Source organism: Pipistrellus kuhlii, unplaced genomic scaffold, assembly GCF_014108245.1.
Source record: "Pipistrellus kuhlii isolate mPipKuh1 unplaced genomic scaffold, mPipKuh1.p scaffold_m20_p_6, whole genome shotgun sequence".
NCBI lineage: Eukaryota > Metazoa > Chordata > Mammalia > Chiroptera > Vespertilionidae > Pipistrellus > Pipistrellus kuhlii.
The window spans coordinates 19,298,342-19,856,956 of NW_023425562.1; the positions used below are offsets into that span (position 1 = coordinate 19,298,342).

The 558,615-nt window shown below is 43.6% G+C and overlaps 2 protein-coding genes and 2 long non-coding RNA genes across 33 annotated transcripts; 1 reads left to right on the plus strand and 3 right to left on the minus strand.

The window, feature by feature from the left end:
* Nucleotides 1-12,534: 12,534 nt before the first annotated feature.
* Nucleotides 12,535-118,980, minus strand: MAPRE2 (microtubule associated protein RP/EB family member 2). Of its 4 annotated transcripts, none has more exons than XM_036418645.2 (8): nt 118,908-118,980; nt 98,435-98,496; nt 59,457-59,584; nt 41,886-42,031; nt 39,451-39,664; nt 17,847-17,986; nt 14,053-14,211; nt 12,535-12,975 (listed from the first exon to the last, which is right to left on the minus strand). In XM_036418645.2, the coding sequence occupies exons 3-8, from the start codon at nt 59,575-59,577 to the stop codon at nt 12,904-12,906; spliced, it is 852 nt and encodes a 283-aa protein (XP_036274538.1). In that variant the 5' UTR covers nt 59,578-59,584; nt 98,435-98,496; nt 118,908-118,980; the 3' UTR covers nt 12,535-12,903. The 4 variants fall into 4 exon arrangements, with proteins under 4 accessions (XP_036274538.1, XP_036274536.1, XP_036274535.1 ...); XM_036418643.2 differs by lacking the exon at nt 118,908-118,980 and adding an exon at nt 117,456-117,511; XM_036418642.2 differs by lacking the exons at nt 98,435-98,496; nt 118,908-118,980 and adding an exon at nt 80,637-80,896.
* On the minus strand, nt 106,661-107,064 carry LOC118707795. The gene is made up of 2 exons (XR_004984393.2): nt 107,003-107,064; nt 106,661-106,969 (listed from the first exon to the last, which is right to left on the minus strand). It is a non-coding gene; the product is annotated as an uncharacterized LOC118707795 (long non-coding RNA).
* A 2,325-nt stretch (nt 118,981-121,305) lies between the features above and the next one.
* On the plus strand, nt 121,306-122,200 carry LOC118707794. Its single transcript, XR_004984392.2, has 2 exons — nt 121,306-121,535; nt 121,799-122,200. It is a non-coding gene; the product is annotated as an uncharacterized LOC118707794 (long non-coding RNA).
* A 27,035-nt stretch (nt 122,201-149,235) lies between these two features.
* Nucleotides 149,236-433,182, minus strand: DTNA (dystrobrevin alpha). 27 transcript variants are annotated; one of them, XM_036418366.2, is made up of 25 exons: nt 432,965-433,182; nt 303,863-303,985; nt 257,864-257,931; nt 249,171-249,251; nt 232,034-232,247; nt 220,702-220,787; nt 216,868-217,022; nt 215,889-215,994; nt 213,083-213,249; nt 210,315-210,439; nt 207,397-207,405; nt 205,487-205,570; nt 203,736-203,825; nt 197,194-197,271; nt 196,559-196,651; nt 186,310-186,397; nt 183,764-183,861; nt 182,051-182,164; nt 176,192-176,288; nt 165,956-166,115; nt 163,003-163,092; nt 161,443-161,611; nt 157,772-157,904; nt 155,561-155,609; nt 151,519-152,863 (listed from the first exon to the last, which is right to left on the minus strand). In XM_036418366.2, the coding sequence occupies exons 3-24, from the start codon at nt 257,928-257,930 to the stop codon at nt 155,592-155,594; spliced, it is 2,322 nt and encodes a 773-aa protein (XP_036274259.1). In that variant the 5' UTR covers nt 257,931; nt 303,863-303,985; nt 432,965-433,182; the 3' UTR covers nt 151,519-152,863; nt 155,561-155,591. The 27 variants fall into 27 exon arrangements, with proteins under 27 accessions (XP_036274256.1, XP_036274258.1, XP_036274260.1 ...); XM_045574937.1 differs by lacking the exons at nt 151,519-152,863; nt 203,736-203,825 and adding an exon at nt 150,209-150,347 and having other exon boundaries at nt 432,965-433,180; XM_036418370.2 differs by lacking the exon at nt 203,736-203,825 and having other exon boundaries at nt 432,965-433,180.
* Between the last annotated feature and the right edge of the window lie 125,433 nt (nt 433,183-558,615).

The window sequence follows — 558,615 nt, forward strand, 5'->3', positions numbered from 1 at the left end:
ATGCCTTATATTTCACTCAGAAGGAAACCTGTAAGTAGATCTTATTTTCGGAGAATGTCTTATTTTCGGGGGAAACACGGTATTTGGGAAATGGAGCGTGCCTGCGGCGCTGTGCAAAGTCGGCTGCTGCAACCCCAGACGCGGATTTGATCGAATTGGTTTTTCTTCAGTGAGATGACTGTGAGGTAATAGTTACAGCGTCACTCTGGAATCAACACAGTCTGTTGTAAAACTTCCTTTTCACGTGTCTGTCGCAACCTGAATAATGAGAAGATGTGGCCGTGTAACAGGTCTCAGCTCAAGCTCCTGCACCCCAACAACGGGTGTGTGGGGCTGCTGTGACAACACACCACAAGCTGGCGCTTCAAAAACCAGGACCTTATCGTCGCACAGCTCCGGAGGCCAGACGTCGGAGCCAGAGCGCTGGCCGGATCCGCTCTTTCTGAGGCGCTGGGGGAGGAGTTGTTCGGGCCTCTCCTCTCTCTGGTGGCCACAGGCGCTCTTCGGCCCACAGATCCATCGTTCCAGTGCGCTGTCTTCATACGGCGTTTTCCCCGGGCGTGTGCTTTTTAATTTAAATATGTTTTTATTGATTTTAGAGGAACAGGGGAAGGGAGAGAGAGAGAGAGAGAGAGAGAGAGAGAGAGAGAGAGAGAGAGAGAGAAACATCGATCGGCTGCCTCCTGCACACCCCACACTGGGGATCGAGCCAGCAACCTGGGCATGTGCCCGGACTGATTCAAACCAGCGACCCTTTGGTGCATGGGACAACGCCCAACCAACTGAGCCGCAGCGGCCAGGGCTCTCTGGGTGTTTCCACACCTTCCCTCCCTGAGTCAGTTACCCCTTTAGGGGAGGGACACCATTTACACTGGGCCACGGCCCACCTAACGGCTTTGTTTCAGCCTGACTACCCCGGGAAAGACCCTGCTCCTGAAAGGTTGCATTCCGAGGCTCTCGGGGGTAGGAATTCAGCCTCTCTTTCATGGGAGACACAACGGGTTTGGGTTTCTCACAAAAGGCGGCATGTGACCCCCTCAGTATTTACCGTGTGTGTGACCAGGGAGCTCTCTGATCTCCTCGTTCACAAATCCAATGGCTGTGGTTCTGAGTCTGGCAATGTCCCTGACGTTTTGTACTTATTTTGTTTGTTTTATAATCTGTAGAGAGAAGTAGCTGAATTGTACACTGTGCCCATGATTTAAATGATATTTTGTCATGCTTTAAAAGGCACCAAATCATTAGTTAAAAAACCACATATATCATAAGACAAAGAACTGTGAGTTTAGCTGTTTGCGTGCACGACTTAAGACGTACAGGGTCTGCAAACAAAGACGCTAACGCACATTTTTTATTGTTGGCTGAGTGCACAGAAATCCATGGTCAGAGTGGAGCTATGCAGAAAGGACTCCAGGGGAGGAGGTTGACGTTGGAGTGTGAAGGGAGGAAACACGGTATTTGTATTACCAGAGAGGTTGGCAGCATTAGTCTGAAAAGAAAAGCCTGACATAAAACTCCAGAGAGTAGGATGGCGACTAGTAGGTGGTGGACTGCGGGCCTACATTCTAGACACTTGGAACATCTCAGTGAACAAAACACAAAAAAGCCTGCCCTCATGGAGCTTACATTGTGGGGTGTGTGTGTGTGTGTGTGTGTGTGGTCGTAGGAAACAGAAAATGAGTAAGTAAATGTTACAAAGTGATGAGTGCTTCAGAGAAGGAGCAAATGTGTGGCAGGGGAAGGTCCCGGGGAGCGTAAGAGGGAGGGTGGTTGCAGTGCACACAGGCATCAGAGCAGCCTCGCTCAGCACAGAACAGCCAGCGAAGGCTGGACGGATGTGAGGAGCCCCGTGGCTCTCTGAGGGAAGAAAAGCGAGAAGCGCCAGTGCAAAGGGCCGCAGGGAGGAAAGGGCCGAGATGTGGGAGGAATTGCCAGGCGGCCATCACTGAAGGAGGTGAGCGAGGAGGGGAAGCAGGAACATGCCCATGGCAGGAACTTTTGTTCTAACGAGGGGACCGGGGGAGTCCTTGTGGAGCTGAAGCAGAGGGAGGTTATGATACGACTAGTGTTTGGAGACGGCCTCCTTGGCTCTCTCAGAGGCAGGGTCAGAAGCAGACAGACCCTGTAGGAGGCTATCGGTAACCCAGGCCAGAAGTAATGGAGCCGGGACCAGGGTAGTCGCTGTGATGGTGCGGAGGGAATGGACTGGATTCTGTACAGTTTCCTTACTGGCGTTCTGGTAGCCAGTCAGATAATCTGGCGGACTGAATGTGGAGAGCGGGTGTCTTGAGCAGCTGGAAGGATGGAGCTGTCACAACTGACACAGGAAGGCTTGTGCGGGCAGTGTGTTTGTGGGACGGGATAGGGAAAATCAGGAGTTCAACTTGGGACATATATGTTTGAAAAGTTTGAAATGTTTATTAGACAACCAAATGGAAATATAAAGTAGGCAGCTGTGTGTATAATTCTGGAGTTCAGAAGGGCTTGAGATAAAAACATACCGGTAAATTCGAGCCACTGGAATATCTCGGATGAGCTCTCCAAGCGTGTGACTGACAATAGAAGGGAGAGAGAACCCGGGACTGAGCTCTGGGGCCTTCCGACATTAAGGGGAGAAACAAGAGAAAGAGACGGAGTCGCAGTAACCCGTGATGAGAACAGAGAGCAATAGGAGTTTGGCTGTGGCAGAGGGTTCATCATCTGTTCAGACAAGACGAGGGGAAAAATTGGTGACAGGTCTGGAAGATCAACCATACGGCCCATTTTTCTTAGATGCTGAAACCGAGGCATACATCGATATAAGGTTTGTCTAAAGTGGCTTCATAATAGATTTCTCCTAATTTGAGTTTCTTGGTTCCATCAAAATCTTTGTGGTTGGAAACATTTTGTAATGTGCAAGGTTTAGAGATACGGACCTCATTTTATCGTAGGATTGGACGAGAGGCTGTTTCATTCTGAGTTCAAATTCTTCATCTGCGTGTGCGTGCGCGCTTCTGATCAGTCGCCTGTCAGAGAAGCGGCACGGAGCCATCCAAACTGGTTGGTCAGCATGACTTCCTACGCCGGCGCTTTCCTCAGTAGCTGATACAAAAGGGGTCGCAGACCGGAAAGGCAGACCTAAAGATGGAGTTGTCAGGCCCTGCGTCTCTGGCCTCCTCACGGCTGTTTGGTTTTTGCCCAGATAACTTGTCTTGCTTTGCTGACCTCTGACCCGGGGAATTTGGGTTTTCTTTTTTGCTGTCAAACATGAAAGAGCAGTAGATTCCAAAGGAGGCTGAAATGGGCTCTCGGAGATTCGAGTGTGATGTCAGAGATGCTAGAGAGGACGTGGGGATTCAGCAGCATCCCCCACGCGGGCGGAGCAGTCGGGGGCTGTGGCCTGGCACCTCCTGTGACACACGGGTCCCGGGCACGTCGTCCCCAGCTTGACAAAGGACGTGAGATGGGGCAGGATTTTCACTGGCTTTTGTCTGTGGGCACTGGGTGACCGCTGACTGTATCGGTGTCTCAAAGAAAGAACCAAGTGTTGGCATTTAATAGCCTCTGAAAGTTGCTTTAAGACATTTTTGGTCTTATTTTCTTTGTTGCTTTTTTGATCGGAATTCTCAGCTCTCTCAGAACTGCAGCAGGAAATTTAGACCTAACCTCAAGAGTCAGTGTTTTGTCTGTGTCTCCTCTAATACACTGCAGATGTCAGGATGGCTGTGCGTTCCTTGAGCACACTGAGTTTCTGCCTCCCTCTTTTCTCTCTCTAATGGGAAACAGTCGTCCTCTCGTCCTCATTAAACTCAGAGAATCCAAGTTGTAATCTTGAGAATGTACATTGGAGAGAAGATATATTTAGGCTATTTAGATTACAAATGCGTAAACTGTTTTACTCTTTGAGGGAAAGCCTTCTGTCCCAGAGAAGGACACTATCACACAAAGGAAAATATTGAAGAGACAAAAGTATCCGTTTAAGAACTGGGAAAGTGAGCGTCTGCAATGCTCTTTTTTGACCAGAAGGAGGGTGGGTTCCTTGCCTGGGCAGGCTGTAATATGGAGACGCCACTTTTTAACACTGCGACGTTCCAGGCTTACAACGCCTCCATTTTCCCTCTAGAAAAACCCAGTTCTCAGCTGTGCTACTGCAGAGCATTGTACCGACCCCCTAACTATTATATTTCAACAGCGTTGAGATGACTGTTTCAGCTCCACGCCACTCAGACCCTCCGAGGCCAATGTGTCCAGCGACTCTGTGATACAGCGGAGCTTGGTCCTGTGGCCAGAATGCTGCGTTGCCCGTCAGTTCTGAGCCAACAAGCTGACAATTCTTTCCGGTCGGTGGCGAATTTATTCGCGTTAAAAACACTGCATAACGTGGATGTGGGATGCGAGCTTCATGTAGGGTTTCGGTACCATTTCGGTCACCAGCCCGGCGGCCTGGGGCGCTCCCACTGGGCTGAACACGCGTCACAGTTCCGTTTGCAGCCTCTTCTGGTTATCTCAGGCTCCGACTGTCTGTGGATTGGTTACAGTGGCACGGAAACATGCACCGTGTCCTCAGGTGAATCCCATAAAGACCATTCCTGGATGAAGGAACTTGAATTTAGTCGGGTTGTTTGGCTTCCTTTTGTTAAGTCGTATGATTCCTTATATATTTTGGATATTAACCCTTTATCAGATGTCATTGCCATACATGTTCTCCCATACAGTGGGCTCCCTTTTCGTTCTGTTGGCAGTTTCTTTTGCTGCTGTGCATCTTTTTATTTTGATGTAGCGCCACGTGTTTATTTTCTCCTTAGTTTCCTTTGCCTGAAAGGATTTGAATTTAAATGGATGACGTATTTATACCTGCATATAAATTACAAATTGTTATGTAAATTTACTTATGGACAGCCGAAACCGGTTTGGCTCAGTGGTAGAGCGTCGGTCTGCGGACTGAAAGGTCCCAGGTTCGATTCCGGTCAAGAGCATGTACGTTGGTTGCGGGCACATCCCTGGTGTGGGGTGTGCAAGAGGCAGCTGGTTGGTGTTTCTCTCTCATGGACGTTTCTAGCTCTCTCTCTCTCCCCCTTCCTCTCTGTAAAAAAATCAATCAATCTATCTATATATCTATATATCAATCTATCTATATATCTATATATCTATATATCTATCTATCTATATATATATATATTTTTTAAATTTACTTATGGACAGTCTAGCAAAATATACTCAATCTGGTGACATTACCGTTCTGATTCATAATTTACTTACCAGGGTATGACTGACCTTTCAATTACCTTCACCGATACAAGGGTGATAAGCCTCTAGTTCAGTGGCAATGTCAGAAGGACTCCCCTGTACGCGCCTGCACTGTCAGGCGCAGCGCACCGCTGACGGCTCTCCTGCTCTTGGGGAAGGTGTTGAACTTGGGTGACGTGGGAGGCATCCGGGCTGTTGGAGGACATCTGTGTCAAACCACTCCACTTGATGGGCAGGTGGCTCTGAGCTGCCTCCGGTTGGGGTTTCTGGGGCGGGAGAGGGTTCAGGGGAAGGGCGGGCTGGCTGGCCAGGGCTGCAGGCTAGATGCAGGAGCAAGCCAGAGTAGGGGGGAAAGACTGGGCCTGAGGCTACGGGAGGTGTCAGAGCACAGTAGGCCGGGGGAGCGAGGAGATGGGCAGGCAGAAGACTGCAGCCTAGCCAATCAGGACCTACAGGTCACCGGCCTACTTACACTGCAATGAAAATGTCTCAGGGCAAACGCACTGTGGGAGCGATCCAGTCCCTGCGCACCCTAACCTTGCATCCTGAGGGTCCGTGGGCTTGCATAGCTGATTGTTCTGGTTTCCAGGGAGTTCTGGAAGGTGATAGGTTATCCCAAGGGAAGCTGGGAACGGATGTCTGACCTTGCTCTGCTCTACCTTCCCTCACCAGATAGATAGCTAACCTCATGGCAGGTCTCAGGGACTGTCACGGTCAAAGGAAGATACTGGAAAAGGGACAGGAAACCTTGGTCCTCTGAGATTGGCTGGAGGCTTTACAGTCTGGTGGCTGAAGACGTATGGATCCCACATCCCACTCCCTGCTTTTACCGCTCGGCCTGTGCTATCACGCATTGAGCGCTTGTCCATTCTGAACTTCCGGCCCGGTCCTCTGAGTGCTAGAGGGGACGGCGTCTTGGCAGGGTCAGTCATGAGATGCTCTTGGTTTCCAATGTCCTCCCTTTCAATGATGCTCTGCACACGGTACTGTGTAATACAAAGAAGCTATTGAAATGGAGGAATATTTTCATGTTCTCCTATCAGAGCCAAATGAGCCAAACATTAAAGAATAGTAGTTGAAATAGTTTCCAAACCAGACAAAGTCACATTTCTCTGTAATTTTCTCATTCTGGTTCCTATTTATATATTCCCCAGAGGCTGAGTTGTGGTTGTCATAGCAATTCTCTTTCATCTATGAAACGGATATTTTTATTATTTGTACCTCGTAGCAAATCAAGGCCTATTCAAATTTAAATATTTCCTTTAAAGTAAGATCTGACCAGAATAGGCCCTTTACGGTTCACCTCATCACCGTGATTTCTGGGACCCCCGAGTTACAGGGCTTCTTAGGGCTCTACTTGGAGTGGGTGGTGGAAGAGCAGGCGGGTGAGTCCTGCCCCCACCACGTTCTCTTTGCGCCCAGTACCCTCGGTGGCTGGGAGGCCACTGGGAATTCCCACCAAGGCTCCTACAAAAGCGGTCCTGGCTTCCACACCCAACGTCTCTGTGGGAGTTTGCTCCTTTTTCTCTCCTTTCCTTCAGCCCCTCCCTTTGGCTTTTAGATCTTTCCCAGGCGGTTCCCATGTTTGTTCTGAGCCCACTCCTCTCCTGAAAAGGTTGTTTGAAGCTGACCATCACCCAGTTCTTGTCAACGCCACTGACTTCTGAAAATTTACCATTCGTGTCTTCTCTGCGGCTTTGATGTTGTCGCTCAGTTGATCCTCCTTGAGGCTGTTTTGTTGTTTGTTTTCTTTCACTTTCTTGTCCCTCCTTCCATCCTCCCCCTCACCCATTGGCTTTGTCATGCATTCGGGGGCCTGCATTGCTCTGTCTCCTCGGCTCTCCTTTAACTCCTCCAAAAAGTAGCCCCTCGCTCCGGGTGCCGCCTGGTGCTCCAAGCGGCACATTCTCCTCCTTGGTGGGCTGTTGACTATTGGGATGCCACCTGTTACTAAAGAGGGCTCACCCTCCACATCACTGTTCTGACCACTGACCTCCACGGTGGCTCCGTCTGCAGAGACTGAGACAGCGCAGGGCCCGCCCACTTCCAGAACCTGCCATCCACCACGGGGTCCAGGCCGGCTCTTCTCAACTATGGCCTTTCCACCAGCTGCCGAGAAGGAAAACCCTTGAATCTGACTCTTCTTTTCCATTTCCCGTTTCCAGTTTCATACGAACGCCTCACATCCTCGCGAGCTGGGGAAGATATGCCTAGTTGGGGAGAATCCTTTGGGGCCGTGTGTGTGTGTGTGTGTGTGTGAGATTTGTTGGGAATCAGAGTTTTTAAGAATCAAAGGGACCTCAAAGATCATATAGTCTAATTCTCTCATGTTTCATTTTCACTTTATGAAGGTGAACAGTGATGTGCGAACTTATTTCATAGCTGTTACTGCAGACATATGACTGAAGTTTCATCCTCTTTGCATGAAGCTTGCACAGGGTAACGAAATAAAATGTGTCCTCATCGTCTACATTGCTCCAGTAAGCTGTTGCTGTGTGATACTTCTTATCCTTTAAAAACACTTACTTCACACCCAGCCTGGATAAAACACCATAAGGAACCGTTTGAAAAGTTAAGCCCGTTGCCATGGCTGGTGGGGCAGCATCCCATTCACCAGAAGGCTGTGGTTCGGTGTTCGGTCAGGGCACGTACGCGAGGCAACCAATCGGGATGTCCCTCTCACATCCATGTTTTGCTCTCTAGAAATCAGTGAAAGCATATCCTCGGGTGAGGATTAAAAGAATTAAAACTTGTCCGTTTCTTAAAAGGTTGAGCATTTTCTTTCAGTGGAAAGGGGGGGGGGGGTGGAAAGGCATCAACAAATTAGTTCCAGCCGGGCCTTCCCATTGTTACAATCAATCCCAAACCTAAACGGCAGGAGGCAAGGCCTGACTTAGCAAACGCACCTTCCGAGTCGGCCTTACCTGTCCCCCCTGCGGGGGCCGGGCTGGAGTTGGGGAAGGGGTCGGCCCCGGGGCAGCCTGGTGATCTGCCATCTGATGCCACCGGGGGTGCTCCGTGGATGTGAAGCTTGGCCTTCAGGAGCTCCTCCAGGGCATGTGCTGGGACACCGGAGCTCCCGTTTGGCAGAACAGGACTTGCCGACACCCAGGAGGATGCTCGGCGCCCACTGGCCAGGGCAGGTGGCTGCTGCCTGTGAGCGCGGCCGTGCCGAGCCCCGTGGCAGTGTCTCCGCGTCCGGAGGAAGCGTAAGAGAGGCCAGGAGCGAAGCTGTGTGCTCCCTTTTAGAGAACTGGCAGCTTGTAGCCCACATTCAGGGGTCTTACTTTATCCCTCCCCCGGCCTTGGCCTACATAGTTCAGCAGGAACACATGCTGTCTTAAGGGATGATCTCGGATTTAATCAAGTGAAGCAAACACGTGACCTGACCACTTTGGACCGTTAGCGATGTGCCTGCTGGAGCCCACCCGGGCGCCTTCTAAGTGAGGGGAGTCGCATGGACCCCTGACTGTGTGGATGTCTAAGTGGGAGCCCAGGCCGGGGAACCAGATGGGAGCCTGTGCTTGGAGCCTGAGCTTTCCCAGCCCAGGGGAGGCTCTCAGGTCACAGCACAAGCGCATCCTCGTGCAGAGGTGAATGTGGATGGAGAGCGATTTCTTTGTCTGGTTATTTCCCAGGTCTTTGCTCTTAAAAGAAGGGCCTAAAGGCAAGAGGATGAGAAGTCGGTGCCCAGAGAAGCACAGAGACGAAGCTGGCCTCTAGGGGGTGCCTAGAAGCAGCGTAGGGAAGGCTGGCACCCTCCAGGGTGACGCGGGCCTTGGCAAGGCCTCCCACAGACTGCCCGCACCTGTCCCGCAGTCTCTGCAGGGGGTGTCCTGGGCCAGTCCGAACAGCTTTCTTTTCTCATGCTCCTCTGCCTTGGAAAACTTTCAGGCCAGTGAGAAAAAGTTCCATGGGAAGGAGGTCATCCCTGTAAGTCAGGGGTGGCGAAGGTCCGGCCTGGGGGCCGCATAAGGGCTGTGAAAGCATCGGGTCTGGCCCTGCCGAGGCATTAGGGGTGAGCTGATTAAGTATCTTGACCAGATACAGCAGGCTGATTTTTGTACATAGCAGTTGATAGTTTTGTATGGCCCTCGTTCATGTTATAAATATCCAATAGCCCTTGGCAGGAAAAAGGTCTGCCCTTGGTGTAATATACCAGATTGGAAGAGGGCGTCCTAGGAATAAGCAGCAAACTTGGATCAGATTGAAATTCTGAATACATTTGTGGGAACTTTTATATTCATTTATGTTTGTAAATCGTTCCTATTAAAGTCAACTCACCAGAGGAGGGACAGAGACGTCATCAAAGAGCTTCTGTCAGTCACCATCGTTGTTTTGCCACCAAGCTTCTCCCCCCTAAACCCCCCTCCCCATTTCCACTTGCCCAGCCTGACCCGTCCCATCCCGTCCAGGGGACGGCTGGACCCACAGGAGCTCCGCTTGGCTTGGCAGTGGAGTTTCCTGAGGGACCAGGTGTTTATTTTTGGTCATTGTTTTTAAAGGTATCACAGCTGCTACTTTTGATATCAAATACTAGCCTATAATTCCAATCAAAGCATTTGCCATCAATGAAAACAAAGACCCCCTCTCCTAGTGAAACTATAATAAAACTAGAGGCCCGGTGTACGGTCCCTGGTCCTGGCCTGCGATCAGGGCCATCTTCCCCGGCTGCCTGCAGCCAGCCCTGCCCCCGTCACCACCCACCGCCAGTTCCCTGTTTGCCATCGGGTGATTGGTGCCTGACAGCCAGCGTAAGGGACTGAGAGGTCAGCTGTTCCCGCCCGCCCGCCAGCCCTGCCCCCACCACAGGTCACCCTCTGTATGTGGGGTGACCGGTGGGGTGGGGACCTTGGCCTGGTGCTGTCCACGTCCCCCACCACTCAACCCCAGTTCCCCTTTTGTCATCAGGTGATTGGAGCCTGCCCGCTGGAGCAAAGTACCAAGCGGTGGTCAGTACACCTCACAGTGATTGGTCCAGCAGTCGTTCCGATCAGGCCATTGTTAGGGTCAATTTGTATAATTACCCTTTTATTATATAGGATAGAGGCCTGGTGTATGGGTGAGGGCCGGCTGGCCTGCCCTGATGGGGGCCCTGGATTAGTGTGAGGGTCCCTGCCAGGGGGCGGGGCTGGCCTGGGCGTGGGGCAGTGGTCGTCCTGGTCTCTGGTTGCTCCGCCATTTCGGTCGCTGGGCTTTTATTATATAGGATGTGAATCCACACAAGTAGCCTGTGCGTCTCCACATACTCATTCAAAAGGAAACCTTCGGCATCATACTGTAAGAATCTATAGATCTGAGCCAATGTTAACATATGCTTTTTTTTTTATTAAATATGTAAAAAGATAACCGCAAGTCCAAGGTATTCACATATTCAGCAACAAAAGGCTATCCTACCATGCGACAACGTGGGCAATGTAAAACGAATGTGATACATCGGAATAAGACTCTCCCTCTATTATGTCCTTACTTAGCTCTATTTATAATGAACAATACATCTGTTTACATTCCTTTCAGTGTACATTTCATACATAACCAAAGCTTTCTGGTGCACTGTGCAGTGAAGCGATCTGAATGCATACAGACCCTGACGGAAGAATGGCGATACTCACCGGGGAAGCGGTCATGGCTCCCTCCTGGGGTGGACTTCTCTCGGGTCAACAGGGTGTTTGTCTTTTCTGCTCAGCAGACAGGCTCTTGGCCCCCGGCTTCGGTCACTTCCTGTCTGACACGAGTAGCGGAAGCGCTATGACCAGCACGGTGTGTGTGTGGGGAGGGGCAGGGTGCACACCAAGGGTGAGCGCTCGGCCAGCCCGGCGATGGGGAGGGAATGAGGGGGCACAGCCATCGGGAGGAAGGAGCAGGCCTGGCCCACGAGAGGTGGCCTGCACAGAGCTGGGGTGCAGCCACAGGCCCGGGAACCAGCTGTTCCAGGGTCCCCCGGTCTCTGTGAGGGACCAGGAGAAGGGATTCACAGCTCTTTCCTACATGGACGAAGAGTGTGCTCCCAGACCTGGGGAGGGGAGGGGAGGGGAGTATGGTGGCCGGGGAACGTCATCTTTGCACACTCTCTGGCCAGCGTGCGGCTAGCGGAGCAGGCTGGGCTGAGGGGGAGACGGTGCGGGTGCCGGCGGCGGCGAGGCTGATGCAGGTCGCACGCCATGGTGTGCACCGGCCTGTGTCTGCAGGGCCGGCAGGAAGCTCCATAGGAACCCCTGACGTCGTCTGTGTGGTAGTATTCTGCCTCCTTAGGAAAGCTGTTTTAGAACAAGGAGTCTGTGTACAAGTGTGTGTGTGTGTGTGTTTGGGTGTTTGGGGAGGGGGGGACTAGGCATGAGCTGCGCATAGCACAGCCGCCACCTGTAAGCAGGGGGACGTCACTGCCGAGAGCCAGGCCGCAGCCAGAGCAAGCAGGAGAGAAGGGGAGTCCAGTCGCCACGGAGCCTGTCCAGTCCTCACAGCGTGCTAACGCCTCCCCACGCGCCGGCCGCCGAGGAGAGGAGGGCTCCTCCGGGAGGGCCCGGTGGGTGGGGCCGTCGGAGCGGGCCTCCGGCGTTGCACCAATAAAGAAGCGCTTTAGGATACACAGTTGAGAAATTTATTGTAAGCTTTTCAGTGAAGAGGAAAGTGGGTGGGCACACTTGTCTGTTTTGGTTGCACCTGCCGAGTCAATACCAAGCGAAGGTAAACCTAGAGTTAGGGACCGAGTGCAGTGAATGATCTGGGAAGGGAAACCATCTCTCAGAAAAAAAAAAGGAGGCAAAGGTTTGGAAAGACACTAAGAAAATGTGCAAATCTTGGTAAAAAAAAAAAAAAGGAATGCTTCTCATTCATCAGTTTCCTCGGTTTTGAACCCCCCAGTCTAGCTGAGGGCAGTGGCATGGAGGCTGCCGTATGAAGGGGAATTCCTCTTCCAGAAGGTTCCCGTCAACCTCGGCCGTAGCCCTCCGTGAACCACCGCTGCCCGTCCACGAGGCCCTCCCTCCAGCAGGTGCGTGGCACCCCGCCCTCGGGGCCCCGCAGAGCCCTGGGGCGCGGAGCTGATGACGGCTGCGGGGGGCGGCTGCCCACCAAGGGGACCCTGAGAGAGAAAACGCATGAGAACCCGGGTGGGGTGGGGGTGGGCAGGCGGTTCGCGGGCCAAGGGGAGGCTGTTTCTAGAGACGTCGCTCAAGGAGGAGCACCGGGACAGGGGTGGTGCCCGGCGCGGGTGCGGGCCGAGGGCCCGGCTGTGCTCCGTCCTTCCCTCCCCGCCGTGCCGTCCCTAAGGAAACAGGTTGCCGTCGTTATGGCTTTCGTATCAATCTCTTTCCCTTTGTCCCGTTTATTTCTTTACCAGATTCATGTCAGAGGTTAGACTCACAAACACCAAAGCACCACTGTGTGTGACATCTAGTGACACGGGGTGAGAAACGCCAATATAAATACCAAATATCAAGTTACCATTGTTCCACACCGGGGCGGGGCGGGGCGGGGGGCGGGGCGGGGGGATGAGGAGACGGAACCAATCCCGTGCCCAAGCGGGGCGTGTGCCAGGCGGCGGCGGCGGCGGCGGAGGGACGGAGCCGCGCGGCGGGCGCTGTGCCCGCAGTCCCTGGCGCCCGAGGCCGCCAGCTCCAGTTCTCCGGGGGCAAAGTCCCCACGCGACACGGGGTGTCGGCGGCGGCAGCGCGGGCGTCAGTACTCCTCCTGCTGTGGGGGCTGCTCGTGCGCCTGCTCGTCCGCTTCGGGCTCTTCGGGGGGGCCCTCCTGCGGGCGGGGAAAGGGGGGGCATTAGCGGAGACAGCCGGGGCCGGAGCAGGTGTCCCGCTCCCTCGGAGGCCTCTCCCGTGCTTCGGGAGGAAGCCACACGGACCCTGCGGGTGTCTCCCTGCAGGCTGCTCCGGGGACACACATCGGGGGCCCCCGGAGGGTCTGACACTGACAGCGGCGCAGGCCTGCACCAGCCGCCCGGCCCTGGCCTCTCCCCCGGGGGGCCTGTCGCTTGCAGGGAGCCCTGGTGAGGCTGGTGCTCAGCTCCCACAGGCTCCGATCCAGAGAGGCCAGGGGTTCCAGTGAGCATCACTTCTGCTTGTTCGCGGCCCGGAATCCAGACAGCAGCACGCTCATGTGTGTGTGTGTGTGTGTGTGTGTGTGTGAGACGATGGGGAGGGGGCCCTGCGGGTGGTGGTGTGAAGAGCAGAGAGGAGCTGTCCTTGGACAGACTCCTTTGAAATCAACCCAGGAGGCAAGACTCTGGGTCGAGGCCCGTCCTGCCTGCCCTGAGCTACGAACTCTGGCCACATCGGCCCTAAGCTTGGAGTTCCCCTGACGGGTTCCCACACCGGGACGTCGGCTGGGACAGGATCTGGCGCTTCCTCCCGTGGGGAGTGTCCACGCCTCAGCCCCACTCGCTCAGATGCCCAGGGCCGGGCCCCCCTCCAACAGCCTGTGATGATGACGGCCCAACCGGCCGTCCTGAGAGCTGCCCAGCGCTCTGCGCACAGGACCCTGCCCGCTGCACGGGGGCTGGGGGGGGGGCCTGCTTCTGGGCGGGTCGCTGTGAGCACTGGTGAGGCCGGCACAGCGCGGGGACCTTCCCGGGAGGGTCAGGCTCCGAGGGCGACAGGCCCAGTGATGACCAAGGAAGACGGCTACGGTCTCCGGGAGAAGGACAGAGCGGTGGGGCGCCCCCACACCCCAGACAGCGGCTCGCCGTTCAGGAACGGCTCGAGGCCGGGATTTTAGTCGGATGTGGAGCACACGCGTGCCCGGTGTGAGCTGGAATCGGACCAAGTGAGCCTGCCAGTGCGTGCTCCGTTCCGGGGGAATGCCGCCCCCACTCACGTGCTCGTCGGAGGCGTAGAGGACCTCCATCAGCCGCTGCACCAGGCTGTCGCTCTCCTGGCCCTGCTCCTGGCAGAGGAGCTCGATCTCCCGCAGCTTCCCAAAGTAGAAGTCCCGCTCCTTCTCCACGCCCTCCAGGGCCAGCTTCAACGAGTGTACCTGCGGGCGAGGCGGCGGGGGCGGCGTCAGACAGACAGTGTCAGACACGGAGCCCGCCGTCCGTGCGGAGCCCAGGCCGCTGTGCCCCCGCGGGGGTCACTGTGCGGCCGGGTCTGGGCCCCACGGCCACGGGCACCCTCAGAGCGCAGTCCTTCCCCGGCAGGGAGCGTGTGCGAGCGGGAACCGGGGCCCAGGCTGTCCTGCTGGAGACCGCGCCTGCCCGCAGGGGGGGCGCGGGGTGAGGAGGGACAGGCAGGGAGGCTGGTGCTGTGGTCGCTCAGATGTATTCTGAGGACGCTCGTGGCTCCACGGCTCCTGCACGGAGTCACCCTCAGTTCTGGACAAACAGGACAAACGGTCTCTCCTGGGAAGCGGGGTGCCGACCACACAGAGCTGGGTGAGACCAAATCCTGGCGGGCACTGTCCTAGCTCCTCTCGTCCCGGCTTCGTGGGCAATGGGAAGAGATGGCAGCTTGTTCCCTCGGGAAACAGTCCCCCCTCCTGCTCCGCGATGCTGGCCAAGGACCGTCCAGGCTGTGCACCCCACAGCGGTCCGGACCGCGTGCTGGTGACCGGAGGCGGCGACGGGGAGGCAGAGCCACGGTTGTCAGGCTGTCAAGGCTGAGGGAGCACTCAGGGGGTAAGCAGGCCTGGGCTCACCTCCCAGCAGCTCCACTCGGGCCCAAACCATCCCCGTTCCTGCTCCGAGAGCCTCAGAGTCTCTGCCCTTCGCGCGTTTCCTGCTCATGCAGAGCGCATCCTTCAGGAGGCAGGCGAGGCCTCTGGGGCTGGAACCCCTCCCCGCACGTGGAGACCACCCTCAGCAGAGTTTCTGAGAATGACTGGGGATGGCCTTTGTCTCCCTTTGCTAAGGGCTGAGCCTCTGTGCACACAGCCAGTCTGTGTGGGATCAGTGACGCGTTCACACGGCCTCTGAGCACACCCGGCAGGCTCCCACCCATCCTGTGGCACCCAGGGGCGAGCCCGCATCCATCCCGGGAGGCCCAGGACACTGTCCCTCGGGTCAGCTCGCTGGTGCCCCCTGGAGCTGCTCGCCAAGCAGCAGGCATGGATGTGCCAACGGTTCACTCGGATTTCTCATCCCACTGCTGCTTAAGTGCTTAAATGCTGGTAAAAACCAAAGGCAACCAGCAGCCTCAGTTCCACGAAAAGGAGACTCCCCTCGTCCTCCAAATCCTGTCTTGCTCTAACACACACTCCCCCCCCCCCCCCCCCATAGGCAAGAGGGTTGGACACAAGAACAAGGCCTGTGCGGCTCGCGAGTGTGCTCTGGTCTGCGTGATGAGCCAAGAGCCGAGGCTGCGGCAGTGAGACCTGGCCCACGTCACCCGGTGGTGTTCCAGACGCATTAGGTAATGATGCGCAGCTATAAACATCCCCCAGTAAAACCAACAGGAGCTAAATTACACGACGGAAGATCAATCGGCAGCCGGATTCCAGGCTGAAAGTCCCGTCATAAAGCCCGGTGCCTCCTGCCCCCTGATGCTCACAGCGCTGTGGGGGAGGGAGGCCAGGAAGCAGCCTTCTCCTCTCCCCCTTCTCCCCACTCACTGCCTGGGTGCCAGCTCTCTCCAGCAACTCCTACTTCTTCCAGGGATGTTCCTCCACTCCCGCCCCCGCCCCCGCCCCCCATCCTTGGGCTCATTTCTGCGGCTGGATTCGCCCAGCGGTGCTTTCCAGTGTGTGTGGCAGACGGCCTGAACGCAGGCACGGCCAAGGCCACGAGAGTTCTAGCTCACGGCACCTTCCCCTCCTCCGTTACTATGGCAGTTCACCTTCAGCTCGACCTTCACCCAGCATTCCCCTCCCGCTGTCCCGGCTCTAACCAGCGGTGCCTGGTGGCTGCCCCCGTTTCCGGGGGGCACCCTGCGAGCTTGGAGCAGCGAGGCACGTGGCCAAGGCGCTCAGGGCTGTGCTCCCCGCCTGCCACCTGAGGAGGATGTGTGTGACGGGGAATCCTATGTGGGCTCCAACGGAGACACGGCGGGTAACTCGGGCATCCTGAGTCCGTTTCTAAATCAAAGTCCGGCCCGGCGATGACGGAAGGCGTCTCCTTTTTCATTGGCGACCAGAATTGTAAAGAAACGCCCTAGTTAGCAACTGTCTGCTTTTAAACCCGGTTCTTGACTGCAAATGGACAATGATCTCAAAAACCACAACCCAGTGATGCCTCTGACGGCTCACCCAGCATCGGATGCGTCCCTGGGAAAGGCCAGGCGTGGTGGGAGCCGCCTGGGCCCGGGATGAAGGCTCCCGTCCAGGGGGCGGAGCAGCCAGGATACAAGACCCTCCTCCTCACTCGGGTCGAAGGCGTCTGCAGCGGGACCCTCCCTACCAACTGCTTTATTACTATTAAAACTCTAAAGACCTACACTGAGAGAGTCCTCCGTTTCCGAATTCAGCTCAGCTAGGGAAGCGACCACTAAACACCGCTGTCTCGATACGGGCAGAATTCTTTGTTTGAAATGGAGTCTAACCCCTCCCTTAAAGCACACCCCATGCAGAGTGGTTTCTGTGTGACGTAACGGACAAAATTAGCGCCGCCAGCTAGGAAGTACCCAAGGCAGGGGAGCCAGATTTGCTGGGACCGAGAGGAATATTCGATGGAAAGACAAGTTCTGCCGAAAAGGCACTGGGCTTTCTCATCAGCCCAGTACTGGGCTCAGCGCTCCTGGGGTAACGAGTCTCAGCCGCGTGGGAAGTGTCAGGTTGTGGCTCTCGGGTGCATGGCCACCTGCCTGACAGTGCTGTCCGCGTGGGGAGGGGAGAGAGGGCTGTCCTGCTGCCATCACATTCCCAGCATCACGTGCAGGGTCGGTCACAGAACAAGCCTGGCGCCCGCTGTGAGGAAGAGGAGGGGGACTAGCCCTAACGCCTCAAGGTCAAGACAGATAGGAGCCCCCATCTAGTCCACGGCCTAACAGACACTCAGGTGTGTGTGGTGGTGGTGGTGGTGGTGGGGAGGTGGGGAGCAGGGGGAGGTGGCCAGCAAACCCACAGTTACCTGGGCCGAGCTGTGAGACTGGTGATGAACCTTGTGTGTTCACAATGGGCCCGAACAGTCTCTGTCATTCTGACTCGTTTGCAACCACGGATTCTGCCTTACCTTCTGTGGAGAGCAGCTACAGCATTTGGGCAGGTTCAGGCCTCAGACCCACTTGTGGCAAAGCCCGCCCAACACAGTTACAGCCAGAGGCTAGGGTTGTAACCTTGACCGTATAGTCCAACCCCTCAGTCCTAGGTAGCTGAGGGAGGTGGACCGTGGGGGCGGGGTGCAGCAAGCGCTGCCTAAACAAAGCTTGATAAGAGTTCAGAGAATGGCAACAACAGGAAAGAAGCAGATTTGAAATTCGCAAGGACACTGTAAGCATCGTGCCCTTGTTTTGCTTTGTGTGCTCGGACTATAAAATAAAGATTCGGCTTACAGGCTGTGTGTGTCACTGTTTCCTCGTCCAGGCCCAGTGATCCACTGGCCCCACCTGTATTCTCTCGTCTGTTTTAACCCTTCACCGCCCGTCCTCAGTTCACCGCCGGCCGTGCTGGACGTGGTTCAAGCTTCCCTCCCCCTCACACCTGTCACGTTCCCACAGACGGGGCCAGGGAGTAGAATGTACCTGTTCATTCAGCTGTAGGACCTGTGTCTCCAAATCTTTGTCCGATTTCGATGCCGAGCCGCTGGATGAAGCCCTTTTGGCTGACGAGGGACGAGAAGGGGTGGAGCCTGGTTTAGATGCTGGACTGGACTTAGCTGCACCTGAAAGCAAGCAGAATAAATGATAAAAATTGGCAACGTGAAAATGCTGTGTAGACACAGAGCAAATGGACGATTTAGGGGGGGTTTGCTAGCATGTCTAAGAGGCACTGGCAGGGACCCCTGCCCGAAGCAGACGTAGCTCAGACGCTCGCAGGAAGGACACACGGTAAAAGGCAGTGTTGTCTGGGGCAGCTTTCACTCCTCTGGGCACTGGGTGTGCGGGGCCTTCCCCGTCCGGTAACGCGAGGCCAATGCATGTCCTCCTTCCTCTAGAGAGGGAAGAGGAGCAGACACAAAAGATTTTAAGCTTTTTTTTCTCTAAGAGGAAAGGTTTTCAGATCAGCTTATATAGTAGCACTACCAACCAAGAAAAAGGCGTTACACCTGATGAACACTGTAGAAGAAATATTAACACCGTATTTCCTGGCTTTTGTCACGGAAAGAGCACGGGGACAGCGACACCTCCGTGCAGCGGGCACCCTGGTGCCCAGGTCCTGCTTTCTAACTGTTCCTCTGCGGCAAAGGCTCCTGAGAAATGGCTGGCTGCGGGGCGCAGGGTGCGGGGGCTGTGTGTGGAAAGCAGGGTGTCAGGCTGCGGGGCCAGCTGGGGCCCCCCACGAGCCACACGGGGACAGTGTGCGTACAGAAACCAACAGAGGCTGCAGCGTGCTGGAACGCACGGGTCACCCGGACGTCTAATTACCGGGGGAAGGACGCCCAGAGGGACCTCGATAGGACACTGACAGAGAGGAAGCGTCAGAACTCGGAAAAGCACAGACGCGCAACGGGTTCAGGAAAGGCTCCTCCTGGGCTCGACGCCATTACAGGAGATGTTTTGGGGAATAAGTCACACGTGTCGAGGTACCTCACTTCTGTTACAGGGAAAACACACGCCTTCACAGTGGCGGGATCGGAGGGCCAGGACCCTAACCAAGTGGTTCCACAGCATCGCCTCTAATGCTGTCAATTGGAAAAAAACAAATCAACAACAACAAAAAAGGCACTGATTTCAGGTCAGACCTCACCCCCTGGAGCTGGGCTCACACGCTCCCTCTCTGCCTGGACCTCGGCACGGACAGGGACGTGACCTCGCAGCCCAGCAGCCGGGACAGGGACATGCACGAGGCTTCTGTCCTGCAGGATTCAGACACTCAGGCCCTCGCCAGGCCCACCCCCTTGCTCTGAACTCGTCCTGACGTGGTGGCATCAGTGGCATCGCGCTGGCCGAGGTGCCCCTCCTTTGGCCCCGTCCCCAAGTCTCCATCCCCCCACGCTGATGTCTCTGAAGGCTGGATGGGGTTGGGGGGCCGGTGGGAGAAGGCAGGAACAGGCCCGTCAGCTCTGCAGGGCTTGGCGGGGCGCCTCTTGGTTGAAGGAACAAATGAAATAAATATATAAACAAGCGAGTAAACCTGGTCAGGTGGCTTACAGTTTGTTTCCCACTCACAGTGATCAGTAGCGGCAGAGGGTTGCAGAGGGTTATAAGGTGCTGACGGCAGTTAAATCCCAAACTCGCTCTTCCTAGTGATCACAGGTAGGAGCAGGTGGCTATAGAGCGTGGATCGGCGTGTCTCCGGGGCTGGAGCCATTAGTCGTGGTGAGAGAGTGCGCCCTTGGGAAGCGGCAGCATCTTACCCGGTGGATCTCAGTGACAGACGCCTGACTGGTTTTAAACAGGAGCGTCACGGGGAGGACCGGAGACGGTTTTGATGCTCAGGGTGACCAGCCCGCGGTGACCTGACGCGCACCTGCGCAGCCGAGGCCTCTGGGAGCCGCATTCGTGCGAGGACCCCTCCTCTCTGTGGCCCCACAGGGGCTCCGGGACTCCGTGTCCATGGCAGTAGCCAGGTTCTCTGCCCAAATGCAGGCCCGGGGAGGAGACGGGGGAGGGGGCGGGGTGGGAACACGCCTGCAAGGAGCCCTCCACCTGCCACTGAGCGGGGGAGGCAGATCCCGAAAAGCCAAGTTACTTCAGCCCTCTCTAGAAGCGGCACATGTCCACTTTAGTACACAGAACGCCCGGCGAGAGCAGACCTGACTGTCCATGCAGCGAGTCCCACTCACCGAGGCCACGTCCACCCGGTGCCGGGAGCCCCAGAGGCCCACCCACGGGTGCTGTGGGGTCTGCAGCGCCACACAGGAAGGCAGCCCTCGGGGACCCCAGAGTCTGCCAGGGCTGGGCTCGTGCACAGGACGCCTCTCGGGCAGCGGCCACGGTGGCCGTCACAGACCCAGACTTTATTCCTGGAGCCACCGAACACTCCCGTTTCCTCCTGGCGGCGCTTGCTGACGCCCTGGGAGCATCCTGAGGGGCAGCCCTGCCTGCCCAGAGTCCTTTCCCCCGTCTGTCTCCCCCTGCACCCCCCAATTCTCCCTGTCAAGCACGAAGGGGTTTCAGGAGCAGAAAACAGACCCAGACTCTGTCCAGGTCCCTGTCACTCTCTGGCTCGACCCAAGGGACCCGCTGTGATTCCTGCTGCCGGCCTCTGCGCGTGGGTCTGAATGAGTGCCCTGGTGACGGGGGCTTGAGCACGAGTCCACGACAGTACACCGCGGTGACACAGCGGCCGGGGCACCCCGTGTCTGCCAGTGACGAGCAGCCTGCGTAACGTCTGTGGGAAAGGCCAGGGCACCGTGGGCACCCCAGGCCCTGCGACCTCGGGGCGAGGAAGCAAATAAAAGGCCTGCGCTTGGCTTACCCTCCACGGCCGGGCGCTGATGGAACTTAGGAATTCTTCTCACATAATCTACCGTATTCTGTCTGCCAACATCATAAACAGAAGAGCTAAAAATACGGCATTAACGCTGCTGGCAACAAGCGCAGGGACATCGGAAGTGTGCGCGCGCGCACACACACACACACAGACAAGCACCCGGCCCCCCCCCCCCCCCCCCCCCCCCGCCCCCCAGCCAGCCCTGCTCTGAGGGCCAGTCCCTCGCCCCGGGCCTTCACTCAGCTCAGAAGCTCAGAGGCGGAGACGGGGGTGGGGAGGGCAGGTCGAAGGCACACGCTCCCAGTTAGGAGACAAGTCCTGGGCGTCCGGGTGGCCCGGTGACCAGCGTTCATGCCTCTTGTCCACGTGAGAGCTGCTAGGAGAGCAGATCTCAAACGTTCTCCTCATGGGAGACAGCTGTAACTGCACGGGGTGGCCAGCCTGCAGCCTCTACAAACACCAAGGCCTTGGGAAGTACACCTAGGTCAGCTCTGTCTCCTAAGAACGCACCCCACCCCAACCCCTCCCCTCAAGAACTGACGGCTGGCAGAGAACACACCACACCCACTGTGGGCAGCTCTGACGTGACTGCCTTGTCCCCTGTACCTGGGCAAATAGATTTCCCTTTTTTTTTTTTTTTTTTTTTTTAGCAGAAGCGGGTGAACGGGGGAGAGATGAGTCGATAGAGAGAGAGAGACACTGATTTGCTGTCCCATTCGTTTATGTAGCCACCAGTTGCTTCTTGTAGGGGTCCTCGCTAGGGACCACACCCACAGCCTTGACGTCTCAGCACGATGCTCTGAGTACCCGGCAGGGCTGGATGTTATTTTTTAAACTGAGATAATGAGCTGCGTTAACATGTCAGTACATAAAGCCGGCGCCAGGGAGAGCCAGGGGGCTGCACAGCTGAGAGGAGGGAGTTCCCACGGAAAGGGTCCTCAGTGCCGGACGGCTCCCCCAGCTCTGACCACTGTGCACCCAGGATCTGGCCCTTCCCGCCGGAAGTGGCTCCACTCCCGCACGCTGTGACGGTCACCGGGGAGGGCAGAGAGCCGCCTGCGGTGGCCAGTGCGAACGGGACCTCGGCGGGGCGGGAGAAGCCTGCTCCGTGCGTCACTCAGAGGCCGGCTCTTTCATTCTGAGAGGAGCTCACAGCCCCCGGGGCTGTGGACCCAGCGGTAACGTCTGCCTCCTCCTTGTCGCTCCTTCAGCGTCAGCTCCTGGCAGTGGGCAGGACTCCCTTCTGAGCGGCGTGGGGCACTGCACACACCGAGCCTGAGCCCGGTGCCCGGGGGAATGAGGGCCTGGGGGGAGCGGGCGTCCTTCATCTGGCCCCTCGGGGGCAGCGGCGAGGGCAGGGAGGGCCCTGCAGCCTGTGCCTGCACAGGAGACCTGGCCCGGCTCCCTGCCGCCCGGGGCACTTGCCGTCACAGTTTGTGTTCGGGAGGAAGAGCGGGGCCCCCTCCCAGAGCTGGGAAGGGTTAACAGCTGGGAAGCTGGTACCCGGAGCTGGGCACACAGGAACTGCTCAGTATCTGCCAGCCTCCTTGACTGTTACTCAGCCAGAGACCGGACTCAACCAATGACGAAAAGGTGCACAGGTCCCATTCCTACACACCAGCAAAATAGGAACTAAGCTGCTGAAATAATAAGGGAGCAAAACTCACTTTACTTAAAGAAAGAAAGCCTTTAGCCAGGCCAGCGAGGCTCAGTGGCTGAGCGTTGGCCTGTGGACCAGGAGTCATTGATTCCCGGCCAGGGCCTAGGCCTGGGTTGTGGGCTAGATCCCCAGTGGGGGGCATGTAGCAGGCAGCCGATCAATGATTCTCATCACTGATGTTCCCTCTCCTCTCTCTCTCTCTCTCTCTCTCTCTCTCTCTCTCCCTCTCCCTCTCCCTCTCCCTCTCCCTCTCCCTCCCTCCCTCCCTCCCTCTCCCTTCCTCTCTGAAATCAATAAAAATATGTATTAAAAAAATAAAGTCTTTGGAAAAATTCACCGGCCAGTGGGCTCTGGGGCACAGGGTCCCACCCCACTCACTCTGTCCTGCACCCCAGGGTGCCGCAGTGCAGGTCCCTGAGCTTAAACCGCCGATGCCTCCGTCCAGGCAGCAGGGGGCACTGGCCCCTCACACGCCCGCACGCTCGGACACTCGGGTAAGACGGGGAAGGAAATGCCGAAGGAGCCTTCCCTGTGGGACCCCCACTCTGACGGGGGATCCAACTCTCCAGCAGAACGTCATCAACCCGCAAGTGGCCTGGCAGCGAGAAGGGAAGTGCTGTGGAGGAGAGGAGAGGAGCAGGGGCAAGGGGGGAGAGAGAGAGAGAGAGAGAGAGAGAGAGAGAGAGAGAGAGAGAGAGTGTGTGTGTGTGTGTGTGTGTGTGGTGTGCGGAGGAGGGGGGTGTGGGGAGGAGGGGAAAGTTAAATAGGAACTTCAGGGGAGGCCTGAGTGCCCACCAGGGGTCTCTAGTCTCAGCTCTTCCCTGAGCCCCCGGGACTTCCAGGAGCCCCTCCGAGGGCCAGGGGGCGGGGCCCCGGTCCTCCAAGTGGGAGCCCCGCCCAGACGCCAGGAGGCCAGGCCCGCCCCAGGCATGGGGGCACCTGGCGCAAAGGCTCCTTCCTCAGAGGAGACGGCATCTCCCCCGGCATCTCCCCCCCGGGACGGGCCAGGGCAGGAGTCCCCTCCCTCGTCCAGGCCTCCCTGAGCGAGAGCTGAGCAAGGACCCGCGGGGGTGCGAGGCTGCCCGGGCAGCCGGAGGCAGAGGTCTGAGAGGTGCCGGAGGTCAGGGCGGACAGCAGGGCACGCACAGGGCGCCGTCGGGGTACGTCCCGGGGGAACCTGCTGCAGCCTGAGCAGAGGGCTGGCTCCGGCGGAGAAGGCTCCGCCTGCAGCCTGCGGGACACCCGGGGCAGGTAAGGGCAGGCGCGCTGGCCAGGCAGGAGGCCCTGCGGCCACCCCCTCTGGGTGTGGGCAGTGAGCGCTCCTCACAGGTATGTTTTGGGTGAAGCAGAGCTCAGACAACCCTAACGTGTACCCCAGGAGCAGGCACCCCGTGTCCAGCCGCTGTGCACAACCTGCATTTGTAACCTCAACAGCCACCAGGACCTCTGTGCTCAGTGCAACAGCTACTGCCTCCACGGAGAGGGGAGGAAAAGCACAGTGACCACACTGTGCATCACGGGCGTCCCTCCCGTCCACTGCTGTCCACTGCTCGAGGGACATTACCAGAACGACTAGCTCTGAGCACCCGGAGTCAGGGCCTCGGAGGGCGTGGCTGCTGCTGCAGCACAGGCCTATGTGCCCGGTGACCCCGCCTCCCCCCCCCCTCCCCCCAGCATGGCCAGCCAGCGTGAGCCTTCGGGGCAAGTTCCTCCTGTCCTGGTTACTGTCCCTGCTGGAGAGATGTGCTTATTTTTAGCCATCATGTGATTCTCCAGTATTTTCCAGCTCTGCTTGAGTCACTCTGGTTTCAGACTGTTTTTCATTGGGGAGTTGGGGTGGGGTGGGGTGGTTAGAGGGGTAAAAAAAAAACAAAACACAACAGGAAAAGAACTCATTTTGAAATGGCTCAAGTGTTAGAAATTCTTTTAACCGTTCCTTGGTCATGCATGTATTCCTCTTGATAAATTGATTGCACACCCCTCACGTCTTGGTGGAAAAGTAAGTGTGCTTGAGGACACGTTAGGTGCCAGCCAACCACCACCTTAGTTCAAAAGTCTTGCTTTTAAGTTGTCCTCGGAGCAATGCCTTTCTCGGAATGGCGGGGACCCTCACCCGGGGAACAACACGCTGCGGGACCCCGACAGTCAGCGGGGCGCGCCCTGGCCGCTCGCGGCAGCACTGAGGAGAGCGCCCGCACACGGAGCCAGCCACCTGAGACCACGCTCAGGAGCGACCACAACACCGGCATCCTGGCATCACTGTCCTCCTGGCGTACAGCGGTCCTTTAGGCAAAGAGCTTACACCCCCAGATGGCCATTTTGGGGGAACACGAGTCCTCAATTACTTTACGATGTTCCAAGTCCCTGCCGATTCACCACTGATGTAGTAAGTCTGTTGTCCCCATTAACACTGTCTTACCCAGACTCCCTTGCAAAGAGAGATGTGGTCAGAGGCCACAGCGCCGGTTGGAGCGCAGGCACCTGAGAGCCCGAACTGCCCGCCTGGAGTCACCGCCTCTCCTCCGCTCCAGGCGGCTCCTGCTCCGGCGTTCTCCGCTTCCACCGGCCACGGAGCCGCTGCCTGGGACACACCCTTGGCTTCCCTTGCCTTTGCTCTCACGCCCGATCCCCATCGGTTTTGTGGATGGCACCTCTTTAATGTCTCCACAACCCACATGGCCACCCTCTAGCTAGGCCACCCTCCTCTCCTACAGGGTTTGCTGCGACAGCTTCTTCGCGAGTCTTCTGGATCGGCTAAGTTCTCTACACCTCAGAGCACGTCTGTGCTTAAACCTTCCAATGACTCCCCACAGTCCCCATGATGAATTTTAAACCTCCGTGACCGACAAGGCCTATGGTGGACGCCACCCCCCCCAACACACACACACACACAATGGTCTCTACCTCCTGGTGCTCCCACCGTTTTGTGGTTCCCTCTCCTATAGTGTGAGTGGGACCTGTAACTTGCTTTTAACCAACAGAATATGGCAAAGATGATGGTTATGGAACTGTACATATGACTGCTTTCCTGGCATACACGCTGGAGAGACTCTCCCTACCACCCCGGGAGAAGCCAGCTGCCATGTAGTAAATACCGAAGCCAGAAAAAGCCACAGGATGAGGTGGCCTCTAGAACCCAGGGCAGCTGCCTGTAAGAAACGGAAGCCTCAATCCTTCAGCCTCAGAAAACTGCCAAAAACTTAAAGGAGCTTCCCCGGTTGAGCCTCTGATGAGACCACAGCCCCAGCGGATACCTGAAGTGCAGCCTAGTGAGACCCTAAAGCAGAGAACATAGCTAAGCTGTGCCAGGGCTTTAGAAGCTGTAGACAGATCTGTTTTAAGTCGACAGGTCTGTAGAAATTGTTTTTGCAGCAACAGACTATAAACATGACCTCTCAACCCATTATACAAGAGCCCTGCTCACCTCTGCAGCCTCACATCTCAGAGTTCATAAAAAGTGCACTTCACCGAATACAGCACGTTCTCTCTCAACTTCAACATGCTGCTGCTGCTCCTGCTTGCAGTGGTCCTTCCATCCCCTCCACCTGGCTGACTTCTACTCATTCATTAAGTCTCGGTCATACCTCATTCCCCCCCAAACCCTTTCTAGACCAGCTCACGTGGTCTTCCTACACAACCCAGCAGCACTCACCTCACTTTACTGTTATTATCTATTTTTCAAAATATTTTTTATTGATTTTTTTTTTACAGAGAGGAAGGGAGAGGGATAGAGAGTTAGAAACATCGATGAGAGAGAAAAAGATCAATCAGCTGCCTCCAGCACACCTCCTACTGAGGATGTGCCTGCAACCAAGGTACATGCCCTTGACCGGAATCGAACCTGGGACCCTTCAGTCCGCAGGCTGACGCTCTATCCACTGAGCCAAACCTGTCAGGGCTGTTATCTATTTACTGTGAGGTTGCCTCACTAGGCTGCAACTTCCTTGAATCACTATTTCTCCAAAATCTCTCACCGTGCCTTAGCAACCATTTGCTGAAAGACTAGATGAATGAGAATTCAAGTAAAGCTTTAGCAAAAAAAAAAAAAAAAAAAAAGCAATAAATAGGAATTGTTGTTGAAGTATTTTCTGAACGATGGGGCAGCACACCAGCTGTTTTCTAAGCTACAGAGCAAGGGGCTCTTCAGGTGGTGAGAATGGTTGGAAAGAACTTCAAAAACACTCGTGTTGGCGTAAGTGCTGCTGCTGCTGCTGCTTTTTCTTTTTAAAAATATGTTTTATGGATTTTCCACAGAGAGGAAGGGAGAGGTATAGAGAGCTAGAAATGTCGATGAGAGAGAAACATCGACCAGCTGCCCACCGGGGATGTGCCCGCAACCAAGGTACATGCCCTTGACCGGAACCGTACCTGGGACCTTTCAGTCCACAGGCCGAGTGCTCTATCCACTGAGCCAAACCGGTTTCAGCTGCTGCATCTTCTTGATCTAAATGCAGCGATTCCACTTAAACCAATCCAACAAACACTGAATAGGAACCTTCCACATATCAAGTAATTGGGAAGCAATGACTGAACAAGACAGAACTGGTTGACAGCTTTAAGTCACCTAATTCAAAGGGAGTCTAGAAAATTCTTCAAGTCAAAACTGGTTTCTATTCCCACCCAACATACCAAGGGACAGAGAGGTTCACCGGTGACCTCATACTCTGTTCACGGAAATGATAAATGCTAAGCGCTGCCTTTTGAGGCCTGGCAAGTTTTAGCGTGAGGCCGAGAGGCCAGACATCCAGCTATTACACCGCTGGAGAGAGAAGGGACGATCCATTAGGAATACGTGGGTTTCAGTTGCGGAGCCCGTGAATATTTCAGAGGGAGCAGCCGGAGGAGAAAGCCCGGCGCTGTGTTACAAGGACCCGATGCCGTACAGAGGGCACGGAGGGCTTGCTCTCGGGGGTGGGCAGGCGGGCGGGACAATAACGCAGCCCCCGGCCCCTCCGGCAGAGTCCCTGTGCGGGCAGAGAGCCCGGCTCGCTTCAGGACACGCCAGTCTGTGCGAGGGGCTTGCTCCCGACTTCGCCATCGCCCAGGCCATCCGCTCAGAGAACTCTTTAATGGAAGGATGAGAAAATCAGAGGTTAGCCCTACTCACCGAGGGCTCAGGAGCCAGGGCTTTGGAGCTGGGTGGAGGCCTGGCACCGGTGGCGTTACCGGCCCTGCGTTTATAAATGCTCACAGAACACGGTAGCCCCCACCCCAGAGTCTGTCACAAGGATGAATGGGAATGTTTGGGAACTTTTATTTTATTTTAAAAATATATTTTATGGATTTTTTTTACAGAGAGGAAGAGAGAGGAATAGAGAGTTAGAACCATCGATGAGAGAGAATCATCGATCAGCTGCCTCTTGCACACCCCCTACTAGGGATGTGCCCGCAACCCAGGTACATGCCCTTGACCGGAATCAAACCCGGGACCTTTCAGTCCGCAGACCGACGCACTATCCACTGAGCCAAACCGGTTTTGGCTGTTTTGGAACTTTTAAAAATTATGACTGTTTTTCAAAATAACTGCCACCCAAAGAGAACAGCGTGTGCTCTGCGTTAAGCCTCTCCGGCACTGCCCAGCCTTGTATGTCCGCCACACACAGGGCGATTGGAAGGCGGTTTGTGGAAATTCGCTGAGCTTCAGGATAGCGTGGGGAGGAGAGAACAACAAAAAACCAGACCAAACCACGTGGTCAAGCTTCAAATCTAGGGTTGAATTATCTGATCATCTGTCAAGGAGGCGTCTCAAAGCATGAAGCAGGACAGAAACGAAAACTGCATGGCTCTTCCCAGGACGAAGCCCGGGCGCCCCCCTGGGCGGTGCCAGAGATCCCCACCTGAAGCTCCTGAATTCTTCAGGACGCGGCTCTCTGCGCCCGGAATCCCAGACGCACAGGTAGGCAGTCTCCTGGCAGGGCAGCGAGCTCACCTTCTGTGCTGTGGTCTATCGCCATTACAGGCAGGGAAGTGCAGTTCCAGTTTTTCTTCTTGAAGGAGAGAAGTAAGCCCAAAGCTAGCAATGTGTGTATCTTTCTTCCATGGGGTGGAGAGGTAACTGGAGGAACAAAGCCCCCAAGCCCCCTCTCCTTCCAGGGAGCAGGGGATGTCCCCGAAGAGTTTGCCGAGGCCACGATAAGCGTTTCTTGCCATTTTCTCCAGGTCTGAACGTGGCGAAGGGGCAGCCGTCTGCTGGTACGCAGCAAGCAGTGGGAGGGCCTCTTGTGGACAAGCCCAGGGGATGCGATGCTGACAGAGGGCAGGGACCGAGGGAGAGGCAGAGCACTGTTCACGCAGGAAGGAGAGGTGCTGACCTCTATCTGAGAAGATGTCTTGCTAATCATGGGATTCCTAAGAAAAAGGGACCTCTTCCTTGTTTTGAATCGATACTACCTGACCTAAAATTAACATTTGGTCCTTGAAGAGTTAGGTGGTTATGTGTGTAGTACAGTAGTATATGGTTAGGTGGCTGGGGGCTGAGATAGTGGCATCAAGCAGGTACACACTGGGAAGCTGTAAGAATAAACAGGCATGATTCATCTTGACAGGAAGGTGATGAAGGGATCAAAGGTGCCTGTGCCTAGCCTATCGATACAAGGCTCTGATGCCATTATGAACCTAGTCCAGGGGTCGGCAAACTCATTAGTCAACAGAGCCAAGTATCAGCAGTGCAATGATTGAAATTTCTTTTGAGAGCCGAAATTTTTAAACTTAAACTTCTTCTAACGCCCAGGCCGTGATATTTTGTGGAAGAGCCACACTAAAGGGGCCAAAGAGCCGCATGTGGCTTGCGAGCTGCAGTTTGCCGACCACGGACCTAGTCTAAAGAAAAGTCATGGAAACATGCATTTCTTGGAGTAAGTGATGGCTTTGGAGTGAGAACAATGTTTGTGTTGAAGGAGTGGGGCTTCTCCAAAAGCAAATGAAGACTTGTGTCTTGATAATAAGGAAAAGGAAGTCCTGCATAACGGCACAGGCTTGGGTGGAATTTAACTTCATATGTACGTTTTATGTGGACTCTGAGTTAAGTGCCTGTTAAATAAATAAACATCAAAACTCTTTGGAGCAATATAACAAAATCCAGAGTCTCCACAACAGGACATCACAATGCCTAGGATGCAATCCAAAATTACTCAACATATAAAAAGCCAGGAAAATGTCACATGTTCTCAAAGGAAAAGACAATCAACATATAACATCTGTGAGATAGAATGGTGGAATTAGCGGACAGAAAGTTTAAAGCAGCTAACTTAACCATGCTCAGTGAAGTAACGTACGCTCAGAATAAATGAAAAGGTAGGCAATCTCAGCAGAGGCAAGAATGGAAAATCTACAACTGAAAAAATACAATTGTTGCAAATTTTTAAAAAGCTCAATACTAAAATGGAGACGCTGGAGGAAAAGAGGTAAACTTGAAGATATATGAATAGAAACCATCTACTCTAAAGAATAGAGACAGCTCTCAATTTGTTCTTAATTCTGTCACCTCTTTTACCCAGTCCCCCAACCCTCCTCCCTTCTGGCAGCCATTAGTATGTTCTCTGTAACTTCGAGTTTCTATTCTGTTCATTTTGTTCTTTAGATTCCACATATAAGGGAAGTCACATGGTCTTTGTCTTTCTATGTCTGACTTATTTCACTTAGCATAAAAATATCTAAGTCCATCCATGCTGTTGCAAATGGCAAGATTTCATTATTTTTTATGGCTGAGTAATATTCCATTATATATATGTACCACAGCATTTTTATCTAATCATCTGTTGATGGGCACTTGGGTTGCTTCCATATCATGGCTCTTATAAATAACACTAGAATGAACTTAGGGGTGCATCTATCCTTTCAGACTAGTATTTTTTTTTTTTTTCCAGGTATATACCTAAAGGTGGAATTGCTGGGTCATAGGGCAGTTCCATTTTTTTTGAGGGACCTCCATACTGTTTTCCACAGCATCTACAACAAACTGCATTTCCACCAACAGTGCGAGAGGATTTCCTTTTCTATACATCCTCACCAACACTTACTGTTTGTCGATTTATTGATAGACATTTTGACAGGTATGAGGTGATATCTTATTGTGATTTTAATTTGCATCTCTCTGATGATTAGTGATAATGAGCATCTTTTTCATATGCTTATTAGCCACCTATAGGCCCTCTTGGGATAAGTGTCTATTCAGGTCTTCTGTCCACTTTTTAATTAAATTGTTTTCTTGGCATTGAGTTGTATGAGTACTTTATGGTATATGCAAAGTACAACATAGGGAATATAGTCAGTAATGTATATTTATATAAAATGCTAAATGACCGACTGTCCATCCATCTGACTGTCCAACCGACTGACTGGCTGCTACATGTGATGCGCACACTGGCAATTTAAAAATAAACGCTGACTCACATATGCACAACACATATAAAGCTCTCACTGGTGCCAATCACACGACAGGGTGGGGGGCACAGCCTCAGGTCCCCCGTCAAGCCCCACCGGGTGGGGACCGTGGCCTCCGGTCCCCTGGCCTCGGTACCGGGGTGGGCTGTGTGGCCTCAGGTCCCTTGGCCCCGACGTGATGACCATTTGGATATTAGTTCTTTATTATATAGGATTTTCATATACATTTCACTAATTTTCTTTCATCTCTGATACTTCTATTATAAAGGGCGAATAATGCAGAGAATCTAAGATGGCTGCACAGGTAAACACATAGCCGCAGCCGCACACAACAATTTCAATAAAATACAACTAAAATATAAAATGGACATTACCCAGAACTACAGGAAAGTCGACTGACTAGAAATTCTACAACAAGAAGCAAAGAGAAAACCAGAAGGAAGTGCGGAGCTGTAAAAGCCTAAGGTACGGAGACACGCGGCGCGTGGAGAGGACGGAGCCGGAGAGGAGGGCGGCTGAGTGCCTGGCTGGCGTTCCCTAGCGGGAAGGAGATAAAAGCTCCAACTGTGCTAGGCCCCAGTTCCGACTGCTCTGAACCCCAGTTCTAGGCCAGACCCCGGGGACCCAGGCTCAAACAGAGGGAGCTGGGCTGTAAGGCGGAACCCCGGGGGAGCGGCAAAAGGAGGTCCCAGAGGTGCGCACATTGCGCGGAGAGAACGGACGGTTGGCTGTGCCGCGGGATTGCCCTGGTGGGAAGGAGACAGGGGCTCCAGACTGCTCTGAACGCCACCTCCATCTCTACTTCCAACTGAACTGAACCCCAATACCGGGCTCATTGGGGGAGAGCCTAGACTGGTAGCAGGAGAAAATCGAGGGCACCTTTCTCTCAGAGGCGCTTGCAAATAGTACTGAAGGACCCTGAGACTCAGGAGCCGAATAGGGCGGGGCTGACAGAAGCCAAAGCTGTAGGCTCCATCCTGAAACCCCGCCCCATCAGGGAAGCTGCGAAAATGCCAAGACAAAATAAATCACAAACGAAAGAAATGGAGGACAAAAAGCGACTGGATATAGAGTTCAAATCTATGCTTATAAGGTTTTTCAAAAATTTCCTAGAAAAGATTGATAAGACCTCTGAGGATAAGAAAAGGGATCAACTAGAATTAATAAGGAATCAACAAGAAATGATAAGGGATCAACAAGAAATAAAGAATACGTTGTCTGAAATAAAAAATATTATACAGAGTCCTAAAAACAGAATGGAAGATTGCAAGAATCAAGTCAAAGATTTGGAACATAAAGAGCCAGAAGATACTCCTCCGCAGAAGCAAGAAGGTAAGAGAATCCAGAAAATTGAAGATAATGTAAGAAACCTCTGGGACAACTTCAAGCAAACCAACATCAGAATTATGGGGGTCCCAGAAGATGAGAGAGAGCAAGATATCAAAAACATACTGAGATCCAAGATGGCTGCGCCCAGGTGAACACCTAGCCGCAGCCGCACACAACAATTTCAATAAAATACAACTAAAATATAAAACGGACATTGCCCAGAACTACAGGAAGGTTGACTGACTGGAAATTCTACAGCGAGAAGCAAGGAGAAAACCAGAAGGAGGCGCGGAGGAGCTGGAAAAGCCCAAGGTACGGAGACGTGGCGCGCGGAGAGGACGGAGCCGGAGAGGAGGGAGGCCGAGTGCCTGGCGGGCGTTCCTGAGCGGAAAGGAGAGAAAAGCTCCGACTGTGCTGGGCCCCCAACTGCTCTGAACCCCGGTTCTGGGCCAGACCCCGGGGACTCAGGCTCAGCCATAGGGAGCCGGGCTGTAAGGCGGAACCCCGGGGAGAGGCGAAAGGAGGTCCTGGAGGCGCGCACATTGCGCGCAGAGAAGGGATGGTCGGCTGTGCCGCGAGATTGCCCTGACAGGAAGGAGACTGGGGCTCCAGACTGCTCTGAACACCACCTCCAACTCCACTTCCAACTGAACTGAACCCCAATACCGGGCTCATTGGGGGAGAGCATAGACTGTTTGGCAGCAGGCGAAAATCGAGGGCACCTTTCTCTCAGAGGCGCCGGCAGCAGCGAGCACTGAAGGACCCGCATAGGGCGGGGCTGACAGAAGCCAAAGCTGCAGGCTCCACCCTGAAACCCCGTCCCATCTGTAACTGCGAAATGCGACAACAAAATAGATCACAAACGAAAGAAATGGAGGACAAAAAGCGTCTGGATATAGAGTTCAAATCTACGCTTATAAGTTTTTTCAAGAATTTCTTAGAAAAGATGGATAAGGGCTACGAGGATATGAAAAGAGATCAACTAGAATTAATAAGGAGTCAACAAGAAATGATAAGGGATCAACAAGAAATAAAGAATACATTGTCTGAAATAAAAAATATTTTACTGAGTCCTAAAAACAGAAGGGAAGATCGCAAGAATCAAGTCAAAGATTTGGAACATAAAGAGCCAGAAGACACTCCTCCACAGAAGCTAGAAGGCAAGAGAATCCAGAAAATTGAAGATAATGTAAGAAACCTCTGGGACAACTTCAAGCGAACCAACATCAGAATTATGGGGGTCCCAGAAGATGAGAGAGAGCAAGATATGGAAAACATACTGAAAGAAATAGTGACAGAAAACTTCCCCTACCTGGTGAAAGAATTAGACTTACAAGTCCAGGAAGCGCACAGAACTCCAAACAAAAGGAATCCAAAGAGGACCACACCGAGACACATCATTATTAAAATTCCAAGAGCAAAAGACAAAGAGAGAATATTAAAAGAAGCAAGAGCAAAGAAGGTAGTAACCTACAAAGGAGCACCTATACGATTGTCAGCTGACTTCTCAACAGAAACCATGCAGGCCAGAAGGGAATGGCAAGAAATATTCAAGGTGATGAATAGCAAGAACCTACAGCCAAAAATAATCTACCCAGCAAAGCTATCACTCAGAATCGAAGGCCAGATAAAGAGCTTCACTAATAAAAAAAAGCTAAAGGAGTTCATCACCACCAAACCAGAATTATATGAATTGCTGAAGGGGGTTCTTTCAGAAGAGAAAGTAAACAAAGATAAAAATTATGAACAACAAATACATAACTATCAACAAGTGAATCTAAAAACCAAGGAAATTAAAAAAATCTGATGAACAATATTAACTGTTGAATATAATAGAATCAGAGGTATGGAAGGGGAGTGAACTGACGATTCTTGGGGTAAAGGGGAGAGGGGGGCGTGGGAAGAGACTGAACATAAACTGTGCACCTATGGATGAGGACAATGGGGAGAGGGGAAAGGGCAGAGGGTGGGATGGGAACCTGGTGGAGGAGAGCAATGGTGGGTGGGGGGAAAGGAACATTTGTAATAATATGAACAATAAAAACTTATTAAAATAAAAAAAAAATAAAAAAAAAAAATAACAAAAACATACTGAAAGAAATAGTGACAGAAAACTTCCCCAACCCAGTGAAAGAATTAGACTTACAAGTCCAGGAAGCGCACAGAACTCCAAACAAAAGGAATCCAAAGAGGACCACACCAAGACAAATCATAATTAAAATTCCAAGAGCAAAAGACAAAGAGAGAATATTAAAAGCAGCAAGAGCAAAGCAGGTAGTTACCTATAAAGGAGCACCTATACGATTGTCAGCTGATTTCTCAACAGAAACCATGCAGGCCAGAAGGGAATGGCAAGAAATCTTCAAGGTGATGAATAGTAAGAACCTACAGCCAAAGATAATCTATCCAGCAAAGCTATCACTCAGAATCGAAGGCCAGATAAAGAGCTTCACTAATAAAAAAAAGCTAAAGGAGTTCATCACCACCAAACCAGAATTATATGAATTGCTGAAGGGGGTTCTTTCAGAAGAGAAAGTAAATAAATATAAAAATTATGAACAACAAATACTATCAACAAGTGAATCTAAAAACCAAGGAAATTTAAAAAAAAATCTGATGAACAGTATTAACTGTTGAATATAATAGAATCAGAGGTATGGAAGGGGAGTGAACTGATGATTCTTGGGGAAAAGGGAAGAGGGGGATGTGGGAAGAAACTGAACATAAACTGTGCACCTATGGATGAGGACAATGGGGGGTGGGGAAAGGGCAGAGGGTGGGTTGGGAACCTGGTGGAGGAGAGCAATGGGGGGGGGGGGAAGGGACATTTGTAATAATATGAACAATAAAAATTTATTAAAAAAATAATAAAATAAAATAAAAAAATAAAGGGCAAATAATGTTATTAAAATATTTGTTCTAATTAATTTCCTTTCAATGTGCATGAATCCGTAAACTGGGCCACTAGTATGGTAATAACTATGTGTGGTGCCAGGGGGTACTGAAAATATTGGGGAGAAAACATAAAGTACATGTCTGTTTAACCCCTAAGCTGTACCAGAAATGAATAAAAAACAATACTGAATGTAAACTATAATTGAAAACTAAAGTTTAAAAAGAGAAAGAGAGAGAGAGAAACAGAGAGAGAGAGAAGAAAGAAAGGGAGAGAGAGAATATATCCTCAGGGATCTGTAGGATAATTTCAAAGGCTCTAACATACAGATAAAAGGAGCCCTAAAAGGATAAGATAGAGAGTGTGGAGCTAAAAAGAACATTTGAAAAAATAATGCCTGAAAAACCTACCAAATATAGTAAGAGTCATAAACTTGCAGATTTAAGATGTTTAATAACTCCAAAGCTAGATAAATTCAAAGAAAACCATGATTAGGCACATCCCAGCCATACTACCGGGAGCCAAAGATAGAGAAACTTGACTTTAGAGCAAAACAACATGTTATATAAGGAGAAGAAGGATTAGAATGAATATGCACTTCTTATCTCTGGAGGCCACAGACAATGAGCAACAGCTTTACAATGCTTAAAGAAAGAGAAAGACTAGTCTGTGTTCTCTGTCTGGGGAAATATTCTTTAAGAATGAAGGTGAAATAAAGATATTTACAGAAAAAAGAAACTTAAAGAATTTATTGTCACTGGACCTGTTCTATAAGAAATGCTAAAGAAAATTCTCCAGTCTGAGGAGAAATGAAATAAGCAGGAAACTCAGATGTTCAGGAATGAAGAACATTGGAAATGATAAAAATATTAAAAAAAATAAATAAATCATTCTTCTCTTAATTTAAAAAAATATATATACATGACTGTATAAAGCACCACTGCTTCATATAAACCATGTTAAGTATTTTAAAAAGTTCTGGTAACAACATTAAAAATTTTTAAGATACTAATTTTAGACGAAACCGGTTTGGCTCAGTGGACTGTGGATTGAAAGGTCCCGGGTTAGATTCTGGACAAGGGCATGTACCTTGGTTGCGGGCACTTCCCCAATAGGGGGTGTGCAAGAGGCAGCTGATCGATGTTTCTCTCTCATCATGTTTCTAACTCTCTATCCCTCTCTCTTCCTCTCTGTAAAAAATCAATAAAATATATTAAAAAAAGATACTAATTTTAAAATATGCAAAATATATACCAACTATAATTTCTATATGTAATCAACATAAAAATTATTAGTTGTTTTATTTTTTCACACTAAGTCTTCTAAAGCGAGCATGCATTTTACACAGACAGCGTGTTTCAATGAAGAATAAGCACATCTAGAGTGGTCAAAAGCCACTGTATTGAACAGTGTTGATTTAAAACAAAGGTTTTAACACTTTCTTCAGGGGCTTATAACATATGTAGATGTAATATAGATGCCAATTATAACAAAGGATGGGGAGGATGGTGGCCAGGGTTCCACATTTTTACATGAAGCAGAATATTAATTTTAAGTACACTGTGAAAAAATAAGAATATATACATACTGTAATTCTTAGGAGAACCATTAAAACTTTTAATGCAAAGAGATATAGTTAAAAAGACAAAAGATAAATAAGGATGGAGTGCTAAAAATGTTTTAAAAATCCAGAAGACAACAGGAATGGAGAAACAGAAAAACAGAAAACAAGTGATAATATGGCAGATCTAAACCCAACCAAAAACATTTAGCTGAAATGGACTGGATGCTCAAATGTCCAGAGATGACGAGAATTAATTTAAAAAAAATGCCAGACACAATTGAATGCTGCTTACAAGAAAAATACTTTAAATAATAAAAACAGAATTAGCTTGTCAGGGAGAAAGATATACCATAGGGACACTGAGCATAAGAAAGCTGGAGTGGCTCTGTTGAACCGGATAAAATAAACTTGAAGACAAAGGTATCATCAAAGTTAACGAGGGTCACAAGAAGGCACAAAGGTCAGTTCATCAGGATGACTTGATTGTCACAAGCATGTGTGCAACTAATAACACGGCCTCCTGTTCAGGAGACACGGAGAGCAGTGAGGGAGGACAGGCAGCGCCACATTCGGTGCTCATAGCCTCTTGGCAGCAGTTGTCAGAACCAGACGGCGACAAACAGACGAGGGAACACAGAGGATGTGAGTCACACCACCTACGGCCTGCTCTTTCTGACACCATCTACTACTGATGTTCCTAAAATACCAGGCGACCGCAGAATACCTATCTTCAAGAATTTGTGGCATGTTGACCAAGAAAGACCATATTTTGGGTCGTAAAGTCAAGATCAAAACAAGCACAAAATCCACTATAAACTGCTACATTTCATAGCCTTTCCTAAACAAACAAACAAACAAAAAATTTTTGGGAAAATGAAAGCAACTCTTCTTTCCCCATAGCGGGTGACAGGCGAAGCTCACTTCAATTACAGGTGCTCAGTGATGCCCAGACAATGCTGAACAAATGAGTAAACTTGATCACCTTGTTCAGGTTGTATGAACAGCCGCAGGGAACCCCGAATCCTATATACAATAGTAAAAGGCTAATATGCAAATCGACCGAACAGCAAAATGACCGGTTGCTATTACGCACACTGACCATCAGGGGGCAGATGCCCAATGCAGGAGCTGCCCCTGGTAGTCCATGTGCTCCCACAGGGGGAGCGCCGCTCAGCCAGAAGCTGGGCTCAAGGCTGGTGAGCACAATGGTGGTAGCAGGAGCCACTCCGCCTCTACTGCAGTGCTAGGGATGTCTTATTGCCAGTTTAGGCCCAGCTGCCATCAGTCAAACATCCCACAAGGGTTCTCAGACTGTGAGAGAGGCTGGGCTGAGGGACCCCCGAGTGTAAGAATTTCATACACCGGGCCTCTAGCTAGCGATAATTGAGAATAAAAGTATTCAAGTATTCGATACAGTTTTTGAAAAAGTGGTATTTGTTTAAATATACATTTACAAATTTAATTCTGATTGTTCAAATACTTCATTCTATTCTTATTCTCAGGTTGCTTCTTTTTTTGAAACCATTTTTCTAGTATTTCTGTTAATCTGATTTTAAGTCTGGAAATCTGACATCCCTGAGGAAAAGAGGAAACTTAGACACAACTTCCATAGCAACTCTAAATCCTTCACGCTGTATTTGTGCATGGGAATTTGATTTAAATACATCAATACACGTGAATTTGCAATGTGTCTAAGTTGTGATTGCCATAGGAACCGCACCCTCCAATTTTCTTTTAAGTGTAGTTAAGTGCTTAGCATAAAAACCGGTCCCCCAACGGCCACCGCAAGTTGCAGATATGGCTCACAGCGGTGATTTACAAACATCACGGCTCAGGACGGCATATGCTTTGGGCAGGTATCTATCACGATGAAAACGTGTATTTTAATACATGCTCCTTGTTAACAGACCAAAAGCAATTCCAGGCGCAATTCCTCCTCACGCAGAGCGAGTAAAACCTGCCAGGCAGTCGTCCACTCCTGCTTGACGGCCTCTGCTCACGCCAACGCCTGTACAGCCCAGGCCAGCAGCCCAGGTGAGCCACCCAGCCACACGCACACACCTGTACAGCCCAGGTCAGTCACCCAGCCACACGCACACACCTGTACAGCCCAGGTGAGCCACCCAGCCACACACACACACCTGTACAGCCCAGGTCAGTCACTCAGCCACACGCACACACCTGTACAGCCCAGGTCAGTCACCCAGCCACATGCACACACCTGTACAGCCCAGGTGAGCCACCCAGCCATACGCACAACCTGTACAGCCCAGGTCAGTCACCCAGCCACATGCACACACCTGTACAGCCCAGGTGAGCCACCCAGCCATACGCACAACCTGTACAGCCCAGGTCAGTCACCAAGCCACACGCACACACCTGTACAGCCCAGGTCAGTCACCCAGCCACACGCACACACCTGTACAGCCCAGGTCAGTCGTCCAGGTGAGCCACCCAGCCACACGCACACACCTGTACAGCCCAGGTCAATCACCCGGCCACCACCGGGCTCCATGGCTTCACTGAACCCACAGAACATCCTGCATCTGTACTGAGACGGCAGAAAAATCCAGCACGTGCTCACAACACAGAGTGCACCATGTGGGTGGAGCGCCACCATGTAAGACACAGGAGACAACCTCTATCAGCCGTCCGTACGACGGAAGAGACGTTTTCTTGCCACTGCAGACAGTCCCTTCTGAATTATCAGCACTCGGATCACCGGTCACGTCCCGTGCTAATCCAGTCCCTCTGCCCCAAGATGCCCGGGAGCCTCCGCTTACCACTCCTAACGTCTCAGAGTCAGGACGTGCGAGTTAACTTTAATCTAAGGAAATATCTGGGGGGAGAGAAACCCACTGTGAAACGAGTCAAGTATTCCCAGGCCCAGGTGGACGGAGCGGTAAGACGGCCGCGGCTCACCTGCGGTGGGGGAGTTGGCGTGGTGCGACTTCTTGGGCAGGTTGAAGATCTGCTCGCCGGGGTCGGGGGGCGGGATGGCGTCCTGCCCTTGCCGCGCCTCGACGGGGTCGTACTCCTTGCCGTCGTAGTTGGCGTCGTAGAACTTCTTGAACCACTGGATGAAGTCCAGGTTGTCCTGGAAGCGCCCCTTCACGAGCTTCTCCACCGGGATCACCTGCAACAGGAGGCCACGCTGAGTCCCAGCCCGGGCGCGGGCGGTGGGTCAGCGCAGCGGCCCCTCCGCCAACCGTTCCCGGTGTCTGCCACCCACACCACGGGCTCTCCCCCGGCTTCTCAGTATGTGAGTGGAGGAAAGGCACAGACTGCATGGACTTCAGCAACGGTCCTTCTATGGGCGGGGATGGGGGAGTGAGGGTGGGGATCCAGTCTACCTCCATTTGCATCTCTCTGGGACAAAATTTAAAAATCCAAAGGAGAGAAAAGGAGAATTTATGGGCGGAGTTGGAGAATCTGCATGTGTATACCATGCTGGACATTTCCACACGTTTCCTCACTGGAACGTCATATACCAGGTGAACTGGTTAATAATGCGGATTTTGTAATTAAAGAAAACATCTTAATTTCAAGAGAAACATCAAAAGTGCTTTATTCAAAGTAATGTCCATCGCTAGCTACACATTTTCCCCATCTTTAGGGTAATTTGTGGATATCGTCCCAATAGAACTTTTCTTGTTTTGAGGCAAACCATTCAGAGACTCAATTTTCCACTTCTTATGTCTTGAAGTGCTGCTCAGAAAGTGCCATCGATCTGAACAAGTGGTAATCTGAACAGGTGGGTTAATACTTCCCAGGCAAGATCTTTTTTTCTTTTTTTTAAATATATTTTGATTTTTTTACAGAGAGGAGGAGAGAGGGATAGAGAGCTAGAAACGTCGATGAGAGAGAAACATTGACCAGCTGCCTCTTGCACACCCCCTACTGGGGATGTGCCCGCAACCCAGGTACATGCCCTTGACCGGAATCAAACCCGGGACCTTTCAGTCTGCAGACCGACGCTCTACCACTGAGCCAAACTGGTTTCGGCCCAGGCAAGATCTTTTAACGTGTCTTTAACTGGCTTTAAAGTGTGTGATGGTGCATTATCATGAAGCAAAATTACTTTGCTGTGTCTTCTGGAACATTCTGGTCATTTCACGATCAAAGCATGGTTCAAATTGATTATTTATTGTTGGTAGCAACCAGTATTAATGGTTTCACCTGGTTTTAGAAGCTCATTATATACCACACCTTCCTGATCCCACCACAGAGCATTGTCTTCTTTCCGAAGCCACTTGGCCTTGCAGTTGATGTTGATGGTTGACCTGAATCAACCCATGATTTTGTGCATTTGGGATTCTCAAAATAAATCCACTTTTCATCGCCAGTCACAACTTGATGCAAAAAAAGACTTTCTTTCGTGCTGTTGAGCAACATTTTACTGATGACTTTTCCGTTTTCCATTTGTCTTTTGTTCAGTTGACGTGGCACCCATTTTCCTTCCTTTAAAATCTTTTCCATTTCTTGTAAACGATCGGAAATTGTTTGCTGAGCAACGTTGAATCTTTCTGCAAGATGTTTTGAGTTTGACACGCATCTTCATCCAATAATGCTTGTAATTGTTGGTCTTCAAACTTTTTCTGTTGACCCGGACGTCTCTGTCTTTCACATGGAAATCATCACTTTGAAAGCGTTTAAGCCAGCGTTCACAAGTATCCTGAGATGGAGCATGTTCACCGTAAGCTTCCCAAAGTATTCAGCAGCACTTTTCTTCAAAGTAATGAATTAAAACTTCCTGCAAATGCTCTTTTTTTGGGCACGAAATTTGACATTTTTAAGTGTAAAAATATCTATGATGTTAACATCTTCAGAAAATTCGACATATCAAGTTTTGAAGCTTGCTGTCATACAATAAAATAGCATACGTATCAAATCGCACGTATATCAACGTGTAACTACAGGTATTATAAAAAAATCCGCATTGTTAACCGGTACACTAGTAACCACAGGGAACGGGGTTTCAGTCCTATTTTGTAGATGGGTAAACTGAGACTCAGAGACTTGAAGTATCCTTTGCTCAGCCCACGCTGCTCCCACGGTAACCACTGGTTCTCCAAAGGAACAGAATACACGAAGAACTGCGGTGGCACCTGGCAAACATAAGCACCTGTTATTTGCAGCGCTAACGCAGTGTCTACGAGGGTTTTCGGTCTAATGGCTACATTAAATAAAAACCTACAAATACGGGAAGCTAGGGTGGATGCCCTATGCGCTGCACAGACCCCAACCTCCTGCTAAGAGAGTCAGATCTGTCCCATTGACATCCACTGTCCATTTCCCACCAAGTCCACGTTAAGGAAAGAAGGTGCACTGGACGGAGGCAGCCCGGAGTCTCCTACCTTATCCACATTCATCCGCTTGAAGGACGCCTGCAGGAGCTTGAAGTTGTGAATGTACTCGTGCTCCAGCTTCGCCTGGAACTTCACCTTCTTCAGACTGATGCAGCCGGGGAAGAGCATGTCCATGAACTGGCAGTAGGCCGCTCCTGGGGAGACGAGAAAGGCGCGGGCGTGAGTCTTGCCACCCGTCCCGGAGCCGCTGGGGGCGCTGGGCGGGAGGGGAGGGGCTGTCCTCTCCCGCAGCCTCCCGGCCCTGTGGGCCCCTCCTGCCACCCAGACCCTCCTGGCCCCCGGCCTGGGTGTGGGCGGGAAGGGACGGTGCCCGGTGCCTACAGCGTCGCCAGGGGGCGTGGACAGTGAGCACACCCTCAGACCCTCCTGTCCAGAAACGGGGTCAGACAGCTCTGCTTAGCTGTGGTTTCTTTCATCCAGGGCCACGTCATCACAACACATCAACGTAAGCTAAACAGCAGCCACTTTCACAGGCGGCAACGCCTGCAGTGCTGGTGGAATGGTGGCTCAGGAGACACACAGGCCAAGCAGCTCATGCTGTTTCACAACAGGGGGCAGGTGAGATGCTAACTAGCCCCCCCCCACACCCCGCCCCACAAACGGGAGCAGGGGCAGACCCGCCCCGTCCGGTCCCGGCCACGGAGGTCCCCCGGGCCACGGAGGAGGGCGACTCTGCAGCCCGCCGAGGCCCCGCGTCACGCTGCTCTGACCGGGAGTGAAAGCCACAGAAACGCGCAGAGCCCCAGGCGATGGTCATAGAGAAAAGGTTTACCTGGAAGTCTCTCGTTTTCTAAAATGAACTTCAGATCATGACAATGTCAATTAGAAAATCCCTGCCAGGCTATGTTGACTGATTCAGATATTCTTTTTTTAAAAATATATTTTATTGATTTTTTTTACAGAGAGGAAGAGAGAGGGATAGAGAGTTAGAAACATCGATGAAAGAGAAACATCGATCAGCTGCCTCTTGCACACCCCCTCCTGGGGATGTGCCCGCAACCAAGGTACATGCCCTTGACCGGAATCAAACCTGAGACCTTTCAGTCCGCAGGCAGACGCTCTCAGATATTCTTTATGGTCAAGTGTGAGGGCGTCGAGGATGGGCCTTTCCGGAACACGAAGGCTCCTTTCACCTGTGTGTCAGGGTTCTGAGTGAAGCCTTCCGTCCTCAGGCGACTCGCCTTTACCTGAGGAACCCATGGGTGTCCCGTGTCAGAGGGATGCTGAGCATCCTTTACTGGGACAGGGATCCATGGGGAGAGGGAAGAGCAACACCAGGGCTTAGGCTAAGGGCTGCCAGACAGGAAATGGCGGGCCAACTCCCTCACGGGGAAGAGCATGCAGTGATGAGCAACAGGCAGTCCTTACATCCGGAATGCCTCCTCTTAGATACCGGCACCCTACACTGACAGATCCATCTCTAGTCAAGCAGATGGGTTCTCTCTAAAACAAGACGAGACAGTACAAGCCAAACAAAAACACCAGGGAAGGTACGAGAAACACCCTGACCGTGGGCGTGCTCACCATTCAGCCATTCAGTTCTCTCTCCTGAAGTGCCACCAGGGGGGGTGAATTCCAAAAGCCACCTTCACATTATTTTTAAAAAAATGGAGGTGTCTAAATACACAGTCTCATTGCTTACTCTTTCAACATTTTTCACTTTTGTAGAGTTTAGCACAAATTTTACCTATGCAGGGCCAGATTCTTTGTAAGAATCCACCAAATCACTTACTAGAAAATGTAAAAATAGCTCTTGAGAAAAACAACAATAAACTTAGAAGAGGGAGCCAGAGAAAACCACTGTTTATGCTCTGGTATGTACTATTTTTTTTAAAAAAATGTAACAGACCATGATTCCCTTCCTGAGTCATATAATGTTCTTTACTAACCTTTTTAATGGCTTTCTAATTTTTACAACATGCTTAGCAATTTTCCCAAACCAAGATTACATAAATATTCACATGCCTTTTCTTCAAATACTTAAATATATATATATATATATATATATATATATATATATATATATATATATATATATGTTGATTTTCCACAGAGAGGAAGGGAGAAGGATAGAGAGCTAGAAACATCGATCAGCTGCCTCTTGCACATCCCCTACCGGGGCTGTGCCCGCAACCAAGGTACATGCCCTTGACCAGAACTGAACCTGGGACTTTTCAGTTCGCCGCAGACCGACACTCTATCCACTGAGCCAAACCAGCTTCGGCTTTTCAAATACGTTTATGGTCTCAGGCTTTACGCTGACATTCTGAACCACGTGGAGTTTATTTTGGTCTCTGACAGATACAGGGCGCTTCTAGCCATGCTGACCCACGTGTGAGCGGAAATCGGGCTCTCCAGCATCTGGGCACCTTCCCACCTGAGTTGATGCTCCAGGGCCCCACCTCCTCCTCTAGGAGCACGAGTGGGCAGACACCGCCCCCCTCCATCCCCCCCCCCCCCCCCCCCCCCCCCGCGGTAAACACGCAGGCCCAGCACCGGGCTCTGCACTGGGCGCTCGCTGGGTCTCAGGCCGGAGGGGGCGGCAGGAACACACAGGCACCTGAGAACGCAGTCCGGGTGGCAGCGGCGGGTCCAGAGAAGTGGAATAGCCTCACCACGTGTCCAGGGCCCCAGTGGGCCGTTCCCGGCTCCTGAGCATCGTTTGGTCGCTGCCATTTTCTGAGTTTGGTTTCCCACGGATGCCGCTGCCCAATATCCTTCCTTTAGATCAGGGGTGGGGGACCTTTCTTCCTACAGGGCCGTGTAGATACCGATAATGTGAGCCCAGGGCCACACAAACTTCTCCACTCAAACATCAGCCTGGATGTTAGGCCAGGCATTCAGTGAGCTCACCCCGAAGGCCCTGGCAGGGCCGGACCCATGACGCCACAGGCAGCGGCGGCCGCACGCTCCCCACCCTGTATGAGGCGTGTTCTGCTCAGGCTCGCCAGGACTGTTTTCTTCTAGTTGCAACCCAAAAGTCAACTGATAAGGGTAGCTAAGTGCTGAACACCATTATTTCACAGATGACCTATACTTTCCCCACTGAGGGAAAACAGCATCTTTGCTAAATATAATATTACTTTCCAAATACATGCATTTAGGTCTCTTTCTAGATTTAAAACGCACTACTATCTGTAGAATAATTTCCCCTTTCCTCCTAAAAATTTTCTTTAATTTTATCCTGCAGTTATCCTTTCCATATTTTTTAAATTTGTTATTCATGGCATATAGAAAATCAAAATTTTTTTTAAAAAAATTTATCATTACTACTTAATAACAGAACTTTACTAAGATATATATATATAATGCACACACCATAAAGTTCAACCTTTTAAAGTACATTTCATGGTTTTTAATGTAGTCTCAGAATTGTGCATCCATCCGAAGATTTTAATTACCCCCAAAAGAAATGCCATACCTATTAACAGCAACTCTCTCTCCTCTCCTCCCCCAAAGCTCTTGTAACCACTAATCCATTTTCTGTCTCTATGAATTCGCCTAATTTTGATATTTAATATAAATGAAATAATGAAATAGGTGGCCTGTGTGTGGTTTCTCTCACTTAGCAAAAATCTTTCAAGGTGCATCCATGTGGTGGCCTACCTGAAGCTCATACTCCTTTTTACGGTTGAGTAATACTCTACTGTTATTATTGAATATTACGACTATACACGTTTTGCTGTCCATTCGTGCTGCTATGAAGACTTGTGGACAAAATTTTGCATGGACATAAGTTTTTAGTTCTCTTGGGACACACCTGGGAGTGGAATATGCTAGCTCTATATTTAGCATTCTGAAGAGCTGCCAATGTTATGATTTTACGTATTAATATATACTTTTAATAACTTCTTTATACATGTACAGTATATAATGCATATATATATTATACATATAATAAACATTTTACCTCTCTCCTGCCCTCCCTCTCCTCCTATACATATTTACACACACACACACATAGAAATATAACGACTATCAAAATCTCAGAGCGCTTTCCTTGAAATACGATGCAATCTTTGAAGAAGGCATCAAGCTATATCAGTTCCTGCCACAGCTCCTCACATCGCCCACCTGAAGTTTTCACAGGCCAAGAAGCTATTCTACAGAAATGCCTCTATCACTGAGGGACTTGGTCCCAACTCTGCCGTCTTACGTGGTGCTGATGAAGAAGGGTCAGAAGAAACCAGCGCCCACCTTCCTGTGCGGACACATCTGCACGGTGAGATCTAGCCGCTTTGCAATAGCCAGTCTCTCAGTTTACCACCGGCGCGGACAGGGAGGGGGCGGGGAGGGACCGGGCGCGGCTGCTGCTCCTCGGAGCTAAGCCTTCCTCATCTCGAATGAACCGTGACCTGTCATCACACTCTTCTAGGCCAGCAGTCAGTCTTCCCATCTGCAAAACGTCAGGCTGCACAGACCTCCCAGCTCTAAAATTAGCCCACTCTCTAATTCTCAACGTCCCTTGGAAGGGATACCGGGCATTTCTGCTAATTTGGAGATAATGCTTCATCCTCATATGACTAAGACTTCTTTCTGCCAGTGCTCCTGCCCCCGGCCACGGCCGTCTCTGTCACAGTCGCCGTGAGAGACACGAGTGCGCGTCTGCACACGCTCCCAGGGGCGCCGCCCACGGACGCCCTCCCGGACTGCAGGTCAGGGGATGCCATCTCCCACGCATGCCCTTTGAGCTCTGGGCGTGTATCTACTCGGCAACACAACCACCTTTTCTTCCTCTCCAGTAGGTGAATATTAAATCACTTTCACTTTAGAATAACCTTTCACGGTAGAATTTAGCTGAATAGTAAACAGCTTTCGTATTCATCACAAAATCATGCCAGCTCTTTCCGCTCTCAGCCCTGTCTTTCCTTGAACGGATCTTCCTGCAGAAAAGCATCTGTCACGTCGCCAAGGCCCACACCTCTCGCCGTGGCCGTACCCCCTCTGGGGAGCCAGGGCTTCCTTCCGAGGAGGGTGAGACTGCAAAACGGAGGGGCCTCTTCCCCACCGGCCGCCGCTCTGCCTGCTCTGCACAGGCCTGGAGAGCTGACGGCCGCTGTGAAATGATGCTCTGAAACGTGAATGCTTTAAAGGAACAGAAAATCCCCAAGTTCAACTGCATTTTTCTAATCCAACAAAAGCCCTGCTGCTGCACAGGCGGCTCTCGGCCCTGGTACGGGCGGCAGCCGGTAGCCCGGCACCACGGCCTCACTCCCCTCGGTCAGAGACCCCGTCTCCACTGGGCGCCCGCCTGCAAGTCCCAGGGCCCTCCTCTGAGCTCCCTGCTGCTCCCACACGGCTTGGAGTGAAGGCAGAAACTTTTAGTTCAGATTTTCCACAGATCCCACGGACAAGCGATTTCAAGCTGGTTCCATGCAGAGGGACGGAGTGACGACCAGCAGGAGGATGTCACGCCCATGGACAGACAGGAGGCCTACGCGAGCTGGGCAGAGTGCTGACCCCTCCCCCCCCCTCCGACATACATACACACACACAGCAGGTCCTCAAAGGCCACTTTGAGGTCCTCAAAGGCCACATCTCCCTTCTTTCACAGAGAAGTGAATCAGCCAGAAACCATTTCTCAGGCAGATGTGCTTGTGTGAGTATCAACAGATCCAGTAAAAGGCCTGTCACACACAGGACTGCGTGTCCATCCGGCTCCATCCGGTATGTGCCCTCAGGTTCTTACTGTTCCATGTGACAGGAAACCTTCTTAAGAATCTCAGGAGGCTGCTGCAAACATCCTGTCACAACCCGCCTTCAAGAACCAAGGCTTCCTGGCCGGGAGGCTCAGTCGGTTGAGCGTTGCCCATGCACCAAGGGGTCACCGGTTTGAATTCCGGGCAGGCATGTGCCCAGGTTATGGGGTGCATATGAGAGGCAACCAACTGATGTTTCTCTCTCCTTCTCCCTTCCTCTCTCTCAAAAATCAATAAAAACATTTTTTAAAAAGAAGCAAGAATACTTTTTAGAAAAAAGTTGTCTTTCAGATTTTTATTAAGAAGATTGCAGCCTTAGCATGTTTGGCTCAGTGGACAGAGTGTTGGCCCATGGACTGACGGGTCTCGGGTTTGATTTCGGTCAAGGGCATGCACCTTGTTTGCAGGCTGGAACCCTGACCCCGGTTGGGGTGCATGCTGGAGACAACCAATCGATGTTTCTCTCTGTCTCTCTCCCTCCCTTCCATTCTTTCTAGAAATCAATAGGAAAAACATCCTTGGGTGAGGGTTAACAAAAAAAAATTAAAAATGAAAAAAAAGACATTGCAAAGCAATGTTAAAAAATGAGATCTGTCATAAATTATCAAATATTAAGATCAATGTGCTGAGTTAAAGTGCTTCTTCATCAAAAAAATCAAGGAAGAATGAAGAATATTTTCCTTTATCTTTCAAAAGGAATTTTCAACAGAGTGAAGGTCTGCATACCAATAACCCTTGATTAATATTTAGGCATCACTAGTTTTATTAAAAAGCCAATTTCAGAGAAATAGCTAGACTATACCACCTAATAAAAGAGTAATATGCAAATTAACCATCACTCTGCTATACCCACCAGCCAATCAGAGTGAGTATGCAAATTAACCTCAACCAAGATGGCTGCAGCCACAGAGAACAGTTGAGGCTTGGGTTTCCCTGGCAATAAAGGAAGCCAAACTTTCCATACACCCTGACTGGCCTAGGCCTCCACTCAATGGAGGGGAGAGGAATGGAGTGCAGGCAGGATGGAGGATGGAAGAGGGGGAGGAGTTGGAGTGCAGGAAGGATGGAGGACGGAAGAGGGGGAGGAGTGGAGTGCAGGGACTGAGGATGAGGGAGTGGGGAGGGAGGACTTGGAGTGCAGGCAGGAACGCGAGGCAGAACAAAATGTCACTGGCTCCCAGGAGCCTGATACCTAAACTGGCAGCGAGAGGTCCCAGAGCGGAAGCCGAGAGCAAAGCTAAAGTTAGCGTCTGGCATTCCAGAGAGGGAAGGAAAGGAGGCACAAAGCGCCTTCTTATTACAAATAAAACACAAGTTAGAATGGTACATAGGAAACCCATCTTAAGAGGCCGTTTTCTTAGGAGGGTCATCAGAATGGAAAGTTCTAGAAAGCTGAACAGCTCTGTGTGGGCGCTCATGTCTTTTCACACAGTTGTTTGTGTTACCTCCTCTGATGGGCAAATAATTTTTTGGAAGTGCCGGAGTTACATGACTGACTGTAAAAAAGGAAGGTCTATTTCAGAAAAGCTTGAGTAGGAGCCACAAATGAGACTTCCTGTCGCACTTTTGTGGCGATACGTCACGGCTGAGGAAATGCCCATCTCCCTGTAGCTGTGTTTGAAAGATGCCACTTTATTAATCAACGAAAAACCAATAAACCAACAAAAACTTACTGAGGAGTGTGATTTCGATCTTAAAAAAACCCGGGAATTTAGCTTGGAGAGGAGAAACACACATGGGAACACCAACAAAAGTACGAGACAACTATTAAGTGTTCAACTATTGCAAAGACACACCGACACTACAGAAGCTCAAAAATCCCGCCCAGTGAAACCCAAGAAAGAGGACTCAGTGTCGTCGGACAGATCAAGTCAACTTGCAGGGTCACGTCAGTCTTCAAGGAGCTTGCCCTCCGATGAGGCTGCAGGGCCTGGCAATGGAGAGGGAGGGCGAGCTTGCATCTGGCAGGAGGTGATGGGGAGGAATGGGGGGGTGGTGGTGGTGGTGGTGGGGGGCGCACTGCAGGTGGCCCTCGGGGATGGGAAGACAAGAGAGAGACCGGGTGGTGAGAGAAGAGTTTGGGAAAATGTAGGCCATGGGGGGGTGGCCATGGGGAGTAACGGAGAGAGATATTGGAAAGGTGGGTTGCAGGCAAGTGACTTTAAAAACTAGGAGAAGCCCTGACAGGTTTGGCTCAGTGGAGAGCATGTTGGCCTGCGGACTGAAAGGTCCCGGGTTCGATTCTGGTCAAGGGCATGTACCTTGGTTGTGGGCACATCCCAGAGGGGACTGTGCAGGAGGCAGCGGATCGATATTTCTCCCCCATCGATGTTTCTAACTCTCTGTCCCTCTCCCTTCCTCTCTGTAAAAAAAATCAATAAAATATATTTAAAAAAAAAAACCACAAAAAAAACCCCCAGGAGAAAAAGAAGTTAATTTAATTTGGTGGGTAGTAGGGAGCCAATGCTTATTTCTACAGAGAGAATGCCTAAAGTCCTATTTTAATAACATAACTATTTTAAGGGCAAATGAGACTAAGGGTAAGAAACCTGAGGTTTACACACTTTTCCTCGTTTCTCAGGGGATTTCTATTGAATTATCACCCTTATCATCCTGTGGACAGGGCTCTCCGCCAGGCCCCTACGGAGGCTCTGGGTATCTCAGTGAAGGAAGCGGCTCTGGGTCTAGCATTTGTGATGATATGGACTGGCCAGCGCGCACACACACACACGCACACACACACACACACACACACACACACACACACCAAACTGCTACACGGGCCCACGCCCTCAGGCCGCTGTGTGTGACAGAGGTCACCGTCCTGGGACGGGAGCTCCAGGGCTCTGCCCAACTTCAGCCACGTCACCCGCCCCAGGCATGCGGCCCAGGGCTCCTCCCTCATCGCCGCTGCTCCCCAGGCCCCGCCGCCAGCTCATCGCCTCTCCCCAGGCCCCGCTGACAGTCCCGTCTTCTCCTGTCCGCTGGGAGTCCCCGATCGATTGAGGCCGAGGGTGGGAGAACCGGAGGCAGGGCTGGAACCACAGGGAGCCCAGCAGTCAGAGGCGTTGCCCTGCTGTGCACGAAGGCGGCGAGGTCAGGGAGGATGTTTCCACAAGGAATCGCTTCCTTTCTAGCGCCCAGGCTCATCCAGAACACGCTGCTCTCCTGGCCACAACTCTATCGGGAAGAGCCCGGACTTGTGTGAGGAACGTGCACCGGGCCATCGGGTGGCCACAGGAGAGAGAGAAGCAGAATGGGATTTCATTTTGGTGAAAAGGAAAAAGAGAGCGGGCAGGAGGTTTTTGGAGACAGTGGATTTGAACACAATTGCGTGCCATTTGAAAACTGAGGTCCGAGGTCCGTGCTTTCGTTCGCTCTGGCTCCTCGGCGCCCGGTGAGAGCGGAGGAAGAGGAAGGCACGCGCGGGAGCTCCGGAGGGGCGCGGAGCCGCTGCAGGAAGCCGAGCTGGCGCGCCTCCCCCTCACACGCTGCTCTCTGTCAAACAGCTTGGTCATAAAGCCGAGGAGTGTTGATACTTGGGTAAGAACAAACCCTTGGAACCGCGAGAGCAGGATGACGTAATGCTGACAGGGAAGAAAAACCCAACCTGAAGAGTGATGCCAAGCAATATTCTGTTTCCAGGAATGCAAGTCTCACATGACTAGCGTCAGAAAGGGACTTCTGACACTTTAAAAAAAACAAAAAACTTTACTGAGGAAGGGAAAAGGAGAGAAACATCCACGATGAGAATCACTGATTGGCTGTCTCCTCCATGCCCCCCCACTGGGGATCGAGCCCGCAACACAGGCATGTGCCCTTGGCCGGAATCGAACCTGGGATGCTTTATTCACTGAGCCAAGCTGGCTAGGGCAGACATTTTTTTTTTTTTTTTTTTTAATAGTGCCTACCTGGACGATAAACTGTACAGTTAAAAACACAATGCAGAATAAAAAGGGCTACAAAACGTTTTCCTCTGAAAAACAGATCCTGGAGATACTTGGCTTGGCCATCTTAGTTGGGTAGAAACCGGTGGCCTACGAATGCTCCAGATGCTCTCCTGCACAGGTGCCCATCAGTGTCACATGCTGTCCGATGGAGCACAGACATCAGTGTCACACGCTGTCCGATGGAGCACAGACATCAGTGTCACACGCTGTCCGATGGAGCACAGACATGTGTCACATGCTGTCCGATGGAGCACAGACAACACAGTGTTACATGCTGTCCGATGGAGCACAGACATCAGTGTCACATGCTGTCCGATGGAGCACAGACAACATAGTGTTACATGCTATCCGATGGAGCACAGACATCAGTGTCACATGCTGTCCGATGGAGCACAGACATCAGTGTCACACGCTGTCCGATGGAGCACAGACATCAGTGTCACATGCTGTCTGATGGAGCACAGACATCAGTGTCACACGCTGTCCGATGGAGCACAGACATCAGTGTCACATGCTGTCCGATGGAGCCCAGACAACATAGTGTCACATGCTGTCTGATGGTGCACAGACATCAGTGTTACATGCTGTCCGATGGTGCACAGGCATCAGTGCTACATGCTGTCTGATGATGAGATGTCTACTTTTACCCAATGGCCTTGTTCCACCTTCTCTTTGTACGTGGGTAAGCTGAGCAAAAACCTTGAATGCTCTGGTCACCAATGTGTCAAGGAGAACTACGGTGGTAAAGAATGGGTCCTCCCTGGGTCTGACCTGCATTTTTTTATATGGCTGTATCCCAGATCCCAGCCCTTCTGACACGCTGTGGGCACTCAATAAATATATGCTGACTTCAGGAATACATAAAACAACAGGCTAGAACATGGAATCGATACCTAAGTGGTACCTTAACTCAAGGTTTCCATCTTCCTCCTCTTGGCCCAAGTCCTATCTTCATTTGAGAAGCATTTCAATTAAATTCCATTTCATAAGAAGTTATTGACCATCCACTAAATGCGCATGGCTGTTTGGCCAGGGACCCAGACAAGGTAAAGACAAGCTTTTCTAGACAAAAATCATCTTCCCTTTCTTTGAGCTTTTGTCCTCTTTTATAAAATAGGAACAAAAAACTCCTATTCTTCTGCACAGGGTTGTTATAAGAATGGAAATGAATACTATATATAGAAGCACAATGGAAATAATAAAGAGAAACATGTAAATGTTGCAACATTATGACATCATTACACCCCTCAAGTATAAAACGATGTATTTTACTTTATTATGGTTAAAATAATCAGAGCTTTAAAAATGAATAGGCTGGCCGAAGCCGGTTTGGCTCAGTGGACAGTGTTGGACTGCGCACTGAAGGGTTGCGGCTTGATTCCAGTCAAGAGCACGTGCCCGGGTTTCAGGCTTGATCCCTGGTGGGCGGCGTGCAGGAGGCAGCCGATCAATATTTCTCTTTCACATTGATGTTTCTCTCCCTCCCCCTCTCCCTTCCTCCCTCTCTAGAGAGCAATAAAAGAAATCTTAAAAAAAAAGAAAAAGAAAAAAAAGAATAGGATTGAATAGGATTATTTCAGATATGAAATGTGAATTTTCAAAATACATGTTTCAGATTCAGAAGGCCAAGAACAACAAACGAAATGAGGTCCCTGGCCTCCCATAACGAAGGAGGGGCATGAGCACGTTCCCCCGGCCCTCCAGCTTCCCCGCCGAAAAGCTTCCAGGGCTGCCCAGGCCCTGAGTCTTCCCCCGATAAGCAGGAGGTGCGTAAGTAATCACAAACTCACTTATAAAAGGAAAGGACTGTTCTCCCCGCTTTTACACTCCTCCCGCTACAGTCTCTAGAGGATTAAAACTGAAGAGGAGGAAAGGGAAAGAAAAACAGCAATACAAACGCAAAGGAATTTTTTAATGGGAACATAGCCATTATGTAAAGTACCTGACATCTTTAGAAAAAAAATTCAAAATAACTTACAATATGTTGAAACATACATTTTTTTTTCTTGTTATAATACTGGTTTTTATATATCTTGGTGAATGACTTAAAAAAAAAAAAGATAATTTGCTTTCAATGCAAGCATCTTATAGTAAAACAAAGACAACATCAGGAGAGAAGGGACTCTAAGGCTTCTGAGATTAGAATTACTAGGAATGATGAACGAGTCTGAACCACGCTGTACCCTGAGGCCCCAGCCCTGTTCTCCACTGCCTCGCAGAGATCCCCGGGGCCATGGAATGGGGTTCCAGGCAGTAGAGCTGATGGAGTGGATGCTGGGCTCCAGAGCTACTCACTGTCCTAAGCCCTCCGCTCTCATCAGTACCACCGCCTCACATATCTGCCCTCTGCTTGCTTTCATGACCTACCTGCCCACGGGGCAAAACAGTTCTCATCTCTAGACTCACCACCACGGACATCCTGGGCGTTGGAGCCGGTAAAAGTCAGTAGAGCCAAGTAGAATGAAAAAACTCCCCACAAAACTCCAATCCCGACAAATTGCACGATAAGAGTTTGTAAATTAGCAACATACTTACCAAGAACCCTAAAGACTGAGAATTTTCCCACTTACGGGAAAACAGTTAGGATTTAACAGAGTAGTGCTTTGTATAAATTCCTACAATTATCAAGTTTTTGTGATCTTACTGAGAATTCTCGAAGACAATGATTAGCTTTAGGTTTCTAATGATGTGCCCTCTTTCGCGGCATTTCCCCCAAAGAAACGAGAAATTCTATAGTTTCCCGAGACTATCCCACATGTATGCATAGTTGCTCCAAACAGAGTCAAAACGATGTCCACATCCTCATCTGACGGGGTCATCAGGAACTCGTGGAGAAGACCACAGGCTCCGGGCATTTTCGGGCCGTACCTCACACAGCATGGGCCATCCTGAGCACCGCCACCCCCCTCACTCAAGAGGGAGGGTTTCCGAGGTGTTTCCCACCCGTGGCCACTCTAAGTCCTCAGGCAGCTCCCAGCCACTCCCAGAGAATCCCCATGAAGGCCTTTTCCACGGCTCCCTGGGTTCCCACCCCTGCCCTCCTCCATCAGCTCAAAGTTTGCTCCCCACAGGGCAGTCTGGAGCCTTTTGTCGGCAGTGCCCTGCTGTATAGCTCTCAGAGGACAAGGACCGGTCTGGCCTATCTGAGTCCCCAAGGCCTGGCTCACAGAGGGTGCCAAAATCTGTGAAATAAGACTGACCTGATTATCACAACTGAATACGACAGTGAGGACAATAAAGATGTGACTGCTTACAAAGATAGGTCATCCACACATGTGTAAAAAAACGTACAGGGGCAGTTTGACAATGAGGTTGAATGCATACACGCTTTCCCCAATGGTATTACAAAATGCAAGTAAAAAAAAAAAAAGCACCAAAAAAAACCCCACCCAATAAAAACAAAAATATCAACTTATTTTTAGCAACAGAGCATCAAGATATATGTAAACAAGTAATTTTAGAAAGAAAAGTTGCCGTATTCTACATTCTGCTAAAAAAATAACCCTCCTTGGAACCAGCCCACACATGGAGCCACTGCAGCAAGCGACCCTGAGGGGACCTGCCCCCTGACCATGCCCTTCGCCCCCTGGCTCTGCAATCCGTTGGTATGCTGAGACCCACTGAACTTGTTTTAAAATCAGAGAAAAATTATCAGCCCAAAACTTAAAAGAAAAACAAACAAAAACCTCTCTGCATAACGCATCACAAACAAGTGACATTGCATCACAATACAATCACGTCTCCAGCAGCAGCAACACAAGCCCAGGTGACTTAACTTTCTGCGGCAAACAGTCTGTGACTTTGTAAAGCCAAGCAGGCAAGCTCCAGAGCTACAGATGCTGATGAAATAGCCTTACTTGGTTTCAGCCCGAGAGCCAAAGAGAAGGGCTACTAAATTTAGCCGCCGAGCTGATTTCATCGCCGACCTGCCCTCCTGACAGGTCTCTGCAGACAGAGAGAAGGAGGCACAGCAGACACCATGCGGGAAGGGATCAACCTATGTAACAAGCCCAGACGCCATCAACGATGGCCACAGAGCACGCCCTGTGGCCCAGAGCCCGATCCTCTGGGCAGGAGAGCCGCCCCGGACCCAGAACTGTCCACGTGACTACCATGGCCACAGCATGATCAGCAGGTTCAGAAGTTTTTCTGGAATAAGAAAAGACCAGAAATTGGACCCAAGGCAAAGCTTGAAACAATTAGGAGAAGCACAGTTGAAATTGAATTAAATCCTGATCTCCCCACCCTCCCCTTTTTTTAGGATAGTAAAAAAAACCCCCAACTTTCCATCTAAAAATGGTTTAATTCAAATGACATTAAAATACTAAAATGCTCAGGACGTAACTGAGCTGCTAACCAGGCAGTGACAGGGAAGTTGGTTGGTTGCTGGGCCTGTGGGGGGAGGGTCGGGACTGGGAGGCACAGAGGGAGGGTGGTCTGCACCTGCCTGTGGAAGTGGGGGGTCGATGGTCAGGTGCTCGGCTGGCCAAGCGCTGGTCGTGACCCGGCCATGGACCAGAAGCTGGTTAGGGCAGGGGTGAGGGGTGGAAAGGAACAGGAAACTGTATGTCTCTTCCACTCCTCACACGGCCCTTCCCCATTCTTTTCTGTGTCCCCTCCCTTTGCTACCATCTCCAAAGACAGTTATCTTGCTAAAGCTGCTTTAGCTGCCCTTTCTCCCTCTTGAATACTTTACAAAATACCCAGTAAACTGGTTTGGTCTGATACTAACGTCAAGCAGAACATCTCATTCTTCCGAAAGCCCTATACATTTTATAAACAATTCAACTAAAGCATGAAATATTTTTATGCAGAGCCAATCTGATATTTTACGTGGCTTAGGCCACCCCCCCCCCATTCCACCCAGGGAAACCCCAAAATATGACTGCTTTTCAAAACAGATTCTAGGTGAGCAGTTCACCATGTGGTATTCATTTCCACGAATAGTCTCTCTCCATTTATACAGCTTATTATTTGTTTTTTGTGTTTGTTTTTTGCTTAAATTTGCTTTTCACAAGACTTTATAAGTTGAATGCAAACCAAATACATGTTGATTATCTGGCCCAGATTTAACGTTCAAAAGAAGTTTTCATAAGAGTCTATCCTTGGGATACAATAACAGGAGCTAAGAGTGCATCCTTGTTTTACAATTTACGGCAACGTGTTTCCAAGTGTCCTACCTTCTCACACCATTTTCCTTTTAAGGGTTTTTTTAAATGCTCACGTTAAAAACATATGGGATGCTATTTATCATAAAGGCAGGACGTTCTGAAGAAAACGGAATGCAAATGTGAACACATTAGGTCAGCTTCTCAGGAGCTGGAGAAAAGCTGAGTCAGTTTTAGCATTAGCTGGGGGAGATCTCTTAGCTGGAAATGAAAAAATGAACTATAATAGAAATAAAGCAAACAGAGGAAACCACCAAGGGGGCTGCCAGCGCTAGAGCCCACATCTTCAGGAAGAGAGAAGGAGAGAACCAACCACGTGGAACAAGGAAAAACGTCGGTCTCAATGTGTGAGGCTATTTTGTGAGCTTTCCCACGGCATACTACTAAAATACAACCGCATGTCAGCAGCAAGGAGTTAAATGGAACAGACCTGTGGAACTTCAGAAGGAAGGTGGGGGTGGGTGGGAAGAGATCAACCAAAGAGCTCGTATGCACACATGCATAACCCATGGGCACAGACAGTGGGTGGTGAGGCCTGGGGCGGAGGGAGGGGGCAGGCTAGAAGGGGTCAGTGGGGAAAAGGGAGGACGTACGTAATACTTTCAACAATAAAGATTTAAAAAAAAAAATAGAGGAATGAAAATAAAGGTTGAGGGAAATATATTACCCCAGAAAGGTGACTATTCGGAAGTATAACAAGGGTAAATCACTTGGTCAACAGAATTTGGTTTTGTTTTCATCCCAACAGCATGGTCCTGGCCGCCTTAAATGCCTTCCAGAACAATGCGAGGCATAAATAAAGAAATAAACTCATAAATAAATAAATAAGCGGAGAGAGAGCACTCTCCCGCTAAACGCCACCGCTGAAGACAAGAGGAAAGTCACAGGCTGAATTATGAATGAGGACACTGGCCAGGTCGGCTCCGGATAACTTAACTACAGCCTGAGTGGTTTGGATTTTCTCAGAAATGCACTGGGAGCTCCTGGCGGCAGCACACAGCATGGGGACAGGGATGGGGACGGGGTATGGGGTGAAGGTGGTAGTGGGGGATTGTTCTGATGTAGATTGTGGGCTTCACACCCGAGATACCAAGGTGAAAGGTCAAGGAGCTTAAGAATCTGCATTTTCAGGCAGCTCCCAGGAGGGCCCACGTGCATAACTTTTACACTTTGAAGGATAGACTTTGAAGAAACTATCCCCTAAAACAGTAGTGGGCAAACTGCGGCTCGCGAGCCACATGCGGCTCTTTGGCCCCTTGAGTGTGGCTCTTCTACTAAATACCACGAGTCTATTTTGAAGAAGTGGCGTTAGAAGAAGTTTAAGTTTAAAAAATGTGGCTCCAAAAAGAAATTTCAATGGTTCTACTGTTGATATTTGGCTGTGTTGACTAATGAGTTTGCCGACCACTGGCCTAACACAAACTTTTTTTTTTTCCCCCCATGAAAAACCCGTTTCAGAGCACAAAGGTATCTCTCAACCTAAACTCTATCCTCAGAACCACCTACCCAGTAACCTCTGCTAGCCATGCGCCATCCCAACGGAAATTCTCTGCTCAGCGGCGACCAGTGTGTCTCCCCAGGTTCCCTCCGGCCGCAGGACAGCAGCCAGGGCCTGCTTTCCGATCACCCTATGACCCTGCCTCAGAGCCCTTCGCCTACAATTCCGGTGACTCTGGCTCGAGAAATTGGAAAGGTCTGCAGAGCAATTATGTCTATTACTCATAACACTTTACTTATCCAAAAAGAAAACACCCCTCCGATTTGCTCCCATTCGCTAGCCAAACCTCCGTCTGACCGGCACCGGAAGCTCTGTGGGTCCTTTTAACGTAGTAAGAACCGGGCCTGGGGGTTTCTCTCTCCTTTCCTCGCCCTCTTCTGTCCGCGCCTCCTTTTCTGACAGCCAGCCCCACCCCCTGGTCCACATGGACGCACCCGCTCTGTGGGCAGGATACCACTCAGTGCAACCCAAAGCGGTGAGTGCCATCGGCAAAGGGGCTGCTCGTGACGGAGGAACCTGCTCTAGGCGTGTGGGTTTTTGGGCAGCGAAGGAAAAATAAAATGTGAGAGAGCCCCAGAATGCACAGCAAGAGCAGCACTACGAAGACAGAAGGCCTCACCGAGGGCAAGGTGAAGTTCAGCGAGATGCCACGGGCGTTTTACTCTGCAGGCCGTGCCTCAGGGACCCTCCACGGAGGGCGCGATGACCAGCAGACTTTAAGATGCGCGTGACAGGGAGAGGAAAGACCTGGGCAACGGGGCGCGGAAGGGCCCCGGGATGCAGAGGGAAGAGTCTTGGGGAACAGTGTTTGGGGGGCTGCGGCGCAGGGCAGATGTGCACAGCGAAACCAGGGGATGGGCTGCAGCCATAACAGGAAGGACCTTCTCTGCTGCCGGAGGGGGCTCAATCTCACCCCATGGGAAGGGCCACACGGAGCCCTGAAGGTGTCAGGGACGAGGGAGCTGCGAGACCCAATCTGTACTTGAGAAGCGGGGTGGGGCGGGGGTGACAGGGGAGAGGCCGCACAGAGCCAGAGGCCCAGCCAAGGCTGCATCGAGGCGGCTTGTGCTCCCCGATGCTCGAGGGCCGGGCCCTCCATACATCCCCGAGTCGGACCCGAGTGCTCCCCTTAGTTACAGGTCAGCGCTGACATGCTTCTCCTGCCCGAAGACGTCGGCTGTGGTTCGTGAGATCGCACCCGCACGGCCGGGAGCGGTGAGGTGAACGCGGAGAAGCGGTCTTACCTGAGCAGAGCTGCTCCACTTTCGTGTAGTTTAACGACACTATGTCATTGACCCAGGCGATGATGTCATGTCTGCTCATAGTCTCTTGGGTTATCGAGGTAGAATACACATTGACCGCCATTCCCCAACTAGAAAACAAACAAACAAACAAACAAACAACATGCTTATTGGCCTTATTGAGGAAAAAACTAACTCAGAAGCAGGACATCCATCCGTTCAAGGCCTACTCTGGCTAAGCCCTATTCTCTTCTCTTTCCAGTCTACATGTTTGCCACTTTGGGTTCCCATTAGTTATAGGTTTCGTCTCCAATGTTTTCATTGTTGAAGGAACTGTTGCCTCGTAGAGTTCCCCTAATCTGGATTTTGCTCACGGTATCCCATTGGTGTGACTTAACACGTTCCTCTGTGCCCTGTTTTTTTTTTTTTTTTTTTTTAATTCCTAAAAACTTTTAAGCAGAGTCTGTGAACAATACTGTATTAGTTTCATGCGTACAGTACAGTTGCTCCACATTTTTAGGCCTTACAATGCGGTTGTGACCCTTGTGTTCCATACACAGGCTCTTGGATCTAACGGTTGACCTGACTGGAGCTCTGCGGGGTGGGGTGGCGAGATCACGCCGTGTCTGAGCCCCCCCCCCCGCAGGAGGCACAGTACGGCCGACTGACTCCTGTGGCTGGTTAGCCATTGGTGGCACCTAACAATTCTTCAGAGACTGCAGAGTGATGGTTGATTATTTATTCTTGACCTCCTGGCTGGAATAAACCTGTAAAGAGAATGCTCCCCTTGAGGTACCCATCATGTAAGAAAGGCAGGAGAGATGCCTGGCACTTTAATTTACCAAGTTTCAAAACAGAGAGGCGGTTCCTTGCTATTTTCCAAAGGTAACACGTGGGGTTTCGTCGCTGGGGTGTAATATTGAACGCATGGACTGACAGGTGTTTGGTGTGCTTCCGACCACGGCAGCTCCCCTCTCTGTGGACAGCGTGCGGAGGGCGCCGGGCTGGCTCCCGGTTGTTTGCAAGGCCCTGGAAGTCTTTGGTAAGGTCCCTGCTTCCCGGCACCACACCGAGTTCCAGACTCACACTGCGTTTCCTGCCTGGGACCCCAAACCCGCCGTTTCCCGGAAGGCTCCTTATCCCTTTTACTGTACATGGGAGTCAGAGATAAGCAATATTTTTAAGCATGACTATATATGACAGAAAAAACAACTATACTTTTATAGGTTTTTACACGAAAATCTACAGATTTATGAAACTGTGTTCGGCATTCTTATTAAGTCTAAAAAAGCAATAAGAATTTGTTTTTGTTTTTTACTAAAAATAAATGAATATCCATCCACCCATCCTTAAAAGCACCCTCCTCTCTAAATTCTCTTCCCCTGAAGACACTCACACCGCCGGCACTCGGATAACGGGACCGTAATTCCTGCTTTTCCACCATGGGAGTGAAGAGGCCGATCGCTGACTTGGGCTGCCGGCCGGAGGTGCGTCTGTTCTGTGTGTGCAGGAGGCGTGTCCGTTCTGTGTGTGCTGGAGGCGCGTTCGTTGTGTGTGTGCAGGAGGTGCGTCTGTTCTGTGTGTGCAGGAGGTGCATCTGTTCTGTGTGTGCAGGAGGTGTGCCTGTTCTGTGTGTACAGGAGGTGCGGTGCGTGTGTTCTGTGTGTGCAGGAGGTGCATCTGTTCTGTGTGTGCAGGAGGTGCATCTGTTCTGTGTGTGCAGGAGGTGTGCCTGTTCTGTGTGTGCAAGAGGTGTGCCTGTTCTGTGTGTACAGGAGGTGCGGTGCGTGTGTTCTGTGTGTGCAGGAGGTGCATCTGTTCTGTGTGTGCAGGAGGTGCATCTGTTCTGTGTGTGCAGGAGGTGTGCCTGTTCTGTGTGTGCAAGAGGTGTGCCTGTTCTGTGTGTACAGGAGGTGCGGTGCGTGTGTTCTGTGTGTGCAGGAGGTGCGTCTGTTCTGTGTGTGCAGGAGGTGCGTCTGTTCTGTGTGTGCAGGAGGTGTGCCTGTTCTGTGTGTGCAAGAGGTGTGCCTGTTCTGTGTGTACAGGAGGTGCGGTGCGTGTGTTCTGTGTGTGCAGGAGGTGCATCTGTTCTGTGTGTGCAGGAGGTGCATCTGTTCTGTGTGTGCAGGAGGTGCATCTGTTCTGTGTGTGCAGGAGGTGTGCCTGTTCTGTGTGTGCAAGAGGTGTGCCTGTTCTGTGTGTACAGGAGGTGCGGTGCGTGTGTTCTGTGTGTGCAGGAGGTGCATCTGTTCTGTGTGTGCAGGAGGTGCGTCTGTTCTGTGTGTGCAGGAGGCGCGTCCGTTCTGTGTGTGCTGGAGGCACGTCCGTTGTGTGTGTGCAGGAGGTGCGTCTGTTCTGTGTGTGCAGGAGGTGCATCTGTTCTGTGTGTGCAGGAGGTGTGCCTGTTCTGTGTGTACAGGAGGTGCGGTGCGTGTGTTCTGTGTGTGCAGGAGGTGCATCTGTTCTGTGTGTGCAGGAGGTGCATCTGTTCTGTGTGTGCAGGAGGTGCATCTGTTCTGTGTGTGCTGGAGGTGGGCCTGTTCTGTGTGTGCAGGAGGTGCGCCTGTTCTGTGTGTGCAGGAGGTGCGGTGGGTGTGTTCTGTGTGTGCAGCAGATGCGCCTGTTCTGTGTGTGCAGGAGGTGCGTCTGTTCTGTGTGTGCAGGAGGTGCGCCTGTTCTGTGTGTGCAGGAGGTGCGGTGCGTGTGTTCTGTGTGTGCAGGAGGTGCGTGTGTTCTGTGTGTGCAGGAGGTGCAGTGCGTGTGTTCTGTGTGTGCAGGAAGTGCGTCTGTGTGTGCAGGAGGTGCGTCTGTTCTGTGTGTGCAGGCCCCGTGACTGCGCTGGGGGATGAGACAGACGATGCACGGCCGCTCCTCCAGGCGGCCCTCCAGACTGCCTCCCGGGAGAGTGGCCTCCGGGGCAGAGGTCTGAGTGCAGAACTGACCTCAGACGGGGTGGGGCTGCTGGTGGTTATGCAACACGAGCATTTTATTGAAACACTTTATTAAAACACAGACATGGAACTAATACTAGTTTTTACTAAAAAATCAGGCTATTCCCAATTCAGACCTAGTGCAGAATGCCAACGAACGAGCTTTAACACTAACGGGCTTTGAGAAAGACCGGATGAGACGTGAGTTACCAGAGGGCAGTCGCCTGCTCTGCCCCGGCTCTTCGAGGTTACCAGTCTGCTCTCAGTGATGGCTTCTGCTCACGGATGGCGCCTGAACAGGCCCAGGCCTCACCCCCGCCTGCCACCCAGGAGCCCTGACCCAGCACACACCGCCCTCCGAGAGGATGAGCCGAGAGCCCGTCTTTCTCAGGGCGCCCGCCGTTTGCCAGGAGCGGTTCCTCATTAAAACAGAGGGAGGCAGCTCTTCCTCACACAGCACCCATATTCCCAGCACCGAATTTCTACAACACGGAGTGTGATGGGAGCAGGCTCCTCCCCCGGCCCGAGACCCTCCCTCCACCTGGCAGCTCTGACGTGCTCTGTGCCAACCCAGCGGGGACTCCTCAGGACGTGGCTCCTCCTGCCACCACCTTCACCCCCAAGGCACATTTCAAAGCAGCATCTGCAGGTTTGGGGTTTTAAATCTCAGAAGCAACAAGCCCGCAGCGATGGCCCGGGTGACCTGGGAGTGAAGACACTGCGATTCCGAAGACGTTCTCTGCGGCACCCACAGTGCTCCGGATCGGAGTGACACCGGCGTCCTGGGACCAGGGTCCGAGGCGAAGGCAGACGCACACAGAACAGGCACGCGCTCCTCCACGTGGTCAGACGCGCGGCAGGTTAGACTGAGCGCTGTCTGCTGAGCGCCCATCTGCTCTGAGCGCGGGGGACCCTGTCCACGCTCCGAAAATAATCCCATCGCCCCGGGCGCATTCCCATGCCACGGGCTTGGCTGGTCTCCTCCTGGGCACCGCTCCCCACCCCCGTCCCTGTCCCCGGCTCCCAGCCTGTCTCCTCCTTCCTGGCCATATGCTGCTGTTTACGTTCCCAGCCTCCCTGGCCCTGTTCCCTCTCACCGCCCTTCGCTCTCTCCCATGACCCCAAGCCATTTCCAGGCAGGCCATGCCCCCGCCCCTCCCCCCATCCGGGGCCAGCCTCCCGGGCGTGCGTGCGCTGCCGGGACCAGTGCCCACACTGGGCCGTGGGGCCAGCAGCGCAGACCTGGGTTCACCCCTGAGGCCACGCTGTGTGGGGGCGGCGTGCTGAGTGCGCCCACCTCCTGGCTCTGGGCTGTTCTGGGCTTTTTATTTTGCCTTTTTTTTTTTAATTTCTTCATTGATTAAGGTATCACATATTTGTCCTCAACCCCTAGTCCAATCCCCCCACCCCTATAGTCCTTGACCACTGGTTAGGCTCATGTGTGTGCACACAAGTCCTTTGGCTGATCTTTCCCTTTTATCCCCACCCCCCGTGTGTTCTGGGCTCCTGGCACGACTGGTTCTGCCTCGGCACTTGCCATCTCCAAGCTGTCCACCTTTTCTAAACCTTCTCAAAGCAAAGGAAGGGATGACAGCTTGGAGGTTAATCGTAGGGATAATCGGGCTCCAGGCCTGAGGCAGGGAGGGCTGGTTCCCAGCGCTGGGCTCCCATGCCCCCTCCTCCGCCAGCGCTCCCTGCCCCTCGGAGGTGTCTGCTCCCCCCCCCCCCCCCCCCCCCCCGGTGTTACCAACACATCTATGGTTTCCTGGCTGGCTCATTGCCTGTCTACTGCCTCCTGCCCTCACTCAGCTAAGAAGGCAGAGCACGCTTCGCTTCCTGCTGCTCCCGTTCCTGGGCAGGGCCTGGCCTGGCCCCGCCGTGGCTCAATGGTAAGCGCCGAAGGAGCGCAGCGTGGCAGCGTTTCGTGGGGAGGGGTAGCACACAGGGTTCCTGAACGGAAACAGAAAGCACCAAAAAAACTAAGCCCAAAAGGACGAGGAGCGCACAGGCCATGTTAACATTCACTCCGGTGAATTCGACTCCACGGTGGGTAACGTGCACCCACATGCCCAGCCCGGCTGGTGCCATCCGCTCTTAATTCTTCCCACGGCCGACGGGCACAACACCAAGACGGCCAGTGTCTACCAGTGACAGCTGAACACCCATCTTCTCAAACATGAGCTTTAGTGGCCAAGGTGCCGATCGGCTTCTCCCGCAAAGGACACCCCGACCCCACAGAGCAGCCTGCAAACTGCACACAAGAGTTTGGCTGCCCACGGGAGCAGGAAGTGGAAGTGTCGGGTGTAGCCCTGGCTGAGATTAGTCAGGTTCCGCCAGACCAGCGTGGCCGTGGGGACTGTTCTCCAAACTGGGAGACTGGCCATCACCGGCTCCCCAGGCTGCGGTCCCCCAAACTCCCTTTCCAGCCAGAGAGGGGAGGCCTCCCCGCTCTCCTCACTTCATCCCAGGGCGCAGTCCATCCTTCCTCCCCCGCCCCACTCCCCCGCCCCTCTTGTTGGGGCAGCTAGATACCAGTCCTGTCTTCCTACATTTCCTTCTTCACCTCATGGAACACACGGACTAATTACTACAATTCTGCAGCGCGCCAAAAAAAACATTTACTTTGCCGATCTGATAAAATAAAAGTGTAACTTTGATTCATTCACATGGATGGCTGTTGTTGTGTTGTTTTTTTTATTGGGCAATCTAAGGGAAAAGAGGTCAGTGCCCCTGGCTAGAGAGTCAGGTATTGCATGTTTAAAAAATTCTTGCGGCACAGCAGTTGTAAATTGGCGGATTAGAACAAGAGGTTTTTTTTTCTTTTTTCTTTTTCTTAAATTAATTGGCTCACCTACCATTTATTTACTGGAACATAAAGAAGGAACTGATAGACTTTTGCATCAGAAATACTCAATAGCCCCTGTCAAAAGTCACTCACCCATTCACACACACACACACACACACACACACACACACGCACGACCTCTGTTATCTGATCTACTCCCTTGAAATAGGTCAAAAGTGAAAACATTTCTAGCATCAGTGTAATAACACTGTGATGCTCAAAGGGAAGTGCAAAAACTGAGCATTGGAGTAAAAAGTAGGTAAGAGCTGAGCCATGCGCAAACGGAATCAGGTGCACAGATAACAGAGGGGCAGGCACGTGGGAAGACCCTGGGGTTTGGAGAAGAGTGGAAGCACAGCTGTTTCTTAAGGGAATCCTCCTTCGGTTCTGCAGTTCTGTGGGATGAGGACTGACAGGAGCAAAGGACGATGTAACAGATACACGCTTGTAGTTTAACAACTGCGGGGGACTGTGGTCTCTACTGAATGTATAATGTTTTGTTAAACTTGGGATACTTACAGACAGAAAGAGAACCACTGACTAGTGAACATTCACAGACAATTAAGGGAAAGAAAATTACTTTTGAGAAGACCTTATAAACTACTCGACTAAATAACTAGAGATGTTACTACAGACAAAGTCTTCAGAAGGGCACGTGGATGAAGCTGGCTCTGGAGTAGACATTTGTGTTAAAAATTACTGAGTATTTGAGCCAATTTGATAAAATTTGGGGAAGTGCCTGAGCATCCTATTCCAGCGCCTTGTACCTAGGTTCCTATAATAGAATTAATCTGACTTAGAGACTTTAAAACTTTTAAAAACTGGATGTTAATTTCGCAGTTGAGTATTAACTGTAACTTTCCTTTGGCTCCGAAACTTAGACCAAAGACTTGGCTTTATACTGGTTGACCTGATGTCTCAAGACCTATTTTACTTTATTTCAAATTTAGCTATTGTCGTCATCAATATATTAAGAATAATAGAAGATACTGTAAAAGGTGACTCATTATACCTAGTTTTATGTGTTTATATCGATGCTACTAAGGATTCTTATTTTAAACCAAGGACAAAATATCTCAGAATAGCCTGACTAGGCAAAGAAAGCAAGCTCAAGGCAGGGTGCTAGTAAAACTGCTGTGCAGATTTTCTTTAGGAAAATGTAAAAATGCTACTTCTTATGTTTCAAAAAAGTGTTTATTGTATATAAAAAACAGTACATTTCCACTATAGAAAAAGGAGAAGATAAACATACAATTAAAAGACTTTATGCGTGTATGTGAGGGCAGGGTATAGGTGTATGGATTTCATACACACATTCTTACATATAATAATGGGTTTACACTCACACAGCATTCAATAGCGTCCCCCAGAATTCGCGTCTGCCTGCCTGAAACCTCAGAACATGCTTTCATTAGGAACTAGGCTCTCTGGAGAGGCAATTAGTTAAGATGAGGCCGTACTGGATCGGGGCCCTAAGCCCAATGACTTCTGTCCTTTAAGAAGGCCAGTGGAGACCCGGAGAGATCCAGGGAGTGAATGTGAGCCACCAGGCAGAGATGGGAGTGATGCTGCCAGAAGCCAAGGATGGGATGGAGCCAACAGAAGTAGAAAGAAGCTAGGAATGCCATCTCTCCCCGCTCCTCCCCACTCCCTCAGAGGAGCACAGCCCTGCCAGCCACCTCCTTTCAGATTCCTAGCCTCCAAGGCTGTGAGGGTACATTTCCCACCACCTCCTTTGTGACCATGTGTTATCGCAGCCCTAGGAAACCAACACAGTACATGCACATTTCAGCACTAAGCTTGCTTTTTTTTCACGTGTTGTGAATATCTCTCCTATCGTCTTCATATGTCATGGATGCACCCCATTTCACTATGTAGGTATACCGTAATATGCCCGATTCTAGAATTTTATTTTAGCATGTTAGCTTCCAAGATCTACTACTAGTTTCATCATTTCTCCTCTTTTTCAGTTATTATTTCAAAGTAACAGAGCCATCTCTCACTTACATGCTAACCATGACCGAATCGTGCTAACCATGCCCATTGCATACGAAGATGGACATTTCCCCATGTCCTGTGATTCTCCAGGTGATTTTTGTGGGGAGGTTTAGTTGTTTGCTAATTCGGGTCCTTAGAGCCAAATGGGACATCGTTGGTGCTGGGCCCCCTTGTTACCGGGAAAGGAAGCAAGCAATTATCTTTCTTTTTTAGGCATGTCCTTGGCCATCGTAAACTGAAGGAATCACAGGATGTCCTGTCTAATAGTAGTTGGCTTCCTTTCATGGAACAACCTCAACTAAAGCAAAAACAACACTCTCTACTGATGCTTGAGTGGCCGTGACCTGCTCAGTCCCAAGCAGAAGGCAGGAAGCTAGAGACGGTTACCATCGCGGAAGCAGTCACTCCTATGAAATTTGGCCCGAAGGCTTTGCGATGAAACAGATGAGAGAGGAAACAAATTACACTCACAAAACCTACTTGGTGGCCCAGGGCATTTGTGAAATCATAAATGGACTTATGTTTTATAATCTCTTTGAATTTTGAAACATACACGGCTAAGCAATTTGGCTTTGGGCTCGAAACGTTCTGGAGACCATGCGTCCCCACCCTCTCGAAATCTCACATTCCCTCAGCAGATCCTTCCAGGTGAATGCAAGACTTCACTGGGCTTCTGCTTCCCAGTTTCCCAATTTTACTCAAGGCAGCTTCCCCTCAGGGGATTAGAAAAGTCAGGAGTCAAGTGGCAACAACAAGACTGTCACATCAGATGGAATGAGGGTGGAGCAAGGAAGGGGTGGGGGATGTCTGCCTCAGAATGAAAAAAAAAAAAAAAAGAGAGAGAGAGAGAGAGAGAGAGAGAGAATCTAATGCTTTAATTACCAGGGCAAGTTTAGAAAGCATGGAAGTGGTTTCTTGCTGCTTTTAAAAAGGAAGCATTTCTCCACACATTTCCCTCAAAATTTAACAGTGAAAAATCTAATATAGCGTTAAGGGGACACTCACTGCAAAGAAAAGTATATTTAGATTAGAGGCCCAGTGCACAAAATTCGTGCCCCGGAGTGTGTGTGTGGGTTCCCTCAGCCCAGCCTGCACCCTTTCCAATCTGGGATCCCTCTTACAATCTGGGACTGCTGGCTCCTAACTGCTCACCTGCCTGCCAGCCTGATTGCCCCTATCTCCCTCCCCACCCCTGGCCTGGTCGCCCCTACTGCCCCCTCTGCCAGCCTGGTCTCCCCATGCAGCCTGCTGTTCAGTCATTTGGCCATCCCTCACTAACCCCCCCGGTCTGCCTGATCACCCCACTTCCCCCTCTGCCGGCCTGGTCGCCCCACACTGCCTGCTGTGAGGGCATCCTGACCAATTTGCATATTGCCCTTTTATTAGTATAGACTATTACAGGGCTCTTCTCCACATAATTAAAAAAATGTCTCTTATCTAACAAGACTCCATAGAAAACCTAGCTCCTAAATTTAACCCTTTCATATCCAACCTTTAAAGTGGGCTTAGTGGTTCCGCGCCCCCCCCCCCACTAAAATAATGATCCTGTTATTACTTTGCTATTTTTAATATAATCATTTTATACATATTTGCTGAAAGCTGGACCTAATTGCTAGAAAGGGCATGTGGACAAAGACCAGGGAGAAAGAATGACCCTTTCTCCGGAGGGGTTTATAATCCAGTTAGATTAAACCAATATTATATTATAGTGTCCAGAATATATTTTAAACAGTAAGATAAACCACCTAATTTTTTTAAATAAGCAAGAGACTTGAATGGACACTTCTCTAGAGATACCACAGAGGTCAATGAGCGCATGAAAACATACCCAGCATTTTTAGCCACCAGGAAAATACTAGTTAAAACCTCAGTGAGATACTGCTGGACATCCATCGGTAAGGATGGCCACAGTGGAAGACTGACACCACCAAGAGCTGCCAAGGACGCGGAGCAATCAGAATTCTCACCTTCTGCTGGTAGGGATGCAAAATGGTACAACCGCTTGGGACAACTATTTGGACAATTATTTAACTATAGTTGACAATATGATATATGTTCAACGCCATTTATATGACCCAATTATTCTACTCCTAGGTATTTACCCCAGAGAACCGAAAACATGTGCTACCACAAAGACATGTACATGAATATTCACAGACTTTTAATTGCTAAGAACTGGAAACAAGCTAAATGTTTGTCCACTGGTGAGTGGTAAAGTATGGTATAGCCATACAATGGAATGCTACTCAGCAATACAGAGTACTGAACTGCTGACAAACCCTCGCTGGGATCTCAAAATCATCACGCTGAGTCAAGGAAGTCAGACCTGAGGGAGGACAATCTAACGTATCAGAATCTAGACTCTGGTGACAGAAAGCAGAGTAGTGGTTGCCTGGTAACGTGGACAGAGGTGATGGGAACTCCAGGGGTATCAGGAATCTTGGGAGTGACGGCTTTAAGGGCACATACAACTGCCAAGACCCGATGAATCATACACTCTAAACCACATGTGTCAAACACAAGGCCCGCGGGCCAAATCCGTCCCGCCAGGCCTTGCAATGTGGCCCGAACCGCGCTGTCATCACTGCACTCCGCTGCGTTTCCATCACAATGACAGTTTATGACTGTTCAGTAAACCATTCGGCCCGCGATTTAGGCTGGATTTTAGATTTTGGCCCCTTCTCTGATTGATTTCGACACCCCTACTCTAAACAAATCCAATTTGTTTATGTAAATGAATTCTTTAAAAAATATATATATTTTTTATTGATTTTTTTTTATTTACAGAAGGGAGAGGGATAGAGAGTCAGAAACATCGATGAGAGAGAAACATCGATCAGCTGCCTCCTGCACACCCCCAATTGGGGATGTGCCTGCAACCAAGGTACATGCCCTTGACCGAAATTGAACCTGGGACCCTTGAGTCCACAGGCTGACACTGAGCCAAAAACGGTGAGGGCTATAAATTAATTCTCAATGAGGTTGAAAAGAGTGGAAAAGACCACAGCGCAATGTCTGAACTTTTTCCCACATTCAATTTGGACGTTCAGTGACCATCTGCCCTGTGCCCAGGTGTTGTACCGGGTGCTGAGGACACCGAGGCCACAGAGTGACATAAAGACGGGGTAAGAGAGTAGGTTAAGACGACAAGCTACAGCACTGGCGACTATCTGGAAAGCATTTAGTTCTCCAGTCACTGCCTGGCATACTTTATATTCCGTACCTCCTTTGAGTCCTCATTAAGAACTCTGTGCTGTGGATGCTGTGACTGCCATTTGCCCATGAAGAGGATGAGGCCTGGAGCGGCTGAAAATCTCACCCTAGATCACATCCTGAGAGGATGCACTGAAGAGAAAGGCCTCCGGCCGGAGCCGGGCTCTGCCGCTCACCGCGCCACCTCTCCAGAGCAAGCTGGGCCTTGGGACCCGCCGGTCTGCAGGTGGGGCAGGGACAGAGGGGAGCTGGGGAGCCCGGCCGACTTTCCGGTCCAGACCCAGCTTTGAGCTGGAGTTGGGGTGGCAGGGACGCAGCCATGCCACAGGCTGCAGGCGTGCGCGCTGCTATTCATGCTGACACCTTCAAGATGGCATGACAGTCAGAAATTCCAGGGAGAGAAACATTTGTCTCCCAAACACCACACCTGGCCTTTCCATGACTGTGTGCTGCTGGCCGCACGCAGGAAATTGGAAAGACTTACAGGTCTCTGTCCCTCCTGCCATCAGCCCCCTCCACGGAGGCTGTGACTCATCCTTCTCCTCCCTCCTGAGAACACTGCCCCCAGGAACAGAAAGAGGGAGTGGGGTGGGGGGAGGAGCGAGGGGCTGGCACATCCACCCCAAGAAACCCTCACCCGGGGCTGGGCCCACCCCCCCACCCAGGCTGCACCCACCCGTCACCCCCGCATCCACTCCCTCCTTCTCCAGCAGAGTCCTCAGCTCCCAGCCCCCCAAGCTTTCCATGGCACGGTGGCGGGCAGGCCCCTACAGCTGGGATCATCCATTCCAAGCCCCAGTCTCCATGGGGACTCGGACTGGCGGGTGAGGGGCTGTCACCCCAGCACGTCACAGGGTCACGAAGGCCGGATGTTGTTCAGTGACGTGGGAGTTGGCTAAGCGGGGATCTGGGGGGGCCAGAGGAGGGCAGCAGGGTGGCTACGCAGGTGAGCTCCGTGTGTGGGGCCTCACACAGCACCTGACACACAGCAGGTGCTCACAGAGGATATGGAGGAGGAACCGTCACAGAGGGCTGCTATGCAGGTAGTGCAGGACGCACGGAGCATCCTGAGCGCCGGGCGCACACAGAACCGCAGGCGGCGGGCCGGCCCTCGGGCCAAGACGGGCCCCTGGCTGCGGTGTGGGAACTCGGGGGTCAGGTGCCGCAGGGGTGCTGCGTTTGTGATGTGCGAGGCGGTTGTCAGAGGACTGGGACCGGCATGAAGCAGGTTTTAAATATTAAACATCGTCCACATGACTTCAGTGAGCCCGCGGATAGTCTGAGATGCTTCCCAATACATTCCAGCAGGTAAAACTCTCCTAAAAAGCACACAGGACCCACCTGTCCAGGTCCCAGCCGCTAGTTTCTCTCCTTACCCTTCCTCCCGGTATCCCATGAGCACTCACGCTCCCTCTCCTGGCTGTCTACGTAAAAGTTAGTGCGGGGTCAGAGAGAAGCCTTTCCCCGCGTCTCCCAGTGACTCCTTCCCGCCACACAGGCCACTCCAGGAGGCTCCTCGCTGTGCCTTCAGGCTGCATCAAAACACGGCCAGAACCGGTTTGGCTCAGTGGGTAGAGAGGTTCAGCCTGCGGACTGAAAGGTCCCGGGTTCGATTCCGGTCAAGGGCATGTACCTCGGCTGCGGGCACATCCCCAGTGGGGCGTGTGCAAGGTGGCAGCTGATCGATGTTTCTCTCTCATTGATGTTTCCTACTCTCTGTCCCTTTCCTTTCCTCTCTGTAAAAACAAAAAAACAAACAAACAAAAAACCCCAATAAAATAATATTAAAAAATAATTAAACGTACACACAGAGCGCAGGGTCCAGGACCCACACTCAGGCACAGGTTTTACCCTCACGCTCCTTTCTGAGCTTGTGACGATCACAGGGTGATCCTTCGGCCTCTGCCAGGCAGCAGCACAACAATCACAACATCACTTTCCTGGGGTCAGAGGGGACATCAGAGCCCGCCCGCCCCGCCCGCGGGGCCTGGCGCCAGAGGCTTTCCAAGGCGGGCTGGGCCTGTTCACCTCTGTGCTCCCAGCCCGGCCTGGAGGTCGGCAGAGAGAAGGACCTCTCGTTTGCTGAAAGGACAGAGGAAGAGTCGGCCGGATTTTTGGCTTACATTTCAACACAGCAATACCTGTGGCATTATTTAGAGCACATGTGTCAAACACAAGGCCCGCGGGCCAAATCCGTCCCGCCAGGCCTTGCAATGTGGCCCACACCGCGCTGTCATCACTGCACTCCGCTGCGTTTCCATCACAATGACAGTTTATGACTGTTCAGTAAACCATTCGGCCCGCGATTTAGGCTGGATTTTAGATTTTGGCCCCTTCTCTGATTGAGTTCGACACCCCTAATTTAGAGAGTGGGAATTGGAAACTGTTTAACGTGAGCCATCTGAAGACATGCTTTGGCATTCTAAAACGGTAAAAAGGAAGTGGGGGAGGGTGCGGAGGAGCCCATTCTAGTAGCTTCACTTCCTCCCGGTTTGCTGAGCGCCGCCTGCAAACCTTGCAGGGAACGGCGCTCTTAGAGGAAGGGTTCTCCTGTGCAATCACAGCGGAATGAACACAAGGAGGCCACCGAGGTGTCACGGCCTCTGGCATTTTCGACAGGTGACCTCTCAGGGTCTTGCCAAGGTAGGCTGACTCTCCAGAACGAAAAAGATAAATGTCTTTAAGAGAAAACCAAAACAAGGATGACTTCCAGAAAGAAATGAAACCGGCTCTCGGAGGAAGGGCACGTCACCGTGCGAGCTCATGTGACAGCACACGCGGGCCACACGCCCGGACACGCTCTGAGGGCAGCGCCACACGTCTCACCGACTCCCGCGTCTCACCGACTCCCGCGACGCCCTCGGTGCGGTTCACGGCGGGGACGCCGCTCTCTCAGACCTCCTGCCCGCTCCTCTCGGGCCCAGATCTGGTTGGTTTTTGGCACGTTTCACCCGGCCCAAACCAAACCTGGTCCAGAAATAACAGCAAGACTGAATTCAGGATGAATGACCCAAGGACGCCACCGTCAATGTGACCATCCTACGTGGTTATTACCACATTTAGGGAAAAAAAGCGCAAAAGAATGCTTTACGCACAAGGGGCTGTGCTGGTTTAAGTGAGTCCAACCCCAATTAGCCTGGGACAGTTGACCCTGAAAATACACAAGTACTTTTTTTTTAACTTTTTTTTAGTTACCTACTAAGAAATTATTTCTTGGTGACCTGTAAGGCTGTTGAATCTTACCTCACACTAACGATTCTTTTCATTAAAATGAACGAGCACTTTGGAATGCATTGAACAACAACAACAAAAAAGAACATACTCGGGAGAAATTTCTTTGATCCGTGCCAACAGGCGACAGTCGTTCAATTTTAGGTTTTGCCTATGTGAACTGCAGCTTCCCATTTTGAAAGAATTCTCTCAACATAATATAAATTCCAAAGGCCAAGACAGCAGGATAAAAAAAAAAAAATCACGATTTTCAAACGCGCTAAGAAGCAAGGCCCGTGTGTGGCCAGTGGGACGCGTGTGGAGTGTCACGAGGGAAAGGGCTGCTGGGATGAAGGCTGTGTGAGGTTCTGGGTGAACGTGGCACATCCACGCTGGCATGGCAGCGGCTGGCAGCTGAGAGCTAGCCTCGTGCTAGCATGGGACACTACGCTCACATACATGCCTATCCTAACACTTCATTGTGGGAAAAGGTCCTTTCCACAGGAGAGGGACAAGTCATTTTATATCCTTTAAAGGGAGACCGACGAAATGTAAGGGAAACAAACCCACGCCATCCAAGTCAGGTTGGTTCTCAGTCCACACCGGGGCCTGCCACCCAGCGGTCACCGCGGCTGGCAGGGAACGGGTGCCGGGGCCCCGAGCAGCGCCCGGGCAGCTTCCTCAGTCATGTCTGCACACCCGACGGAATTCAATGGCTCGAGGGGGCGGGGGGTCCTTCCTGATGAAGTACCGGGCCCCCTGCTTTGGAGTGTGGGATGCTGTGAGCAGTGTGAGCGTACAGACCGGCGACCCCCTGAAGTCAGGCTGCTGCCTGTGAGGTGGGCTTCTGCCAAGAGTGGAGCCACTGTCTGACACCAGTCCTGCTACGGAGTGAAGCCGTGGCTGCTGCCACTCGGGGGCAGAAGCCTGGAGCCGGCGAACATCTGTCCACCGTGTCCTGATCCCTCCTACACGGGGTTCCAGAGAGTTCTCTCCTGGGGATGAAGGATGCTCTAGTCCGTCTGGGGCCTGCAGGATGGGGCGCTGCTGGAACTCCATTTCACAATAAGCCATCCACCCCAGCGCGCGCGCGCGCGCACACACACACACACACACACACACCCATTGACACGGCGCTGGGTTTTGATGAATGAACATTTGATGTATTTCCATGTCCGACGTCTGCCCACCCTGCCTGCCTTCCCAAGCTCCTGCCTTCCTGCCCACCGCTGCCAGGCTGCAGTGTGCCAGGCCGAGCAGAGTCCTGATGCGAAAGCCAAGCCTGCACCCTTTCCACCGGAGCGCCCGCCTCCCACGGTGCCGGCTGGCTTCCCGCAGTAGGCCGGCCTCCGGGGTATCTTTTTCGACTTTGAGTCACTGTGGGCTCGGGAAATGCAAACCACTTTTGCTTTCAGACCGAGCCAGATATTCACAAGGTGTATCTGTTACAAAACGTCCCAGACTGACTCTGCTGGAACGCAAGGTCCTCGCAGGGGCATCCAGCATGGAGCCTGCCAGGAGCGGACTCCCAAGTAAGTACTTGTCAAATTAGGCCCAACAGTCCCCCCTCCCTTAACCTAAGGAATTCCTCACTGCCGCTCTAAGAGGTCCCTGTAAATGCAGAAAACCACCATCTAAACCCAAGGGACCATCTCCAACCCCTGCCCCTCTGAGTAGATGCACTGGCAACAGACACCACAGGTGACAGCCGCTGGTGAGGGTGAGCGAGACCACCCCCTTAACAGGAGCGCTGACCCAGGAACCTAAACACAAGTGCAAACACTGGGCACCTCAGGACTGAAGCATCAAGTAATCCTGTGATTTTTTTTTTTCTTTCTTTTTTTTTTTTTTTTACAAATACCAAGAAAAATAGTAAGAACAAAAATCATTAGTTGTGAAAATCTCCTAGGACAATAGTAAACCTAGATGATACACATACATACACGAAGAGAGATGCGTGAGGCTAGATGGGTCATGTCTGCAGCCGCTTTTTGGGGAGTAGGGTCTGAAACCCACAGTCTGACCAAAGTGAGCCATGTTACAACAGCCTCTATGAAATAGATCACACTTTCATGACTATGGTTTATACACAGGCATGCCTTTTTTTTTTTTTTTCTTTTTTTTGAATATATATATATATATATATATATATATATATATATTTTATTGATATTTTACAGAGAGGAAGAAAGAGGGACAGAGAGTTAGAAACATCGATGAGAGAGAATCATCGATCAGCTGCCTCTTGCACACCTCCCAACCAAGGTACATGCCTTGACCGGAATCGAACCTGGGCCTTTCAGTCTGCAGACGGATGCTCTATCTACTGAGCCAAACTGGTTTCAGCTTTGTTTTTCTTTATACATATATACACACACACTTTTTTTTTTTTTTTAGAGAGGAAGGGAAAGAAAGAAAAAGAAACATCAATGATGGGAGAAATCATTGACTGATTGCCTCCTGCAGGCCCCCTACCAGAGATCAAGCCCGGAACCCAAGCATATGCCCTTGACCGGAATCGAACCCCTTCTATCCACTGAGCCAAACCAGCCAGGGCTTCTTTTTGCTTTTCTTTTTTTTTAAAAAAGAAAAATTTATTTATATTTTATTGATTTTTTTTTTTACAGAGAAGAAGAGAGAGGGATAGAGAGCTAGAAACATCGATGAGAGAGAAACCTCGACCAGCTGCCTCCTGCACACCCCCACTGGGGATGTGCCCGCAACCAAGGCACATGCCCCTGACCAGAATCGAACCCGGGACCCTTCAGTCCGCAGGCCGCCGCTCTATCCACTGAGCCAAATTGGTTTCGGCTTCTTTTTGTTTTTCTTAACAAGAGTTCATTTTTCAAAGTTGGCAAAGTTGCATGTCAAAACCTTAAGTTTTCATTCTGCTTTTTCTTTTTTCTTTTTACAGTCCATTTCTCGGGGCCGAGCAAATCTTCTAAAAGCCCTCAGAAACACACGCTGCTGCAGCTGCGTGGTCCCTCACCCGCGTGGACACAGCCCTCCGGACACACACAGTCCTGCTCAGGGCCTGCAGCGCGCGGGCAGGGCGGGCGGTGGCCGGTCATCAGGCCCCTTTCCCGGCATCTGCACTGCCCCGCAGGGGGGACCCTCCCGGGGAGGGCCCGAGGGGCTCGCTCACCCGTGAATTACGGTGTCTCCTCACACGGCCCGCCCGGCACGGACACCCTCTTACACCGATGGGTTTCTAGTGCTGGTGCGTGCAGCGAGGAAGCGGCCGAGGAGGCCGTCACGTGGTGTGGACACGCGTGTGGACATGTCCGCAGGGCTCCGCCGAGCAGCTCTGCCCTCCCTCTTTCAACTGAAATAACGGGAGGAGGGCAGCTTTCTACAGGAAACGTGTTCCTCTGACCAAAGGGCGCACAGGTTTCCATAATGATTTACGGCCCGCTTGAGTCCCGGCTGGAAAAACGGGCTGTGTGTGCAGAGAGAGAGAGACCTGGGCTGAGACGTGTGGGTCCGGAGCCGCAGGTGACCCTTACTGATGATACACGGCCTGGTGATGGCAGTACCGTCTCCCGCAGAGACCCGGGGAGCCCCCCGTCCCAGCTGGGCCACCTGCCAGGTGAGGGGTGCTCGGCCTGGAGCTCCTGAAACAGCCCCTCTGTCAAGAACCACAACCTTGCCCTGGCTGGTTTGGCTCGGTGGATAGAGCATTGGCCTATGGACTGAGGGGTCCTGGATTCGATTCCGACCAAGGGCACATGCTCGGGTTGTGGGCTCGAACCCCAGTGGGGGGCGTGCAGGAGGCAGCCAATCAATGGTTCTCGCTCATCATTGATGTTTCTATGTCTCTCTCCTTTTCCCTTCCTCTCTTAAAAATCAATAAAGAAAAAATTTAAAAAAAAAATCACAACCTTCTTATATTTACATAGCTCTTCCTGGTTTTAAGTGTTTGTTTTAAACGTTTTGAGGTTAACCTCTCAGAGACTTGGTAAGAATGTGGTGAGATGCCTCCCAGAGAATGAACATCTTTGAAAAGGGAAGGGACTTGCTGGGGACCTGCCTGGAAGTCAGGAAAGGGGCCCGAAAGGGAATGCGGCCACCCAGGGCTCCACCAGGACTCTCTGCAGCGCCTCTCCTCGGTAGGGGTACACTGAGCCCTCAGCCAAAGCAATCCTCATCTGCTTACCCCTCTGCCCTGGCTTTCAAACTGCCTTCCACCTTTTCTCAGCTATTAAAGGGCCGTGCTATTCCAGCCCAGGATGCCAACATCCCCGCAGAACAGTTCCTGAGCAGAGAAATGTGCCACAGTTTTCCTCCCCCTGGGCTCCCACAGAGAAATACGCCATCGCGAGGAGACACGGGCCATCCCCCTGGGAGAGAGCGGCCCCAGAACCACAGGGAGGGCCTCAGTCCACGAGCAATTCTGGAGGCTTCCGCTTCACGGGGCCCACGGCAGCTCTCACTGTCCTGTCCGATGCCCCCATCCCATAACATATGGACGCCGTGACGCTTAAGAATTCATTCAGGCGGTTTGGCTCAGTGGATAGAGCGTCGGTCTGCGGATTGAAGGGTCCCAGGTTCGATTCCGCTCAGGGGCATGTACCTTGGTTGCGGGCACATCCCCAATAGGGGGTGTGCAAGAGGCAACTGATGGATATTTCTCTCTCATTGATGTTTCTAACTCTCTATCCCCCTCTCTTCCTCTCTGTAAAAAAATAAAATCAATAAAATATATTAAAAAAAAAAGAATTCATTCAGGAAGGTTGTTAATTCAGCTTTGTTTTTCACATAATTTCAGGAACGATTCTAGACTCAGGAAGCAAACTGGAAATAACTTGGGAGAGGGAAATAGCCGTGGGCCGGATTAAAAAGGTCCATCAAGTCTTATGTGAAAGCAATAATTTATTTATTTACTTATTTATTTATTTCTCTTTTAAAAATATATTTTATTGATTTTTCACAGAGAGGATGAGAGAGAGAGAGAGAGAGAGAGAGAGTTAGAAACATCGATGAGAGAGAATCATCGATCAGCTGCCTCTTGCACATCCCCCACTGGGGATGTGCCCGCAACCAAGGTACATGCCCTTGTCTGGAATCGAACCCGGGACCTTTCAGCCCGCAGGCCAATGCTCTATCCACTGAGCCGAACCGGTCCCGGCTGAAAGCAATAATTTATCACCAGAATTCGCACTTAGCCTTTCCACCGAGTGGTTTTCCACGGCACTGCCATTTCAAGTCAGCTCGTCTGACTGATAAGACCCAAGCAGGCCACATCCTTCGGCCCACGTGGTAAAAGCCGTCCAAAAAGCAACTGCTGCTACCTACACGGCAGAGATGAAACCACTGAAGGAGCGAGGGTTTCCAGTGCATCACCTATGAGAACAGCTTACACGAGGGAGGTTTCAAAGCAACTCAGGGCTGTTGTTTTTTAAGTTTTTTAGAAATTCTATTTTAGGCCTTGGCTTGTCCACAGAAAAAGGCTGAGGAGTCAGGACAGAGGGACCCCACATTCCGGTCGTGGGCTTGGGGCTCCGGAGGGAGAAGCCCAGGAGTCGTGGGCCGACTGCGGCTTCGGGGCAGGGCAGGCCCGGCGCCCGGAGTCAGAAAGGAGGCCCTGCCAACGCCGCACTCGCTGGGACCCTAAGGCGGGCGAGTTTGGTGACTTCCTGGGCACGGCCAACGTGAACGCCACGTACTTCTAGAACCCCCCCGAGGAGCGAAAGGGCCAAGAGCCAGCAAACGGGGTTTCTCTGGCCACAGACAGAGGAAATGGGGTACTTTGGGTCCCGTTCCATAAACATTCACACATCCAGAATATTCTGCCCATAATACCATCTGACGAAGGCTTAAAAAAAAAAAAGGAAGAAAAGAGCCCTTTCTCGGTGCCCACTGGCAGAAAGGATGCACTTCGGGGTATGTGTGCCATGCCTGCTTCAAAGCAACAGCACCGTTCGGGGTTATCACGGCGGCATTTAAAAATAGCCGCCCGGTACAAAAGGACTCGGGAGGAAGCAGGAGTGCAGCTATCAGTCTCCCTCCCGAGCCTGGCTAGCCTTGCACAACCAGACAGCGAGCTGCATTCTCCATCCACGACATTGTTATCCTTATCAAACAATGCAAACAATTTTAATGAGCTTATCTGCTGGGACATACTGCCAGATATGCTAATGTCAGGACGATGCCAACCGCACAGGCCGACTCATTAATCAAAGGGCCCAGGATACAACGACCAAGATCATCAGCCTCATCCTCACATCAGACCTCAGCAGACACACCAGGAATTACCTTCCCACCGTCAGCCTGTATGCAGGGTGGGCCTCCCCCACCCAGCCAGGCGCAGGCCATCCGCTCCCAAGAAAAGGCACCAGGGCGCCCGGGGCCCCTGGCAGTCCGGTCTCTTTCTAATAAACCTTGGGTTCTAGGAAGACCATTTTGGTGAATTGCCTGACACCGTGACCTCTGCTGTCAATCCCCGCACCAATCAGCGAGCGGCATTCTTACAAAGCTCCATCAATCTGGCGGTTTCCCATCATCGCAGGCTGCTGCGTGCAGCTCAATCTAGAGGATTCCATCTTCCCTGCACACACACACACACACACACACACACACACACACACGCTCCCGGCCTCCGCCTGCAGGCACAGTCCCCCCGAATGGAATGGCTCCTTTCAGAGCCGCAGGGGAAGGAGGAGAGGCAGGGCTGCCGCCCGGCTCCCTCCGGAGCGGGGAACGCTGCCTGCACGCGGGTCACCGTGGAAGGGAGGGAGGGAGGGCGGGAGGGAGGCGCCGGAGGGAAACCCCTCGCAGGCGGCAAACCTATCCACAAAATGCTTTCCAGCTGCGGCCGGGAAGCCTCCATGCATCCTCCCCCCAGGACACACGGGCACGGGCAGCGGGGATGGCCGCCGCCGGTGCACCCGCAGCCCGCAGCCCGCAGCCGCGGGCAGGGTCGGCTCCGTTACATAACGGGCGGGGCGGTCTCCCCGCCCTGGTCCCCGCCGGGCCGGCCGCGCGTACCTGTAGGAGCGCTCCCCGCGCACCGTGTGCTTCCGGAAAGGAATGATGGTCCCGTTATCCTGGATGATGTCGTTGTTGTTCTCGCCATTGGGGGACAGGGTCTGGGTCGGGCCAGGCATTGGCGCGGTCCCGAGGAAGGGGTCAAACCGCTGGGGGCTGGCTGCTGAGGGGGTGGCTCTCTTCCCGCGCCCGCGCCGCAGACCTCGCCGCCGCCGCCCGCTCGCCTGCTCCGCTCCCTGCTCGCAGCTCCGGCGCCCGCCCCGCCCCGCCCTCCTGCGCCCCGCCCTCCCGGCGCTGACGTCAGAGCGCCAGCGGGTCACGTGCGCCGGGCCGTCACCATAGCAACGCGCTAACTCATCACCTCGCCCCGCGCTCGCTGGGCCGCGGCGTGACCACGCCGGCAGCTCCAGGCGGGCACCGGGCGGGCCTGCATCTGGCGCGTACCCCCTGGGCCAGACGGGCCCGGTCTCCAACCGGCTCTTCCTCTAACCATTTCCTTCCCGACTCGCGCGCCCGCCCGCCGCAGCTGTGTACACAAAAGAGCGCCGGAGCGGGGCGGGGTGGGTGTGGGGGTGGGGGGAGCATTAACTCCTTCCAGGCCGGGAGCTGCACAGGAAACCGGCCTGGTGTCAGGGACCCCTGGCGGCCCGCTGCCAGGAAAGGTGGGGGACTAAGGGCTTAGAATGCCCAGCCTCCTCCCCCCAATAAGCCCCAAACCTGCAAACCAAAGGGGGAGAAGCTGTGCTTCCTCCTCATCCACGCAGCCTTGACTTCGGTTATGGGAAGCGCAAAGACTGCAAGCTAGGAGACTCTGTGCACAAAAGAACCCCCAAAAAGAGGGTTTGTGAAAAAGACAGCCACCATTTTAGAACATCCTCGTTATCCAAGACCCGCTCCTCCTCCAGGTTCTGACAGGTTCCTGATGCTCCAGGAAATGAACTCCTGGTCATGTATTTCATGTCCATCGGGATTCAGGGAAACACCCAATTTAGTATCTGGTAGCTCTCAGCATCCAAGCTGCTCTAAATCATTGTAAGGTAGTTTTCTAACACGCTGGCTTTGAGGCAGGTACTGTTGTCATTGAAGATGAGTAAACAAGTGAGATTGAGTAACCTGTTCAAGGTCAGGCAGCTAGAAAGTAATGAACTGGAACTCCAAAATGACATGCTTTCTATCAATGCAATTGGACAGCAGTGATCTATATTTAATGTGAGCTCCTAAGTATCATAGATCAAGGGAAGAATCAAGTCCTTTATGCACACTCTCAACATGACCACTGTGGGGTTTGCTATTACCGTGCAAATCTATGGGTTAGTTTGTACACTCTGGCCAGACCCCAGGTGTGTCCACTGCTCTCCTCCGGGGAGGAGAAGCGAGTTGGAAGGACTCTCTTATCTCAAGTGGTCTCTGACCTTGTGTGGGGTGGGAAAGGGGGAAGAATTGGTGTGTAAAAGGCAGCATAAATACACACTGAGTGGCCAGATTATTATGATCTCTGAATGCATAATAATCTGGCCACTCAGAGTGTGCGTGTGTGTGTGTGTGTGTGTGTGTGTGTGTATATATATATATATATATATATATATATATATATATATTTTTTTTTTTTTAGAGGCCAAGTGTATGAATTTGTGCAAGTGTATGAATTTGTGCATGGTGGGGGCCGGCCAGCCTGGCCAGGGGGGGAGGGGACATGGGCAGTTGGCTGGCCTGCCTGCTGGTCAAACTCCTGGTGGAGGGACAATTTGCATATGAGCTCTTTATTATATAGGATATACACTGAGTGGCCAGATTATGTTGCATTCAGAAATTATAATAATCTGGCCACTCAATGTATGTAGCAGAAAGCACTAGTGACCTAGGTTGTATGGCTCACCTGGTCACATCTTTGCATGGATCAGCAGCTTTATCATTTTGTGATACAGATGTTAAAAACAAGCAAAAACTTTGTCATTCCTGGCGATTCTCCAGCATATCCCCCTGTTATAAGTTATTTCTGGCACCCAGCATCTAGAATTGGAATCAAATGGTTTACAACCCAGATGGCACTGATATTCTCACACCATGGGGCATCCCCTCCCCCACTGTATATTCTCCTTTGGGGCTAGATTTTAATAATTGTATCTTACGCTTCTCCAGTGAATTCACAGTATACAAGTTGATGTCTTCATAGCTTAGCATACATGAGAATTTTTTATTACACAGTAAAGATCCAATTCTGACCTAAGACTTACAAGCCACACAGAAAGAGCTAAGTCAGAGAGACACACCGAGCCTCACACTGCACCATGAGCTATAAGGAGCTTGAGAGTATTGTCACTGCCACAGAGATCCGCTTCCTCTTACTATTTTTGCCATTGTCAATTTCCCTCCCAATTTGTTCTTTTTTTCACAAAAGCTTCCCTTTTCTTTGGGGACAGTCTGAAGCCAAAAGACAATCCCAGCACACACATGAAGTATGTAATGTTTCCTGAGCATGTCCTCTTTTTGTGTTCCTTGTCACAGTTCACGTTTCCCTGACCCCATATTTAATAGGTTAGGCCAGTGGTTGGCAAACCAAGGCTCGCAAACCACATGTGGCTCTTTGGCCCCTTGCTGTACCCCCTGCTGCCAGTGGAGAAATGGCTTCCCTCCTCAAGCGTCATGAGCAATGCTGGGGCTCTGGAGGCAGGCGGGCCTGGGCCCCCAACCTGACGTCAGCAAGTTTGTCTGCAGCTAAGATGAATGCTGGCTGCCTAGGGTTGCTGTGAAGATTGAATTATATAATATATCTAAGCAGCTAACACAGTGCCTGGCCTATAGGCAATGTTCTTCAGTGGCCTGTGCTGTTTTCAGCAGCATGTTAGGTCTATCCTAAAATGTCCATTCGCTCACTTGGCACCTCTAACTGGATTTCTTGTGTACCAGAAGCTGGCAAGCAAGAAGTCCGGTCCCAGGCTCTGTCCTTGAGGAACTTGGTGTCTGTTAAGATTAAGGTGACCAGACGTCCCACTTTTGGCGGGACAGTCCCGATTTTTAACAACTTGTCCCACATCCCACTTTCCAAAAATCGGGACTTAAAAACAAAACAAAACAAAAAAAAAAAACCACCACAGGATGCCTGAGCCTCAGGTGAATAATAACGGTACCTTTTTTGTTCACTTCGCTCTGTCCGCAGCTCCACTCAGGCCACGGGCGAATATGTCATTTATTCATTTATTCAACAAATACCCAATCTGATTCTCAAAACAACCCTCACGATAAAATGGAGGCTCTAAAAGGGGAAGCAACTTGTTGAGGTTGGATGGGTTTCTCAGCCCCAAAGCTCACACGGTGACCCATTGGGCAGCACCATCACCTAAGGGAGGCGGGCAGTGGGGAGGGAAGACAAAGGGCCCTCAGGCAGATGCACTGGGGTCCAGAGGTAGGACGGGGTGATGTCTCAGGCACAGTGGCAGGAGATAGCACAGGGGCCAGGCGCAGAAAGGTGCTGTGGCCAAGTGAAGGAGCTGAGCTTAATTCTGAAGGTATTTTGGAACCATGAAGTGCTTTAGAGAGGGTGACTGGTGGTGAAATTCGCATCGAGAAGATCTGAGGCTGGCACATAAGATGAAAATGGGACCGGTGATGGCGGCCTCAACTGAGAGAGGCCAAGAGGTTAAAAAAGAAAGCACAGTCTGGCTAGGGTTGCTCAGTGGTTGAGCATCAACCCATGAACTAAGAGATCCCAGGTTGGATTCCCGGCCAGGGCACATGCTCGGGGTTTGGGGCTTGATCTCCAGGAGGGCCGTGCAGGAGGCAGCTTGTCCCAGTGTTTTCTCTCTATCCCTCTCCCTTCCTCTCTCTCCAAAATCAATTAAAAAAGAAAAAGAAAGAAAGAAAGAAAGAAAGAAAGAAAGAAAGAAAGACAGAAAGACAGAAAGCAAGCACAGTTCTGAGACTGTTGGAGGGTATAATTTTCAGGGATTTCTGACTGACTGGATGAGGGCACAGATGTTGAATGAGGATGCATAGTGAAGTAGAAAGAGACGTTGCAAATGACTCCTCGGTTTATGGCTTGGATGAGCAAGTGGACAGTGGTATCACGCTAGGAAGGACAGGTTGAATTGCCCTTCATGAAGAAAGTTTCTCCTACTGCGTCTTGGACACAGAGAAGTGCCTACAGGACATCCTAGTGGGCACTGGGCTTCACACACAGTGGGGGTTCATCAGGTATCTGCTGACTAAGGGCATCTGCAGGCCTTTGAACTTCAAAGCTACGAGCTATGTTTGACTTGGAGATTTGGAGGAAATGACCTCACAGGTGCTAACTGAAGCTGTGGGTGTTGACACCTCACTCAGGAAGAAAGAGAAGCCTGGGATGGAACTCTTCAAAAGCTAAGCGATTAAAAAAAAATTCGCAAGGTGGGCCAATCACCACCGGGAGTGGTTTAGCGGAGGAAGTCTCGGGGCCCAGGGTCACAGGAAGTTTGAATCAGATAAGGCCGAGAAGTGTGCACCACGTTTGAGAAGGTGCTTTCAGAGGTATGCTTGAGAAGTTGGACTCCAGATCTGAAGGAAATACAGAAATCCTCGGCAGGTAGGGAAAGCTGCGATACTTTGCCAAGTAACTAGTATTCTGACCCAGCGAAGATATGCAAGCAAGGAAGGAAGAGATAGTAAATCCAGCGTCATGTATATGGTATCAGCGACTAACTAGAGTCAACAAGTGTCTGCATGAAAAAGCTCCTAGTGAAGGGGGTGAGGGCATGTGCCAGGGTAGGGGAGACTGGGGGAAGGTCAATTGGAAAAAAAAAAAAAAAAAGGAGACATATGTACTGCTATTTGTAATAGTTTAAACAAACAAACAACAACAACAACAAAAGCTCCTAGTGATACCAGAGGGGTCAATATGTCCATCAATGGGCACCAGTTAGGCCCCAGGTGAACTGATCCCACCCCTGCACCCCCAATTCTAGCAGGGTCAAGATTCCCTCCACCCCCCCCAAAAAAAGTCAAATATGTGAAACTCCTGTTTGGAGAGCAGGGCTACTAAGGTGGACCCAGAGGACCCAGAGCCAGAGCCACGGGAACCACATGCACAGAGGAAGCCAGCAGCACCCCCAGAACTAAGAGCCAATCAGGATGGAAGTGGGAGGCAGCCCCCTTTTCACTCCCAGCGTTTGCAGGATGTAGCGCAACCCCATTTCTCCGCCGGCAAGCACCGGCCATCGCGTCCTGGCAGGAAGCATCGTCTCTCGACTCCACAGAGAGGTGCATCTAGAACAGGTACTGTGCACTGCCCTGGATTGGAAAACTCCAACACTGTGGTCGGCAAACCGCGGCTCGAGAGCCACCTGCGGCTCTTTGGCCCCTTGAGGGTGGCTCTTCCACAAAATACCATGGAGTCTATTTTGAAGAAGTGGCATTAGAAGAAGTTTAAGTTTAAAAAAATCTGCCAGTCGTTGTACTGTGGATATTTGGCTCTGTTGACTAATGAGTTTGCCAACCACGGCTCCCACAGAATAGCAGGGGACACATGACATCATCAGCCAGGCCGGCAGCCGTTCATCCCGATCCCTCCCAGAAGCACCTGCTCCTCACGGAGGCCTTTCCGGTGAAAAGGTGACAAACACTGTAGCCCAAGACATTCCCACCGCCGCACCACCTCTGAGGGCGGCTTCCTCAGCCCATGGCCTCCGAATGCAGACAGATCCCATGGAGCTGCCCCAACTGCTGTCCCGGGGAAATCGTTTCTCCCACGCCTGCGTCCTGGCCTATTTCCCAGCAGGGAACGGCAGGAGCTGCTTATCAATGACTCACAATGCGCTCCCCACCCAGGAGGACCGCAGGGAAGACACGAGTGAGTGGTCAGCCAGGGGCACTGGCCCCGGAACCACAGGGGCGGCTGGGAAATGTAGTTGTGAGGGGTCCTTGCCCCCTGCCTTTCCCCCAAGGTATGGAAGGCTTTAGCAGGCCGTTCTACAGATTTGGTAACTGTGTGATGTGTACCCGGCGCCTGGCTTGTGGGAATAGCATTTCATTTCTGAGACATCGGTGAGTTTTCTCCCTGATGAAGAAGCGCTCTGCAGGGCCACCCCACACAGGTGCGCTCCTCCGGGGCGATGGCTGAGGGCTGTTTCTCAGCCATAGTTGTGGCTGCGCTGACGCCTCGGCCGGCAGCATCCTGTCTGCCTCCCCCCCCCCTCCCCCCCAAACACACATGTGCTAGTCAAACAGCAAGATTTTCGTGACGGAACACGCCACCACGTAAGCATTCTCTGTGCTGGAATTTCTCTTCTCATTTGCCCTTTCTTGGATTTTCTCAAGCGTGGACATGATTTTGGGGAGTAACTCAGAGAACATGATGGGAAAATGCACCTTGAAAACACACACACACGGAGCACTGCGATTTCTGTCATCCTTCAGTCACATCTGTGCCCTGTGAGAGTTCACACCATTAAATAAAAGTGCGCTTGTGAATTATGCCATCTGGTTAAATTTAAGAGCATTAAATATGTTTTCCATAAAAATACAATGTGATAAATATGATAACCAAAGAATGTATTCAGTATCGCGGGATTATTCAGAAAAGAAAGTAACCTTGTTGGGGAAATAGACACAACTTCGCCAAGGCAGTGAGATATATTTCTACTAGGGCTCAATCATTCATTCCACAGATATTTACTGAACACCTACTATGTGCTAGGAATTAATTCTAGGCACTGAAACTACAGAAATTAACAAAATGTAAGATTTCCTGTCCTCATGGAACTTCCACTTGAGTGTGTGTGAGTGTGTGTGTGTGTGTGTGTGTGTGTGTGTGTGTGTGGGTATGTGTGTGTGAGTGTGTGTGTGGTGGGGCAGGGATAGGGGTAGTCTTAGGAGACGAGGTCAGAAGGATGTGGGAGGGACCAGAATGTGCAGGACTTTGAACCGCCACTGCAAAGACTTTGGCTTCACACCAACGAGAAACCATTCATCTGTCGCTGTGCTAGCCGTGTCTGTTGGCACAGACGTGGAATTCTAGTAACGACAATAATAGCAATGGCAACACCTAATGTTTCCCGAGCACTTTTCTAATGGGCCAAAACTATGCTTTGATTGAGTAGGCAGGCACTTCAGGCCTCCCAGAAAAGCATGAGGGAGGGGCGGTTTTAAACCCGAAGAGATAACGAGTGAAATCACTTTGCCTGATCACTAGCCAGGAAGTGGGGAGCTGGGCGCCCATGGGCCTGCCGCCTGCCGGGTGTCAAAGCCGGCTTCTAACCCACGAGCAGCCTGCCTTCCAGCAGGGTCTGGTCAGGCCTGGGAGAAGGAACACAGGGAGGAGAAAGCAAGGACACAGAGGCAGGAGGGTTGGTTGCTGGTGGGGAACAGAGCGGGGAAGCCAGGAGAAGGCGGTGGGCAGGGCATGGGGCGAGGACGGGCCTGTCAGAGGAGCAGAATTCCTGGAGAGATCAGAAGGAGGCGAGCTGGAAGTGACGGTTAAGGAAAAGAAAGGGGAGTGGGGGTGGGAGGGCGAGGGGGGTGGAAGGAAGAGATACCAGGATTCTGTGTTAGCAGTATATGTTATCCACAGAGAAAAATAACGGTCTTACCCTTACGTATAGTGATTAACTATTTTCTTTTTCTGAGCGAGCCTCGACTACTACTGTCTATGCCTTTGCTGTCTTCTGGAGGGGGAGAGACCACAGGCACTTGTTCTGGTGTTTGTTTTCAAAGCTAGCACCTGCTTTCACTTTCACTCTACCAGGACTTCTGTCAGACAACCTCCCGGCTACAGACATGCCTCCTGAACACTCTCCTGAACCGTGTCCACGCCCAGGTTCATGAGGCGCCCGTATTTCATTCCACCTGTTCCCATGGTCACATAACCACCTCCCATGGAGTTGACAGGACAACTAAGAAAGGACAAAAGGCTTCCTGGGCTCCGCTGGGGGGCCAGGGACAGGAAGAGACTCTAGGGACCATTAGCCAATCATCTTCCAGAAGGCTCCGAAGCTTGTGAGCAGCAATTTCTTTAGGGCTCTCAAAGGTCAGCTAACCCACTCCCTTCCTCCTTCCCTTCCTTCCTTCCTTCCTTCCTTCCTTCCTTCCTTCCTTCTTCCTTCCTTCCAATAAAACTTTATCAAAATAAATTTGAATTTCAGAACACGTTCGTGTGTTACCAATTCCACTTTTCTTTTGACCCCCCTTCCCCATCACTGGAGAGTGCGGACACCGCCCCTAGACGGAGGGGAGTTCACAGCCAGGGGCCAGCTGGGTCTGGCCGGCCTCCATCATGGGCTCAGGCTGGGGCCTGTGGGCTAAACACCACGGGGCTTTACTTCTGACTTTGACATTCACAAGTCCTAACTGAGTGAGGACACTCCTGAATCTATCGATGCAAAGCCAGCGGGGGAGGGTGGGGACCACCGTCCTAAAGGCACCAGGGGCCTCCAGCGTCTCGGAGCCACTCAGAAGCGGGGCCGCTATGTCCGCCAGGGACACAGGAGGGGCCCCCCGGGCCGGGGCGTCTGGGGGAGCCCGCTGCCCAGGGCCGAGGAGCTCCCGAAGGCTCCTCAGCAGTGCGTCAGGGAACATGAGGCCAGCAGCTGGGGAGCAGCGTGAGTCAGGGGAGAGACATCCACCAATGTCTGACCTCACCCAAATAAAATGCTAGAAAAGAAATTAAAGGAGCTTACTTCATTATAAAAAAAAAAGAAAAAAAAGAAAAAAGAACGCACATGGAAATTATGAAGTTGGGCTAAGTTTCCTTTGGGAATGTTTTAATTAGTGCTTCTCTTTTATTTACTCAAGAGCTTATAGCGTCAAGTCTTCGTGGTCCCGATTCACACGCACCGAGCATGTGTAAGGCGCGCACGAGGGATCTGGTACGGAGTCTGACGGGGGAGAACAGACAGGATCCCCTCTGGTGGCTTCTGTTCATGTCCACGTGAAGGGGCAGTCCCCTGGGAAAGCCAGAGGGAGCTCAGTCTAAGCACACACAGGCTAGGCTCCTGGGAGCACCAGGGCCTGATGCGGGCGAAGGGGGCAGTGTGACAACCCTTTCTGCAGAGCTGCCAGATATTCCTGGGTGGCCCGGGGCACGCTCCTGTCCCTGTGCGGTGGTGAGGAACATCAGCAGAAACAGGCCTCTTCCCTGATCCGGTGATATTTTCTGAGGCAGAGTTGCCATGAAAGCAACTCAAATCCCACCCCCTCCCTCCCCAATCTCCATTGTTCCCAGAAGCTCCTGGTAAGAGTGTGGTGTGGTGTCTGTAGTCATTGCTGCACTCACCCCCTCGCTGGATAAAGGCAGGCCAGAGGCAGGAGCGGACGCTAGGGTGGGGCCGTCGGTGGGGCCATAGCGTGAGGAGGACTCCCCCCTGGCCCCTCGCTTCCCACACCTCTGGCTTGAACTGCCCCCGGAGCCAGCACTCCATTCTGAATCCTCAGACCCACTGCTCTCCCTCCCCCGCATCTCTCCTTTGGTCACCAGACCCTGTTTATCTCACAACATGACAGGTAGGCCCTTCTCTCCCACCACCAGCACACCTCAGGGGACACGCCCCTCGGCCTGCTTTAGGGGCCTCTCCAGAGGGCTCCCTGCTCCCCGGCTCTCTTACTGCTCTAAGCTTCTGACAAACCATGCGAGTGACCTCCCCACTTCTTCTCCATCGGGGCCACACAAAAACCTAAAGCCTTGTGCAATCTAACTCCCCTCAGACACGATCTCCCCACACCGACAGCAGGGGTGGGGCTAGCCTGGCTACTTCTTAACCTGGAATGCCGCTCCGTCTCCTGGAGTCTGCATCAGAAAAGACTTCCCTGGAAGCGACAGCAGAGAAAAGAGCCCGTGGGCGTCCCCGTTTGGAATCACTCACACACGCTCCTGCAGCCGGAGATTCTTCCGGCCGGCTATTGTTTTGGACTCTGTGTTCCGTGGGGCTGCCAGACCTCTGAGCTGCCGCTTGACAACAAAGTCAGCTGCGTCATCACAAAGGCAGGAAGAGGACGGGAGCAGGCCAGTGGACGATGATGCACGTGTAACAGCCCCTGAGGTGTCCGCAGGGCCCGGTCCACCCAGGGCAAGGAGAGCTAGCCAGGGACGGAGCCACCGCCCAGCCTCCTCACCTGCTCGGACCAATCAGATGACCCCCTTACCGTCAGAACCAGTTTCACCAATTAACTTGTCATCTTAGAAACCTCGCAGGAGAGGACTGCTCTGAAGAACTAAAGAACCAGCCTAGCCAGTTTGGCTCAGTGGACCGAGCGGGGGACTGTGAACTGAAGGGTCTGGGTTCCGTTCCTGTCAAGGGCACGGACCTGGGTTGTAGGCTCCAGACCCTGGTCAGGGCTGTGGAGGAGGCAACCAATCGATGTGTCTCTCTCACATTGGTGTTTCTCTATGTCTCTCCCTCTCTCTAAAAATCATGGAAAAATTATCCTCGGGTGAGGATTTTAAAAAAAGAAGAAAAAAGAAATCGAGAATCACACATTGCTGTGTGCTGGGAACCAATTCCAGCATGTAATAACTACAAGAGTTTCATCAGTAGGATGATGAAGCTGAAGCTTGGGCGGCTAAACAAGGTTTGAGCCACATATGTAGTTTACCTGTTGGCGCAGCAAAATGGCACTTCCACCAAACCTGAGTAGGATTATCTGCTGCCAGACAGCTCAGGGCATTTTATTGCCTCCTGTTGGCCAGGCACCTGAACAGCTGTAGGCTATTCCCTAAACTGACAATGCTTCTGTACCTTACCCTTTGAAGTGTATGTCTCCACCTTGCCTTAGGACAAATTGTGTTAATAAATAGCATGGGGTCCTTAGATAAGGGTGTAGTCTTTCAGCTCCTTTAGCTGAAGCACCTCTGACCCCCAATGCCTTTCAAAATTATCTTTCATCTTTGGACTCCTTCTTGAATCTACACATCAGCTACTTTCTCCAGATTGCAGCACCCCCTGTAAGGCTGGGACAAGACCCCTGGCAGCTTTGAGGTCCTTTGTCTGGTTAGAACAAAGTTTCATAGAGGTCCATGGTGAGGCCGGGCCACAGGACCCCAGAGAGTCTCTTGGGCTGGTCGCTTCCACTCGGGCCTGACCTGCTGAGAGTAGCCCTCGACCTCTGCATGAACAGCACTGGGTTCTGGAAAGCACTTATTCCTGTGGTCTCTCCTCTCCCCTCTCCTCTTCCCACCAGCATCCTGGATAGGAGCTCCTGTGGCTTGGACCCAGGGATACAGAGTGGAGCCAACACATTTCACAACGTCAGGAAGCGGCCGAAGTCCACGCGTGTGACCTGCTCTGCACAAACCCCAGGCAAAGGCCCCTTTTTTTGGGTCAGGAGAAGGAGCATTGCTTTGCTTATGCCAATCAAATTGTAAGGCTTAATATCACTAAACAGACTTAAGAATAACCCCCCATGCTGCCTCAAGATGCAATTCTAAAATGCATCATTAACCTGGACTACTTCTTCCATCTTGTTTCCTCCACTCCCTCCCCCGTCTCTAAGCAAAAGAATCAATGACTTCTACCCTTTAAAGTCATCGCTGTAGCCGGGACCGGTTTGGCTCAATGGATAGAGTGTCGGCTTGGGGACTGAAGGGTCCCGGGTTCGATTCCGGTCAAGGGCATGTACCTTGGTTGTGGGCATATCCCCAGTAGGGGGTGTGCAGGAGGCAGCTGATCGACGACTCTCTCTCATCAATGTTTCTAACTCTCTATCTCTCTCCCTTCCACTCTGTACAAAAATCAATAAAATATATTTAAAAAAAATAAATAAAGTCATCACTGTAGCCATGCCCAGCACGGAAGGAAAAGCCTAATCACAGGCCAACACATGACCCAGCTGGCATGCCTCAGTGGTTGAGCGTTGACCTATGAACCAGGAGGTCACGGTTCGATTCCATGGTCAGAGTACATGCCCGGGTTTCGGGCTTGATCTCGTGTGGGGCATATAGGAGGCAGCTGATCAATGATTCTCTCTCATCATTGCCGTTTCTCCCTCCGCCTCCCTCTCTGAAATCAATAAAAAAAACAACTACCACCAAAAAAACCCCATGTCTGCCCAGCCTCTCAGAAGTCCTGCACACTGTTCCCTGGCTAAAGGCAGTGCCCGGGGTGAGGTGTCTGTGCCAGACAGGAAGATCCTAAATTTACCGAAAAGCTCTTTTTCTGATTCCCCTTGAATATCAGTCAGGCAAATGTGAGAGCCAAGTTTTCTGCATGATTTTACGCACAATTATAACTCTTCCCGCAATGGCAAGTGGAGGCTAAGCGAGCTTTTGGATCCCGTTCCACCGATCTTCCTGCTGCGTTTTGTGAAATCTGGCGTTCTTGTTTCCGTGTGCTGACGAAAAGCACGGTTTACAGTTCTCACCAGATCTGGCATAGGTTCATCTGGATAAAATGCTTTGTTCTACGCCAGTCTGAAGAAAGTAGCATTGAACGTCTGAAGGCAAATGATACTCCACAAGTGAGGGTTGGTGTCAGCGTGTGAACGGAGGGAAGAGGGACCCGGAATATTAATCCTTTGCAAAGAGGTTTGAGGAGATCTCTGTGCTTCCCAGCTTCAAGTTGGAAGCTTAAGCACGTGCGGGAAATAGGGTATAGTTGGGAAAGTTGCTATTGATAATATCCCATTAGCAGAGCAGGATTAGAAGTTCCCCGAAAACCCGATGCTCACTGCCCTTGAACTCCGAGTGCCTTTAACATACCCGCTGCCATAAACCGCATCCCTGAAAGCTATCGGAGCGCGCCAGCACACACTGTGAGCCTGGAGCAGTAAGTTTCGTTTTTATATAAAAATAAAGGTTTTTGTATATAAAGGTTTTGACCAAAAAAACCTTAAACTTATTCTTTACTGTAATATATTTGACCTTTATGATTAAATAAAAATAGTTGGATCATCATATTCCTATGATGAAAAATATTTGATCCTATTACAAATGTCGCCTAATACAATGGCTGTATTTTCACTTTTCCACCAACCTGGAGAAATACGACTAGGTAAGAAACATCAAGGCATCAGTACATTTAAAAAAATAATTGATTTCAGAGAGGAAGGGAGAGGGAGAGAGAGAAAGAAACATCAATGATGAGAGAGAGAGCCATTGATTGGCTGCCTCCTGCACACCCCACACTGGGGATGGAGCCTGCAACCCAGGTATGTGCCCTTGGCTGAAATAGAACATGGGACCTTTCAGTCCACAGGCTGACACTCTATCCACTGAGCCAAACCAGCTAGGGCGTCAGTACATTTAAAAATAATGTCCTGGGTATCAACTTGTTAGTAGCCTTAGTTCAGATGCCTAACCAATGAGTCTGAAATTATTATACGTCTTTATTCTCCCTCCTCCCTTTTTAAGTTCATCCTGTTCAAGTATTTACCCAACCAAAAAACCCTATCAATTCTCTTCCAGCTGCCTCTCTCAGTATTTTTTGTTTGTTTGTTTCTAGCAAGTTCCTATCATCAGGAATGTGGACAAATGCAGAAGCTTCCAAGAGCCTGTCTTTCTCGCTCTCCTTCCCTTCCCATCTATCCCGTCTATGTAAATAATATGGGGTTTGTCATTTATAGAAAATGCACGTTCAGAATCGAGTGCTACAAAAAAAAAAAAAAAATTAAGGTTGTTGATAAGATGCAAGTTTCAAAAAAGAGTGTGCCTGGGTTAGGCCATTATTACTAGGCCATGTTTTCTTCTTCTCCTTCTCCTTCTCCTTCTCCTTCTTCTTCTTTTTAAAAACACACATATTTTGTTGTTTTTTTACAGAGAGGAAGGGAGAGGGACAGAGTGTTAGAAACATCGATGGGTCAGCTGCCTCCTGCACACCCCCTACTGGGTTTGTGCCTGCAACCAAGGTACATGCCCTTGACCGGAATCGAACCCAGGACCCTCCAGTCGGCATGCCGACGCTCTATCCACTGAACCAAACCAGTTAGGGCTAGACCATGTTTTCTTAAGCAGGAGGGCTGGCTCCTCTTAACCCGAGATGACCAACTAGAATTGTTATTCCTCACTGGAGAAAACATTGTCATCACACAGGTGCCAAGCACTCAATTCCTATTTTTTGACAAACCAAGCTCAGTGTTCCCCTGAGCCAGGCACCAGAGAAGGGCACTCATGGCTCGGTCTCGCGCCCAAGCCAAGGTACTGCTGCCTGAGTGGCATTCCCTCATGCCGGTCTGAGACGTGCCACTCCCCAGGAGCAAGAATAAAGCGAGAAGCAAGACTCCCACGAGGGACGCTCTCTCCCGCAATATGACCCAGCCCAGCCATGGCCTGGAAAGGCTGCCACACGCCAGCAGTGGGAATGCCCCTCTCCGTGTCCCAAGTATCGGAAAACACAAAACCCCACGTGGCTCCCCACTCAGTCTCCAGGCCATCTGAGGCTTTACGTGACCTTTCCTGTCCGTGTTTCTTAATGCAGTTCGTGGTTAACCTGATCATCTGGGATCCCTTTGAACTGCTCTCCTGAAGCTTGAAAATGACTAACTTTAGGACGGAGACAAACACGCCAGCGCGCGCATTTGGGGCAGGATGCTATTTGAGGCGAGGGATGCTGGAAATCTGTGTCACACACAGCACCAGTCGCCGGGCAACCTGACGCCACGCCAGCTGTACAGAGACTGCCACAGAGCCTGCGGGCAGCCCAGGCTGAGGCGGCTCAGGTGGGGGGAGGGAGACGGTTACAGTAGAATGCATCGCCAAGCGTCGCTCTTGGGAACGCTATGTTCTGGAAGTTAAAAATTACATGTAGGTGTGAAAAAACAATGAGATCTAAGGTAACATCCACTCAGGAGTCTCATAGCACAACAGCTGTCTTCCCAGGGGGACGTGGGAACATGGTGGGAGGCCGCCAGTGGGGGCACTGTTTAACCTAGGGGTGTCGAACTCAGAGAAGGGGCCAAAATCTAAAATCCAGCCTAAATCGCGGGCCGAATGGTTTACTGAATAGTCATAAACTGTCATTGTGATGGAAACGCAGCGGAGTGCAGTGATGACAGCGCGGTGCGGGCCACATTGCAAGGCCTGGTGGGACGGATTTGGCCCGCGGGCCTTGTGTTTGACACATGTGGTTTAACCCGTTGTGACCGATCCGGTTAAAGTCTGCCCATTAGCTTTGGAGGCGACTCCGTGCGCCGAGCAATGGCAGGTTGGAATAACAATAATAATGTCAGCTCTGCAGGCTGTTCTGCAGACGTTAGCACTACACGCATGAACAGCGAGGCCGCACGGAACACTGCTCGACACGGTTACAGAGCAGCACAAAGAGACATGCACAAGGTGTCGCTACGAAGGTAAAACCGTGTGGAGGAGGACCAGAAGGGAAAAACCAGAGCAGATGACTTGTTAGGGGAGGATTAGAGGGAAGATGACAGGCGATTTGCTTTTTGTGATTTCCACTATTATTTTCAATAATGGAAATTTTGGGAATACTACGGAAGTAGAAGAAAATATACACATGGGAGACATTTGAGAAGGAATGCAGGCGGCAGCTGGACGCTGGGAGATATAGTTAAATAATTGTAAATAATCTAATCTATGTCCCATAATTACCCTCCCGGGGATTAGGATCCCTGGGTCATAACCACCGAGGCAGCCTGAGGCCAGGCCAGACTTGTCTGCACCTCCAGAGCAGAGCGGGCTCTGGGGGAGGCTCTGTGTGTAAGATGCACTGAGAGCGCCGGTTCCCGCTAACCCAACTTCTGGAGCTGGTGGTCCAGTACGGCAGCCGGTGGTCACGTGTGGCTCTTCACCTCACGTAAATTAAAATGAAATACAACTGGAAATGCATCGAACATATCCTCCAATCACGTGAACACATTCCGGTTACTCAGTGTGCCCACGGGGCGAGTGGCTACCAAATATGACGGCCCAGACGCAGGGCGTTGGTCTCCATCAGCCCCAGGCGTTTAGGAACCGCTCCGGGCCCTCTGTGGGAGCGAGACGGGCCCGAGGGCCAGTGCCCAGCATCTCTGTTCACTTACCCCTTTCTTTGTAATGGCTCTCAGACCAGAAAACTCAGCCCACGAGAGTGAAGGGGGCAGAAAAAACCCGCTTCTTGACCAGGGAGCCCCACTAGGTACAAGCACTGCAGGCTCCAGCCTGAGGGGCCTCAGTAGCATTCTTCCCACGGACCGCAGCCCCCCCCTCGGGAAGAACTCGCTGGCCAGGTACGTCAACCTTTTATGCCGGGTTCTAGAACTCTCTGTGGAAGGCAGACATCTCCGGTCGGGGTACCGTGTGCTACAGGGTTGCTAAGCAGTCGGCAGTTTTATTTCTGAGTGCAGAGAGCGGTTGAGTCAAGTCGGTGCCACAGGTACCCATGACAAGCAGCCCACCGTGGCGGATGAGGGATGGGACACCCAAGTGCTCCAACTCTTCTACTTCTCATTATCAGGCAAGTCCGTGGTTAACGAAGGCCCATCTCTCAGAACCTAGTCTGTCCACAGGGGGCGCTCATGCATCAGTTACAACCCTGTAAACTCATACACCAGTCAACAGCCCGTACCCCTACAACATTCCAAAAAGAAAGCACCCGCCTACTGCACAGTAGATGCACTGTCCTCGTGATCAAGTTTCCCATTTCCCCCCCAGAGGGGCTCCTGTTGAGTTTCCTCCAGCTGGGGCCCGCGGGCCCTCTGCCCGGAGACCAGCACAACCACCGGCTCAGGCCTCCCATCCCGTGTGCAGGTGTCCGTGCTTCTAGGCACCCGTCTGCTTCTCCGCGCAAAGGCCTTTCCAGTTCCTCGGCCCCAACTCAGCCCTCGAGCCAGCGCAGGCCCCCGAAGAATCCTGCTGCTTAGACACCCCCGGGGAGAGAGTCTACGAGAGCAAAAGGGGGAAACGTTCCCTCCTCCTATTTCAATAAATGAATTGTGTTCATTTTAATATAAATTTTGTACCTGCATGCTTCACTGGGTTCAATACCAAGGCAACTCCTTACAAGCCTACGCTTCTGTCGGAGGAGAATTTTAGTCTCTCTCCTACATGACTTTACTTTAAAACGATCACCAACCGTAATGTTTATCACCAAGAAACCGCAAAGGCCAACGGGGGACATCACCCAGGGATGTGAGCTTGTAAAGCTCGCGAGTATAGTTTGGAGAATGTTCTAAGAACCGAGTTCCAATTTTATCATTCCAGAAAGAAAGCAGCACATACATCCCCCACTCCTTTATCCCCCCGACGGAAAAACGCTGCTGCTGGGGGGAAAAGAAATAAAACGAGAGAGGTTTGGAGCGCCGTTGGTGAAACGCAGGGCGGTAGGCTGAGCAAGGCTGTCTCGGGACAGTGAAGGCTGAGAGCGGGGAAGCCTCTGGAGATGGCTTTCCAAATACTGCCATCTGGTGGAGCTTTGGTTAATTGTTCCTTTGTTCTGGGCAGCCCTGACGTGAACCTGGAGACTCGGTACCAGAGGGAAAGAACTGAAGTCTCAGACACAAACCCCAAACCGGACAGGGAGGCACTCCGGGTCCTCACCTCCTTTCCGAGACACCCAGTCGCTCTCCATTGTCAAGTCAACGGAGCAGATGCCTTGATTTTTAACAAGATCAAACGATCTCTTCCTCCACGTATCCTTCATTAGATCTCTAAAAGTAGACTTTCATTGGCTTGCCCACTTTTAGAGGAATTGCTCCTAGCCGGTAATTAGCCCTCAGTACCCGAGGGATGTGGGATAGAGTTTGAAAAATAACGTTCCAACCAAGCGTGTGCGTGCAACTATTTGCGTTGGTTGCACCGTGCCATTTTGAGGATACATTTATGACCAAGGTATTAGTAATAGTCCAATTCAACCTGCAAACGACTTCATCTGTACGTCACGCTAACGTGATGGACATGGAAACCTTACCTTGCGCATCCGGGCTCTCTCCCCGGCTGTCGCGATGAACTGTTCCTCTGACAGGGGGGATGCTGGGACAGAAAGAACAGAAAGAGAAGAGTGAGCATGTAACACGGTGAAGGCACAGCAGCAAAGAGTTATCATTTCGTTCACCGGGTGTGGCCAACAACGCCAAAGGAAAAGAGAGAAAACACGCACACACGACACCCCACCGCAGTGGCATTCGCCACGGGAGAGAGTAGGCCAACCAAACAATAGGGTTCTCCCTCCGCATTATTCTTGGGGGCTTGATTACAGTGTGTGAGTATTTAGTGGATCAGTCCTAGGAGGAGTACCCAGGAAGCCCAGGAGGATGCTTCTCATGGGGCATCACCTGTCAACAGCAATTAAAACATGAACTTCCCCACATGTAGGTAATTTGCAGGTTTTATATCAACACAGGCTTCGTCTCTTAGTCAAAAGATGTGTGTTCATTTTCACAGAGTAAGCATTGAAAACAATGCCCGGGCCCGGCCGGCGTGGGTCAGGGGCTGAGAGTCGACCTGTGAACCAGGAGGTCACAGTTTGATTCCCGGTCAGGGCACGTGCTGGGGGTTGTGGGCTTAATCTCCAGTTGGGGGCTGTGCAGGAGGCAGCCGATCCATGATTCTCTCTCATCATTGATGTTTCTCTCTCTCTCTCCCTCTTCCTTTCTCTCTCTGAAATAATAATTAAAAAAATACATTAAAAAACAAAACAAAACAAAAATGCCAGGATCAAACGTCAAAATATGTGCACCCACAAGGAATAAACCGGTTTGGCTCAGTGGATAGAGTGTTGGCCTGCAGATTGAAAGGTCCCGGGTTCGATTCTGGTCAAGGGCATGTACCTTGGTTGCGGGCACATCTCCAGTAAGGGGTGTGCAAGAGGCAGCTGATCGATGTCTCTCTCTCATCGATGTCTCTAACACACTCTCTCTCTCTCTCTCTCTCTCTCTCTCTCTCTCTCTCTCTCTCTCTCTTCCTCTCTGTTATAAAAGAAAATTTGCTTTCTTTATTCGAATTGACTATTTCTCTTTAAGGTGGCTAAAGGATAAGACAGTGAACGGATGAATGGCAGATCCAAGCTCCAGGTCGTGAGGGTCCAGTGTCAGGGGTGGGGTGCATGGACACTGGGGAGGCTCATGCTAATGCTGCTCACAAGGAGCTAAGATGCAGGCAGGATCCCTGGGGGTCTTCCCCGTCCCCAAGAAACAAGTTAGAAATGACCAGCTCCACCCTCTGCCTGAGCCTCTCCCCGCGCACGACGCTGCTGTGCTTCCTGCGCACGGCTGTGTCAGAAATGCCTTTGGTGCTTCGTTTAAAATCAACTGCATAACCACAAAGCCCGTGTGGCAGGCCTGAGGTCGGGCCTCTGAGTGGCATCTCCAGAACCATGCCTGGGAGTGGATCCCACTAAGAGGAGGATGCCACTAAGAGGAGGATCTTAAGAAAGGGAGGCCTGACCAGCATGGCTCAGTGGTTGAGCCATCAACCTGGTCAGGGCACATGCATGGGTTGCAAGCTTGATCCCAGGTAGGGGGTGTGCAGAGGGCAGCTGACCAATGATTCCCTCTCACCATTGATGTTCCCCCCCCTCCCCATTTCTGAAATCAATAAAAAAATATTTTTTAAAAAAGGGAGGAAAGAGAACATGGTAAGTGGAAAAAAATGCAAATAAATGGTAAGTGCCGAGAGAGTAAAAGTAAAGGTGACAGCCGAGTTTTCACTGATACACCAGTCAGTAAGGGACCTCAAAAGAATCTAGTGAACAAAATAAACTGAAGAACAAAACAGATCCAGAGACACTGAAACATGCAATAGACTGATGTATTCCAGAAGGTGGAGGGAGGAGTATGTGGGAAGAGACTAAATAAATAACTTATATGCATATATGCATAGCCCATGGACAAACATTAGTTCAGAGAAAGCTTGGGGATGGGGCAGGAGTCGGGTGAAGAGGGTTAACAAGGGGAAAGGGGAACATATTTGTAATATTTTGAACAATAAAGTGTGTGTTTTTTTTTAAATCAGAAAATTTAACATGAATGGTTTCAAGAACTGCACTCTGGTAACCTGACACTTTTTCCCTTCAGCTAGAGCAGGTAGAATTTTTTTATGTGTTTTACAGCAGATTTTAATTTTATGGGTATTTCATCTCCTCCCCTCCCCCCAATTTATAGAAAGTTGGTAAAACTAAGAAAATCGGTTTAAAGAAAATCTCTTTCTACCCATGCTCATTTCTTTCCTGAGCCTGCCCATCTCCTAGAAATATTTACTGAATCCGAATAAAATGTTCCCTTGCCCTCTTTTCCTGGCACCATAGCTGCTGGGTGCCAGTCACAGCATTGGCCACCAAGCTGGGAAGCAAGAGCAGACGGTTCCTAGTAGTTTATCTATAAACCAGATAATTAGCCCTTAGAAACCCCAGGCCTGGCTGCACACAACTGGCCCTTTTCTGCTCTCTGACAACAACCCATTGCAAATGTCCAACAGCTGCAGTGGATCCGTCTGGAGAAGAATGAGATCATTTACTGAACACCCCGGCACAGGCCCTCTCACACACTTTGTCCGATTTAATCCTCAAAGCCCATCTTATGACAAATGAAGAAAAACGAGGCTCCGCGTAGGGAACAGTTTGCCCAAATATCACACAGCTGGGTCCTAATGTGCCTGATGGATTCCAGTATCAGCTCTCCCCTCCACAGTACAGGCCTGAAAAACCAACCCCTTGCCGTTGACTTGAAATGCCTGGAGAGCGATGGCTCCGGGATATAGTAGGTGCTCAATAAGACAACACCTTGCAAGGGTGAAAGTCTAGGGCCCCCTCTAGTGGGGGTGGCAGGGGAGACAACAGGTTTTTGCTTTTTTTTTTCTTTTCTTTCTTGTGGTGTTTAGTAGATGTAGAGCAGTTATTGTCTATGAGTTTCACACTTTATATATAAAGACTAGATGCCCGATGCATGAAGATTCGTGCAAGAATGGGACTTCCTTCCCCTGGCTACCGGCACCATCTTCACTCGGGCCAGAGCCACTTTCCCCCTCAGGCCCTGAGCCACCTTTCTGCCTTCCCATGCTGCCCAGAGGCGCCCTGCCCCTGTGTATGCAAATTAACCCACCATCTTTGTTGGGTTAATTTGCATGCTCACTCCTGATTGGCTGATGGGCATCACGAAGGTATGGTTGATTTGCATCTTACTCTTTCATTAGTATAGATTAACTCAAAAATGGATCACTACATAAATGTAAAATGTAAGAACCATGAAACATTCAGAAAAAAAGAGAATAATCTTGGGAATCTAGGGCTTGGCAAAGAGTTATTGGCCTTGACCCCCAAAACAATCCATAAAAGGGAAGATTGATAACTTCATCAAAACTTAGAACTTTTGCCCATATGAAGTAGATGTAAATATAAGCTTTAAATTAGGAGAAAAGATTAGCAAACTACATATCTGACAAAGCACTAATGTTTAGAATTAAGAACTTTCAAACTTCAACAGTAAAAAAACACACAAAAAACTCAAACAATTGGAAAATGGGCAAAATACATGAACAGACATTTAACTGAGGAAAATATACACAAAGCAAATAAGCACATGAATTGATATTCAACATCATTAGCCACTAGGGAAGAGAAAATTAAAAACCATATCATGAGAGATCACTCTACACTTAACAGAATGGCTAAAATAAAGGGTGACAACATGACAGGCTAATGAGGATGAGAAGGAGCTAGATCATTCTCCGATTGCTTGTGAGAAGGTACAATGGTTCAGCTACTCTGGAAACATTTGACCTTTTTAAAAAAAATCAAAACAAAATACAACTAAATATACAACCCACTAATTGTACTCCTAGGGATTTCCCCAAAGAAGTTAAAAACTTATGTTCATAGCAAATTTCTTCACTGTGGTAAAAAACTGGACACAACCCAGATACCCTTTGACTGAAGGGTCCCAGGGCATGTACCTTGGTTGTGGGCACATCCCCAGGAGGGGGTGTGCAGGAGGCAGCTGATCCATGTTTCTCTCTCATCGATGTTTCAGACTCTCTATCCCTCTCCCTTCCTCTCTGTAAAAAAAAAATCAATGGAATATATTTAAAAACACACACACACACAAACAAATTGTGGTACAGCCATACCATCAGCACCCAAGAGATATGTCAGAATGGGAAAAAAGGGCTGTAAAATTATTTCCAGTCATGCCATGCCACGGAAAAGTTAAGAGCTCTCTCTCTGTCGTGCTTTGTTCCACCACCGAGGACTCTGATCAATGCGAGGGCCAAGCCTTCCCCTCACAGAGATGGGAACTGCATCTCCCCAGCTGCTACCAGCTTTTCCAAGACTGTCCCCCCCAACCCCCTGGCGACCCAAACCCCCTTTTCCTCTCGGGGCTGACGAAGCTATCTTCGGATTTTCACAATGAACTGCATCCTAGATTCCGACCCCCACTCCAGTTGCATATCACATTCTTCAGTGTGGGAGGCCCGGAGCTTTCTAGAAATACAGCAGCTTGTCAGCTTGCCCAGAAGGTCACAGGCTATTAATCCTTCGCTGATCCTCCTCCTTAACAGCTTCCAGGGAGCCCGCCCCTGCCAGCACCTTCTCCATTAGCTCCTCGTCTCCAGCTGGGCTCTGGGCCTTCCCCAGGGCATGGGGGGTGGGCCAGGGTCTCTCCAGTCCAACGCCCCCGGAGGGTGGGGGAGGTGACGAGGGGCATGACTGTTGGGAAGTACTGAGCTGAGCACCCCGCAGGGAAACCAGAACCAAATGAGAGTATCTGGCATGTAACGGGGTGCAGTCACACTGAATGGCGGGCACTGAGTGTGGTACAGAACATGCCTCCATGGCAGTGGTCGGCAAACTCACCAGTCAGCAGAGCCAAATAGCAACAATACAACGGTTGAAATTTCTTTTGAGAGCCACATTTTTAAAACCTTAAACTATATAGGTAGGTGCATTGTTATTAACTGCATCAGGGTACCCCTAAGCTGACCTTGGCTAAAAACTCAAGGGGCCAAAGAGCCGCATGTGGCTCGAGAGCCACAGTTTGCTCACCACAGCTCTGAGGCAAACGACCAAAGGAATTGTGTATTTTAGGACTTCTGGAAAATTTTAGCTGGCGGATAATGGGATTTGGGCGGTAGACGTTAAGAAGAGCAATGATATTACGAACGTATGGTTCTGTGATTTGGGCTTCTATTAAAAAAAAAAAAAAATCCCCAGAAACTACCTAACGGGCGAGCTATACGACAGCAGGAATCCAGGACTTTCCACACAAACCGGGCCTCGCCCTCCTGTCTCAGAACCCCCCCCTATCCATCTGCTGCTTCCCATCATGGGCGCACCCTGCCCTTTTCATTCTAGATAGAACATTCATGGCGCTAAACTTACAAAAGTAAAATCCTAAAGGAAAAATGACGTGAGACCAACTGCACACAAGAGCAATGCACATGCGTTATAGGTCCGAGAAGGTTTCCCTCGCACTTTCATCCATTTCTCATCGGCTGTCCTTGAACCTAAAGCAGTTGGCCTAGAACCATGGTCATCAAACTCATTAGCCAACAGAGCCAACTATCAACAGTACGACGGTTGGAATTTCTTTGGAGAGCCAACGTGTTTAAACTTAAAACTATATAGATAAGGTACATTGTTAGTAACTTCATTAGGGTACTCCTAAGCTGGCTTTGGCTAAAAACTCAAGGGGCCAAAGAGCCGCATGTGGCTCGCGAGCCGCAGTTTGCTAGCAGAATGGCCCTTTCCCCGGGGGTGTGGTTGCCAGTGAAACGGAGCAGAATGTTCGTGGAGCAGGGAAGCAGCGCGGAGATGCACTTGCAGAGCTGAGGGACAAACTCCGCGTGTGGGTCCTCGTGAAAACCATGCTTCGTATCTGTCCTCTCTTTTTTTGTTATTGTTTCTTTAACATATTTATATTGAATTCAGAGAGGAAGGGAGAGATGGAAGCCTCCATGATGAGAGAGAATCATTGATTGGCTGCCTTCTGCACGTCGCACACTGGGGACGGAGCCCACAACCCGGACATGTGCCCTAGAGCAGATTTGAACCTAGGACCCTTCAGTCCACCGGTTGATGTTCTATCCGGAGCAAAGCCGGCTAGAGCTGTCTTGTCTTGACAGTAAAATATTTAAACAGTAAAATATTTAAAATGTTGGAAGGGTAACATGAGAGATCTAAGTAAGACTGACAGTGACCAGAGGGTGGCTACGACCTTGCTCAGAAGATGGTGGGAACCGTATTGGTGTTCGGTGACTGTGTAGCTATGGGAAACCATCGGAGGCAGGCCTTCTGGTCTCTGCCTGGATGTGGGGCAGCCCCATACAGCCCACACTAGCCTGGGCCGGCCGTTCTGTTTCCCCATGTCTTCTCTGGTCTCCCTTAGGACAGAATGCCTCTTCCCGTCTCAGACCAGGCCCGCTGCTGGAGAGCTGAGCCTCCAGCATGCACAGCCTCCCTGGGAAAAGGGAGCTCAGGAAGGCTTCTGAGTCAATGCTTTTGTTTTGTCTGTTAATCCTCACCTGAGGATATTTTTTTCCCCCCAATTGTTTTCAGAGAGAATGGAAAGGAGGGGGGAGAGACAGAAAAAGAGAGACACATCGATTGGTTGCCTCCTGTACGCACCCTAACCAGGGCCAGGGATCAAGCCTGCAACCGAAGTACATGCCCTTGACCAGAATCGAACCCGGGACCCTTCAGTCCAAGGGCCAACGCCCTATCTACGGAGCCACACCGGCTAGGGCTGAGTAAATGCTTTTTAAAAGTTTGTCTGCTGTGCTAGAAACCACGCTACTTTCCTATGTATTTTGAGGGGAGCCTACGGCACACTCCACGTGTTAGGTAGAATTTTGCCACTCTGCCTGATCCAATTCAACTAAACAATCCTAATGGACTATCAAAACCGTCTTTTCCTTATGTTTTGAAAAACGTGTGGATTCTCCAGAGAGAGAAAATGTAGCCCCCATGGCACGTTCTATTACATTTTATTCTAAGAGAGATGGGTTAGGGGCCACCGTTCGGAGTCCGGGGCTGACCTGGGGAAAGGGTAGGTACCGGTGAGAGACCTCCTCCATGAGGCTGGAGGCGCAGGTGAACCGAGGTGTGAATTGCACTCTAAGTGGAGCTGGGACGAGACCCAGGTCCCCAGACAATCAGTTCAGACGGGCTCGTTAGTATAATAAGAACAAGAGGAAGGTGCCTGACTTGCCGAGATTTTAAGAGGAGATCCCTGTTCTAAGAGGAGATCCCTGTTCTAAGAGGAGATCCCTGTTCTAAGAGGAGATCCCTGTTCTAAGAGAGATCCCTGTTCTAAGAGAGATCCCTGTTCTAAGAGGAGATCCCTGTTCTAAGAGAGATCCCTGTTCCAAGAGGAGATCCCTGTTCTAAGAGAGATCCCTGTTCTAAGAGAGATCCCTGTTCTAAGAGAGATCCCTGTTCTAAGAGAGATCCCTGTTCTAAAGAGATCCCTGTTAAGAGAGATCCCTGTTCTAAGAGGAGATCCCTGTTCTAAGAGGAGATCCCTGTTCTAAGAGAGATCCCTGTTCTAAGAGAGATCCCTGTTCTAAGAGAGATCCCTGTTCTAAAAGAGATCCCTGTTTAAGAGAGATCCCTGTTCTAAGAGGAGATCTCTGTTCTAAGAGGAGATCCCTGTTCTAAGAGAGATCCCTGTTCTAAGAGAGATCCCTGTTCTAAGAGAGATCCCTGTTCTAAGAGAGATCCCTGTTCTAAGAGGAGATTCCTGTTCTAAGAGAGATCCCTGTTTAAGAGAGATCCCTGTTCTAAGAGAGATCCCTGTTTAAGAGAGATCCCTGTTCTAAGAGGAGATCCCTGTTCTAAGAGGAGATCCCTGTTCTAAGAGAGATCCCTGTTCTAAGAGAGATCCCTGTTCTAAGAGGAGATCCCTGTTGGAGTGAGGGGGCAGTGAGAGACAGCCATTTCCCTTCTTAATTCCTGCTTGGTTTTCTCCTGAACCTTTGGATACTGTCGCTTCCTCTCTATCACTCCTCTCACGCTTTGCATTTGGAATAATTTTAACTTGCTCCTTCAATTTTTTCATCTCTAGAACATCTACGCAGGACCCTTCGTCACAAACATGGGCGTTGTGTTTCATAGAGAGATCAAAAGGTGTAGAGAAGTCTCTCAACGAATGTTCCACAAACGAGCAGAACAGTAACCAAGCCCAAGAGGAGTAAGTATTTAACATTTTATCTTATTTATTTTTTCAAAAGGGTAGGTGACAGCTTTTATTATTACAAAAGCAAGTATTTTTAAACTTGTCACTCGAGTAATTGCAAGAGCAGACTAAGGGCTTAATCCTCACACAGGCACCAAGTCAGGCACAGTAGGTAGCTACAAATCATAAGAAAAAGGTTTCTTTACCTTGGATTTCCCTATTTCCTACCTATAGCATTCTGCCATGCTTTGGAATTAATTTAAAAAAAAAAACAACAACCAGCAAACCTAATTAGGCCCCTTACCCCACTCTTTTTTAAATGAGAACTAGGTATTAACCTGCTGTCTAGTGGAAACGAACTAGGTATTAACCTGCTGTCTAGTGGAAACGAGACTAAATCTTGGCCTGAAAGAGATCCACATTTCCTTTAGAATAGGGGTGTCGAACTCAATCAGAGAAGGGGCCAAAATCTAAAATCCAGCCTAAATCGTGGGCCGAATGGTTTACTGAACAGTCATAAACTGACAATGTTAACCAGAAATGTGAATTTAAAATGAGTGGAACAATCTTTTCCTTAACAGTGCTGTTAACCAACTCACATGCTATCAAAGATTTGGCCTGCGGGCCTTGTGTTTGACATATGTGCTTTAGAACAATCAGAAGAAACTAGCTAAGTAAGATGTGTTGATTTGAGACCTAAGCTCAGACCTGTTTCACCTAATTCATGGGGATGGTCACCTGAGGAATGCAGGAGTTCAGGGCAGCAGGAAAGGAGGCAGCAGGGTTGACATCAGATGCACTAAGCTACTGTGCCTGGCAGAGGGGAGCGTTTAACATTTTAAAACAACCCCCACCCCCTCACATGTGGAAAACAAACCAGAAAATGCGCGTGGGTTTCAGCTCCCAGTAGCAACCCCAAACACACCGGGAAGCCTCACAGGGGAACGAGCCAGGAAGCACCCTGCCCAGTGGGACGGCCCCACCCCGCGGGGAGCTATGACTCAGGGATGGAGGCCTCAGCTCCCTGTAAGGATCAGCCACCATCCGGCCCATCCCTCGGGGCTCACCTGCGTCAGATTGCTCAACAGGGTGCACTCCGAAGGTGTCAACTGACACACAAGGCCGCACCCAACGCCCCGGGTCTGGGCACTGGACCGTGCACAGCATTCGGACCGAAAGCCCGCCACCAGCTCCAGAGAGGAGCCCGCCTGACTCAGCCTCATTGCACCGGAGGGGGCTGGTGTCCACGGGGAGCAGTCCAGTGAGGACTGGGGAGGGGGAGCTGCACATTCTGACTATAATTATGCTCCTGGGTCTGAGGGGCTGATTGTGAGAGCGGCGGGGACGCCGTGCCGGGAGCCTCTGGGCCCGCTCGCCTGAGACAAACAACAGCCTGGCGGGACACAAGCGTCTTGTCTCTGGAGGCAGTTGGACTCCAAAGCCCTCACCAGCTTCCTGCTCCTTCCAAACTGCAGCCTGGCCGCCCGCCCTCCTTCCCCGAGTTCACAAAGCAGCCAGTTCCACCAGGAGAGACCGGAGGTCCCCGGACACTCCGAAAGCTCCCCGAGTCCAGCGGTGGAGGAGTGCTGATGGGCGCTTGGAAACATCAGTCTGGAGGGGAACACCAGTGTCCTCTGTCTGCAGTGTTAAAGAAATATGGGTGTGTGTGTGTGTGTGTGTCACGGGTACCATGCTTTGCTTTGACTGCATGCTGGATGGAAGGCAGGATGGGGGTGGGGGGTGGGGTCCACCTGAGATTGTATAGATAAGAAATGTATAGATAAGAGAAAGACAAGTATCAAGTGATCTCACTCGTATGTGGAATCTAATGAACAAAATAAACTGATAAACGCAATAGACTGGAGACTTAGAAGCACAGAACAGAATGCGGAATCTCAGAGGGCAGGTGGGGGAGGGCAGGGAGGAGGGGAGGGGGAGAGGAGGGCAGTGGGGGAGGAAGGTGAGGGAGAACAGGGAGGAAGGGAGTGGGGAGAGGAGGGTGGGATGAGGGGGGGGGGGGTGGGAAGAGATCAACCAAAGAAGCTTGTATGCATATATGCATAACCCATGGACACAGACAGTGGGGTGGTGAGGGCCTGGGGTGGGGGTGGAGCTAGGAGGGGGTAACTGGGGGCAAAAGGGGGACATGTGTACCAGGTAATACTTTCAACAATAGAGATTTAAAAAAAAAAAAAAAAAAAGGAAAAAAAAGGAGAAAGATGAGTTTTTCAGATGAAGAAGGGACCTGTGGTCGGACTCAAGAGAAAACCACGGTAACACCTGATGAATTAGAAGCCGCTCAGCAGCATCCCCCCCCCCTCCCGTTTCCCAGCCCCCACCCCTGCTCCCCCACCCCCGGTCCCCATCTCCTGTCAGGTCACCCTGCACCCCCAGCGTAGCCTGCCTTTCCTCCGGGTACACGGGTGTTGAACAGAGAGTCACACGTTAAGCAAAAGGGACCAAGTGCCCAATAATTCCGGAATTGTGTGCAGAGAGAGGAGCATGCTGCCCCAGGCCCACCCCCCTGTTTGCAGCAGTAAAACCTGCCGCCAAAGGGACCGACCTGCCGCCCCCTGACCCGGAGCCCTACCGGAGGAGGCCTCTTCCCGGCCTGGAAGGGGAGGGTCATCTGTGTGTCTTGAGCTGGAAGCAGTGGAGCCGGGACGATGGGGCAGATCTGGAAAGCGAGCTCTGACCGGGCGGCCCGGTAACTTAGTACAACAACTTCTTACAACAGTGCGCAGGGAACCACCGCGCCCCTCCGGCGCCAGCCCGTTTATGTGCGGGGAGGGAGGCCCACGTGCTCGGAGGGATGGAAGGTAAGGAGCCGCCCTCCCCTCGGGACCTGGCCAATCGGGGACGGGCCGAGGGGAGGGAGGTTTTCCAGAAGATGCTTCTCAGCTGTGAGCGCCTGACCGTGGCACCTGTGGACCTCATGAGGCCGCAGATTTTCATCGAGAAAGCCTGGGGGAGCCCGGGGTGCCCATTGGTGCTGCTGGTGCTCCTGGTCCGTGGAGCCCCCCCCTGAGCGGCAAGGACCTAGCCCGGTGGTCAGCAAACTCCTTAGACAGCAGAGCCAACTAGCAACAGGACAACGATTGGAAATTTCTTTTGAGAGCCACAGTTTTTAAACTTAAACTCTATAGGCAGGTCCGTTGTTAGTAACTTCATGAGGGTACTCTTAAGCTGGCCTTGGCTAAACACTCAAGGGTCCAAAGAGCCGCCTGTGGCTCATGAGCCGCAGTTTGCTGACCACGGACCTAGAGGCAGTGCCACGTGAGAGGAGGCCAGGCTGAGCTGAGGGTCTGGGGAGGGTCTGGGTGGAAGGATGAGCAGACACGGAGCCACAGGCTCACGCCGGGCGTGGGAAACGGCCTCGGCGTGCGGGCGGGGGAAACATCGATGTGGAAAGTGACTGCCCCTGAGTACCCACTGTGAGAGCTCTACCCCAAGGGAAAGCAGTCTTGGCGATCGCGGTGGTAAGATGCGGAGGCTTCCCCTCGTGCCCGCCCGCATCTCTCTCAGACTCTAACGACGGAATGGCCTTGCAGCTTCTTCTGATCTGGGCCTGTGTGCCTGGGTAAGATACACCACCACCCAGTGACTTACTACAACGGTGCGCAGCGAAGCATTCGGGAGGAATAGTGTGGGGTTCTGGCAGATGAAACCCAGCCACCCCGCCACCCCGCCACCCAGGAACCCAGCCACCCACTCACCCAGCCATCCAGCCGCCAGCCACCCAGCTACCCATCCAGCCACCCAGCTACCCAGCAACCCAGTCACCCAGCCACCCAGCCACTCAGCCACCCAGAAACCTAGCCACTCAGCCACCCAGCAACCTAGCCACCCAGCCACCCAGCCACCCACTCACCCAGCCACCCACTCACCCAGCCACCCTTGTGTCTTGTGACCTCACAGAGCAGTCGGGGGTGGAGTGTGGGGGTGGGGGGACTCCCTGCTTGGTGTCCTTGGAGCAAGTCTCTCCCCAGCGGGAGCTTCCCACTCCTGAGGAGCAGGAGGGAAAACTGAGGTTGCCTTGGGCCTACAGCCACGACCTGCAGGTCATGTGCTCCGTGGTTCCGTCCCCCAAAACGAGCATCACCTTTCTCCCCAGTGAGGCAGGGACCGCGTCAGAGGCTAGTCCCCGCCAGCCCTGCCTGAGGCAGGTCACTACAGACTTGCACCACGAGACCCACACGTTACCTAATTGGGTTCTTAGGAGAATGTGGCGAGGCGATGCCAGACTCCACTGCCTCCACAGGACAGATGGGAAAACGGCTGGGAGATGCTGCCCAGGGAGGTCAGTGACATCTCCAAACCAGTGTAAACCTCAGCCCTTCTGTGTTCTCACTGCGATTCCAGAATCCTTCCCCTGATCCACCATCCTCACTTCCTAAAAACAAACATGCTGGCATGAGGAAGTGCAGCGCTGGAACTTGAAAGGAACTTAAATCGATGGAACTTTTAAAAAATGACTTCTTAAAGCTTACAACTTCACAAGGGTTGACTGGAATGGGCCATAGGCTCAAACTGCATGCATTTGTTCCGTTTTAGAGGAACCCAGGGTTAAAAATATACAAATATACGAATGTGTGGTGTTGGCATATGAGCCTTCTTGGGTAAGTTACAACATAAAGAACGTGAAAGAGATTTGTTGGAGATCTGAGGGCCAGGTTATATAATACCTGCCACCTAACTTATCGGTTATTAATCAAGGGCAACCCAGACTCCTCTTCACAATTGGCTGTCGAGTTAGTCCACCTGGGGGAGTCTTACTTTAGAAAGGATCATTTAGGATTTTCATATAGATAAAGTAGAAATACAATAGTTCCGTATTTTGAAGGTATTTGCTCAAAAAAGAAACCATTCTTTCTTAGGTGTTAAAAGAGTTTGCTAAAGATTATTTCAACCTGGCAGCAAACAAGAAGACCCATGTCTGTGAGAAACTGGATCATGTGGTTCAGGGCTTCTCAAACTTTAATGTTTTACCTACTGGCCTTGGTACAGTGAGGAGTGGGGAGCTTTGGGGGCGGCATGGAGTTCTGATTTTAAGGAGTCCCAGGGGGTGCTAGTGTTGCAGGTGCTGGGACCACCCTTGGCTGTGCGCGCATCACTGCAGGCCCCTGGGAGGGAATTTCAGTGGCTTGAGCTGAGATTGAATTTTGATGAGCCACATTCCAGCAGTTGATGTGTTTCTCATGTTGCTCCACTTGAGCCAACAAGTTACCTATTGACGTATCTATTCTATTAAAAACTCGGTGAAGCCCAGCCGGTGTTGTTCAGTGTTTGAGCATAGACCTATGAACCAGGAGGTCATGGTTTGATTCCCAGACAGGGCACATGCCCGGGTTGCAGGCTCAATCCGAAGTAGGGGGCCTGCAGCCAATTAATGATTCTCTCTCATCACTGATGTTTCTATCTCTCCCTCTCCCTCCCTTCCTCTCTGAAATCAATAAAAACATATTAAAAACAACAACTCTGTGAAATAGAAAGGACCTGAAAACATCTGACATAACAAAAATAATTTTCTTGTTCTAGTTTTATTTTTTTATTTATCCTCTTAATTAAGCATATTGTGCAGAAAACTTCATAAAATGGTTTGATTTTTTTTTTCTTTAGTAGGTGAAGATAGCTCAGACTTTTTAATTTATTATCCCAGAAAGGCAGTCTCAGATAAGATCTTTTACAGACCAGGAAAGCTTGTCGTTGTGTTGTCTCAGATGGAATAAGAATAGGGTCACAAAATTTAGCAAAAAACAAAAAACAAAAAACGAGAAAGCAACATTGAAACTCCAGCTAACAGCATCCCCAAATAATGTGATGTCCAGTTACATTTGAGAAAAGACTAATTTTTTTTAGTATGAGTATATCCCATTCAATATAAGAGACATACTTACACTGAAAAAAGAAAAAAATCATTGTGTATCTGAAATTCAGATTTAAAAATGAAATCAGATTAAACTAAGATTAAAGGATTAATTTTTTAAGTATGAGTTTATCCCATTCAATGTATGGGACATATTTATGGGACACACCACCGTTTTTCAAAATTCAAACTTAGCAAATGTCCTGTATTTTATCGAGCAACCCTCGGCCCCGGATTCTAATTGACCTGGAAGCACTGACAGAGCAGGTGCTGGGTGGAGAGTTAACAGACCCTCTGAGCATTCCAGCAGCTCAGAGAATTGCTTTCTGGATCTGCCAGTCCCACAGAGCACTTGGCTATTCCTCCTGCCGATTTGGGGGAACTCCTTTTAGGAGATTTGTGCCCAGAAGACCACACTTTAAAAAAAAAATATCATAATAGAGGCCAAGACGGAAGTTAAAGAAACAAGTCTTATCTCAACAGCTGCCTCCCAGCAAGGACCAGGTGAGGCGAGGCAGGAGGGAATTTTCCAGCTCCCTCTCTCTCCCACTCGAGGGCTGCCAGAAGCTGGGTGGGAATCAGAGGCTGTGGGATCTTGGTTAGACTCATGAAAGGGTCTTCTGAGTGGAGCACATTTTGGCAAGCTGATTGGCTGTAAGAGCATCTTTGATGGGAGGAAGGTACATGGAAGGTGTTGCAGGCACACTCCCACCTCTGGCCTGGCTGTGGTTGAAGGAGGCCTGGGCCCGCCTTCTAGTGAGAGGGTAGAGTCTAGTGCTCTGATTCCACGTCCGTGTATACACCCCACTGTATGCATCGGCGGCGGGAAAATGTATTTAGTAAGAACGTGAAATCTACGTGATGGTAAGGGAGGAGAGGCAACTTCACTGAAGGGGCTGCTTACCTGGTCAGCATGGGAGTTCCACAATCTACCTCCCCTGGGTTGTTACCTGGAGGGGTACTTACTACCAACAGTCCTGAATGGAAATAAGCACACCTACTTTGTTTGTTGTCTTCAGAAATGATTTAGCTGATCTCAAGGACCTCAAACGTTACGCACACTGCATGGCAGATGCTGCCTTGTTTGACTTAGTGGGAAAGGAACTCCTCTGTTTCCAATCTTCTCTTTCCGGTCTTTAGGCTGCAGGTGTACTGATCCCGGAAGGGATGAGGGGGGCACCAGCTCTGGGCAACCCCTAAAGTTGCTCTATTTATCTCAGTGAGAAAATGGTCTGTGGCTTCACCAGTCCTCAAAAAGGGGAAGTTCTCTCAACGGAAGGAAATTTTATAAAAGGCGACCCTTACAAAAAAAAAAAAAAAAAAAAGTTTCTGTCAATGCACTTATTGTCCTTCCAGATACTCTTTGTAGAATCCTCAGAGGAATCTGCCCACCCTAGGGCGGAAGGCAAATAATTTGAAGACCAGAATCTGATCTATTTTTAAATTTGGGAATTCCAAACTAAATTGCCCCCGGCATAATGCCAGCCTTTAGTGACGAGACTCTATGCGTATCTGCTTGTTATTTAATGATCACTGCCTTTATAAGTAGACAGCAATTTACCTCAAATATGTACTTGTGAAGTGTGTGGCTTGGTGGATCTGGTTTGCTGGAAGCACATTTTCCAGTGCTTCTATCCTCTACAGCCCTGGTCTAACAAACCACAATTCAGAGTGCTTCTCTGGACAGTTCTGGGTGCCGGTGGGGAGCAAACGTCGTCTGAAATGAACAGATTGGAAGTATGACAGCCAGATTTTTCTGGCGGAGGAGAATACATTCACTTTGGGCGGCTGCAGGTGACTACGTAAGAGAGTTGGATCGCATCTTTGCGCTCTCAGCTCTCCCGTAGGTGGTATGCAGAGAGCCTCCCAACCTTGGAATGCGCTGAGGAGGAGAACGGGAAGGTGAGTCAGAGGACCAATTATTCAGGATGCTGGACAGGGCCCTTGAGCTCCTGGGTTGGTGCAACTGCCGTTGAAGGGCCCCCGAGAGAGCTTTGCTTCTATGACTTGGGCAAGGATTTAAACACCCAGGAAAGAAGCAAACGGCGGCTCAGAATGCTCGGGGTGGGCCTAGTCCCAAGATGATTGCGGAGTAAAACCAGTGCGAGCATGCCATCTGCGAAGAGGTTCTCCTATCTGAAGGAGGGAGGGGGGGCATTAGAACTGGGCTCGTACCGCCACGCCTCTGAGCGGTGTGACATCAAAACCGATTTCAGAAGCGTGCAGCGTGACGTCATAGGAACCGGCAAAGGCATCGGTTCCCCAGGTTTCTCACCTCAGCATTGCCCCTTTAGATGGAAGATCGCTTATGCTCTGGGCTTTCTTGTGCTATTTGGCACATGGGAATCCTATTTACCCCATTCTGTGTAGGCCCTGCTATGTTACTAAGCCTGGAGGGCGGGATACATTTAAGGTAATAAGACCAGGCAGTTCTCATTGGTTCTCGAAAACTTCAGAGCTTCCGAAGCTGAAATGGCGCCCTTTCTTTCTACCTCCCCCTTCCGTCCCACCTGTAAGCGTTCTGGGTGTCAGCCACCCTCTGAGGAACAGTTTCTGGTCCATCTGGGTTCGTCCCATTTCAGCTTCTCAGTATCTCACACCTCCCCTCAAAAGTGGTGGTAATTGCAGAAGTGCATCCTGGGTCTTTTTCTAAGCTACACAGAAGCCTTGGGGACACTCTTAACATTTATTTTTGGTGGTGTATGTCAAAGTGTACATCGAGCTTCCCACTCTGAAATATGCTGGCTATTTAAATATGCCTGTGCTGTCTTCATGAAAGCAGTAGGCAGATGACAGGAAGAGCTGTTTGAGTATTAACCCGCTGTTTGTCCTTCTCTGACAGAACTCTCCGAGCCGAATGAATCCCTTGAGGCATACACATAGTTGGATAGGTGTTCCCCCCTGCCCCCCCAAAATGGGTACAGAGTGAACTTTTGTGACCTAAGTATTATAACAGTTGCTGGTTATGCCCCGGAGGCTAAGTTGTTTTTTGTAAAAATGTAACTGAGCAAATGGGCTGCCCATTGGTAGCCCTTAAGAAGTGTCACAGAACTTTGGCTCCTAGTATTCACAATGAAACTGAATGCGCTCCGGATGCTTTATTCACAAGTGCTCACCCCACCTTCTGATAATGTTCAGGACTAACAGCGGCACCCATAACAGGCAAGGCCTTGTGCTCTGTGCTAAGGGGTTATAGACACAGACAACGGAACACCACCCCAGGGAAGTAAGTGCTGGGCAAGGTTCAGATTCAGTAGCTGCCAGTGTGGAGTGTGCCATGTGCCAGGCACTGCTGTTTCTCCGTAAGAGACTAAGAATGGGAAAGAAAGCGTTTAGGCAATGGTAGAGAGAGTCATGGTCACACACACACACACACACACGCACACAAAGTGCCCTGGCCAGTGTTGCCAAATGGTTAGAGGGTTTGGCCCTGGGCACCAAGGTTTTTGGGTTTGATTGCCAGTCCAGAGCACATACATGGGTTACAGGCTTGATCCCAGATCCTCAGCCTGGTAGCAGGAGGTAAGCAATTGATCTCTCTCTCTCTCTCTCCTCTCCCTCCCTCTACTCTTTCTAAAAAATTAATGGGAAAAATATCCTCTGGTGAGGATTAAAAAAAAAAAAACATTTAGAAAGAAGTATAAAAACTAAAACTAATACAAATAAGAAAAGTAAGCATTTAATAAACTTAGTGTACATCTTTAAGCAGGCCATCTTATTTAGGCTGATCCCTTGGGGATAACTTTTTTTTTTTTAAAGCAAGAAACCTTGAGTTAATAGCCAACATAAAGTTCCATGTAAATAAAATGTTAGGGATAACCATTTCTATTTAAACAGACCCTCTAACCCACCTCCAGTGTGTAATCAAACAGAATTTGACTCTTTTGTATCTGAAATGTGTGTCTTGCATCCTCTCTGTCTCACAACGGAAACACTGGCAGGCCCAGGACCCAGGCGAGCTCACGCTGCCCCCAGAGCTCCTCTCCCGAGGCCTCAGCACCAGAGAGATGACAAGAGGGGGTCCCGCTGGCTGCCTCCGGGTCTCTCCTCCCGGGAGAGAACCTTCCGGGGCGGGTGGAATAGGAACTGGAAAAGGGCGGGCCTCCAGATCGCGGTCAGATAAGCAAACGCACTTTCGAAGGAGCGGCAGGCTTTCGGGGCGAGCCTACCAGCTCCTCCGAGTCCTTCCTCCCCACTCCGGCCCCGCCCGGCGCGCGGCGCTGCTGACTCACCGGGAGCTCCGGGTGTGTGTGTGTGTGTGTGTGTGTGTGTGTGTGTGTGTGTGTGCGCGCGCGCGTGCGTGCGCGGGCCCTGGCCGGGACCCTCGATCTTCCCACCGAGAACCACCCAGAGGCGGCAGGTGCCCCGCCGGCCCAGCGCACGGGCCCCAGCCCTCCCGTCTGTACCCCTCCACCCCCACGGAGTGCAGCTGGCATCTGGTCTCCCCACGCCCGCACATGCTGGCCACGGAGCTCGACCCCATTGGCATTAGTGATTCTCAAACTCGCTGCCCCGCGGCGGCCGGGAGGCCCCCCCCTCCCCCTCCCCCTTCCCCGGCCCCCCCTTCCCTCCCCCGCCCGGCACCCCAGGTTCCAGTGAAACCCTGAGCCTGCTCCCGCCTCCAACAGGCGGCTTAAAGGGATGGGGGAGCGAGATGGGCGTCGGTGGCTGTGAGGGCAGCAAAGTTTAGGAGCTTTTGCTCTGGGAGAAGCATCGACCCACCCCGCCCCCCAGAGAGAAACCGGCCGGTTCAGCTGAACCCCTGGGTGGGCCCCCAGACGGTCCACCTTGCAGACCCCGACCCCCGATGTCCGTCCTCGTGAGCACGGCAGGAAGGGCGCCTTTCCCGGGGGAGGGACCCCGCCGGCCCGGCCCCGGCCCCTCTGCCTGCCCGACACCCAGCTCCGCGGATGGAGCCCCTGCGGGACGCCCCGCCGGGGCCGCCGCGCCTTCGTTACCTTCGGGTCCCGGTTCTGCCTCATGCCCGCGGGTCCGGGGGGCCGGGCTGAGAGCCGCGGTCCGCTCCGAGGAGAAGCTCGAGGGGCGCGCACACCGCCACCCAGACGGGACGGACGGACGGACGGGACGGACGGGACGGACGGACAGGACGGCGCGCTCCGCTCGCTCCGGGGCAGGGACGACGCTAATGACCGAGCTCCGCCGCCCGTGGGCGTGGGCGCCCAGCCCCGGCTTTGGGTGACCGCCCTGGGGGAGGGCAGGGATCTCCCCGGCCCGGTGGGTCTGGACCACGGCGCTTTTTGGGGGGGGGGGGGGGGGAGAGAGAAGAGAACGTGAGCGAGGAGCTAGGATGGAGAAAAGCTCGCGGGGGAGACAGTCTGCGGGCTGGTGCCCACGGGAGGACGGGCAGGGTTAGGAACATCCATCACTCCACGCGCTGCGGCCCGCGAGGCCGGCGGGAGGGGCCTGGGGTGCGGGGGGGGGGGGCAAAGGCTCCGCCCGAGCAGCCGGCGCAGCGCCCCTCCCTCCAGGCCACAGCGCTGCCCTCCGCGGGCGGCTCTGGGTGACCCAGTCCCTGGGTGACCCAGTCTCCCTCGGGGCTCCACAGGCTGCATGGCCGACCGGTCGCTCCGGGGGCGGAGGGGGCGTCTCTCTGCGCCCACCTCGCCCCGGGCCCTGCGTGGGGTTCCTGGCCCTGGCACAGCCCCCCTGGGGGTGCGCGAAGGATGTCCTTTGGGGGCAGAGTGGGGGGTCGCGGAGTGGCCCTCGCCCAGCGCGCGGGGTGCTTTCTGCAGAAGAACCACCGGCTCAGAGGAACTCTGCTCCCACCCACCCCGCTCCGGTCCCGGGCGCCGGGGCAGAGTCGGGGGTGGGGGGAGATGCTGACGGCCACAGAGAAGCGCAGGGTCCGCGTCCAGGGTTGCTCCCCGCCGAGGGGGGGGGGGGGGGAATGAAGGGGAAGGGGGTAGGCGCCCGCGCGCGGCACTTCCTGGCCCGCCCCGCAGCCTCCGCCCGCGCCCTGGCTCCCGGCCCGGCGCCCCAACTCCGGCGCCTCTGAGTCGGTGCGCTGCGGATGCGCACCCGCAAACCCGCTCCTTCCCGGCGCCCAGCGTCCCTCCCTCACCCCGAGCCGGTCCGCTCTGTCCTGCCAGCGTGGCAGCTCGACTCCCCGCCTTCCCGGGGTGCGCGGCGCTGGGGCTCCGGGAGGCGGCGGCCGCGGGAACGCGGCGGGGAGGAGGGCACCCTCAGGGTGCGGGCCGGACCCCGTGCAAGTTCTTTCCGGGCTCGGAGACCCCCGGCCGGTCCCGCAGGCTCAGCCGGCGGCGGCGACTGCAGCCCCCGGGCGGCGGGAGCAGGCGAGGCCAGCGCCGGGCCTGGGAGGCTCCGCGCCGGGGCCGGGGCAGGGGTACGGGGTGCGCGGGGCGGTACCGCTTTAAATGCACTTGACTCACCTGCTCCGGCGGTCGCCCCGGTCCTCGCTGACAGCCGGGGGCTTTGTTTTCTCCTCCCACCGGCTCCGCCCCCCGCCCACGTGACCGCCGCCGCTCGGCCGGTCCACCCCCGGCGCCCGGCCCGCGCCGCCTCCGCCCCTTCCCGGGGTTGCGGGGTGGAGACTCCGCCGGGGAGGGGTCCGGGGATCCGAAATGGCCCGCCTTTGGGGCAACGGGGAGGTGGCACGCCGGTTAGGACCCAGGGAGCCAGGAGGAGTGGGTGACCTAACATGTAGTGCCCCGGGGAGCTGAGCAATGGGGGGGGGGGGCGGGCAAGGGGGAGAGCCAGGGGCCAAGCTGGGTGGGGAGGCGGCGGCTCGGCGGGGAGCGGGGGCTGGGAAGGCTCCAGCCTACTCCACCCTTCACGGGGTCCTTGGGACTGGGGCTGCGCACCCAGCCACCCGCGCCGGCTTACACTCGCTCCAGGGAAGAAGTAACTGATCAGGGTTTGCGGATTGTATGAACCACACCAGGAATTCTGAGCCGAGTCACGCCGGGGGCGAGCAGATGATTCCAAGTCTTATGGAGGTTTCACGTCTGCTCGTTGGTTGGTGCTGTGGATAGTTGCATTCTGTTGGGGGAAATGGGGTCCAGGCTGGATCCGCTCCTTCCAGATGACCGACCTGGGCGCCTCTTCCTGAATGAGATGCATTGAGAACCTGTCAGGATGCGGCTAGGTACCTGCTTCTGCTGGAAGTGGTCCCATGCTTTGCGGATACCCCGTGTCTGAAGCTGCAAGAACCTGTTGTCTGGATCCCTCCCTTTGCCCTGGAAAACATGCATGATGCCTCCCGTCTCCACCCAGATTGCAACTCAGGAGAAAGACAGTCTCCTCCTCCCCGGCATCCATGACAGTGAGGTCTGCGTGGTGGGTGACTTAGCCCAGTGCTCACTACACTTTCATGTGCAGAGGGGTCACGGGGGGGGGGGGGGGAAGGGGGGAGCTTGTTAAAGCCAAAGTCTGATTTAGTGGGTCTGGGGGAGGCCCCGAGATTCCGCATGGTAATGACAGGGCACATGGCTGGAGGGCCACACTTAGAGAAGCAATGCTGAGAGCACCCCTTTGGGCACTGGCCAAACTGTTTTGAGTGCTGACTGCAACACTGTGACCTTAGGCAGGTTTCTTGGCATTTAAGCCTCCCAAGCTGTGAAACAGCGATGTGACTAACATCCACCTTCATCTTGAAAATTAAATGAGAAAACTCGTCTGAAGTGCCTAGTGTAGTGCCTGGCACACTTATGTGGGGCTTAGGAAATGTTAATTGCTGGGTGGCACCCTTGCAGGAGGAAAGCTGGCACAAACCCCAGCATACCTGCAGGGGGAGAGGTGTGTGGAATGGCCCCGGTAAAGGCAGCCAGCCCAAGAATGGCCACTGCGCCCCAGAGGGCCTGGTGCCGGCCGGATGTGTAAAGTTGTTGAGTAATTGGACAACTGCAATGCAGAGCAAATCATAGATGTTTAAAAGTTCTGTTTCAAGCAAGAACCTTCTTGCTGGGAGCTCAGGGTCTTGCACTTGATGTTGGTGATGGAGAGGCAAGGACTGCTCTGACTGCCCTCAGCCCTGGGGGAACCTGACCTCTGTGACAATGGAAACAATTTCATGGAAAAGGATTAAGCACTGAAAGGTGTTAGGGAACACATTTCCCAGTGAACTAGATAGTGTGTGCCACGAGGGAGTATCCAGTGTATGATCTGTGCACGATCCGAGAACACCTCCTGAAGCACCACAGGATGGCTATTTCCATTTGGACATTTTAAAAGAGTTTTTTTTTTTTTTTTTTTTTTTTTTAATCTGTTATTTTTGTCAACCAGTTCTTCTGTCAGCATAGAACACTGGATCTGTGAAACAAAAGCCGATTTTTAGGTTTAACCAGGGAAATCCCACAAATCAAAGCACGAAAGAAATGAATCCCAAAATATGTTTATTAAAAAACTTTGAAATATTTTTTTTTTTTAAAAAGTTCTCCTGTTTCATCTGCAAAACTTTAAATGTTGATAAATGATTTCTGGGACACTGAATTAAAAAGCCATTTTGCTCTCTATTACAGATGTCCAGCTGCCTGTCAGATGGGTAATCTATTTTAATATCTGAGGGAGTAAATGGATTGTTAAGGGGCAGTACGTTTTTTATCCTCATTAAAAACCTTGAAATTTAAATGAATTTATTAATGAAGATGTGGTATTCTTAGCTCTCAAAATGAATGATATTGTCACCATCATTCTCATCTCTCCCTTCTTCCATTCTCCTCTCTTTGTACCTCCCCATCCCATCCCCCCACCCACGTATGAATGTTTCCTAAGACTCATTTCTTGGCTTTTTATTTCTCTCAGTTTCTGCCATTTCCCTTGGAGAAACACCATCAGCAGCTTCAGACAACAAAAGTCAATTTCCTGCTCATGCCACGTCTCCGGGGACTCACCACTTTAGCCTGCTTCACTCCTGTGCCCCTCCGTGAGCACCATGGCAATGGCAGTGTGTGGAAAACTGCACACCAAACCCTAAACCCTTTCTCTTAGAAATGACACGGAGCACTTCTCACGTCTCACTGGCCAAAGGAAGTCACGTGGTCCTCACCTAACTTTAAGGGGTGTGCACTCAGAGGGAATGGGAAAGTAGACATCTCGAGACAAGTAATGACTACCACAGGGACCCACTGGGCATAGCGGGTGGGGGGTAAAACCGAATTGGAAGCAGTCCATTTATAGTAGGAATGAGCAGAGAGCACCAGTTGAAAGAAGCTGGACTCAGTTGTACATGGAGTCTTTGGAGAAGCATTGCCATGGTTGTTGTTACACAATGTTATATAGGGAGACACTTCACAGTGAAAACTTCCATCATGCTGCCTTTCAGGGTCAACTTATGCTTCAGCCAAGATCAGTCAGCTCCAGGCACCGATCATCTATACTCTTCCGTGACACAGGAGCCGGGAAGTGTCTTCCATCTTGATTCTATTCTGGGAATACAGCAGCCATTAATAAGTAAGGTTTCATCAACACAGAGAATTTGCTGATTTGGTTGACATTGATGGTCATTCTCCACTCGAGGAGTGAAAATGTGTCTATGAAGAATGAAATATTTCAGTGAGATCCAAGTGTCCCATGTTTTCCCCCATAATTGCCTGAATTATGCTTTTGACAAAGAATTTTGTCTTCAAGGGAATGTTGAAATGTAGCATAATGAATAAAAATATGTCCACAAACAGAGGGGAAAAAGCACTGGTGTCAGTGTGAACAAATAAAATTATGGTTTTCTGTAAGCTTTTTGAATTCTTTTCCTAAAGAGCAGAGATTCTGTCAACAAAACTTGCTTCTGACATCCCCCGACACTTTGTGTATCTAAAAGAGGTAAAAGCATTGATGAATACTGTTAGCTCTAATGTGCAATATGGATATAAGCTATTATGTGTTGCTGGGCACTGAATCATGCTTTTGATCTCAACAATTTTATGTTGTCCCTGCCCACACCCATCAGTGACATCCTTTTAAAAACATGTACCTCTCATAAAACTATTCCAAGATAAATATGTTTACAGAACATCAGCATCCTCCTAAAACTAGTGTGCTGAGACTTCAATCACTCATTTCCACAAATATCTAAGATGAGTTATTGAAAGGGGGAGACAGAGTTTATCAACTCATATTTTAAACTGTATGATCAAATACTTTTAATTTTATCTGATTTTTAGCTCAGAGTGCTTGCTAACCTGTGGTACTGCCTAATTATAAATCATAGTCCCAACAGACATGCTGCAGTGAGCTATGATACTTATGAATATATTGTAATGCTATGCAGACTGAGATGGAAATGTTCATCTCCAATATATGACAGCATTTATCAAGATGGGGAATGTAGGAGGCAACCTATCAATGGTTCTCACTCATCATTGATGTTTTTCTCTCTCTCCCTCCCCATTCCTCTCTGAAGTCAATAAAAAAATACATTAAAAAAGAAATCATATGTAATAAAAGCCTAATATGCTAAGTGTCTGGTTGTCCAGTCATCTGTTCAACCAATCAAAGCATAATATGCTAATGATATGCTAAGGCCACTTAACCACTCACTATGATGTGCACTGACCACCAGGGGCAAATGCCCCAATTGGTAGGTTAGCTTGCTGCTGGGGTCCAGCTGATTGGGACTGAGAGAGATGGGCTGGTCACGCCCTGGAGCCCTCCCACTGTCCTTCCCCAATTGGCCAAGTTCCTGTGTCCCTCTCTGGCCCTGATTGTACACCAGTGGGGTCCCTCAGGGAAGGTAGGAGAGCTGGTTTTGGCCCTATCCTGCAGGCCAGGCCAAGGGACCCCACTGGTGCATGAATGCATGCACAGGGCCTCTAGTATTTCATCTTTAATTTACCCTTTATAATTTTAATTTTTATGGTATATTTTTGTCTATATTAACACAGTTGTATATTTATATCATTTATAAATGAATGTGTATGTGTGAGATAATAAATGTTTTATTTATAGGTGTAGGCAGAAGGAAGTAAAAAAAAAGATATTAGAGCAAGGTATCTATAATTAGCTTTGTTTTTTGGAAGGTGACTTAAACAACACTTTAGAGTGGAAGGTGAGAGACCAGAGTCTGATAGATCAGCCAGGTAGCTACTATCCTGACTCAGGACAGATGGTAAGGACCTGGTGATGGAGAGATCACCAAAGCACGTGGTTTGGTTTTCTGTAGGTGTGTGTGTGTATGTGTGTGTGTGTGAGAGAGAGAGATTGTAGCTTGCCAGTCTGATTGGATGGTGGAACTGTTACTAAAAAGAGGAGACGGGACACTGAACAGATACAAAGTTCAGTTTAGGATATGTTATATCTGAAGTGCCCAAGGGATTCCTGGGAGATGACTGGTGGGTGTTTTAAATATCAATCAGGCTCAGGAGAACTTGGAGATACAGATTTTACAGTAGCCTTAATTTCTCAATCTGAAGCTTTTTCTATAACTGCTGGTCTTAAAAAAATCCCTCAATTAAAGAAAAATTAACACAACAGCTTAACATTCATAATGATTCGTAATGTAATAAACATGATTAAGAACATTGCATGATGGTATGACATTATCACTGAACAGACAATCTTATAGTTTTAGTTGGATGTTAGGACTAGTTTACTATTTTGATCTCTTTCAAGTGCTATCTAGACTATGGTGCATTGTAAAATAGTCTCTCATACTGTCCTTCACACCTAAAACCTTGTTGTTCAAGCCAATCATTTATTTATTTTCTTTTACTATGCTGTAGAAATTGGGACTGTGCTCTAATTCTGCTGTACACGTGTCCCTTCTTCAGGAATCATGAGCATTGTAAATCTAAGGCATGTTATTTATTGAATAAAGCATGTTCTTGCTAAGTTATGAGGATGGCTCTCCTACCATGCCATTCCTCTCAATGTTTACCTTGAATCTGCAGGTAATTTACCAGTTTAATTTTCAGGTTTCATACAATTCTGTTTCTAACCATTTATCTCATAAATAAGGTACTATGCTTAAATAATACTAAATAGATGTTGATTTAAACTTACAATTTCTCATATTGTGGTTTTGTGGCATTGTGTCATCTCAAGCATGTATGCAGTATTCTTTATTACAGAGGAATTACTTTCAGAGCAGGGGTTTATCCCTCTCCATTGGAATGGAAGCCCCCTGAGGGCAAGGCTTTTTGTGTGTTTTGTTTACTCTTCTATCTCCAGCACGCAGAACTGTGTCTAGAATATGATGGATGATAAATAAAATTTCTGAATGACTATTTTTAAAAATTTTAAATCTTAACATATTGTTTTGTTCCTCTGTAATTTAGCAACTTCATTAACTTTTAAAAACTCAGTTTAATATAAGTTCATTGTGATACAGTTAGCTTGATATATAAAGTTTTACTCTTTCAGCATCTAGGAGAAAAAGTCCTTTCAATCTTCTTTTAGCTTATAGATACACTAATGGCCACAAACATCTTATGTAAGTCTCCCAGAAATATTTAGGTAAAAAAGGTCAAGGTTAGTCTTAGAAACAAAATCCAGCCTTCATAAGCAAAAGTTCACTCTTGAATATGGCAAAAAAATAAATAAAAATGTAAATTAAAATAATTGGAGACTTAAAAATCAATTTCTTAAAGACCATGACTATCTGTTCTAGTGAAATACTAATCAGATGCTATACTTGAAGGCATTGCTAAAATAACATCTAACCAAACCCACAGGTTAATTCTTGCTATTATCATCACCACTTCACAATACTGTTTCCCTATCCAGAACCTGAGAAGAGTAACTGGGAAAAATGCCACTTCCCCGTCTCAGAGAAGTCCAGCTGCTGGGAGTGCGCTGGCTCTGGGGACTTGGACCAGACCTTGCAATAACGATAATGGATGGAGAGTGAAATCTGTAGTGGTGGGAAAGCCTGGCCTCAAACTCCCCAGACAATGGTGCTCAGGAGAAACGCTAACGTGGTTTGCCATGCTACCATGTGTTTCTTTGTTCTCTAAGAACATCCATTCTGCTCACCACTCATGAGCACACATTTAGTTTTATCTCACAGTTAGGAGTGTGAATGAGTGAAAATGCAGAACATGCTCCAATGAGAGTCCACACAGGCTCTCAGGCCCTTCCACAACTCTTCCCCTCCTTTTATTCTTTCTTTCTTTCTTTCTTTCTTTTTTTTTTTTTTTTACTCTTATGAGGATTGTATAGGATTGAACACATTTTGGACAAGTCACACACATTTCTTGGTACCTGAAAACAAATGTGTGCTCCTAATAGTGATGTGACCTAGGAGCAGGGACCGAGTCCACATGTTGCCCAAAGACCTCTAAGGTGGGTACAGATCTCCATGGTTACCTCCAGACTAGTGGCGTTTTCTGATGCCAGGTCAGACTCACCTTGGCTGAAGACTGAATTGGCAACATGCTGTTTATTCACAATGAGCTCTAGCCAGCACCAAATGGAACCCAGTGCAAAATACAAAAATAAAAATAAAAATTATATGTTTAATGAACACAACTTGCTGAGTTTAGAGCTGACACTTTTAATCCTGACTGGTAGAGACCTCAGATGCCAGAGGCAGAGCCCTGCTGGCTCTAACACCAGAAGAGAGGGCTGTGTACTTAAAGAATAAGATGAACTCATTTTTCAAAAAAGCCCAGAAAGAGTCAAACAGTTAAACAGATTAGGGTTTAGTTATGTGATTTATTTATTTTTGTAACTGCTGGAAAAAATTCACATTAAAATATTTTAGGCTACGGTAAAATGATCACTTTAAATATGAAAGGACAAAGACAAACCTCAAAAGTTTTGAAATCTTATATATCCAGGATGATGTCATTTGAGTAAAATGTTTCCATACGTTTCTATGCATAGAAAAGTAAATACATAACAGAGATGTTATTTTTAAATGGTGGTATTCCTGAACTTTTGCTCTCTTTTGTATGTATCTGCCTCTATCTCTATATCTGGAGAGAGGGAAAGAGACAGGGAAGGGGAGGGAGGGAAAAAAGAAGGGGGGTGGGGAAGAGGTAGGGGGAGAGAGAGAGAGAGAGAGAGAAAGAGAGAGAGAGACAGAGAGATAGAAAGAGACAAAGAGAGAGAGAGGGATTAATTTCAAGGAATTGGCTCTCATTATTTTAGGATGACTGTGGGAGCTGATCAGTCCTAAATCCAGAAGGCTGGAGGCTAAGGAGTTGATGTAGGCTGGAGGAGAATTCCTTCCTCTTTGGGAAACCTTAGTCCTTTCTGTTAAAGGCTTCAACTCACTGGATGAGCCCACCCACCCACATTATGGAGGGCAATCTGCTTTAATCACATCTAAAAATGCCCTCACAGCAACATCTGCATTCATGCTTCAACAACTGGGCATCATAGCTAGACAAGCGGACCCATAAAATTACATCACAGCGTTCAAGCAGTTCCCCGAAACCACCGCCTCCCTGACACCCTTTCCCGAACACAGTCCAGTGTGAGGCTTAGGCTTTCTGTCACCAGACAGAACCTCAGGAAGCAGAGAGCAAATGAGTCTTGCTTAACCGGCTTTCACAAGAGCAAAAAACACAGCTCAATCTGACCTAAGGAAAAGCTAACATTTATTTCAGTTACATTTCGGGAGATGAATATTTTTTAAAGGGTAAAAACAAAACCCACACCACAATCAGTATTTGTGCTTTGACAGGCCAATAGGTTAGGACAGTGGTTGGCAAACGTTGGCTTGCCGCTCTGTTGACTGATGAGTTTGCCGACCACTGGGTTAGTACATTCAAGGCAGGACAGAGTCAAACTATCCAATTGATGTGTCTGAAAAGAGTGATTGACGTAAAAAACAGGAACAACACTGTAATTTTCACTCGACATCAAACCGTGGGGCCTACTTACATCTTCAAATCAACTGGTGTGGTTTTGTGAGTTTGGAATGGCATGTCCCCCCATACTCTCCTGCTTCATATGCTCTGACATGTTGCTGGCATATGCTGGGCCAAACATGCCTTGTGGTCTGCCACCACTGGCAGCCTCTGGGCCACGTGGGACAGGTACCCCCTTCTCTCTCACATTGTAGGTATTCCCATGGCTGCATTGCCACACTGCTCTAATTACCTGGTCATCGACTTCTTAGGACAGTGCACATGTAGCCCCTACAAAGTATGAGGAAGAGTAGACCATGACAGTACATTGCTGCCTTTTCCTATTCTCTGCATATTTCAGTGCACCTGTCATTCAGAAGGTGGTCTTCCCAGGTCCAAGATCAAAACTTTAAATCAGTGTGTCCCAGCATATTATAAACCTAGGCTTAAAAAAAAAAAAATATATCTATATATCTATATATCTATCTATATATATATATATTTATATATATATATTTATATATATATATATATATTATTGATTTTTTTACAGAGAGGAAGAGAGAGGAATAGAGAGTTAGAAACATCAATTAGCTGCCTCCTGCACACCTCCTACTGGGGATGTGCCCGCAACCAAGATATATGCACTTGACCAGGATTGAACCTGGGACCTTTCAGTCCAAAGGCTGACGCTCTATCCACTGAGCCAACTGGTTAGGGCTGGATTTAGGCTTTTTAATGTTGATTTAATAAACATGTAACTGCAGTTTCTACAATATCAGGCATGTATGTCAGACTTTCCTATGTGTAAAGCATTATATTAATTAAAGTCATAACCACAGAATTCTGTACTTTAGGATTTTAGATAATTCTCATTTCTTTTGTATGCTACCAATTTTAATGTAGTCTACTGATAAATGTTTTAGAACATGTGCTTTCAGTGTTCTGATAAAAATAACCATGAAAATGTTAATATACTCCACAATTCCTACATATTCCATTAGTCATTATTACAGGAAAAATGTTAATAATTTATTGGTAAAAAGTTTGAATTAATTCACTGACTTAAATCATGCTTAATGGTTTAAGGGTTTGGGGCCTTGGGAGAAAAAAAGGCATATTCTTTGTTAATAAGAAGAGTGACCCCTTGAAAGACCATGAAAAGTTTACCTTTATAGAAAAAGCCAGTACACAATCATCTAATCTATTTCCTCATAATGTAATCAATCATCTTGGGTAAGTGAAATAAGCCAGTTTACCTTTACAGAGAAAGACAGGTATCACATGATCTCACTCATATGTGGAATCTAATGAACAAAATCAACTGATGAACAAAATAGATCCAGAGACATAGAATCATGAAACAGACTGATGAATCTCAGAGGGAAGGCAGGAGTGGTGGGCAGATGGGGAGAGAATAACCAAAAAACTTATATGCATAACCCATGGATACAGACAATAAAGTGGTGAAGGCCTGAGGGTGGGGTGGGGGAACGGATGCGGGATGGAGGGAGTCAATGGGGAAAAAACAACATCTGTAATATTTTCATCAATAAAGATAAATTAAAAAAAGAAAGATATAATGAGAAGTGGTTTCTGAAAATGGGTAGAAGAGAAAAATAAATGAATTAAGATACCTTGATACCTTAAATTCTAGGCAAAATTGGGCAAGTATAATAACAAAAAGTTAAAATGAATTGAATATTTAGAATTTTATATGATCAGTGTTTTCTTCAAAATGATCCCTCAAAATGGATGCTATGGTTTTCCTGTGTTCAGAGGCCAAAGCAGGCACAGATTAGTTTCTTAACATCATACAACTTTAATTTTGAGTTAGTGTCAACCCTAAAATGGTGGAGTTCAAGTTCCTTCTCATTGTACTGGCCCAGGCTGCTACTCCTCATCTCGGGATTTGCCTGCCCAGGTCCCACTGTTGAGTGCCAAGTTCTATGAAGATAAACCAATCAGATAATTTTCCAGAGTGATCTTCACTCATTGACACTACTTACTCATTTCCCTTTCCCTGATCAATCCTGCAATAAGATTTTTGTTCTCACTGCTTTTTAGAAAATAACTTTCAATTTTGAAATAGTTTAAGACCCATAAAAAGTAATAAAAGAACAGAGTTGCTCTGTATCTTCCCCAACACTTGATGACATCATGAGTATTTTTTATTTAGTCACTCTAGCAGGTGTGTGATGGGGTCTCCTTGTCACTTCCATTTGCATCTCCCGCTGGCTGGAGATAGCGAGGCTGTTTTCAGGTGCCTATTTGCATTCGTATACTGTCTGGTAAAAGATCTCTTTTTGTCTTTTGTCTATATTCTAGTAGGACTGTTTGTATATTTACTGCTGACTTGAGAGACATCTTTATATGTTTTTGAAACCTATCTTTTGTCAGGTATATGACTTATAAGTATTTTTCCTCCCCAGTTGATTTGTCTTTTCATCCTCTTAACAGAATCTTTGTCAGAGCCAAAGTATTGTTTCGATGCAGTCCACTTTACTGATATTTTTCTTCTTCTTTGGTGTCATGTCTAAGAACTCTTCACCTAACTCTAAGCCTGGGAGTTTTTCCTCATGTTTTTATCTAAAAGTTTTGTGGTTTTGAATTTTATATTTAGATCTCTGAGTTATTTTGAGTTAGTTAAATTTTTACTAAGGTATGAAGTTAAAGTCAAGGCCCTATTTATTTATTTATTTATTTATTTATTTATTTTTGCCTATTCCTAACTGTGACAGAAAACAATCTTTCAAAAATATTTTCCATCTGCACTCCTTGAAATAGAAGGTAATGTAGTTTTAATTTTTATTTTAAAAGTGATTTTTTAAACACAAAATTAATATGTTCTTTGCAATAAATTTGGAAAATACTAAAACATCTACTCCTCTATTTCCTTCTCCTCCTCCTGTTGCACCTTCTCCTCTCTTTTACTCCTATTCTTCCTCTTCCACCTGCTTCTCTTCCCACTCGTTCATGGGAATGATACACATAGACTCTACAATGTGGTCTACCTCTGTGGAAGAAAGGGAAAGATGAGAGAGGGGCTTGGTAGATAGATGGATAGACGTAAAGGTTGAAGCATATATGGTTAAAGTTAACAGGTTTAATGTTGGTGGCAGGGACATAGGAGTTTGTGATTTTTCTATTCTGGTCTGCAGGCTAGAAATATTTAAAAAATAAAATGAAAATGAATAAAAGCCCTTAAGCCATTTACTTTCAGATGCCACTAAACGTTTATTATGTTTATCATTGAATTATACTGGACAGGGCAGTCCAAGGCAGCGTGCCTCACCATCCCAGAGATGGTTGAATGGCGCTCTTTGCTGTTTAAAATATCGATACAAGAGTGTTTTAGTAATAATGTAAAGAGAGAAGATAATCTACCCTGAATATTTGGGTAGGTGGAGGATGGACGATGAACGACATTTTCCCCAGATCTCTTGTAGGCATGCTATTCCTTGGTACATGTGACAGAAAGAATAAATGATCTGTATGGCAACTTTGGAAAACTTCCCAGTGAGTTTAAGATAATAAGAGTAGGCAAGTGAGCTGACTGGGAGCTGTTAGCTCAGCAGGTCAGAATTGCCCTTCAGAGTAGAGCCACAGATTTCATAGGTTTTCTGGGTTTAGTTTGCTGTTGGCTGGGTTACATTTAATACTAGTATGTTCCCTTTTCAGACATCTTGGTCCTTCTCTGCCACCTGATTAGGCTCTGGAGATTTAACACTGAAGTATAAATATTAATAGGCTCTAAAGATAGAGGTATCTGTCAAAAAAGTATAGCATTTTGAATTTGTACTTTATAATGGTGTCCATGTAGAAAGTGAAGCAGAGAATTAGGGCAATCAGGATTAGATGTTTCAGGAAAATTTTTTTACAAGGTCCCAATTACTTGGACACTTCAGGGAAAATCTATTTTTGGTACAAAATATTCTTATGGTTACTTCATTTTGCACAAGCAGATTATGTCAAATTGGACTTATTGGCATGTACTCTAAGACACATTCTTATGCATATGCTTTTATTCCTCTCTGCAAAAACAAGAGCAATACTTTTGCTTGGAAAAATTTCCTAATGTTGGAATCTAATCTGATCTTGTACAAGCCTTTTACTCTCTCTGGATCTCCCTTTTCTTGGCTCTAGAAAGTAGGATTTTGGATTTTATGAACTTTAAGCTTTCTTTTACCTTCATGCTTTCAAGTAAAAACCATTGGGAGTCCTTCTCCCTTTTATAAATAAGTAATTTTTTATTAAAGCAGTTAGGTTCACAGCAAAATTGAGAGGAACGTAGAGATTTCTCATAAACCCCCCTGCTTCCACATACGCATAGTCTCCACCATTAGCAACATCCCGCACCAGAGTGGTACATTTGTGATTGCTTCCCATGGGACTGCCCAGATTTTAAAGAAATTCTCAGTATTTTCTCATAAGTCAAATTGTATAATTGGTACAAATATTAACATTTACTGGCATGATGGAAAACTGAGCTATTCAGCGTAAGTTATGGTTGTACGGTTCTCATATGTCCAAAGCTAATGAATGAGAGAGAATAGGATATGCTTGAATTCACTTTATATTTTATCTAAAAAGGAAAATAATTTAAAAATGTTGATACTGTATTGTTTGCAGTGCCTCAATGCTTCACCATTGTACACTACTCTGTTCTGATAACATGTCTGATAACTGCTAGTCTAGAGAACTCTGACTATGGAGAATACCCAAGCTTTATGAGTTAGTAAGATTTTACTATTACCATTAGAAAGTGGAAATCAAGACCTGCAGTAATTGCAGCATACTGATTTGGTTGGAGTGAGCTGTTGACCAACAGCACTATTGATTATGTTTCTAAGAGAAGTGCTATGATGGAATTTTGAAATCAATACATCTATTTCCATTAGGACTTTAAACCATTTGTCATTTTTATGGAGGTGATGGTGACCCATCTGGGCATATAACTTGATAAATTATGGATAAGAATAATGAATGGACTTCATTTACATAAATTAGGATTTTTTTTCAGAAGCTCTGGTTGACACTCATTTCTAGATAGTCTGGAGGTTTAGAACTCAGACATATTTGAGTAAATATTATCGATATATGCCAGGCATTGTGCTAGGGCAGGCTATATATGTATTTGTTAGAAATAAGAGGAGGGAGATGAATTGTTTTTCTTTGGCAACAAAGATGCTGTTTAATGGTTGTAAAGGTGTAGTTATAATCAATGACATCAATTACAAGATCTGCACAATGAGATTCGATTTGGGGGAGGGTAGGTGGGTGGGAAGAGACCAACTGAAAAACTTGTATGCATATGTGCATAACCCATGACACAGACAATAGGGCAGTGAAGGTCTGGTGTGGGGGCTGGGTTGGGCTAGAAGAGGTCAATGGGGGGGAAAGTATATGTAATACTTTTAACAATAAAGATTTAAAAATAAAGTGAACTATATAAATAAAAGATCTGCACAACGGAGAAGGTAAAGACATGGAGAATAGTCGCTCTCAAGTTTTTCTCCTGTAAAGAAATAAGAGAAACAAATCTAGCCGGTTTGACTCAGTGGACAGAGGGTAGGCCTGCAGACTGAAGGATGCCAGGTTTGATTCCAGTCAAGGGCACATGCTCAGGTTGGGGGCTAGATCCCTGGTAGGGGATGTATAGGAGGCAGCTGATCAATGATTCTCTCTCATCATTTATATTTCTATCTCTTTTTTCCTTTCCCTTCCTCTCTGAAATCAATAAAAATATATTAAAAATAAATTAAAACACCACAAAGTAGACAAATGTTATTTTTTTTCCATAGCAACATTTTATTTCAAACGTGTCTCTTAATATTACATTTGACTTATTAGTAATTTTTAAATCTAGTAACCTACAGTGAGAAAATACTTCTCCATCATTTATTTTTTAATATTGATATATTTTTTAATTAAATTATTATTTTTGTACATATACCCTTGCCCCCCCCCCCATACATACCCTCCCTCCCCAGAGTTTTGTGTCCATTGGTTGTACTTATATGCATGTATACAAGTCCTTTGGTTGATCTCTTATATCCCCCAGATCTCCCCAACCTCCCCGCTGTAATTTGACAGTCTGCTTGTTGCTTTACTGTCTATATCTATCTTTTGGTTCTTCAGTTTATAATGTTCTTTATCATCCATAAATAAGTGAGGTCATGTGGTGTCTCTCTTTCATTGACTGGCTTGTTTCACTCAGCATGATGTTCTCCAATTCCATCCAGGTTGCTGCAAATGATGAGAATTTTTTCTTTTTTTTATGGATGCCTTTTATATCCTCTTCTTGTCTAATTGCAATATCTAGTACTTTCAGTACTATGTCAAACAGGAGTGGTGAGAGTGGGCAACCCTGTCTTGTTCCTGTTCTTAGAGGGAATGGTTTTAGTTTTTGCCCATTGAGTATGATGTTGGCTGTGGGTTTATCATATATAGCTTTTATTATGTTGAGGTATGATCCTTGTACTCCCACCTTGTTGAGAGTTTTTATCAGGAAAGGGTGTTGGATTTTATCAAATGCTTTTTCTGCATCAATTGATATATGATTTTTTATCTTTCAATTTGTTTATGTGATGTATCACATTTATTGATTTGCGGATATTGTGCCATCCTTGCATTCCCAGTATAAATCCTACTTGGTCGTGGTGTATGATCTTTGTGATGCTCTGCTGGAGCCGATTTGCTAGAATTTTGTTGAGGATTTTGGCATCTGTGTTCATGAAGGATACTGGCCTATAATTCTCTTTCATTGAGTTGTCTTTATCTGGTTTTGGTATTAGGGTGATGCTGGCTTCATAGAAGGAGTTTGGAAGTGTTCCTTCCTCTTGGATTTTTTGGAATAGTCTGAGGAGGATAGGTTTTAGTTCTTCTTTGAATGTTTGGTAAAACTCTCCTGTGAAGCCATCTGGCCCTGGGCTTTTGTTTGCTGGAGGCTTTTTGATGACTGTTTCAATTTCTTCCCAAGTTACTGTTCTATTGAGATTTATAGATTCTTCCTGATTGAGTTTTGGAAGGTTGTATTTCTCTAAAAATATGTCCATTTCCTCCAGGTTGTTCAGTTTGTTAGAATAGAGTTGTTCGTAATATTTTGTAACAATCCTTTGTATTTTGGCAGGGTCAGTTATTATTTCACCTCTTTCATTTCTGATTTTGTTTATTTGGGTCCTCTCTCTTTGTTTCTTGGTTAGCCTGGCTAGAGGTTCATCTATCTTGTTTATCCTTTCAAAGAACCAGCTCTTGGTTTTGTTGATCTTATTTCTTTGGTCTCTATGTCGTTTATCACGGCTCTAATTTTTGTTATTTCCTTCCTTCTGCTTACACTGGGCTTTTCTTGTTGCTCTTTTTCTAACTCTTTGAGTTGTAGAGTTAGATCATTTGTTACCATTTTTTCTAGTTTTTTGCAATAGGCTTGTAAGGATATGAACTTCCCTCTCAAAACTGCTTTTGCTGTGTCCCATAGATTTTGGATTGTTGTGTTTTCATTGTCATTTGTTTCCAGGATGTTTTTAATTTCTTCCTTGATTTCTCTGGTAACTCAGTCCTTGTTTAATAATATGCTATATAGTTTCCATGTGTTTGATTTCTTTGGATTATTTTTATTGTAGTTAATTTCCAGTTTTATACCATTATGATCTGAGAAGATGCTTGATGTGATTTCTATCTTCTTGAATTTGAAGAGACTTTGCCTATGTCCCAAAATGTGGTCTATCTTTGAGAATGTCCCATGTGCACTTGAGAAGAATGTATATTCTGTGGCTTTGGGGTGGAATGTTCTGAAAATGTCGATTAATTCCATCTGGTCTAGTGAGTCATTTAGGATTGACATTTCTTTGCTGATTTTTTATTTAGATGATTTGTCAAAGGATGGCAGTGGGGTATTAAAATCTCCTACTATGACTGTATTGCTATTAACCTCTCCCTTAATGTCCTCCATCAGTTTTTTTTTTTTAATGTATTTGGGTGCTCCTGTATTGGGTGCATATATATTTACCAGGGTTATTTCTTCTTGTTGGATTGTTCCCTCTAGTATTATGAAGTGGCCTTCATTATCTCTTGTTATGTCCTTCACTCTGAGATCTAATTTGTCAGATATAAGTATTGCTACCCCAGTTTTTTTTTTCATTTCCATTTGCCTGGAAAAGTTTTTTTCCATCCCTTCACCCTCAGTCTGTGTGCATCTTTTTTTCTGAGGTGGGTTTCTTGTAGACAACAGATGTATGGGTCTTGTTTTCTTATCCAATCTGTTACCCTATGTCTTTTTATTGGAGCATTTATTTAACCATTTACATTTAAAGTTATAAATGATAGGTACTCATTTGACACCATTTTTATTCTATACCCCTGTGTTCCATCTTTGCTTCCTATTTCTTTATTTTTACTGTAGACCCTTTAGCATTTCTTGCATTGCTGGTTTGGTGGAGATAAATTCCTTTAGTCTTTTTTTGTCTGTGAAGCTCCTAATTTCACCTTCAATTTTGATTGATAGCCTTGCTGGGTACAGTATTCTTGGATTCAGACTCTTCCTTTGCATGACTTTGTATATTTCATCCCATTCCCTTCTGGCCTGATAAGTTTCTGTTGAGAAATCAGTTGTTAGTCTGATGGGGGTTCCTTTATATGTAACTTTCTGTCTCTCTCTGGCTGCTTTTAAGATTCTTACTTTGTTGTTGGTGTTTGCCAATTTAATTATAATGTGCCTTGGCGTCGGTCTTCTGGGATTCATTTTGCTTGGGACTCTGCGAGCATCTTGGATTTGTGTGGGCTTTTTCTTCTCTATCTCAGGAAAGTTTTCTGTCATTATTTCTTGAAATACGTTTTCCATGTCTACCTCAGTTCCCTTTCCTTCCTGAACCCCTATTATTCAGATATTGTTTTGTTTTACATTGTCCCAAAGCCCCCGTACGCTCTCCTGCTTTTTAATTTTTTTTTTTTCTAGAAGCTGCTCTAATTGGGTCTTTTTTTTCCATCTTGTCTTCTAGCTCACTGATGCGGTCCTCTGCTTCTTCTAGTCTGCTCTTGATGCTTTCTATTGAATTCTTCATAGTAGTGATGTCATTTTTCATTTCTTCTTGAGTCATCTTCATTTCCTCTTGGTTCTTCTTCATTTTCTCTTGGGTCTTACTCATATTGTCAAATTTGTCTTCCATTCTTTTTAGCCATCTTATGATCGTTACTCTGAATTCTTGCTCTGGTAGGTTGCTTGCCTCTAACTCGTTTACATCCTTTTCTGGTGATGCTTGCTTTTCTTTCATTTGTAGGCTGTTTCTTTGTCTCCCCATGGTCTCTCTTTTCAGGATGTCTCTCTCCTGTGTTGATTTCTCTCTCCTGTGTTAATTTAAAGGCACAAAATACAACACAACCAGGTACAACACACAAGGCACTGAACAGAAATATATTTGCAATATTAATAACCTCCAATAAAGGTAACCACTAGGGAAAGGCAAATTAGGGAATAGGAGAGAAAGAGGAAGAGTAAAAAGAGGGAGGGAGCAAAAGAAAAAGATAAGAAAAAGAGCATCAAAATGAAATTGGGAAACAGGGAGGAGAGAGAGAGAGAGAGAGAGAGAGAGAGAGAGAGAGAGAGAGAGAGAGAGAGGGAGGGAGGGAGGAAGAGATAAAAGGGCAATAAACTATATATATGGGGAGAGAATTTCAATTGAACAACCACTAACCCCAACAAATGCTGTTAGCAGTACCTGGAGAATAATACAATCTACAACACCCCCTAATTTCCAGAACAGGAAGGGAAAACAGAAGTAATAAAATAACAACGAACAGAAACCAATCAAGAAAATACCAAGCAACAGCAATAACAAAAGAATAAGCAAAATACTCTCACTAAAAAGCATAAAAATACAATATAATCATCATTCCCCCAAACAGCATCAAAAGAACAGTGAGGAAAACAATTTTTTTTTTTTTGCTAGTTAATACAGCTGAGAGAGGGGTGTGTATGCACTTGGCACAGGGGATTGGAAATTAGATATATAAGTAGGGTAGAAATTTTAGCAGGGGGATACAGAAAGAGTAAAGAAATCTAAAGCAGGAAAGGGTTAAGATAAACAGGATAGCAAAAAGGGGGAAGGTTAGAAAGAGAGTGATGGTGTAAAGGTCGTGTTGAGATAGGGTTAAACAATGTTTAAGGAGAAATGAAAATAAAATGAACACTAATTCCAATGTAAAATAAAGAGAAAATAAAATGGCACTTAAAAAAATTAAAATAGCAGTAGTAAAAATGCTTATTGAACCTAAAAATGTAATAATTAAAAAGTTAAAATCTAGTGAGGAAAAAAGGAAAAAAAAATTGTTTCTCAAGTAAAAGATGCAAAAAATGAAAAAAAAAATAAATTTAGCAAAAAAAGTGTGCAGTTGTGAGGGCCATTCATTTGTTATTCTATTTGACACGCCCGTTTCTCAGTCCAGACAGTATTGCAGTTCCCTGCATTCTGGTGCACCTCAGTGGCGATTCCTTAGTTTCTTGGTTTTTGATAAAATAAAACTAATAATAAACACAGTCAGTTTGTACTCCAGACCCTAGGTGGCAGTGTATGTAGATTGATGTCCCGTCTTTTTGGCTGCTCCAGCCTTCTTTTTCTGTGGCACTCAATACTGATTTTTTTTTGTTTGTTTGTTTGTTTATTTATTTTGCCTTGGAGCTGAATCCTGGATGATTTCTCCCTGCTCTGCTTCTCAGTTTCCAGAAAAGCAGTTTCCCCCTGCTGTCTCTTAGGGTCAGCCAATCTGGGTGATCTCTCCTTTGTAATCAGAAGCAAAGTGTTGCAGGGAACCAGCCTAGGTGCGTGGTGGGCGAGTCTGCGTGCACTTACAAACAGACTGCTTTCCAACTATGTTCTCCCATCGTGTCGGATCAGAATGGGTTGCTCCCTAGAGAACCCCACTAGTAGCAACCTTGGGGACCCCCGTCCACTCTCTGGAATCACGCCAGACCCAACAGTGGGGGTTTCTGTGGACGCAGATTTCCGGGGTCCCAGCGTGCACTTTTGTCTCTGCCGCCCCAGTGGCCCGCACAGTGGCCGCAGCTGCCGCTTTCGCTTTCGCTGTTGGGACACAGACACCTCGTGTCCCAACCTTTCTGTGGAATCCGCGTGTCTGCACCGGTTGGTCGGGGCCCCACAGTTGTGGTCCTTTCAGGTCTCAGGTAAGATCCCCCGTTGCAGCACTGATATGGTTGTGGGAGGCAGCCCATACAAGTGTTACCTGGCCACCATCTTCCCTAGCTCCTCTCTTGTCATCATTTCGACAAATGTTATTTTTCTTCCTTAAGAAAAGCTGAGTTAAATACATACTTCCCTTGTATAGATAAAATGTTAAGTTATATGTTAGGTAATTTAATGTACAGTGTAAAGAGCTAGTTCTGGCTTATTTTCGTAAACAATGAAAGAACTGAGTCAATTTGATTAGTATTCCCAAGGTAATACCTTACATAATAAAATAAACATATCTATATTTCTAATAAAATAAATAATTACCAGAATGAAGTTCTAGTAGCAATAAGTTCAGAGATCATAATAATCTGGTCACTCAGTATATATTTAACAAAATTAAGTATAGGGCTTTAACCTTAATCTCAACTATCTATCCCTTCTCTTATAACTAAAGTTTTAAACTTATGGTCCAGTATTGTAGCTGGATAAATAAAGTGTGCTAGAATGGAGTGGGTTAGGTGATTATTATTCCTGCTTTACCTTGGTGCTCCTGGATTTTTATTAAATAGGGTCTTTGAAACTTGAAATGAATCTGTTGAGCTAACATTAACATCAGCACAGGCAATCACCACCCATGAATGAGATACTGGAGCTGATAAGTACTCTGATGGCTCCCATTGCCCAGATAATAATGAGGTTGGTATTGGTACTACTACTGTCAGCTAACATTTCTGTAACACTTACTATGTACCAATCAGTGGCCTAAATCTTTTCTATATATTTCTCATTTAATTATTTAGTTTATAATTAGTGATGTAATCCCTAATTTCTACCTATCTTACTTCTTTCTACTTGTTGTGAATACCCACCTCATTTCACAACTCTGTGAAACCTTTCCCAACTCCTGCAGAAAAATTGTCGCTCCTTCCTCCTATCACTTGTTATATATCTTTATTAAAATACAAAATATTATGTTGCAATTATTGATGAATCTGGATCATCATATACTTTATAATGGCTGTTTCCCGTTCAATTTTACATTCCCAAAGCTTATACATTATTTGCACTATTAATAAATGTATGATGACTGATCAAATGATTGAAATTGTATAAGATCTTTTGTTTCTTGTGATCAAGAGAGAATTGCTGAAAAGAAACTGGAAAAAAATTCTTGTAGTTAAAACATAAAAATATTTTTATAGCTTTAGAATAACCCTAAAAATTTATTAAAACAATTTAGGTTTCATTTTCAAAACAACTTTTAATCAGATGTCTTCTTTGGACTGAATATTCAGTTGTGACCCGAGGGGAGAAAGTGGCAAAAGAGCATTTAGGAGAACTTATTTTCAAGGAGGATTGCCCTTTGTGTGTAGGAAGTGCTATTTCAGATCCTTTGGGCACATGGATAGGAAATAGCCTAGGGCTCTTAACAAGGTCTAAGGACCTAATTTTTTAATGATAAGCATTGATCCTCTTAAGTAACTTAAAAGCAATGCTGCAGAAGCTTAAACCCTTGTAGCAAAAATAAAAGTGCTCATTGGTGCTTCATTAGGATTAATGGTTTACATTATTATTTACTATTTAACCAGAAAAAAACAAATAATGCAACTGAAGGTTTTCTTTGAAAGCTAAAGCAGTCCCCTGAGTCCAGTGGGTGGAGGGGTTTTAAAACAGGAAGAGCATGGATCTCTGACTCACCAGGAAACCTGTCAGATGACCAGGCATAGCTGCATTGAACTGTCCAATGAGCAAGAAACCTTTTATCACCAATGGAATGTTGATGTTGGTTTATACAGCCAGTGCTAACTAATATATATCAGGCAATATCAAATGTCTTGCACAGTATCCATTAGTAAGTTAACAGTAGGATGATGACTGAACCCAGTTCTCTTAACTCCTTGTTAAGTATTCTGATGGTCTCTAATCCATATAAGGTACCCTGGGACCTGGGAACAGACGATGCATTTTACGTAAAACTCTGAAAGTAGGTAAGTAAACATTACACCAAATTCTCATTAAAAAATAACGTTTTAGCCGAAACCTGTTTGGTTCAGTGGATAGAGCATTGATCTCCGGACTGAAGGGTCCCAGGTTCGATTCCGGTCAAGGGCTTGTACATTGGTTGCGGGCACACCCCTGTTAGGGGGTGTGCAGGAGGCAGCTGGTCGATGTTTCTCCCTCATCGATGTTTCTGTCTATCTCTCTCCCTTCCTTTCTGTAAAAAAAATCAATAAAATATATTTTAAAAAATAGCGCTTTAGATTTTGAAATAGGTCAAATTAATACAGCCATACTCTGTTTCTTATATATCTTTGATTTATTGAGAAATAGTCTCTTTAGCTGTATGATATCATATTTTTGTGGAGTACAAAACTGAAATGTGCTTCTAATAGTGAATCATCAACAATGTGCATAACATGTTATCCCAGATGGCTCTCTCTTTTGCCAGTTTTATGTGGAAATCAATAGCTACTGTTTTGAACCTGAAAGAATGCCTAAATGCTCTTCCCAGGTCAAAGTTCTCTAATGTGTTTTTCTCTAAGAGGAGAACTGCATGGTAAGGCTAGGATCATTCTAGATGGAAGTACAATTAGCCTTTTCAGAAAAAAACAACAACAAACACACAAACAAAAAACTCCATTCTAACAAAAGTATTAGATTTCATTATTTATGGGCTGATAATCTTATTTATGAATAATGATCAAGAATTTATTGTTATCAGGCTTTCAAGCAGTATTATTTTGGTTAGGACAATTTCTAACAGTTTCTTTTTAAATAATTACCAGTCACTGGAGAAAATGATGCCAAAACTTCTACAAGTAGCTTGTCAGTTTTAAAAATATTTTCCGTGTTGGCCACTCTCTGTCCCTATCAACACTTTGCAGCTCTCGAGTACACAGCAGAAAACCATTACTGTTTTGAACCTGATTCTAGGAAATGAAGTTGGAGATTTTCCTTTTAACGTGAAAACCTCTCAGCTGATTTTCTTTTCTTTTTCTTTTTAAAATATATTTTATTGACCTTTTACAGAGAGGAAGGGAGACAGAAAGAGAGTTAGAAACATCAATGAGAGAGAAACATTGATCAGCTGCCTCTTGCACACCTCCCACTGGGGATGTGCCCGCAACCAAGGTACATGCCCCTGACCAGAATTGAACCCGGGACCCTTCAGTATGCAGGCCGACGCTCTATCCGCTGAGCCAAACCAGCCAGGGCTCAGCTGATTTTCTAGGGTAAATGTGGTGACTTGGGAGCTCTCCATAGCAAAGAGAAGGGGTGGGTGGGGTGGTGGTGATGGCGGGATGGGGGGGGGGGGGGCGGGAAATGCAGTGTCCTGTGACAACATCAAGGTACATGCTGGTGGTTCCTCCTCAACCCCTTATTTTTCTGTGGGTATACTTTCTTTTAAGTGCAAAAGCACGTCTTCTCTTAGTTGTATGAGGCATACAGAAGGGTCATGATGATGAGCAGTATGTACCTCCTTTCCCTCAGGGGTTGGGGAGACTGAGGCAGAGCCTGTTGGGCCCTAGTGTGTGTAGGTGTCTGTGAGGTTAGAAAGGAAAGCATGGAGTGCAGGGGAGTTGGGAGTGGAGGGACAGGCCAAGTCAGAAAGGGTCCAGGAACGTTTAGGTTCAAAAACCTGAAAAAAATTAGAATGAAGCTAAGATCAAAGATGGGCACTGGAGTTAACTGTGAAATCCAGTGCTCAGGAGGAGGACACATTATAAGCAGAGCAAAATCGAGACAAATAGGCATTGCTCAATGACCATTAGCTTGCCTTTGAACACAGTGAAATCTGAAGAATCCTAGCTCGTGGTTGTGATTAAGGGGCTGTTTTCTTCTGTTCAGAAAATACTGTCTGGGGAACAATGAATGAAGAACCTTTAAAATGAACACAGAAGAATGTGGCTGTTGATGAAGCTTCTGGAGCACACTTCATTGGGTTCATGTAGAAACTTCAGCTCCATTCTAATTCCTCCAGATTCAGAGTTCAGCTTGGGTTTGCATAGCAATAGTAGAGAATGTATGGGCAAATAATTTGTATCTTTTCATACCATCAGCTTCTATTTTCTTTGTTTTCATGAACTTTAAGTATGGATATTAAAAACTTATGATAGTAAATGATTTCCATAATAAAATCTTTCATTTAAAGATGCAGTGAACCAAGTTTAGTCACACAGAATGCTTTAAAATTTTTTCAATGTAATTTTGATGTATAGAATTCTTTGTATTTATAAGATGAATTATTATAATTCTACCACAAATGCTAAAAGAAGTGGTGGAATTATAAAGAATGTCTTCTTTAGAGTGCAATTTGTTTCTTTATAGCTAGTGAAAATTGAGTTGGAAATAGCTATTGCTATGAAAGGGACAAATATGCACCATTGAAACAAGTTATGAATGTCTATAAACTTGCTTAGGACAAGGTAATTTGCTAAATGTCATATTAATTTTTTTAGTTATCCTTCACAATATACTTGAGAAGTGACAGCATTATTTTTTCTTATACATTAAATGTTAGACTATTTTATCAAGTTTACCAAGGCTTATAGTAAAATAAGATAGAAAAAAAAATCTTATTCCTAATATATTTAAGTGAATTAATAAGTAAATAAACGGTATGCTGAGAATGACTCCTTCAAATAATTTTCACAATGACCCAACTCTCATACTTTGACTGGATAAGGAGCTATAGTTTGGCACAAAATATCTGTCTGAACTTGAAGAAAAATAATGTGCTCTTTATCAAGCCTCAATAAGGCAATACTGTGTCCACACCACCAGGTGATTTATAAGCATTGTTTTATTTTTATTCCTGTGACTCATGTAGCATACTTCACCTAAGTGAACATTAGATACATAAAAAGGAGACTTGAGCTGGAATCACAATGAACTAATGAAGGAGGTAAATCCCCACTTCCTGAACTGAATCCATTTCAGAGTGCACCACTAAGCTACTGTTACCCAATCAACTGAGCACACACCTCATCAAACTGCCCTGGGCTTGGTCTGCAAACTGAAACCGTCATATATCACTTCTCTAGTTTTAATAAACAAATGCTTCTGCAGACATGGGCTGTGGCTTGCTCTCAAACCCAAAGGAGACACTAGTCTTGCTTGCAGAATGAACTGGGATGGGGTGCGGCAAAGGCGGCTCTGCTCTGAGTCCTGGTGTTCTGGCTCAGAAACACTGAGACCATTGTCTTTAGAGGCAACAAAAGGGGTTGTTGAAGAAACCAAGCTTTAATAGAAAGCCAAAATCTCTGCTTGTCATTTTCTGTTTATTTGGCATTCAAGGATGGCAGTCATCCTCAGCTCTTGCCGCTGTTTATACTTAAAGGAAGCCCCATATCCCTGGAATGGGAGCCAGCTCTCACTCTTTAAAAAAACAAAAACAAAAAACCCCCTCTATCATTTCTATTCATTTCCTTGTGTTCCTGTTTGGGGCTGGTGAATGGCAGGTCGGCAGGCTCCTTAACATCAGAGCCTGCTAGCCCTCCTGAACAATTCTTTCATAATGAGATAGACATTTGCATTTACTTGGAGGAGAGGGACAACTTTCCTATGATACTGAGTCAGATTTTCCTGTGCTATCATATTGTGTGTGTGTGTGTGTGTGTGTGTGTGTGTGTGTGGTTTTAGTTGGGCAGTTACTAATTGCAAGAGGAGGGGAAGTGTAATCCTCGTGCAGTTTGTTTCAGCTTCTTGGTTAACAGTTACATTGGGCCTCTGTTTTATGAGAGACAAGGCTAACCTAATCTTGAATGCTAGAGGAAACTGCTGCAATTACGTAACCTTTACCCTGTTTAATTGAATGAGAACTGGAAGGGAGGGTGATAGAGTGGTGCTGGTCATCTGGCAATGGGCAAGGGTCACTACCATGTTAATTGGTATCTACAGAGCAGGCCCATTTTTCTATGGTGATCAATTTAAGAACAGTGCCATTCATTGAAATGAACCAATGCCCTTGACTTCTTAGAAGACATGAAAGGGAACGGATCACAGTAAGTTGGCTGAACATTAACTAAGATAAATCACTTGAACTGATGTGTGTGACATCAATACCTTATATTTGAATGGTGAATTATATATTTTTCATTCTTATTGCTATAAAGTACTTTTATGGCTATAGTAATTTATATTTCATTATATTATTTTATGAGATTATCACAATGATTCTATAAAGAACGTAAAATAAGTATTCAGCCCTAGCCAGTTTGGCTCAGTGGATAGAGTGTCAGCCTGTGGACTGACAAGTCCCAGGTTTAATTCTGGTCAAGGGCATGCCCCCGGGTTGTGGGCTCGATCCTCAATGGGGGGGGGGAGGGGGTGCAGGAGGTAGCCAATCAATGATTCTCGCTCATATTGATGTTTCTTTCTCTCTCCCTTTCTGAAATCAATAAAAATATATTAAGAAAAAATAAAATAGACATTCGTACTCTCAATGAGAAGTTTGTTGAGAATGAGAAGTTAAATGATTTTCCTAAGGTCAAATAAACCAGCCTACCACCCTGATCTCCTGATTTGTAGAGCCACATTATGTTTCAGGGTATCATATGACTTCATGAAATGTTGATGGATAGTCAACACATAATGATTTAACAACTGAAATACATGAAAATGATTACATGTCATCCCATTAAAAAAAAATCTCGAAGGTACATCCTTGTTTTTCAACTCCCCTAGTTCTGACCTGGGAAAAGAACAAATGCTGAAAAAGAGTCATTACTGCTTTCTGGGCACCTACACAATGACACGCAGTTCCCCCCATCCCACAACCCCCCCCCCCTTTTTTTTTTTCTGGCCATTGAAACTGATTTTCTTTTCTTTCTTTTTCTTTTTTTTTCTTTTTTAAAAATATATTTTATTGATTTTGTACAGAGAGGAAGGGAGAGAGATAGAGAGTTAGAAACATCAATGAGAGAGAGTCATCGATCAGCTGCCTCTTGCACACCCCTACTGGGGATATATGCCCACAACCAAGGTACATGCCCTTGACCAGAATCGAACACGGGTCCCTTCAGTCCCCAAGCCGACGCTCTATCCATTGAGCCAAACCGGTTTCGGCTGAAACTGATTTTCACTTGACTTCACTGAAGCCTTTCAGTTAATTCTGGTTTGAATTAATTTAGGACAAAGTCTCTTTTATCAATCAACTCTTAACTGCAGAGGAGTTACCTTCTCTTAAACCACTGTTTCATAGATTATAACCAAACCCAAATGCCATCTCCTTCTATCCATCTTAAAAATGTTCACAATGAATCATTTCAGTCAAAAGTGGTTGTTGGAGCTGCTAAAACCAAGGTAAACCACTCAAAATCTTTTCTTAATCAAATTTCTCAAGACCCAAGTGAAAGCTGATGAACAAAAGTAGCTACAGGATACTGCAAGCATTCCAATCAGACACCCAGATGTCTGAAGTACAACTGCTCTGTGAGTGATGTGGAGCTGCCCTGGTCCATAAGGAAAGCAGCTGGTGGCTCCTGTACCTCAAAAGGTGGCTCTGCAATCATTATTTTTTAATGGTGAACAACATGACTGGAGATGCTTCTCTTTTTGAATTTTATTTTATTTTCCCAAAGATCGCTGCAAATGGAACATTTTGTGGAAGGTTGACTATACATATTTAAGAGACTCAGGAAAAGTAGAGTTCTGAGCACATCCTGCTTCCAACCTTTTGCTTGTTTTTCCAGTGAGAATGGACAGTGATCCATTTAAACTCTGGTGTGTGTGATTTAGGTGAGGATGCCTTGGAGGCGGGAAAGCCAGGGCTAGGGCTAACCAGACGGCAATCTTTGTGCCTGGCAGTCTGACATCACCACAAACTCTGCCAACATTCCTTTGGAAGCAGATGTTTTCAGAGGGGGAATGGTGATCCTTTATCCTCTTACATTTGTTCCGTAAATGCTGACGCATAGGAAAGACAAGATTTAGGTGATGGCTACAGACGATTCACTAAGAATGTACCTTTTCAGAATAAACATGATGATTTCACAATATTTCTTTCCCCCTCTCTCCTGGCATTTCTCATGTTTTAATTCAAACTCTCGCCAGAGACTTACAGTTGGGAAGGAGTCGTCACATATTTACCCCCCACCCCCACCCCCGCCCTGCGATAGCTCCTGGGCTAATCTGTGGGTAGTAATTTTCAGATCCTAGTAATATTTTCTAATCTCTGGGTCCAGCATCCAAACATAATCTTAAAGCCCTCTTCCTTGTGTTTGCAAATTACCTCTTTCAGCCAGACACAGCATAATTCAAACATAAAACTCCAAAAGGGCCACGTTTGTTGATGACATAAACAAGGACAACTGTGGGTCCCATGTGGTTACAAGGGCCTTTGGTTACTATAATGTCAGCCAGCCAGTCAGCCTGCCAGTCAATCACTCAGGCAGTCTGTCCGTTAACCTGTCAGTCAGCCTGTCAGTCGGCCTGTCAGCCAGTCAGCTTGTCAGCCATCCAGTCACCCAGCCAGCAAGCCTGTCGATCACTCAGGAAGTCTGTCTGTCAGCCAGCCATTCAGCCGGCCTGTCAGCCTGACAACCACCCAGTCGGCCTATCAGTCCCTCAGTCCGTTTGTCAGCCTAGCCTGTCAGTCAGTCAGCCTAGCCTGTCAGTCATCACTAAGTTCGTCAATCAACCTATCCATCAGTCAGCTAGCCTGTCAGTCATCATTCAGCCAGTCAGCCCGTCGGTCGGTCAGCCAGCCAGCCAGCCAGCCAGCCAGTCCCCTTTCCACCCCGTTGTGGGCCGCACGGGACCCAGCCCTGCCAGGGCGCCCAGCGCGGCCTCCCGCGCCCCCTTACCGACCTGAGGGGTCGCTGGGAACCGGAAAGGACGCTTCACGTGAGGGAGACCTGGAGCGTCCGGGGCACAGAGACAGCCGCTCTCACCTGCGGCCTCAGCCTCGGCCTCTCGCGAGATGGTGTCTCGCGAGACCACGCGGAGGCAGCGAGACCTCAAGGAGCAGCGCGGTTGGCTGTGGCTGAGGCTGGTGGGAGGGCCGAACACGTGGGCGGCCTCTCGTGTCTGAGTGAGGCATCGAGCGGAGGGGCGCCTCCTCTGGAAGAGGGGAGCCAGCTGCCCGCACCGTGTCCGTGCTGCACGTCTCAGCTTTCCTGAGAACTTGTTTGAAATGCAGATCTTGGGCCTCACCCACTCCAGAGTCACTAAATCGGAACTACAAGTTCAAGAAGCACTGCACCATCCTCGCTGAAATAGCATCCCTGGCTTGTCATTCGATCCCCTGAGGATCCAACTGGACCTAATCCTGGAGGACTAGGATTAAAGCTGGACCCCAGGCCGGAGCTTCTTCACAAGGCGCACACACATCCCCTGGGGGTCTTGATGCCATGCAGACTCTGATTTAGTAGGTTTGGTTTTAGGCCTGGGATCCTGCATTTGTCACTCGCTTCCAGGCGATGCTAGTGCTGTTGGTCCCTGGACCACATTTTGAGTAGCAAGAGACCAGTATTTCCTAAAACTTGTCAAACCGTAAATATCACTGAAGCACTTACTAAAAATACAGATTCCTTGGCCATACTCTAGACCAGTGGTCGACAAACTCATCAGTCAACAGAGCCAAATATCAACAGGACAACAATTGAAATTTATTTGGAGAGCCAAAATTTTTAAGCTTAAACTTCTTCTAATGCCACTTCTTCAAAATAGACTTGCCCAGGCCGTGGTATTTTGTGGAAGAGCCACCCTCAAGGGGCCAAAGAGCCACATGTGGCTTGCGAGCTGCAGTTTGCCGACCACGGCTTTAGACCTGCTACATCCGAATTTTCCAATCCTCAGGTGACTTTTGCAATTAGATAAAGTCGAGCAATACTAAGAGAGGGAGAGAAGAGCTAAATGTGCTCCTTAAGGGATGACGGGATGAGGTACTGAGATGGAGCTAAAGGAAACTGACAGGCACCAATGGACACGCCCTTGTCTCTCACCCCCAAAGCGAAGGGGGATATGTGTTTCATCTAGTGGTGATATCACGTCAGGATTTTCTCCTGTAATTGATGCAGAACCTCCCGGCTTCTTTCTCTGGGGGCTCTTGAGGGTTTACAGCATTTTCATGGACTTCAGATCAACCCCAGACTCCATGAGCACAGACTGGCAGCCCCACTCCAAGTCTGAGGTGCCCAGAATGCAATTCACGAAGTGTTGCAGCCAGACTCAGGCTCTGCTAATGGTTCTGTAAAGGAATTGGCTTCCCGATCAAAGAAAACACACAACACTCCATTGCATGGGAATCAGAGGTCTCAGAGGAAAAATGAGAATGAAGGGAGTGGCAACGCTCTGAGTGTCCGTCCCTTCCTCCAACTCTTGTGTCTTGTTGCTGTCACCATATTGATGACCATGTCAGTGCTCATTCTCCTTTCTCACTAGCTCTAGCACAAACAAAACAAAAGTCACTAATGTACTTATTTACCCACTGAACAAGTAAGCATGTGTAATATTTGCTAACTACCTGATTAGATGCTGCAAATTCAGAGGATCAAGAAAAGTAATATAAAGTGCAAATCTCATAACAATGTCTGATGTAAAGTAAGCTTATGTTAGCTATTAGCATTGCAGATCCACCTCCATATTGACTGTAACAAGGTTTTCCATTAAAAAAAAAAATCATAGCTCCAAAGGTGAGATATTTTACCTGAGATGCTTAATACTCAATCGATAGGTCCTGCGTCACACAACAAGAAATGACTTGCCTTTTTCCTTTGAACAGACTGACTTCATGTTACTTTAGGAAAGATTCATTGAAACAAAGGAATAACATATCCAAGATATAGTGTTTTTAAAAACATTTTTTAATGAAGAAATAATTCCATTCCAAAATATAGACACACAATTAAATAGTTTAATCACTTCAAAATATAACATGTCCCCAGGAGGTTCCGACACACACCCACACACACCCACTCACACACACACACACACAACAAAAACAAAACAATACTTAACAGCAATACAAAAAACCCATACAATAGTAGTTTTGTTACAATACCAATGAATATCATGAAATCTTTAGGGTCTCTGTATTGGTTACTTCAAATGGAGTCAAATTACAGTAGTCTTAATTAAAAATGTCTTACAGTTAATTAGTCTCAAGATATGACGCTTCTGATTTTATTTTTCTCTTTTTGGTTCAAAAGTAAAAATGCCCTTTCTTCTGAGGACACAGTGGAGTTCTTGTTTGTGGCTCCTTGCGTGGAATCGAACCAAGGTGATTGCAGCAACTAAAAGTTGCCATATTTACAATGTTTATCTACAGTGAACAGCCAAGAACTAATAAGGGTGGACAAAGATGATCAAAATAAAGGCGGACATCAGTGCTAAATTATGATGCAACCGTTTGGCTCATGCATATAAGAAAATACATAGTATATCACAACGAAGGCCACACTCTTATGCAATTAAGTTCACATTACTACTTACAAATGAACCTTCCCTGCCTTATCATCCGAGAATCCATTTTTCACAATCTCCAGCACATCTCCCTCTGACCAACCAAACGTACCCCGACTTCCGTCCTGACCAACCACAACTGATTCCTGAATTCCTTACAGTAGACTTCCCCCTCCCCCCTCCCTCCATGAACATGGCGCTGTGGGGGAGGGTTGGCTGTGTTAGACCAGTGCTCATATAGGCCATCATTTCTGATGGAGATGGATGTGCAATTCATGTGGAACAAGAAACACCCCCGCGAGATATAATTGTATCTGATGCACAGGACAGGTAAGACCTGCTGGGTTTGCTCTCAGAACAGGCCCCAGAAGTAAATCTGGAGAACCAAGGAGAGAAACCCACCAAAAACCACCAAAAACCAAAACAACACACGCCATTTTGTCTCGGTTACAGGACAGGGGTGCTTGAGTCTGGTCTCAGTGCTGACGCAGAGCTAAGAGAAAGAAAAGGTGGCTGGTTAGTCAGGAACTGGTCATGGGCAGCGGTTTGTAGAGTCCTCACAATGGCTTTGTACGATGGGATCAACAACCGCATGATGGAGTTGGCAATGAAAATGACGACAAGGGGGATGATTATCAGCAAGAGGGTTCAAACCCTAGACAAACATTCTCGTGTAGAAACACAAAGGACAACAGATGCCAGCTCAGTCCAGTCGGTGGCTGCCCGCCACCCGCAGGGTCACAGTTCAGAGTTCAAGAACTACCTGGCTGTGATGGAGAGCTGACAGCAATGCAGGTAGCTGGGATGGAGTAGTTTTAAGTACTGAGTATGAGGCAGCAGGGACCATCTGCTCCATCTAGAGAGGTACGGCTTCACAGGAGATGGGCAGTGGAGAGGAGATGAACGTGAAGAGGCATGGACAAAACCCGCCATGAAACCCACCTGTGCAAAGAAATCTGAGAACTGTGCAGTGTGCCACTTTGGTGTCAGCTTGGTTCTCTGGAAGAAGGTCTGGTTACGCCCACCAATAGCTAGAACGAGCTCCTTACTGACGTCACCCAAGAGCTTTACTAACCCCAAGGCAAGTGAGTTGTTCTAAAGGGCAGCCAAGGAGGCGGCTTCTGACCAAACACAGGGATGGGGCCATCCCCGGGCTCTCTGGAGAGGGCGCAGGGAGATGGCAGGATGTCCGTTCTCAGCCAGGCACCCCCACCCACCGGCTGTGTGGGGCGGGAGGAGGTTCCTGCCAGCTCGGAAAGCAAATCAAATTGCTGGAGCTTTAAGGCGGGCACAGAATAAGGCCTTTGCAGAGACTATTACACAGCTTTATCCCACAGCAGTGGTTCTCAGCCTTCAGGGTGCATCAGCGTGACCTGTGTGCTTCAGGAAACGCAGATTGCAGGGGCCCGACGCCCAGAGCTTCTGATTCATAGGCCTGGGTTCGGGCCCAAGAATTTGCATTTCTAAATAAACTCGCAGGTGATGCTGATTTGTTCCGGCCCAGGGAACACACTTTGAGAACCACTGTTCTAAAATGACGTTCTCTTCCTTCTTTGAAAGGAGGGCAGGAATTCCAGAGAGCTGCCGATGTAAGCGCAATGGACCTAACCTATTACAGGACTTTTAATTTCATCATGTCTTGAAAAAGGTAGGTTATTTCCCCCCCCAAATTTCCCAGGAATCCCTAAGGGAGGTTGTTAGTGCTCCTCCAAAGGGGTCCTCACAAAGGACCATCGGCAGTTTTTCGTTCTCCCTTCTTTGACGGCTCTTTTACACACCAGCTCTTCCCTGAGTGCAAAACCCCATTGCCATGGAGAAGAGCCTGCTTCCTTTCACATGACCACAGAAGGCTGCATGCAGAACACTGGGGCGCCAGCGAAGGCAATACACATTCAGAAAGGAAAGGAACGAACGTTTTTTTTGCAAGCGCACTTGAAGCCTGTACAGTGAGAGGGGAAGGACAACCTGATGGGGTGGGGGGGACCTGTGGGCGAGCGGTGCGGTGAGACATGCTCCCTAAAGCTAAACCGAGAGGAAGGAACAAGCCATGGAAGAGCAGAGACCACTGCGGTCCGGGTGGGGGTCGTATGGCACCTGTGGTTTATAGACAGCTTTAGTAACGAGTATTTCCAAAACATAGTTCACAGTTTTAAGAAGATCTGTGCTGAGTTTTAAAAACTAGATTCTATATAATTTTCACGTTGTCTTATTTTGAATATGATCTCTATTTGGAAAAAAGATTATTTACACTAAATTCTATGGCTGATTCGCTAGAACATCTTGAAAGAAAACAACCTCCAATTGGGAAAGAAGCCCCAGAGACTGGGTTAACCTGGCGTGTTTGGCTCCAGGCACCGCTCACAGGACGGGGAGACCCGGGCAGACAGGGCAGGCCAGGCCCTCCACGCCTGCTCACTCAGGACCCGAGACCTTCAGGGTCAATGGATAATTGTGAGCGGTTGTTTTGTCCCAATTACTGTGGGGGGAAAAAAATGTACATCGTCTAATAAACTGGTTTGCTAAAATCTCAAAGAACTCAGAAATCAAACCCTAGCTACAGACAGTATTAATAGTGTCACTGTAAACGGAACAGGTTCAGTATCATGTGCACATGATATTGAAGATGCTTGTTAATACTGCCACCGTGAGGAACAGCGGCGTGGGTTTTCGGCCTGTGGTTCTTTTTTTTTTTTTTTTTTTAAACCAGGGATGAGCCATGTTATAGAAGATGTAGCTGATAAATTAGCTTTGAACAGAAGTCTTTTTTTCTTTTTCTTTTCTTCTTCTTAACACACACACACCTATGAACTACACATCTGAGGACGAATCATGAGCTGCACTACGGTCAGCAGAGCACGTCTTTGGGGGCGGGTGTGCGGGAGCTGCTGGTGGGGCGGTTCCTCTCCCAGGCGCTGCCAGACCGCTTCTCCTCTGGGCGTGGTGGGCGCAGCGCTCCCCTTCGTCACCAGCGCTCATGTTACTCTCACCATCTGTCTGACTATAGTTTGCCTGGGAATAAGGAATGTGTAATTTTTTTAAAGATGAAAATTGTTCTCATAAGTCAGGAAGCTTAGGGCCCTCCCTTTCCCCTGAGACACAACACACACACACACACACACACACACACACACACACACACACACACCCTCTACTCCCTTCCTCTGATAACTGGGGATGAATGTCCCTGGTAGTGTGTGCCATGAGTTGTGCCTTCTGGAAGAGGACAAGAACCCTCCTGGTGAGTCCCTTGCTTGGGGGGCACCTGCAGCACCTGGGGGTTAGAGCCACCCACCGCTGTCCTTTGGACAAGGAGGTGAGAGCACTGACTCACCAGCAGAATGCTCCGCTCAAAAACAAACAAAAAAAATCCACTTTTGATCTTCAAACCCCTGATTTCTGAAGCTAGGCTCCGGCTGGCTGAGTGCAATGCCATGGGGCCAGAGGGATGGCAACGGACAAACCAAAGTCTGAGTGGGCCTCATGGAGCTGTGGTGCACTCCGCGTATACATCTCTCCCCAAGTGGCCGGTTGAAAAGCAGTCACCCAGGTATTCTGGCTTTTTGTGTTGATAAGTGCATGTTCATATTCAAACAGGCCTCAGGCTCCTTTTGAGCAGAAGACTGAGTTTCCCCTGCCAATGGCGTCCTGCCTTGTGGCCTTTCCCGACGTAAGGCCTGATCAGTGGCAGCCGAATGAACTTGGAGCTGATGAAGTCGGCTGCCTTTAGGACCCTTGGGTCAGCGGTGTCTATACTGTGGTATGATTTCTGGCCTTGCAGTACAGTCAGGAAGTCAAATAGATTTAAATACCACAAGCTGCTCTAGAATCCCAGCTGTCTTTCTAGGCTACGTGCAGACAGACTGCAGGGTTCCGTCAGGTTGTGAGCGAGTCTTGCCTAAGGGGTTGATTTACTGACAGGCCGGCTCCTGCTTAGAGCCCTGTGAATGCCATCCAGGTAGGCACAGGATGCCCTCAGTGGCAGAGGCCACAGCTGTGCGATTTGTTTTTCCTGCCAAGTTTGTGGCAGAGATAAAACATTGCCCAAGAACTTCCCACGTACTGAAGTATTTGGCTTTTAGGTACGAGAACCAAATGCCACTTTTTATCTGGGTTCACATCAAGGACAATTCACTAGGCTTTTAAAAAGATATATTTTTCTAAGAAGGCACTACTGATGTTTAAATAACACGCAGAACAAAAATAATCAAATTGCCAGAGCTAAGTGAGGGAGACTGCTATTAAAGGAAAAAGCTTGCTCCTTTGGGACTAGTTTTGTTCAAACCGGAGCGAATATTTTCAGGAACTGCTCCTGAGAATTTTTTCACTGTAGTTGTACATATAATATCAGGAGAGCAGAATGCAATGAGGTCAATATATTCCATTGTAGCAAATATGCCATGATTTTTGCTTGCTCGATCTTAACCTGAGGACTGAGACAGGAGGTGTGTGAGCTAGAATGTACTCTTTACTATTGATAATTGATGTCATTTCACAACTTAGCAGCCAGAATTTACTACACTCCAGATTCACGAGATCCCATGCTTAGGAAAGACTGTGTAACAGTAGGAGATAGGAGTCCTCGGGCCAGTGCAGCCAGATAACATCGAGAGGGATTCGCTTTGATCTGTGATGAGGGGCATCTAAGTGGTCACTGGCTGGAGCTGGAGAAACCATCTAGATATGTGGGACAGTGGAGCTGAGGGTATATGAAATCATTGCACACAGCTGAGCCCCAGCAGCTCCTATGAATCATGTATAAGGCCCTGAGCACAGGGCCAGGCCCGTAGGCGCGTGTTCATCAACGTTATAGTGTGCCCGCCACCGGTAAGATCTGTAAGAACTGGACCTCAGTGAGGGAGTGTCCTCTACGGTGTAGGTATTACCATGCACGTTGTGCAGAGGGAGTGGAGGCTCACAGAGGTCCCCTAATGTGTCTGAGGTTGTGCTGCTAGCATTTGCTGCAGCTCCCACTTGAACGTGGGTAGATTAGGGTCCAGAGCCCAAGCTTCAGACTACCACCCTCCAGTGGTGCCGCCAGTCAAGTGCTGCTCTCTCTCCATTAAACATCCCTTGAGGATTTCCCATGTATGCAGGCAGGTGGGCAGGCCCTTGGGGGAAAGGGCCACGTGCCATATCAGTGACTGCACTCTCCTGAATTCCACAAAGGGTTCGAACCAGCTATTCCAAACGTAAAAGCCTGCAGATGTTTTCCTCTGTGTTTTGCTGCTTTTATTTTATTTTTATTTTTGCCTTTGTTTCGGCACTCCCCTGTCTCTCTGACGTGCTGAACCCAGAGGACAGCCAAGTCCAAGGAGCTGATCCGTCTCTGGAAGTGCTGAGCGAGCCTGGACCATTGCTTCTCAAGTGATGGAGAGCTCAGACTCAGGTGCTCTTATGGACTGTGATGTGGCTATGTGGCCATGGAAAACTTTGAGGGGTGGGGGGTTATCTGGCGTTGGAGAAGTTTCTGTGCCATTTCCCCTAATGAACAGAGTTAAAAAGTCATCTCTCAAGATCGTTGGCCAAATCTCCCCACGGTGTAGTGGGATGCCCCATAGACTGGACTGGTTCTTGGACAAAAGCAGGGAAGGAGGATATTTTCTCACAGAGAAACGCCCAACAGAGTGTGATTGTGAACTTAGGTTGCAAGTTATGAGAATTGAGTGTACAGTGGCCACGCTTCCTCCTAAACGAGAGGGTACTTACTTGAGAGGAGAGTGATAAAAGGATATTGTATTCAACCTTGCAAGCTGACCTGCGGGTGACAAAGGACACAAACAAGAAAGGTGACATGTCAAGTCTGTGATGCAGTCAAGCAGGTGAATTATTTTGTTGGAAGCCATGCACAAAGTCAGAGAAAGAGAGACAGAGAGTGCAGTGAATGACAGCAGCATCTGAGCCACCAAACAACCATAATCTGTAAACATGAGCTGGCAGAGCCGTCAAGGAAAACCACCACAGTGTTCGCCAGGGCACATGTCCTGAGTGGGGACACACGGCCTGTTAGAATCTCCTGGCCCCTTTGGTTGCCTTTCCCTTGAAGTTGTCAGACATGGAAAGGAAAGAAGAGAGAGAGGAGCTTAAGATTGACCAGAGATGGCAAAAGCTCCAACTGGATCTTAAGCATGAACAGAATTTCCTTTTGTCTTACTCAGACACCGTTAAATTCCTAATTCATTGAAACAACAACAACAAAAATCTAGTTAGTTATATGGAATGGCTGCCTCCCTTAAAAGAAAACCTAGAGCCCAGCCAGCATGGCTCAGTGGTTGAGTGTCGACCTATGAACCAGAAGGTCACGGTTCTTTTCTAGGTCAGGGCACGTGCCCAGGTTGCAGGCTCGATCCCCAGTAGGGGGCGTGCAGGAGGCAGGTAATGGATGATTCTCTTTCATCATTAATATTTCTCTCTCTCTCTCTCTCTCTCTCTCTCTCTCTCTCTCTCTCTCTCTCTCTCTCTCTCCCCCTTCCTCTCTGAAATCAATAATAAATAGATAGATAGATAGATAGATAGATAGATAAATAGATAAAATAAAACCTAGAAATTCGGTTACTGCTGCCACCCAAATCCTGGCACTGATATGAGCTCCAAGATGGGAGGCCTACCAGGCGCCTCTAACCAGAGTATTGATGACTTAGCATGAAACAGAGTATTGATAATTTCACCGTATCTCTCTTCTCCTAGGCAGGAGCATCAAACAAGCTTTGTGCGAGCATCCCTCACATTCCCAGACCCACCCTGGCAGCTTCGCCCAGGCTGACTTCCTCCTGTGCATGGGTCATGGAAACCCAAAGAAAGAGTCTTCTCGGTGGGTCCGGACTGCAGGCGGCTTTGTGTCTGCAGCCCTGTAGCACGGCATTACATATCTAGTCATGGGTTTGGCTATTTTGTGTGTGACAAGACCCACATGCTACTTGCTCCTGAAATGTGGGCGAATGGAGCATCCCAAAGAGGTCACACCTTTGCTGCTTCCTGGTGTTGGGGGTGGGGGTGGGGGGAAGGCAAGTGCTCCAGCTGTCCTCTTGGGAACATATTTCAAACCTTAATCTATAAACATACGGGAAATAGAAGACACTTTGTTCTCTCTGCTACTCTTTTCCCTAACAGGAGAGGCTCTGCTGACCTAAGAACGAGGAGAAAGTTCTCTGGCCATTGGACAGAAAGCCTGACAGTGAAATAACCAGCTGGGGCCCGGGGAGCAGCGGGTCTGTCAGGCAAACACCCCTGAGTCCCCTGAACCCCAAGAAAACAGGGTGGACTACAGGGAAAGGGAACAGACCAGGAAGACCAACACGGCCTGGCGCCGCCTCTGCGGGGAGAACGCATCCCTTTAGGATGAGCTACTGCATGAGTTACGTTTGGTGAATTCTCAGTGGATGAATGCAGTCCAGTATATACGACAATCTGTCCATCCACACTCGGGATCCTGGGGCCTGCAGCCTCCCCCACTCCCCAACATTCCTGGGTGAGGTTTGTCGCTTGCTTGTTACTTACATTTCCCATGAGGTAGGGGGTGAGGGAGGCTGAGGACAATGAGGAGATGCATTTATGCTTATTCAGTTGCCTTGTGCCTTGATCTCTGTATCTCTTTCCCATCACAGAGAACAAGCATCTCTGCTGATGACCCAGGAGGGGGATGGACTGTTAGTCACCGGGTTTCTGCTGTGTGACAAGGGCCCCCCCCCCCCCCCCTTCACTTTCCAGACCAGAAGTTATCACACAGGGTGAGTGATGGCTACAAGAAGTAGCTGGAATCTTTAGTGTCTAGAATACACAGACTAAGGAGTATAGTAAGAATATTCCAGAAAGGTAGGGTGGGAGGAGGGAGAAGGCACTGGTTTTTCCTAGTTATGTAAAAGACCCAGTTACCTCGGGGCTGGGCGGAAGTGGGGGGTGGTGTGGGCCTGGCCCCGGTACCTGGTAGGCCTCGTCCTGCAGCTTCTGCTTCAGGTACTCCTCCATCTTGAGCTCGTTCTCCAGCTGCCGGACCGAGTCATTCTCGTAGTGCTCCTCCTCGGGCCGCACATAGGGATCCCCATCTTCTGTGACCCTGGGAACGAGCCACAGATGGGGTTTTGGAGCAAATCTTAAAAAGGGAAGTCTAAGTGAAATTCATGTGTGAGCTGTAGTTTCGGAGGGAACATTTTATTTGTCTTCCAATTCACTTCAATTCAGTGTGTTCTGTTATGGAACACAAAACTTAAAAAAAAAAACTACACACACACCTTTGGAAATATAGGGAAATATATGGTCAAGGCATTCTCATGCAGTTCTCCTATGGCACTCTGGTGATCACCAGTCATCCATGTTTTTCTAGGGTTTACAGAAATGAGATGCCCTTTGGATGGTTGTCAGTCTTAGAAAAGACAGGCTTATCTTTCAGGAGGATATACTTTTCCCAATATGGGGATTAAAAAAAATATTATAAGTGGAATCCAAGAACGCTTTCTCTAAGGAGAGTGAGCCCTCTAGTGAAATAAAGAGTGAGGACATTTGTTTCTAATCTAACCGCCTCTGTGCTCCGCACGCGTGTGGGTGTGTACGCCCATGTGCTTTATTTCCATAGTGGGATCAAGTCTCAGAATATCAACCAATCACTGTCAGCAAGCGTAACACTCTAACACATAGCTCTTGATCTCAAAGATGTATACCAGCTCTACATATAAGAAATCCACTTACATTGTCCAATTTCACTGTGAAATAGATAAGAATGACCTCATTCACCAATGTGTGACTATCTCCATCTATTCAAACTCCCCCCCCCCCCCCCAATATATAAAGCTCTTAGGTCAGAAATTTACTCCCTAAATTATATGATTAAAATATTCTCAGGGTAAAACACAGTACAGGTTTAGATAGTGCAGATATTAAAACACCCCCTACAATGAAGAGTGCTCAAGGAGGTTTCTGGATGGGAATTTAAATGCCATGGCTAGTGTTTATTTATATCTGTACGGCATGTTCTCATTATTTTTAGAGGTTTGGGTCCAGCATGAACAGGTCTGCGAGGCCTCTGTGAGCTTTCTCTCCCCGACTCCTGTGGCCGGAACCGCCACCAGCATCCAGGGGCAGTCATGTGGAGTGGCTTTAGCTCCAGCCTTGGATCTTAGGATCAAAATGAGAGCAATTTAAGTAACCACCTTGTAAAAGCTTAATCATAGAAAGTCACATGGGTATGTGTTTACTAACTAGACTAAAACTGGTGCTAACGACGTCACCATTTGGAATAACAATTCTAAAGGACAGAGGAAAGGACAAGAGAGCAAACTGAAATTATTAAAGCAGCCCCATTAAATGACGTTATAGCGTATTTGTTCTGTTCTCATGCTCAGCCTTTCCGCTGCTGGCTTCCCCAGCACGTCTATTTATAATTCCCCATCGTGACTGGTCTTCCACTCCCTGCTTGGATCGGGAGCCAAAAACACCAGGAAGGCCTCTGTTCAGTTCCTTCTTTGGGTCTTTAAACAGCCGTTGATTTTTGTAGATGAGTCTGCAGTACCTTTCACCCAATGCACCATCACCTTCTGGAGCTGTTTGGAATTGCGAGCAATTCCCTTTCTGTCTTTGTGTGAACCTCTGCCCACGTTTATCACAAGCCCGGGAACCCCGCCCTCAGAGGCCCCTCCTCTTCCCTGCCTTTGTTTCCCTCTTTCCCCTCCCCCACTGGGCTCTGCAGCTCTGGCCTGTGTCACCCTCGTTTCTCAGCTTCACCGCAAGTCTAGTGGGGACGTCACTGAGTCTGCTGGCTTCTGTCAGGGCACAGAAGCCTAAATGCATGAAAACCTTTGCAAAATGTCTTTCAAGGGTCAGATTTGTACATGTTCAACAAGTCAGCCACATTGTATTTCTTTATAATGAGGTTTTATACATTTACAGTCTCATGCCATATAATGAAGCTTTGGTCAAGGACCTACCATATATATGATACAAGGACCCACCATATACATGACACATGACGGTGGTCCCATCTATATATATAAAAGTCTAAGTGACCATTATGACCAGTTGACCAAATGACCAGTTGCTATGATGCACACTGGCCACGAGGGGGCAGATGCTCAAAGCAGGTGCTGCCCCTGGTAGTCAGTGCGCTCCCACAGCCAACCTCATGTAGTTGGCCAACTTCCCGTGGCCCCTCCACCCAGTCGGCTGGCCCTGATTGGCCCTGTTCAGGCCTGATTGTCGGCCAGGTGGAGGAACCACCTGTGCTTGATTTCGTGCACTGGGCCTCTAATGAGATTATAATAGAGCTGAAAATTTTTTATTGCATCCTGACATCATTGTTGTCATGTGTTTGTGGTGATGCTGGTGTAAGCTCTGCCAGTTGTATGAAAGTACAGCACATACAGTTATGTACAATACATTATACTTGATAATGATAATACATGACTGTGTTACCAGTTTATATATTTACTATATGTTGTAGTGTTATTTTCTACTTATAAGAAGTTTTCTGGGAAATGGTATGCTGTGCTATGGCGGCCGTGCCCCTAGCATCTCTTTCTTACTTTGTCTCCCAATTGCATCAACTTCTCTTGTGCTTGATTTAACCTGATGTTGTTTTCTACAGCAACACCCTGTAGAGCAGTGGTTCTCAACCTTTCTAATGCCTTGACCCTTTAATATAGTTCCTCATGTTGTGGTGATTCCCAACCATAAAATTATTTTCATTGCTACTTCATAACTGTAATTTTGCTACTGTTATGAGTCATAATGTAAATATCTGTGTTTTCCGATGGTCTTAGGCTCTACAGCAGCAGTTCTCGACCTTTCTGATGTCACGACCCACAGGTTGAGAACTGCTAGCAGGGTCACCTAAGACCATCAGAAAACACAGACATTTACATTATGATTCATAACAGTAGCAAAATTACAGTAATGAAGTAGCAACGAAAATAATTTTATGGTTGGGGGTCACCACACCATGAGGAACTGTATTAAAGGGTCACGGCATTAGAATGGTTGAAAACCACTGCTGTAGAGGCTTGGGGCCTGGGAGTAATCAGCTGTACCATAGAGCTTAGGTGTACAGTAGGCTGGGTCATCTAGGTTCGTGTAAGCGCACTTTATGTAGTTTGTATAATGACTAAGTCGCTTAACAATGCCTCTCTCAGAACATATCCCCGTTATTAAGTGGTGCATGACTATATATATCTCGATTCCTAGTGCTTATACGATACTGTTCATCCCATTCTGAACAGAAGCCTCCTGCATCATTGGGTCCTCCAAGTGCAAAGACAGAAGATTCTGAAGATAAGATGACTAACCTCCTAACTGGTCTGTGAGCCCTGGAAGGTTGGGAGTGATTTTTTAAAAAAAATACTAGTTTGTATCAAACCAGCACAGTTCCTGGGGGAGCCAGGCTCTCAATCAGCACTGGTTGTTTTGGTTACTGATACGCTCTGGAAATTGTGAGGGGGGAAGTCACAAGGCCACATTCAAATGTAGTCCCTTTACCACTTCTGTCAGAAAAGGAAGCGGCATCATCTCTTCTCAAAATAAAAAATGAAACAACCATGTTTTCATTTTCCTTTGCTCCTGACAGTGTCCCGGTACTGAGACTATACCCCTGAACAGGAGGTACTCACACATCGCTGCGCATGGTGCTTGGGGCAGCTCCGCCGTGCATGTACCCGGGTTTCCGGGCGTGGATTTGCGCTAGAAAAGCCTTTTCCGAGGTTGGCGATGGGACAAGGTCCTCAAACTGAGTCCTTGCAAACTCAGAATCCACAGTACTCTCCGTTTCACTCCCCACCTCTATGAGGTAAATTGAAGAAACAGAGAGTAACTTGTTAGAGTCTTTGTGATCAGCAGGTACAGGGTGAGGCTTAACATAAACCAACCTGCACTGCATAAAGTATTAACCAGTTATTGTATGTAAGTCAAGTAAGTGTTTATTTCAGTTCCAACTGAGCATGGAAACTGAACATGAGTTACTGTAAAAGCATTTGCTATACAGCATTGTATTTTTTTATTTTTATTTTTAAATATCGGTAATGCTATAAGGAATCTTTAGTGTCTTACTAAATTACAACTTCTGTTTTGCAGGAAAACTGCTACCTTTGCTTAATGTTACTTTAGTGTAGGAAATACAAACCCAAAGTGTTACATTCACTTAATTTTTCAGAGCACTACCTATAATTATAAAAGCATAATATGCTAATTAGACCGGACGACCTTCCAGACGAAGCCGGGGCTGCGAGGAAAGACCGGGTCCCGGGTATTTGCCGGTGCCGGAGGGAAGCCGGTGTTGGCAGCCAGGGGAAGGAGGGCCTACTCCTGCACGAATTTTGTGCATCGGGCCTCTAGTAAGAGTATAAACTAATAGTACTTGAGACCTCTATAATAAGAATAACATTGTTAGCAATCTCCATGATATATTAACGACTGCCAACTTCATCCTATTTGGTAATCTTAATCTAAAATAGCAGGAACAATTTTTATTACTTTAATTCTTATTATAGAGATTTTAAGAAGTTTAAATCCCAATTTTTTTTTAATATTGAAGTTTTATTTCTTGTAGTTGTTGTAATCTCAACCACATGACAGTCAAATATCTTGCTATGTGTGCTTCGAGGAACAGATGAGATGCATTAGTAACTGGTAGGATAATTATTAGAATATTCATTGTTTGAATAACATTTTTAAAGCTCTGTGTAGCATTATGAGGATAAAGAGACTCTCACAATTTTCTGCTATTTATACTCTGGGCAGATCTATCTTGAGAGATACTGCAAAGGGAAATTTCAGATTAGACCCATCCAAATAGCTATTCATTTCCAATGAACAGAGTCTGAATTAGTAAATAAAACATTTGCACCTTATGCAATCACTTCTGTGTCTTGTCACATTGCATCATGAGAGATGTTCACAGTGACTCTCTTTGGCTTCTTGAATTATAAGTCCATTTAAATATGTTTTTCATCTATTCTTTTCTACACTGTTAAACTTTCTGCATTAAGCATGTATTAATAATCTGCTCGTCAGCAGCTATAAACATCAGTTAAAAACCTGAATATGGCAACCAAACATCACATAGATCTTCCAGAAAATCTTTTTATGTTGGACAGTGAGCAGGTCTCTACCAGGAGCCCTGAGAACGTTCGGGCTCCTCTGCAGAGCAGACAAATGAGGGGACAGGGACACACCGGAGTTCAGCTCTTTCACGAGGGAGGACATAGTGTTAGTGATGGAATCCGCGGCCACTAGCAAGTCATTCCTTAAGTTTCTTCTTGAACCTTAAGTGAAGAAGAAATGACAACAAATAAATAAAAAAATATATCAAAGCATTTCCTTTCCCCCAAATTTCAGGCTGCTTATCATTTCCAAGGCCATTCTCAAGCAAGAGAAGTCCCAAGACGTCTCCTTTACAGACGCGCTTTGGTTCATTTCCTGGGAAGAAGGACCTGTGCTCGGGGCAGTGGTCTCTGGCGAAGGAACACATGGCAACCGATGGGGGTTCATATCATGTATTGTCCAAACTGGGACAATTCTGCAAGTGAATGAGGGAGGTCTGAATAATAAGACGGGGTGACCCAGCACCCATGGGGATGGTCCCAGGCAAACCAGTGTGTGTGTTGGCCCTTTGGAAGAACAACCCACACAGAGGAAACGGCCAGCTTCTGCCAGGAGAGCTGCACCTTTCCAGCCGCTCCGACCATTTCAGCCACTACCTGGTGGCCGAGCCCACTGGATTCTATCTCTCTCACCGCAGCCCTTGTGTCCAGTCAGGCCTCTCTGAGCTCCCCCACCCCTTCCAGTTACCTCGTGGGAATGGGAACCCTCTGTACTGAATGCCCCAGAGCCGTGGTCAGAAAACTGTGGATCGAGAGCCACATGCGGCTCTTTGGCCCCTTGAGTGTGGCTCTTCCACAAAATGTGGCCTGGGCGAGTCTATTTTGAAGAAGTGGCATTAGAAGAAGTTTAAGTTTAAAAAAATTTGGCTCTTCAAAGAAATTTTAATCGTTGCACTGTTGATATTTGGCTCTGTGGACTAATGAGTTTGCCAACCACTGCCTCACAGCAGGGAAAAGCGTGTTGTCTCTTGCTCTGGCTGCAAGGCATGTGCACAAGATGTATGTCCGGTACCCAGAACTGGAACTTAGTTCTTGTTTCTTCATGGGAGAGAAATATTAGCATGATGTTCCAAGCATGCTAAGGGTTAGAGGGGTCTCGGTGGGCTGGCCTGGGGACCAGGCAGGGTTGAGAGGGAGCAGAGGGCTGATTGCCATAATCTTTGGCAAAAAGGGACCAAGATTCCAAATATCTGACTTACCGATGAATGTATGCAGCGCAAGTTCTTTGTGAGCTTGGCTACACTTCCTCCTGTCACTTCTCAGAAAGTACAACTAAATTAGTGGAAGGATAGATGCATGAAAATTTAAAAAAATCAAAGTAGTTACACGAAGCAGTAATCCTAATAGGAAGCTCAAACTGATTTAAAATTTCCTTAAAGTAAGATTTAGGGAAAGGACATTTTTCCTTCTGAAAACTAAAATAAAACCTAGTTACTGTGTATAACTTAAATTATTTTTTTTTTCCAGAAGAAAAAGCCCTATTATGGATCTTTCCTTTTCCCTCATAAGAGAGAATGCAGCATTCTTCCCCTTGTAAAAGGTAAGGCTGTTGTCTCCATTCACAGTGGGTGAGAGGAACTGTTTCCTCACACTTTTCTGTATCTGGATATTATTGGTTTTTTAAACATGTTTTCATACTGTTATTGACCATTTATAATTTTTCTCTGTTTATACCCTTCACCTATTTTTATTTTGGCGATGTCTTCTTCTTACTGATCTCTATGTGCTTTACATCTAACGGAAATGATAAAACTTAGCTGCCATATATGTTGGAAACAAAACTATTTTGTTTTTGATCTTCTGACTTTTTGCCTTCGGATAAATTCCCAGAAGTGATATCGCTGTTTTTCTTAACCTCAGATCCATAGGTAAGAACCTGGAAGAATGCCATGGTAAATTGGCAATTTAAAGAAAATGCACATTATGAACCAAAATAAGCATGAGCTTCTTTGTGTGAAAAACAGTGTCTATAAAATGCACTTAAACATATCTATCTATCTATCTATCTATCTATCTATCTATCTATCATCATCATCTATCTATCTGTAAGTGAAAAGTTGAGAAGGACCAGACTGTTAATAGTGTTCACTTCTAGGAATGAGATCAGCAGGGTGAGGGTCTGCAGGAGGATTCCCTTCCCCTTAACCCCCCCTGCCCCAATTTTTTCCAAATTTAAAAAGTAACGGCAAGAAAAGTTTTAAAAATTGTTAAAATATTTTCAAATGAGTAAAACCACTTGCCTTGGGATTCGTCCACTCTCCCCTCCCCCTTCCCAACCATGAGTGTGTAAATGGAAGAGGCCACCAGTGAGAATGCTGTTTGCCATCTCCCTTCAGCTTTGCGCTCCTCTATTAACTACAGAGGCCTAACGGGGTAGCCCCCCATTGTACAGGCAGATCCAGCTCTTAAGGGCATCTGTAGAACAACTACCCTTCCTTCCGATCACAGGCTAAAGAGCTGAATTGTTTCATCTCAATCTCGAGTTTACTTTCATGCAGAGAAGCAGAAAAGGAGATCTTTCAGAATTTAAAACACGGATTCCATGGAGAGTTTCCTGAGATATTTGTGAAAGGCCTTCCTTTCCCTTAACGGGCAAAAACACATAAAAAATGGGGCCGATAAATAGAAACCTCAGGAAGGTAAGATGGTGAGGTGCGGAACAGATTAGCCAGGAGTTTCTAAAAATAGCCAGGCTCTGCCAGACGCCACGGAATAGCCTACAACAGTGGTTGGCAAACTCATTAGTCAACAGCGCCAAATAACAACAGTACGATTGAAATTTCTCTTGAGAGCCAAATTTTTTAAACTTAAACTATATAGGTAGGTACATTGTTATTAACTTAATTAGGGTACTCCTAAGCTGGCCTTTGCTAAAAACTCAAGGGGCCAAAGAGCTGCATGTGGCTCGCGAGCCGCGGTTTGCTGACCATGGGCCTAGAACGTACCGGCTTTAGACCATTCAGAGGACCTCGGTGACTTGTCTGTCACATCAAAGCAGAACACAACGGAAAATAAAGCCACTTACTTTGTGCAAACGCCTCCTGCACGTCTCCCCCTACCCCTGTGAGGGAGTCCTGAGGCGTGTGGGCCGGGGTGGAGCAGGCAGACACGGACCGCATGGGCATGGGGATGGGCCTGCTGATGGTGTGGCTGGGGGAGGAGCGAGGAGAGCCTGCCCCCTGGGTCTGGAGAGACAAGGCGAGCCGTTAATGTGCTTTCCTGAGAACACCCCAAATGCCACCCATCCCCAGGGCCTCAGTCAAATGTTAAAAACAGTCACAGTGACATTTCAAAGCTGCAGGAAATCCGAGGTTGTTGAGATGGGTATCCTAAACCTGAGTTGCAGGTGCAGGAAATGGAGGACCTTATTGCATTCTCTGAGCTTCTGGTTGTATCTGGAAAGCTAAGAACACCAGGAGAGCACCTTTCCATACTCTCTGAGATGTGTCCCCGGGGAATGAAGCTACTGTTAAGCAGCGGAAATGACAGGGCGTGACTATTTTTTTTCCTTGAAGGAAGTGCTATGTGGAACGAAAAGACTCCTAAGGAGAAAGTTGTAAGTAAAAACTCGGAGACTTTTGGGGGCTGGGTCTGATTTGTACTTCCTAGATTTTCAACCTGTCTGTCCTGGCCTTATCTGTCCAGGATGATGTAGAGTTAAGTCACACATGCAATAAGCCTCATAGTAAGCATCAGACAAGGCATGTTTTAAAATCTCGATTTTACAGGAAAAGTTGACTTCATCAAACTGCTCAGTGGTTTGGGGGTTCCAGTGGGGAAGAGGAGAAAACGCAGTCTGAGTCTCTAACTCGGGGCTGCTGTTTCCCTGTCTGAAGTGTCTCTCTTTGGGTCTACACAGGAGCAGTATCCCAGCAGGAAGAATAGGAAGATTTAGGATGAGTGAAGAAAGAAGTAGAAAACAACAAAAAACCATGGATCTCTGCACCCCAGTCCTCAGCAGGAAACCATTATTAAACAGTCACACCTCGAATCTCCCAGCTTTTGTCTCTATAGTGAGGTCTCTTTAAATTTAATTTCTCTACAAAGGAAGTCAGTCACTGGGTAGGGGCAAAGGAGAGATACCAACCAAAGAACTTGTGTGCATGCATATAAGCCTAACCAGTGGTCATGGACAACAGGGGGGTGGGCATACATAGGGAGGGGTTTAGGATAGGAATGGGAGGATGAGGACAATTAGGTGACACCATAACCAATAAAGAAATTAAAAAACACACACACAAAAAAAATCCCCCAAATGTGAGCAAATAAAGTCCAATCTGTTTCAAATCCACTACCTGGCATGCAGAGCCTGTCTATTAAAACATTGTGTAATAACTTTTTAAAAAATGCAAGGAGACCCTCGGGGCATACACAGCGGATTAGGAGTTCCCACACATTTCGGTTCAGCCTGGGGTCCGGTTGGTGGGGAGAGTGAGGGCTCTGCCACTCACGGCCCAGAGGTTCACCACCAACTCACCCAAACCCCGAGGCGTGCACCCCGAGAGCAGTGCTCTGGAATATTCCATTAGGTCTGTGCTGTGGGTTCAGCCTCTTGCAGTTACAACACACAACATCGGCCCTGTACAATGCCATGCTGTTAGCTTTCCAGGGCTCAGCGCCACACACACAAGTCAAATCTGCACATGGAGAACAACCCGGAATTACGAAACGCAGCACAACAGCACAGAGGACAGGAGAGAAAGCATGAGACGCCCCACGGCCAAGGACGCCTCGGGCTCCCTCTCCGCCGTACCTGGGATGGTCTCTCCGGGCCCAAGGACGAGGCATTTGCCGGTGTGCGATGCTTGGCAGCCTGCGGGCCCCAGCAAACTTGGCAGCCCAATCTCATGACCACGAAACTTCTGCTCCTGAGCTACCACGGCATCTCCTCGCCTCCCAGGCCACGAATAGATGGCCTCACGGTGGGGCTGTGCTTTGCCAGAGGTCAAGGGTTTTCGTGTCTATCACGGATCCTGTCTGGGCCGCTGCAGGAGGCATCTTTCCTCTAAATGCGCAGATGTGGCTGCCAGAGCCCAGGAGGGGAAGGCAGAGTGTCTGGGCAGGTGCCTGAGCCCAGCTGCTCTGATAGCCCTGAACTGCAGGGGCCTGGATGGGCTAATGGAGGCAGATGGGGATCAGCTGTCTCGAGGACTGCCTCCCCGTCAGTCCCTCCGGTGCATCCATGTCAAGTGCTCCTTGGCCTCCTTATCTGTCCTCTTCACTAAGGAACCAGCCACAGCGGGGAAGAGGGGCTGGAGACGCAGCTGGCAGAGGGTGAAGGGAGGGGGCTCCTTAGCTACGCAGCATGGGCTACCCTCTTGGCCCTCCCCAGGGGTAGGAGGTTCACAGTCACAATACAACTCCGCTTTGTGTATGATTTACAAAGCAAAGCACCTTTCCATACTTTTTTTGGTTTCATTTTCCTGATAATCAGTGTTATGAATGATGGTAGCTTATATTCAAAGAACAATTTGCAGTCGACCCCAACTACTTCCATGGATCCTCCTCACAGCCGCATGAGAGAGATTATTCCCATTTTTCAGGTTAGCAAACTGAGGCTTAGGGGCAATAACTGGCACCACAGCTGCTGCTCAGGCTTGTGGGCCCTGTGACCCACCAGCACACGCTTCTCTCCAGCTTCGCAAAGGTAGGGAGGTGAGCACCTTGAAGGCAGAAGGCACAGCATGCAGACTCACCAGCAAGCTGTGTGGGGCCAGGACATAGGGCCTCCTGCTGGGCCAGGCAACCACCTTCCCTGGCCGGGTCATGGGGAGCTGCGTGCGCACCCAGGGTGGCAGGACAACCTGTGTTGTTTCATAACGGACTGCAGGGGATTGTATTTCTAAAACTGGAAGGTTCCGAAATTCTGGGACATTTCAGCTCTGAGGCTATGGGCTCCATCTCAGTATTTTAATGGCTGTCCTACTCAGCAGCCCTGATCACACCTGTTCCCTCGGGCTCTCCGGTACAGCCTGCTCGTGGGTCACCCCTACCCCTCTGGGCAAGGTGCCTGGCCTTCCTCACCGTCCTCTCCCTGCTCCTCATGCACTGAGCTCCCTGCTCATTGTGTCTGCCTGAGGCCTTCCTGGTCCCACCTTTTCCTGCTCAATGCCTGGTCTCCAAGGCCAACGTTCCCTACGTCTCTCTGCCTGCTTCCAAAACTCCTTTTTGGGGGTGGAGGGTGGAGGGGTTTCCGTGTTGAGAGAAAAATAATGCGTAAAGGGAAAAAAAAATCGAGGGAATCTAACGGACTCCAATGTGTGAATGACTCAATGCAACCATCTCCCTAGTTAATCTCTAATTGGTGCAATTTCAAGCCTTCTGATGACGTGAAGAATGCGAGTGGGAGATTCTGTGCTGAAGAAGATTCAGCGGCATCCTTCCTGCAACTTGCAACACCCACTCCCTGTCCAGTCTTTGCCGGACCTTTAGGATGGGGCCCTGGGTCCTAGACCCCCTCTCTCTCAGTGAGGACAGTGCCCAGTCTGATGTGTGGTACCCAGCTCTGGCCTTCCCTTTGTTGCTCTTGTAGGGCCACTCGGAAAGGACAGGGGCCGGCTGGCACTGGGGAGGCCAGCAGAGCAGATACCACCGAGTCTTATGGTCCCAGGAGTGGCCTCTGCAGAAGAGCGGCCTCTGGCCTGGGCCTGAGCATGGTGTCTGCTAACAACTCCAGGAGAGCTGGCTAACCAGTCTCCGTGAACACCCTTCCCTGGAAATTACCCGCTGATGCATGGAGCGGAGCCTTAAGGGATGCTGGTCCATGGCGATCAATATATAGACCTAACATCCCCTAGAACGGAGCTGATTTATGGAAGAAGGAGAACATGCATCATGCTTGGAAAATTTAAAATAGCTCTCTTCCTAGAGAATGAATGAAAAATTCATTTCTACACTCCATCCTCTGAGTCCTCTCAACTTGCTGTTGTATAAATTTTTAAAAAGTCTGACAAGGTCCATAAATTTTATGACCTCCCCCACCCCCCACCCAGGAAGTATTTTGAAAGGGCTGCTTCAAGGAAGGGACCCAGTGCCTCACTATGGAACTAGCCCTGCCGGAGCGATGGCAGAGGACTCAGTGGGTGGCACCATGCCCCTCTCCTCCCCGCTTGAAAAGTCTACCTCTCAGGTGTGGCTGAGAATACAGCCCATCAGGCCTGGTTTTACTGAGCAGCTGGGAAGAAAGAACAGAGTAGTGCTGAGCTCCCTCCAACCCTCTTTCCATCCTTCCTCCCAGGCCACATTCGCTGATTCATGGTAGGGATGGCTGTGTACCCATGTGATGAGGTCACAGATGAGGTTACTGACTCAGACCTGTCTGGCGGGAGCATCACTGGACTTGGGTCCTCACAGCAGAGATTTCCGGGCAGAAGAAGGAGGGATGGGGAGAAGAGAAGAGCAATCCGGGCCGTAGAGCATCAGGAGGGAGGCATGGGAAGTGAGAGGGATATGGCAGGTAAGACTGGGAGGCCAGTGGGCCAGTGGGCCAGAATGAAGCTGGGAAGAGGAGGGGCATGGTTTGGGATCCTCCAATGTCAAAAAAGGGGCTAGACTTTATCCTGAACTAATTTTTACTTTTCTAGAATTAACCAATCCCTGAGATTAAAAATGGATGTGTGTGTGTGTGTGTGTGTGTGTGTGTGTGTGTGTGTGAGAGAGAGAGAGAGAGAGAGAGAGAGAGAGAGAGAGAGAGAGAGAGAGAGAGAGAGAGAGAGGGAGACACACTCTGGGAGAGTATGTTTTTGAACACTAGATGTTAGCCCTTATATTGTAGCTGATTATTTATGATAAGAATTGTCCATGCTCCCACCCTCACTTTCGATTGCTTCACTTACGCTACAGAATACACACCAGAGAGGAAGAGCAAGGGGCACAGAGAGAGGTGAAACCTAAGCTGGTAACATTTGTCATTTCCGGCCTGTTCATGCTCCACGGCATGTTTGGGAGAAGCGGGAACCTGAATGACTATGATTTCAAGCCATCTAGTTGTAAACAGAGAAGAGAATGGGGGCAGGAGGTGAAATCTGGAATGATGTTTGACCATCTTCCCCTGATGGAGACACTGTTACAGTAAGGAAGAAAGTGACTACATGACTGTGTGGGTGTGCTTGTACAGTATGGGTCAATTGAGAAAGTTTACATACATCCATGTGTATATGTGTGCATACAGACACATATTCACACTTATATCATGCACATGGTATTTTCCAAAGTGCTGGTACGTCCATTATCCTTTTAAACCCATACAGCTACCTGGTGAGCAATGTCCTGACAGTATGTTTGAGATAAATCCCCAGGATGGTAACTGACTTACTCAAGATCTTCCCACTGCAGGGGGAGAGCTGGGACCGAGACAATTCACGTCTAGCTCCAGTAATCTTCCTAAGCAGTTATTATGAAGATCATTCTCAGCTCAGATTTGGCTGGTTTTAGATTGGGACATAATATTTGGAGCTGGAAGTATACTAGAGACTCTGGGACATACATGGCGTCACTGAAATTATACCCCAGCTGCCTTCATTATTATCTTTTCATGAGTGTTCTTTTTTTTTTTTTTTTTTTTTTTTTTTTTTTTTTTTTTTTATGATGCCTCCATTAAATCTTAACTATACGCAAAGAAGAAAGAGGGTAGGATAATTTCAATTCAGGTTTTGTAAAAAAAAATTTATTGCTTATCATATCATAATCATTGTGTTATATATATTACAGGCACTATTTAAAAAGAAAATCATGTTCTTTCCTCCAGGGGAATAGATTCATGCATTACCTCGAACAAGGAAAGCAGAAGTAGGAATTATATAGACCGGTATAGTAAAATACATCACACAGACGTAGGAGAAAGCAAGGAGAGGTTCTTCAACCAGCACGGTTTGTTGTGTGCAGTGTCTTAAATCTGAGTTTACAAAGAGGAGGCCCCCAAAGGGGAAAGGCTGATAAACGAGACAGGATTGAGAAGCAGACGCCGGACCGAACTCCCCTAGATGAATCTATGCACCGGAAGTCAGTGTGTGTGCACGGCATCTGTTTGTTCCTCGGAGAACTGCCTCCTGGGCCTGGGACGGGGGAGGCTGCCTCTGACCGGCCTGAAGGCCAGCATGAGCAGCAGCCGACCGAAAGCTGCCAGGCCCTGTCCCTGTTGCCCCTCCTGCAGAGCCCTGAGGGAAGACTTCCTTTTTACATTTCACGCCAACAGAAACCTGGTCCCCTGAGAACCAGCATTTCTGTCCCAATAAAATCGCCAGTTCTGGGTTCCCTTTTGGCCTCCTTGCTGGCGAGCTCAGAATACTCCCATCCCTTGTAATGAGCACATGTGCACTTTTTCTTTCCTTCTTTGATTTTTCTAGTGTATAAAGTCCTTGCGTATGTTATCTTGTTGTAAGCTATTATACTTCAGGTCCTTTAAAAAAAAAGGGGGGGGGGCTTGAGTATGAAAGCAAATAAATGCAAACTCCCCCTCGTCCCCCCCACCTCCCCCAGCAGGCAAGGCATTGCTGACCTCTGGGTGTCAGCAATAATGGCCTTGCGGTACCCAGGCAACTGCACCCGCAGCTGGCTGCCTTTCCAGGGCTCCGTGGGGAGGAGCAGGAAGGAAAGGAGGCAGCAATGCTCTTATGGGCGCTGTCAGGGCTCAGCCTTCTGCACACGAACGTCCTGGCTCTGCGTCTATGGGTTTATGAACTTCCTGGTCCACTGAGCATCTGAAGGATGCATTTGTTGCCCGGGAAACGGGAGAGGGGTCCCAGAGGGAGATGGGCAAAGCAAGGCTGGCTGGTTGGACGGCTGCTCTCTCTCTACTAGGAGGGAGGCTGTATCGGACCTTCGTCCTTTTCTTACCCACGCGCTGAGGAAGCGAAGGAAAGAGGCTGCTTGCAGAGGGAAGTGCACAGCGAGGCCTTCCTATCTCCCATGACCCCCGTGTGTGGGAAGTACCTAGCAATACCCCATGTATGCACTCCCGGGCAATGGTACAGGCTGCCCATGTGTGTCCTTCACCCAGGCGTACTGCCTCTTATTAATAGTGGACTTTCGTTTCAGTAAATTTCCCCCCCACAAAATACAAAAGAATGTAATACATTGTCTTTATTGTCTGACATTACAGATTGGTTTTTATACTTTTCTTTCTTTCTTTCTTTTTTCTTTTTCTTTTCTTTTTTTTTTTTACACAGACCAGGGGAATGAATAAAGGTTAAAAATGTGTCCAGCATTTTCCAAACATTCTTTGTTACACCAAACACACACAATGAATAAATAGGAAAGAGAATACAGAAGAATCAAAAGGCAGGTTGAAAAAAGGACAGGCTGTCATTCTAATCGACCCATGGGGAGACGGGAAGCTTTTTGATAGTCCTGGGGGCGGGTGTGTTGTCATACACAGCATGGTACGTGCATTGGAAAGTAAAGTAAAGCTGTGTTTTGCTGCTACTGGATTATGATTAGTTTTTGAGAATGCTGCTCCCTCTGCTGGCCTCTGAACCACAGGGTTAGAGACAAGGTTTCAGCTTGGAGTTTGGGCCACAGGGCTAGCCGTGGGGTCCCTGTTCCTAGAGATGGAGGTGAGGATCCTGGGAGCTCCCAGAACAGAGAGGCTCTCAGTGAGCAGAGGTGGCGGAAAGGGTCCTATTGGTTTGAGGCGTTCTGCTGGGGAGAACGAAACAGTGGGATGTGAATAAGTACCGAGTGTAGTCTTTCTCTCAAAAGATTGAGCACATTTTGGGGAATTGGGGCTTAATACTTATGTAACAAGAAGAGACAGAGTTGACTAATTTTTGTAAAAAGAAGTCCCACACCTTTTCAGTAAAATGGAAACTGACTGGCTACTTGCAGCATCACGGGATGTCCCGGGAGCTTCAGTGAGCTGTGGGATTTACCTAGTGTAGCTTTAGCATCTGGGATGGGTACCTTCCTATCAGGGAAAGGGTTTGCTCCATGACCCAGAGATGCATGAGGCTGGTTTGATATTTAGACACCTGCCCCCCCCTACCCCTGAGATCTAAAAAGTGTCCCACAAATGACAATTTGTAACTCTTCTCATAAGTGTAATAGTTCTTTTGATGCTGACAGAAGTCATAGTTATAAAAAATGCTCAATTTAATATATTTCAATTCAAGCACTATATTGAAAAGGAAGCAAATTAGTATGATTTTTTTTCCTCTTTCCAAACTGAAGCATGAACATACATTAGAGGCAAAAGCAATGAGAGAAACAGCAGGACGGCAGGCCCCTCCACTGTTAGTTAAGACCTGCAGTAGGGAACATAACTTACTCCCTGCTTCAGTTCTTCTTCCTACAGAAAGATGGAACCAACAACAGTTAGGTTACCCAGGGTTCCGAGAAGAGCATACAGACAGGGTGAAGGGAAGCAGGTCGGGACACATCAACACAGCTTTGGGGGCAGGTCAGCTCTCTTTCTACCTCCCTGTTGTGACTTCAGTCCTAAGTCTTAGGTATCAGGAACTACAGATTCATCTTCTTCCCCCCTGTGCCAACCATCTTTCAGCACAACCTGCCTGCCCTGGTGCGTGCACATCCTGATACCTTAGGCTGCTCCGTTAGGTCGCTGCCCCGATGGCTGGAGGCAAACAGACTTCCATCCAGTGCGACAGTGATAGAGTTTACAGAAATATAAGCAGGGGGATGTGTGCAAATCTCCCTGCCACTTAGTGAAGAGGAAGATGGGACAGGCCTTCTTCATTTGGTGTATTTGTAAAGGAAAGCGGAAAGAGCTTCTCAGGGTCATCAAATGAGAGGACAGGCCAGAAATAGCAACAAGTTGTTAATGATCTGGTCCCGTTTTAACACATACAGAACCACGGAAACTCAATTCTACACCTGGCATGCCTAACACGCTGACGGTAGTGTAGTAACGAGAAAGCTTCCCAACTGATGGCGGGAAAAGTCAATTAAGAAATAAGAAAGAGTAAAGCAAACAAAAGAAGAAGTGGTAATGTATGGCAGTGCCTGACAGGTTCCATGGTAGGTTTCAACCAGTATTTGTTAAAGAAAAGGAAGGAAGGAAGGGAGGGAGAAAAGGAGAAGGAGGAGGAAGAAGAGGAGGAGAAGGAGGAGGAGGAGGCAGTGGCCAGGGAAGGAGAGGGAGAAAGAAAGGGAGGGAAAGGAGAGGGAGAGGGGACGGAGAGAGGGAAGGAGGCATGGGGGAGAAGGAGGGAGAGAGGGAGAGAGGGAGAGAGAGAGAGGGAGAAAGGGAGAGACAGAGAGAGAGAGAGAGAGAGAGAGAGAGAGAGAGAGAGAGAGAGAGAGAGAGAGAGAGAGAGAGAATACAGACACAATAAAGGAAGGTGTGCCAGGGATAGGAGGGATCCACAGATGGACTGGGAGTCAGCACCTATGCCTCACAATGAGAGGCCCCAGGGACTGTGTCTCTGTCATCTTAAGGGGAGTTCTAGTCACTGCCTTTGGCATGAACAGTTGCAGCTCATCCTGGCTCATGCGTGTCTGTGTCAGGCCGGGGGACCACACAGCACTGAATCTTCTACTGGGGTGAGCATGGACACGTGGCCACAATTAGTCTGCTTTTGACTTAAAACGGGACCCAGTGTGTGCCGAACAGGGGCTTAGGATGTGTGAAAGGAAGAATGTCACTTCCCAGTGGGAAGAATGGCTGCAGCACTCTGCAGAGGCCTCCCAGAGCTCCACATTGAAGCTCTGCCCTCAGAAAAGCAAGGAGATCAATAACATTTTCAAAGAAGCTCAACTTTATGAAACTAGATTTGTTAGTAATTTATCAGGATTTTTTTTTTTTTTCCCAAGAGATGAATATTTCTCAGGCAACAGGATTAAAGAAAAAGGAGGTATTTCCATTTATAGTTTGCATTTGAGACCCATGGAACTTATGTGACTTGCTGCTAAAGCCACCCAGGTACGATTTTTTTTTTTTTTTTTTTTTTTTTTACTGAAATTAATGAAGTTACTTCTCTGAATGAAAGTACGACCACCAAAAGTTAATTCATCACTACATCTTCACTTCATGAATTAGACATTAGCTGCTGTTCAATTTAATCAGAACTGCTGAAAGCTAGTAAAGTAAATGTTTCTAAATAAATCCAGTTCCATGATAGACCTCAGTCATCAGTTCCAGAAAATGAATAAGGATAAGCCCACTACTTGACTGCTCTCACGTGATGTAGCTGAGAAAAGCTCTGACGTCTGAATTTAAGACTGCATTTTGGGCAAATCACATATCAGGATTATAGAAAATGATGCACAATATGTGCACAAAATTTCACAAATGCCAGCGTCTTACCTTGAGTAGCTTCATGAGACCTTCTAACTGGACCATCAGCTCCCGCCGGCTCTCCTGCAGAGCGGACATCCTCTGCTCCAGCTCATCCTTGCGCTGTCTGAGAAAGCAGCAGCGGTCATCAGAAACACATTCAGCAGCCCAGTTACTCACGCTTCCCCATCTGGTGAGACTAGGGGATCCCCAAGGGAAGGGCATCTCTGGGTGTTTGACATGGTTACTAGGCAGGGAACTGTCCAATGACTGAGCAATTAAAGCTCTGAGGTGTACATTTATTTGTTAGAAATCATACTAAAATAGAATTGAAATCCTTTAGACATTTCTCTCTCTTTATGCTGGATTAGCCTTAGATAAAATCTTTTTTTTGAAATTATTTTTATTCATTTCAGAGAGGAAAGGAGGGGGAGAGAGATAGAGACATTAATAATGAGAGGGAACAATTGATCAGCTGCCTCCTGCATACACTACACTGGGAATTAAGCCCGTAACCTCAGGCATATGGCCTGACCGGGAATCCAACTGTGACTTCCTGGTCCATAGGTCAATGTATAACCACTGAACCATGCCAGCTGGCCAAGATGAACTCTTTTCTTAATACTTACTATGTCATGGCCCCTGTGCTATGCCATTGGGTTTCCTTAACACAACAAATAAAAACCAAACCATCACGGAAAAAGGCCAATCCCCATCCAGCTGGTTTGGGTCAGTGGTAAGTGTTGACCCATGAACCAGGGAGGTCATGGTTCCATTCCTAGTCAGGGAACATTCGGGATTTCAGGTTCAATCCCCAGTGAGGAATTGCAAGAGGGAGCCAATAAATGATTCTCTCTCATCACTGATGTTTCTATCTTTCCCTTGCCCTTCTTTTTCTCTAAAATCAATAAAAATATATTTTAAAAAGGCCAAATTCCACAAATTCTCCAAACCCAAGAATCCTTTTATAACTCTCACAAAAAACACTTATTACCTTAATGTTTGGAAATTGGATTTAGAAAAGTACATTTTCCATCTGTTCCATCCTTAGTATGCAAAGTAGTGCCTTTTAGAGGTCAAATATTAATTTTGCATAGTAATTACAGTCAACCTAAATTTTTTGGTTTTGGTTTGCTTTAAGTAAAGTCAGAATAAAGAAATTCCCATGTAATTACCGTATTTTTTGGACCATAAGACGCACCGGACCATAAGACGCACCAGTTTTTAGAGAAGGGAAATGAAGAAAAAAAGATTCTGAAACAAATAGTGTCCTAAAATATTTTATGTGCATTAAAACCCAACATCACAGTAATAAACACATGTAATCCACCCTGTAAAGTAAACAGCAGCATTTAGAACCATTTTAGAGCCGGGCAAGCACACAGAGACCACACAGAGCTGGGCAAGTAAAAAAACTTTTTTTTTAAAGTATATGTGTAGGCTATATTTGGACCATAAGATGCAGGGACTTTTTCCCCCCACTTCTGGGGGAAAAAAGTGCGTCTTATGGTCCGAAAAATACGGTAACTAAAAATAATGTACAAGGCTTGTCTTTGTTTAATTTAATTATGTTTTGCAGAACAATTAAACTGACAAGAAGAATGGAATTGTCACACATGACAATCTATACTCTTATCACTGATGTTGACACTAAGAGGTATCAAAAATGTCTTTAAGAGGGGGGATAAATGAAACAGTATGAAGGTGAATATTAATGGCTCACATTTCTGAAGTAAATGTATACCTTTCAAATCAATTTAAAATTCGATTATTGAATGACCATTAGTGAATTAGTGATACATGTTTTTTTCTTGCCCCAAAGGCTTCTCTTTCTGCGTCAGAAATATTGAAACTTATATTTTTAACAATGTGTGGATGTTTTTAACCATATGTGCATTAGCGTAGGGGTGGACATGCCTCATCTCATGGCACAGACACAGTATTAGGTGGAGCTACAGCAGGGACTCTGCAATGAAAAGCTGACAATCTGAAAATGAAATGTCATACTGAGTTAGGCCAAGGGCTTGTCTTATTGAGGGATGCTCTGTGGGAGGACAGGCTATAGAGATAAACGAGACACCTCTAATTTGCTTTCAGATAGGCTAGCTTCATAACAAATGACCGATTTAAAATTGATAAACACACCTCAACTCTTATTGAATATATTTTCAGCTTTTCATTGCCGCTTAAGGCTTACTACCAGGGCAATCTTTCCTTTGACTTCTTTAACAACTGCCTCTTTCCTGAATCCTGTGGATAAGGAACAGCAAATTATATGCAAGAGTGAACGTGGAGCAGAGCACATAGGAAGTGTTGGGTTAGTACACAGAAAGGCCCATCAGGTCATCCTAGTTAGCTGTTAGATCTGGCTTACAGACGTGGCTTTCAGCTTTGTTGTGGCTAACGTGAAAAGGAAACTATGATAATTTAGAAAGGTCACCATGCTTTCCAGATAAAAAATAAACTGTGATTTCACGAGGAGCAAAGCTCTGCTCCATTCTCCCCTCTCCTGTCCCCGAGCTAAAAGAACGTGGGCCAGTTGGTTTCTCAACAAAAGGGCCCAGGAAGGAGGGAATGGAAGGAGAAGACCTCTGTCAGAGCTTCCGAAAGGCGTTTCTGGGGCTGTTTTACTTGGCAGCCCCTCAGTGTGAACGAAGGCTGGAGTAACTGTGGAAGAGGCCAATGTCTGGGCATGCTTTCAGAATATGACACGACGGAAGAATAAAGCTCAGGACACTGGGAGCCAGGTTTCTTAGCCTGGGATGTCAGGGCGTCTGTGAAATCCATGAGTTGTGAAAGTGCTTAGCACAGAACAAGTGGTTTATAAGTTCCTAGAGAAATATTCTCTTTAAAAAATATGGTTTTATTGACTTTTAGAGAGAGGAAGGGAGAGGAATAGAGCGACAGAAACATTGATGAGAGAATCAGTGATCAACTGCCCCCCTGCATGCCCTCTACTGGGGATCGAGTCCGTAACGTGGGCATGCGCTCTGATCTGGATGGAAGTGGTGATCTCTTGGTTGATGGGTTGAAGCTTAACCGCTGAGCCCTATCACCAGGCTAGAGACATACTCTTTTTATTGTTTTGTACAGAGAGGAAGGGAGAGAGATAGAGAGTTAGAAACATTGATGAGAGAGAGTCATCGATCAGCTGCCTCTTACACACCCCCTGCTGGGGATCTGCCCGCAACCAAGGTACATGCCCTTGACCAGAATCGAACCCAGGTCCCTTCAGTCCCCAAGCCGACGCTCTATCCATTGAGCCAAACCGGTCCTGGCTAGAGACATACTCTTAAAGTGAAGGTATTTCTCGCAGGCAGAAGAAATGTGTAGAGTGTGAAGTTAGGCAAAGCAAATCAGCTGGGATTAGGTGTCTCAGGCCTCAGGTGAGGGGCACCAGCTGACAATGAGTGCCAGAGGTACACAGGTTCTTGCAGGCCAGACTCCTTCGTGTAGCTCTAGGCTCAGCTGGGGCCATGGAAACACCAAGTCAGGACCAGAGGGGAGAAATGTCAGTTGGAAAACTCATCAACAGTGACCCAGGCACATCAAGATGCCTTCCCAGACTGGATTATCCAAACGGAACCAAATCTGTTGGAAGGCAAATGCTAACTGGTGGGAATGGATGAAAATGCTTATGAAAAATTCCTAGTCATCATCCCTCCACTGGAGAATGGGACAGCCAGAAGAAGAGGCATGAAGGACATTGCAGGTGGAGAAAAAGTGCTCAGATGTGTAGATGAGGGACCACTCTGCTCCCGAGTTACTTTATTCAGTTATATGACTGCATGTATCCAACTTAATTTTCAACCTTTGAGCTTGGAGGGCCTACACCATCCTCTTTGGTGAAAGATACTTTCAAACAGCCATTCCTTTTATAAGCCTTTGAGGAGGAGGAAGATGTGAAACATCACTTTGTCCTTCTTCTCGTTTTCACCCTTTCTGGGGATGGTATGGTAGAATGTGCAAGAATTTCCAATCATCTCTCTGAAGACAGACCCAAAATCAAACAGGCTGGAAAGGAAGAATTCCTGTTTTGTCGGTTAACTGATGTAGTTATTCTAAAGTCTAATGTGACCTCAGCAGCCCCACCAGATGCAGGTTCTGTATATTTCCTTTCCAAAACTCAGATTTATTTCCTGTGGAAGGTTGGTCCCACCAGGCAGGTGCATGGGTCCCAGGTCCTGCAGGCTCGGCTAGAGGTGCTGCCGTGCTCAGATGTTAACATGTCTGAAGAGCAGGGTTAGAGAGGAAGCCCAGAAAACATCTACACCTCCTATCACTAGGTATTTGGTAAAAAACAAAACAAAAACTCTAAGGTCCCTTCCAAATAGAACCTTCATTTAGTGGCTTCCCAGGAGAAAGTAAATGACAGCCTAACTCTGGTAAATGTTTCTGAAAAGAGGCATCGGTACAATCGTGGCCCACCTAACAATGGGGACGTGCCCTGGAAGAGGCATCCGTGGCTGGTTTTGCTGTGTGGACATCACAGAGTGCACTTAACAAACCTAGATGGTCCAGCCAGCACACCTAGGCCACATGGTATAGCCTGCTGCTCCCAGGCAACACGCCTGTAGAGCATGTTCCTATCTGTGCGAGGCAGTATGAGAGCACATCAAGCACAGGACAAAACGATGCTAGCAAGAGACAAAGTAAACAGGAGATGTGTGAGGCTGCTGCCGGCGCGACGTGGCACACTGTTTTACAGCAAACTGTGTTTTAAAAATAGAAAGAGTCTACACTAAAATAATAATAGAAGGTATAGTATTGTAACTACATAAAGTGGAAGCATGGTCGTTCATAATCATCGTCAAGCATTATGCGCTGTATGTCGTTGTATGCGCTATACTTTCACCTGCCAGGCAGCTCAGCAGGCCGGTTGACACCAGCATCCTCAACGCACCGAGCCACCACGACATGATGGCCATGACATCATAGACAACAGGAGCTTTTCAGTTCCATTACAGACTGTGCAGTGGTGTTCCACCACCGTCTATGCTGTCTGTTGTCTACTGAAACAGCGCTGCGTGGCACGTGACTATATTTAAAAAGTATGCCCCATGTCAGGAATATACTTGGCACCCAAACGGAAAGGTGGGAAGTATGCTGTTCTTGCTAACGGAAAATGCCTTGTGAAATAGGACACTGCTACGAGGGAACGCCTTTGAATTTATGTTCGTTTTGTTTGCTACCCACATAGGTTTGGGCACGTGCCATAGGCAAGGCAGGGAGGGAAGCCAGTTTGATGCCTTCCCTTCGCTCACAGTGCAGAGGGCGCCAGGCCCTCACCCACATCCTGCTACTTCTACCTTCCCGATGCGGAGGAGGGCACTGAGGTTTGGGGGTTGGGCCGGATGACCTAAGGTCCTTTCCAACTCCAATGCTTTATGTTGACGGAGGAGGTAAGCCCAGGTCTTTACACTCAAATGCAGCACAAGAAAGTGTGGGGACCATGTTTTAAGATCTGTAAGTAAAGAGATTAGGGACCCAGATTTAGAGAAAACCAGACTCCCTTTTATGGGTTCCAGGTACATATGTAAATGTAAAAATGTTCTGATCACTTGCATTATAAACACACTTTTGAGGGCACAAATAACTCAAGAAATCTGATTTAAATTTTTTTTCCAGGCAGAGATTTTGTTTCTGGCCTAAAGGATGGTTTGCTTTCCCTATATCAAATGAAAGGACAAAGTAGAATCAGCTTCTCCCTCCAACCCCCAAATTTCAGCAATAAGGTGTGTGCAGTTAAAAAAACTCAGCAATAAGGTGTGTGCAGTTAAAAAAACAAGCGAAGGTCAGAAGCTGGCGAAGGGCCAGTGCTGGCCGGACTGCTAGGCCTCCGTGAAGACATGGGCGCCGGTCCCCCTGAGGCCCGGGGGCTCCTCTTACCTGAGGAGCCGCAGCTCGGCCAGCAGAGTGGGGTTTTGCTGCGCCTTCTCTGGGGTGGGCTGTGAGGCCTGTTCGTGCTCCAGCCGCAGCCGCTGGATCTCCTGTAAGATTTCTCTTGGGAGAGAGGAGGAAGCAAGAGACCAGGGTCAGTCAACTCTCAGAGCATCCTGGACCTCACGTCTGAGCAGAGCGGCTCAGGGCCACCAGCGCCCAGAAGGGGAAGGGGTCACCCTACGTTTCTGAGCAGCACCCACCCTCCCTCACCCAGCTGTTTACGAGGCGTGGCTGCAGCCAGCGGGCCACGTGGAGGACAGGGTCCGACTCCCTCTCTGGTCCATCTGAGCTGGGAGGAGGCTGCGGCACCCCCGAGCCTTCAGGCTGAGCGTTCCCAGCAGGGCCTGCTCTTCTCTCTAGTGGGGAATATCCCGCCGTGGGCATGTGCTTGGCTTGGAAGAGTGCACGGCTAACGGGACCAGCACGTGTCTTCCTGTTACTTATGGTCACACGGACACCAGACAGGGGCTGCCACTTCCAAGGCAGAGGGCTCGGAGGGGAGCCGTGGATACACGGGGCTCGTTTCACAAAAGGAAATAACCCCCCTCACTTGCCAGGAATGACATCGCGCTCACGGGCTTTATCTGAGAAGATCACGCTTGGGCAAAATTCTCTCTCCTTTCCTAACACTGTCAGCCTTAGCAATGGATCCCAAAGAGAGCAGCCTTAGAGGGAAAGCGGTTTTAAGGGGATTCGCTGTAATTGCGTCTGTGACATTAGAGAGCTCTCGGCGTGACCTCTGTCAGGGGTGAGACTGATGTGGGGCCCGGGTTACCCTGCGTGGAGGTGAACACCAGGCCGACCATAAAGGAGAGGTGACCCGTGTAAGGCAAATGGCCCCGAAGTGAGCTAGAAGCCATTAGCAAGGTAACAAGTCACATGTTCCTGGGGGAGGGGCTGGGCTCCAGCCGGCGACACAGAACGAAGCACCGGAACCACAGGAGAACCGGGTGAGCCAGGGGGATGGCTTTCTCTCCAAAAGGCTCATTCACCCCTGTCTGCTTCCCCAACACACCAGCACCCAGAGGCCCGGGACGCGAGAGGAAGGGTGCTCCTGGTCCTTTCCCTGCTCCTCGGCACCTCTCCGGAGGCTCTGGGGTCTCACAGAGCTCAGCCTGAGAACCAGGGCCCTGACTGAAGGCCTCCAGGGCCAACATCCTGACATGCCAGGACTCCCTGGCTCTCCTTCTGGTGGTAAGGATAGAACCATGGCGGAGCCAGGTAGGCCAAGGAGGAAGCAGCTCTGATGAGAAGAAATAATGGCAAGCTATGGAAGGAGCCCTGAGTGCTTAGTCTGTAAGGAGCTACACTGTCTTCTGTAATCGTGGTCTATTTCACCCTCATAACAATCCTGTTATCTATAGATACCCCTGTTATCTGTTTCATGAATGAGGACATCAAAGAATAGGCCAGTGGGGAGACTTGCCCAAGTTCAACAGCACGTGAGTGGCAGAGGTGACCTGGACGCGGGCCTGTTAGCTCCAGAGCTTCTGTACATCAGGCTCCCTCAGTCTGCCGGGCCCAGCCCAGGCTTCTCAGAACATGGCCTCACACAGCCACACAGGGTGAAGAACCGGGGCATGGGAAAGCTTGGCTGCAGGGTGTCAATGGGCACTTTGATCAAAAAACCACTGCGGCTGAGCCGCCGAGCGGCCTTACCGGTTCTTATTCTCCAGCTCCGCGATGAGCTGCCTCTGCTGCTTATTCGCGTCGATGGTGAAGGAGATGTCCGGAGCGCCTCTCTGCTGAGCTGACTGCTGCAAAACACGAGGGTTGCACGGTTTACTATCGAAGAGACAGCAACCATGAGACGTGCAGGTGAGAAAAAGGAAACAATTTCTGTACAAACCAAAAAGCAAAGATACACAAACTAAATGGCCATTCTGCTCCCAAGGACCAGCTTTTCGGTGGGGTTGAAGAACATCTATACAATGAGAAGCAGAACTAATCTTTGGCAGGCAAATACATAAAACATAAAAAAAATTGTTTTTTTTTTAGTTTTCTGATTTGAAGTCTTTGGGGAGCTCTTTTATTCTGGCTATGCTCTCAGTATATGTGGGCATAAAACATACTCACTGTTGAGATAACTCTTTCTCTAGAATTACTGTTCAACCACTGTAATATGCAATTAGAAATTTCATTGTTTTGAAATCATAGTATGACTTTCTTTTCTTCTTCTTTTGGTTAATATACTTTTAGCATTTCTTTACATGTAATTATATATATATATATATATATATATATATATATATATATATATATTTATTCTTGGTCATGCAACCAGCTTTACCAACTGGTATATATGCAGTCATAACTTTCTCCATTCTTATTTTATATATATATATATATAATTATACATGTATATGTGGATACAAATTAACTCCTAACAAATTATACACTGAGTGGCCAGACTATTATGATCTCTGAACACATAATAATCTGGCCACTCAGTGTATATATATAATACAAGGCTAATATGCAAATTGTCTCCTTGACCAGGAGTCTAACCAGCAGGTAGGCCAGCCAACCACCTATGTCCCCTTCCCCTGGCCAGGCTGGTCAGACCCCACCTATGCACGAATTCATGCACCAGGCCTCTAATATATACACACACACACACACACACACACACACACACATACACACTGAGTGGCCAGATTATTATGCATTCAGAGATCATAATAATCTGGACACTCAGTGTCTTTTATAGACAAACGAATCACTGATTAAATACACACATATAATATCCCATATATGTGTGTGTGTGTTTGTGTGTATGTGTATTTAGTCAAGGGTTAATTAGTCATTTTCTATAAAAATAGGGTCAGATTCTCCAGCTCTGTTCCCTGCAGGTCGATGGGGGAAGGGACTACACAATAGATGCATGCCTAGTAGTGTCTGGGTGATGTGGGAAGTGCTTGTCTGTCAATCATACCTGGGAGTGAGTCCCTAGGGGGTTGAAATCTGAGATACTTAGGTCCTAACCAAAGAGAATCTCCCCCTTCCCCCCCAGCTCCCTTGAGACTCTCGTTGTAGACTCCACATACTGGCTTAAGGGACTGGGAGTAGCTTAATGCCATGTGGACACAGCTCCACTGTGGACCAGGAACTTCAGAAATTTGCTCTGCTTCTAGTTCTTCCGAAGCCCAGCTGCACCTTTCCCAGGACTGGCTAAGGGAGATGGGACTTTGGGAAGTGAGGGATATAATTTCATGTGACTAAAAACCACTAATTCAAATCATAGGGTTAGATTATGTATACGTCCCTGTGTCTTGCTTTCTCTACTGTACAGTACATTGTAGAAATTTCTTGATGTCAATATTTACTGACTTCAAAACAATTAAAAAAATATTTCTACCAAAGAATGCCAGACTTTAAAAAATGGTACCCATTGCCTAAGCCTGCTTTTTAAGATCTGGAAGGGTGATTGTAGGAAAGGTTAAAGTGTGGTAAATATCTGGCTTTTGTAAAGCTTCTCTATAATTTTTTAATTAGCAGTTATTTTAAAAAAGAAATGATTTGAAAAAAGGGCTAAGAAAAAGAAATAAAAAGAAACGATTTGAGTTGCTAATGAATAAGTCTGAGATCCTACGTTTTATATCCGAAATGCCTTTCTCTAGCTAAGTCTGGCACATGGCAGCTTTGACCTGTGACCCAGGCTTTTCTTCTGGTTTCACTGCATACTTTTCTCTTTCCCGTACATATTTTACATATTATTAACAAAAGCAGAAACTTATTTGGGTCATTGCTGTGCTCTTTATATTAAGTGATCCAGAATTATCCAGAGAAATCAGGCGTTAGTCTGTTTCAGCAATGTTGTAACAGAATAACTCAAACTACGATCTCTGGTACCAGAATGAGAGCTGAGAAGGGAAAAGATGGAAGGAGTGGGACCATTCTTGGGTCTTGAAGACCACATAGTAGCAACTCTGGAGCTCTTCCTAGTTGTAGCACCGACTATCAGCAGGTGTGGGGAACCTTTTCCTGCCGAGGGCCATTTGGATATTTATAACATCACTCTCAGGCCATATAGAATTTCCAACTTAAACATTAGCCTGCTGTATTTGGTCAAACATTAACTCACCTCTCATGCTTTGGCAGGGCCAGACCAAATGGCTTCCTGGGTTATATAAGGCCAGATGTTCCCTACCCCTGAGCTAAGGGATCAACAATGAACAGGACGTCCTCTCACTCCCACTACTTACAGATGATGTGGACTCTGCCGCCAGTCTTGCTGCATACCTGGCGATCAGCCTGTGTTCCTCATCCAGCCGGTTTGAGCTCTCCAGCATACTATTGAGAACAGAGCGAGGAGACTGTTAGACGACGGGAAGGATGCATGTATTCCTATCGCCACCAAGGGTGATGTTATTTCAATGTTTCAGTTCAAAAATTTGAAAATGATATAAAATCCTATTAGGCTAATGATCTCAGACTTGGATTTATAACATGAATCCATAACGTGAATCTATCGATAGTATGTGGCCAGGAAGGTCACTAATAAATCCTGTCTCACTCACTCCAATTGTCTTACTGAGATAGCTCCAAGGAGGAGTGATGGTTTTGATGAACATTCTGATAAAAGAATATTTTCTCTTTAATTTTATTGCTTTTGATATTTTTATTTCCTCATAACACAAGTAATACATGTACAAAATAGGCATGTTAGGAAACATGGACGCTAGATTTAAAAAAACCAAACAAACAATGGTGGTCAGCCTGTAATGATCCCCATTCCTGGTGTTCACTCTTGTGTATAAGCCTCTCCCTTTAGTATGGGCTGGACTTACTGACTTGCTTCTAGGGAATATAATATAAAATATGGCAGGAGTACTGGAATGTCACTTCTAAGGTTAGGTTATATAAGACCATGGCATCTGTCTGGGGCATGTTTCCCTCTCTGAGTCCTTTTGGTTTGCTTGCTCTGTGGGAAGCTAAGTCCCATGCCATTAGGTGGCTTGTGGAAAGGCCCAAGTCATGAGGCGCCAGAGCCAGCCAGCACCTTGTGAATGAATTCACATGGGCAGAGCCTTCAGATGAGATCACAGCCCCAGCTAACAGTTTGATGGCAACCTCATGAAAATCCTCTTGAGCCACCAGCCCCTCCCTTGTTAGAAATCTGCATTTCTAACAAGCTTCTGAGATCGATCCTCTGGTACCGCTGGTCCAAGGACACTTTGAGTAGCAATGACCTAGAAGATCTTGAAAATAAGATGGAACATCTGAACTATGTAAAATAGATCACTTTTCATGAGCATTTAATTGATATCCATCTAGTATGTGTGGTATTTTCCAAACATTCCCTTATGACAGAAAATTTTAGGATTTCAGGTTGACATATATAGGTATAGTATCAATCCCTATGGATTGAGATTTTAATTGGCATACAAAAGACTTGCAGTAAGAAAATAACTTCAAAGTGAAGGGAGTTAGCTTTGGAAAACTGATGCTTTAAAGCTGATGTTTGTCTTTATAACACGGTATGTGCACTCCGCAGTGGCCAAAAGCAATAACGGAACTTCTTGCTGCAGCTTTAACGAGAAAGAAAGTTCCACTGCCTTTGCTTTAAACATAAAACTACCCACAAAGAAGCAATTTAATTTGATTTCAACATGTTTATCATTTCTGGCTGGTGCATCAGTGACTGAAAGCCTACTTAAACACTGTGTAGAGAATAGGGCCCCTCGCTCCAAGCCCAGGACAACAATGTGTTTGATGGCCTGAAAGTGACTTGGTCAAAAATGTTTGTGAGTGTTTTGGTAAATAAATAACAAAAAACCTTGATAAAAAAAAAAACAACCCCTCATGATGAAAGTGTCTTTTATCACGAATGACCAGCAAGTACGTAAAGTTACATAAAGAAGCCTCCTGGAAATGTAAGATGTAAAATTATGGGATTCGGTCTAGCAAGCTATAATTCATCCTCTATACTTTTCCTCCCCCAGCACTGGCCGAATGAGGGGTGGAGTGATATATTGCCCCTTTGTGCACACAAAGGATTTATGAGTCCACCTGTGCCATTTCAGAGTGTGCAGATTATACGAGAGTGAATGAGGCATTTCTCTGATAAATCCCATTATTTCAAGATTTCAATTACAAATGGTTGAAAATGAATGGCCAATAATCCCTAAATCATTAAAGAAATACAGATTACAACACTTGCTCTATCCTTGGCTATTCATTTCAAGTCTTTGGAATCAGTAATATGTTGCTACAAGACTATGATGAATTAAAAAGAGGCTGCTCTGTAGATGGAATCTTGAATGGGAAGATCGATTATTTTGAAAGCTCTCCAGCGTCTACCTTAAATACATGACCAGTGGCTGCTGCGAGTGGTTGAAAATGGCACTCTAGGAAACTCAAGTGGCCCAGCCAAGCGATGGCTTAGTAAATTGTGACTTAGCAGAGATTTCTGGGGACTTGGGGTTTATTCACATTTTTGGTTTGTTTGTTTCTCTGTAGTCTTGTTCTGACTGCCAGGGTGAGAAAGTCAACCAAATAATGTCACCCAAAGACCACCAGACAAAGTGGTATGTTTTCCCTTAATATTTTTTTCCACTTGGTGATTGGAATTTTATCACCAGAGATTAATTTTTAAGGTCATTAGGCCTCAGGTACTACCCTTCTATTAAAATGGAAATGGCTAGCAGGAGGATTATTGCCTAAGAAAGCATGGTCCATTAACGCCAAGGGGAGGATTGCTTTAGGAGGTTATGGCCTATGTTTTGCAGTTGGTTGAGAGCAAAACACCAGATAGAGCCCTGTTCAGGCTGTCAGGAGTCAGTGAGCAGAAGACAGGGCAGAAAAGAATGAAGTGATACTGGGGTCCAGGAAGTGATTTTATGGGACTGAAGATTGAGGAGAAAAATGAAGGAACTCTCAATGCTTCAACTGTTGGCACTTTACTGTGAGGTTTAAAAGGAAAGTATGGGAAATCATAAATTGGCAATCTTCATGGATAATAATAATAAAATCTACACAATAATGGCTTCTCTATAGTGGCACCTTCAAACTCCTTTATTGAGACCTTAACAACCCACTATAGTATAATCATGGTCAAGGCCCTACATTCTATCTTCTATTGTACAAACTCACAAGTTCCTCCACTTCCTTCTATCCCAACTGTCATCGATATGCTCCATGCCACTGATCTTTGCCTGAATTGGTGTAAAGGCCTCTCAACAGGTTGCTCTGATTTTAGATTTAGTCTTCTCTCCAATTCATTTTCTATCCTGCAGTCAGTGTGATCGTTTAAAAATGAGGTTGGCTGTAACAGTCTTATGCATGAAACCCTTCTACAGGTTCTTGTTTTTTGAAATTCTTTAACAAGCTGGATAAGGCCCTGCATCCTTATTCAAGATAAGCTCCTCAGAGGGACCATGTTCTCTCTGCCCTGAATCATTTCTCTGCCTCCTCCCCACATACCCACCTGGCTAATTTCTCTTCATCCCACTGTTGTCTTTAGTTGCCATTTCTTACCTTTATCTCCAACCTCCAAATTCAGGTTCATAGCTTCTCATGTATTCCACAGAAGTCTGCACCACACTGCCCTTTTTATAGCTGCAATCCCTCTGCATTTTAATTGACTTTTCCCTTGTTTTTATCCTTTGCTAAACTGTCACTCCTTTGAGGGCAGGATGGTTCAATGTTTTCAGCATTAGCACAGTGCTTAGAACATGGCAACAACTACCCAAGAATTAGTTGGACTGAAGAATGTATAAAGGTTAGCTCTCTTAGCTCACACTACCATGGTCTTTGGTTCACCTCTTCCATCTTTCTGGACTCGCATGCATCCTCAACACTTTGAGAAAACCAGGAGAATACAGGTTAAATACTGTATTTTAAAACTTGCCATGCTATCTAAAATGGAACTGTGGAAGATTCACTTTGGGTAGAGATAAAAAACCAGGATACATTGCCTGACTGCATACAGATTCCTCATCTGCTAAAGTTCATAAAAATGTCATTATGCTCATTCATATTCATTATCAGATCTCAATCCCCAATCGTGGCAAATTCTCTTCTGGTTTACATTTATTAATGTTGTTGTAAAGATTAGGAAAGCAGATGGCGTCTAAAAGGGGTAAGATCCCACTCAAAAGAAATGCTCATTCTCAGAAGGAGTGAATAACTGGTAGGGGTGTTATAAAAGAGTGTGTGGGAGGCTGGGCTGGATCATTTCTGGATTCAAACCTCAGCCTTCCCACTTACTAGTTGTGTGACTCAGGGCAAGTCAACCTCTTTGTGCCTCAGTTTTCTCATCAATATAACAGGGGAAATATGGTAACTTACTTCATGGCTAACAACCCCAAATCCACCCAAAGTGTTTAGACTAGTGCCAGGGCACATGGTAAGACTGTGAGAATTTTTTTTACTCTACTCTCGATGGTGCAAAAATTGCTATGACAATTTGCACCATAACTTCCTTACCTATAAATCAGCTTTCTGCCCAAGAAAGTGTGATTGGTTACTGTTCAGTATTCTAGTTTATACCAAAAAGGAGAAAGACAGTTAAGTTGAGTCAATGAAAGAACTTATAGAAGCAATAGGTGGTCTTTATAACTCTGATTTCTTAGACAAAGGGAATGGTTAGCTGGACAGTAATAGCCTTCTCTTTCTTTTCCTTGCTTTTGCAAGCAAAGCCACCCACTGCCATGAATTTCTAATCAAAATGTCCTTTTTGTACAATTTATCCAACAACATCTGAGTCCAGGTCCCATTCTGAATTGTTTATTTTAGCACATTTGGAGAAAGCGTACTCTGAAGTTTATTCATTCAACAATATTGAACACACATGAGCTATCACTTCATTTCTACCATATTATAATGGACAGAGCTTACAAAATAGAATTTTAAAATATTTTTAGATGCCTCCAGTCCTATTCAAAATCAAGGAGGGAGGTACTAACACTGAGTTATTCCCATGTGCCCAGTACTACACTAATTTAAATCTATAGCCTCATCAGATTGGTAGTGTCACTCTCTTCTTCCATGGAAACTTAAAATGTATTGAATCTATGACGGAGAAGGGAACACATCTTAAAATCAATTTATCATCTGATTATGCTGAGAAAATCTCTGTGGATACAACAGAGCCAATGCAGATATGTGACACTCTTCAGACACTTATTTCTAGCCTCCTAAGGAAATATCTTTCTCAGAAGTCTAGTTCTATAACTACAGCTCCTAAACATTTCACAGAAGAAAGGAATGTGTTAACAAGGAAATGAAACTCATATAAAAGAGACACTGTCAGTGAGTATAGACAACTCCTTTTTCCTTTCAATAGGTTGCAATCTACTTACACTTTTTCAAAATCAACAACATTTACAGAAAAAGGTAAAATCATAGCCTACACATTAAACATGTAAAAGGCATAAAATTCAGTGAATTCAGTGTTAGACTGAGTTGTGTCTCCCCAAATACATGTGTTGAAGCCCCAATTCCAGTACCTTACAATGTGACTGTATTTAGGGCTTTTAAAAAAGTGATTAAATGAGGTTCTCAGGGTGGGGCTCTATTGAATATATGACTGTTGTTCTTATCAGAAGAGGAAGGGAATTAGGAATATATAAGCACAGAGAAAAGAAGATGTGAAAGGCCACATAAAGAAGAAAGCAGCCATCTGCAGGCCAAGGAGAGAAACCTCAGGAGAAATCAACTTTGCCAGCACTTTGGTCTTGGATGTCCAGCCTCCAGAAAACAAATTTCTGTTGTTCAAGTCACACAGCTGCTGGTATTTTGTTATAGTAGCCCTAGAAAACTAATACGAAACTTTCAGTTTTTTAATTTTGCTCCCATCACTTGCTTTTCTCATACCAATGAATTGCTGGTGTTTGTCTTTATCCACATTTACCACCTCTCTCTACATCAAGCTTAATATTTTTTACTCTTACATTAAATGTTTAAGGGCTAATTTATAATTGGTGATGCTTCAAATAGTAAAAAAGATTTCTCTGAGGACTCCCAACAATTTTGCTTAGGGTGAGAGGGATTTTGTACTATAGCACTATGGATATTCTACAGCATCAACAGATGTTTATTGGCCACCTACTATGTGCCAGGCACTGCGTAAAATGTCAGAGACATGATGGTGGGTAAGTCAGAGAAGGCCCTGCACCCTCAGGGGAAAATAGAGAGTAAATCAACTACCAACCAACCAACCAACCAACCAACCAACCGACCAATGGTTGCAGTTCTAGTGAGAATGAAATAAATAGCATGCCATGATAGAGACTAATATAGGCAACCCACCTGAGGAGGTGACTTCAATCTGAGATTGGAAGCCTGAGCAGGAGCTTGTGCATGTGTGTGTGAGGAAGGAGAGGGCAGGCAAAATGGGGCCGGATGTTCTAGGCATAGGAAAGATCGAGCATCCTGATCTTGGGGCAGTTTTAGGAATAGTTTTGAGGAATCAATCAAAAGCTGATGTGACTAAGTATTATGACTGAGTGGAAGACCCCTTGGCAGTTGAGGATGAGAGGCTGGTAGGCATGAGCTAGTCCCACACAGGCTTCTTAAGCTGAAGCGAGGGGTCTGAGGTGTAAACTGAGTTCAAGATGAATCTATTCAAGGGTTTCAAGCAGGCAAGCACAGAAAAATTTGGACCTCAGATATGTACCCTGGACCTAGGGCATTAAATGCACAATTTCTTGTTCTTGAGAGAAAATACACATGCAGAACAAATTTTACCCTGGTTAGGTGAGATCAGGGGTCTAACCGAGTGACAACAATTGATCTTGACATCAAAGTATAGGCTGTACCCCTTCCTCTCATTCACAGGGGACCTTTGCAGAGAGAACTATACCAGAAGCTTTTCAGTAGGAAGGATATAATTATGGTAAGAGTTGGAAGTTCTGGGCTGGTTTTGGATCCTTTGGGCTGCCTTTCATGGTCAGTCCTTCTGAACCGTTCTAAGCCCAGGCACTCGATGAGCTATAGTAGGGGTGTCGAACTCAATCAGAGAAGGGGCCAAAATCTAAAATCCAGCCTAAATCGCGGGCCGAATGGTTTACTGAACAGTCATAAACTGTCATTGTGATGGAAACGCAGCGGAGTGCAGTGATGACAGCGCGGTGCGGGCCACATTGCAAGGCCTGGTGGGACGGATTTGGCCCGCGGGCCTTGTGTTTGATACATGTGAGCTATAGGGAAGAGTAGAAAAGCCCTCAGTGTATATTCTGAGGCCTCTCCTCCCCATTTGGAGAAGGTGCTTGAAAACACGAAGGCTTTTAAAATGTCACTGAATTAGGAAGATGGCAGACTTCTCCCTGAAGCTACAGTTTACTTGGCCTCTCTGACAGCATGACCAACCCTGACAACAGAAGTGCTTCTTGCACTTAGCAGCAGACTATTTACAAATGAGTCCATTTCTCATGGTGTTAAGCAGTACTTATTTTTTTAAATGACCCCACATAGTTAATCAGGAGCATATATGATTAATTATGGAAACAGATCATTTAACCAAGAACAGCTATAAAATTCCTATGTGTAGACCATCTCATGAAAAATGCACAAATAGGGAGGCTGAGGCACGATGGGAACATAGAAGGGATCTTGTGTCAGCCCGGTGTGCAAGCCCTTGCTAGCACATGACCGTGGATAAGTCACTTCATGTCTCGGAGCTTACATTTTCTTATCAGTGAAATGGCAATGATAAGGTCTACACTGAAAGGACTTGACAAGCAAACCAAACCATGTGTGGGTAAGGGCTCTGTAATTTTTGAAGCTCTTCATAAATGTACAATTTACTCATGTTCAGGGGCTGTGGTGAGATAGATACAAGAGACTGAAGACAGAGCTCTTGCCCTTTTGAAGCTTATGATCAAAATGAGCAATCACAAGGCAGAAAACTAGATACATCCACTCTAACAACTACCATTCTTGTTATCACGGTGTGCTCCAAGTGTCTGTGAAAGCACAATCAAGTAATACAGTGGGATTTGCAATTTTAGGAAATAGATGTGTGTGGATGCAGGGTGGAGGACTGTCCAGAAAAACTTTCTGGAGGGCATACATAGATGTAGGTTTCATAAGAGGCAATGAAGCCTAGTGTTTATGAATTTGGACTAAAGTGGCTAATGATCAAACTTCCTGCTTCACTCACTGTTTAGTGGCCATGTGACTGGAGAGTCCTGTAACACTCGTAATTGCTACTGTTACTTCTGTATAAAAGGGGGATAATAGCATTTCCTCTATAGGCTTGCTTTAAGGGCTAGGGGAAATTATGCAAATAATTATGTGATTAACGTATGTAATTATAAATTATGTAAATAATTTATAGAACTACAAATTATGTAAAGAATAGTGTATTAATATGTATTTTGTGTATGATTATGTCATTTATGCAATAGCACATAAGTAAAGCTTTCAACAGTGCTTAGTCTGAGGTAGGGATTTAAAAAAAACGGCAGCTCTTTGATTATTACCATTATGTAGCTCACCATAGTTGAATGATGGTAAAAATTATAGCTATGAGGATGACAAAGGAGGTGAGCGATCGTTACAGTACTCATATAATCATGGACGGTGTGGGGAATTGTTAGGATCTAACTAAACAGAAAGGAAACAGAAGGAAAAATGAAAAATCCAAAAGATAAGTTGGAATTTTTTTAAGGCCAGAAAGAAAGCGCTGAGAAGTATGGGGGCAGCAGCCATTAAAATGGAGGTGGTTTCATGGATCCATCTTCCTAAAGGGGATGCATGGTGTCTCTGCTGTGACAGTTTTACCGTCTTAAGTAGGGGTGTCAAATTCAATCAGAGAAGGGGCCAAAATCTAAAATCCAGCCTAAATCGCGGGCCGAATGGTTTACTGAACAGTCATAAACTGTCATTGTGATGGAAACGCAGTGGAGTGCAGTGATGACAGCGCGGTGCGGGCCACATTGCAAGGCCTGGCGGGACGGATTTGGCCCGCGGGCCTTGTGTTTGACACATGTGGTCTTAAGTGTCTTAAGTGGCCATCAAGCCGCTGTGATTAATCACCTGAGCAGGGAAGAGGCCGCTGGTAATGCTCTGAGCTCCCCTCTCGAAGACGGCTCTGTTACAACTTTAATTAAGCGAAGGTCAAAGAAAAGTAATAGAAAGAGCCAGTGTCCTCAGCACCATGGGAGAGGATGCCGTGTGAGATCACACCATCGCCTTCAGACATGGTTAAATCTGTATCGACTGCATTCCTCTTTAAAGATCACTCACACAATTTGTTTCCTTTTGTAAATCTGTATTTTTAGTTTCATTCCTTCAGCCACCATATGGCATGGCGGAACCAAACTCATTGGGAATAAGATTCAAGCAATCACTCTTTCCTCCTATAGTTCTGAGAGGCTGAGATGTGAGGAAGAGGAGAAACTGTTTGCTCTACAAGCTGGGGAAAAAATTTGAACAAAGAGATGGGCTTAGCAGGAGAGCCCATTTTTATTTCCTAAAAGAGTAAAATTAAACTAATATGCCGGTCATATTAAAAAAAATACAAATTAAGATAAATATATAACCATTAAAGGCCCATCAATGAATCACCTAAAATTATTTCATGTATTAATTATACAAAAAATGATTCAGGAATAGAAAGGAACTTTGGAAATAGTCAAGGGAAGAATGTTCTAGAAACAAAGTGGCTAATAACACTGAGTGGTGATGTGATGAGCATCAAGTGTTTGTGGCATGCTTTCTGAGACATAGTAGTTAAAAGGAACTGGTTTGCTAAACATGCTTGTAAAATAATAGTCTAAACCAACCTGAAATATATGATACTTATATAGTTTTTCATATATTTTCATTAAAATAAAAAATGTGCAATTATTATTAAGACAAAGTAACTAATCAAAGGGAGGAATCTCTTATGTCACAATAAAAATAGAAAGAGAAAAGCTTTACAAATGTCTTTATCCCAATATGTAGAGCTACCTGAATCCATACATGTCTCACGTCTGAAAGTGAGCTTGGCATAGTCAGGGACTCGAAAGCAGGCTTTATCTGATGGCTACCCAGAAACATTTGCGAGTCAGAGAAAAGTTGAAAAACAATCACTGTTAAGGAAATGATTTCCAGGGTCAGACCCCATTCCATAACTTCCTCTTTTTTACAAACCTGTAAAAAAGCAGAGACAAACCTGTCCTTGCAATAAGACGGATTCCTGCATCACCCTTGTGTGGTTCTGACATTGCCCTTGTAACACAGAACTGACTGTGGGACCCAGACCTCTGCACCCACCTGGATGCTGATCCTTAGCATGGCGCCATGTGTACACGTTATACCTTCGGCTAAAATATAATTCTACGGCATATTAATGGGAAATATCCAAAATTACATCAAAGAAGACATTGGAATGGAATCCGTTAAAAAGTGCCTGAGGGATATCTCTGGCATCAGTGGCTTTGCCCCCTGCTGAGACTGCTGGTCAAGAGAAGGGACCATGTTCCTCTTTATGGTCGGCCAAGCAGCCAAGGCTGCACTAACCATGAAGGGTTGCTCCGAAGCATGTTGACATACAACCCGATGAGCACATGTTCATCAGCTAGCCTGTCTGCCACATTCAGGCTGTATTGGATCCTGAAACAGGGAGGAGGAGAGAGGGTGTGTTAGGGGAGGCGGGCAGAAAGAGGTAGAGCAGGTAGGAGTGCGTTAGTGCGTGCGGGTGGGGAAAAAGGCATTGGGAAAACCAACCAAGTAAAGGAAAAAATAAGTGCTGTTGGATGCGAGACACAACAAAATCCAAGCAATGAAATTCACAATTGCATCTCACCAAACTTGAAAAATACAGGCTTCCAGAAAACAGATTTGCAATCTTCAAACCATCAAGGCCAAGAAATTCAACTGAACGGTAAGCGCGCTGCAAGCAAAGATTAAGTAGCCTTCGGAAAATCAAACCTGAAGCTTAGTCATTTAAGAAAAGAAAAGGAAATCAGGGAAAGTGAGTAACAACACAGATGTTCCTACTAAATATCACTGCTTGATGCTGTTAATGGAGTTATAATGGAGCTGCTTTTACTAAATCAAAGATGGTCTTCCAAACACAAAGCATGTCGACAAAAGAAATCGCCATTTTCCATGCAGTTAATTCCAGATTCCAGTACACTCGGGCTTTAACTTACCCTTTGCCCTTCAGAAAAGCCGGAGCAGCCCTAGCCAGCAGTTTGTTCTGCTCTACTTCACTGTCCTTGGGAGGAGAGCTAGTTAATAAGACGGGAAAGCCAAGAAGAGCGTAAACACGGCATTGCATTCAAGAATAGAACTGGCGACAGAAACGCCCAAGTCTACAGCCAAGCTCCGTTTGGACAGCTCTCTTTATTATTTTGAAATGTTCAAGATGTTTCCCCTCTCCACTGACTTGAATGAGGAGTAGAAACCTGGCCTGACAACCATTATTACAATTGCACAAACCACCAGGATCCCAGATTTGACCTCTCTGCCCGTTGCTTAACAAATGGATTGCATTATGCCTGGACAGAATGGAAATTCATTCAGCATTCATTACGGATAATCCTGTAAACAGCCCAATGGTCCCCTGCCTCCTGCCATCCTTTATATTTCAGTCAAGGAGTTTATTTCTGCGGCCTTCTCGATATTCTCCAACTTTCTGAGTTGAATAGAATGTTGAAAATTACCGAGAGATTGCAGTCTTATTAGAAGTGCTTTGTACTTGAAGCACCACATAGAGGGTTTCAGAAATCCCCGATTATTAACACAAAGTATTACACAAAGTACAAGTGCACACAAAATTGACTTTAAAAAGGAAATGATTAATGTTCTAGGAGAATTTATCTTCCTGATGAACTTACATTTTTTTTTTTAGCATACTAATCTCCACTTTTTAAGACTATGAAACCTGCCAGTCAGGGCCAAACAGCCACTTTAAGCCATTGTAGCTGATATTTTTCCCATCATCCCACCAAAACAGCACCCTAAGCCTGGTCTCCTGAAGCATATCCCTTTATGTTCATTATCCAGTAACTACCGTCTCCCTGCTGCCCAAGTACATCCTCCAACTTTCTTTTTTGTAACTCAGTTATATATTGTACCTACTATATGATTTACCCCAGATTCTTGCAAAACCACTCAAAACACTGTGGTAAATTAATGATTTCCCTGTCTTGTTATGCTTTTCTGTCCCTCGATGCCCAGAAATTGTGGGGATATTTGCTAAATCAAAAGCTGAATTACAACTCCATGGGTACAACTTCTAATATTGAATGCACAAGAAGAAAGAAAGGACCAGAGGAGAAAAGAAATATAGGAGGGTCTGTCAGGGGATGTGTTTGCTACAAACGGCCTGGTGAATTTTATGGGGGGAAAGTGATGTGTCCATAAATCCTGTCCCATCACGTGACACCAACATTAGCTCTGGAGGAGCCTTGCTGACATCAGTATGTGTAGGGCCAGGGCCAGGAAGGGAGCAGTAGGCCAGATTTCTGTTGGTGGCCTTATTCTTTCTTTTCTTTTAACTCTTCTCTCCTTCCTCTACCTCTCCTTTTCTTTTTCTTCTTCTTTCCAAGTTCCTTCCTCCCTCAAGGGGATGAGCGGATATTCTCTGTATACACATCTCTCTCCTTTTTTTTGTGTGTGTGTCATTTTCTTTGCATTGGCCCATGCCAGGATTGGTTTAAGTCCTTTCATGCTCCTTTTCCTTCCCACATGAATTTTTGGAATCAGTTCTTAGAAAATATGGGGATGACACTATTGGTATTTATGAGTTTGTGGAAAGAAAGAATTTATTTTGTTTTGCTATAGCTCTTAATGCCAGGAGTACTTCTGAGTTTTGGTACTCACTGTCCACAGAGTTTCTATATTTCCAAAAACTAGCCTTAAATTCTGCTCCTAATGACTTATTTCTGGGAAGCCAAAATTATGACCAAATAGAGAGGAAGTCAAGCGCATGAATAAAACAAATCAAAACCAAAGCCAAATACTCTCTTAAAATGAAATAGATCAGGAACTTAGAGAGTTGATGGGGAAGCAGGTTTCACATAAAACCTGGGCCTATAAAGACTTCACATGAAGTGCCTTCACCAGAGTTTCTTTTGCAGCTCCTAAGGTGTTTGAAGAAAGAGCAACGTGACAAATTTTCCTCCCGCACTGTGAGAATAGTGACAATGTGTGATTTATTATGATCTCTTCAAAGCAATGGATGCTCACGATATTGTACAGAATACTTTGGATTTTTAAACTTTCCTTTTGTAGCTTGGCAGTTTGCTTGGAGAAGTGAGGGGGTATGTCCATCTCATCTTGGGATCAAACACAGGAGCTATGTTCTTACCAAGAATTGAACACTTCCGCCACTTCAGTGCGTCAGAATGCAGCAATGGCTTTCACATCAATCTAGTTCCAAAAGCTTCTGTCTCCTACAGTCCCGTCTTCAAATCTAAATGCGTTCTTCCTCTTAAGCTCTGAACTGGGAACGGGCAGGAAATCTTTTCTAATCTGAGTTCCAAGGAGAAGCAAGCCTATTATCGCTAAAATTGTATGTATTTTCTTATTGTGGTCACTTTCTTTTCACCAGGCCCTTGCCAACGTATAGGCACACGCCTTTGCACACATGTTATCAGTAATGAGTGGGTGACAATCATACCCTGGAGGGTGTGAGAAGGTACGTTTTGAAGTTTACGTGTTCAGCTAAAGAAAAGGAGGAAGAAGTTTTCCTTTAGACTACATGTTCTTTATAAAATATTCTCTATTTTCTCACCAATTCCTTTTTAGACCTTTGGAAAATAGTATATATAAAGATAAATGCTTTTCCCCCTCTCCCCTTCTCCTTTCCCCGTGCACACACACTGGTTTTAGAAGAATGAAGCAACTTAAAAGTATTTAAAATAGATGTAATCTTGTTATTTGCAGAATTTTAATATTTTCTACAACTTTTGTGATACTATACTATGTTAGTACAGTTTTGGTAATATTATTATACTTATAATCCTTTTTTTCTTGAAATATCAATATTTATTGCATATAATATTATTATATTTAACATAATTTTTCTTGAATAATTGGTGTATAACGTAACATATTTAAAATCCTTTTCTTGAGACATTAATGTTTATTGCATGTATTAATATACTTAAGATAGTTTTTCTTAAAATATTAATGTTTATCACATGTAAAATATTTCATATTTATTCATCTATTTACTTAAATTCACCCTTTACATTTGAAGGGTGACAACTGACACAAGTAGTTTTGCTCAAGTGTAAACATTTTGGGGGGTTCTAGATAACAGAACTACACACAAAGCTCCCTGGGCTTTTGTTTAAACCTGAAACATATTTTTTAAGAACCACCTCTGCTTATGTTGGCTTACTATTTTAGTGCTGGTCAAAGATTTTTTTCTCTTATTGAGTGTGAAAATAAAATAATTTAAATGGAAGTCCTGCATGCAGTCTCACAGAACAGCAGCATTATAGAAATAAATTATATTGTGTGCAACAATCATGATCACAGTGGTCAACAGGAAACTGATATTGAGCTATTTTCATTTTTATTGATTTCCAATAACTGATAAACTTGGGTGGTGTTTTTGAACTTGTGAAGAATAGCTTATAAAGATGGCTCCCTCCTTAAGTAACTATCAGTGTGAATAAAATTTTGCTTCTTACTGCAATCTACATAATTTAGGTAGAATACAAAAGAGACCACAAGTCAGTTCTGCCAGGAGCTAATTTCTTGAAAAATTGTGTTCCCATTTCCTGTTCTTGCTTTCAACATCTTTGATCTGAAATATAAAGCATCTGTCTCAAGTACATCAGAAAACAAGCATGAAAATAATTTAGTGTCCAATGGGGTGATTGTCATCAAGCTGGCATGAAAGTCAAGCCATCCTAAGCAGCTATGATGGAAGAAACGTTAAGAATTCTTGGCTTACATTGGATTCACTACGTTCACTATGTTTTCTCTCAGACAGCATCAAAGCGTATCAACTGTATTTTTACCAAGAGTCTCTAAAAGTTGGCTGGGTATAGGGTATATACAAGCAACAATGAAAGAAACTTTACTAAGATAATAAAAGTTGTTGAAGTGAAGAAGAGAGATGACAAGTTTTAATTATTCACTAACATTTTAGCACAGGAAAGAGAACTGAATGGGAAGACTGGCCTATTTCAAGTTTGAAAAGTCTAGTGGAGCACTGGGGCTACATAAAAGAAAGAGATATCAGCAGAGAGTGATTTATGATTTTTTTTTCAAATTTCATAAAATTTCAGAAAAAATGCCCAGAAAGTGTGAAAAGAGTAAAGAAATTCTCAGGTCAGTTAATGTATAAGTTCATCTGTTATATGATGTTGATTTATAAATTTATTTATTTTTTTCTTACTGAAAAGGATGAGCTTTAATTTTAGGAATAAAAAAAAAACAACCCTGAAGAAAACTTTAATTTTTAGATCAAAGGCTGAATTCAGTACCTCAATTTTATTTCTATTCACTTTTGATTACCAAAGCATAAATGCTTAAAATTTAGTTTGAACATTTTTAGTTAGGTTAATAATCTGGGTTGTTAGGTAAAGAATCCTTGGTTAAGCAAAGTGTTTGAAAAAAACTGAAGAAGCAATACTAATTAACCTTTCTTTGGTTGAACACATAAACCAATCAACCAACTGGCCAACCAATCAACCAACAGAAATAACTCACAAAGGCTGCCCACTGGGAAGAATCAGGGTTTGGGAAGCACTTGGGGGGGGGGGGGGGATGTGCCTTCCCCGTCTGCACTACTGAGCCTCACGCAATATTAAGTAACTAACCAAATGCTATTGTGACAAAGCAGAAAACAGCATATCTGATTGGGTTCAATGCATACCATGACTCAAGCAATTTTCTAACATTTGGAGGAATGAGGAATGATAAGATCTGGCTAGAGCTATAGATCATAGCCAATGTGATTCCTTTTCTGAGTGGCTTCTGTTATAGAGGTTGCATCTATAGAAACATTTGTAAAAGCTTTATATGATGTTTATGATACCGAGGGTAGAAGAATCTAGCTATTTAAACATTCAGAGTTTCATATTGTGGCTCATAAAAAAGACAGCCATAATTTAATACATGTATTTTACAGAAAAATGCTAGGTAAGTTTCTCACATCCCCCAGGCAAGAATTCTGGCTGGATAATTAAGATTTTACAAAGGGGGCATGATACCAACAAAGATGGCAAGTGTTCAGAGGCACCATGCTGTGGGCAGCGAAGGGAGAAAAGGGCCTTTTGGGCCTGGCTTTGGGTCAGGGCTTGCAATAATATTTGCAACAGTGATGAGATATATTTCATAAGCTTATATAATGTTGCTGCCCCTTTTCTAGTAGTGATGATAGATTTCCATTGATCCAGCCATTTTTTTCTATAAATTAATGCATTTATAAAAAATAATCTAGGTTTAGGGATAAAGTTATAATCAATGAAATGAATGAGGTGAATTATGTTTTTTGAACCATATTCTACCTAATTGCTAACCAGCATTGCACGCGCGCCTGTAGGGACACACACACACACACACACACACACACACACACAGACTTCAAAGGGTTAAGGAGAGTGCCTTTGAGATTCCCTCTTTTTGTTTAAGGGAAAAGTGAATCAAGGATATAACTGGAAGTGGATATAAGAAAAGAGGATACAGCAGATGGCAGTGGTAGCCAGTTATACACTCATAAATCTGTGTGAGTCAGATCACCCGGATGTCAAGACTTCAAAGATACACCCTAGTGCCCTTTGAAGATCAAAGGGGGATGCTTGTAAAGGACTCCAGGTTGAGCAATGCCAGGAGTTTCTGGCTAGAATTCTGAAGTGGTGATTTAAATTCATCCTCATTCTGCTTTATCTTTCTAAGATCTGTCACAGAAGACTGAAAACCCAGGCTAAATAAAATATCTGCATGGCAAACTTCCCTACTTTCTTAACATGGATCAGTACGTTCTTGGCTTGTTTAGGTTTTAATCTGATTTTAAGAGGGGAAGTTGGGGTGGAATAGGAGTGAGAGTAGGGTCCTAGGTTACATTTATTTGGTTCTATTCCAACCTTAGGAAAAATAGGACCTTTAACTTATGCCTACACTTGGCTTTGTGGATTTCTATCAATTTTGGGTGTAGACATGGTTAAGAAGTTAAATAGTGGATCACCACTAGCATGATCAGTGATAGAAATGAAGCACTGATACTATGAACTTGGTTTTTAAATTCTTCTTCAATAAGAATTAGACTGCTCTCTTTAGGGAAAAAAAGGCCCAGTTGAACAGAAGGGTATGTCCTCAAATCTTTTATTACACTATGGTACAGCCTTGTGGCATTGTCTGGCCTGACCAAGTTAGTGCTAATGATCATTCCAATGGGCACTTTCATTAAAAGTCTAAGAAATCACCATCTGGGGTCTTGGGCAACAGCAGAGTCAGACAGAGAAGAAAATCCTCGGGGTACTCTTCACAGATGAGTATATAATCTATACTGGTTTGAGGCCACGAGATCAATAAAATAAGTGGAAAAGAGAGGAAAGAGCTGAGAAGTCCAGCTCCAGTTGGAAATTCTCAATGGACTCTCTTGAACCCCCAGAAGACCCCTATCTCCACTGAGATGTACGACAAGAGGATTTAGTGATGGAGGAGAGTGACCAGCAGTCTAGCTATGGATCCATCACTATGATTAGTGATTGGGGGGCAGGATACTGACCGTACACAGTGCCCAAGCTGATTGACATACAACCTTATCAGCGAATGCTCCTCAGCCACAAGGCTGGTTGCACTTAGCCCCTCAGGTGACCTGAGGGAGTCAGACAACGAGACCTCATTAATACCTCCCCTGGACAGAGCGAAGCCCACTCAGAGAGGAAGGAAGTTCAGTGTACACAGCTTTATTGAACAGCACCTTAAATCAGACACCAGGGGCCAAACTCCTTGGTGACAGGAAGAAGTGCAAACTCTCAACAATGTGTCTGTGGTTCACAGGGGGCATTCCAAAAGGACTGAAAATGGGAGAAAAGGGAAATGATCGTGTTTTGGGTTAATAGGTACCATGCACCCTGGAGGAACCAGAACAGCTCAAAATGTTATAGGGAAATTTTAGAGTAGAAGAAGCCATGTTATCCATCTAGACGCATCCACCATAAGCACCGTCCAAGCTGAAATGATATAAAATGACCTTCAGTAAGGATGGAGTCGTACTCTGCCTGACATTTGCAGAACGCAGAGATTCCTAATAAATGCACAACATCTTTCTCAACACATGCAGGCTCTTCTCTAGAGAGATGCACAGGCCCGAGTCTCTGAGAGACTTCACAGTTTATGATTTTGTCTTAGAAACGATGGTTGAATTTCTGGTGGTTCTGAAAAGGAGTGAGCTAAGAGGCACACTCTGAGGGCCTATGACTTCACTGTGGAGGTTCTGTGGTTCAATTGTGTTCTCAATGCCACTTTTTACAGACACCCATAATTTACAGGAAAGAAAGCCCGTGACCTGCCATGCTCTGTCTGTTCTGCTTGTTACAGTTATGGGGGACATCTTCATCTCAGGTTCGTGCTGATGAACAAGCACAGGAGCACAGGAAACATAACCAGCGGTGTCCTGAGTCTCATTGTGTTCACGTCCTCACTAGAATGTACCAGGATATTACAGTACAACTGGCATCTCAGCCACCTCTTTAGGGAAAAGACTGATTATGTGTTTTTGTAAAATATGAGACTGTATTTTTTTCCTATTGAAAAGCATTTGCAAAATCTTACAAATAGCTCCAATTACCCTTACCTTTGTTTCTGCTTTCCCGTGGGCTTTCCCCAGGTATTTCTACGAAAATTCTCCGGTGCTTTATTTGTGATCTCTGATCAAATGTCTCAGAGCACCTCTTGGCCCCTGTGTATTTGTAACACTGGCCCTAAACAAAGTACTGGATTCACCTGCCCTTTGCTCACAACGGAAGTGGATCTTGTTAAAGAAGATGACACATATCCATCTTTGGTTTAAGTCCAATAATCCATGACATTATTGTGTGGAAACTACATTGCCAAGTTTGGTCTTCGGCCTCTCGCCTCAGAGACTTCAGAGCTCACCAAGAAGAGGGTTCTTTTATATCTGGAGCTTTAAATTAGGAGATAGTCCCCCAGTTTCCTGGCTGAAATGGACCTTTCTAAGTGCTATGAAAGTGACTTTCTCAATGAAAAAGAATGCATGCATGTCAATAGTAAAATGTGAACTTCTGCATTTACCATGGGTGCACTGTAAATGTACGTTTCTAGACGACTTTAACCACAAGAGCTATCCCATTCCTCTTTCAATGCATTCAAATGAATGAAACAGGGAGCCATGTGGCAGAAATTTACATAACTAGAGTCTTCCACTCTTGGCTTGCACTAGAATATTTTTCTTGCCACAGAATCAAGGCTCATTACCAAAGAGAGGGCTTGTTATGTCCTAGGACTGGAACTTACCTCCTGGTGACGAAAGGACTTCCTGAGGAGGGGACAGAGTGGGAGAACAGGGTGTCATTCATGCTGGTTACAGGTCTGGGTGGCCTAAAACAAAATACATGAGGATGAAAAGTTAAAGCAAGTATAAGTCGCAGGTTAAAAACTACCCACCACACCATCCCTGGAGGTGGGGTGGTTGGGGGTGGTGGTGGGAAGAGCAGAGTTCTATTGTAACCATTTTCTAATGAAATTCTTTAGATGTTTGAAAGTTACATTTCTTTGCAAATATAGAATCTCAAGTAAATATTGTGAGGCCGGTCTCTGGACACCATAGGAATGTCTATGTGTGAGCTCTGAGCCTTGCATTTCATTGAGCTATACTCTCGAAGGGAGCAAGGTTTTGAGGCAGCCTTATATTTACTGCCTTCTAAAGGGAGAAGCTCTGAAAACATGATACTGATCAGAATGTGCATCCTTGTGCAAAGAAGAGGATTTCCAAAGCTCTGGAAACTTCCTCCCGAATTCCCCGTGAAAATGGTGCTCTCCCAGCATGCCCAGTCTGGAAGGACCAGGCTAACAAAGTCATCTTGTGCTTTATCTGCTCTTTACCGTAAGTGAAGATGCAAGTAAGCACCACAAGTATGTACTGACTTTTTGTTACCTGGCCGAGCCATATGGAGGGCACCTGGTGCAAGGCATCCCATAAACTTCATTTTTTTTTTTTTCATATGGTGGGAGAAAAAAAAAATAGTTTCAACATTCCTCAAAATTGTCCATGTCCCTAAACACCAACTCCTGAGGTCTGTCATCTCTGTCTGATTTTTCATTTCATCCTGTCATTGTTTCACCATCGCTAATGTCTTAGTTCAGGTAAAATGAAAGTGCTACATTCCCTATCTCATCTCCAAGCAGTTTTTAATCTGATTTTAGGTTTATTGTAAGACAATACTTGGTAAAATGAGATGAGATTGACAGTTCAAAAGGTAGGGGAGGAGGCAGGGCATCATTTTGAGTCAGAAGACATTTTTATTTCATTATAATTCTATATTTGAGTAGAATTATTTGAAGATGAAAAATTAATTCTAGCCTACAGAGTCTACTTGTGTTCGCTTGAACAAGAGCCAAACTTGTAATGGTTTAATTTTTATCTTAGGGAATCAGAGCTAGTTTGCCTTGAACAGAACACTTTCACTTTACAAGAAGGATGCTAATTTTATGCAAATGTCTTCTGTGAATTTTCAGAAGTCAGGAATATCAGATTTTAAAACAGTAAACAGAATGAAATAACGAAATATCTTACACTGTAGCTTTGGCAAAGTTGAAAACAAAAGAAACTAGATCAATATTTTTTTTTTTTTTTTTTTTTTTTTTTTTTAAAGTTCTCATCTTGCTTTCTCTCTAGGCAAGGAGAAAACAAGTAGATTTGCAATGCTTTTTAACTAGCCTGGTAAATTTACTTTATTAAATGTGGACATTGTAAAGTTGAAAGTTGTAGTTTATTAGTGAATGGCTTCATGTTTAAGGTTCATCATAAAAATGTTCAACTTGGGACACAGAATGGCTAAACTTGGGAGTAAATAGTGGCTTTCAAAGGGACTAAAGTTCCTATTTCCTCCATAGACAAATGGCAAGTCACCTTATCTAAAAAATAGGTCCCATTGAGAAGTTTACATGTATTTACTCTTATAAGAAAGAAATAGCTCCACAAGGTAAAGCCACTGGGGGCTAGTGCAAGATTTTCTTCCAGAACAAAAATCTCTGTAGCAGACATTTTTATAAAACTGCATTCTACTAGTAAATTGGGTGTTCAGCTCAAGGCAGAATTAGTTTTAAACTACCCTCGAGCCACTCACTTGTTTTGTGTCTCATAATCACTTATAATTATGATTGTAAGTTTTTATAAGTACATTGGGGAGGACTGAACTACTTACCAAGTATCACTTTGGGCAGCAAAGGATTGAATAGAATAGAGACTGTTAATCATGGCAACATTTACAAGCAATAGGAGAGCTAAGTACAAATGTCAAAATACCAAAATGTCACCCACTTAAGTGTTCATTATGTGCTTATAATAATTTATAGCAGCTAAGTGAAGAGCATATTTAAAAATTAGAAGTCTTAGGTATCCCCACCCTAAAACATAAATAAATAAAAAGAGGATCTGGATGTCTGTTCAGGACATTAACATTTGAATAACAAATAGGGAGAGAAAAATCTCTAAGGCCAAAAATAGAAAATAATTCTGTTCTAACAAAGACTGAACAGTCGGCACCCAGAATTTCTTACATGTTATTACAACAATTAAATATTTTTCACAATTTGCAAATGAAGACATTCACCCTGGAAAATGTATTAACAATGAGGCTAGATCAGCCTTTTCATTTAAGGGCTATTTTGAGAATTCGGTTCAATCTTATAGAACTTTTGTCAGAAGAAAGGGTATATTTTGTGTAGTATTTTAAAGGAATCCTAGAACCCAACTTGTGTAGATACAGCCCTCACTTAGCTCAATTAATAATATATCAGATCATATTGCCACTATAAATTAAAGTTAAAAAAAAATTAACACACACACCAACCGTGAGCCAACTAGGTACATTCTGGCAGTAGGTGACATGCAGTGTGAAACTGATTTTATTCCACACTGCCTCACCTCCCAATTCTTTCTTGAAGAGGAAGGCAGCATCCTACTTCTGTTGGACTGCAAAGTCCCTAGAGCCAGGCCATTCACACCCCAGACTCTCTATCCTCACACCCGGCAGCTGTGACTGGATTGTGTGCTGGGGCGGAAAGTTCTGGCGGGTCTGGTAGAAAGAGGCTGTGGCAGAGCACAGAGCACAGACCCACCCCCCCCCACTTGGTTTCGTTCATTCATTCACAAGTTCGGGATTGTCTCGCTCTGGGAAGGAAAGCTGAGACCTTAGTAAGAGCAGCCTGCGTGAGGTCCTTTTCTGAAAAGTGGTTGGCGCTTTGGCACTCTCCTCATTGGTTTACCCCTGGTTTATTTTTAGTAGCAAATTTCCAAGAGTAAGTTAACCGCCTTCTACAGAACCAGTTTACATTAGTTTTCGGATGCTTAGTCCAGGCCGGCAACAGGAGCCTCCAGACTGTATTGCTGAGAACCGTGAACCCTCAAAGCCCCTTGGGACCAAACCGAACAAAGCGCTGGAGTATTTATCCCACGTTCAGGGTCATGGTTCTTGCTTGGGTCCATCAGAGGCAAGTTGCTGCTTTCTAAGGGCCTGGGGCTCACAGCAGTGCTGCTTGCGGGCCATGTTCTGAACATGAGCTTGGCCTTGGTGACTTCCTAATATCCCAGGTCTGATCTGCCCAACTGATGTCAACACGTAACCATAGGCTCTGAAGTGCCATGGGTCCTGCTGAACTTGCAAACGAAAGGTCAAGGCCATTCAGAGGAGGGAACCACCTATTCCCGAGGCACCTGTGACTCCATCATTCCTAACTGAGCCTGGAATAGCACCAAGGAAACAACCGCCCCTCCCCTGCTGTCTTGGCCATGGGGCTGCGAGAGACTCCAGGGCATGGGAGGAGGGGTGAGGGGAGCCTGTGCCCTGGCCCAGGCTCACACATACTTTGGAGAAATATTTTTGAAACGTCTTCTTTTTAGATGTTCTGATGAATTTTTCCACCAATCCTCTCTTTAACTGCACCTCCCCCTCCCCTTCTCCCACCTCAGGACATGATCCTTCCAAAGTTATACAGCTTGGGATAAAACAACAATCTCCAGGTTTACTGCCATCATGAAGATGACTGGCTCTGCAGAAAAGTAAAACAGAGGGCTTTTTTATGTTGGACTCAGCACATATGACATTAAGGCAAAGTGTACTTTAGTATTTTCTTACCCCGGTAATTCCATTGATCGTTAACTTCCAATTGTGCAAACTCCACTCACATCCATATTTTATAACAATGCTTTTCCCCCCTCTAGGTGAATTGCATTAGTGCTGCACACTCTACTTGTACAGCTGGGCATTTGTACTGTATTCCTCTACTACAAACATTATAATGATTTTATATTCAGTCTTTGTTTTCCGATCCTCACCCAAAGATATTATTTACTGATATTTTGAGAGAGAGAGAGAGAGAGAGAGAGAGAGAGAGAGAGAGAGAGAGAGAGAGAGAGAGAGAGAAAGTAGAGAGATGTGATAGAAGTGGAAGGCAGCATCCTGACCTGGGATTGAACCTGAAACCTAGGCATGTGCCCTGACTGAGAACTAAAATGCAACCTTTTGGTGTACGGGACAACACTCCACCCAGCCAAGCCACCCAGCCAGAGCTCATTCAGTCTTATTTTTTTAAATTAAAAATTTTAAATTAAATTTCCTGACAACTGATATGAAACTGCTTTACTATGGATCTGCCAGTAAAGAAAGATTTCTCTAGAGCAGTGTTTCCCAAACTTTTGACATATGTGTACCCCTTCTATAATTTTCGTAACGCTGAGTACCCCTCGTACTCATGAGAACGTAGAATTAGGCGCCGCTTAGCACAGTGCAGTGCATATCCCCACCAAACTCCGGTGCAACGCCTACCCACACCAAACTCTTCCCGTACCCCTAAGGGTACGCGTACCACACTTTGGGAAACACTGCTCTAGAGGGAAGGTGGTGGGTGAGGGAGTAAGAGATCAACCAAAGAGCTTGTATGCATGCACATAAGCATAATGGACACAGACAGGGGACAGGTGAGGGCATGTGCTGGGGGGAGGGTGGGGGCTGCTGGGGAGAGGCCAATGGGGGGAAAAGTAGGCTTATGTAATACTTCAAACAGCAAAGAATTTAAATAAAAAAAGAAAGATGTCTCTTAATGTAGAGGCAGAGACACTCACACGATGTGGGCCAGGTTGAGCGGCTTCTCTGGCTGGTCGGGGAACATGGGGTGCAAAGGCTCACGGCTGGAAGCACAGCTCAGGGACTTGCTTAACGCGTTCGTTAGCTTCTTAGCTGGTGATTTCTGCAAAGAAGAAGAAAGATAGAGGTGATAACAACTAACGTTTATGTAACTTTTGTCAGATGATTTGCTCTCACAATAGATAATCATTCACTCATTCATTCATTCACTCAGTCAAGCAATCCTCTTTGAGTACCTACTCTAAGTTAGGAGTCTGCTCAGCGGTAAATAAGCCAGCAAGGTACCTGGCTACTGCTGCTTAGTGAAACGGGCTCCTGAGCGGGGCCTTCGTGGACAGCAGGAGTTGGTCTTACAGAAACTCAGGGGCTGAGAAGGTGATTCCAGGTGGAGGAAGAAGAGGCAAGCAGGAGGCCGATCATTAAAGTCCTACCAGATCACATAGGGGCTGTGGCCTTTATCTCCAATGCAGGGGGAACAATGACGTGCTTAAATCATGGAGGCAGCAGCATTGGACCGGATTCAGGAAGAACTGCTCCCCCCTCAGAAAGAAGGAGGGAGATGAGCAAAAGGCTTTGCAGGAACCCACCTAACTAAAGGCAGAAGTGGAATTTCAATTTGAGTCTTTTTTATTTTTAATATATTTCTTTTATTGATTTCAGAGAGGAAGGGAAAAAGAGAGAAAGAGAGAGAGAGAGAGAGAGAGAGAGAGAGAGAGAGAGAGAGAGAGAGAGAGAAACATCAATGATGAGAGGGCCATTGATTGGCTGCCTCCTGTATGCCCCACAAGGGGGATCAAGTCCGCAACCTGGAATCGAACCATGACCTCCTAGTCCATTGGTCCATGCTCAACCACTGAGCCATGCTGGCTGGGCCAATCTGAGTCTTGAGAATTTAAAATTCATGTTCTTTTCAGAGTATCAAGCTACCTGTTTTTCATTTAGATTGGTGGAATGTCTACCTTAAAATTCCATGGTCAAAATTATAAAAACAATTTACCACATATAATAAATCTTTATAAAACATGCTTCCTTTCCAGGAGTAACCATTTATAATTTTCTTCACTTCCTTTTACACAGAGAACCCATAAGTGGTAATATGTGGCTTTTATCCTCATTCTTGAAAAGCCGAGCAGTGGAGCACTGTTCAAGAAGTTCCACTTTGGCTTTTGCTAGGAGATGTGATTCTTAGGACACTTACATAAGCAACACAATAAAGCTCTTCACCGCATAAATATTGGGGCCCCTTCATCTTATTGAGGAGTCTAATCTGACTTGAGCAGAGACACTGCCCTCCTAAATAATTTTAGAATCTTCAGTCCCTAAGAAAAAGGCCCCTTATCTGGTTTTAGCATTTACATAGAAGAACAATTAAAAATGATTAGTCTTCAAACACTGACCCTCCAGAATTTGGGATAGAATACATTTGAAAATTGGTACTATGTTGACAATAAGAAAACAGAGAGTGCTTTCTTCTATGTTCTATACTAACATGTATCTCATCATTGCGGTCAGTATATCAATCCTCAGCACATGATGTGACCACCAGTGATGGGCCTGGGAGCTGGCATGAAGCCCTCAGCATGTGACGTCTCAGTGAAGAACTGTCCCTTGAACTCAGAGCCTGACAAGTGATAGGCAGTTGATATACGTACACTGACCATGCGTTCCCAATTACAACGCCTGGAAAGAACACTCCAACTTAAAATGCATACTCTGAAGAGTTTCCTTTTTTTTTTTTTTTTTTTTTTTTAAGTAAGTTACTCTTTAAGTAAAGACTATCTGTTGAATTGAAACACATAAAAATATAGGGAAAAACTCATAAAAAGTTTGCATTTTCTTGTGGGAGAACTACTTCTAGAGGAGTGGGCAGGGCTGAGGGTGTGTCTGTCCCATGGAGCACAGGGAACACCACCCATCATTGGAGCAGACCCAGGGGCATGTGCCCCGAGGAAACATCCAGCACAGGGACAGGCGCTGCCGGGTCGCCTGCAGCAAGCCGCTCACCTGCACTATTCACCAAAGATGATTTTCTAATGAAGCCACAGGACCCCCTCTTCCCCAAAAGGAACATGGCACAGCATCATTAAGCCCACATGCTCACACGTCTTCCCTCTACTTTCCAGTTGTGCACCTAAGACAGTGGTTGGCAAACTCATTAGTCAACACAGCCAAATATCAACTGCACAATGATTGAAATTTCTTTTGAGAGCCAATTTTTTAAACTTAAACTTCTTCTAATGCCACTTCTTCAAAATAGTCTCGCCCAGGCCGTGGTATTTTGTAGGGCCAAAGAGCCGCATGTGGCTCGCGAGCCATGGTTTGCTGGCCACTGACTTAAGAGAACTCCAGAATCTAAGACAAAAGAAACTAGCAACCATTTTCAAGCAATTCTCACAAAACACAAAAAGTGGCAAACCAAAACAAAAACCTATCAAAGGTGGAAAAGAACCTTCCAGAGGGTGCTTGCTATTTGGTTGTTAGCTAAATCAGTTCTGAGTGAACTACATTTCCAGAAGTAAAGGAATTTGAGTCTTCCTATAGTTTAAGTCTCAGGCAGCTACACTGGGCTCAGATACACTCTGACAGAGATCCCGGGAGGATGGGTGGGTTAGGAGGTAAGGGGAAGAAGGAATGTTGACTGCAGGGTAAGTGTGCTCCTGACTTCTGTCACCCTCCTTGACATTCCCTTGCATCTTGGGTCGCATGCACATATCCGACTTTAAGCATTGCGTGGCCCTTGCCTTACCCATGACGTGTACTCTTTCATTTGGTGCTGGTTGCTATGGGAACCCCCAGCATGTCCCCTCCAGAAGCAGTCCTGGCAGAGCTGGTAGTTGTGACACTGTTGGCATCGGTAGCGGAATCCCATCATGCTCTCGCTGTGGCAGAAGGAACACTCCACTGGGTGGAAGACTGCGGAGGCAGCAAAGGAAGAGAAAATAAGAAAACCCAAGTGCAAGCCAGGACAAGGACAAACACGGCCTGACGGGGTGGCGTTTCTCAGTCGGGTTGAGCTGAGAGAAGCATTGTGTTCATCCCAGGTACCTCACTGCCCTTTCCAGGCGCGTGTGTGGAGGTGGAAGAAATGAAAGGAGGGGGAGGATGGGTGTTATTTTAACAACAAGTTTCTGTAATGCCACTTGCTCTTTCTATTCCCATCTCTTACACCAGTCGTCGGCAAACTGTGGCTCCCGAGCCACATGCAGCTCGAGAGCCGTGATTTACTGCTCTGTTGACTAATGAGTTTGCCAACCACTGCTAGATAAAACTTTACCATGTAGTTGGAAGCTGTGAGGATTAGGCAGTTGTGGCATATTGTGTTCAAAGAGGTAAAGGGTAGTATATGACAGTGGTTGGCAAATTCATTAGTCAACAGAGCAGCAAACCATGGCTTGCGAGCCGCATGTGGCTCGCGAGCCACGGTTTGCCGACCATTGTTTTATACTACAATAATATAAATGACTCATACTGGCCCGTTTCTCCCTCCTCCCCCCAACCCCCACCCCCAGACTGCTCTCTGTCTCCAGGAGGCCAGCATAGTCACTGGGAAACTCAGCACAATCGATGAACATGGCTGACCATCCAACAGGGAGAGAGCAGAAAGGGAGACATGAGGAAGGAGAGGGAGAAAAAAGAAACGAAAATGGAGAAAGAGCAGGAAAACTGGATGAGAGAATTAAGTTATTTTTTAAAAATGAAGCAGTTAAAGGGCTTATTTAATGAGTGATATTGCCTCCATCTAACAAACAGATTTGTTTTCTTTCCAAATAGGCAGATGGGCAGGGCCCAAGGAGACAAGTAAATGATCTAAAGACAGGTCCAGTTCAGACAGCTCAGGAGACACGACTGTCTTTGGCAGAAAACTGGAATCACGACGCAGGTAAGGTAAAATATTCAATAGTTGACATTGGAAGCTAACAAATGATAAAATCCAAGTAACTATCTCTACACTATGAGCTAAAGATTGGAAACAACAACAATTCTTGCCTTTGGCCACATTATTCTCTGGCTAACCAGCCAGGGAAAAGCATGTACATGGAAATAAATGAAGATAAAAAACCAGTTGTAACCACAAAGGCATAACCAGCTCTGGAGGGACTGCCTCTGACTAAGCATCAGTCTTCCTTTTTCTGGCTCCTGGGAAAAGCAGGGTGAGCCCTGGATTACAGACAACTGCTCTTGGGGACAGGCCTGCAAAACCCATTTCCTGCAACAGGAAGTACTGAGCTTCAGGGTGAAATTACAGCCTCGTGACGGAAGGTGACTAGCTCTCAAATGTGAACAGTAGCATGGACTCAGGTTGCATGATCTGACCTTGATTGCTCTTTGCTTCTGCGGATGAGTAAGAAACATACAAAAATAAACCTATGCTTGGTAGTGATTACAGAGCACCTACTTAATTCATTTTTAAAAATTTTCTCCATGAGCAAAGCAGGATACATTTATAACTTTTAACTAAGAGAGATAATAAGGCAGATGCTAGACGTTCTGAATGGGAACATAAACTTAAGCTAACTTTACCTCCAATGTATATTAAAGAAATGTGTAGGAGTTAAGATTCTAGGTAGATATATGGGATAAATGACTTTCTATTTAAGTCTGGAGAAATCTCAGACTTAAATCAAGAAACAAATAAGAACATCTAAAGATTAGAGAAGGTGGCACTGAATTGCTCCATGTTTAAATGTCTTTAAATCGCCTTCTGAACTGTGGTTCCATTTAAACTTGGATGTATCAATATTTACTCCTTTTACCCTAGAACAGTGGTTGGCAAACTGTGGTTTGCAGCTCTGTTGACTGATGAGTTTGCTGAACACTGCACAAGGCATTACTCTTACCCAGAAGTTTTGACTTCAGGTTAAAGATATTAGTACATTATTAAAATGTTTTTTCCCTAAGGCAGTGGTCGGCAAACTCATTAGCCAACAGAGGAGCAAACCACAGCTCGTGAGCTGCAATTTGCCAGCCACTGTCCTAGAAAACTTGCCCTTGTAAAAAAGTACATTTCAGAAGTCTGCCCGGCTTTTGTCTTTGACATACTAACTACAACCACTGAAATATAATTCAGAGCACATGACAAGAGATGAATAAGTTTCTCTCATCCAATTTTTCCCCTTCTCTTCCACCTGTTCCTGGCCCAGTGCCTAGGAAGACATAGTCAATGCCAAGATAAACCAATATTGGAAATCCAGACCTAAAACAAATAATAGAAAAGATACAATAACATTCATTACTGAGATTTCTCTGTTGTATCGGAGAAATCTTCTCTCTCAGCCCCCCCCCCCCTCCCCGGAGAAATCTTTAAGCCACATCTGACCTGTAACTGCGGGGTACACAGGGAGATGACATGAGCTTTTTGCACTGACTGTCTTAACTTGGCCGTGCACCCCTAGGGCCTTGTTACAGATCAGGGAGACCGGTTAGTTGCATCCTAAACAAAGCTTGGAACAACAAAATCCATCTCCCTAAAACCATGACCTTAATAACCATAGGGTTGATCGGCTAATTTCAATGGTCAAAAAGCCTGCCTGCGCTCAGCAATGAAGACTCACCATTCTCTACATTCGCCAGTCGATGCAGAAGGGGCAGCCAGACCAGACACTGCGGGGGAGGATCTGACATGAGTGTATCCAAGAAACCGTTTAACGTGACCTTTTTCTGCATAAAAAGCAAAACACAGTAAGAAACCACAACACAGTAATTGTGAACAGAGAATACGCTTAATTCAGGTGCTCTGCAGCTCTTGTTTGGGATGGAACGGGACGTTCAAGGAGCCTCTAACGTCTGAAGAAACAGAACTTGAGACTAAGTTCAGCAGAACTTTAAACACAGAGTGTGTTTTACACGTATACACACAACTGAATGATCTCCACTGAGGCCGGGGCAAGATGCTCACACAGAGAAAAACCATTCTGGGAGCACTGCTTTCCCAGGTGAGGGACATTTCCATCAGATGCCACCCAGTTGTGGGTCATGGCACCTGCCACAGTGCCACACCCATCTCCTGCATGTGCTCACCAAGCGGCTCCCCAGGCTAACAGGTAGCAACCTCATGTAAAAACTCCCTCAGAGCCCTCAATGTCCCGTGTCCTGGAAGATTCAGGTAGCCGAGTCTCTCATCTTTTGGGCCTCCCACACAGCGATATGGCAAAGGCCATACTTTCTCGTCTTCTTTGACAAACATTGGTGAAACCAGGTGGTGCGTCAGATATGTGCTTCATATAAGGCAGAGGGACATTTCAGCCCTTTTGATAGGGCAATGATAATGATCCGGAGACTGTAGGCTTGTTGTAAGATTATATTCGACAACGTAAGTAAACAGCTTAGCATGGTGCCTGGCTGGTGGTCAGTAGACATCACCTGTCACTAGGATGCAGGTATGTGAAGTTTAGTGCCCGATTCACAGGCCATTTGTCAGAGGCTGGAAGGCAGGCTACCGGTTATCACTTGTCTGAGCGCTGCCTGGAGTGACACACAGGAGGAGAGCAGCTACTGTTCGGAAGATACTTCCTGACACACGTTCTTTCCTACCTGCTGAGAGAAGCAGGACCTGGCTGACTGCTCCGTGTAGCCGAACGAGGGCCCTTCAAACACCGCCGTGGGCAGTTTGAGGACTTCCCGCAGGAACTGGTCATAGCGCCCATAAACCATCACCCCGCTGGAGTCAGAGATCATTGAGAAAATATCTGATGGGAGAAGAAGCGAAGGTACTTATTCTTCACAAAAACATTCCCCACCGTTTCAGTTCAAAGTATCTGTTTCAAATAACACAAATGTGGCACAATAAATGATGTGTATGAAAGAATAATAGAAAATCTATTTTTTTTTAATGCTGAAATATTTCTGGCAGGGCGTTTTCTTTGGTGCCTTTTTTGTAGATGATTCTGGCATATAGCTTTAATTAGTAATTAGGACAAGATTAGCATATTTTGATAAGACAGAGCATATAACATTGTTATTTTGGTCAATTATTAACTCATATATAACTCAAGGCAGACAATTTTGTGTATGTGAGAAATATGCTGATTGTGTGTGTGTTTTTTATGTCACTAACTTTTTTTTGTTAATCCTCACTTGAGGGTTTTTTTTTCCTATTGATTTTCTAGAGAGAGTGGAAGGGGGAGGGAGGGAAAAAGAGAGAGCATGGTGGTGTGAAGGTGGGAATAGTAGGTGTGCGGGACTCAGAGAGGGGGCTCCCAGAGGGCGGAGTGGGTCAGGGAAGGTTTCCCCACAGAGGCGAGCACTAGGCCGGCGTAGAGGACAATTAGGGGGTCACCAGGCTTAGGAAGCCGGGTCAGGACGCGGAGGAGTGTGCTCAGGCATGAGGCACTCAACCATCGGCAAGTAGCTCACTGTGTCAGGAGCCACATGGCGCCTGGGAGGAGGTGAGGGGGAGACAGGGAGAGCCTCCAAAGCTCCACGAGGGAGTGCAGACTGAGTCTAGAAGATGCTGGGGAGACACTTGAAGAATTCAAGGCAGGCTAGTGACCTTGGATAGGCATTGGGGGGGGGGGGGGGGGGGGGGGGCAGAACAACCAGTTCAGCAATAGAAGCTCAACAAATACACAGTGCCTGGTGCTTGACATATTAATAATACTGGTCTTTTCAAGAAAACAAAACAAGCCTTCTGGAAGCTCTAGATCAGCACTTGGCATGTCAGGCTCACAGCATTGGGTTCAGAATCCCATAAGGTCTTTAGGTCTTTAGGAGCCCCGAGCAGAAATACAAATAAGCGCTCCATCTCACTAAAACAACAGGCCAGAGAACAAACAAACAAACAAACAAAACAACAGGCTATAATCAGAGCAAAACCAATTTGACAGGGGGACTGTATCAGGTCAGTATGTTTAGGTTGCTGAATCCTAGGACTGCAGAGGGTGCCCGCACTCTGGGCTGCCTGCAGGTGCACAGTGCATACCCTGCATTGTTGGCCGGTTCCTGGTGGCCCTGAGCATTGGAAACTGTGCCGCAACCTGGGCTGGCTGTCCTTTCGGATGCATGTAAAAGCTGTTTTCAAAACAGCTTTACATCATCTGTGGGTTTTCTACTTGTTTGGCTTTTCACAATTCCTAATTTATTTGTAGCCAATTACTCCTGCCATACCCACTTGTCCCCGAGGAGCCACCGAGGAGAGGCTGATTTGAAACATGAAAAACACCAGGGTCCTTGATGATCCAGGACCAACCCAGTTAATGAAGGGCTGTGAGTGCCGAACTGCAAAAAACCACTCTCTCCAGCTTTCCTCAAACTTACTTTAACATGTAACCCTTTCACCCAGGTGCCTGTTGGCATGGCATTGAGTAAGTCTTTGGAAATGGTTAGTCGGAAAAACACCCATGTGTCTGATGACCTCAGCATGAGTGGCCAACGGTGACCTGAGGTCAGCCAGCAAGACCCCCGCAGTTCTGGCTCCTGTGCTAACCATCCTCCCCACTGCTCACCCAGAGGAAATGCCTCTGGGATGGCACAGCTCTGCCTTCGAACAAGTGGGGGACATCCCAAAGGAACCCAGGTTTTTTTCTGTCTCTTCCCAAGAGGGGACCCACAGTGTCTAATCACACGGACACTGTTTTTTAAACAAACAACAACAACATTGGTTCTGCCACCTTCTAATTGGGTTATTATCCCTCAGTCAAGCCTTGGCACAGATAGTTTTGAATTTACTTCATCTTTCAGGCTAACTAAAGAGAACTAAACTGGCCTTTGTAATGCCTGCCTCTGAGGGCTTCTCTGGATGCGGCCTCCATTTGGACATTCCACGAAAGGAGGGTTCTGGAAGTGAGGGGAGTGTGAGGTCATGGACCTTCCACTTATCTGCTGACGCAATGACATGACCCTCCCTGCCTTGGAAAAAGTGTGGGGGAATTTCAAAGGAACGAAGGACTCATTTCTGTGTCTTCCTTCAGCCCCTCCGGGTGCTTCCAGGAGCAAGAGGCCACATTCAGAAGAGGCTGTGAGTCACAGATGATGCAGCCAGGAGGGAGCCCATGGTATCTAACCCCCCACAAATTTAGGGCAGACAGGAAGCTGAGGACTAAAGAAGTGAAGCAACTTCCACCAGGCAACTCAATAAAGCAGTAGTCACACAGATGGGCTTATGACCTGGGCCTCCTAGTTCCAATCACAGCGTTCTCTTACTCAACGTTGTGACGTAAACTCATGGTATTTAGTGCAAGGGAGAGGGTTCGTTTTTTCTTTTCAGTGGCAGCATGTCCCTCATTTTAAACCGGCTATATATGAAAATTCTTGCCCCCACACATCCACCCTAGGCTCACTGAATCAGGAATTCTGGGAGTGGGACCGGAAATCCATGTTTTAAAAAACATTCCAGGCAATTCTATACATCCCACTGGTATAGGGAAAATAGTCAGGCTGCACATCTGCTGCCATTTCACTTTTAAAGTATGTGATTTACTTTAACTCTCTGAGTCTCAGCTTCTTTACCTACAACAAATCAACCAACCAAAACACCCCCACTGTTCTGTCGGTTTAAAACTCTACATATTAGTGACAAAGGTACATAAAAGCCCCATAATCACTCCACGTACTGTGGCTATCATGCTTTGACTGGCATCTGGTTAACTCTCAGTCTACAGTGTCTCTACGCAATTACCATGCCCCCTGCTCTGGCAATGTTTACTTTGGCACGGTTGGAGTGATTTGAAAAGCACTGGCTGAGAATGAAGAAACATACCGGGAGCTTTGGCTTTTGGATTATCTAAAAAAAGGAAGGCGGTCCTCCAAGTCCTTATAATGATGGACTTGTCTGTAGGGCAGTACAATAAACTTAAAAAAAAAAATCATACTTTATTATCACAAAGTCTAGTTGGTAACACTCAACAAGTTATCAATAATAATAACTGTAAATAGAAGGAACACATGCCTTTTATTAATATTTATCTAATACAAAAATATTTCTATGACAAAATATAAAGATCAATGAAGATCAATAAAGGTCATATTTCAGCCTGGCCAGTGCGGCTCAGTGATTGAGCACCCTATAGCTGACATATTAGGAAAATAAGTGACCTATGAATTAGGAGGTCACTGTTTGATTCCATGGTTAGGGCACATGCATGGATTGCGGGCTCAATCCCCAGTGTGGGTTGTGCAGGAGGCAGCTGATCAATGGTTCTCTCTCATCACTGATCTCTCTCTCTCTCTCTCTCTCTCTCTCTCTCTCTCTCTCTCTCTCTCCCCCTTCCTCTCTGAAATCAATAAAAATATAATTTAAAAAAGAACATATTTCAAACAACAATCACAGCATGAGGAAAGTCACAGGTGAGCAGGAGTCATAGCAGGACTGAGGAAGAGTTCTGTGGTGTGGGGAGAGAGAAGCAAAGAGAAACACGAAGAGCAACTTACATCTTAATTTGTCCATGATCTTCCCTCCACACAATGTAGCTAAAGCCATTTTGACAGCAAATACTGAAATTTTGCCATGGCCTTCCCTGTTTCATGATAATAGAAAAGAAAAGAAAAAAAAAAGATGTCATTTGAAGAACTTCCAGTAACAAGGTTTGACATTTTCTGTTCTATAGAACTCAAAGGACAGTTGATGCCTTATGTGAACAATCCATTTTAGCAAAGGTTATGAATACAAATCAACACACATTTCCAAAAAACTGTCTACTAAATGTTTTCTTCTTTCAAGAGCCAGCAGACTCTTCAAGTTATTCTTTGTATATGGCAACTGTTCAAAGCATGGACTGTTAGCCAGCCAGAAGGGTATGTACTGTTTAAGTATGGATTAAAGTCACAGAACATGAGTTTCACAAAATAGTTTTATGAATGACAATTCTAAAATTTCTGCAATTTATTTAAACACTGCTTCCTATTTTCCCCCCCCTGTCAGTGAATTCCTGACTTTTGTTAGGGTAACTATGAGGATTTTTTAATCACACATTCTCTCTCCTCCCCCCCTCCCCCCACCCCACACACACAATGAACATTCCTTCCCCACAAGCCAACTGTACTTAGATTGATCCACCAACTTTTCAAAGTGAGCTGGTGTTTTAAAGGGACAAAAGTAAGAGCTCTGTTTGACTGGTTCTCCTTCTACCTAAATTACACCACAACTGCCAAATCTTCATTGACTTATGAAGTATAACTAACTTGCCCTTCACAAAGTGTGATACAAAGGGCATACTGTAAGAAGTATAATACCCCAGGTAATGATTTTCTAGCTGGAATAAACTCTTTATTCTTATGTCCTTAGAATCAGAAAGTGGATCATACAGAATTAGTAATTCACTACTTTGATCGTTGTTACTCTAAAGAATGACCAAAAGTTACTTAAAATAATAATGTGGTTGAAAGGTAAGTTAAGTGTGTATTGACAAGGGAATAGTATATAGAATGAATCATTTCTACGAATAAGATCCCTATAGCTGACATATTAGGAAAATAAGGAATAATAAATAGTTGTGTCTTTGTTCCTTACTAGACTTCAGAATGAGATAATTTGTTATTCATTGTTGTTGCTGTCAGTCTTAGCAAGAGTGCCTGAAAAACATCTAGTCAGAATGCAAAACTGACTGAACCCTCTGCTAGTGACATTTATATTTCTAAGCCTGACCACAAGACTACGCATTTACTCAGTGGGAACCTTCTCTTGGATACTCCACTTCAAACCAAGTGTGTTCAAAATATAACTCATCTTTACAGAGCTTCCCCATAATAGTCAAGCTAATCCTATTACTAACTTGCTCTTCCTTCTCCAGTTCTTCTGATGGTTAGAATACCCGTGTTCCTAGTTACCCAGTGAATCCTGGGATGGGGGTCAGCCTTGACTTCTTGCTCTTCCTAAACTCACTAACACCCGAACACATGTTGAAGGGATTCAAATATATCTTTTCACTGTCTATTGAACTCATTCTTTTCTTTCCATTCACACTGCCATTTCTTCCAGCAGCTTTTGCTTTAACACTGTAATAACCTCTTAAATATCCTGTTTGAAGGCTCTTATCACAAAGTCAGCCATGTTATTTCATTATTTAAAACTCTTCTTGCTCTGTTTGCCTAAGGATTTGGTTTTAGCTTTTCCAGTCTTCTCCAGTCTTGTTGGCTGCCATTTCTGTTGCACTGCATACTACAGGCCCCGTTTAAGGCCTCCGCCCTTTCCAGGACTCTCCCACCCATTCATCATGACCCAGCTCACCAGCTTCATTCACTCTGCTCTGACAATAGTTTTATTCCTCTCCTCCTGGATGTGGAAGCAACGGCTATCCCCTGCACTTTTCCTGTTATGTGGGACCTACTCCTTGCGACCTTGACTTGTTTATTTGCATGTATGCAAGTGACTCAACTCCACACTGAGAGACCGTGGGGGCAGGACTGCCTTCTGAGTTGGGTGAATTTCAGTGTCTTGCACTTTGTCTCACACAGAGTCACTGAACAATAAGTTTCTTATATTAATTAATGACTATTAATCATTATAATTGGTGCTGGTAGAATTTTGAATGGCCACTACTTTTGAATGTTTACTACTTTTAGAGCAGGCAGCTATAATAAAAATGCAATCATTTTGTAAAAAACCACCCCATTAAAAATTATTCCATGTCGCCTGCATTCCCAATTGCATGAATAACTAGAAATATAAAATTTTTTATTTTATGAAATAATTATTTTCCTAAACTGAAACATGACTCAAATAATGAGAACAGGAAAGTCTACACAGTGAGGAAGGATAGGAGTAATAAAGTCATCTTCAAAATGCAAAGAAATTGAACAGCATTGTAAGTGAGACTTTAAGAGCAACATGAGTTTCTTTCAGTGATTCGGAGCGAACAATTTAACTCAAGAAAGAGAATAGACCACAGATGATGTTGGAACAGCAATCTCCAAAGGATGAAATGAGAGCTCACGAGGGATTTCTTAAACCTTAGCTTTTAATGAAGAAGATATAGGGAGATTGCCAGTCCTATACTGTTCCTGGAAATGCAAGTTTAATGCTATTAAACCCAACAGTGGTTGTACCAGAGCTATTCTACCACATTGATACAATAAATCTAGATAAATCACCAAGTGGAGGGCAGCTCAATGAGAGTACTGCAGGAACTCAAGGGTGAAATTAGCCCACTGGAATGTATTGTTATGCAAGCTGCTGTGCCAGATTGCAAATGTGACCCCTGCCAGGAAGAAGGACTCAGAGGTGGCTGCGTTCAGACCACTGGTAACCTTCTAAGGCAGTGGTCGGCGAACTCATTAGTCAACAGAGCCAAGTATCAACAGTACAAGGATTGAAATTTGTTTTGAGAGCCAAATTTTTTAAACTTAAACTTCTTCTAATGCCACTTCTTCAAAATAGACTCGCCCAGGCCGTGGTATTTTGTGGAAGAGCCACACTCAAGGGGCCAAAGAGGCGCATGTGGCTTGTGAAACGCAGTTTGCCGACCACGGCTTTAATGAGTTGGAGGAGTGAGTGGAAACGACTGACTCCACAATGGTGATTGGGGACACCAAAGACTTACATACAGATGGATCCTTCCTTCCCTTTTTGAACATTTTCAGTAGATGTAACAGACTGAAGGCAAGGGTTTGGGAGGGGAGAGGGAGATTTCCTAAAGGTCATTGACAAGATTCCATAGCAAAGGCTACTCTTTCCTGTCATCTTGGGATCAAGGTCCCTACTTTTGTGTGCAAGAAGAATTGGCATTAAATAAAGGAGCGAGAAGCAGAGAGAAGCTGGCTCCATCCCCAGTGGGGAAATGTAGGAACTACTCTCATTAGAAATGGTCCTTCATCAGGACCTTTTGACTCGGGAACAGTCAGTGAAAACCCCGTCAAGCTCATGAGGATGGATAACAGGAAGCGTTCAGGAGTCGTGTGCAAATGGGCAGGAAAGCAGCCTATTGTCCCAAACTGAGTCAGTCCGTGCAAAGCCTCCAGGAGTGAAATGGGAAAACCCAACATGTGGGGTGTTGGCTGTTGGCCCAGAGAATATGGCGGAGGAAAGACATAGGTTGTCCCTAACGTTGCAGGCCAAGCAGCTTCTGAATGGGCAAGCCTGGGAAGAACTCCGGAGAAGTTGATGCTCTTCTCTGGTCTTGGTGAAACGCGATGGCAGCCTGCCTTGCATTTCACATGCAGTCCCATGACCACCCGAGAAAGACGTCACAGAACCGATGTTCCTGAGGTCCTGCACTTCATTGGGAATCAGTGATCGATGACAGGACCACATAGCTTCTCTTTGTAAAATAAAGCTTTAGTGCAGCTGACATTTTAATAGCATAGGAGATACAGCGGAAGCTTAAAACAGATACTTACTATTAGCCTGTCATTTATTATTAAAAGAATAATTTTACTTTTAATGTAAACATTTTACTTATTTTAATATATATATATATATATATATTTCCATGCAGAGTGAGAACACAATCCCCCCCCCCCCCCCCCCACACACACACTATTTGTCTTTTTGGCATAATGGGATATGTCCCATTTGTAAGCCAATTGCCTTGAAGATTTTGCTGATGCAAACTTTCCTTTCCTATTCTAGCTTGATGTCAATAAACACCCAATTATATGGTTATATTGGTATTGAAGTAATACCTAAAAGGGTATTTAAAAGAACCAGAAAATTATCAAAGGTACAAACTGAGGGGAAATTGGTTGGCAATGGAAATAAAAAAAGCACACAACCTTGGGTTACTATATGGAGATTTGTAGTGTGTATGTCTTAAAAATATTGAACTCATCCTAATAAAAAGTGAGTCAGTTATTATGCTGAGATTACATGAGTTTACAGAGAAAAGCTGATTTCTTTGAACTAAGAACACATTAACTCAGGGGAAAGTTGTCTGGGTGGGAAAATCTACTTTGACAAGAAGGAAAAACAACAAATAGGGATGCTGGGCCGAGCTCACAACAGAATGTACATTTTCTCCAAGTGGCTGGGAGAGTTTCTCCAAGTAGAAGTTAAAGAGTCCCATGATAAATTTCACGCCCGTGAAAGTGAGATTTGAATTCTGACTGAGTATTTTTTTTTTTTTTTTTTTTTTACAGGTTGGAAGAATTATTTCTCCAACCTGTTCAAAATCAGAAGCACTAAAATTAGAAGCTTGTCTTCTGCCAATATGTTTTAGAGAAACATTTGGTAAGCATTTTTGATAAGTAAAGGAACAACACTCAACCTGCACCACCACTTCCTCCTCTGGCTTCTCTCCTGGGAATGATTGGTTCATATGGATCACTCATTTAGTGACTCCATAGAAATGAAGTGACAATGCTTAAGAGGTTGGGGATATTTACTCACAGCCTATTGGAGAGAAAAATGAACACCAGTTAATGTTAATAACACACACTTTCACAAAGTGCAGGGAGCTCATCCTATTTATCTCTAATTCCCAGCCTATCCTAGTACCTGGCACATAGCAAGCTCTTTATATGTACAGTAAGAGCCCTTTTGCAGGAAGATTCCTGCAAGCGGCCGCCGCTGCTGCCAGCGCTTTCCCTCTGGCAACCACTTTGCTTTCCGCTTTTCTTCCCTCTTCCTTCTAAGCTGTCTTCAGTCTTCACTCCTCCCTCCCTCAGCATATGCAAATTAGCCACCCTCTTTGTTGGGTTAATTTGCATACTTGCTCTGATTGGCTGTGGGCATAACGAAGGTATGGTTAATTAGTATTTTTCTCTTTTATTAGTGTAGACTAGAAGCCTGGTGAATGAAAACTTATGCATTGGAGAGGGGATCCCTCAGCCCAGCCTCTCAGAGTCTGGGAGCCCTCAGGGCAGGAGGCAACCCAATGATCACAGGAAGGTAACACCTCATCACACCTCTGCTGCTGCCACTGCCAGCAGTGCAAGCCTTGGCCGGTCTTGGTTACTTGAGCCTCAGGAAACCCTGGGTTGTTGGGCAGCCCCATCTGAGGCTTGCCTGCACCTTAGGCTGGCTTGGACAGGTGGAAGGCTGAGAGAACTGGGGGACTCTGGAGGCAGGCACCCCAGAGAGGCTGAGGGCACTGGGCACCACCATCTTGTGGTTGTGGGTGTCACCATCTTTGAGGGCAGGGCAGTCAGTTAGCATATTCCTTCCTTATTGGCTGTGGGTGCCTCCATCTTTGTGATGGTGTGAAAGTCAATTAGCATATTCCCTCTTTATTACAATAGATAGGATATGCTTTCTGACTTACCACTTAAGTTTTATATTGAGAAATTCTAAGTGTTTGTGTAAAATTGCAAACATTGACTTTAATGGCCCTTAATATTAGATTGCACAGTCATGTGATCCCTTGAATTTAGAAGTGATCACATACATAACTTGGGCTAGATCACATACGTAACTCTTGTTTTGGGTGTAGAGAAGTTAACATGTGGACAGACAGAAAATCCTCATTTGGCCCTGGCATCCCTGAGGTTAGCAAACTATCTGGGAAGAAAATTTCTCATAGCCCTGGGCCAGGTGAGTTTGCCAGAAGTTTCTCCAGAATGGAAGGGGCCAATACTGTCGACACTGTCTCCCTTACCCCCATGAAATCCCATCTGCTACTCATCCAAAGTATAAGTCAGAAAGAGGAGTGGCATGGAGATGTTCAATTTGTCTATAGCTGCGGAAACCCTTCAGAAAGTGATTCCATTTTTAGCAACGTAAGTATTTTCTTCCAGAACAAAATTTTAGATGAGAAAATTCTATGGCTATCTCAAATTTAAGATGTGCATAGAATAGCCAAGTAAGCACCATTTTAAATATTTAGTTCTAGCCATATGGGTAATGGATAAAAAACACACAAACATTTGGTTTCATATGACTCTTCTCTTTTTCCTTTGCCTCAAAAGTGAACAACATGTTTTGTTTTTTGCACAGAGAAATGGCTGTGTTCTCTGTAACACATCTTGCATTAAACATCAGAATAATTTTTAAAATTCAAAAGGCAGAAGGATTTTGGCAGAATTCCAAAATTATTTCACATCCATCCATCTTAATAGTGTTGTGGTTCCTTTCATCATGTCGGGGGTTGGGGGCAGGGCGGTCAGCAGTGGGAATGGATGTTCAAATAGCTCAGCGTGGTGCCATATGTCCAACAGAGGGGAAAAGACCAGGATTTTGTATTCTATATTCTCTATAAGAGTACGGATCTGAGTTCTGGATGGCAGTCATAAAAATGACTCTAAATCTACAATGTGTAACTTGTTAAGTCCAAATATATCTTTCACATACACTCTGTCAAGCATGTCTAAATACCACACACTGAAAAAGGCTAGAAATGTGAGGGTAATAATAATATCCTGTAATAAGCAGGGGAAGCCCGGGGAAAAAGTCCATTAATTCTCATTTTAAAAAACGAAACAGAAAGCATGAATAGAAATGAACTTAAACTGCTTCCTGAAACAAAATGATTTTGACTTTTCTCTCCACTCACCTCATCTAGTATGCAGCTGTGTGACCTGTAAATTATTTAACCTCTTGTCTCAGCTTCATCACTTACTCACTCTGGAGAATTATGATAATATAGTGCCAGATCAGTAAGATGGTTGGGACACAGCAAATGAGGAGGGCATCTTAGCTATTATTACAATGATTATTTTATCATCATTAGAGAATTGGCCTGAAAAATGTATCTGGACCACTGAGAGTAGAAAAATCACCATTCCTTTTAATATTTACCATTGTCCTACTACGAGTTTTGAGCGGCTGAATATATGTGAAATCAATATTTGCTAAAAATAAGGCCATGGTCCCATAATAAGTACTACTTTATGAGGAACTAACCTGCCAAGAAAGATTCTCCTGAGTTGAAATGAGATTAAGTTAACACCCTAAATTGATGTTAGTCTTTCCCAGGAGTAGGAAGAGAGCAAGACAAATATATTGAAATCTTTTGTAAAAACAGGACCATGTGCGTTAATGACTGTGAATGTTTGATTTTCCTCTCTTGTGGAACAGAAGTTAAAATAGAGGGTGTGAATCTTGGTGACAGAGCCAACTTGGACTCAGTAGTCTTGGTAATATATCGGAGATCAAGGAGAACTCAAACTCAGAAAACAATGAAATTGGTGTGACAAGAGCTAAGAAAAGTCATTCTTTGATTTTCATTCATTCATTCATTCATTCATCCGGCGATTCATTATGAGCTGCGTATTATACTAGGTGCTCTGAGCACAAAGAAGACCTGGTTCCACTCTGAGGCAGCTTGTGGGAGCCAGGCGGACAAGCAGTAAGACATGTGCTGAAAGAAGAGCAGAATCACGTGCAAGGAGCTGGGAGGTGGGGAAGTGTGAGCAGCTCAGCCACGACGGGGGAAGGGCTTCACTGTGTATCTGATCTTGAGACCTTACCACTCAAAAAAGCCACACTTTTAAGAATTAGTTTTAAGGTAACCATTATACCTCAAAAAAGCTGTTGAAATAATAATTATTTTTATCTAATTTTCTGCCATGTTATTTTTCTTTTGTACTTTCAATTTTCTAAAAAAGAACAATAGTAAAAGTCCTTAGAATACTCCAAAGAGATCCTTTCCTCATTTCAGATCATTTTCTTGGCAGAGTTCAACTGGGTAGGTCTGGTGAATTTTAAGGCACCATGAAAATGATGACCCCATTTCTGTGAATCCAAGTTCTTATTTTCATGAATTTACATTAGTATAATGTCTTTCCTTTTTTATTCAGGTACTTAAGGTATCTCTAACTTTTACTATGGATTTTATGTGTATTTTTTTCTTAATCTGTTCATTTAAATACAGCAAATAAAAGAAAATCTCTTAAATGTGTGATTCTATAATAGCAACAGCACAACCTTGATCTTCTAGTATCAGCCTCATTCATGATGACCAAAATACAGGGGCTCCTTTATAATCACATGTGTGGCTCACGGGATAGGTGGTTAGAAGGTGACATCAGATTTCCATACTGGATCTCATTTGGATAAACAGGAGTTTACAATGATAAGAAATAGAATCAACATTCATTTTATTCTTGTTTCTCTTCTTATAATTCACTTGTAAGTTGAATTTTCAGATATCTGTGCTTCCTGGTAGCTTACATCTCATATTGTCTTACATTTGATTATCAGTAGAATGGCATATACTCATCTGCTCTGCCCAAGGATCAAAGGCTGAAGTACCTTCAGCCTGGGGCCCCTATGTGAATGTGTCTCTACCAGGAGACCTCTCCATGTAGATATGTTTAGCCATCTTCCATGAGATCAGGGGCTTTCCTATCTGCATGAAGAGTAGGAACCAAGCAAAAGTTTCTTCTGAACATTGGTGTGAACTGTGCCTGACCTGGGGATAATCCTTAAGCGTAGCGTTCATCGTTCTTGAAATAATTCAGCCACAGTATCATCGTTATTAAAAAAAAAAAAAGTTACAGCTCTATTTTTTGAAATGATCTTCCCAATATTTTTAAACAAAAGTGAAAAATATAACCCCATTAGTTTAAGTTCCATATATTTTACTAAATCCCCCTTCCTTATTATTAATCTTCCCCTGTTTTGATATTTATAGAGTGGACCCATGTTATTTTTTAGCTTTGATTCTTTATGAATGATCCAGTAATACTCCAAGCATTAGCAGGAAATTATATTACTCTGTTTATATTTTCCTCTAGAGGCCTGGTGCATGAAAATTTATGCACTGGAGGGGGGTCCCTCAGCCCGGCTTTCCCTCTCTCATAGTCCAGGAGCCCTTAAGAATGGAAGGTGACCAGCAATCAGGGGAAGGCGATGCTCCCATCACACCTCCGCTGCTGCTGCCGCAGCACAAGCCTCGGCCAGCCCTGGGTGGCTGGGCAGCTGCCATCTGAGCCTTGCCTGAACCTCAGGCTGACTCTGGGTGGCTGGGAGGCTGAGGGAGCTGAGTGACTCTGGAGGCAGGCATGCAGCAAGGCTGGGCCCGCCTTGCTGTGCTCCTGCTGCCCTGGTGGTGCTAAGGGGACTGGGCACCACCTTCTGTGGCTACAGGTGCTACCATCTTTTAGGGTTTGGCAGTCAATTAGCATATTCCTTACTTATTGGTTGTGGACGCTGCCATTTTTGCAATGAGGTGAGGATCAATTAGCATATTCCCTCTTTATTTACAAGATTGTTACACTTATCTACCTAATAAAAGAGTTAACATGCTAATTGGCCGTACCTTTGCGATGCCCACCAGCCAATCAGGAATGAGTATGCAAATTAACCCAACCAAGATGTATACACAGGAACTGAGTGGCCTGAAGGAGGGCAGGACACAGGCGTTACGCACTACCCCAGCTGCTCCAGGCCTCTGGCAGTGTAGGAAGGCAAAAAGGTGGCTCTGGCCAGAGCAAAGGCACTGCCAGCAGCAGCCAGGGGAAGGAAGGCCCATTCTTGCATGAATCTTTGTGCATAGGGCCTTTAATAACAAATAAGTCCCTTAAAGACTCGACTGGTGAGCCTGAAAGCTGCCCTGCTCTTGCTAATGGGACAGGATGGGAATGCTCCTTCTAGGACTTCCATGGCCTGGTTCCTTTCTTTCACCTGTCATGTGGAACCACAGCCTCTCTACCTGCCCTGTTCTGTTACCATAGTGATTAGCCCAGAGCAGTACATCAGCTCTGAGTTCGGTACAGACTGTGCATAGAGTCTTTCTGGTTGTAGAATTGTTTACTGCAACTTGAGAATTTCTCAGAACATAAGAATCTCGGAAAGAACAATGCATCCTGGTCAGACTGAGCACAAACACTTCTGTTAGCACATGGGGTTGCAAAGGGACAGCTGGGGACTTTTGTCAGTCAGGAGCATAACCATGGCAGCCTGGCTGGATCGTCCCCTGTGCCCGCCTTACCTATTCCTGGGCATGGGCCAGACAATGAGACTGAGGCTGAAACTCTTCCGAGAGCCTTACAGTGTGACTGCCGAAAGGTCAAGTTAGTAATTTCCCTTTTTAATAGTCAAAGCCAGTAGCAAACGTGGAGGCGTTGATACGATCTCTAGGCCAGAGGCTTTTCACAAGAACCCCTTTGAAATTACAGGCTGATCATGTAATTCAGGGTTTTTTTTATATCTCACAAGGCTGCCACTACGCCTCGGAGAAAGCACTGCCATTGAATACCTAAGCACCCGCCCTGCCCCTGCCACTGCCACGCTGAGGACCGGACAATGACAGTGCTTCAGCTCCTTTACCCGTAAAAAGGGAGATTTGTAAGCGCTGTCTGTAAGATCTCAGGCGGCTCTGAAGTCTCTGATTACATGAGGGGAAATGATGAGATAATGAGGCCAGGTTTCAGTCGTGGTGCGTGGATAGCTTCACTCTGCTTTATGTGGCCTGTCCTCGGCCAGACCATGGAAGGCAGGTCATAGCTATTCTCCCTGGGCTGGCCCAGACACCCCTTTCAACCTCTCACTGTTTGCTCCAAGGCCTGGTCACTTCCCCTCAGAAACACTGTCCTGGGCAATTTGCAAAGAAGAGAGTGAAAAACACCCTCCCTCTGCATGCTTCATTAAATCGCTTCCCAGGCACGCCATTACACACTTTCAAGCGTCCAAAGCTTCTAGAAAGCCTGGGATGAGTTAAATACAGGTCAGGAGATAAAATACAATTGTACTCAATTTCCGGTTTTACTCTCTAGCCTTTTCCACAGCAGCTAACATTTAGGTTAAACACAGAGAAACTTGATTGAAATGAGTATCTGATCAAGACAAAATAGGCCGTAGGTTGGTTACTCGAAAACATTATTTGCAATAAAGACCAAGAAGGCACAAGAGGAACAGGTAAAACGCAACTGCCATTCGGAAGGCACTCACGGGTCAAAGGCCGCCAGCAAGAAGTTGAGCAGGAGGCCGATGGACTGCTCCACGTGGATCTGGTGGGTGGTGGGCATCCGCTTGTTGAGCTGGTAAAAAATGGTGGAGAGCACAGCCTCCAGGCGAGACACGCTGAGTTCCGTGTTGGGGTCCAGATTGTTGAGCGCATTTTCCCGCAGAGCTTCTATGACGTTCCAGATGTCCACCAGGTGCACTGCGCACAGGTAAAGGAAAGGGAATTTGTCAGCCCTGAAGTCTTGTTATGACATCCCAGAAACCATCACCACAATCAAGGTAATACATCCATCATCCCCAAAAGTCTCTTTTGAAATCTGTCCCAAGCCACAGATCTGCTTTCTGACATGATTTTCTAGAATTCTATATATCTGAAATCATCCATTGTGTACTCTTGTTGTTGTTGTTTTTTTGGGGGTAGTCTGGATACTTGTACTAGTGTAACCATTTTGAGAATCATCCATGATGCCGGTTGCATTAGTAGTTTGTTCCTTTTTGTTGCCGAATAGTATTCTATTGGAGGGATATATCACAATTTGGTTGTCAACTCACCTGCTGATGGACTTTTGGGTTGTTCTGGTTTTTGGTGATAAAGAATAAAGTTGATATGCACAATCACGTACAAACCTTTGTACAGACACAAGCTCCCAGTACTCTTGGTAAGTACTTAGAAATGAATGGCTATGCTGTATAGTAGGTGTATGTTTAATTTTTGAAAATCTCCCAAAGTGTTTTTCAAAGTAGTTGCACTATCTTACATTCCCATTAAGAATGTATGAGAGTTCCAGTTTCACCACAATTTCACCACTTTCTGGATTCACTTTTCGTTACACTTTGCATTTGAAAATAAACGTTGTCTTTCTCAAGGAAGTATAGTTCCAGTTCCTGAGAAATGTACATTACCAAGTTTTAGTCTCCTACAGCTTTGCTAATTTCTGACACTTTGCTAATTAAAGACACAAAACTGACATCTATTGAGCTCCTCGACTTGGAGTCCAGAGTAATAGACTTGGAGTCCGAAGACCTAGGTGCAAATTTGGCTCTTCTACAAGTGTTTACACTCTTAGCTTTGAAGACTCACAGCCTCACTTCCTAATTTATGAAGTGGGTATTGTGTTCCTTTAAATGGGAAATGCATAAGTGGATATTGTGTTCCTTTAAATAGTACACAGACACAATACATTATACATGAACAAATGAATAAAATAAGTTCATATAAAATTTCCCCCACTGCAGATCTCTGAATTCTGACACAGGAACACAAATTACTTTTCAAATGAATTACTTTAATGTTAAGTTTGGATAAATTCAGATTTATGGGTTTTTAAATTTACAAAATTCTCTGTATATTACACAAGGAAATTATTTGTATTTTTTGATGTTATTTGTAAAAATTTTCACTTTAACAAGCAAGGCACTAAAAAAATAATAGCATTTATAAGTTGAATTTATTTATTTTTTGAGGGAAAAAAAAAAAGCTGGGATTTCTACCACTATTCCCTACTTATTTGATCTATAGAGCCTCTGGATCCAGTCCTTAGGGAGATGTGTAGGTTCAGGACACAAGAAGAGCAGTGATGAGGGGACCTGGTCTGTGTCCTGATTGGTATCTGTACTCAGGCCACCAAGGGAAATAGGTTACTATCTTTTTCCTGACTATGGGTTGTGTGAAACAGGCACTGGAGAAGAGGCACATGAATGGAGGGAGATGACTACAGGCCAAGAAGGAGAAATGGCTGCTGGGAGATGGAGGGCATCTGGATGCTTATGTTTCTCCTGGAGATTCTTTGTAGGACACAGAGAGGCTCCCAGGATTCCCAGGGGTGGAATCATAGGAGTCCATGGAAGCAGCCAGCACATCCATAGACAGTGGGGGGGGGGCGTCCCTCAGGAACTTCAGCCTTTGGGTGCCCAGCCTACACTAATCTCCTCTCTGCCAAGCCCACTTTCTCTGGGGTTCCCTCCCTTGATGAATGGCTTCAGCCCCTATGTTCTTCCCCCACCCCAGCTAGAATCTGGATTTCATTCCTGGATCCTCATATCTCGTATGCAATCAATGACTGCCCTCCATTTCCACAGGCTTTTATTCCCACCACCCAATGTTATCACCATGATCTCACTGACAAAGTCAATTCCTTCATCTTCATTCTCTGTCCACTCCAATTCATTCTAAACACTGTAGCCAGGGTGGCATTTCTGAACTGCATATCTGACCTGTCATTTGTATGTTGTGTCAACTCCTTTAATAACTTCCCATTAAATTGAAACTCTTCAACATGGGTTGTGAAGTTCTTTCAGACCTGGCCCCACTTTCTTCTCATCTATGTCTCATCTATGTCTGAGTGTCAACACCACTTCTTCAAGGATGCTTGACTGGATCTCTCACCTCTAGGTTTTGCACCCTCCTGCGTGCCACCTTGGGACCCTGTTCTCCCCATTATTTAGTGGACTCTGTGCAGGCCAGCTGGTTGTCTGTCTGTCATCTGCAACTGCATGTTGCACAGGAGGAGACTCCATCTGCCCCCAGCCTCACACACCACAGGAGCTTAATACCTATCTATTAGCTAAGTAAACACATGACAAGGTAATGACTCAACCGTGAATGTGCATGTGACTGCTAAAGAGGCAATACGATATAGTCACACAGAATCACAAAAGCCTTGGTTTGCATCCCAGGTAAATCATGTTTTATGTTACTTGACTTTTCTGAGTCTTCATCTTGGCAAAGTGGGGATGGCAAAAGCATCTACCTTCAGATGGTTACGATATAGAATAAATTGGGGGGGGGAAAATAAATGGGGTGATGCTTACAAATTGTTTGGATAGGGCATGTAACCTAGGAAATAATAATATGGACACATAAAATATCTAGAAATCATGTGAATGTTACTAAAAATAAGTATGATCTATAATATATTTGGGCTTTCACATTTAAAGTCTCCATATAAGGAGAAAGGAAACAGTAATTATGGCTGTTAGACCAGATAATTATACATGAAAGTAAAATGAGGCTTCACAGTTATGTGCCAGGCCCCAAGTAGGGCCTAGGGACTCAATGGCAAACAATGCAGATGTGGCTCCTGCCTCTGGGGACCGAGTCTGAAGGGGACACAGAGATGAGTCACAGTCACACAAACAGGTAACTGGAAATTCTGTGACTTGCTGGATTAGGTAATGGCTGTGAAGGGTCCAGAAGTACAAGAAAAGCATTTTATACAGTATTTCATGCACAATAAGCATAGTTCAATATCTACTAATTATCATTGAGAAAGGTAAGTATCACAACTCTTCTGCTGAGTTGAGGAGGAACAAATGTGCTAAGTCAAGAGTCATTAGGCAGTTAGTAAAGGGTCTGTTTTAAAGTCTGACAGTTGTATAAATATGTTGCTTTCTGTTGAGCATTTTAGAAAGTGAGGACATCTAGGTATGCTAGAATGATGATATACCACTAGATGGCACTGCACACATTTCACTACTAGCTCTCAAGCTCTAACTGTCCATCATAAAGCACCTGCTGTTAGGTAGAGGCAACCGGAAGTGGGGTTTCCTCATCCATATGACTGTATACACTTTAAACTAACATACTAGAAAAGGCAACAGTTTGCAGAGTGACATCATTTTGTTAACATTAATCATATCAAGAGTAAACAAAATGTTTTCTTAAAAGTAGAATTCAGTTCTTCACAGAATCAAAAATACGATTAGTGTTAACTGCAGATAATTAATTATGAATACCTCACAGTAGTTTGTCTCCATAAATAAATGGAAATAGACAAAACTTCAATAGTCCGTCTTAAATCCAAGAAAGCCCAGGTTGAAAGTAAAGGGCTAGGGTGAGGGTTGGGGAAGGAGGGTTTGGGGTTTTGAGGGTGTGGGGGTGGTGTGGTTTCCACATAGGTAGAGAAGAATTTTTGAATCTCAAGTGATGATGCTGGTCATGTGTCCTGCTATTTGAATAGAAGATGGATTCTTAGTTCATAGAGATGACTTAAACCCAAATGTCCCTGGGGAATGTGCAGAAATGCCAAACTCATTTCTAGCTAACAGAAATGATGGATGTCACAAGCATTATTAGAAGTAGTAGAATTGTGTGATAGGGTAAAATACAGAAGAGAGGGCACAGAAAGTACAAGAATACCGAAAGACAGCTTCAAGATTTAGTCTATCTCTGAGTTTGTCCAGAAGCAGCCTTCCCAGGACCCCAGCGTGGATGCAGTCAGTGGTTCTAAGCATGATTCCCCTTTTCCTAAAGCAGTCGGAGATCTCTTAAAAATCCCCAAGCCCAGCTTCGCCCACTCACTGACCCCAGCATTTAGGAGGGTGGGCAAGGGTTTTGACAAAGCTCTGCAGGTGATCCTGCCGACCACCCATCCAGAAGCCTTGGGGCAGCCCTCAGAGGGTGTGCAGCCAGGGAACGCCAATACACAACTGTCTTGCAGAGCGTTCACTACCATCCCAGCGGAGGAGTGGCTCTGACTGGAGTCTCCTGTGAGGGTGGAGAACGGCTTCCTGGTGATGCCACTGAGGCTGGCCTGGAGCATACTTGGAGTTTCAAGGCATGAGGTCAGTTAGAAATGCAGATCTCAGCACCCCTGCCTGCCCTCCCTTAGACCTAGAGAATCAGAATCGTCCTTTTAACAACATCCCCAGTGTCTTTTCACACTCATTACCCTAAGCCACTATAACTAGCTTTCCTTCTCAGCCTTCCACTCCAGAGACTACAAACTTCATTCACAGAACAAGCATTTGTTTAGCCCTTACAATATGGCAGCACTGTCTTGGGTTCTAGAACTAGCACAGACAAGACAGGCGTCTCTGACCACATGGGACTTACAGGTGGGTGGGGAACAGTTAGCAAACAAGCACATTGAGTGTGCTACAATACTCATCTAATTCCTCTTACAGAGAAAAAAATGGACTTCGTGATAACAGATTGAAATCCAAGTGTTTCCTCATTTGTATAATGGGAATAATAATACTCACATGTTTACCTTATAGGTATTCTGAGGAACAACAATAAGTATTTACATGGAAAACATTAAACTATAAAGCACGCTATGTATTTTAGGTATTCTTATTTTTTTAAAGAGAAAAACAGACCTTAAAATTTACTGTCACATTCAGATAAAATGATAAAATTTCCTCCCTTCAAATTCTTTCAGTTCTTTACTTTGCTCTGTCAGTTATAGATACAATATTTTTTTCTTCTATAATTGCAAGTTTGTTTTCCTCTTAATGAATGCAATATATAATCTATCCATAAGAGATTAAATCACAGTGATGACTATTTTAGTTCACTTTCAGATCAAATACTTATCTTGAAATTCAGAGAGCCTCAGCCTATGAGAAAAAAAGGATATGCCCAATGCAGCGCCCCTCACCACCCATCTATTGCACACAAAGGCATTAACATATGGAGAAAGACAGCCATATGCTTCCACATACAGAGCTAGGAAAGGAAGCAAGAAATGAGATTCCAAAACCTTTTCAAAAGAAATTAAATTCAAACCAGTAACTTTAAAGGTTCTATAATACATTATTCTCCAGGTTACAGGTAATTTAACAAACTATAAGAGTCTGGCCATAAAAGAGATTGTAATTCTCATGGGGAGTGACACTCAGAAGATCAAGATGAGACATGACATTATAAAAAGCCCACATTCACAGTGCAGGTTTAAATAAAGAAACTACTGGTACTCGAAAGACTGTACAGGGATGCTAAGTGGGATGGAAACTTTGGAAAGGTTTGGAAGAGGAGGAGGAAGAGAAGGAGGAGGAAGATGAGGAGGAGGAAGAGGAGGAGGCGGGGACATAGAAGGGCTCAAGTTGGCTCCTGAATCAAAGCAGGATCTGAATACATGTTGAGGAGGAGGGAGAATACTCCAAGAAGAAAACAGGTGGCCTGTGGCACAGAGCAATGAATGAAGGAGGTGCAGTCGGACCTGGCTTGATGGTTGGGGCTAGAGGGGCTTGTGTGGGGCTTACAGGAAAGCAGAGTCTATGACTAAGTGAGCTTTTCTTTGAGCATTATTTCACACTTCTCTCATTTTTTAAAAGCAAACAGAAAGACTGAGAATTTGCAGCCTGTAAAGTTCAATGCTTAGTTTCATTTTTCAAATCACCATGTCAGGTAATTCCAACCCCCATCTACAGCCAACCAGTGCAGCCATGAGATGAGACCCAGAGGTGAGCTTTAGAGCGGGGAGTGGGTGTGAGTCCAGAGGTCTGGGGTGTGGCCAGGGCACCTCTTTAGGTGACTTTGAAAGACAATGAGGTTTGAGAACCACTGCTAGGGAGCATGACTCCAGGGAAGGAGTTAGACAAGGGACAGGAAGAACAGGAAATGGATGCGCATGTGATACAGAGGACTTGATTTAAAAGGCATCATGAGGATCTCAGAACAAGAAATCCATGTGCAAATTAGCCAGTTGGTAAGATATTTTCAAAGGAAGTATTTTTGCAGGCAATTGCGCCTTTTATTGTGACAAAATCTTATTTAAAAAACTTTTTGAGTGGGGGAGGGGGGGTTGGGGGGGTGGGGGGGTGGGGTGGTGGTGAAGGACTCAGTTAGTAACATAGTATGCTTTGGCAAAGTCAACACACCTATCCTGATGTCATTACGCTGATGATATCAGCCATCATCCACACTAACCAGACACTGAGTTTGGAAAGAAAATGTTAATAAAAGCACAATTTTCAGATTTGATTTCCACTAGTGAGCCATACCTTTCTAAGATATGAATCTAAACATCTGAATAGCTCTGAAATTATCTTATGCTTCCAAATTCAACATCTCCCTTGCTCCCAAAGTATGCCTTTTTTACTAACATAGTTCTCTTTGCTAAGGCTCCTAGGAGAGATGCATCCTATCTTACAGGTAACATTTTAGTTTCACTTTAACTTCCTGGTTGATATAGATGATATAATAACAGAGCTCCAGGAAAAGGCCTAAAACATAACTTTGGTATATAATCAAATAGGATATCATGCTAGTCCTCAAAGGCTTCTGGGAGCACATTCATGGTTTACTAGGAAAAAGTATTCAGTGTTACTTAAATCGTGTTTGTAGACCAGCATCATTATTCAAAATGAGTTATATTAATTGTTGGCTCAACAGCTATCATACTGTTAAGTTAAATTCAACAAAATTCGATTGAACAATCATTTAGTAGGCCTAGTATTATTTTTCAAAGTATTGTACCAAGGATTGTAAAAATAATAGGAGAAGGTAAAGGAAAAGAATGACCTGAACAATAACTAATTTCTCATTGCTAGTGTTTCACTTTGTTCAGAATATATTTAATAACTTTAGAAGGGAATCTAATATCTTATCTCCCCTCTGGGTAGTAATTTTAGACTTCACTAGATAATGCCGTATAGGTTCCTTCAATATGCTCTTCCCATTTCCTATCAGTTACTGACTTCTGCTTGAGATTCTTTTTACAGCAAGCCTCATCACTCTCTAATTGCTGACCTTTTCCATCTATCCTTAAAAAAATATTTTAAGGCTTAGCTCTGGTCATACCATTGTCTATTGTCTATTGTCTACTGGGGAAAACCCAAGCTTCTAAGCATAAAAATCCATGTTTAGACTCAAGGTTCCTAATCTTTAGCCTTATCTCCTCATCTCCAGCTTCTCCTGAGCCCTATGCTCCAGTTACACTGGACTTCTCACAATTCCAGAACATTCCCTTGGCTGTCCTGTATGTGCTTTCACTCAGCCTGCTGCCCTCATCAGCTACACCCTTCAGAACACTATCTTTTCAAGGTATTGCACACATGCATGCCCACAAGGCAACTCACTCTGATGCTAACCTCCCCCTTTGTTGCTTCCAGAAACTTCCACTTGTCTATTAGACCATTTATGACACTCTACATTTACCACAGTTGTTAATCAACTAGAGGCCCAATGCATGAAATTTGTGCAAGGGGGCTCAGCCCTCGCAGGCCCGCCTGCCTTGGCCCTCGCAGCCCAGCTGTCTTGCAGCCCTGTCCACTGGTCATTTCGGAAGATCATTCTGCCACCCAGTCTAATTGGCATATTAGCTCTTTATTATATAGAATAAGTTGTCCCCTCTATTTTTTTTTTAGATAAACCCTTGATTAAACTTCAGGGAAGAAGAAGATCTTTGAAATGACGAGCTAAATTTTATGTTAAAGGCCATGTGTGTTTTCAGGGGCCAGGGCCAGCGGCTTTCATCAAATTCCTCCAGAGAGACATGGGGGAAGAGACACTGAAGAGTCACAGCACTAAATTCTGAGCAATCTGAAGGCATGGACTATGTCTGGGCCATCGCTCTATTCCTCATGGCTGCACGCAGAACGCGATGTTCAAACTGGGTGCCTGTGACTACTTAGGGAACGGCACACAGTGCCTGCTGCTTGCCAGACACTGCAAATAACCCCTAGACGCTTTCCTCTGCCTCATCTTCTCAGACACATGGGGCAGGGTTTCCACAGAGCTTTGTCATTCCTTGCACACTATGACCTGAGCAGATGGCCAGAATCCTTCCTGCCAGAGGCCCCATTGTAAGAGGAAGAGCATCCCCAGAGCTAGTGACCATGAGGCCTGTCTCCCACTTTCCCTTTGTGGCTGTTGATCTCGGTGACCCCGCATCCTGTGCCCACCTGGCTGCATGGATACTGACAGACAAGGTGTGCAGGGCACTGCAGAGCGGGTGCTGGCAACCGGCTGGGAAGTGTTCCCTGGTCCTGCACCCACCCTGTCTGTTTAAATACATGATTAATTGTCTCTGTGCAATGAGAGCAAACAATCTGATAGAAAACAGAAGATGCATGTTACGCCTCCACGCAGAAGATAGCTATGGCTTCATTTCCTTGCGCATGGGAAGCTGTTCGGGGGCCAGGCAAGCATTTGGGATGAACAGGTCCCTGGATGGCTGCAGACTCTCTCCAGACATTTTGAGAGAAGTCAAGAACACAGGAAGTGTATCTTGTGTAGAAAAAACATCTTTTAAAAAGCTAGTAGAAAATATTGATAAGGAAATCACCAATGCAGAAAGCCAAGGTTTCAGACCGCTCTTTGTATCATTTCAAAATCGTGGCTCCACCTCTTCCTCCAGCCCCTGTAGGCGACAGTCATGGCATAGACTTTGGCCAGTTCCGTGTGGCTGCGACCAGCCAGCCACTGGCTCAGGCTCTCGCTGTTTACCTGTGACGCCTCGGCCTGGACACCTGGAGCCCCCCAATGCTCTCCCATGTGCAGCCGTAAGTGCAAGTGCAGGCCCCTGCCCAGCGCAGGGCTCAATCCCTCCTCTTTGTCTCCTGGACGGACGGTTCTGGGGTGCATTTCACAAGCCCCCTCAGCGGGTCCCACATGATCTATTGCTTTTCCTTTCTTATTCCAATTCTGCTCTGGCTCCAGCATCCAAATGAGCAGCTTCCGGTCAGGCCCTGCCGAGGAGTCCGCAGCACTGATTCTAGTCAAGTCCTTGTCTGTCATTGGTTGGAAACTCCCGGAGCAACACCTGGGAGACAGTGATGGTTGGGGCCCATATTCCCAGGGGATTCTGATTCTGTTGGGTCACAGGCTTTTCCCTCAGCGTCTCCATCCCCACATGCTGATAGCAGTGTCTCGCTCTGCGGCGTCGGGTTTGACAGATGAAGTGCATCCCACTTGACCTCCGGGGGAAGTTCATTACTGTTCTGAGAAACCAAGCGATTTAGGGCTGGATCTGTGGCTAGCTCTGCAGCAGGCTGAGTGGTCACGTGCTGGCCTCCTGCAGGCAAGGCTGGGCAGCCGGGAGGGCAGGGACTGTTTGCCAGGGCACTTGGCTCGTAGCTGGAAGCCAGAAGTTCCGTTCTAGGTGGTGGGATTTTATCTGGCGCTTACCTAAGGGGAGCACTCACTGCTCTCCTCACCTGGGACAAGCAGAACCTTTCAAGTCCCCAGCGAAAAGCAGGTAACGCAGTCCCGGCCCAGCCCTGTGAGCAAAGGTAGCTACAGACACTCTATTTCAACAGCTGTGTACATATTTGATTTCTTTTCATCGCCATACTTATAAGCAATTTTTTCTTTAGAAAATGAAAGTTTGCTGAGGGGACTAAAAGGCTGCATGTGAGTTTACATAGCAACGTTTTAGGATGTGTCTGCCACTTGACACTACAAAATGAGAAGCTTTAGGCTACTCAGGACACATTCATTAGGTTCTAAACGTTAGGTTATTCCAACACTAAATCTGTGCACGAGGGAATATGACCACACTTTTCTCCCAGTGTCCAGCATAGCACTTGGGACGCAGTAGATCTCAGCCCACAGCTGCTGAATGAGAAATACACAAGTGATGGATAACAACAGCAGCAAATGGCTGTCGATAATGTCAACGCAGCCCCAGGAATAAACCAAGACAGCAGCAGCAATCGCGTCCCTGAAGGGTCACAGGTGTGCTGTGTGGGCGGGGCCATTCTCCCAGCCCTGCCCCCCAGTCTGTCTTCTGTTTCCTCTGTGTCCCTCAGAGCCCCGAGGTCCTGAGACCAGGCTGGGGGCGGCACCTCTGGGCGTCCCTTCGTTGCCCTGATGACTGGCTCTGGGCCGATCGGCAGGCTCCCAAGAACACAGCTTGGCAGACCCGTCAGGGAAGGTCACCGACCTTGCTTTGGCACCTGTCAGATGGGGCTGAGGAGGCCTGGAAGGCATGTCTTTGTGTGTATCACTCTTTCGCACTTTCCTAAATTGTGAGAGTGAAAGTGCTTGGTCAGCATGGATTCCAGGGAGCATGCGGAGCGGGAGACAGGGAAGGGAGCTGGCCGACGGGACATCCAGATGCAGAGAAGATGAGCAGTGGCGCTTGGGTCACAGACTGGCAGGGGCAGCAGTCGGATCAGACAAAGCTTCTGGCATTCTCTAGAAATCAAAGTACTAAGAAGAAAGCAAAACCCTGGATCTTTAAGATCTTAAAAACAGAAGCAGTGAAAAGGAGGAGTGGACGTTTTCTCTGACTGACGAAGGGGAAGCAATGTGCCGGGGCCAGGGCGCCCAGGGAGCTGTGCTTCCGGCGGCGTGTCCCTCAGTGGAAAACGTTAACGGGCCTGTTCTGCCGCCACCACCGGCTTCCCCGCGGGGAACGTTGAGAACGCCGTATTCCAGCAATGCACATCCCTTTATGCTAAACGTGTCTAGGATGACTCAGCACCGGGGATGAAAGTGAGCATCCGGAACATGGGGAGCAATACAAACAGAGGTAACTACGCTCCACGGGTTTGTCATCGGCCGCTTTATTTCCCCACCAAAACTCCTACTCTTCCGTCGACTCCGTACTGGAGAGGGTCCTTTTGGCTTTCCTTTGGAATACTTCTCTTTTGGGGGATCTAGTTCTCTGCTGCAGATTTTTACTTTAAACTTTTATTTTTTCACCCACTGTTCTATTCAGGCGTCTTCAAACTACGGCCCACTGGCCACATGCTGCCGGCAGAGGAGTCTCATCCGGCCCGCCAGGTTTTTTGGGCAGTGAGCGCAGCCGAGGTGTTACAGTAGGAATTAGTAGTTCATATATTCCGGCCTTCCAGCTCTCTGAGGGACCGTGATCTGGCCCCCACTTTAAAAAGTTTGAGGATCCCTGTATTATGTCCTTATCTGGAAAACAGAGCAGTCTATGGTCTTGGGCAGTGGGACAGGCAGAATCCTAAGATGCTCTCTTCTCTCTCCCCGATTCCTGGTCCCTGTTGTTTACCTTCTCTCCTTTCCTCAGACAGGAATCCAGGGACTGCTGTGAGGGGGTTTTGCAGATGGAATTAAGGTCCTAAATCAGTCAGCCTTAAAACAGGGAGATTATCCAGGTGGGCCTGAGCTAATCACAGGAATCCTGTCGCAGTAGGGTTTTCTCTGGCCGGTCACAGAGGGGGAGGTCAGAGGACGCACGCCGGCTGGCCTGGAAAAGGCAGCGAACACACAACTCTGAGCAGCTGTGGGGCCATGTGGCAGGGAGTGTGGGTGGCTGCAGGGGCTACCACCCTGACTGTTAGAAGGAACGGGAACCACAGTCCTTCAACCACAAGGAAATGAATTCTGCCAGCAGCTAGTCCCCATCTGAGCTCCAGATGAGAACCGCCGACCCAGCCAGCACATTGATTTCAGCCCCTGAGCAGAGAATCCCTCCGCTGTATAGGATTTCTGACCTCCAGAAACCGAGATAGCAAATGTGTGCTGTTTTAAGCTGCTAGGTGTGTAGCAATTTGATATGCAATGGTAGAAAATGGATATCAGCGGTTCTAAATCCACATGCTTAAAAATGAGGCAGAGAGAAGGAATATGCTTGAAAAAACCCCGAACGGAATGTTAGTATTTATGACTAAGAAATACTGAGAGGCTACTTTTGCAACATAAAACTAGTCACCTGGATGTGAAAAGTGAACCTCATGGAGCCTGTTCGTTCATTCATGGAAGAATATCGGTTCAGGTCTTACCGCACAGATAGCACTCGGTAGGGTTAATTTTGCAGGGAGAGAGAAACCTTTAGGTGAATAGGTATCTGCATTTTGCTTTTTTTGGTTCCTAAGAAATCCTGAAAGCTTAGAGCTATTAAAGACAAAAGCAGATATACTTTAAAGCAGCGGTCGCCAACCTTTCAGTCCTCACGACCACCGGTGGTCCGCGGACCAACACTTGGTGACCACTGTCCTAAAGTAGAGCTGGATGAGGGATACTTTTAAAGATGCTTCATTTACTGGAGGAACGATATTTTGAGAAACTGAGAGTTCAGATACAAGTCTATATCTTTTCGTCTTTCCTTTTAGACAAAAATGGTAATTAAATTTTAATCAATAAGAGTGATAGAAACTTCAGACTGTGGCCAGAGGAACTGAAGATGGTATAATGTCAGTTGTGGGGGACAGCACTCCCGTCTCTCCTCCACTTTCTCCTCCTCCCCCCCCCCTCATCCTCCTTACTTTTGTTCCATGTAGACAGGAGGGAGTAGATCTCTGATTTATTTCTCTCATCACTTTTTGTTGTTCATGAACTAACCTAAGGGTGCGTTTCATTGACTTTAAAGTAATTTCTGAAAAACACACGTGCTGACATTACAGGTATCTGGATCATTAACCATGCCAGTGCAGAGCAAGGAAATAATGTAACAGCAGAAAAGCCATTTGTTTACGGTGAAGGCCGAAGTGTTACCATTGCACACATGCCTACAAGTGGTGTACAGGATATTTATTTTCATTAACAGCTACCAGGAGATCCGGAAGTTAAAGAGAAGGCTGTTGATTAGAAAGGAGTATCAGGCCTGGATGTGTATTCTCCATTCTGTACCATTTTTTCCTGGAAAATGAAACAGCCAACTTATTCCCTAACTTCAAGAGAGAACTGTTCTTTCACTTTATTAGAGATTGTGCTAGTGACAGCGTGGGGAGGGGGAGAATGACAGGGAGTAAAGATGAATGGTGAGGAAAGAAGCTGATTTGGAAGACAAATCTATGGACAAAAGTTGAAAGAATTTATTGACTAAAAAAAAAGGCGGTCTTTTTATAATTCTTCTTTTATAGCAGAGGATGCTAAGTGTTTCTTGTGGGTAGGGGGGTACCATCATATAATGAATTAATATGAAGTAATGGGGTGGGGCAGAAGTAGGTTTACAGTTGTTCTTATGAAAAATAATGCAATAATTAATAAGGAATAATGTAAGAATAAACTCTGTGTTTTATGTACTTACAACTGTAAGCCCACTTTTAGCCCCTCTGTATATAACAAAGGAGGAAATAAATTTCACATTTAGATGATAAAATTAAAAATATAATAGATGAGTACAACTTTTTTTTAAATGCTCATCTATCAATAATGGAATTGTTTTTTTGTGAAAAATATTTTGCTTAATTGGGATTACACATTAGTGTCCTCTTTTCTCTTTTCAAATTGGTTATAAATCTTCCCCTATTCTGAGTTCACAGTCTATACAAAAACTGGTGCTGGACCCATTTAGTCCACGGCCACACCTTCCTGGCCTCTTTTATGACGCCTTTGCGAACACTGGGATCAGTATTCTCAGCATCTGTAAGGACTGCATTAGAGAGAATGAACACGGATGCCAGTGAGGGGATCGGTGTTGTAGATGGGACATCATGAACGAGCAGGCAAGGGCTGTGGGGGAGAAAATGTGGGGAATTAACTAACGCTTATGATCTTTAAATTCAGATAAGAAAGAAATCCCATAAAAAAAGTATGCTCTCCATGCTATATCCAGACAATCTTTATTTTCTTCCTAGAAGATGACTTTACAAGTGTCAGCTTTTATGTTTTTCTCCTCCATTATATAGTTTTAAAGCTTAGTTTGGGTAATACACAAAATAAATTTTATCTGTAACTAATGTCTGGACCTAAAAATGAACAAGCCATTTTCAGTTAAGGTCTATCAATTTCTGGGAAGAAAACACTGCATATGAATTTCCAATAAAGCAATGCAGTTACAAATACACTATCTGAATTTTTTCTTATTTCTCTTATTGTAGAGTAGAACTCCATTATAAGGCACCATAAGTTACTGTGAGCTGGCTTTTATTGCAGACAATTTTCTCCCTCTTGTACAGGGGTAGTTAATATTGACGAACGCATGTCACATAAACACCAGTGCTCTGGTTATCTCTCTAAAAGAAAAGCTCTAACTCTGATTAGAATAAGCCCGGCTCAATTGTGTTGGTGCTCTGGAAGTACCTCAATATCACAACTGTTCTGTTTATTGGCAGGAAGGAAAACGCAGCAGACACATATAATACTTGCATCAACGTAGAAACAATTTGAAAAAGAAGCTTAATTTTAGCAGAGCATTCAGCATAAGCTTGTATTTCTTCTCTGAGTCTTAGTGTTGTCTAGTTTGTATAGAATGCAATGTCTTTTCTCCTTCTAAAATGTATGCAATTTGGAATGTACATCGTAAAGCAAATAGCACCTTTCCTGCTTACTGTCTACCAGTGCTTTAGATTCAGCCCAGCTGTCTCTCCCTGTCCAGGAGACTCCTCTCAGCAGCCCCACAGCCCGGTCAGGGCACTGCCTTCCTGGTGCTCCCACAATGCCATGTACGGATTCCTGTCATTACATGTCTGCACTGTTTTATAAGTCTGTTTAGAAATCCATCTACCCACTTAGATTGTGGGCAACTTCAAAGTAGGGAATGCATCATCTCACTGCCCATTGCTTTGTCCTTGGTACCTAGCACAGTGCAAACATAGAGTTCATTGTGAGATTTTAAAGAGGCAAATGAATGGGTTCATTGAGGGCAACTGCACAGGTGGGGAGAAGGTTCCGTTTCACCGAGGGAGAGACTATCGCTATTTTTCAGGATAGTAACTGTTTTCCAAGAATGTCAGTGTAATGATGCCATGATTCTGGATACAGGGTAAGGATGAGCACCAGAGAAGACTAGGAAGAGAAAAGAGAGATGTCAAGAAGGAGAAACGGCCTTTATCAGAGAGGAGGAATAAAATATGGCCCATGGTTGCTAGACCCAGTTAGGGCCAACAGTGTGTGCTCTTTGCAATGTTGGTGCAGGGTTGACAAATCACTATAAACCTCCTTTCCTCTCTCCTTTCTTTCCTTTCTCCCTTCTTTCCTTCCTCCCTTTCTCCCTTCTTCCCTCCTTTTCTATTTATTGGTTGGTTGGTTTGTTCGTTCGTTCACTCACTCACTCACTCACTCACTCACTCATCCTTACCATTTTGTAATGCCATTTTGAAACTCCCTGCTTCTACTGAAAATAACCTAAGAAAAGCTCTGTTTGGCAATGCTTTGAGGAGACAGAACTCCTATTTCTACTCCTTCTCCCCTCCTCTCTATTTTGAGGGCCACTGGTAATGAGGTAAAGAAAAAGGGAGGGCTACATCACCTTTTCATTGCTGAAACCATGGCGATACTTTGGTTTTTTGTTTAAATGTGGATGATGAGGATGTGGGGGAGGGAAAGCTTTGCTTCTGGGGGAGCATTTTCCTTGGCCTTGAATACCAGAACAACCACAGATCCCTTCTCATGGCCAGAAGGCTCCTCTTACCATTTTGTGTGTGTGTGTGTGTGTGTGTGTGTGTGTGTTTTGGGGGGCGGGCAGGGGACAGGGGAACATGATTTAGCTTCTGTGAGGAGTCAAACAAGTCTTTGATGTTTTTTCTACACTCTTCTCCTGCCTCAAACTTCAGCCCCATCTCTGGGGCTGGGGAAGAGCTGCAGATGAGTGACATGTGGAGGAACTGCTCACTGCCTATCCCAGTCACAATTAGCAATAAGCCTAGAAGTGAGGGCTGTAGGTGGCCTGCTCGGGGCCCCAAGAAACATCTGGGGGAGACTCTGGGATGGTAAAGACGTGGACACGGCTGGTTTTTCATTCACCAAGTATCTAATCCTCATGGCAATTATTCAAGAACTATGTGTATGCACTCAAGATAACACGGTTTTCATTTTTTTAAGGCACCCATACTGATTAGAAAATGAGAAGAGTTATTAATTTTTTAATAGCAGTCCGTTTTTAAAACAAAGTAATATTTTTTTTCCAAGAGGCAATGAATGTGGTGATATGATGGAAGCGCTGACCCAGCAGGGAACATGTGCCTGCTCACTGTGGTTAGTAATCTACCCTGCTGCGTACATCTTAACATTTGGGGAGAAGATAAGCAAGTTCCTTTGTTTCTTGCAGTAGCCTTGTCTCTTCTCTTGCTACTGTCGGATGCAGGCAAATGTAGTTAATGTTCTGATACAGAGGGTAAACTTTCTAGTTTCAGAAAGAAACCGGATTGTTTCCCAGAGATTATAAACATGTTCCTGTACTTGTAAAGGAAGCACAAATAGAAGGAGGACTTCGTGTTTGATATTTTACGAAGTTCTTGGAAACCATCTGGATGGCACTGCGTTTGCAACCCCCAGACTAGAGAGAAGAGGGAGAGCATCCCTCCAGATTTAAACCAACTCCAATGGCAGGATGGAATACACCTTAGCAGGTTATAGTAATTACGCCTTGAGAATTACTTAGGCATTGTCTCACTACCATTTGTATATCATAACATTGTTTTGATTGTTGTGTAAACATACTTTTGTCATTTCTTATAAGAAAACCTAGCTTTAATAAACTAATAAGTGAACATGATAGGACTCATGAAGGTAATTACTGCAAACAACTGACATACTTACAATTGCATTTCTTCTGAACAAACCGAAGCTTGCATGCTGTTCTGTAGGTGGAGAGTCGGATTCGATCCAGCTCTTGAGCTCCTGGGGGGGGGGGGAGGGGAGGGCAGAAACGTACACATTTGGTATGCCATGTGCGTGGAAGAGAATTTGTAACATTTATAAAGAAAACAACTATACATATAACCCAGGCACTTGATTTGGTTGTGATTAGAACATAACTATAACTTGAAGACCTGAAAAGGTCTGTCCTGTACCCCTCAGGTGTGGGAAGAGAGCACATGTAATCAATGGTGAAGGTCAGGTTGCCAACCGTGTTCACCGGCCAGGACACCCAGCCTCGCCCCTGTGGAGGCTGCCATGAGGGGGCACAATCTGCTCGAGCCTGGACTTGAACAGCCAGATGCTATCATATAGCAACGTCATCATCATCATTTTCAATGCGCTGTCATTGGTCATCAGACCGAGGCTATGAGGTGAGCACATGCCGAATGTTCGGCATCTTTTCTGCTTGACCTGAGGCCAAATGCTTTTGGAAGTCCTCGTTCTCTCATCTGGAAGACAGGAATGGGGATCCCACTTCTGCTGACTCCATTCGTTGTCAGGGTAGAGGAATGACTCTGCCCCAAACACTGAGAACGCTGCCTGGCACACATGAGTGCTACCCAAGCATTCACTGCTGTCCCTAGCATCTCACCTGCAAGCTTCCCTGTCAACCTCGGAGGGGAAGCCTTTCTGAAAGCAACTTCCACTCTTCCACACTGGCTTCCCATCCCTTCCTGACAAAGAGGAGCATGCTCCTTCTGTTTCTGAGCTGCGTTCCCTACCCACTCCACTCAGGAATCCTGTGTGGCTTATGATGCCCACAGCACCCAGTCAGTCAGAATGCTCTGCTCAGAATCTAAGCTCCTCTGAAGCTCTTCCCATCCTGCCTTCCAACAAGAGTCCCCACTACTCTACTCCAGAACCTCCCCTTGCAGATGGCCGCTTGTTCCGCATCCTGCGTTTCCTCCAAACAGGTTCATCCTTAGACTGTGTCTGGGACACAGCAGACTTTCAACAAAGGTCAGTTCTCTGCTTCTAACTCGTTTGCTTCGTCGAAGCCCATGTTTATGGTTCATCAGGTACAAAGGCCCATACCTGGTTTTGACATGTGTTGAACTTTATCTGCATCAGTAAGAGTGCTCCATAGATGCTTCTGAATATAATAGGGTAGCAAGTAAATGAGCTGGCCCAAAAGTGATTATATTAGGTGACCAATTACGCGCTCTCTTAATGAAACTTGGGATGAATTAGCAAGTGTCCCTCGCTGAGAGTGTTTAGCATTCCTGCAACTCAAACTGATCTCTTTAGATTCATTTAAAAACACTCTCAATACTCCTAGTACTCCATGGTTTAATAAGGCATGTAATTAAATATTAATTCCAACAGAAGTTTATTACTTGACAAACAGGCTCATTGATACTGGATACTTGAAGGATCAAAGAGGCAAGGATTTATCTTCACCTAAATTCCCTTCCACATGTTCTCAAGAGGTAGTCATTTTATCCAATGGCCATGAAGGACTATTTGCAATGACAGGGATGATTATAACATAGTGAAAATAAATGGATTTGCTGTGGGAACTTGAACAAGTATTAAAAATTACTTCCTCATGTGTAAAATATCAATGTTATTGGCTGGTAACCTACGTAGCTGATCCCTAGTGAGAACTTTACAGCAAGTAGATGAGCCCCCTAAAAGGCTTCCAATGCCATTTCTGAGCAACAAGTGACAGAAATTTCTTTTTTTGCATTTGATTTTAACTTGCCTTTCCGTAGTTTCAATCCATTTGACCTAGTTTCCCTTCTGGAGCCAGTTAATCTTTACTCCTGGCACTTGAGAATTTATTTCTCAAACAATGGGAAGCCACTACCATGATCACTGTTAGCATCTTCATTACCATCTGAAGATCATACACAAAAGTCCCTGTTATCTCACAAGTGTAGGGTTTAACTGGGGAGGAAGCTTCGCCTTGATTTTTTAGATCCAGTAGATTCAACTGCATAGTCATTTGAAGCACAATGTCTATTATTGAGCATGACACACAATTGGCTTCAATACATGGAAGTGGCTATTGTTAGTCTCATTATCATCAGGCAAAGATTTGGGGCCCTAACCATTCTCAGCATCCTTTTCCATGACTGACTGATATCTCCTTGACACAAGATCTACAAAATTAACCCAACTTGTATAGAATATGGGAAGTAACTACTATCACCTTTAATAAGGACACTTACTAATGAAAGTTATTCTTGGGTTCTTTGGTAAGCTTTCTGAAATATATATTTTTAAACATATTTTACTAATTTTTTTACAGAGAGGAAGGGAGAGGGATATAGAACCAGAAACATCGATGAGAGAGAAACATCGACCAGCTGCCTCCTGCACACCCCCTACTGGGGATGTGCCCGCAACCAAGGTACATGCCCTTGACTGGAATTGAACCTGGGACCCTTGCGTCTGCAGGCTGGCTGACGCTCTATCCACTGAGCCACACTGGTTTCGGCCTTTCTGATATTTTTAAAAAATTATTTTCTCACTGGAATTTCATAGGGGCTCCCAGTTTCAAGTCCTCTACATCTGAGAGGCTCATAGATGTTGGATAACCAGGCAGAGTAATGATCAGAAATACCCAAATGCTAAATCTGCCTTTCCCCTGGATGAGGTGTTGTTTTATTGATGTGGACTTTGGCTCAACCATCAGGAAAGTCTCAATACCTGTAAATAATCCTTTAGAAGAAGTCATTAGGGACATAGATTATTTGTTAAGTTTTTCAAGAATAATGATTTAAGCCCCAGGGTAGAAAAGGATGATGATGTAGCACACAGTTAAATTTCTTAGTTCCAGCAAGATCTTGGCCTCTGAGCAGAGGAACCCTGCTTCACTGCACCACCCTCCCACAGAGGTCCAGGGGCAATGTGGGACAGGTGCACCCCTCCAGGAGCAGGAAGAGGGAAGGGGAGCTGATACTTAGGGACAGGAGTGCACTGACTGCTTACCTGCCCCATCACAACATGGAGTTAATGGGCCCTCTGTTTTATTTGAGAATCAGGAAGAGGTCTGGAGGTCTGTCAGTGTTTCCTATTTGTGTATGTTCTTCTTGGCTGAGGACGTAAGGCCTCAATATGAATACGGATGTGGTGAGCAAGGAACATTAGCCTTTCAGAGATAGCAGCATATTACCTTGCACAGACAACGTAAGTGGCAAACACAAGATCCATAATGAGTTCTGGGACCAAATAAACAACAACACACCTCAACACAAACCCACCCCTGATCTGACGTATGGTGTGCAGGCTCTTGCTCAAAATAAATGTATTTGTCTCTGCCCCACACACTTAATTCAAGTTTACATGTACAGTCTCTTCTTGAAAATCTGTAGATTCATGGTCTACCTGGGAGTAGCTGCATGTCTTCTGTGTCCAAAATATTGCTTAAAACCAAGGACCTGTCAGTGCCACAGAAGAGTCTCCTGGTACTTCTAGTGGACCCCCTCCAGGGTGACTTCCTATTACTTATCCTTTAGACATGGTCGTAACACTACCTGTACGTCTTCCTAATTGTACGGTGACCCAGCTCATGTTTCTCCAACACATGCACAACTGAGACTTTGTTAGTGCCTTGCTGAGATTAAGGTCCATTTTTAGCCTAGGATATTTTCCTGAGCTAACAGTCTAGTAGCCTTATTGAAAAGGGAAATTAGCTGACTTAATTCCTCTATAAAAAGAGATGGAATGTGAATAAATGAATAAGGAAGTAAAGTTAATAGAGCAATCCTTGTTCTGAGCATGTTGAAATGTCTGGGGTTACCACTATCTTTTGTTCCTGATTTGAACAGTGCCTAGCTGTTTGGTAGTTGTTCAAGGACAACATGAGTTTGAAAATACTGAAAACCAGAACCCTGGGCAGGGACATGGCTTTTTTTTTTTGTGATGGGCACTATTAATACAATTGATAGTGAGCCCACCTTAAGCTGCTCCATCAGTATAAGCTCTGACTGTGAGGAAGCAAGGCTGGAAGGGATGCTGTGTGTATATGCTGGCTGTTCTGAATAAACTGGTTCCTGAGACTATGAGGGGTGGTTCTGAAGGAATTCTTGGACACTTAGAGCCGAAATAACAATGATGAAACCTTGACAGAAAATCAAATTGTATACAAAAATAATTGGTCAAGAACAAAACTTTGGTAAAATCTGACTTCAGATGGCTGGGAAGATACTAAGAGAGACAGGAAAAGAGAAGTAGAGAGGTCAGAAAAGTGGAGGACTGGACCAGGGTGGTGGTGACATAAAAGAATAGTTGCAGGATAGTGACCCATGGTGCTAACATGGTGCTAACATTTTGAAGAGGTTGAAAAGCATGAGAGATAAAGAAGTAAAAATAGTCATTGCATCCACTGTGGCCTATGGTATAGCAACACTCATGTCATTCTCCTGAATTTTTAAAGTCAGTTTTCCTAAAACTCACAGTGTGCATTGCAAAAACATGCTCTGGGTTCCATTCCAACTATTTACCCGCTGACAGTGGTGAGCATTCTGAAGAAAGACAGCCTTCAGACAATTCAGCAGCGCTTGCTGAGTGCCTACAGTTACCTCCCTTTGATTTCTGGCTAAGACCTTTTTTCTCTTGTTAGGAAGCCTCCCAAGGTCTGAAAGAATGTTTTCCAATCAGTTTCCTCTCAATAAAACCCACCTATCCTGTGTCCTGGAGGCTTTTAAACCAACATTGGTTCAGCATCTAGGTGAATGGATTTGAAGGTAAACATCTGGGGTCTGTCCCTACGCAGGAGCTCATGGTGAGTGAAGTGGATATGCTCACAAGTAAATGTGCTGTGACAGCCCTAACCGTTTGGCTCAGTGGCCAGAGCATCAGCCTTTGGACTCTAAGGGTCCCAGGTTCGATTCCAGTCAGGGGCATGTACCTTGGTTGCAGGCACATATCCAGCGGGGAGTATGCAGGAGGCAGCTGATCAATGTTCCTCTCAACGATGTTTCTAACTCTATATCCCTCTCCCTTCCTCTCTGTAAAAAATCAATAAAATATATATTTAAATGTGCTCTGACAGCAGGAAAACAGAGAAAGTGAGTATAATTCCAATAAACTATTTATTCTGCTAAAATCCAGGTTGATAAATTTGTTTAAGCTGACAAACTTATTCAATGACTGGAAAGGCCAGTCTTTTCAGCTTTAGTCTAAGGCACTAGCTAAACTGATCATTAGGGCATTATTCCGAAGGTACATTTTGGTTTAAGGGCAACTTGCCCAGAATTTCTTTAATCAAGGAGGCGGCCATGGAGTTACTATTGTTGTGGTTTTGATACGTAAGGCTAGTCTTTTTTGTTGTTTTTGTGAGTCCATATTACTCTTAATTTCATTTCTTTGCCGTTTCTTTCTACTTTCTGCTGTGGTTATGAGCTCAGAGTAGATGTCTGATGCACGTATGCTGCAATCACCTGAGTGCCAGGATTTTTTATCAGTTGTTCTTCTTATTAATTGTTATTTTTCTGTTCTTGGCCTTTGTAAAGCCGGTATGCCTTAATGTTCCCCTCAGCTTGACTAAACGTTAGTCAGGCTTCTTCCTGACTCTAGGCCTCTGACCTCCCTTTTCTTAGAGCATTTTATGTAGAAAACTTTCCATTGTAAATTCTTTATCTGCCCCACTGAGACATAAATCTCCTGGTTTCTGGCCAGTTGGATAGCCTAGAAATATCCTTCCTAAGGACCTGGGAGCCATCCTTTTGAAATGTAATCACTGAAGGAGCTCTCCCAATCCCTGCCAGAGGGGAGGAACCCAACTTCCTAACTGTGACAATTAGCAAACACAATTGACCAACTTCTGCCCTAGCAGGTGTGGCTCAGTGGGTAGAGCATTAGCCCAAAGACTGAAGGGTCCCGGGTTTGATTCCCGTACTTCAGTTATAGTCTTGATACTGTTTCTCTGTCTCTCCCCCTCCACTCTCCCTGAATAATCAATAGAAAAATATCATTGGGTAAAGATTAACAACAACAACAACAACAAAATTAAAATAGTTGACAAACTTCCCCACTAATAACCTTTAGTACTTTTATATTAGCTCATTCCAGGCTCTCTCCCTTGTTGCAATAGTCTTAAATAAATTCTTCCTGGCCTTCTGAACTCCTCACATGCAATTTTTCTTTGACATTTGTAATTTCCCAAACAAAGATCTTTTAGGCACTTCTTTTGCTGTTTTTAAAAATTATGTCTAGATAATACTTAGTTGCTAGACTTCCAAGTTCCTCATCTTTGTTAGCTCCTTCTCTAGACATCAGAATTATTAGAAGTAGTGACTTTCCAATCTCCTTATCAGTTTTCTTTGATAATAGTGTTTTGTTTTTTTTTTTTGGTCTTTTTTTGGTGTCTTACTTATAGAGCTGAGGTGACCCACATATTTTTCAACTATTAAACACATTCTCAGTGAGACAACCTTTCCCATTTGTGTGATAGTCTACCTATCAAAATCAATTCCTCCAATTGTTTTATCTGGCAGAATCCTACTTATTGTGAACATGTCCTACTTGTTGATATAAACATGATGCTCACTAATGGATTGTTAAGACCAGAGGTGTTTATCTGTTTTGGGCCAACATCTGAGTCTATTATTTAGCATATTCAAGGAAGAAAGATGCATATTTGTATGATTTTTAAAACCACTCATTAATCAGTAGAACTCAGAATATGATTTAATAAAGCACATGACAACCCTAAGAAGTTTCTATAAAAGATAAAGCTACAATTTGGAAAATAAATGCACAATATTCCCAAGTCTCCCTAATTTGAAAAATTTAGAACTCTCTCTTTCTTTGGCTATAAAACTTATGCTGATCTTTCTTTGAGTTGGACAACTTTAACTCAAAAGTATGTGTGACATATGCATTTTTCTGTATGAGGTGCTGTACCAGGAATAAGGTATTTTTAAAATCATTAAATAATCACACATTTATAATTCTTACAGTGTCTTTGCCAATAAAGCATTTACTGTAACAATAAATTTAAACATTCCCCCTAAGACTTTACTGTTGTTGTTGTTTTTTGTTGTTAAATATTAAATTTTTAAAAATTTTGTGTCAAAACACTGGCCCATGATGTACCCGGCTCTTGCCTTTTTAGTCTAAGAACCTATGATATGAGAGGATATCTGTGCTGCCTGATATTTTGTTTAGATGGGCAGGCAGTAGTGCGGTTCTTTGCCCTGTTAGATTTGTATCAATAAGGTCATAAGTCCAGGTGACCAGCCATGCCAGAATGAAGACATAGTACCAAACATGGCCTAGCAAATTGGGAGGCCATGGTAGAAACGCTCACAGGCACTTCAGATATGTTTCTAAAAGTGGAAAAAGCAAGGAGCACGACTGAGATTCTCCATATCAATTTTAATTTTCTTTCCTTTGTGTTAGTTCCAACACTGTCCTGGTGTCACCCAATTATTGGGAAATGATAAAGGGAAATATGAATCTTATTATCCGGGACTTTCTTTTATCTGCTGTGACTCTCATTCTTGCCAATCAGTTCCAATCTTCAGTAGAAACTTAATTTTTGTCTACTGCCTTTTCAGGGAAAAAGGCTTACCACTCACTTCTGTTCATCCTCATTCCTTATGCGGGGAGAAAAGAGATAAAAAGACAATAAGAAGATTGTACTTTTCTCTTTATAACATTTCGTTTAAGATGTGTGCTTTCCTCCCAATGTCAGGTTCTTCCTCATGAATAGGAAACATGGTCTACAAGGGAAACATTACAGACTACAACCATATATATATATATATATATATATATATATATATATATATATATATATATATATATATATATATATATAAACAAATGGCCTCTATTTCATGGGTTCTCCACTGGAGTCAGTCTTGGCTTGGTTTTCCTCTATAGCAGGTACCCTTGGGGGCTCTTAAAAAAATTTTTTTAAAATTGATTTCAGAGATGAAGGGAGAGATAGAAACATCAGTGATGAGAATCATTGACCGGCTTCCTTCTGCACACCCCACACCAAGGATTGACCCTGAAACCCAGGCAGGTGCCCTGACCGGGAATTGAACCATGATCTCCTGGTTCAAAGATCGATGCTCAATTACTGAGCCACGCTGGCTGGGCGTGTGGGCTCTTTTTAACTTTTCATCTTCTTAGAGACTGGGACAGATCCTTCCCTACTGCATGAAGTCTAAATGACAACGTATAGTTTGGTCCAGTAATCACACAGGATTCCTCTTTCCCATAGGAACATAAGCCATCGTTCAGTAGATGAGACATTCAATGATTCATTTTGCAAATGTTATCAGTGCCTATAACATGCTGGACACTGACACAGTATAGACAGATGAACCCAGACTTTAAAGTTTAGTGGATCTGTTAAATGCCAACACTAAATAGTGTTTCCAAAGGGTTGTGTATATGTGTGTATATATACACTTAGGTCCATGAAACTTTTCCTTCATATAAAATACAGAGTGTAGTAACACATTGTGATAGTTCACTAATTTAACTTTTCCCTTATAGAAGGCAAAAATTCCCAGTTACATTTTATGCCAAGAAATTTGGGATTTTAAATAAAAGTACCCAAGTCAGAGAATTTCATGTATATTCAATGGACACTGTAGGGGCTTCCTTAAAAGTTCTGTACTTACTCATCTCTGCAAACAGCTGTCTTCTTTCTGCCATGGTATTTCCTCTTTTCCCACTATCTTCAATCATTCTACGAGACAAAATGGGTACAGTGGGTATTATCCTCCTGCTAATGAGGCCAACGGCCATTTCTACAGAAACACACTCGCCGTGGTTATGCCACAAACACAGAGACAAACTAACACTGTGTATTTCAAAAACATAGTTTTACTTTCACTAACTTAAATTGCTGTGCATATTTCTGCATATATAATGTTTCTATTTTTGACTTTTTATTTTCTAATACAAAAAATATCTATAACAGAAAATGATCTTGTGTTCTGACTAAATACAGTCCTATCCAGTCTGTTAGGTGATACACTTTTACGCATAGAGATTCTAATTTTGGGAATTCCTATGAAGAAGATCAAGCAGATAAAATGTATCTCATTCAACAAATGAGAGTCTTGTGAACTTTGTGAAGTGAATGGCATAGGCGTTTGGGCTCCGAGACCAGTATTCCTTTTACCACATTCTGCTGCAGATTGTCCCTGGTGTGCCCAGAATCTCCATTTAGAAACAGTTGATTTTCTAAATGTTCACCTCTAAGTTGAGTGTTTGGAACTTGCCACTGTTTTCCTGTGCATAATTTCATGTAAGGTGGTTAGGTTCACATCTCTCTACTTAAATAACCATACTATCTTTAAAAAATACTAGGAGTTAAAACAGGGAATGAAAAAAACTACAAAAAAAATTAAAATTTGACTTGAGGAAAGAGAAAATAATGAGAAAGTTAATGGAAATATTGTTTAGTCTGGCAGAAGGCTTGGGCTAAATATTAAGGATTTTACAGGTTGATGGAGGTGATTTTTAAAATTATATCTAATTAAACTTAAAAAATTAAAGTCTCACCTCTCATGTACACATACGCGTATACATTTATACTGATCCCATTATGCTTTGATTCTTGGGCATAGCAGATCATTGTGCCCGATTTTCCATGGATCCTGCTCCTTCTCAATATGGGTCTCTGTCCATCCTATTTATTATATTTATTTTTGATTTGGTTGCCCTCTTCCTGTGCTTAGGTAACTTGCAGTTACCTTTCAGGTGTCAATTTAGATGTATCTTCCTCTGAAATCCCTCCTAATTCTGTGATTGGCTGGGTTTATGCCGTTCCTCTGAGCCTTCATAGTCCTCAACGCTGAGCTTAACAAACCTTTATTGATATCTTCTATACTCCAGACACCGAACAAAGCTCTGGGTATAACACAGTATCAGGTCACAGCTCCTGCCCTCACTGTGCTTCCTCTCTGGCAGGGAACACCCAAACGCATATAAACAACAAATTCACAACGAGGTCATTAAAGCTGTAGAAGCAGCAAGAAAGGTATGTGACTTTCAGAGAAGTTGATTACCTTGGGGCTAAAGTGAACGGAACCACTTGCAAAAGACTGCTCAAAGGGTGAGGGTAGTAGTTTCTCTGAAAAGGGCATCAAAGGAGAAGTGACTCTGGTCAGTTTTAAAGGCCGAATAGGAATTTTCCAGGTAGAGAAGAGTGAAGGAAGGACTCGGGAAAAAGCATGGCACTTTGCAAAGTGTATGGGGTGCACTTGTCGATCGGGGCTAGCTTAGCATTGCTGGGTGCAGTGCGCATGGAGATGCTGGAGTGGTGAGCAGGCATGTGAGCCAGAGAACCGTGGTCATGTCCAGACAGTCAGAGCTTTGCTCAGGGGTGCCGGGAGCCATCCAAGGTGTGAGTAGGCGTTGATGTGCACAGATTTAGATTCTATCAAGATTACTGCACTTCGGTCACAGTAAAGAAAGTGCAAGAGAGACTGGGCCGGCAGGACGGTACATGATTACATGATTAAAGGGCCGGCCCAGTCAGCTGGACACTTCTGTGATGCGGGAGTGACAATATTCCGTTTTACGCTAAAGGACTGATTTGAGCGATTTAGGACATATTCAACAGCACGCACACGATGATTGGCAGGTCACAGGGAAGCACACGATGATTGGCAGGTCACAGGGAAGAGCAGAGAGGGCCTGAACCTTTTCCTCCCCACAGCATTTCACACAGAGTAGGAGAACGTCGGAGGCCCTCGTGGCGATAATGAGCTGGTAGGAGGTGAGGCTCCCTAAATTACCTGGCCCCAGCCTCATCGTTAAAACAGGGCTGCCAGCGAGACAGAGGAGTCCCCCTCTCTGCACTTGTGTTTGGGGGAGGGATGAAACGACAGAGTAGAACAGCGTGGGAATCAGCGAGATACAAAGAACGAGTCTAAATGTAGGTCACGGGCTGTTGGAATAAATGTGAGCTGTATTTTGGAACAGGGAGAATACACTCACGTTGAAATAGCCTATCCTGGAGCCACTTCCCTCCCACTTCCTTCCCATCTCTAACCCACCATCACTCACAGCATACATCCCTCTGACATGGCACAGAAGACATTTTAAAGGGAGGAGCTCACCCCAGTGGTGTCTTACATTTCTGTGGGTTTCCCCAGATTATAACGTACAAATCTGTGTTTGCCTGGAGCCTCGCGAGGAGGAAGGGGAGAGACTGAGGAACTTGAGACTCAGGCAGACAGCACGACCATAACACACACTGTATTCCCTGGCAGGGCTGGAAATGGAGTCCTTTCTATTTTTTGCTCTTAATTTTAAAATTCTGAAGCCAGCATGGATTCTAATCACCAGTCGTCGTGTTCCAGCTGCCACTGCTCAATACAAATAAGATCCTCCTGAAGCTGGTAACGCAGTTGGTAGACGCTGGCCACTCAGGCCAGCAGGAGAATGGGGAGGGAGGTCCAAGCTCTCTCAGATTCCCCCGAGCGATGCCTCTGTCTGATTCTGGGTGGATCCTCCTGTTTTAAAACACTGCTCCCCTGGAAATGGCCATGGTGAGTAAATAATCCCAGCACCCAGATTGATGTCACGCCAACTCGCACACCGATTCACACTCAGGGCCCATCCACACAGGCCGGCAGTGCTTCAGGGGTCCTCAAACTTTTTAAAGTGGGGACCAGATCACGGTCCCTCAGAGAGCTGGAAGGCCGGACTATATGAACTACTAATTCCTACTGTAACACCTCGGCTGCGCTCACTGCCCAAAAAACCTGGCGGGCCGGATCAGACTCCTCTGCGGGCCGCATGTGGCCCGCGGGCCGTAGTTTGAAGACGCCTGCTTAGAGCCTGCACTTCAGTGAACAGCTAGGACTCGCAGACCTTGTGTGCAGCGTGACGAGGCCATGCCCCGGCTTTCTGTTCCCCGTGTGGCTCCCAGCGGGTGACAAGGAGATGCTGGGTCAGCGATCGCCAATGCTGCCCACTCCCCGGAGGAGTGAATCTGCTCAGTGAAGGCAACACCCAGGGCCTCGCCTCCTCTTGTTGATCTGCACAGAAACGCCCGCTCCATTGCTGCTCATGAAAGAGGCCTCTGCTGTGACTTCCTCAGATTTACATCCAGTCCTGGTCTTCTTGGGCAATAGAATAAAAAGTGTTCTGCTCTCTTTCCCATAATGGCATTTGCTTCCACTTCCTCGTCCTTGATGGAAAGGAAGCAGAGGATGCTGCCTCTAAGATCAGTGGCTGTGATGCCTCTCTGCCTTTGCCTTTTGCTTGGAGAGTCATCTTCTCCTCTTGGAACTGGGCCCAGTTTTGGGGGGCCAGGGGCATGCGCACACTGTTTCAGTGTAACAACCAGCTGGATGTGGGAGGGACCTGATCTTCCCTGGACAATATCTGCTGTCGGCGGTGGCTGCCAGCACACCAGCCTGGAGAAAGGATCAAAATGCAAACAGCCGGTGCACTGGATCAGGGGTTGGAGCCCAGCAGAAGGGCCCGGAGTGGGGTGGATACCAGGTGATTGGGGACATGGGGAGAAAAGAGAGGGAGTAACTGTAATACTCTCAACAATAAAGATAGAAGTGTTTCTGATGCCCATCCAGGTTTGAGCTGGAAATATGATACTAGTTGAATTTGACCATGAAACTTAACTGTCCATTAAAGTTGTAATTTTTATTTTGCTTTATAATACATTTCTCTAGCTTGTAAGACCCACTATCAAATCTACTTTGAGCCAAAGGAGAAGGTAGTTGCTTCTTTGGGGAATGTGAATACACAGACATATATGCATACTTTAATATGGGTATCTAATGAGGTGAACTTTTAAGAAATAGAAAATGCCATTGAAAAGGAGAAAACCACCTTCCTTCTGAGAAGAGGTACTCTCAGTGGCACTTTCCCATAGGGAAGGAGCCTGCTGTTCTGGGGTAAGTGTGTGCGCCCGACGTTTAAGGACGTTCGGTTTTGTTTGTTTTGTTTGATTTCATTGAGCTTATGGGGGATGGCTCCTGCTCAAGAGCAGCTGGTAACCCACCCCTCTCCCCCTTCCTATTGGGAAGGCATGAAAGATGGCAGAGCAAGGTGGGAGCTGCTTGGCATGGGGAGAGTGGAGCTCTTGGAAGGAAGATGATCAAAACTGGAAGATGATCAAAACGGGGGACCCTGCCGAAAATCTTGATCAAAGGGCCCCCAAAGGCCCCAGGGTGATGGCCATAAGGAGGGGTGGTCTGTACTGCTGCCTCCAGCACTGCATTGGGACCCAAGTCTTTTTAGAGAATCATGTTTTTTCTATCCAATAGGGGTGCCTTTGGGAAAGTGTGTGTGTGTGCATGTGTGTGTGCGTGTGTGTGTGTGTACTTGCATCCGTATTTCTCAAGAGCAATAATATTGGGGTATAGGTCCTCTTGGTCAGGTAGAACTATGGCTGATCTTGCCACTGGGCAAGTCTTCCCTGCCCTCCCGCTGGGATTGCCCAGTTCTTTACTTTTGGGGGAGGATGTTAGGAAGTGACTGCTTTTCAATATTTTGGAACTTTCTTGGTTTAGTGTAAGATGTCACTGTTCACACACATAGGTTTATTCTTTTTCCTTGTTACGTATCTAACAAATGAAAAAAAGTAAGTGAAAAAAAGTCTCTAATTAGAAGACTATTTTTTTTTTTTACTAATCTTGCAATAATACAACCAAAACTTTTTAATTGAACTTTTGAGCCCCACTTATCTCATTACATTGAGATCATACTATATATGCACAAGCATTTATAAAAGTCAAATAGATTAGTAAACTTTAAAGATCGCAATTCCTGTTGGTGCTCTCAGTGGTTAGAGCACAGCCTGAGTGCCACCAAAGGGTCTCGGGTTCCATTTCTGATCAAGGGCATGCACCTGGGTTGCTCTGTCTCCAGGTTGGGGCGCATGTGGGAGGAAATCAATCTATGTGTCTACCTCACATCAATGGTCTTCTCTCGTTCCCCCCACTCTCTCCCTGGCTTCCACTCTCTCTCTGAAAAAGCAATGGAAAAAATATCCTGGGGTGAGGAATTAACAACAACAACAAAAAGATAGTGGTTGCAAATTTTTTCCAAGTGAGTTAAATTTAGCTTCTCAGTGCATGGCTGTGACGAGACAGAATGTATTAGCTGATGAAGCAAAGCAGTGCTATCTAACCTGCCGCTTCTTTTCAAGGTTTAGGCCCTTTTAATGGTTTGATAAAAGGTATAGATCTTCACGCCATCAAAATGTCCATGGCCATGGACGCCTACACAAGTAAAGGAATTCTGGTTCTTCGCATGGGCTGGTTTAGGAGAGGAGGCCAGGACTTAGTGAGAATCAAACGTAGCTTTATTTCATAGCAGCGCCAACTCTCAGCAAAAGGCCACCAGTTCCAATGGGAGCACCTACTGAGCAACTGCCCAGGGAGAGGCTACGAAGGCTGGGGGTGGCCCCATAACGTCTGGAAAGCAGGACAGGTGTCCAGGCGGAGCGGTGCTGATGGGAGAAGGCAGCGATGGGCTCCTCACGTGGTAGAAGCCAGAGTGCCTGGATATACAAACTCAACATTCATCTGTCAGAAAGCGTCTCTCATCTGGGAAATCCAGTGCTTTACCCATGGCTGGTGTGCCTTCCAGCACTGGAAGGATTCTCTCGTGGGCTAATGGCTATCTCAGCCTCTAGGAGTGTGACCTCCACAAGGAGAACTGGGAAAAAGAGAGTGAGAATAAAAGTATAGGACAGAGCATTGAGAATCAAGATGCATTCCAGGGAGGTTTGCATGCTTTAACAGTTCCATATTTTTCAGTTTTTAGAGTCAGGGAGTGCTGAGTTTGGAGAGAGTGGGAAAGGGAAAGGCAGGCAAGTATACCGTTTTCTGCAATAAAACAAGAAAACCTGACTTTTTCTTGGATAAGAAATCATAATAAGAATAATTACCACAATTTAAAACAACTGCCATTTTTTTTTTAAAAAAAGCTTACTATGTTCCAAGTACCATGCAGAAGGTTTTCCATTCTGTTTTCATAAAAACGCCATAATGCTGGTATTATTATTTCCATTTTACCAGTGCAGAAACCAAGCTTCGGAGAACTAAGTAATGGCTCAAGCACTTCTTAAGAAAGATCAACGTGGCATTGTGTGAAGTAAAACTCAGGGGAACTGCTCTTTTCCCCTGCAGATAGTGATGGTAGGACATTGCCAATACATATGCACACTGAATTGGGCTAAGGCATGAGATAAGCATGAGAAGATGCTCAGGAGAGTGAGGCAGGATGGAGTGAATGAGTTATGCATTGCCACACTTTCGTTAAGGGATCGAACCCACCACCTTGGTGTATCAGGATTATGCTTTATAACCCAGTGGTAGGCAAACTGTGGCTCTGGAGCTGCGGTTTGCTGCTCAGTTTGCCGACCACTGACCTAGACCCTCAATTCCAATAATTACAGGCTGTTGTTGTTCCTTGGGATTAAGCCCCTATCCCTGTGGTCGGCAAACTCAGTAGTCAACAGAGCCACAGTTTGCCGACCGCTGCTCTAACCAACTGAGCTACCTCGCCAGGGCCTGTGAGTCAGAAGGTGCCTATAACCTCTGCACTCCCCCTCATTTTCTCCTATCTCTCCTCTTTCTATTTTATCCCCTCTCTCCGATTCAGCCTTCCCTTCTTGTGCTTCATTTTCTTTCCTAAACTCAGCTCTTTTATTCATTGTCTTCATTTCTATGTGCATTGGGAAGTTTGATGCAAACCATCAAAACTGACAGTTCTTAGCTTGAGAAATAAAAACCAGGCAAGTATAGTGGGAAAAGGAAAAATAGAGTTATGATGAAAAAATTCTGAGGATCTAATTAAAGTACAGCAGGGTGAGTGTAGTTAATACTACTGTATTTTAAACTGGAAATTTGCTTAGAGAATAAATCTTAAGTTTTCATAAAAAATAAAAAGAAATTAAACAATTAGGCCCTGGCTGGGTAGCTTAGTTGGTTAGAGCATCATCCTGATACACCAAGGTTGTGGGTTCAATCCCTGGTCAGGGTATATACAAGAAGCAACCAATGAATGCATAAATAAGTATAAACAAATCAATGTTTCCCTCTCTCAAATCAATTTAAAAAAGGTAATTGTGACTTGATTGTGAGAATTATTTCACAATGTATAGGTATATTAAAACATCACTAGTATGTTGTACACTTCCAATATATTACAATTTTATTTGTCAATTGTACCCCCCAAAAAAGCTAGAAAAATTAATTTTATGCCCTTAAAATGCAAATTTCTCTGTGAGAATTAGAAATGTCACCTTAGAGCAATTAATTTAGTTGCTTCCTTTTTAATGCCTGCTTGTGATAAACAGCGTGAGGACATGGCAATGTTCATTGACTGAGAAAAGGAAATACCATGGCTCTTGAGTGCTTCCTGGGAGGTCAGAGTTGGTGGCTTCAGAGGCCACATGAGGAAACTGTCTTTTGAGATGAGAGAGATGGGAGAGCAAATGGTGGAAGAGGGCTAAGGTGGGTAGGTACAAAGGTATCATCATGGCTGTTACGATGTAGTCATGGATTCAGAACCCATAACTAAGTGTAAGATGACAGAGGTGTCCAAATGCAGTCTATGAAAAGATCATAGGGGACATTTACTAAATTTAATTAAAAAATCTCCTTTCTCCACTAATTCTTCTAGATGTCTCTGAAAATATATTTGTGCCAGAAAAAAAAATACTTTTAAAGGGTAAAGAATTCTAGATTGCCAAAAGAGCTATTTTGTTCTCATTTTAAATGAGGACTGAAAGAAATCTAAATTTAACCACTTTTCAATCTAGTTTACTGTGTCAGTAAGAAAGTAGAATAGAGGTCAACTCAGAGCTAAATATTAATTAATGCCATGCTATCTTTTCCTCTTTTCTCACTCACACTCTCTCTATGGAGACTATCTAAGGCCAATGTTATATACAACACAGAAATCAGCAATGACTTTGTAGGAATCCTGAGGATGGCTATCAGTACAAGCACAGCCAAGTGTATGGAGTTAATGCATGCACATGCCAAGATTAACTAGGCCACCTGGAAAAGAAGCAGGCAGAGTGGATGAGCAGCCACAAGTTTACTGCAGGATCCCCAGCAGTAAACAATAGCATTTTGCTCATCGTGGTCCTTTCCCGAGACAAATGTTGACTGGTGTGACGGGAGGAGGACTGAGTAGAAAGAGAAGAAACAGAGGCAGCCCTTATTTCTTGCCTCTGGATCTGTTTTCTGTGAATTATCAGGCTCTTCATTATGGCCCTTCAACTGAAGAGATTTTTTGTCTGGAATTCAGGAATGACCAGAAGAAGCCTCTGTTTCTTGAGAGAGCCATGGTTCTAAGTTGGTGGCTGCCAAGAATTTGATGGGGAAGAATAGCTGGCGGGAATGCGCCTCCTTTTCCAGCCTTGAAGCTTTCAGGCCATCTGAACCACCCCGCTGAGGCAGAGGCATGGGTGGGACTAAGAAACTCATTCATTGGTGATAGCCATAATAACAGTTACCATTAACCAAGTGCTTACCAAGTGTGGGTAGGCTCTGAACTAAGCATTTTTCATAAAGCATCCTACTTATTTCTTATCCTAACTCTGAGATAGGCAATTTTATACTAATCTGTTTTTCAGATGAGGAAGCCAAGGCTGACGAGGCAGAGAGAATGATGCCTCCCCCCAAGGATGCCCACAAATGGAAGCAACCTAAATGTCCATCAAAACAAGAATAATGGATAAAGAAGTGGTGCATATGTAAACTGTAATACGATTCAGCCATAAAACAGAAGGAAATCTTGCCTCTGCAACAACATGGATGGACCTAGAGAGGGTATTGTGCTGAGGAAGGCAAGTCAGACAGAGAAAGCAAATGCCAGATGATTTCACGTATATGTGGAATCTAAAAACAAAATACATGAACAAGCAGAACAGAAATAGACTCAAAGATATAGGAACATTTTGACAGCTGCCAGATAAAAAGGAGGTTGTGGGGCTGGGTGAAAAAGGTGAAGGGATTTATAATAAATTGGTAGTTATAGAATAGTCATGAGGATGTCAAGTACACCATAGGGAACGTAGCTAATACTACTGCAATAACAATGTATAGTGTCATAGGGGTACTAGATTTATTGGGGTGATCACTTTGTAAGTTATATTAATGTCTAGTCATGGGGTTATGTACTTGAAACTAATATAATATTGTATGTCAAGTGTAATTTTAAACTAAAAGTATTTAAAAAAATATTTCCATTTATTAAAATATGAGGTCATACATATGACCATCACAATAGAACAATCATTGGAACCCCAATCTACCACATATCAATAAACATCTGGATGAGACAATACTCTGCTTGTAATAGATATATTATTCTAAATCAAGAGTATGTAGCTCACCAAAGGATATGGAAACACGGTGCCTGGTACTGTAAACTTTACAACCCCAAAAGCCAGTACCACAATAAATTACATTAGCCCAATTAAAACATCACATGCTTTTATTGCTATATTATTCTTACAATAATATAAAGGATAAAGTGATACATACAATACAATTATGTAGAAAACAGACCTGCCCAGAAAACAAAGCTAATTTTTGAATCATAATGCCCCAAGTTAATGCTTGTAAATGGAATACACACACACACACACACACACACACACACACACACACACACACACACTGTGCTTCTCTGACTCATGATGCCTATACTTCAAGCTACCCCAACTTCACAGATGCACCACTAGAAGTAGTCACAGTGATGCAAAGAACTGTGCCACTTGAACAAAGCATTCTCAGACAAACAGTATTGACAGCGCAACGAACACTCTCTTGAGATTGTAAGAGTCCCTCTGGCGATGCATCCTATGTGTGTCCACTCTGTGAGTCCGAGGAGGCTGGAAGTCAGTGGTCCGGACTCATGCTTCACTGTCTATACTTATGGAAGCAGAGTCCCTGGCGCTCCTGAGAACATTGCGCAGGGTGATAGCAGCAGGCTCAGTGTCCCAGGCTGAACAAACAGTTCTTTCTTAACAAAGGCTTTTGCCGAGGGGCACTCAGGCCATTTCCTGATGGTGTTGGGCATGCAGACACACCCTCCCTTTCACTGTCATATTCAAGGCACCAGAGCAATGGTGCATTTAATAGCATCTTAGTGACTTCAAAGACTTAATTAGCCTAAACTACTACCTGGAAATAATTAGGCCCTGAGAGAAATAACTGCTAAAAACTGTTTTATAAAAGCTCCACAAAGCCATTTAAAGGGATGCTGGGACTTAGGAAGTTTGCAATATGTGACCAACGGTTACTCTTTGAGCTCATGGAATACAAAGCCGTCCTTTCAGCTCTGAGCTGTGACGTTACTAGGTCTGATGCGTGAACCAGACCTGTCTCTTTATGGTTACATAAAGTCAGGCCACTTCAAATAAAAACCAGAGCCCTCATAGCATTCCAGGGGCAAACAACAATCGTGTGTAAGTAAAGGAGGCAGAACTAGAAGGTCCTCATCATTACTTTCCTATTGGCAATATGTGTCTGTGCTACCAGTTCCCAGCTTGGTGGTGTCTCTTGGTGAGAACAATGATGCTCAGGAGTCAAGGGGTAGGTCCAAGGCTGCACAGCGAAGTAGCAAAGCCAGGAGCCATAACAATAAAAGTGTAATATGCTAAATATACCGGACAGCCGAACAACCTTCCAGATATCCTTCCGGTCATCCATTTGGATGACCTTCCAGAAGAAGCCAGGGCTGCTAGGGCCAAGGCAAACTGCTGCAGCTGCAAGGACTGAGCCCCTTGCATGGATTTCGTGTATTGGGCCTCTAGTCAGAATATAAGTTTTCTGGGTCTTGGCTAAGAGATGTTTTTTGGTCTACCAAAGTGCCTCCACAGATCCTTGCCACTATTTGTCTATTTGGCTTCATAGATCAATATCTGTGAGCCAGTCCCTCTGCTGTAAAAACTCTCTAAAGAACTTCTTTCAAGAATATGGGGTGTCAGGGATGGAAAAGGGGATGAAGAATGAGAGCCTTGGAGTTCACAAGTGATTGTCATAATCACAAGGGCCCACGGAAGTTCTTTGAAGCAAGCAAGTCATTGTCCGGTGGCACCATATGCTGGGAAATGTTTTAAACTTGAGATATTGTTCTCCAAGCTAATGAGCCTTTGCAACAACAGATTCTTTTAAAGTTGGTGTGCCTTTGCTCACTCAAATTTTAGGATTATGGAGGTACGTAGGTAAAGATTATTTATAATAGTGAAGGACAGAAAGCAAAGTGGACCTCTCACCTCCAAACAAAAAGAAAAAAAAAGGTAATTTTTCATTTTGAAATATGCCCCCTATACATGGCGAATGTGTTTATTTTTTGGTGCATGCATTTTTTTGTGTTTATTATGGAAGCAGTGTCCTTGGTCCTCATGAGAACATAGCGCAGGGTGGTAGCAGCAGGCTCAGAGTGCACCAGAGGTCCTGGTGCACGGATCTGTGCACACTGAAAGGAAATTAATTAGAAGAAATATTTTAATATTGCTATTTGCCCTTTCTCTATAGTAGAAGTGTCAACCAAGTTCACCATCGTCAATGTCAGATCGAAACACAAGCATGAGGTTGGTGCCAGCGAGAGCTTTATATGTATCATGCATATAGGAGTCAACGTTTATTTTTAAATTGCCAGTGTGCATCATATGTACTGGCCAGTTGGTCAGTCGGACAGCTATAGGGTAGGTCCCTTAGCCTTTTATATATATATATATATACTAGAGGACTGGTGCATGAAATTTGTGCATGGGTAGAGTTTGCAGGCCTGGCCAGCGATCAGGGCTGATCTGCGGGGTGACTGGCAGGGCTATCAGGTGGGCCCCTGATGACACCTGCCTTGGCTGGCTTGGTGCCACCTGCTCGCTGGGTCTACCCCACCCCCCCACTGCCACTGGTTGGGGTCAGAGGGCTGAGGGCAGCTCCTGCATTGAGCGTCTGCCCCCTGGTGGTGAGTGCATGTCATAGCGACCAGTCATATTAGGGTTTTATTATATAGAATAGATAGGGCTTGCTTTTATCCTAATCATACACCATCGGAATCAGGTGCATTTTAGTTTTGAAGTGCAAGCTAATGATGGAAACTTTCTTTAGCTTTCCACTCAAAACCTCCATGAATGTCCTGGTCCATGGCTCTGGGCGCTCACAACCAGGCCCTCCCAGGACTGATAACTCTCACTGGGCTCTAGATATACTGGGAGGGGAGGGGAGAGCATACCTATCAGATCAGCATTTCTTACGGCCAAATGCTCTCCTCTCAAAGACAGAGGACTCCTCCCCGACAGGGAAGGGGTTCCTCATGTCAGGACCGCAGGTAGGAGGATGGGGTAAAGAGGCCAAGTAAGAGAGACCAGGAGCAAGAGGTGAACACTCAACTCTAAAGCGAGTTCAGGCTTAGCCTGGTTGACTTGGCCTCCTGTGTTTTTAGTAAACTGTGTGTTTTGAACGGCAAACCACCAGTATGAATACCTTGTTTTGAAAGAAACCAAAACACAACGTTGTTTAAGTTTTGATCCTCCTCACCGGCGGAGCCTGCACTGTGTGTGCCTTCCTTGGGCTGGATGGTGTGCTTCTATTGCTGCAGCTTGTAATTGCAATGCTGCCTGTGGTAATGAGGCTCTTTCACGGGACCGTGAGAAAGGCGTTCCATGGACCCACGAGTGGGAGAGTGTGGTGTGGCAGGATGTATTTGGGTAGAAATACAAGACTGCCCCTGGGTTTTCAATTTCCCATTTCCATCAATGGAAAAAATCAATCTTGTTTTCATCAAGGACAAACCGAAGGCCCGTGTCCAGAGTTTCTGTTTCCTATGAAAGCTTAGTCCTGTGGAGCCCATGGGTCTGCTGACGTCCCCGGTGGCTGCTACACCCACATGGCTGTGTGCGTTCCCTGGAATTATATTATCACAGGAGCTTTTTCAAAATAACCAATCAACTTCCCAAGCTTTCCTGGGTCCACCTTTCAACCTGCACCTCCCCCTGCACCATTTTGACATCTATTGGCATGCTCTTACCTCCCCCTGCTCCTCACCACCCCTACCCCACACAGAGTAGGGAAGGGAGGGGTATTAATCCTTGGCAGGCAATGCTGTGATCCCTGAGGTGTGCGAAGCAGTAGCTTCCCGGTGAAACAATATCCAATTCCTTTTGCTTTCTTCCTTATTGATATCTAGCTACCTACGCTAACAACCCGAGCTAGTTTAGTAGCCATTCTTGCTGTGTTCAATGGCCCCTGTCATCATCTATGTTGCGTTTTATAGAATGGAAGTAATGCAGGAGGGACTTCCCAGTGTCTAATTCAAAGTACAAAATCCTTACTGTAGCTTTGCAGGTCCTGAGCAATCTGGCTCACAGGCTCATCAGCTCTCTGTTCACTCACTGCACTCCAGTGACACATGTCTGCCCATGGCTTCGCCTGGAACATTCTCTTTCCTGTTCCCCATGAATATAATATCTCAATCCTCTCAGCTCCGAACCTGGCCAGCTCCCCTTAGCGCCACTCCCCCAGGGCAGCCTTCCCTAATTTTTCTAATCCATTCTAGTTATCTGCTTTCATCACACCCTCATAATTTACTTTTATAACCGTTATCACAATTATAGTCATAAAATACTTCATTAAATTTTTTTTTGGGGGGGCTGTCTTATCCATCGTAAGACTGTCAGTTTCACTGGATGCATGCACCGTCTCAACAATTTTCATTGGCAGATTTCTGTACACAGGAGTTAGATAATGCCAATAGTAATTACAGAATGTTATTCTGACAGAAAGTACACGGGATAAATTAGAGCTGGGAGAGACTAAAATGTTTTGGAAGATTTGGCCTGGAAGGGCCGGCAGTAGACCTCACAGACAGAGAGCTAGACCCCCAAACTGGAGGGCTTCCTCTAAGCAGCCGGCCTTCGGCTGTATATCCTGTCAGACCATGATGGAGATGGCTCCAATGTTGCTAAAATAAACGACTTAGAAATCTATCACTTTTACTATAATATATATATATATATACATATATATATATATATGTATATGTATATATATTATAGTAAAAGTGATAGATTTCTAAGTCGTTGTATATATGTATACATACATATATGTATATGTATATGTATATGTATATGTATATGTATATATATATATATATATATATATATATATATATCTAAGAATTGGGGAGATATAGTCAACAAGAATATACCATCTTGGAAGTAATTAAAATTTGACTTTAGGTGAAGTTTCATGATTATTTCACAAAATAATTTGCACAATTATATGTTGTTTTAAATTTTAAACTGTATGCAGTTTGTGAATGTGAACTTAGATAACAATACACACACATATATATGTATATGTATATGTACAATTTAACTCAAACTCCCTAATAAAAGTTACCTAGTGCTTTCTTTGATGATTGAAATAGTCTTTTTATTCATAAAAATGTACAGTCCTTTCAAGTAAGCCTCAAATGGCCAATTTTGGATAACTCTGAATATTTTCAAAGTAGGTAGATATCCTTTGGATACTTAATATTTTCATAATACAGCTATTTTAAATGAATAAAAATTAATTTTTACTTCTCTCTAGTTTTGAATGGAGCAAATTTCTTCCTGAGCCACAGAAGATGAGATGTGTTGGCTGGTGGCACCATATGCCTTTTGAGAAAACGGAGGATGTATGACAGAGTTGGAAGATCAAATTATACAAGGAACAAGTAGAGAACCATCCCCTAGATCTCATCATTTCTAGAGTCAGGCTATTTTTAATTTTTCAAATTTCACAATTTTCCATCACTATTTTCAAACAGAACCTATACTCAGCTTGGTTGATCCATTACGTTTTTGGCTAAAATGTGCTATGAACATTTGTCAAAAGCTCATAATGTCACTGTTATTGTAAATGCAGAATTCTGAGTGGACCAAGGACATGTGGGCAAATATCTTTCAATACCTAGAAGTTCAAAATATTTAAATGAAGCTCAAAATGAGAGAATACTGGCCCCTTTACAAAACTGACTCCATCCTGTCTCTGTCCAGCCTAGTGGACTTAGAATCTGGAATTTAGTTCTGTGTGTACAATCTTTCATTATTTTCTCCTTATCTGTCACTCTTAAGATCCACAACAAATGGCTCTGGAGAGCAATTTAATTCTCCATTTGGTGACAACCGCATCCTATAAAACCAATGGGATAGGATGCACATTTTTAAATGTTTTGCCTGGGTGAATGTATTCATATTTATTATGACTCATATATAATTTATTCAAAAAATGTCAGTCTCCTACAGTTCAGAACTGAAATATATAATCCATGGAGATAAGTGATAAGTAGTGCATGCACACATATGTGCAGTATGCAAATACTAATTAGGGAAAGTGACATTTTAGAATTTAATGTGGTTTTGCTCTCTTATGATTATAACTTTTATCAGTGCTAACAGTCAACATGAAGGTACAGCTACAGTACTACATTGTAAGAGTTTATGAGCATTCTCCATGTGAGGACATAGAACCAGACCTTCCAACTCCCTGGCATAGCTGTTTGTTAGGTTCATTTGCTGCAAGTAAAATTAACACTGAATATTGAACACTATTTCCCAATTGATTTCAAGTTTTAATTGAAAAATAAGTTCCAGAATTGGTAAGGTCATCAGAAGTAATCTTTGGGGGTGGGTAAAATCCTGAATGATGTAATGAAAGGTGGCAGAGGTGGAGATGAGAAGGAGGCTAGTTTCTTATGCACATTTTAGTGCCTTTATGTGAACAGTACTTCTTAAAAGTTAGGCCCAGACAGAGATGCCTCATATGGTTGGCAAGTAGAATGACAGTGTGTTGGAATACAAAGCAAAGCAATGAAGTGACGCAATGTATTTTTAAGAGCTGTACTAATTGATAATAATGATAATGACAAAGTCAACTGAAAAATATTCAACTTAATTTATAATGCCCTATTCTCTTCTTTGTATATGATGCTCACCCACCTCACTTACATCCCACGTTCTCAAAGTGCCTAGCATGTAAGATTACCAGAGGTAACCAATAAAAAAAATATATATAATTTTTACTTGAATTAGGTCTCAAATATTGCATAGAACATACTTCCACTAAAAAATTATTATTTATCTAAAATTAAACTTTATATTTTTTCTGATTTTTATTTTGCCACATAATCTTTTCTTCAAATTAATTTCTCAACTGGAGCCACGGGGTTGTTGGGCAGGGGCAGGAGGGCCGAACCCAGCCTTCCCAGGGGCCTTCCCTCGCTGCTGTCTGAAATCTATTTCCTTGTCTCAGGCCACAGAGGTAAACCCGGCGTCTGTGCTTGGAAATGTGTTGTCACTGCACCCCCAGGCAACTCCACAGGACAGGAATGCGTTCTAGTCCAAAGGTTACTCCATAAGCTTCATTACAGCATGTTTTCCTGTTCAGAAACTGCTATAACATTAAAGTGAGATTATTAGGTGACAGGCCGCTAAAAGTCAAATTATCTGTAATGGAAAAATATTAAGGGTGGGGGGAGGGATGCGGGGGAATGACCCAAACATTTCAAAGAAATTATGGGTAAAAGAAATTTTTCTGGACTGGTCTGTTAACTTACTAATCATGGGTTGCTTACTAATCATGTGGAAGTAGGCAAACAAATATTTTGTCCTTTTTCAGCTTTGGGGAGAATGATAAACCCAAGAAGAATAGGTAGGAGACTCATCTGGTGGGGAGAGCAGAAAATCCACAGGGACAAAGAGTCAACAGGTCTGCTAATCTTTCCAAACCCCTAGGCAGCTCACCACATCCCGACAACATCTATGTGCGTTCACTCTCCCTCATCTGCCCTGTCACTCCTTCCTGTAAGTTACTAATTCTAAGGAAAGAGAAAAACACTCCACACCTATCTCTGTTCATTCAATCATCTATTCATCAATGACATAAAGAGCAAAATATGTGAGCCAGGCACCATCCGAGGCATGGGTGGCACAGTGATACACAAGAAAGAGTTTCTGCTCCAGAGAACTGATGGCCAAATGGGAAAACAGACATTAAAAGGTGATTGCAGAAATAATGGATGAAATTATGAGAAGTGATACTCACAGAAGTCCAGTTACTGCAAACACTGGCTATCTAGTACAGAGTCATCTTCATCATAGTTTGTTATGCGTTTACTGTGTGCAAAGTATTTTACATCCCTTACTGCTAAAACTCAAACAAATCTTAGAAAGGAGCAAGGTTTGTATTATTAGTACTTTTTTTTTTTTTTGAAATTTAATGGAAAACTTTTTTTTCTATGTATGAGGTTGACTGTCTTCCGAGGAGACCATTGGATGGATATATTTGAACGTGAAGGTTTGGAACAAGAACAGAAGAGCTAAATTTCTCTGCAGAGCAAGAGGGAAAATATTTGTCCTTTCCATGAAAGGATCTGGAAGCAAGTGTCAAGAGTGGGGGCGGGGGTGGGGGGTGGGGGGTTGGGGGAGAAAAAAAGAGAAGTACGATAGAGATTTCTGGAGAGATGAAGAAAACCGTGTGCCCTTCCCTCTCCCAGTCCTTGCCAACCCCAGACTTTCAGTGAAGTTCCTAGCCATGCCAGTGGGGGTGGATTCTTCGTTGGACACTGGAGAAAGGCAGAGTTTCACTTGTGATCTCATAGGGGGAAATGGGAACACAGTTTGCATAACAGAGACAAAGGAATAATAGGTTAAGGCAGTTGTCCGCAAACTCATTTATCAGCAGAGCCAAATATCAACAGTACAACAATTGGAATTTATTTTGGGAGCCAAATTTTTTAAACTTAAACTTCTTCCAATGCTACTTCTTCAAAATAGACTCGCCCAGGCCATGGTATTTTGTGGAAGAGCCAAACTCAAGGGGCCAAATCTGACGTGGGTTTACAGGAACTTTATCTAATTCCCCAGGGGTCGGGAAGTCCCAGCTGACCAGTGGATTAACCAAACGAGAACATGTGGACTCAGAGAGGCCCCCGACTTGGCTAGGGCCCGAGCATTCCATGCGGACGTAGCTCTGGCTCCTGGGTCTGTATGCTTCCTCGTTTGCCAAGTTTTCTCAGTTCCGTCAGGAAGGGCACTAGGGACCATGGGCAATACTCTCCCCCTCTATGGCTCTGGGAGAAACTGGCCTCACGCCATGCAGGACACTGGTGGCCGCTCTCATTCAGAGTCCCCATAATCGTGTGGCTTTTCTGCTCCAAGGTCAAAGCGCTTTCACTTATTTCTCCATGTATGGAATTTATATCTCCTGAAGGAAGAACTATGTAAGTTGTGCTAACTAAATCTCAAGGGGTGTTTTTTGTTTGTTTGTTTGTTTTACTACGAATGACTCATCAGCAGCTCCTTCCCAGGCATGACCTCCCATGCGCAGCCAGGGGGAGGCCTGCCTGTGCCGTGAGGCGTGTGGACAGACTTCAAGAGCAGCGCACATGTCTGTGGGCTCTGGAGAGAACACTGGGGACATCGTGTCCTGGGTCAGGCAGATGCCAGCATTTATTTTTGGAATTGTTTCTTGGATGTGGAGGGATGAGTGTTTTCTTTTTTCCTTCCTTTCCTTCCTTTCCTTCCTTCCCTTCCTTCCTTCCTTCCTTCCTTCCTTCCTTCCTTCCTTCCTTCCTTCCTTCCTTCCTTCCTTCCTTCCTTCTCTTTCTCTCTTTCTCTCTCTCTTTCTCCCTTCCTTCCTTCCTTCCTTCCTTCCTTCCTTCCTTCCTTCCTTCCTTCCTTCCTTCCTTCCTTCCTTCCTTCCTTCCTTTCTTTCCTCTCTCTCTCTCTTTCTTTCTCTCTCTCTCTCTCTCTCTCTCCTCTCTCTCTCTTTCTCTCTCTCTCTCTCTCTCTCTCCTCAAACTTTCTTGTTTTTCTTTCATACAGAACCGAGGACAGGAAACAGGGAGGTTGAAGGAGGTCTGAAAGCTCTGCCTAAACTCATCTAGCCTATCAGCGGGTAGAGTAAGCCCTCAGCAGGTGCAGATAAAGCAGATGCTTTTCAGATTGTCTGCTTTGGTGGGGAAACTACCACATCCATAAAGACCATCATTCGGTGCCGTTTATATATCTCCACCTTGAAGTTCCCGTCTCCTGTCTTTTCTTTGTGTCCTCATTTGGATTATGCTTACTTTTATATCTTTGAGATTACCTAATATGCTGTAGAAAATATACATTTTTGGACGTTTTTGTTTCTAAAAATTATTTTTACTGGTGAAAGGATTATAGATGTCCCCCCTTTTTCCCCATTGACCCCCTCCATCCTTCATCTCCCTCCCCTTTCCCAGGCCCTCACCACCCTATGGTCTGTGTACATGGATTGTGCATATATGCATATAAATTCTTTGGTTGATCTCTTCCTACCCCCAAGCCTCCATTGCCTTCCTTCTGAGATTCATCAGTCTGTTCCATGCTTCTGTGTCTCTGGGTCCATTTTGTTCGCCAGTTTATTCTGCTCATTAGATTCCACCTATGAGTGAGATCATGTGATGCTTGTCTTTCTCTGCTTGGCTTGTGTCACTCAGCATCCTACTCTCCAGGACCCTCCATGCTGTCTCAAAGGGTAAGGGATCCTTCTTTTTTTATGGCTGCACAGTACTCCATGGTGTAAAGGTACCACAGCTTTTGTATCCACTCATCTGCTGATGGGCACCTGGGCTGTTTGAATACTGATATGAAATACGCTTTCACTTCCTCAAAAAAGCTCAAGAATTTCAGTGCAAGATATTTCAATGTATCTGAATGCTCCACCAGATTTTACGTATGGAAATACCCAGCGTCTCACCTCGGGCACACGTTCTGCCATCCTGCCCTCCTGGCCAGCGTTTCCCATGCAGCGTTCTCAGGGGAGACAGAGCCACGGGCCACCTGGTGCTAGCTTGGCAGGAGGTCAAAGGTCACTTTGCCCCTCGCTCTTTTGCAGGCGTGGAAACGCACCTTTCTCCACCCGGATGGCAGAGGAGGCAGCAATGGGAGCCATTGCTCGAGGAGGGAGGCGTGCGCTGGTGCTCGAGGTCCCTCAGGGCAGACCCCTCACTGCCAAGTGCTCTCTGTGCGCTCCTGCAAGTATGTTGTCCTCCCTCAGCCTCCTTCTTGGAAATGTCACTTCGTAGGAAATTACTTTGTGTGATTCCGTGAGGACAGATGAGGTACGTCTGTCAGCTGTCTGACATTGTACCTAGTAGTTTCTGTTTCTGGATCTGTCATGCTGTCCTTCCATCATCCCTGTCTTCCTCTTCTCCCTTAGCCACACCTGTGGGCTGGCTGTCTTCAGAGACAGAGGCAGACATCAGAATCAGGCCTGGGGTGGGAGCATCCTGTCCCCCTGGCCACAGTGAGCACTCGGAGCTGTGCACACGGCCTCCGGCCTTTGCCTCTTACTGGCTGGGACCTTGTCTGAGTTACCAAGAAAATGTCCCTGCTGGGGATGCGGAGGGGATCGGTGTGTGATCTGGGCAGTGGGTGGCTATCCTACCTGCCAGCCCCCACCCCTGAGCCAGAGAGCCACAGACATGGTTATGCAGTTGAGCAGGACTCACTGGGTGCAAAGCTGAGCAGAAGCAAGCCATGGGGTGGGCCTCTGAGCCTCCAGATCTAAAGTCTGAAGCCAAGTGCATGGGGGCTCTTTTTATTTACCTAAGGAGAGTCCCCCTTTTCACATGCACGTTCACAGTGGCTTTATGTGTGATCCTAAAAATGTGGAGACAACCCCAGTGTCCATCCACAAGTGAATAAATTATAAATAATGCAACAAAATAAACATACTGATACATGCAACATGAATGAACCTGAAAATATCGAAAGTGAAAAAAGTAGACAAAAAGAGTATATAAATGATTCCATTTATAAAGAACTCCAGGCAATGCAGAGTAATCTGTAGTGTCCAGAAGCAGAGCTGAGGCTGCTTGGGAAAGGGGAAGGGCTGGGGCGGGGGGAGGCTCATTACTAAGGGGCCTGAGGAACATTGGGGATGATGGAAATTTTGCCATTTTGCTTCTAGAGATGGTTTAAAGGGTATGCACATTGTGCCAACACTTGTTAATTGGTATACTTTAAACAAAGTGTAGTTCACTGTTAATTATATGCCCCAAAGCTGTTTTCAACATTCCCCAATATTTCCTTCTAATTCTTATGTCTTTATTCATTATAAGTATCAAAGTATTAAAGTATTAAGTACTATTATAAGTCTAACCTAGTTGGAATTACTTTGTAGTATGAGGACCTTTTCCTTCCCAATATGGTTTGCTTTACTGCATAACAATAATAATCTCCCCTAGTGATATGTACTGCTTCTCTAGGATGTATTAGCATATATGCTAGCATCTGTACATACTCCATGGTTGTGTCTCTATCAACACCCTCTTTAATTATAATTCAATTTAATTATAATTCAACTTAATTTTAATTACAGCTTTATCATTTACTTAATAGCTGGTAAGAAAAGTTTTTTTTTTAATTAATATTATTTTCTTGCCTAACTTTAATCCTAAGCAAGAGTCTCAGGTCTTAGCATTACTGTCAGAAGAGAATATTTAAATCCAAAGGATTATTTTAATGTAATTTTATTTTATTTATTTTAAATACAATGTTAAATACCAAAGATAATAAATGTTGCAATTCAAAAGGGCTTTTTTTTTTTTTTTTTTTTTTTTTTTTTTTTTTTTTTTTACATTAAAAAAAAAGAATTCGCAAAAAGAAGGCCAAAGAAAGTCAGGTTAGCTAAACTGGAAAAATCTGCGGCTGAGGATCTCATGCTCTGGCTTTGTTTCTCATAGTTCTCACAGAGCTTGGTATCTCAGGTGGACAAGAAAGAGGGCTAACCTGAAGAACAGTGGGGCAAAGGAGGGTTGTAAAGAGGACAGTTTGTAAATATGAAGGCCAGACACACACCTCTGAATGGAACAGGGCATTGCATTGGCAAGATAAACTGACACATACTGTTTGGGGGTTGTGTGAATATGGGAGGAGGTATCTTGGGGGCTCATAATAGTTTCCTTTTATTGGTTTTACATGGGCATAAAGTGCCTGCTTTTTTGTCTTTTTATGTTAGCCACTTGAGTTATTTTAAATCTGCTCATTTAGATGTCAGAGGTTAGGTTAATTTCTTAAATAAATAAAATAAAAAAAAAGCACAACCTACTTCATATTTTTTTCACATTAGTTTCCCACATTAGGAATTGTAATTGCTAACTATTCTCTTCTACTCCAAAATAATCTTTTCATCACATGTGTGAGAATCAGAATGATTACCTTTGCGAGGTACCAAGAGACAATAATCAGGCAGTTAACACGTATTAAATACCTACTGTGTACAGAAACCACCTTGCTCTTCACAAAAAATGAGGATTTATTCGGAATGCGAGTGCTCTTTATTTGTAATAGCAGTTTTCCAAAGCCAAATGGCGGTCACTGAGGAGTTTTACTTTTGAAGATGAGAGGGGCTTTGAGCAAAGCAGCAGGTGCGAGTGAATCAGTAAATGAAACTCTATGCTTTGCTTGCTGACTCAGTGCCTCTAAGAAATTGATTGAGCTTGATTTTCCTCTTCGTTACCAAGGGAGTGATAATATCATCTTCCTTGAATGATTTTAATATAATGCAATCCAAATACTTTGCAAAAGTTAAGTCACAATACAAATGTTAGTTTATTATCCTTTATAATAAAAGGCTAATATGCAAATTGCCTGAATGGCGAAAGGACTAGTTGCTATGACACACACTGATCTCAATGCAGGAGGCAGATGCTCAATGCAGGAGCTGCCCCTTGGTGGTCAGTGTGCTCCCACAGGGAGAGCATCGCTCAGCCAGAAGCCAGCCTCACAGCTGCAGAGGTGGAGGTGGGAGAGGCTCTCACCTCCACTGCAGTGCTAAGGATATCCGACTAACATCGGGGAGCGGGCCTATGCCATCAGTGGGGCATCCCCTGAGAGCTCCTGGACTTCATGAGAGGGTGCAGGCTGGGCTAGGGGGACCCCTTCCCAGTGCATGAATTTTGTGCACCAGGCCTCTCATGGTTAATAAAAGCCTCTCCAGATAAGCACACATAACATTTGCAGAGATGACTTTGGAGACCTTGTGAGTGACTAACTTTATCAACATATTGCTGAATAGTTGAAAGACACTATCTCCTAAGCTCATGGAGAGGTAGTCATCTCAGATGGGGGTGACATAGCAGAGTAAAAATGTCTGGAGAGAGATTTTCCCACAGCATTCCCTCCCAGGAACAGAGTGGTGGGAGGTCTGCTGGTCTTTTTCTTTGTCCTCTGACAGGGGCAGTCACCTGGCACATGTACCCAATGACATCATTAGCTGAAGCAATCCGAAATCACCAAGGAAGACAAAGGGAGCTATCAGAGTGATAGATGCAGACGATGGGGCAGCTGCTGGTCGCGCAGGCTTGAGGCTCACTTTGCCCCCCTCTCTTAGATCCCTCTAGAGTCTGCACATTCCTGCTGCCCTGATCCAGGGTGTCCCCAAATCTCCTCTACTTGGTCTGTTGCTCATCTCTCAAACACACCCCACTGTAGTACCATTCTCTCCAGGAATTCCAGCGTATCAGAGCTATTGTTCTTGCACTGCTTGTATCCAGAATGTTTAAATTTTTATTTTATTTTATTATCCTGCATCTGTTGACATTCTTAATTCAGTTGGATTGCAAGTCACCTAATTTGCCATAACATTCTTTCTGTACAGAAGGTACAATCCACCTACCTCCCAACTAATCCATGTCATAGGGAAAAGAGCAGAACCCACATGTGTACCTGACTTTGCTCTAAGGCTTGGCCGGGTTCTGTCTGAACCTTCCATGAAACCTTGAGAATTCTGCTACAAATCCCTCCCTTTAAATCTGGCCTGATTCCCCTTCCTGGCTGCCAACCTGTCACTAGCTCTCTTAGGTTGTGCAAATGTCAGAGCATTTAATTCCTAGCAAACCACAATGAACGAATTGATATACTATTCAAATACCCAGCCGGGAAAGGGAATATGCTTGCTCTCATAATAGGATCATTAGCAGTGTCATTCTTTGGCAAAAGGTCAGAGCTACGTAGATGTGTATATGGAACATTTCTATGAAGCACATTCATAGAGATGAAAACTTCAAAGGTGCCAAACTGATTGATAGTATTGGGTAAAAAAGGAATTACAATGGGCATGCTCCTAAAAAAAAGCTGTACTAAAAACTTACATAAGAAAACCCCAAAGCTGCCCTAAAAATCTTACTGTTTCTGAGCAGTGCTATGCAAAAGGACATAAATACCAGAACACCTTCTAAATCTCATTACACAGTAATAATTGCTAACATCTTACTAAATGTCAGGTACTTTATAAACATCATCTCTTGACGTATAATAGACTTTCCATGGAGTGAGAGTAGGCTAGCTTAGTGGTTGAGCCCCACTAACTATGGCTCTCTCTCTTATTAACTACTAGTGTCCAGTGCATGAATTTAAGCACCTTGAAAGGAACTGGGGGCTGTGAGGCTGTGGTGGGCACAGGGGCAGGTCTCAGCCCATCCTCTGCACCCCAGCCTGGCCCCTCCCGCCTCGGCCCCTGTTCCCCTGTCTGGTGGCAGCCCCGCTCCCACTGCTGCCACTCCCACGCACTGACTGCATCACCCCGCTTGCACTCATTGACAGTGTGGAGTGCTTGGGGCTGGCACCAGCAGTGGGTGTGAGCAGGGTTGGCACATCAGTAGATGTGAGTAGTGGCTGCTGCCCCAATTAACCCTCAGGAGCAGGGGGAGGTGGAGAAGCCCTCAGAGGTGATCGGGGCCAGCAACTGCTGCTCGTACTTGCTGATGGCGCCAAGTGATCGGGACTGGCACCAGAAGTTGGCAGTGGGTGCGAGCGATGGCTCCAGCACCAGCAGCAGGTGCGAGTGCCAGGTGGGACCGTGGAGTGTGGGAGCAAAGAATTTTTCCTAACCACCAGAAGCTTGCCCTGATGACAGCAACTGGCAACCCTTCATTGTCTGGCACTTCTGCTCACCTGCTCTACCATCCTGCCATGGTCAACACTCACCATGTTCCTCATGCACACCCTGGTGGTCAGCGCACATCATAGTGACCGGTTGTTCAGTTGTTTGGTTGTTCCACCATTCAGTCTATTTGCATATTAGGGATGGATATATATATATATATATCCATATAATTTGGCCTTGGAGATATTACCTCTCTGGTCTTGATGTCTTCCTCTGTGTAATAAAGATGATACATAATAAAAGCACATGGCTCCTGAGGTTTTTGTAAGGACCAACAGAGATAATAATTATACATACAGGGACATTTTATTTGCAACATCAGTTGTGAAGAGAAATGCATACAGGTGGGAAAGGGACTCATCAGGATTTTAATAATGCCTGACATTTGTATATTTACATTAACTCAGCCAGTCTGCAGGAGGGCCAAGCACACTGGCCCTTAAGCCTAGACCCCTTTCTTCATACCGTGCTGCCTGTCCATGTTCTATCTAAAGACACAGAAGTGGAGCAGCTGGGCAGCCACGCAGCCACGCCTCTGACTCCTCATGGCTTTCTCCCATCAGCTCAGCAATACGAGCTGGTGCATGTGTTCCATGTCTCAGACTTCGTAACCATCACAGTAATGAAAACTGGCAAACCTGTTTGGCTTTATTTGGTTAGGCTATTTTCCTTGGAGTGTTGTTGGGTCCAAGGCTCTGCAAGATTTAAAGCATGTGCTGTGCTCTGCCAGGCAGTACCACTTCCCCTCGACGTATCAGTTTAATTCTCACCACAGTGTGTGACGGTTCATGTTTCTTACACCCTCCCTAACACTGGGCATTAACTCTCTCTCCTCTTCCTATTTCTCTCTTTTAAAAATATTTGCTGAAGATTAAAATAGTATTTGTTTGTTTACTGTGTATGTATCTAAAAGTAATTAGTAAAGACAATACCAAAGACACGATCTATGAAAGAAAGGAGGAGATGGACGTCATTAAAGTTTAAAACGTCTGCTCCGTGAAAGACAAGATCAAGAAGGAGAAGACAAGCCCCCAATGGGGAGAACTGTTTTCAGAAGACCCGCACTTTCATCAGGTTGCTCGTTTCCCTGTTGCTGAGCCCTCCTGTTAGAAACTGTTGTTCAAGACATACAAAGGACTCTTAAGCCTCAACAATAATGGAGCAAACACCCTGATTAAAATATGGGCAATGCCCTGCCTAAACAGACACCGAACCGAAGGAGATACGCAGATGGAAAATAACGTAGGAAAAGTTGACTGCCTTCCATGCCCATTAGGGAAATGCAGGTGAAAACAACGAAGAGATACCATCCCACGGCTAGAGGACAGTTTAGAACACCCACAACATCAAATGCTGGTGAGGAAGCCGAGTAGCAGAAACACTTATTCACTGCCGGTGGGAATGCAGACACTTGGGGAGACTGTCGATGGTTTCTTACAAAACTGAACATACGTTTACCACATGACCCAACAACCGCATGCCTTAGTGTTTACCCGAAGGAGTCGAAAACTATGTCCATACAAAAACCTGCACGTGGGTATTTTTCAGCAGAAGCTACCAATTGTGGTTCAGTAGGTGAATGGAATGTCTAGCTGATATTGAGTTATTAGGTTGGTCCTCATTTATTTTAGAAATATTGTCTCAGAGCTCAAAGGTTATCATTAATTTTACAGATGAGACCACAGAGTCAATATGATTCTTCTTTACCAGGGTTGTGTTGAATATCTATCTCCTTAATAAAGGTAAATGTTTACAGATAATTATTTATCAGAGAGGCTATGGAGCCCTAGAAATTAAAGCCAAAATGTTAAGAATTATTCATACACTACCGGTCATCCAAAATCAACAATAAAGCATATTTAAACAAGGGGTGAGAAAAATCATAATTCAACGAAACAATATTGGCAACATTTCTAATTTGAAGCAATGGCATCAAAAGTCATTTTGCCTTTTAACTATGTAAGTATCAAAACAACTATAAGTGGCTCTTCCACTTTATATTATGGAAAATAGTGTGGAGTTAAAAAAAACACCCCCCAAAACTAAAAATAGAACTACCATATGATCCAGCAACCCCTCTTCTGAGTATAAACTCAAAGGAAATTAAATCAGCACCTGGAAGAGATATCTGCACTCCCATGTTTACTGCAGCATTATTCACAATAACCAATATCTGTAAACAACCTTAGGTGTCTGTTAGCACAGTAATGGACAGAGAAATTGTGGTACATATGTACAATGGAGTATTATTCAGCCTTAAAAGGGGAGATCCTGCCATTTGCAACAAAGTGGATGAACACGGAGGACATTCTCCTAAGTGAGGTAAGCCGGACATAGAGAGAAAAATACTGAACGAACTCAGTTATACATGGGATCTAAAAAAGTCAAATACATAGCAGTGGAGAGTAGAATGGTGGTGACCAGGAGCTGGGGGATGAGAGAAACAGGGAGGTGTTGCAGTAACAAAGGATGAGCCAGTCCAAAGATCTGCTGTACAGCTTGGTGACTACTGTTCATCCTGAATACTGGACAATTGCTAAGAGAGTACATTTCAGATGCTCTCAGCACACACACAAACACATGAAATTTATTTGAAGAGAAGATATGTTAATTAGCTTGACTATATTAATCATTTCACTATATATATCAAATCATTGTTATATTTCCTAAAATATACAATTCTTAATGCAAATAAAACTTAAGCCCAGCTGGCATGGCTCAGTGGTTGAGCATTGATCTATGAACCAGGAGGCCAGGGTTCAATTCCTGGTCAGGGCACGTGTTTGGGTGGGGGGTTCGATCCCTAGTGTGGGGTGTGCTGGAGGCAGCCGATTACGATTCTCTCTCATCCTTGATGTTTCCATCTCTCTTTCCATCTCCCTACCCCTCTTTGAAATCAATGAAAATATATTAAAAAAAAGAAATACAGTTAAAATCACAGAGCACAAATGGATTTAATAAATCTAAGTTTCTCTTTTTGAAGAAAGAGTAGTTTGTGACTACACTTGAGATAGTGCATTGGCTTTGATCATGATCAGTGCCAATCAGTGGCAAATAATTGGCTTTGGCTGGGAAAGCATTTCCAAAGACTCTCCTACAGGAAACTCTCCGGGGAAACTGGACAATGGGTTGACTGGGATAATACATTGCTCTGCCGCTGCGGAGGTAGCTGTTGCCTTTAAAGCTGCCAACTCAGCTTTGCTCTGTGAGCAGAGAAGTTGCAAAGGTTAGCCCTTAGAGAAAAAAACTAAATCCCCATGCCTTAGGAAAAAAACAAACAAACATCAACATCAGTAGGAACCGTGAGCAAGAAGCCAAATAAGTTATTCATGAAGGAATTTCCTCCTTGAGCGAGAGCCTCTCAAAGCCTCCCCCTGGAAGCAGGCTGCCGTGGATCTGTAAACAAGTCGGGAAGTGGAGTCCCTGCTCTGGGGATGGATGCTTCGAGAAACCACACCGAACTGCTTGCTTTTTGCTCTCACCCACCCCTATGCAAAAACAGTTCATTGTATACTAACCCGCATTGCATTTACTTCTATTTGTAAATCCTCTAGACATGAATGACCACCATGCCTGAGAGAACAGAACACGAACGGAAATAAAATATGTTGTAAAAAAAGTGTAGATGAAACAGAAGTATTCATTTGGACAGGAGGAAGCCCAGATACAATAAATACACCAGAGAACACGCAGGCGAGCTCTGTCCCGCCGCTGAGCTGAGCACGTGAGCCCAGCAGCTTTGGGCCAGTGCCCTGATAGGGTGTCCTCGGGGGAAAGCGGACCCTTGAGAGGTTCCAGGAAACCCTGCTCAGCTGCACGTCGGTCTGACGACACTGATTGTCACATTTTAGTTCTTCCTTTCCAGGTCCTTCCCTTTTACGCGCACATATCCCCTCACACACATTGCCACGGAACCAGAAACATTCGCAACGCTTTAGATTTGCAAATTAACAACATGGATTTGGAGGTGGGGGAGGTGGGGAGGGGGGCAGCATGTGGGGGGCGGCAGTAAAATGCCACCCGGCCAGTTTTGCCCCAGAAGAAGGAAGAGTTCAGTCTTACAGACTGTGCCTTACCTGGTTGTGTAGTTCACTGCACCACCGTGCCCCTAGCTCTTCCTCGGAAGCACTACAGATGCTGAGCGCTACAGGATTTGACCTTATGCATTTTCCCCAGAAGAAACTCCACGGTAACCTTTCACTTCAATAAAACGCTGTGCTCCTTCTTCCCCTTGTACTCAACACACAGCAATCTAATACACCTCATCATGTGGCTCGTTACCATGGTAGCAATGAATCCAGCTGCTGAAATACAAAAGACTGACAAAAAAAGTTGCTTTTCTCCCCTCCACCCACCCTGACAAAGTCAGATTTTTTTGTGTCTGGATGACAAGTTGAATTTGAATATATTTTTGTTGCTGACTCAACTTTGTGAGCAAGAAAAAAAAAGAAGAAAACGGAAGAACAGAGTTGTATAAGAATAGAAGGTGTCCGGAGCACTGCGACCAACTAATGAAATGACCGCATTCAGGTTTGAGTTGCCTCTAATCCCCTGGAATACTGATGATTATCTACGACTCCTGTTAACCAAACATTTTTAAAGGCCAGTTACCAATTCCACAGGAAATACAGCAATATCCCACAGCTCCTTGAAAAAGCTAAAAACATGTTAAGTGACTCAGTAAACACAGATGCCGAAAACACTAGGTTAGTATCTAAAAGGCGAGACTCAAAGTGCTTTTCTTAGGGCAAACTGCTAATCACAGCTCAGAGGTGGGAGGTAAAAAGTTCCATTCTTTTTCCCACCAACACCCTGCGTGTTTAACCATTATTTAAACAGATCTGGTTTCAGCACTATCTGACGTGGTCACAGTTTTGGATTGTGGTGATAATACAAACTCCTAGAGTCCAGCAAACTCTGTTTGGGCTTTTACCTGAAGAGTGGGAGGTCTTGGAGTGGGGGCACTGTGGACTCTGAACAATCCTGGGACCCTATCCCCCAAACCAACAGCTGCATAATCAAGCTTAAGGACACCCCACCACCACCACCACCACCACCACCCCAGTTTATTCCCAGCACTTTAAGGAAGGCTGATGAGGGTCCTGGGAAACAGGGAAGGCACAGTGGCTGTTTCTGGACGGACAAAGCAGGGAATGAGCGAGCTGGTGGAGGGAACCTCCGTGGCGCTCACAGCATTCTCCGCTGGGCTGCACTCAGGAGGGGTCTGCACAGGCTTTTCCTCCGTGTTCCACGTGCAGAGGGAGGCGGAGGAGAGGAGCTCCTCAGAGGAGCAGCTGTGGAGTCACACAGACGTGGTTTGAAACCAGACTCTCGCCCACACTAGTGTTGTGGTCTTGGGTGGATCATTCAACGTCCCTAAACCTTAGTTGCTCTTCTGTCAAGTCCCCACTTTAAAGAGTTATAAAAAGGATGAAATGAGAAAATGAGCAAGAACTGAGCTTTAAACACACCAAGTACTCAACAAACGATGGCTAGTGTTCTTTAGTGAAAATGCCCATGAGCTTCCAGGAAGAGGGACGAAGAGAAAGCCCACTGACACCTGACATTCCCTTGCTGATCCAACAGTCACTCCCAGCCAGATACACGCGATCAATCTCACCCTTCACAGTAGGAGTTTGGACAGGGACACCATATCAATATAATGATCATTTCAGGCAAAGAGCGAGGCTTGCCTGCTCTCCCCTACAAACCATCTAGGACAGTGAATGGCAAACTGCAGCTCATGAGCCACATGGGGCTCTTTGGCCCCTTGAGTGTGGCTCTTCCACAAAATACCACGGCCAGGGTGAGTCTATTTTGAAGAAGTGGCATTAGAAGAAGTTTAAGTTTAAAAAAATTTGGCTCTCAAAAGAAATTTCAATTGCTGTACTGTTGATATTTGGCTCTGTTGACTAGTAAGTTTGCTGACCACTGATCTAGGAGGTTCTGACCAGTCAAAAGGTTGCAAATATTCCAATTTCTGCTAAATGAATTATGGGAAGAGTGTTAAACTTGGAAGCTGATTTAAATATTTTAAACAAAAGAAAAATACACTCAGTAAAAGAGCTAATTTTGATATTTATGTTGTATTCTCAAGGAATAGTCTTTTTCCCCCCAATTAAAATGGGGTATAAGGAATTTTCATCATAAGAAGCTTTATAATAAAAGGTGTGCACCCAGGCTGCCTGCCTATTTAACAATTTACTGATGTCGGGTCACCAGGAGCCTTTCAAAGGTCCCCTTGATCTGTAACAAGGGCTGTAAACTGCTCACCAATACAGACCTCTCTCCGCAATCATCTAACTCAGGAAATTACCTGACACCAAAGCCAATTGCACAGGCACGTTAGCACTAAGATCTCTTTGAAGGCTTCCATGCAAAGAGGCAGCCAAGGGTTTAAAAACAAAGCAAAGCAAAACAAAAACGTGGCAGAGAAAAATCTTCATCCCATGAAGTTGCCAGAAAGAATACAATGAATGCTCATGTTGCAAGGTTTCTCTATCATTTTTTTTTAATCCCTTCAACAAATCAGTAGAGGTTATTAAAATAGTGTGACTCCTGATGGCACAGCCCTGTGAAGGTGTGAGGAAGGCAGAACAGTCAAAAGGCAGGAAGCACGGCCCCGGACAATCGCAGCCCTGGTCCTCAGCAGAGCAGATGATGAGGGAAAGACTCGTGGAACCACAATGTGAATAATTCATAACTGTTCTCAGGTGTGGCTGGCTGCATAGAAACGCTCCCTGTTTGCTCTCATTTCTTACCTGGAGTCCTTTTTTCTCCTACTGATTGGTCATGTACCTAATTGTTTTTCATTTTGTAAACCTAAGAGTCTATCATTCATTTAGTAGAGAATGTAGCCGGCTGCTGGAGCATTTCACATGGTCAGCAAACATCCTGTGTCAGGGGGTAAAGCGACTGGTTTGAATTCTCCTGAGCATTAGCGCATATGATGTCAGTATATTTGGTTTCACAAAGTTTTAAATCCTCTTTTTCAAATGTTAGGATTAATGTCTTGCTCAGTGTGAGCGAACTTTGTAATCTGTGTTGGTATGACCCACTTAATTTCCTAGGAAGAATCCAGTCACCTTGGGAGAAACAGCCTTGGCCACACAAAGCTTCAGAACAGACCAGGAAGTGGACTTGCCAAGCCTGGGGCCCGCAGAGAGGGGAGGTGTGTGGAGGTTATATGCTTCACTGCTCTCTCTTCAGGCACGAGGGCATCTCATTTACCACAAACTCAAGGTCACAGGTTGGACTCTGAGGTCACAAGCTTGAATTAAGAGGTCTGGCTACAAGAAACCCTTGGCTGCTAATGTCAATAAAATGAAAACAAGACAAAACAATTTGAACCTCTGTAAATGAAATTATTTTTTTTTGGGGGGGGGTCACACATTTAAAAATATTTTTTTATTATACCACAAGTGTTTTATTTTTGGGTGGGAGGGTGGCACATAAGAAAACTTGTTAATAGCAACAATGACAAAAAGAGATTCTAATCTGAACAATTTTTGCAAGCACATAGTTTCTTGGGCCACTTTGAACAGCTGACCGAAAAAAATATTAATCAGATTAGTATCTGCTCTATTTCATAAAAATTTCTTATGAAAGAACAATGCTTCGCAAGCTATCTCGACTTATATAACTCAATATCAAGATATTCTATCCTACCCTTAAGATGTTTTCGAAACACACATTGCTCTTTTGAATTGTATTAACGATGCTGTAAATAATAGGGGCTCTTTGTGATTTCCTGCTGTTGATACATCACAGAAAATATATTTTTTAAAAGCACTGTAAAATTGATGGCTACATATCCTACAGATAACTTACTACGAACCCTGAGTCATTTTATCCTACCCACCTATGGAAATTTATTCCCAAAAGTAGAGATTTATGAAATAACATTGAAGCACACATGATTCCACTCTCTGATAACCAAGATGTACATTTTGATGTATTTCTTTATTTATTAAAACTCTTGGATCATTTTGAATATTGCTTTTTTTTGTTTAATGAATGACATGTAAAATAAACACAGTATGGTATTATCTATTCTTTCAAAATATTTAAAAATATTTGCATAAAATTCTATTTGGATTCACCAGAATATATTTAGCCATACTTATTGTTAAATATATATTTAGCTCTTTCCAGGTTCCTTCTTTTTGTAAGCCATTTACATTTATATATAAATTTTTGGTCATACTTTGGACAATTTCTTTTGAGTAGATTCCTGTGGGGGTGAGGGCTATTGAGTTTAAGTTAGCAAGTCTAAGTGTAGGATTTCAGAATTGGCAGGATGCATACCTATAATTTCGTATAACACTTCACTGTATTGATGAGGAAACTGAGACTCACTGAGGTGAGATAACTAGCAGGAAGTCCTGCCATGAATTTCCCCAGGGCCAGGGCAGGACCTGGAGTCCTGGATCAGCTCCCTTAGCTTTGGTAACGTCACCACGCTGACTCTCAATGGCGGTTCATCTTGGAGGTGAATCCCTGACGCAGCTGATACCAAGGGAGTTGGGAGGTCAGGATGCTCATAACGTTAGTGAGCTCCAATTGATATAAAAGTAGGAAGAGCTCTGAAGGCTCTGCATTCTTTTATGGCCTTGTATTCTGCCAAGAGGGTCTATGTGTTGAGTGGCAGACTCTAGGTAACTCACAGGGGGCGGGGAAGAAGGGGTGCCCACTCTTCCTCTGGGACAAGCCCAACCCAGGAAACCAGGTGTGACGGCACAGCCAGGATGATGCCTCATCTGAGTACATCTGTTCTTTTTTAGCACGAGGGGAAGGGTAAGGGAAGGACATGTCTGAAAATCAAGTCTACCTGTGAAGTCAAGGAAACAAGGAGATTCCTGAGACCTTGCTCTTAAGAGAATTCATTTTCTTAGTTTGAAGACACAGTACTCAGATATCTTTGTGTGTGTGTGTGTGTGTGTGTGTGTGTGTGTGTTGTCTCTTGCATGTGGCTCATTCTAAAATGAGATGACTTGTTCTAACTCAGTATGTTTTAATTAAGTGCATTCTAAAAGCACATACAGTATAAAATGTTGTCAAAAAATAGAAATGCCCTTCAACCTGGAAGGGGAGATAAGATAAGGATAAAGAAAATATAGCTGTAGATATAATAAATGAGAAAATATAATTAACTGACTTGATGGTAGATATTTTAATTAGTGTTGTTTAGCCAGAATATTGCTGAGGGGGGCAGGGAGGGGGGAGGAGGAGGAGTACCCATTTAGGGTAGCCTAAGCTCGGAAAGCATTTGCTGTGGGGATGTTAGATATAGTTTCCCAGATTCTTTAACTCCGTGTTTACAGACTTGGAATATATGAGCAGGCAAACATCTGAAGGTCTATGAAGTATGTACCCCTAGACTATGTGTATGTACCCCCAGAGCATAGATAGTGATGCAGATCAGATGCAGGTGTGATAGAAGCTGGGCTTCTCCCTTCCTTCCTAACCTCCCCGGGGAAAGGACACGTGTTAAGTCAACAGTGATGAGGTGGGGAGAGGGCGGACGTAACTGCCTATGAAGTAAAATATGCATGTAGATTACAGGGAATGGCATGGAGAGACCAGAAAGCAGATGCAATGCCATGCCCCTTGCAGGCCGTCAGTGGAAGTTAATTGTTCATGACAATTATGAAAAAAAAAATAAATAAAATAAAGCCTATTAGAAAATGAGGCAACAATACCATTAAGGTAGGACTGTAGGAGAACAAATTATTATGGGAAAACACAGAGTAAGAGATAGTTGGAAAAGACGTAAGGTGAATTAGGGGGAAAGGTAAAAAGAGAAGCATATGTAGTTCAAGAGAACACACAACAAAACCACCCAGAAGGAGGGACAGAAAAGAACCCTGTAGAAGTACTCCTTATTGAGAAAGTGGAATAAACTGAGACAAATAACAATCTAATATGGGACACTTCATTCTATACACTTGAATGAATTCCAGGGTTGGAATGGATGGAGAAGACTCCTGTGGTGAACATCTTTTATTCACACTGACTCATAATAAAGACCCGGGCACTCTGGACCTTCCGGCAAATGCTACACTGGCAGGGACCATTTCCCTGCCTTTTGGAGGCGCCCATTTCGGATATTGAGGAGCTCACGGACGAAGCCAACCTGGGAGGTATTACCCAAGCTCCAGGCCTCACATTGGCCATTGCGTTCCGTTCACAGCCTCCTGGGGACATGTGAAATGGAGAAGCCACACCCCTCGGTGAAGGATACCCCAGAAGGGAAGAGACAGAAGCCGGCACAGAGGCAATGAAGCTGTGGAGGGTGTAACTGCACATAAATAACGTGAGCAGGTGCTCCCTTTCCACCCATGGCCCCGCAGTGGGCTCCTGCCAGGTGACACATTAGGAAGGCCCTCCATGACTCATAAGTAACGCGAGGCAGGAAGGTCTGGCATTCTGTGTTGTTCATCAGAAATCAAGTGTTTTTGGAGGACACTTTATATTTCATTCCATTTACAGCCTCCCAGTGATGTGTGAAATGGAGAAGTTTAAGTGTTTCTATTCACCTCTGCACATACACTGAGCAGAGAGAAACCCTAAACTCACCCTAACCTTACCCCTACCATAACCCTAACCCAAATGGGGAAAGCCATTTGAGAGCACGAATTCTTCATTCTGTATCCTGTGAAAGTTATGTCGAAGATGTTAAGGTCCAGTCCCTTTGCTTCTCTCATCATTCAGTAGATAGTCTTATAAGACTACAGGAAAGGACATTATTTTTGTGATTTAACTAGAGGCCCAGTTCACTAAATTCATGCACAGGTACAGTCCCTAGACCTAGCCTACAATCAGGGTCATCTTCCCCAGCTACCCAGAGCCAGAGCCAGCCCCACCCCACCCCCACCACCCACCTCGGTTGGTTTCTCATTCACCATCGGGCGATTGGAGCCTGCTGGCTGGGGCAAAGGATTGAGAGGTGGTCAGTGTGCCTCACAGTGAGAGGTTGAGCCATCATTCTGGTCATTCCGCCATTAGGGTCAATTTGCATATTATCTTTTTTATTATATAGGATAGAGGCTTGATGCATGGGTAGGGGCTGGCCGGCCTGTCCTGATGGGGGCCCAAGACTGGAGTGGGGGCAGGGCTGAGGGGGTGAGGGGCTGCCCATGCCCCTGGTCAGGATAGGGGGCTCTGCTGGGGGGTGGAGCCAGCTGGGGCAAGGGGCCACGATTGTTCTGGTCTCTGTTCATTCTGGTCTTCCTGCCACTTCGGTCACTGGGCTTTTATTATATAGGATGAGCTACTTCTGAGGAAGTTAGTGTTTTCAGCAGCTCATGAGAAACGTCTGGGGTGGACAGGGCAGAATTAAGGCTTGGGTCACCCAGCTGAACCTAACATCAGTGTTTCTGTTATTCATTGCTGTTCTTCAGACTCTCAGACACACCTCCACTGGTTACGAGGCAATCACAGCCTACTGAAGTGAGTATACACTAAGCATAAACTTTATGTGTGAGTATGAAAAGGATCTGAATATTTTAGTGAGAAGGCAATCATGAGCTGAACTAGACTATTATCTTGATTAGGTAAGACAAATACAAAGGCCTTGAACATCTTTCAGAAAGTGGATTAATAATATTTTGCCGAAAAGGCTTTGTGCTTACAGGTGACAACTACACACAACAGCCTCACACCAGACCCTGCAGAAAATGTCAGCCATTTTTATCCAATGGAGGGATTCCTGTTAAGCACAGAGTTATAATAGAGATTGACAAGCCCTGCTTCTGAGGCCCCTCACGCCTAGGATGGTAGAAAGGGAGAATCCCAGAGAGGAGGAGGAGGTTTTTAGATTAGGGTCATGTTACTATTGTGTTACCGTCTGCATGTGTTTCCTGCCAGAGGAGAACTCAAGGTTCTGTAGAGAGGTGCCCGGGACTCAGGTGGTGGCAGGCCTTGTCTTTCTCAGAGTGGAACCCACATGGAGGCGGCATGTGAACTGAGGGCTGTGTCTTTGGCGGGATACACCATAACAGAGTCTAGTCTGTTGAACTGGCCATGAGAGAGTCATTTGCTGTGGCTGAATGGGAAGAATGGGAGAATGCAGCTGTATCTGGAATGTAGCAAGGTTTTTTTTTTTCGTGTTTTTTTTTTTTTCCCCCTCTCCAAATGTGTCTTTTTAGATGCTACTACCCTGGGAAGAAATTCAACTTCAGAAAGGAAGCCATGTGATCCTGGAGTTTATATTTATTAGGAAGACATGGTGCAATATAAAGACCTGTTCTGAGAAAAAGACAGCTACCTTACTTACGTATGCAGCTGGAATTGATATAAAAAAGTGCGTGTATTTGTCTGAGTCTGCAAGCATATTTTAAACACACATAATCACAGTAAACTCCCTAGCTGACTGTTACAGAATTGTTAGGAATTAACAGAATAGAGAGATAGATTATTCCTCTGCTTTGATTATTTGAAACCATCAGATTCAAAGTTTAAGATTTTGCTAAAATGAACTATACAGGTTCAAAAAGTCTGATTTTAAAAGTTACAAGATCAGTTGATGGTTAAAATACAAGCTAAAACAAATGGTCACTCTTATGAACAGACCAATATTTAAGCACATTATTCATTTTTGTAAACTCACCATAATCCTTAGTTTTTGTTAGGAAAACAACACCGTTTTAAAAATTATACTCATATAGAAAGAAAGAGCATTCTGCAAACTCTTCTGAGGAAATAAAGGGCCAATTGACCAACAAAGACAACTGAACAAGGCAGGGACAGAACCAGGAATGCCAATGGAATTCTTATTTTTTTCCGAGATACTATCTAGCACTCAAAGACAGACACAGCAGTATACATATGCTCATACTGTAAAAAATTCTTTTCCGCCCTAGCTGGTTTGGCTCCTGCAGAATAAAGGGTCTCAGGTTTGATTCTGATCGAGGTCACATGCCCAGGTTGGGGGCTTGATCCTTAGTGGGGGGCATGCAGGAGGCAGCACATCAAAGATTCTCTCATCATTGATGTTTCTATCTCTCTCTCTCCCTTTCTCTCTAAAATCAATAAAAAAATATAAAAATTTTTTAAAAGAATTACTTTTCCACTTCTGCATTTTCAACACATTAACCATATAATAGTAGTAGACCAAAGTCATAGCTCTGTATCTTGCTGTTTTACTCTATCAGGTATTTATGGAATATACATGTTTAAAAGAAGTGAATATGTTACAATCACTTCGGATGCCATTTTTAGCACTACGCTATGCTTGTCATTGCCTGGATTATTGCGGTATTTCCATTGAAGGGCAATTTGGGTTTTCATACAATTAAATATTCACAGTCATGCACACAAGAGAGTAGGCAGGATGTGGCCAGGGGGACATTTCTGGTTTGTCCAGCCATATGTCTAGCACCTGGCAAAGCTCCTGATAGTTACTTAATTCTCAATAAGTATTTGATGAATAACAAATCTACTTCTACAGATTATAAATCAAATTCAAAATCAATCTCATTTCCGCAGTCTCTTCTCCTTAGACTCAAAACTTCTCTTTGGGGGAAATAAGATCAAGAATCTAGGAACAATGGCTTGTCTGTTGTTTGGTGGAGGGTAGCTGGGTCCATGGTTGGCAAACTCATTAGTTAACAGAGCAGCAAACTGCAGCTCTCAAGCCACAGTTTGCCGACCACTAAGCTAGGTGGTAGGATATTCAGATGGGTCTTGGTTGTGGCTTTGTTGCTGATTTGTTGGGATGGTACATAACATTTCTGGGCCTCATCTTCCTCAAATGTAAAGTTAGGGGGTTGCTAAGGTCTGAATGCTTGTGTCCCCCTCAAATTCACATGATGAAATCTTAATGCCCTAGGTTAGGGGTGTCGAACTCAATCAGAGAAGGGGCCAAAATCTAAAATCCAGCCTAAATCGCGGGCCGAATGGTTTACTGAACAGTCATAAACTGTCATTGTGATGGAAACGCAGCGGAGTGCAGTGATGACAGCGCAGTGCGGGCCACATTGCAAGGCCTGGCGGGACGGATTTGGCCCGCGGGCCTTGTGTTTGACACATGTGCCCTAGGTGGTAGTATTAGGAGGTGAAGCCTGTGGGAGGTTGTGGAGAGCAGCTACAGTGTTTGGACAGGTTCAAGCCTCGGACTAATGAGAGGGCACCAACCTCTTGTGGCAAAGCCACGTGCAAGTCCCAGCACAATTATAGCTAAAGGCTAGCATTGTAAGCTTGACCTTATGGTCCAAACCTGTGGTCCCATGTTGCTGATATGGGCTGCAGGAGGTGCAGCAAGAAAACAAAGCCTGACCAGGTGCATGTAATTGAGTAGATTCAAAATGAAAGAGAATGTTGTAAACATCTTGACCATGCCCTTACTTTGCCTTGTGGAATCTGGCTATAAAATAAAGACTCAGCTTGCAGGCTGTGGCACTATCTCTTTAATCAGAGGGCAGCATCCCACCTAGCCCCAGCTTTATTCTCTTCTCTGTCTTTTCTAATCCTTTGCCACCCCTCGCCCCCTCAGGTTCACCCATGTCTGTGATGGTGCGGCACAGGAGGTGATTAGACTGTGGCTGTGGAGCCTTTATGAATGAGATTAATGCTCTTATGAGAAAGACCCCACAGAGCTCCCTGGCCCCGCCCACCAGGTGAGGTGGTGTCCCCTAGCCCCTCCCATCAGATGAGGTGGTATCCAGTTATGCACCAGGAAAAAGGCCCATCCCAAAGCAACACTAGGCTGGCACCTTGTTCTGTATTTCCAGCCCCCAGAACTGTGAGAAACACATTTCTTTCTTTCATAAGCTACCCAGTCTCTCATATTTTGTTACAGCAGCCAGAATGGATTAAGACAAGGGTCTAGGATAGACTTTAGAAAAAATATCCCTTATGAATTCTAAATTCCATAATTATAATCTGTGGCAAATTTAACTGGGATATTACTTGGAATAATTATACTTTATTTATTCCAGGCTCCCTGGTGCCTAGTCCAGGGCCAGTAAACCTGAGAGATGTGTAAAATTTAATTAACAAATGAATGAATTACCATTACAGGTATAAATGTTGTCCTAAACATCATTAGAATTTTTCACAAAAGGAAGGAACCTTTCACTATGCATGCTGCTTCTTCCTTTTTCTACAATTAAAATAAAGTCAGAAGATAGCTGTTTGGAAATTCTGAGTTTTATTCATATCAATTAGTATTTTTATACATAATATTTTAATAGTGTGATTAAAAAATTAGAACACACTTATGCACTCTCTTAAGAAGTGCTAATAGTATCAGTATGTCATTTCATAAATATTCTTAAAGAGAAAAAAAAAGGGAGACAGAATCCTTGCCTTTAAAACTTCCTTCTCTAGTGGTGATTCTAGATAACATGCAGCCCTAAAGTCCTATCAGTCCACAGTATTGGACATCATCATTTCCAGGCATATGCTCGCATCCATAAGTGAGGTTTGTGCATAAGTAGGTCTCAGCCACAAGATGCTGCATCTCTGAAGCTCTCATTGCACAGGAATAGGGTTAATTTTAGCATCAACCTAAACATAAACTCATTTGCCAACGAGAAAAAGATCTGTAGACTTATAAATAGCTTACTCCTCAGGAAATATTTTAAATAGAAAGTCCTAGCATTTTTATATTTGCATAGGATTAAATTATAGGATCTTTTAGAGTGGCAGTGAAAAGATATGGCTTAACATGCTAGTTCTGCCACTTACCAGAAATATGACCTTGGCAAGTCACCTAAAGTTGTGGAACCCTCGTTTTCTTATCCAAATAAGGGAGAAATAATAGGCAATTTTAGGGGTTGTTATCAAAGTTAAATAAGAGAATGTGAGTGTGGAGCATCTGCTTTGGTGTCTGGGACAGAGCGGCACAGGTCCTCTCAGTACGGCCCTTGCCCCACAATGGACTCTCTTTTTGCTGGTAGTGGCCACCGTGTTATCATCTTCACGGAACCATGCAAAGCATATCTCAAAGTAAGGCCCTCCTGCTTCCTCTAATACCAAGGAGACTGCTTTGAGCTTGGTACAGGCGGTTCACAGATTAAACTTGTCCTGGATGAGAATTTCGGAGGGAGGACAGATGGATAACATGAGAACGTGCAACATGAGCCCATGAGTGACTGAATGAGATGGCTTTTTCTTAAGGGGAGGGGAGGGTCTGTCATCTACAGTAAGAGCTGATCTTCTAGAAATGACCCACAGGATTGTGTGAACTCAGAGACAGCACTGATAAGTGTGGACACAGGAAGGGTTTCACAAGGACTTCACAATGACTAGGCTTGTACAAGTCACCAAGGAGTGCATGTTGTTTGTGGGTGAGGGGGGTTTGAAGAGGGGTGAGGAAGCAAGGAGAGTCTAGGCAGAAGAACCGGCCTGTGAAAAAGTAAAGGCCCCAAGAGCATGGCTTAGGGAAGGCAGATCATGCTTCTGTTAACAGAGGTCAGCTGACGAGCAGAGAGGAAGGTAGCAGGACTCAAGAGGTCTGCTGTGCCTGTGTTATGACACGCTTAGGAACATATGCCACAGGCTTAGGAAATTAGGCCACAGGTGCAGAAACATAGACCACAGGTATAGGAACATAGGCCACAGGCATAAGAACATAGGACACATGCTTAGGAACATAGGACACAGGTGTGGAAACACAGGCCTCAGGCATAGGAAAATAGGAGACAGATTTTGCTCGGCAGCTGATGGGGAGCCTGCAGTGGCTGTGAAACAGCAGTGGGCGGTGGTCATTAGGTCCTATTGGCCTGGTGGTTAGGCAACCACAATGTCCCAGACATTTTCCCGTGTTGTTTTCTGGGTGTTATTTTCTAGTCTCACAACAGACTGGACATATTGTTCCAGGTGGTGTGAGGTTCAGAGTTTAAGTAACTTGCTGCTCAAGATTACACATTCTTAAATTGAGCAAACGGCATGAAAAGAGCAAGAGCACATTCAAAATATTAATTTCAGAGCAAGCCATTAAAGAGTGGAAATAATGAGATCTGAATGTAAATGAGGAAATTGACTTAGGCAGCAATGTTTTAAAAGGAAAAGAGAGGAGGAACACTGGCAAGAGGGGATTTGTGTTCAAAGCAAGGCCATTTGAGATTTTGGCAAGATCTAATACAGGTATATTCTGGAAGGACCTACGCTTGTTAATAAACACTGGGCCTCTGAGTTTGAAAGCTAGTTGATGATTCTATTATACGAGAAACAGTTGAAGATGGTGGTTAGTGCTCAGGCTCAGAAACCAGACTGGATTTCAATGCTTACCCATCTTCCTTAAGCATGAGCAGGTTATCTACTTTTCTGGGGCCCTATTTTACTCGTCTTTAAAAAGAAGACAATAACATTACCCATGTTGTGGGGTTGCTTAAGCATGAAGTGACGTCTATGTGTGTGCTTCTCAGTGTTGGAGGAATTCAGTACCATCAGCCAATGTTGCTGTGTGCCTTTGTCCTGTTCACCAATCATGTATTTAGACATTCTCTACATGTGCCAAGCACGGGGCTAGTTTCCAGAGACACAAAGAGGGATAACAACTTATTTCTGCCTTTAAACACATTTGATTTTACCCACATTATGCTGTGGGGCTCAGCAGAAGTACTGCTGACTACATTTAGGTTAAAGCACTTTCCTGGACTGTTTGGGCACCAGGGATTTAAAATCTTTATTCATCATGTTGCTCATTTGTGTAATGCATATGTCCACTCCCGCTCCCCATCTCCTCCAGTAGGGCATTTAGATCTGTTCAGCCTGAGCTATCTTTATGAAGGGTGCTTCCCTCGGCCCACCGGGAAACATCACGAACTCGATGAGATCATTTCAGCAGTCTCCTCCTACGTCTGTGTCCCAAACCCGCAGAAGGGGAGTGTTTGTGACTCAGGAGCCTCTCCCTCCCTAATTCATTAGACTTCTGGGAGATGTAGTATCTATGATTAGTGGATGTATTTCTCTTCCCAAGAGTATTTTTTTTTAAACAGATGACTTTATAAAGCCTTATTTTTTGTAAGCTGGAGAGAAATGTTAAAAGTTAGAATTTTCAGTGTCTGTACCAAACTATGAAAGATGTGTGTTGAGAACATCGGTTATTCAAGGCATTTTAAACCACACCATAAAGTCGCTCATCCCTGCATTTCCTAATCTTCAGCGATGAAGGGGTACAAGTGATTCTGCTCCTAATGCTTTTTCACATTGTCTAAAGGGTTCTCAGGCATCGAGGTGTAACATTATCATCAGTTGAACAGATAAAAACTGTTGGTAGGAGAGACACCATGTCCTCTTGCGTGTGCCCACAACATACTAACACGGACAGGTGAATGAGCTGTCGCAGTGGCCTCTGAGACAAGGTTGAAAAGGGACACATCCACATAAACGAATGAGAAGAAGGAAAGGAACACAGCAAGGCACGTGAAATAACCAAGTGAAGTGCCAAAGTAATGAAGTGAGAAGCCACTTTCATGCCGAGGAAGCTCTTTAGTGTGAGTGGGATTGTTGGGACAGTGGTGAAGTGTTTATCTGTCAACAAAGACAGACACTGGCATCCTGACCACTTTGCTTTCCAATAGAGCTAGAGTCTGTTATAGGAAAAGTGGGGTGTCCAGAACATGGGGCCTTAAGCAACAAACCACACCACTGGCAGGGATTGGCCAGGTCCATAATGAAATACAGCAGAAGCTCTAGATGTAAGTGTGAACGCAAGAATGAGGGTGATACCCTCCAGAGAGGTTCTTCTGTCATCCATACAGATGTATAACATGAGAATATTAATAAAGGAAACACCCGCCAGCCTAGTGTGGCTCCGTGGTTGAGCATTGGCTTATGAACTAAGAGGTTGCTGGTTTAATTCCCGGACAGGGCACATGCCCAGGTTGTAGGCTCATTCCCCAGTAGGGGGCGTGCAAGAGGCAGTGGATCAATGATTCTCATCATTGATGTTTCTATCTCTATCTTCCTCTACTTTCCTCTGAAATCAATAAAAATGCCTTTTTTTTTTTTTTAAGGAAAATATCCTATTTGGTATGCATTTGAAAATTTAAAAATCTCATTAATGTGATAAGCAATTTGGGAGTACCAACAATTATTTTATTAATAGCAAAAATTAACACTATAGCATTGGGTAGCTTAGAATATGGCTTTAAATGTATTACGTTAAATATTTTTTTTCAGTGTAAAGAAATCTAACTATACATTTAATTTTTATTATCTGAAACTCATTTATTTTTCTTGGATGAAACATGTGACACCTGTTCTCTTTTCTTGGATCAAACCATGACTGTATATATTTGAGACATGGAATTTAATCCAGAGAAATGGTTACCCAGATGATGGAAGGTTTGAGAGGCTAAACTGGGAAGAGTGAATCAACTGGATAGAGATTGGCGCAGGAGGAAGACAAAGGCACTGCCAGCCGCAGGTCTCAAGGGAAAAGGGAAGAGGTGATGTTACTGTAGCTCAGAGTTCAAGGTCACAGGGGTCATCTTTCCTGGCACCAAAGTAGGAGCAGGACAAGGAATGGAAGCGGAGGTTTGAACAGGTTCAGACCAGCACAACAGCCAAATAGCGAGTTAGGTAAACACAGTCTCCATCCTCATTTTCTCCTCCAGGGTAATGTTACGCTAGGCAAATTGATTTCCTGAGATTTGGAAAGGGCACTAAACTTAGCGCCTGAGAACTGCATTCTACCCACATCTCCTCCATAAATGAAATCACCAACTTAGTTCCACATACCATACCAGTAAACCCAATTTACACACCCTCAAGATGATGAGAGGATTATCCATTGTCATTTTGAAGATACCCAAAGCATAAAGGAAGCATCCCCATCTTTTGGATTAGATTTAGATGACGGTCAATGCTCGGGCAGTTGCATTGTTTGATTCAGAATTGTGATCAGAGGTACAGTCTGATGTCCTAGAAAGCCCCATTTCTTCCAAGTAGCCAAGCAAGCCACACTTGGAAAGCTGCACTCAGGGGTAGGTGGAGAGACACACGACTTTCTCGAGGAGACCACTCTCAGTCCCCCCATGTCTCTCCGATCTGCTGTGCATTGACTGGCATGTGCAGAGGAATGGCAAGTCGCCCAATTGCAGGAAGGGGGATTATGTCTGATGAGGTAAAAAAAAACACACACAACACTTATCCGTCCCTTTTATGGCAGGGCCAAACAAAGCTGGCGGTGCACACGTGAGCCTGTGTGTGTGCTTCACCGTAGGAAACACTTAGAAACTGCACCTGCCCTCAGCCATGCCCGCTTTAATGTAAGCATTACCAACCCCTCCCTCCCCCCTGCCCTCCAGGGCAGCCGCTGAAATGCCAGCCTTCCCCACACACAGACCGGTTAATGATTACACTGCCATTACCTCGTCACATTTTCCTCTAGTTCATGCCATTAAAACCCGGTTCTGTCTCATTTGGGCTTATTACTCTGATATGAAATACGTTAATATATTTCAAAAATTAGATGACCTTTAGCACAGAATGAAGTATGATGGCATTTGCTTAACAGAGACCAGGAAGTGAAGTCAAGGCCATCGCTACACCTCGCTCACCAGAGTTCACATGGTGTCTGATGATGCAAAAGAAGTAAAAGGCGCAAGGTTATGGCTTTCGCTGTTTGGTACCTTCACAAAAAGTACAAAACATTGGTCAGATTTAATCCCATTTTTCTTTCCAAGCAATGAGAGAAGCACTTTGAGGAGAGAGAGTTCAGTGTCCTTAAACTCTGTCTCAGACACTCACCTAAACTTCAGTGAAGAAACAGCGTGAACTTTCCAAAACCATCTGTTCTTTGAAACGGCACTTGGCTATGGCATTGAAGGACTCCCCAAGCACTTCATCCAGTGAATGATAAATCCTATTTGCCTGCAATGAGAAAAATGGACTTTTATTTACCTAAGCAGCACATGCTTCCATGTTTATTATAGAGACAGGAAGCCAGAACAGGCCTCCCTAGAGCATACGGTATTTTACAAGTTCTCTCACACACTAATAATGATCTGTAATAATCAACTTAGAGCCTTGGTTTTCATTATAAGCCAGTCAGAGAAAGGCAAGTATCACATGATCTCACTCATATGGGGAATTTAATGAACAAAATAAACCGAGGAACAAAATAGATCCAGAGACACAGAAGCATGGAATAGACTGTGGGATCTCAGAGGAAAAGTGGGGATGGGGGAGGGGGAGGGATGGGTGGGAAGAGATCAAAGACCTTGCATGCATATATGCACAACCCCTTGGACATAGACAATAGGATGGTGATGGCCTAGGGTGGGAGTGGGGGTGGGTGGAGGCTGGTTAAAAGAGGGCCATGGTGGGGGTGGGGGATGGGGAAAGGGACATATGTAATACTTTCAACAATAAAGGTTATACAAAAATATTTAGAAAAGGAGACATTTGTGCAAGAAGTCGTTTTATATATGAGGATGGTGAGGCCCTGGTGGTGAAATGATGTGCAAGATAAAGCAGCTCCTTAGTAACAGACCTTAGCATAGTGGCCTTGAATCCTGGGCTCTACACCTAGCTTGACTAAACACCCAGAAACAGAAAAAGATGAAATCTTCTGTGTTTTCCAAGTAGGCCGTTTCCTGGAATAGTGTCTCACCATCATTTCCACGAAAGCCAAGGAAATCACAGTTGAGTCACAGTGTCCTAGACCAGCACCTTCTCTTCTGATTTAAGCTCTAGCATTTGTAAGTAGGTATAAACCTGGAATTATGTAATGATCCACAGGATTTATGAGTCTTATAGGAATAGCATACATAGTAAACAGTTCAGGAAATTTCCTGTTAATGATTCTTAATGAAGCGGAACAATTTGACAAGCTGTTGTCTTCTGAAAAGGCTCGCCTGTGAGAACTTCAACAAGACTGGCTCTGGATTTCACTTCCCAGAGCTGATGGTTTCCTGTCCCCCTGACCCAGCACCCCTGACACTATCTCCATCCCTGGTGTTTCTCATCATCCTCTCTTCCTCCATCCTTTCCCTTTTCCTTCTTATCAGCACACAGGCTGGCTGTTTACTTTCCCAGGTGCTAGATGGCTGGAAGCACAGCAGAGATTTGAAGCTCAGGGATGCCCATGTTAAGATGAAGGAAAAAAAATTGGGGAGCAGGGGAGATCATAGGAAATAAAGGGGAGAAGGCATTGGGTAGCATTGGGGTGGAGAAGGAAGGGACAGAGGGGTCTCGTTCTACCCTGATGGAGGGGATCGGTGCCCCTGATTCCATCTCCACCCTGTGCTTTCCTCCCCCACGTGTATTCTTGAACTCCAGGTTGTCTAGAATGATTACAGTAATTATTTAGCTTCCACAATTTCAGGCATCCTATGATTTTAGATCCAAAGAGAAAATTCTATTCCAATAATCCCTCCTGCCTCTAATCCAGGTTTTAGGTGTATTCACTATTGCATGAGATTTATTTTACGGCAGATAAAGAAAATGTCATGACATGATTAACCCTTGTTCTGCCATGTTAGAATTCAACTGACTCTCCCTGTACTTAGATTCTAAGTACACTCGTGCATTTGGCATTCTTTGAATTAGAACTACTATTGGAACAGTAGTACCTCAGATTTTTTTCTTCTTAAAATACTTACTACTTAAAAAAAAATAAAGTAAGGCTCAGGTAAATTAGATTTATGCTTCTGGGAATAAGTTAGATATTAAAAACATAACCCCCCTCTCATAAATGTAGTTCTCCAAGCCATAGCATCAAAAAATAAATGGAAATGTTACACAATATTATAGGTATTTTCATTTAAGACCATATATATAGTTTACACATATAAATGAACATGCAGCTATATCTCTATATATAAAAATGTAATATGCAACTCGACTGGACAGCAGAATGACCGGTCAGCTATGACACACACTGACCACCAGGGGGCAGGTGCTCAATGCAGCAGCTGCCTTCAGCCTGCAGGCCCCGATCACCTGATTGAGGCCTGCCAGCCAACATCTTAGTCTTTCCTCTGACTGGTAGGCTCTGATCGTCAGATGGGGAATGGGGAATCAGGGTTTGGTGGCGGTGAACATGGGCAGAGCTGTCCTCCCACCCCCCATCGCCCCAATGGTTGCCCCAAAGGGTGACCGGTGGCGTCAGTAGGGGGCACGGCTGGCTGCTGGGAAGATCAGCTCTGATCACAGGCCAGGCCTAGGCACCCTACCCATAAACAAATTCCATGCACCTGGCCTCTAGTCTAGCAATAAAGGGATACTCAAGATACCCTTATGTAATGGCCTCTTAGGATGATGCTACTGGTTGTTGCTCCTCTACCTAGCAGTTTTTAGAAGGATGTTTTGCATTCAATTTTTCCCCAGGTCCCTGGGTCATCCCAGATTGCAGTAGACTCAGAGGCTCAGACAGATATGCTGTGTTCAAGTCCCCCACAGGGTGGCTCAGGTTATGCACCTTAACTGTGACTCCAATAAAAGTTACAACTTGGATATCTTCACTGTCAGCTGGCTTTGGTTCCTGCTGTTCCTCCTCCCCCAAGAAGTGGCGGTCCAGCCTGTTTCTCACAGGCTCTGATCAAAAGCAGCTGTCTGATCTGCAGGCAGCTCCATCTCTCCCCTCTTGGCTTCTGTCCCCTGGAGCGCGCAGAATGCAACCGCATCCATCATTCTTTTCACTCTCGAGCCTCCCAAACTGCCACCGACTTAAAAGCATCAGTCCCACTTTCTCCTCTTGCTGCAGCCCTGGACACGTGCAAAGCAAATTTCTCATGTGAACAGTGAGCAGGAACAGAAACACTTTTCCTCTCTTTAAATTCTTATTTAAATTCTCCATCAGCCATCACATTCTGGTTTAACGAACGTGTGACTAGATATTAAATAAAGTGTCATGGGGGTAAAAGAAAATACTTTCTCCTTTATCTAGCTTCCTAAAGAGCTTTCCGTTCAGGGTCCCGACCACAGTCAGGAGTTAGCATCTTACCATGGAGCCCCACAAGACACACAAGAACCTTGTTAATTTGGAAGCGCCATATTTTAGGCATATGGATTGGACGGAAGTTGCAGGAGGCAGAATTTTACTCAGTAAGTGAACTCCATCAACTGAGAGCACACAAAATAGCATGGACCCCCTAAGAAAGACAGAGTAATCTTCACACCAGTGGTGCTGATATAGGATGAAGAATCCTTTGTGGTGGTGGGATTTGGTCAAGCACAAGGGTGGTGTACGGAGTCACCCCAACTGAGATTCTGTGGGAGCCAGCCAAAAGTTAGATTGGAGTTAATATCCACATTTTATTTAGATTGATATCTTTACTGATCTACCCATCAAAAACAGCATCCCTCTCCCACTCTCTTTTGTTTGCCCTGATATATTCTTCTGCATAGCACTACTTTTTTTTTTAAGCAACAGATTTAAAAAATATATATTTTATTAATTTTTTACAGAGATGAAGATAGAGGGATAGAGAGTTAGAAACATCGATGAGAATCATTGATCAGCTGCCTCCTGCACACCCCCTACTGGGGATGTGCCCACAACCAAGGTACATGCCCCTGACCGGAATCAAACCCGAAACCTTCCAGTCTGCAGGCCAACGCTCTGTCCACTGAGCCAAACTGGTTTCAGCTGCATAGCACTACTTTTTATGTATTCATCATCACTGCACACTAGAATATAAGCTCCATGAAGGCGGGAGTTTCATTCACTATTGTACTCCTGATGCTCAGAACAATGCCTGGCCAATAAGTAGGCTTGTAGTAATATTTGTAAATAATAGGCTTGTAGTAAGAAAGCATATATATATGCTTTCCTGCACTTCCCAGCTCTACTCTTGGAGCCATTCCTCCATACCCAGACCTTGGTGTTTGCACTCTACCCTTGGAGTCCCTTCAATGTAACATGTTATACAAAAAACTGAAGGACAGGGGCTGTAGTATTTCTTTCTTCATCATCTTTAACACGACATCTTTAATAATCCTCACTACATGTTGATCTGATTGATGGTAGAACGATTAGCAAACATGAAGCTCAGCGTTTTCTCACTTGGTTTCTGTACAGGGTGGCATCAACTTGTTCAGATCGTTTCTCTGGATAATTAGCTATTGTCCTAAGAAGGTCAAAGTAGCGTAGGAAGCTACAGCAAAGTGGACGTGGGCTTGTGGCCTTTGGGCTAAATTCAGAATCACCCCAGACACGAGGCTATTAGGTCAGAGTCAGGGAGACAGGACTCTCTGGATGCTTGAGAGCTGGGGACGGAAGGCTCAGGGAGACTCAGGCACTCTCTCTGTTCCAACGATTTGTTCTTGTTGATGAAGAATTCTGCCCGAGAACCAGGAAGGTCTTGGATGTCTGCACATATTTCCTATTAAGGTCATAGAGTGTTACTTCTAGCTCCTAGGATAAAGAGGCTTTGGCACTGGGACAGTCTGACATTCAGATCCCGTGTGGCCCCACCACAGAAGGGCAAACTCACAAAATGTGGTGGGCCCCTCCCACCAGGGATTCCGGGCGCCAGGGGAAGTGCTGCTGAGACCGGCTGTGTCTGCTTGGTGCTAGTCAGCCACCTCGCTCCTGGGAAGTTTTTACCTCTTTGGCCAGGTAGGCAAATTAACCTCAGAGCACATGTGTAATTTCTTTCCATCCAATTATCGCCCAAGGATTGCGGAGGCCTGCACTCTCGTTAACGATTCTATGACTTCAGGCACGGATACAGGGAAAGTAGAGTCCCTGCCTGCCTCACTTCCTTGTCATACATAACCAGGCTGGAAGAGGACATCTGAGCAAGTGCAAGATAGCAGCAGCAAAGGATTGAGTTTTGCTCTTGACATTTCTGACAGGCAGGGATAAAAAAGTCATGCTCCATCACTTAGGTTAAAATAAGATAACACAGAGAGAACAAGAGCATTTGGACAAAATAGCTGTCAGAGGAGTGGACATATACACTCAGCCTGAATGGAGAATTTTTTACACCAGAGAGCAAGAGGCCTGCTGACGCACAGAAACACTCAAGGAAAAATGATGGTGACTCTCCTGTCAACATCAGCTCAGGCGGGGATTCAGCCAACTGTTTTACAGGTGCTGGGAGGCAAGCAGGTGGTTTGTAAAGGATTTCTCAGCTGTTTCCTGCGCAGCACTTTTCCAGAGCCACTGCACTTGTGCTTCTGTCTTCCATGTCTTACTGTAACCTTAAGGCAGCTGCTTTCACGCAGATAATATTTGCATTTTAAAAGAACATTCTCCCCCAGGTTTAATGACTTCAGCTTAGAGAGGAGTGCCATCGCTAAGAACTGAATGAGCAACCATAATTTTTTCTTCAAAATAAGAAATGAAAAAATAATATTTATGTTAGTATTATTTTATGAGAAGGCAGATTTAATTAAAAAATGAATCAAAAGATGGCTGAAAACTTATAGAGTGTTTTTAAAAAAAAATCAAAGTAACTTTCTTTTTAGGAAGTGAGGCAAATTCAATGTATTATTAAAAAAATAAATATATCTTTCGCAACCCCCAGCCCAGAAACAATCACTATGCATGTTTTATACATTTACTTCAATTATGCACACACACATATACACCTATAGAGGAATTATAAACTATATATAATTTTGTTTCAAGTTTTTTTTTAACTTTTTGTATCCTATTATTAGTAATCCATAAGTATTCAGCATAAATACTTCCTCTTTTATAGTTATGAGATTTTATCAAATTTGCTAATTAAAAATATAACACATGAAAAAGGAGGACCTATGTAATACTTTCAACAATAAAGATTAAAAAAAAGAGAAACAAGAACTACAAAGCAGAAAACAATGAACAAAATGGCAACAGCAAGTCCTTATCCATCAATGATTTTAAATGTAAATTCAATAAACTCCTCACTCAAAAGACAAACAGAAAAATAGACATTTTCTCAGAATACTCTTTTAAAGAGAATGATTTTTCTCATTTTGTATCTTTTTAAAGATACAACTGCAAAACCAGTAAGTGTCTCATTCACTGACACAATTGCTAACCTGAACTACCTCAAATTTTCTTAGATGAAAATCTCTTTTTATGAATGAAATAGAACAATATGCAACTAAAACAGAAGATAGGCCAAAACTCACTCCTCACTCAGTAGGGTGACCTCATTAAAACTTTAAACTCTTTGTTTTGAAATGAATTCCAAGTAAGGCAGGAAGATTAACATAATTTTGCTGAAAAAGAAAAAATAAATTAATCTAAGCTCAACCCTTTGTCTCTTACAGCTCAATACACCCGCCTATTGGTCTAAATCCGTGGTTGTCAAACTTCGGCTCGCAAGCCACATGCAGTTCCTTGGCCCCTTGAGTGTGGCTCTTCCACAAAATATCACGGCCGGGGTGAGTCTATTTAGAAGAAGTGGCGTTAGAAGAAATTTAAGTTTTAAAAAGTTGGCTCTCAAAAGAAATTTTAATCACTGTACTGTTGATATTTGGCTCTGTTGACTAATGAGTTTGCCGATCATTGGTCTAAATAATTGCATTGAACTGTAATGTTAAATCAAAATGTGTCAAAGACTTAGCCAATTAAATTATAAAAAGACAAAATTTTAAATTAGCCACATACAGGTAAATTTATCATAGATTTTAGTGAAATTTCCATGGTAATATGTGACTATTGATGTCTTGTTCATATTTTATGTCATTCATTAGTTAAAGTCCTGCACACTTCTAAGAGATTAATGAGATATGTGTGTCTGATTGAGAATCTTATTTAAAAATGGAGATAAATGATACAGCATTTAATTTTGTATCAGTAAGTGGCCATGCCACTTTGGAGTAAAATATAAAAATGACACTCTACCCTACATCATAGGTTTTCAACCTTCTTGTTGTGAGACCTCCTAAGAACTTTTGTTTATGTGTTATGTCTATCAATACTCACCTTACTAGAAATTGACTTAGAAATTTGAAAAATATTTTTAAATTTACTTATGTAAAATGGTAACCCCATTAAATGTAACAAATAATATGTATTTTTAATAAAATAAAAATATTTTCTAAAACAAACAAACAAAAACGTAGTGAGAATTAGAGCACATTTTTACACTTTTGGAAAGCTCTTTAATGTCTGGCATAACAGAAGGAAGATAGCTAGACGTTCAGGTCTGTGTCGGCATTGAACCTATTGCAGGACGTAAAGAAACTCCCATTCACACAGACATGCAGCTTGAAAAGGAAGAGCACTTTCAGAGCCTTTCAGATAACGTGAACAAGTAGCCATTTCCTAAAGGTGAGCTGCAATGTGGAATCTGATTCATACCAATGAACTTTGCATAATCCATCACACAAAAATCCATTACCTGCCTCATACTTTGTATAGATTTTTTAAAATTTATATGTAATTTTATAACATCATGAATCTGTCCTTTGGAAAGTATTGGTTCACTGAGTGATGCAGATCTTCCAACTGTTGATTCATTTCATGTTCAATAACGACAAGTTATATCTGTCAGGATCACCATCAATCTCATCAGAAAATCCTTCTAGGTATCAGGAAGCTGCCAGGCTCACAGCAGCAGACACACGCTTTCCAAAACTCATATTTTACTTCTAAGTCTGAATTTTATCGTTGTCAGAAAATACTGTTAGTTTGCTCTGAGGTGACAAGATCGCTTCATTTATTGTCAAGGAAATCATTCCCAAATCCCATGTCTAAATGACACAGTGTGTCTGCCAGTGGTTCTTTCCAGTACACGTGTGTTCTGGGGAAGAAGTGGTGTCCGCAGTGTGCACCCCAATCTCACTGCCAGACAACCATCGTCCCTCAATATAATTCACAAGTGCTTTGTGCACACTCCCCATTCCTCACATGGAATATTGGAAAGCTGCCTGTTAGAGCCTCAATAGTTAATATGATTTTTTGTTGTTGATGATGCTATGAATATTTTTTACTGTCTCTAAGCAAACATGTTTTCCCTTATCTTCCTTGAAATCGTAAGAGCTTCACTTGGTCTATTTTCCCATTTACCATTTTTGCTATTGACTTTTGAGTACCCAAAATATACAAACAAACAAACAAACAAAACCATAACCAAAAAGACCAAACAGCTCTTAACCACAAGAAAATAACCATGCAAGCTTGTTTATAAGTAACACATGATATTTGGTCTTGGTGTTGGGAAAATAACAGGGAGTGGTAGTGATGGAGTTGAAATAATGAATGTGTACCCTGTTAAGAGAAAGTACCCTTTAGCGGTTCCCTGTAGAGGCATAGGTCTGGGTGGCCACATCTTCCCATTCTCCTGTTCAGAGTGGAAATCCAGATGTTTCCACGAAATGTTCACATTTATAAATGTTGCCTCAAACTGAATAGGACAAACAAACATGTTGACAGGGTTTACAGGCTGCCAGACTTAGGATTTCGCCAAGGACATAACTTGATGTTCCTGCCATCTCACGGATCAATAGACTTTGCACTTGAATCATCTCTGTCACCACTCAATGGGGACACCATGATGGGAATGGGGCCCAGAGGAGCTCTCACCTCCCTCTAGTGGTTAGACAGTGCCAAAACAACCAGCTGAGCACACTCATTTATTTACTGAAAAGTTTCATCTCTGTGAAACGCACTAAGCTCAGCAAAACAGACTCCGCCTATTGTGCGTGAGATGTGACCCACGTGGGCATTTTATTGTGAGTTTGTATTAGGCAACAGAAATAAGGAGCTAGGACCTCAACTCAAGCCAGGGCTGGAGATTCTGAAAAAAACAAAAAAACAAAAACAAAAACAAAACAAAACAGTTCTAGCCCTAGCCACCAGGAAAAGAGAAGAATCTTAAACAGGTGTCCTGCCCAAAGGCGGGGTCAGCAGGGCATGTTGTCCGCTGGCAGGTGTATTTTGAGTTTTATGTACACAGATGAGGCTGAGTGAAGGATTATTGAGCTAAAGTGGTATCTAGTCCTTCTGCCTAATTTGATCCCTACTTTAAGTATTTAACAGCATCTCAGCACTTACTAATTAATGGAGAGCATCTTATATCCTTTTGATTAGAAGCTTAGCTTGAGCAAAACATGTTAGGGTGGGAAAGGGGATACATTAAAGTTAAATAGGAGTGTGAATAGGTCAGTCACATAGAGTGAATAAGAATTCGGATGTCGCTGCGAGGTGGGCTGCTCAGAAGCTGTAGGCCTGTAGGCGGTGCGGCTGGAGGACTGACACCCAGTCCCCTGGGCAACCAGCATTCACTGAGTCAGCAGCTGACAGCACAGCCTGGCTCACCTCCCCACGCCGGCCCCAGGCTGGGCTGGATGAATGTCTCTTCTGAAGGCTCCCCCTCAAGTACAATGAGGAGCCTGTGGAGCCCAGAGGCCTTTGAGGCCCCCCCCCTCCAACCCCCCTCTGATGTCTGACTTCTGCCTGAGCCTCTCCCCCAAACCACTAGGAATTCTCTCCCAGGGAAGCCCTCCCATGCATTGGACCAAATGGAAACAGTAAAGCTTTTTGCAGCTAAATTAAAAAAAAAAAAAAAAAAAAAGGCTTCAAAATTCCATTGAAGGGGCCGATTTGCAGATACCAGCTCTCTGTGCCAAAGAATGGGACCAGCCCAGGCCAAGCACTGAATGGCATCCTGGGCTATCGGCAGGCTTTGGCTTTGGGTCCAGGAGTGAAAGGGCGTCGGTCATAGTTCATGTAATTCGTCCACTCTGCTAAGAACGCAGGGCACAGCCAGATGCTAAGGTTCTCCTTCCCCTTCTTAAAGAGCCACAGGAGCTCCTCGGGGCGAACTGGGGCCGCTTCCTGAACGTGTCACTTCTGTTAGAGTTGGATGCTCTCAAGAAGGATTTGACTGTGTCAGTCAAGACTGTGTCATACACAGTGGGCTGAGATGTTGACTTAACAGAGATTTTGATAAAAGCACAATCTGGGCACTAACTTGGCTCTTTCAATCAGCCAACGAAAAACCGTCATTTCCCTAGAATGTGGGGTTTTTGTTTTTGCTTGTTTTGGGTAAGATTTTGCATCGAGACTCAATTATCCCCCTGAACTCTGACCAGTGTTGAGAAGTTTCTAGCAGACTTTCTCCAGGACCTTGCTCCATCTTTTTGAGTTTCAGTCCCTGAAGCAATTGCATCGCCCAGCTTCTTTCATCATCTTCTTGGCCAACACCCCACTTCAAGGACTTCAGAGTCTTGCAGGTGAACAGATGCCAATTGGGGGTTCCAAACGTCACCAGCTCTTATCCTTAACTTGCTCTTTCTCATCCATTTTAACTTGATCTACTGACTTTAATTTCTGTGAGCACAGTGGGAAACAAACCTCTGAGCAGAGCTCTTGCCATCCTGAACGGCTAACGGTGCGCTCTGCGTGAGAAGACGGCAGTGGTCTTGGCTCCTGAGCTCCTTGGAAGATCCTCAAACCTCTCTCACTCAGAGCCATGCAATGTCTCCCTTGCTTCCGAGCAAATAGCCTACATTTCCTTCAAAGTAAGACATTCAGACAGGCCTCTGGCGGTGGTTCTTTTGAAGAATGGGACCCCCAAAACCTCTTTTTAGAATCCGTCCTTCTATAAACGAAAAGTCATTCATGGGAAATGTAGTATAGTTATTTAAAGTTATGGGAATATTTTAAAGAAAAATAAACAGGTTTGGTTTTTAATGATTTTTCACACATATGCTTTCTCTGGAAAAAAAGTCATGTTACATTGAGTGTTACAATATAAACATTTTCATAAGGGATAAAAATAGATAAATATTTTTTACCACTCTTTTGGTTAATTGTTCTTTAATCCTTTCCATTTGGACAATGAAAGGAAATTGATAAATACCACATTTCACTCTGTGACAAGTTTTTGTTTTTAAGTCTAAATTCCTGACAGTCATTTCTGTATAACACTAACCCACCCTCAAAAAAAAAAAAAAAAAAAAAAAAAAAAAAAAAAGCATCTATATTTGGAAAATATACAAAAGAAAGAAAAGTATCAGGAAGCCAGACAAGGTTCTAGCACTGACAGAATAGCAGTCTTATTGTATCTAATCCCAATGACTGGGATTAAAATGATGCTGAGCAAAGCTATGCAAACATGGGAAAATTCTGTAAAATAAACTATGGCTTAATTTCACTAAGTATCTAGATAACTGCATTCCAGCACTAAACAAAACATTTCAACACCTAACAATTAGAAGTTTACCTTCTCTTCATACTAGATGCTATTACCGAGACATCTAATAAAGAGAAGGAATCCTATTTATTCTAAGGCTTTTATATAATAAATAATCCAGAACTCCTTCAGAGTCGCCACACAAAGGAGGGCCACACCACGGAGGGCTGTGACAGCTGTGAAATGTGGTTTGGGACATGTGACAGGGTTTGGACGACTTCAATGGGAGAGTGTCTAACAAGCTACTCAGATTGCTCCCTGACCTGGAAGTTCAGGAAGAAAGGGTGACTGGCAGCTCATTTCAAGCCTTTTCGGCACCCCCTCAGCACTAACAGGAGAAGCAACAGGACACAATTCTCAGACCTTTCAGGTGAGAATTCTGAATGGGATTCCTAGCCGGACAGGACACGAGGATAAACCCAGACTCTGTAGCCTTTCCTGCCCTAAGTCGCTCTGGGAGCAGCCTCATTCACCTTTCCTAGGACTGACAGTTTGCTTCCTTCTCAGTCTGTAGCAACACAAAATTGGAAATAAAATCATGACTATGTCTGATGAAAGAAATAAAAGGAACATATAACTATGTTTATAAAAGGAACCTGTCAACTGCGTTAAAATCTGATATTTTGAGCTGTCCCGTAACGGAATTCCTCAACCCATAGAATTATTGTAAAAAACATACAGCCCATTCATACAACTCGATTCTTTCATTTGCAGCAAGATAAACAGTTGACAAATATTACTTAGTGTGTTGTGTGTATAAGAAAATGTGTGTGTGTGTGTATGTGTGTGTGTGTGTGTGTGTATAGCTCTTCTTATTCGTTCATTTCAGTGTAGAATGTGAAAGTTGATAGGTTTGAGATTTAGGTAAAATTATGACTTATTTTCCCTGTATATATGAATATTGACTTTTTTTCTTAGAGTTTGTTTACTCCAGGACAAGATGATAAGACTCCTGAAAAAGACTGACCCATTCACACTAGAACAAAGTCACAGTTTTATTACACTCAATTGCATCAAGCTCTTTGATTAGAAACATACCTGGGCAATCTAACTGCCAGGAAAAATTATATGTTGTTACTTATTAATAGTAAAACCTAAGTACTTACAGAAAAGAAAACAGAATTTCACATGAGTAGTGACCCTGTGGGTATTTTTAGAATACCTATAAAATTTCTGAGATAAAATGAAAACACATAAGAAAGTTGACAGTTGAATGGGCAAAATGCATGAGTCTGCTGATCTTATATAATAAAAGGCTAATATGCAAACCGACCAAACAGGGGAACAACCTGTCACTATGATGCACACTGACCACTAGGGAGCAGACTGACCACTAGGGGGCAGGCGCTCAGTGAAGGAGCTGCCTCCTGGTGGTCAGTGTGCTCCCCCTGTGGGAGCGCCGCTCAGCCAGAAGCCCGGAGCTGGGCTCACGGCTGGCGAGTGCAGTGGTGGTGGCAGGAGCCTCTCTAAGGATGTCCAACTGCTGGCTTAGGCCTGCTCCCCTGAGGGCTTCTGGATGGTGAGAGGGCGCAGGCTGGGCTGAGGCTCCCCCACCACCATGCAAGAATTTCATTCACTGGGCCTCTAGTGTGTGTGTGTGTGTGTGTATGCTTTTTCTTCTCATTTTATAATCATTCATGAAGATGAACATAATACTTACAATGTTTACCTGCATAGTTATTTTTTTAACCACTCTTGCCTTAGCAGCAAGTAGGATTCAGAACATCTTAGAGCAAAGACATGATGTGGATGAGGGAAAGGAGTGGTGAAGGGGTGATTAGCTGAGTTTGCTGGGTGATGTTCATTTTCCTCTTACTCTAAAGTGTAAGAAAGGAGGGATGTGATGATTTCCAATAGCTGACCAGGGAAGGCCATGGGTGGTGGCTGTAAAGAGGGAAGGTTCTCGCTTGAACCAGCAGTTTGCTAGCCTGCCTCCTGAGATTTGGCTTTTCTTTATTGCCTGGCTGAGCGATAGAATATCACATGTTGCCAGCATGCACACAGTTCTGAAAAACTTACATATGTTAGTAAAATAATTTTTTAACATTACATATATACACATATATCTATCATTCTTTTGGAGTTCTACAGTCAACTTTCTAAATACATACAGGGTAGATATCCCATATGAAAGCTAAATTCCAAACAAAACCTTCTGAATTTTGGGTTTGGAATGTAAAGTGTGTTCTCAGAACGTGGCCAAGAGATTAACTTTTACAACTAAGCTTTGTTCTTGCTTGTGTTAAGGCTGCCTCAGGTACTCTGAGTGCACAATCCTGCCAAAACCAGGAGGCAGCACAGCAACCAGAGCATGGAGCTGCAGCTGTTACTTTCTTCTTCTATTAGGTGTTTCTTCATCTGTGGTAAAGGATAGCATAGTGGTTACCTGGAGTCAATGCGAGGATCAACTTAGATAATGAGTGTGTTGTAGCTAGCACACAGCTATCACTCAATATCGGTGACTGCCCTAGGAGGCCACTTCTTAATCTAAGTAAGAATAACTACATTCTTTTGTAACATATTCCTGGTGCCAGTTTAATAAAAAAACAAACAAACAAAAAACAAAAAAAAAAACCAACTCCATATTTTTAACAGGTCCCAGAGTCCAATTCAGTGCAGTATTTTTATGTTCTTTACTAACATTATAACCGATATTCATAAATAAGCAATTGTAGCCACTTCTTCACATAGGCCTCGCATAGTGTCTTTCTCTAAGCTCAATAAATGTTCATGGAATACTAAGAGAGTGATCAGGGATGCCACAGGCTAAGCACCTGAATTTTCATTCTATTTTGAGGCAACGACATTGGCTCCAAACCTAAGAGATGATTAAGAGCATCTAAAAAGGAAGGGATCTAATTGCCGCCATTACTATAAAAAGACTGTGTCCCCAGGGGAGAATGGGAGCAAGTACGGGAAACACACATACTCACTCACACACACACACACACACACACACACACACCCCACATGCACCCCTTTCACTGTTTTCAGTGGATACATATAACTGGAACTTCAACCTTGACGTAGAATGAAGAATTCACATGACACACAGTTTTTCTGCATAGAGTTCATTTTTAGTGGTTTGGCAGTAAATCCAGATTTACTTGGAAGGTCAACCTTTTCTCTTTAAAGACTTTATGGGGATTTTCATTTCCTGTGCCAGGTGCTCTGCTTAGCTGATCTGGGCGATGGGGAAGTTTAGCAAAAAGAGTAAGATTCCCTTGATTCTCAGATTCATCTGTGTGTTGGACGTTACCTAAACTTTTGAGTTCTTTTTTTTTTTTTGTAAGGTGAGAAGTGCCAGTTTTAAGATGAGTGAAGTATACACATGCCTCCCTGGAATTATAAGCAGTGCCTTGGAATCTGAAAACCAGCGCGGTGCCCTTTTTATATTGTACCCTACCCCCAGACACAAGCTTACGCCAGGACAACACCATTGATTCTCCCAGGTTCCCTCAGTCTCCCGTTGCTCCTTGGGATCACACGGAGCACAGTTCTGAAGGGAGGTGATTACATGACAGGAAAGAGCCGGGGGAACCAGGACAAATGACTTCAAAAAGTCTGGGGAGAATGTTTTAAACAGAACGGAGCATCTATCAAAAAGAAAGTGAGGAAAATCCCATTGAACGTGAAATGTCAGAACATCAATGGGCTCTGCAGAAACAATCAAGTGTCCTTGGTAAAAATCTCGGTCCCCCTAGTTTTTTTCTGCACAGATCAACAGACCATCAGAAAAGCCATTAGCTTGTAGCTCAGAAGAGTGCATTTGGGGTTATTCAAATAAGCGATTTAAAACGGAAACATTTAACACATGTAAATGTCGTTGCCAGAAGGGTCCCGGGAATGAGGCTCTATCTTTCGAATGAGAAACGGACTCTATACAGATGTGTTCCACTGACTGTGGGTAGAATGTCCACAGCAGTTTGTGGAGCCATTTTTGCAGACATATCAAGTCCTAAGACCATACTATTCCTTTGCCCATGTTATTTTAAAGCTGATTGATAAGCACTAAAAGAGCCCTCCTTAAGCCCCTGGGAAATCACTCTGACAGCCCTTTTCAAGATCATAAATACAGACAGGGATCAATTTGCAAGCCAAGTACGAGTGGGAAAAGGGCTCAGGAGAGCAGAATGGAATTCAGGAGCATCGAATTACCAGTCTTCTGTACAGAGCGTTCTTATCTCCAAAGAAATTCTAATAAAGGCCGGAACCATTAGAACTAATTCTGAAATAGTAGAACACTGGCTTCAAGGATAAAGTTCTAACATTATTACATTATCTGGATTACTTCCTAAAATATTAAGTTGAAAAATTAAAAGGGAACCAACAGTAGTATCACATCAAGAAGATCTTAAAGATGGTCCAAAATTTACTTTAAAATTTTTAGGGTTAAAATATTTGGATGCTAATCATAAAGATATTTATACACACACACACACACACACACTCCACTATAATTACAGTTTGCCTAATTAATTTCTTGAGGACAAACCCAAGCAGAAATATAGCATACTATGCTGTGAGTTTTAAAGAACCCCAAGAATCTAGCCCCAAGTTTAAATGCCAGTTTTTAAAAAATAAATCTACAGAGTTCGGACAAAGCTTCCACAAGAATCTGAAGGAAATAACTCTAAATGTCTTGAAAAGTCTACTATTAGTGGTAGCAGTCATTGTAGTGACATTTCCAAAAGAATAATAATGCTGAATAGAACCAGAGAACTTTAATGCTATATAATATGTCCATCAAGTCCAATTTCTGTTTACCTACAGTAGGGGTGTCGAACTCAATCAGAGAAGGGGCCAAAATCTAAAATCCAGCCTAAATCACGGGCCGAATGGTTTACTGAACAGTCATAAACTGTCATTGTGATGGAAACGCAGCGGAGTGCAGTGATGACAGCGTGGTGCGGGCCACATTGCAAGGCCTGGCGGGACGGATTTGGCCCGCGGGCCTTGTGTTTGACACATGTGACCTACAGCATGTACTTCACATCTTTCCATCTGCTCTGCCTGGGACCACAGCTATACAACATTTCCCAGGTTTCCTTGTAGTTAAGTCATGTGATTAACTTCTAGCCAATGGGCTGTGGACAAAAGTGATATGAGTCACTTTCAAGTCTACCTCTATAAAGCTTCCCTGTTTGCTCACCTATTACCTTCTCCCTTCTCCCCATCCCTGTTATTGTTGAACTGAAATAGAGGACTCTGGAGTCTAGCAGAAGGTAGAGTCATAAGATGAAATGGGCCTGGCTCTGTGAATCACCCCATGGAGGAAAGCTACCTGTTGGCCAAGAATGCCTACCTGACACTGGCACTGGTACGTGAAAAAGCAATTTTTGGATTTATCTGTAATAATAGCAAGTATTGCTCCCTAATTTGTGATCTATGTGGCTTTTGTACGGACATTGGCATTTAGGAATATTAGCCAAAATGGCCACTGTCCATTGTACCCATTTTGAATCCTGGGATATTTACTAAAGAAAACTACTGGCCAATTCCCCATGTCTAGGGAAATGCAGATCAGAGGTCCACCTTCACTCCTGCAAGAATTCTGTGAATCTCTGGGGCATAAAAATTACCAAAGTCAAAGGGAGATCTGTAAAGAACAAAAAATAGTTTAAATATGTGGTCCATGCCTCAAAAGAAATTTCAGCACGAACTTTGGTACTTCTGATGTCATGCTGCTTATAAAATAAAAAGTAATCTGAAATGGTCATTTCATCCCACTCATTGACTTGCAGTGAATTACGTGGTTAAAAGTTAAAGCGGGTGATTATTACTCAGTAAGTTAATGTGCAGTTGGCCCTTGAACAACATGGGTTTGAACTGCTTGAGTGCACTTAGACACAGATTACATGGACTCCCCCCCCCCCCCCCCAATAAATACACAGCTGACCCTTCTTATCACTGGTTTTACACCTGCAGATTCTACTAAACTTTAATCAAAAAGTATTTTTTTTTATCCCCAGTTGAGAATCCACAGATGTGGAGGGCTGAATGTCAGCATTGTTCTACACCATTTATATACGGGACTTGAGTACTCTTGGTATGCACAGGGGTCCGGGAACCAGTCCCACAGAGCAAGGCAGCACTGAGGTTTGTGGAGATTTACATGTAAAATGCAGATTTTTGACTGCCTAGGGCTCAGCACCCTAACCCCCATGCTGTTCAAGGGTCAACTGTATTTTGCTTAATACCTCAAACTAACGTTTGGATTATATAAATGTAATCAACCATGGATATAAGATGCACTTTTCCACAATAAAGTGCAAATTATGAGACTTATGGTTGATATTAGTTATATGAGCTTCATCCTTCTAATTTTAAAGCTTGCAATTTGAAGATGCTTAGCTCTAAGAGACAATTTTATTGGTAATGCTAATCATAAATACACTTTGAGTTCAGTATAGACGAATAGGAAATAGGAATTTAAGTAATGTGCTCAGTATTTCACTGTGATTTTTCATCATCTAATGAGAAATGCTTTACTGTCATTCGGGCCATTCTTATATAACTGATGCAATGACTTTTTAAGCTATTGAATGAAAGGGTAAGTGTTGTTGAAAAATCAGGAGGTACGATCAGACATTCCTCAGAACAACAACAACAAGCCAACTCTGCAAATACATACCTAGTCTCTGCATTTAAAATGATGGCATCCTACGCAGTTAAAAACGTAAATAGGAAGGGGTGGGATGTCTGGGATGTATGTCTCCACCTGTTTCTTGACATGTGCGTTAGATGAAGGAAATAGGTGAGGACATGTTCGTAGAGGAAATATTAATAAATGAGACCCAATATTTCACAGAATAGTTACAGGACTAAGAAATGAGTGAGTGAGGAGAAAATGATGTTAGCTAGTTTTTAGAAGCATCCACATTACGGGCTTTTCCCCTCTTCCAGCCTTACAGAAAAGACACTGAAAAACTCAAGAGACTCTTCATGGGCTCCAATGGCATTCAGTAAGTGTGCTTTGCTCAAAGGCCTGGTCTAGGGATCCCTCTCCATTGTGGGTGGTGATGCAGCCCCTTCATGCATGGACTCTGTACTTTGATCCCTTTTTGAGGTCTATTTTTTACCCCACACATGGAGACACATATTGTATTTGTAGATTATTATGAATAGAAATATCTAGAATGGGAGAGTCTGCTGTATTCTAAAGTTAATACCCCTTTAACAAAGCCTAAAGTAATTTCCCTCTTCTTTCAGTTACAGTAATTCTCAATTACCTGCCCACTCTAGCGGGCGGGATTAATAACACTCTCAGCCTTTGCAAGAATAGGCTAAAAAAAAAAAAAAAAAAAAAAAAAAAAAAAAAAAAAAAAAAAAAAAAAGCAAATCTTATACAGTAAAGAGCACTACCCTATGGAGTATATCCAAGGTTTACTATAAGTGCACAATATGGAAGAGAATAAACCTCTCTAAAACCTCACTATTCATCTAAGTCCTCCGCATAATGTGAAAATCTCCAAAGGTCTTCCAAAATTAGAACCTACAGGCTAGGGCCTAGCTTTCTGATAATCTGTTTCTAAGATGACAACTCCTACATTCTGTCAGAAAGCTGTGTCATACATAAGCTTGACCAACTTGGGAAAAGATTGCATTTTCTTCCAGGACCAAGGTGATCCTAATGAATGTCTCCAGTTCCCAACCCCAGAAATGTGCACTAAGAACTCCTAAAGGGCAGCAATTAAAAGAATGAATTTACCATTTGCAAATAAATTCAAATACTTAATATACATTAAAATATGTTCTCAAGTACAAGGCACATTAGGAGGAATAGGAAGAACTGTTTGGAATCTTACGTCTTTTTATATTTACTGTAATAAAGGATTCCTTGTGCAAAGGCCTACAGATTCTGGCACGCTACAGCAATACTAGGAAATACTAATGCCAGATACATTTTTACATCCATATTAGGCTGCAGAAAAAAGACTGGTTGAAGAGAGCTGCAAATTAGGGTGTGTTTTTTTTTTTTACTCAACATTTTTACAATGCATCAGTGATGTTCTCTTCAGATTATAATATGAGGTGCCAAATTGTGTATTTCTAAAATATTCTGGATGATTACAAGTACATAAATAATCCACAGTCAGTAAACCATCTAACTCGAAAATAAACTTAGTCAGAGATCCTTATGGGACTACAAATCCTGGGAGAGCCTTTTAGTTTCCCACTAAGATTCAGGATATGTTTCACAGCCTGTCATTCAAGAAAGTCTTTTGAAATGTTAACCATATTTATTCTGGAATCTTTAAGAAGTTAATTATCTGCCTTGCAACTGTATTCTCTATATAAGTCAACTAATAAATATAAGATTACAAGTGCTCCTAAATAATGAACATTCACAAAAATAGCCTCTTGATAATAGTACAGTCAACTCCTATGTGTCTCATGAATCATTCAGCTCTGTGACCATTTGGACCCTTACCTCCTCTCTTTCCCTATAGTTCACTATATATGTATTTCCAATGCTTATTAAGAATTCCACTACAGGTGAATAGGACAATAAAATGTATATAAATGGACCAGGGTGTATTGAGGGAAGACAAACTACTTACTCAAAAGAGGTTTGGCTTATTTGGGGATTTAACATATTTGTGTTATTCCTATTTCTTGTTATCCCCCTTAATCACATTGGCCATGACAAGAGTGATAGGTAATTTAGAAACAAATCTAATATACAGTTGAAGAAAGACGGATTATTCGACGAGTTCTAGAGTTTTGCTCTAGCAATGTAGGTGTGGGTTACAGGAATTTACAGTTTTTATAGATTTATAAAGATAATGCTTAATAATACATGGGAGTTTATAAATCATGTAATTAAGGAATATATAATCTGATAGCTGTGAGTCATATAGTAATACTACTTTTATTTATCAATATTTCATATTGGCCACTATCTTAAAATGTAGAGTGAGGAACATAATCCTAGTTTTTAAAAATGATAGCTTGCATCATTTATCTAAAATATGTTTAGGGACAAAATTGGGGTAATGGCCACATACTTCCCACTAAGAGCCTAGACAATGAAACTGTGGGTCCTGGTGGGCTTGATGCCAACATTTCTGGTTTAGCCAGTGAATATATCCTCAAGACGACTTCTGAGGATAATAAAGGATAAGCAGATGTCATTATAGCAATGAAACGTGTAGCAATGAAGGTAAATCAAGACTGGGCTAATTACTACATTGATGATAAATCTTTTGTCATGCTGTACTTAAACTCAGGAGCTGGGGAGAGGCAACTGTCATTGAAGAGTGATCCTTGTAGGTTTTTGTCACAAAATAAGAACATGAATCACATACTTTTCAATGAGTGTTAATCTTGAAAACCATGCATTCTTCTAATATTGATTTTTCAAAATATTTGGGGCACCAACCATGGGGAGAACCACAGGTTCTGATTGTGGTTAAAAGCACCAGTGGTAAACATTGGAGAGGCCAGAAGGGCTACACACTATGACACATCTTGCTTCTGCTTTTAAGTTACACTCACACTACCCACCAAAGGCTGGCAATGACCCCAAGTTAAAAGAATGTTACCAGAAATAGTCACTCGTCACGAAATTCCTCCCCCACTCCAGGCTCCAGTCCAAGTTAATATCCAGAGATGTTCTGGACAGCCTGCTGCTGAATTATGGTCTGTTAGTTATTGACATGGATTCCAGGCGAGTGTTCCATAGCCTGGGACAGGGCAGTCCTGCGGTAACATTTCGGGGAGGGTGTAACGCACAGAGCCTTAGCATTGGAGCCAAGGCAACACGGTTCGCCAGCAAAGCCTGCAGTACAGTGGAATGTGCAAGCTGGTTTTCTGTCAGGAGACCGAGTTCCCTCTGCTAAGGTGGTAAGACTGTGTACTTGAATGGCATTCAAGAGTTTTAAATAGTGAAAAGAGGGCTCATTCCCGTCAGGAGACACTCTCAGAGCCCCGGGGAATGCCCATGGAAGGTGGGAATCGCCTGGAGACCCCCCAGTTCCATTTGGGCCGCACTGAGGGGGACTCCAGGGCAGTGCCAAGGCCTTTCTTCTGGTCCTGGGCACACTTGTTTAAATATCCTCACCTGAGGCTATTTTCCCATTGATTTTTACAGAGAGTGGGAGGGAGAGGGAGAGACAGAGAGAAACACCAATGTGAGAGAGACACATCGATTGGTTGCCTCCCGCCTGCCCCCATCCAGGGCTGGGAACCTGCAACTGAGGTACGTGCCCTTGAGTGAAATCAAACCTGGGACCCTTCAGACTACAGGCCATCACTCTTTCCATTGAGCCAAACTGGCCAGGGGGGGCCACTTTTGATTTTGCTCTAGGATGCCCCAGACTATTCCCAGAATGCCTCCGAGCCCCCTCACCCAGACTCTCTGTTGCTGTGGGAAGGGTGTGGTAAGACCTTCCTGGGAAAGCTTCTGCCTATTGCAGTATTTCCTGATGTCCAGTGGGTAATCAATACATCTGAACGGAAAGGCAGTAGTAAGTAATTAAGTAGCAAAATGAGAGCTCTGAATATAATGCAATATTAATGCCTGTTTGGTGGGTCATGGTTTGCCTGGACTTTGCTCTGTGTGACTGCTTTTCAGGGCCATGTAAAACTCAACATACCTGAAGCTATGTAATGTCATCTAGTCAGCTTAACTTTCTGGCACACAGTGCTTTTCTGGCCCTGTTTTCTGCCTCTTCTCTCCACTTTTCGACTCTAAGCTGAAAGTCTCTTGTATCATCTTAACTTACATGAAAATAAAATAGAGAGCCATAGGTATGAGTTGACAGAAGCTGAACAGGGCTGTGGAAGACAGGACATCACTCATTCATAAAGTAGCCAGGAGTCAGAGCCAACTCCACAGCGCATGTGCGCGCGCGCGTGTGCGCACACACACACACACACACACATACACACACACACACACACAGAGAGAGAGAGAGAGAGAGAGAGAGAGAGAGAGAGAGAGAGAGAGAGGTGCCTAGCATATGGCCTGGGCCACAGTAGCATTTGGCAAACATTTCTAGGATGAATGAGCAAACAAATAAGTTAACAGATGTCCACAACTTGGCATTGGGAGTCCTTGTCATGGGAATTGGGTCTTCTTGAGGCCACCATTCTCACTGGAACCGAGATAGGGGGTAGGAAGTGTGACAGGGACCAGTTCCTGGACTGGGGCATCAACACAGAATAAAACCAGGACAAGCACCTAATTACCAAGGACAGAGAATTGCAAACCTAAAATTGCAATAGCAAGATCTACAATTGAAGACAGGTAGACAGGGAGCTGTCGCTGCTGAGAGAGGTAGCAGAGTAGTCTGTAATACAAAAGGGTGTTGATAATATAAAAGCATAAAGAGGACCAGTGCCTCTGAGTGTCCCCCAGCTGTAGTTAATAACCAGAGTTGGAAAGAGACCAGCGGAAATTTGCATCCAAGGCTTTTACTGGGACCTTTAAGATCATGATTTATATCTTAAAAGAGTTCATTGTCACTGGGCTGGGCAGAAAACAACCTCTGCACTCTCAGCCTAATTCCATCTCAGGAAATCTCAAAGAGAAGCGTTCAAATAAGAAGAGGAGAGGAACCAAGCATGCCCCGTATTGTATTTTCGTTTCGCCTCCAAAGAACTAGCACGTTAGGAAGCTGGAACAATGGAGCGCTGCTGTCTCGGGGTCGGCCAGCCCATCAGCAGACTCTGGCACAGGCCCCTCAGCACCAAGTAGAGACAAATGCTGAGCCCACGTGGGAGCAAAACCCTCCACCACTGCTGACCTCAGTTTCCCTGACATTTCCTTCTCTCCAAGGATTGGAACCAGTCAAGGAGAGCCATGCTTATAGCATGAGCATGAATCATTTCAATCCAGGAAGGCTCACCAAGGTCTTGGTGGGATGAGTTGTTGTATTCCTATGGGGGCCATTTGCCAGTCAGAGGGAGCCTTGTTTTCGCAGTGGTTTGGGGTGTGAGAAAGCTCAAGGTGAGGTCCCTCACTTAAACTGCCTTTCCTTCATTATGCGCTATCACTTTTCTTTGATATTACCTGAAATTGTATTATGTGTTTGTCCTTGTTTTTTTTAATTTTAATTTTAATTTTAATTTTTAAGCCAAATCATATATAAACTCCATGAAAGGTGTTTATAAATGATTTGGTGGGTGTCACCAGTGGGTGTCACACAGGGTGATTTTGCTGTCCCTCTATGTCTGGAGACATTTTTTATTGTCACAACTGGGGAGGGGATGCTCCTGGCATCTTGTGGGTGGATGACAGGGATGCTGCTAAACATCCTACAATACCCAGGCAGCCCCCACAACGAAGAAGGATTTGTCAAAATGTCAATGTGTCCAGGTCAGCTCTCTGGTCCCGTCTCTCCCGCTCCTAGTACAATGCCTGGATCGGTGATCAATAAGCACGTGTTAAAAACAAGAATAAACATCTGAACAATTCCTCACATCCATGTTCCACATGCGGAAATACACACTTTGTATTCATTGTGGGCACGAGTACCAGGCTTTTATATACTTACAAATTAAGTAAACATACATGTCTACCCATTCAGGTGGTGGTGATGTGTCTCTCCGCCCCCTCCCCCCCCCAAATCCACACATAATGGCCTGACCTGGGGTAGGTGAGGTCTCCCCTGAGGACAAAGAATGGAGCAGTCTACAGCGCCACCTACGAACATGGTTTCTGGAGTTTGTCCGCCTAGTTTCCAATGCTCATCATTTCCCAGGCAGTCGATTAGCATGGGAATAATTAGAGCGCTTGTCACAGGGGTGCTGGGAGGAGTGGACGAGGGGATGGTTCAAGGAGTTTAGTCAATGCAATGACTACTACACAGTGAGCCCTCAGTAGAGAGGAGCTGCTATTTACAAGACTGAACTGCAACTTCACTCATGGTGCTAGCAGATCCAAAGGAACAGCGTTAATGAGAAGTGTGAGTGTGTGTGTGTGTGTGTGTGTGTGTGTGTGTGTGTGTGGTGGGAAATTCAGCAATGAAAGCACAGAAAACCTAGAGTCAGAGGAGGAGGAGTTCATATTTATTGTTTGTTTTTTTGTGTTTTTTTTAAAATCATGTGCAGGTATTTTATTGTGTTCTGTATCCATTACCTCATCTAGTTCCCAGGGATAATCCTGAGCTAAAGAGGCTAAGTGCCGAATCAAAGGACAGACGGCAGCGAGAATGGCGTTAGCTGCCTGGCACCTGCCTGAAAACGGGCAATCCCTGCTCTCCTCACCGCAGCAGGGAGAGCTGCCCTGGCAAACGTGACAGCGGCCAGCCCACAGGGAGACACTTCTGAAGGCAGATTCACCTTCGCCGTGGAAACGCATGCTTGGTTCATGCTCTCAGCTGTTTTAACGACGCCAGCTCATGTCCCTTTAACTGATTTAATCTTGATAAAAAATTCTCTGGTTCTATGTCCCTTCCTGTATCAGCCTTCAGGTAAGCAATGGGCATTTAGCCCGTGAGAGCATCCTTGTAGCACTTGCACGTATCAGTCTAGAATTTAATAAGCGGCTCTCTGGTTTTCTAAGTGCATCTCCGTGAATGGATATAGGGGTCTGTGACTGAGAGAGAACTGTCTATATCGGTAAGCAATGCTGTTCAGAAGAAACACCACCAACCATCAGCTGGCCTGAGGGTTTGGGGAGGTAGGGGATCAGATCTACTCAAAGTTGTGGCCTAATGGCATCTGAGAGCCACATCGAGTTCTGAGAGTCCCATCGAGTGACACTCTAATTAATTAATTTATCAGTCTTACACATGGGAAATGCTCCCTCTTTGTATGTGGTCTCCTTTTGGGTACTTTCTCTTCCTTCTAATTCTGGTGGAAATGTATTATTTTCCTACAACTTCCTCCTTCACAGGCAGCATTTTGTAGGCACCAGCTCCTTAACAGTTTGAAGGATCTGATAAGAGCTGCTCAGGGGTGGTCCATGAACCACACCTCATTAAGTTGCCAAAGCAAATAGAAGAATAAGAATTGAGGGAGTTAGGTCAGACAGTGCCAGTAGTTTTTTGTTGTTGTTTTTTTAAACTATATTTTTTTATGAAAGCATTTGCTTCACGTATGAGTGTCATTGATGCAACAGTAAAAATGATTAATTATTGATTATATTCCATCTCAAACCTCAAATATATTTTTATTTATTTATTTATTTATTTATTTATAATATATTTTATTGATTTTTTACAGAGAGGAAGGGAGAGAGATAGAGAGCTAGAAACGTCGATGAGAGAGTAACATCGACCAGCTGCCTCTTGCACACTCCCTACCGGGGATGTGCCTGCAACCAAGGCACATGCCCTTCACTGGAATCGAACCTGGGACCTCCACAGACTGACGCTCTACCACTGAGCCAAACCGGTTTTGGCTCAAATAGATATATTTTTAAAATTTTGTGTGATGAAATGAGAAATACACAAAAAGTATTTCTGCTGCACACCAAGGAATGGGTGTGTGTGTGTGTGTGTGTGTGTATGTGTAAAGTGCTTGTGAAATAGTTTGTGAGCCAGACTAATTCTCTCATGCCACTTTAAGTGAAAGATTGACAGGCAAACCATAGTGATTCAGGCTTGGGTATTTCACAAATATATATATATTTTTTAAATGAACGAATTGAGCTGCCACTTCCGGTAAAAGAAACGACAGATTTGTTGCCAATGATAGAATGGGAGCTCTCAAGCAAAAATAAGAATTTCGGGAAGCTTGGATTTGCCACCAGGAACATGACAGCGTCCCAGGACCTAAAAGATTTTTCTAAGAAGAGTGATGGTGACATTAACAAAAGTGACTTTTTTTTTTCTACTTTAAAGTGTAATGCTTCAATACTTGGAAGACCTGCACAACTCAGTAAACCAATATTTTCCAGATAACCAAGGTGTGATGTTATAAAATCATACAAAGGTACAAATTCTATACCAAGTATGAGGCATACATGGATTTTTATGGTAACGGACTATGCAAAAGTCACTAATATGGCTCATATTTCACACTGCACCTCACCTTTAAGAAACAACCACTGTTGAGTTTGTTTCATATCAAAGAATATCCATAATTATCTGAAAAAGCTAAGAAAACACTCCTGTCTTTTCCAACTACATTATCTGTGTATTTTGACTTTCTAAATACACTTGAACCAAAACAGCATATTGTAATAGATTAAATGCAGAAGCTAATGTTAGAATTCAACTGTCCTTTATTCAGGCAGACATGAGAGAGATTTGCAAAAACCATGCTACTTTTCTTACTATTGAAAATTAGTTATTTTCAATAAAAATCTATTGTTTATATTAACATACAAATAGTTTATTTTGGATTTAATTTATAAATAAAACACTTAAAGTTTCTTAGTTTTAATTTCTAATTTAAACAATATTAGATGTTACCTACACAACCAAAAGCTCTCTGGAGTTCTCAATAATTTTTAAGAGTGTAAAGAGACCCTGAGACTCAAAAGGTTAAGGTTAGTTTATGTATGAGTTGGGCAAAGGAAGTAAATACTATACAGAAAGAATGATCAAAACACAACCACAAAGAATGAAAGATAATCTCTGCAAGTTATGTTGTCCAAATCTCAACCTTAAATCCAAAAAGTGGTTTATCAATAAAATACACTAAATAGACAGGCATGCTCTGTTCTCTATTTTTTCCTTTGGTTGGGTTTGAGGTAAGCACCTCTATTTCCCTCAGGAATACTAGTAATTACCATCTATTAGATATCTACTATGGGCTGCACAACCCACTAAAGATTTTGCATGTTATCTTTGCATGAAACTTTGCAAGTTTCATATTGTTTTATATTTTCCTTGATTTTGGCATTACAAAGTCACAGCTTGTACATTGGTTACTATACACACCTTACATTTCAACTATTTAGAGTTTAAATAGGAATTTGTGACCAGAGCACACACGACATTATATTCTGACTTAAATTCCTGAGTCTCCCTAATTTGTAAAATATGGCACAATGTCTACATACATGTCTAGTCTGTAGGGTGAAATTGTGTACATTTCAATATTGGTTATTTATTACTAACATGCAGAAATTCCTGTCCTATGTCTCGGTTTTGTCAGTTGTAAATGGAGATAATAATAGCACCACAAGGAATAAAGAGGAATGAGTTCCTGGTATATAATATCACAAAGGATATATTGACTCTTAATTCTTGTTTTTTGTTTGTTTGTTTGTTTATTTATTTATTTAAATTGTTGTTAATGATTGCAGGTCGGACTGTCCTAAAGGAAAAAAAGAACACCTCATTTTATTGATTACAATGAAAGTAAACATTCATGTGCTTTAAATGATGACTTGAAAACAGTAGGAAATCTTTCATGAATTAAAATGAAGATTTCTGCATAAAATTTATAGTAAAGGCCAAAATTCCCTGACCAAATACTCTACTTCAAAAGCTCTGGGATGAACAATGAGGGTTAGCTACGGTTGGCATATTCCATAGGAACAACATTTACTCGAAAAATGCTGAATGATTTTTGAAACAGATGAGAAATCACACTGATAGAAAGATTCTATCTGACAGGGAACAAGAGTTCAAGCTGCGTTCTGGCATTTTCTGCAGAGGACTTTTTCCAAAATAATGCTGGGAAACTGTGGCATCAGGCGCTGTGCCCAGAGCTGGGCAGGAACCTACACACAGCAAGCAGCCCATATGCAGCATTCACACTAGAAAGAGCCAAGGGGCAGTAGGGGCCTCTGGGCGGGCTTTATAAACGACCCTCCCCCAAATGCTCATTAACAAAGGGAGCAAGCTTCCTGGGAGCATAAGGAAGGTGGATCCCAAATGCCCCAAATGGACAAGCCACTTACGTGGGTGCCACCACACGAGCAGAAAGGAAAAGCAGGATGCCAAGTAACCTGCTTCTGATGCTAAGGGATTTATAAATCCTTCCTGTGAAGTTTACAGAAATTCTACTTTCTTGCATTAAAAGCTTATTAGAGTGAAAATTGTTAGGAGACACACAAGATGATGCTGATGAATTCATTAGGATGGTGCAAAGTAGTCAGCAAAATACTATAAGTCTGCAAACTGGAGGATGAATAAATCCACATCAATGGGATTAAAACAACATAATGTAATGGTCACAGAGGAGGGATTTCAAACTACAATGAAACATATGTTAAAATAAAATGCGCACAGCAGTGGAGCTCCCAATAGGAGTCTCGCTGACTCAATGCGGGGATAACGCAACTGCCCCGCTGCGCTGATGTCATAGGAAGTCACCCCTATGAGCTCCGCCAGGCACAGTCACACTTGGGTGACGACCAAGTTTGGACGTGGGAGTCTTTGGTCCACAGCCCAGGTTAGAAGCGTAATTTGGGTCCTGGTAGCTCATCTTCCAGGGAGTAAGAGCAGCATACTGGTGTCCAATCATAAAATTTGAACTCCTGTTATCCTCATTGAAATGTTTGTTGCTGTTTTACAACCTGATGAATCAGAAGAACTGTGCCAATTGATTATTTTAATGACAAGCTTGTTGCCTTTAACACAACTAGTCACTCTCTGCTTCTTAAAATTTATTTTCTCTTTTGCTTTGTGTTCTGCAACATCATCTCTTGATGGTTAAATAGATGGGCTACCTAGTCAGGCTGACCTCTTTCAAAAGCCAGCTTCAATACTAACTTGAAGTAAGTAATGGAATCTTTTGAATCTTAGCTTCTTCAAGTGGAAAAATAGGGTTAATCATATCTCCTAAGTTATGTGAAGATGGAATAAAATGGTAATAATAAAATAACTCTTATCCCTCATACAGAGCTTTCTGTGAGTCAGGCACTACTGTATGTGGGACATTAACCCTTGAGCCTTTACATCATGCCATAAGGTTGGTACTTTTATTCTCCCCACACAGCTGACTTTCTGCATTATCTGTGTCTTTATGCACTTAGAAGCTTTATATTTACAATAAATTATATTGTTATCCAGGGAATATGCAATTTTAAAATGCCAGAAGGTTACTGGAAATCCTCTTACAAGCAGTTCTTTGAAAGGCATCAAGCAAGATTTATCTGGATCAATGAAAAAAATCTCAAAGAACATAATGCAATTTGAACTCGGTATACATAGAGGCCAAGGGACATGAGTCTTTCTCCCATAAGTGGACACTAACCTGATGGCTAGCATTCTTTATAAAATGGAATATACTGTCTATAACTCTTTATGGTAAAGAGGGTAACAAGAAGTCACTGTGTCACCAGAAAGTGTGACTCCCTTATCAAAACACTTGAAAACATTTCAGAAGAATTCATTTGGCACAGAGCTGTTTTACATCTTCTAACTTTCCGTTTTATTAAAAACTAGAGGTCCAGTGCACAAAATTTGTGCATGGGGGGTTGTCCCGCAGACCCACCTGCACCCTCTCCAATCTGGGACCCCACGAGGATATCCAACTGCCAGTGTAGGCCCGATAACTAAACTGGCAGTCGAACATCCCTCTCATAATCTGGGACTGCTGGCTCTCCCAACTGCTTACCTGCCTGCCAGCCTGGTCACTCCCTAAACCACTCCCCTGCCAGCCTGATCGATGCCTAACTACTCCCTTGCCAGCCCGATTGCCCCCAACTGCCCTCCCCTGCTAGCTTGATCACCCTTTACTTCCCTCCCCTGCTGGCCTGATCGCCCACAACTGCCCACCCTTCCTGGCCATCTGTGGTGGCCATCTTGTACCACGTGGGGGTGACCATCTTGAGCAAGGGCATGAGAGTAAATTTGCATATTACATCTTTATTATATAGGATAAGACAATAATTGTCAGAGAAGAAATGTGTAAGAATGCTACATGTCCTTCATTAGAGCTAGAAAAATGACCTAAAGAAACCTCTAAGTATTTAATAGCCACTGTAGAAAGCTTGATTATTCTTAAAGGTTAGAATTTATATTCTTAGAACTAAGACATGGCCAGACAGAAGATGTACCAGACATCCCCCAAGGTAACTAATGTCAGAAGAAATGCTAGCATTATTGGAAAGCCACTAGTCATGAAGAAGCAGGATGCAGGACGGTAAGGAGAATCTTTCCTATTCCCTCCCGGGCTGAGCACACATTCAGAGAGAGGCTGGGCTGTGGGTGGAATTCCCACTCAGCACAGCTGCACTGGGACGGGCCAGGCGCTGCCTCCTTCCTTTGCAGACACAGGAAGCCGAAGGGGGGGGGGCGTGTTCCAGGGGTGCCAAGGGCAGAGAACATGGCGCAGGGTCACTGATTTGCAGGGATCGAAGAGGCCTTTGTCAGATACCATGTCCCTCCAGGACCTCCATGACGTATTGCTTACCTGTGGACCTGACCTTAATGTCTCAAGCAGATATGTGGTCACTAGCAAGGAGCAGGCAGCACAGCAGAAAGATGCTATGAAATCCCCCAGGGGCCTGGAAAGAGTGGTGGAGAGGGGCTGAGGCATGCCGGAGCATGAGCTTTTCTGGGCTGAAAAGGGCAGTGGGGGTCTCAACAGCGGGATAAAGAGAAGAAAACGCAGTTGGCACAGGCACCGGTGGGAAGATTTTTGGTTCCCCAACTGCCATATGTTCTCACACAAACATTCTTGGTCTCAAGGGTGAATTTGTTAGTTGGTTTTGACTAATTGAGGGAAAATAAACTTCAAGCCAGTTAAACCGTCAGCGTTCTTGATGTGGTATTTTGAAGGAGCTGCTAGGTTTTTTGAATGTCAGACCCATCTGTGCTTATAGACTTTTGCTCAGCAGGGTTTAAGGGGATGTCTTTGTTCTGGTAATGGTGGACTTGTTTCGAGCTATCATTCCTACCTGGCTCCTCTAGGGACAACAGTGTCTTCCCTTCATCGGTGGGAAGACAGGAGTCCAGCTAGTGATGTGACTTCAGGACAAAGTGAGTCCTTTGCTTTGATGCCATGAGCACGAATCTTTGACCACTCAGTTTACCAGCTACAGATAAATGTTCCCCTATATATGGTGAGACATCCTATATAATATCCTATATAATAAAAGGGTAATATGCAAATAGATGGAATGGCAGAATTGAACAACCAATCAAAGTGTAATATGCTAATGATATGCTAAGGCTGCTCAACTGTTTGCTATGACACGCACTGACCACCAGGGGCAGATGCTCCAACAGGTAGATTAGCTTGCTGCTGGGGTCTGGCTGATAGGGACTGAGTGAGATGGGCAGAACACGCTCTGGAGTCCTCCTGCAATCCCTCCCCAGCCTGATCATGCTCCAGTAGCGTCCCTCAGCCTGGCATGCACTCTCTTGCAACCAAGGACCCTTCGGGGGATGTCGGAAAAATGGTTTCAGCCCTATCCTACAGGCCACTCCCCTTGGGAAGGCACCGGACGCAGGGCTCATGGCTGGTGATGGCAGCGCGAGCCTCTCCCGATTGGAACTGATTGGGTGCGAGCCCGAGGCAGACACAGTGGGGCCAGGATGGGTGAGAGCAGCATGTAGGAGCTGTAGGCCACCCAGAGAGACTCTACCCATGCACGAATCCATGCACTGGGCTTTTAGTTCTGAATCAACAACTACCATCTCAGTATAAATCCTCATCAGCTATGCCCACATGCAAGACTCACAGGCTGTATCTGCACAGCTTATGAAAAAGGATGCCAGGCAGAGCAGACACCAGAGTCTTAAGAAAATGCAGCCGCATTATAACCTTCTCCTCACTGAGATCCCCTTCTATGCCTTGGGTGGAAATTGAACTGATCCACCCTGCATTTCTCTTTAGAAGGTCTTGGGAATTCCTCCCTGCTGTAAATGCTCTGCTGGTAGCTGGCAAGCTGTTGAGCATCTTTCTTCTGCCTTCTTAAGTAAGTCAACCAGCTTGTAATTTCCAAGGATTTCATCCCTTCTTAAAAATTCTGCAAAATGAAATGTTCTCTTTTTCAACTAAAGGACACCTTAGGAAGTTGCCTAAAATACCTGCAATCGGACCTTTTGTATATAAATCCTCTTCATGTGACATTTCCACTTCTGTGTGTCTCCTATTGTTTTAACAAATGCTGATCCATTGTAGCTGTTTTGCATTCTATAATACTCCTTCCTGGTAGAGCAGGCCTCAGTTACAATTTTCTACTGAACACTTTCTATAAGATTAGGGTTGCATACATGCTCCTTAGTCCTCTCTATGCATCTAAGGTAATAACGCTGTACATCTATCTGATGCTTTATAGATTCCAAACTGTTTAGATGAACTTTACACAAAACACTTCAGCAAAGCAGTAACTGTCAGACTCATCTTTTTACTGTGTCTTTTTCTAGCTGCTTTCTGTGTGGCATATGTTGGTGGATAAACTACAGGAACTTCCTGTTCTTATCGGATCCAGTTTGGGTTCCTCATCTTGGCCTTCACAGTACAACCCCATCCTAACCTTTCTTATGCAAAGTCCTTCCAGCGCTCCCTAAGAAGACCTTCTGCTTCAGCCAGGCGGGCCTCCCCTTTTGAAGGTCATGGGTCAGTGCAGACACTCTCTTCCTTCACTGTTTTCATTATTTCAGGTTTTCCTTTCTTCTGCTTCTGCAAGTACTTCCAGCACCTCCCAGCCCCCCTCATGGTCCAGCTTCTCCCAGGTATCCTTTCACCTCTCCTGTTGATACCAACTTCTCCCTCCACGAATCTCCCAGAGACTTTCTGATTAGAGATTTTTTTGTATGTAATTGTACATTTTATAATATTGTCTCTATTGATAGCATTCTCTTACCATTTCATGTGTAAGCTTCATGTCCCCAAGGAGATGGTAAGATCCTTGAAGGAAAGGACAATGTCGTATGGTTGCACTATTGCTCCGTTTAAAAAAAAATATATATATATTTATTTTTTTTACAGAGAGGAAGGGAGAGGGATAGAGAACCAGAAACATCGATGAGAGAGAATCATCAATCAGCTGCTTCCTGCACACCCCAAACTGGGGTTGTGCCCGAAACCAAGGTACATGCCCCTGACTGGAATCGAACCCAGGACCTTTCAGTCCGCAGGCCGATGCTCTATCCACTGAGCCAAACCGGTTTCAGCACTATTGCTCCGTTTTATCTGAGGCTGAACAGGTGTATGTTTCTTAAGGGGCTTCCCCCAGTGAAGCTAACTTCCCTCCCTGCCATCTCTCACCCTGGATGCTGTTCAGTCAGCTAGGAAAGCATGTGTCTCAGCTGCTTCCCGCCGCAGACTGTGAGCTCTTGATGGGTTGCAGGCCTGTCTCACTCATCTTTTTATCTCTCAGAGCACCTAACACTGCACTGTTTGTAAAAAGAATTTAACAATAGCTGCTAAAGAAATGTCTATTATGTTTCAGAACGTTGCAGTATTCCCTGTAGTGCTTTTTTTAAGGAACAAACATTTGCACAATGAAAAATGTTTGCTCTTGAAAAGATTATGTTGACATTTAGCATGAAAGAAAAGCTGATGCTCTCCTAATTCATTTATTAAAAAATAATGTTAAAGCCTAAATTTAAATATAAATTAATCAGTTGTGTTATCAGACCATCATTATTTAAGAGGTATCTGCTATATCAAAAATGCAAAAATAGGTATCAAGCATAGTAAGTACTTTTTATTAGAAATGTTCATATGTCACTATGGTTGCTGTTCTCAGCATAAGATTTTTATCACTATTAATTATTTGACTTTAATATCTTTATACATTAATATATCTGTTACTGGCAAAAGTAAAATGAAAATTATCTTCCCATTGTAACATTCAATAAAACCTTATAACAGAACCAATCAAGGCCTGAGAAGCCCTTTTATTCTTGCTATCTTGAGTTAATTATGGTTCTATGTCCTTATTTATTAGTTTGTTTATCTATTTTTGTTAATTCTCATCTGAGGATATTTTTCCATTTGTCTTTTAGAGAGAGCAAAAGAGAGAGGGAAAGACAGAAAGAAAAATCAGTGTGAGAGAAACACATCGATTGGTTGCCTCCTGCATGCGCCCCAACCAGGGCCTGGGTGGGGAGGAGCCTGCAACCAAGGTACCCTTGACTGGAATCAAACCTGGGACCCTTTGATTTGCAGGCTGACACTCTATCCACCGAGCCAAACTGGGTAGGACCCATGTCTTTATTTAAAGGGGACAGAAATTTTGATGGACTCGGACAGGCGTGAGAACTTTTCATTGGCCCTTTGTGTACTTTCCATTAAAATTCAGTTCAATGCGCTCTCTTCAGCTTTGCAAAAGCTCTGTCATGTTTTCTCCACATAAGAACTTGAGTTGAAAATATGAGCATTTTCCTGTTAGGAAAGTGCTGTGTCTGTGTAAAGTTAAAATAGCTTCTGAGGATAATTTTCAACACATTTGGGAGAATTATGGCTTTAAAAACGCAACTTTCAGAAAACAACACTGATGCTTCCTTCAGTCACGTGACTGCATTTCTCGCTATACACAATGCCTCTCTCTCAGCTTGTGCTTAATTCCTTGAACCATTAACCTACTCTCAATCTCTTTGCCTGGCCCATGGCTGGAACACAGCACACCGCTTCCACATAATAGGTGCTCAATAGTGTGTGTTGAATAAATGAATGCGTGAACTCATTGAAGGATATAAACACCTAGCCTCAGTCCCCTTATGTTCTTGTACCTGTACTCACTGCAGTGACTGGCTCTATACTGGTGTGTCCTCCTGATATAACGATGCCCATGAGCTCCTATGACTAATTAGAGAGTATGAGATGGAAAAGCAGGGGATCCAGAAAGATAAAGGCCTTTGTGCAAACAAGAACAAAAAGTCGTCATATAACTTCTCTTAGAAAAGGCCCTTCCATCTGCCGGAAAAGTCTCTAAAAATCCGAGTTTAAGGACGATCCAGTATGAATGGAGTCCCCTTGGTCACTGTTTGCTGCAGCTCCTGCAGAACCAAAATGGAAGTGCCGCCACGTCCGTCTGTCTGGTTTTACTGGAGGACCGGATTCTATTTCCTGAATCGGACTGCTGTGCCCTGTGTGGGGGAAGCTGCATCTTTGGGCTGTTGACCTTACACTGGCAGGGTGATCACCCCAGCAGCTCCAGGCATTCCTGAGCACTGTGCTCCTCGGAGCTCTGCCCCCTGGTGGTCCTGTCCTAGGCCTGAGCATCTGGCCATGGTTTTTATCCTATGGTCATTTTAAAGAAGAAAAATCTTCATATTTAAGAGAGAGTCTGATGTTACCCGTATCAAAATGCCCAACTGGCATTTTGGATTAAGCCAGTATGGCTTTCTGACAACAGTTTAAGTTTTTTTGTTTGTTTGTTTGTTTGTTGATGGTACAACACACTTGTTGAACACATGGGCTGGCTGTAACATTTCTGCAGGCCTGTTTGATTTCCTTACAAAGGATGCAGTGCCAGTCCTTAACTTAGTTTTTTTTCTAAAAGTGTTTTCTCCTGAATGCATACTGTAACACATAATGGTCTTTAAGAAATCTTCAGCTTGGATGGCTGGCTCAGTGGTTGAATGTTGACCTATGAACCAGGAGGTCACGGTTTGATTCCTGGTCAGGGCACATGCCCGGAATGTGGGGCCTGCAGGAGGCAGTCAATCAATGGTTCCTTCTCATCATTAAAGTTTCCTATCTCTCTATCCATCTCCTTTCCTGTCTGGAATCAATTATATATATATATATATATATATATATATATATATATATATATATATATATATATATATATACCTTCCTTCAGACACTAAGTGATCATTTGTAGGAGTAAGAGCAGGAAATTCTTATAGACCAGACCGAAGGCTAGCACTGTATCTATTTTCCCTTGATCAAGGAACAATAGTATACAAACAGCACCATTTTGGTGATGTCAATCTGGTGAATTCTTCCCAAAGCTTTTCCTCTTCCTCAATCCAACTTACTAGTGTTCACTTGGTTCTTTCTCAGCCTTCTTTTTTTCCTTTGAGTATAAATGACTTTTAAATCCATGTCTCTACTCAAGACATTCCCTTCCCCCTCATTGATCCAACTGTCTAATGACATTGTTAGATAGATATCCCACAAGAGCTCCGACTCAAAACTGCCAAAGCCATCGTGGTCATCCTTCCAATAGGGAAGCCTTTCCCACAGTTCCTAGCATCATGAATGACATTACCACCTTCCCTGCTGCCAGAGCCAGAATCTGAGAACCATCCCTTACATCTTGCTTTCCCTCCTGCTCCCCTGCAAATCTCTTCATCACATTGATTCCATTTCTGAAATCTCTTGGATGTATCCTCGAGTTTTATTTTATTTATTTTTCTTTTCCTGTCAATGCTATTATCTCTGCAACTTACTTATTGGATTAGATTCTAACGATTCTTTCGTGGGACTGGTAGTGTATTGCCTCGGCTTTCTTCCTGGCTTGGTGTTCCTGCCCTCCAGCATTTCTTCAGACTGTGGTAACAGTGATTTTTCTAACATTAAGATTGATTATACCATTACCTGATCACAATGTTGGGGTGGTTTCTCATTGCCTCGGTATTTATTTGAACCTCTTTTAGTCTTAAAGACTTTTTTTGTTTACCTAAATTTGAAGTGTATTTTAATATTGGTTTATAATATATGTTACTAGAATCTGAACAAGTCTGTGCAAGAATTAATAAACATGTGCACACACATAGACACATTCATATTTTTTCTTTTCTTTATTTTTTAACACATATTTTTTAAGGTTGACAGGACCTTTTATGATATTTCTTCCTATTTGTCCAGTCTTACTATGTACCACTTATTACAACTTATTTTATGTTTTAGTAATATATTTAGTAAAGTATAAAAATATCATACTTACCTTCCAATAATTGTCAAATGATGTTTACCCCTTCCAGAATATTATTTTGCATTCATTTCTATGCACACCTCCCCCAAATATCTCTATCAAACTTGGAGTTCCCTTTCAATTGTCTGTTTATTTATCTTTCCCTTTATTACTACTCTCTCTACTGTGCCTTTTGGGGCTTATGTTATGGCATCCACATGATATAATGAAGATTTACGTATTTATGTCTTTCCCCTCCACTGTGAGCTCCCTGGAGACAAAGATCACATCCATGGAACTCATACAATAATTGGTGAGTGAATGAAAAAAGAAATAAAAAAATACAGATTATCTTCATTATCAATGGCCACTCATTTAAAAAAATGAATGAAATTATTTTATAAAAGTGAAAAATGATAAATCATAATTGCAAGTAAATTTTTTAAATTCCTCAACATGGCATTGATATAATGCTCTCTCTTTATCCACAGCACAACGCTTTTAAAACATCAATGATATCATTTCCTAACAATGAAAATATTGATCTAAATCTGTGGTCGGCAAACCGAGGCTTGTGAGCCACATGCGGCTTTCAAGCTGCATTTTGCCACTCTGTTGACTAATGAGTATGCCTACCACTGGTCTAAACCCCCTAAGGTGACACAGGCAGAAAGAACTAATAAAAAATGATTGAAAAACTGAGAGGACATACTTTTCGTCACAGAGTATGCCCGTCAGCTCCAGGCTGTGGAGGACCTTTTCCAGTGGCCTGCTCTAGTGTCATGATCTGATACTAAAACAATGATTCATAGTCACCACTGACTTCAAATGCTTTCCTGACCAATTTTTAATTCTTCTGTCCTGAGTTTTTTCCTCATCATAAATGATTTCATGATATTGTGGTCAATAATCCAAAGCAAGATGAACTCCATAAAAGAAAGTAGCTTAGGCTGGCAAATCATTACTCTAAAGGGCCAAGGAATGATTGTCATAAAAATTTAAAAAGCGCCGAGATGTAACAGAACAGAACTGGACTGGGTTTTACTCTTGGCCCTTGTGTTCTTGGACAAATTAATCTCTCTAGGCACTGCTTTCCTCTTCCATAAAACAAACATACAACTAGACTGATCCAGTCAGTAGGTGATGTCCACGCCTGCTCCTGGCTCTGAAAAGTGGTGATTCAGTTGCTCTGGACCCACTAAAACATCAGAACATCATCTGACCAAAGAGGAGGGAGGTGTGCAGAGGGGTACGTTCTCATAAAACTGTGCATACTAGTGTTTCAGAGTCTTAAGACTCTAGCATGAAGACTGACTCATTCTAATCGATTTACGTGCTGAGAACTCTCCCAGTCATAATTCATTTTCATAGGTACAATATCTTCATGTAGATGAATATATCTAGTGCTTCATAATTATAAGGCAAGAGCGAGACAGGAGGTGGGGAAATGTTTACAGGTAAGCTGAGCAAGACTGAGAATGTCAAAGTGTAATACTGATGAGTGTAAAATTCACTGATGAGTGTAAACGCTGTAAAATTAATGGCCACGGCCTCTCTGTATTTACCACTCCTCCACACAGCTAGTCACAGCCTGGGCAAGAGAGGCTCTCCCTTTCCTTTCACATCTGCAGGGATGAGACGCCTTGGACTATGCTTGGAGTATCCCGTTACTATAGTTATACATGCTCTTTGTGGTTTGAATTCTTCTAAATGTGCTATGCTTTGCCTTATAAATCAGGATATGATCTCTCTAGGCTAGTGGTCGGCAAACTCCTTAATCAACAGAGCCAAACATCAACAGTACAAGGATTTGAAATGTCTTTTGAGGCCAAATTTTTAAAACTTAAACTTCTTCTAACGCCACTTCTTCAAAATAGACTCGCCCAGGTTGTGGTATTTTGTGGAAGAGCCACACTCAAGGGGCCAAAGAGCTGGTCTAACTCATCTACTTCTCATAAGACAGCTACCCAGGCAAGCTCTTCTCTAGCCGACAGAAACCTCCTCATGTACTTGGCCAATAGCCTTGCTGCTAGAGTAGGACAAAACAATGACATAACCACATTCTAATCAAGCGTGACCTTATTGCTTAACTATTCTGTCAAGAGTCCTCTGATACAAACTCCAAGAAAGTTAAAACTTGCTCAGAATGAAAACCAATAAAGTGAATGTGACCTGACTGATAACAATAAATATAGACTCTGAGCAAAAAAGGAGTGTGGATAAAGAATAGCATCAAGTTCTTTGGGAAAAACAGATTTCAAATGCACCTAGGGAATGCTACTGTTTTCTGAGCAGCCTCTTTAAAAAAATATATTTTTATTGATTTCATAGAGGAAGGGAGAGGGAGAGAGAGATAGAAACATCAATGATGAGGATCATTGATCAGCTGCCTCCTGCATGCCCCCTAATGGGGATCGAGCCCAGAACCCAGGCATGTGCCTTGACCACACTCAACCTCTAAGTCACACTGGCTAGGCTCTGAGCAGTCTTGTTAGTTATACGTTATGGGTTAAGATTCACTTCTTATTTTCAATATTAAAAACATGCAAGAGCCCTAGCTGGTTTGGCTCAGTGGATAGAGCATCAGCCTGTGGACAGAAGGGTCTCAGGTTTGATTCTGGCCAAGGGCACATGCTCAGGGTTGCCAGTTCGATCCCCAGTAGGAGGCGTGAAGAAGGCAGCCAATCAATAATTCTCTTTCATCGTTGATGTTTTTCTCTCTCTTTCTCTACCCTTTCCCTTCCTCTCTGAAATAAAATATATATATATATATGTAAAAAATAAAAATAAAAACATACAAAATAGTGCAAAGTACTGTTAAATCTACAAATACTATGGTCTGCTCCATGATGAAAAACAATGGACCACTAGGTCAGACAAACACAATCGGGGGAAGTATGAATTACCCCAATGACATAGAGGAGTGTTATTATGAAAAAGGAAGTAAATTGGGCTTTGCTCCAGTATGATTAAAGACAGGTTTTCAAGAAAATAATTATATGGAGCATTGGAAATTAATCATTACTACAAGTGAGTATTCAGTTTAGCTCTAAGAATCCAGGCAGTCAAAGAAAGCCTACAAGTTTATCTTAGGGAGAAACTTTTTCCTGCCTCAAATTCCTCTGAGAATTGTGTGGCCTACCTCCTTATTCTGAAGATAACAAATAACATTCAGCACAATGTTACTGCACTTATCCAAAGTCATTCTTTACTTTCCCAAAGTGTGATGCATTATGGTAAATTTCAACAGTACTCACGGGCACAACATTAAACACTTACTCAGTGATGCTGTTGTGTGTATATGGAGGGGGAAGGGAAGAGTTAAGACAGTGAGCTCTAGGCGGGTGATTCAGTTCACACAGCACTCACAGAAGATGTCTGGCCTAGCCTCAACACAGCCAATTCAAGGTTAAATCTTTTGACAGCGGCTAGAAGTGCTAATATTCTGTGTGGTTGACTGAAGAAAGATCTATGTGCTTAAATAGCAGGCAAAAAGGCAGCGGAGGTGACATCCTTAAAAACATTAAGAAGCCTGACACACGTGGTCCACAAACAAGTGGTTACAGTTTTTCTCAAGAAGAGAAAATAAACTTCTGAATCTGCTCTTGTCATTTGATAAATTCCTTAAAGCATGGGAAAAACATCTTGGTCTAGAAATTTTTATGGGCCGCTCTCACTATTACACTACCCGAATCCCCAAAAGAACCTAAGAGACACTTTTGTCAAATATCTGACTATATGAGTGGAAAGACAGAATGATGAGCCTCTAGGGCATTAAATGCCTCGAGCAGAAAGAAGAAACTGGTCTAGTTTAAGTATTGTTCATTTGAATACTAGAGAATGTGCAATTAATTTATTTTTAAAAATATTTTTATTGATTTCAGAGAGGAAGGGAGAGGGAGAGAAAGTTAGAAACATCAAAGATGAGAAAGAATCATTGATCAGCCTGCCTCCTAAGCCCCCTCCACTGGGGATCGAGCCCACAATCCAGGCGTGTGCCCTGACCTGGAATCAAACTATGAGCCAAGCCAGCTGGGAGCATTTTATTTTTAGTATTGCTAATGTAAAGTCTTCCTGGCAGCAATTTATAAAAGACATAGCTACCTATGAAGGCCACTCTTGATCCTGACAGCACACTATGTCATCATCATGGCTCCTATATTTCTGGGCACATGAGCATATCTCCAATTCACTTAAATACTAATCCAGTTATTGATGTCACAACATTTTTTATAGGATTTAAAATGGAAACTAAATCTGTCAAAATAGCATAATACTTGAACAGCTTCATCAAGAATTAGAGATGCTTTCTGGGTTCTCATTAATTGCCATCATAGTCACGTAAGATTTAAATCACGGGAATTTAGAGTCATAGACACTTTTAGATTTAAGCACTGCTCTAGACCACCAGTTCACATTTCACTACTTATGATACAGAGCTACCTGGAAATAAACTTCCTCACTTAGTATCAAAATGGTACTTCTGGTGCCTCTCTGGAATTCTGTATCTTCTGACCTGCTGATGCTGGAGAAGGTGGACTATGTTTGTCAGTCCAACAAAGCTCAGAACTGTGAGCACTTCTGGGAGATGGCCACTGAAGCTCTGAGAAGAGCTGGGAGGGACCTTGCAGGACAAAGGACTCTGTGGGAAGAGTCCTGACTACAGCACTGAACATTCCCCATCTCTCTTAGGAAATGTCCACAATACTGCAGAAGGGCAGCAACTATGAGAAACGATGAGGTGTCCTCTTTCCTTTCGAGAAGCTTTACTTAGGATGTTTGTTTGGAACCAGACTAGAGTTTATGCAGCTTAGATCAAAATACATTTAAAAAAACTAAGCTTTAAAGAGATGGGAAGCTCCTCTTCCCAGGGGCCAAAATAATTTTCATGGAATCAGGTAAATCTCCCAATATTTTATGAGCAGATGATTGCAATATCATCTTTCTTCTCTGCCTCTATTCTTGTCTTCTTTAAAATTACAGTCCAGAGTGGTAAAGCTTCTTAAAACACATTTCTTGCAATTTTTAGCACCTACACATGCTTCTCAAGCAAGGGAAGTTTGTCACCAAAGGAGATGCTAAAAGACACCATCAGTGTGTTGGAGAATGAGAAGTTATTGGGTTGACATGGTGTATCTTTTATTTTTTAATATATTTTATTGATTTTTCACAGAGAGGAAGGGAGACAGATAGAGAGCTAGAAACGTCGATGAGAGAGAAACATCGACCAGCTGCCTCTTGCACACCCCCCACTGGGGATGTGCCCGCAACCCAGGTACATGCCCCTGACCGGAATTGAACCTGGGACCTTTCAGTCCGTAGACTGACGAAGCTACCACTGAGCCAAACCGGTTTTGGCATGGTGCATCTTTTAGAAAATGTAGAAAAAAATTATTATGGGGTAAAATGTCAATACATTATAACTTCATATACATGGCAGGCCATTTTGAACTCTGGCTCTAGACTCTCACGTGGGTAGGCATTTATTCTTTTTCAGCTTTGCTTCCTTTGGGTGAGGGGTTTGGATTTCAGAAGCACTAAGTAGTCTAAGGAAGAAAAAACAAACCACTCAGAATCACATAAAGAGCCTTCCATGTCTGGGTACCTATTTACCTCTTCAAACTCACCGCCTTGCACTCTAGCCTCAAACTAGAAACATCAAACTGTTGATCATGCCTCCTACACACACCACCCAGTTTCCTACCTGTGCTCGTTCTAGTCCTTCAAGCTTGACTCTCTCCCCATTTTTCTTTTTCTAGATAACCCCCACGCATCTATCAAAACCTGATACAGTTGTCACCTCCTTCAAGACATTTCTGGGCACTTTAATATTCTATGACATCATATATTATGATTAAACTATCACCATAAGTATCTGTCTCCTGAGTGCTTCTCAGAGACAGAGGCTTAGCTAAGTGTAGGTCACATAAAATGTCAAATACAGAGTCTCACTCTGATTTAGGAAGGTCTTGCTCTAATACATAGGTTGTGGATCATGTAATTTTGAGATGAGTTTTGGTTATGAAATGCTTATAAAAAAAAAGCACATGATTATTTTCTCTTTTATTTGTGAAATTTTTTTTGTTGTAAAGTAATGAAAGAACATAGCAAATTAAACTTGATTTTCTTTCTTTATTTTGAGAATATATGCTCTTAAATAAGCTATAAACTATCTAGACTTTATTACACAATATTTAAATTTGTTACCCTAAAATTTCAACTATTCATGGATTCCTAAAGAATTGAAGTTAAAAAAAAAATCTGAGAGCCCTCCAGTGGTCAGAATAATATATGCAAATAGTCACAGTTATTTACTCAATATTCCTCCCTCCAAAGAACTTAAAATATTTCATTCTTCTTTTGTAGAAAAATGCATGCTTTGATCACTTTCTTATAACACTATCATTTTAGGTAATTTTTTCCCCGCACTACAAGGAAGCAGATGTTCAGCCAAATCATTCAAGTAAGCCACCGAAAACAGCACCCCAAACCATCCACTTATCAATGAGAGATTCTGACTAGTTGCTAGAATTGAATCACAGAAGGGCAATCCTAAATCTTGTCCAGATAGGAGTAATTTAATCCCTTCCATTGCAGCCATTGATCGAAACGTAGCTCTGTGGTGAAACCACTCAAGATGAAGAAAGATCCAGGCCACCCTCGCTGTGGCTCTGAAGCATAGAGATGCACTTTAATGTGTACACGCGTAGACTTGTAAAAGCACAGTGCATGGCTGTGTGTGTGTGTGTGTCTAAACGGTAATGTTAATGCTTTGCATAAGAGATGCGTTGGCTTCTCTTTCAGGAAATGCATATCTTACCAGGCCAGGCAGCAGCCCTGAGGTTTGCTTCGTCTCTTTTCATCAGATTACCGGAGCTATTCTGGCAGAAAGCCCCGAGGAAAGCCTCTGCCTTGAAAGTTATCAGCGCTAACACTTACCCAAATGCGGCAACACTGATTGGTGAGCGTGTTGTTTGTTTTAATTAAATTCTGATGCGACCTTATTAAAAAGGAAAGCTTGTTTTACCTTACCCCCCCAATTTAGATTCAGACAGGATTAAGATTCCTTTTTTGCAAACATAAACCAATATACTCAATTATCATATTCTAAAATCTTTATAGGCTACCCCCCAAATCCATATTTATTTATGTTAAAAAGTTAGTAACATCAGGGGGAAAATGCTAAGAAAAAAATGTGTGCCCTATAATCTAATTCCTTACTGATATCGTTTCTGCTTATTTTCTAAACTAGTGGCCCGGTGCATGAAATTTGTGTGCATTAAAAGGGGATAAGAGGAAATGATTTTAATATTGCTATTTGCCCTTTCTCTATAATAGAAATGTCAGAGATGAAAGAAAATTAGTAAAATGCATATGAAAACCGTTCTCCTGTCAGAGTCTGGGGCACACCCACCCACATGCTCCTCAAAATCACATGAGACCCAGCCCCAGCCGTCCCTCCCACCCCCACATTGGTCTAGATCCAGATCCGGCCAGTCCCACCCTTGTCAAGCCCTGCCGGGCAGGGGGCATAGCCTCAGGGACCCCTGGCCTGGGGCCAGAACGGGGTGTGTGGCCTGAGGTCCCCCAGTCCAGACTGTGGTGAGGATCGTGCCTTGAGGTCCCCCGTCAAGCCCTGCCAGGTGAACGGGGGTGCAGCCTTAGGCTCCCTGGCCCAGCACCAGGATGGGAAGTGCACCTAGAGGTCCCTGTCAAGCCCTGCTGGGCAGAAGGCATGGCCTCAGGTCCCCTGGCCTAGCACTGGGGTTGGGGCTCAGCCTGCGGTCCCCTGTCAATCCCCATAGGGGCAGGGGAAGGCGTGGCCTCAGGTCACTGCTGATTGCTCTTTAAGGCTCCTTATGGGAACTTGGCCTCAGCTGTGGGTTCAGCCATTTTTGGGATGGAGTGGTGATCAATTAGCATATTCCCTCTTTATTAGATAGGATGTTTTAGACCACATGTGTCAAACACAAGGCCCGCGGGCCAAATCCGTCCCGCCAGGCCTTGCAATGTGGCCCGCACCACGCTGTCATCACTGCACTCCGCTGCGTTTCCATCACAATGACAGTTTATGACTGTTCAGTAAACCATTCGGCCCGCGATTTAGGCTGGATTTTAGATTTTGGCCCCTTCTCTGATTGAGTTCGACACCCCTATTTTAGACAGAAAGCAGTTTTCTCTTTTGCAGAGTCAAGTATACAGATTTACCAATGTAACCAAATGTTCTCAAGCTTTAAAAAAAAAAAAAAAAAAGTCAAGTTCAGTTAGTGTCTGAGGATGACCTTCAAGAAATGCAGCCGACCGCAGGCAGTGTGAAGGTCATCCTCAGAAAGCGCCCTCCCAGGGGGTGAGTGAGTGCCGGAGACCGAGTGGGCATCTCTGGGGGCTGCATCGCGCCTGAGGCCCTGGGGTGCCATCCAGGAGGCGGAAGCGGTAACTTGCCCTTGCGCAAGGAGAAAGACAGTGTAACTTCCCCCCAGAACCCACTGCCTCGTTCAGTTAAGCACTTCCCTCACGTCATTCTAAAGGAGAGGCTGTGGTGCCGAAAATGGGAGTAACTGAGAGTTCTGTGCTGGGGTCTGCTGAATGGCTGCGCGGGGTACTTTCAGCATTCCAAATGCTGGAGGGGCCAGGCAGCTCCAAAGGCAGATGTCATGGCCACAGAGTTTGGCAAACTGGAGGTAGAGGCAGAGTCCTGGTGTGTGGTTATTCAAAGAACCGCCAAAGGGCGAGCGACCGACCCTGCAGCGCTGGGGAGGGGTCTGCAGAGCCTCCTGCAATCATTTTGGAGGTGCTGCTGAGGTCCTCACAGCTTCTGAACATGATTAGGACACCAGGGAAAATATGGACAGAAACCAGAGGAAAATGTAAGCCAAGAAGCTGTGCCACCCACACTTTTAATTGAAGGCTTTCTCTTTCTATGATGCACAGAGAAGCTAGATTTCCCAACTACTTTTCTTTTGAAGAGAGTGTATTGGTTTATGCCTTGCTTTAATTATTTTATTTTCTTTTTTTAAGATATATTTTTATTAATTTGAGAGAGGAAGAGAGAGGGAGAGAGAGAGAGAGAAACATCAATGATGAGAGAGAATTATTGATGGGTTGCCTCCTGCATGCCCCACACTGGGGATTGAGCCTGCAACCTGGGTGCGTGCCCTGAATGGGAATCAAACTGTGCCCTCCTGGTTCATAAGTAGTGATTCTGGGTTATGCCTTGCTTTTATTTATTTATTTATTTATTTATTTATTTATTTAATCTATTTTATTGATTTTTCACAGAGAGGAAGAGAGAGGGATAGAGAGTTAAAAACTGATGAAAGAGAACCATCGATCAGCTGCCTCTTGCACACCCCCTACTGGGAATATGCCCGCAACCAAGGTACATGCCCTTGACCGGAATCGAACCCGGGACTCTTCAGTCCCCAAGCGGATGCTCTATCCACTGAGCCAAACCGGTTTCGGCTGAAGATGAGTTTTCTCTTCACAAGGCCTTCATAAAGAAAGGCTAAGAGTCTAATGAATTAATAATGTATAATCACATTGTAAAATGGAATACTAGTTTCAGAGTTTCTGAATGAAATGGGATTCTGGGTTCTGGTGAACCCAGCCAGTTTCCTTATCTGTGACCGTTTCACAAGCCATAGGCCCGAATAAAACTGAGCAAATATTACTGAATGCCCCATCAGTTTATAATTTGATTTCTGCTGGGATTTAAAATCAATGATATTTATCAAGGGAATACAAAGTGCCCAATGCTAGAAGTATTTTTAAAGATCCTTTAAAGTTCTAAGCTATCGATATATGTTCTCAAAGTATTACATGAGCTACGACATTATCACACTTTCAATTATTAATACAATAAACAAGGGGGTAATTTAAACCAGAACTTACTGACTGTGTTAAAATGTGCATAAAAATGGGATATATGTGTATATATATTTGATATATATATATTAATGTATTATGTTTATATATTCTAATCATATACCTATATTAAAAATAGGTGGAGAGACATGGGGTTAAAGAGAATCATACTCATGTCTTTAGTGTAACATTTTAAGAATCCTTAATGCTAATGGTCACCTAAATCTCCAAGCGAGGAATATAGTATACAGGGATGCTCAAATTCATCCCATCCAGGATCCTCATCCTTTTTTCTTCCATATAGCATTTCCTAGAATTATTGCTCCCAAGAGCATAAATTGGATTTTCTGACTTAAATTAAACCCAAAAGACTTTAAAATATTAACTTAATATTTTTTCAACTTTTAAGTGTTTCATTGTTTGAATTCCCCAATTATACCTTGTTAGTACTTAAAGATAAATGAAAAGCAAAAAGAGATTATCAGAGTGATGGAAATGATACTCAAAACTAGGCATTTCTAGTCCCTAATATAGACCACCGTTCCCCTGTAGCATTTTTTTAAAAGCCCCATCCTTTTACTTCACCTCCTGGAAAAAGTGGGGGCCGGGATGAGAATTGCATTCAATCACCCTTTTCTCCATTTCTCTGCTCCACACAATCAGTTCCCAGAGATGGGAAAGAGTTAATGTTTTAGATTTGGTCTCTACAGTCTAGAGGAATTGCCCTACCCAAGGCTCTTTTCCCTTCCCCAACTGTGAGCAGGTAAATGAGGACAGGTGAAATGGCAGGGTTCCCAAGGGCTGGAAAAGCTGACCACAAATGTCACAAAAAAAAAAAAAAAAAAAAAAAAGGGAAAGTCTTAGCAAGCCAAAACATCTCCTGCATGGATGAGAGGCAAAGAATGTTAATAGATGGAGAACCCTGGCATCAGATTGCAGATTGCCTGCCTCCATGGTACCAAGTGTGGACCAATTACTGCTGACAAGTGAAGCCACATCTATGTCCTTCTGGGGGTCTGGAGCGGCTGTCATCCATTAGTGTGGAATTCATTCATTTGTTGTAAATATGTCAGCCTGGTCTCTTTCCAGGGCATGTGCTGGGATTGTATTCCTCATCCAAATAAAATTATATTTCAGCTCTGACCAAGGAAATGAGAGTATAAGGACTATTTCCAGAGCAAAGCAAGAATGTAGAGAAGGCCCTCCAGCCAACCTAGGATGGGTAATTTGCATGAGTGAAAAGGAAACCTTGTTTTTTAGAAGCCACTGAGACTCAGGGGTTGTTTGTCACTCCAGGAATCCACACGTAGTATATCAGGAATACCTCAGATGCCTGCATCTTACTTTTACCACATATACAAGAAAATAACATACCTCTCCTCTGCAAAATAGTGAGAAACACTGGATGCATCTTAGAAAAGAATCTATAACTTCTCTGAAGTGTTAAAAACATATTTTGATGAGTAAATGTGTTTCTACAATTTTTTAGTAATGAACCGTCTAAGACTAGGAAGTTCAAATACATTAAAAGATAAATTTTGTTCAACATTAACTACATCTTTTAATAAAATTAGTTAAGGCATTTATATCTCGAACTATGATTAATTCAGTGAATTCATTCTTTTCGCACTCACAAATATGTGTGCTACCACATTATATAGGCATGGAGTCCAAAAAGTAAGGTGAGACTAAATAAAAAATAATAAGAATAATTCTCTTTAAAATACATGGAGCTTAACAAAGTTTCGTGACTCAGGGTATCCGAGTCATCCTCACACTGCATGTATTTTGCAAGAATTCAAAGTCCAGCTTTACTTATGCAAATTCAGTGTACTTTTATTTTATATTAAGATACAATTCAATCTCCTACGTGACAATGACACATGTTCTACTTAACTTATTTTTTTTTAAATTAGTCCAGGGTTCTTTCAGCTATTTTATAATGCAAACAGTATCTGCTAAAAATGATATTTAAAGTAATTAAGTAATCCCAAGACTATTCTAAAGCTTGGCTTCCTGAGAGGATAACACTAATTATTCAGGCAAGGCAAAGTGATGTTTTAAACGTGTGAAGATTAGCACAACTAATTAAGAATATAAATGAAATAATAATATACATACATTTAAAAATTAAATCCATTGTTCTAATATGGCAAACTCCAGTGTCAGTGTACTGTTAAGGGGGGTAAAGAAATAATTTCATTGTCTAGCACAGTTAAGGCACAAGGCAGGAGCTTGATACCGATTTGCTGAATTAGTGAGACAAATTAGCTTAGCTACTTGGAAACTACAATTTAAAATCATAGCCCATTTTCAAGAGCTAGTACTAATTTCTTTTAACAATGAGGAAAAATAGGAAAAGCCAATATTATATTTTAATATTTTGTGGCATATTCTGGGTTCTCATCTAACTATTTGATTTGAATATTTGATTATATTCAAGATAAATTTTTACCTTTTTCATTTTGGGGCTTTTGTCTTTATATCTGAGTCCTATATGAGAAAAAAGTATACACCAAAGCAAAGTTTCTTCTTTTTCTAAATCTCTGGAGTTGACATAACAAAGGCTTACAAGAAATGGGTGAAAAACCTGTAAGTGATCTAAGGAATATAAAATTAATTCAATATTGTTAGAATTGATAAGCTGTCTTTTGCTTGGTTCCCATAATCTATATTCAATTTTTAAAAAGGAAATGCAGGATTTATTTTAACTTACAATAGCAAAAATGATATTATCTTGCTCATCAAGGCCTTAACAATTTTGAGGAAAAAAAAATTCAGCCAACTTTAAAATGAAGGACATGGTGTCATAGCACAGAAGCAATCACCTGCTTTCCTTCGAGCACCTTGCTGTGATCTGAAAATACCCCAGTGTGCTTCGATGTTCTAGGTTTGGACCGTGGGCCATGGGATCATTTCAATTTGGTTGTGTTGCATTGACTTTCCTCGTTTGTGCTATTTGACAGGCCAACAGAGGACATCTGGCTCAGGCAGACTAGAAAATCCCCAACGAGAGACGGGCCTCAGCCTCATTTTTGGGAACCCCAGCCTGCGGTCACCCTATCCAGCACAACAGGAGGCAGCCGCACTGGAGGGCCGCTGACAGCCCGCAGCCTCAAAGGCCAGCACTAAGCGGGCTGAAGGACAATGAACTCCATCTGATCAGACTAGAACCCTTACCCCCAGCCTCTGCCCCTTCCGTTTTGGCGCATAAAATTCAACCCCAAGGATAGCGGAGGCTGAGTCCTAACCTTCCCCGGTTGTGGCTCAATTGCCACCCCTACCCCCAATTCCCTCTAATAAACTCCCCTCTGATTTTCTCGCTGTGTCCACCTAATCCCTTGAGTGATTCCAATCTTACACTCCTCAGCATTATGGACCAGATCTGTTGAAATGTGTCAGTTTTCCAAACTCTATGACATTCTTTTTGATTATGAATCTATCATCTCTTTAAAAATGTTTTTATTGATTTTTTTAGAGAGAGTAAAGGAAAAGAGAGGGAGAGAGAGGGAGAAAGGAAGAGAGGGAGAGAGGTAGAGAGAGAGAGAGAGAGAGAGAAACGGACATCAATGTGAGAGCAAAATACAGATAGGCTGCTTCCTGCACACCCGTTGCAGGGGATGGAGCTCACAGCGGGGGCAGGTGTCCAGACTGGGAATCACACTGGCAACCTGAGGTGCCTGGGAACCAGCTAAGGCACCTGGGCCAGGCTATCGTCTCTTTTGCCATCGCAATTGAGTTAAAGTCTCATTTGCAAACATGGAAATAGGTAACCTCCTCCTCCAGAAACCTGCAATGACCCAAGCATTTCACCTAGCACTCGTTGACACAGGGGGCCATTAATGACTGCTCTTCTTGGGAAAGAGTCTGAAGTCAGAGAATCATGATGTTCAGAAAGAAAAAGAATGAAGTAAGAGAGGAACAACTGAGGAAAAACTTCCTCACATTGTCATATGTTCATTCCTTATACACACTTCGAATGCTTTCTATAACTATTACTGAGACTACAAAAATGAGTCCTACACGATTCCTGCCATCAGGGGTTCTCAGAATGGGGGGTGAGCTATACAGTTAAAGAAAGCATGGTGAAGGTGACTTAAGAGATCCACCTTGAAGAAGGAGGACTTTCCCACAAAGAAGATGAAAAATGGACATTCTGGAAGAAGAACGTTGCTAGGTTAGCACAGAGGTATGACGGTGTACAGACTATTCTGGAGGCAGCAATCACGTGTCAGTAAAGTATTGGTGATGAACAGGGAAGGGGAGATGATGCCAGAGAAACAGGCCAAGGCTTTGTGGGAGGCCTAAGACACTAAGGTAAGGTGACCAGACGTCCCGCTTTTGGAGGGACAGTCCTGATTTTTAAAAATTTGTCCCACATTCCGCAGCGTTTTAAAAAAGTCCCAACAAATTGTTAAAAATCGGGACTGTCCCACCAAAAGCGGGACGTCTGGTCACCTTACACTGACTAAGGGGTTTACTCTGGAGGGAATGGTGAGCCACAAGAGCTTTTAAGGAGGGGAGCAGTTCACTCATGTCCATGATTTTTAGAAGATAGGTGCAATGTTTAAAACAGGTGTGGAGATTGGCACAAATAATCCTGGTATGGAAGATGTGTTGGGGGGGAGGGAAGCTAGAGTCAGGTTTACAATTGGACGACCACAGTAATACCCAAGTGAGATGACAAAGACCTGAAGGAGAGCAATTGCAAAGAGGATGGAGAGAAAGGCATTTCTTTGAGGTAGTTCCTTAAATGTGGCGATACTGTATACAGACCAAGAGAAAGCAGGAGGAGTCAAGGTCAACAGCTGAGAGTGATGGCAGTGGGGTGGATTAGAGAGACTAAAGAGATTACTATGGAGAGGGGCCAGCTAGGGACAAATGAAAGGGCTGTTAAGTATTGCTGACAGCTCAAATAAGGTCGGAAAACATGAATCTTACAATCGGCACGCAGTTGCAAATTTCTCCAAAATGCCTAAACAGATCAGATCAAAAATGAAAATTAAACAGAAAAAACCTCCCTGAAGTCATCAAGGGTATCAGCAGACTGCCTGGAATCTTCTCTAGAATGAGGAGTGTAAGAAAAACAAGTATAAAAGCAGCAGAGCGAATTTCCATTTCTGGTAACAGTGATGAAATAATTGGGACTGATACTCCCACTGAAGTAACTAGACATATTTAAAGTGTGAACACAGCAAAGAGTTCATGAGAAGGTGGAGACTTCACACAGGGACATTGAAAAAACGAGGACCCAGCGGAGCAGAGTGGCGCAGCGGAAGCGTGCTGGGCCCATAACCCAGAGGTCGATGGATCGAAAAAACGAGGACCCAGAGAGGGAAGCTCCTCTTTGGAAGCTTTGCTCTCAGGCACATGCCTGTCAGGGACAAAAATTCCCAGAAACCAGCGGTACTCAGGACAGCCTTCTGGGTTTCCCAGGGAATATCAAAGCCCACGGTCCCCAGGTGAGCATTTGAGTAAACAAACCCAACTTTAAGGCCATATCTTCCTTCAGGGGAGGAGGGAACCTCAAATGAGCCACTGCTCACTCAGATCTGCAGCCCCACTTCCAGCACAGGAGTAACTGAGGAACCTTGGGGGCTGCACTTTGGCTAACGTGGCCCGGCCTGATCCTGCCCTCAGGTGCCTGGCAGCAGCAAATCAAGTCTTCTCCGGAAGAAACTGTCATCACCACTAGGCCTCAACTTATTTGTAAGAATCATTTTTTTAAATGTATTTCCGGCAGATGATCAAGCATATCCAAGCCATCAAGAAAAGAAGGCACCATCAGTGAGAACTGACAAGAACAATAACCCAGTATTAACACTTGAGATATTAGAATGAGCAGACATATATTACAAAACTATATCCAAAGAAATAAAATCCAAGCTTGAAAATTTCAACAGGGATCTAGAAACGATGAGTGATGAAATCGTTGCAGAGAAATATCCATTTGCCCCATTTTCCTGTCAACAGTATTTGGCCGTTTAAAATGCTTACATTTTTAGAATTCAAAAACTTTTATACTTGTTCTGGTTTTTTTTTTGACACACTGAAAATGAAAACCAAACCCTACATTAGGGCTTAAAGCCTATTCTTATTCTATTTATAGTTCAATCAGAAATATATTAGTTAAGGAAAAGGTAAGTCTACATTTAAGTGTGTATACTTGTGTGTGTTGTGTACACACGTACACATTTCTGGGAAACACTCATAGGCTCACTACTACTGTCAACAGTTCAGGACGCACGTGGGTAAAGCAAGGAGAACAGACGTTCAATGTTGCCAGGGACAGTTTTCAAAGATACCATCCACTTGCATAGACATGATCATTAACTTCAACTTTTACAACCTAATGAACTCATTTTAAGTATTGGGAAAGGTTAACTGTGATTTGAGGTTAGGTATTTATATTGAAATGCAAATATTCCTGATGGACTAGTGCACTGACTTTAAAACACTCTATAGCCCTATGATTCTCCCTTGAAGGTAGGTCTTGCCTGCTAGACAAGGTGGGGTTTACCAGTGATACTCATTAGGGGCTGGAAGGGAGACGGAGCTGGGGGTGGGGAGAGAGGAAGAGGGAAAATGAGGACAGAGGGGGCACCCAAACCGAACTCTGACAACTTTACATCCGGTCTGGTCTCACTCGATTATTCAGATGTCGTAAAATCCAGTGACTCTATCAATATAAGGCTCGTTGTTTTTTTTGTTTGTTTGTTTTTTTTTTTAATATATATTTTTTATTGTTTTTTTACAGAGAAGAAGGGAGAGGGATAGAGAGCTATCAACATCGATGAGAGAGAAACAGCTATCAGCTGCCTCCTGCACACTCTCCACTGGGGACGTGCCCACAACCAAGGTACATGCCCTTGAGCAGAATCAAACCTTGAGTCTGCAGGCCGATGCTCTATCCACTGAGCCAAACTGGTCAGGGCTCATTTTTCATTTCAGAAGCAGAACAGAATATTATTATTCCTATCAAAGTTGAGTGAGGCATCCATATCAAGTCATTCATTGTTCACATCCAATTAAGCCAGCTTAGTTCATTAGAATCCGGTGTATATGGCAGAACAAAGCCCCGCCAATGGCCTTTAACAGCTGGTCAGCCCCACACCCTGTAACCAGAAGGCCAGCAGGTTCCTGTCCCCTTATAAAGGAGCGTCTCCCGCCCACATCGCGTCCTCTGGCTCTCTCGGACAGCCTTTCTCCCGAAGGGACACTGAGGAGAGCCCAGCTGAGAGGTCATTTGACAAAACAAGAAACCCAACCTCTACAGGGTCAGAACATGAAGGAAACCCAAGTTTGTCATTCTTTTTCCCAAAGAAAAAAGTTCTGAAATCCTTAAAACACAGGGTGGCACTAGCCCACTAGACAGCTCTTCCCCCTCCACTCCCCAGCCCGTGTACCCTGGAGGCCTCCTTTCAGGCAGCCAAGGCCAGCTGGGGGGGGAGGAGGCGGGTGAGAGGGAGGATCCACTGGGAATTAATGAAGCGACACCGAAAAATAACTCCCACTGATGAGTTGTTCTCTTCCATAGAAAAAAATACTTATTTTCTCTCATTTGTTTCTGGAAAAACAGAATATCATCTGTTCCCTATGTACCTTCAACTACCACTTTTCCCCTTCTTTTATATATATATATTTTTTTAAATTAGGAAGTGCCATACATAGTGCCATGCCAGGGAAAAGAACTCCATCTCACAACAGTAAGAAGTGGCTCATGGACACAGTAACAGTCAGTCTGCGTGGTGACATGGGACTCCTGACACTGTAATTTAGGAGGTGCAGGGCGACTCGGGGGGAGTGAGCAGAGGGAAAAGTGAGTGAGGGTCCAGCCACGCTGAAGGTCCAGGCGTGCAAGGCAACTTTCAAAACTCAGCTCCAGTCCTCCCCTAAGCAACATATCAAAAGCCTGCTCTCTCAGGGGAGGTGAGGACGTCCCTACGCTGGGAAATCGTCACCATCCCTTTTTCATTCACACACATATAAAGGGAGCTTCCACATCCCCCTTCCCAGAAAGGAGGCGCTCCTTCAAGCCCATCCTTCCCACTTACCCTAGGGCAGGTACCTCGGGATCTCTGAAATCCTTTAATTCCAGGATACCCAGGGATAGATGAGTTCTTAGCACCTTCGCTTCAAAAGTAAACTTGAGCCAAACTGTGCCTCGCCAGGGAGACCCTCCCAGGACTCTCCCACATTCTGGGGAGGGAGAGAGGGGAGCTCCCAGGACAGCCTCGAAGGGAGGGAGCCGGGTGCACAGCGCGCTGTGTCTATCTTTAACTTGAAAATGATTTGGTTTCACATTCCATCCAAGTCCTGCTGGCAGATGACTTGGGTGAACTCACCAATGGCAGACTCTCAGCTGCCCGCCCTCGGGCCCCTCCTCCCTGCGCTGTGCCGGCTTCCGCTGTGGCATCCAGGGCTCATTTGCTCAGCTGTCTCTCTACCTGCCTCTGCTTGGGTAAGAGGAGATGCTTTCATTGATGGCTGCTGCGGAAACACTGGGAAACCAAAGATCTCCGGAGGCTGGAGGACTGGCTGTGCCTGCTCACCCTCCCTCGCCATCCCCTCCCCCTGCTCCCTGCCAGAAACCAGGCGACTTCCAAACTTGGCCTTCTGAAAGAGAATGTTCTCTGACTGGCATTCCTGGACGCAGGACAGAGGCAGCTCCAGTTTGGTTCTGTTGCTCAGCTTGAAAAACTTCCCAGGTATACACAATTCGAAGTGAGTTTCCTGGATTTTGCCTTAACTTAGGATGATGGAGCATATTTTAGGGGCATTCCAAATATTTTTGTTGCCTCATGTTATTTAAATGTTAATAATATTCACAGATAATTCCACCCCAGAATGGCTAGGGATGCGGGGAGACAAAACGAGTGAAAACGAGTGAAATGAAATGATAAATCTGTAGTTAAGAGTTGAATGTCCATGTTGGTGAGTGAGTGGGGGCCCATGAGAGGAAGGAGTCACGCTGTTGGCTTGGCAGGATTCTGGAGCAACTGTGGCTTTTCTGTGAGAGGAAGCCTTGTTGTGTATAGGCATGACCACCCTGGTGTCCATCCTCCTACATGTGCACTGCAGACAGCAGGGGGAGAGGGTGCAGACATTGCCACCTCCCTGTCAACGCCCCCCCCCCACCACCAAGAATTGTCTTGCAAGACTTAGTGAGGACTGGGGGAAAAGGGGTGTGTGTGTGTGTGTGTGTGTGTGTGTGTGTGTGTGTACATCTGAAAAAAAGAGAAAATGAGCCGAGATGAGAAAAAGTACATTTCATCAAATAGGATCTGACAAGGATTAAACATGAGGAGTTCTTTTAAATCACTAAATAAATGTGTGTTCAATATTTATTTAACGTCACCAAGGCAAAAAAAAGATCTGCTGCTGAAAGTAATGTACCTCTTCGTGATCAAAGAATGCATTACAAGCAGGTTTCTAAACCAGACAACTTCTCAAACTGCCTAATTAAGGACTGACCATCGCCATCATCACATGGACCCCAACCCCAACCCCAGCGTTCAAATCTCAGCTGGTGGTTGCCAGCTCCGGCCCACTGTCAGCTGGCGGGCTCGGCCCGGGCGGCAGCTGCTCCTGTGGCTTGTCCAGACATCGCAAAACTATGTGACGGCAAAAGGTTGACTCCAAAGAGAGAGCTTTCTCTTTGTTTGTTTGTGGTTGGTTTTACATCTTTGGTTCTAGGTGGTCTTTTATCACATGGAGAACAAGTCATTTTAGGGCATCGTGAGTGAAACATGATGAAACGACATTCCATTACTAAGTTACTTCAGTGATATAATTTTCTTAATACTCACTCAAAGGTATGTTTACTGATTTTTAGGGCGACAGGGTGTGGGAAGGGAGAGAGATAAATACTGCTGGGAGAGAGAAAACATCTATCAGATAGCTCTCATATGCGACCTGAAAGGGGATCAAACCCACAACCTTTTGATATATGAAACCAAGTGAGCCACCCGGCCAGTGCTATTTAAGCAATTATCTCTATCTCTATCTCTTTCTCTATCTCTATCTCTATCTCTATCTCTTTCTCTTTCTCTTTCTCTATCTCTATGTAGATATAGATAGAAATATAGATATCTCTATCTATATAGGTATATAAGTATAGATAGAGATATCTATATACATATATATTTAATCTTTGTTGTTAAAATTCAGCGATATTTTGATACCTCCTACAGAATGGCATTTTACCAGCTTGCTCACTCCTTAAACCTGTTACTAGATGTCCTTAAAAGTAATGAAATGAAAGAGGAAGAGAAGAAACTTTATTCTTATTCCCAGAATCCGTTATTTTAGGGAAATTTCTGGCCATATGAAATACTGATGATAGATAAGGACATGCAAGTGACTTCAGAAATAAATAGGAAGACACAATTACCCAGACAGCATGCATGCCTGTCTCTGAGTTTCTTCTTTGCTCTTTCAAACACTTCTCCCCAAGGCTAATGAAGGTGTCAAAACACGTGTGAACCAAGCAGGTGGACAGAGCTGGCAGCGGGCCCTCTAGCTCAACCATCGCTAACTTTTCAGACCTCACAGCCCACCAGTGATCCGTGGACCACCAGTTGGCGAACACTGCTGTAGTTCACGTTCAGCCACACTATGGGCTCATGTTGAATTTTGGGTGAACATGAGCCCAGAACTAACACTAAGAAATATGTCTGTTGAAATTGAAGACTTGTTTGTTCAAAAGAGTACATTTTAACCTATGGAGAATGGTTATATGTTGGCTCACATTTTAGATAAATATATCTTGCATTTTCTTAGTGAATTTATTTTTTCAGAAAAAATTATATTTTCCTTCAAGCCATTAACCAAAAGAGCACATGGAGGGGGAATTAGTACCAAGCACCTTCCCTGAAGCCCTGACCCAAAAGCTCACAGTGCATTTTGTGTCTGTGTGAGCGACTCACTTCAAACATCAGCATGGAGAGTACATATTATTTAGTAAGATCACTTTGGTTAATCTGGCTAGCTTCCAAGAAAAATAGAGAAAAAAGGAAATGTCTTTCTAATATTTCATATGAATTGTTTCCTTTATTGAATTATTATTGGTCACCTCTTTCCCCCCCTGTTTTGTTAATCCTGACTGAGGATATTTTTTCCATTTCTTTTCAGAGAGAGTGAAGGGAGGGAGGAGGGAGAAGGAAGGAATGGAATCCAAGACCCTTTGGTGCACAGGCCTAGCTCTAACAATTTAGCAGCACCGGCCAGAGTTCTGGCCATTTCTTTATAGAGCAATATTCATCAATTAATTATCTCTTTAGGTTCCCAACTTGATCTCTCCTTATATTTCTTCTGTGCCAACCATGGAAATTCCAGAACAGTTTGCAACAGTATGAGTAGCATTAGTCCAAATCTAAGGTTGAATGAGCAGAATGTGAATTAAGAAGAAAAATTTTTCTTGCTAACCTTCACAAGGCAATTGATATGACTTATGATGGCTAGAACTCAGTGTTTATCATGAATACATTTTATTTTTCTCTTTCATAAGGTCTAACATGAGAGTTAGAATTTGACTGGATAAATAGCTCCCAAGGCTTGCTTCTAAAAACAAAACAAAACAAAAGAACAACAACAAAAAACTGGGCATGCAACAGGCAAAGCAAGTGCCCTTGATTTATCATGAACAAGCCATTAATCTCTGCTCCATTCTTCAGAAATAGAGTGTATTAGCACAGTTTTGAGATGGCAAACGTGAGTAGCAGGCTCCTTGTTAGGGGTGAAAAGGCATTTAAACTCACATCTTAGCTGATCTGGGAGGCATCCCTGTGTATGAAGAAACTGGTCATTGAAAAGCAATGGCCGTTAGGGTTTTCCTCTCTGTGGTCCTTTAGAAACTGGCCTAGCAGGTGTTCTTGGGGTGATGGTTTTGGAAATAAATATTTTTTGCTTATTGCATAGCATTTATTTTTTAAAAGCCTATACTATTTGTTATAGACTGAATATTTGTGTTCCACCAAACTCATGTTTAAACCAGTCCCTGATGTGCTGGTATTTGGAGGTGGGGCTTGTCGGGTGATTAGGTCAGTAGGGTGGAGCTCTAATGAGTGGGATTAGCGCCCTTATAAAAGAGATGCCAGAGAGAGATCCAAGATGGCTGCGCCCAGGTGAACACCTAGCCGCAGCCGCACACAACAATTTCAATAAAATACAACTAAAATATAAAATGGACATTACCCAGAACTACAGGAAGGTTGACTGACTGGAAATTCTACAGCGAGAAGCAAGGAGAAAACCAGAAGGAGGCGCGGAGGAGCTGGAAAAGCCTAAGGTACGGAGATGCGGCACGCGGAGAGGATGGAGCCAGAGAGGAGGGAGGCCGAGTGCCTGGCGGGCATTCCCTAGTGGAAAGGAGATAAAACTTTGACTGTGCTGGGCCCCCGACTGCTCTGAACCCCAGTTCTAGGCCAGACCCCAGGGACCCAGGCTCACACAGAGGGAGCTGGGCTGTAAGGCGGAACCCCGGGGGAGCAGCGAAAGGAGGTCCCGGCGACACGCACACATTGCGCACAGAGAAGGGACAGTCGGCTGTGCCGTGGGATTGCCCTGACGGGAAGGAGACTGGGGCTCCAGATTGCTGTGAACGCCACCTCCAATTCCACCTCCAACTGAACTGAACCCCAATACCGGGCTCATTGTGGGAGAGCATAGACTGTTTGGCAGCAGGCGAAAATCGAGGGCACCTTTCTCTCAGAGGCGCCTGCAGCGAGCACTGAAGGACCCGCATAGGGCGGGGCTGACAGAAGCCAAAGCTGCAGGCTCCACCCTGAAACCCCATCCCATCTGTAACTGCGAAATGCGACAACAAAATAGATCACAAACGAAAGAAATGGAGGACAAAAAGCGTCGGGATATAGAGTTCAAATCTACGCTTATAAGGTTTTTCAAGAATTTCCTAGAAAAGATGGATAAGGCCTATGAAGATATGAAAAGAGATCAACTATAGAATTAATAAGGAGTCAACAAGAAATGATAAGGGATCAACAAGAAATAAAGAATACATTGTCTGAAATAAAAAATATTTTATAGAGTCCTAAAAACAGAAGAGAAGATCGCAAGAATCAAGTCAAAGATTTGGAACATAAAGAGCCAGAAGACACTCCTCCACAGAAGCTAGAAGGCAAGAGAATCCAGAAAATTGAAGATAATGTAAGAAACCTCTGGGACAACTTCAAGCGAACCAACATCAGAATTATGGGGGTCCCAGAAGATGAGAGAGAGCAAGATATCGAAAACATACTGAAAGAAATAGTGACAGAAAACTTCCCCCACCTGGTGAAAGAATTAGACTTACAAGTCCAGGGAGCACACAGAACTCCAAACAAAAGGAATCCAAAGAGGACCACACTGAGACACATCATTATTAAAATTCCAAGAGCAAAAGACAAAGAGAGAATATTAAAAGAAGCAAGAGCAAAGAAGGTAGTAACCTATAAAGGAGCACCTATACGATTGTCAGCTGACTTCTCAACAGAAACCATGCAGGCCAGAAGGGAATGGCAAGAAATATTCAAGGTGATGAACAGCAAGAACCTACAGCCAAAAATAATCTACCCAGCAAAGCTATCACTCAGAATCGAAGGCCAGATAAAGAGCTTCACTAATAAAAAAAAGCTAAAGGAGTTCATCACCGCCAAACCAGAATTATATGAATTGCTGAAGGGGGTTCTTTCAGAAGAGAAAGTAAACAAAGATAAAAATTATGAACAACAAATACGTAACTATCAACAAGTGAATCTAAAAACCAAGGAAATTAAAAAAATCTGATGAATAATATTAACTGTTGAATATAATAGAATCAGAGGTATAGAAGGGGAGTGGACTGACGATTCTTGGGGAAAAGGGGAGAGGGGGGCGTGGGAAGAGACTGAACATAAACTGTGTACCTATGGATGAGGACAATGGGGAGAGGGGAAAGGGCAGAGGGTGGGGTGGGAACCTGGTGGAGGAGAGCAATGGTGGTGGGGGGGAGGAACATTTGTAATAATATGAACAATAAAAACTTATTAAAAAAAAAAAAAGAGATGCCAGAGAGCTCCTTTGTCCCTTCCACCAAATGAGAACATAGCAAAAAGACACCTCTGAACCAGGAATGGGCTCTTACCAAACACCAAGTGTTAGTGTCTTGATCTTGGGCTTCCCAGCTTACAGAACTGTGGGGAATAAATTCTGTTGTTTAAAGCCACCCCAGCCTGAATGGACTAAGGCACTATTTATGCAAAAATGAGGGTTTGGACAGGGTAGCATTTTTTTCTAAGGAAAATGAATAAATCCAAGTAGTAGTTGTCGAAAAGTAATTAAAATAGACACTGCCTAAGAAAAAGTAAAAAAACTACACACAGCCAACATTAGAAAACAGGCATAAAAGGAACTCAAAACATATTTATGTGAGACAAAATAGACTTTAAAACAAACGCTATAACAAGAGACAAAGAAGGACCCAGTAATTCTACTTCTGGGTAAATATCCAAAGAACCCCAAAACACTAATTTGAAAGGATATATGCACTCCTAGGTTCCTTACAGCATTGTTTAAAACAGCCAAGATATGGAGGCAACCCAAGTGAATAAAAAGTAGTGGTACATTTACACAATGGAATATTACTCGGTCATAAAAAAGAATGAATGTTATAATTTGCAACAGCATGGATGGACCTAGAGGGTATTAGACTATATGAAATAAGTCAAAGAAAAATACCATATGATTTCACTTCTATGTGGAATATAAAGCACAAAATAAACGAACATACAAACTGTTGCAAAGAACAGACTGATGGTTGCCATAGGAAGTGGGGGGTTAGGAATGGGTGAAAATAGTGAAGGGATTAAGAAGTAAAAATTGGTACTTACAAATAGTCACAGGGATGTACAGTATAGGAATATAGTCAATAATTTGTAAAACTATGTTTGGTGCCAGTTGGGTACTTGAAATATCAGAAAAATAACTTTGAAAGTATTTGATTGTCTAACCATTATGCTGTACACATTACACTATTACAAAATAGTATTGAATGAAATTTTACTTTAAAAATAAAATTTTCCTTAATCAGTTTGGCTCAGTGGAAAGAGCATTGGCCTGCAGATTCAAGGGTCACAGGTTTGATTCCGGTTAGGGGCATGTACCTTGGTTGTGGGCATATCCCCAGTAGGGGATGTGCAGGAGGCAGCTGATTGATCTCTCATCAATGTTTCTAACTCTCTCTCTACTCTTCCTTCTTCTTTGTAAAAAGACAATAAAATATAGTTTAAAAAATAAAATGGAAAATAGAAGAAAAATAATGCATTTTTTCATGAAAAATATAGTAACTATACACATTTGAAACTTTAAAGGCTATTTTGGTGTATCAAAATTTTTTTTCTATAGCTTAAAACTAGAGTTGAAGTGAACTCAAGTAAAATTTTATTTGATTAAAAACGGAATTTGCCCTTTTTTCCAGTCCTTCACTGCTCTCATTTTGCCTATTAATGATAATGACATGTGTGTGGCAGGATGCTCAGATGTAGCCCAGTGAAAAAAAATAAGGTGACAGACACCTTGTTTAGACAAATGCAATGTCTTCTAACAGTTCTTTTTTAAAAAAAATATTTTTATTAATTTCAGAGAGGAAGGAAGAGGGAGAGAGAGGAAAAAAAAAAAACATCCACAATGAAAGAGGATCATGAATTAGCTGCCTCCTGCAAGTCTCCCACTGGGGATCAAGCCCACAACCTGGGAATGTGCCCCTGACTGGAATGGAACCTGGGACCTTTCAGTTTGCAGGCTGATGCTCTATCTATTGAGCCAAAGCAGCTAGGGCATCTTCTAACAGTTCTTTAAGAGACCTCCGACGTGAGGAATTTTAGGCATTTGGATAAGTTGGAAGTGGAAAATGATACTGTTGTAACTTACTAGTTGTTACTAACAAGGAAGGAGCAAACGGAAGACCAAATATTATAGGCATGTCATTTGGGCAGCTTCCCCAGGAAGCTACAGCCTCACTCTCCCAGGGAGCCCTCAGTCTATTCCCACAGAGCAGGTGGCTGGGGGAAGGGCTGGGGCAGGAGGAGAATAGATGCATGCCTCTGAGTCAGGGTGGGGTATCAGGGGACGGTCTGTCAGTCACACCTGGGAACAGGTTATTGACCAGAATGGGTGTGACTACTGCCAGGGTGTGAAATTTGGGATCTTGAATCCCCTAAACCAGTGTTCTACAAACTGAGGCTCGAGAGCCACATGCAGCTCTTTGGCCCCATGAGTGTGGCTCTTCCACAAAATACCGCATGCAGGCATGCATGTACAGTGCCACTGAAACTTAGTGGCCAATACACAGAAGCCGGTTTTTGGCCTGGGCGAGTCTCTTTTGAAGAAATGGCATCAGAACACTCAAGGGGCCAAAGAGCCGTATGAGGCTCGCGAGCCGCAGTTTGCCGCTACTGCCCTAAACAAATGAGTCCACTGTCTTGGTTCCTTTGATGCTCTTGGGTGCACCCACCTGCATCTGCCCACGTGCACCGTGGCCACGTGGACACCACACACAAAGGACTAACGGACTCTAACGAGCCTGGACCCAGTTCAGCATCAGACACAAAGAAAACTCTGGACACTGCTTTGCGTCCAGCTCTGCTGACACGCCAGCTATGCTTCTCTGACTGGGCTAAGGGGAAAAGGGACTTTGGAAACCCAGGAATATAATTTCATGAAAATAAAGCTTATCTCATTCTCCCCTGGGGGCCTCTGGAAATGCTTATTCCTCTGGTACCCCAAGAACCCAACTCCCACTAGTAGCAGAGAAAGACCACCTACACTTTTTTTTCTCGGATAACAGGCGGTTTAAGAGACATTTTGTTCCTAGAATTCTTAGGGTCCTAAAGTCCCATAGGTAACTCTCTATGTGGCAGGCCTCTATCGTGCACACTCTGCCTGCCACACACAACCCTTTAAAGACAGAGGTGAAAAGAACCAAGCAGAGGTGGAGAAGCTAGGAGTTGCTGGGTGCAAAGCTATGTGTATGTGGAATGGGGGCAGAGTAAAAGGGAAGCCAGCCCCTGTGCAGAGGGCCTACTTAGTGCAAAGAACCTTTATATACTTTATTCCATTTAATCCTTAAAAATCCTACGATTTAAGAATTATTATTTCCATGTAATAGATTAAGAGACTGAGTGTCAGGTTAAATGACTTGCTTCGGTCACTAGAATTCATAAAGAAAGGCACATAATTTGATTGTGTGTCTGTTTTATTCCAAAGCCTTCCATTCTTTCCATTGTATTGAGACATAAAGAGGTATCCTTGAACCTTGAAGACCTGGTGCTATTCCATTGCAAGGCAAACCCTATGTGTGTGGGAGAGGAGTTGTCCTGTGGGCCAAATCACCTCCAGGTGGGACTGGGGGACCTGTCCCAAGGGGAGGGAGACTCTGCAGCAACAAGAAGAGGCAGAGGGAGCTTTCTGGGAGAGGGATGATGACAAACCCTGGTTTATCTGGCCTCCGGTTTATTCCAGACTCACTTGAAGCTATGAGTATGGGGCCCTGGAGCCCAACTCTGGGTTCACATTCTATCTCTGCCATCTCCTGCCCTGAGTTATATCACCTCTCTATACCTGTTTCTCATCCGCACGAAGATGAGGATAATATGGCTCTCATTAAGTAGCTGTTGTGAGCACTAAATATGTCCCATCCATACTGTTGCAAACTGTAAGAATTCCTTCTTTTTACTATAGCATAGTATTCCATTGTTTAAATGTAGTACCACAGTTTTTTAATACACTCATCTGCTGATGGGCATTTAGGCTGTTTCCAAATCTTAGCTATTCTAAATTATGAACCTAGGGGTGCATATATCCTTTCTGATTGGTGTTTTTGTTTCTTGGAATCCAAACACAAAAATAAACTCAAAATGGATAAAGGACTTAAACATAAGACGGGAAACCATGAAAATATTAGACAAATCCATAGGCAGCAAAATCTCAGATATATACCTAAGCAATCTTCACCGATACAGCTCCTAGGGCAATGGAAACTAAAGAGAAAATAAACAAATGGGACTACATCAAAATAAAAAGCTTCTGCACAGAAAAAGAAACCATCAATAAAACAAGAAAGCCCACTGCATGGGAGAACATATTTGCCAATGTTATTACCGATAAGGGTTTAATCTCCAATATTTACAGGGACTCATACAACTTAACAAAAGGAAGAAACAACCCAATCAAAAAATGGGCAAGGGACCAAAATAGAAAGAAGGCAGAAGGAAGTCCAAGAGACATTTGAAAACATGCTCAAAGTCACTAATCATCCAAGAGATGCAAATCAGAACAACAATGAGGTACCATCTCACACCTGTCAGAATGGCTAGCATCAACAGATCAACAAACAACAAGTGCTGGTGAGGATGTGGAGAAAAAGGAACCCTCATACACTGCTGGTGGGTATGCAGACTGGTGCAGCCACTGTGGAGAACAGTATGGAGTCTCCTCAAAAAACTAAAAATGGAACTCTCATTTGATCCAGTGATCCCACTGCTAGGGATGTATCCCAGGTGACTCACCTTAACTGTCCCGAGTACAGGGATCCCCAACCACTGGGATCACCTGCAGGACTTTAAAAACTGTGGACATCTGATTCCTACCACCACCATTTTCTGACTTACAGCCCTTGTTGTTAGTATACTTTCTCCACACATACAGTAATGCAAGTCTGTGTATATTCCTCAGAATGTTCTTTTTTAAATATGTGGAATAAAATTGAAGTAGTTGGGGTTTAAGAAAAAAATACACAGTAAGCATATTGCGAGTCACTTATCCATTTATTCCCCAGAACGCATTTATGGAGCTCTTAATTTGAGCTAGATATTGAGTATAAAAAAAGTAATTAAGACTCAGTCCCTGATTTCAAGGCGTTCACAATGTCATAAGACTGAGACATAAATTAAGTGTAATTCATTCCCTCACTCATTCATCAGCTTTTTGTTGAGTGCCAATGCTAAGCTGGTGACAATTTAGGTGCTGGAGATACAGATGTGGCCACCCCAAACCCGGAATTTAGATTCTAGTGGAAGGCCTTAGAGAGGGACAGTCTGGGAATTTAGTTTAGGGAAGCAAACTCCCACCTTTGCATGGGCTTATGGGAAGCTTTCTAAAGAGAAGATAGGAGAACTGATTCTTGCAGAACTTGGAGTTAGGTAGCTAAGGGAACATCCTTGTGACAATTAATTTTATGTGTCAAATTGGCTGGGCCCTGGTGGGCAGATATCAGGTCAAAAATTAATCTGGGTGTCTCTGTGAAGTGTTTCTTGTGGATGTGATTTAAATTTAAATTGGTGGACTTTGAGTAAAGCCCTCCATAATGTGTGCGGGCCGGGCTGGCCTCACTGAATTGGTTGAAGGCATTCATAGAACAAAGGCTGACCTCATGGGGCAAGGAGGAATTTTGCCAACAGACAGCCTTCGGACATGAGCTGCCACATCAGCTCTTCCTCGGTCTCCAGTCTGACAGCCCACCCTGCAGATTTGGGCATCTTCCCTAATCATATGAGCCAATTCCTTAAAATAACTCTCTCTCTTGATATACGTGCACATCCTATCGATTCTGCTTCTCCGAAGAACCCTCATACAGTATGCATTTGAGTCAAGTGAATCCTTCCCTGTTCTTCTTAAGACCAAGACCCACTTTTGACTTCTCACTGTTTCACCAAGAAACAAATGCCACCCACACCACCTCTTTCAATCCCTTTGCATGTACCTCACAGGTTCCCCCCTCTCTCTCTATTGGCTCAGTCCTCCGTTTTGGTCTCAAAGAGAAACTCCGCCCTTCCCTTCCTATGGCTCCTCTTTGATTTGTGTTCTATAATTACCTCCTGGCTCACAGCTGCAGTTCCTTTCTCTTGCCCTCGGGTTGTGCTCAAGCCTTCCCCGCCTGCTGCACATCGACACACATGCATGTTTGTGTGTGTACACGTTCATGGATGTGCCCTCATCTCCCAGAGGGCGACACCCCGTGAGTTCAGATCCTGTCAGACATTTCACAGGTGGTGAATGCACTGTAAGTGGCTTTTCACTGCTGGCATCAATGCTAAGGGTCAAAGTTGTGTGCTGACCAGGACATAAACTCGAGATGGCAACATGTGTTTTCTCAGGTCAAGGAAGGGTCTTGATCGACAATTATGAACATCCTTGAGTAATAAATAACTTAATAAATGATGATTATTTGGGAGATAAACTTTAAAAAGCAATAATAATAAAAGGAGCCCTTTATAATCAGCATAGAGAAAATAAAGGCTAGCTACAAAAACAAAGGAGAAGAAAAGAAGGAAAGGAAATCTGGAGACAAGGTGAAGGTGAGCGGCAAGTGGGAGCTTAGGGAGAGTACGGTAAGCCCGGACAGGAACCCAAAAATTAATTTACCTAATGCCTTGGAGTTCCCTTTTTCTTTGTAAAATGAAATAAATTACAACAAATTTCAGTGACCTCTGTTCCTCTCAAATCTGTAAGGACACATTGCCTTGACAAGCCATAGTAATGCACACACACACCACGACCCTGCAGTGTAGAGTGTGGTTTGAGACTACATTATGCTGTACTACTGGCAGTATAGAATGGGTGGATTCTGACAAATTATGAAACCCTGCATTTCGTTTTTCTTGGCCTTATTTTTGTAAAATTACCCTTCATTTAGTGTAAACAACAAAGACTCAGATTTGTGTTGAATGTGCCTCATTTTCCAATCTATTGCTCATGTAGAGTATTCCTATTTCTATAGAAACAATAGCTTTTATTTTTCTAATATTTCAGAGAGCATTTTCTCCATATTCATGTAAAGAAAACGGCATAATTGTAAAAATGTAGAAAACAACATATCTATACAAAAACACCTGCAGGATAAAGATCCTGAGAGTGACATTATAAGTAGGGCAAGAATAAATGCTTTACAGAAATCAGAATTCCCTGTTGGGTAAAAGGCATATTAAATTCTAATTAGATACATATATGTAGTTTTTTAATATAAATGCTAACAGAGTAGAAAATATACTGCTGGATTTTTTTCTAAGCTGTGCCAAAGCCTTAGAATCATGCCTTAGTTGAATTTCATACCAAAGCAGCAGTAGAATAATAAACAACCAGTAACATTGTGTGAGTCAACTCTAAGGTAAGGGTTGTTTATCTATTGACCTGTTGTGTATAAACCCCAAGTTCATAGGTTTTCATACATATGTCAGTTATCACAGAATGGCATAATAAAATAGCATAAACAGACTTTGCACATGTTCCAAATTAATAATTTCTTATTGACCTACTATACTTTGTAATTCTGATTTATAAACTCTGACATTAAATCTTTATACAATAAAACACTACCTAATAAGAGAGTAATATGCAAATTAACCATCACTCTGCTCCACAAGCCACACCCACCACCAGCCAATCAGAGCGAGTATGCAAATTAACCCCAACCAAGATTTTTTTTTTCCCCCCCCAGCATTTCCTTCTTAGTCTCTTCCTTAGCCAGTTCCTCAAAGACAGACTGCCTTTGGTCCCTGCTTTCCTCTTTACTCTCACACAGCTTCCCTTGGTAATCTTATCCATTCTTCTGCCCAACCCAGATCTTTTTAATGACCTCCAGACTTGCATGTCCACCTGCCTACTGAACATTTCCATGAGCATATTTCATTGATGATCTCACAGCTATGGGGTGCTGGACACATCCAGGCAGTGTTCCCAAAGTGGAAGAGACTTGAGCCTTTCACATCATCTGTGTCTAAGAGAGAATTCACACTCCTCCCCTCTCTCCTCAAGCCTGCACTGCAGTGAAGGTGACAATGGAGCTCTGAGAAGATGGAAGGGTGGCCCCCAAAAGATAGGCTCACCTAGAACCTGTGATTATAATTTTATTTGGGAAAAAGGGTCTTTGTGGATGTAATTTAGTTAAAGACCCTGAGATAAGATCCTCCTGATTAGAGTGGGCTTTAAATCTAATGGCAATGCCCTGGTAAGAACCATTAACTGGTTAAAAAACAAGAACTGCAGAAATGACAAATGAAAGAAAGCATAGGAAAAATTGTGTTCTTAATCACTATGTGCTGTTTTTTAATTAAACTTTTTTGGTGACATTGGTTAATGAGATTATTAATATTAAATAACAAATCTAAAAACGTTATCTGAGTCATGTAAATTATTTTTTATCAGAGTCGTCTTGTTATTAAATGTTTCTTTTAACTTACATTTCTTTCTAAAATATATATGTTTATTACAATATAGATTCTTTTCTAAGTCATTTGAGGAAACACACACACACACACCATAGCAAAGAAGTCCATGGAGCTGTTCATATGAGGTATAGTGAATACAAATCCATTTCCTTAAGGCAGGCTCCCTAGCGAAATCATTCATCATTATGTGTGTTTTGTTTTGAAGACACCAAGAGCTGTGCTTGGTACATCCCTATTCTTTATTTTAGATCACAGCTGCAGCCACAGTCCACGCACACACTCACACAGGACTCTAATTAACCCTGTCTGTGCAGGTCAGTGCATTTATGACACAATTAAAACAGCCACAGGAGGAGAGACAGATATATTTAATAGAATTGGTGATTTGCATATAAAATGATCCAATTAAAAGGCTTGGTATGTATTTAAACAAATGAGTACAAAGCAGCTTAAAAAGCATAATCCACCTCAATCTAACATTTTATTGAAAGACAGATGGATGGGAAATAATAGGTATAATCTCTACCATCACTTGTATATTTCCAAAAATACTCAAATGCTTTATTTCTCCACAGTGAGAAGGGTTTTACATTTAATATTTCTGCTGGAGAGGTTTTTTTCCTCTCTCTTCAAGAATACGTAATTAAGACTATGGCTTTCACAGCTGAAGCGAGGCTTTTCAAAGACCCTTTCAAAGAGTGGGTGAAACCAGTGGAGGGGGAGGGGGACATTACAGAGTTGGGGAGGGGGTGCAGGCAGCTCTTTCCAGAGGAAGAGAGAATATATTTATGGACAAAGAGTAAGCATGGTAAATGCCCGTAAGATATAGACACCATGAAATGGACGGCCTGTCTCCCTGGGCTGCCACAGCAGTTAAAAACTGGTCAGCTGAAAGCAGATATTTATTCCAACAGAGTTCAAGAGGCCCATCGTCCGAAATCAAGGTGCCAGGTGTGTTCCTCGGGGAGTCTCTGGGGAGGAACTGCCCACGCCTTTCCCCAAGCGCAGGTGCTCCTGGCAGGCCTTGGTGCATCTCTGCCTCCTCCTTCACAGGGCCTTCCTCCCTGAGGGGCTCCTGTGAGGAGACCAGGCCCACCCTGATCTAGGATGACCTCATCTTAACGATGACACCTGCAAAGACCCTGCTGCCAAGTCAGGTCCTCTTCTGAGGTTCCAGGTGGACATGGGTGGTGATGGCGACTATTCAATCCAGTACCCGCCCCCCGCCCCCGCCCCAAGCTTTGAAGTTTTCAAACCTCATATTGTCACTTGTAAGAAACATGCCCATTTGTTCAGGATACATTTTCTTCATTCAAAATAGGTCTAAAGGCAGATTATCTTATTACAGGACTTCCTTTTGTTTTGCATTTAACCAATAAATTTGGGGAAGTTCTTTAAGAAGAGCATAGAATTTTCTGAGCACTCGCTAGTGGGTGATTGTCAGAAAGCTATTCTCTCAGTCAGTGGTCGCAGAACTCTAAGTTTGCTTCATAATCACCACAAGGCTTGGGAGCATACAGATTTGCTGGGCCTCACCCTCAGTGTTGGACCTTCATACTTCTTCTTCTTCTTTTTTTTTCTTTTTTCTTAAATATATTTTATTGATTTTTCACAAAAAGGAAGAGAGAGAGATAGAGAGTTAGAAACATCAATGAGAGAATCATCAGTCAGCTGCCTCCTGCACACCCCCTACTGGGATCAAACCAAAGTACATGCCCCTTCACTGGGATCAAACCAGGGTCCTTCCAGTCCGCAGGCCAACGCTCTATCCACTGAGCCAAACCGGTTTCGGCGGACCTTAGTACTTCTAACAAGGCTCTAGTGATCCCAGGCTGCTGCTTGGGGACCACACCTTGAGATTCACTGCCTTAAGTACTACTCCAGTAAGAGCCCCCGTTACTTTCTTAAAGGCAGATCTTTTCCCTCATTAGCCAGCTCCCTTCTCCTACAGTTATGAGTGAAGATGAAGAGAAGCAGAATGCCTGGTGAAGAAGGAAGAGAAGGAAGATGCCACTTATGGTGGCTCAATTTATCTATGATTGATGAAGAAGTCTAAGAATAGCAGGGATCACGTGTCTGATTATAGCAACCTATGGCTGCCTTCGGTTCCTGAAAAACTACAGTCTTTCATATTTATAAAAGAGGAAAAGTTTTATTTTCATATTTCCTGAATGCAGCTCAGTGTGTCTAAATTTTGCTGGGTTTAAGGTAACTTCAATAAATATGATGAAATTAGTAGCATGCTTTACTTTCTTTTACTTAGAGTGCTATGGTGTGTAGGTGTGTTTTAAAAGAACCTTTGAGCAAAACGGACTATTGTGATAGTTTTTAAGAAATAGGATTTGAATAAATATGTGTCCTGCAGCAGCAGAGAAATAACCAATGGCTCCAAACTGGTTTTAGAGAAATCACCATAAATATAGCCATATAACCTTACCACAGGCTCTGGAAAAAGGGAGTGATATTAACATCTTAAAATACAAACAATGATAATCTGGAAGAAAAATGCATGCAAATGTTTAACTTTTAATTTTTCTATAATGGAATAGTTGTCATAGAGTATTCTTTTTCTCTGGCCAAGTATAAGTAGATAAAAATAGTTGTGATAATACAAAATTCCTACATCAATACAAATCACACTATGAGAAAAATGCCAATATAATTTTTTTTCCATTTATAACTTTTTTCTCTAACATAAGCATGTGCAGTAAAATTTTAATATTATTTCTACCAGTTATGAGGTATAAGAATGGGTTAGTTCTTATTCAGTTAAGTAATTGATTTGTTTAGAAAAGCATTTTAAGATATTAATAGCATTGTTAGAAAGCTATTACTCTGGGTAGATTCAACTATAATTTTGGGAAGTCAGCAATATCAAATATATAATTTAAAAGAGAAAACAGGTTCTATGGCAGTACTCCAAAATTGTAAAGAGTGTAATCTTTTATATACTATGTGTTTTAAAATACATGTAACTATATCCCCAAAGGGCAGTGCTTTCAGGACTGAGCACATCTGTAAAGTTTGTAAAGATCCCAGTGATAGTATTTCAAATTTTATCTCAATTTTTTAAAGGATATTAGGTAAACAGTGTATTTCTAGGGAAACTTATTTCATTCTTGAAAGTGATGTTAAAATCTGTTATTGTCATATCATGTTTGCTGTAGTCAGTGTTTAGAAAATTATTGCTACATCTTAACCAAAGGAAAAAAATATAATTTTTTTCCTCTTCTATGATAAGACTATTCTCTTCATTATCAAATGACATGCCTTATAACTATCAAACATATTGTGAAGATTATAATTCGCATTCAATTCCAACAGATCAAAAATAAAAATACAGAACTTAATATGTTAAACCAAATAATTTTAGATTGTTTTTGTTCATTGTCAATGTTTAATAAAAAAACTATCAAGAAATATTATTCAAATTTTTAATTGCTGCAGATTCCCAATAACTACCATGAAAAAAATAAAATGTGTAATATATTCAGATATGCAGTAGAATCAAGACTCATTTCAATGAACATCAAAATAATCATTTCAATTACTTTTGATAACACTATAGTGCACTTATTTTCAAAGGAATTCTAAGTAGTAAATATCTTCCTGATCTTAGAATTTACCATACCTTCCTTATTCTTATAATTAGTTAAATAATAGAATGTTTGTTTTAAAATTGTGTTCATTCAATCACTCCACCAATGTTTACAGTGTGTATTCATGTTCCTGGCATTGTGTTATCCTGTGGATATAAAATAAATTAACATACAATCCCTGCTCTCAAGAACATCATTGTCTCCTAAGGTAGGTACATATAAAACAAAAGTCATCACCATGTGTTGAATTCTATAATATAGGCACACAGAGTGCTACAATTCAAAGAGATAGCTAAGAAAGAAGGGATGATTAGAGAAGATTTATGTACAGGAGGAGTTCAGTTAAAAATCTCAGTCCAGGCCCGGCCAATGTGGGTCAGTGGTTGAGCATCGACCTATGAACCAGGAGGTCACACATATATTCCTGATCATCAGGAGGCAGCCGATAAATGATTCTCTCTCATCACTGATGTTTCTATCTCTCTCCCTTCCTCTCTGAAATCAATAAAAATGTATTTTTTAAAAATCTCAGTCCAGAAAGAAGAGTTAGGCAAAGTGGGATTTGGGTGGGGAAGGCAGCAGGCATTCCAAATAAAGAGAACCCCCTTTGTGAAGGGTTCTGAGTTGAAACAAGGAGAAGAAAGAGCAGGGTGCAATGAAAGGGTCTGTTGTTTTATTAAGGTGAGCATGGTCTGCTACATAATTATGAAACGAAGAGGCAGTCATATTTTCAAGTACTGTATAATTTGTACTTTTTCTGTACATATTTGGTGGTTCAATGCATGTAATGACAAAGGAAAGGGAACATTAATCCCAGGTTACTCAGGAAGAAATGGATGGCACAGGAAAAGAAGGAAGCAGTCAGCTCTTAGGATAACTGCGAATATCAAAGACCTCTAGAGAGTGGTCTTTGTTTTTGATTTTAGGAGGAAGTATAAAAGAAAAGAGGATAAAACCTTTATTTTCTGCTTAAATTGGACACAATCAACACCAGATTTAAAGGTCTCCATTACTTGAGTCTGGATAGATGAATACACTGAGTGGCCAGATTATTATGGGTTCAGAGACCATAATAATCTGACCACTCAGGGTATATGTCACCTACAGAGCATGGTTTCCCTAGATGACTCTACAAAAAGGCAGAGAACTGGCCACCTCTTATCTTTTGTATCTCCTTTCTGGGTGAACACCAGCTAATTCTCTTTGCAGTTTTAGACATGGCACTTAGTTCTCATCCCATAATTACAAAATGGTAATATACAGTAGCACTGCATGTACAGGCATTAAGTACAGTTTTTAAGTTTCAATTAAAAAAATAAAGATAGCATGCATTTAATTTCCATTTGGTATGTCTGGAATACTGTAATTTTCTATTTTCCCCCCACTTATCCACAGAACTTAATTCAGTTGCTTACATTGGTTACACTGTAATATAAGAAAGCAATTAAACAACTGTGAGTTTGGAATTTTAAGTAACGTTGAAATAATTAGTTCATTTCCTTTTGGAACTATTTCTAATTATGTTTTTAATAATTTGCCCTAGTTGTCTTTGCTTTTTCTCCATCCTCTCTGCCTTTGTAGAGTCAGCTAGGGAAACCATGCTATATAGGTGACATATACACTGAGTAGCCAGATTATTATGGTCTCTGAATGCATAATAATCTGGCCACTCAGTATATATCCTATATAATAAAAGGCTAATATGCAAATTGTCCCCTCAACCAGGAGTTTGACCAGTAGGCAAGCTGGCCAATCCCCTATGTCCCCTCCTCCTGGCCAGGCTGACCGGACCCCACCCATGCACTAATTCATGCACCGGGCTTCTAATGTATATATACACACACACACATACACACACACTGAGTGGCCTGATTATTATGTGCTAAGAGATCATAATAATTTGGCCACTCAGTGTATGTAGTATCTTACAGGAATTTCAAGCTATCAAATAATGTTTTGAATTAAACCTCTCCAGACAGCTTGCTTCTGCAATGACCACTGTCCCAATGGCAGTACTCTTAGTAGCCAGCATGAAGGGTGGCCATGGGTAACAAGCACATGTGGTTTGTCACGGTCACAGTCTGTCAATGACCTTCCTCAACAGTCTTATTCTGAGCTCATCTCCTAGTACTGCCCCCTCCTTCCCTCACTCCAGCCTCCCACTCTCCTGTTTCCCTCAATATTGGCACATACATTTCAGTTTCTGGACATTTGTCCTACTGTTCCCTTTGCTTTCTCTAGTGTATACATGGCTTAGTCCCCTGTTTCATTTAGGTCCCTGCTCAAATGTCACTTATTACAAAGAAACTGCTCCTGACTTATGTAAAATAGTTCTCCTACTGACAATCCATGCACGCCCCAGCCACTTTCTCCTCCCTCACCTGGTTTACTTTATACATTTCTTTCACATTTACTTATTGTTTTTCTGCTGCGATTGGAATATAGCCTCCATAAGAACAGAAATTTTGTTTTGTTCACAACTCTCTCCTCACCTAGGTAAATATTCAATTAATCAATGAGTCAAAAATAAGCAAACTAAAAATAGCATCTGTGCCTGTGATGACAGACTGGTTTAAACTTTGGGACTCTTTTTGCTGTTTATTAATAAACTAACTGGTTGATTCTAATACACTAGTATCCTCCAAACGAGGTGCTAATTAAATGCATCTTCAGAAGATCAATGGCCATGTTGGAAACCTATTCACCTAGACTATGAAAAGTAAGAGTGGGAAATCTAATTTATATTAAATTCTGAAACACACACACACACACACACACACACACACACTCGTGAAACATAAGAAAAGTAAGAGACTAATGTGAGGTAGATGTCTAGGGAGAGACATAAAGGAGAAGGCATTTAACTGAACTGTATGGGAGACCAAGATGTAGCCAAGAGGAGAGTGGCGAGCTGATAAATGGTTGCGACAAAGCGAACAACATGGGGTGATCCTGAGAGAGAAGAGTCTTTGCATATTCAAGGAATCACAATGCTAACTGGATGAAGTTAGAGCCAGCTGCCACAGGGGACTCACTGGAAGAGACAGGCCAAGATCATGTTATTTTGGGATTCATGTGTCACTGACATATATAGGGTGTGTCTTCCCCCCCCCCCCCCCCCCCGGGCAAATGTATACACACAAAATGGTTTTGATTGGCCAGGCATTAGAGGAAACAGTGCCATTTAGCAGTCCCCCTTATCAGCGATGCTACATTACCTATATGAAGGTCTGAAGGGACTATCAGCAGTTTTGACTCCCAGCTGGGGACTTAGGAGACCAAACCAGGCCTACCAGGTGTCCTTGGTGCCAGGAAGGGGTGTGCACAGACATGATCAAATGATGGATGTTTCTTTAAACTCCTTGAAATCAAAGCACACATTTGGTTAATTTCTTTTTTAATCACTTGGTACTTGTTCCTTTTGTTTTTCTATTTCTCTTTATATTTAATCCTCACCTGAGGATATGTTTTTTTATTTTATTTTATTTTTTAAGAGAGAGGAAAGAAAGGAGAGAGGGAGAGAGGGAGGGAGGGAGAAGAGAGAGAGAGAGAGAGAGAGAGAGAGAGAGAGAGAGAGAGAGAGAGAGAGAGAGAGAAGAGAGAAACATTGCTATGAGAGAGAAACACTGATTGGTTGCCTCCCATATGAGCCCCTGGCCAGGGATCAAATGTACAACCTATGACCTTTTGGTGTATAGGATGATGCTGCAACCAACTGTGCCACACCATCCGGGGTGGTACTTTTTCCTTTTAATATTGTTATGTTTTAACACTGAAAGAAATGCCTAAATTATAAAGTGATCTGCATGATGTATCATCTTTTTTTATGTTAGATTGTTTCTACTAAAAAAACAAAGGAATTTAGCCCAAGAGAGACAGACCTCCCCTTAGGGCTGCCTGCTGACCCTCCCCTCTTGCAGCTCCTCTAATCTAATAGCCACAGTGTGAACCCCGCCAGACGGCAGGGAGACAGAGCTCAGCTCGGTCTGTTCAGACAAGGCAGGCCATCCACTTTTCAATTAGACAGCGTGGGGCAAAAGTAGGTTTGTAATTGTTTGTATGGAAAACAATACAATAATTAATAATAATACAGGGATAAACTCTGTTTCATAAACTCACAGCCATCAACCTACTTTTGCCCCACGCTTGTATGTCCAAGCACGAAATTCACAGCAGGTAAATGCATGTAGAATGGGATGGAACAGGAGGAGGTTATTCTTTAACAGGTGGAAATCAAAGTCTCCACTGGATTATAATTTCAGGATGAATCTCTTAAGCCTCAAACACACACACACACACACACACACACCAAATTAATTTTTAAAAAAACCCACCAAAAGTAAATAAATAAAATAGGAGAGAAAAGGCTGCTGTAACTTCAGTCTTCAATCATTAAAATTTAGCTGCATTTCTATGATACTCTTTTCATCTCTCATTAAATCTAATTGAATTTAATTTCTTTTAGATTTATCTCAAAACCATCCAAGAAAGTTTCTGGCTGTGTTACAGTTTGGTTGCTATGCTTACAATTTGGCTGACAGATGCAGGCAGATATTGAACCTGGGATATATTCACAAAGCCATATTGTGAAAGCCAAGGCACAGTACCCCATAGTCTTCTTCTAAACAACCTATTCCAATTTTTGTCATCTGGCTCAGTCCTATGTCTTTTTAGAACTGATTTTCACATGTTGCATTTTTCCTCCCATATCTATAAATAAAGAACACCATTTTCATAAGCAGAACTGTTCTGTTTTCCAATGAAGAAAAAAAGTGAAAACACCTCCTCAAGGGAAACTGTAAGGTACATTTCTAAGAACCCAATGTAGCTTGAAACATAATAATGGATGTCTTTCATAAACTGGCCTGCATCAAGGCGGCCTGTAATTTTCATTGAGTCACGCCTTATGCATACCGGTCAGCACTCAGAGTAATTCTCGCCTTGGAAGACTTCTCCCAGTGACACATACAATACAGTAATTCCTTGGCTGGTTGCAGCCGAGAGTAAAATCCATAGCAAGATCAATTGTTGTTGTTTATAACCCTCTTTTTGATGGAGGCAGAGGAAAGTAAAGGCAAGAAGATGACAGGTTCAGTGGCTAGAGCGTGGGCCTGTGAACTGAAAGGTCCTGGGTTCAATTCCTGTCAAGGGCATGTACCTTGGTTGCAGGCACATCCCCGGTGGGGGGTGTGCAGGAGGCAGCTGATGGATGTCTGTCTCTCATTGATGTTTCTAACTCTCTGTCCCTCTACCTTCCTCTCTGTAAAAAAATAAATAAAAATATTAAAAAAAAGAGATGACAGGTTGACTGAGACTTCCTGGCATAAAGAGTTAGAAAATTAATAATTTAAAAATTATCATTGGAAGATAAAAAATAGGCCCTCTGTGCTTCTGAAATATAGTATATACGTACATATATATACTATTATCAAAATCTCTAATCTTTATGAAAATTGTCTATATTTGTAGCCAATCAACCTAAGGTGATTATGTTGTAATTATTCCCTCTATATCATTTGAGACAATAGAATAATAACTAACATATAGTCATGTGAAAATTACAACAAAATAAGAGAAGGCAATTACTGGATAACCTTCCCTCCCTGTGATCCTTCCCCTTTGACACACATTTGACCCATAAAAAAGTCACTTGAACTTTCTTTAAAGGTTTATTGCTAACCTGATGTTTATGAGATAATGTTGGATGCTTCAGCTGTGTCTTGGGTTTTGAGTTTCTTGGAGACTGGAACTTATGTGACTAATTGGTTGGCATATTTATTAGCATAGAGTTAGCCACGCAGAAAGTCATGCCTGATCCTAGATGTGTGATAATCCAATTAATCTTTGAGACTCATCTCTTCACTTACTATAAAGGCAGGTTAATTCAAAGTTACAAAACAATTCGTGCACTTTGGGGGAGGGGGTCCCTCAGCCCAGCCTGCATCATCTCACAGCCCAGGATTCCTTGGGGGGATGTCTGATGTCCCCCGAGGGGTCCTTAGCACTGCCACTGAGGTGGGAGAGGCTCCTGGCACCACCGCTGCAGTAGTATTCCATTTTTTTAATCCACTCATCTATTGTTGAACATTTGAGCTGCTTCCATATCTTGACTATCCTATATAATAAAAAAGGTAATATGCAAATTGACCATTTCTCCAACACACAAGATGGCCGCCCTCATGTGGTCAAAGATGGCTACCCCCATGTGGACACAAGATGGCCAGCAGGGGAGGGCAGATGGTGGGGGGACCACGCATGCAAGGGAGGGCAGTTGGGGGCAACCAGACCTGCAGGGGAGAGCAGTTGGGGGCCACCAGGCCAGCAAGGGAGGGCAGTTGGGGACCACCAGGCTTGCAGGGGAGGGCAGTTGGGGGGGACCAGGCCTTCAGGGGAGGGCAGTTGGAGGTGACCAGGCCTGCAGAGGAGGGCAGTTAGGGGCGACTAGGCGTGCAGGGGAAGGCAGGGGGGAAAACCAGACTGGCAGGGGAGTGGTTAGATGGTGACCAGGCTGACAGGCAAAAGCGGTTAGGGGCAATCATTCAGGCAGGCAGGCAAGTTGTTGGGAGCCTGCAGTCCTGAACTGTGTGAGGGTAGCCAGACATCCTTTGAGTGGTCCCAGATTGGAAAGGATGTAGGCTGGGCTGCAGGACACACACACACACACACACACACACACACACACATCATGTATGAATTTTGTGCACTGGACATCTAGTTATAAATAATGCTGCAATGAACATAGGGAGTGCATATATTCTTTCAAATTATTGTTTTGGGTTTATTTGGATATATTCCCAGAAGTGGAATCATTGGGTTATAAGGCAGTTCCATTTTTAAATTTTTGAGGAAACTCTATACTGCTTTCCACAGTGGCTGCTCCAATCTATTAAATTCATATTTGGTCTACTGTTTGCTAAAGCCAGCTACCTCAGATTCCCTTATTATCATTATAATTTTGCAGGGCTATTATGTATTGCCCAGGGGATGGTTTATGCTTCTGTATTTCATGTGTTATTCCTGGGCCATATGTGAGACTTTGCACTGGCAGGGAAATATATTTTGAAAAATTTAAAATTTGGACTTAGCCTAGGTTTGAATCTGGCTCCATCCCTTGGTAGCTAATGGCCTTGGGCATACTTGACTATTTTGAGTTTCAATTTTATTATTTACAACATGGGGATAATGATAAAGGGGTGTCATAGGGTCTAAGGAGATAATGCATGAAAACTACTTACAACATAAGCAGTCAATGAATGTGGCGAATACAATCAATATCGCATATTTTTTGTTGTTGTTATGTCAGACTAAAGTGATCAAAAGATCACTTTTGACTCTAGGAAACAGACCACAACCTCATAATCAATGCAGATTATGAGCTACTTTATGAAACTTTATCATGGAAGGGCCAGTCATGAGGAGCAAGAAGGGTTCACTAAGGAAAAATGTCAATGCCAACTGGCTTCATTGATGTCACCAGACAGGGACACACAGTGGATTAAATGAACCTGAGCTTCCCAAGGACTGAGAGTCTCCGTAAGCTCTCCAGGGCAGGAGGGAACTTTCTTCATTTTATAGGTTTGTCTATATATAAAATGTAAATGGAAACTACTTATAAGGGTGGTAAACATCCAATACAACATATAGATAATATACTGCAGAATTGTACCCCTGAAACTTACATTATTTTATTAACCAATGTCACCCCAAAAAAACTCAATAAATATAGAAAATATAGAAAATAGAGTCAACTAATGCATACTGGATTTTAAATTTTGTCTTTATCAAAAAAGTGAAAATGGAACGTATAAGTAGTAGTTTTATGTAGTTGTGGCACATATTATAGGTGAGAAGATAGATCTATTAGTTTTTGCCAGGATCCAATAAATCTATACACGAGTCACTTTAATAGTCTAATAGTCACTTCACTAACACCATTTATTTTTTTGCATAGATAGGCAGTTTTAGAAGATTTTTACATAACATGAGTAATGCTGACAGGAAGAGTTTGAGGGACTTTATCTGGATGGCACTGATGAATGACTCACTAGCAGCATAGAGAAGTGAACTACTATTCTGGCAGGCCACATGCTTTCCTCTCAACCCATTATGGTCAGTTCATCCATGGTGGGGGAAGGGAGAACACTGGAGAATACTTCAGTTAGTAAAAAGAAAAAAGCTAGGAGAGATATAGGCCCACAGAAAAGAGATTTAAAGTATTTATAGGCCTGCTGGTGTGGTTCAGTAGTTGAGCGTTGACCTATGAACCAGGAGGTCAGGGTTCAATTCCCACTCAGGGCGAATGCCTGAGTTGCAAGCTTGATCCCTAATACAGGGATGCAGGAGGCAGCCAATCAATGATTCTCTCTCATCATTGATGTTTCTCTCTCTCTCTCTCTCTCTCTCTCTCTCTCTCTCTCTCTCTCTCTCTCTCTCTCTCTCTCTCCCCCTCCCTCCCTCCCTCCCTCCCTCCCTTCCTCCCTCTGCCTTCTACACTGAAATCAATAAACACATATATATTTAAATAAATAAATAAATAAATAAATAAATAAATAAGGTATTTATAAATTAGAAAGAGGGGCTAAATCTAACCAAGTGAAATTTCAATTAAATATTTCTATATTTAGAATATAAAAATAGAAAAACTGTGAACTATGTGAAGGTATTAGTTGAATATAAGATCAACATACATAAGTCACAGTGTGATGTGCTTGGGGGGAAAAAAAGAAAGTTAGATTTTATGCTGTATTATTGCATACAGAATTATAAAATGCTAATTATATGATATCCAGTGCTGGTTAAACCATCCAGAGTATTCTGTTGAGTCAGTGTCAAACTGACAAATTGGAAGAGATGTCATGAAAAGAATCCAGACTGTTGAGTGTGCTTGAAAACTTTATGAGAATGGTAACCATAAAAGCTGAAGATATTGAACTTGGAGAGAACTTGGGAGGAGGAATGATGTATGAGGTTGAAAAGCCATCATGTAGAAAAGCAGTGAGTTCATTTGTGTGATTCAAGTCCAGACAAAAGATAAATGTGAGATTACAGGAAGCTATATATCTGGAAAATAAAGTTAACTTTAGAGGTGGCAGGTAATCAAATGGATTTCATGGAGAAATAGTGAATTTCCCATCACTACATATTGCCAAGGTAGGGCTATAAAGAAGACTCAAGTGTCCGAATGATGGAGTTAAAATTGATGAACATTTATGCATTTTATAGACTCAGGAATCTGTGACTCAGTGACTCTTCTATCTTATTATGAATATACTTTGCGCTAATAGGTGTTCTCATCTACATTTTGGCTACAACATGCAAAAAAGATAAGCCTATTCACAAAAATACTAGGAAATGTGCTAAAGAGAAAAAAATATGAAACTTGAGGTAACAAATTATGTGTATTTTTGTTTGCCATTTTCTTTGAATACTATCACTATAGCATTTTCATCAATTTATTATATTTTTAAAAATACATTTATATTGAACAGCCTAAAGAGCTAGCTATATCAGATATTATAGCAATGTTTAAAGACACTGTAGCAACATAAACACAAAAGAGACATTTAGATATAGATTCTAATATCATAATATCATTTCTGGAAATTTTATTGAAGCTCTAAGTGGGCTTAAGAAAGTGGACTGAATAATAGAGAATCAAATACACAATTTTGCATAACACTAAGTAACATTATCATGGAATATCATAGGTTTAAGGGCTCAGAGGTCAGATAATTTAATTTCCTTAACTCTGGTCTACAGCTTGTGCTGAGGTTTTCATTAGCACATTAAATAAAGGGGGGAAAAAGAAGACAATACATTTCTCATAATGTGAAATGTAGTCACCTTTTAACGTGTGAAATAACTAATTCTTTGATGAAAAGCTGATGAACATAGCTGTTAGTTTGTGTGTTTTATTTTCTTTCTTTTTTTTATGGTTGGTGATCCAGTATCCATTTTTCCATATTTAATTGTTAAAAAATAATAGAGGTATATAAACCCACAGTCTGTTAATACCATTTAAGTGACAATGCCTCCCAGCCCTCAATTCTTCAATGGGAGGCAATCTACATTTACAAGTTTCTTTCAAGTAATCTAATGAAAAGTCGGGAATAAGAGGCTCCAAACAGCCCAGTTCATGCTTGGGATTTCTAAATTATCAAGTCAGTGAACTGCTACTGTCGTTGCAGCACATCAAGTTTCCAGTGGATATCCAAATACCTTTCATTTTTCAGTTTAACTTTAGGAAACTAGAATCAATCCAGAGTAAGAGGCAATAATCTTACAATTAATTAAGCAAAAATCAATACCGGTTTTAAGTAACTAACCAAGAATGCTATGATTTGGAATGTGTTGCCTTTAATAAGACAGAATCCATTTTAGAATTTTTTTCACAGGAATTTTATTGATTTTATTGTAAGAAGATATTAAAAATAAACCTAAATCAATGTGATTTGGCTTCTACTTCCTGCTCTTATGTATGCTCCTACAGAATCCTACTGGAAAATTCGTTTAACTGCTAGTTGTCTCCCAATACTTTTTGTTCTTTCTCTCACACTAATAGATTTATGTGGATGCATGATCACTCAGCATAAAACTCAACTTTCCTTAGAGCCAAGCATGACCAACTAAATTCTACCAAAGTAATGTGGGCAGAAGTGATGTGCATTCTTAAAACAATTGTGTGTGCTCCCTCCACCCCCTTCTCCATCCTCCAAGCTGAGAGATGGCCAGAACATCTTTAGTCAACAAATAAACACCACAATTTGAAGATGGCGGATCTATTCCTAGAGACTATTACATGAGGAAGTGAAATAAACATCTTACTTGGTAAGCACTATACTTTGGGGTCTCTTTGTTAAAATAGTCTGTTCTTTAATGTGGAAGTTTAAAATACCAGAATATATTACTAGAATATGATATATTTTATATATATATATATATATATATATATATATATATATATGCCTAAGTGACCATTATGACCAGTCAACTGGTTGCTATGACACACACTTAATACAGGAGCTGCCTCCTGGTGGTCAGTGTACTCCCACAGCCAACCTCCGAAGGTCCCTCCACCCAGTTGACTGGCCCCCATCAGCTTCAATTGCTGGCAAGGCTGAGGAATCCCACACATGCACAAATTCGTGCACCGGGCCTCTAATATACACATAAGTTACTATCAAATGTTAATTTCAAATTACATTTACACGTACTTGAATACATTGGGAAAATAATTACATAAAGGTTAGTAAAAATATTTATGACATAGAAATACTTATAAAGAATGATTTGAAATATGTAAAAGTGCTTTGAAAAAATGCCTGGAAGAAAATATCCCACAATAATACCTGAGTTTATCTCTGGAATTAGGATTATAGATGCTTTTCCCTCTAAATCTTTAATAGTGTTCTGTGCTTTCCAATGAACAGAAAAAGAACAGGTATTATCTATATAATTCATTTGTATAAAAATATAAATAACTTCTTTGCATAAGTGCCTCTTATAGCAACTCTAACAGTGGAAGAGAGAGCACCTGCAATGAAACTCCCACCCACATCTGGAGTGGCATGCACATTACTAACCTCCTAAACCAAAGCAACCAAAGCACTTACTCAGATTTTAGTTTTGAATTTCTGAGGATATGTAAGTAAATTTTAAAATCTACTAGGGTTAGACACAATCCCATTGTGTAATCCACACATAACAAAGGTTTCATGTAGTTCTGGTAATTACACATTCTAACTATAGAAACAAAATATGGCAAAGTACTGAAGAATAATTCTTATAGTCTATTAAGGAAAAATGTCAGATAGCATTATGTTTTTATTGGTTTAAAATCCATATAAAGTAATATAGCTGCTATTCTTAATATTCTTTCCGCAGAGGGCAGATACTTCTCCAAATCTTCAAAACACCCTTTCTTTTTCTACCTGGCCAAAGATCTTGAAAAACCAATCCCATATTTCTTCTCTTTCATTCACTTCTTTTTTTCATTTTTGCTTTTCCTTATTATTCTTAATTAAAAGCTAGACATTTGTAATGCAATTTGTTCATCTTCCATCACAAACCCTATCCATGTCATCTCTTTCTTTCACTTATTATATTCCAAAATCCCAAGAAATGGTAGGAAATAAAGGATTATGTTTTTGGTTTATATATTTAATATCCTATTTAATATCCTATACTTTTAGTAAATTTCAGGCATAAAAGCTGTTAGTGATTTTTAATTTTACCTGGCTCTAATCCCATTCAATCCCAGGGTAAAATATTTCGTCATTCAATCTTAGTCCTACTGAATTCTCTTTTCCTGGTGCTGCTCAATAATTATATTAATCAACATAAGTTCATGTCAAAAAGCTTTAATCCTGTATAACATCAATTCAATTGATAGTGGTTACAGCTTGTTGACAATGATTCTGCAGTTATATTCTTGGTTCTATCTATCTATCTATCTATCTATCTATTTATCTATCTATATATAAAAGGCTAATATGCTAAGTGTCCCTACCTCCATCTAACCAGTGTCTATGACATGCCCTGACCACCACCAGAGGGCAGATGCTCAATATAGGAGCTGCTGAGCTGTAGTGACTTGGCAGCGGTGGTTCTCAGATGACACCCCTACACCAGAGAGGGTTATGTTGTTGCTGGGCACTGTTTGTCCTGAATCTGGTTTACTGCACACTTGTGTTTGCATTCCACACCCTGTATGACAGCAAGCTTGCAGAGTGCCCCCTCGAACTCTGAGACCCCTTAGGGTATGTCAGAGAGATGGTTTCAGCCCAATTCCCGCAGGCCAGGCTAAGAGACTCCACCTTCCTGAGGGACCCCGCTTACTCCACAGAGGCCTTTCGAGCCACAGTGTCACCCCAGGTGTGGCTGGCCAGGAAGGGGTTGGGAAGGGACTGCCAGAGGTTGGCTCCAGGGCGTGTCCGGCCCATCTTGCCCAGTAACACCCCACCAGCCACCTTCTAATTAATTTCCTTTCAATGTGCACGAATCTGTGCACCAGGCCACTAGTAGGGTTATAAAATGTCATGAGTAAAGCTTCATAATCACAGGCAAGAAGATTCAATTTCTGATTCAGTGATAACTTACACTGGAGTTATAAATATTACAAAATAAAAACATACTGAGTAATAAAGTTTTATGTACATATTTTCTTCAAATTACTTTTGATTTATAATGTAAAAATCAACAAATTTCTCTCAAATCCTAGTGTTTACTATAAGCACATCATCTGTCTGTATTCTTAGCTTCTATGTAGAAAATACAATTCAAGTTTTTATCATATAATAATGTATGGCTATTATCTTATTTGGATTTCATTTTCAATTGCATATGAGAAATATGTATTACCCATTTACTAAATTAAATAAACAAAACCCCACATTCCAATTCACCCTCTTCTCTGTGCTATTGCAATAATAGCCCTAATGCTTGTATAAAAGTGTTAAAATATATCAGAGCTAAAATTTTCTCTTTTGTTGAACAGAAAATGATATGGGAGGGAAGGAAGCAAGAGGATGTAGGTGCCTTTGTTGAGTTTTGGGTACAGAGATAATGTAAGGCAGCAGGCTGCTTTATAATAGCAAAGTGACATGAATAAATGAAAAAAATTTGCTGGGACAATAAAAGAAAGATATTCTCTCTCCTTTGCTTCCTTGAAGTCAAACTCTGTTCTATGAACTATCAGAAAAGCCTGCTAGTTGCCAGCTAAATTACCATCTTACTAACAGGGCAAAACCATGACCTTTTACATTTTTGAAATGTTGGTTTTTAAACTTCTTCAGGTAAAGGGCTTGGACAAATTCTTATATCACACTAATGTTACTATTAACTCAAAATATGAATAGCTGACATATTCTGAAGGTAATGGAAAGTATTTGGGATTGTCTATTAACTCTCTTACTCTTTCTTGCTACTATAGCAAAAATGAAAGTCCACAGAAATTTGTAATTCTGAGAATGAGAATGTGACTATCATTCATGTAAACACCACTCAAAAGCATTTCAAGAAAATTCATGTAAACATCACTCAAAAGCATTTTCAAGAAAAAGAAGAAATCTAAGGTAATTCTGTTACCAGCCACGCACCTCATAATGACGTTCTGATGACCCTCTGCCTGCATCGCATGTACCACAGTGACCCCATGAGATTGCAATGGAGTCGGAAGTTCCTGTCTCTGGGTGATGTGGGAGCTGCTGTGAAGTCACATGGCATGCAAAGCATTACCCACGTGTCTGTGGTGATGATGCTGTAAACAAACCTACTGTACCACCAGTTGTATTAAAGTATAGCACATACAATTATGTGTGGTGCATAGTATCTAATAATGATAATAAATGGCTGTTACTGGTTTATGTATTTCATATACTGTACTTTTAATAATAATTCTAGAATATACTCTTTCTACTTATAAAAAATGTTTGCTGTAAAACCGTATGCTGTGTTCCAATGGCAGCAGCTTCATCCATCTCTTATTTACCGCCTCTCTCGATTACATCATTTTATCTCCTGCTCAATGTAATCCTGTGCTGATTTGTACAGTGACATGTAGAGGCTTGTAGCCTAGGAGCACCAGGCTACACCATGTGGCCTAGGTGTGTAGTAGGCTATCCCATCGAGGTTCAAACTCATGTTCAAATGGTGAAGACATCGCCTAACAACGTGTTTCTCAGAAGGCATTCCTGCTGTTGTTAAGTGTATGTTGGCATATTAGAATGCAATGCTTATTAAAAATGTAAGGCATCATGTGAAGGAAGCACATTTACAATATCAGATGCTCTACCAAGCAAGTTACAATTCTTAGAATTTTACCTCAATGCATTTAAATTCTAATATTTTAGGAACTTCAAATAGGATTAATGCATTAACTTAAGAACAAATGGCTACAGTACAACACACAGAGGGAGACAGTGCAGTAAAATTAACAATAACTTGCAGGGATAATTCCAGGGATCTCCAGCACAATGTTGGGATCCAATAAAGGGGTGGACAATGAAGAGAAACTGTGCTAAGACTTTTATGGGAAGGGGGAGAGGAAGGTAGGTTAACTCTAGACTTTGATGAAAGATTGTTACTTTTAAAAGTATCTTGTAAATTTATGAGTAATTATAATAAGATTTTAAATAGGATGTATAACTTCATAATAATTAGAGGTAAAAACCAGAAGAAAAGAAAAGATAAGTTGTTCAATTTTTTTAAAAGGTAGGAAAGAGGCAAAGAGAAGCAACAAGAAAGTATAATAAACTAGGGGCCCAGTGCACGAAATTCATGAATGGGGGTCCCTCAGCTCAACCTGCACCCTCTACAATCCAGGAGCTCTCAGGGGATGTCCTACTGATGGCTCAGGCCCACTCCAGTGGTTCTCTGCTCTCTGCAGGGCCTGGGAGTTTCGCTACAGCCATGGAGATGAAGCCCCCATGCCCTGCTGACTGCTCTCTGCCTGCCAACGCCATGCAAAGGAAGCCCCAATGCCCTGCAGTGTGTCTTCCAGGCCTGGGGGCTTTGCAGACACTGACACACTAAGGATGCTCCTATGCCCTGATGTCCTGGCTCTGTCTGTGGGGCCTGAGGGTGTTCCCACCGCCAAATAGCTAAGGAAAACCCCAAGTCCTGCTGTCCGGGTTCTGTTTGTTGGACCTGGGGCTTCACAGTCATCACCCTGCAAAAGAAGCCCCCAAGCCCTGCTGTCTGGGCTCTGTCTGCTGGGCCTGGGGGTGTTCCCGCTGCCTCTGCGCTGAGGAAGCCCCCAAACCCTGCTGTCCAGGCTCTCTGTCTGCCATGTCTGGAGGCAGATCTGGCTTTGCCGCTTTGTCTGCGCAAACCCCTGTGGGGCTGAAGGCCCAACCGCTGCAGCACCAGTGGAGGTGGAGCAGGAAGGCTGGATCCACCCCCTCCTCTGGAGATCCAGCCTCACCACTTGGTTACCTCAAGCCTGTCTGGGCTCTGTCTGCCAGCTGCTTGGTCCATCCGGGGCTAAGGGCCCAGATGCTGCAGCACTGGTGGAGCAGGAAGGCTGGATCTGCCCCCTTAGGCAGACAGGCCCAGACACTCTAGCAGTGGGGCTGAGGGGCCTGGATGCCGCCATCTTGTGGCTATGGGGACAGCCATTTTTGTTGTGGAGTGATGGTTAATTTGCATATTACTCTTTATTAGATAGGATATCTTATATAATAAAAAACTAATATGCTAAGTGTCCAATTGTCTATTTAACCAATCAAAGCATAATATGCTAATGATATGCTAAGGCTTCTCAACCGCTTGCTATGATGTGTATTGACCACCATGGGGCAGACACTCCAACTGGTAGGTTAGCTTGCTACTGGGGTCTGGCCAATTGGGAATGAGTAAGGAGCAGGCCTAAGCCATCAGTTGGATATCCTCTGAGGGCTCCCAGACTGTGAGAGGGTGCAGGCCGGGCTGAGGGACACCTCCCCCCTGCCCCAGTACACAAATTTCATGTATCATGCCTCTAGTGTAAAATAAATTCAAGGAATGAATTCAAATTATTAACTATCACAATAAATATAATTAAACAAAATAATAAATCTGAATTTCTCAATGTCTAATATATTAGAAAATAAAAATATTTCATGATTTAAAGAAAAAAAGACAAGGAGGGATTATATCTACTAGCTTTTTTATGTACTCAATTAAGTAAAAGGTAAATAACAACAAAATGACTTTCTGTTTCATTTATTGGAAAACATGCCATCATTTATGAACAAAGGAATCATGGAAAGGAAAATGTATAGTAACAGGGTTGTGTAAAGCAAATGGAGAATGGTTGGGCCTGGATATACAATTTGTGAAAAAGGAAAAGAACGATTTCTTTTTTCTTAATGGAGGAGTAAACAGAAATGTCTGCAGAGATAGGCCTTTGACATTAACAATAACTACTAACACTTCTATAGGGTTTCCTGTGTGCAAGATACTGTTCTAGGTACTTCACACATATTAAATTATTTTATCTTCACAATAATCCCCACTTTAAGCTGAGAAAACTGAGGTGCCAAAGGCCATAGCTCGTACAACAGAGTGAAAAATTTGGGATTTGAACCTAGATAGTCTGATAACATACCTGCTTTTCAACCACTCTCCTATCTTACTGAGACCTATGTGCCAATCACTTAAACCAGTATTTTAAAAGAATAATAATTCTGCTGAGTAAATTCCTTCTATTATTACAGTGTCATGAAAGATTTTAAATAATGTCATTGAGAATGGGAAAGGTCAGGACATTCCTAATTGTGAAACACTGCCTACACATAGGGGTAGAACATGAGGCATTTTTGACTCCTGCCCACTAAATACCAGAATTCTGTATTTTAATTATACAAATAGCACACAGATGCATTCTCATGATAAAAATCTAAAATACAGAAGTTTGTAGAATAAAATCATCTTCCTTCACTCAAACAATTCTTCTTGCTTCCTCAACAGTAATAGGATGGGTGCTGTGTCACAGAAATCTGTAATTTGAACATAACTTTCTAACATAACATGAGCTGTGAAGTACATCCATTTTTTTGTTTGCTTTATTTATTCTAGTGATGTTTTTAATACCTGAATATATGGGACCTCTCTAGTGTTTGATTGCCCAATAAAACAAAATATGCTGCTAATTTGTAACATCATTCTCCTGTTACTTGACTTAAACTTTTTGATCTTCTAATATATTAGACATTGAGGACATGAAGCTCAAAAGACAGACCAAATTCCTGTCTGCTAAGGTGGTTCGATGCAAACGAATGCCAAAACTCGAGTAAAACAAATATGCAGCTCAGCATCATGAAAGCACTTTAAAACAAATAAATATTTTGCTCTAATCCGAGGAAAAAGGGTGAGCCTGTTCATCTACCCCTGTGTTTCTCAGAGCAGGTGGTGTCCTCAGACTCTACGGTAGGAGGAGGTGCAGGATGCTTGATGCCCTGCCATCCAGTGGCTTACTTCTCCCCAAGAAGTAAACTCCAATCTCTCAAGAGCTTCCCATGTCCCTTGGGACAGTCATAGGAGTGAAAAACCTGTTTACCGTTTTTTTAACTGTATCCTAAAAACAACCCCAAACAAAGTAGTTTGTATATGGTTCTCATTGGATTTGAGAACAGTTTGTACTTTGGGGGAAAATTTACTAGGTCTTGTTCACCACTCTGGAAAATCACGCCACAGAGAGCCATGCCACTAAGCACCACTAGAGTCATCAGGATTAGACATCTGTATCCACACTGTACTTGGAGCTGCCACCTCCATGAGGCAAGCTTCTTAATATATTTTCTAAAGGTTTTGAGACCAAAGCACTTACACGTTGAAATAAACATTGTTTCATTCTAAATTATTTTCCTTTAATTTCTCCTGTATGTTTCACTGTTCTGATTATATTGACATTTTGTCTTAGCTATGTATAAGGTTGTATTACGTATGAATTTTATTTCAGGAGAGTATAAGACATGACGAAATATTTGTTTTAAAGGAGGGATTCAGGGTATATTAGGCTTAAGAATTAGAGTTATATAGATCTAGTCCAGATAATCCATTTAACTGGAAAAGATAAGGAATGGGGTTCAATGAGGTTAGTTTTTTGCCTGACTTCAGAAAAACAAAAACAAAAAGAGTAATTTAAAGTTGGAAGCAAATTCAGTTACCTAATGCAACCTCTTCAATGAACACAAGAAGAAACTGAGAACTAAGGGATATGGGAAACAGGGATCTAACAGAAAACCCCGTGACAACTCTTGGGGTAATCTATCCACTGCCCTCTGTAATTGAGAAAGGGAATCAGGTAGGTGAAATGGAGAAAACCAAAAGGCACTGGGCAAGCCACCAAGTCTGAAGGTGGCAGTTCTTTTGGTGACCAGAAAATTTTAATCCTCAGCTCTCAAGCTTTGCTTGTGCCAAGTGTAAAGTGATGATAGAAATTTGAGAATAAAAAAATAAAGGAAGAAATGGAAAAGTCCACTCTGGAAACACTGAAATATAAATTATTTTGCCATAATTGATATGGAAGTCCATTATCATTATTTTTCCTTTTAATTGTGGATAACTTATTACTGGGATAACTGGGAGAGTCTTCACCTTTGGTATGCTTTAGATTGCAACCAAGGCCAGACCACTATCACACAATGCCTAACATGAAACATTTGTTGCTTACAAATGGTTAAATTTTGAGGGGTATTAGGAAAGCTCAGTCAAAAAGCATCTCTCCTTGGAGATAGCTGAAATTCTGCTTCCAGAAGCATGTCAGCAAGAACACAAATTTTGGTGGAGGGAGAAGGAATGGACAACATGACTGGTTTTAACCATCACTGTACCCCCAGTGCCAACACCAATATATCAGCAAAGAGGTGCTCACATATTCACGAAGGGAGGAGAGGGAAGGAAGTTGGGAGGAAGGAAATGAATTAATCCATTCTTGGCCCTCTCATAATATTCAAATACTGTCTGAAGAGATTATATATTTCCCCCAACACTTCTGCATGAATATTAGAAATCCTTATTGTTCTGGCTGTAATGGCATGTATGTATTGAGTTAATGTGCCTTCCATCTGGTTTACCTAGGGCAAAAATTGTTTTGATTCAACAGTGCCTTATATTTGAAGCCTTTCTCCATGAAAATATATTTTCAAGTACAATTTAATTAATTAACTAACAGAGGATATTTTTAAAAAGTCCCCTCTATCCTCACTCTGTGCTAAGAAAACAGTTTAAAATAGCTAAGGTCTTAGAAGACTGATAACCAAGTATACCTTTATTTTCTTTAAAACTCATTCATTCTTTAAAGCCATTTAAATTGCTCTTGAGGAATCCAAACAATGTCTCCGAAGTATAAGAAACACAAAACTCTAAAGCTCTGACTTATATTTAGAACAATGGTCACCAGATTTTCATCTGTACCATAAAAGTGCCCGATCAGATCTTTTAATATAATGTCTAGAACACAGTCAGGTATTTACATAATGAACATATATTTGTTTGTTGTATTGTTTAGGCATATACGACACACATTTTTCAGATTTTTCTCTTTCACTACAATGATTTCTGTATATTTTTTCCCCCTGAGAAAGGATTGAATTTTCAGGAAATCCGTGCTGCCTGAATTACAACATCTCAGCTCATGTCCTTGAAGGTCTTCCTAGAGAGAGGTGAACTAAAAGGATGTTTTAGCCATTCTTACTGGTGGATGGCTACCCTTCAATCCCAGTAGCACACATAAGTCTACAAACTGGATGTAGCATAGTGTCACTGCTGACCCTTAGCCCATGTGGAAGGTGACACACACAGACTGGGGCTGTTACACTGGCAGGCACCTCATCTCCCACTGCCTGCATCCTGATCGATGAAACTGGGAGTCTATTTTCAATGGTTGGAATCCAGAAGAACAAAAAACTATCATTGTGCTCATCTCCCAAAGTCCACTACATGATTTCATCAATGAAAATGTCCTGCCTTCCTGCCTCATGGTATGAGAGAGCAGGGAAGAGCTCAAGCCCTTGGGTGATTCTGTGTGGATTTTCATCTTGGCTATAATACCCCCCTCTGCCCCCCAGCTACTCCGTGAAACCTGCTAAAATTACCTAGTCAGAAGGAACCTATTTCTTTCCTCCTCCCTCACATTGCTTCCTGCTTCCACTCACTGCTTATCCCTGTCTGCCCTGTGCCTGGACATATAAGGATTCCCCTGGATTGTGTGCTAATAGAAGGCAGAAGCTTGGGCTCATTTTTCTTTGCATTTGGGGGCAGGGGAAAGGGGAGAGAGGGGCGATTTTCAGGAACTGACACCTAAGAGGTTCTCAGTAAATGCCTGTTGAATTAAATTAAATTAAATTAAAACAGTGGAGGAGGCATTTTTATTCTTTGTGATCTTTGGGCCCTTCCCTGAAAGGCTCTCTGGTCAAAAGATTTAACCCTTTTGCTGAAGATTTTCAAGCTCCCTTCAACTGCAAGGGAGAGAGTTTTTAACAGGAAGGGCAACAACACTTCCATCTGGCTATTTAGAAACTGTGTGGAAATAATCTTTCTTTGTTCCAGGGCTTTTCAGATTATTAAATTTTTTTTTAATCCAAAGTCAGAAATGGTTTAAATTTCTTACCTGATTGGACAGAGAACAATGTAAGAATTTAGATTAAGTAAAAACAAAAAAACAAAAAAACTAGACTGAAAGGAATTGAGGCATTCACTTGGCTTTGTACTTTCAGATTACAAAGTCTTCGCTATTAAACATTTTGGGTTTGTATTTGCAGTTGAATAGCTTGCATAGAAGATACCCAATGAATGAAGTTACCCTTAAAAAAGAAAGAGAGCAGAAAGCTATAAAGTGGATAATGAATGTGGGAATGAAAGGCAAAAGGAGTAAAATGGTATTGTTATCCTTTACTGATAGCATACTTTTATACTTTCTAAAGAAATAAATAGCTTATTTAATTATGTCTTCTTAACTCTTGATGCAGTGGGGAGTCTTAGCAGAGTTAGATGTTTCTATGAGAGAAACAGGGAAATAAAGTGACAGGCAGCTGGTGAGAGCTCACCTGGAACCCTCACCTCCTGGTCACCAGTCCCTGCTTCTCCCACTGGTGTGAGGTCTTGATGCTCCAACAAGCATCATAAATGAAACTCAGTCAAACACACAATTCATAGGCTGAATAGAGATTTCCAGCAAAACTGTGTTTCTCTGGTGTCCTTCGCTTTTCATACCACGTTCCCATCCAGATTAATCTCTTGTAACTAAGAATCAATCGCCTCTACCTGATGCCACTGACTTTGCAGAAGCCCCTGTAATCTTAAAGCATTAAAAAAATAAATCCCCCAAGTGCTAGTTACTATGGGATTTTCATGGAAATCCCCAACTGGACATTTGAAACATGCTGTCCCCTCTGTCTGGGAGTGGAGGAGGGGTGGGAACGGAGAAGGAGATAGGGATGCTGATATCTGAGGAGAGGGCATTCCCTGAGGATTCCTTGGTAACGATGACAAAGAACTCTTGTTGTCTACTTCATCGGCTGAATTTCTAGAAGGAGAGCAAAGGGGGTTAAAGAGTGAGGGCACTGGATCAGAGAGCTTGGGGTTTGAATTTTGGCTATGTAATGTGACTTCCGAAAATCTTCCCTAGCAGTAGAATTGTGATAAAAATCATTATATTCTTTATAGCATTGTTACATGGGTTAAGTGACATAAAATACGTTATAGTGCTTAGCAAAGACTTAGGCATCTAATAAGTCCCCAACAATTTAGCTATTATTATTATTATTGTTATTATTATTATTATTAATAGTAGTATATCATTATTAATGGGGACTTAGGGGAAAATGGAGATAGGGCAACTGAAGAAAAGAGGTCTTTGTGATAAGAAATTAAAAGTGACACTGAAGACAGATTTCTAAGTGATGAAAACAATATGATTTCTTCATGGTTTTATTTTTCTTGAAGTAGACAGGCACCTACATTCATGGAGCATGAACACCCGAGGACTAAGAGTAAATGGTCCATTTAAAAGACTTAATGTCTTTATTAACATGTCATCATTGTTTCAAGTCCCAAACTAGGATAAATTAGCCTTGATGAAGATGTTTACATCCTCATTCTAAGCATCAGGCTTGGAGTGATCATCAATCATTGGGGAGTTTGTTCTGCCCTGGAACACAGCGGGCTGTCAGACCGGTTGAGGCTCCATGTGGGTGAGAGTAGCAAATGCCACCATAAAATGGATACAGTGGTTCAGAGTGACCTACACAGCCCTTGCCCTCAGTTACAACCTCACAGACAGAGAGGAACTTGCTCTCAGAGAATCCAGGAACTGGATCATCCCATTTATGAAAAGTATTGTGTGACTCAGTGTTTCCTAATAGCTACTGACACTTCAGCTGAAAGGAACCACCAAAGAAGGACTTTCTGAAGCACATTTTCACATTCCATTTTTCTAAAGATTCTTAGCTGTACCCTGGGTTAAGCCAGACTCTCAAAGAATCATGAATTTATATTGCATCATACTGGTGAATTATAATGTTGTTTTTGTTCAAGTCCAATTTGGCATGATAACATCAGCTTCTATCAAGAGACAGTTTAAAAAAAAAAAAAAGACAACCCAACAACTTTAAAAGATGTAACTATATGAAAACAGTTGAATATTTTGTTCTTTACAGTACACAAAGGCCACTTTGTGACTGTCCTTGGGGAAAATGCTCTATCGTTTCCTAATCAGAAGCAGTTGGCCTTCTGCTAAGCAACTGGCTTGTTTTTCTCTTTATGGACAATGTAAATTGTATAATTCATTATTTTTCACCCCTTTCACTAGATACTGGAAAGTCTGTGCCAAATGTTTGTCTAATCTCTAAAAAAATATAACAAAACTTTTGGATATAGTCTTTGTACTTTTGCCTTTATTTTACTTTTCTTACCATTATATTATCTTTGCCTTATATTTCTCATTAAAAATGTATTTTACCTTGTCATATTGTATGCTGACTTCAGTCATTTGTTATGACTTAATGAATAATGAATGAATCAGTACTTCTGATGATTTAGTTATAGTATGATATTTAAAAGGATAAAGGACAGAGGGCATATCAATGCACATACACCTTCAGAGTTCTAAAATTTCAGATGGCAAAAATTTTAGAAGCAGGCCGTCACTAGTATAGGTTTAGCTGCTCAAGCACAGTGGATGAAATACCTCTCAGATTCTTTAGGTCCTTTCCTCAGGGTGGCATAATGGCTGCTGTTGCTCCACTAATTCTGCTCTCGGTCAAAGCAGGATGAAACTGATGGGAGCAACAGACACCCTTAGGGGTTAGAACTGTGTCCCATCATCAACCATACTATCAAGGGAAACTACACAGGACAGTCTTAATTACAACCTATAGAGGAGGTGCAGGTAACTGAGTCGGATTGGAAGTAGGTGCTGGCTGTGGCAACGAAAATTCTGTCACAGGCATCAACCCTGGAAATATGGCAATTTGTCAAAATGATCCTAAACTTTCAACCATCAGTTTAAGTTTGAGTCATATTCTGTATTTTCTAAATTTTCAAGGAAAATACAGGCTCATGTTTAACATGCAAAATACTTCCACAATATTGGTGGTCTGTGGAAGAGGCACAATAAAGCCTGATGATGGAAAGGCATTGCTTTTCCAGACAGCTTAGCAGCCCTGCACCCAGGAAGGCAGATCTGAGTATGGAACATGCACCGGCTCATTAGCTGTGGGTGGTATTTTTCTTTTAGAAAGTATTCAACCTAAGTCACTTTCAGTTACCCAGAGTATAAATGCCCATTCACTTTATTTAAATAAGAAAGAATATCCTATATAATAAAGAGGTAATATGCAAATTGACCATCATTCCAACACACAAGATGGCCACCCCCATGTAGTCAAATATGGCTACCCCCATGTGGACACAAGATGGCCAGCAGGGGAGGGCAGTTGTGGGTGATCAGGCCAGCAGCGGAGGCAGTTGAGGACAACCTGGCCTGCAGGGGAGGGCAGTTAGGGATGACTAGGCCAGCAGAAGAGGGCAGTTAAGGGCAACCAGGCTATTAGGGAAGGGCAGTTAGGGGCAATCAGGCCTGCAGGGGAGCAGGTAAGTGTCGATCAGGCTGGCAGTGGAGTAGTTAGGGGGTGATCAAGGTGACAGGCAGAAGTGGTTAGGGACAATCAGGCAGGCAGGCGAGTGGTTGGGAGACAGCAGTCCTGGATTGTGAGAGGTATGTCTGACTACCCACCGGGATCAGGCCTAAATGGGCAGTCAGACATCCCTTGGGGGGTCCCAGATTGGAGGGTGCAGGCTGGGCTGAGGGAAATCTCCCCACCCCCATGCATGAATTTCATGCACTGGGCCTCTAGTATGACTATATTTGGCTATTCAGAAGGTGAAATTAACAGAGCACACTCTCTGACTATTGTTCTTACAACTCCCATGTTGTGTTTTGTAGCTACACCCTATAGTATGTGAGTTGATACAAATAACCCATGAGAGTTTGTTTGTAGTAGGTTCTATCAATTGATTTGGGAACTCTAGAATCATTTTCAAAATGTATTTTTATTGATTTCAGAGAATAAGGGAAAGGAAGACATAGAAACATCAATTATGAGAGAAAGAATCATTGATTGGCTGCCTCCTGCAGGCCCCACACTGGGGCTTGAGTCCACAACCCCAGCATGTGCAGGAATCCAACTGTGACCTCCTGGTTCATAGGTCGATGCTCAACCACTTAGCTATGCTAGCTGGATAATTCTAGAATTTTTAATAGGAGAAACTCCAAGCTGTAAAATTAACACTCTTTTTCAGTTCCAACTTTGACAATCAATTCTAATAGGTTTGGCAGAAGTTCCCTGAGCTCAGTCAATTGTCTGATTGCAAGGCCTCATCAATGTATAACAGTCATAGAGGAGGGCCAGGCTCCAAGGGCATGCTTTCATAGCAACCATGTATTAGAAACAGATGGGTTTTTAAGGCAGAAGCATGGGGACTCTCACTTGTTAAAAGATGAAATAAAAATAGAATTAAAAAATAAACCAATCACAGTAACAAGTATATTAGCATTCTTGTGAACTCATAAAGAGAAAAAATTCATTTTTTAAAAAATATATATTTTATTGGTTTTTTTACAGAGAGGAAGGGAGAGAGATAGAGAGCTAGAAACGTCGATGAGAGAGAGACCAGCTGCCTCTTGCACACCCCCTACTGGGGATGTGCCCACAACCAATGTACATGCCCTTGACCGCAATTGAACCTGGGGCCTTTCAGTCTGCAGACCGACGCTCTACTGCTGAGCCAAACTGGTTTCGGCGAGAAAAAAATTCATTTTGCAAATCCTCTCCTGAAAAAGCTGGGCATAAAAGCATTTTCAATGGACAATAAACTCTAGTAACTTCACTTCAAGGAGAATTTCTCCAAAAAGGTGGCTCTGTTAAGCTTGATAGAAGCTCAAGAAATGCTTGGAACTTTAACTGCAGGATGTGGACTCATTTATTATGGCTTAGTGTCTAAGTATCAGTTTAATAAGTGAAAACTGGGTGCTCCAGTCTCTGTGTCACCAGTGGTTTTCTTTGACCTTGGACAAGTACTTGACTCTACAGAATTACCTTCCAGGCTTTTTTTTTTCTTTCTGTAGAATAAAAATAACTTTAAAAATGGTATATCAAATATACAAGTCACAAAGCTGGAGAAATTAAACTAGCAACACTGTGTCTTGATTCTAAATATAGATTTGTCTCACCACTTAAATGATTTCACCTTTTTTAGTAGGAAGCATGGAGACTTGAATAAAAACAAAGCAAAACACTGTCTTGTTTCACTGAGGTTTCTGTCTATATCTAGAATGTCTACTATTAAAATGCCATTCTTTATTAACTGTTGGCAGCATCTGGTGAGCCACTAAAAATACCCTTTTGTAATGGGACTAAAGAAAGATAAGAAATCTATTCCTCCATGAGTAGACAATTCTCCTTGGTTTGTGGGAAGTACTACTTAAAATAACAGGGTTTGACTAAATGACCCCTTGTGTTCCTGTCTAATCAGTCTTATGCGATGCACTCCTTTAGCAGAAAGAATTTACCTATCAGATCCAAGAATGGCAACAGGTGCTTGTGCGCGCACACACACACAAACACACACCACATTTCCATGTATGCATGTATCTATGTGTTTACAGTTACGGGAGAAGTTACAGAAAAGACAGATATGAAGAGAGAAGTGACAGGAAAAAAAATGATGGCCAAACTCTCTGAGAATGGTGAGTCTGAGAGAGGTAGCAGGAAAAGCCAGCGGAGCCTTTCATCAAACCCTGCCTGAAATTTCAGCGTCTGTTCCTAGTAAGATCAATAGATCATCCCGATGCCTCTTGCAGATGAAAAAACACACACACTTGGAAGCTAATGTTCCAAGTTTAAGTCAAAAGAAGTAACCAAGGAAAAGAAACCACCTCTATAAAAGTGGCTTCTCTTTTCTTCCTCACTGAGAAAACATCAAAATGCCAAGAAGAGGTAAAATAAAATTGTACATCCTTAAATAAATGGAGGTCAACTTTGTATGCTGGGGATGGTCGGCTATTGTTGGCATGGTATTGAGTCAACTTTGTAAAGAACAGTTCCACAAAACTACAATTTTAAATATTCCTATTAGAATTCATATTTCTATGATGATTTGAATGGAGGGATATAGCAGCTTTCTTTATTGATTAATGCTAATAATAATAGTTAATACTTAAAGAATGCTTAATGTGTGTCAAGCAGTGTTCTCAGTATACCACCTGTGACTAACCAGGATCCTATACTATAGATACCATTATCCCTATTTTCTTTCTTCTTTCTTTCTTTCTTTCTTTCTTTCTTTCTTTCTTTCTTTCTTTCTTTTTAAAAAAATATATTTTAATGAATTTTTACAGAGAGGAAGGGAGAGGGATAGAGAGCTAGAAACGTCGATGAGAGAGAATCATCGACCAGCTGCATCCTGCACGCCCCCTACTGGGGATGTGCCCTCAACCAATGTACATGCCCTTGACTGGAATCAAACCTGGGACCTTTCAGTCCGCAGGCCAACGCTCTATCCTCTGAGCCAAACCGGTTTCGGCTATCCCTATTTTCACAGATGAAAAATTTGAAACAAATTTCTCAAGAGCATACAACCAGTAAGGGTTGGATGTTAGGATCTGAGCTCATTCTATGTGGGTCTAGAGTCCCTGCTCCCAAACCATAACATTGTACTGCCATTTAAGAGTGTTCTACATTCACCATATTTTCCATCAATAGATTTTAACCTAAAGAATGGAAGAACACTGTACTGAAGATGACAAAAGGCAAAAGCTGTTATATCACTTCTACTTCTTAAGTATCCCACTTCTTTTTATCAAACAAAATTTAATGAAAATTTGCTATCCTCTCAAGGCCCTAACATCAAAATCCCAGATGAATGATGGATCTTTAGTTTCTAACCAGAACATGTGTGATCATGTTCTTTAATCATGTATCTCCAGTCATATCTCTTACTAGCAAATATTCTGCTAGTGTATGACTTAGTATTCCATAGGAGTATTCCATAGGAGTATTGAATTCAAGGACATTCCAATAATGTCCACAATCCTACAAGATGGAGAAAATCCTAAGAAAGAGTACTGGGTTAGACCACAGGGGGCTGGATCCCAGTGTCAGCATGATGATGTGGAAACGATGCTAATGCGCAGAAAGGGTCAAGGCATGAATAAGAGAGTAGATGCATGAATCATTTCAAACTTCTTGAAAGCATCTTGCCTGGTCCACCTATTGCCTTTTTGTTTTCATTATTTCCAAATAATTCCAAAGGGATTTTCTTTGGTTTCCAACTAAAACCTATTGGCTTGGCTCTTTCTGGGTCAATAAAACTGTGCTGGGGAATTATTTATTTCTATTTCTATCACTGTGTGTCAGAGGAGTGTTTTGTTTTTTGTTTGTTTGGTTGTGTTTTTTTTTTGAGAAATGAAAAGAATGGCCTACTATGGAATGAATGGCCTACTATGGAACAAGGTGATCGCTGAGTATGCTCTCCTTTAATGAAGGTGGAAGCTCTGGTCTCACAGTGCTTACTCAATACATCTAAAGAAAAACCAGGAGTCTAAACATTCTCAAACAGAGCTAGAGTGTACTCAGAATAGGGGGAGGTAGACACCGCTGAACTTGGGCAAAAGACAGGAAGAGCTCCAATAGCAGCAGAGGCTAAAGGAAAACTGAGCTGGAGAAAGAGAGCAAGAGGAAGTGGAGTGAGAGAAGGAAGTGGAGAACGGGGGAGAGAGGAATGACAGCAGAGGAATGACATCTCTGCCATGGTTGCTCAACATGTTTTCCCTGTTTGGGGGCTTGGGCAAAAGCAAGTGGTGTGGCTCTGCCTGCACCACTGGCCACCCTGATGCCAGAACAGGGTGGGGAACAGCCGGCCCGTGGGCCTTATAAGGCCCGCAAAATAATTTGATCTGGCCCTGCCAATGCATTAGTGGTGAGTCAGTTAAATGTTTCACCAAACACAGCAGGCTAATTTTTTAAGTTGATAATTTGGAATGGCCCGAGAATGATGTTATAATTATCCAAATGGCCCTTGGCAGGAACAAGGTTCCCCACCCCTGCCTTAGAGAGTAGAATACTTATTATTCCTACTGTGCTCAGTGTTCTTGGAGGATTTGTGCAGACTTTGAGGATTGAGCCATAAGAACTCCATCTCAGAATGGTTGCTTCCATATGGACTATGAAGCTGACGTCAAATCTGGTTCCTTTAAAAAATGTGTCACCTTGAGTATGTGTTGGATTTAATTGTTCCCCTTTTTATAACCTCAAGGCAGAATTAGGGAAGTAGTAGGTGTTAGAAATTTGGCTGCCATCCAAACCACGCTGTAACACATCTATTAAGTACAGCTCCAGTAGGTCCCACTCACTTGCTCTTGAGTGCAACGCTCTCTGCACAAGTGAATCACTTTAGTCCCCTATCAGATACAAGTGGCTGAGCTGTCCCAGCTCCTTGGAATGTTTTTCTTTTAAATTCTCTAAAACAATCCACTCATGTCTCTACAAAGTCTTAAAAACTACAACTTTTCTGCAAGCCACAGAGGACAGAAAAGGTGCCCTGCCCTGTCTTTGCATACCAGAGCACCAGCCACTATAAGAAATAATTCTGCTCTGCACAAATCTAGTCATGGATATCAATTACTTGGAAAATTGTAATTTAATTTACTGCTTTCTCTTTAAATGGGGTATTCACAGTAGGAGTCAGATGCTATCCTATCAAGTATTCTAAGGTGAGTGGTTTTCATTTTTTTTTTTTTTAAGTGAGCTGACTTTCAGAAGATTTTTGAAATTGATTCTCAAGACTGACAAGTTGCATTATGGGCTTCAGGTTCAAGAGCAAGAATTTAGAATTGTTAATGGTAATGTAAATAATAATGATGGCATGCTGTTTATAACAGGTCAAAGCATGGATGCAACATTTCCAGTTTGGGGGAAAATCATGAAGTTAGGTGCAGTAGTACAAAATGAAAATTCATATTTTTACAAGGATATTTTCATACACAGGATCCACTGAGCTCAGAATTTACTACAGACTTCTACTTATTGCTGTTACTACAGACCTCTACTTATTGCTGGTAGTTTGCATAAAGGTCACCCTGGAGTTGTAAAACCACTAAAGCAACATATGGCTCAACCCACATTTCTCCAGAGCTGTGTTATTGTTTTAATATCTCTGAGAGGAATTAGTAGAGAATACAGTATATGAAGCATCAGGAAGAACCATCCGCATGATTGTTCAAAAATTTCACCCATTCCTAGGCAACTCAGTAACTTAGCCAAAGCTCTACAAGGCTAGACTGTTGTTCAAAAAATACACAGAATTCAACCATCAGCCCCAATACACTTGACACATAAAAGTCACCTTTACATCTCCATTGACAGACTTCCTTAATAAAAATTAAAAATAGAAAGCACAGGGGATAAAAAAAAAAAACACCCACAAACAAAGGGGACATCTTTCAACAATAAAGATAAATTTAAAAATAGAAAGCAAGGTTATAAAGGCCATGGTCATTTGAAAGCCATCACTGGATAATTTGTCACTGCATATTAGCCCCTACACTAAAGTTACGACAATAAAAGACAAATGATATTGAAGTTTGAGCTATTGAATACATTTTGTCTGCATAATCCTCAGTTTCCTCAACTGCAAATTAAGACTAACAAACCTATCTTACTTATCTCACGAGATTATTATGAGGCTCTAGATAATACATGTGAAAATGATGTGGGAAGTATAAGGTGCTATATAATTGTCAAGTATTATTACCCAATTTTCATGAGTTATATGTAGGCTCTGTTAGAGGTGTCTTTGTTTCCGATTTAGTTGGATACAATGCTTATAATTTATCTAAGGTTATTTGAATATTTTTAGTAACCATAATTTAGTAACCATAATTCTCTTTTAAGTTTTCCACTTGGGCAAATGGGACCCTGTACAGGTAATACATTAAGGTAGACTTGAAACATATAAATATTGTTTGCTTATGCTGTGATTTAAGTTCTATCACCATATAGTCACCTTCCGAAGTTAGCAGGAAAATAAATGAAATTTATCTGTCATTTTATTAAAATGGAAAACTTAAGATAAGAAAAATACCTTGGAAAATAATTCTGATAACATTTTCAAATAGTAAATAATATGTTGGTAAAATTAAACCATTGCTGGGGGTAAGGTTCCTGCCCCTGCTCCTTTTCGGAAGTAGATTGGGCCACCTCATGAGTGTGGAAGTGTAACCAGTGCTGGAGCCACAGAGGAGGGATGTGGGGTTGAGGGGCTCTGGAACAAGTCACTCTATAAGCTTTCCCAAATGAGATCAAAACGTTGATTTGTTTGCTTGAATGTTTTAATGACATGTAGCCTTTCTGTTCAAGAATTGGTCTCTTGCGAATTAAAGACACAACCAATGAATGCCCATGTGGCCGGAACTGACATGCGTGCTCTGCTGCCTGCCCTTGTGTGGGCCCATCTGCTCTGCTGGCGAGGCGCCCACAGCAAGCTGGCATCCCGCGGGTGGGCCTCTGCCTGCGGGTTGTGCGTGGGCATTGCGGCGAGGGCTGGCTTTTGAAAGGAGTCCTTCAGCCAACCCGCACATGGGTCTGTTTGCACCTGACACACTGCTGGCTCTCTGGGTTCTAAACCAAGTGCTCCAAGAGGTATGGAGCATGCCCTGCCCTGGGGGCACTGATCACTGAGGCTCCGTGCCCTCCTCATGGCCCTCTCTCAACCCAAATCTGAAGGCATTGAAGCAAAAGCCAGGAGGCCAAACCCAGACGCTTCAGAATGGAAGGATAATAGCAAAATATTTTAATGACCAACTGAACGGCTCTGTTCTTTATAAATATTAAAGAGCAGCAACAATAGGCAAACAAGACCATGAATAAAAATAACTGACAGAGATCAGGACATGTCATGTACATTCACATACATTTCCAATGTGTGGCTGAGAGACAAGAATCAAAGGCGTCACTACAGGAGAAACCAGAGGGCACCGGGCACAGCACAGGGTGAGTGCCCTGCCACTGGGACAGAAAGCTGAAAGCAACACATGAACAAACAAGAAAAGTAAGCAAACCAAACCTCCTAGACACAGACAATGGTTTGGTGGCTATCAGAAGGAAGGGGTGGGAGTAGTGAATAGTAACGGGGGTCAAATAGATGGTGACAAAAAACAACTTTGGGTGGTGAACACAGGAAGCAATCTATGGGTCATGTATCATAGAAACCTACATTCGAAACCTAATTTTATTAACCAATGTCACCCCAATACATTTAATTAGAAAACACGCACACCCTATTTGGCCACACTTCAGTTGCACCATTTCTTCTTTAAGAAGGCCTCAGATATTGTGTTTAAATGATTTACTGTTTAATAAAATTAGTGTCATTTGCCATGGGCCTTACATATTATATTGATGGCTCTCAGAAGTGTGGTCCCTGAATCATTATCAGCAGCAGCAACTGGGAACTTGTTAGAAATGCAAATTTTCACCTCCAATCCCCCATCCCAGCCAGATCTAACCAATCAGATCTAACCAATCAGAAACTTGAGGTATGGGACCCCTGCAATCTGTGTTGGCAAAAGCCTTTAAGGTAATTCTGATATATGCTAAAAACCTGAACCACTGGTTTTTAATTTATATCCATACTAGAGGCCCAGTGCACAAAATTTGTGCCTGGGGGGTGCCCCTCAGCCCAGCCTGCACCCTCTCCAATCTGGGACCCCTTGGGGGATGTCCGACTGCCAGTTTAGGGATTGGGCCTAAACGGGCAGTTGGACATCCCTCTCACAAACCAGGACTGCTGGCTCCTAATCACTCACCTGCCTGCCTGCCCGATTGCCCCTAACCACTCTACATGCCAGCCTGATAGCCCCCTAACTGCTCCCCTGCTGGCCTATTGATGACTAACTGCTCCCCTGCTGGCCTGATTGACACCTAACTGCCCTCCCCTGCCGGGCCTGATTGTCCCCAACTGCCTTCCCTGTGGGACTGAAAGAACTGGCGGACTGAGGCTGGATGCTGTGGGGACTTGGTGAGGCAGGGCTGAGGAGACTGAGGGACTCCAGCTAGTTGAGCAGGGCTAAGGGGACTGGGCACTGCCATCTTGTGGCTGTGAGTGCCGTCATCTTGTGAGGGCATGGCAGTCAATTAGCATATTCCTTCTTTATTAGACAGGATATCCATATCCATGTGTATATTTATCTTCATTTCCTAGGTGCTAATTCTTTTCTGAATTGATGTAAAATTAGGACAACAGTCATATGATCACAGAAATTCTTTAAAAAAGGAATTGACTCTTCACCCTAATAAAATCCTCTGAGAGCTGAGATCACACTTTAACCATACATTGAAGTCCTTACACATCCACTGGGGAGGGAATTCTGACCAACTGCAATCTCTGTGTGCAGCATGGGCCAGCTTTTACTTCTTCTGTTCCATCCTCCCAGTTCCCTACAGGCAGGAGACTCTCTGCTGCCAGGACTCAACTCAGACACTGCGGTGTGGACACAGAACTCGGAATTTGGGAACACCCAGGGAGGACTCAACTTTCTGTTCATCCACTTACTCGCTGTGTGATCTTTGACAAATCACAGTTTGAGAGTAAAAAGTAAGGAACCACAGAAACCCACACCTGAAACTTGTCTGTTCATGTTGACCAATGTCACCCCAATAAATCCAATAATAAAAAAAAAGAAAGGGCCGAGACCGGTTTGGCTCAATGGATAGAGCGTCGGCTTGGGGACTGAAGGGTCACGGGTTTGATTCTGGTCAAGGGCATGTACCTTGGTTGCGGGCATATCCCCAGTAGGGGGTGTGCAAGAGGCAGCTGATTGATGACTCTCTCTCATCGATGTTTCTAACTCTTGATCTCTCTCCCTTCCTCTCTGTACAAAATCAATAAAATATATATATTTAAAAAAAAGAAAAAAAAGAAAAGAACCACTAATTCACAGGATTGCTGAAAGACATGAGACACAATGTGGGAAGATGGCTTTGCGACTGTATTTCACTGCACACATATTAACTTAAAAATATCATCCTCCTTCCTGTTTGCTATTTCCTTTGCAGACACCAGGTGAGTGCAATAATGCATGACCTCCTGCAGTGGCCCCAGGACCTGTGCCTACTCCTTTCCTCCTGATCCCTGGTTGTTTGTTTCACTGCAAGTGAGTCTGGAGCCTTGGGAGGTCTGTGCAGGTTTCACTGCAGAGATAGGAGTGGGTGTGGCGGGCAGTAGTTAATGGTGACACCCACATGCAGATGCACTGGCTGTTCTCCAATTCAAGAAAGCTACTGAGAGGAAATAAGAGAGGCATTGTCGCCTACCTCCGGAGAGCCTTCCTTCTTGGAATTCCTACAGATTTCTCATATTTCATATAACGACACTTCATGGCGTGTCCTTTCACTAATTGTTTCTCTTCTTAATTGCATCTTTCAAGAAAAATGGAAGCCTCCAGAGGACAAGGGTGCTGTGCTTCTCCACCTGCTCTGTGTGGTCCAGCCTATACAAAAGCACTGATGGATGGGCCTTCATCCTTCTCTGGATCCACACTGAGTTACCTGGGTAGCTGGAATATCACCTTGCAACAGACTGATAGCTTCTCTAATGAGAGTTTAGAGCCAATCATTCAGCTGTCAGCTCAGCACCTGGCCAAGCCAAGGTAACATTTCAGGTTTTGCTGAAGAAGAGTATGTTAGCAGGAAAATGCTATTTTTGCATCTGGGATCTACCACATTTTCCTCTTGGTCTGCCAATAGGTAAAGACTGACACATGTTTTGACCATATAAACTCTTTAGTTTTGCAACAGGTCTGTCAAATTTACTATTCACATGTACCTGTTAGTCCGTGTTTATTCTATGGGTTTGCACCAATCTCAATCAGTTTGCACCAATCTCAATTGTGACATGGAGATTAGTGGAACAGATCTAGCCCACAGTAATACTGTATATAACTTGGTACTTTTAGGAGAGATGAGGCAAAATACTTCTGGAAAATACATTGGGCTCTACAAGCTATGTCTATGCCACGGCCTGGTAATCTGGAACATTTCAATAATAGCTAAGGATCTGGAAGACAGTTCCTAGCAGGTACATTGGGGAAACCAGAGGACCAGAAATATTAACTAGTGAATATCTGCCACTTTGAGATAAATCTATCACTTAAAAAAAAATAACCTTATTTTTCACCTGGTGAGATGCTCAAGCGTAAGTTAGAAGCACAAATTAGAACTTGGGAGGTTTTATACTAGAGTACCTCATTTTTGTTTCATAACTCAACTCCATTGCCCAAATGTTATAGCAAAGCTCGGAGCCAGTGGTACTTTGGGGGTGGGGGAGGGGGGGGAAGGATCAAGGGTCAGCAAGGTGGCCTCATGTACCAATGGGCATCGCACTCAGGAAACAAAGCTTGGAGTGGTGGTTGGGCATTCAACCGATGAAGAAACTTAGAGACTTGGGGAAGCCATAAGCTCCAGGGATATTCCCCAAATAACAGGAAATATGCTTGTGTTGGATCTGGTCGAAGGTCAAACCAATTCCATTTATAATTTCTGAGACAAGTTTACTCAGGAAGTAGGGACAAACGTAAGGATGATATATGCAAACCTGTCTACTCTACTTAAATATTACTTCTTATGTGTGACTAGCTACATCTATACCGCTGTGAGACATCTTTAAGAATGTTGAGAGCAGACCCTGACTGTGTCAATCTTCCCCTTAATCACAACTATCAAAAAGCCAGTTAAATAAACCGAATTCCTCACATCTGAGAGCATTCTCGCCACATAAACATTCCTTTCTTCTCCGCCAATCAGAAGCCATCCTGACCCCACTTGATTGCTTACATAGATGGCAACTCTAAAGTCATTCTGTAGGTTCTTTCTTCTTTCCCTCATAATGTGGTCACAGGGCCCCAGAATGTAAACTCCACCCCTTGTAGATGTGTCATGCTGAGCAAGTTACTTAGCCTCTCTGTTCCTACTTTTTTTCTCATCTAGAAAGCAGAGTTAATAATACCCCTGCAAGGGGTTGCCGAGAGCCATTAAATGAAATAATGCATGTGAAATGTTCAGAAGAGCTTCTGACACTTAGTCTGATTCCCAGTTCAAGGAGCACACGTCTGATGAGAATGTTTCTTCCCGTGGAGATTCTTTCCCACATCGACATTGAGAAAAAACAAAAAAGGACAGTCAGATGATTTGAAATGTGTTTCTATTTTGAAAATCTAATTTATAGTTTGATCAAATTTTTTTAAAATATATATTTTTTTATTGATTTCAGAGAGGAAGGGAAAAAGAGAAAGAGAAACATCAATGATGCGAGAGAATCATTCATCAATTACCTCCAGCACAACTCCTACTGGGGATCGAGCATGTGACCAGAGCATGTGCCCTGACTGGGGACCGAATCCTGACCTCAATAGGTTGATGCTCAACCACTGAGCCACTGCAGCCAAGCTTGATTGAAAAAAATCAACCTGACTCTTATATCACTTCCTAAAAGTTGTTTGGCTGCATTAACAGGAAGTATTACCGTATTTTTCGGACCATAAGACGCACTTTTTTCCCCCCAGAAGTGGGGGGAAAAAGTCCCTGCGTCTTATGGTCCAAATATAGCCTACACATATACTTTAAAAAAAAAGTTTTTTTACTTGCCCGGCTCTGTGTGGTCTCTGTGTGCTTGCCCGGCTCTAAAATGGTTCTAAATGCTGCTGTTTACTTTACAGGGTTGATTACATGTGTTATGACTGTGATGTTGGGTTTTAATGCACATAAAATATTTTAGGACACTATTTGTTTCAGAATCTTTTTTTCTTCATTTCCCTTCTCTAAAAACTGGTGCGTCTTATGGTCCAGAGCGTCTTATGGTCCGAAAAATACGGTACTTTGCATATCTTCTAATGGTGATAGTTACTTTTACTGTGTTTTGGCTACAAGGAGGAGGCAGACTTTATCTGCATATGGATAAAAAATCACCTGACACATTTTGTGTTTATAAATTGAAGTGCTGCAGGGGACATCTGGACTACCACCCACAGAATACACAATGTGCACATTTTACTTTTCTGAATCCCCTCTTCTCGGCCCAGTTCATTGTGTAAGACCCGTGTATCTATATATAGAGAGAGGGGTATCTTTTTAAATTCACATTTAGGCTTTACCCAACATTGTGGGGGTGGTTTACTATATTAAAAATGCCAACCAAGTGATTAAACACAAAGAGAGCTGACTGGTATTGCCAGGGCTGGGGGTCTTTGTTGGGTAAAGGATGACTGTGAGATATCACATCTGCTGCACTATGTAAAACTGTTCTTAACTAGATGCTTCCTCCAACCTGCCCACATGGCGCTGTTTCACAAACACTGTATAATGAAGGTTTGGGGAAGTCATATCCCCCAAACACTGCAGAGGCACAACCATTTAAACACCCAAGCAGAATGAGTAAATGAGAAATATAATCAGAGTGAATCCACAAAAGGAACAGAAGGGAAGAGAAACAGTGCAACTGGTAGCGGGGATACTGAGAGGATAAGAAAATATTTCTCCAAATGGAGAATGTGTGTTATTTTAAAATCAGAAGCAGATCCACTGTTCAGGAGCTGCCCGGCTGGGTGGCTCAATGGTTGAGCATTCAGCTATGAACCAGGAGGACACAGTTTGATTCCCAGTCAGGGCACCTACCCGGGTTGTGGGCTCAATCCACTGTGTGGGGTGTGCAGGAGACAGCCAATCAATGATTTTCTCTCATCACTGATGTTTCTCTCTCTCTCACTCTCCCTTCCTTTTTGAAATCAACAAAAAAATATTTTAAAAACATTGTTCTGGAGCCATTTCACTAGCTTACTCAAGAACAAGATACCTTTTAAAGGTATAGGAGTAGAAGGCAGGTGGAGCTGAAATTTATGATTATACAAATTAAAACATCAGCTTAAAAATTACAGGAGTCTAATGTGATAACTGATCAAAAAGCTAAAATATGAGTAACTGAATGTGGTGGATATTAAGTGAACTCAATCTTTCAAGTTTAGAGAATTGCTAACTTAAAGAGTAAAAGAGTATAATATACTGCCCTTAAATAAACTACAAGAGAATCATATTTAGGACTATTTCTCCAATCTGCATCTATCTATATGTTATCATAATCACTAAACAATTTTAAGCCTTTTAGCTTTTTATTTCTGAATGATCTTGGCTTTCCCTATCCTGGGGTTTATACCCCAATTATAAAAATCTCTGCAATTATAAAAATTGAAGCTTCTGTCCACAGGCCAGCCTTGTCACTAAGATACCCTTTCATCACACAGGACCCCAGAGAAAAGTGCCAGCGTGCAGAAGACACAGAGTCCCCTCTGGTAGAGCAATTCTCTAAACTTAAAAGATTGAGTTCACTTAATATCCACCACATTCAGTTACTCATATTTTAGCTTTTTGATCAGTTATCACATTAGACCCTTGTAATTTTTAAGCTGATGTTTTAATTTGTATAATCATAAATTTCAGCTACAATGAGTCTAGACATCTGTATATGCATCTGTCTCTAGCGGTACTGTGTGACAGATCTCCTAAAAAACTCCTTTTTCGAGTCATGTGGAGACACCCACACCCTGGCCTCCAAATATCTTCCTGACTGTTGTCAGCTCTAGAAAGAACATAGAAACAGCGAGAAAAATCACTGCTGTATGACCAGGCAGGGAGGTGTAGGCATGGCTCTTGCTTCTGTTTACAACCCCAAAGCTAGGCATGGAGCAGTTGTGACTCTTTGGGTAAAGGGTTTCAAATAATCGTGCAAGTTATTAAGATGTTCTTAAAGAGACACAATTGGGGATAATAAAATTTTCTTTTCTTTATATTTACTTGAAAACATGTTCATCATTAAAGATCACAAAACGTGACATACAATGAATACATTTTCCAAAAAAGTAAACGGACTAGTCAAGAACCACGAGAAGCATGTAGTTAGTGTTTTCTGCAGTGGTTAGAGGGTTACTGTCATCCGGTGGTTTCCCGGTGTAGCCATCAGGAGCCCCCGAGGGCTTGCTGCAGGACAGATTCCTGGCTCTATCCCTGGCCTTTCAGTAGGTCTGCAGTGGAGCTTAGAATTTGCATTCACAACGAGTCTCAAGGTTGTGCCCATGCTGCTTCTCTGAGGACCACACTTGGAGTTGCTCTGGTACAGTGAGAACTTCATGGTCAACTACAGTGTCAATAACTTGATTTGTCTCTTGGGAGAATTCCCCTCGACTGTTTTTCTTTGTGATTTCCTCCATTACTCCTTAGTATGTTAGCTTCAAGCAGGAAATTCTTTGTCCCATCGTTGATACTCAACCTACTGAGTAGTGATCAAACAACTTGACAAAATCAGTACATTTACTTTTAATGTACAATTTCACTTAACAGAATGAACAGGAATGCTTGCTGGCAGGTACTCCTCGATGACCATTTACATATGGGTTTTGTGTTTGCTGTTTTCTTTCTAACTTAGTAACATTTTCCCATGCATTTTCTGGTTCAAAAATGCATTTCAGATGGACAATGTTCCCAGGTATAAAGGATACTTAGTGAGGATACCTAAGGTCTGGGGTGGGGTAGCTCTAGAATATGCCAGAAAAGAGTCTCTGAGAATGGGGGATCCCCCAGCCTGCATCATGGACTCCCGAGAGGAGAAAGCGTTGATTTGGAGTACAAGTACCTTCACCAGGGCGTCTCTGAACCTCGGCACGGATGGCATGTTCTGTGAGCCTTTCTGCATCATTGTACAGGGACCCCCTCATCCCACTGACCTGGAAAGTGCTTGTCATTCAGAAAAGGTCGGCAATAATTCTCTGAGATTCATCCTTGAGAATCAATGCTGAGGGATATTTTTCAGTTTACATTTGCATAAAAAATGGACTAGACTTCTGTGAAAATGGAGTAGAAGTACTTTTTTTTTTTTTAATTTAACAACAATAACCCAAACCCTGGATGTTGTACATAAAATAAACATACAAAGACTCTGAAAGTTGGACAGAAGGCAAACCAGCGAGAGGGCCTTGGGGCAAAAGGGTGGCAAATGGCCAGGGTGAAGTTTTGTTTTGCCTCATACATCCCAGACTTGGAGCTGAAAAAACCAAGAATCCAGAAATGCCAATAGGCACTGATATTTTTTTTTAAAGGGCCAACAAAAGCATGTTCTCTCTACCAAGGGACCTGGAAAGAAGCAACATAAAGCAAACAAAAACATGTAGGCAATTACAGCTCTGCTCTCATAAATAAAACAGAAAAAAAAAGGGTCCTACCACACCCACGCCAACAAAGGCTGAGCAGGGAGCTTACACCTTCACCCTCACCTGGCTGACACCAGGTGCTCAACTCCTGCTAAGGGGACGTCACAGAAGACCCAGCAGGGAGATGAGGCCTCCATTCCCATCTGTGTGGTGATGAGACCCCCACCTCCCACTGCACTAGGTGTCAATGGAGACTAGGCAGGAGCCCTCCACCCTCACTTGGCTGTGCTGTTTCCGCGCCCCTTCTTCACTGGGTGATGTTATAGGAGCCTGAGGGAGGATCAGGGTGTCATCACAGCTCAGGAGCCATCAGGCTACCTCCCTGCCCCCATCTTGTCAGTGGAGGACACAGAGGAAAGGGAAAAGAGGCACTTCTACCTCTCCTCCTGTGAGAGGTCTCAGAAGACAAGGAGAGGAGCCTGAATTACCACCTCGCCCCAGAGCAACGTGGAGCCCCCTCCTGGTGACAAACAAGACTGAGGAGGAAACCTGCACTTTCACCCCCACCTGGCAGTGAGATGGCGGCACCATCCCCATTTTGCCCTCAAGAGTGATGTTAGAATTCTGCCAAAACAGGTTTACTGGTAAATCAGATCCAGATTCTCTTAACATAATAATAAAATGTCTAGGTTTCCACTGAAAATCGTTCATCATACCAAGAACCAGGAAGATCTCACACTGAATGAGAAAAGACGATTGAAAGACACCCATAAGGAGATGACAGAGATGTTAGGCTATCTGGCAAATTTTTTTAAAGCAGCCATAATTTAAAAATACTTAAATAAGCAATTATGAACATGCTTGAGACAAATGAAAAATTAGAAAGGTTCAGCTGAGAAATAGGACATATAAGAAAGAACTAATGCACTGTGTGATTAGTGTGATTATAACAAAAGATCTAACATTTATATCTTGGAGACCTGAAAGAAAATGGACAAGGCAAATACACAGCATGGTCAAATTTATTAAAATACACACACACACACACACACACACACACTAAAGACAAAAAAAAAAAAAAATCTGAAAAAGAGCAAGAGAGAAATGGCACTTTACTTTTAGGAGAAAAAGCAACTAGAACAGCAGTAGATGTCTCATGAGAATCCATGGAGGCCAGAAGAAAGGGGCACAGCATTTTTCAAATGCTGAAAGAACAGAACTGTCAACTTAGAATCCTATATCCAGTTAATATATTCTTCAGAAATGAAGGAGCAATCAGGAAATTCTCAGATAAAGGAGAAAAAAAGATTTTATCATCAGCTGATCTGTCTGCTCTAAAAGACTGACTGGAGGAAGTTCTCAAAACAAAAAGGAAGTAATAAAAGAAGGAACGTTTGGACATATAAAAGAACATATTAAAGAAATATATGAATAAATACAATGAGCTTTCTCCTTCAAATGAATTTTAGCCTTCAGAATTATATGCAAAAATTACAGTACTAATGTGGCTCTAAATATACGTAAAATAAATATTTAAAGCTTTTATGCTATACATGGTGAGGGTAAAAGGACATAAAGAGAGGTAAGGTGTCTCTGCTCCACTTGAATTGATAAACTGACAATAGTTGTAAATGATGATAGAGTATATGTATATGTTGTAACACTTTGAGCAGCCACAAAAAAAAAAAAAATGTATACAAGGAGGCACACTGGCTCAGTGGATAGAGAGTGGATCTGCGGACTGAAGGGTCCCAGGTTTGATCCCTATCAAGAGTACATGTCTGGGTTATGTGCTTGATCCCAAGTAGGGGCATGCAGGAGGCAGCTGATCAATGATTCTTATCATTGGTGTTTCTATCTCTCTCTCTCTTCCTCTCCAAAATCAATAAAAATATATTTTTAAAAAACATTATAGACAAATAATAATGTAATTCTATAAATGCTCAAGTAATTCATATGAAGGCAGGGGAAATTCCCAGAGAAACTAAAAAACCGTAAACAGAGAGAAAAAACAAAAATAAAATAGCAGGTACAAGCCTTAATGTAATAATTACAGTAAATGAAAGATATAACTATATTTTATGTATAAGGAACTCATTGAATATAATATAGACAGATTGAAAATAACAGAAATATCATTCATACATCAATCAAAGAAAAAGAGTGTTTATATTAATATCAGTTAAAGCAGACTTTGAGCAAATCCAATTATCAGATACCAGAATAAATATGTGAGAAGACATAATAATCCTAAATACATATATAACAAACAGCTACAAAATATGTAAAGTCAAATGGATATAATTAAAAAGATAAATAGGCAAATTCACAATTATAAGAGGCTTCATAGTCTTTCAACAATCAATAGGACAACTAGACAGAAAATTAACAAACATATATAAGAACTCATCAGCAACATCAACCAACAGGATATAATGCACATTTATAGAGCACTCTACCCCCAATCATCTGAATACACTATCTCTTTAAGTGCCCGTGGAACACATACCAAGATAGAAAACATTTCAGGCCATAAAATAAACATTAAAAATTTTTAAAGAACTGAAATCATATAGTGTGTTCTCTGATAAAAATGAAATCAAACTAGAAATCAAAAATGAAATCAAACAGAAAGATAACAGGAAAATCTCCAAATATTTGGGAAATAAACAACACACTTCTAAATAGTTCATGAGTCAAGAGGAAATCTCAAAAGAAATTTTAGGAAGGATTTGAATTGAATAAAGGTAAAAATACAACATATTAATATGTTTGTGACATAGTTATGACAGTGCTGAGAGGGAAATTTATAGTACTAAATTCAAATGTTAGAAAGGGGAAATACCTAAAGCCAATAATCTAACCTTTCATTCAACAATATAAATAAATCAAAAGCAAGCAGGATGGAGAAAATAGTAATTATAAGAGCAGAAATCAATGAAATGAAAAACAAAAACAATGAAGAAAATTAATGAAACAGCCATGTGTTCCATTAGAGATCAATAAAATTGACAAACCTCTAACAAAACTAAAAGAAGCATGAAGACAAAAATTATCACCATCAAAAATGAAGTGAGACAAAGATTTAAAACATTGGCAGAGTAAATGAATGCTGCATGGACACGCTCACAGGAAAAAACTGGTATTATAACTAAAATACAAAAAAACTTCCTGAGAAATCAACAGAAAACTCACAGGAGAGAATCCTGACATCTGGACGGAAAGTGAGACCACATAGAGACTGACAGGAGGGGAGGAGGCATGAAAGGGCTGGCCAGGTGCCCACAGATAGCAACTGATGGGAAGAGAATTCTCTAGAGAATTCCTACTGAGAACTCTGAGGTATAAACCCCAAGCTGGGCCCCCAGCAGAGAGCACCAGAACTGAGGAGGGTACCCACACAACATCTGGTGGTGAAAAGCAGCAGGGTAGCTGTCACAGGGAGAGACTGCTGGAAATTCAGGCACCCTCTTAAAGGGCCAATGTATAAAATATGTGGATCCACTCACCTTGTGCTCTGGCAGAGAGAGGGCAGAGTGGGACTAGAGCTGGGTGAACAGACGCCAGATCGGGGGCTCTGGGGTAGAGCTCAGAAGCCAGACACTCCCTTTTCCTATGCTGAGACATTCTCTCAGGCAAAGGACATCATATTTAAAATGCCAAAAATTAAAGACAAAGAGAAAATCTTAAAGGCAGCAAGAGAAAAGCAAACTGTTACCTACAAAGGAGCTCCCATAAGGATGACACCTGATTTCTCTTCAGAAGCTCTACAAGCCAGAAGGGAATGGCATGAAGTGCTCAAGGTAATTTGAAAGCAATGATCTGAAACCATAATTATCCAGCAAGGCTATCATTCAAAATAGACAGTCAAATAATGATCTTCCTGGACACACACATATAAAAAGGCTAAAGGAGTACATCATGACCAAACCAGCATTACAAGAAATGCTAAAGGGACTGTTGTAGTGAGAAGAAAAACAGAGAGAGAAACCAAAGCATACAGAATTAGAATGACAATAAATAAGTACCTATCAAAAATAACCCAAAATGTAAACGGATTAAGTGCTCTAATGAAAATGCACTGGGTAGCTGAATGGATACAAAAACATGACCCAACTATATGCTGTCTACAAGAGATTCACCTCAGAACAAAAGACACACATAGGATGAAAGTAAAGGGATGGGAAAAAAAGTTTTCCATGAAAAACAGAAAAGAAAAAAAAGCTATAGTAGCAATACTCATACCCAACAAAATAGACTTTAAAATGAAGGCCATCACAAGAGACAACAAAGGTCACTACATAATACTGAAGGGATCAAACCAACAAGAGGATATAATCCTAGTAAACATATATGCACCCAATATTGGAGCATCTAAATATATAAAAAAATGTTTAGAGGACTCTAAAAGAGAGATGGAGAACAATACAGTCATAGTAGGAGACTTTAACAACCTGTACACTTGACTGGATAGATCTTCCAGACAACACCTTAACAAGGAAACAGTGACTCTAAAAGACACACTAGATCAGATGGATTTAACTGACATTTATAGAATATTTCACCCCAAAGCAGCAAAATATACATTCTTCTCAAGTGCAAATGGGTCATTCATAAAGACAGACCACATGTTAAGACACAATAATACAAGTCTCTACAAATTCAAGAAGATTGAAATTATATCAAACATCTTCTCAGATGAGACAATGGAATGAAATTAGAAATCAACTACAGTAAAAACACCCCCAAATATTCAAACATATGGAGAATAAATAGCATGTTATTAAACAATGAATGGGTTACCAATTAAATTAAGAAATAAATCAAAAACTTCCTTGAAGCAAATGAAAATGAACACACCACAACCCAAAATTTCTGGGACACAGCAAAAGCACTTCACTCTGAGAGTGAAGTTGATAGGACTATAGACATACCTCAAAAAAAAAAAAAAAAAAAAGAAAGAAAGAAAGAAAGAAAGAAAGAAAAATAAAAAAAGAAGAAGAAAGAGAAGAAAAATAAACTATTTAACCCTACAACTTAAAGAACTAGAAAGAGAACAACAACAAAAGCCCAGAGTAAATAGAAGGAAGGAAATAAAAACAATTAGAACAGAAATAAATAACATAAAGATTAAGAAAACAGTACAAAAAAATCAATGAAGCCAAAAGCTGGTTCTTTGAAAGGATAAACAAAATTGATAAACTGCTAGCCAGACTCATCAAGAAACAAAGAGGACCCAAATAAGTAAAATCAGAAATGAAAGTGGAGACGTTACCACTGTCACCACAAAAATACAAAGGATTGTAGGAAAATACTATGAACAACTATATGCCAACAAGTTCGACAATGTGGATGAAATGGACAAATTCCTAGAAAAATACAAACTCCCAAAACTGAATCAGGAAGAATCAAAGAACCTAAACAGACCAATAACTACCAATGTAATAGAAGCAGTAATCAAAAAATTCACAGCAAGCAGAAGCCCAAGTCCAGAAGGATTCACAGTGGAGTTTTACCAAACATTTAAAAAAGAACTAACATCTGTACTCCTCAAAATATTCCAAAAAATCCCAGAGGAAGGAACATTTCTAAACTCTTTTTACAAGGCCAACATTTTCCTAATTCCAAAACCAGATAAAGATACTACTAAGAAAGAGAATTATAGGCCAATACCCCTGATGAACATAGATGCAAAAATTCGCAACAAAATATTAGCAAATCAGATCCAGCAATATATTAAAAAGACCACTTGCATCATGACCAAGTGGAATTTATTCCAGGGATGCAAGGCTGGTACAATATTTGCAAATCAATAAACATGATATATTACATAAAAAAATTGAAAGACAAAAATCACATGAACATATCAATAGATGCAGAAAAAGCATTCGACAAAATCCAACAGCCATTTTTTATAAAAACTCTCAGCAAAGTGGGAATAGAAGGAGCATATCTCAACATGATAAAGGCCATATATGACAAACCTACAGCCAACATCATTCTTAATGGGCAAAAATTAAAACCATTTCCCCTGAGAACAGAAACAAGACAGGGATGTCCGCTTTCACCACTCTTATTCCACATGGAATAAGTACTGGAAGTGCTAGCCACATTAATCAGACAAGAAGAAGAAATAAAAGGCATCCAAATTGCAAAGGAGGAAGTAAAACTCTCATTATTCACAGATGACATGATATTGTACGTAAAAAAATCTAGACTCCAAAATAAACCTACTAAATTTAATAAGTGAATAGCAGGATACAAAATTAACACCAAAAATTGATGACTTTTTTATACACCAGTAATGATCTCATAGAAAGATAAACAATCCCATTTACCACTGCAACAAAAAAATTAAGATACTTAGGAATAAACTTAACCAAGGAGGCAAAAGACCTGTACTCAGAAAACTATAGGATGTTAAAAAAAAAAAAAAAGTGATAGAGGAAGATATAAACAAGTGGAAAACTATACTTTCTTTGTGGGTTGGTAGAATCAACATAATTAAAATGTCCATACTACCAAAGCAATCTATAGATTCAATTTCTATTAAAATATCAACAGCATATTTCACAGATCTAGAACAAATACTCCAAAAATTTCTATGGACTCAAAAAATACCCCAAATAGCTGTAGCAATCTTGAGAAAGAAGAACAAAGTTGGAAGGATCACAATACCAGATTTCAAGTTACCCTACAAAGCCACCATAATCAAAACAGCCTGGAAATGGCACAAGAACAGACATATAGATCAATGTAACAGGACAGAGAACCCAGAAATTGACCAAAGCCATTATACTTAATTAATATTAGACAAAGGATTCAAGAGCATACAATGTTGTCAAGACAATTTCTTCAATAAATGGTGTTGGGAAAACTGGACAGATACATGCAAAAAAATGAAACTAGTTCACCAACTTACACCATACACAACAATAAACTCAAAATGGATAAAAGACTTAAATGTTAAGTTGTGAAACCATAATAATCCTAGAAGAAGTCATAGGCAGCAAAATCTCAAACATCTCTTATAGCAGTATGTATGTGGATACATCTCCTATGGCAAAGGAAAGTAAGGAGAAAATAAATCAGTATATTTGGCAATGATACATCTGATAAAGGGTTAATATCTAAAAAATATATATAAGGAACTCATACAATTTAATAAAAGGAAGACAAACAAACCAAGTAAAAAATGGGCAAAGGACCTAAATATCAAATATACACTTCTCCAAAGAGGACATATAGATGGCCAAGAAACAAATGAAAAAGTGTTCAAAGTCACGATCATCAGAGAGATGCAAATTAAAACGACAATGAGGTATCATCTCACACCTCTCAGAATGGCTACCATCAACAAATCAACAAATGACAAGTGTTGGCAAGGATGTGGAGAAAAAGGAACGCTTGTATACTGCTGGTGGGAATGCAGACTGGTGCAGTCATTATGGAAAACAATATGAAGTTTCCTCAAAAAATTAAAAATAGAACTGCCATTTGACCCAGTGATCCCACTTGTAGGAATATACCCTAAGGAAATTGAAACACCAATCAGAAATAATTTATGCACCCCTATCTTCATAACAGCAAAACTTACAATAGTTAAGATCTGGAAATAGCCCAAGTATCCATCAGTAGATGAGTGGATAAAAAAGCTGTGGTATATTTATACTATGGAGTACTATGCAACAGTTAAAAAAAAAAAGAATCTCTCATTGTTTGAGACAGCATGGAGGAACTTGGAGAGTATCATGCTAAGTGAAGTTAAGTCAGGCAGAGAAAGACAAGTATCACATAATCTCACTGATATGTAGAATCTAAGTAACAAAATAAATGACGAGTGGAGTAGATCCATAGACATGGAAGCATGGAACAGAGTGGGGAATCTTGAAGGGAAGGCAGGGGAGGTTGGGAAGGTAGGAAGTAATCAATCAAGAACCTTATACTAGAGGCCTCGTGCATGGATTAATGCACATTGAAGGAACATTAATTAGAAGAAATATTTTAATATTGCAGCAAGCTTACCCATGGCTGATCCTGCAAGAAACTGGGCTCCCTCCTCCCTTCTCTCTCCTCTATGGGTCCAGGGTGCAGGTGAATCAGATTTGGGGACAACAGAGCCCCATCAGCAAGCTAACTCACAGCCAGCAACCTAACCTACAGGTCAGAGGGTCTGCCCCTGGTGGTCAGTGTGCACATAGCTATCCATAGCTACCAGCTGAATGGTGAAACAATCATTGGTCGCTTAGGCTTTTATATATATAGATATGCATGATCCATGGCCACAGGCAATGGGGCAGTGAGGGTCTGGGGTGGGGGCAGGGGCAGGCTGGAGGGGTCCATGGGGGAAAAAAGAGGATATATGTAATTCTTCCAACAACAAAGTTTTGCTTTTTTTTTTTTTTTTTTTTTTTTTTTTTTTTAAGAATGAAGCAAGGGATATCACTACAGACCCCACAGACATCAAAATATTGAAAATAATTCAACAAAAATAAATTGGACTACTTAGATAAATAATCAAATATTAATAAACTGAAATTAACACAACACACACAGCATGACATAAATCATTTAAATAGCCTAAAAGTATTATTATAAGCCAAATTGTTCCTGCTCCCAAATTCATATATTGAAGCCCCAATCCCTAATACAGAACGTGACTATATTTGGAGATAGGGCCTTTAAAGTTATGATCAAGTGAAAATGTGACATTTAGAGTAGGCTCTAATCCAGTGGCCAAGTATCTCTCTAAGAGGAAATCTGAGCATCCAGAGAGACACCAAGGATGCACACAGGAAAGATCATGTGAGGACCCGGTGAGAAGGCAGCTGCTTACATGCCAAGCAAAGAGGCCTCAGGAGAAACCAAACCTGCTGACACCTTAATCTCCCAAGTCTCCAGAACTACGAGAACATATTGTTTAAGCTACCCAGTTGGGTTTTATTTTGTTATGGCAGCCTAGCAAAAAAAATTTTTAAGAAAATATATATATATACACAAATATTAAATAAATAGAGTTCGTAACTAAAACAAAACACACATACACACACAGAATAAAGACCAATTCTATACAATCTCTTTCAGAAAATAGAAGAGCATGGAATACGTTCCAATTCATTTTATAAAACTAGTATTTTTCTGATGCTAATAGCAAAGAAGGTACCAAAAATAGTTACAGACCAATATCTCTCATGATTATAGATTTAAAAAAATATTTTAACAAAATATTGGCAAACAGTAGTGTGTACTATGAATTATACACATAGACCAAGTGTGATTTATTGCAGCATTGGAAGGTTGATTCTAATAAAAAAAATCACTCAATATACTTCACCATACTAACAGTCTAGAGAAGAATTTTAAACAATCATATCATTTGAGAGGGGGTAAAAGCACTTTTATAAAAATTAATACCTGTTCATGATTTTAAAAATCAGAAAAATTGGAATGAAAGCAAAATTCTTCAATTTTATAAAGAACATCTGCAAAGAATTGACAGCTGACATTACACTTAGTGGTAAAAGATTAAATGTTTTACCATGAAGGTAAGCAACAAGGTGAATGTCCACTCTCACCACTTGTATTCAACACAGTAGTGAAAGTTCTAGGCAGTGCAGTAAGACAAGTAAAGAGAAATACAAGTGTTCACATCGACAGTTCTAAAAAAATATAAAAACTTTTAGTACTAATAAATTGAAGGGAGTTCCTAGGGTGCACATAAATATACCAAAACAAGGAGACTTGACACACTTGCAATAAATACACTGACAGGTTTGCAGTGACATCTCATTGTGGTTCTAATTTGCATTTCCTTAATGAAGTTGGACATCATCATATGTGCTTCCTGGCCATTTGTATAGCTTCCTTGGTGAAATATTTCTTCCTGTCATTTGCCCATTTTCTAATTGGACTGTTTGTTGCATTTTACTGTTAAGTTTTAAAATTAAGCCATTTCCCACAACGGGGGTAACCTGGGTAAAAGGGGCCATGAGATCTCTCTGTATCTTACAGTAGCATGTGAGTCTACCATTATCTCAAAATAAAAAGTTTAGTTAAAATGTATGGGTAGGATACATTCTAACTTTTCATAAGATACATGGCTATGTAAAATAAACATCAGTTCATTTGTATGTTTATGTGTCTCTGTAGGTGCAGGTGACATTAAAAGACACACCTAGCTGTCCCTCTTTCTGTACCATGTCAATACCATCAATTCTGTTCAGAAAAGCACAGCTTGGGTGCTGTAAGCAGTTCTGGGCAGTGTTTATGGCTTATGCTAGGTCTCAGATAGGCTTCTTCATGTATTTCCTTAAAATAAACTATGGCTGGCACCGTTCCTTGACTAAATTCAACCCCACTTGGTGGGGGGTGGAGGTGGGAAGGATGTTATCCATTTCACAAGTTTAGAAGTGTCTGTTTTCTTCGCTTGTCATTTTATGCTGGAGCAACCTTTCCATGCTGACATCCTAAACACAATTGTTGGTCATTCCACTTTTATAGTAAACCATACATTGTTTTTAGATGATAACACTATTGAAGAGTCCTGGCTAATTATATACGGTAACCATAAGGCCTGTTAAAAAATCTTGCCATTTTCTTCCATCCGGGTATGTGATCGCCTTCACTCATGAATAAGAATGGTCACATGACCCGCTGTGGCCAATAGAATGTGAGGAGTGGAACAGGCAAGCAGTGCTCCTGGAGGAAGACTTTATGGACTGTGGGTGACGCACCATGTTCCCATGTGCCAGGGAAGGATGAGGATGTTTTGGACGATGGGAGCTTTATTAGTCTGGGTCTCTGAGTGAGGAAGATGTGAAATAATCTGATACTGACCAACATGGGCACATAACATTAGCAAGAAATAAACCCTTGGGGGTGGGGGCGGTTTCTCCAGTCACTGAAATTTTAGAGTTGTTTGTTGGACTTTTATAACTGGTGGATGTATTTTACATTTACATTAAACACACAGCACTCTTTTGAATAGGGCACTGTATTATGGTATCAAATTGTAAACTGGTTAATGAGTTCTTCTATGGAGTACTCAATGGCATCTTTCACTCATAACACATACACACACATACACACACACACAAAGCAAAATCAAGTATTGCATCACTTTCCTTATGGTATAAATTAGAGTGATCATTTCCTAGTGATTCTATGATATAAAGCTTTGGGTAAGTTGAGCATACAGGGAAGTGGTGCATCACCCTCTTCATAGAGATACATGAATCATAGAAATTATATGCTCTGCCCTAAGGATTCCCAACAGCTTCAAAGAACACACACACACACACACACACACATTTGTAGATGTGTACTATGTAGAGATTGGGATTCATGGTGAAATTAACAATCATATCAACTGTACAGAACCCACTGTTTGCAGGGAGAAATGACCTTGACTAACATTTGTTTTCAGACACTGTGCAAACATCTTTATATGCTTTAACACACAACCAATCAGACTTCCTTTTGCTAATAACTTGTGCCATGTGTCTTAGGTTAACATTGTTTGGGTAATATTTGAAATGATTAAGTTTTTTTTTATCATAACACTATGAGTCATGTCAAAAGATTTCAATGCAAAAATTAACAGGGTTTTAAAAAAATTTTTACAAAGATATTGCAACAAATGTTTTAATGTTATGCGTTATAGTCTCCTAGCGGCGCATACCCTGAACAAAGACTTTTGGGGAAGGTGAAGCGTGTGATTTAAATTCTTAACTTTATCAATTAGAGCTTCCAGCTGTTAAAGGTATTTCCTTAATTATTTGGAATGTTCGAGTACATATTATTGATATTAAAATTGTCAAGAGTTTCAAATGGAAATCAAGTTACTATTTTTGAATTTTAAAAAACATATAATGATACATTTCTCAGAATCTAGCCATCACCCGTCTTTGTATAGGCATTCATATCCATCTTATTGCTATATATATATATATATATATATATATATATATCCTACAAAATATGAGGCAAAAATCGTTGATATACAAAAAGTATTGTGTTTTCCACTTATTTTTATGAAGGGAACAGTAACTAGAAGATCAAAATTAGGAAGTGCCATTACATTCACCATGATGGGAATTGAATATACCAGGATAGTTGTGAACCAGGTGTAACACCTCACTAGTTCCCAGTGTGGACGACAGAATCAGAACTCGTGAGTTTAGTTTAGTTCTCTCTTCCTTTGCGACAGTGGTTATGATTCCCGTCCTCTTTGCATTTCAGTTCCCTTCCCATACAATGAGGACACTCCAGAAGCCTATTGTGAGGAACTGGGATAGTAATCTATAGAGAGCCCATAAAAGGATGCCCAGCACACAGCAAGTATTCAATCAGTGCAGATGCTGAGATGTTTGCTTTAAGTTATCAGGACCCATTTCCCCAGGGGAGTAAACACTTAGGTTTACCTCCTTCACTCCGGAGCCTCTTCTCTTCCCTGGGACACTTCATAGAATCTTAGGTGCCAGGCATAAATCAGTTGCATGTCTATTCTGAAATGTTCTTCCACTTGAACACACATGCAACTATCTTTTAAGATTTCCAAGTGGCTATTAAGGCAAAGGAAGAAAAGAACTATATTTCCTTAAAATTAAATATCTCTCTTCAAAGAGGACACTCACCAGTTGAGGTTAGCACATACTCTGTGCTTTAAAAAGTGTTGGATAGCTTTGTAAAACTCCCCAGGTCCATAGGCAGATAATGAGGGGAAACAGTGTGTCTTCTGGTGAATAGAGAAGCGTAGAGATAACCAAAAGGAGACACAGGTCTCTGAAGAGAATTCAGGAAGTATTTATGAAAGCATTTAAGAAGACTACTTAACTTAGTAAACACTTCCTCACACGTCATTCCTCTGTAAATAAATTATTTTACAGGCATCCTGTTTTGAACTCTCTGACTGGTCCAAAATTTCTTAACATACACTTTTTTAAAAATACATATTTTTATTGATTTCAGAGAGGAAGAGAGAGGTAGAAACATCAATGATGAAAATCATTGATTGGCTGCTTCTTACATACCCCCTACTGGGGATCGAGCCAGCCTTGACATGTGCCTTTGACTAGAATTGAATATAAGATCCTTCAGTCCACAGGCCAATGCTCTATCCACTGAGCAAAACCAACTAGCGTTGAACATGCATTCTTACTGAATTTTTTTTCTTTCAGAGAATTTACCTCAATTTGTAAATAAGGGTTTATTTGTATAATTATTTTAGTAAAGTCTAACTCTCTGAAATTGACAGGGCTCACTGATCTTCCTGCTCATCACTGACCTCCGGTGGTCCATCCAGCACCTGGAATAGAGGGGTTCTCAGGAGGTGGAGAAGGTACGATTCTCCCAAAACCAGAGATGTGGAACTTGAAAGGAAAAGGTCATGTCAAACCCACCAGGAGAGGGAAAAGTAACAAGGCAATGCTTTCTCTAAAATAAGTCACAGAAACTAGAAAACTGGAACAGATCTGAGTCAGAAAGGACATGTGTGTATCCAACATCCTATTTAAATAGTCTTGGAACATTCAGATTCAATTTCAACATCAAAAGCACTTTTGTCCCATGGCATACATCTCTCCTGACCACAGCACTGTCCTCCAACATTCCCCAAAATAACCCTGGAGCCATACTTTGGTGTGTGGAGGAGCTTAACCTCGGAAGAGCGGGAAATTTTTTTCACATCCAAAGATCATGTTTTCATGTAGTTTCAGTTGGATTCTAGCTCCCTTTCACTTACAATGTTGATGAGGTGTGGATTTGAAATGTGTACATTGGATTTAATTAAACTGAAAGACAAGAATTAAGGAAATTTATGAATGTCAAAATAATTTCAAAACTCATTATGTAAAGAAGCGTTTAAATTACTTTTAAAAAAATAGCCGACGGAGATTTAAGAGAGACATGTGTCCAATAGAATGAATATCATGAGAGCTCAATAAGCTCAAATGAAGAGTAATTCTATGGAGTTCACCCCACTGACAAATTTTCAACACCGTAGATCACTTAAAACAGGTGAAGATTTGAAAGTTATTTCAACTTAGAATAATGAGAAAATTTGATTTCAGTCTTCATTGCTCCATAACTCTGTATAAGTGTTTACCATTGGTAAAGGCATGACATACATGAACCCCCTCAAAATACAGCCTGCTTTAAATTACAGACAGTTGAAAGAGAATGGCATAAGTCTTCTTTTAAAGCCTCGTAACCTCTTTCCAGAGTGACTGGATGAAAGATTATTAAAGTTGACCAAAAAATTCCGCAAGATGGTATTATGAAGAAAATAAGGACCACGCTTTGAGCAAAGTGCCAACAAATAGATTCAGCTATCTGCTTTATGATCTACTTTCCTGTTGAATCTTAACTGCTGAAAAGCTTGATGGTGCTTATAAATACTACTTTAATCTACAACTGAATAGGAAGTTTGGTTCACTATGACAAAAGGAAACTACTCAAAGAATAGTTGCCATATTTACAGTATTAAAATTAGAAAAAATTAATTGCCCCCAACATGTAGCACATAACTAAGAGGATCATCTTGGTAGAGATGTGGGAAATATGTCAAATATAGACTTTAGGTACAGTGGGTTCATATATATATATATGTATGAATATATATATATATATATATATATATATATATATATGATTAGTAGGTTAAGAGTACAGCAAAAGTCCAGCTGGCTAGAATATTTCATAACTGTATGACCTTGGGTGAGTTATTTTGCATCTCCGTGGATTTCCTCATCTGTACAAGGTAGATGCTATTATGAGCTACTCTTCCCTTTATGGTGGTATAAGAATTAAATGAGATAAAATTAAAGAACATAGAACTGTGCATGCAATTTGTGGACAGCTGTTTTTTTCTAAAGTTTCTACCTTTGGAATAAACAATATAAGTGGTGTTTTGTTTTGTTTTTGTAAAATAAATTAATAACTCTTTGTACTTCAACAATATAGGTAATTGTTACATTCAAAAGAACACACAACACACATCAAATACCAAGTGACCATAACTGATTACAGGAACCCTTGAAGGTAAACAACTCCAAAGGCTTTTTTTAAGAGCAAGAATGAATCTCATGGTGCTTACTTCCAAAGTGTACATTCACTATGTTCCCCCTTAAGTTCTGCACGGATCTCCTCAAAGCCAGACCCCAAGTCTGCCAGAGGGAAAGTGGTGCTACCCAGTTGTACCCAAGCACCGCCTGGCCACCCCTCCGCTCCCCTCTAGGCTGGTCCTCAGACAGACACCTCTCTGCCTCCCACTTGGGGTGCCAGAACCAACCTCCAGTCCCCTCTCTGTCCAGTGGAAAACTCCAAAGTGGGCAACAGGCGACAGATGCGGGATCCTCACCGGATCCGCCCCGCCGCCCCCGCGCCCCGGGAGGAGCGCCCACTCCCACGCAGCCACCGCGCACCGCGGCGCATGGCCACGCGCACAGACGCCACGGATTCCCCGGCCCCAGCCCTCCCCCCGTCACTGTGCCCCCCACCTAAGTGCCATCCCCAGTGGAGGTGGCCACGCCACTCCCACCAGCTCAGCCTCCAGGATGACCCAGAGGACGGCGATGACAACAAAACAACTCAGCCCGCAGCGACTCCCGCGGCCGCTCCCACCGCCCGGGAGCCCGGGCAGCCGGCGGCGGGGCCCCAGCGGAGGCAGCGGTTCACCTGCGCGGCCCGCGCCCGCGCCCGGAGCTCCTGCCGCAGCCGCCCCGCTGCCCGCGGGCCCGAGGCACCGCCCGGCCCGGCGCCCTCCCTCCGCAGTCCGGGCTGCAGCGCCGCACACGCTCCGCGCCCCCTGCGGCCCGGCCGGCGCGCAGGTGGGAACCCCGCGAGTGGGCGTTGGGGCGATCCCCTGCCCCCTCCCCGGCCCCCACCACCTCCACCCCGCGCTCGCCAGCGCTTCCACTCCTCTGACTTTCCGGGGGCGCCACGCCTGCGCTCGCCCCGCAGCAGCGGAGCCCGTGTCCCCGGCGCCCGCCCGCCCGGGGCTGCGGTCCCTGCGTCGCGGGGCTGCGCGGGCTCCCGGGCATCCCCGCCTCCCGCCGCGGCTCCGGGCGGGCGGGCGCAGCAGCCCAGCCCCGCGCCCACTCCTCGCGGCCCCCGGACCCCGCACCCCGCACCTCGCGCCCCGCGCCCCGCGCCCTCCCCTACGCCCGAGCTGTCACGGAGGAAAACGCCTCGCACACACCTTGGAATGGGCCGGTGCCTCGTCCCCGACTCGCCAAACTCCTAGAAGGTGTCCATTAGTCTGCAGGGCGGTCTGGGCAGGGCGCAGAGCCGCTCTCCGATTATTTAATAATGTTGGAAGTGCCGGTCCGCTGCCAGAGTTGTGGGTCATGTGGGCACAGCAGCGGCTGGCTGCTGCCAGTACCAGGGTTTCCTGAGGATCCTGAAACTATGATCTCATCCTCCTCCGCCGCCGCCCCCGCCCCTCTCCGCGGGCGCGCACGCACGGCACACACACACATGCACACAAGCACACACGCGCGCACTCACCCTGCACGCGCTACCCGCCTTCCTAGGCCAGATATTCCTCCAGAGAAACACGGTGTTCACGCTCGTCATTGGAAAAAATAAAATAAAAATCTTTCCGGATATTTTTCCCCCGCTTTTGATTGATGTGCTTTGTTTATTTTCCACGGTTTCCCCCTCACACGTGCAAGGGATCAGAGCAGAGCCGCAGAATGGAAATTAAAAATAATCGTTTTCTGATGTTGACCCAGATTTTGGTCAGAACCCAAGGACTCCAACAGCCCGATTTCAATTTTAAAACAGAGACAGGGATATGCCAGGCTTGACTATGGAACAGTAATAACATCTGAGAGCATGCGACGGGTTTCCTTCCCTAGCTGCAAACATTACCTCATTTATTTGCAGAGCATCTTTGCAGAGGCGGCGGATGGGAAGGCAACTAAGTAGTCACTTCAGAGACACAGAAGTGGAGGTCAGATAACATGACCTACGCAAGTACACATCAGTCAATATTTCTCTATTAATATTAATTGCACCGCTGCTCACAGGTTGCGTGTTCACTATAACCAATTCTGGAAACTTAGATTCTGGGAAATAATGAAGATATTCTTGATTTTTTAAAAAATTACTATCTAAGATTGCAAATTAATTAGATAATTAACTTTTTATATGTGTTTTCATATAATTTTCTCTTACATATTTGTATGTATCTCCAGTTTCATGTAATTTCTTCTCTTTTTTGGTGTAGGTGCTGTATCTCCATATGCAATCATATTCATTTGTATTAACTTCTTAGTAATATCATGCAATGTTAGTCAATTATTTGGGGGGTTGTGATCAATTTCATAATGATTTGTATAGTTCACTCAAACCCCCTTGAGGTGCCTGATGTATGTGAAAAGCTATGCTATATTTTGAAGGATATTGAGAAGTTTACTATTTGGAATCTGTCCTCCATTGGTGTATATTAAGTTGATTTTATATATATATATACTGAAAATTATATATATACTGAAAAGTCCACCGGTGAAATGCTTTCTTATTTTTGTTGTTATAAACTGTCAAAAATTAAGTATAAGGTTCTCTCCTTTTCTTTTTTCCTATTTAATTTCCATTCCATGTTAAAAATATTCGTGTGCCCCATATTTCATCTGTCAAAGACAGATGATAATGAAAAGTAGGTACTTACCTGGGCTTTATTTTAAAGGAATATAACTATTTTCCCTAGTTTTCTACACGTTGAATGGAGAAGTGCTGAACATAACAACAAAATCTCAATGACCACACCATCTCAATGGCCAAGGTTATATGTGAACTTTGCCCTTCACCTACACATCCACCATAAGTTCCTACAAAGAGCACTCGGTGTGGCTTTTGTTCAGGTGTACGTAGGAAAATGCAGCAGTCTTCTTCTAGTAATTCAAAGAGAAGAGAAATGGTATGAGAACAGGGGTCAAGGAAAAAGGCAGAGGAATAAGCAGTGGAAAGAGCTGGGGAAGGGACAAATGAAAGGGAATTAAATTACAAGATATGAGAAAGAAGAAGAGAAAAAACAAAAACAAAAGGACAAGGAAAAGAGAACCAGCTTTCAAGTAAAAGCTAAAATGTTCCAAATTTTGCTGAATGGAAAACAAAATTAGAAAGTCATATAGTTTCATATTGTTATCAAATATTATCTTTTGATAAGCATATAGGAATGTAATGGCAAGGACACTAGGAGTCAGTCCTGTGGAGACTACCCTGAGTGACCTCAGTTTTAAAAATTCAAGTACAGGATCCACTAGAAGAAATAAACAGTCTGACCTATCAATATGAGGTAAGTGACGATGAGATCAAATAGCCAGGGTATATACAGTGACTTAAGAATAAATTAACACTGAAATTCAGGGAGATAAATGGAAACCAAAAGCACAGGGATATTAAGGCAGGCAACAAAGAGTTAGGCTTGCAGTATTCAAAGCAAAAACTAATAATAATAATAATAATAATAATACAATTTTAAAGTATTACAGATTTTCACAATTGCTTTTCATACACTCTTTATTGAGCCTGATGATAAGAAAAGTAGGTACCTACCTGGGCTTCATTTTAAAAGAACATAACAATTTTCTCTAGTTTTCTACATGTTGAATGAAGAAGTGCTGAACATTTTCACTCATTGTTTTGGAAATATTTAAATTTTATGATCAGTCAACCTCAAAGATGTTGCTCAGTGTAGCCCCCTCCAATCCTTCTCATCAACAATACCAGTAGACGGATTCCTGGGCATAGATCGCAACAGTGATTTATAATCCAGGATTTACACAGGCTACTGGAGTTACACTAGAAGAGTTAGCATGTAGCAGAAGATAATGGCTTTGCAGTACCTCTGGGAGATTTCTGCAGAAGATGTGGAGGCCCGAATTGAACAGCAATATATCAAGAGCACTTTCCCTTTGATCTGCATACTCATGGCAGGATTTGTTTTATAATCAGAGGTATATTTAGGTTTGAAGATTATAATGTGTTTCAGAAATGCATTACAACTTCAGGGGCTCAACATGCACGAGTGGTTTGTGTCAGAATACCTTCATTTAGAGAAAAATATTTTTAATATGGCTACATACATGAATTTATGGTTTATACTCATTTAGGCTATCTTTACCAAGGACAACAAATTACTGATGTTTACCATTTTGCTCTTACAGTTTCTTGATTTTTAAAATAGTTCATGAGAATGGCCATAGGTAAAATCAGAATGTTCACTATGTTATATGTGTGTGTTTTATAAACATAGTGATATGGAAAGTGTGTGTGTATTATAGGTCAAATAAGAATGATTACTATATTCTATGAGCTGCTAATAGTTTGGGGGCATGAGGCATTAAAAATTTTGGAACATTTAAAAGACTTGAATGACAAGAGTAGAAAAGAAGATAGGTTCAAAGGGTTGAAGAAGTAAAGACATCACTATTTTATCCATTAGAAATGCTTATATTCCCAGGTGTGCACTACTATTTCAGGGAAGAATGATATGGGGGCTTGAGGGACACAAAAAATATATAAATTCTACTCGTGGAGACACTGATTAGCTTTCAAGAAGGAAACATTCATGAGCAGTCCAACACAGGACTCAAGACAATGGAGCCACTGAGCTCAGGGAACTCAGGGTTGGATTTTTTGGGTGTGAGAACAACCCAGTTTTGAAGCCAAGGAGGCCAGAAAGTACCCTTTGGTGGCCTCTGACTTTCCCATATACAGAGCCCTTTGAAACTCCTGGGCCTCAGACAGAACACTGTCTTCTGACCTCCACTGAGATGAAGTAATTGTATCCTAAGTATTCCTGAAACTTGAGGGGATGTAAATCTGTGTTTGTATTAAACACCAATGATACATCACTCTGAGGTGTATCTATACATATAAAAGCCAAAGCAACCGGCAGCCAGCTGTCTGGTAGCTATGATGTGCAATGACCACCAGGGGGCAAACACTCAAGGCAGCAGCTGCCTGGCGACAGCAACTTGGCAGAGTGCCCTCTTGCACTCCGGACCCCTGGGGGATGTTTGACTGCCGGTTTTGGCTGATCCCCACAGGCCAGGTCAAGAGATCCCACTGGTGCATGAATCTGTGCACTGGGCTTCTAGTATTTATGTAGTTAATATTAGTATCCATTTTCCTGAGAAATGCATGGAGTCACAGCCCTGTCAGCAGTTAAGGAGTAATTGATAGCAAGTTCAGGAGAACTGAGGTTCTTCCTTGCAGCCCGCCTACCTGTGCTCCCTGCCCCCTCCCTGTGCCTTATCATGCAGCTGCTCCGATGGTGCATGCGGTGCTCAGCCCAGTGTCTCCTCTGTAGACGTTTTTATGTCTCACTAAGATCCTCAAGAGAAATGCTGTTTGCATTCTTCACGTTATGTGACTGAAAGGGAGAACACAACCTAAGAATGAGTGTAAGTGGTCAAGCGTATGTTGTTTTAATCTCATGTTAGAATGTGCAAATATGTTGCCATTTTAAGTAGCTGTGATTCCACCTCGTAATAGCAGTTCATTAAATACATGTTATGATGGTTCACATCTCTCAAAGACATCCCACCTGGGTGCCCTTTATTCCCTGGAGCGTTTACTTTCTCATCGGACCATAAACAAAACATAAATGCTTCAGATGTAACTTCGGTGCAAACGTCACAGTGGTGATGGGAAAAAGAAAAAAGAAAAAGAAAAAAAAAAACCAGCCAGCTGGAGAGTCCAGTGCATATCATCGACTCACTTAGCTGCTCCAACTCTTTTAAGCCTTTAAAAAAAAAAAAAATTATTATTATTATTTTAGGGCTGAATATATTTGTTGTTTTGCCCAAGAATACAGAATATCATGATGCAAGGCATCAAAAATAATCCAATATAATAAAAGGCTAATCTGCAAATAGACCGAATGAGGGAACAACTGAACAACTAGTCACTATGATGTACGCTGACCACCAAGAGGCATGTGTGGAACACGGTGGGCATGGGCAGCAAGTGGCAGAGCGCAGAACATGGTGGGCATTGGCTGGGGTGGGATGGTGGAGCAGGTGAGCAGGGGCACCAGACTAAAGTGGGGTACCTGTCACTGTCATCAGAGTGAGCCTCTGCTGGTTACTAAAAATTCTTTGCTCCTGTGTGCCATGGTCACAGGGCTCACACCTGCTACCAGTGCCTGCCCTGCTCACACCCTTTGCTGCTGCTGGAGTCACTGCTTGAGCCCACTGCCGGTGGCCGACATCGGTCCTGATTGCTCAGTGCCATCAGTGGGTGTGAGCAGTGTCTGCCGACCCTGATTGCTCCTGAGGACTTTTCCACCCTTTGCCCCATCCCCCCTTTCCCCCTCCTTAGGGGTGATCAGGGCCAGCAGCCACCGCTCACACTTGCTGAGGGCTCCAGCCCCAATTGCTGCACCCTATCAGTGTGTGGGAGCTGTGGCAGCAGGAGCAGGGCTGTGGTGGGAGGGGCCGGGTGGGGTGCAGAGGAGGGGCTGAGACCTGCCCCTGTGCCCACTGCAGTTTCCCGGCTCAACTTCCTTTCAAGGTACATGAATTCGTGCACTGGGCCCCTAGTATTGGATAAATAGGAAACAAAAGTAACAAATACATTTGATCAATGTAGATAACCAATCCAAATAATTAAGAGAAAAAAAAGTGCTATCAATTGAAGATGAATTATCTGAAGAGCTGTCCACATTATCTCAGGAAAATGTCAAATTTTTCCTTGATTTTTAAATGAAACCTAATGTTTTTAATATTGCCAAAGGAACCTGTTACAAAGTGGGAAGCTTAGTCAAAACAATTTTATTTATGTGAAATCAGTCTAACTTATTTCCCACTGAATTTATCTTTTACATATATCCAAACACCCTAAATTTCCTATATACTGACAGGAACCATGTTAACAAGTGCATATTTTAATTTAAAAGTAGTTATTCCCCACAGTAAATACCATATAATTATTTGATGCTGTGAAACATTATATTTTATGAAAAACTAAATGAAAAAACAAACAGGGAGAAATGAAACTAAACTTAACCAAATTGTAATCTTTAAATCTGCAAAACGAATATGTGAGTGGATCCATAATTAAAATCCATTATTGGAAATAATGAATTACCTTCTAGGGAATACATTTTGAGATAGTTCAAAGTGATAATATATTTACTAATATGAGGTGATAACACATTTATTAATATGTAAGTTATCTCTGTTAATTATGAAGCTAATCTTTTATTGGTGCCACAAAAATCATGTATGATTCTCCTATTTTTCTCTTTTTTATCCCTGACCTGCATCACCAGATATGTTTGAACATTCTTCATGTTTTCAATACATTTTCCTTTACACACTGCTCCTACTTTCTCCTTTTATGTCAATCAGCTAGAGTAGGTGTGTCGAACTCAATCAGAGAAGGGGCCAAAATCTAAAATCCAGCCTAAATCGCGGGCCAAATGGTTTACTGAACAGTCATAAACTGTCATTGTGATGGAAACACAGCGGAGTGCATTGATGACAGCGCGGTGCGGGCCACATTGCAAGGCCTGGCGGGACGGATTTGGCCCGCGGGCCTCGTGTTTGACACATGTGAGCTAGAGTCTAGACTGAAAGGAACAGGCGCACTGAGCGTTTCACAATGTTTTGCGATCACTACAAGCCTTATTTTGTACTCAGTTCTTAACCTATGCTCAGCATTGTCTGTGCTTCCTACTAGACATACATGACAATTTCCTGAGTTTGAAATTGTCATTTTTTAAATCTGCACAAAACTCAAAAAACATTTTAAGATTCTCAAGGACAGGGTCTATGATGAAAACATTCTTTCTCTCCCTCTCCCTCTTTACCCTAGAGAAACAAGCATAGTTCTCTCCCATAGGAGGTGCTTGAAAAATGCTTGGAGGCATAAGAGGAGGGTCATGGTGAGGAAAATTAGAAAATGTTACTACTGGGTGTAGGCAGCATGTAGACACACTTTTTAAAGGTTGTCAATACTCCTTACAGAGCATGTTTTTTTGTACGTTTTATGTGAACAAACTGAACTGGATACCCTTGGTGCCTTGCTTTTGCTATTGGTGTACATACACCCTTTTCTTTGTATGTTTAAGACAAACCAAAACAATATTTTTGGATGACAGAGTTGCACTGATGTAAGCATATTCATTTAAGTATTATGATCCATACTAGAATGGAATATTTCTCTTTGTAATGATATTTCTTCAGTTTAACAAAGAAAATAATTGTAATTCCACTCGTCTGTATCTGTGCCTTAAATGGTTAGAAGAACAGACTCTCGGCATTTAGAACATATTTTACAGTTTACATTAAAGGAAATAGTGGATATTTACAGATCTGCTTTTTTACTTCAAAGAAAATAGATGCAATTTACTTATTTTATAGATGTAGAGTGAATACTTTAGGCTTATATAAAGTGTATATTCTGTTCCAAATGCTCATTGTCCTCTTCTTACCATCATCCATAGTATATTCTCCAGTCCAATATTATTCACCCTCCTTGAACTCAGATGAAATAGTCTTAGAAACACTGTCTTAAAACCTAGTCACATAACCCAGACTAGTGTGGCTCAGTGGTCGAGCGTCAACCTATGATCTAGGTCCTAGGGGTGTCGAACTCAATCAGAGAAGGGGCCAAAATCTAAAATCCAGCCTAAATCGCGGACCGAATGGTTTACTGAACAGTCATAAACTGTCATTGTGATGGAAACGCAGCGGAGTGCAGTGATGACAGCGCGGTGCGGGCCACATTGCAAGGCCTGGCGGGACGGATTTGGCCCACGGGCCTTGTGTTTGACACATGTGATGGAGGTCACGATTCAATTCCTGGTCAGGGCACATGCGTGGGTTGCCAGCTCCATCCTTAGTGGGGGAACATGCAGCCAATCACTGATTCTCATCATTGATGTTTCTATTTCTCTCTCCATTCCTCTCTGAAATCAATAAAAATGTTCTTTAAAAACAAACAAAAACCTAGTCATATTATGTGTTCTTTTATTGCCAATCATTTTATATGTGTTAGGTATCAGGATTGTCCAGGATTTCACAAGGATTGTGATCTTCTTATCCTACATCTCTCTTACATATTTCACATATCTTGTAGTTGTTCAGTAAATACTTGCTGATTGCTTTGCTGATTAACTGAAAATACGTTGCTGTTTTGACATGACATTGCCCCAAATATGAAAGTGATATGTTCTTTTTCTATTTACTATTAATCTTCATGCATTTTTAAATATTTGGCTATATATTCCTAGCATAGCATTAAAATTTTTATAGTAATAATTTAAAGTTTGATAATAGAAATCTTCTTTCTATATCTATGAATAAATAAATAAAAATTAAACTCACATAAGTTTGTTGTTTAGTTACAAGAAGTAATTATCACCCTTAAGTTTCTACCTTAAACACATGGGATTACCATAGTATCACTTATTTGGGGTAATGTAATTTTACTTCAAGAAATTTTACAAAACAAATATGGAGGTACTTAAGTATAAAGGATTTTCTTTCACTGATATTTTTTCTCAGTGTTGCACATTTTTCATAATCTAAAAATGTAAGCTGATTTATTTTTCCAATTATATGCTCATAATGCTACAAAATGGCTCATATTTGTTCAAAGAAAATGAACAAATATTTCAACAATACAAATATTTATTGACTGGCTAATATATATTTAAACACATTTGTTTAACAATAGTTCATGTCAAAGAGCTGCAATCTACAATCAACAGTCGTTAGGAAATTCAAATTTACTACCTTAGTTTTTATTTCTAAAATAAAAATCTCAATTATAATTTTCTTCATGTCCTGACTAGTAAACCAAATACCAACACTGGGACCCACTCTTCTGCTCCCTCCACTTCATCTGATGTGAAAACATTGCTGCTCCTTTAGCTTCTTGGCTGGGATTCTTGTTACAAGGCCATGACAGAGCTCCTTCTCCTAGATTTTATTTGCACTGTTTCTGAGATCCCTTTCACCTGCGAAACCTTTCTGAGATAAGCAATTCTCAGGCAACCAGGCAACATCCACCTGTGGGCTGTTCACACTCCCAACAGGAGCACTAAAATTGTTAATTGTTTTAAGCTTCAAAGTAGTTATTCATGGAAAGTCAATAACAACTTTGCTGGCCTTATTTAACACTTGTTTTATGGTCACTACGTGTTGTGTTTTGTGTTGTGGTTTTTTTTGTTTTTTTTAAACTTCCAATATACGTAATGAACCCATTATCCAGCTGTAGCAATTATTAACCCAAAGCCAAACACTTCCACATCCTCATTCATCTCTCCTTTCACATTATTTCGAAGCACATGTAGATATCACATATACTCGTCCATAAATGTTTCAGTCTATGGTTGTGCAATTTTAACTTGGAGTTACATCAAGGGTGTGGATAAAGCAGAACGCCATACTACGTTCTGTGTATAGGTGCTTTACTTGTTTTAACTTGGCCCAATTTGCACACATACCTATTTAAAGCCAGGGTGGTTAATCATAAAACAGACATCACACACACCCCATCACCAGTGCAGGTGTGTAGACAGAAAGCAAGTGACATGTAGGCCGTTCATTTCGGAGGCTCTCATCACTTCTTTAGAGACTGCTCTTTTTTACCCGGATGGAGACAGCACCATGGACTACAAACCGTGTCTTTGTTTTATAGCCGATGCCACGAGGCAAAGTAAGGCCGTGGTCAAGATGTCTACAACATTCTGGTGAGTTTTGATCCTATTCAATTATGTTGGGAACCAGCAGAGTTGAGGCAAGCAACTCAGTGTTAAGGAAATAGAATTAAGTTCCTTCTAGCAGAGGTTGTGTGGTGCCCTGAGGGCTTGGCCAGAAGATAAGATTAACCTGGGGTTTAGCATCTCCTGTCTTCCTGTCTCTTCCCCTTCCTGATCCTCCCCCCTAGATAGCCCAGCCTTGGAATGTCACACCGCCTCTGGCAATTAGTCAATCCTGTGTTGCCAAACCAAAGACCCCCCTGCATGGGCGGCCCTGCCCCCCTTTGTCTCTGCTGTATAAATACAGCCATTTCAGAGAATAAAACTGAGGCTTGATCAGAACCTTGTCTTGCCTCCATTCTTTCCGCGTTCCTTGTTTGTTCATTCTCTTAGGTGGTTCCTGCGTGCCCCCCGTTGTTGTCCCGCGGGTCGGGACACAATTACATGCACCTGAACAGGCTTTGTTTACTTGCAGCCTGTATAACTCAGGCACTTGAAGCCACGTGTTCTGACCATAGTTTCAAGCTTACAACTACAGCTGTTGGCTATCCTGGTACTGGGAGGGCCCTGCCTTCCACGCTGGGACTTCCACGTGGCCATGAGAGGACGGTGCCCTCTCATCAGTCTGAGGCTTGAACCTGTCCAAACTCTGTAGCAGCCGCCCCACAGGTGTCCTTCCATATTCTCTCTGTTTCTGTCTCAATTGGAGGTGAATGGTGGGACAGTCTTGTCCATGTACAGGTCCCCAGAAGCCTCCTTGTCGCTTTGAGTCATGCCTCGCCCCGCCTCCACGGGGGTGACCGCTGCCTGCCGGGCTCTCACTGCGGACGCCATCTGTCGGCTCTAGAACGTTCTGGGCAACCGCTTCCCCCTCGTTCGTGGCTTCCCTTTCAGAGGTTCCGTCACCCGCGGTCCCCAGGCCTAAAAAACGGGCCAAGGTGGTCCCGAGGCCTAAAAACGGGCCCAGGAAAGTAGAAAAAAAACCACCGAAGAGTCCTAAGAGTGACATCGGAGTCTCAAGGTGACATCTCGCGATATCAAGAACATGGGAGCTTCAAGGTGACATCTCGCGATGTATCGCTGGGGACTCGAGTTCGCTGGGGGGGGGGGGGGGGGGGGTCCTCATGCAGCAGCCATCTTGGTTGTCAGGTTGGAAGTCTCAGTCTCGCAGGGCTGGCGCCCGGTGATCGTGACACCACTTCCCCTCGGCCCCAAAGCACGAGGGACCCAATGGCGGCGATTCGGACCGGAAAGGCCAGAGAAATGCCCTAAAGTGCTTCCTGTAGGTGCAAAGGTGAAAGGTCTCCTATGGCCTCGCTTCCCCTAGCATCGTCCCCAGAAGGGTGAGGACAACACAGGGAGAAGTTTTTAAAGAGAGAGACCGCATTCACATAACATATATATATTTGATTTTTTACAGAGAGGGACAGAGAGTTAGAAACATCAATGAGAGAGAGACATCGACCAGCTGCCTCCTGCTCATCTCCCACTGGGGACACATAACATACCTTTATCACAGCATGTCTTTTCATCGTGCTATTTTATTATTAGGTATTGAGGCGAATCTCTTCCTGGGTGTAATGTATGCATTCAGCTCTATCACAGGTGTGCACGCACAGGCGAGGCGGTATGTGCAGGGCTGGGTGCCCTGCAGCCCAGAGGGGCTTCCTGCCAGTGGAACCCAGCAGCACACACGTGAGGGTCTCTGTGTCAGTGCAGCACTGTTAGGACGGCTGCGGGACTCGTCCCCACCAAGGCCTCGTGTGCATCCGTAGTTGCTTCCTTTTTGCAGCTGCATTCTACTTTCCTGCACACATCTGTCCCAGTTTGTTATCGAGTTTCCTGTGGATAGGCCTTGGGTTGTGTAGTGTCTGGCACTTCTGGATAAAGCTTTAATGAATATTTAGGTACACGTGTTTTTTGAGGGTCTGTATTTTTTAAAAATATATTATTATTATTATTATTATTATTATTATTTTTTTTTTTTTTTTTACAGAGAGGAAGGGAGAGGGATAAAGTGTTAGAAACATCAATGAGAGAGAAACATCAATCAGCTGCCTCCTGCACACACCCCTCTCACCCCCCGCCCCCACTGGGGATGTACCTGCAACCAAGGTACATGCCCTTGACCGGAATAGAACCTGGGCCCCGTGAGTCTGCAGGCCCACGTTCTATCTATTGAGCCAAACTGGTTACGGCAGGGTCTGTATTTTTATTGTTGTTGTTAATCTTCACCAGATATTTTTCCATTGATTTTTAGGGAGAGCAGAAGAGAGAGGGAAAGACAGAGAGAAACATCAATGTGACAGAGACACATAGATTGATTGCCTCCTGCATGTGAACAAACTAGGGCCCAACCAGGGAGGAGCCTGCAACCAAGGTACATGCCCTTGACCAGAATCGAACCCAGGACCCTTCCGTCCTCAGTCCAATGCTCTATCTGCCATGCTAAATGGTTAGCGAGAGGGTCTGTATTTTTACCTCTTGTGTAAATACACCTGATTTATTTTTCTTTTTCGAATCCACATTTTCTGTTCTCTTTGTTAAGTACTTGATAGGTTATCAATTTTATGTATCTATTTTTTAAAAATCAGCTTTGGTTTAATTGATTTTCTGTTTTGGGATGCTTTTCTTCTTTCTGACTTTATAGTCCTTCTTTTTGCTTATTTGAGGTTTAATTTACTCTTTTCTTACAGTGTTATTTAGATGATTGACTTAGACACTTCTTTTTTAAATATTAGAATTTAATATTTTTATCTCTAAGCACTGCTTTAGTTGCATCTCACATATTTTGATATACCACTTTTCATTTATATTCAGTTAAATTTTTCCTAATTTTACTATGAACATCTTTTTTTGATTCATAATACTTAGAAGTGTGATTTTAATGTTCCTATATAATGTTCCTATATATTGAGGTTTATTTTATGGTCCAGAATATGATTTATCCTAAAAAATAATCTGTGTTCACTTGAAAGTACTTAATTTTCTTCTGTTTCGGACTAAACAGTTCGATAAATTGCATTTAGGGCCAATTGGTTGACAATATTTGTAGAGTCTTCTTGTATCCTGGTTTTCTGTCTACTTTTATCCATTATTGAGACAGGAATGTTGCTATCTCCATCTATTGTATGATAGTTGCATTCATTATCTATTGCTGCATAGCAAATTGCTTCCAAGGTTAGTGGCTTAAAATGATGACACCTGTTTATTAACCCTAAGTTTCTGTTTGCCAAGATTTTCTCTAAAGCTTTGGTTTTCATCAGTGTGACTGTGTGCACTCTTGAGTTTATGGTTGTGATATAAGAAGTAATGGTTCTCAGGCTGAAGTCTACCAACAGTAAGTTAGATGCTCTAGTCAAGTTTGTTTTCTGCAGAGAATGTCCATTCAGCCAGTGCCAAATGAGTTACAAAGTCAGTTATGCTATGAGTTATACATTTGCTGTATAGGTGCATTGTTGTGCCCTATTGTTTAGCTTAGAACTATAATTATAGAAGTAATGATTACTATGACCACCAAAAGCTAGTTAAAAGAATGTCCACAATAGCTTTTTCATAATGGACAAAAATTCAAAACAATCCAAAAATTCATTAATAGGAAAATAAATAAACAAGTAATGCTGTAGTTATACAATGGGCTACTCAGCAATATGAAAGAACTAGAGGCTTGTTGCACGAAGATATTCATGCAATAGGCCTTCCTTCCCTTGGCTTCTAGCACCAGTTTTCTCCTGGCACCTGGGACCCAGGCCTTTGCTCTGGCAGGAGTCTGCTACCTTTGCTGCAGGCTCCAGCCAGAGTCTTCCACCTTCATCTTTGCTGCTTCACTGAAGACTTTGACTGGAGTCTGCCATCTTTGTCTTTGTTGCAGACTCCGGACAGGGTCTGCCATCTTCATCTTCACTACAGACTCCGGAGTCTGCAAGTCTTTGTCTTCGCTTGACCAGAGTGCCACTCCTGTAGATCCCTTCACTCCTGGCCCTCCTTCTCATAGCAGGTGTCCTGTCCCACCTTGCCACTCTGCCTGGAGCAGCTGGGCGGCTGCCATATTTGACCTTCTAATTTGCATATTCCCTTCCAATTGTCTGGTGGGCGTATGAAGTGATGGCCAATTTGCATGTTTCTTTTTTATTAGTGTAGATAGATAAACTGATCACTTCCTGTTTCAGATCTAACATGTAAAGAGCTTCAAAGTCACCACTTGTGTTAACTTTGAAAAAAATTGAACAAATTGAAAACCAATGACTTCTCTTGGATCCCATTAGAGAGCTGATATATCAGGGCAAACTGTCACCCTGAAATCTTAAGAGACAGGCAAAAAACAGAGAATCACAGCCAAGATATACTTATATGCAACAGAAGCCATTGGAGCCATAACTTGGAAGGAAGATATAAATATTAAGTTTGAACAATTGTTAGAGGCTGAATGTAGATTAGTGTGAGGGAGAAATTCTTGGGGGCTGAATTTTGGGAGGACCCCATAGTTTGAGAGGTAATACTTCTAGGAAGTCCTCCAGATTGTCAAGCTGCCGATCCAACAAAGAACCGCTTATAGAGTTGCGCTTGTGAAGGTCACAGCCCAGAGACAGATGCCCTCAAATTTAAAAATGGACCAATTCCTTGGAAGACACAGACTACCAAGCCTCACACAAGGAAAATTTGATCATCTGAATAGACCTATATTTATTAAAGAAATTAAATCAATAATTAATAAGTCAACATAAAAAGAAAGCACCAAATTCAGATGACTTCACTAGTGAATTCTACATTTAAAGTGGAAATGAGACCCAATCAAATTCTGGCTGCATCGAAGCAATGGTTACTGAAGTCAGAGTTTCATTTTTTGCTCTAAGCTACCTATAAGAAGAGCTCCTCCTAGGTGCTTACCCTCCTCCTGCAAACTGGCTGGTTTGCATTTTAGCCCACATCTTGAACGTTCTCTCTAGATCCCTTCACCATAGCCTCCACCTTTCTTCAGAGAACCTTTGGGCTCAAACTTCTTCTCTTTGTTTAAAATAAAATTAGTTCCTTTGGGAAGAGTTTAAGAGCAAATGTGTTCTAGGCTCTCTACCTCAAATTTAATAACTTAGAAGAAATGGACCAATTCATTGGAAGACCCAAACTACCAAAACTCTCTCAAGGGAAATCCCCCCCCCCACCTCTCCCTCCAGACAGAGTCTAATTGGCAAGCTTCCTAGTGACTGACAGCCACTCTAAAAGCTGAGCACTCTGGGTGGGGCCAGCAGCCCGAGGACCTCTCCATTAGCCTCTTCTGATATAGAACCTCTGCTTCACAAGGAGGGAAAGGGCAATTGTTGCTCCAGTATTCCCAGCATTACCAGTACTTCAAGCACGCTACAGTCAAGAAAAAACCTCTGTTCCACTGGTGGGGGCTAGGTATAAGTAGGGAGCCCCACCACAACTATACTCAACAGGGACTTAGCCTCAGTATCCCTGAGTCTTCTGGGAGGTGGTGTTGGAGGGGGGTTTGTGTGCACACATTATGTAGAAACTCATTTTTGGACCTTCCTCTAGGGACCTTCTCTTAAAATCAATGGTAATCAGAATTTTGACTATATGTATTCAGAGCTGAATACACATATACTCAAATAACTATCTCTGTTGCTATCTAATTTGTGTTATTCTACTGTATGTATTTTTTAACTAGAAAAGAACTAAGTTAGAAAGATTAGGTTTCTATCATCATGTCTAAGGGAGAATCTCGAGGAGAGCAGAGGATATAAGCAGGCAGAGTGCTTTTAATTAATGATTAGGGCTATAAAATATTAGATTAAGAGATTAGCATGTCCCATGTCTTTCTCATTATATTGTCAGAACAAAATACATAGTGTTAAATGTAGTTTTAATATGCCATTACTTAGATGAAGTCAGCATTCAGGCTGTTCCTGCAGTGTTTACTATAGCAGATTTTATGTTGTTAACCTTAACACTTATAAAATGCTGGCACAACCCTAGCCGGTTTGAATCAGTGGATAGAGCGTCAGCCTGCAGACTGAAGGGTCCCATGTTCAATTTCGGTCAAAGGCGCATGCCCAGTTGCAGGCTCAATCCCCAGTAGGGGGTGTGTAGGAAGCAGCCGATCAATGAGTCTCTCTCATCATCGATGTTTCTATTTTTAAATCTCCCTTCCTCTCTGAAATCAATAAAAATAAATAAAATGCTGGCACAGACATGATGGTTTTTAATTTCTTATGACAATCCTGGACAGTAGATAACATTGAGGGTCCACCCAACTGAGAAGGAGAGCCTAGTTCAAATCCCCACCCCCTTTCAGGTGCTTGCTTCACTTGATAATCTCCCAGCGTCTACTGTTAACAAACGTACACCTGCATTTTAATAGAACTTCTTTACTCTGCTGCTGGATTATCTCTAGAGTGACTGCATTTGGAGGTTAAAACTTGTGGGTCTGTTAAGACAATCAGATGCCAAGTTGTTGTCTTTTTAAAATGTAACTTTTTTGGTGAAAGTATTACATATGCACCCCCACCCCTTGTCCCTCATTGACACCCCCCATCCCACACCCGACATTCCTAGGCCTTCTCCACACTATTGTCTGTGTCCATGGGCATGGGTTATTCATACATGCATATACATTCCCCAGTTACTCTCTCCCAATCCCCCAACCCCTGCCTTCCCTTTGAGATTCTAGTCTGTTGCATGCTTCCATGTCTCTGGATCCATTTTGTTCATCAGTTTATTTTGTTCTTTAGATTCCACCTGTTAGTGAGATCATGTGATACTTGTCTTTCTCTGACTGGTTAATTTTGCTCAGCATAGTACTCTTTAGGTCCCTCCATACTGTCTTAGAGAGTAAGAGATGCCATAGTTTTTAACTCCTGTTTAAAGATACACTGAGTCATATCCTGTATACTAGAAGTCTAATATGCAAATTGTCCCCTCAGGAGTTTGACCACTTGCTATGACATGCACTGACCAACGAAGGTGGCATGGAACATAGTGGGCATCGGTGAAGTGGTGCTGGCAGCCGGTGGCAGTGGAGGCACTGCCAGCTGCGATGGCCCTGACGAGAGTGGAACCTCGGCAGGATAGTGAAACAGGTGAGTGGGTGGCGCCAGGACAAGGTGGATGTGAGCAGGGGCCCCAGCGGCAGGGAGTGGGGCCCACTGTGCACAAATTCATGCACCAGGCCTCTAATTTCAAAGTATAAGAATTTACTTGAGCAAACATCAGTTAGAATGGGGCTGCACCAAACTGGCAGGGATTGGTGAGGTTTTTACAATGAAAAGCAGAAACAAAGTAAGAAAGTTACTGATTATCTAACGTTGAAAGTCTAGATCAGTGGTTCTCAACCTTTCTAATGCCTCGACCCTTTAATACAGTTCCTCATGTTGTAGAGACCCCCAACCATAAAATTATTTTCGGTGCTACTTCATAACTGTAATTTTGCTGCTATTATGAGTCACAATGTAAATAACTGTGTTTTCTGATGGTCTTAGGTGACCCTGCTAGTGGTTCTCAACCTGTGGGTCATTACCCACAGGTTGAGAACCGCTGCTGTAAGTGGTTAACTGTGTTAACCTCTGCTGTAGAGTGGCTTATTGTATTAATTTTTAATCACACAAGTGCCTCACAATTTTTTCTGTGAGAATTCAAGCACGACAGATAAATATGAAGCTCCTTTGACTGCCTTTTCTCACCCTTCATCCTGTCCCTTAGTAGAAATAATTATTGTTGTCAGTTTAGATATATTACTTTCAGAGTTTTTATTATTTATTTATATACATGTAAATATATTATAGCTGTTAGTAGATATAAATAGACCTCCATGGAAAACATATGATTTTTATTGATATTTTATTTACTGAACATTATGTGGCAATGAATACTAATGGTTGTTTCCATTTATCTGCTATAACCCACAGTACAAGTAATAGTGAAATAAATATATTTGTGTCAGCTTCTTTATGCAAATATAGAAGAAGTGATATTGCTGACTTATAGCAAATAGACATTTTTCATGTTTACTGCGCACTAATATGTCTGGCAATCTTATGAGTGTGGGTTAAGGGTTGTTATTTCCCTATTTTCCAGAAACTGAGGTATAGGGAAGTTAAGTATCTATAATAATAAAAGCTAATTATATTGGATCTCTTTCTGGACAACCTTCAGGATGAAGCTGGGCAGAGAGGGAAGCCCGGGTCCCAGGTGTCTGCAGGTGGCCAGAGGGAAGCCGGGTGTCAGAGGGAAGCTGGTGCCAGCAGCTGAGGGAAGGAAGGCTTACTTTTGCATGAATTTCAGGCATCAGGCCTCTAGTTTTTAATAAGAAGAGGGAAATCAAAGTATGAGAGATTAAGTAATTCAATGAATATGATAGGAGATTAAGGGCCAGAACAGGGATCTGAACCCAGAATGTGTCTGACCTCTTAACCTGTCTCTGGAATGGATATTATCAAAATGAACAAGTAACTAAATAAATTTGTACTCTCCCTAGTAGTCTGTGTGAGTTCCTATTATTCTTCACCTTCACCAGTGCATGTACTTGATATTACAAAATGTTTAAGCACTTTCTGATTTGAATGGCAAAAAACAGTATCTTGTTATTTCAATGTGCATTTCCCAGATTTCTGGCAATGTTGAGTATCTTAATAGTTTATCAGATATTTGTATTTTCTTTTTAGGAATTTCTGGTAAATATCTTCAAACTGAAGAATTAGATGTAAAACTGAAATGAAGCCATACTGTGGTGCACGCTCTCTCTCTCTCTTTTTCTCTCTTTCTGATCTCCCCATACACACACACACACACACACACACACACACACACACACACTGTTAGTATGCTTCTCGATGTTTAAACATAAATATATATAATTTTATAAAACTACTAGAGGCCTGATGCACAAAATTCATGCAAGAGTAGGCCTTCCTTCCCCCAGCTGCTAGCACTGGCTTCCCTCTAACACACAGGACCCTGGCTTCCCTCTAGCCACTGGCACCCAGGACCCAGGCTTCCCTACCCTGGCTTCCTCTGGAAGGTCATCCAGTCTAATTAGCATATTATTATAGATATTGTTAGTGTGTACACCCACATAATACAAACACGATTTACAGACTTACACTGTGTGTGGCCTTATGTTAATGAGCAATACATTCTACACTGATTATTATCGGCTAGTCATTGTCTGTGTCTCCATGCCTTGCCCTGGGTGAGTGACCCCCATAGACTGTATCACGTGGCTTTTTTGCCCTTTGGCTTCTGATTCAATGGTCAGCACTATAGGAAGTCAGAGGGAAGCAGGAGAAGCAGGCTGAGTATGTATCTCTTCTCTCCACTGCTATCTCCCTGTGGCTATAGTAGGAGTTGCCTACACCAAGGCCACAGCTTTCTATTGGGGGGACCACTTGTAGGGCTCCAGCACTCACAGAGTTCAGGGAGGACAGGTTTCTCCCTTTGCCCTTTGTCACAGCTTCCACTCCTGGGCATTTCCTGTCGCTTGTTGTACTCTGTGACTATAGCCACTCTTCTGTAAGTAGTTCTTTCATAAAAATCTCCTCAGGTGATTTTGAGTCTATCTTCTGTTTCTTGCCAGGACACTGTTAGGCACAACTCCTAGATAGAGTACTAATGACATCCTAAGCTAAGTACTAGTAAGAGGAGCTGGGAGAATCTCTTTCCTGCTGGCTTCGGGTAACTCTCCAGTAGGGGGTGTGCAGGAAGCAGCTGATCAATGATTCTCTCTCATCATTGATGTATCTTTCTCCCTCTCTCTTCTTCTCCCTTTTTCTAAGAAATCAATAAAAATATATTTAAAAATAATTTCTTTCCTGATTTTCCTCCAAATCCTCTTCTTTAGGACATCAAATTCTGCATAATCTACTTATTTACTACACATTGATATCTAGTGCAGTTGGCACTTTTCTCCTGAACCGAAATAGGTCTCAGGTTTCCTAGAGCATTTTACAATTTTGCCTTAGAACATTATACATAAATTCTATATGAGTACATATTTCCTATAGATGTGTGTTGTGGGTTGTATTCTAAAAATGCACACTATATAAAAATTTCAGAACACCATTTGCAGCACAACCACCAATAATGTGATTACCTAAAACAGTTGGATTATTTTTGTTTCTAGTTCTTCCTGTCTTAAATTATAAATGATTCAAATTATTATGCTTTGAAGTTGCTCAGAATTGTGCCTCTCTACTTAATTATGCCACAAGCAATATTCTCAGTTAGGTTTACTTGCTTCATTTCATATTAAAAGCTTCTTGAATTTCTTTGTTAAAATTTAACTTCATAATCATGCAAAAATATTTACACTATTCCAGATTGGATCACCAATCCTTGTGTTGATATTTCTTCAGTGATTTTTGTTATCTGAAGCTTACTCACTGGTAGAATTCTTAGGAAGGGTCCTTATTTCTTAAATTCCTGGGTATCCATAAAAACATATGGCTTTTATAATAAAAAAGGTGATTATATGACATTTTATCCTAATACCTTGAGTACTGAACACTACCCCTTATAGAACAGAAACCTGAAAATGTATACACATAGCACATACCTGAGGCATCTAACAAGGCTCCATTTTTTAACCATGGATCTTCCTGATACTTAACAGTCTTTCTAATTCTCACACCTTTCTTCTTATGTTTGCATTAAACATCAATATAAATGTCCTTAATTCTGCACTTACCTTTGAAATTTTAAAAGGTTAAAATCTAGTAAATTTTTACATAGAATTTATTCTCTTTAAAGTATATTTAAAAGGTCATATTTTAATTTATACAAATAATATAAGTTATGCATAATTAGAAATATACAATCAAATTCTATATAAGTACCTATTTCCAAAAATGTGTGTTGTGGGTTGCTCATGGGTAAAGAAGTAAAGAAGAAAAACTCAATTTGGGGTATAATGTATTTAAATAAAAATATTTTATAGGCAATTGTAAATACATACATGCACTCATTTCTAGTATATAATTTAGCTGTACATCTTTAATGGTATATTACCTAAAGATAACACACATTCGCAAATATATCTATAGTAGTTTTCTCATAGTCTAAATCATAAAAATGGCCACAGGTTCCATAGAGACCAGTATTTTCTTTAACATATTTTTATTGATTTCAGAGAGGAAGGGAGAGAAAGAAAGAGATAGAAACATCAATGATGAGAGAGAATCAATGATTGGATGCCTTCTGCGAGCCCTACTGGGGATTGAGCCTACAACCCAGGTATGTGCCCTTCACTGGAATTGAACCCGGGACCCTTGAGTCCACAGGTCGACACTTTATCCACTGAGTCAAACTGGATAGGGCGAGACCAGTATTTTTCATATGTTCCAGTCAAGACACTTGTTAATAAATAGAATCAAATTAAAATGTGCTTTCACATATCTATTTCCTTTGAAATGTTCTTAGTTATTTGCAAATGCCTCTAAAATATTTCACTTAATTATACCCAAAATTGAGTCCAACTTTGTCTTTCACTACTTCCTTCAATCATCAGCCACCCACCCACATGCCAAAATGGCACCAAAAACAATTTCCCTTCATATCTCTCATTTCTTTAGTATCATCTGTGATTCATCCCTCTCCTCTTATATTTTCCACATTCCATCTGTCATATCTCCCTTGGGAAGCTTTCTTGGATTCACTCCCTAAACTCTAGGCCCACTGCACACTCTCTAGTATGCAGCAGCATTTTTAGCACCAAAGGCATGCTGTATTTATGGTTAAAATGGGTTTTGAAACCACAGAGGCCTTGGTTCAAATTATGGCTTTGCCACTTATTATTTGGGTGCTTTTATTAATAGATTAGTCTCTCCACTATTAGTTTCATCATCAGCAAATCTAAACAACATCAATTCCTTACAGGCTGCAATGAGTACCAAAGAAATGAAAATCCTGGGATAGAGTAGATATATGTTAACATGGAACTATTTATTTCTGGGCTCTTATCAGGTCTTACCTGATACCAAATAATCTGTTTTTGCTTTTTTTTAAAAAAAAAAATTAAATTATTGGGGTGACATTAACAAGATTATATAGGTTTCAAATGTACAATTCTATGATATATTATCTATATACTAGAGGCCCAGTGCATGAATTCATGCAGAGGTGGGGTCCAATAGGCCCAGCTCCAATTGGGGTGAATTGGTGACAGGCCTGTCAGGAGGAGGAGACAGCGGGAGATTGGCTGCCTGGCCTACCCTGATTGGGGCTTGATCAGGGCCAAGCCAGCTGGGTGAAGGTGCTGTGGACAGTGGGCCAGCTGGCCCTGCCCCAGAATAGGATGCGGGGAAGATCAGAGGCCAGCAGCCTGGGGGAGGGGCCATGAGTGCTTGGCCAGCTGGCCATGCTCCTGATCAGAGTGGTGGGGCCTAAGAGGGTGGAGTTGACTGGGAGGAGGTTCGTAGGCACTTAGCTGGCTGGCCTGGTCCCTGATCAGGGTGGGGGCTAAATCTGGGGTGGGGCTAGTGGGGAGAGGGGCTGCAGGAGGTTGGCCAGCAGCCCCGCCCCCTATTGAGGTTGGGAGTGATCAGGGGTGGGGTTGGCCAGGGGAAGGGTCTGCAGGCCAATCAGGGTAGTGGGGGTCCATTGAGGGCATGGCCTGCTGGGGGAGGGGCTTCAGGAAGTTGTCTGGTCAGCCCTGCCCATTATTGTGGTGGGAGGTACGATTTGGGATGGGCCAGCCAGGGGGAGGGTCTGTGGGCCTATTATGGTGGGGTGGGCTGATCAGGGATGGAGCTGTCCAGGAGGAAGGGGGAGGCATTTGAATGGTGGCCCTGCTCTTTTTTTTTTTTTTAATATATTTTATTGATTTTTTTACAGAGAGGAAGAGAGAAGGATAGAGAGTTAGAAACATCAATGAGAGAGAAACATTGATCAGCTGCCTCTTGCACACCCTCTACTGAGGATGTGCCCACAACTAAGGTACATGCCCTTGACCGGGATTGAACCTGGGACCTTTCAGTCTGCAGGCCGACGCTCAATCCACTGAGCCAAACCGGTTTCGGCGGTGGCCCTGCTCTTGATTAGGGTGGGAGAGTGATCAGGGGCAGATCGGCCGTGGGGAGGGGCCTGGAAGTTGGACAGCCAGACCCACTCCCTGATTGGAAGGTTCTCTGTCCTCAGTGGGCATCATAGTGACTGGTCATTATGGTCGTTATGGCCATTATGGTTGCTGGCTTTTTAAATATATAGATTGCATTGCATGCCCACCACCCAAAGTCAAATCATCTTCTTACTATTCATTTAACTCCTTTTACCCTCTACTACCCCTCACCCCCTTCCCTCTGGTAACAACAATACTGTTGTCTGGGTCTATGAGTTTTGTTTGTTTTTCTTGTTTTTTCATTTGTTGCTTTTAGATCTTGAGAATATCATGTGAAATTAAATGAGTCAGACAGAAAAATTAAGAACTCATATGTAAGATATAAAACTGAAGGCTTTCTTTCCTTTTTTAACAACTCTTTCCCCTTAACCAGCAGACATGACCTGTCTCTAAGAACTCTGTTTATCCATTTTCACTTTAACCTGGATGAACATAAAGAAATTCAGCCACCAAATAGTCTGATCCTCACCATCTCCTCTCTCCTTTGATTATGTGCACTGACTCTGAACTGACCTATGATACCTTTCATAGATTTTCACATTGTTGCTCATTACATTGAGTGGATCTTGGTTTTACTCTCTGTCCTCATGTCCCTCAATTAATAATTTAATATTAATAATTTAATATTGCTTACCTGCATGCTCAGGTTTCTAAACCTCATTTGATCCTGGATTCCTCACTAATTCATTTGTTTCCTGTGGAATTGCCTTGCTGCTAACTGCCCCATGGAACTTGTGCTTGCCTTATCAAGGACCCCCGCTGAAGTTGCTGCTGGGTTTATCTGGTCAGTGTCTAGTCCCTCCAAATGTGTGGTTCTGCTTCAAAACTATGACTGCCTTTTTCTTCCTTTTGCCCTAGTTAATTGACTAGAAGATGTGCCATGGTATGTGACATTATTACTTTGTCCTTGGAGTCTGAAACATTTAAGCCACTCTCCTTGCACCCAGATATCATTTTCTCTGCTCAAAGTATCCAGTCAACTAACGTTAGACTAATCTTGCAAACACACAGCTCTTGTTTTGCTACTCCCTACTCACTGACCAACCAGGCTTCCTTGTTAGATTATTCCAGTGCTCCAAAGCCTGCCTTTGAAGTTCCTCTTAACTTGACCTTCTTCAGAGAAATTATCTTACTCCCACAGACATCCTTCACTACCTCAGGTCCCCACTCACCCTTCACCAGTCATATTCCGTCTTATCTTTCTGCTATTGCTCATGCTGTCCACTCAGAGGAAGCATCTTCCATTCTTCCCTCTGACAATTAGATACCATCTGTGCTTGGGTCCCAGTCCAGTTCCATCTTTCTCAGAAGCCTTCTCTAACATTGTCCCTTTCCAATCCCCTCTTTTCTTCTCTACTCACAGTTTTTACTCAGTACCACTTAACTTAAAATATATGAGACAAAGTTTAGTTAATGAAATTCACAGAGAGAGCCAAATCAGAAACCCAGAAGTCATTCTGGAACCTTCTGCAACCCTTCCACATCACATTCTTATCAATTTCCCCTCAAATGTGTCCTTTCTATCCCCTTCCTTCCTTCCTTCCTTCCTTCCTTCCTTCCTTCCTTCCTTCCTTCCTTCCTTCCTTCCTTCCTTCCTTCCTTTCTTTCTTTCTTTCTTTCTTTCTTTCTTTCTTTCTTTCTTTCTTCTTTTTAAAACAACAGATGTGTCTTTTTTTTAAATACATATTTTATTGATTTTTTTTTACAGAGAGGGAGGGAGAGAGATAGAGAGCTAGAAACGTCAATGAGAGAGAAACATTGACCAGCTGCCTCTTGCACACCCCCGACAGGGAATGTGCCTGCAACCAATGTACATGCCCTTGACCGGAATTGAACCCGGGACCCTTCAGTCAGCAGACCGACTCTCTACTGCTGAACCAAACCGGTTTCGGCTATCCCATTCCTTTCTATATATTTGTTCTGTCCTTGTCAAAGTCCAACTCTCTTAGTTAGCTGAACTTTCCTCCTCACTGGACTCCTTCTTTCCAGTCTTGACCCATAAGCATCTATATTCCATATAGCAACCAAAGCAAGCTCTATAACTGGGGGACTCCCCCATTTAAACCTGTTTGCAATTTGCTGATGTTCCGAGAGCAAAATCCAAACTCATTCACATAGCTCAAAAGACCTGTGTATTATGGCCCCAGCCACTTTCCCAGGTTTATTGTTAACATTTCCCTGCATCATCCTACCCAACATCTTCTGTACTACATGCTCCAGGCATGCTGAACTGTTTGTAGTTTTTCCTGTGAGCATACTGTATCTCTTCTCAGGACCTTAGTGTCCCCTCCGCCAAGAAACACTGTTGGTTATAGCCCCCTTGGCCTGGATAGCACTCTTCTTCCCAGTCAAAACCTAGACATCACGTGGTTAGAGGATCCTTCTCTGAGTCACTAGTTCTGGGCTACCCTACTCTTCTTTGTTCTTCTGTACCAGAGATTATTGATTATTTTTCTCTTCCAACAACTTATCAGATTCTTGTGATTACTCCTTTGCTATCACCAGCTAGTGAATTCCCTAAGGATAATGATTGCCTATCTTACTCAGTATTATATTTCCAATGACTATCATAGTACCTGATACAAAATACTTATTGAAAAGAGAATGGAAGAAGGGAAAAAAGACTAAAGGGTGAAAGAAAGCAAAGAAGGAAGGAAGGAAAAAGGAGAGAATTAAGGAAGAAGGAAGATGGAGGGAGGGATTGCTTTTATATCTAATCTATGAACTCTTTAAAGCAGGAAGGATTTATGTCAAATAATTCATTTGAATAACTCAGTCTCAGTTAACTGATTGGCAAGACCACAGGCATACTTAGGTTCTTTGTAGAGTTTCTCACTGCTAGAAACTTCTCCCTTCGGATATCCACAAGCCTGGCTCCCTTACTCTATTCTACATTTTACTCAAATTTGACCCACTCTTAGACTTTCATTTCCACCCATTCCATTCCTATTTCCAGCTTGCTCTGTCACATTTTCCCTCTATTTCTTACACGCCATCAGCTGCTCCCAAGATGTTATATTGGTTTTATATTGCTGCATAACAATGCACCACAGAGTTGGCAATCTAAAACAATTCTCATTTATTAGCAAACATTCTGTAGGTCCTGAGGTCAGCATGGCATAGTTGAATGCTCTGCTGGTGTCTCACAGGATAAATAAGGGATTAGCAAGGCTGGTTTTTCACCTGCAGGCTTTGGGGAAAATCTGATTTGGGCTCATTCAGGTTGTTGGCAGCAATCAGTGCCTGGGGTTGTAGAAGTGAGTCCAGGTTTTCCTGCTGACTGTGATCAGGGGCTGCTCTCTGCACCTAGAGTAGGGGTGTCGAACTCAATCAGAGAAGGGGCCAAAATCTAAAATCCAGCCTAAATCGCGGGCCGAATGGTTTACTGAACAGTCATAAACTGTCATTGTGATGGAAACGCAGCGGAGTGCAGTGATGACAGCGTGGTGCGGGCCACATTGCAAGGCCTGGCGGGACGGATTTGGCCCGCGGGCCTTGTGTTTGACACATGTGACCTAGAGGATCCTTGCCATATGGTTTCCTTCATCAGGATCAGAGAATCTTCTGGGTGAATCCTACTGTACTTTGAATCTGACTTCCCTATTTCACCCTGCAGATACAGATAAGGGTTTATGTTATTACATCAAGACCATCCAGATAATCTCCATATCCTAAATTCAGCTGATTTGAGACCTTAATTATATCTATAAAATCTCTTGTCATATAAGGTAACATGATTACATAAAAGGTAACAATTTGCATCATATTCACAGGTTCCACCCCAACACAGGGCCAGGGGCATCACAAAAGGGTAAGGATCCCTGGGTGATACCTTCATTTTATTTTTTATTTTTAAAATATATTTTTAATGATTTCAGAGAAGAAGGGAGAGAGAGATAGAGGCATCCATGATGTGAGAGAATGATTGATTGGCTACCTCCTGCATGCCCTCTACAGGGGATTGAGTTTACCGCCTGGGCATGTGCACTGACCAGGAATCAGACCATAACTTCTGGGTTTGGAGGTTGATGCTCAACCATTGAGCCACACTGGCTGGGTTCTGTCTACCACAAATACATGTGATATCCTGATTGATTGATTGATTGATTGGTGTTGGTCTCCCTCCATTAGAATGAAAGGCTCATGAGCACTGGAATTTTTGTTTTGTTTTGTTCACTGCTGTATCCCATTTGTACTTAGAATAGTGTCTGGAGTGCCATAGACACTCAATAAATATATTTTTTGAATGAACGAATATCTCAGATACACAAATATGAAATCTTGCCATAAATTTTGGAATTATTTTGAGAAATGTTTGAGATGCAGAAACAAAGTTCTAATATCTAGTTGAATATTAGTCAAACTCATATATTTTTGTAGATTATCTTCATAGTCAATTTTTTATGTTAGGAGAGATAAACATGGTAGTGGTTTTCTATACATGTTTCCCTTTTGTTATCCTGAGCATAAAGCAGAGATATCCTAGACAACAGAGAGAGGATTCAGAATAGCTTTTATAGAATACCAGTGTTGTGTTTTCTTTGTTCTTTTTCTAGACCCTGAAGAGCCAGAAGCTGCCTCTCCCTCTCTCTCTTCCTCTCTTCTCTCTTCCTCTCTTCCTCTCTCCCTCTCTCTCTCTCTCTCTCTCTCTCTCTCTCTCTCTCTCTCTCTCTCTCTCTCTCTCTCTCTCTCCCCCTTCCCCCCATCTCTCTGCCTCCTTCCTCCCTTTCATTCCCTCTCTCCCCCCCTTCTCCCTTTGTTCTCCTCTCTCCCTCTCCACATACTACCAGCACACTAGTAAGAATTGATTTAGCATGGCTTTAAGTCAGCTCAGTCTTCAAGCATTGAACTCCTGTTGGCCTAATGAAGGAATTAGTTATGCTTGTAAGATGAGAAATCGGGTTTATATATAGCATTCTAAAATAAAAAGTGAAGCTATAGCATAAGGTCATATTAAAGTGAAATAAATATATTGAGGTGCATTGTTCTGGTAAAACAATACCTTCTACAAAAGAAAATAAATATATTAAGAAACAGGTACCTTAATATGAAGCAGTTGCATACCATTAGAGAAAAAAAGGTTTTTAAGAATGTAAATCAATTTCTTCTTTCTCATATGCTTGAATTTTTTCTATTCTCAATTATTTTAAAACTGTTATTTTGGATAGCATAACAATGGAGTGATTTCTAAAAAGTGGACCATGTTCAATCAGTAGTCCTATGCATGTTATATTATTGAAACAAGTTCTCACTTTCTCACTATAGAGAATTAATGGCTAGGCTGCAACATTTAAATTGATTTTGTTTTGATTCAACTGAGCACATAAAAAGCAGTAAGCAACTGCTTTAAAATCTGAGACCTGTTCTGCCATTTGAATGAAGCATAACTACCTTTGGGAGAGTTTGGGATGGCAATATTTACTATGTTTTTAAATTCACATAACTCTTTCATACAGCAGTTCTAAGAGATTTTCTTGTAATTTATGTACATGTGAACGAAAGTGTATAATAAGGCAAGAATATATATATTTCACCAGCGTTTCTAAAGGCAAAAAGTGAATACAATAAAAATTCCATATTAAAGTATTAGGTAGCTAAATTATGGAGAGGCAATACAATTTAGTATTCTAAAGTCTGTCAGTATAGTTGTATATACTGAAATAAAATGCATCCATATTTATTGATACAAAAAATGACTGTTTCTAAAGAAAACCATGTATAATTCCATCTTTATAAAATAAAAAGAATCTATCCACATAATTATTTTGCACAGAAACAAAATTTCTAAAGATATACACCAAATTTACTGCTGGGCACCATGGAGAAAAGATTTCTGCTGTTTTGTGTGTGTCTTTCTGTGTGTGTTTTCAGTAAGCAAGACTTCTGCTTCCAACCTCAAAGAATTGTTGGCTGTGGAAATTACCCTCCCAGAAACAAGAAAAAATTGAAGAAAAATTGAAGCACTGGATTTTAGACATTAGAAAAGGAAGAGCCGAGACTGTGATCCTTGAAAAAAAAAGGAAACATGTGAGGTTACCTCCAAAATTGCCCCAGCTTACTACCTGAGTACAGTTTCCAGGCTGCATTTTAATAAAAACAATCCTGACCCAGGTCAGTGGGCTGCTGAGCTCAGGAAGCAGAGGTGTTTAGGAAGGCAGAGGAGGTGATTTCTGAGCTGGAACATGACAGAAAATGGAGCTTTACGAGAGATAGATTAGAATATCTTTAGAGCAAAAACTGTAATCAAAGGCATATCAGAATCAAATTGCTGAGAATCAGTGATCAAAAGAAACAGAAACAGTTCTTAAAAATTATATTGATGTCAGAGAGGAAGAGAGAGAGAAACATCAATGATGATAGAGAATCGTTGATCAGCTGCCTCCTGCACCCCTCTCCCCCCACCACCCCCGCCACTGGGATTGAGCGTGCAATCCCAGGCATGTGCCCTCACCAAGAATTGAACCATGACCTCCTGGTTCATAGATTGATGCTCAACCATTGAGCCACACTGGCCGGGCAAAACTGAAATATTTTTTAAAGTATCCAAATGTAAATCATATTATATATTAGGTATATGTCAAACACTAGATCAGTTATTAAAAACACACAACAAAGAGGAATCCTAAGTGGATAGTGGGGAAAGATAATTAACCTCTTATGGCCCAGATCAAGTATGAGCATTAACTCTGCCTCGTTAAATTTCTTCTCAGAGGGAGAGGTTCACAGAAATTGTTAAACTGCTCTCTGAAAACAAGTGTCAGGATCTTCATGGCAGAAAGGGCAAACTGGGCACCCGTGGGACTTTGCCAGAGAGAAACTGCTGTGAGGAGTGCAGCTGGCCTCAGGATGTGCGGCAGTGCGCGCCAGAGCCCCTCTCTCCTTTGCTGCTCCAAGGAGACCATGAACATGGAGCCAGACTCTCAGGGAGACTCCTCGCAGAGTCAGGATTTGCACGGAGGCTACCCACTGGCCTTCCCGAGATTGTCTTCTTTATATTTTCACTAGAGGCCCAGTGCACAAAATTTGTTCATGGAGGGGGGTCCCCTCAGCACAGCCTGCAATCTCTCTAATCTGGGACCCCTTGAAGATTGGACCTAAACCGACAGTCCAATCTTCTCATAATACTGGATCACTGGCTCCTAACACCCATCTGCTTGCCTGATCACCCCTAACTGCCCCTCTCTGTTGGCCTAGCCGCCCCTAACTGCCTCCCACTGCTGGCTAGGTTTCCCCAACTGCCCTCTCCCTGCCAGCCTGTTCCCTCATTACTGCCCTCCCCTGCTGGCCTGGTCATCCCTTACTGCCCCCCTCTGCTGGCCTGGTTGTCCCTAACTGCCCCCGCTGCCGACCTAGTCACCCCCAACAGCCCCCCTCTGCCAGCCTGATTGCCCCTAACTGTCCCCCCACCAACCTAGTCACCCCTCACTATCCCTACTGCCAGCCAAATTGCCCCCAAATACCCCCTAACTAGCCTGGTCACTCCACACAGCCTGCTTGTTCAGTCATTTGGTCGTTCCTCACTAACCCCCCTGCAGGTCTGGTTGCAGGCAGCCATCTTATGAGGGCATAAGGGTTAATTTGCATATTACCTCTTTATTATATAGGATTGGTTTCCAAGAGTAAGGAAGAGGAAGACCCTCAACCCCGGAGCCATGCTGGCTGGGCCTGGCCAAGAGTTTCGCAGAGCTCTCCAGCCGGCTCCTGTTCTTTCCTTCCAATATGCCTCCCTCCTTTTCTCGGTCCACAGGAGTTTAAATAGCAGTTCAGTGTGAATGTTGTCTAGGTCTCTGTCTCATCTATCTTCCTCCTCCCCTAATAAACCCCTTGCACATGTAATTTTCTTTTTAAACCTGCTTTCAGGGAACCTGAAGTGACACAAAAACTTCTAAAAAAAAAAATGTGTGGTATGCCAGTGAAGCCACGCTTAGAGAAAAACTCTGCATTATACAGTTGGGTTATAAAAGAATAAAAATTTAAAATCAATGATCTAATTTTTTATGTTAAGAATCTATAGAAAAGGGCAAATTAAACCAGAAGTGTGCAGAAGAAAGACATGCTAAGGGACAGGGAAAATTAATGAAATGAAAAACATAGAAACAAAGAAAAACAATGAAACCAAAAGCTTTGGAAAGACAAATAAATTGATAAACTTCTAGTTAAACTAGTCAAGAAAATAAAAGAAAATATAATTACCAATGACGAATGAAAAAGGAAACATCACAGCAGATCCTATAAGCATTCAAAAGCTAATAAGATATTATATTTTGAGCAATTCATGCTGACAAAAGTCAACAAATTAGATGATTCTTGAAGTATACATACTACCGAAGCTCACTTGTGAAGAAATATTTAACCTCAATAAGTATATATCTATTAAAACATTTCATCAGTTATCTAAAACCTTCGCACAAAGAAACTCCAGGCTCAGTTGTTATTATAAATTTTACCAAACTTTTAGGAAAAAATAATACAAACTGACACAAACTCCCCCAGGTCATAGAATAAATAAGAATTCTTTTCAACTAATTCAATGAGGCTAGCATTGCCCTGATACTAAAACCAATGACATTATAAGAAAAGAAAACTCTAGATCAATATTTTTCATGAGGATAGATTGCAAAAATCCTTAACAGGAGTTTAGTTAATCCAAGGTAACAGTATAACAAGGATAATAGTTGTGACCAAGTGAGGTTTACCACAGGAATGCCAGAATGGTTTAACAGTTAAAAACCAGTCAATGTAATTCATTACATCAACATACCAGAAAACTAACTCAACAGATAGAGAAAAAAATATTTACAAAATGTAATATACGTTTGTGATGAAAACTCATAAAACTAGTAAGGGAATTTTCTCAACATGATCAAGGGCATCTATGAAAAACATATGTCAAACACCATTGATGGTAGACTGAGTATTTTCTTCTTAAAATCAGGAACACTGTGTAGCTATCTGTTCTTAACACTTCTATTCCAAATTGTATTGGAGATTCTAGCTAGTGTAATAAAGCAAGAAAGATACATAAATGGAAAATGAATTGGAAGGGAAAAAGTAAATGTATCTAATTTTTTCAGTAATGTTGCTATTTCTATAACAAAACAAACAAACAAACAAAAACAAACAAAAACAAACAATAAAATTTGGCCATGGTGGAAAAAAAACTACCTTAAATTTTTACACCTTCATCTAGCTTGTTGTTATTAATTGGGTTAAAACTAATTTTTTAAAAGACAAACTTCAGAACAAAGAGAACTGATTTTATTGAAGAAAATAATGCACATGTTTAAACCATATTCTTTTCAAATCAAATAGCATCAAATTATCAGTAGATACAAAACACATTATCATGCAAAATCTGTTATGAAAGTACTATAACTAATCCTTGAACAGAAGGTTAGTTCAGAACCTGGTTAGTAAAGCCTGGGAAAATTTGTGTATGGAATGAACAAGTGCTGCTTATTTCTTCCCTCAGATATATTTATATAATTTAAGCATTGGTTTTAGCAGATAACTAATTGTAAAATCTTTGGAAGATAGAATGTAACCACCATATTCTTTATACTTTACTTATTTTATAAAGAAGGAAAGAAAGTAAAAACATATTTAATAATAATAGCTATCAATATTTGGCTCATAACTCAGCTTTTAAACAAAGATTGTGTAAAAGTTCAGTGAAATGATCCTATATAATAAAAGCCTAATATGCAAATCGACTGAATTGTGGAATGACTCGTAGAATAAACGGTCACTATGACATACACTGACCACCAGGGGGCATACACTCAATGCAGGAGCTGCCCCCAGCCCACAGGCACCAGGCCAACCGAGGCCGGTGCCAGCAGGAACCCCCCAATTATCCCCACCTGCCATGGCGGGTGCCAACGGGGGTTCCCTGGTCGATTGCCTCACCAGTCACCCCACAGATCAGCCCTGAACATTGGCCAGGCCCAGTCGTGCATGATTTTCATGCACCAGGCCTCTAGTGGGTAAATATAGTTAATGACCAATCACAGTAGTGGTATCTGGCTTTTTAACTGGTATTTTCATATTGGCTTTGTATTAACTGTGGCTTATAAGTTCTGTTCTAAAAAGTTCCAGTGGAAATAACACAATTGTTATGATAATCTTGAAAGCAAAATTACATATTTTCAGTCCTGGACCTTACTATGAAGAGTGAAGAAAAATTGTGTCCTAACAATGTGATAAGGAAAATTCCTGTGAAAATACTTTATACCCTAAACACTGTAAAGAAATGCTGTCCCAATTCTTAACCTTATAACTAGTAAACAACATGCAGCTTTTACTACCACTGACTGCCCATGTTCTAAAGTGTATGGTAAGTGTATCTGTGTAGTGCTTCCTTATCAGTGTGGGAAAGTACGTGTAAAGAAAACCCTCTTTCTTTCACCATTTTAGTCCCGACAACCACTGTCTGGGTATCTTTCCAATACAACCAATAACACGCATCATCATGGATAATATTATGAAGCAGAAAAAAAACATACAAATAAGGATTATATAGTCTGCCACTTAGTTTGTGTCATTAATTTATTTTGTAATCATGGACATTTCAATTTTCAGGGACTCAGTAATCCTATCAGAAACAGAAATCTCTCATGGATTTCAGATTTTAAATATGTAAAAATTACTTAATCTATGTAAGTATATCACTAAGTGAGCCATTTAAACTTGATTGTCAAAATCTTCAGCCTCTATATCTTCAGTCATCAATTTGTTTCTTAATAAGAGGAAGTAGGGAATAATGGGAGGAACACAGTCCTCGGAATGAGACAGACTTACCTTTAAATCCTGGAACCATCACTTACTAGCTGTGAAACCTCAGGCAAGATACTCAACCTTTCTTAGTAAGCCTGGGAAATAAAATCAATTACTTCTTTTGGCATTTGGGGTATTAGAGTTAATATGTAATGGACGTGGTGCACAGTCTGTAGGCTCAATATAGGTGCACTTAATATTAGATGCATGATCTTCCCTCTGAGCTTCGGAAGAACATTTCGGAGCTGGGAACAGATTGATGATCTGTTCCATTGCTTTGTGTACTCAGAGCGTAAGGTGGATGTGGAGGTGACATCTGTGGGAATGTCACCTCTGCAGAGACCTGGATGACCTTGATAATATCTACAACCTCTCCATTTTCTCACCTGTAATAGTGGAAAATAGTACTATCTTTCAAGAGGGTTGAAAGGAATAAAAATATAGTCACTTAGTACTGTCCCTGGTACATAATATATAAGTGATAAAAGTGATCATTTTACCAAACTTGGTAAGGATAGAGCACATGATTTTTTTTTTTCATTTTTACCACTGCTTATTAAACTTGTTCAGTGAACCCATTCCTTTTCCTCCATGAGTCTCTGACAAGCCCAATAGATTTCCTCATCCTTTTCAGTCACAACAACAAATCTCATCTGAGCAATGTAAATATATCTTCAGTACAAAAAGCAAAATTTTAAAGCCACTCAATTCAAAGTTTCTCCATGTTCCCAGCTAAGGTTGGGAAGCCTGTAACCAAAGAAGGGACAAGGACTGACATTATGTCCCCCTTGTTTATTTTTCTTCTGCCTTCCCTCCTGGTTTCATTGCTGTCCCCTATTTAGGGGCCCTTGTTTCTGAGCCCTGGGGTAGAAAGCTTTGGGAAAAACCCCACTATATTGCACGTCTGTTTCTTTGGGGGACACACAGTTACTGACTCTCTGAGTGCACTTTTTGCGTTTTGTTTTGTTTTTTAAGAGTACTGTCCCTGGCATCTCTTGTTCACATAAATGTCTCTCTTGTGGCTGACCATTTCCCACATCGCCTTACCTGTTGATGTTCTGGCTTCTACCCCTCACATAATATTTCTGTTAGGATCTCTTTGTTCTCTTAAGGAGAATTCACTTAAAAATGAACTTAGGTTTCTATTTTCCCAAAGGTTAGTAAGCTTTAGCTTGGCCTAAGAAAAAGTTCATGCTTCATTGCCCCACTGTTTTTTAAAACACAGTGCAGCCCAGCTGGTATGGCTCAGTGGTTGAGCATTGATCTATGAACCAGGAGGTCACAATTCCAGGTCAAGGCACATGAGTGGTTGCGGGCTCAATCCCCAGTGTAGAGATTGCAGGAGACAGCCAATCAGTGATTCTCTTTCATCATTGATGTTTCTATCTCTCTCTCCCTCTCCCTTCCTCTCTGAAATCAATAAAAATTTATTTAAAGTAAATAAATAAAACACAGTTCTTTCCCAGTACTGCCCTGCTTCAGGCCAGAATTCCTTGGGACACTCCTCAGACTATGGGAGTGATCCTCTTGAAGCCTGTGGCCTTAATGTGCATCCTCCCCTGCAGGGGGTGGTGGGATGGAAGATACATTCAGCCTACAAACAACTACCCCAAACTCACTCTCTTTTGACTTTTTTACTTTATAGACTCTTTAGCTTGTCTTGAGAGAAAAGTCTTTAATCTCTCCAAGACTTCTCTCCAAAGTATTCTTCTCTCTTATACAAGAGTGGAAGGGGACATTCTAAGTTGGTAGAGCCAGGTTCACCATCCAGTGCCATGTTTTTTGTAGTCTCTCACTTTGAGATCTGGAAATAGTTGGCACCTCTCATATTGTTCTCAGACTTTTGAGACTCAGCCTAAGGCAGAGTAATTCCATTTTAGCATTTTGTGAGTGATATTCAGTATTGTGACTCAAATTAAAGTTGGTTGCCTCATGCTCAGACATAGCACCATTTTTCTTTGTTTTTACTCAAGAGCAATTCAACTAATTTTATTGAGGAAAAAAGAAAGAATCAATAATGAGTTACTTGTCAAATACTGTCCAACTTATTTTCAGTTTTATTAAGAAATGTATGTTTAAAATGTATAAGTTTAAAATGTATAAGTTTAAAATGTACAGCATGCTCATTTGATTTATATGTATAGTAGAATGATTACTACAGTAGGTTTAGTTAACATCCCTGAGCTAATATAAATACAATGAAAGGAAAAGAAAACAATTCTCCTTGTGATGAAAACTCTTAGGATATACTCTTAACAACTTTCTTATGATGTAGCAGTGTTAACTAGATCACCATGTTGTGCATTGCATCTTAGTACTTGTTTATCTTGTAACTGGAAGCTTATGTCTATTGACCACCTTCCTCCAATGGTATTTTGTTTTTAGATTCCACCTATGGTGAGATTGCACAGTCTGAAATCCACATATAACTTTTGACTCCCCACAAACACTACTACTAATAATCTACTATTGCTTCTGGAAGCCTCATCAATAACATAAACAGTTGACTAACACATATTTTATATGTTATAGGTATTAATTACTATATTCTTGCAATAAAAAAGCTAGAGAAAAGAAAATGTTATTAAAATCATTAGAATAAAATTATTCTTTTTATTGAAAAATATTCATATAAGTGTATCCACAGAGTTCAAAAATCATGTTGTTCAAGGTTAAAATGTATTTTTATTTCACAACTGAATAAAATGCTTTACATTCATGATGACATTTGTTCAAATAATAGAAAAATTTAAATTCTTGTATCACAAAATAACACATACAATTCAGATTGTAATTATTTAAAAATTTTTAATTTTAGTTTATTTTTCATGGTCACTATATAGTGAAATGTTGAATAAAGCTCATGTAGAAATCATCTGTGGGAGAAAGGACAATGAATTCAGCCACTAGTGGGTGAAGGAGAGAAGGTTATGTGGCATAAGGCTGTTAGTGTTCTGAATAAAAGCTCGTAGTCAGTGCAGGAATTCACTGATTTAAGCTGACTAAACCCAGGGTTCCTTTGGGAATGTTAATGGCAACGTGTTTAAATTTTGTTTTGAGAACATTTAGTAGAGAAAATTTTAAAATAATTTCTGCAATTAACAAAATTGATGTGCTAATAGTTTAACATTAGCAGTGAAAATTAAAGGTAGAAAATAGATTACATGATTATTTCTTCCAGGATAAAAACAACTATTAAATACAGTGTGTGTGTGTGTGTGTGTGTGTGTGTGTGTGTGTAAGAGATAGAGAGGATTTCTAATTACTCCACTACTTATTCTAAATTAAGATTTATAAAATATTTTTAATAAATGAAAGCACAAGCAGGATTCATCTATCATGTGGATCTGTGACTACCCAAGACATTCCAATATCATCATCCTTAGGAATTGCTCTTTCATAATTTCTGTTTCTTAAAATGTCAGGGTTCCAGATGGATGACTGGGAGATAATAAAGGAGCAGTGATGGGCCGTGGCATAAACAATGAGATAGCAGCGAACGCAGCATTTACCAGAAATCCATGTCCCCATCATTCCCTTCTCATGCTTAGGTGTCCGCTCAAGATGATCTCCTCAGAGAAGTCTTCCCTCACTCCCTGTTGTGGATTGAATTGAGTCCTCCAAACAAGGTGAGGTGAAATCCTAAGACTTTATGAGTTTGGGAAACACAGAGACACAAGGAAAATGCTCATATGACAGTAAACACATAGATTGGAGTGATGTAGCTGCAAGCCAAGGATTGCTGGCAACCGCCAGCAGCTGGGAAGAGGCAGAGATTTTCTCTAAAGTCTTCAAAGGGCTCTGCCAACACTTTCATTTTGACTTCTGGTCCCCAGAACTTCTGGCAGAAAAAGAGAATAGATTTCAGTTGTTTTGAGGTACCCTTCTCCCCCATTTTTGGTTATTTGTTATGACAGCCACGAACCACTAATATTTCCCGGACAAAGTGCATTCCTCTGTGATAAACCCCCATGAGCTTCTATACTTCTTCCTCAAAGCCCCTTCAAAATTAAAGTGAATAAATAAATGTTTTATTAGAGTTAAGTGTCTTTCTTGTCCATTAGAATTAAGCAGGACATTTCTAGAAAAGGGATCTTGAATGTTTTGTTTATGTCTGTGCTCTCAGCATTGTAATATTGCCTGAAATAATAGGTAATAGATAAATATTTTTTTCTCAATAAATATTTTTTAATGCAAAAATAAATTTGCTGTGTTACCTTTTAAGTGTGTCTATCTCACAACTTTATATATTCTGAAGTCAAGTCTGTCAGTTTCTATGTCATAAATCTTTTCATTACAAGCAGTTGAAAACGGAACTCAAACAGTTAAACAAATGAACAAAGCCAGCTCTGCACTGGCTTTATCGTAGTAGTCCAGTGGTACAGCTAGCTCTGGGTGAGGACTGGCCCAGCCGGCTGTTTAAACACTATGACCCATATCTGCCTTCTCTTTGTCTCTGCTCTGCCTCTACTAATAAGAGCTTTATCCATCGGCTCTACATTATGGCTCCCTGTGGGTCAAAAGATACCTAAGGCAAACCTGCACCCGTATCAGACACCATAGCTTGTGCACAGATCATGGGACTCTCTGCTTATTGCTTCAGTATCAGAACAATGTCTATTCTTGAACTAATTATAGGTTTTAATTCCAAGGCTGAACATGAGGGTCAATCCCATCATAGCCACATGACTAAAGATTTGGAAAGCGTGAACTCTCCAAGGAAAATCTTAGTACTGTTGGTGGGGAATAGGGGGAATGGATACCAGATGGCAACCAATTTATTTATAGCAATTATTGTAACATTGGTCATAATGAAGTTTCCTAAGATTGGAAATGCATAGCTATATTCATGAGAACTTTTGTATAACAGAATTAACTAGGCGATGATCAGAACTGGCTTTAAAAGTATTTCAATAAAGGAATGCCAAGTCAGTGTTTTGGTCTTGGTTTTAGTATGCCTACTGAATTAATTTAAGCCGTCTTGTTACTGTTATATTTTACATACCAATGTAAGAGGACAGTAATGTGATTGTCATTTCTAAGATTTATATGCCGCTCTTAGCCTGTAGGATAAAATTATGAACTTAGTAGAAGGTAAATTGTTAATGATTATCATCTTAAAATTGAGTCTCAAAATTTAATACATTCTTTAAATGATTTACAAACAATTCCATCACTTAAACTCTTTAAAAAAAGACTGGTATAAAGATGATGATAAAAAATATTGATAAAACTGAAAAGCATTGCATACATTTTCTACATATACATGGCAATACATTTCTTAATTACGATACTTAGGTAAGAAATTTAATCTGTTATATAATTATTTGATCCAGATCTGAACCTTAGAAATTTTTTATTTATATAAAGATTATAGTAGATAACCTATGCCCTGGTCATAGACATGCTGCAGATCTAAATGTTGACATGTTTCATTATAGTATATTTTAAAAAGCACATTTTTTATGTCACCATCTATGTTATAAAGAAGTTCAGTAAATATTGTAAACCTGAAAAGTTTATGATGGCAGATGTTTTCCAAAATTTGAATTTTTCCCTTGAGAGCAAAATTTTACAATTGGCAACAAAATCTGTTGCTTCCTTGTAAATGAGAGGTGCGCCTTTATTTTCATTTTAAAGACTATGCTAAATTCTCTAATCTGAATAATGATAGTGTGTCTGCTGATGTTTCTTACAAGAGACAGTGTGCTCCATAAAATAGTTCAGGGAGTTCAGCTTGCACAGTGCCTTTTCTCAAGATAGCCATCAGACACTGGAATGCAAAGGAGCTGCCTGCCGTGAACCTGCCATGTCACGTGGAATAGTAAAGCACACGTGCTCAAGACCTGAGATATAGTCAAATTAAACTTCTTATTTTAATCCTTACCTGAGAAGGTTTTTTGTTTTATTTTTGTTTTAGAGAGAGAGCAGATAGGAAAAAGAGAGAAAAAACACTATGTGAGAGAGAAACATTGATAAGTTGCCTCCTATATGCTCCAGGACTGGGGCTCCAACAAACCTAAAACCTAGGTATATGCCCTAACCAGAAATCGAACCCCAAACCTTTTGGTTTATGAAATGACACTCCAACCAACCTAGCCACACTGGCCAGGGCCAATTTTTTCTTATTTAGCATTTTTTTAGTGAATCTACAGTGAATGTAGATCTGACTGCTGATGCAGTTTGGTGCCACTGCTGTGAATCATGCCGAGAGGCCAGCAGTTGCACTTTCTGTACAATCAGTGAAAATATCAACACAGTGAGAAGAACTAGCAGTTTAGAGTTATTAGGAAAATAATTTTAACCTCATGGGCTACCAGAAAGGTTGAGATTTTAAAAAAGAGAATATTGCAGATATATTTGACACTCTTGTCTCCTCCAATCTGAAACTTATTTTCCACTTTTCCTGTCTAGAGATGACTAATATCCTCGCATGAGTATTGTGCTTATATACTTTTACTACATGTACAGGCATTTATGCACAGTATATATCACTTAAGATGGTTTCACACATTAAAGTATGTTTTTTATAATAACATATATATATATATATATATATATATATATATATATATATATAAAAAACTCTAACAGGATAACCAGACAACCGACTGGTAGCTATGATATGCACTGACCACTAGGGGGCTGATGCTCAATGCAGGAGCTGCCCTGTGGTGGTCAGTGTGCTCCCACAGGGGGAGCACAGCTCAGCTGACCAGCAGGTGCCAGATGCCAGACTGGCGGGTGCAGCTGTAGCAGTGGAAGCCTCTCCCGTGGATACTCCCCCTGTGTGCCCCTTCTCTCCCCGCCCCCCCACAAGCTGGCGGGAAGGCTGGGCTGCGGTGGTGTGGAGGTCTACTTATCCCTGCAGGCCAGGCTGAGGGCCACCACCCATGCACAAATCTGCACTGGGCCTCTAGTACGATATAAGATGTATTATTATTTAACCTACTTTTCTCCTGTCAACTAAATATCTTCAGTTTTATTCATATTGCTAATTTAAAGCTTGTAGGATATTTCATTATATAAATATCCCAATTTATAACTATGTATAAAAAACATATGCAATGTTTAACTAGTTTCATTCACCTATCAATACACAATATGTACTTTCTAAGATTTTGGTATTACCAACATCTTGTATAGATGTGAGAATTTATTTAAAAGAAGTCCTGAGCTATGCTGGTAGGTTACACACACACACACACACACACACACACACACACACACACACATGATCATCTTAACTTACATTATTGATATTGTAAATCTATATATTTAATGGTTGGCTGCACTATAGAGTAAGCTTTTGTCTATAAGGTTGTGTGTGTGTGTGTGTGTGTGTGTGTGTGAGTGTGTGTGTTTTAAGAAAGAGTATTGGCCAAAACCGGTTTGGCTCAGTGGTAGAGCATTGGCCTGCGAACTGAAAGGTCCCAGGTTCGATTCCAGTCAAGGGCATGTACCTTGGTTGCAGGCACATCCCCAGTAGGGGATGTGCAGGAGGCAGCTGATGGATGTTTTTCTCTCATTGATGTTTCTAACTCCCTGTCTCTCTCCCTTCCTCTCTGTAAAAAATCAATAAAATATATATTAAGAAAGAAAAGAAATAATATTGTTTATTGAAAAGAGAGCACTGCACTTGGGCCAAGGCAGTAAATGGGTATTTTGCACAATATGCTCAGAAAGATACACTGTTTGGCTAATAAAGGTAAAATATTATAGAACATGGATTCCTCTGGGCAGCTTACCCAACCTCATTCCTCTGAGGGGTCAGGACACTCCCAACCCATTCCATGTAGGCAACTGTAGTTTGCTAGAGGTAATGCCCCTTGAAGTGCCTTCTTGTTTCTTATAAAAACATTTTCTCAGCTATTTTGAAGTCTTCATTTGTTACTTTCATTTCAAGTTCTCCCAAGGCTATCTGCCCCACTTCTGTAGAGTGCCTTGATGTCAGCACCAGAGGAGTCCCATGTAGCCTTGATCAAGTTGTCCAGAGTTACATCCTGATGGGTGTCAAGTATCCTGTGCCTGTGAGTCTGAAAGATGCCCTTTCTGTCTGGCAGGAGACCTGGATCTTCCAGGGAGTCAGGTGGCTAGTTGTGATATTGCCTCTATGAGTAAAACTGTATTCCAAATTTTAAACAAAACAAAATCAAAGGACAATGTTTTGGACCTCAATGTGCTTTTTAGTTGAGATCTGCTGTCTGGCCAGCATGGCTCAGGAGTTGAGTGCCCATCTATGAACCAGAGGATCATGGTTTGATTCCTGGTCAGGGAACATGTTCAGGTTTTGGGCTCCATTCCAGGTGTGGGATGTACAGGAGAAAGCTCAATTCCCAGTGAGGAGTGTGCAGGAGGAGGCCGATCAATGATTCTCTATCATCATTGATGTTTCTCTCTCTCTCTTTCTCCCTTCTCCCTGAAATCAATAAAATTATATTAAAAAATAAAATAAATTGAGAACAGATTCCCTTTTTAATTTCTTATGTGTGAACTTAATAAAAACTTGATTATAGGGAATAGCCTTTAGCGATAATGTTAACATGTGGCACATTCATCTCTAAAGACCTGTACTCAGCAAAGGAAAGTGCAGAAAGAATCCCATTTCCTTGTATGTAAGAGAATCTAAACAAGAAAATGGGAGCTATTTTTCACTAGAGCCTATAATCATTGTTCCAATTTCTGAGGGCTGGCAGGGAAACTAACGCTATTGGGTAATGGAGATTCATTATCACGACTTAAAGGAAAGAAGTTACTCTCCCATGAATCCTAGGTAATTTGTCTTTTTCAAGACTAACTAGTAATAAATTTCTGTTTGTTTACAGATTGGGTAGGAACACCCTTTTCACAAAAGGACAGGGCAACTTGCATCTTTTATCTGTCTCCATTTATCTGAAACTTACATGCATCATGAACTCGGATTTCCTTTTGACCCCAACACAGGTGGGTAAGTATTGAATTCTATACCTAATGACTGAGAAGGCAGAACCATTTCTAATGGCTATGGCTAGTTTCATTTAGTCACAAGAATACTCTTTCTGCCTTTATCGGAAAGACCCAAGTAGAATTTTCAGTCTGTGGGGAAAACCTGAACTACTGCAATAGATTTGATCTAATAAAACAAGTTAACTGCTTTTTATTAACAGAGTATTCTTGTTAAAATTTCTCAAACACTAGAGAGAAAAGACTTTTAATGCTCACATTTATGTAAGCTGAGAGATAATAAATGATTGTATCTGTGGTTTATTTATTTTCCATAAAGATAGGTACTGTCTGTGGGAGCTTTTAGGAGGCAGTTAAGTCATCAGTACTCACAGTACACGATTCAGAACCTCCTAATACTCAAAATAGAGTATTTAGCCATAGTACCTTTCAAAAAATTTAATAACTGGGTCTAAAACTATACCAACTTCTCCAAGCTATTTATGATTGCATCCTGCAAGATTCATTTAAAAGGAAGGGATTAAAGCCTTCCTAATCTCCTTAAAAATACGAAAGTTTGAAAAGTAAACGTAACTTTTTGAAAATTACTGATAACTGGAATAAAAAACTCATAGGGGTGAAGTCAAAAGATTAAAGTAAAAACATAACTTTTGTTAGTTTTTTTTTTTTACACTGAGTAGTCAAGAAATTTATTCCTGACTATACACAGATGTTTTTCTGCTGTATTTATAGAAAAGAACCAATAAAATAAAGAGTACTGTGTAAATAACATTCTCTAACGATGCTATTAAAATTTATACATAAGTATCAAAATATTATAGGTTCATAAGCAAAAGCACAGAATGGGAGGGCATCTATAAACAGAAGAGTCTCTCAGCACCACGGACTTCCTCCCGGTCCTCCAAACTCTTCCTTCCCATGGCCTGGACATTAAAACAGATCGATAACTTACAACTGCATGAAAACAGCTATGTAAATTCTAAAACATCAATAATGATTTTGCTCTGTAGTATTGTAAAAATCAGGTGTAGCTATTAGTCAGAAATAAAACCACAGAAAAAATATGCATGTCATTTTCTTGAAAAATCAGCTCTTGATAAATGCTTAGAAACATGTCTGCCACAGGTAAGCGGTACAAAAGGTTTTGCTATTGTTTTCTGTGGGTTTAAATATGATATCTAAGTTGTATTTTTGAAAAAGGAGAGAAAGAGAGAGTGCAGCAAGAGGAAAGCAGCTGAGGGAAGTAAGGAAGAGACCTTTGATTGTGAGGGATTAGGGGCCATGGCAAAGCAGCCTGGCTTATGAAGCAGTTATGGCGTTGATCACTAGGGTGAATCCAACTGATCGGGATGGAGATGTCTCACTCGCAGGAATCTAGTTTTATTTAGAGCTAGAGGAAAACCAGGCACAATTCCATTTTCTACACCTTATTCCTGGACTGCCCCTCCATGCGCTTTACTGAAGGGGTTCTGAACTGTGTACTCTGAGGAAGCTTTCGGGTGTCTAGGGCTACACCAGCTCTGGTCCAGTGTTCAGAGTTAGTATTTGGAGGCTCACGCGTGTCTTGCATCTGCCTGGGTGCAGACCTGGGAAGGCTAGGGATAACTTTCCTAGAAGAAATCAGAAGTAGTTTCTTTATCTGATAGATGCTAAGAAGAGCAGATAGGACTGTTTAATTAACTATAGTTGAGAAGAGGCTGGTAACAGATGGAGGACAACTTGCAAATCCTTCTTATGTTTTTTTCCAATTTGTCATATGTAAATCCCGCCTCTCTTCAGGGACTACCTCATGTGTTACTTCCTCAATGACATTTTCTGTCTACCAAGCAATCAAGAGGACCCATTTCTCTGTCAGCCATCACAGTTCTTTACCTATATTATGTTTTCTTAGGATACATATTACATTTTTTCTAGGGTTATTTGAAGAATCTATTTACTGAATGGCTAATGCATAGAGTTTGAGAGGGCCCAGAACATAGCAGATACTTCTTTTCTACCTCAGCTTTGAACAAAAGGAGAAATAAAAATCCTACAGAATCAAATTGACCCTTAGTTACTGCTAAAGCAAAAATGTGCTTCCCAGCACTACTTACCCACCTTGTCACCAGCAATGCTCCCCTGTAAAATGTGTGATGTAGAGGAAGACTCCATTCTGTGCTTCTTGCAGGCAGCTGACTTCCAAGTGGAAGTGGAAGAGAGGAAATGAGCTTTGAATCCTCAGTTCCTCTCTCCTCTCAGTCTTATGTATCTTTTTTCTATTTTGTGGGAAACACTAGGGAATCAGGCAAGCGATGGAGGAGTATTTAGTGATAGTCCTTCCTCATGAAAACCCCAGGAGGTATATGGCTAATTATGTTTAGTTTTTGGTTTCCTAACCCTAAGGACTTCATTATTAAGCCTCTGGTCATGCAGTGGTGTGTTTTTCCTCCTCTGAAAGGTAGTCAGCAGCCTAGCAGGAAGCCCTGTCCCTACCTTCCTGAGGCTGCTGCCCATAGATTGCACCTTGATGGATTACTGTTGGATGAATTTTCTGCTTGGAAAGATGAAAGATTCAGAAATATACCCAAAACACTTCATTACTTTAAGATGCCAAGGCCACTCTGTACTCAAGACTGAACTCTCACTTCCTAGTCTATTCCCATCCGAAATTATGTCCAGCTATGTTGTTACAGAAAAACTGGAGAAGAACCAAGCAACGCTTAGAGAGATGGAGTTTACAGTTATTATTATTATTATTATTATTATTATTATTATTATTATTATTATTACATGCAGGCCCAGAGGAAAATGTCTCTCAAGTTCTGGGCAAAAAACATGGAGGGAGTTTCCTTATTTCTACCTTTTTACCCTCTTTGTCTCCCAGATATGGGGTTTTCCAGTCTCCTTTGCAAGTTCTTAAAGAGCCCTATGTGCTGGGGCTTTGAGACCTCAACCAAAGGCCTGGCCTGGAGCCAGCACTGATAACTTCACCCGGGGAAGGTTTATGGCATCTCTGGAATGGGAGTAGTCTTGTTTTCCTTATTATTTAAGAAATCAAGCATTTACAGAAGTGAAGATAGCAGGGTTAAAATTTCAAACAACAGTTTTTTATATTTTTTTATTGAGTTTTTACAGATAGGAAGAGAGAGGAATAGAGAGTTAGAAACATCGATGAGAGAGAATCATTGATCAGCTGCCTCTTGCACACCCCCTATTGGGGTTGTGCCCGCAACCAAGGTACATGCCCTTGACCGGAATCGAACCTGGGACCTTTCAGTCCATAGGCAGACGCTCTACCACTGAGCCAAACCGGTTTTGGCTCAAACAACAGTTTTTATATAAGATGGATGCTTCAGTGTAGCCCCCTGAAACATCAGAACTGTCTCTGAGCTGAACTCACTGGAATGGGCAGCTTCTTCCAGGCTCTGAGGAGTCTCACTGTCAGTACTCAGGTCACATCCAGTTGTTAGCACACGGACTCTCACTCAGGACATTTGAAAACAAAGCACCCATTGCCAATGCTCATGCAGTAGTCTCAGGCAGATGTATATTGCCAGACATGACTTCATTTTGGAAACGCAAAGATACAATCATACCTGAGGAAGGAGGCTAGGCAAGAAACCTTGATTTCTGCCTCTCCCGAGCTTCAGTGAGCCCAAGCCAGTTGTCTGGGCTCCATGACCTGCAAACAAACAGTTGAGAGAAAGCTGCCTGCAGAAGAGATTAATGATATCTGGGAATAAAAGCTTAGTGTGCATATTATCTTCAATCATGCTGAGTAGCTTTTGAGACCTGGTGACTTCTTTCAATTAAAAAATATTTACAATTTTGGTTCCTCAAGGCAGGGGCTTGTTTTGAGGTATATATAGAAAATTGATTTCAGAGAGGAAGGGAGAGGGAGAGAGAGAGAGAGAGAAACATGAATGATGAGAGACTCATTGGTCAGCTGCCTCCTGCATGCTCCACACTGGGGATGGAGTCCACAGCCTGGGCATGTATCCTGACTGGGAATCAAATTGTGACCTCCTGGTTCACAGATCAACACTGAACCACTGAGCCATGCCTGTCAAGGCGGGATATATGTTTAATGTATTGCATTCAGACCCTTTAATTTCCATTTCTCCTTTGAACACCAGATATGTGTACTGAGAAGACTTCTTCAGACTTTTGAACAAGGTATTTTTGGTCCTGTGTCTTTGCCACGTGCTTCTAAAACTTAATGAATATTTCAGGCTTTGCCTGAAATAGCAGGAACAGTTAAGAGTCTAGTTGATTTTCAAGTAAGAGATGAAGGTGGCATGGATCCAGGTAGCACTCATGGAAGTGAGTGAGATGACCAGAATCTAAATGTATTTTGAAGACAAACCAGCCAGGATTTGATAATAGATTGCCTGTGTAATGTGAAGAAAAAAAAAGAAGAAAAAAAGAAAAAAAAGGAAATGGATTCTATTTTTTTGGCCTCATATCTGGAAGAGTAGTATTGCTACCGATGAGGAGTACTACCTAAAATCCACCCCAAAATGCAGTCAGTATTGTAAGCTCTATCCTCTTGGTCTTATCCTTTAGAGCTGTCCAGAGATTGTACAATCACTTGGTATATCTGTTCTTATCAGTAAGTGTTATTTCCAATTACTTGTACTGTGGTTTCTCTGTTTTGGTCTCTACCAGTACAGTTTTATCCGAGTCTCAATATGGGTCCCCTTTTTGCCAGTGGGGTCTCATCCATTTTCTACCATGGACCCTTTTGTGAGGTCTGGGACAGCCTACAGGCCTCTTCTCATAATGCTTTTAAATGCATAGAATAAAGGACATAGGATCATAAATGGAACCAATAATATTTTTTTAAAAAAACAGTTATCGAGGAATGTTTAAAATGTGGGTCCTAGTTATGTATGTGCATCTTGACCAGTGTATTAAATAAAAAAGATCAACACTGAGTCCAATAACTACTTTAACTCCAAAGTAATGATAAACATAAATGGTATTTGAAGATCCTAGAAACAGAATAATGTGATAAAAAGTATATGTGATTTATGTTGGTGACAAAGTCATAATTACTGCAAATACCACTGAGGTTTATTGTCTATAGAAACCATTGAAGGAAATGCTAGATTTCAGTCTCCAGCTGAAATTAGTGAAAATGTATGTCTGTCCCCACCCAAGTTCACGGAATTCCTTTGAAGATGGAAAAGTGATCTGAACATGTGTTGTACAGTGGAACCTGTTGAACTCTGCAGTGAGGTGAACCTAAAACGAAGGAGGGGAAAGTCGGTTTCCTCTCTGACACATGTTAAAGGCGAGGCACCAAAGTAGATGTTTAACATATATCATCCTATTTAATTGTCAAAACTATATTTCATGATAGATATTATTTTCATTTTATGGGCAGGGAATTTGAGACACTGAGAGGCAGAGTGATTTTTCTACGTTCTAATGACTATGAGTTTCTAACGTAGGCTATAGACCCAGGTTGCTCCCACCCCAAAGGACATCCACTCTCATCTAGGAGCCACCTTGACCTCTGCGACTTCAGGTAGGAATCCTATCCCCTCCACAATGCTGGAAACTCCTTTACGCCCGGATTCAGGTTGAAGTCCCCCCAGCAGCCCCACCAGTTTTGCGGTGTTTCACACTTGCATTGAGTCTATTATATTTTGATTTGTAATCATTAACATAATTGAATATCTCTAGAACATGACATAAATATCAAAATATTTTTAAATGCCTCTATACTGGCCATTTATAGGGCAAAGCAAATAGTAGTTGTTGGGGTGATCACAAGGAAATCTCATCTCTGGCAGGATCCTGGATAAACTTACCTTGCACTAGTTACTGAATAATACTGTGAATTAAAAGCCTTTCTGAAGGCTTTACCACATATTCTAGGTTATGAATTATATACAGAAGATGTACAGGCTACAGCATCCCCATCTCTAAATTAATGACAATCACACCAAAAATAAACGAAGTAATTAACATGAACTATAATGAAAACACAACTACTGTTCAGTGGTCCTGATTACTTAGTTTACTAAGTAAAACACAGCCTTAGACATTTCTGTAACTGAGAGAAATAATGGTTGTTAACACTAATCTTCCTTTTTTTCCATTAAAGGTCTCTAGCATATTAATTGCATCACTAGTCCATTTATTGACTTTAATGCCTTACAGTTTGCTAAAAATGAAATTCTCTCCAGTTGCTTTAGGATTCTTTGAAGTTTAATACATACAGTGATTTGGGGATAGAGAGGTTCCACTAGCCAGTTTTAATTAAAAAATACAATACAATGAAAAATAAAACTCTAGGTTCACCAAATTACTTTTTGTTCAGTGGAGGAAAAAAATCCAAATAAATCAGACTTTCTTGCATTGACTTTATTAATGAGGAAATGCAGGCCAAGCAAAAGAAATCTTTTTTTTTTTTTTTCTGAAATGGCAGTCTGTTAGTGCCAGAAGTTTTATTTCTTATTGATTGGGTATTAGATATAAAGAAGACTCATTACATTACTCTTGAGTGCTCTGAGTTGAAGCATATTAACATGAGACAACTTCAGGGAGATTTCCAGTAGCTCTAGGAGTCCACCATAAAGGATATGAGACCTGTTTTGCTGTTGTTTATTTGTTTCAATTACAGATATACCAGAGTTTTCCATTTATTTTTTAAAAATCCAATTCAACATTATAAAGTACATTGAAAATCCATTTTTGTTCTAATAATTTATATTTCTAAAGCTTAGTGCTTTGGTTTGCACCCAGAAAGCATAGCACATTCAATGATTGAAAAGGGCTCAGAATCTTGAAGACTTAACAGTAAGACTTGAGGTACACTCCTGTGTTTGCAGCAGCCCCCAGATCCTTCAGTGACCGTTACACATGTACTGTGGAACAATTCCTAAACTCTTCTGCACTGTGGAACAATTCCTAAACTCTTCCGAATGGGACATTTGTGAGGAACATCTTTCTATTTTTTTGCTATTTGGCAGAGTACATGATAGAGATCAAGAAATATTAGTCATTATTTTTATTGGGCTGCCAGGTAATTCAGTGGCTTGACGCAAAGCTATCCTTGGGATTCTTGGAAGAGTTCTGACTCTACTCAGTGATTTGACAGGACATTAGTGAAGCCAAATCAACTAGTTCTTCTATATAGTTTGTGTTCCAGTAGAATCCCATTGTACTACTGTGGGAAATAGGCAAGGCCATCTGTGTGTTTCAGGGGTTACCAGCCAAGGTCACATACCTCTGCCTTTTTGGTTTACAAACCTGGTGTTAGCAATTCATCCAGGCATCTTCTGGCAAGGAGAAGGGTTAGACTATGGGCTTAGGGGACTGAGGCTGCTAACTGGGCAAGGGATCTAGCTCATGCAGATACTAGCCTAGATGATGGTGCTTAAGGCCTTTCAGCTTCATTCTCTTCAAGTGTGATATGGGGAGAGTAAGATGAACACTATGGGTCTATGGTGAGGAAAGGTGATAATAGGTGAAAATCATCTGACTGAATACCCAACACATTGAACATGCTCCGTAGATGTGGTATAGCATGGCACAATATGAAGAGACTGAGGAAGGCTTTTATTTCAGAATGGTAAGTCTGATAAACAGAGTGAAGGCTGGACATGGGAGTAAATTCTAGCAGCAGAAAAAAATTTCTGCTAGACTCTGATAATAACCTGACACAAAAACCAAAATGCTAACTTGCTCCTTTGTGCTAAGGTAACGACAATATTTAGGTCTGCTGCATGTGATATGGATATTCTCAAACCTTTTCTAAAAACTCATTCATTGATTATATGGGGATACAATATAGGGTTAGTGATTTTCCAATGTAGCTTTTACTCACAATTGCACTGTCATTCTGTCTCTTTGTCAAGAGAAACAATGGTTGTATTTCACTTGATGCTTAAATGCATTGTGTCTTCCTTGAGAGTCTAAAGGGCACTTGGATATTACTATCATAGGCACTCTATGTACGAGTAAGTGTGACACAGCAAATGACTCGTTCAAAAAGTGAAGATGAACAGGCTCGCTGGGATGGGTACTTGACATTCATTTTGCATCAGGTTTATTTTCCAGGTGAATTTGTTTCAAGACCCCACTCTCCCAGCTAGGGTCCAAGACTGACAAATCCATTTTTTCCTCCAGTTAGATTTATCCAGACCATTATCATGTCCTGCTGGCAACCAGCACACATCTCCCTTGATCTATGTAACACCGTGAAGCAAGGTGTTCTTTCTGGGTATCACTGAAAAGTCTGTCTGGATAGTTTCCTAGTCTTTAGCACTGAGCTCACCAGCACCTTTCTGTCATATTGGTTATGGTTTAGAAGTGTACTGGTGCTACTGGTAGGTGCTGTTTTTCATATGTGGTCCAGGGATGATCTGCTTCAGAATCATTTAAGCTGCCTGCTGAAAATACTGTTTCTGGAATTTACTTTAAACTTTTAGAGTTGCTTGGGGTGGGTTCCAGGAATCTGTGTTAGATCCAGTGTTGTTGGTGGTAATGATGCGAAGGCTGCTAGGACCCTTCCCTCCTTGTATTGCCACAAGGAGCTCGGAAACTAAATGGCGTCCACTCGGTTCTGGGTATGGGATTTTTAAGGGTAGAGCACAGCTGGGTTCTCTTTGGTACGACACATCTCCCATAAGGAGCATGCATTAAATAGTCCACATGTCCATCCCAGTTCATTAAGCAGAAAAGTCAAAAAATGCAGCTGAGCCTAAAAAGAGGAAGATAAGGGAATCCTAGGCTCACAATTGGCCTAACTCAGTTCATTGAGTTGGGAAATTAGATGGAATAGAGGTGGGGGGGGGGGGGCTGTGCAAGATATTGATGTGAGAGAGATAAATTGATCATACATTGATCAATTGCCTCCCACATGTGCCCTCATCAGGGATTGATTTTGCAACCCAGGCATGGGCCTGACCAACCAACGGAGCCACACCAGCCTATGTTGTGATTTTTCATCTGTCAGTCTTGTTGATTCATAGGATGCATGGGAAACACCAAATCAGTGGATTTGGGGACATATTTTATGTAGTTTTCCTAAATGATAGAAAGCAGGAAAAAAAAAGGATGAGTTTTTGTCTTGGTGAATGGCACCACCAATTTCCTGAAACCAGATGAGGTACTAAGGTCTTTTCTTTCTTTTACCTTTTATATTGGGTTCATCATGAAGTTGTACCAATTCTATCTCCCAAGCATTTCCTTTTGATCTCACTGTAATTGTTCCACTTCAGACCTTCACCATCTTGGCCACTTAACAGTTCCTTTGTATCTAGCATGGCTCTTCAAGCTCTCAAAAATGGAATCCGGCCTTAAAGCTCTGCTATTTAAAACTTTCCTGTTTTACTAGTGCGCCATCACCTATGGTCTGCACGTGACACCAGAAAGGGAAGACTCCCACCAGTATTTCTCTTTGCTTACCTCATGTCTCACTACTTCTCAGGACTCAGTACCAGACACTAAACCAGGACACAATGCACTTCCTGTGAAGAGCCAGCTAGTAAGTCTTTCAGGCTTTGTGGGCAAAAGGTCTCTGTCACAACTATTCCAACTCTCCATTGTAGCAAAAAGGAGCCATAGACATACATAAAGGAATGGCCTGGATGTATTCCACATGGCCACTGAAATGTTCATTTTGTATCATTTTAGTCATGTGCTATGAAATATTATTTTTTATTCTTCCCCCCAACATCTTTAAAAGGTAAACAGCATTCTCCTTTACAGGATGCATGAAAACAGGTGGTCAGCCAGATCTGGCCCATGGCTGTGGTTCACGGACTCTGTCAGTAAGCCATTTGGAGAGCACCGAGTGTACCATGTGGTTTTGGGCATGGGTTTTCTTTGCCTGACATGTCCCTGTTATTTAAACTGGAGAGTTTCAGCCTAAGTGGATTTTAAATAGAAGTGAAGCTTTAATCATCTCCTGTGAGGTGTGCCCTAATCCTTACACTCCAAATAGGGGAGAGGTGGATCACATCTTCATGTTCTTGAAGGATCTTGTAGATACTTCTGCTATAGTAGTTTCATGCTTTATTGTAACTGTTTGTTTACTTGTGTGTCTCCGCCACTCCTTGAGGGTAATGGATTATATGTTTTCTATTTTTAATTTCTGGCTCTGTGGCACCTAAAGCCACTTAACATTTTTATTTGACGGGGTCATCCAGGAAAAGGACAGCTGGGAGATTAAGTCCCATTTCACAGATAATTATCTAATGAGCAGGAAAAAAATGTCAATATGTGCAGTGAGAGGTGTTCGTTGGGTGGAAATAGAAAATGACCTAAGGGAAAAATAAAATTAGTGATAGGATGAAAGGTATATAAAATAAAATTGACTGGAGTGTATATTAAAATGTATATTTCTTTTCAACGATAGGAGAAAACGCTTTGGAAGTTAAAATAAAAGCAAAAGTTCTCTTCAACTGTGAAAAATTTAAACAAGTTCTGGCTCTTTATGTCTTCCCCTTTCTTACATTGTATATGTTATTAAAAATTTTGAAACTTACATAGATAACAGAAATAGAAGGCAGGAGGTGGCTCTGGGCTTTAGCCAAAGCAGAAAGGCGGCTCTGGGCCCGAGCAAAGGTGGAAAGGCAGCGCCCGCCGGAGCGAAGGCGGTGCCAGCAGCCAGGGGAAGGAAGGCCCATTCTTGCACGAATCTCTGTGCATCGGGCCTCTGGTTACTTATAAAGGGTATTGCTCTTTCTGATGTGTAAGTTCCTTGAGGGCAAGGAGTGGGTCTCTTTAAATCCCTTCTCATTCATACCAAATATCCAACATGGCAGGATGGAATTTCATTGTAAAAGGTAGGTCAACAGATGTTAGGGATGAGAGTTTATGTTCTTAAGTTTGCATATAAAGCAAAAATTGAACCTGTGAAAATATTCTTAAAATATCTTGCATTACTAATAAAAAATAGAAGGCAGACGTAATGTGCTTCAATAATTACAGCACAACTGGCTTTTCCTGCAGTGCAGAATGGATGAGGTACTTTGCTTACATTTTAGGGGCTAAGTTGAACCCCCTTAAATGCTCCTCGTATGTTTTTATGCTATCATGATATTTAACATTTAATGTATATAGCACTGAATTTTTAGATTAATTATATGTATAGTGTGACCTTGGATATAATATTCAACAAATATGTATATTTGTTGAATACTTGATTAATTTGTTCAATCAATCAAGTATTCAACAAATATACATATTTGTTGAATACTTGATTGATTGAACAAATTAAAATATTAGTTTTCCTAGAAGATAACAGATAGATATTAAACAAAAATCCCTTGATAACTTTGCCAGCCTTCTCTCTAGTACATGGCATTTGTTTACAAGGTCAGTTCATACTCTTTCTAGAAAGAGGGGGAAGTATTTTTTGGAGGTGAGGTGTCATTCTGCAACTCATGAAAGCTCGGAGCTACATTCCTCTTGAGCAATGACTGTTAATATAACAACTGCAGCTATGACCTCAGTTCTGCTGGCAGCTTTACAGTTGAGGAACCATGAAATACACATCATTATTCTGGTCAAACCCCATAGATTATTCCTGCCTTATGGGAAAAAGTGATGTTTTGGCAGTTTTCCTAAAATGTTTGTGCCCATCAAAAGGCACCAGATCTACACTTGTTAAACTTACAGTATTTGGGAAATCTGACTTTTTTAGGACCCACTGCATGCAGCTGGCATGGTGCTTTAACCGCAATGAGCTTGTTAAAGAAGGCCAGAAACGTAATGACGTCCTAATAGCTATCAGTGCTGGGAATTTATTCTTGTTATTATCCCATGATAAAGTTTCCAAACTCATTGAGTTTATTAAGGAAGTTACCATCCCCGTATGGGCATTAAGGAAACATGATGCACTATTTTATGGGCAAGAGATGAATAAGACCAGCATTGAAGCAAGACATTGCTGGAAAACTTACTGTTAGAGAAACCAATAGGACTTTTTTCTTCCCCAGTGTAAAAACAAAGGCAAAACTTGTAATAAAGACAGTGCTAATTTTAAGAAGAAAGTTTTGCCACAAAAACTTGTATTCTTATTTATAATGATGAATTTATAAATATGAAGATAATGAGTGTGTAGTCCACTTTTTGGAGGAATAATAAATCACCATTATAAATATGAAACTATCATTTTCCTTTGAGTAATTAATATGTTAGCCTTCAAAGCATGTTTTTATTGTCTTATATGAAGTCCTTCATAAACCTAAGTGGATTTTTTAAAATGGAGATAGTTTTTGAAACTATGATTAACTTTGAGACAAGGAGATAATAAATTACAAGTTATTTTTGCCTTCAGATATGTTGATTGTTATTAATGCAGAGACAACACTATTCAATAAGTTCCTTAGAAAAAGGATTTATAGCAAAATGAAGTCATTATTTGGAGTGGGATAAATGAGCAAACTCAGATAAGGAGAAATAAATAAGGTGTTTGCTTGTTTTTTCTTTCTGACAGATTAATTTCTGGTTAGGGAAATATATCTTCCACATTTAGATGCTTTTGCTTGCATTTCATGCAACCAATTTCCATAAAATAAAAATTTTACTCATATAGAGGGAGCAATAGGGATATACAAACAATAAACATCATTCCCTTAATTTTCCAGTGTTATTTATCTTGTAATGGGAAATACAAAATATGTAAAACACATAAAATACTGTATAAATCATGAAGTCATTTCTATGGCTTGCTTGAATCCTTTACTTACATATTTCTTTTAGGATATAAAAAGATAATTTGGAAAATCATGATAAAATAATTTCTAAATAAATTATGGAATCAATCGCTTAGCAATAATAATGTTTCATATTTACATAGTACTTTACAATTTATACTTTACTTCCATATTTAGTATATCATCTTAATTTTAAGTAGTAATTTCCCTTTAAAAATAAATATGTATGCTAAATGTTATCTGGGGACCACAGATAAAAGGAATCAAAAAGAGAAGCCAGTGAAAGAGGAAATGAATTAGGAGATAGATGATGTATTGGAAGCCAACGTGGAGGATTTCAAGGAGCAAGCAGTCAATGCTCTATCACTTACAGGGAGGAATCGGGTAAAGCTCAGGCTGAAACATGTCCGTTAGATTTGGCAGTCGGAGGGAAAATGGGGGAGCAGTTAGAGAGAAATTGTGTATAGAGGATGATTTACTGTGAAGTTAATGGAGTTTAAGCATCAGGACCACTCAAAAGCAGATTCTCCTTCACATGTCTAACCTCATCATATTCATAATCTTATGATCCGTCTTCTTAAAGGAGACCTTGAAACTGTGTAAGCTTGAGGTCCTACAAAGCCTGAGCCATGCTGGATTTGGAAGTGGAAGCCTAATGTGGTGAGTTGAGATATAATGGGAGAGGGGAGAAGTGGACAATCAGTGTGGGCTCTTCTTTGGAGAAGCCTGTCTGTGGCCAGGGGAGCTGTGTGACACACACAGCCAGCTGTAAGGCTGCGTGACCAGTACAATAACACAGGGCCCCTGCTCAGAGGAGCCCATGCTTAGTTGGGGTTTAATGCTCCACCATTGCCCTGCTGATATTCTTAACAGCTTGATCTTTCAAAGTAGGTTTTGTGAGGGCTGATCAGACAATGAAATGAGCCCAGGGCGAGTACCTGGGCCTCCTGCAGTCCTGCCTCTTTCAGAGAGGAGATTCTCTGTGGCTTGCTCCCCAACCCTCTGGCACAGATCCACTTGTTTTCCACCTCCCTCTTGTCACCCTGAAACTTCTGTTGCTCTTCGCCTCGGGAAAATGCCTGGACGTGGCCATGAGACAGGTCAGACTTGGGTGTGTACATCCTGCCATGTCTTGGGGCTGGGCATGGAGATAGGCATTTCCACCTGGGCTGGAAGCATCATGGGGTGTTCGGTGGGTGGCCAGCCAGAGGTCATAGGTTGGTTAGGACTTGCTTAGAGCCCACCTTGGACCCAGGGACTTAGCGTGTCCCAGTGCAGAACTATGAAATCACTGGGTTTCACCCCATTTGTGTGGCTTGTAGTGACAGGCCTGATGGCTGGCTAGACTGGGCCAGACCCTGCCCCTCCCTGGGGGTAGCACATGGTTGCGGAGCTGGTGCAAAGAGACCTTGGCATACCAAGGACTGGAGGGGATGCCGCCGCCTCCTTGTGGTGAGCAGGGCATCCAGTGACTACGTGGGTCTTCACTCCAAGACTGTGACTGAAGGTGATCTCCCCCCACCGCCCACCAGATTTTCTGATGCTGGCGCTGTGTCCCCTGGCCAGCTCAAGGAACCTTTGGGTTTGAGCTACAAAATGTTAATTTTATAATTTTGGTGATGTCACATAGAAGTTAAAAACTCTGATATTTTCATTTAAAACTTGCATTGCACAATATAAAGACGAATGGTAAAATGTCTGCTAAAAATTTAACATTTTAATTTTACTAGGCACTTCTCTATTCTGAACAAAAGGTCTTGTGTGTGTATGTTTAACAGAAAGAGAAGAGGTGAAGACAAACAGGGTTGGGAAAAGCTATCTGCTACGTTTGCTAAATTTGATTTCCATACGTTAGCTACCATCTCAATGCAAAGAGAGGGTTTTGCTGAACTTCCTGCTTAAATCACTCAAGTCTGTCTCTGACTGGCAGAGCCTTGCTCACATGCCTGTGCCCTCGCTTGAAAAGCAACACTTCACATTTTGTGTTTCATTTTAAGAAATTTTATCTTTATTGTTGAAAGTATTACAGATGTCTCTTTATTTTCCCCATTGACACCCTCCACCCCCTTTCAGTCCCCTCCACATGCTGTACAGCACTATTATCTTGCCCATGGGCTATGCATATGTGCATATAAGTTCTTTGGTTAATCTCTCCCCCTCACCATTCCACCCTTGCCTTCCCTCTGAGATTGGTCAGTCTGTTCCATGCTTCTGTGTCTCTGGGTCTGTTTTGTTCATCAGTTTATTTTGTTCTTTAGATTCCATATGTGAGTGAGATCACGTGATACTTTTCTTTCTCTGACTGGCAATTTCGCTTAGCATACTACTCTCCAGATCCCTCCATGCTGTTTCAAATGGTAAGAGATTCTCCTTTTTTATTGCTGCATAGTATTCCATGGTGCGAATGTACCACAGCTGTTTTATCCACTCATCTGTTGATGGGCACTTGGGCTGTTTCCAGATCTTAGCTATTATAAATTGTGCTGCTATGAATACAGGGGTACATATATTCTTTCTGACTGGTGTTTTTAATTTCTTAGGATATATTCCTAGAAGTGGGTCGAATGGCAGTTCCATTTTTAATTTTCTTAGGAAATTCCATATTGTTCTCCATGGTGGCTGCACGAGTCTGCATTCCCACCAGCTGTGTATTAGGGTTTCCTTTTCTCCACATCCATGCAAGCATTTGTCGTTTGTTGGTTGGTCTGTGGATGGTAGCCATCCTGACAGGTGTGAAGAGCTGTCTCATTGTCATTTAAATTTGCATCTCTGATGCATCTCTAAGCAGTCTCTGTTTCCTACCAAGAGTCATACAGTTAGGAATTGTCTGAACCTGGGAAGAAGTTCATATACTATAGCAGTAGTGTAGGTGCTTTACTCATATTCCTTGAAAATGACCACTTTAGGATGCTCTGGCTGACCTTGGCATTCAACTGCCAGTGTCTTGGCTGGCCAGAAAAATGCTGGGGAAACGGAGGACTGCTTGAAGCTTCCTCTCTCTTCCCTATGTCCTTGGAAGGGATAAGTATGAGGTGTGTATTTTAAACCATTTCCCAGAATTCCCCAGTGCGAGTGAGCTCTAATCTCCGGCTGCGGCAGCTGTTTAGATAGTATACCCTCTGTTGGCTGCCTTCCCTTCTCTGATCCAACTCCTCTCCCTTAGGAATCTATCTTTTATTTCCCAAATAACCATCTTAAATCTTCTTACCAGGGTCAGCTTCTGAAGGAATTCAAACTAAGATAAACACAGAACAGACAAAAAAGCAAAACAAAACAAACAGAAAACCCAAATATCTCTCTCCGTGATACAAGTATTCCCTGCTTCAGCAACAGCTCTCTGTGCAGACTTCTTTACCAAGACTTATTTCTTGTAAGGTAGCAATGTAGCACTTGTCTAAGTGGTCCCTTTGTGAGGCCCCCATATCCTGGGACCATATACTCTTGGCTGTGTGCCCCCCAGGGTTCATTGAATGTAATGGGGGCCCAACAAATATCTGCCAGTGGCATGAATGAACAGATGAATGGCTATGTGTTTATTCAGACATACTGGCTCATGAAAGGTTTATCTGAAGAAGGTGCATCTTACTACTGCAAGCTGAAACCCTGACTGAAGGCATCATGATTACCTCGGTTTTTTCCAATCTGCCCAGTTTTATTTTTGGCCTTGTTGCTGTGTAGGTGTAGGCATGTGATCAGCATTGGTTCATGGATGGGAGGGTGTGCAAAGAACAAAGCTCTACTGTTTATTTGTTTGGTGATTTTTTTTTTTTTTTGCTTGAAATTATAGAGAAATATCCCTAAGTTTTGTCTTCAATGAGGAAAATAGTAGTAAGCACACCTAACCTAGGTGGTAAGTGGTGCTTCTTAATATCTGATGCCTGGAAGTTTTTGAAAGATCCAGGAGGATGTATAGGTTTTCAGAGACTCGGCTGAAGCCTCTTCTATATGATGAGTTTGGTCCTAGCATTGCCCATAGGGGTGTCCTTTAAGCACTTTTCTTACTGAGTTTTCTGCTGAATGTAAAGCCAGTGAAATTTGCCAGTGCAGGGCTTCTCAAATCAGAGGATCTGTTTCCTAGAGAATACGCTTGGCTCGCAAGAGCACATGCCACCCACATTCCAGAACTGCAGCAGAATGTAGGCCCCCAGCAAATGCCTATGCACACCCTTTACCTTCTCTGAATAAAAACAGTTTTGAAAAACAGCAATCAGGCTCTCAAATCTCAGAGAGAAGGTAGGGGGAGGGGGATAAGTGAAAGAGATCAACCAAAGGACTTGTGTGTATGCATAAAAGCCTAACCAGTGGCCATGGACAACAGGGTGGTGGGGGCATATGTGGGGAGGGGTTTGAGATGGGATTGCGCAGATGAGAACAATTATGTGATACCATAATCAATAAAAAATAATAAAATAAAATAAAATAAAATAAAATAAAATAAAATAAAAAGAAAGTGCATATATTGTATTTGTAGGTCAGGTCGCCTGACATTTTTTTTAAATCACTTTTTACCCTTTCCCTATAATTTTCATTTTTCTTTTTTCTTCTCCTCTCAAAGCAATGAACAGAAATTGATGCAGGTGGTCTAGTGTGGTAGGGGCATGGGCAAGTGGCCATTAATACTGAAGGAAGCAACGAGTTCTTAAGGCACTTACATATAGAATTTGCTAATGTAGTAAAAGCCACGTATGTTTTCCAGTGTTCCAAGTGAGAGATTATTTCTAGTTTGAATAATGGAACATAAAGATGTAAATGGAGTATCTCTAGGATAATCCAGCAGTAAGAGTATCTCTAGCAGGAGTATCCCGAGGATAAGCAACTGACTCTAAAATATTTAAATGAATACTTTGCTTCTAAAGTAATTATGAGTTTAATAGGGATGTATACGTATTTTAATTTCTTACTCTTTTTTAATATTTGAACTTAGACATATTTTGTTGACATGTTTTTTTTTAAAAAAGTTGGTAACTGTGTTTTAATAAAACTTTACTTACTTCTTTATTTTAAAAAATCACCAAGTTTCAAAGAAGTTTTAAGACTGTATTAGTTTCCTCTTATTATTTTAATAAATTACCAAAAATGTAGTGTATTAAAATTATACCAATTTATTATCTTATGGACAAATGCAAGAGGAATATGTGTAGATTCAGCTACGCTGCCCCAGTACCCTCATATTCTAGTAGCCATTTTAGGGAGTACATGGGGATAACTGCTGGTCAATCCCAGTAACCTTCTAAACCTGGAAGGCAATTCTTCTGAAGGACATCAGCATATCCTACTTTATTTAGTTCTTTTACTTTCCATAAAAGCATCCCTTGAATAGGCCAGGTTTCCATGGTCCTCCTTCAAGACCCCTCTGATCAGGCCTTTGGTCCACGCTAGGGCAGGGGCAGTTGACCCGTGCATCTGGTCCTGTAGCCATAGAATTGCATATCTGGTTACCCAGATTTTCTGAACCTGGAGCTCAAATTGAGGCCTACATATTATCTCTAGTTTGACCAAAACTCTCTCTCTCTCTCTCTGTGGTCAGTAGACCTGAAACTTTGTCCCTCAGATTACCTGATGATGACCAGATTCTCATTGTCCTGAGAACTTAACCATGAAGAGTGGTGGTCATGCAAGGGAGAAGGAAGCAGGGGAGGCAGGGGCTGGGTGAGACCAATTTGAATCAATAGGGAAAAAAGGAGAAAAGGTCATATAAAGAAATAACATTTCTGCACAGTTACACTATGGGTGGAAGCATCCACTTCCAGATGCATCAAGTATTGAATTCTTTGCCAGCAAAGCCCTTTCTTGTATGTGGGAAATGCCTGTGTAAGCTTTGATGTATGGCTAGAGTTATCCAGCTGGAGGGAGGAGAGAAATAATTTTGAGTGAGGGAAAAGGAAAAGGGAAAAGAACCTCTAAAAAAGACCTGAAATTGTTGGTTTTAGAGAATAACCAAAAGAGATTAAAATTTCAATGTGCTTAGAATTCAAAACTGGGTGGCTTCCTCAGTGTTTCTTTGCAAAATTTGTCTTTTATTTTTATCACAGTAATACATATTCTCAGTTTTTATTTCAATAAGCTTATGGAAAATAGCAGTTTGCCTGCGTTACTGCTCCCCACCCCTAATTCAGGCTTTCCAGAGGCAGCCTGTTCAGCTGTTAGAACTCTTTCTTCTGTTATCTTTGCCTTGTTTTCACATAACATGTTTGCATCATTATGTTGTTCTTTCTTTATTTTTGAACCTCAGACATGTTTCATTGCATCCTACTCTGTAAGAGGAACAATTAGGCCTCTTACCACCGCCACCCTGACCTACCCACATTCTTTTTTCTCATTCTCCAAATAGAGTTATTCTGTAATTCTGGGTTAGGCAGATATCACATTATTTATGTTATCGAGACTGTGAGTGGGCATTTTGTGTGTGTATGTTCAGGAAAGCTGCTTGTGTACCCTTAAAGCAATATTTGTGTTATGGGATTTTAAAAAATGATTCAATTCCTTAACATTATAACTTCTCAAATGCTTTACTTTAAGCTTTTAACTTTAACTTACAAATTTATTGTTCTGCCCATAATCTATTAGTGCTAATATTCATTTATAAGGAGGGTTTTTAATCAATATTTGGTCTTACTTAAAATTTATTTTAAAATCCTGTAAGCAGTTTTACACTTTATTTCCTATTTAATATTTTTAAATATTTCATTTATCTTGTAGAGAGCACCTGGGAAAGGCTTCTGAGCTGATTGTCATCTGAATCCAGTGGTGCCTGGCAGCACCATGCCCTGGAAACATACCTTGCCAGAGGCAGATGTGTTGTCAGCCTGACCTTCATTTCAGCTCAGGAGCCAGGTGGTGGGTTTCATTATCTAAATCCAGCCAAGCACCAGGAACAAACATGATTATCTGGTCCCACCCAGAAGTGATGATTACAAAGAAGCTATAAGAATGCACATAATCTCCTTTGTCTTGGGCTTTAGTAAAACTTCCTGGTATTTTGCTGTATAAAATAAACAGGCTATGAAGGCTCTGGCTCTCTCTCTCTCTCTCTCTCTCTCTATTAGAAGAGAGCTGTCCCACCTGGCTCCAGCTTTTTCCTTCTATCTCTTTTTCTGTCTCTTTCTTTCATTTTCTCAATCCCTATCGCTCCTACTCAGGAATGGGACTGCTCTAAAGCTGCGCTGGATGCGGAAAAGAGAGGAATATTTATATGCCTGACTAATAAAGAAAATCAAGAGCTTGGACAATCCTAATAAATTTAGCAAAGTAAACTTATAGATATCCTGCTCATCCTAGATTGATCTTCTATTTTTCTTGTTTCCTCTTTTCTATTTTTTAAATCTTTTTTGTTGTCTTCAAAATCATTTTCTCAAATGTATCTTTCTGACCTTTGATTGAATTTTTAATTTCTTATATTGTTCAATTTCTGAGAGTTTTTTCTTGTTTTTCAAATATTTCTTCAAAAAGTATATTTAGTTCTTACTCTCTTATTTTTTTTACAATGTTAGATTTATTTTATTATAGAAGTTTCTTCTGCTGCTTGTATTGTTCCTAATTTACACAAATCCCTTTATATATTTGTTTGTTTTGCTGTCTCCCATTAAATACTTTCTTCTAAGGTCAGTATACTGGGTCTGACAATTTTTCAGAGGAATCCTCCAATTGTTGGGGGGCTGCAAGCCCACTTCTGGTCATCCGTGAGCTGAGTCGTGTGAGGAAGCAGGGAGAGGGCTCAGTTCACCCCAGGTTCCTTCTGGTGCAACACCTCACCCAGTCTACGTGCCCGTGTCAGGTCTCGTGCAGAGCTTCTCGGGTCAGCCTCTCCAGAGAGAAAGCCTATCTCTACCCTGGATCATTGAGGCTGTGCCTTGAAATACAGCTCTGGTGCTTCTGCTGGGAAATTTAGGAAGAGGAGAAAGGTATAAAATGTACTTCAATGAGCTAATGGAAGTTTTAAAAACACATAATACTGAAGGAAAAACAAGACTCAGTCATATGTATCTTCCTTCCTTTCCCCCTTCACTCACTTAACAAACATGTACTTATTGCACTTTGCACATGTAAATGACAGTAGGAACCCCATGATGACCAAGAAGCCAGTCACAGTTCCTGCTTTGTGGTGCTTAGAGACAAGCCAGGGGAAGAACAATAAAGAAATTATTACAAAATCAATCACTTAGCTGATTACATTTCTGTGAAGTGCTATGAAGTAAAAGACAGAGCTAAGAGGGTATATAAAAAGGAGAGTAACATGTTCTGAGTGTGTTTGTGTAGAACTATGAGTTAACTAGCCAAGGTTGGGAAGATGGGGTGCAGTGGGGGAGGAAAGACATTCTTGGCAGAGGGAGTAGGATGCTTAAGACCCTGCAGTCCAGGGGTTGGAAGAAAAGCTGCTTGTTTAGGACTAGGAAGGAAGCCTGTGTAGCTGGAGACAGTAAACCAGGTAGAATAGCAGCAAGGAGGTGGACAGGTGGACGGGGCAGTGTATGCAGGGACCCCAAAGCCAGAATAAGGACGTGGGGGAGGACTCAGCCCAATCTGTTTTTAAAAGGATTAGTTTCCTTGCTGCTGGAGAATTTATTGAAGGGAGAACATTTAACTGCTGTGTGGGTATAAAATTATATAATCTTTCTGATAAATAATTTGGCAGAATATATTCAGAACCTTTAAAAATTTTATAGCCTTTGTTAATACAACTTCTACAATTCTAAAAAAAAAAAAAAAAAAAAAAAGGACAAAGATTTATATATTCATCTCTATATATAAAAACCATGGGCCAGTAGCTATGATGCACAATGACCACCAGTGGGCAGATGCTTAACGCTGGAGCTGCCAAGTGACAGCAACTTTTCAGAGTGCCCTCTTGCACTCCGGGATCTCTCAGGGGATGTTGGCTGTCAGTTTCAGCCCGATCCCCAGAAGCCAGGCCCGGGGACCCCACCTGCCAGAAGGACCCCACTCACTCTGCAGATGCCCTTTGAGCCCTGGTGCCACCCCAGGTGCGGCTGGCCAGGGAGGGACCATGGGAGGTTAGCTTCAGGTGTGCCCAGCACGTCTCCCCAGTCCCACCCCTCCGGACCCCTTCTAATTGATTTCCTTCCAATGTGCATGAATCGATGCACTGGGACTCTAGCATATTCATATTTGTTTATAGAAGTTAAAAACTAGAAACAATTCGAAAATCAACTGTAGCAATAACTAAATATATTGCCTATTCACTGTTTTTAACTATGTACCGGTATATTGTTTTAGAATTTCTAATAAGTTTACTAGATAGGTAATATTAATGTTCTTATATACAGGAAAATAATGGTAGAAGGAAAGCACTGAGAGGTTAAGTATCTTTTCCAATGTCACAGAGGTGGTGGGTAGGAGGCCTGGGCTGTTGGAACCTAGACCCTGAGCTTCTTCCATCAAATTACTGACTGACAATCAGTTAAAGCAGCTGGCATACCAGAGGATGGAATAATCTATAGACATAGAAATGAAGTCCTCAAAGAATATTTTAGGACTTGGACAAAATATTTAGAATATAACATTCAATAAAAAAGACCAAGACATTCTGGATGGTGTTGCTCAGTGGTTAAGCATAGACCCATGAACTATGAGGTCACTGGTTTAATTCCCGTTTAGTGCACATGCCTGGGTTGCAGGCTGTATCTCCAGCAGGGGGCGGTGCAGGAGACAGCCAATAGACTATATTTCTGTCATCAATGTTTCTGTCTCTCTATCCCTCTTCCTTCCTCTCTCTAAAGATCAATAAAAAGCATATTTAAAAAAAAATACCAAGACACAAAATTGGCTATATAAACTTTTGATTATGCAAAAGCAAAGGTATCTGTATGTGTGGTGGGATTATTCATCTGTAGTAGGCTATAAGTTTTCCTGTCTTCCCTAGATCCTAAAATTATTTCCTTCTTACTCCAAGAGGCCTTTTTCCAAGCCCAAGACACATGACAGTCAGGATCCCCACATCAGAAACTGCTTTAAAGATGGTACCTATCAACGACAAACATTGCAAGCAACTGAAGTGCTGAATAAAAATATTCACAGGCTTGCTGGAGAAGCAGGTTTTTCTGCTTCCTGAAGAGAGCCGAGAAGCAGAAGAAGCAGCCTGAGAGAAGGAGCAGATGGGAGGGAGGAACTGAAAGAACTCAATCCTTGGGAGGAAATAGTCTTCTTCTGCAAGTACCAGGGACATATAGACACTGACTCCATGCCAAGCGGCCCCTGGTTGCTAAGTCAGGAATTAACCAATTACCAGCTTAGTATCCCAGCGTGTCTGCCTCCATCCAAGTGGTTCCTGCAGGCAGTCCAGGAACTGAAACCTGTAGGGGATTTAATGTCCAGTGAGGAGATGATGGATGGCATAGACTTGGAGCTAGGATAGCAGTTATGCCTTCTGTTACAGAAGCATAGAACAAAAACAGGGAAATACAGAAAAATGTCAACTATGCTCATACATTGACAGTGAGTATTGGTGATTATTTTCTTCTTTAACACACATTGCATTTCAGAATATTCTGTGAAACATATCATGTATAATAAAAATGTTTGAAATGAAGGAAAGGTAATGTACAGTCTTCATCGGGACACGTGCCTGATACATGGCAAGTCTAGCTCCTCACTGAGTTTAGCAGAGAGAGCATCTTCAGTGGTGCCAGGAGTTCTCTGAAAATCCATCTGAGTTCAATGCAATTATAAGTAAACAAATTCAAAAGCTCAGAGTTCTTCACTGTAAATGACAGGCATAATCACGTTAGCTTCGACAGCCAGCGGCAGAGCCTGGAAAAAAAGGGGCAGTGTGAGGGCTTTGGTTTCTCGGCAGAATGAAATGTAAATTTGGGGGTATGTGTTGTGCTCTGGACTACATTGTGGCCTGTAATCTCTTCTGCGTACCTTCCTCCATAGTATTCATCCAAGTTGCACTTATTCTCATCCATGTGGCCAATGAATGTCTGACTTCTTCAGTAGCATTTAACCTCTACAAGAGCAGAAACTATTGTTTTCTTCTACTATTGAAAAATCCAGTCTAGAGATTATTCTTGGTGCATAGTCATTGCTCAATAAACATTGGTTAACTTAATGAAAACCCAGACCCCACTTATCCAGAAGGAAAGGTGGCCTTTCCTGGGGTGTTCTAGAGATTAACAAAAGTAAACATAACTCTGGGAACTTCTGATTTGTAATCGTGTCCCAGACAGAGGGATGGCAAGCCAGGGCACTGATCAGTTTTCCATGTTGTAGGCCAAAGATGGCTTTCCCGGAGGACGTGGCACCTAAAGTGAGTCTTAAAAGATAAAGAGGAATTAGCCGACTAACGTAAAGTGGATTGTGGGGTATGTAAAGCCTGGGGTGGGGGCAGGTTTAGGAGCCAATGAAGGGAAAATATATGACCATGAGGTGGCAGTTGCACATACAAGCTCTCTGAGCAATATTCTGACAAGTACCATGCAGGAGCGGACTCTCACAGCGGGAGTCTGCCCAGAGAGATGGCAAGGAAATTAGGTGGCAGGGCAGGGAGGTAGACTGAGAGGGAGTTCAGAGAGTAGAAGAGGGAACTTAAGTATCAGCAGCACAGGGGATCTCTGGGTCCCTGAGGTCCGAAGGGCAGCAGCAGCTCCAGATCTCGATGGCCCAGGGCTTATCTTGCTGTCAGCAGATAGGAGTGAGGTTTTAGGAGGTATGTAAAGCAAGCTGGCTCTAAATGGCTAAAAAATCTGCTTGTTTGGGCTATTTTTGAAGTAAATGGATGTATAAAAACATGAGTTTGGCAGCAGCCAGCTTCTGAGCTAACAAATCTCCGCCTGCTGTGGGGATGTAAACAGTAGGAACCAGTACACACAGCCCATCGTTAGCTCATTTGTGCAGCAGGCACTCTGGGCTGCATGGGTGCTCAGGTGGCTGGAGCTGTTGGTGGAAATGGTCAGGGGCAGGAGAGTGGGGCAAGGATTATGTAGGAATGAGCCTTGTGTGTTGTTCTGAGAGGTTTGAACTCTAGGCTAAAAGCAATATGGGGGGTCATTGAAGGAATGTAATAGACCTAACCATCAGAAGTATTTATAAAGCACTAACATATGTATGTCCCAGAGCTTTGCTACTCAAAGACCAGCAGGATTGGCACTGCCTGAGCGCTTACGGAATTATGCACAATATCTAGTTCTCGCTCGGCCTTGTTTTTTCAACAAGATATCAGGTTATCGCGAGCACATTACACTTTGAAAATCACTGGCCTGGAGTAGATGGATGGCCATAGATTTACACTTCAAATATAGACTTATTCTGAAGAGATTCGCTCACTAATTTTTAGTTCCTTCAAAGTTACATGTGCATATTATTTAAATAATAGAGTAGATCTATGAGGCTTATGACGAAAAATAGCACTATCCCTCCTATTCCTCCATTCTGGTCCCCAAAGGCAATCACTTTCCACTTTTTGGGATAATTATTTCATAGCCATAAATAGTATGTTTATACTTCTATTTTTAATATTAGGCTTCAGTAATTTTAACTATATAAGATGAGTATTACTCTTTTGCCTCTACCACACATATTCAACAATCTCCCTTGTCCTCTCCAATTATTTATAATTTTTATTTAAATCAGTATGTAATATTTACATTGACATGGCTCTAAAATTATATTTACAACTGTAGTTTAGTTCTAGTTTATTTTCTTTCTTGTACAACTTTTTGTTATTTCCTTGGAGCATTCTTTTTTCCATGCATGATTATTCATTCATCCACTGTCCTGTGCTATAAGTATAAATTTCCTCAAACAAATTAGATTCTCTCTCGGCAACAACCTCCATTTATCTCTTATGCTGGGTTCTGCTTCCTTAATCCCATATCTTCCTCTTCCTTTGCTCCATTATTTTGGTGGTCCTTGTCATGTTTTAGAAATGAAGTGTTTGACATGTCTTTATTCTACCCTAACTCTTAATTTGTAGTTTAGTCATTTACACTCCTCTCCCCAGAAGCTCTTAGAATCTTCTCTCTGCTTTATTCAACTTTCCACAATCTCAGAAGTGTGCTGTGATGTGGATCTATTTCAGCTATGTACTGGCTTCTCAGAAGGCCCCATGTTAGTCTTCTAGGTCATCCATAACAAAGTACTGCAAAATTGAGGCCTTAAACAACAGAAATTTCTTGTTTCACAGTCCTGGAGGTAACAGGTCTGAGGTTAAAATGTCAGCAGAGCTGTGAGGGGGAAAGCTGTTCTGTGTCTCTTGTAGCTTCTGGAGGTTTACAGGGAATCTGTGACATTCCTGGGCTTTTAGATGTTTCACTCACCCAAGTGTCCACATTCATCTTCAGATGGCGTCTCCCTGTGTGCATCTATACTTGTGTCCAAATTTCCCCTTTTTGTAGGGACACCAATCTTAATGGATTTGGACCCACCCTACTGACATTATCTTAACTTGGTTATATCTGCAAAGACCCTATTTCAAATAAAGTCACATTTTGAAATATTGGGGATTAGGACCACAATTGGGGGAATACAGTTCAGCCCATAAAAGCTTCTTTAAATGAGAATGTCAGTTCTTTTAGTTTTGGGACATTTTCTTGAATAGTTTCTTTGAAAATTTTTTTGTCTGTTTTTTTGTTCTGTTCTCTCTGGAACATCTGTTAATTTGGATCATAAAACTTGTGAAATTATCCTATAATTATATTAACATTTTCTCTGTCAGTATGTATTTGTTTTAATGTCTGTATCTTCCAATATTTTTATTTAATTTTTTTTTGTATTTCGCCGTCATATAAAAACTTAAAATAACCCGTCCATCCACACATTGTCTCTGTTGTTTGTATAACTTTGAAGAGCTCTTTTTCATTCTCTAAATATTATTTTTTATAACCTTCTGCTTTTGTTTCAAGATTTCACTATATTCCCTTTTCTTTCTGATGATAGCAAAATATATGATTTGAGGTTTTCTTTATCTACCATTGTTTGTTTATTAATTTCCTTTTCTGTTTTTTTGTTTGGTGTATTTTAAAAATATTTTTAAAATTAATTTCAAAGAGGAAGGGAGAGAGCAAGAGAGAATGATGAGAGAGAATCATTGATTGGCTGCCTCTTGCATGCCCCACCCTGGGAATTGAACCTGCAACCCAGGTATGTGCCCTGATGCTCAACCACTGAGTCATCCTGACTGGGCTGGTGTATTCTTACTGATGCTCTTTCACTGTCTGTTCATATAACTTAGGGGTAGGGCATAAAAAGCTGAACTGATGCACTATGTGTGTACTTTAGGCTGTCAACTGGAGTCCTTTTATCTTGGTTTTCTGAGATTTTCTGAAGATTCAATAAAGAAAGGGAGGAAATATTTAGTATTTCATTTAATTTCTCTGTTTTAGTATCATCCAAACCTCAACTGTTCTTGGTATTTGTCCTCTTGTGGTGGCATGTCTCTAAAAATGTCCCCATCCCCAAAGAACTACTCTGGTCTTCATGTCCTTGTAGATCATTAGGTCACATCTAGACTGGCCTTGGGACTCTCTTTTGAGCAATAGAAGTGGCAGAAAGTATGTGGCATGACTTGTAACTTTATATCATAGATTCTTTGACTCTTTTTCCTGGGGTTCTCAGAAACCTCTGTGGAATCAACTAGTCAGAGCCTGCCAAGATGTGCTGAAGAGAAACCAGTGCCTTGGAGGCTATGTACAATAGAAAGGATAACATCTGCTCATCCTCTAGTTGTTCCAAGCATTCTAGCTGAAGAGCCAGGCAGTGAATGAAGACTTCATCTTGGACATCCAACACATTCATGCCTTCAGCTACTTCGGCCTAGCCACCATTGGTCTATACCTGCCTTAGAGAGACTCAGTGATGATTGCCCAACCGAGCCCAGTCAATCTGCAGAAGCAGGAGGTGTTGCAGTAAATGAATATATTATGCTACTACGTTTGGAGAAGGAGTTTGTTACCTACAGAAACATCTCTCCATCATAGGAGTTCTATTTTATTCTTTTCCAAAGGATGTATTTCCAGTTTTTTGTTGTTGTTGCTGAGGTGGGGCAGAGGTAGTTGCTTAGCTGTGCAGAGTCATGGTGGGGACCTGAGAGTTTCATTGCTCCTTAAAACGGCATCTGAATGACCTCCTGCATTTCAGCCACATCATTACCCGCACAGCCATCTGTTTCTGAACTGTCTGAAAGTTCTGCAGTTATGTCATGCTACTGCACAGCTTCTACCACGGAAGCTTAGAACTTCTCTTTCTCAAGCCTTCTAAGCAGTTACCCATATCCATCTGTTTTCTAGCTTTCAGAATTCTCTTTTGGTTATTCTCCTTTTCTTTTTGTCTGTGGTTTCATGGCTTTTATTTTGGTGAAGTGTCTTTAATCAAAAGTCCCTAGAAACCATTTTATTAAAGGGCATTACTCAGGGCAGAACATTGTAAACAAAATAAAAGGGCTTTCAAACAGATTAAAACTAATTACTTAAAAAGAGGTAAGTCTGAAGGCCCACTTTATAAAATCTGGGACATCAGCTTCAATGAGTGGAATTCTCTGAAGGACTAGGCCAGGTACCTTTTTAAGCCCACACTTACACAAGACAATACACATTCAGGCAAACTATGTTCTTAAAGGCACCCTGCCAGGGATTCTAAATAAATATGTTTTCAACTTATAATAAGATTTCAGAGGGATTCAATATGGCCTTTTCCCTCAATGCCTCTTTCTGCTACAGTGCAATTCTGAGTTCATACATACTTAAAGTCATATTCAAGAATAATTTGCTACAAAATTTTTTGCTACAACTTATTATGGAAGTATATTTTTCTAACATAAGTAACAAAAACAATAATTCTCAACTTCTTTTGTGATGAGTCATCATTTTTGAACATAGCTATGCATTCTTAAAACATTTTAAGTATCTTACTTTGCCTGTAAAAAGCAGTATCACTGTCCATAAATGGTTCAAGAGAGAAAGAAAACTTGGAGAAACTATGAAGAACAAAATTAGGCAGCAGATGATGTAAGCCCCATCAACCTGTTAGAATCTCCCTTTGATTCTTAGGTCTCTAAATATCATTTTAGTTTACTCAAGTCCTTTTAATGATTTAATAGGGAACCCTCAGACAAAACTTCACTTCTGAATGTAATGTAGCTGTCCGGGGCTTTAATTATGAGTTAATTATCCTGATATGCATATAGATTTCATAAAATCCTGCAGAACCCCTTGGGAATGAAAGCATTACATTCTGCTGCCCCCTGGCAGACGTTTGGCTTACTGAAACTGTGAACCTCCCTAGGGGAATGAAAGAGGACTGTGGCTGTCTGATCTGTACACCTCAGAGTAGAGAATATTCTTTTCAGTGTGTTTGGTCCTGTGAACAAATATTCCCACTGGAATGAAATTTCTTAGAGTTGTGATTTTGCTGAAGCATAACCAGCTCATCTAAATGGTTGGCCTCACTGACTATATAAGCAGGAAGAGTTACTATTAAGTGAATGCCAATGAGTGTTACAAGTAGATGATAACAGAGAACCACTACCATCACTTCATCATAAATTTGGCCTGTGAAACAGAGAGCAAAATACAGGTAGAGTTGAAGCTCATGGCTATCCTCAAAGATTCTGGGATGGAGAGCACTTTCAAACCACAGATACGAATTCGTGCACACCTGCTAGGAGAGAAGGAGCCTATACTAGATTTGGTTAAGTCACTGGAGGCACAAGTGAGTGGTGTAAGGAAGTGACCCAGATGCACATTTCCTTCTCCTGACCTTCTCAACCCCTGGCCTCATGGGGGGTTCTTGACGACCAGTTGACTGTAGAAGAAATTGGGCCTGATTCTACAAGTGTTTCTGCAAAATGTACAGGTGCCACCCAGTGGCTGCACTAGGATAGCCCCACCCTAGGATGCCCCTGAAAGACAGGATGCAGGGCAGAAATTCAGTTTCTCATTTTTCAGAGAAGGAGAGATGATCAGAGTTATGGATACATACCTATTTCTGTACTGTGGTTAAAGGGTTGGCTGGTGCCAGGGCTGACCAGCAACCCCTGAACCACGGATGAACAGATTACTGACAGTTTGTGAAAGAGAGGGCTAAGGGGCCCCTTGGCTCTAGTAACCAGGGCCACCTCGATTGCCTGCCTCGTCAGGCTTTTATTGGAAAGTTTATCTCTTAGATACAATCAATAGGGTGAGTAATCTTGGAAGACACATGGGTTTATATTGTCCTCTAGGCAAGGGCATCCAGGAATTAAGCCTAAGGATTCCAGTAAACTCTCGGGGGTCTGCTTGTTCACAGACTTATTGGGAAAGGTCAAGGAATAATTCCTGAGTTGGAATTCCAATGAACAGGGCAGGTAGCCTTCCACACACTTCCCTTCTACCAGAATGTCCTCCTGACAACTTTCCAACCAAGTCTCCTGTGCTCCCCAACAGGCTGGATAGAAAATCAATGACAAGGAAGTCAGGGAGAAGACCCACCTGAAATGGCACCTAGCGTAAAGATATTTGTGTTCCATGTGAACACTCACCAGAGGCTGATACTACCAGCCTAACGGGATTTTAATAATAAACTAGATAGAGTGACCTGTTTGTATAATGTCAGTGAGCCTCCTTTCCTAGTCACTTCTGTTACCATTGAGTACGGGAATAAAAGGCCATGATGCTAAAAAACAAAAAACAACAAAACAAAACAAAACGAGGTTATGCATGGGCTCAGCAACATGGACTTCAACTCACCAGTGCCAACCTGGCTATAGCTATTGCCGAGTACTCCTTCACCTCCCGTATTGGCAGTGCTTCTGCCAAAACTGCCATGTATGGACTTACAGAATGCCTATCCATCATCCTGGCATTTAACAGCATTTCTTATGACCAAGGAAATCAATTCACAGTCAGTGAGAGGCAGCAATGGGCTCATGTACCTAGAATTCGCTGACGTACCACGTTCTTTGTTGCCCTGAAACAACTGATGTGATAGGATGGTGGAATGACCTAGTAAGGACTTAGTTAAGGTACCAGCTTGTGTGGATCATCTTGTGGGGCCAGGAGTGTCTTCCAGGATGTGGCATATGCTCTGAATCAGCATGTAGTATGTGGTACCATTTTAGTTATGATCAGGATTCTCATAACTAGAGTCTAGAAATGAAAGGACAGAACTTTGGGCTCTGCTTGCTAGTGTTTGTCATTTCAAGGGAGTGATGCTTCCACTGAAGGACAGATCCCATTGAAATCAGAGACTGAGACTGCGCTCTGCCCATGATGGGCATCACATGACATTAAACCAACAGGCAAAAAAGGAAATTGTCCCACTAGGTGGGTACATTTTTCTGACCATCAGGGAAAATGGGTTGCTTCTTCACAATGAGGGTCAGGAGAATTATGTCTGGAATGCAGAAATCCTGACCTCTGACCTTTTTCTTTTAAATTTGAATGAAGCTTGCTCTCTTAAAGATGATACTTGTGTGTTCTGCTTTTTTTTCTTTTAACCATTTATTAAGTATACAGTTTGCTAAATATAGGACTTAATTCACTCATTTTGCAGTTGTTAAATGAATAATGAACAGGGAATATATAAGTCAGAACTTACTCAGCACAGTGGAATGAATCAGGATTTGTTTACTTAAAATTCCAATTTCTTAATTCTTCCTTACACCTGGCAATATATTTCCAGAATAATATGCTAAAATGATCCACAAGCAGTTACTCCTTACCACGGTGGTTTTAATTCTGTGCACATTCTTTTACATTTTTTGAAATCCTTTCTTGTTGCCCTCAGTGCTCCTTTCCTTTTCTCTGAACAAATTGCTTCAGGCTTTTAAAGGGAATAGACGGAGACTGCTTTTTGTCATGATTAACTTTGGGGACTAAGAGAGAAGCCGCTCACAAAGTTGTGGGAGAAATCATCCACTCCCCTTATGTTGTTGGCACTGATAACATATAAAATCTATGGAGTAATCAAACTTGTGTAATTATTAGGAACATGGCATTTGCAAGCTGAAGGCTTTATTTTATGCCCTCTTACATTTTCCCTGCCAGTTATTTCACCCTAGCTGGTACCATAACCAAATCCTTACCATCACCTATCTTTCATTATCTTGGAAAATAATGTAGAATAGTGGGAAAGTAGAAGAATTGAATGGATATGGTGAGAGTAAGTTGAATTGAATCCAATTCAGTTTTCAGAAAATTCATAATATAAATCAACCTGGATTAATTGGTAACTAAATTATAAGGAAATAAAGACTACTCATTTTGATGTGGATAGAAATGTTGATAGAGCTTTTGACTTCAGTCTTAAGAAGGAATAGTATTCTGTTATTTATACCTAATCATATCTCTTAAAGGTATTTCAAGGGAAAACTCTGACTCAAGTCCTACAGGTAATTATTTCTATTCTCATTTTGAAGAGAAGGGACAACTAAGTTCACCCCACTTCCACTACTACACCGTGTCCACAGATTGGAGTGTTACCAAGCCCCCCAAATGATCTTGGAGATACCTCTGCATCTCCCTTCTCAGATTCTTTTTTTTCCAGGAGTCATTTGATTATCAATCCAACAAATATTTATTGAACAGTTATGTGCTGGGTCTTGGGAAACCAGCGGTTAAAAAAATAGTTCATCCTGCTCTTACAGTGCTTACATTCTAGTGGGAGTAGTCAGACAATGAACAAAAATGTTTAAGGATTAATGCAGATGCTATTATATGATGAAAGCAGGGAGAAGGATGAAGAATGTTGATATAATTTATTTTAAAATACAATTTAAAGTATTCCTTGCCTGATGGCTCAGTTGGTTGGAGCATCGTCCCATGCACTGAACGGTTGTATTTTTAAACTTATTTTTAAATGTATTTTAAAATACGATTTAAACAGTCAGGTAGAAAAGTCCTCACTGAGCAGGAGACCTCTAGAAAGATCTGGGAAAATGAGAGAGCAAATCAACTGGGTATTTGCAGGAAGAACATTAACAGGGCCAAAGGCTCTGAGTTGGGAGAAGTTCTGATTGGAGTGAGGAATAGCAAGAAACCCAATATGTCTATCATGATGTGAAAAGTGGGGAATATTAGGAGATAAGCTAAGCCATGTTGGGGGTGAGATGGGGAATATAAAGAGAATCGGTCACATGGGACCTTGTGACTGATTGTAAGGCCCTCTGAGTAAGGGAAAGATAAGGACATGGAGTAGAGGAGTAAGGCTGAATGAGATTCACCAGGCTGCTGTTGAGGATGGCCTGCAGCGGGTAGTGTAGGGCAGAGCAAGGAGAACAATTAGAAGGCTATTGCAGTAACCCAGAGGAAAGATTCTCGCGTGTTGGACGGGGTGGGGTAGCAATCAGTGTAGTAAGCGTTGATCACTATTAAAGATGTCTCCCTTTTCCTCACCTCTACACACACCCCCTCCCTATATAGCACTGAGAGATGTGCCAGATATTGGGTGTGATGGGACAAAATCAAAGCTGTCTCCAAGGGCTTTGAATTACAACTGGAGGAACAGAATTGTCTGGGACTGAAAAGTACAAAACTGAAGGCTGAATAAGTTTGCTCAGATAATGAAGAGCTCAGTTTAAACATATGCTGAATTTGAAATCTGGAGTTGGCAATTGGATTTACAAATCTGGCACTTAAGGAAAGAGTTTGAACTGAAGATAAAACACTTAGAAGCTTTCAGTGTACATTGTACTCAATGACATGAGACTGGACAGCATTAGTGGGTGGAGTTGGTGGATGGGGGTAGATAGAAAAGGCATGATTGACAGTTCAGTAGATAAATTCACCTCCTTAAAAGAAAACAAAATTCCTAATGAGAGGGGTACAGACTTACTCTAGAACCCTCATCAGAATTAACTAGTGAAATCTCAGAATCATCCTCACTGGTGGGTTGGTAACCTGCAGGAATGGTGGGTTTCCAACAGCGTGTCAGTAAGGAGCTGCATCAAGCACAGATCAGGCATATCCCACCCACAATGTGAGACCAGGAATCTACATGCATGCCCACCTACAGTCCCTAGGGCCCTCCATATCCTCTCTCCAGTGTGAGACCAGGATTATACATACATGCCCACCTACAGTCCTTAGGGTCCTACTTATAATTTTTGTGATGATAAATACTTGGATAAAAAGAGTACATGTGAACAAGTACAGGAAAGTCTAAATTCACAGAGAGAAAAAAATCATTTTTCCAACATAGTATCAATGTTTGTAGTCTTAGGTTATGATGATCCCAGAATATTTATTGTCTCAAATTATGCTACAGTGAGGGTCTTCCTCAATAAAAATGTGTAACTGTTGCCTTATCTTTGCAAAATGAAAAGGCCCATTATGGTGGTTTTCCAACAAAATAAGACACTTCTTCCATGGGCAGATTTAAGATCTTTTTAAGAGGCTGAAGTTTGAAAGTTGTTTAGACAGTCCCAGCTTCTTAGAGTCCTACTACATCCTTTTATACAAGTGAGAATAAATAGATACACACACACACACACACACACACACACACACACACTTCTAAGAAGTAGTTGAGTGAGATGTCTCATTAGAATTAGCACATTTTAGAAAGAGTATACCCTTAAATTATACCTATGGGTAGCGATAAATGATATTAGAATTTATGTAAAACTTCCCTTATTTTAAAAAAATTTCTCTTGGATAAATCTGGTAAGGAATGATTTTTGAAATACTGTATTATCAGCAAAATTTTTAAATTCTAAAGATAATTAGGAGTAGATAACAGCTGCACAAACTTGATAAGCAGTAAAAACTGTTAGAATATTTTTACAGCAATTATGCAAATAGCTGGGGATCTGAACTAAGGGCAGCAAAGAAGGAGGCCTGTCGGCCAGTTTGGAAAGCACATTAACTATGAATCAATGCACCAGTTCTCTTCTGGAAGCGGCAATTATGGCATTAAAATGCTCAGTGAAAATTCGGAACGTAGGAAGCATTTGGCACCTTGCCCATGAGGTACTCAGGACTGTCAAAACCTCTACATGCTCTCTTCGATTCTAAAACTAAATATGGCAACACACATGGAAAGCATTCAGAGGATGCCAATGTAAGACAATGTAAACAAAAGGGAAGTGAACAAATTGGTATTATTTATCTGCGGGAAGACATGACATAAGAGGTATGACGTAGTCATCAATTTGCTGGAAAAGTCCTTTGTCAAAAATAAAACCACATTATAGGAGGAAAGAACCCTGAATGTCAGACCCAAACAAGCATGGGCTAACATCCTGACTCTATTGTTCACTTGGATGATTCGGGGAAAGCAACTTAACATCCTCTAGTTTCTTCAGCTGTAAATGGGGATAAAGCACAGCCCTTTGTGAGCTATTATAAAGATTAGATTAAATTATATAGTGTAAGGCAGTGGTCTGCAAACCCATTAGTCAACAGAGCCAAATATCAACAGTACAACAATTGAAATTTCTTTTGAGAGCCAAATTTTTTAAACTTCTTCTAATGCCATTTCTTCAAAATAGACTCACCCAGGCCGTGGTATTTTTGTGGAAGAGCCATACTCAGAGGGCCAAAGAGCTGCATGTGGCTCGAGAGCCGCGGTTTGCCAACCACGGTCTAAGGAAACTCCTAGCAACATGTCTGGTAGCGAGCAAAGATAGAAATGGTGAACTAGTCAAGCCTGCTGGTGGCTTTGACATCCATCCTGACAGCACTGGACTGGGGGTAGGAACATGATTTCTGAAACTGCATTGCCTGAATTCAAATTCTAGCTATATCACTTGCTAGCTGTGGGACCCTGGTCTAGCTTTTATTTTTTATTTATTTATTTTTAATATAGTTTATTGATTTTTTACAGAGAGGAAGAGAGAGGGATAGAGAGTCAGAAACATCAATGAGAGAGAGAGTCATCAATCAGCTGCCTCTTGCACACCCCCCACTGGGGATATGCCCGCAACCAAGGTACATGCCCCTGACCGGAATTGAACCTGGGACCCTTCAGTCTGCAGGCTGACACTCTATCCACTGAGCCAAACCGGTTTCAGCTATGCTCTAGCTTTTAAATTCTCTTTTTTGTCACTTGTTGACGCAGGATTGTCTTTATAGATTTTGAGGATTACATTAGTTAACACGTGTAAAATGTTTAGGAGAGTTCCAGAGTCTATTCTTTTTTGCCTCTTCCTTTCCCCCTTCCCTTTCCCCTTTCTCTTCCTCCTCTTCCTCCTCCTCATCCTAATCCTTCTCCTCCTTGTGATTGGTATGATTTGAAGGCAATACTTTTGATGTTTCTGATAAGTTGTAAGTATGGAGAATGAATCAGCACAAACAGTGCATCAATACTAGTCTCAGTTGTGTGGCTAGTTCTCCTTCCTCTCCATTCCATACGGAGTCCCTTGAGCACTGCCTAATGAGACATCTATGTGCTAATCTCCATCTAGATTCTACTTGCTGGGATACAAAACAGGTGGCAGTTACCTACAGTGATATCTACACAACAATGATAATAAGTAATATTTGAATATTATGTGCTAAACACTGGGCTTAATGCTTTATGTTTATTATCTAATATAACTTTCAATAGGTAGATACTACTGCTAGTACCTCCATTTTATACACGTGGCTACTGTGGCTCAGAAAGGTTAAGACATTTTCCTTGGTTACCCAGCTATAAAATAGAATTTGAAACCTTGAAATTCAGTTCCAAAGATGGCACCATTTACCATGATACTGTACTGTGAGTAGGTGATCAATAAATATTTATAGACTACATTGAAGTGACTTGACATTTTCATTTAGTTGTTTTGAGAATCCTTTTATCATGATAAATTCCTACTCTGAATGAACTCATTATTGTTCATAATAAATGCACATAACTGGGTAAATTGGTAGTGAAAATGGAAAGAGAGGTAGAAAATTGTCGGGTTAAGACATTTCTCTAAGGGAGTGTTTTTGCTCAGAAGATAAATGTGTTAAGGAGAGTTAAATGCATGATAAACATAGAAATACTAGTATGCTCAATGTCATAAGTAATTGGAGTTTCAGTGGATCCCCATTAAAACCACACTGAAATATAATCAGATTCACACAATTTGTAAGGGACTGATCATGTCAAAGTAGGCAAAGATGTGGGAAACAATATAAATTGTTATCATACACTGCTATCATACACATTTGTTATCATACAAATTGTTATCATACACATTATCATACACTGCTAATTAAGGTTGTCATCAATACTTTGGAGAACAATTTGACAATAGCTAGAAAATTTGAAAAAGGCATACATATTCCCACTTTTCAGTGAAAATCATAAATTAGAGAAATCCTGGTACATATGCATTAAGAAGGAATTAATGGGTACAGCATTTTTTTTTGTGTGTGGAGGCAACCATTTTTTTTTTAAGTTCAAGTATCTATGAATAGGAGAATGGATATATTGTGGTGGTATGTTTATATGACAGATGTTCATACAATATTTAAGAGGAATGAATTCAATGTCAAAAGAAGAAAGCAAGTTTCAGAATATTAAATACAGTATGATATTATTGTAAAATTTTAAAAAATAATCAAGATGTGTATATTATTAATGGGTACAGATGTGGGGATGAACATAAAATTATAAACTATTTATATTACAAGTCTGTCATAGTGTTTATCTTATTGAAGGAGAAAAGGTGTTTAGAACAGAACTGCTGAGAAAAATAGAGGAAACAACATTTCCTCCACAAGTTTATTTCTCACAACAAACTAATAATAAAAAATATCTGAGGCAAATATAAAACTAAGTCAACAAATGCTGTTTGGGGATGATGGATTTTTACCTTTGTACTTTGCTATTTTATTTATGCTTTTCAGAATGCATAAGAGCCAACAACAGTAAAAGAGAGAACTTGTGTCATAATTTTAATACCTTATGAAGTGAAATCTTAATCTAAGTATAACAATTTAAATAGATGTAGACTATAGACTATTTCTAGTTTGGCTTTAAAGTGTAAATAGATTTTATACTGAAAACTGGGAAATTTCCTCTTTCTTTACAGAAAAGAGTTTTTATCTATTTGGGGGTAAAAATACTGGGAGTATTTCCTGTGTGGGGAGAATGGAATAGGTCTGTAGCTTCCCATCCTGGCTGGTTTTAAGAACAGCCTGGTGAGTCCTTTGATAAGCAAAAAGGAGGAGCCACACCCCAGATGTATGCACCATGTTCCCTGGGGGGTGGGGGGGGAGGTGGTGAGTGGGGAGGTTGGAGCCCAGAGATTTGTTCTCTTTATTTCTGCAGTTTCTGAAAGATCCCAGGGGTGTCTGGTAATTAGCCTGACTTGGAAGTCTACCTGCAGATATCTTCTCAAGTTCCCTTTCCCTGATTATTTTTTATAGATTATAATTAGTTTAATATAAGAATGGAGTGTAGTTGTCACTCAGATAGAAACTGGAAGATGGCAATAGAAAAGGTTTCCAGTCTATGAGTGGGCATATCTTGTAACAATGACGGTAGGCATATCCCTCTTTACCTTATCAATCAGTCCAGGCTTAAAAAGGCCCGTTGTACTTACAGAGCAGATACTGTCCCTGTCCTCTTGTAGCAAGCAGTTAGGGAACGGTAGACCAGGTACTGGAGGTCACCAGAGCAGAAAGCCCTGGGCCTAGCAATGGGCAAAACTGGGGTAGGACCCCACCCTGCTGCCCAGGCTGACCTTTCCTCTCAGCATATCACTAATCACGTGGTAAACCCCCTTGGAGGATAGACTCCCTTAGAGGGTAACACCTAGGCCTCACGTGTGTTTCAGGCCCACCAGCAAGGCCAGGCAGGGTTGGCATTGTGGCTTACATCAGGACCAGCTGCATTGACTAATAATTCCCTGCCTTGGTGTTCACCAGTCAGTGGAGACCATGACCCTGGACACAGCAGGAAAGCTGTTGAATATTCTATTGGGATCCTCCCCTAGGAATTAGGGTAGGATCTCCATCTTTGGAAAGTGAATAAAACCCTCAAGGCAAAGGACTCTTCCACCCTTTCTCTTGAGCATGTCCTTGACTTTCTGCCTTTGCCCAGTCTCTTCTTTCTCTGGAGCACATCCATGCTTTGCTCCCTCGCCTTCCCTCAGGCATGTTCTCTCTGCTTTGCTTTATCCTAACTGTGCCTCTGTAACTCCTTTCCTGAGCCCATGCAGCCCAGCTGGCTCACCTTTCCCACCTCTGTGACTTTGTCAATAAACCTTATTTTATAATTTGACTTCCTGAGCCCCAAATTCTTTCTCTGCCAAATTTAAGTACTGAGGTTGTTGAACAAAGGTCCGGTATATTCTGCCATTTTGTCACTTACACTCTTTATAAAAAGTACAGAATACTTTTCTTGCTTGCAGTCACTTTGCCATTTTCCTCCTAAGTCTTTAAGAATGCTATAGGCAGTTGAGTATCTGTAAGAGCATTACAATTTGTGGTGCCAGGAAAAGAAACTCTATTGCAGTTCTTTTTGTATGAAGCTACTTGTCGGTACAAAAAGTAACAAGCAGGAACTGATCTTTGATTCTGAATTGCAGTGTTCTTTGTACTTTACCTGCAGGTGAATATAACCTCCGTCCGTACCACAAAATAAGAACAGATCATGATGGGTGCCTGTGAGGTATTTTCTTTTTGAGAGAGGCCTCTCTATAAATCCTCTTGTGGATTATTGCAGGAGTTATATGTCTCACAGTACTTGAGACTATAAATATATGGGTCATGAAGGGATGCCTCCTGACAGACTCCTCTGGATCTGCCTTACAGGGCTTTTCTGAGGGCTGGGAAGACAGCAGAGGAGAAAATAGAGAAGCAGTTTCCTTATGGAAGCATTTTGTGTTCCCTAGTTTTTATTTGTTAAAATCTTTGTTGCTGAAAGTATTACATATTTTCCCCCTCATTGACCTCTTCTAGCCTGTCTTCCCCCCACCACCCCAGGCCTTCACCACCCTATTGTCTGTGTCCGTGTGTTATGTATATATGCACACATAACCCATGTTGATCACTTCCCACCCACCTACCCACCCATCCCATCTTTCCTCAGAGTGTTTCCTAGTTTTCAAAGACTATGGTATAACCCAATAAATAGCCTAAATTTATATTTCGAAATACTTCGGCAACCTGAAAAGATAGAAGTAGCAGGTTGCTATTAAGAGTGACTGTTTTGATGATTTCTGTTACTTGTTTCCTCCAATCTGAACATGGAGTCTAATTTCTGCCCTGACACTGTGTCTTTAGGCCATTCTGACCCACACACCTTCCACTCTGTCATCCTATCTAATAAAGAGGGAATATGCTAATTGACCCTCACACCCTTGCAAAGATGGTGGTGCCCACAGCCAATAAGGAGGGAATATGCTAATGAATGCCCTGCCCTCAAAGATGGTGGTGCCCACAGCCACAAGATGATGGTATCCATACCACTCAGCCCCGCCAGAGTATCAGGCACGCCTTGCTTCCAGAATCCCCCAGTCCCCTCAGCCCCTCATTCACCCAGGGCAGGCCCAAGGCACAGGCAAGCCTCGGATGGTGGCTGCCCAGCTACTCAGGGCTGCCCAAGGCTCAGGTAACCAGGGCTGGCCGAGGCTAGCACTGCCAGCAATGGCAGTAGCAGAGGTGTGATAGGGGTCTTGCCTTCTCCTGATCACCGGGTTGCCTTCTGCCCAGGAGGGCTCTTAGACTGTGAGAGGGGGCAGGCTGGGCTGAGGGACCCCCCACTCCAATGCATGAATTTTCATGTGCCGGGTCTCTCGTTATCTAAAAAAAGGGAAATCTGGGAGCCACATTGTTCATGAAGCTTCGGATCATTGTCCTTGATTCTCACTCTGGTCCTCTGTTCTGCTTCTGTATTCACTTGCTCCTGACCTATGGTTTTCCTATAAATTGCTTAACACTTAGCCTTGAGATCTAATTCTAGATTGAACTTTTCCAACTCAACCCTCAAATCTGCTCTCTGCCTCAGTATTTCCCCTGTGACCTGATCTGCTCTATTTTTTGGGTCCTACATGCCAAACCAGTGTTGTTTCTGATTCTGTGACAAACCCCACAGAGGTAATGGCTGGTGGTCTAAGAGTTTGCCTCAGTTCTCCAGTCATATTTGAATCTGTGTGGCTGATTTCTTTAATAAAGATTCATTATATGTTTACAGGGCTTACATGTATTCTCACGATGCTGCCATCCTCAGAACATTTTTTAAAATATATTTTATTGATTTTTTTACAGAGAGGAAGGTAGAGGGATAGAGAGTTAGAAACATCGATGAGAGAGAATCAATCAGCCGCCTCTTGCACACCCCCTACTGGTGATGTGCCCGAAACCAAGGTACAGGCCCTTGATTGGAATTGAACCTGGGACCTTTCAGTCCACAGGCCGATGCTCTATCCAACTGAGCCAAACCCGTTTCCTCAGAACATTTTGAAACACCCCATTTAGAAATGCCTTCTGAACCTAATGCCTTGCACAATTATAACTCAACCTGTGTTTGTTGAATGAGTCAGTTACAAATATGTACAAGAAGAAGGTGCTTTATAAAAATGCTTCAAGTTATATCACAAGAGCATTTCCCAGTTTTTATCAGCTACCTTATTCATAACACATGTTACCAGATAACTTGGAAACATTTAAAATAATAAATACCCTTTCACTCCTAGGCAGAAGATTTACCACCATTGGAAACTGTCACAGACTGGAAATGAATTTCCCAAACAGAGAATTTGAACAAGTTTCAATCAATGGTGTAATTTCTAGAAGGAGTATTTGGTTTCCTTATAATGAATTATTTAATCATATTCATTTAGTTGATATGTTTGATGGTATTATTTTAAAATAAGTGACAGCAACCCTTTTTATACTGAACTTCCTGGAAAACAGCGTTGTGTAGGGCCTTTGTTGACTGCAGCACCATTTGGTTGTACTGCATGGAGGTCGTCTAAGTTAGAGCAATTGCCCCTCCCCCCAAGCAAGACATCGTGAATCCTTGTCAGACTAGAGTGAGTGACATGCTCAAAGAAAAAGGAGAAAACATGTTACTTCCTTCTAATATTCCGCTGTTAACGGTTATAGTTGTTTCCTCAGACACTGTCTTTACTCTGACACCTGCCCCCACCCCTTGCTGGAGCACTTTCTCTTTTAGCCGCTGAACTAGGAACTGGTCATATAGCAATAAACAAAGTAGTCCCTGTCTACAAGGAACGAGCAGTTGCTTTGGGAAGATAGACAAATAAAAAAATCTTGCAGACGGTGATAGGTACTCTTCAGTGTCTTGTCAAAAATGACAGATCTGTTGATTAGGAGACTAACAAGGAGGGATTACTTCATGAGAAAAGTGGTATTAATGTAGGGTGAGGTCGGCAAGTTTCTTTTTCCAGAAAGGACCAGATAGTATAGAATTTAGACTCTGTGCCCAGACAGTCTCTGTCCTGACTACTGAATTGGAAAGTTGTTGTGTGAAAAGCAGTTATAGACCATATGCAAATGGCTGTGCTCTAATAAAACTTTCTTTATAAAAACATCCAAGCCCTAACTGGTTTGGCTCAGTAGATAGGGCATCAGCCCACAGACTGAAGAATCCCAGGCTGATTCCAGTCAAGGGCATGTACCTTGATTGTAGGCACATCCCCAGTAGGAGGTATGCAGGAGGCATCTGATCAATGATTCTCTCTCATTGATATTTCTAACTCTCTATCCCTCTCCCTTCCTCTCTGTAAAAATCAATAAAATATATTTAAAAACAAACAAACAAAACAAAACATCCGAGTAGCAGAGCAGAGTTGGTTCATAAGCAATAGTTGACTGGCCCCTGATTGAGGTGGTGGGGGGTGAGTCATGTAAAGGTGATTAAGGTATAGGGAACAGTATGATAAAAGATTCAAAGCTGGAGAGCATGTGTGTCCCTGGCTGGTAGCAACATGAAAATGGCCAGCGTGAGAATGCTGGGAAAGAACTGAGTGAGAGTGATGGGGAGTGTAACCCCTAACACACCAGTTTAAGGCATCAGGCCTAATCCTGAGGGGAGTCACAATGAGCTTCTGTCCTGTGAGACTCGTACAAGTCAACTTGCTCATCCTCAGAAGTAAGGGATGGAAAATCTATTAGAAGAAAAAGCATAAGGTGAATAGAAATTCACCTTATTTTTAACATTTTTAATCATTACAGAGGTTAGATTATTGGACACATTGTAATCTTTTTTCTTTAATTGTTCACTGTTTTTTTTTTTTCTTCTAGATAGCAAATGACCAAGCACCAGATAAAGGCAACATACACATATATCAATGATACACCCCCTCAACCAGTCTTGTGTTCAAGAAATTGTTTTTGCTGTTCACCTATAACTAATGGGGTCATTCACAATGAAATTATTCCCTCTAATGACTTTTCTATCGAAATTAGAAAAACTACCAGAGAAAACGGCATTTGATGAAATGCAAAATGGTCAACTACAGAGATGAAAAATTGCCCTGCAGCTTAGTAGACTTTATAATATGATAATTTGTCTTGAAAATAGTTTAACATATAATTCTCCAAAAAAAATTATCTCAGAAATCAACTATTAAAATCGGTAGTATTAAGAGAATCTTGGACTCTTTTTATGCCCAGATATTGGCTATACCTAATGGCAATAGTTTCTAAAGAGATTTTAAAGCTATTTGATATTTGATAACATCTATACATATGATGAAATGTTTCATTTAATCTTAAGATTTTAAATATTCACTATTTAAATAATCGAACCTTTAATGTTAACAATTATTTTTATATAGTTTTAATCTGAAAGATCTCTATTTCCACCATGTTCTAACATAAGAGTATCATTCTATATTACTCTAGGATAGGGGTGTCGAACTCAATCAGAGAAGGGGCCAAAATCTAAAATCCAGCCTAAATCGCGGGCCGAATGGTTTACTGAACAGTCATAAACTGTCATTGTGATGGAAACGCAGCGGAGTGCAGTGATGACAGCGCAGTGCGGGCCACATTGCAAGGCCTGGCGGGACGGATTTGGCCCGCGGGCCTTGTGTTTGACACATGTGCTCTAGGAGAAGGGATCACAGGAGAGACAGAGTCGCTGTGGGGCAGCTGGACCCAGTTAGGAGCCTGGAAGACCCAGTTCTGATAGAGGGCCTGCAAGTCTAGCCCATTTCCCCTGAGTCTAGATGTGCTGACCTCTTGATTACACTGAAATAGGAACCATGAAATATCAAAGCTCCCAGCCATGGAAGTCAAAGCTTCAGGGATTGCTAGAGGCCCATGAACATGCCTTTTTAGCCATCACTGGTCAATTGAGGGGTGTCAATATTCTGATCCTCTTCATAGTTTCATTCAGGTGATAAGTTAAAGGCCCAAAGTGACACTTTGCAGCAATCTCTCCCCCACCCCCCTCTTTGATTTGGGACACTGATCACAGATTTCTCTCTAACCTGTGTATAGACATGAGTCCTCATAGGACAGGAGGTATTCTTTGGCAAAGAATATTTAAACACAGCATACATATCAAAGGGAGGTTTTTAATAAGGGATCTTCAGACACTATCTGAACCTCTTTCATCACTAGCTAGGTCTTTCTGGGAAGGGGCACCATGATATTAGCACATTTGATTCAACAGTGACCAAATATGTTGATTCCTTAATCTCTTTATAAAAGGGAAAACTATAGGGTCCTTAGGGTCTCAGGGACTTTTAGGGTATTTTCCCAGGGTAAATTGAGATGTAGGTCAATATGCATCAAGATCAAAACACAGAGGTCTTCATGCCATAAATGGTCCTCAGATTCTGTGTCTTCTCGGGAGGCTTATCATCACGTGGCAGGTGACCTCAGTGATGGGATGAGGAAGTTGCAGTGGGAAGCCCACACTGGCAGAATGCCCATGAGCCAGGAGACTAGCTGATCAGAAGGACTCGTGTCACTCAGCAGCGAGATCAGTAAGGAGACACCGACCATCAAGTAAGGCACATTGGACTCAGCACCTTGGGCCTGTGGCAGTGCCCCATTGTTGGAACGGCACAAAGCATCACGTGGGTTTGGGTTTTGATTTTTTTTGTTTTTGTTTGTTTTGTTTTTGCCTGTTCCTTTGCTACTCTCAGCTTGTTTTCCTTCTGGGAACTAGCCCTACCTTGCATATAGTCTCAGTCAGACTGTAAGTCAAGGTCCCTGGAGAAAAGTTGATCAGAAGACCAAGCTCAGCTACTCAAACAACTCTCTTCCAGAATTTAAACCTAGAGCAAAATAATATAAGGACACAAAATAATTGGAACTGATCAGCCTAATTGAGAAGTGAGGTGCATTTTTCCATCTGCTCAACAATAACCATTCCCAACGAAACAAATAAACCAAAAACCCACCGATGCCACCATCAGCGGCAGCACTCAGGTCTCAGCAGAGAGCGTGAGGGTCTGCATACATGTGCTTATTCCCTACCAGAGCGCTGCTCTGTCCCAGATGGACACCGGTGCTAGTCTCACTCTTTCTTTTTGAAATAGCCGAAGTGATGCAATAGAGAACTTCACTAAACATTACGTCATTGATAGCTTTGTAGTGTCCAGTGTGAAATGAGAATCGGACCTCTTCTAGTAATATGATGGCTCAAAAAGCCACAGCCTATCACCGAGCTTTCGAAGACCTGCGTTTTCTGGCTTTTGTATTCCTGTGTCCACTTATTCCTACAAGTTTTCTCCCTCAATCTGCAAACCCACTGCCAACCCGAGGCAGACTGCCAGGCATCACCACACGGGGGCGCTCTGGTTGTGCCTTTAGTGACATTTTTAGAAAGAGGTTGATCAAAACATGAAGTACCAACTAAAAATAAAATATCCACTTTTCAGCTTTCCATGGTCTTAGGGAAAGATGGTCTCTCTGGTGTTTTCTCTGCATCCTCCTGTATCATTCCTCTGTTTCCGAGGCCTGAGGGCGACCTTGATTTGGGCTCTTGCAGTTAGATGTCCCCATGGGGACGGACCCAAAAGGGAAGACCTGGCGGAAGCTACCTAGTGCTGAACAATAGGAGACTGATTTAAAGATACTTTTGATCTTCTTCTTGTGATCGACTGTTCCTCTCTTTGCCCACTCAGAGTCCCTGTCCTACTCTTCCTAAATGAGTCCCTGGAGACTTGCCAGACCAAAGGCGTACTAACTAGTTGTAACCAACGTGAGATAAAATGTACTGAGGAGATAGAGGAAAACAAGGTCTAATGCAGTGGTCGGCAAACTCATTAGTCAGCAGAGCCAAATATCAATAGTACAACGATTGAAATTTCTTTTGAGAGGCAAATATTTTAAACTTAAAATTCTTCTAACACCACCTCTTAAAAATAGACTCGCCCAGGCCGTGGTATTTTGTGAAAGAGCCACACTCAAGGGACCAAAGAGCCGCATATGCTGACCACGGGGCTAATGGATAGAAGCCATACCCTTCTACACTTCAAATCTGCACAAGCTCATAGCCGTAGAGTGGGGCCTGCTGTGGCTTAGTGGGGCCTTTGCCTCCTAGGAGCCTGTGTTCCCACCAGAAAGCGAATGGCCGGAAGGCAGAGGAAGGCCCAGGGCAGCTCACCTGACACGTGGCTCCTGAGAGAGAATTCACAGGCGGCAGAACACCATGGCAGCTGAGCTAAATCAGGAGGAAGTTACAAGTTGATTGTTCAAGAAGTATTTTTTTGATAAAAGATTGGGCTATTAAATTATTTGTTACGTTTTTCTGGTTGTGGAAGTCTATTAGGTTTTCATTGCTGGTAGCAAACTTCCATGAACTGAGTGGCGTAGGAAGCACCCATGACAGTCATTAGTTCCCAGCTCTGTAGGTCAGCAGTGTGGCCTTGGGTGGCTGGACTCTGTGCTGAGGACCCCAAGGTTGTAATCAAGATGTTGCTGGGAGTGTGTTTTCTCCGGGAGGTTCTGGCAGGGTGAGATCTGCTCCAGGCTCAGGGGTTGTTGGCAGGACTCACTTCCTTATGGTTACATGACTGAGGTTCACGTTTCCCTGTTCGCTGTCAGCCAGAGGCTGCTCTCAGCTCCTCACCATGTGGCCCCCACAGGCACTTCACAACAAGGTTTTGCTTCTTCCAGGAGAGGCAGAGCACGTCTTTCTGACTTCTTCCTCTACTACCCTGTTTCCCCGAAAATAAGACAGTGTCTTATATTAATTTTTTCTCCCAAAGTTGCGCTAGCTCTTATTTTCAGGGGATGCCTTATCTTTCCATGCGCTAGGTCTTATTTTCGGAGGATGTCTTATTTTTCGGGGAAACACGGGTACCAGGCAGAGGAAAAATTCCTCCACTTTTACAGGATTCCTGTGGTTCATGAGGTCACACCCAAATCATCCTCCCTTTCTTAAAATTGACAGATCCGAGCCCATAATTACATCTGCGAAGTATTTTCACATCGGCACCTTTGTCAGTGTCTGATGGGCTGCCTGGGAGTTGTGTGTGCACCAGAGGTGGGCAAACCATCTCTAAAAAGTTGCTTTCTTTTACCTCCGCTCTGGGGCCCCTGCTCCGATATGAGATGCTCTGTCTTCTCTGCCTTAGGAAGAATTATGGTCTTAGTCCTTATCACCCTCCTGGGCTGAGTCAGACTATAAAACTTAGAGCTGGAGAAGTTGATAGAAACGCAGTGCAATTCCTCTGAGACCAGGAGAGAGAGTGCCAGCAACAACTCGGGGTCACACGGAGGATGGCTCATCTCCTGTAGGCACAGCCTGCTTCCAGTCCAGCTTCTTAAAAAAAATTTTTTTAAATTGATTTCAGAAAGAGGGAAGGGGAGGAAGAGAGAGAAACATCAATGACGAGAGAAAATCATTGATTGGCTGTCTCCTGCAAGCCCCCCACTGAGGATGGAGACCGCAACCTGGGCATGTGACCTGACCAGGAATCAAACCATGACCTCACAGCTTATAGGTCAACGTTCAACCACTGAACCACACCAGCCGGGCTTGTGCAGCTTCTTCCAGCCAGTGCTGCTCCAATGCGGATTCTCACCAGGCTCAGAGAAAGAAGAGTGAGTGAGGAGGGTTTAACACTGCTGAGAGTTCTCATCTATAGGACTCCATTAGGAGATGCTGCTGCTTATTTTTGGCCATGACCAAAATATAGGTCTTTAGACCCCAGATCAGGACCTACATATGACATCATGCTATTCAGAGCCCAGGGGGAGAGTTTTCAAAAGAAGAAAAAGGAAACCACATCCAAAACCAAACGATTAGGATCCAACTCTTTCAAGTGCTTAATCTGCTCTTTTAGTTATTACTCACTTTTATTCTTTGGAAAGTTCACTGCCTTTAAACTCTTCAAATTATTTTATAATGAACCCCCCCACCCCCCCCCCCCCCCCACCTCCCGCCATACCACATACCCTGTAGTGGTAAAGAAATTTCGGCATAGAAGATTTAGTTGTCATTGTTACGGTCATCGACACTCCAGTGATTGCCACGAAATTAGAGAGCGACTGAATTTCCAGTCTGCCTAGCACTTCTGTTTCTGACATGTTAGAATACATTAAGGGCATGATAATGATTTTTTTCCTACTGGCTTGGTAAGAGTTATTTGTAGGGATTATTAAGAATTAGTAATAGGATAAAGGAAATGGATCAATGTACAAAACCTGTCATTTAGTGACTGCTGCTGTGTGCCCTCCATGTATTTTCTCTAATGCAGTCATCAGCCTGCAAGGGAGAGGGAGAAAGCTCTTTGCTTTGTGTGTGGAGGACAGTTTTCAGAGAGACTGAAGAACGAGGCCACAGTTCAGGGTTAGCCATCGAGGAAATGGCAGAGCTAGAGTTCAATCTCAGGACTCTGGTCCGGCTTCATCTTGCACCAGCATGTGTGACATCACCCGCTGCCTCCGTGCACGTGCCTGCCTGTGATCACGGCATGAGGACAGGGACGATATGCAGAGGTGGGAGATGATGCTGCAGCCGGGGATCCTAGACCTGGGACAGCCAGTGGGGTCTAGACTTGACACTGCCAGTAACGGGGATGGACCTGGGTAAGACCCTTTGCCAAGATCTCTGAGCCTCAGTCTCCTTGTCTGTAAGACAAAGTCATAAGATAAAGTGATTCCCATTGGTGGCTCCCTTGCATTTATGTTATATGTTTTAATTTACTTTTAAAAAAATATATAGTATTTTTTATTTATTTCTGAGAGGAAAGGGGAAGGAGAGAGAGAGAGAAACATCAATGATGAGAGAGAATCATTGATCGGCTGCCTCCTGCATATCCCACTCTGGGGATCAAGCCCACACCGGCAGGAAGGAGGTTCTTCCAGCTACTCTTACTTAGACTAGGATGTTATCAATACTCCATCTAGAAGTTGTGGCTGACAGTGTTCTGGCAAGAAACATGTACAGATTTACTAGAGGTCACATGACTAACCAGTGCAGGTATAGAATCTAGAACTATAAAACCCCAGATCTTTATAACTACCACCATGACATTGATGGGGCTCTCCTTACCCGGTGTTTGGGTGTTTGCTTTAAAAGGAGGGTAATCTCCTAAACCTGTCTTGAAGATAAAAGGGACTTCCCAGGGAGAGGCGCTGTGCTTCCACTGGCCCTATGGCACCATCCCTGGCGCACCTGGGAGTGGGACACCGGATTGGAGGAACTGAGGGAAGAGCAGGAATGCTGAGACTTGGTTTACTCAGATCTCTGCTGTATTCTGTTGTGGGTCAGGCACTGTGCTAGGCCCTGGGGGTGAAGGTGAGTGAGACTCCCTCCCTGCCCATCAGTGAGGACATGGGCTCAGTCTTCCAGCGGCTGCCCCCTGGCTCTCTGCTGGAAGGGCCAAGGAGGGGTCAGCACTCAGTGGTCCCAGAGAAGGAAGGCCCTGAGGCTGTAATCCTGCGCCTCAGCGAGAGGTGTGCAAAGCTGGGCCCTCCAAATGTACCCCATGTACATGCTGCCCGGTGTGGGAGAGTGCTTTTTCTTTGAAATGGAAAGATTGGCCTTTGGGGCCTCAAATGGGAAGGGGATCCGGAGGCGGTAATAGGACCGAACCTTCCCTGAGGCACTGAGGAGAGTTTGGCTGGAGATGATTATTTTCAGGGATGAAAATGAGCATGAGCTCAGAGGCCCAGAGGCTGGAAGCAGGGCATGGGAAGACAGACACCTTCTCAATGACCATTCAGGGCAGTCCGTGTGTGTATGTGTGTGTGTGTGCATGCACATGTGTGTGTCTCTCTGGGCACATGCATATGAAGATGCATATGTGTTTGTCTATGAAGATGCATGTGATTTATCTGTGTGTTTTTTTGAATGTGTGCATGCTGATGCACATGTGTGTGCTCATCTGAGTGCTGTGTTCATGTGTGTGTTGTGTGTGCATGTGTGTGTTGTGTGTGCATGTGTGTGTGTGTGTGTGTGCATGTACCATAAGGTAACCCAGCAGGAAATGTTCTGTTGATGCTCTAGGCAGATGCCTGTTTGCTCTTAGTCTAAGATGGATAGAACTGGGAAAATTGTGAATGGATGTGACTAGAACTCATAAGAATAGAAGCAATGCAAATTTTGAATAGTAACAATACTGTTGATGTTTAATGATTCCAAAAATAATTTACAAAACTGATCATTTTAACCACTGAGATGCACGGGGTGTGGGAAGGAGCAGTGTGAGTAAGGGGCTCATTTCTGTTATTATCTGTGCTTCTGTGATGCCCCCTACTTGCCAGAGCCATCACTGACTTTGTCTGAGCTGGTTCTCAGTGATTCCTTTTGCAGCCTGGCTCTGAATCGTCCTAATGAACCTGAAAGCAAATGAAGGGAGGAAACAACAACAAAAGCAGCATCCATCTGCCAGCATTTCTGAGCGGAGCTGACATTTCACAATGGCTTTCCTTAGGTGAGGAGGCTGGACTCCGGGCCTTGCCCGAAGGCGCTGCGTCCCCAGGGCAGGCTAATTATGGCAATCTGTGTCGCACACGGACACACAGAGCTGCAGGAGCTGTTGTCTTTCTCTCTGGGATGCGATTGCAATGCACGTGGCTTCTGCTACCATGCAGCTTCTATGTTTATTTCAAAAACCGATTTTAGTCCTTTTTTCTTTTAGTCAAAACTCAAATATTGTATTTCAGGTACTGGTTTGATGATAGTGAAAATCTCGATCTGGATGCACCATATTTGTTTATTTTGACCAAGAGTTAATTTTCATCTGTGCAGATGAATGTGGTGGTATATGAATTAAAAAGAAAGCAGGGCCTCTCTTTCTTCATTTACACTGATTAAATACACACACACACACACACACACACACACACACACACACACACAGAGCAAATGTAAATCTAAAGCCAGAAATTATCAAGCTTTGGGTGTCTAATTTTTACAACAGTTCCTGGCTCTGGGAAAGGAGTCTTTGTGCACAGCTGAGAGGCCTTCCCGAGGCCAAGAGCAGCGGCTCTGCAGTCCCAAGCTGCCAAGCAGGCAGGGCCTCTCTTAGCCTTAGCTGATGACTCTGAGAGCCCACTAATTAGCAAGACTCCCCGACACCTCCCACGCTCACACTGCCTGTGCAATGCGAACGTGTTAAAGCAGCTTCCAGTCATGTAGTACTTCATCTCTGCTTTGGTAAAAACTGTATATTGGGGAGAGGGAGGGAGGCTAATGTCTTGGCACTCCTGGGTACTAACAGCCATGTCTTGTCCCTTGCGAAGTCCACAGTAATTCGGTGTTAAAGATGAACTCAACATGCAGCACAGGAAGTACCTTGGCCCACCAGGACAGAGCTGGGGAGGGACAGCGTGTGCTGGCGGAGAAGGGTTACAAGGAATAGGCCATTAGAATCCTATGGAGGGTGTCGCGGAGAAACAGGCAGTAAGCGGTGTGAGGGAGAAAGGTCAGGAGGGCTCTGCTGGAGGTCAGAAGACGGCTCTTAAAGCCGAACGGCCCGGGAACTTTTGTGTAAGCAGGCATGAAGAGAAGAACAAGTCAAACTCAGAAAGGTATCCAAGGACAGCAGGCTGGGGCCTCCACAGTGGGGAAGCTGGAGCAGGCACAGAGACAGGGGTGTGTGAGTCATTTAATATTACCGATGGCCAGCAGAGCTGTGCACAGCTCATGGCAGTCCAGGCTGATGAAACATCCCCTAAGAAGGTGTTGATTTACGGCTCTGGGTGAATTATAAACAGGCATCAGGGAGGGAATGGAACATTAAGGGAAAACGGGAATAAGACAGTGCTCAGGTCATACAAGCCGGGAAGGGGCTTTCCTCCCAACCCCCATCAGGTGACTGCTGCCTTCCCATTGACAGGAAGTATTGGGGCCTGAGTCATACTGGCTAAGCTCTAGAACCCTATTTCCAGTGGGTACCTATGCTGTGAGGTGTGTGAACGTGGGCTAGTGGTCACAGTATTCCTGAAGCTGGAACAAGCTGGAACTGGAAGGAACTTTACACGCCATCTCCTCAGTCTCTTAAATCACAGATGTGCAAACGGAAGCTCAACAAGTAAGAAACATGGTTACAGTCCACTTAGCCAGGTCCTGGCAGAGCTGGTGTGATGATGGGTCTTTGGCTGTTGTTCTCTTTCTCTCTCTACAGTTTTTTCTATTCCTCTGAGATAAAGACTACATCTCTTTTATTGACTGATGGGATTTCTTCTTCTTTTAAAAAAAAAAAATATTTAATCTACCTAAACACTAACAGAAAATACTCCTCTCTTTTATTTTTCTGGTCAGAGTGACCGTGCATCATAACATCCAAAGCTGAGAGGCAGCATTTCCACTCTGGCCCAGGTCCACACACCCTGGTTTTACTGTGACTGTACATGATATGCCAAACAAATGGCAGCCGAAGTGAAGGAAATGTGAGCCAGCAAGGGCTCCAATAGTAATAGGTTCATCCAATCTCCAAACCTAGTGACTTAAACCTAACTTTGGGACTTTTTACCAGTGAGTTCATTTGAGAACATCTGAGCCATTACCATGTGCCAGTGTGCCAGAGCAAACTGCAGAGATACAGTTCCCATAAAGACTCATGAGATGTATTGTGCAATCTAGTGGGGAGAGAGCCATTTGTGTAAAACCCCCAGTGCAGACCAGGAGCACATGGGGATCAGTGCTATGAGTTGGTCAATTGTTTCTGCTTTATTATTTTTATTCATGCAGACTCAGCATTTTAACAAGTCTAGGGGCTATCTACAATAGAAAGCTTAAATCCAAATAAGCAAGCTCCTATTAGCATCTATCTATCTATCTATCTAACTATCTATCTATCTATCTATCTATCTATCTATCTTTCTATCTATATAGATCTAAGCGACCAAACTATCAGTCGACCGGTTGTTATGACACACACTGACCGCCAGGGGACAGATGCTCAGTGCACAGGGTTAGGCTCCCTCCTGTCTGGATCGGGCCTTTGGGGATCGAACTCCCTCCTGTATGGATTGGGCTGGTGGGGATTGGGCAAAACTGACTATTTGGCATCCCCTGAGGGGTTCCAGACTGCGAAAAAGTGCAGGCCAGGCCGAGGAGCCCCACTGGTACATGAGTCCGTGCATCAGGCCTCTAGTTGAATATAAGAAAGATCTCATTCATGACCTTGTTTCATGTATCTTTACTTACTAAGTGTTTTGACTTGAGCCTGCCATTTTTTGTCTTCAAAGCTCACCAAAGCACTTACATAAGCTAGTCCACTCCACAGTCCTGTAGTTACCATTGTCCTTGTTCGGTTGAAGCACCTTAGTTATTACAAATGCCAGGGTTTCCTCTTCCATCCCACCCAGCCTAACCTACCCCTATGGAAATCTTGATAACTCTGACACTGCTTCCAGTCAGGGCTTGACACCAGTTTGCAGATCTAAGCCTGTTCTCAGACCCAGCCTGGGTGACTGAGGTGAAAGCAGGGCCCCCATGAGGAAGAATCCTGTAATGTTATTACAAATATGTACTCATTTCCCCATTCTTTCTGAAAAGTGGCCATTAGACATTTATTTGTAGAAGAGGGAAAACTCAGAAAATTTCTGTTTTCAGATACAAAATTTGACCTGATATTCAAAATCCCACCGTTAATTAGAAATCTCTGGTCTGGATGTGAAGTTCAGACTGGAGTTTTCTCTAATGCTGGATTTGTTGGGTTCATGGATCCACCCTGTGGATATGTGCTTAGTTTCTGATTGGGGATATGCTTAGCAGCTGGCAGAGCCCTCATGCTTGTTACCAAATTATGGAGGCACAGCCATTATTGTAGGAAAAACCAAGTGGAAGCCCCTGAAACTGTTCTACTACTCCCCCCAACTCTTAGCTCAGCCAAAATAGGAAATTACATGCTAGGAGGAATTGCGGAGATTAGAGCTACCATAAAGGATACAGGAATAACAGTTCCTATCTGTTCTTATTCATTTTAATTATAAGACCTCCACGAAACCGTTATGGGTAGTAATATGTGATGGTGGATTGTCAAAAACTTAATCAAATAATAGTCTTGATTGCAGCTGTTGTGTTGGATACAGAGTCTTTGCTAGAACAGTCTCTGGCATTACAAATGTGACTTCGATGTCGCATTTTCTCTAGTCTTATTAATAAAGAAAATCCAGTGCAGTTCTATTGTGTGGTAAGGGCACCAACTATCTGGCCCCAGAGCTCAGTGAATTCCCTTGTTCTTTATCTCTATACACTTCTCATGGACCCTTGTCAAGTTGATATTCTGAAGAAGAATACAAAATAGTACATTGGACTACCATATTAATGATAATATGCCAATTAAATTTGACAAATACAATATATTCCCTTAGTAAGACACATGTGGGCCAGAAAGTGGGAAATCAACACCATGGAGATTCAAGGACCTGCAGTGAAGCTCAGTGGTCCAGGAATACTGCCATTCCCTCTGAAGTAATGGACACACTGTTGCCTGGTTGCTCTCACCACAAGGAGACATAGCTCTTGGTGAGATTTATTTTCTTATTTTGAAGGCTACCTATACTTATGCTTAGAATTACTGTTATATTCAACTTATTGGGTGTCATGGAAGGCTGATTTTGGCAATGAGAACTAAGTAAGAGAGGACTCTGCATCCGGTCCATGTGTCCAGCAGATCTGACATTGTGGATAGTCTCTGTGTAGTCAGAGAGGAGGCGAGTCAGGGCACAGATGCCTGGGATCCTTGGGCAACAAAGTGTTGGTCATGGCTTGTGGGTCAGAGAACTACTTTCCATTTGAAAAAAACAGCTTCAGGCATGCTACTAGGCTCTAGTATAGAGTGGATGCCTCATCTTTGGATTATGTGATCTGAGGCTGTTTATTATCACAGAAGTTATTATGTGATCAGAGGCTGGTTATTATCACATCTACCAATTCCTTGGCCTTGGCACTCTTTCCTGAGTCTCTCTTGTCTGCCCTCTACTCTTATTCTTTGGGATCAGTTTTCACAATAATGTAAGCTTATGTCTCAGACTCAGTATGGTGGATTGACTCAAGCTAAGACAATAGATGTCCTCTAATTTAACATGTTTCTGTTGTTTCACCTTCATGGAGTGTGGGAGTGGGCATGCATTTTCATGGTTATATATCCTGGTTGTCACTGGGTTCAGATTCTTCTGCTCTGGCTTTATTCCCCTGAATTTTTCTTTGCCCTTTGTGCTCTGGTATTTTTTCCCCTGTCCCAGATTCTTTTTCCTTCCGAGAAGGTTTTTCTATTTTCACTTCCCCAAATGCTGGGCTCTGATAGCTATGTAAAAAGTGGAACCATTTATGAAGGCATAAATGGGGTGAAATACTCAGGCTTTCCCTTAATTTTCCACTCTGAGAAGTTATTGGAAACTGTGCAAACATTTGAAAAGAAAAAATCATTTGTGGTATATCTGGGGTATTTCAGAACTTAATAATGTACAATATTTGGATAATCATATAGACCCTGTGGCAATCCTATTTTAAATAACCAGCTAACCCATGTTGCAGTGTAATTACTTAAATTTTAGAGATAATCTGATTCTCTATAAATAAGTGTGGTGAATTGATTATTCAGGAAGATTTTATTTTATTCTAGATGGATTTGCATTTGTTCTAAATCAGTGAATAGCAATTCAAAAGAGCTACCACTTGATTTTTAGTAGCAATCAGAACTCAGAAAGCCAAAGCCATGCTTTCCATGTAGCTCCTGGCTCTGATTAATAAGTTAATAGTGTTATTTAAATAGTATGTCAGAGAGAGAAGAGCATATTTCCCCATTTTTCCTTTAGCTGTATATACATATCTATGGCATGTGCAATGATGTGTGTGTTGGAATCAATCTCATCCAATTAATGCCCCTTCAATAGCGTATTTCAAGTGATGAGTACCAGAGTGTGTTACAAATGGCTAAAATCAATGCTAAACATTCTACAATAATGAATGTAAGTCAAATAGACCAACTGGAGATCATACTTGAACTATAAAATTGGTAAAAAGTCTCTCAAAATGAACCCCAAGGATACAACTCCAGGAGAAAGGTGAGTGGAAAGATCTGATCTCAGAGGTTTTGTAAACGGGTAGAGTTGCATATACATCATATCAGTGGACTTCAAGACATCTCATATGATAGAAAACTTGAGATTCAGCAGTTTTTCCATGCCAGCATGTTCATTTAAAACAAAATATAAAAAGTTATTTATTAAAACATTTTAACTCTCTGAAAAACTCTATATATAAAAGCCCAGCAACCAAATGGTAGAATGACTGGGGGCAAGGCCAGCTGGCCAACTGCACTCCTCTCCACCAATTGGCCAACCTCTCAGGGTTCCTCCCCCTGGGCCAGCTCCCGATAGGCCTCGATCACAGGCCAGGCCAAAGGACCCCATCTGTGCACGAATTTGTGCACTGGGCCTCTAGTACTATCTAATAAGAGAGTGATATGCAAATTGACCATCATTCCAAGACATAAAATGGCCATTCCTATGTGGTCAAAGATGGCTGCCCCCATGTGGACACAAGATGGCCACCAAAGATGGCCTGCAGGAGAGGGCAGTTTTGGGCAGTTAGGGGTGACCAGGTCAGCAGAGGAGGGCAGTTAGGTACGATCAGGCCTGCAGGGGAGGGCAGTTAGCTTCAATCAGACTGGCCAGGAAGCAGTTAGGCATCGATCAGGCTGGCAGGGGAGTGGTTAGGGGGTGATCAGACTGGCAGGTTTGGGGCAACCAGGCAGAGGTAGATGAGCAGTTGGGAGCCAGCAGTCCTGGATTGTGAGAGGGATGTCAGAGACATTCCTCAAAAGGTCCCAGTTTGAAGAGGGTTCGACTGAGGGACACCCCCACCATGCACAAATTTCATGCACCGGGCCTTTAGTTTATAATAAGATATTAAAAGCTGACTTCTTCAAGGTATCTGGTAAGTATTAATCTATTTTTCAAAGAGAGTGATAAAGCAACCTAGACATAAGATTCTATACTCCATTTTTACTTGTTTATTTAATTTTAATCCAGATATTTAATATACTTGTTTTTTTTTCTCATCTTCCTTAGACACATACACACACTCATGCATACACACATGAACACATATATAGTATTTTCTGAATAACAATTACAGCTTCAGACTCACCCAAGTATTAGATTAGTCCTTTTCATAACTTATTGTAAATATTGGCAGAATTTTTATAAGCACTATAAAAATATCAATGAAAAATGAACTTTTTCATAAAAATATAATACATTCCCTGCCACTTAGTAATGTCAAAAGATTAAAACATTCTCATGGTCTCATATATGTCTTTATTTTATGAGTGATAGTAATTATAAATATTCTATATTATTTAAATATCAAATAATTTTCAAGAGGTAATCAAATAATACCCATATAAAAAGCATAATGTCAATTTTTATAGAGTAATGTGGAAGTTTCATACTTACAATGTCAGAAAATATTTAAGAAAACATTATATTGAAATCAAAGATTTTTAAATTTGAGTTTTGACAATAAAAATAAGAGATAATGAAATATTTGTTGTTTGGTTGTCTGCCGCCCAGATTAGCTTGAGGTTTCATTGAGACTCTGAACCACAACCTCTTAATCTTTATGTACCAAACTCCCAACCCAGTGCCTGACACAGAGCTTAATGAATGTATGTGGGATAGAAGAAAACCAAGAGTAATAATCTACAGATTATCCTCACTATGCCCACAATTAGAATTTTTTACTTAGGATAACTATATTTTTGGAATCTTCTCCCAAATAGAAAACATTTTCCTTGACTCAGAAAGGCCATTCATTGTCTGAACAGGAAGGACTCCATGATGCTAGAACACATAAAAGCACAAGAGTGCCTCATGAGTCTAGAAGCTGATGGTAAAGGAACTGGAAGCATATGTGAAGTCTGAGCCAGCCAGTAGACCTGGCGGGAAGGAACAGCTCCAGGAAGCACTGCTGGAGAATGCAAGGACACCCTGGGGACTGTGTCTGACATGAGGCAACTGGTCAGTTCACTGACCGGAAGGAAACACGTTTGGTTTTAAAAGTCAAGTTGCTGGTGTGCAAGTAAAAGTGATTCAAGAAATGGACGAGATAAACAGCCATAAGAAGTCAAGATAAAGAAGGGGAACAAATCAGCAAAGAGTAGAAGGAATGACAGCAAGAGAGTGGCAGTGAAGAAAGTTCCCATGGCGTTATATAGGACACACCTCTTTGGAAAGAGGGTGGGATAGTGGGAACACTAGGCCAGCAGATGGCTTCATATACCTCAGTAGGAAACACTTAGAGATTTAAAGCAAGCTAGATGCCATTCATTTGGATTGCCTCGATATCCAATGTCATGCTTAAGGCAACCCAACAGCTGTCTTGGCCTGTTAACCTTAACAGGGCAGAGTGCTGATGTAAGTTCTATAATCAGGAGTTGCATATAAACTGTCCTGCCCAGTGATTCAAAACATCCCCCCACTGCCAGCGAACACCTCCCTTTGCACTCATTGCAAATTACAAAAGCAAAGTATTTTCTATGCAAATGCTGCTGGTTGAGATGTGTGAGACTCATTAGAAGGGTAGGTGTAACTGGCTAAAGGAAAAACAAAAGGAGAAATTCATGAAGTTACAGAATTTCAACAGTTTTGAAAAATTTCAAAAATTCAACAGTTTTGCAGGTTCCCACCCTCTCCCTGAAAACAGTCTAGCCCCTTAGTTGTTTGTTATTTTTAAAATGCAAATAACATTGGCCTATTTTGCTAAATTCTAGCCTAGCAGGGGCCAATGAATCAAGTGCCCGAGGGTGTAAGAATAAGGAAAGGTTCACTGCTATTATATGTGCAAATATTTCAGGCTTCAGCAAAATAAAACTCCCAATGATGGGAAAATCCTACTCTTCTAGAATTTTCATGGTGTCACTATGCTATACTGTGTGCAGACTATAAACTCTTTCTTAAAGGGACATAAAACTCTTAAAGTCTTTTCACAATTGTGTTCACTTTATTCCTTGATCTCAGAACCCAGAGAGTAGACCTGAGTAAGCTGCACCCCCAGAGAACGAGCAATGGAGATGGTTCGGGGTAGTGTTCACATTGCAAGTCCCACATCCTGGAAAGCTACCAGTCCCTGGCAAACCAGGACTTTTGCTCGTACTAGTTCCCTATTTATTTGCCCTCTTATCGGGGGCTATTTGCAGATGTGCATCAGAAACCTGAGAGAGAAAACACCTTTTGGAGCGTAATCTACAGAAGGAAGGACCAGGAACATTTTGGACAATACAGAATGGTGGTCCTCAGACGTGGCTGTACATTAGCATCATCTGGGCATCTTTCATTTATTTATTTTGCACTAAGCTCTTGTATATGATTTTACTTTATTTTTTATCTTTATTGTTGAATGTATTATTTTTCTCCATTGTCCCCTTCTAGCCCACACCCACTTCCCCATCGCAGGCCTTCACCACTCTGTTGTCTATGTCCATGGGTTATGCATCTATGCATACAAGATCTTTGGGGTATCTTTGAAAACTACTAATACCACGAGTCTTAATGCAATTGTTGTGGGTGTGGCCTAGGCAAGTTCCCCAGGTGTTCAGCTTACATAGCATGGGTGCGTAAGTTGTAGTATATTCATTAAAAGGGAAGATTTCATAGAAGGAGGAAAATACTGTTGCTAACCCCAGCAATATGGGTAATTCCAATAGATAGAACATTATTATGTCTAACAAAGAATACATACCTGGAATTTTAAAAATAGGCAAAACTAACATAAGGTGAACAGAATTCAAAATAGTGGTTTCCTTTGTAGGGGTGTCGAACTCAATCAGAGAAGGGGCCAAAATCTAAAATCCAGCCTAAATCGCGGGCCGAATGGTTTACTGAACAGTCATAAACTGTCATTGTGATGGAAACACAGCGGAGTGCAGTGATGACAGCGCGGTGCGGGCCACATTGCAAGGCCTGGCGGGACGAATTTGGCCCGCGGGCCTTGTGTTTGACACATGTGCTTTAGAGGGTTGTTGGCTTGTGGCAGAAGCATGGGATGGGCAGCTGGGTGTTAGGGAAATTCTCTATATTGATTTGGATGTAGATATGAGCAATTCATCAAGCTATATACTTAACAGTGTGTAATCTACCATATATAAATTATTCTCAACATTGTTTTAAGCCACACCAGTATATATTTTTCTTGCTCCTTTCTCCTAACCTTCATATTATTTTGAGCTTTAAACTTTTCAAAACTCTTTTTATAGGTCTTTTTCTTAAAAATTTTAATTTTACTTTAGTTTTTGTGTGACATTTTCCATGTTATGTCCGTGTCTTTTTAATGTTTTATATATGTGTGTGTGTGTGTGTGTGTGTGTTATTTAAAAGGTTATTATACACACACACATATATATATATATTATATACATATATTATATATAGATACATGTATGGTTGATCCATTTTGTATCTGTATTAGTAGTAAATGTTAATGATATTTATCTTTGAGGAATATGATTTACAATAAAAACAAAATGTATATTTACACAAATTTGCTATTCTTTAAGTTCCTTTTATCATGAGTTCAATATTATTTATATAGTTTCAGAAAAACTGAAATACTAAAAATATGATCACACAACACTGCAATAACTATTCTTATTACCCTATATTTCCTGCTACAATTTTTTTTATGTTCATATGTATGTTCAGACATTTTTGAGATCATATCATACAGATATTTTATAGCTGGTTTGTCAGGTCTCTCATTCATCAATCTATTTATTTGACATTTATTACCTTTGATGGAAAGCTCTGGTTTATAATGTGGGGAATGCAAGACAAGGAAAGGAAAATATTGAGAAGAAAAGAAATCTGCCATTCAAACACTTATAACTTACCTAATTTATTCATTCAGCAAGTATTTCTTGAGGCCCTTTAATGTGCCAGGTACTGTTATGGTGTGACAAGGATCTTCTGTTCTTAATGGAAACAGAAGTCATCAAAATTCATTTGATATGTCTTAGCCTTAGAAGAAAGACAGGTTTGGTCTTCAGATGATCTAACAGGCATTTAGCACACTAACTCTGTTAAAATTCTTTAAATGACTAAGGTTTTTGTTCTCTGGAGTTTAAGGTCGCAATCATTTAAATGTCTTTCAGGGAACACATGCTTGCAAACCCACACCAGCTGAATTAATAAGTAGAAGATAAATGAGTCCATCGATGGAAGAGAAGGGACCGACAGAGAGACACACGCAGCCAGGAAATGAATTCGATGATCACCTTTGTTCCAGGTGCCAACAAATTAAGTGAAGGCGAAGACCATATGGAAGAAAATTCCAAAGTTAATATAAGGATAATACAGTAATTATGAACAGATTCCTTCCTGTCCCTGGCTTTCATACTGTAGACGCTCCTTTTCCTTGTGTTGGGAAGTTGGCTTCCCTGATGGCTACTGTAGGTGCGGAAAGGCCCATGGAGCCTGAGATCCTGGTAACCAGGAACCAGCCATGGTCCAGGTAGAGGCTGTGGTCCAGGAGCCAGGCAATAGGGAAATAGGCATGCTGAATTTCAAGGGAGGGACTAAGACATTAAAATAATAATAATAATAATAATAATAATAATAATAAAATACAGTAGAAGGTCCCTGTAGATGGGATACAGGGTGGGAACTATGCCTCCAGGACAAGGCGAAGGCTTGTTACTAGAGCAGAGTCTGAGGCCAGGGGGACACTGCATTTGTGGCTCGACTCCTTTTTGTTCCTGTTAACAATTTGGTCCCCAAGCTACTGATGTGGCTTTCTTTGCACATGGAGCTTCACCCTGGTCAGCCACGGGACCGAATCTTGGGATAAGCGTGTTCAATAGGGTGGTCACACCTCTCAATAGTGTGAAGTCCAGGAACTTGTAGGGAGTTGGAAAATCTTGTCCTTTGAGTCACACTTTCCTAGGTCCTCTGATTACTAACCTTAGCTTCTTGAGCCTTTTTTCCTCCCCACATTGTGGTACTAGCTTGAGGACATTCTTTTCTTTTATTTTCATTTCGATTTTAGATTAAAATGAGAATTATATGAAAAGCATTGCGATGGTGATCATTGATTAAATTTTATTTGTATCAGACAAATGCTGGCAACTACATGTCCTCTACGAGGAGTCTTAGATAATTTTATCCAGTGCTCAGGCCAGGTCAGTTAACTAGATAAATTGATTTAACACAAAGGGTATTTGCCCTCCCCAGACAGTCGGGATGCAGAACCAATACCTGCTGAACCCCAGGGTCACTGTTCTCACTCAGCCTTGGGGATGTCGGGGTGCACCAAGGTTGTCCTGCATGCTGGCTGCCGGGCTCTGCAGAGTGACCTTGAACACCTTCCTCACAGAACTGGTCAAACCTAATTTCCCAAAGTCAGGAAGTCTAATTTCCCAAACCTAATTTCCCAAAGTCAAAGAATTCCTCAGTTCATGTTTGCGTACCTTACTCTTGAAAAGAGAAGATGCAGTCAGCCTCTTTTTCCATTAATTCAACTTATCCTTTGGCATTTCTCAACTGGTGATCAAGAAAACTGCATTTGTTATAAGTGGAAGGAGCTTAATTGCCTGTTGGTTTTGTTATAGACCTATTTGCAAGTGTGCTGAAACCAAAGGCCACCAGGGAAGTAGAATTCCCTGTTTCCAGTGCAGTATTTTTAATTATGTCTTTTCACCTGAGCTTTAGGGTGGAATTTCATTTTTCTCCTTGCTCATTATTAGCAAACCCCATAAGAACAGGGTTTTCTAATTTCACATTTTCCTAAATTCAAGTGAACTGAGCATGCAAACTATTCTGAAATGACATCCGAGATGTAGTTCGGATCATATCTGGACTCAGGAGTTTCTTCTCCTCACACATATCTGTACATCCTACCAGAGCCCCTGCTCACATAGCAATGCGCATGTTACTGAAAGTGTGTTGGTTGTTTGTTTAATTCATGTCCAGTGTGATTTGGGGCACCATGCAGAGCTTGTGAACATTTAAAAATTAATTAACCAGAATAAAATTGAAATCACCAGTCTAGGTTCCTTGATAATATCTTCACTGAGACATTAAATAAATGAATAAATATTATTTATTTAAATAATAAATGAGAGGAAAATTGAAGTGGTGAGATCCCAAGGAGAGAAAACAAAGATTCAGGCCCCCTGAGTTTTTAATCCCTGTCCTGTCATTGTTTTTCCCTGTGAACTCTAGTCTGCTGCATTTTCCTTTTGTTTTCTTGGCTCGAGTGAGCGAGAGATAGCAAGCCCAGGCAGTGTTGGCAGGAAGGGAGAAAGGATGCCTAGAACTCACTTTGAGAGCCTCAAGTGAAACATGCTATGCCACATGTCCTTCTTGCCCTTAGTCCTTGCCTCATCGGCTCAGACTGCCAGCCAAGGCACCAAACACCTGCCGAGGAGTGTTGGTCCTTGTGATGGGAACCCCCGTTCTCCCGCACATGAACTGAGATAATACAGGCCAATTCACTATGGGTGTCATAGACCCCACAGCCTGAGTCTCCAAGATACTCTGCCAGTTGAATGATAAGTGACACTGGGTTTAAATGACAGGAAATAGACTCCATACAATTGCTCAGGCATCTGTGTCCACCAGACCTTTGTCCACACAGTCAGCCCCTGAAGCCCTAAGCCAGACTCCCTTCTGCTTTCTGGGAGCTGACAAGGGAGAAAGTCCCTGAGAATCGCTGGCTTCTTCAGACAACTCAGGCTGGTCACCCTAGTCACGCCAGGCCTTGGCAGCCTCAGGCTCACACTGCTCACCGGATCAGACACGATTGCCACTGGGTACAATTCCAGAGGCCTTCCCATTCAGATATTTATAGAAATGTTTATTAGGCAGCTGGGGGAGCTGCCACATACAAACTGTTACCCTAAATTTCACAGGAGAGAACACTGCAGAGTGAAATATGGAATGAAGCAGTCAGGGTGGTGGTGAGGGGTGAGCGTAAAGGTCAGACAAGCTGCCGCGCATCTGGGCTCCTCTCTTACTCGCTTGTATGGCTTCTGGCAAGTTATGAACTATAATTTCCCCAAACTTCAGTTTCTTTGCCGGCCTCTAAGCTGGGACCATACCTAACTTGCTCACCATTATACCCTTCAGGCCTGGTACACTATTTGGCATGAAATAGCTGCTGAAAACCCACTGGATGGATAAAGGTTTTCCTGGAGTCATTTTTACTGCTTGTAACATCTACTGATTTAACAGCCAGGATAGGAGACGGAGGAGGGGCACAGCCATCTGTACCGGCTCCCTCGTGTGCTTTCCTTGTGGTCTCTATGGGAACAACCTCTGGGTGAGGGAGAAAAGAGGCTCTTCAGGATTTGGCCCGCTGCGCCTGAGCATCTAGCCAGGAGGTCAAGCATGATGCTGAAGCTTGTATTGTGTGGGTCAGCCAACTATTCTCCCTCAGAGAATTGATAGTGTCCAGCAAAGGCTTTGCATTTGGGTAACATTTCGCTTCCACATATACTTATGGAATTGCATCTATGTAGAATGTTGCCGTGTTCGTCAGTTTAATAGCGTGACCCTCCCAGAAAGACAGGACTGTGGAGCTCCCCTGGCTGTGTGTGATGTGCTCAGACAAGTATGTAGAATTTTCCTTTCTTTCCTGTTTTAACTCTGTTAGTCAGTCAGAACTGCATTGCTCCAGAGACCAGCTGTTGTCAGTGTCCCCACTCACATCCAACATCCTCTGCAGATCAGGAGGAATGGTGGAGAGCAATGGCCCAGGGAACTAGAAGCAAGACTATGGGAGCAGACACAAGCACCGCAATGCTGTCGGTCTCTGTGAATGGAGTTCATTTTTTATTCCAGTTGTGTTCCTTTTGTTGTTTTCCCTCAGCTAATGCCCAAGCCGCCTAACAAGACAGACTTAGTTCTCTATTTTTAGTTTCTGTGTCACCCCACATGGTGCCTTTGCTTTGTTTCAGACTCTCTACTTGCAGGAAGGGCTGTTAACACACATGAACTCAGAGACAAGAGCCTGCCCTGCAGCCACTTCTCCTCATTGAGTTGGTGGTGAGCACAAAGGCATGAAAGGAGGCATCTTGCCGGGCTGGTGTGGCTCAGTGGTTGACTGTTGACCCATGAACCAAGAGGTGAAGGTTTGATTCCTGGTCAGGGCACATGCTTAGGTTGCAGGCTCTATCCCCAGTGGAGGGTGTGCAGGAGGCAGCCCATCAGTGATTCTCAGCATTGATGTTTCTATTCCTCTGTCCCTCTCCCTTCCTCTCTGAAATCAATAAACACACACACACACACACATACACACACACATATATATATATTTTAAATTTATTTATTATTTTTTTTTTTTAAGAAAGGAGGCATCTGTAAATCTGCTCCCAGAGCTCCACCTGGACTAGGAAGTGGGAGAGTCCCCCATCTCCTAGGACGGTCCTTTGGAGTGTGTGTGCCATGCTCTGCTCTGTGCTTCCCTCTTATCTCAATCTTCCTTACCGCCACCTTCTCCCTTACCTCAGGACAAGCCCTAAGAAACCGCCCTCTGCCACTCCCTACTAATTGAGCACAATAAATTTAAGCAAATATTTTATGTTTTATTTATCTCCCTTTCTTTATTATTCAGCAGAGGCATTTTATATCTTCAAAGAAAAGTCATTCCAAAATAGCAAAGAAGTCACCTCTTCTCTCTAGAAATATCTAGTAAGCAGAAGTCTAGCTAAACACACTTTACTCAGAAACTGTTTCCACCAAAGAAGAAACACCTTAAGAGAATGAAACACCTTAGTTTCACCCTCACATTTTAATTTCTCATGTAAATAGTGTCCAGCTGTAAAAACTCCTATTTATTAAGAGATGAGAATGAAACTCGTGCATTGTAATTCACTTGCTTGTGAATCAATCAACATTCTTAAGCAAAAATAACTTCACAAATAATTTTAAATCCAAACAAAATCAGCTACTGGTCTGATTTTCCTATGGGTTTTTTTTTTTTTTTTTTTTTTTTTTAAAGGCCAGTATACAGCCATTGAGAATAGCTCTATCATCCAAAAAAAAAAAAAAAAAAAAAAAAAAAAAAAAAAAAAATCCCCTCTTTTTCACCTATTCAAACCATCTCCACACCAAACACTTGAAACCACTGGCCTTTTCATTGCCCCCAGAGCTTTGCCTGTTCTAGAATGTGACAGAATAGGAATAGACTGACTTGCAGTTAGCAATATGCATTTACCATTTATCTTTATCATCTCACTTTGTTCCTTAAAACTATTGCAATGTGTACCCTGGCTGGTTTACCCAGTCACCTTTAGAAGGACTCTCACTGGCTTCCAGTTGTGGTGATAAATGGTGAATCTCTTACAAACAGCTTTCTGTGTGGACATAGAGTTTCAGACCAATTGGGTAGAAACCTCAGCGTGATTGCTGGATTTCACAGGTTCCCAAACCTTGGTCTTGTTTTGTAAGAAACTGCTAAACTGTCTTCCAAAGGGATTGTACCATTTTGCAAAAGCACCAGCAATAAATAGCAGTTTCTATTGTTCTACCTCCTTCTCAGCATTCAGTATTATCATATTTTAAAAATACATATATTTTATTGATTTTTTTACAGAGAGGAAGAGAGAGGGATAGAGAGTCAGAAACATCGATGAGAGAGAAACATTGATCAGCTGCCTCCTGCACACCCCCTACTGGGGATGTGCCCGCAACCAAGGAACATGCCCTTGACCAGAATGGAACGTGGGACTCTTGAGCCCACTGGCCAATGCTCTATTCACTGAGCCAAACCGGTGAGGGCAGATTTTTTTTTTTTTTTAATTTAGCCATTCTGATAGGTGTAGTGTTATTTTATTGTGTTTACATTTACAACTGACTAACAACAAGCGGTGCTGAGAATCTTTCATGTGTGCATTGGCAGATGTTTACCTTCTTGCGTGAGACATATGCTTAGCGTTTTGGTCCATTTTTAATTGTTTGTTTTCTAATTGTTGAGTTAGCAGTGTTTCCTTTCATTTGTTTGTTGTTTGTTTTTATATATTTGGGTTACAAATCCTTTATCAGATGTGATATGTGTTTTGCAGATATTATCTCCCACTCTGTGGCTTATTTTTTCATTCTCTTAAGAGTGCTTTTACAGAGCAGTTTTTATTTCCAATAAAGTCCAAATTACATCTTCCTTTCAAGGATTATGCTTTTGATGCTGTATTTGAAAACTCATTGCCAAACTGAAGGTTACATAGATTTTTTCTCTCTAATTTTTTCTAGATGTTTTATCATTTTATAGTTAGGTCTTTGATTTTTTTTAAAGTTAATTTCTATGGCCCTAACTGGTTTGGCTCAGTGGATAGAGCGTCGGCCTGCGGGTTTGATTTCGGTCAGGGGCATGTACCTTGGTTGCGGGCACATCCCCAGTATGGGATGTGCATGAGGCAGCTGATAGATGTTTCTCTCACATCAGTGTTTCTGGCTCTCTATCTCACTCCCTTCCTCTCTGTAAAAGTCAATAAAATTTTTTTAAATTTTAACTTCTATTTAAAGTGTATAGTCTGTGTTTAATTATCTTATTCTTTTTTCATTGCATGCGAATATCTACTTTGTTCCAGCACCATTTGTTGAAAAGAATTTCTTTTCTCCACTGGTTGCCATTGTTTGTTTGTCAGTATATTTATTTGGGCCAGTTTCTGGAGTCTCTATTCTACTCCACTGACCAATGGGGATATTCTCCAATTACCAGAACCACATTGTGTACATGATTGTGGCTTTATAGCATTTTCTAAAATGCTGTCTTGTGTGTCCTACATCTTGGTTCTCCTTTATGAGACTCTTAGCTATTCCAGGTCTTTTACTTTTCCAGATAAATGTTAGAATTAATTGGTTAATTTCTACAAAACAACTCAGAGTTTTGTACTTTTCTGTACATAGATCCTGTACTTTCTTATTTTTGATTCATATCTAAGTATTTCAGAGTTTTTGGTGCTATTACAAATGGTATTAAATTTAAAATTACAAGTGTTCATTGTTGCTTTATAGGAGCAATTGATTTTTGTGTATTGATTTTGCAATCTTACTTTAATTGCTTATTGGTTTTAGGCATTTTGATTTGTATCAATAGATTATTAATGGTTTTCTACATAGACAATCATGTCCTTTATGAAAAAGACTAGAGGCCCATGCATGAAAATTCATGCACTAGCGGGGGGGGAGGGGGGGGCGGGTGTCCCTCAACCTGGCCTGCCCTCTCTCACAGTCTGGGAACCCTCAGGGGCAGGAGGTGACCCGGGGATCAGGGAAAGCAATGCCCCCACTACACCTCTGCTGCTGCCACTGCCAGCAGTGCAAGCCTTGGCGGCCCTGGTTACCTGAGCCTCTGGTGGCCCTGGGCAGCTGCGGATCTGAAGGGACTGGGGGACTCAGGAGGCAGGCATGCGGAGTGGCCATGCCTGAGGGGACTGGGTGCCACCAATTTGTTGTGGCTGTGGGCACCGCCATCTTTGAGGGAATGGCATTAAATTAGCACATTCTCTCCTTATTAGATGTGGGTGCAGCCATCTTTGAGGACGGGGCAGTCAATTAACATATTCCCTGTTTACTAGAAAGGATAGTTTTATTTTTTTCTTCCCAATATGTGTACCTATTTCATCTATTGTACTAGCTAGCACTTGTCATACTGTGTTGAATAGGAGTGGTGAGGTGGGAAAATTATCTAGTTACTCACTATTAAATATGAAGATAGCTTTAGGAGTTCTGTAGATGTTCTTTGTCAGTCTGAGAAAATTATTTATTCCTAGTTAGCTGAGGATTTTATCATCAATGGTGTTGGATTTTGTCAAAAGCTTTATCTTTATCAATTGATATGGTCGTATGATTTTTTAGTCTCTTGGCATGGTAGATAACAATGATTGAATTTTAAATGTTGAATCAGCCTTCTATATCTGAAATAAATCTAACTTAATCAGGGGATACAATGTTTTTATACATTGTTATTTGTGATTTGCTAAAATTTTATTGAGGATATTTAATTTATGTTTATAAGAAATATTGGTCTGTAGTTTTTTTCTTTCTTATGATGTCTTAGTCTTGTTTTGACATTAAATTAATGATGGCCTCATAGAATGAATTAAGAACTGTTCCCTCTCCTTCCAGTTTTTAGAAGAGATTGTGGAATGAAAAAATTTCTTCCTTAAATGGTAGAATTTGGTAGAATTTACCAGTGAGACATACTGGACTTAGTATTTTATTTTTTGGAAAGTTTTTAATATTTATTCAATTTAATAGATATAGGTCTATTCAGATTATTTATATCTCCTAGTGTGAATTTTGGTTGTTTTTGTAATTCAAGGAATTGGTCCATTTTAACTAAGTTATCAAATGGATAGGTGTAGTCTTGTTCATAGTATTTGCTTTTACTACCCTTTTAATGTATATGTGATGAGTTGTAATGACATGTCATTTCTGAATGTGGTAATTCATATCTTCTTTTTCCTTGGTCAGTCTGTTAGAAGTTTGTTACTATTTTTGTGTGTTTCTCAAAGAACCTGCTTTTGGTTTTATTGATTTTTCTCCAGTTTTTCTCTTTGCCATTTTATGTGATTTCTTTTATAATTTTGTATTATTTCCTTTCTTCTTCCTGTTTGGGCTTCTTTTGCTCCTTTTCTTAGTTCCTAAGGTGAAAGGTAGGTTACTACTTTAAGATTTTTTTGTTTTGTTTTGTTTTGTTTTGTTTTCTAACATATGTATTGAATGATATAAATTACCTGTTAAGCACTGCTTTTGATGAATCCCACAAATTTTTATGTTAATTGATTTGAGAGAGAGCGAGATGGGGAGAGAGATAGAGAAATGTCAATGTGAGAGAGAAACAACCAGTTGCTTCCCCATTGCACACTGGTCAAGAATGCAACCCACCCTCTCTTGGTGCATGGGACAAAGTTCCAACCAACTGAGCCACAACAGCCAGGGTCACACATTTTTAATAAGATGTATATTTATTTTCATTTAGTGCAGAATATTTTTTTATTTTTTTCTCAAGACTTTTTTTTTTTAACACATGTATTATTTTAAGTGTTTTGTTTAATCTCCAAAATTAGGTGTGTTTTGCCGAAACCGGTTTGGCTCAGTGGTAGAGTGTTGGTCTGCGGACTGAAAGGTCCCAGGTTCAATTCTGGTCAAGGGCATGTACATTGGTTGCGGGCACATCCCTGGTAGGGGGTGTGCAAGAGGCAGCTGGTCGATGTTTCTCTCTCATCGACGTTTCTAGCTCTCTATCCCTCTCTCCTCTTCTCTGTAAAAAATCAATAAAATATATTTAAATATAAAATTTAAAAAAATTGGTGTTTTTTTTCCAGCTATTGTTCTGTTATTGATTTCTAATTTACTAGTTAATTTCATATCATCTGAGGACGTACTTTGTATAATTTAATTCTTAAATAGTTATAAATTTTGTTGTATGGTTCAGAATGTGGTATAACTTGATAACTGTTCTCTGTGAGCTTGAGAAGAATGTGCAGGCTGCTGTTGTTGGAGTGTCCTATAACTGTCTCTTTGATCAAGTTGATTGATATTGCTATTTGGGCCATCTATATCCTCATTGATTTTCTGCCTGCTTTATCTATCAACACTGGCAGAAAGCTGTTGAAGTCTCAAGTGTAGTGGTGGATTTATTTCTCCCTGCAATTCTACCAGGTTTAGCTGACAAATTTTGGTAGTAGGCACAAGCACATTAATAAAATTGTTATGTGTAATTGAAAACAGATCACATTATCATTATATACCTTTTATTTATTCCTGATAATTTGTATTGTTCTGAGGTATACTTGTTTCAAATTAATATAGACCAGATTCTTTATCTTTTATTTCTTGTTTTAATTTTTTCATCACCATTTAGCTCACCTATCCTCTCTTCCAAGGCTACCACCCTCTCCCCTCCATAATCACTACACTGTTGTCTGTGTCCATGAGTTTTCTCCCTTTTTTTCTCAATCCCTCCAGTTCCTACACACACACACACACACACACACACACACATACACACCAGAGCTGCCTATTCTCTATGAATCTTAGACCAGGATTTTTAATTGCATCAACATGCTATATCTTTCTCTATTTTTTTACTTTTAATCTATAGGAATTCTTATATTTAAACTCTGTTTCTTATGAATGAAATATGGTTGTGTCTTCTTTAGCCATCCACTCTGACAATCTCTGTCTTTTAATTGGTGTGTTTAGACCATTTACATTTAAATTTATCATATTTATATCATTGGATCCGTATCTATCATTTTATAGCTATTTTTTTTGTATTTGTTGTATTCCTTGTTTCTTTTTCTCCATTTTTATCATCTTCTCTGATATTATTTTCCATGATCCCATTTTACTTCCTCTCTCAGAATATCAATTATACTTTAAAATATTGTTAGTGATTGATCTATAGAGTTTGCATGTTTATAGCTTTTTAGAAGTAAACTTTTTAATTGAAGATTAACATATATGGAGAAAAGTGCACTAATAAGTATATAACTAAATGGATTTTCATAAAGCTAACAACCTGTGTAATTAGCACATAGATTAGGAAACAGAATGTTACTAGCATTTTAGAGATGCTCTATGTGTCCTCCACCAGTCACTGTGACAAAAAGAAACACTATACTGACTTCTATTACCGTAGATTAATTTTTGGCTGTTTTTAAATAAAATCTTTTGTGGTATAGTTTTGTTGTTACTTGTGCCAGCTTTTATAGATAACTAGAAGCCCAATGCATGAAGATTTGCGCAAGAATGGGCCTTGGTTCCCCTGGCTGCCAGCACTGCCTTTGCTCCGGCCAGAGCCGCCTTTTCACTCTGGCTAGGAGCTGTTGGGCAGTGCGAGTGTGGAATGACTGCATTGTCACCATAGCGACGATGCAAGTATCCTGCCCCACCCCAGGCCTCTTGGTGCCTATGTACGCAAATTAACTCGCCATCTTTGTTGGATTAATTTTGTATATTCACTCCTGATTAGCTGGTGGGCATTGCAGAGGAACGGTCAATTTGCATCTTACTTTTTTATTAATGTATTGTAGATAGTTGGGGTTCTTATTGTTGGACATTTCTAATTGCATATTCATCAAATTGTGGATGTTTTCCCCAATAGAGAATTTACATTTACCATGAACTGGAGGCAAGGCTGTCCTCATTTCTATTTTAACATTCGTCAAAGTCTCTGGCTTAATACAATAATTTTGGACACAGATCTAGCAATGCTGCTGATCTAATGCTCAGTTTCCTACTGTAATGTTGATATTGACTTTTCTCATAAGATACTTTAGCCCCTTTGGTGTGTCGTCTGGTTACAGGTCAGTATTCAATGGATATTTTTGGAGGAGTGGTGTGGAAATGAGATACTGTCCCCATGTCCTTTGAGCCCAGTGATGCAATCAGATGTACCCACGTGCATCTTTGAGCTGTTTCCTTGAAGAAAGGACTTTTAGAGTCTCTGGTCAACCACACACTAAAAGCATAAATCTATATTGAACTTATTCTAAAAATGTATAAAGCAATAGTATGCCGTTACTTTAATGAGTAGTCATAGGAAAGTGAACCAGTGTTATCACTATATATTTCATAATTAAATTGGTAGTTATAAATGGCATAGTTTTCTGATATTTAAAAAATAATGGTAATTTGAATATTTTGAAACAATTTTTACATTATGAATGAAATATGGTTGTGTCTTTAGCCATTCACTCTGACTTCTGCCTTTACAAGCATAAGGCAGAAGTCATAGCTTTACTTGGGCTTAGTAAATTTAATATTCAAACAAAATGGTAAGCTTAAATGATTTTTGGCTGCGCCAGCACACCCAAGGGTTCTGTGAGCCTGAGGGAGGGCTGGTGAAGGATGAAGAAAAAGACAGACAAGAGAATAAGCTGGGTCTAGGTGGATCTTCTGAGCCAGGCTGAGGCCACAGAACCCATCCAGACTGCAAAGCTGATGATTTATTTATAATCAGGGACAAACAAGGTAGTTTACAATGTTCTTATAAGTTTCTTTCTTTCTTTCTTTTTTAAAATATATTTTTATTGATTTTTTTACAGAGAGAAAGGGAGAGAGATAGAGAGCTAAAAATGTCGATGAGAGAGAAACCCCAACCAGCTGCCTTCTGCATTACTGGGATGTGCCCGCAACCAACGTACATGTCCCTGACCGCAATTGAACCTGGGACCCTTCCGTTGGTAGATGGAAGCTCTACCACTGAGCCAAACCGGTTTCGGCTGTTCTTGTAAGTTTCACTTGTTTTGGTAGCACTTGCTGCCCCTCCCACAGCCCATTAGCTATCTAGGAAATATATAGGGAGCAGCAACAAGATCAAGCTTAATTATGCTTGGAGGACTGTGCCCTCCAATCTGGGACTTGTTTGCAACTTTGCCAGCAGGTCAGTCCGAAGTTTAACCCTAAAACCGCTCCATACAGATTTTATTTGTCAAAGAAATCTTAATATTTCAAGGATGAATGTTGTTTCAAAATTCATCTGAGGATCTATCACTGATCCTCAAGGAGATGCCTCATCTTCCCCTTGTATGTGGGGGTTTGTTCATCACACCTAATTATAAATTAATGGCGAAAATGACTCTTGGCGAAACCGGCTTGGCTCAGTGGATAGTGTCAGCCTGGGGACTGAAAGGTCCCAAGTTCGATTCCGGTCAAGGGCGTGTACCTTGGTTACAGGCACATCCCCAGTGGGGGGTGTGCAGGAGGCAGCTGATCAATGTTTCTCTTAGATTGATGTTTCTAACTCTATCCCTTTATCTTCCTCTCTGTAAAAACAATCAATAAATACATTTTTTTATTAAAGAAGAAAATGACTCTTAAAGGTTTGATTGCCTCATAGTATAATTGAGTCTGTTTTTAATAAGTTGGGCTGATAGGTCAGGTCAGTGGTCGGCAAACTCATTAGTCAACAGAGCCAAATATCAACAGTACAACGATTGAAATTTCTTTTGAGAGCCAAATTTTTTAAAACTTAAACTTCTTCTAAAGCCACTTCTTCGAAAAAGACTCGCCCAGGCCCTGGTATTTTGTGGAAGAGCCACACTCAAGGGGCCAAAGAGCCGCATGTGGCTTGTAAGCCGCAGTTTGCCCACCATGGGGTTAGGCAATAGGTGTCTCCTGAACAAACTTGTAAAGCTTTGCCTAGAAGATTAGTTCAACCTGAAATTCACAATTCATTAAGATAAATGGGTATGTGGCCCAGGATCACCAAAATGGACAGTTTGAGTTGAATTGCCCAAGAGGTACGGGCATATAAGAGAAACACTTCATTTTTTAAGTTAATTCATTTCCAAATCTCAATATACGCAATAAAAAGAAATTAAATGTTGGAGACCTCTGAATGGGTTACACTGCTTGTTGGTCAACAGGCCTAATGAAAGAATCTCCCATAGAGTTGGGAAATGCTCATTTTAGGAGGGAAAACATGAAAATATAAAACTTTTTTTGCGTTGCTTTTTAATACCTATTACAGTACTGAAGTTCCAGTGCAAGTAAGGGTAGTTATTCCTTCAGCTCTCCTGTCCCCAATTTAAGAGAGAGAGAGAGAGAGAGAGAGAGAGAGAGAGAGAGAGAGAGAGAGAACCAGTGTTTTAGTATTATTACAGTTATTTTCCAGAGTTTGAGTTCAGATGGCTCCCCTATGAAAACTATTTCTAGCTTCTGTGGTTTTAACAAGGATATTTCTGTTTTAATGAGTTTTATCTTTCAAGTTAAACAAAGGTACTACTTACACTGAATAACAATATAAGAATAAGGAATAGATGATGATATTAATTGGCTCATTTAACATAAATCAGAATAAAAATTGGACATATGTTAACGTATAATGAAAGTTGAGCCGTGGTAGGTTGCTCCCTTTTCTCAAAACAGTTATTTTTTATGAGATAATAACTATTCTAAAAATAGTGTAGAAATTCTACAGTAGCACTGACCATTGCATTGAAGATGTATATGTGGATTACTATGTTAAGACATATATTTTGGAGAAAAGATAAGCCATATGGCTAGTGGAAAATACAGCAATATTTGGGGCCAAAAAAAATGTACTATATTCTCTGTTACAAGGGACATGAGCACCAGAGTATTATATTACTTTTGAATTTATCATAGCTATTACAGCTAGATAAAGATGGCTGTGGAATTGTTGAATGACATGTGACTATAAAATACAGGAACTGGCTATGCCATGGACTTGCTTACATAGATATATTAAAGGTGGGAATTAAAAAGATATTTAATAAATCCATTAGATTGTCAAATCTAATGTATTCTTAGTTTACACACTTACTAGTAAGTATTTATGGAAATTAACTTTTGGCCAATGTATTATCCTACCCAATAAAATAGTAATATGTAAATTAACCATCACTCTGCTATGACCACCAACCACGCCCACCAGTCACACCCACCAGCCAATCGAGTATGCAAATTAACCCCAGCCAAGATGGCTGCAGCCACAGAGAGCAGTTTAGAGGCTTGGGTTTCCCTGGCAATAGTGGAAGACAACCTTTCCACATACCCTGGCTAGCCAAGACCTCCACTCAAGGATACAAAGTTTCAATTTTAGAAGATAAATTCCAAGAAAAATGGTGGCAGCCACAGAGCTGGAGAGAACAGGCTTGGGTTGCCTCCTGGCAATGGAGATAACCAAGCTTTCCACCTGCCCTGGCTGGCCTAGGCCTCCATTCAAGGACAGAAAGTTTCAATTATAGAAGATAAACAAATCCAAACAGAAATGGCAGCATCCAGGAAGTGAGCAGGAGGCTTGGCTCTGCTCCAGGCTACAAAGTTTCAATTGTAGAAGGTAAATAAATTTCAGATACTAGGGCCTCTGCTTGGGTTTCCAGGGGGCATGGCTGACCTGCAAACCACCACAGGCCCCTCCCCAGGCTGCCCTATGCCCCAAGGAAACCCCTACCCTGATCTGGGATACCCTTCAGGGCAAATTAGCTGGCCCCCACCCATGCACCAGGCCTCTATTCTATCTAATAAAAGAGTAATATGCAGATTGGCCATCACTCCAACACACAAGATTGCTGGCCCCATGTGGTCAAAGATCCTGCCCCTATGTGGACACAAGATTGTCACCACAAGATAGCCAGCAGAGGAGGGCAGTTGAGAGGGACCAGGTCTGCAAGGGAGGGCAGTTGTAGGTGATCAACCCTGTAGAGGAGGGCAGTTAGGGGTGACCAGGCTGGCAGAGGAGGGAGGTTGGGGGCAAACAGGCTGTCTGGAGAGCAGTTAGACATCAATCAGGCTAGCATGGGAGTGGTTAGGGATGATCAGGCTGGCAGGCAGAAGCAGTTAGGGGCAATCAGGAAGGCAGGCAGGCAAGCATTTGGGAGCCAGCAGTCTTGGATTGTGAGAGGGATGTCCAACTGCCTGTTTAGACCCAATCCCAGTGGTATTGGGTCTAAACAGGCAGTTGAATATCCCTCTAAAGGTCCCAGATTCGAGAGGGTGTAGGCTGGGCTGAGGGACCATCCCCCCACCCTGAGTATGAATTTTGTGCACCGGGCCTCTAGTCCTATATAATAAAAGGCTAATATGCAAATCAACCAAATGGCAGAATGACAGGTCACTATGATGCACACTGACCACTAGGGGCAGATGCTCAATGCAGGAGCTGCCCCCTGGTGGCCTCCCACAGGGGGAGCACTGCTCAACCAGAAGCCCTGAACTGGGCTCACTGCTGGCAAGCTCAGTGGCAGTGGTGGGAGCCTATCCCACCTCCACAACAGCACTAAGGATGTCTGACTGATGGCTTAGGTCCACTCCTTGTGGGCCTAAACCATCAGTCAGACATCCCCCTGAGGACTTCCAGACTGTGAGAGGACACAGGCCAGTCTGAGGGGCTGTCCCGCCCCCTCTCCTCCGAGTTCACAAGTTTTATGCACCAGGCCTCTAGTATATAATGACGATCATACATACCTAAAGTATCAGTTAATTTGGGGCCAAATAATGACACTAAATTTATAAATTTCTCCTTTAGTTGGAAAATGGAATAAACATACTTATACTATAGCTTAAAAATAAACAGAAATATTTTTCTGTGTCTTAGTAATGATACCCATTAGATCAGACAATATTTAAACTCTTTCAAATGTATTTCTTTTCTGAACCAGAGGAGAGAGAAATAGCATATCTCAGATGGGCTCTTTTCAAAATAATTTGGGAGAAGAGTCAATAGAATGGAAGTCAACTAATAAAATCAGATTGGTGACATTTTATGAATTCCAAATGTCCCTCTATGCATGAGCTGTGCATTGCTGCTTCTTTGTTTATCCTGTTTCATTTTGAAATGTTACCATGTTACTATATATATATGGTCATCAAGTTGTTGATTGTGTTGGCCATGTACTTCCTTTACTAACTCCTTTTGCTTGAAAGAGTCACTAATGTATAAAGATGTTCAGAACTTCCCAGTTTCAAAGGAGGAACTACAATCAATCCATCACAATCTCTAATGAAAAAGGATTGACCTGAATGCCTTTGCTCTGTTTCTTGGGCTTTCCCATGATCAGTGTTATACCATAGAACCCAACTTTGGCCATTCAGTGCATGGCATTCTCTTCTAGTCATAGGGTGTACCTGTGTTCAAATCAATATCAAAAGATGGAGGCTTGCTCTTTTGAGGGATAGGGGATTGTGGGTAGAGGTGATGCCATTCATTCCCAGGGCTTTAAAGTCACTGTATTTATAACTCCAGCCATGACTTTTTTTTTTTTTTTTTTTTTTTAGTTCTTGCTTCTATATTCAAATGCCTACATGAATAATTCTCCCAGTATTTCAAATTTAACTTTTCTGAAGTTAAATTACTTCTTCCTGCCTCTCCTTCCAACCTGCTTCTACTCCAACCTCAGCCTCCAATTCCCAATTTGTTCTTCCCCCAAACTCCCTTAAGTCAATGGCCTTACTAGCCAGACTACTGAAGCTATGAGCCACACAACTTGTCCTTTGACCCAAACTTGTCCCTCCCCTGCTACTTGCAATACCCTGCATTTTTCTATATTTAAAACATATCTCCAACCTATCATTTCTCTTCTTTCACCCCAACCATCACTTTCTAATCCATCACCACAGCACTTCACCTAAGCTGCAAGGACTACTTCAAGCTTCCAAAGGGTCTTCTTGCTTCCATGCTGGCCTTGTTGCCATCCTTCACCTCAGAGTGGAGTGAAACTTATAAATGCATTTCATGTCATATAATTCTCCTGCTTAAAACCCTCTATTGATTTTCCGCTGGATCAATTATAAAGTTCTTATCATGGAGAGCGTGTCCTCCATGATCTGTCCAGAGAGGACTATGCAGACCTTAGACCTTACCTCTCTTTCAAGCTCAGTAAGGGCCAGTGGCCCTGGCCTTGCTTTCATTCCTCAAATGTGCCAACAACTCTTCCCTTCAGACCTCTGGGCTGTGACTACCTTCCCCCTTCCTGGATCTTTTTCTGATTGACCCTTTGTCATTCTTTAAGTTCCAAGATAAATGTTACCCATTTAGAGAGAACAACACTTACCTTATCTCAAGCACCAGTTATTTCCTTGCTTATGTTTTCTGTAGAAAAAATGTAGTTGCTTTAGATGAGGAGCATCTACCTACCTATCTATATCAATATCTATTATTGACTACTTTAATTCTAGAGCCTACCAGAATAACTGATGCTCAGTAAATATTTGTTGAAAGAAAGCATAATTATATGAATGGATGAAGGCTTATTTTTTGAACACTTATTTTATAATTACAGATTATATGTTGTTTGTTCTGCAACATTTTGTTGATGAATATGTAGTGTTGGGTGAATATTTATGATTGATAGTAAAATGTAAGATTTTCAGATTTAAAAAAATGTCATAAACAAAATCACCTTAAGTAGGGAGATATTTTATTTTTATAAGAAAATCATACTAATTATACCTCAACATTTGAATTATCTTTAATGAAAATATAATTCTTTTCTGCTCAGTGTGCTCAGTGATTGAGCATCAATCTATGAACTAAGAGGTCATGGTTTGATTCCCAGTCAGGGCACATGCCTGGGTAGCAGGCTCCATCCTCAGTAGGGGGCATGCAGGAGGCAGTCAATGATTCTCTGTCATCATTGATGTTTCTATCTCTCTCTCTCCCTTCCTCTCTGAAATCAATAAAAAATATACTTAAAATAATTGTTAAAATACAATTCTCTGATATAATAATTCTGACTTCCTCTCCCCTAAACGTAGCTGGCAGGACCCTGGGCCAAGGTAGGGATTTGTATTTGATATGAAGATGAAGTCCCTTTTTGGAGAGAGATGCTCTGTAGAGAGCAATTCTGAAGTCATCTTCTTGGGAAATGCAACGTTAAGTTCCAGTAGCCTGTTTATATGTAGCATAACCCAGCTGATGAATGGCTCAGGATGACCCTCCAGGTAGGGCTAGGAAGCCCTGACTCTAGAGGAATTAAAAGTAAAGGAGGGAAATAAATCCAAAGCTGCTGAGATGGATGTTAAATTTGTCAGATGCACATGCTCTTAGTCAGGGTGGGTACTATCCAGCCCATGGACTGTATTAGGGCTTTGAAATCATTTGGTCTGGCCCTGCCAAGGCATAATGGGTGAGTTTATAAAATATTTGACTAAATATAGCAGGCTAATTTTTTAAAATATATTTTATTGATTTTTTGGAGAGGAAGGGAGAGAGATAGAGAGCTAGAAATGACGATGAGAGAGAAACATCGACCAGCTGCCTCTTGCACACCCTCTACCAGGGATGTGCCCGCAACCAATGTACATGCCCTTGACCGGAATAGAACCTGGGACTCTTCAGTCTGCAGACTGACGCTCTACCACTGAACCAAACTGGCTTCAGCTAGCAGGCTAATTTTTAAGTTGATAAGTTTGCATGCCTGTGAATGATGTTGGAAATATCCAAATGGCCTTTGGCAGGAAAAAGATTCCCCACCCCTGCTAGTGGTGGAAGATGTGGACAGCCTTGACAAGCAATAATGAGTACATGTATAGACCGAAGTACATTTTGGGTTCCACTATGCATAATAGAATCCACATGGCTGTGAGAGCTTGGCCCATACAGTTCTAGGGCTCTTAATTCCGTTGGCCCAATGTGAATAGTATTTCAATAATTAACTGTTCATCTGTTCCTTCTAAAAAGAACACATCTTGTATGACTTTTTAATTTTGTGAGATTTCTTTTTGCTTGTATACCAAATTTAGTTAATACAGCTGAGAGTTAATTACACATTAGCTTGTAGTCTGTGAATTCTTATGTCTAAAGTGCTCTAATTTCTCTGCCTTAGAGTATCAAGTATAGTCATAAAGCTAATGAACTTGTGTATGTGGGGAGGCTGGATATTTTCTTAAGACCAACTTTATCCACACACTACCCAGCAAAAGTCAAAAGGGATGGATGGCCAAGGATTGTGCCTGCCTGCTTCTTCTCTCCCTTTCCCCTCCCTTTACTATGTTAATTAACTCAAATATATTTACTAAGCACTAACTATATGCACTTTTCATTGTGTTACAGTAACTGAGGGGGAAAAAAATCCCACAAAACTCTCAGGGGTCTTCCATTCAAGATTCTATTTGACTAATGAAACTATAAATATAGTACAAGGGGGTATACTCCTAAAACAATGTTTTCTAAACTATTGCTTGCCAGTCATCTTTTGTTGAATCATAAATATATTGTGTTGGATCACACTTTACAAAGAGTAATAATAATAAATGGGAACAAATGGCACATCTCGGTGTGTATTGCATGTAGTAAAATATTTTTTCTTAACATGTTTGGAGGACAAATGTGCGTGTGTGCTGTATGTCAATTAAGTGCAGGTCTCACTATAAGACAAGGTTCAAAATGTTTGAAAGACAGTACACAGAGGAGTTTAAAGACATGGTTTTAACGTCAGTGGCCAGGGAAGGAAGGCTTCATGGGTCTGAAAGTACTTGGCTAAGACTTGGAGGAGAGGACTTTTCAGACAAAAAGGCTACCAAAAGGAGTTGGGAAACTGTGAATTAAGTGTAGGTAACCATAAGAGAAAGTAAACTTTACAGAACCACAGCGTACTCCTGAATGAATGGCCACCCTAGGACTAACTCTACTTCCAGAATCTTATAGGAACCGCGGAACCACATACAGTAAATAAAGTCTAGATCTCCCCGCTTGGACGCATTCTCTATCTCTGATGCCACAAGGAAAACTTTTAACAGAGTTGTTCTTGTGAGGTACACCACACTGAGGTGATGCAAAAGATCCTTCTGTTCAACCGCTTGTTCCAAATATTGATGTATTTAAGAAACTACATTCTTCAAAGGCCTCCAGATAAGTACCCAACTCAGTATGTTCATAGTGACTCCCCCGCACACCTCGATTAGATTTAGATACAATGGTGTCTTCTAGCCCACGTGTACTCTCTGAGCTCTATTGGTCTACTATTTACTAGGGGGAAATTCAAGGACTCGGGACAACGGGTTTATCTTAACGTTTTAATATGGACACAAGAGGAGGAAATAAGCATGAAAGCAGTCAGGGTGGCCTCCAGAGAAGAGGGACTGTTGTTGCAGGAGTCTTGCCAGTTAATAAGAATTCACCCGGGACTCCAGAGGGCGGGGCGGGGAGGAAAGAGATGGGGGGCGGGTGGTGGTGGATAAAAACCCTTCCTTTGCAGCTGGCCCTCTCCCTCATTTGTTGCTCCAATAAGCAGTAATTAGGTCCTGAGCTAATGGTGTCAGCTGATCTGCCGTTTTTAGGCTAGACCCAGAGGAATCTCCATGGAAACCCTGCCGGAGTCGTCCCCCCACCTGGATGCTGAGTGCTCCTTTCCGCCACCTGGCTGCCGCCCGGCCCGGCTGCCTCCGCCCGCCGCGAACCTGCAGCCCGCAGCGTGCGCCCTGCCCCCGGGATCCCTAAATGGGACAATTCTGCCCGTGACGTCAGCGCCCAGCCGTCTCCACAGAAACTTTTGTCCCGTGGACCAATCAGCGAGCTCGGAGAGGGCCCGAGGTGGGGGTGGGAAGGGAGGGGAGCGGGAGGGGTACGGGTGAGGGGGGAGGCGAGAGGTTTCGTGCGCTCGGCCCGGGCTGTCAGTGCCGGCGCCCGTCCGCCGCCTGAGCCCTTCCCGGGGACACGCGCGCCCCGCGCCCCCTCGCTCCCCGGCTCCCCCGCTCCCCCGCTCGCACACACCCGGCCTGGCCGAGCGGGAGCTACTGACCATTTGGCAGCGCCGGGACGGCTGCGGCGCAGGGGGCACCCACACACGGCGTCCCCATTCGGGGCTTGCGTTCTGGACGCTGCGATCCGGGGCGAAGGTGGGCTAGGGCGCGCGCCGGGCACCGGGCACCGGGCACCGGCCGGGCCGCCCGCCTGGCACAGCCGCCTCCCTCCCGGGACGGGCGCGGGCCTCCGCCGAGAGTGGAATAAAGAGGAGCGGCCGCAGTCGCAGGGCGCGGAGGATGGGGACTCCCCCGTTCCCGGCTCCGTAGCGGATGATGGAGATCCCGAGCGAAGGAGCCGCTGGTTTCATCTGCCTGAGAAGACCGTCCCCAGGAACTCCCATTTGGCTCCTCTGAGCGGCGGCGGAGGGTGTCCGTGACGTGGCGGAGGGAACACAGGCGCCCGACACCTCCGGTGTGAACTGCAAACTGTAACCAAGCGAGGGGGGAAACGATGTCTCCATAGATGTCATCTTCATGCTCAGGGCTTTCAGCATCCGTGTCATAAGCGTCCTCCTTCTGTGTCCGCTCCCAGGTCCGCGGGCTCCACGCGAGTCCAGTCTGAGGACCCAGCAACCCCGGGGCGCCCTGCCTCCACCCAGCGGCCTGCCTCCGCCTGCCCGCATCGCCCCGAAGCGGAGGGAGACCTGCTTTGGGTACCACGCTCCCTCCTGTGGAACCATGGCCACATCTCCATGAATGCCTTGGCTCATGCTGGGACTTAAAAACTCCTGGAACCTCCATAGGAAGGCTGGCATTGAGCCTACATGCCTCGGAAGAAATGGCATTTTAAGCCGTTTCAAAAATATCTTTTAAAAATGTCCTGTGTAGCGGGATGTGATAAGCTTAGCCACACGACAGGTAAGAACTTTCTCTCCTGCTAGTCTCCGAGCGCCCCACGCCGGGGAGGCCTCGGCGGAACCGGACGCCGGAGAAAGGAAGGGCAGCCGGGGGCCGGGGGCGCCGAGCTCCGAGGAGGCGCTAGGCCGGGCGGCCGTTCCCGGAGGCGCAGCCTCCCGCCCGCCCGGCCCGCGGGGCCCAAGCTTCGGGGGCGCCCGCGGGGAGGCGGCGCCGGCTGCGCGCACCTGCCTTGCCCAGGACACAGCCCAGGGGCGAGGCGAGGCCAGGCGAGGAGGGCCCACCTGAAGTCAATATTGGGATTTGTCATCAACCATCAACCGAAGAATGAGG

What these genes read in the sequence shown, in the direction of transcription:
- MAPRE2 (XM_036418642.2), bottom strand. Translation starts at nt 80,755, where the DNA reads ATGCCTGGCCCGACCCAGACCCTGTCCCCCAATGGCGAGAACAACAAC. An exon ending in AGTGGAGCAGCTCTGCTCAG is followed by an intron (nt 42,032 to 59,456) that starts GTAAGACCGCTT and finishes TCGTCTCCCCAG; the next exon opens with GAGCGGCCTACTGCCAGTTC. An exon ending in AGCGGATGAATGTGGATAAG is followed by an intron (nt 39,665 to 41,885) that starts GTAGGAGACTCC and finishes CTCCTGTTGCAG; the next exon opens with GTGATCCCGGTGGAGAAGCT.
- DTNA (XM_036418363.2), bottom strand. Translation starts at nt 257,930, where the DNA reads ATGATTGAAGATAGTGGGAAAAGAGGAAATACCATGGCAGAAAGAAGA. An exon ending in CTTCGGAGCAACCCTTCATG is followed by an intron (nt 186,398 to 196,558) that starts GTTAGTGCAGCC and finishes TGTTCTCAATAG; the next exon opens with TATGCTGGAGAGCTCAAACC. An exon ending in CGGCAGAGTCCACATCATCT is followed by an intron (nt 183,862 to 186,309) that starts GTAAGTAGTGGG and finishes CGTGTTTTGCAG; the next exon opens with CAGTCAGCTCAGCAGAGAGG.